Source organism: Phocoena phocoena, chromosome 16 (assembly GCF_963924675.1).
Source record: "Phocoena phocoena chromosome 16, mPhoPho1.1, whole genome shotgun sequence".
In the NCBI taxonomy this organism is placed as follows: Eukaryota; Metazoa; Chordata; class Mammalia; order Artiodactyla; family Phocoenidae; genus Phocoena; species Phocoena phocoena.
The window spans coordinates 32,494,043-33,069,799 of record NC_089234.1 but is presented as its reverse complement, the minus strand read 5'-3'; the positions used below and the strand labels follow the sequence as shown (position 1 = coordinate 33,069,799).

General features: G+C 41.8%; 4 protein-coding genes and 1 pseudogene across 11 annotated transcripts; 3 read left to right on the top strand and 2 right to left on the bottom strand.

Annotated features, from left to right (window-relative positions):
• The first annotated feature begins 36,608 nt into the window (after positions 1–36,608).
• Positions 36,609–69,953, top strand: LGI1 (leucine rich glioma inactivated 1). Of its 4 annotated transcripts, none has more exons than XM_065894252.1 (8): positions 36,895–37,109; positions 37,505–37,576; positions 55,139–55,210; positions 55,315–55,386; positions 63,354–63,425; positions 66,004–66,173; positions 66,445–66,609; positions 68,762–69,597. In XM_065894252.1, exons 1-8 carry the CDS (start codon positions 36,895–36,897, stop codon positions 69,595–69,597), a joined length of 1,674 nt encoding a protein of 557 aa, XP_065750324.1. The 4 variants fall into 4 exon arrangements, with proteins under 4 accessions (XP_065750323.1, XP_065750324.1, XP_065750327.1 ...); XM_065894255.1 differs by having other exon boundaries at positions 69,543–69,580; XM_065894251.1 differs by lacking the exon at positions 37,505–37,576 and having other exon boundaries at positions 36,609–37,109; positions 68,762–69,953.
• A 73,350-nt stretch (positions 69,954–143,303) lies between these two features.
• SLC35G1 (solute carrier family 35 member G1) lies at positions 143,304–159,973 on the top strand. 4 transcript variants are annotated; one of them, XM_065894622.1, is made up of 3 exons: positions 143,304–143,542; positions 147,991–148,171; positions 159,779–159,973. In XM_065894622.1, the coding sequence occupies exons 1-3, from the start codon at positions 143,365–143,367 to the stop codon at positions 159,906–159,908; spliced, it is 489 nt and encodes a 162-aa protein (XP_065750694.1). In that variant the 5' UTR covers positions 143,304–143,364; the 3' UTR covers positions 159,909–159,973. The 4 variants fall into 4 exon arrangements, with proteins under 4 accessions (XP_065750694.1, XP_065750693.1, XP_065750692.1 ...); XM_065894621.1 differs by lacking the exon at positions 159,779–159,973 and adding an exon at positions 150,144–150,882 and having other exon boundaries at positions 143,365–143,491; XM_065894620.1 differs by lacking the exon at positions 159,779–159,973 and adding an exon at positions 150,144–150,882 and having other exon boundaries at positions 143,365–143,542; positions 147,994–148,171.
• Positions 159,974–266,740: 106,767 nt separating this feature from the next.
• On the top strand, positions 266,741–540,666 carry PLCE1 (phospholipase C epsilon 1). Of its 2 annotated transcripts, XM_065893739.1 has the most exons (32): positions 266,741–268,274; positions 379,129–379,417; positions 414,781–415,097; positions 460,311–460,456; positions 466,578–466,836; positions 468,899–469,104; positions 472,282–472,957; positions 479,629–479,811; positions 480,722–480,839; positions 481,600–481,756; positions 484,798–484,920; positions 485,012–485,148; positions 487,361–487,599; positions 489,086–489,147; positions 489,519–489,684; positions 492,949–493,056; positions 494,188–494,304; positions 497,458–497,616; positions 502,771–502,900; positions 507,233–507,354; positions 508,240–508,357; positions 513,089–513,220; positions 514,325–514,615; positions 519,234–519,397; positions 521,313–521,574; positions 523,543–523,661; positions 527,405–527,533; positions 529,690–529,899; positions 534,510–534,668; positions 536,142–536,360; positions 536,691–536,903; positions 539,448–540,666. In XM_065893739.1, exons 1-31 carry the CDS (start codon positions 267,069–267,071, stop codon positions 536,877–536,879), a joined length of 6,912 nt encoding a protein of 2,303 aa, XP_065749811.1. In that variant the 5' UTR covers positions 266,741–267,068; the 3' UTR covers positions 536,880–536,903; positions 539,448–540,666. The 2 variants fall into 2 exon arrangements, with proteins under 2 accessions (XP_065749811.1, XP_065749812.1); XM_065893740.1 differs by lacking the exon at positions 539,448–540,666 and having other exon boundaries at positions 267,069–268,274; positions 481,600–481,708; positions 536,691–536,879.
• On the bottom strand, positions 411,028–411,769 carry LOC136136528 (mitochondrial import inner membrane translocase subunit Tim29-like; annotated as a pseudogene).
• A 3,957-nt stretch (positions 540,667–544,623) lies between the features above and the next one.
• Positions 544,624–573,317, bottom strand: NOC3L (NOC3 like DNA replication regulator). Its single transcript, XM_065894109.1, has 21 exons — positions 573,202–573,317; positions 571,998–572,205; positions 570,415–570,547; positions 569,503–569,660; positions 568,869–568,922; positions 566,563–566,693; positions 563,463–563,624; positions 562,620–562,713; positions 560,303–560,478; positions 559,771–559,899; positions 555,790–555,921; positions 554,136–554,216; positions 553,703–553,803; positions 551,090–551,162; positions 550,940–551,003; positions 550,787–550,858; positions 550,242–550,423; positions 549,096–549,224; positions 548,316–548,413; positions 545,302–545,386; positions 544,624–544,972 (listed from the first exon to the last, which is right to left on the bottom strand). Exons 1-21 carry the CDS (start codon positions 573,208–573,210, stop codon positions 544,844–544,846), a joined length of 2,400 nt encoding a protein of 799 aa, XP_065750181.1. The 5' UTR covers positions 573,211–573,317; the 3' UTR covers positions 544,624–544,843.
• Between the last annotated feature and the right edge of the window lie 2,440 nt (positions 573,318–575,757).

Sequence of the window (575,757 nt, the reverse complement as noted above, 5' to 3'; positions counted from 1 at the left end):
ACTGACATTGCCCAGGCCTCGAACACTTGGCACGGTCAGCTCTACTTCCTGCACATTTATAAGCCAGGATCTGGCAGAAGGCAGCTCCACAACCTCTGTAGTACAGCTCAGCCCGTGAACAGAGACACAATCTAATTGTTTTCTTTTGTGATCTGGTCAGCGGTTGGTCACTCGCTTGTGTAAGTGCCTGGAAGAGGCAGCCAGAGCACGAACACTGTGGTTGGATGGACGTTGAGAAGCAAAGTAGAGAGCAATATACCAGTTAGCCAAATGAATTGACTGTCATTTCTAGGCCTGCTCCCAGGAGGCGAGATCAGAGACAGGATGTCTATAAAACGCCTCTCTGAGGCAGTGGTGGAGAAGGAGCCTTGTGATTAAGAGATAGGGAGACACTTACCAGGTCAATGAGATGAGAAGCAGAGACCATCTACTTCTAAATGTCACCGGAAAACTGATGCACTTATTTTTTGTCATATAATATCTGTGGGTATCAAGATTTCAGGCCTCATTCAGGAAACTGCAAAGTAGGGAGACATTATAATAATGAAAGATGTTGGCTGCTGTAACTCTGGATCCTTCTTCCAGGGCTGGCTGGGCCTATAATCATGGAAAAGACATAATTCCCCCCATTGAGGCTATAGAGGAGGAAAGAAAACCTCTATCTTTCTAAGTTCTTCTGGCTGGTCTAAGAATTAAATTGACGTGAGACAGATTACCAGGAGAAAGTCAAATTTAATTACATATGTACAAGGTTTCATAAGAATACATATCACACGACTTCACAGTTTGTGAACACGAATTAACTGTGTAGAGAGTGTGTTGTATAGTCAAGTGAAACGTCCAGTGAAGTAGGTCTGTTGTGTATTTAAGGATACATATTATTATGGGGTCAGGCAACCAGATGTAAATAGTAAGCAATTTTCCTCAATGATCCCTTAATTAACATATTCTCTGAAACTAAAGCCTCTTTGACTAGCTGTTCTGATACTGAAGGTGATAACTGATAGTTGGAAATGGAAACACTTAAACACAGAGGGATAAGCTAAATGACTGAATAGGCTCTGAGGAACAGTGGTAAACAGGAGATGGAGGGCCATATAAAAGCAACAGCACCCAAAGTAATACTGGGATCCATAGACGGAACTTTCTCAATAGCATACTTTATTGTCAGGAATTTTGTTCAATAGTATAGGAGGCATACAATAGAAATGTAGGCCAGGATTGCTAGAGCAATCCATTTTTCTAGAGAAGGTGGCAATCTGGATTTTTAGATTCAATATTCTGATTTTTAATATTGGCATCCAATTCAAGTTTGAAAATCAAAGCAAAACACCCTTTGGGTCAAAGCGCTTCTGTGAGCTGAATTCAGCCCATGGGATGCAGATTTCCAAGGGGTAATCCTTCGACCTCAGGACTGCACTTCGGCGGTGGTGGTTTGCAAGCAGAGGTTCTGAGCCTGTTTTGGATGCATTCTTGAGAATAAGACAGGTTCCTGGTAAGTCAGGCATGGACACTCATTCAAGGAAGGAATCAAAAGACTTAAATAAACACTCGGGAAAGGGGGCTCACAGCAAGGGGTAATCTGTAAGTCCCTGGAGAGGAATATCTATGCCAACTGAGAGACCCAGGGTGTCACCCCGACTGGGGGCATGGAACTCACATCCCAGCACACAGTGACAATGCTGAATTTTGCCTGAGCCCTTTGCTCCTGGAAAACAGGGCCAATTAAAGGAATTTCCCAGATTTTGTGATCTGGAAGAGAGCTTATTGCAAAGAACCACTCTTTCCCATATGACTTAAATAAGCCTCAGGTGCCCCCTGTTTAACCTATGACAAAGCTACACACAGACCCCCGCAAATTCCCATTCTTTGCCTCATAAATGATGAACTAAACTGCTCATCCCCACTGATCAACTGGATCGAAATGCTTGTAAACCAAACTTCGGTTGAGCTGCTTTCCTCCCTCCAAGCCCCTGAACTTTGGCCCACCATCAGCCTGAGCCAGCATACAGAGAACAGACTGGGCTCAGCATAAAATATTCTCTGATCTACAGTCTGATCGTGCCACCCTTTCATTCAAATTTCCCACATTTGGTTCTTTCCAGCCCTGTTCGTGCCTCTCTATTAAAATAAGACCAAAAAGCAAGCCAAAAAACCCTGTATTTGCATGACCCTGGAGACCCCTGCAGGTTCTCCCTGTTGCAATTGTCCTCCCTCCTTCCTTATCACAATAGTCCCTCTACCCACCCTTGCAAAATTTTTTTGAAAAACGTCTCTCCCAGCTAAGTCAAGATTTGTTTTTTGTTTGATCATGTCCTTATGCATCCTATATTAAATATTTTGCACAATTTCTGACAATAAATTGTGCTGTTTAAAATATTGTTTATGGGGCTTCCCTGGTGGCGCAGTGGTTGAGAGTCCGCCTGCCGATGCAGGGGACGCGGGTTCGTGCCCCAGTCCGGGAAGATCCCACATGGCGCGGAGCGGCTGGGCCCGTGAGCCATGGCCGCTGAGCCTGTGCGTCCGGAGCCTGTGCTCCGCAATGGGAGAGGCCACAACAGTGAGAGGCCCGCGTACCGCAAAAAAAAAATAATAATAAAAATAAAATATTGTTTATGAACAGAATTATTATCTGGTGAATGATGCCCTCTCACAGGACAAGAATTAAGCAGCCACTGAAGTGACCCCAAGTCACTTGGCAGTGAGACGCTAGACGTCAGGAGTAAGGTCTCTAGTCTGTCTTGTCTTCCATGATACCACACTCAAGTTTTTCCTCATCTTCAGCCTATGCCTTCATAGGCTCTGATGTTCTGCAGGGTTGGGGCTGGGTGTTCTTCTCTCCCTACTCTATCAGCCATTCCCATGGCTCAGAGGACCATCTACATGCTTATGTGCCCCCAGTTTATATCTTTTTAATGGCTTAATAATATTCATCATAGCTATCTATCTATCTATCTATCTATATCACATTTTGTTTATCCATTCATCTGTTGACAGACATGGGTCATTTTTACCTTTTGGCTACTGTGAGTAATAATGCTATGAACACTGGTATACAAATATCTGTTTGAGTCTCCTGCTTTCAATTCTTTTGATATATTCCTAGGAGTAGAATTATTGGGTCATATGGGAGTTCTCTGCTTAACCTTTGAGAAACCACCAATCTGTTTTCCACACAGCTACCATTTAATATTCCTACCTTCTCCACATCCTCACCAACACATTATTTTCCCCCCGTTTTTCTTTTCTCTTTTTATAGCCATCCTAATTGGTGTGAAGTGGTATCTCATTGTAGTTTTGATTTGATTTTCCTAATGACTCATGATATTGAGCATCTTTTCATGTGCTTATTCACCATTTAATACCTTCTTTGGAGAACTGTCTATTTAAGTCCTTTGCCTACTTTTGAATTGGGTTTTTTGTTTTTTTGTTGTTGAGTTTTAATTCTTTATAGATTCCAGATATTCATCTCTTTTCAGATAAACAATTTGCAAATATTTTCTCCATCCTATAAGTTGTCTTTTCACTTTCTTGATAGTATTTTTTGATGCACAAAAGTTCTTGATTTTGATAAAATCCAATTTAAAAAGATAATTTTTTTAAAAGGCTAAAATCATGACTCTTGTACACATGTAAAATTACTGCACATCAGAGATTTTTACTTACCTAATTCATGAGGCAAGCAGCAAGATGTTACCCCCCAGTTCAAAGGAGAATTTAGAGAACACACATATATAGGCAATCAGGAAAGTTAATATGAATTTACAAATGGATGCAAAACTGATCAGTACCCACAGGGCAATAATCAATTGCACCTCCACTAGACAAAATTCATTTGCGTCCCTATTGACATGACTCATTTGTATTGCTATCAGTTTTATACAACTTAAAAAGTTGTATAAAATAGCTCAAAGACAATGAAAGTCTCATAACTTGATTGGGTGCTAGACAGGATACCTAGTAATCCATTTTCCTTTTTCAAAGTCTTCCATAAATTTTCCCGATGCCACCCCAGGCCACTCCCAGCATTATCCCAGCAGTGAGGTGAACAAGCTGCTCTCCAACTGCCTCCAGTCTTTCAGCACTGGGATAGCTGCGGGGGGCAGTTAGTTCAGTTCAAGGACTAGTCATTAAGGGCCAGGTGGCGGAGGTGTAGCTATCCAGGCACTCCTGCTACAAACACTGAATATTTACTGTGAGCCAGCATTATGCTACAAGCACAGCGGGGAACAAGGCTGAATAGTCTCCGTCCTCTTGAGCTTTACTGTCCAAACAGGGACAGGAAGAACAAATGAATAAACAAGTAGGATAATTACAAACTGTGAAAAATACAATGAAGGAAAACAGCTGCCATCACAGAGAATCACCCAGAGGGGCCTACGTAAGCGGGGTGGTCAGGACTGATCTCTCGGAGGAGAACATTGAAGCTGATACTTGAAAGATGAAGAGAAGCCAGCCATTCCGAGTGTGGAGTGTGGCAGGAAGCCAGCCAAGTAGCTGCTCTGCAGTCTGTCCTCACCCTCCGCACTTTTAGGACAGGTCTGCAGCAGCCGCTATTACTGTCTACCGCTGCCCTGGTGTGCAGGAGGCCAGAAAGGCCAAAGCCTGCCCTCCCAGCTGCCTTTGAGTCTCAGGTTCAAAAATTTTCAAGGGGAAGAGAAGGAGCCCTCCCAAACCAACTCACCCTCCTTCCTCTTTGGTCCCAGTTTTCCTCTAAATACCCCCTACCTGCTAAGTGAAGCCTGAAATGTCAACATGCAAACAACAGTTGAACCCAGAAAAAGAGAGAAACGGCTTTAACAATGCAAATGAGTGGGAGAATTAACACATTACTGTGACTGTGTAAAATAATCAGCTCTTTTGCTGAACTGATTTGATCAGAAAGTTGCAAAACACAGGGATCTTCCAGGCAAGAGGAAAGTCCAAGGGTGGTGTGGGGCAATGCGGCACCAGGATCAATGGCACCTGCCTCACCTTTTTGTCCAGGGTCTGGGCAATAGGTCATCACTGTTCCAAAATCATGTCGTGCTGCTCCATGACTCTCACCAGGATGCTGGCACACGAAGGGCAAGGTTGGGAACCATCTGCCCAAGTTGGAGCACTGCAAGTGAACGGGCTCCTAGGGACAGGCAGGAGAGGAAGGAGAAGGCAGAGGGCAGAGTTTGAGGCATTGATCTGGGTAGGAGAGGAAGCAGGAGATTGAGAACAGCAGACTAGGAGAGCCCACAGAGCCAGAGAAAAATGTTGTATCATAGCAACCGAGGGAAGTGTTTAAAGAAAGGAAGTGGCCCATTATGTCAATACAGAGGGACCGTTTCTCAGAATGTATGTGCCTCTAGGAATACCCACCTCAGAACCACGTGGGGGGTTATTAAGAATTCAGACTCCTAGGCCTCAGCCACACCTGGTTTGGAACCTCTGTCTCTGGAGCCAGGAATTGGCATTTTAATAGGTGCTTAGGTATATATGTTCCAAGTCGTGTTTAAAGGCATGGGATGTAGAATTAGAGCTGGGTCTGATTCTGGTTCCTTCGCTTCAGCTTTTAGGCAAATTATTTAACCTCTATGAGCCCTAGCTTCTTAAAATCTGAAATAATACCTTCTACATAGAATTGATATAAGGACAATCTTCATATGAGATTCTATATATATATTATATATAGGCAGTGCTTAGCACAATGCCTGGAGTACAGTTAAAAGTCAATCAACGTTAACTGCTATTATTACATAATGAAGAAAGGCCACTGGATTTGGGAAGAGGGTAATTTTAAATTTTCCAGAGAGTTTCAGTAGTGGAGCTTGGGAAATTTCCGGGAATTAAAAAGGAAATACGTGGGTAAGAAGTAGAAGCAGCAAGTGAAGATCAAGTTCAAGCTCAGAAAAATTTGCAGCAGGAGGAAAGACATTTGGCTTGTTAGTTAGAACTGGGTAATGTTGGTAGGAGAAAGGTTATTACTAAAATAGCAGTGATGCATATGGTCACCTTTTTTTTTTTTTTGCGGTACGCGGGCCTCTCACTGTTGTGGCCTCTCCCGTTGTGGAGCACAGGCTCCGGATGCACAGGCTCAGCAGCCATGGCTCACGGGTCCAGCTGCTCCGCGGCATGTGGGATCTTCCCGGACTGGGGCACGAACCCGTGTCCCCTGCATCGGCAGGCGGACTCTCAACCACTGTGCCACCAGGGAAGCCCGGTCATCTTATTTTTGATAAAGTAGGCAAGAATATACAATGGAGAAAAGACAGCCTCTTCAATAAGTGGTGCTGGGAAAACTGGACAGCTACATGTAAAAGAATGAAATTAGAACACTCCCTAACACCATACACAAAAATAAACTCAAAATGGATTCGAGACCTAAATGTAATGCCAGACACTATAAAACTCTTAGAGGAAAACATAGGCAGAACACTCTATGACATAAATCACAGCAAGATCCTTTTCCACCCACCTCCTAGAGAAATGGAAATAAAAACAAAAATAAATGGGACCTAATGAAACTTAAAATCTTTTGCACAGCGAAGAAAACCAGAAACAAGACGAAAAGACAACCTTCAGAATGGAAGAAAATATTTGCAAATGAAGCAACTGACAAAGGATTAATCTCCAAAATTTACAAGCAGCTCATGCAGCTCAATATCAAAAAAACAAACGACCCAATCCAAAAATGGACAGAAGACCTAAATGGACATTTCTCCAAAGAAGATATACAGATTGCCAACAAACACATGAAAGGATGCTCAGCATCACTATTCATTAGAGAAATGCAAATCAAAACTATAATAAGGTATCACCTCACACCGGTCAGAACGGCCATCACCAAAAAATCTACAAACAATAAACGGTGGAGAGGGTGTGGAGAAAAGGGAACGCTCTTGCACTGTTGGTGGGAATGTAAATTGATACAGCCACTATGGGGAACAGTATGGAGGTTCCTTAAAAAAGTAAAAATAGAACTACCATACGACCCAGCAATCCCACTACTGGGCATATACCCTGAGAAAACCATAATTCAAAAAGAGTCATGTACCACAACGTTCATTGCAGCACTATATACGATAGCCAGAACATGGAAGCAACCTAAGTGTCCATCGACTAATGAATGGATAAAGAAGATGTGGCTCATATATACAATGGAATATTACTCAGCCATAAAAAGAAATGAAATTGAGTTATTTGTAGTGAGGTGGATGGACATAGAGTCTGTCATACAGAGTGAAGTAAGTCAGAAAGAGAAAAACAAATACTGTATGCTAACACATATAACATGGAATCCAAGAAAAACAGGTTCTCATGAACCTAGGGGCAGGACAGGAATAAAGACGCAGATGTAGAGAATGGACTTGAGGACATGGGGAGGGGGAAGGGTACGTTGGGATGAAGTGAGAGAGTGGCATTGACATATACACACTACCAAATGTAAAATAGATAGCTAGTGGGAAGCAGCCGCATAGCACAGGGAGACTAGCTCGGTGCTTTGTGACCACCTAGAGGGGTGGGATAGGGAGGGTGGGAGGGAGGGAGACGCAAGAGGGAGGGGATATGGGGATATATGTATATGTATATGTATAGCTGATTCACTTTGTTATGAAGCAGAAACCAGCACACCATTGTAAAGCAATTATACTCCAATAAAGATGTTAAAAAAATAATAAAATAAAATAAAATAGCAGTGATGGGAGGGGGCTTGAAGGATGGAGTAAGGGAAGTTTCAATGGTGCAGATTGAAGACACTAGAAAAAAACAGATTAGGAGTAGGAGTTCAGTCCTGGAGAAGATGGGAAGGAGGTTCAGAGGACAGGTAGTGGGGTGGATACAAGCTAGAGAAGCTAACCTATTTCCCCTGATATCTGAGGAAAGAATTAGAGCACGAGTTCACCAAGTGTGGGCCCCGGTCCAGCAGCCTCAGTACCACAGCAGTTTGTTAGAAATGCAGCTCTCCAGCTCTACCCCAGACCTACTGTGTCAGAAACTCAAGGAAGGGGGCAGCAATCTGTGTTTTAATAAGCCCTCCAGGCAATTCAATGCACCTGGAGTTTGAGAACAACTGAATCAGGCAATAGTTGGAGAGGCCGGGACCTTGGAGGCAAAGTCATGCAGTGCCTTAGACAAGGCCATCTTCTGAGTGTAAGGGTGGCAGGGGGAGTACGTGGAGGCTGAAGGCACAGAGAAGGAGGTCTGGGACACCTGTTAGAGGTGGACGCACGCGAGTCAGCTAGAGATACGTGCAAGTGTTGCCGAACTACAAGACGCCACAAAAAGTTTATGTCTTACAATAACAATGCATCTGAGTTCACTAGGAAAATAATGTAAAATATTCAAAAAGTCATATGTACTGAGATAGTTATGATATTGAAAGACTAAACAATTGCCCAACAATAACAGGGGAAGGGACTTCCCTGGTGCACAGTGGTTAAGAATCCACCTGCCAATGCAGGGGACATGGGTTTGAGCCCTGGTCAGGGAAGATCCCACATGCTGCAGAGCAACTAAGCCCATGTGCCACAACTACTGAGCCTGTGCTCTAGAGCCCGCAAGCCACAACTACTGAGCATGCGCGCCACAACTACTGAAGCCCATGTGCCTGGAGCCCATGCTCCGCAACAAGAGAAGCCACCGCATTGAGAAGCACGTGCACTGCAACAGAGTAGTCCCCGCTCGCTGCAACTAGAGAAAGCCTATGCACAGCAGCGAAGACCCAACACAGCCAAAAGAAATAAAAATAAAAATAAAAAATAACAGGGGAAGAATTAGCAGAGTCCCAAGGCATCAGTAACACCCTCTGAAGACTGAGACAGTGAGAGAAAACGTCTATGATACATTGTTGAATTATTGCACAATGACAATTATGTTTTTTTTAAAAAAGCACTCTTGGGGGAATGATTGGAAGTTTTAAATACATAGATTGCCAAAGGCCCCTGAGACCAAGGATACGGCTATTGAGTTTGCCACCATGGAAAGGAGTGGCCATTGTTAGGTGTAGGTACTGGTGAGGGCTTCTGGATTAGCTGGGCTTTAAACTGGAAGTTGACTGCCATGGGGTGGTGTAGGGGACCAGGGGCAGCTTCCTGGCAGTCGCAGTGGCTCAGAGCCAGAGCAGATAGGATGGAAACATTCAGGTTTATTCAGAGCTCTTGAGACCACAGACTTGTCTGGAACAGAGGAACGCTATGGAGAATAATAGGAGATGGCCTTGGAAAGCCAGCATGGTGACCTTTCCAAAACCAAAACCTGGGACCCCAGGCCTGCCAAGTTTATAGATGTCATTGGGATTGTGGGTCAGCATATTTGAATCTGGGCACTCCTGGGTTGTGTGAGACCAGGGCCATCACGTTGGATCAATAATTCCAAGATATCATTTACAGTTGGAGACCTCAGTCCCCAGCCATCTTACAGAGAAGGAAAATGAAGGCAAGGGAACTTTAACCACTTGCCCAAAGTCACACAGCTTTAATGCTGCAAAAGCCAAGGCTAAAGTGAGGGCTCCTGTTTTTTTTTGTTTTTTTTTTTGTGGTACGCGAGCCTCTCACTGTTGTGGCCTCTTCCGTTGCGGAGCACAGGCTCCGGACGCACAGGCTCAGCGGCCATGGCTCACGGGCCTAGCCTATCCGCGGCATGTGGGATCTTCCCGGACTGGGGCACGAACCCGTGTCCCCTGCATTGGCAGGCAGACTCTCAACCACTGCGCCACCAGGGAAGCCCAGGGCTCCTGTTTTAATACCATGTTTCTTGGATGAAGGACCCCGAAACTTGGGCTGAGATGAGATGCACTAGGTAACAGGGACTCATGATAAATCGCCATGCAGGGAAGCAACAGGGTGAGTGGCATGTCTGAGGAAGGACACTAATGTGTGAACTGGACAGGAGGAGTCTGAAGGGAGGGGATTGTTGGGGAACCAGCAGCAACCTCTGGGCATGTGGCCAGTTAGGGCCTGCGCCCAATTAATGGCTGTGAAATGAGACAGGAAAGAACTATGGAGAGATATGGCATCCCTCACGCCACACTTTCCCCAATTTCCTTCTGTCTGTTCCTCAGAATTCACTTCTTTGCCTTCAAGGCTGATTTGTGGACACAGCTCAGCACAAACTTTAGCCCGCTTGTAGATCTTTTAGACATGTTTTCCTAGGCCATGCTCTACATTCTTCAGAGCTAGTGCTATACCCACTGGGAACTGAAAGGAATTAGGCCCACTATAAACTATGAGTGGTTCTGAACTTACGGCTTTCTACAAATGATGTGGCATTTAAATAGGAAGCTGAGGAAGCAGAGAGGCTGAGAGTGTCTCACCCAAATACCACTCTTTCTATCCCACTTCCAGCACCTCTGATATGCCCTCAAGCCTCCAGTGTCCTTTGCTCCCATCAGCACGAGACGAGAGGTATCACGTTCAGATCATTTAGACTGAAAGGCATCTTGGGGGTCACCCAGGCTAAGCCCCCAGGGACCCAGGAACACAGGTGACCCAGGTAAAAAGAAGACCGGAACCCACGTCTCCTGATGCCTTCTCTGAACTACAAACTTCCTCTCCTCTCTCATTCCCCCTCCCTCAAATGCAACCTGAAATATAGTTCCAAAATTTTTTTAAAAGTCAGTTCAAAATTGTACTATATATATTTTTTCTGTATACATACATACATTTGTGTGTGTGTGTGTGTGTGTGTGTGTGTGTGTGTATGTGTGTGTGTATATAACTGTACTATATACATATTCAAACACAGATTAGAGCCAATAGAAGGAGATAAAGGTTCGGTAAACACACAGAAATCAAATATCACCTTAAATACAGTAATTGAATAGCATCCTCTAAGTCAAATTACCTTAATGGGGGGGAACGAAGACCTTTTCCCTTTATGCTATGTCTGCCATCAGAAGTGATTGATCCCCGTGCTTTTCTTTATCATATTACCCTTCCTCCCTTTAGAACTGCATCGTGTTGTTCCTTGTTCTTGTCTCATTTTCTTTCAGAACCAAACCCGCTGAAAGGAAAAGACCTTATTGTATTTATCTTTGCGTGCCTCCTGGTTCTCGGTATTGTTGGAGCACAATTGTTTGTTCTTCATAAGGTTTTGGCACAGTGCTCACTCTTCGTAAATATTTGTGGAATGACAGGGCAACAAATGACTTGCATTCAATATTGTTGCAACATTTCCCTTCACCACTTAAAGGAGGAAAGTCCAATAGTGAAATGAACGTGCCACATCAACTGGTGAATTTAACAACGTGACTTCTAAAGAAAACACCTGAGGGAGCTGTGGGCTCAGACCCACAGTTCTGAAATCTGAATCTCACAGATGAGTCTGAACAGTGGAATCAAGCCTTGGGAAACAAATTAAAAATTCAACCCATGGCAATTTGGGCAGAGTCAAATAAAATGTCCACTTGCCAATCTGACATTGACATGTAACCAATTTCCCTTTCCATAATCAATGAGTCCTTTTGAGGCAAAAAAGAGAAAAAAGAAAAATCCTCAGGATTGTATTTACTTACACTATTTGTAAGGAAACTGCCTGCTTGCTTTCCTGTAAAAGAGGGGCAGAGCAGTTCCTAGACTCTTCTCAGATGCTTCAGCTAAAAATTTAAATAAGCACCAGTGCCAATAATTGGAAATGAGGAGAAAAATTATGCCAAATACTTGGCAACAGCTGCAGCAATAAGTAAGCACCTGCTTTATGCTTCATCTGCTGTCACCCCCTCCCTGCTTCATTTAGGCTGGTTTCTGGTTTTTTGGAGAATAAATGCACCTAATTGCACAAGCACACAAACCTCTTTTTTCCCTTCTCTCTCTTTTTTTTTTTTTTTTGCTGTCATTAACTGGGGCAAACTGAATGGCAGGAAGATCCAGACAAGGACAGGGTAGTAAAGACACGTAAATTTCTAAAATCTAGAGCTTTAGGGAATGTTGGGGGCAGATGTAACCATAGTGATTAGCTCTGGTAGGAGAGTACCGATGTGCACTGCTGTACTGAACAGCAGATCACACCCTCCCAGGGAGACCCTGCAAATGAAGATGTGGATTCGATTTCTGGAAGCAAGATTCCTATTGGCTTCATCATGAACATTAGCTATGGCAACCAAAGCAAGTTCCCTTGCAGAGATGTAGGCTCGAAAAAACGATGCCATCAAATAGTTCTCGACTGTTAGTACAGGGCTTGTATGAGCATCAGATGAGATGTGAACGAGGTGACAGTGCTTTGAAAAGTTGAAGGGATTATGCAAATGTGAAGCAGGTATTAATATTAAAAATGTTTATTGAAATCCATCTAATAGAAACTGGATAGGAAGCGTATTCATCCCCTGGAAGTGAATTAGCACTTTTCAGAACCTTGAGTGCACATTTCCTCGTTCCCCTTTTATCTTGTCTGAAAACGCTGGCTAATGATGCCTACATCAGAGGTGATTGGGAGGCTTAAATGAGACTAAATGAGATAATGTATGTGAAGCACCTTGTTCCATACCGCTTTTATAAAAGATGCTTAATAAATGTGAATTGATTTCAAGGGGGAAAATCAAGCACATTATCCTGAGAATTCTTTGTACTTGCAGCCCACCAGTACATGCTTCACATTAAATAATGCGTTTCCAAGACAGAAAAATGGAAAGGTCACCCTCAACAGTACATAATCAGTGAAGCTGATTGCTTCTTACACGTAGAAAACAGACATGAAACAAAGACATCCATCCTTCCATTCGTAGGGGTCAAAGTCACAATTCCTTTCCTCCCATACTGATTACCTGTTCAGGGGAAATATTAAAGCTGCTTTTGAATTCCCTCTAACACAGATAGATATGCCCACAAAGGAGAGATTCTGAGAATGGAGTAAGAACTTCCACTCACAGTCAAGAAGCTCCTTGGGGGCAGAAACGTCTCTATCTGTTCCCTGCCACATTCCAGTGCCGACAAGCGTGCTCGGCACATAACAAGCACTCAGTCTACGTTCATCGAATGAGTTCAGCACATGGACGATATGAAGAAGAAAATAAGACATCACATTAAAGGGGTTTTGTTTCATCAATTTAATTGGCATGTGTTGCTTCATCTGCCTTTGGTGCAAAATGAAGCCACATTTGTTTCAGTGCTCAAACCATAACGATTCTAAAGTTTCGTCTTGTTGATCAGGAGAGTCTATTCTACTCTTGCTAGTGTACTTGTCCCGTTAATAAGAGCAAGAACTCTGGGAGAACACAGTCCAGAGTGGTTAACCTATTAATTGTTAATTAGTTAATACTGCCTGACAGAAGAAGAAAACAGAAAGTCTGGTCAGTCTACCAAGGGGCTCTGCTGTCTGCTCTGCTTTACATTAGCGTGAAAGAAGTAAAGTTCAGTTGTCTAGAGTGAGCCTCTGTATATTTTGGATATTGCTACAGTACCAAGACAGCCAACCATTGACAGTCCTAAGAGATGCTTAGGGAGCATCAGGAGATAATGTCTCTTTCTCTGCGCCCACCTTGCAACCTCTGCACCAAACAGGCCTGTGCTTCTGGTGTTACAGCGCCCAGAATTTTCAGTTTACACACACACACACACACACACACACAGAGCCACCTTGTCTCAAAGGCATGTCCAACGGTACCTGGTGGCTGGATCAGCAGGCCCAGCAACAGCCTTATAATGTTCCCAGAACCCTTTCCTTGATTCTCTTCTCCCTGGACAGCTTAAAAACTCTGAGCTCAAGTTCGAGGAGATAACATTTGAACAGAACCTCAAGGCTGGGAAGGAGAAGAGGAGGTGGGCATGCTAGAAAAACAAACAGTATCACCAAAGACAGTAGGTTTTTTTCCCCCAGGTTTCTGGCAAATTGAATGCATAGGTCTCAAAAGTCAACGGTAGGGCTTCCCTGGTGGCGCAGTGGTTGAGAGTCCACCTGCCGATGCAGGGGACAGGGTTCGTGCCCCGGTCCGGGAAGATCCCACATGCCGCGGAGCGGCTGGGCCCGTGAGCCATGGTCGCTGAGCCTGCACATCCGGAGCCTGTGCTCCGCAATGGGAGAGGTCACAACAGTGAGAGGCCCACGTAAAAACTAAATAAATAAATTGAAAAAAAAAAAAAAGTCAATGGTAAGGGAAAGGGGAATAAAATAAAAATGGGTTTTGGGCACACATAGGGAGGGGCAATGAGTGGATGGGTCAGGACCTGGAGCAGGGGGATGTCCTTTCTTGGGCATCACATCTTATCCAATCCATAGTCCTCACGGGGAAGTCCCCTTCTGTCACAACTCATGGCTTGACAAGGGTGCCATACTTGGCCTGGCATTCAAAGAATTATTTCCCATTCACACTATCATCATTTTCCCCTGGTGGCTCATCATAGTGGACAACAATCTAGTAGCCAGGCTTGAAATCTGTGAGTCCTACATATATGATGGTTCCCCAGTGAGGGGGCTGCCCAGGCATCTACACCTCACAACGCTGACCTTGGGGATGGCACCAGCCTGGGCCTTCTCCTCCGTGAGGTACTGGGTAATCTTGGCCTCAAGCAACCTTCATTCATTTGGACATGGAATTCATGCAGGAGTAGGGAGCTGGGGATGTCATAGAAAGGCAGGGCCATTTGGAGGGGTCTAAAATTGGGAGACATAGGGGAATACAGAGGGGTCAACATTTTTAAAAGCTGTCATTCTTTCCATGGGATATAAAGATACCCTGGAAAGGTGCCATTTGTACCACCTTTTAGACTTGGGGCAAGGAACCAGAACCCACCACCAACACTTCTGTGTTCTGTAGAACAGTGGTAGCCTCAGGGAGGCCTTAGAGAGCTACAAAAGCACACTGGGAATAGACAGTCTTCCAAACTGGTAAGGTAGCATCTCCTAGACTGGTCTATCGTGTAATATGGACTAATTAGTTCTATGATAGGAATAGGTTAAAGGTATTATAGGAGCCCTTGGAAAGATACTCAAGCCAGTCTAGGACAGTCAGAAAAATAACTGTGGTCATGAGAGTGAACTCCTCAAAGTCTTATCTATCTTGAATGATAAGGAGTACATTCATTTGTCCATCTGGCCAAGGAGAATGTGACTGGCCACGATCAGCTTAGACCAATCCTTTCGTTTGTCCTCTTCCCTGGCCATAAAATAGGACCACCAAGGGAGTGAAAAAAATTTCCAGTGTCTAGGCCCACCCCAGTGATTCTAGACCCATCTGGGCTGAAGAAACAATGAATGAGAAGGCCTGGAGAACAGGGTGAGTTTATGGAGATATTCATAGTTCTACATGCCTGGAACACAGAATAGGGAAGTAAAAGCCTCAGGTGACACACTTGGGACACCACTGCTCAGTGGGACATGGAAGTGGTGGTGTAGCTTCTAATTCCCTGTCCTCAAGTCTAAAATGTGGTAGATGTGCCTGCACCTATATCACAGCAGATGCTATTAAACAAGAGAATCTTAAAGAAATCTTTGAGAAAATGTACAATGGTTAAGGGTTCATGGTCTGCAGCAGCACAAGATGAGCTCAATTTTATCATCTAACACCTGGGACCAAGCCAGGGAGCCAGACCTGCACCTTTGGAGGGAATCAAGTACGTTACGAAGGTACCACCTTTGGATTAGCTTGTCCTCACCCACTATTGTCTCTCCATTACAGTCCTGAAAACCATAATGTCCACGTTACCTTGCAAATTTCAGGAGATGCTGAAGCTTAGGGAAAGTGCTCAGGAGAAGAGACAGTTTCTTTTCTAGTTGCAAAGTCTAATAATCTGTAGTCATGTTCTTGGGCTCTACCAAGAATGTATCATACCAAGAACTTATCCAGGTTCTACCACTCATTTGCTATGTGCTACTAGGCAAGTTACTTCACTTGTCTAAAACTCAAGTTTCATCTGTAAAATGGGGGTAATGATGAGTTGTTATGGCAGACGCTATGTGTTCACCATGCCTTGTTTCCTTTTTCTCCTGGTCATATGCGTAGTGGACATTTCCCAACCTCCCTTGCAGTTAGGTAGGGCCATGTGACTGAGCTCTGGCCAATGGAATGTGGGCAGAAGTGATGTGCGCCACATACAGGCCTCGACCTTAAGAACCCTCCCATGGGCTTCCCTGGTGGCACACTGGTTAAGAATCTGCCTGCCAATGCAGGGGACACAGGTTCGAGCCCTGGTCTGGGAAGATCCCACATGCCGCGGAGCGACTAAGCCCATGTGCCACAACTACTGAGCCTGCACTCTAGAGCCCGGAAGCCACAACTACTGAGCCCCTGTGCCTCAACTACTGAAGCCCGCGTGCCTAGAGCCCATGCTCCGCAACAAGAGAAGCCACCGCAGTGAGAAGCTCGCTTACAGCAACAAAGAGTAGCCTCTGCTCGCAGCAACTAGAGAAAGCCCGCACACAGCAACGAAGACCCAACACAGCCAAAAAAATAATTTAAAAAAAAAAAAAGAACCCTCCCATGGGATCCTCCCCATGAGCACTCTCTCCCTCTCCCCTCACCTGCTGGAGGATATGGAGTCCAGTAAAGAACCTCAAGGTCCTGGGGAGGATGGGGATGTGAGTAAGCAATCAGCCTTTACCTTATTAAGTTACTGAGATTTGGGGATTGTTTGTTATGGCAGTTAGCCTACCCTGACTAATACAGCAATTGTGAGGATCAAACAAGATAATTTATGTCTAAGCAGAGTGTCAGGAACATAGTAAATGTTTAGTAATTAATAGCTATTTATTATTGTGTGATATCTGCCCTACTTTATGTACATAGACTTTTCCCTTCCCATCTTTCCAATGCTACTTCTTCCCTTTCATCCAGTGACCAGGGTATCTCTGTATGTTTATCCCTGCTTTGTCTTTAAGCCTGAGCACAGTGTTAATGGGCTGCTTCTCTCGACCTTGTTTTACTAATAGCATTTCCTTGCAAAAAATATGGGGATAGAGGGGATGTTTCTATTGACATGATAATGGTTCTGAAATGACTCAGAAGCATGAGACAGCCCAGTTGGCACCGTTCATCACACCTCCATTTTTGCCTTCCTTGCCTTTCCGTATGACGGCTGCAGGGCTGAGCGTTAAATTCATTTGAGAACTGACTCGGATGAGCAGCACAATCTGCTCCACTGGAGAAAACATTTCATAAAAACTGTTCCTGCCGAGTTTCCATGAAACTTCCAAATTTTAAGTAGAAACTGGAGAACCAGATGGGTGGCAAAAGGAATATAAGTTAGTGAGGGAGCAATTGCTCATATGCTAAGGTTAAAATCAATAGCCATATGACTAGGTGGCCACCTAATTGGCATGATTTGAGGAGTTCTAGGGGCTCCTCCTATGGTCCCCAAACATCTCCTCCATTGCATGTTGGCAATGCCTGAAAAGTTGTTCATAGCGACGCTTCACAATCACACGTCACTTTACGTGATCTCTCTTAACACTCACAATTCTTTTGCAAGGTAGGGTTATAAATATGGACCTCAAGACTGTGAAATCAAGTAATCGGCACAAGATTACACAGGTGGTAAAGGGCAAAGCAAGGACTTACCATGTGTCCTAAACTTCAGGATTCTTTCCGCTATACCACAGTTGCCTCTGCCATCATTAAAACTTCATGTCTTTGGGTTAAATGAATCTCCTAAGAAACGGATCGTTCAAATGAAATCTTACCTGAATCTTAGTGTATGAATGGAGTTGTTCTGGCTGACGTGTATTTATGGGGAGGAGAGGCACAGAGGGAAAGTTTAGGGAAGTAGATGCAAAGCCCAAGAACTACAGTCCAAAAGCCACTAGGTTAAAGCTTCCACCCCCTACTTCAATACAACTGGCCTTGGAGGAACCTCTTGCTGTCATTCATACCTTGTATCCTATCAGATATTTCCCACCACCTGAGACAAAGAAGTAGAATAACAAGCCCAGATTAAAGGGCTCTGTCAGTACATGGCAAGGTGGGAAGGAGAGAAGGAGTAAATAAAAGATGAAAACCATTTGGCTTCAGGTTTGCTCTGTCTATTGAGGGAATCAAATTCTTCTGTAACTAATAGATTATTATGCTTCCTTAACCTTAGTGCTTTAAAACTGCTAATATGGAAACAGAAAACCTAGAAATAAAAAAGCAAATTACAATCCAAGAAGGCCTTCTATTGCCTTGAAGTATGATCTTTATATTCTAGAAATACTAGAATTCCTTGCACTTAAAGTATACTCTTCAAAAAGTCAAAAATATAACTCTTATACAAGTATAGAATGAACACATGTTGGAGATTTATTCAATTCATTAGCGAAGGGTGGTAAAACTGATTCCAAAGAGAATTAGAGGAACTGGAATTATACAGGCATTGGAGAAAGGATGTTGGCATGAGATGGTTGGATTAGACAAAAAATTGATTGTCCTACAAGCAATAGAGCCATAACTTGAGGATTATGTTTTCTACCTTTCATGATTCATTTACATCTCTACAGGATACAAGTCTATAGGTTCTGGTGTAACTTCAAAGTGGCCTTTGGTCAATAGTGAACAGAAACTCAAGCAAAGGCCCACTACTCAGCCTAGATCATTCAGTAATTCTTGGCAGGCCTGTAAAGAGTGTTTCACTATGACACTGAGAAGACAGACTGCCCTCCCTTTGCTGTCTTTCCAAGTTTTGAGTCCTAGTGGCTCAAGTTGGGCTCAAGCAGGTCAAATTTTTCTAGTTCAAATTCTGATTTGCCTTTGAATGTCTGAGTGTGTTCAAAAAACAAGGAAAGAAAAAGAAGTGTAATTAACATTTGCATTCATCAGCTAGGGTTGCATAACAAAATATTCCAAATAGGGTGGCTTAACAACAGAAATTTGTCTTTTCACAGTTCTGGAGACTGTGAGAAGTCCGAGATCAAGGTATCAACAGATTTGGTTTCCCCCAAACCTCTCTCCTTGGCTTGTAGTTGGCCACTATGTCCTCAAATTGTCTTTTCTCTGTTAACGTACCCCTAGTGTCTCTTCCTTTTGTTGTAAGACACAAGTCATACTGGATTAGGACCCAACCCTTATGACCTCATTTATGCTTAATTCCCTCTTTAAAGGCCTATTTCCAAATATAGTCATATTGAAGGTTGGGCTTTAACATCTGAATTTGGAGGGCGGGGGGTACAATTCAGTCTATATGACATTTATTTAGCAGTTTCTCTGTGTTAAGACTTTCAAATATACAAACTTCTTGAGTGGTAACTCCAACCTGAAGAAGTGGGAGCGTTTTACAGACGTGGTCTGGGAGGTTAAATAACTGCCCAAGATCATCCAGGTAGCAAGTGGCAAGGCTGTCATCTGACTCTGGGAAGACGATGCTATAGGACGTCAGGAGCTAAAGGTGGGCCATTTCCAGAGGATCTTGTTAAGGTTACACAGCCTCTATAACTTCCTGATATTTGCTCTTTATTATAATCTTCTCATGCTTGAAATGAAAGATCTTATGGTCTTGTCTTCCAGGGAAGCATTGTCTGGAGAAGCCATGGAGACTGAGTTCCAGCCACAGCCAGCACTGTGAAAGTCAGAATTTCAGGGACCAGAGAGAGTGGGGGAAACCAACCACCATACTTCCCAAATTCCTGGGAGCTGCAACATGCAAGAGAAGAAGATAGAGCCAGCTGGCCTGTGACTAGGATTGGTAGGAGAAAAGGCTGCATGGATCCTGATAAGTTGAGAGAGACCATCTGAGACTCATTCCTTCACTCTGTTCTTCATGCCCTCCCTCACTGTTTTACTCCATTCATACTTATTGGGCTCCTTCTGTGACCAGCACTACCAGATGCTGAAGGATTTACAATTCCTCCCAAGGATCCCTTTCTTCATTCTCCCTAAAGACCCCTTTTTTAGGAACAATAATATCTCCCATCTCCACTCCTGCAAAAAAACTGCCCTTACTAAGAAATGATCAATTAATTTTTTCTTTTTCCTAGGTTCAAATCCTAGCTCTGCCGTTGGCTAGGTTTATGACCTATTCATTTCACCTCTCTAGCCTCAATTTTCTTACCTGAAAAAAATGGGCATATCAATAATACCTACCTCATAGAGTTGTTGTGAAAAATAAATGACATGTGATGTATCTATATGAGATGATGGATGTTCACTAAACCTATGGTGGTAATAGTTTCATGATGTATGTAAATCAAATCATTATGTTGTATGCCTTAAAGGTATGCAGTGCTGTATGTCAAGTATACCTCAATAAAACTGGAAATGAAAATAGAAGAAAAAAGAAATGATATAATGTAATATAGATATAAAGGTTCTAAGCACAAGGCCCAATACCCAAACACGGCCCAATGAAGGTGATCAGAGTATGTAACCCCAAAATACGCCACTTTTTTTAGCATTGTTTTGAGCTGAGAGCAATTATCTCTCTGCCCTGTCCCTTCCTACCTAAAAGCAGAGTATAAATTTCCCTTTGTAAAGGTAACATAAATTTCCATTTCTAAATGTGTCTCTGTCTCTAGTACCATGGAAAAAACTACTAGGGAGAAAATTCTTATCACCTGAGAGGACCCTTATCTGCATAACAAACCGTACTAAACAACTTTTATCTACCACACATGCCCTAGTCACTTCCCAGAACTTACCCACCCCCCCAGAGGCCCCAAACCCCTTTTTACTTTGTTTAGCCTCTTCTCCATACTTTATTAAGAAGATATATAAGTCCCAAATTCTTACACCTCCTTGAGTCGCATTTCTTTGTGAACGCCTGTGCATAAGTATGTAATTAAATACTTTTTTTCACTCTTATTAAACTGCCTTTTGTCAGTTTAATTTGCACCATCCAGGTACTGAACCTAAGAGAGTAGAGGAGAAGTTTATCTTTCCCTACAGAGGCATGAAAACTTTTTCTTCTTGCAACCTTTTTTTGGCATTATTCTCCTTGTTCCCTGGTTTTCCCTAGAAACTATTTCTTAGAACCTTGGCCATCTTTGTGAGGATTTGGAAGCAAAAGAGTGAAGAGGTTTCCCAGGTCTTTGGGAGCAGAGGGCCTGCAGTGAGACACTCTACTGCTGCAGCCATCTGACATCCACAGGGAAGCTGGGCCCCTGGGGAGGCTGCTATAGATTAAGGCAGAGTTGGAGCCCCTTATTTAGTTTAAACTTTCCTGACACCTTAGTCTGGATTCTATTGCTGCTATTGCTGCCCCACCAGCCTGAATGTCCCCTAACTCATCCTTCACCTCACTTGTTTCCTCTTGTTTAATTCTTGTCTCCTCCCCTAGACCGTGTGATGTTTGAGGGCAGGAGCTCTTTGGGTGCCATGCTGTGCCTCATATGGAGAACACACTTCATACACACTTATTGAATGAGTCAGCTGAGACAAATATGCTGAGTAAGACATAAGATTCGTTTGTCCATAGTAAAAAAAAAAAAAAAAAAATCCAGTGTTTACTTAGTTCTAATCTGAGCAATATAATTACAGTCAAATGTCAGATGATGGATACTCCACTTAAGCCTATGTCCATCACAACTCACTTCAATGTTGGTCCAGAAGAGGGACAAAAGGGGGAAAGTGTTGTTTTCCTGAAAAAAACTTAAACAATCATCTCAGCGTGTTGATGCTCTCATTTGAGAGTCCCTCTGACATCTGGCTCTATTCTAGGAGGGGGACAGAAGGAAGTGCCATCTCTGGGCTGTGATTCACCCTCAGACTAGAATTAGGGTACCTATTACCCAGGCCTGGGGGTGAGGGATATAGTCTGGGTCAGGTAGGCTGCCATTCTAGTCTCTTCTCCCCCATCCTCAGGCCTGATGTTTCCTCTCATCCCCCTCCCTCAGTCATTCTGACAGCTTCAGGAGGTGGAGGCTCTTATAAGGGTACCTTGAATAGCAGGAGACAGATCAGAATGAAAATAACTTTCTATGCTAAACATATCTTACAGTATCTCATTTCCTCTTCATAGCAATCCTGTGAGGTGGGTACTAGTATTATCTCCATTCTACAGATGAGGAAAACAGAGGATGACGAAGTATAAAAACTTTCCCAAGGTCACTTAGATGGTAAGTGGCAAAGCTAGGACTTGAGTTGTAGCCACAACACTAGACTGCATCCTACTGGATTGGGATGACCAAGGAGTCCCCCAGGTTTCCCCAGAGAGCCTCCAGAGCCAGGGCTGGGTCAGCCTCGGTCACTTCTGTGCCTCATACAATATATATATATATATATATATATATATATATATATATATACAAACAATGTCATACAGACATTTTACATAATACTTGCCTCACACAGACAAGGCCTCAAGAACTGTCTATATAATTTCATATACATCAAAAGGAAGAAATTACATGATAAACATTTGGAAACTGATAGAAGTCAATTTGAAGCCAAGCTGTATGGTCTTGGGCAAGTTGTTTAATCACTGTGAGCTCCTGATTCCTCAGAGTAAGGATGATAATGCCTCACTTGCAAGCCAGGTAAGATGATCAGTTGAGCACCTGGCCCATAGGAGGCCCAGCAAGTACTGATTCCTCCATCTTCCTCGCTCCACTGCTGGGAGCAGTAGGGGCAGTGCAAATGTGAGGCCAAGAGCGGGGCTGGCGTCAAAGCCCAGTGCTTTTCCACTGTTGATGCCCATCCTGCCCTGGACCAGCAGGGCACTAATCCTATGGTCAAAACCAGTTCCGTCATTCCCTTGTCATTTTCTGGGGTCAAATTCCAACCTTCTTGGGTCATCATTTCTACTGAAACGAATGAGTTTCAGTAATAAAGGCCACAAGTCACGGATAGCAATGGAAAGCTCGTAGTTTTTCCAGAAGGAGAATATAAAGCCAAACTAAACGGAGCCTTTCTAAAGGGATAAGACTAAAACAACAAGCCTGAAATCCAACATCATGAAGTTCAAGTCTCCAGCATGAGCAGTCTAGTTACATGTTTTCCTTTTAATTTCAGAGCCACAAAGCAAAACAAACAAACAAGGCAGTTAATAGTCTCCTTGAAAGGATGAAGGAGTGTCTCTTTTAAGAAAAAAAAGACTGCTAATAACTACCTTGGGAATAATTCACGCATAAGATAGAAGAAGAAGGAAGGTGAGTAATCCTATTTTAAAGTTTATATCCTAGTAAACAAGTCTCACTCCGGGGCAAGGCCTCTTAGAGCCACCGCTGTCTGACCAATTATGTTCACCTTGACCGTGACTTAAAATTATGCTTGTTTTATTCCCTAATAAACTTTTTTGTTTTTTGAGCCAGTAAGAAGGTTGGCCTACCATGGTCTTGCCTACATTTTTGTTGTTTGACTCTGAAAAATTCAAATATATTTCCAGAGAAAATGCTAAATAGCTAAAATCATACTTTATCAAAAACAGTCTGGGATCATTTGCTTCTGTATACCTTTTTTTTTTTTTTGGCTGCGCAATGCAACATGCGGGATCTTAGTTCCCTGACCAGGAATCGAACCCATGCCCACCGCAGTGGAAGCATGGAGTCTTAACCGCTGGACCAACAGGGAAGTCCCTTCTGAATGCTTTTTTTAAATTGAGGTATAGGGCTTCCCTGGTGGCGCAGTGGTTGAGAGTCCGCCTGCCGATGATGCAGGGGACACGGGTTCGTGCCCCGGTCCGGGAAGATCCCACATGCCGTAGAGCGGCTGGGCCCGTGAGCCATGGCCGCTGAGCCTGCGCGTCCGGAGCCTGTGCTCCGCAACGGGAGAGGCCACAACACTGAGAGGCCCACGTACCGAAAACAAAACATTGAGTTATAATTGACATATAACATTGTATGGTTTCTGGTGTACAACATGATGATTCCATGTTTGTAAATATTGCAAAATGATCGCCACAATAAGCCTAGCTAACGTCCATAGTTACAAACATTTTTTTCCTGTGATGAGAACTTACAAGATTTACTTTCAAATATGCAACACTGTATTATTAACTATAGTCAGTAGAGTAAAGTATGCTTCTGTATACTTTTGATTTAAACTTTGCCATATGCATTTCGGCTAACTACAGTACATGTATCTGCCATACACAAAATGAGAAAAACAAAGGCTTTCCAAGCCTCGATTTTTACAAGGTATTTCTCCTTTCTGAGGAGAGGAATTAGGAAGTTATAGAATGTTAGTGCTATAAAGATGGAGAAACTGAGGCCTAAGGAAATGAAACGCCTGGTCCAAGGCCACACAGCCTCTCCAGAGTTCTTGCCGGAGGATATCTGTCAGTTTGTTTTGGATTCTGTGAAGAGCATTCAGCTTCCCCGAGTTAATGGATTATTGATTAACGTTCAGAAAAATGCACAAAGAAGTTTTTTATGTTCCCCACTATGAGAACTTCTTTTATTCTTCCTCAGTGGGAACGCTCAGAGCATGCTGGCCTGGACAATTCTTCGTTGTGTGTGGAGGTCCCAAGAGTTTCAGGATGTTAGCATTTCCAGTCCAACAACTGCAGCCAGGGTGAGAACAGAAATGCTCTTATCCATTTCCAAACACTTCCCAGGAAGGCAGTACTGCCCTTAGTCGATATCCACTGGGGTGTTCTAAGACCAAAATAATGAAAAGTCCTCCCTCCCTCCCCTGCCCTCCCCAGTGTCTTCTGTAATATTCTTCTCACTAAATAATCATTCCTTCCTTCTTTTCACGTTTTCTGAGCATACAGGAATAGCCACGAGTGATGTTATCCATTCGCCAGCTACAAGCGTATAGCACACAGCGAAGCAGGAGGCAACTAAGCCCCAGGTTTTCAGACCTCCTCAGGGCACCCAAATAGCCATTACCTACTATGTTTGGATGTTCAAGAACCTGCTCAACACTCTCCTTGCCTTTCTAATAATCTAGCCTCTAATAGGATTTCTGGCAGGGGCAGTTGACATGGACAGGATCCGTCGAGATCATCCAGTGCAAGAGCTTCCTTTGAAAACCAGAACCTAGTTCTCAAGAGCTGTGCCCAATGTCATACAACTCATCCGTGACAGAACCAGATCTTAGCCCATTTCTCTTCCTTCCATGTCCCAGAGACAAACTTCCCATACGCCACAGCTCTTCCAAGGATCAACCCTGGTTACATGCCCAGGCTAGCACAAAGGCTCAATACACATCACCTCACTGGGGTTCTGCACGTACACACCTCTTGCCTGCCAGGGTGTGAATAAGCTGAGCCCATCTTTGTTTCAAGAAACCACTCTGAAGCAAGGAAACAGTGCTGTGGAGTGATTACAGCGTGGAATGCCTCAGTTTAAAGCCAGATTAATCTCTTAATCTTGAGCAAGCTGCCTAGCCTCTGTGTCTCAGTTTCCTCATTTATAAATTGGGAGTCAATAATAGCCAAACAATGTATTAGTTAAGATTAGATGGAGTAATGGTTCTAAAGCACCTACAACAGTGACTGGCACATTATAAACACCTGTTAAGTGTCAGTTGTCATCATCGTCATTATCACTAGATCATCATCATCATTATCCTTATCACCAACATCTTCATCATCAATTACATCCTTTTTCCTCACCTGAAAATTTAACCAGGGAAAGAAAGCACGGCTGGTTCAATTTCTCCCACCATCATGAGCCAGAAGGGGCTCTTCCTTTGGGGACATAAGCAACGTTCTCCAATCCATAGCTAATTCAGTTTCTTCTCAATATTGAAGAGAGTTATGAAAATGTGTAAACTCAGCTTACTTACCTTTGGGAATAAAAATTAAGCAAATCAGGGCTTCCCTGGTGGCACAGTGGTTGAGAGTCCGCCTGCCGATGCAGGGGACACGGGTTCGTGCCCCGGTCCGGGAAGATCCCACATGCCGTGGAGCGGCTAGGCCCGTGAGCCACAGTCGCTGAGCCTGCGCGTCTAGAGCCTGTGTTCCGCGATGGAAGAGGCCACAATGGTGAGAGGCCCGCATACCGCAAAAAAAAATTAAGCAAATCAAAGTTCTTTTTTTTTTTTTAGAGTAAAGAAAAGTACCAGCCACAGCTCTATCTCTTCTCTTTTATAAGGCCATTTTAGCTGTTTTTCCTACTGAATAATCATTCATTCAAGGAAATAGAAAGATAAATAAATCGTGGGTCCTGCCTTCAAGGAGGCTTTCATAAGCAGTACCACTTGCTGCCTTTCACCCTGCTTACCTAGGTTCCACTCTGTGATGGGCTTGGAATTTTGGTAAACTAATAGTGCCAGGGCTGAAATTCTCCCGGAATCACTGACCTTCCTACTCCCTTCCTTGCAGACCACCACTCCAGGCTTCCGTGCTGTTCCCAGTGCTCTTAGAGCACAGTCAGTTGCTTCCTGTTGAGGAGTGGCTGGAAGGATGTATTCAGCATGTCTTTTTATTTTCTTTATTCTAAAGGTTTGATATCCGGGCCCTTGCTGACTTTGGAAGGACTGCCCCTCCCAGGGTTAGCCAATTCCTAGAGATAGTAAATGACTCACCTGTGAACATATCTCTCACATGTAAACCAACCAATGCAGAGCCCGTATCTCCAACCACCTCCTCTGCTGGGCTCTCACATTCCAGACCACTAGTCATCTCAGAGGCAGGTACCAGATAATTAGGGACAGCTCCAGTGCCCCAAAGCCCACTGAGATTATTCAACTAGTGCAATAAAGGCTCTTGTCCACATTTTTCCTTTACTCCCTCTGCCTCCTGACCAAACCTAGTGCTTCCCCACATGGCCCCCCTGCATGGTGTGCTATGCCTCCTGTTTTATACTCCAGGAAACTATCACAACTTATTCCTTCATGACAGTTATTTCCATGTCTGCATGTCTTATCACACTTGATTAAAACAAATCTTGGGTACCCTCACAACAAAGGGAGATAAAACAGAGGAGGAAGAATCAGAGACAAGAGCCAGTTGGGGAGGGAGGATGGAATTTAACTCAGTAAATGAGATTAGGACAGGATAATAACCCCTCATACTTATTTGATAACTTATTCATATCAAATGCTTTCATTGACACAATTTCACCCGACCTTGTCAAAAGCCTGTGAGGTCAGCATTATTAATCTCATTTTACACAAAGAAATTGAGATCCAGAGAGGTTAAGCGATTCGAACAAGATCCCACAGCCAGTGGTGGCAATACTGAGATTTGAACTCAGATCTATCAGATTCTACAATCTGGGTCACTATTCAGTTTTTCTGAATAGGTTGGCCCTACTGTGTGCTTAAAAGCTTAAATTTGGGAATCAGACAAATACGGGTTGAGTTCTAATTAATAGTAGCTGTGTGACTTTGGGCAAGTGATTTAATCTCTTCGCTCTTTCATTTCCTTTTCTGTAAAATGGGGTAATAATAGTACTTATCATACAAACTTGTTGAGAAGAATCAATATATAATTCAAATATATGTAATTACATAATATTATACATAATACACTATTTATATATTATATAATGTATATGTATAATATATATTATAAATATATAATATTGTTAGTGAACACTAATATAGGAAAAAAGTTTCATCTGTATGCCTGGCACATAATCAGTATTCAATATGTGGTAGCACGAGTTAGTACCTTTAGGAACCCTCCTACACTGTTGGTGGGAATGTAAATTGGTGCAACCATTATAGAGAACATATGGAGGTTCCTCAAAAAACTAAAAATAGAGTTGAAATATGATCCTGCAATCCCACTCCTGGGCATATATCCGGAGAAAACTCTTAACTCGAAAAGATACATGCACCCCAATGTTCACTGCAGCACTATTTACAATAGCCAAGACATGGAAATAACCTAAATGTCCACTGACAGAGGAATGGATAAAGAAGATGTGGTACATATATACAGTGGAATATTACTCAGCCATATAAAAAAATGAAATTATGCCATTTGCAGCAACATGGATGGACCTAGAGATGATCATACTAAGTGAAGTAAGTCAGAAAGAGAAAGACAAATACTATATGATATCACTTACATGTGGAATCTAAAATATGACACAAATGAACTTATCTATGAAACAGAAACATACTCATAGACATAGAGAACACACTTGTGGTTGTCAAGGGGGAGGAGAGGTGGGGGAGGAATGGATTGGGAGTTTGGGATTAGCAGACGCAAACTATTATATGTAGGATGAATAAACAACAAGTTCCTATTGTATAGCACAGGGAACTGTATTCAATGTCTTGTAATATATAATGGAAAAGAATCTGAAAAGAATATATATATACACATATACAAATATATGTATACATACCCATAAAACTGAACCACTTCATTGTACACCTGAAATGAACACAACATTGTAATTCAGCTATACTTCAATAAAATAAAATTCAAAAAGAAGAGTACCTTTAATTCTTCTATTCTTGGCTGGGCATTGTGGGCCTTTGCTGTCTGGGTATGAGTATAGCATTATTGGCTTCTGGTCAAAATTCCCTTCTTAGCCACCCTCTTCATCAACTGGATAGAATATCCCTGCTTTCTTTCCAACTCCTGTTTTTCCTCCTTTGACTAAGGAGAGAGGCTATGTTCCAGCTCCATGTCCGTATAGCACTTTTACCCATTAGTTCAACAACTATTTATTGAGCAGTGTTTCTTTTTCTTTTCCTTTTTTCTTTTTTCTTTTTCCTGTTCCTGCATTAACAAACCACCCAAAACTCACTGGCTTCACACAGCAATCATTTTATTTGCTCACAGCTCTTTGATCTGGTCTGGGCTCAGCTGGGAGTTTTTTCTGCTGGTCTTGCCAGTGGTCACTCTTGTGGCTGCATTCACCTGGCAGATCTATTTGGGGCTGAACTCAGCCTGGATGATAGGGTGGCTGGATCTCTCTTTACAGTCTTAGGATTTCTAACTCTCTGTATGGTCTTTTCACAAGGAGCCTGACATCTTACCTTGCACCTCAGGGCTCCTAAAAGCTCCAAAGCAGAAGCTGTTGGGTCTTCTTGGGACTCTGACCTGGAACTGGAACAGTATCACTTCTGCCACATTTTATTGGTTAAGGAGGACCAGCCTGGCTGGCTTCCAGGGGAGGGGGCACAGGGCATGGACACTGGGATGTGTGGTTCCTTGAGCGCCATTAACATAACAGACTAAAAAAAGCACATTCTAAAACTTTGCAAGGCTTGCTGGTGAACATGTTAGACCAGGTTCCTGCCTGGAGCTTACATCCCAAGGCAGGGGTTCTCAAAACTTGAAAGTGTATCAGAATCACCTAGAAGCCTTATGAAAACACAGATTACTGGGCCCCACCCCAGAAACCCTGGGGTGGGACCCAAGAATTTGTATCTCTAACAAATTTCTGGGTGATGCTGATGCTGCTAATCTAGAGCACACTTTGAGAACCACTGTTATGGGGTTGCTTCGGCACTAAAATACATCCCCAGAGATTTTAATTCACTTGGTCTGGGGTGAGGTATCTGTATTTTTTGGAAAACATTTCCTTAGTGATCTTAATGTACAGCCAGGGCTGAGAACCACTGCTTTTAGAGCCTAGAGTGTCTCCCTCTCTTTTTTCTTAAACGCTTCCTTGAGCTAGTCACAATTTGATTCATCGTCACGACTACACCTGAATATTTCCCTTCAAAAACCAGGATTCTCAAATTTTGCTCTGCACTTTAGAATTTAACGCGATTTTTAAAGTCTCAAAGTCCAGGTCATGCTCCAGACTAATTAAATCAGAACCTCTAGGGATGTAACCTAAGCATTACGTTTTTTTTTTTATTTCCCCAGCTGATTCCAAAGTGCAGCCATGTTTGAGAATGGGTGCTTTAAAACACCCTTATTGCCATTTTCCTGGTACACAGTTCCAAGTTAAAAAACAGTCTTTCCCATGCTGACCTCCAATGTCTTCCTGCAAACACTAAAAACTGCAGAGGATATTTTAACCTAGAGTATTACCCTCTCCTCTATTTACTCCCACTGACATCTGCATTTATGCTCTCATCTCATAATCATGCTTTAGGGAAACCAGATTTTGCCACCTTTGCCATTAAAAAACTTTTTACCCAAGACAGTGAGGAACTTTTGGTGAGGAAGAGGTTAAGATGATAGCCCAGTTGCATGCTGGGAATTGTAGTTCAATAGCGGTGCCTAGCCAGGGAGACGCTATGGGCCTCCAAAGCGGCCCCCAGCATCCCACATCCCACACTGCCCTTTGGAGAGGCAGTGTCCAATAGCGACTAATACCTTGGGCAGAGTCAGAATGCCTGGGTTAGATCCCATTGCCACTCCTCACTAGTTGCGGAACACTGGGCATGTTCTCTAACCTCCTGGACCTCCTTTCCTTCTCCTATAAATATAGAGAAAATAATAATAATAATAATATCTAGCCCATGGGATTGTTACGAGGATTAAATGAATTAATATTCATAAAGTGCTTAGAACAGCAGCTGGCACATGATATGCATCCTGTCTCAGTTTTTGTTATTGTTGCCTTTCCAACTCCCCTCTTGGCCAAACTTCTGTTCTCTTGGACCACAAGAGTTGAAAATCCCCTGATTCCACAGTCAGGACATAAGAGTTTAGCTGACTTTTGGGAAATTATTCATTTGTTTGTCTAAATTGTCCCCTGGTCATTGCACTTTAAAATCTTGAGGATGGATTTGGGATGAGAGCTGCTATCATTTCCCTTTGCCCTAGCCTAACAGACGCTGGCACACGTCCTGTAGTGAGTGTACCTTGGTTTTGCCTGCCCAGCATCCATCCTCTTTGCTTCTGGTAATAGCACCTTAGTTTCCTTTGGGGAGCCACCCCTCTCCCACAGTGTGCACTCTTGGTGGGATTGCCAGTCAAGGTGCCCTGGCTTCCCATGGCAAATGGGAGGGTACCTGACTCCAGCTGAGCCCAATGGACTCTCTCCTTCAGCAGGAACACGTGGATAAGAACTGGTAGGAGTGGATTCACCAGAGGACACTGCCCATTAGCTCCTGCTGCCTAGATCCCCAAGCTCCCACAAATTTCTCTATTTCTGAAGCCTGCTTGGACAGCCCTTCTGTGAGTCACTCCATCACCATGGCAGTAAGATCCTTTATTTTAATATATTTATTTATTGATTTTTGGCTGCATTGGGTCTTCGCTGCTGTGCACTGGCCTTCTCCGGTTGCAGCGAGTGGGGGCTACTCCTCGTTGTGGTGTGCGGGCCTCTCATGGCGGTGGCCCCTCCTGTTGCGGAGCACGGGCTCCAGGCGCACAGGCTTCAGTAGTTGTGGCATGCAGGCTCTAGAGCGCAGGCTCAGTAGTTGTGGCACACGGGCTTAGCCGCTCCGCGGCATGCGGGATCCTCCCGGACCAGGGCTCGAACCCATATCCCCTGCACTGGCAGGCAGATTCCCAACCACTGTACCACCAGGGAAGCCCAGTAAGGTCCTTTTATGCTTAGATGGGCAGAGTCAGGGTCCATCACTCTCTACCAAAGAGTCCTTGGTGACACACTACTTCTAATCTTTAAGATCTGGCCCTCTGCTCACTGCCCTCTCCCCCTCTTCCCATTTAATTCTGGGAGAGTTATCAGAAATTGAACGCCTTCTTTGTGACATGCCTTCCGCGTGCACTGTTACTAATCCTAATAACAACAATGCAAAGAAGGTATTACTTCCACTTTACCAGTGTGGAAAATGAGGCACAGAGAAGCTAAGCAACTCGCCCAAGGTCACACAGCTAGTAAATAACAGAAATGATATTCCAACAGGTCTGATTGCTGCTCTCAATTAGTAAGTGAAAGTTACTGGAATTGAGATCAACATTTCTCTGCCATTTCACAGACTCCTGGGGGTGGGTGAAGCTCTTCAACATCCTGTAAGGTAATGTTTTCTTTTTGTGTGTGTGTGGGGGGGGGGGGAGGTTATAAACCAATTGTAAGAAATACATTTTATATTGCAACCCTGAACACACACACACACACATACATATCCAAAGAATGGAAACAAAGGCTTCACAAGGCAACAGCTACTCTTATAGGTGCAGTACAGTCCAATTTTGGATTCAAAACTATTTTATTCTTTAAAATTCTGCTTGACCTACTAGACTGATTTTGCAACCCACTAATGCAGCTGACTTGCTGCTTCAAAAACCCTGCTCTATTGAGAAAGCTGCTTAAACTGACACCAGTTTGCATGTCTGAGTGTAAAAGGAGGCAGGGCCAAGCTGGATCTTTTAAGGCTCATAATAATCATTTGTTTACTTGCACGATGTGTGTTTCCTAGGTCACCAGCCTGAGGGGAAAACTGGGATCAGAACCACAGCACAGGCTGTTCTTCTCTCTCTGTGCTTTCATCAACTCTCCCAGAATTGCCAGCCCCTCCTCAAAGACCCCTTTCAGTTTCTGAGAATGCCAGGGAAAGTCGCACATGCGCTCCCAAACATCTTCATTTCCCTTCTCTGCCGCTTAGGCTCCCTGCTGGGATCATTTGCCACTTCCTATGTCTGTGGGGCTGTCACTACTGTGGGACAGTAAGGGTGAGTTGCTCCTGGTGGAAAATCCAGTGATTCTGGTGATGTCTGAGGCATGGACCTGGATGGAGATACTATTGGTCTCATATCTCTATAGCAGCTCTGGATGCCAGAGCACTGTGTGTGGTGCCCACCAAACTAGAGAGAACACTCTCTGTTACAGGGATCCCAAAGTAGATTCTTCTTACGCCTTCAAAATTACACATGTTCAGGGGCAATGGACTGAAGAAAAAAAATTTCCATCCCATGTTCAAAACCACCTTCTTTTTCTCCAGCCCTGGCCCTTATCCTTGGACCGAGCTTGGGGGCTCCTACTCTCACCCAAACTGGGAGAGAGTTCTTTCTTCCCCAGGAGGATTCTTGGTTCCCTCATGTGCAGAGACTCTTGGCAAGGCCACAGTCTGTCATCCTGCACAGAAGTGCCTGCTTCTTGGAGTGAATATACACTTGAGATAAACCCATTATTATTTGAGAAATTTGCTTTCCAAATATCAGAAGTTCCATGTTCAGAATTCAAGTCCCATTGCAATGATGACGATGATGATGATAAATCTTTCGTGTAACAGACCCCATGCTGAGCACTTTAGATACAGTATTGTCCTTCATTCTCTCAACAACTTTATGTGATATGTACTGTTATACATACTCCTCATTTTACAGAGGAGAAAACTGACCTAGAAAGGTTAGATAGCTAGCCCATGGTCACATGGCTGGCCAAGTGCAGAGCCAGCCCTGGATCCCCTCAGCTACTCCTCCAGAGCTGGAACTGGGCAGTGAGCCTGCCTCAGCCAGGCCTCCCAACCTCCCTGGGCCTCCTTCCAGCTCTGCTTTCATCCTTTCTAAGCCTGTCTCCCAAGGCCCCCCCGTAATGCACAGGTGGGTTGCCAAAACTTATATAAAGGCTTCCAAGCTGGTGGAAAGCCCTAAGCTTCTACCCTCCCACTTCCCACACCCTCTCTGTGCCCTACCAGGGCTTCCCGAAGGAGGGCAGGGAAGCTTGGTCAGCGACAGGGCCCCCTCCCCAGGCCCCGCAAGACTTCAATATAGGGAGTCCCGTAGTGGCGCAGCAGATAAGACTCCACGCTCCCTGTGCAAGGGGCCCGGGTTCGATCCCTGGTCAGGGAACTAGATCCCACACGTGTGCCTCAACTGAGAGTTCACATGCCACAACTAAGGAGCCCACATGCTGCAACTAAGGAGCCCACGAGCAGCAACTAAGACCTGGTGCAACCAAATAAATAAATAAATAAATAAACAAAAGACTTCAATATAGCGGCAACCTGCCCTCCTCTCACTAGTTCCCTCCTCAGTCCAATTCTGGAACCTGTAATGTTTCTCTTCCCTAGATGAACATCAGCAATATGTTACTACACAGTTCAAATTGTGCCTGATCTTAGCGGGTGCTTTAAGTGAATAGGAAATTCAAGTCTGGGCTTTAAATGCCATAGCAAAAGAAAAAGTTATTGTCTTTTCAGAATGCCCATTGTAATTTCTCCTTAAAGAACCGCCCCCAACAACCCGCTATGGTCCTTTTTCCACTTGAACCGACAAACTGAACCGCCAGATAAATACAGCTGCAAAGTGAAGTTATGGCTATGATTTCTTTCCCGCATTCATTTGGTCTCCTGGCTTAACCAAGTCAAACATGAAAGACTGCTCACCCTTTCCTTGATGGCATCTACAGAGCACAAAGCCAAGGGCTGATCAAGCCATCTTGATAATCTGATACATTTGAAAGTGTATCAGAGGGGAGGGAAGTATTCTGTTTGCCTACACAGGTCAGTTTAACCAAGCATCTGCCAGAGTGTCACCCCATGCAGAGTGGTGGCCCTGCCACTTTTCATCTGTGTGACTGACCCCTCAGTACCTCAGTCTCCCCATCTGTAACACGCAAACACGCAGTGATTGGAGCCGAGCACTCTGAGGTCCCTAAAAGATCTCAGAGTTTTTATTCTATAGTTACAAAACACATCACTTACAAGTCAGAGAACTTAGGGCGTAGGTGATTGTTTGAATAAAAACCATCTTCTATAAAATTTTCGTCACATAATTATTTCACGGAGCAAGTTTCCACTGTGCACTCAAAGCAGGATTCAGTTTACAAACATCTGACTTGCAGCCAACTTTTGTGACACTTTTACTGTTTCAAGTGGAGCTTGCCCATAGGTCATGGTTTCTAAAATCACTGTGATAGACTCCCTTCCTCCATAGAGTCCTAGACAGCGAAGCAAGAGTAGAATGCATTCTAAAATCATTACTTCTCTTAGACTTAGTTTTTCCTTTCCTTGTTTTGTAACAAAACACACACACACACACACCCACACACACACCAACATATTTACAAGCCCCCCAAAACTGGTTTAACGATAATAACCTACTGGTCCTTTTGAAACACAAACCATATCCTATCACTCTGCTGCCTAAAACTCTGCAGAGGCAACGTTGGTTCTCTGGGTGGCGGCCAGGCCTTTGCAAATGCTGCTCGCTCCACCTGGAATACTTCCGCCAACTCTCTCTGTCATTCCCCCTTAACTTGGAACTCAGCTGGATCATTGCTTCTCCAGGGAACTGTCCTTAACTTCCTTTATGATAGCTCTGAGGAGCTGTTTGGAGTTTCCTGGGATGAGCATGTCCCGATCACGGCACGCCTCCGCGCCCTGTGGCTGCTCATGAGGGCACGCTTGTTGTTCACGGTGCTGAGCAGGGCGCTGTCCAGGCACTGGATTCACCCAGAGGTCTCTCCCTTCATGGAGCCTGCAGTCTTCTGGGTAAACAGACAGCAATCAAATACGGGAATGACCATGACTGCCACCGCCCTCCTGTCGCAGAGCTTCCAGAGAAGTAAACGAGGGGCGAGCTCCCTACAAGAGGGAAAGGTTAGACCATCAACGCCTCAAGCTCCATGCAGGATGAGTTTATGTCATAATCACATATGTGCTTAAATAGTCCTTGTACTCCTTTCAGTCTAAGAAGCTGAGAGAAAAAGGACTGTGGACTGACATCACTGGCCAACGGTGCCAGCTTGAGGGATGGCCGCCTGTGGCGTGGTAAGAAGACCAAGCGTCTATTCCTCCATCCTAAGCATCTCCACGCCCACATAGATTATACCTCCCTGCTCCAAAGCCAGGGCCTCTTGTTTTTCTCTTGTTTAAATGAGTTTCCTTCTCTAAGGGTACATCCTCTTTCCCATGATGCAGGACAGTAACATAGCCTACCATTTGGATTTTTTAAAAATAAATTTATTTATCTATTTATTTAATTAGTTTTGGCTGCATGGGGTCTTCGTTGCTGCACGTGGGCTTTCTCTAGTTGTGGCGAGTGGGGGCTACTCCTCGTTGCGGTGCGCGGGCTTCTCCTTGCGGTGGCTTCTCTTGTTGTGGAGCACGGGCTCTAGGCGCGCGGGCTCACTAGTTGTGGCACACGGGCTCAGTTGTTCTGCGGCACGTGCGATCTTCCCAGACCAGGGTTCAAACTGGTGTCCCCTGCGTTGGCAGGCGGATTCTTAACCACCGTGCCCCCAGGGAAGTCCCTACCATGTGGATTTAATGTTTGTAATATTTATGGAACATCTGCATTATCATGCCCATTTTACAGACAGGAGAACAGATCCAGAGGCACCATCAGCTAGTTCATGGCAGAACTGGACCCTAAAAAGCCAGGTCTCTGGCTCTTAGGTTGGCATTTTCCCCCACCGTATCTCAGCCTCCTGGGTTCAGCCAGACCTTTCTAGAGCCCTGGAAACCAAAGTTGGCTGCCTCCTGCTGGCAGGGAGTTCCTTCCAGGCTTCTGGTTCCAGCGCTGAAGAAAGGGGAGTGTGAGAGGTGAGGAGGGCGGGTTATACACAGAGGCAGTCAACGAACTGCTTCTATCTCCCTCCCTCACCATGGGAGGAGGGAACGGCTTACATATGGGGGGGGGAGGGGGCGGGGTGGATTATGAAAATCAATAATTTATGACAGTTAAGTGTCAGAAAAGTATTTACTCACATTCATTCCCTGAAAGTCACATTCTCCATGTGTTCTTGCTTGTCTTTCAGCGATGGCATCAGTCAGGTGGACTCAGCAAGAAATACCAAGGTTTTAGCCAAAAGCTGCGAAGGGAGAGAGTTTCATTTCACTTCCTATTTCCAGCCAGGGCTGGCTCCAAAGCTAGCTTTCCTTACTAGGTTGTTTGCCACATGAAAAGCAAATTCCCAAAGGTTTCTGAGATTGCTGAGATCCGATGCAAGATGACTGCTCCCACCCACCGGCCCACCCACCCACTAATAAGACATTATGCCATCCTATTTTTGGTAACAATTAAAGGGCTCCCGGTGCAAGCAGAAAGCTGTTTATTTTCTGTTACATCACTTCGCTTTGCCTTCGAAGGCTGGTCTGTGCTCAGTGTTTTCGTGGTGATGCAAGTCCGCTCTCTCCTCGAGCAGTTGGATCCCTCCCATCTCGCAGCACCTCACAGGTCTCTTCCTCGAGCAGTGCATCGCTGGAGCGAGGAGCAGCTCACGAATCAGCTGCAGGTTCCTGTTTTGAAAAGCAGAGAGACAGAGGCAGAGGAAAAGGGTGGACTCTTATGTGACCTGGTCTTAAAGCAAGACAATCACCATCTGAATTCCAGAAGCCCTGTTCATGTTTGGGGATATTTTTTCGACTGCATGGAATCAGAGAGAAGCCAAAGGATGGGAAATGCCTGCAACCCCCTGAAAAGAATTGCTTATTGCCTATGTCTCTTATCTGCGCTTTTGCTGACTGAGGGGAAGAAACCAGCGAAGCCAAAATGCCCTGCCGTGTGTACTTGTACCAAAGATAATGCTTTATGTGAGAATGCCAGATCCATTCCACGCACCGTTCCTCCTGACGTTATCTCATTGTAAGGCCCGTAAGCATTTTGGTATCTAATTTACAATTTAAAAATTCCAGCCGATGTATTTGGGGCTTTGTATGTATTGGTAGAAGGGCATGGGGAGAGATTCCTCTTGCACGCTTGGCCATTTGACAGGGCTAACATTTTGCTGCATTTAGAAATTTTGATTTTTATTAGCTGCTACAGAACATGCTTAGATATCTTCCACCCCTGAACATTATTATGAGAAACCTGTAGCAGATTCATCTCTCCTACTTCATCTGGGAAGGAACAGTATCGTATTTCATAAAAAATAGTGTCAAATAGTGACTGCTTTGCTAAACTGGATTAACATAAGGTTTGTTCTGTGTGTGTGTCTCTTTGTGTGTGTCTGTTTATTGTTTTGTTTTGTTTTCTTTCAGATCCTTTGTGAGATCTGGTTTTACTGAAATCTCAGAAGGGAGTTTTTTATTCACACCATCGCTGCAGCTCTTGTGAGAAATATTTATATCATGACTATTTTTAATATAGCATATATTTGGATAAACCCTCTAGTAAAACGATCTCAATATTAATTTTGTCAAATGTGATTATATTTCTGGAGAGGAAAGGAATATCAGTAAAGTGAGGTAGATGGGTTTGTTTGCGACTTGACACCAACGGTGCGGATTGATGCTTGCAATTGTAAATTTGCTAACCTGTAATGCTAGCTACTTTCATGGCTATTTATGAAGTTGTTGGAATGTTGCAACAATGATCTTCATTTCATTCCACCCTTTTACTTTCATTTTTGACTTGGGAACTTTGGTTATTTTACCCTGGAGTTTCTGAATTAGTCAATACAGAACCCAGCATAACATATGCGCTCAAGATGTTGTCCTCGGGGACCTGGGGCAGGCTGCTACTCTGTATGATTTACCATGTGGGGAAGAAAAATCTCAGTTCTTTCTAGGTAATTCCTTAAAATATTCATTCTCAAGTGACTGCTTTCTAATCTCATCTAATTTATAACTCATCCCCTTATAAGGAGGGAAAGAAAATATTAATATAGGATAGTGCAAAGGATTAGTCTTTGCTATGTGTTTTAAGTTAGCCATGAGGGAACCATATATTCAGTCTATGTCTGAAAATAGTCAAAAAATAATATTTGACTAAGAAATCAGATCTCTCCACAGTCATAATGTAACATGGATAATTTGTTCTGACGTGTAACGTTTGGCCATTGGAGTGTTAGTTCTTAGATCAGGACCACATACGGGGGCAAGAGGTCCCCCCCAACCCCGTTCTCAGGTGTCAGGCCACAGACTGGGTTGTAGTTACCGGTTCCAGGGGGGGAATCAGCCAAATGTCCATCAACTGAGCTGTAGTTATCTTAACTGCATGATCCTGGACCCAAGTTTTTTTGCTTGTTTTTGTTTTCTTGCCTTAATTGGCCATTTTGGCCGTTTGAGGTTTTATATACAGAGGCAAACAGCATGGATTTGAAATGCGAGAGACCTGTGTGTAAATCTCACCCTACCACTCCCTAGAAACTAAACGTGAAATTGTGTGCAAATAACTAACTCTCTCTGAACCTCAGTTTCCTCATCTGTAAAATGGAGGTGATGACACCTTGAAGAGTTATCAGAGATAAATAAGATTTAAGTAGATAAAATGCTTGGTATAGGATGTGACAAATGGTTACACATTTTATAAATGGTAGGGTTTTAACTTTTTACATAAAGCTAAAAAAGCTAAATAAAAAATCACTTAATCTATTGTTTCGTCTATATGAAATCCCCAAACTGGTTTGACTATTTCATTTCATAAACCTGATCAGGTGTTTTGACATTATGTAATAATGTTGGCTACTGTCCTTCTACTAGCTAGTGTCTTTGAATGATTAACAATTGAGCAGAATATTCCTAAGTGATTTATCTGTTTGACTGATGGCTAATAGTGTGATTAGGGGAAGTGTTAGTACATCAAACAAATTCAAAAAAGACAGTCTTTAGCACATAAAGGGGCAAAGTCTTCAGTGCTGGGATCCTTCCGTAGGATAAGAATTGCTTGTATGTGAGAAAGTGATCAGTTGTGCCTATGTTATTAATTGTTAAATACATAAACGGCTCATTTTAAAAGCATCCTTTTGTTGAGCTAAGGCACCTCTCTCTCCCCAGGAGAGTTAAATAGATCAGTCCTTAAAATTCGAGAAGTGTCAGTCGACACATACTACTCAAATGCCAACACTGGATGGGCATTAGCTGTGACACAGAAAGCCTGGATCAATCAACCTCATCAGTTAGCACCTCTCTACTTTGTGTTTCTGCTGGGTGGATCCGGCCTCAGCAAACACAGATGCTGGACAATGTTATAGAAATAGTTACCGGCTGCCGCAGGGTAATGTGATTACACGTATTTAGAATCACAGAGGAAAGCCAAGGAACTGGTTTTTAAATAGCCCACACGGAGTGTGTGTGCCATGCCCCTGCGTTCCATGCTCTGAGTTCCTATGGAACATTCCAGCCCTTATTTCTAAAAGCAGTTCAGTTTTCAGAAATAACAAAAGGGCGAGTAATTCTTGCCCTGGATGTCCTTACTTAACTCACACTGGCTAACCTCAACATGGCAGATCTGTGCCCGTGCTGATCTTATGCAAAATTGTCCAGGGTCAAAGTTTGTCTCTGATCTCCAGGATCCTGTTTCCTAAAGATTTTGCTCCCCATTCTTCCTGTCCAGTGTTCTCTGTTTCCTCCTGTCGTCGGGAAAGGGTCTAATAAGCGCATTTTCACTGAGGAGAAAATAAATGAAAAGGCTCCAAGTATGAATAGTGCCATAATCATAACAGTGGTGGGAATGCATGGCTCACAGACAGAAAGAGTTTTTCTGTAGGACAGGGCCATCCACTGCCCTGAAAACCCCACACTGGAACATGAAGACCCAGGGGTCTTATTTGCCTTTGCATGACTTTTGCCATCAGACCAGACCTGGATCACACCAACCATTGCTTGGGGTTTGCAATGAATTCTAATGGTATTCGTGACCGCGGATTACCAAACTGACCTGTCATATCCTGTGAAGGGAGAAACTTCAGAATCGATTCTGCTTGATTGATGTACAAAGGCAGTTGGTTTCTTGCTAAGTGGTGGAAAAGAGAAAAGAAATGACCCATTCATGTCGCCCACCCTAACAATCTGATAATTTCATTATGGCCCCAAATGCTTTTTCAGACCTTCTGCAAAAGGCATGATGAGAAGTACTTTTTGAAATGTCAGCCTGGGGTACTGAGGGAAACAGACGTAGTGCCTCCTTAAGTTACATATAATGTTTTGGGGGAAAAGATCCTGGTAGGCCTTGGCTGGCAATGTGTGTTGGAGAACAAGAAAAACAAAAGCCCACACTCTGTAGAGAGGAAGAATAAAACTATCCAATAAAAATTCATCAGATTAGTTATACAATCCTATTTTTTTTAAAAACACCTATGGTTTTAAACAACAGCAACAAAACCTTTCCCAAGCAAATGTAATTTCATTCATGTTTCCATAGGCCTGCTGTGAAACATAACCAGTGGGAATGATTATTCATTCTAGTCTGTTTTTAGTGATAGGAGCGAGTGGTACTTGTAGCGAAGGCAATTTACAGAAATGTGTTTTCACACAGAACAGTCCTGTTCTTCTCAACCACAGACTAAAATCCCCACTGATGTAGGCTCATTACAGAAGTAAACTTTAAATTTAAGAGCATAAAATGTGGCCACATTGCCATTTGTTGATAAAATTTTTAATAAACTAAAGCTATCCAACTCTAAAGAGAGTTCTATTTGCAGGGAGTAAATTACAGGGTTAGGTTAGTATCTTGCACACAAAAAAAATCTTTATATAAGAATTTGGTGTAACCAGAAAAAATGCTATTTATTCCAGTGAGATTTGATCTTGTCTGAAGCAACAGAATTGATCCCTCTGGGGAAAAAATATCATCATTTCTTTTATTAATCCACAATCAATACATAAATATATAGCCCATAAGAAATCAAAAACTAAAAAACAGAAAAGCAAACAGCATGAACATGATAAATCATAAGTCCATCCTTACTAAGATTTTATCATTCAGTTCTTCAAAATATGATTTGTCCAGGGAAAAATATCCATAGCCTCTCTCACCTTTACAGCGATGAGCCTCTTTTTCTATTCCTCCTTATATGACAAATGTAAGAAACATTTAGCAATCTTTAGTGACAACTCAAGCCAAATCTATCAGCTAAGAGGGCTTCTGGAGGAATTATTGGCTGGTTATGGATGAGCATGTTTTGGTTTGTGCCCAGTTGATGGCCCACAAGGGACCAAAAAGTAAAAATTTCAATCACCTAGGCTGTTTTGTCTACAATCTGCCCGATGACCCATAGCTCTGATTTTTAACTTCTTAATTAATTAATTGTTGTGACTGTGCACACAGCCCTGTACAACAAATGTTTTCTCTGAAAGTGTATTTCATTCTCTCAATTATTCAAGCAAGAAACTTAGGAGTTACCTCTCCCTCATGTCCACTTTCAACAGGAAACAGCATGAGAATCTGCCATCTCCTCTTCACCCCAGGACCATGGCCCTAAGTGAGGCTGCAATCACTGTTCCACAGGCTGCTGGGGAGCTTCTGCACTGGTCCCCCTGATTCCGGTCCCTATTCTCCCCACCTCCATCAGTGTTACCTTCTTGAAGCAGATCTCATCATGTCACCCTCATGCTTGGAAGCCTTTAATGGTTCCCTAGAAACAGAGAAACATCTGAACACCTGAGTTGGTATTAATAGAATTTGGCTATTTGTCTAGGGTCATCTCTCGCAGTATTGATCGCACACACACATACACACACACAGACACCCACACACTGTAAGATCCATCCATACCAGCCTGAAGTACCTCTATTTTCTCAAGCTCTGTAGATTTTACTGATGTCTATAGTTCTTTCTGTCATTTTTAGAGCTAACTGTGCTTGTGTCTGCCCTTGTTTCTCACGGAGGATTCTCAATAGCCAAGGTCCTAGAAAAGAGCCTGGATGTTATAAGCTTACTATATGTTTGTTGAATTCAGTTCATATTTTTATAGATTTTATACTAGAGATTCCTGTTCTCCTATCAGTAGGTAGTCTCGGTCATGTACCTGCTCTTTTGTATGTTTTGTATACACAATCAGATTTCATGTGAATTAATAGTGTGGACGTCTGGAAAGTGGGCTGAACCAAAAAAAAACCATGAAGAGATATTTGTTCATGACATGATGTCAGACTTCTTCAACAGATATTTCCAGTGTACTGGAACTTAAAAGGCAAAGCATCCAAAATCTTTCTTTAGACCCACCTGCTGAATCCCTTTTGTTTCACTCTGATTTCCTCTAGGTCTTTGACAAGTACAAAATCATATTTGCCACTCAGGTTCTCTCCCAGGTTTGACTAGCCTCTCTCCTGTGAAGGTTCAAAGTCCCCCTTCATCCAGTCTGACAGGACATCCAAAGAAAACTGTTGGTTAAGCATTATTAAGATGAAGAGCAAATTTATGAACACAAAGACCGTATCATAAGGCAGCCATGATAAGCTCTCTCATTTTGTTCAAAATGATATTCAGTTGATTGGTGAGGATGGTGACTCTTGCCCATTGTTGAGCCTATGGCTGATATAGGCTACAAAATGATCACAGGGCATTACAATGACAGCTGTGATGTCAAAATGGCTAACCCTGGTGAACTGGCAATGTGGCAAGTAGCAAAGAAGACAGGTTTTCTGGTCAAATAGACATGGGTTCAAATCCTCACTGTGCTGCTTCCTAGTTCTGTGATTCGGGGCAAGTTTAACCAAGCCTCATTATCTGCATCTACAAAGTGGGCAATAACCATAGTACCTGTTACACAGGATTATAGTCAGGATTCAATGAAACAGTACACGTAAAGCACTTAGCACGGCTCCTGTAACTCAATAAACATTAGCTTTCATTATAGTTCTGAAAATCACTTTAATTTGAACGACCTTAACATCAGATTAGCATCTGATTGTATAGTTTGGGTTTGCCTACAGTGCTAGCTTTAAAATTTTATTGTTCTACGCATAGGTCTCCATCAGAACCTGCTAAGAAATCTTTCTTCAAATACTTCTCACAAGGAACATGAACTATTTACCTTTCTGAGAATGGGAGGGGAAAAGAGAAGCAGAACCCTTTCACTCTTCCTCATGAAAAAACAACTGGAACTGTATTTTGTAAACATGTTAAGTTTTGTTAAAAATAATTAACACTGGCCAGTCTTCAGATGCGTAGTTTTGTGGTAAGATGGAAAGAAGCCTGAAGTAGAAGTCAGGAGACTTGGGTTTGAAATCCAGTTCAGACAGTAACGGGCTGTGTGACCAAGTATCCCTGGGCCTCAGATTTTATATGTAGAAAATATCAGAGATAGATTAAATTATGGTTCTCAAACTCAAATGCCCAATGGGGGCTGGGGTGATAAGGTAAATGAAGGAAACAGTTGGGTATAAGACAGTAGGGAGTGGTAGTGACTGGGGTAAACCAGACAAGACATGTCTTACCTAAAAATGACATCTTCAGTTTCAACTGATTATTGCTGACCACACATGAATATGCGGTCTTACTTTTTAAATTTTCAGGAGAAAATTTAAATTTGTTCAGGAGACCAAACAAAACATATGTAATTGGCATTTTGAGACCTTCATGTTCAATTAACTAAGGTCTCTTTCTGCTTAATAATTCTATTGTATTCTATTCTATTCTACAAACAGAGTACTGTTTGTAGGATAGAATACATAATATAGAAAATGGCCTTGTTAAAGAAAAGGACAAAATTTATTATATCAATTCTAACAAACCAGTAAATTAGATTGTTAAATGAAAGAGCCTCATTCTATGGAATTGACTATTATAAAGTTATTATTAGAATAATAATGTAGCTTGGGAATAATAATTTCCCAAGCAGGTCCACTGGGACTTTACCAGGACCTCCCATGATGGCTGATGGTAAAACAATGTTTCAATATCCCTCCCATGGGGCAAGGACTGGAAAGGAATTGTTGAGCCCATTTACATGGCAGGATGACAGGTGTTTGCCTGTGTAAATTGTGATTAAAATACAATGAGCCTTTAAAAAATAAACAGACTAGAATTTATATGCACAAGTAATTCCTGACTTGCAGAGAATTCCTTACAGGAGATCAGAGATTCTTCCTAACTTTGCTTCTATAGCTGAACATTTCTAGATCTTTGAGAATTGTCTTCACTGCCAGTTTACAAGTCATACAATAAAACCAGGCAAAGTTTTGTTAGGGGACATTTGTCATTTTTGTATTGCCTGATGCCAAGCACTGTTTGTGTCTCATTTTTTATTTCATCATCACAATAACCCTGTGAGGAAGTGTGATTATGTCCATTTTGCAGATGAAGCACTGAATCCTAGACGGGTTAGGTAACCTCGGCGATGTCACACCCCTCATAAGTCGCAGAGCCGGAGTGTAAACCCACATCCTCACTTTTAACTACTTCTCGCTGCTTCCTCTTGAACATGAATAACTGGGCTTAACTTTGCATAACTTTGTTCCCCAAATCGAATCGCCTCTCAAAGGGTCAACCTTTGCCATTAGTGAGGATATGCAGGGGATGTGTCCTCATTCCTGGAGACAATCGTTGACAAGCCCTTTGAAAGAGTGGCCCGCTGCAAGAACATTGAGTTTCCCTAGGGTTCAACTCTCTTTGTATGTGTAAACTCTGGTCTCCTTCCTTTGAAAGAGAGAGAGAGTGAAGAAAAGAGCAAATGGAAAGGGACTTATATACTTTAAAGTTATAGCTTAGACCAATGTTTTCTAAACTCGTGTCCTATAGAACAGTCGTCCTGGAAAAAAAGAAGAGTTCTGTGCTCAAATAAATTTGAGAAACCACTCATTCTATCCCTGCTTGGCCACTCACAACGCACCTTGGCTTAGAAAAGTCTCTGGAATTATTTTATGTTGTTTTCCTTTTCTTAACCTACAACAGGATATTGGGAATCTATGCCTTCGCTGTTCGCTTTATTTATTTATTTATTTTTAAAGAGCTTCTTTTTATTTTATTTTTATTTTTTTTTGTAATACGCGGGCCTCTCACTGTTGTGGCCTCTCCCGTTGCGGAGCACAGGCTCCGGACGCGCAGGCTCAGTGGCCATGGCTCACAGGCCCAGCCGCTCCGCAGCATGTGGGATCTTCCCGGACTGGGGCACTAACCCATGTCCCCTGCATCGGCAGGCGGACTCTCAACCACTGCACCATCAGGGAAGCCCTATTTTATTTTTTATTATTTTTATTATTTATTCATTTATTTATTTATTTATGGCTGTGTTGGGTCTTCATTGCTGTGCACAGGCTTTCTCTAGTTGTGGCAAGCGGGGGCTACTCTTCGCTGCGGTGTGGGGCTTCTCATTGTAGTGGCTTCTCTTGTTGCGGAGCACGGGCTCTAGGTGTGCGGGCTTCAGTAGTTGTGGCACACCGGCTCAGTAGTTGTGGCTCTCGGGCTCTAGAGAGCAGGCTCAGTAGTTGTGGCACACGGGCTTAGTTGATCCGCGGCATGTGGGATCTTCCTGGACCAGAGCTCGAACCCATGTCCCCTGCATTGGCAGGCAGATTCTTAACCACTGCGCCACCAGGGAAGTCCCTTGCTTTATTTATTAGCTTAATTATTTATACCTCAGCTTGTTCTAGAGAGGCTTGCTAACAGAGCTTGGGTGGGTAGAAAGAATCCTGTCTTAAAGGATCCATTAAACCATCTATCTCCATATAAGGAGTGACTCACTGCCAGGCTCTCTACCTGGTCAAGCAGCGTGGCACACTCTGCTTCTTTGGGGACCTCCCAGTGGAGCTCCATCTTTCAGAGGAAGTAGATTATCACTTGCAGCCCATTCAATAGGAAAAAACCCTTGAGCTTAAATTTACACTCTCATTATTTTTGTTTTGGGAGGATTCCCTCACAGCTATTTCCCAAATGGCTAATCCAGCATTTCCCTGGGTATACACCCTGTATGTAAAACTCAATGATAAAAGGGTCCCATTGTCAATAAGATTGGGGAGCTGCATATTTAAATCCCTTTTGAAGAGTCTCAATTTACTTAAGGATAGAAAGATTCGTGTAATTAGGAACCCCGAGTAACTTCATTTACCCACTTTCCCCAAATTTATTTGTCTGTTTTTTTCTGTTGTTGTTCATGTAAAACCTCTCAACCCCGTAAAGGCCTTGTGTTCCAGGGACTACACTAGGGGAACTACTGGGCAAGGCTTTCCTAGATTTGTAGCAGATACTGAGCAGATCTGATAGGACTAAAAAGAGGAAGCACGGTCTTTGTATTTTAAATGGAGACTATAAAACCTACATGACAGTGTTCATTGGAGGATTAAAATGAGTTAATAGATGGCAATCTGATAAAGATGAGGCTTGGCATAGAATAGGCTTTAAATAAAATTTAAGTCCCTCCTCCTTTGTTTTTTAGGAGCAGGGAAATACAGACTGAATTTACAAACAACATCGGAAGGGTGGGCTGTTGACTAGTTATGCCAATGTCTATAAAGGAAAAGTTTTGACTATCCTGGGAGGAGAGGTAATGAACTATAAAACCAAAGGGGTGGGTCCATGCTCAAGCCTTTGCTAGTGTGCGTGCCAAGAACATTCCCCAGGGAATCCCTGCAAATCTAAAATCTACATTCTAAACCTGGCGCTGCTGCTGACAAAAGATGTGGCCTTGAATAAGTCACTTAATTCTGCAGGCCTCAGTTTCCTCACCTGAGGAATTGAATGGTATATCTCTCTAGGGTGCCCCCCCTCAGACTTATGAGAGCAAAAGTAAGGTTACTCTCCATCAATCCAGGTCAAAGAGGTGGTGGTCTACTTAAGGATCAGCTGAATTACACTGAAAATGTTTTCCAAGGATGAAAGTCAAAAAGAACTGTGACATAATGCGCTCATATGTGATGTTTCCCATTTTAATGCTTTCCTATCTTAAGAGCATATTTTAAAATATTCAGATGTAAATTATTCACGTGGCACATGCACTTAGAATGTGTGCATTTAACTAAAGTTAATCATCAGCCTATTATTATTTCATTCAACCAGTCCTATTCTTTTGGATAAAGGAGAATATTAGTAACAGCTCGCAGGTCTGAATCATTTAAGCAGAGGCAGCTCTAAACAAGTTGGCCAGCCCCTCCAGCTACGCCCTCGAATCTTCCAACAACTGTAACCCATGCATCTTGCTCTCTCATTTACATATATATGCACATATGCACACACAGGCACACATATGTACTTGGAAGTATGTTTACGCAACACTGCCCACGGCTGCCTAATTCCCTGGACAACGCTCATAACAGATCTCTTAGGTAGGTGACAATCTCACTGGACCTCAGTTTCCCACTCTATATAACTAAGGTCCTTCACTAGAGCTAAAAGCTCTTCCAGCTCTGATATTTTATGTCTATGCTCTTTGCTGAGCGATTCCTTGGCAGAAGCATTGGAGACATGCTCTTATACATTATCTCATAGAATTCTTAGAATCTTCCAGGAAATCTTTTTGTTATTATCATTCCTATTTTAACAGATGTTGAAATAGGTTTACCTCCTTGATGTACCATATACATACTAAGTGGCAGCCACAGACTTAGAAACCAGATTCTCTATTCTATGTCTAATCAGTGCCATCTCTAAGTGACAGCCCAATGCTGGCTGCCCACTCTTCTTCATCCAGAGTAGCCCTTACTGAGGGGGGTGGTTTATGGGAGAGCCCCCTAAATCATCCCCCCCCACAGCTGCAAGAATCTGCTTTGGGCTGGAAGATAAAATGCAGACCACTTGTGGAACAATGACAATTCTGATGGCAGTTAAGATGTCACGGGTGACTAGAGAGAGTCTGAAGAAGTGTCATTAGAGCCAGGGGGCCCTGATGTGACCAGATGAGCAGTCTGGTTTGAGACAAGGGGAGATTTTCCCAGCAGGGTTACTCCTCCCATTCAGCCATCTGCAGACCTGCCTCCCCACTATGCCCCACTCCTCATGTAGAGGCCATGCCTACTCTTCCATGAATGAAGCCTGCAGCGCTACAAGCCTGACGCATACATCTTTCAAGCTAGTTTAGGCCCCTCATTTGACAACATAGAGAGGAGAAGTGATGTGCTCAAGGCCACAGAGGATTTATGGCCAAGTGGGAATGAAGACCCAGGCTTTGCAATTCCCTCTGCAGCATGCTCCTTCCCTGGTCCCTAGAAGAGGTGAGAAGCCAGGGCAAGAAACCGCCTCAGCAGCCCATCAGCCTTGGAATCGACACATGTCCCTCCTGCCCAGTTATTCTACTCTTGTGGACCCCCAGCTGGATGTTGGGCAGCCTTAGTCTTGACCTTCTAATGTAGCTAGATCCTCATTCTGTGATCCTCTGCTTCTTCCTTTACTTCTCTGTTGCTGATCCCAGCACTTGAGCTCCATGCCAACCCTATCACACACTTCTCTACCCCTTTTGAATTAAGTGCTGCTGGTCCTAGCTTTTCAACTAGGAACCCCCTAATAACCTTTCAGCCTTGGTGTTAATTTATTGCTTATGGAGAGATGCGACCCACTCCTACAGACAGTTGAAAATAGGTAGTCAGAAGGAAGAACTGGAGCTCAGGGTTAGCAGACATTTTACAGATCTCATCCTCTGGTCTCAGTGCAATATTAATTTTAAATTATGAAAGCTTTAAAAAAAAACTATCATCAACAGGAAATTTTAAGAATATTATTCTAAATATTTGTTGAAATCAAATATGCAATTTTAAGAGATTACATTTAAAACTTACTGGATGCTTTACGTAGAGGTAAAGTTATTTCTAAATATTGATACTTTCATTTTAAATCAGAAAGAATAAAAACATTTAAAAAAAACAAAAAAACATATGAATTGAGCATGAAACAATACATATTCTAAGGAGCTCAAGAGAAAATAAATAATAAACAGAAAAAAAATAAATTAGGAAGCAGTGGGAATAAGTAAATCCAAGATTTCATTTTTGGAAAAACCCAATAAAATCGCAGACATTTGAAGGAAGTAATATGTACTCGCAAGTGGCGGGGCAGGGGAGGGCATTAATTATTCAACAACAGGCTTTGGCAAATTTGGGTAAATATCTAGGCAGGAATCAAGGCAATGTCTCACCTCACATCATAGATAAAAGTAAGTCCCAAATAAATTAGAGTCAAAAAAAAAAAAAGCTTAAGGAGGGAGGTTTAGGTAATATTTCATTAATATCAAGGTAGGAAAAAACATTTTAAGAATTACAGCAAAGAAAGAATATATAATAGAAGTTGATATATTTTGTTAAAATGTAAAACGTCTATATGTTAAAAATCATGATTCAAAAGGCAAATCATAATCAGTAGAGAAAAACTCAGCATCAAATAAGAAAGGAAAAGAATAGGTAATATCCTTAGTAAATAAAAGGTGCTTAGAAAGCAACAAAAATGGTCAAAGGACATGATTTCATAGAAGAAGAAACAAATATGATAATACTAAATGTCAGTAAGGATGTGGTAAAAACAGGCGTTTTTATATTCAGAATTGAACATGTAATTTGATACAAGTTAGTAATAAACTAGAGACATACAAACCATATACAATCCAATAATGCTACTTTAAAAAATCTATCCTAAGTCTATTCTAAGGAAAGAATTAGAAATATGGAAAAATACTTGCATGAGAGGGTGGTTATGGTAGTGTTTATAATAGTGAAAATTGGAATCAACAATAAAAAAGTTAAATCCCGATATCTCCATCATACAAAACTTACTCATCTGTTAAAATTATATATTGAAAATGTATTGTCCTGAGAAATTATTCTTGAAAAAATAAGTACATGAAAAGGAGGACACAGAACAATATAAAAATTATTATTCCAATTTTATAAATCTATACATGTATATATCATATATTTATTATATATACACATATTCACATCTTTAGGTAGTATGACTACAGTGATCTTTATTTTCTTCTTTAAGCTTTTCTTTATTTTCCAGAATTTCTACACTGAGCATATAGCGTCCTTAAGCAGAATACACCGAACCGCATTCAGATTTTTAAAATTCTTGACTTGAAAAAAATACAAGTTGACATGATCTTAATGTGACTTTAAGGCTGCTAACTTTGAGTAATTAATTCCTTTAAAAAAGGAATTTTGATTTAATTCTATTTCTTAAATCTGCATAAGCTGAGTAGTGTTATTATGGTTGTCTACCAGAATGTGGATGTTGTATCACTACGTGATCCGGGTCCTATACTGACAGACCACCCAGTGCGTGGAAAGGGCAGTAGACCAGGAGTCTTGGGCCTCATGACCTTGGTCAAAGCTTTTAACTATTCCTCTAGGCCTCAGTTTCCTCCTGCCAAACAGCTATTAACACCTACTCTACCACTTTCACAGAGTTGGTTCAAAGACCAAATAAGACAATGCAGCAGGAGTCTATGAAATACAGGCTATTATGGAGGCAACAATCATCATTTAAAGAATGAGCTATTGCCTGCAGGGTATTGACAGTTGATATGTATGGTCTTAAATGTCTTTCTTGATAAGGAAATACACACTCCCTCGGTTGCAGAGGAAGAAACTCCTCCCCACACCTCCTACACTCCGTTGTTTTCGTACTGCACTCATGAGACTGATGGCTAAGAGACCTAAGGGCACAGCCCTTGGGGGGAGGGTACAGAAAGGACAAGGTGCATCCCTGTGTCCACCTCCACCAAAATTCTAGGGAACAGTGCCTGCCTTTTTCCCTCTCTAAGAATAGAGGAAGTGGCAGAGACCTCAAATGTTCCCACAGGATCAGGGGCAGACGGCAAACTCTACATTATCTCTGCACCAACCTACTGGATGGCCACTTGGCAAGTGTATGGATAGAGATCTCTGATTTGCAGCTCAGGGTAACCAGTTCATTCAGACAGTACACTTATCCCCACCCACCCCTCCATGTGCTACTTTTGTGAGGGCAGTTGTCAAATCTGAGTCATATTATTGTGGACTCCTGCTGCCTGTAGTTATGGAGACGGGACAATCCACAGCACCTCTGTGTACCAGAGCAACTATTCCAGCCACACTTGCCGCAAGGAGCACAGCCCCCCTCGGTCACCACAGGTAAAGGAAGGCTATTGTGGCTGACAAGAAAGTTTACCATATGCAGCCCTGGTTGTGTGTAAGAGACACCTGGGGAGCTTCTAAATCTCTCATGCCCAGGCCACACCCCAGGTATAGAATTTAACCAGAATCCCTGAGGGCGAGAACCCGGTGTCAGTATTCTTAAAGCTCCCCAGGTGATTCCAAGTGCAACTAAGATTGAGAAGCACAGGTGTAGGATCTAACACAGATCTGGGCATCTCCCTGCTCCAGCCTTCACACACACTGCCCTTTGTGAGGTCTCCTCTGCATTCCACTCTCTTCTGAGTGTGCCTTGCACAGTCTGCCTGCCATGGCATGAGTTAGCATGCCATGCCTAACTCAACCCTAAGTCCTCTTTTCTCCTTCAGCTCCTCTGCTGGCTGGTTCCATCTGTTTGTGATTCCAAATCCCCAAGAAGGGGTTCATCTTTAGCCCCACTCACCTTTTTGAACCAGACTAGCTGGGCCATGGGATGCTGACTGACCTCAGGACCAGCTACTCTGGATGAAGAACGGAGTCCTTCTTGGTCTCATAACTTCTGAAAGGGGACAGAGGTCATGAGGTATAAAACCTGGCCACCCTGGTCTGCCCCAGATCTGTTTTGTGTGAAGATGGGGTGGGGTGACAGAGTTTCCCTTAACAGGGACTTTGGGATTCTTTAACACCTCTGGCTCAATAACAAATCATGATACTGAAATCAAACATTTACAAAGGAACCCATACAAATTAAAGATTGGCATTTTACCCCCTTTATAGCACAGGACCTTTTTAAGTTTTTTTAAGTATATATAGGATAATAAAATGGATAGCCTGCTCAACTATTTTTAGAATGTATGTATAAATTTACAAATCTTTGTCCATGGAATCCTTGTCCAAAGAAAATTACAATTGAATTTAGAATCTAGATATTAGAATATCTAGATATTAGAATCTAGATATTAGAATTTAGATACTCATTATTATCTTAGCCAGAGGGATTTGTTCTAGCTTTTATAAGAAAACTTTTTATTGAAATATAATTTACGTAAAGAAAAGTGTGCATATCCTAAGCGTACATCTTGATAGTTTAAATTAAGACTTAATTTATTTTAGAGCAGTTTTAGGTTCACAGCAAAATTGAAGAGAAGGCACAGAGATTTCCCACAGACCCACTACCGTGACACGTGCATAGCCTCCCCCATCACCAGCCTCCTCCACCAAGGTGGTATGTTTGTTACAACTGATGAACTTACTTGATCGCCCAGAGTCCATAGTCTACATTAGGGTTCAGTCTTGGTGCTGTACATCCTATGGCAAATGTACAGTGACATGTATCCATCATTATGGTAGCATACAGAGTATTTGCACTGCCCTAAAAATCCTCTATGCTCTGCCTATTCATCACTCCCACCCCTGCCATGATTTTTTATAAAGTTAACACCCTTATAACCAGCACCCAGGTCAAGAAACCAAACATTATCATTACCCTAAAGACTCCCTTTGTGCCCCCTTCCTGTTACCACTCACCTTCGAGGGTAAACCCTATCTTGACTTCTGCCAGCATAGATTAGTTTTGCTGGGTTTTGTTCTTTATATAAGTGCAATCATGTGGGAATTACTTTATTGCATTCTGGCTTCTTTCCCTGGACTTAGGTTTGTGAGACTCACCCATATTCTTGCGTGTTGTTGTAGTTTTAGCCAGAGGTTTTGATCCTTACGAGCTAGTTCAGCAAACACAATTCAGCCAGGAAATATGCTCAGGGCTGAGGACACAAAAGTCAACAAAGATAAGCCCCTGCTGTAAGGAACATTCAATCTAGTAATGATCAGAATTTAATGTAAAGTAAATCCCTCTTTATTTAACAAATGTTTATTCAGTGTCCACTATGGGACAGGCACTATTACAGGTGCTAGGGATAAGCAATGAACAAGCAGATAAAAATTCTAGTGGAAACCCTGTTTTAGTTCCCTGACATGTGCGGGCTAATTCTGCCCACTAATATCTATATCCTACCCTGTTATGCATATGATTCAACATAAGAAGAACTAGTGTTAGAAGCCATTTCTTCCAGTGACTTGGAGTGTGATTTTGAAGTCACTGGTCCAACCACGGGACAGTTTGCAAACCAGTGAGCATGGGAGGTATTTCTCTGTATCTATTTCTGCCTTATTTCACTCTCTCCATCCTTGATGCTGCTTATACAGAATGAAATGAAAATCTGGAACCCAAGGAAGACTTTGGATGGTAGCTTACCTTGGAGTAAGGCTGCGTAATCCTCTTGTTTCCCAGAACCATGAAGTAAGAAGAGACAATTGCCAAAGTTGCGACTGAAATCATGAAACTTTGAATTTGTTTGAATAACTATGGGCATCTAATACGTATGACTATTCGATAGTGTTGACTCTTCAGGGTCTAGTGAATCACTTGAGTATAAAGCTACATATGATGTTGGAAGGAGGAGGGATAGAAGAGAATCCAACATCATTCCAGGAATGATAGCTTAGGAAGAAATGCAAGAGATCATCTGGTTTTGTTTGTGTTTTCCCCCATTTTTACAGAAATTTTCAAGCATATGTAAAAGTAGGGATAATAGTAAAATTCACTCCCATGGACCCAGCCTCCAATTTCAGAAATTACCACCTCATGCTCAGTTCATCTCTAACCCACTGCTACCCTCTCCTCTCAATATTCTGAAGGAATCCCAGATGTCAAATAAGTTATTCACAACTGTTTAGAAAGTGACATCTCCTAGTTTTAATCCCCTTAGTTAACAGGCTCAGAGAGGGTAAGTCACTAAGTTGGTTAGTGGCAGTTATTTTTAACCCCTACACCTCAAAAATAAAAGTCAAAAAGTTTACTAACAGAGAATATTGGACTTTACATAGTACAATTAAACAGTATGTATGAGACATGAGTTGTCAAACTATGTCAAACTTCTGGTCTGTCCCATGACCACGGTCACATTTTAGACTCTAAGTACAAGTGAAATATGAGGTTCTCCCATATGAAAACCTTAACATGTAGACTAAATGTCACTTGAACTCATTATAAATTTGTCATCAGTACATGAAAAATTTATTTTCAGTTTTTATCAACACTTTATCTAATGAATTCCATAAATTAATACTCATTCTAAAAAAATAACTTTGTATTATTTGACCTATAATCACCTCTGTTAAGCCTCCCATTCAGAAAAAAAAAATTCTTCGGGAAATTCAACAGGATGTGGGGACGGCTGGTTGATGTTCCTTTTCATCAGTTATTTTGAAACCAAATCCCTGTGGATTTTGAAATTGCAAATAAATTTGTCCAAGTAAAAGTATTCCTTTTCAACTATGTAGTAATAAAATGGGTCTGAGACTCTTCCTAAGCCTCATGGTTTCCCATCTTCAGCCTGTTCTATTTTCAAAGTAGGAGGTTAGTTGATTTTTATTAAGCCAGTGTCAGTGGCTTATCTACTATGAGATATCACAGCATAACTGGACACGGAGCTAGTTTTCTAGGTTTCCCAGGCTTGAAACCATGACACCATTATTTGGCCTGGTCAGAATGTTCCAGAAGTTTCTAGAACAAGAGGGAGAGCTTCTGCTAGTGTCTTTGCATGGAAACCTGCAACATGTTGATTTGGCTGTCGACTGCCATACTTGCCCTATTGTATCTCAAAATGTTACCCAGGGCATGTGACATCCATCCCTGTGAGGAGTGGGGCACAAGGCACCCCTCAATGAGCATTTGATGAGATAATTGACGGTTAAAAAAAAAAGCTGCAAAAATTACCTGAATAAGTAACACTGTAGAAGGCAGACATCCAGACATTTTTCCATGCACAACTCCCACTCGTTTCTCTGAGAGATAAAAGCAGCAAAGATTGACAATCTGTCAGTTTAACCGTTTCATTGTGAACTTTTTCTGGGCAGGTTATTCACATCGAACTCATTTGATGTGATCAGTGATGATGCTTTTATTGGTCTCCCACATCTAGAGTATTTGTAAGTAAAATAATCTTTTTTTTTTTTTTTTAACATAATGATTCAGTACAAGGGCTCTGAGGTTCCTACAGCTGTCTGACCCAAAATATTATAACCTATTGCAGATTCATAGAAAACAACAACATCAAGTCCATTTCAAGACATACTTTCCGGGGACTAAAGTCTTTAATTCACCTGTAAGTATGAATGTTGCTATTACTTTTTAAACTTGCCAGTGGGCAATGCAACTTGATAACCTGTGGTTAAAGCACCCACTTTGTGGGTATCCATGAAAATTTAAGAAAGCCAAATGATTTCCCTACATGCACATTTGCTTTCTCTCCCTGACATCAGCCAGTGTGTGTCCAGGAAACCAGTTACTATTAATACTAGCCCAAACCAGCAATAATTAGGAAAACAATCTACTGCAGGGAAATTGTGTGACTGAAATAACGTTTGTAATTATCTACATCATTACTCACTTCATGAATTGACTATATAGCTTAATTTGATATTCTGTGTTCCTCTTTCTGTACAATCCCTGACTTCATATACATTTAAACATATACTGGAACCACAGGCCATGTCTACACAGCACCTGAACAACTTTTTTATAAGAGAAATATTTATTCAATGGATGATTAGAGCTACATCAGCTGTTCTTAACGGGACAATTTTACCTCCCAGGGAACATTCACCAATATCTAGAGACATGTTTGATTGTCACAACTAGAGGATGCAACTGGGATTTAGTGGGTAGAGGGCAGCAATGCTGCTAAACATCCTGCAATGCACAGGACAGCCTCACAACAAAGAATTATCCAGCCTAAAAGGGCACAGTCCTGAGGCTGGGAAATCCTGAGTAACAGGAACCAAATAACTCTTTCCCCTTACCCTCCCCCACCCCCTACACACACACACACACACACACACACACACACTCACAGACAGATGTACTTTTAAGGAAACTAGAAGGGCATGGGAAGAAATGGCACTAACATTTGTTAAGTGCCTACTACTGTGTTGGCCAGTGCGCTTTACGTGAATTTTCGTTTAATCCTCTCAACGATCCTGCCAGAGTCACACAACCCCCATTCTAGAAATGAGGAAACAGAAGCCTGGAGGGGATATGTGACAAGTGAACTGAGTAGTTATGGAATTATGATAACATCAACTCAATAGCTGAACTGCTATGGCTACTCATCCATTCAGGGACTGTTTCTCAAGTGCCTAATATGTGTCTCTTTAGTGTTAGATAAAGATGCAAGTCATCTAAGCATCATAGTCATTCTGTCGATTTTTTTTGCGGTACGCGGGCCTCTCACTGTTGTGGCCTCTCCCGTTGCGGAGCACAGGCTCCGGACGTGCAGGCTCAGCGGCCATGGCTCACGGGCCCAGCCGCTCCGCGGCACGTGGGATCCTCCCAGACCGGGGCACGAACCCATGTCCCCTGCATCGGCAGGCGGACTCTCAACCACTGCGCCACCAGGGAAGCCCCATTCTGTCGATTTTAACCTGTTGCCTCACAGTACCTCATTTCCAGCTCTGTTCTAGACCGTGGGAGGTAGCAGGTAACAAGGCAGATAAAAATGCCTGCCCTTTGAACCTTTATTCTAGGGTGTCTACGTGGTCATCATGCTGCCTCTACTAGTCCCTGTCTCTGCTGCTGTTTGGATTTGTAGCAACAGGGAACTGATGGCCAGATGTATTTTACGAAATCACTGCACCTTTCAAGGCTTCTGTATATAGTCATTATAAAATGATGAGGAAAATACTGTTTATAAAATAAACAGTTTGCAACACTGCTTTTCACATCAGTGTTACAATGTGCTGCAAACCTGGCTGTGTATGGTACGAATGCTATGCCATTTGATTACGGAGCCAAACACCACCAAGCCTAATCTTTCAGACAAAAATAAATAAAAGAAACGAAGAAATGGAAAGATAAATGGAAGTTCATGACTTCAACTTGAAATCTACTTGATTCACATAAATCCATTCAACATGGCCTGTGTCTAATGGCTCAGCATCACGAGGGGCTGAAGGAAGGATGTAAGACCCTGGTGTTCTCTCTGGGAACCTGGACATAGCCTTGCCGTGCCCCTTAGTTCAATCGAGTATATCTTCTCTCCAGCCTAAAGTCCTACCTCACCTGGAGGGAAGAATGGAAAGAAGGGAGGGAGCGAGGCAGAAAGAGAGAGAAAGGAATGAATGGGGGAAAGAGGGGAGGGGTGAGGAAGGGAGGAAAGTGGGGAAGAAAAAAATTTATACAACATCCTAGTGAAGAACATTTATTTTGTTTGACTAGAGCCTATTATGCCCATCAAATAAAATGGAAATATAAATTTGGGTCATTATGAGGCCCCTTCTTTAGAGGTATGAAGAGTATAAGAAGAAGGCACTGGTACAGCATGTGCTTAATACCTAGAAATTTTCAAGCTTAAGGGAACACAAAAGGCAGCCTTCAAAGAGAGAGGCGTGAATCTTAAGAGTCAGACAATGAAAGGGAAGTCCCACCTGTCTGACCGGTGCTGGAGGTAGGAAGGAGGTTTTAGGAGGGAACAGGTTAAAGTCGATTGAATATGACCCTTAGATCTCTTGCATCTTTATCAAACACTTAGATTGATTCGTGTGGTATTGCCAATATGAGACTCTTTTGGATCTGCAAAAATGGCATTGCCATATGGTTCCTCCTAAATAGTCTCTAGGATGTGCCACACAAAAATGAATAAAATCCAGCTCCAACCTGGAAGAGCTCAGTCTAGCAAGAGGAATTAGATGAACATATATCTTCTCACTGAGTGCCTTGTCCCCAGGTCATGATCTCCTTTCTAATTATGCTGTTCCTCCAGGTGTAGTTCTCTGCTTCTTCCTTCTTTCCTTTTTTCTTTTCTCCTTTCCTTTTTTCCTTTCAAGAAGAGATGGGTAGGGAAGATTTGAAGCCCAAATGTCCCTCTGACGGCTCAGCACATCAAGTTCATTTTCCATTATTTATCACTTATAAATAAATCTGACATTTGTTTGAGCCATTAATTTTCTTTTTAAGATTTTAGAGGTGTTAGGTTTCAAAGTGCACTTTCCTCCACCTCAGACCAATTCGTCTCAATTAAAGGCAAACATTCAAGTAGCAAAGAATTATCACCTCACCCTCTAACCTACAGAAAGAGTTTACAAATCTTTTTCATATTCTTGACCTCATTACACTCTCTTGATGACCTTATGAAAGATACAAGGCAGGCACTATCCCCATTGGCGAATGAGAACACGGAGGTACACCCTGAGTTTAAGCTGCTCCCCAGTTAGTAGCGGTAAAAGTTAGAAGTTTCCCGAAGTCTTTAATGAGACATCTAGTGCCCTCTCCACCATGTCAATTATAACAGGACCGGGGAATTCCCTGGTGGCCCCGTAGTTAGGACTCCGGACCCTCACTGCTGAGGGCCTGGGTTCAATCCCTGGTTGGGGAACTAAGACCCCGCAAGCCATGCAGTGGCCAAAAAAGAAAGGAAAAAGGGAAAAAAAATTATAGCAGGATCAGAAAGCTTTATGGAGCTGGCTGGATCCTTCCACAGGATATCATTTGAGGAGCAAATATGGCTGGGGAAGGAAGAGAAGATCCTGAAGAGAGGAGCCCTACCCTCGCTGTAGTCTCCAAATGCAAATAGTTGGGGTTAGACATACACTTTTAGATCCAACTGGTTCCCACCCTGGCCTAACACTAAAGCTTCTCCAAGGGACTTGCCTGAGCATTGATATAAATTCAGTTCATTCCTAAAGAAGCAATGAACTTATCTCACCTTCTTATACATCTAACTCAGTAGACTTACCTTCTAAAAAGACATTAATAGCCAACTTAAAACTTACTCTATAGACTCCTCTCCCCCTCAAACCAACCCCCCCTCAAAAAAAAAGAGAATTCCTTATATTTAAGTCCTTACAAATCCTGGGACCCTCTCTTGATTATTCTGAATGACTGTAATATTATACATGATTAACTTAAGTGTTTGAATAGCTTATATATTTCAGAAAGGTTTGAATTTTCCTGATGACCATGTATTACTTCTGAAATCAGGGAAAAAATGAATTAAAAAATCATTTATGACCAATGATCACAAAATCTCTAAACATTTTGTACTGGTTTCTGTTAACACCCATGAAGTTTTCGTAAAGGTTCCCTTGGGCGTCACATGAGTGTCCTCGTGGCTAAGGCCCAGTGGAGGCAAGATTCTTTGCATGCATGTATAAAGACATTTGGGGAAAATCTCATCCATGCCTACCTGCTGGGGAGCACCTACTGGCTGCTCACCACTGCGGAGGTGCAAAAGATATATACAGCAGTCTCCAAGCTCAGGGTGCCTGTGTGTCTCCAGTTAGTCAGGCAGGATGTCCTCATTTCGGCCTTTACAATGACATGCATGTAAATATACTGGCTGAGGGGGATCTCTGCCACCAGACTGCCTGGGTTCAAAGCACGGCTTTACCCCTTAATAGCTGTGGGACATCAGGCAGGTCACTAAGCTTCATGGTGCCTCCAATTTCTTATGTGTAATATGGAAGTGATAATAATCATCTGTAAAAATGGGGGTGGGGATAATAAAATACTTAGGAGTACCTAGATCCTAAGGTTGTCGTGAGATTAGGTCAGTTAATCTATGCAAAGTGCCTAGAACAGAGTGTGCTATGCAGTAAACACCATCACGTGGGAATAAACTAAACCTCACTGCCTAACTTCCGCTGGTCCTGGATCAGGACTCCGAATGCTGTAGTGTATTTATCCCCTTTAAACATTTTGTATGAAATTAAAATAACTGCACTTGAAGTACCGCAAATTCAGTGAGACACCAACTCAAGCTGAGAATCTGCACCGCAGGGAGCCTGGGAGCACCCCAGATGGCCGTGGGCGATGCTTTCTTAGCAGCAGACCCCAGTGGCACTGAAACAAACGTGCTGTCTGAGCCAGTCTGGTCTGCCTTAGAGAGAAGACTTTCCAGTAGGTTCCATACTCCATAATTAGAGGTTTTCTCAGGTAAACCATGAAAACACCAAAGTGGAGGGAATGGTCGTCAATTCCATTGGGTAGGAAAGCCTGCCTGCCACTGAGAATGCTTGACCCTTCTCAGCTAGTCTCAAGGCAGCTAGGTGCTCAATTCAGCCGTTTCCCTGGTGTTTTAAAGAATGTTTCTTAGGTAGACTCTGAGTCAGGACCTAGAGAATGGAGCTTAGTGGCAGGCACACTTTGAAGAGCCCTCCTAGGGAATTCCCTGGTGGTCCAGTGGTTAGGACTCGGCGCTTTCACTGCTGGGGCCTGGGTTCGAATCCTAGTCGGGGAACTAGAATCCTCACGGCTCAGCCAAATTAAAAAAAGAAAGAAAGAAAAGTCGTCCTATTGTTTAGGGCTTATTACCACAGTGAGGGCTCAGAGGAGGGAGGGTACTTTGTGAGCATCGTGGAGGTGGGGCAACGGTAATTCACAGGGCTTTGCAATTTCTCCCTAACTCGGTGTCTTGGTACAAGGGCCTAAGAGAAGCATTCTCTGCTCTTTTCTTTGTCTGGATGGATGTCCTTCTTCTTATCAACTCCAGCCTGCCCCATTCATTCATTCATGTAAAAGTAGCTGTTGAGGACTTATATTATGCCAGGCACTGGGGATACAGTGGTGAGAAAAACATCCTTCCAGTACTCACTACAAAGTCATCCTAGAAAAAAATTAACATTGATGCATGTTTTCTCAAACCTCGCATTGGCCTGTTTTCGCTCTCTCCCAATCAGTTCTACCCCTCATCAGTTACCCAGATACAGTGCATTCCTACCCCATAGTAAAACCTAAGGTGGTGATGCTCATTGAGTTTTTTTTTTTTAATTTTGGAATTCCTTTTTTTTTTAATCTTTTTTTTTTTAATAACCAAAAAACCAAAAAAAAACAAACAGAAAACCCCGCAGTTCACCCATTTCTCCCATCCCCTCAACCCCACCTCTGGCAACCACCAATTTGTTCTCTGTATCTATGAAGTTCACTGACTCTTAACACCTTGGGTATGTGAGGCTTAGAGCTCTGTTCTTTGGGCAGGAAGCGGGAACTCTCAGATTCACCTGCTGTTTAAAAGAACTGCCCAGGGCAGCAATAAAAACATGGTGCCTCTTCCTGTGTAACCCTAGTGGCTGCAGTAATTCAGGACTTGACTCTCATCATTTCACTCCCACTGTCCTATGACCCAGCCTCCTCCAAGCTCATGCCCTGCAGCCAGTTGCACTTCGTGCTGGTTTCCGGGGGAGGGACGTCCACTTACAAGTTAGCATGAGGACTTCAGGACACATTGTGCCAGCAACTATATTGAGACACATAACTTGAGAGAGATTCTAGACTGGTCCAAGACCCAAGAAATCTCTTCATTTAACCACCATTCAGTAAAAAGAACTATGGAGCTGTTCTCTGGAATAATCTTCTTTAGCAGCGTTTTATTAATTCTGCATAGGCGGACAGTCACAGCAGTTCATTTGTATGGTCAGTTTTCTAAATGTTTCTTGGGCAAAGACCACACAAAAGCCTTTCTCCTTCCTGTCCCCCACCCCCACTCCTCCCAGCTGCCCTTTATTGAGAGTAGTCCAACTACCATCCTGAGTTACCGCATTTACTTTTTCTAACACTCTTATGATATGAGGTATTATTACCTCCACTTAAAAAATGAAAAAGCTGAGTCGCAGAGAAGGTAGCTAACCAAAGTCACACAGCCTGTAAATAGTGGAGCCGGGATTCAAACCAAGCTCAGAAAGAATGACTCCAAAGATGTGCTCTTTGTCACAAAATGGACCATCACTGAGACTGGAAACTTCTGATTCAGTTCCCTTTCTTCTGTGTCGAGGTTCATTGAAAAAAAGCTTTCTAATCTAGTGGTAATTTCTAAAACTCAGAAAAACAACATATATGACTTAAAAATAGATTTTAAAAGTTCTGAATGCTTGCACTTGAGAAATCTTGTATTAATTAAAGGAGGTGGAAAACATAGAAGACTTTTGAGAGTGTTTTAAATGGAATGTGAGAGAATTTTCAAGGGCTTTGGAGGCTGACAGCATAGACTCTTTTGTTTTAGTTTTGTTTTTTTTGTTTTTTTTTGCGGTACGCGGGCCTCTCACTGTTGTGGCCTCTCCCGTTGCGGAGCACAGGCTCCGGACGCACAGGCTCAGCGGCCATGGCTCACGGGCCCAGCCGCTCCGCTGCATGTGGCATCTTCCTGGACCGGGGCACGAACCCGTGTCCCCTGCAGTGGCAGGCGGACTCTCAACCACTGCGCCACCAGGGAGGCCCTTAGTTTTAGTTTTTAATTTTTATTGTGAAAATTAAAACTACTCCTAAGAAGAGTATATAATAGGTACATGTATAATGCTGGTTAAAAATAGAAAATTACCAGTACCTAGTACCCTTCCCTGTCATACAGTATCTGCTCCTTGTTATGTGCACATTTCTGCAGTATGGACACATGTCCCTTTCCTTGATACTATCAGGACTGTTTCTTACTTATTACCCTTGATTAGCATCAGAATCATTTTAGTGGTAAGTGAAAGAACAAATAGAAAGAGAAGGAGAAAACAATTCCTGTGATAATAGGGCAAGAATTGGAAGAAGGGAAAAGGAGATGATTAAAGAGGATGAATGGATGGATGGATGGATGGATGGATGAATGGATGGATGGATGGATGGGTGAATAGATGGATATTTATAAGGAAGCTATTTTCTAAGGAGGAATGAATGAATGGAGCTAAAGGGGGAAAAATGTAGAAAAAGGAGGAAACAAAAAGAATGTGCTGGAAGGGGGATAGATCAGACAGGCCTCCAAATTTGAGAGCTGTTGGAACTAAGAGTTGGAGGTTGAGCTGCTCTCTATAGCAAGTGGGGTGGTGGGGGGAGGGAGGAGAAGGGCAGCCTGAGTGAGAGGAGAGAGAGCACATGGAGACCATGGACATAGGGAGGCATCCCTTAGATGGAATGCCTGAGTGTGTGATGCTCATACTCAGTGCTAAGTAGAAAGACCAATGCCCAGGCATCATTCTGTTACTCGTATTTTGGAGGGTTTGCTTGTTTGTTTGTTTAATACCATAATACATAAGGGGTCATAAAATGCATTTATTTCATTTATGACTACAGTTTACATCATTCTTTTTTTTTTTCCAGGAGCCTTGCAAACAACAACCTCCAGACTCTCCCAAAAGACATTTTCAAAGGCCTGGATTCTTTAACAAATGTGTAAGAGGACCTAAGAAATCACTGATTAATTAATTAATTTGCAGTCGTTAACAAAGAAGCCTGGTGTGGATTATTAAATTTTTTAATTGGCTTTAAATTAAATGAGAATTTTTAAATTTTAATTTTAAATTGGCTTAAAATTTGAATTTAGTTGGACTAATGTTTGAGTCTCCTATGGTATTTACCACTATATTCTGAAAATATAGTCCCAAGTTTGCCTTTGACAAAGTGTGTGCCTGTATGGCAGGGACTGATGACAAGGGACTTGGAGGGGGTAGGAAGAGGAGGGCTAGATAGAGGTTTCAAGATGCCTTTTTTTTCTCATGAGGTCCAGGAAATGGGGCTACAAAGGAAAAACATAAAGAAGTCTGGGAAACTGACAGAATAAAGATGAAAGTTTTATACCCATGGGTTGGTCTGTCAAGAGAGAAATGGAGCAGGAAGTGGGAGAAGGGAGGAAAGTTTGCCTTTTCTCTCATTAGACTGAACAACAGCTCTAGGCTTAATCCCCAGGAATTTGGCTTAAGCCCCAGGAAGGGAATGAACTTAATTATTTTTGACCCTTTTTCAAACAAAAGAGCTTTCAAACTTTGACTTTTAAGCCTCAGAGTGAAAGATCTTTGTAAGGAATTTGTGTATTTTGTAGTAAGCAAAGCAAGTAATATATGCCTAACCCTTTTAAAAGCAATTTAGCTTCAATAAGTGCCTTCCAGAACATTGGAAAGGTATTTAAATGTCACAAGGTAGAAAACAGGAACAAACAAAAGATGTATGAAAACAAAGGAGTTCTTATTTTTCAGGTACTTTGCTACAGAATATATATTCAAAACAACTTTTCTCCAATAACAAAAATTTGAGTCAAGAATTTTCTCCTAAACCTAGGATTTAACTTCAAATCAGTAAGCTATGAAAAACTTCCTTTGTTCCTTGTAGTATTCCCCCCACCCCTCCTCCACGCCTATTACCCCAATTCCTGAAAGATGGTTTATTTCCAAGAGAGTGTCAGAATCAGGACACTTCCAAATAGTCTTGGACAGACCACAGTTACCGCTCTGGTTTACAATACCCCAGAAAAGTTGACACTCATTATTCTGGGTCAGAGTATTCTTGAGATATGAGGTGAGTCCAGAGAATGTCTTGGAAGTTAGATGATTCTCCATAGCAGACTTGGGGATACAGCGGATTTGGGGACCCTCTGGCCCAACCTTGTGTCAGCCTATACCCCACACTAGCAAAAGAAAAAACACTTGAAATTGGCTCAGTCTCTCCAAGGAATCCCATAATGGGTTTGGCCTCTTGGGCCTACCTTGATATGCCCAAACCAAGAATCATCTAAGAAGTGCAAGGATCCATGCCGACTTGCCTTTTAGTAGATTTCTTCGTTTCTTGAATTACCCCCAAAACACATTTTTAAATGCTTCAACGTTTAAAAAGTACTCATATGCTGTGTGAAAAGTAGGTGGTACCTATCTTAGGAATTTTGTGTGACCAAGAATGGTTTTAGGAAAGAGATAGAGTTTTTGAACAGAAGCAATGCAAATAAACAGAGAACTTGGTGAGCTGGGATCATATGTGGAAATTTAAACTATCTATGCTGTACAGTTTATTATGGACATGAGCTATTATTGTATGTCTGCACTAACTCGGGTGTGTCGAAGTCATTTCCTATTAAAATTGAATTTGTAGACCATGGAATAGGATCAGGGTTAATTATGCCTGTGAGGAAGAAGAAAAGCAAATAGCTTACTCGATGTAATTAAATATGGTACAACAATCACTACATCTTTCTTTTAGACCTGTGCTGCCCAATATGGTAGCCACACATGTGATCACCAAACACTTGAAATGTGTTCCTAGTGTAAATGAGGAACTGAATTTTAAATTTTACATAATTTTAAAAAATTAAATACAAAACTAAATTTAAATTTAAAAACTGATTCTCTGTTCAATCATTGGAAGAGTTTTAAGTATGTTTGGAACAACTTGGGTGTATAAATCTGTTTTTTTCAACTGTAAATTTTGTTAACTCTAAATACAAATCATGAATTTCTGCTGAAATTTTATTTTCCAAATTGAGATATACTGTAAGTATAAAATACACATCAGACTTCAAAGACTTAGTATACAAAGAGAATGTAAAATATCTCATTAGTAATTTCTATATGACTATATGTGAAAATGATAAAATTCTGTATGTATTGAGTTATATAACATATGCTATGAAAATAATTTCACTTCTTTCTTTTTAGTTTTTTAATGTGTCTGTAGAAAATTTTTAACTACATATGTGGTTCACATTGTATTTCTATGGACAGCACAGCTCTAGACTGAGCTACCTTCAAATCCAAGAGGGAATAAGTTATACGGATGAGGTTCCATTGACTGGGGTGGCCTGCAAGGGCACACTGTGGTCATTCTCTGAGCCCAAAGTGAATGGTCAGTCAGGTTGAAGGTAGATTATGGGACATTATATAAAGCCAGGTGAGGTCATTCTGCACATGTTAATTGCTAAAGTAAAAGTCATGCCTGGGAAGGAAGGGCCCTCGTATATCAAAAGCAGCTGAAGTTTGTCTTTCAGGGACCTGAGAGGTAATTCATTTAATTGTGACTGTAAACTGAAGTGGCTGGTGGAATGGCTAGGCCACACCAATGCAACTGTCGAAGACATCTACTGTGAAGGCCCTCCAGAATACAAGAAGCGCAAAATCAATAGTCTCTCCTCCAAGGATTTTGATTGCATCATTACAGGTAATGTATTCCAAATCATTCCACCTCATATAATTAGAATAAGGGCTAATTTTTTACATATGCAGGAACTGATTCTTTAAATATATATATTAAAAACCAACTGAGCAATTTAAAAATATTATGAACCATTAAAATTCATGTGTTTAAAAGCAAAGTAAAATTGTCATTTCACTGTTTCTCTAGAATAAATATATTTCTTGTGGACATTTGAGATCTAGCCAAGGAATGAGGCATCAGCACAGCTACTCATCATCATTTTCAATTTTTGCAGAGTTTGCAAAGTCTCAAGACCTGCCTTTTCAATCACTGTCCATAGACACTTTTTCTTACATGAACGATGAGTATGTAGTCATCGCTCAGCCTTTCACTGGAAAGTGCATTTTCCTTGAATGGGACCACGTAGAAAAGACCTTCCGGAATTATGACAACATTACAGGTACGAAAAGCCTGATCGTATTTTGAGTGGAAAGTTAAGCCACTTGGGCCAAGGGCAACAGGAAAAGATGAATGATATCAGGGAATTCTTTGGGCAGGTTGAGAATCATTTGAATCCCAAATCTACCATTTACTGAGTGCCTGGGATTGTTCCCTAAAGCTTAATTTCCTCACTTGTAAAATGGGAATAATAATACCTAACTTTCAGTGTTGTTATAAAACAATGGGAGCATATGTTCAAGAAACTTAGCATAGGACCTAGCTTAGTAAATATACAATAAAAGGTGGGTTATTTTTCTTCAATGAAAAAGTACTGGACTAAGAATTATGAGTTCTAATCTAGGTTCTGCCACAAGCTAACTGGTCAAGCCACTCACCCTCACTGGGCCCCTCTTTTTAACTATAAAATAAGGAGGTTATTTTAGATCAATGACTCTCAAACTTTACGGCAAAAACATTACTTCTGCAAAATGTTCATGGGAGATCTCCTGCAGTCCCCTCAGTTTTCCAATGGATTGCAGCAGGGCTTTGTGAAATCTAAACCTTAGTTTTGTGTAAGGTTCTTCTTACATGTGTACAGTCTGTCAATTGCTTTGAATGAATCTTTAGATGAGCACTTAAATGAAAAATGAATCATGTATTTGCAGACTTTCAGATGGCATCATCTAGTCTAGGATGACGAATATGTGTCATATATACAGTCACTATCCCCTCCCTCACCCCAGACAGACATCGCTAATGTATCATGATGCTCTTTCTTGCAGAGGACAGAATCCTTCTTAACACAGTTCTCCAGGCAGTCACAATCAATCAATCAATATTGGTATATGGTTGAAAACTAGTGGCCATCTCTCATCTAGTTCCAACCCTCATTGTACAGAAGAGAAAACTGAATCCCAGAGAAGTGATTTTCCCAAGGTCACAGAATTACACAGCCTTGAAAAGTGTCACAACTAGAATAATTTTGCCTATGGATGGAGCCGATTAATAGAAAGAGTTGATCTGGAACTTATTACCTCAAAGCCCTTAGAGCTGCAGTCAGAAAAAGCCTGGGACCAGATTTGCCCGGCTCTCTTTGGATTTCCTAGAGCCAAGCTCCCTCTATGAGATCAGAATCTATTGATAAATGTTAAACTCTTAACAAAGGATATTGAGCTAGGCTTCTGACAGACTCCCATGTAGTTTTCTGAGATTTCCCAAAGTAACATCCAGGAGCTTCGCCCATGACTGTACCCCTCTTTCACTTTTCTCAAGGATTTCTCTTCCTTCTTTTCTGCCGCCAGTGACCTAAAGCTTCACAAGTGGCATCTCTCTCCTTTCTCAGGAGAAAGTCAGTTTATTCTAGAGCAAGAAGCAGTTTATACATAGAGCAAACCAATTGCAGGTAGAGCTGTGGGCTGCCCAGACTACCGCTCAAAACTTTGTGAGGTTCTTCTAGAACCTTGTGGAATGCTGGCCAAGTTGGAAGTCCTTGTACAGCTAACTGCCCACCCCAGGTTGGGTTAAAAGCATAGAGATGCTTGTAGCCTTGGGTTTGAATCCCAACTCTGCCTTCTCCTAGCAGCACCGAACCTCTCTGAGCTTCTGTCTGCTCATCTGCAAAAGGGAGGGTGATAATATTTATCTTTTAAGATTGTTGGGAAATTTAATGAGATGATTTGGCAAAGCAAATTGGTGCTCAATAAATGGCAGTTTCCAACTCATGATATGTCAGAGAAAGCAATGCTTTCTTTCTGTAAGAAGCGAGAGGAGAGGGAGTTCCCTGGCGGTCCAGTGGTTAGGACTTGGTGCTGTCACTGCTGTGGCCACGGGTTCAATCCCTGGTTGGGGAACTGAGATCCACACATGGCTTGGCCAAAAAAAAAAAAAGTGAGAGGAGAAAACTCAGGCTGTAGCCATGTATCCTGAACGTCCTGAACGTCTAGTACACGTTGGATGTGACATGACAACTCAGTTATTGATAACAAGGCTCCATGAGGTACAAAGGCACAGAACTTCGGGATCCCACTGCCATTGGACCTGATTAGGAAATTGGCCTTTTGCCTAATCAACCAAGGAAATGATTTTGGTGGCAGTTGCATGGCTTCGGCATGTGTATTAACATGTCCAAAAGAGGATGGCCATCCTCCTAATCTCTCATTTGTCTTTTCCAGGCACGTCCACTGTAGTGTGCAAGCCTATAGTCATTGAAACTCAGCTCTATGTTATTGTGGCCCAGCTGTTCGGTGGCTCTCACATCTATAAGAGAGACAGTTTTGCAAATAAATTCATAAAAATCCAGGATATTGAAATTCTCAAAATCCGAAAACCCAATGACATTGAAACGTTCAAGATTGAAAACAACTGGTACTTTGTGGTTGCTGACAGTTCAAAAGCTGGTTTTACTACCATTTATAAATGGAACGGAAATGGATTCTACTCCCATCAATCTTTACATGCGTGGTACAGGGATACTGATGTGGAATATCTAGAAATAGCCAGAACACCTCAGACACTCAGAACGCCTCATTTAATCCTGTCCAGTAGTTCCCAGCGTCCTGTAATTTATCAGTGGAACAAAGCAATACAATTATTTACTAACCAAACCGACATTCCTAACATGGAAGATGTATATGCCGTTAAGCACTTCTCAGTGAAAGGTGACGTGTACATTTGCTTGACAAGATTCATTGGTGATTCCAAAGTAATGAAATGGGGAGGCTCCTCATTTCAGGATATTCAGAGGATGCCATCGCGAGGATCCATGGTGTTCCAGCCTCTTCAGATAAATAACTATCAATACGCAATTCTTGGAAGTGATTATTCCTTTACTCAAGTGTATAACTGGGATGCAGAGAAAGCCAAATTTGTAAAATTTCAGGAATTGAATGTTCAGGCACCAAGATCATTCACGCATGTGTCCATTAATAAGCGTAATTTTCTTTTTGCTTCCAGTTTTAAGGGAAACACACAGATTTACAAACATGTCATAGTTGACTTAAGCGCATGACACACGAAATTCTGTGGCTGCCATCGGAAACTTTCTACAGTATATGATCCGGATGAACTCAATGCATGATGACTCTTCTTATCACACTTGCAAATGAATGCCTTTCAAACACTGAGGCTGCTAGAACCAAGCACTACCCGTAATCTCCATCCTTTCCTGTCCAGTCCAGTGGTGTGGGAAGTTACCTTTTATAAGACAAAATTGAATTGTGTAACTGTTCTTTGCAGTGAAGATGTGTAAATAAGCGTTTAATGGTATCTGTTACTCCAAAAAGAAATATGAATATGTACTTTTCCATTTATTTATTCATGTGTTCAGAAACAACTGCCAAATAAAATGTTTACATTTTCTTTCATATCCCAAAGGTAATTATTTACAGGAGTTATTTTATTCTTGGTGATGGTATGTTGAGGAAGGAATTTTATACAATAGGGTTATATTTGGATCAAGAATTTATGGTGTGCATAATGAGTGAAGATAAACACTGATACTGATTACTCATCATTTATTAATAGGACGATCAGTTGAGTTTGAACATTCAAAGGTGTTTCTAAAGGGCATGGCTTTGGGGAACATTTTGAGGTGAAATGGTGACAAATGGAAAGAAAGGTAGTGAAATTTGCCTGTTACAAGAAGGCTAATTTGACAGTTAGACCCATCCTTTTCTATCTGATAGTTCCAGCTAAAAACATCATTCAGACAACTTAGAGAAGAAGCCAAAGTCAAGATTTTGGATTTTTAAAGCCCTATTCCGGGGCTTTCTAAATGTTTGACTCTGGAATCATCTGACAGCTGACAGAGATTGTAACCTTACAGCACTTGTCTCAGATGTATCCCATATGAAGTCCTCTTAATATGACCAAGGATGCTTCACTTCTAGACACCAGTTCTGATACGTTACTGACATACTGCAGAGTGCCTACGAGGCTCATATTTGATTTTCTAAATTCCTGCTCCTGGATCACACGGTATGTTAGCACTTAGCACAATGCCTGTGATAGAGCAGGCTCTTAAAAACTACTTTCGAAGATGCACGTGTCCTCCTGTCATAAACTTAATAATAAACTTCATGAGGCCCTTTGATCTAATCAGTCATACTGATTTGAGTACCTATTAAGAACGGGGTATCATTCCTCTGGTTTGGGGAGGAAAATTGAGGAAAGAGGAGGGCATAGTCTTTGATCCGTGGGGGCTTAGAAGACTAATGGGGGGTTAGGACACAAAAAACTACAGTTAGCAGTGAGTGCCAAATTTCACCTGAACATTCTGATTTTAAGTATCGGGGGAGTAGCCACAATGAGTTCCTGCAAGAAGTGGTCCTTGTTTGAACTTAAAGGGAAGACATGATTTCAAAAGGGGATCAGGGCACAGAAGATATTCTTGGCATGATGTGGTTCTGTGTGCTGCCTTCACAGAAGGGATCAGAGCTCCCTCCAACTCATTGTTCCCCAGAATCTTTTGCCAAATGACTAGGGGCGTGGGGGCAGGTGGGACAGACAGCAACTCCACTGGCAGCACATGCCTGGAGAACTTGAGGCGTCAGAGGTACACATAATAGTTACATAGTCTCTGGAAAGCAACACCTTGGGGAGTTATGCATAGAAACCAGACTCCTTTACCACATGGGGAAGATACTAACTCTGACATCAGGGTTATGGGGGGACAAGAAGAAGACTTACCCGCTCCCAATCCTACACATAGGGAGACCTGGCCTTTGAATGTCTGACTTTCTTTGCTCCCTTGTCCTATAAGCAGCACATATGTGTTGGAGAACACCTGCTTGGTACAGACTGGGTTTAAGTCCAGCCCTGCAATGTCCTGATTTTGTCCACAGGCAAGTGACATGACCTCTCTGAGCCTCAGTGTCTTCATCTGTAAAGGTACGATGATGCCTACTCAAAGGACAACAGAAGGATTAAATGAAACAATGCACACATGGTGGACTGAATTTTACAAATATGGCCACAACAATATCTCCCAGCCTACTTGCTCTATGAGAACTTCCCCCAACCCCATCAAGAGGTGATGCCTAATTCCCCTATCCTTCAATCTGGATGGCCTTGTAACCAACAGAACGTGGTAAAAATGATGCAGTTTGACTTTTGAAGCTAAGTCATAAAAACAATGAAGCTTCTGCCTTGTGAAATTGGGACAATCCCTTTGGGAGGCCTGAGCTGCTGCATAGAAAGTCCTATTAGCCTGAGGCTACCATTCTGAGGAAGCCCAAGCTTTGGTCGACAGCCCCAGATAAGGTCCCAGCCAACAGCCACATCAACCACCAGTCCTGTGAGTGAAGATGGCTCCAGGTGATTTCAGCCCCCAGCTGTCAAGTCACCACAGCCCATCAAATCTTCCCAAGTGAGGATCCGGAAATCATGGAGCAGAGACAAGCCATCCCTATGATGCCCCGTCCAAATTCCTGACCCACAGAATCTAAGAGCATAATAAAATGGTTGTTTTAAAAGGCCAAGTTTTGGGGTGATTTGTTATACTGCAGTAGTAACCATGTAAAGAATAGCATGGGAAGTGCTTAACACAGAATGGCACAAGTTAGCACTCACCAAGTGCTAGCTATTACTAATGGGCTCCACACTCAGAATATTGTATGCTTTGGGGTCATGCTCTACCTTACTGTTGTAATATAATTCACCATCATTTCTTTTTTTTTTTTTAAATTTATTTTTGGCTGCATTGGGTCTTCATTGCTGTGCTCGGGCTTTCTCTAGTTGCGGCGCACGGGGGCTCCTCTTCCTTGCGGTGCAGGGGTTTCTCATTGCGGTGGCTTCACGTTTTGGAGCACCGGTTCTAGGTGCGTGGGCTTCAGTAGTTGCGGCACGCGGGCTCGGTAGTTGTGGCTCGCAGGCTCTAGAGCTCAGGCTCAGTAGTTGTGGCGCACAGGCTTAGTTGCTCTGCGGCATGTGGGATCTTCCCGGCCCAGGGCTCGAATCCGTGTCCCCTGCATTGGCAGGCGGATTCTTAACCACTGTGCCACCAGGGAAGTACCTGTCATTTCATTTTTAAAGGCTATCTCCTGTTTTCAGTATGTTCCGACTCTGTGCCAGGTACTCTGCTGACTTCAGGGCTGCAGAGATAGTGGATCTAGACTCTGCCCTGTTTGTTTTCATAGAAGCATTAGCTGTTTAAGTTAGCAAACCAACTGTCTAATTTACCTCGAAGCTGAGACCCTGAGATGTGAAGCAAGCTAGGTGAGGTAAGCTACGGTCCAGGCCTCCTGACACTTGGCCCAGTCCCTTCTCCATCACATGGTGCTACCTTTCAAAACCCTCCCATTGGAACCTGGGATTGCAGATGGGGAGAGAGGTGAGGAGTGAAGAGGTTGACCGAGAAAATAAATTTGAGAAAGACTGAGAAGGAGGACATATGGTAGGGTCCACTTTTGCAGGAATTGACCAGTGTTTTCTGAGAGTTGCCCTCTCTCCCTGTAACCCTCATCTACTCTATACTATGCAACTCTGCCCGCTCTCCAGCCATAAATGATTGGACCTGGAGTGAACTCTCAATCTAGGTGCTCAATCCAGAAGCTGGGCTAGGCTCAGCCTAAGCCAATCCCTTCTCCTTCCTGGATATCTGGAATTAGGACAGCAGAGTCTGGGCCAATTAGCCACAGGCACCAGACTTGTAAGGTGATGATCTTAAATTTGGTTCCCTCGAAGCAGCGGGATTTACTGAAGGAGTGCTCTCAGGTAAGGGAGAGAGAGGCGCATAGGGCAGGGGAAGATGTCAAGCAAAGATGTCCTTTCAGGAGAAGTCCAGCTGCAGCCTGACCCCATGTGGAACTCTAAAGCGTGAATGGTACTACAGAGTGTGTCCTGCCTTGAAGCAAGGAATGTGGACATTTATATCCCTCATCTGACAGTCAGTGACCGAAGAATGTGTGGCATAACCTCTCAGGCATCTCCAGCTGAGAAGGTTGCAATTGGCTAAGGGTAATCCTGCAGAGAAGGGTACCAATGTAAGCAGTCATTAACCAACACCCACACTGCAGGATGGGTGCACCAGCCTAGCAAAGGGCACCTGGGTGGGTGACCGAAAGCATACGCTACAATGATGGTGGCTGAGGCATTACTCTGTTTTGGAGCAGCCATGATGGTCCATGAACCAGAAGAGCAGAGGGAACTGGTCTGAAAGGTGAGAAGAGAATGAAGCAGACACTCAGAAAGGAGGGGTGAGAAACTACATAGTCAAGAGAGAGGGAGGGAGTGGAAAAAGAAGGAGGGAAGAAGAGAGAAAGGGGGTAAGAAAAGGGAGAGGGAAGGAGGGGAAACGAGAGAGTAAAAAGGAAGGGAGGAGGGAGAGTGGGAAGAAGATTGGGAGGCATGGTGTCCCAGCTTGGGTCACCTGAGAACCAGACTCTGGGAAGTTAATGTACATGTATTAGGTAGTACCTTTGAGACCAACACTGGGAAGGGAGAAGGAATTAGAATTTGGCAAAGAAAGCAGCTGAACTGTGATGCAGTTCTAGCAAAAGCAACCCTGTAGGGAGCTCTAGAGCTGAGATGTCCTTTCTCAGCTGTCCCAAGTTGGAGCAAGGGGATCAGACCTTTATAGCTCCGTTGGACGTGGGCTGTCCCTGGAAGAAAGCATGGCCTTGGGTGAGGCTGTTTTTTCAGCCAAGGCAATCCCCAAAGAAGGCAGACAGTAGAGACCCATCTTCTGTTAGTACTCCCAGAAGCTGGGAAAATAAGTCCTTTATTCCTGAATGAGGATCAGCATCCATCCCAGAGGGAAAGGAGTGAGGAGTAAGAGTGGGAGAGAGGAGATGGGGAGAAGCAGCCCTGATTCCTAGTGATTGTTCATTTTCCACTCCATCCCTCATGATATCCAATGGCACTCCCTGTCCTTGAATTCCTTGAGATACCTCTGTAACCTTCTTATAACAACCCACCACACACACACACACACACACACACACACACACACACACACACATTTTGTCTTGCTTTAGGTTAGTTTGTGTGGTTTTCTGTATTTGCCACAAAATTATCTTCGACCAAGTCAGAACACTTAGGCACAATGTACTATAAGGTAGATACAGTGGTGAGTACTAGATATTTCAATCTCTTTTCTCTCTGCTATTCAAACTGTATAATTTCTATTGCTCTACATTCAAATCCACTGACTCTCTCCTCTGTCATCTCTGACCACAAATTTCTTTAAAAAGTAGTATTATTTCAACTAGCTCAGAGCTTCTCAACTTTCTAAAAATATTTTCAGTGTTTAAAAAAAAAATTGGACCATGGAAATTTTAAAATCTCCAATGTATTTTAGACCAACGTATTTCCATTTATATTGTGGACCAATATTTTTGGAAATTAGAATAAAAATGAATTACTAGAAAAACAATCACGCGCTTGGTTATTGTGGCAATGTCAAATTGCTGTAAGAGTTTCTCAGCGCTTCCTCTCAAGTTCTGGACTTATCTCATCCCAAATGGATTCCACAGTCTTCTTGGACTGGCAATGGTCCTAGAACCACATCTACAGGTAAACTGAACTAGTCAATGAGAGCTCAACTCACTCATTTCAGCTCTTGCAGTTATATGTCAATCTTAATGTGGAATGTAGACGCATTTTCATACGATTGTTATCAAGGGCATCAGGGCATCCACAGAAACCACAGGCCCAGGAAGACCTACAATGGCCCTATAAAGTTCTGAACGTGGAGTTCAAAATTTGACCCAGCTTCTTCTCCCACTCTAGCATCCTCCACTTCACCCACCCACCTGTTACCCACACAACTGGCCAATCCCTGCCTATCTAAGCACTTACATGCTTCCGTGCCCAGGCTGCTGCAACCACCTACAATGCCCTTTCCTTACTCTTTTACCTTTTGAAATCTTAGTCCTTCTCATCGAACCAATTAGATAGGGTTTCTCCTTTCTCTGGCTTTCTCAGCACGTTGCTTTTACCATGAGCAAGACTCACAATTCATTCTGCCTTGCCGTTTGGTTAGTTGTTGGTATGTCCATCTCTCCCACCAGGTTACACATCCCTGAGGGTCAGGACTGTCTCCTAGGCAGCTATGATCATTCTATGCCACCCCACCCTCAATCTCCTAGAACAGTCCCACTTTTAGAGAGAACACAAAGTTGGTGGGAATGAAATAGATTTAAGCCCAGCAGCTTCAGCCTTCATGTTCACATATCTGAGAAGCAGCCTCATTCCCTATTCCCTGTGGTAAATTTCCAGTCCCATGGATTACCTCGCCATGGATTACCCCAAAAGAGCAGACCCGCATAGGCCCACCTGCTCCCCAGGGGTAACCAGGGTGAGATGGGAGGTAAAAGAGACATAATTTCTTTCCAGAGTCATTAAAAACACATACTGCAGATCTACCTAAAACCTAGTCCACAAAACTGAAGGCTAGGAATTTAATTAATGATTTAATTTATTTAATTAATTTATTATTTATTTATTTAATTTAAATAATGATTTAATTAATCCATGGAGACCCTAAGGATGAGAAGTTTGATACTCCTGGAAATTCTATGCCCTTTACAATTTTTATCCCCAGGTAAGGATCCACATCCATGGTCAGCACTACTCAGAGATGCCAAGGGGAAGCATCTTGCCTAGATGAAGCTTTGAACAATAATTCCCAGCAAAACTGTATCCCAGAAATCAGTCCTCTTAATAGTACCCGATCTCAGGACAACTGTCCTTTGTCCTTTATTTCCCTGACCTTGTCTACCCACACATGTTTAACAATTCTACCTTTAATTTAGGAAATATTCTTTAATATTTTAATTTCATTATAATAATGGGTGTCATTTATTGAGCACTTACTATGAGCCAAGTAATATACTAAGTGCTTTACCTGCATTATCATTTTTATCCTTTATAGTTCTATATAATAGTATTATTTTACAGATGAGACAGCTGAGTCTTAGAAAAGCTAAGTAACTTGCCCAAGTCAAATAGCCAGTTAAGAAGCAAAGTCAAGATTCATTTGGATAGTATTCATCAGTGACACCATGCATTGAAGTGCTTAAAGACAAAACATATTAAAACTTCCAAACTCTGTAAACTGCCAGATAGACAGATATACCACTCAGGAACCTAGAGTGTTCCTAGTAGCCTCAGGCTATCAGATACCTACACCTATGGACACAGCAAGCGCAATTTCATTGAAGATGTTTATGGATCACCTACTATGTGCAAAACACTATGATAAATGACAAAAACAAAACAAAAATGAGCAAGAAATTGTCCCTACCCTTAAAGGATTTGCACACCACTGGGGCTATTTCTAAAAGGCAGCATGCAAAAACATAAAAGAGGCAAAAGTAAGATCTATAGGAAAAGTGAGATGTGACCCACGTTTTCTCATTTTTGCCTGTAGGTCTAGCCTGATGGTGCCCACGTCAATTCTCGCTTTGGGGCAGTAGACACAGTGGTTAACAGAATATGTTTTAGACTCAAGCAGACCTGGGTTTGCATCTCAATGTGGCCACTTATTAGTTCTGTGACCCTCGGTAAGTTAATCTTGTCTGCAAAATGTGTATAATGATTACATAGAATGGGTTTGTAGTGATATGTGCCCTTATTTTTTTTAAGTGTATAATGTTTCTCTTTTTTTTTCTAAAAGAAGACAGAATCAGGTTCAGAAGGGGTTTACTCTATTGAGGCTAGGTGACTTTGGTCAAGCTTCCTCAATTAGCATAAGTCATTCTCAACCAGTAGTGGTCTAGTGAGGAAAAGCATAGTCCCATTTCCTGTCTCCAAACTCTGTTCACTCTCAATGGGTGTATCAGAATTATCCGTGGGTGTATTTCTAAATACACACAACCATTTCTCTACCCCAGCTTCTGATCCCTGAGGAGACACGGTGGTCAGGATTCTTTTGGTTGTCAGTTGCTGAAATCCAACTGAACTAGTTTCAACATAAAAATGCATCTAGCTTCAGAAAAACCTAGACCAGAAACTCAGGTGATATTTTCATTAGTCTGTCTTTCTCTGACTCTTGGCTCTATTTTCCTCCATGTTGACTTCTTCCTAAGGCAGTCTCTCCGTTCACGGTGAAGAGACAGCCACCAGCAGCTCCGACATTGCCTCTTGCCAGTCTAGCCACGCCCAGTAACAAGACCTCTTTCTCAGTAGTTTTAGCACAGGTTGGAGGATGATGCTCAATGGCCAGAGTGCCCACCTGAAGTAATTGTTTTGGCTAAGGATAGAGTGCTCTGACTGGCTAAGCTTGGGACATGTGCCCACCCCTGGAACCCACGGATGAGAACCACGTGGAATGAGAGTGAGGTAAGGGTGATTCCCTAAAGTAAAATTAGAGTGCTGTTAAAAAGGAGGAAAGGATGCCGCATAGGCAGAACAACAACAGGCATCAGCAAGAGGTGTGCTCTCTACTGAGATCCTCTACTTAGAGAGACAGGGTAACCAGAGGAGAAGCCACGGCTTCAGATGTGTTTAGAATCCCTTCACTAAAAGGTTTCAAAGAGCCCTTCCAGCTCTTATTTTGTGAAACTTGACAAAACATAACCTCCCATCTTTGTCTATTATTCATGATGATTCACTGGTACAATTTCTATATACATTTTTAAATGGTGTTCTCTCAAATATTCTGTTTTAAAATATTTAAACAGATAACCTTTATTTTAAAAGGATGTTTTCCCAAGTGAAGTCAAGCTGCCAATTCTGATTTAGTGGCCACCCATGCCTAGGAGATGAGACCAAGCGTTCCTAGATCATTTTCTCTTCTCCTGGATGTGTTTCCACTTCAGATCAATCTCCATCTGGCGAGGGCAGTTCTCTCCTTGCTCTAGTTATCTTGAGGTTGGCTTTGCAGATTAAAATCTTAGAGGCTCCTTGATGGCCCAGGACTTTCCCTGACTAAGCTTTCCCATAGGTATCTCGTCATCATCTGGAAATTATCATCGGCCAGTCTCAGCAGAGAACAGAATATAAAGTGCTGGCTTCTGTTAATAATGGTTCCCCAGACTTGAGGATATGGGGAGGGGGAAGGGTGAGCTGTGACAAAGCGAGAGAGGCATGGACATATATACACTCCCAAACGTAAGGTAGATAGCTAGTGGGAAGCAACCGCATAGCAGAGGGAGGTCAGCTCGGTGCTTTTTGACCGCCTGGAGGGGTGAGATAGGGAGGGTGGGATGGGGGGAGACACAAGAGGGAAGAGATATGGGAACATATGTATATGTATAACTGATTCACTTTGTTATAAAGCAGAAACTAACACACCATTGTAAAGCAATTATACTCCAATAAAGATGTAAATAATAATAATAATAATAATGGTTCCCCAATCTGGATGTCCCCCAGAATCACCTAGAAAGCAAACTAACTATACAGATTCTGGGGCCCTCACCTCAGACCCACTAAAACTGAACCTGCAAAGGCTGGGATCCAGGAATTTTTATTTTTAAACATCCCTTAGGTGATTCTGATGTTGATAGCTCATTCCCAGTCCACTAACTGGGACTTGGGGTCCCCTACTCTAAATAACCACATTGGACTGACCAGTGGCATGTCAAGAGCACCAAGCCTATGGCTACAAAAGTTGGCCCCAAACTCTAGCACGTGCTAGCTTTAGGTATTACCCTGGGTGAGACATTTAAGTTTCTTTTGGCCTCAATTTCCTCTATAACTTATTGGAACTGGATCAGGTCATCCTGAAGGTCTTTCCAGCTCTGAAAATTCTGTAGCTCTCTGTTATAATGGGGGAAAAAAAATTAGCTTGGAAGTTTGGAGATCTGGGCCCAGTTCCAGCACTTTTATATTTTTGTGACCTTGAGAAGTCATTTTCATTCCCTGGGCCACAATTTTCTTTCTTTAAAAATGAGTTTGTTGTAGTACATGAGTTCTTTATGTTTATAATTTAAAATAGCTCTAAGATAACAATTAAGCCTTAGAGAATCCTTCAGGATAATCTGCTGAGATGTACAGTATGAATAAGCTGAGGATGATCACAGCTTCCTGTTAGCTTGGATTTGCTGGGTTGAGGATCTGCATGCAGCATTTGGTATGTTGGTGTTTAATGGATATGACATTTCACTGCACCAAATGGGAATGGAATATTTTTAGCACAGAATTCATCAAGGTTTAGTAAAAAGGACTTGTTCTCTGAATGGAGTGTGAACAAGCAGAGATACTATTTTAAAAGACCAAAAATAAAGGCCCCTTCCCCTCCACTATCACAAAATAGTCATATGTGCACTTATTTTCACCACAAAGCTTGAAGAACTTACTCCTTTCTGTATCTCCTAAAAGGCAGTATTCCATCTAGTGCAATAACTCTGCCAGCTCACACACATTCCTCCTGTATGTATATTGCCTGTGAACTTATGTTAAATAGGCTAAAAACACTGTTAATCATTGAAAGCTACCACTTACTGAGCACTTACTCATGTGCTGAATGTTTTACATGTATTTTGTCATCCAAGCCTTGCAACAATCCTATTATCAGTGTTTTCTAGAGAAGGAACTGCAGTTGAGAGAGGTTCAGAAGTCTACCTAAGGCATATAGCTAGGAGACAGCAGAGCCCGGATTCAAATCCAGGTCTGTCTTTCACAGACATCGAAAACAAACTTGTGGTTACCAAAGGGGAGAGGGAAGTGGGGAGAGACAAATGAGGGGTATTGGATTAACAGATACAAACTATTGTATATAAAATAGATAATGAACAATGATATACTGTATAGTACAGGGAATTATGCCCATTATCTTGTAGTAACCTATAATAGAATATAATCTGCAAAGATACTGAATCACTATGCTGTACAACTGAAACTAATGCACTATTGTAAATCAGCTACACTTCAATTAAAAAATAGCTAGGTCTACAGATGAACTGGTTTGCAGGGCAGAAATTGAGACACAGATGTAGAGAACAAATGTATGGACACCAAGGGGGAAAAGTGGTGGGGGGGGTGGGATGAATTGGGAGATTGGGATTGATATGTATACATTAATATGTATAAAATGGATAACTAATAAGAACCTGCTGTATAAAAAAATAAAATATAATTCAAAACTTAAAAAAAAAAATCTAGGTCTGTCTGAAATCAGAGCCCTAGTGATTGACCACTGTACTTGCATTGATTGTATCAGTCAGGATAGGCTGGGGTACATGCAATCCTTTGGTAGGGCTCAAATATTACTTGCCTAAAATAATAAAGACTCCTTTCTTATTCATGCTACTGAGAGCACTATTCCAAGTCAACATAATCTTCATATACTGATGCGTGCATTGATGGAATAGCAACTGCTTGGGACATTACTATGTAACTGTATCAGAGGGGAAAAATCCCCCAACAAAGCATGCCCTGGCTGCTACTACTATTTTTATTGGAATTCCTTTATTCGATTTTTTAAAAACTATTTTCATATAATACCTGAATAACCGTTTTAAATAAAAGTTTTCCCAAAAATGGAGATTAAAGGGGACTAAGCTCCCTTACTGCCTGACCCCAGCCAACTCTTAGAGATGCCACTATTGGTTTGATGAGGATTTTGCTGTCTCATCCTCCTAATCGAAGGCCAATTTGCCCTGTAGTCATCAATGATATGGGGCAGATGTTCATGCTTACAATATTTACACTGGTGTGGGGGAAGAGTGCAGACCACTTTTAAATACACACATCTGCTAAAATGCTCTTCCATGGCAAACAAAAAAGGCTACGTAGTAGGTGGATCCTCCCAGAAGTACTTCCCAGATCCTGCACTGCTAGCCTGCATTAGTGTACTGGGAAGGATCAGCACAAGACTGAAGAAGTCTACACTCTAAAATAAAATTTGACTTGTATTAATGGTCCCTAATAACCCAGCATGTTGGGGTATCTAAACCTAGGCTCCTTTATTTCTAGGATACCCAATTTTACCCCCAACAGCATCTTTCTAAATCTTTTCCCCTTTGCTCTCTGTTTAAAGGGTCAACCTGATGCTGATATTTGAAATTTCTGCAATGCTCAGCTACCACTTCAAGGATGCTGTAGCAGATAAAGCATAGCAATAACAATTATAATATTACTCTGCTGTAGTGAGTAGTCTCGCGTTTAGAGGCCCCCAAATAGGAACTATTGCAAAATGTGGGAGCAAGGTCAAGAGATATTACCGTCTGACAACAAATTGAATGAGAGGCAGGGCAGAGGTGATGAGCTCAGACATTTTCTGGTCATATTTCAGGGCCCTTCCCAGAAATAACCCATTATTCTTTATGATGGGTGCCAGAATCATTCACGGGGCTTATGAGATAAACTCTACCCGGAAGCTGCAACATGGCTTCATGCCATGCTCCTTAATAATAAGAGGGTCTGGTACCTGTTAAGGACAAATGAGGAAGGAGAGGTGGAGGGTAAGAATTGCAACCTTGGTGGGGAGGGGGATGTGACCCAATGGTTAACAGACAGAACAAGCCCACTGTGGTCAGAGAGGGCAGCAGAACCAGACTGCCCTTGCAGGCGGCCCCAGACACTGTGTGGCATCTACTGTGGACATTTGAGCTCCAGGGGATCCGGTCCATGAAGGGTGGTCCCCGGAAAAGTTGCAGCTAAAGTGGGAAAGGAGGTTTGGGGAAAGAGATTTCCTTTCCTGAGGCTGTTCTGGAAATTCCAAGAACAGAGTCCAGGGGCTACCAAGGTTCAAGAACTAGAATAATAATTAAATTTTTGCTGAATAAACTTTGCCAAGGTCCTGCTTCAGCCTGATGAGGAAGGCAGCAGAGGCCAGAGGAGGAATCTGCAATTGAGGAAAAATATTTAAATAGCATCTTGCTTTAGTATTGTAAACAGAATTTCTCAGTGGGAAAGCAGCACCCCAAATCTGTCCTTCTTCAAGGCAATGTTCTCCCCTGAAATCAATACACTGGCCTGCCCCCTGAGAGACTGGATTAATCCTCCAAAGCCCGGTCATCCCAAGAGGAACCATGAGAACAGCAATTTGGATCATGCAAAGCTGAAGACTAGAACATAAACTCCTAATGACTCAGCCAAGATATAAGCAATTAATTAAATTCAGCCTGAAACAACCACCTATCCTACCTAGCAGGTCTGAACAGACTAACCATTGCTTTGCCTGTGTCACCAATGTCCACCACCTCCACAACAAAGAGAGATAACAGACCTCCTGCCCTCTATCTTCTTCTCCAGAAGGTGAGTTTTCTCACTCAGGTGATGGTGAGCATGGTGAGGGTCATGTACACATAGAGGGGGCCTGCTTGGTTGCCTCCCTTTCTTCTTGGGTTAAGCCAGAGATGATTATGTGTAGTTGAATTTTACTGCCCTTAAATACAGCAAGACCCATCAAGCCCCGTGTGTGTAGGGTCAAGTACCAAGTACCACTCAGAGTTATTGCTAGTTGAGATGACTGTCCCAGTGGGTCAGGACAGTAAAGGAAATTTTTTTTTTTTTTTTTTTTTTGCGGTAAGCGGGCCTCTCACTGCCGTGGCCTCTCCAGCCGCGGAGCACGGGAAGATCCCACATGCCGCGGACCGGCTGGGCCCGTGAGCCATGGCCGCTGAGCCTGCGCATCCGGAGCCCATGCTCCACAATGGGAGAGGCCACAACAGTGAGAGGCCCACGTACCGAAAAAAACAACAAAAAAATGTTGCTTGCCTGTGTTCATTTGAAACAAGTCTTCCTTGAGAATGGGCCCTATAAATCATAGTTTCAATAGAATTACAGGACAAACTAACATAATTCTGCCTCTTCCTTTGAATGAGCATTTGCATAATCCAAATAGGTTATTCTGAACCTCGTGAGGAACACGGAAAATTACCCAACACACAGGATCTCAAGTTACCCCCAACCAAGCAAACCGGAAGACAAATAGTTATCAAAACCTTGCTATTTCTGATCTTCCCTTCCTTGGTATCACACCTAAAGCTTTCTGGAATCATTTTTGCTGCTTTAAAGCTGTTGGAGACATTTCCACTCCATCTTGCTTCGAAAGTTTCTTTTTCTGGAGGCCTTTGGCTTTAACGTCTCGTTACTTGCCTCCGGCTGCCCTTTAAAACCTCTCACTGTGGGCTTCCCTGGTGGTGCAAGCGGTTAAGAATCCGCCTGCCAATGCAGGGCACACGTGTTCGAGCCCTGGTCCGGGAAGATCCCACATGCCACAGAGCAACTAAGCCTGTGTGCTACAACTACTGAGCCTGCGCTCTAGAGCCCGCGAGCCACAACTACTGAGCCCACAAGTCACAGCTACTGAAGCTCGCGCATCTAGAGCCCGTGCTCCACAGCGAGAGAAGCCACCGCAATGAGAAGCCTGCGCACCACAACGAACAGTAGCCCCTGCTTGCCTCAACTAGAGAAAGCCCACGTGCAGCAACGAAGACCCAACACAGCCAAAAATAAATAAATTAAATAAATAAAAACAAAAACAAACAAAAAAAAACCTCTCACTGTGGCCTGGGCTGATGTTTCCTACCTTCATGTCTCCCCCACGTGACAGAGCTGGTGTTCTTGGTTCAGTTCCTTTTTCTGTCCTAAAGGGACCCTTCTAGCTTCCAGAACTGAAGGCATTTAAAGAGGAAAACAGCCACAAGGCCCAAAGGCGCTTAGTTAACTAAGTGTTAAATATGCACTAGGTTTTACACCAGAGTATGAGGCATAGGATCAGGAGTGGCTTTTCCTGCCAAAGAAGGAAAACGGAAAGAAGAGGTAACATCAGCTGGAGAAAGTCTCCTGGTTACAGATAGAAAAAAATGTTGGTATCTGAGCTGCTGGGGTTCTTTCTCCTGCCATCTCCCTCTCTGTCTGATTTTTTTTTTTTTTCTTTCATCGAAAGAGGATAAGGGCAGAGATAACTAGGAAGAGTTGGAATTCACTGGGGAAATTACCTCACAAGCAGGCTATGGAAGAGGGCACCACAGAAACAGCTCCCCACGTAACCATGGTGACGAGCTGAGGCAGGAAGGGGTGGGAGGGAGGGAGCAAAGAGCCAGTGCAGATAGAGGGCAGGAGGGGACGCAGGGAGGGGAGAAGACACCCAGGTCAAGGGGGTGAGTGACGGGAACTCTGAGTCTTTTAAGCTAAATTCAGGTTTTTAAAGGAAGAAACAATTAATTTATGATTGCAATTAATTGAGAAGGCAGGATGCACGTTATATCATGGGTTCTTTTTACGTTTAGACAGGGTTTTTAATGTTTCTTTGGAGTTTAGCTACTGTAACAAAGCAAGATTAGCAGTGAACAGTGGAAAGTTGTGGTTAAATCGGGGGTGGGTGTCGGGAGGGTTGAAGAGGAAGGCAGACAGACCTAGAGCTACCTAGAAGCCCAGAGACCACGCGTCATCTCGCCTGAGCACAGCACCCGGCTGCCTCCTGGTGGTGGCTGTCTTACGGAAGATCCGCTCCCTGAGGCTGAAGCAGCAAAACCAAAGCCATCAGTGCAGGATGGCTAGGTTTAGCAAATAAAAATACAGGATGCCCAGTTAATTTTGAATGTCAGATAAATGGCGAATAATCTTTTAGTATGTTTCTGTTCCCTAATATTTTAGTGTGTTTGACAACCCTAAGAAGGGTGGCTCTCACTGATTAAATATCTTCTTGATCTCTCATCATCATGTATTTAAAAAAGGAAGGAGGGAAGGAAGGAAGGGAGGAAGAGAAAATATGAACCCCAAATGGTTAGTTTCTCTCTAATTACCTATCCACACTCCACCCCCTCTTGCTCTTCTGTCTCTTCACCATCACAGGACACTTCCTAACCAGTCCCCACAATATGTCTTCAAAAAATCAAGTCAGAACAAAGCCACACACAATCAAACCAAACCTCTCCGGCTCCTACAAACTCAGAGTGTCTTTGCCTAGGCGCTAATAGTGTATTACAACACCCCATATAGCCTCACCCGTAGCCTCTGAACTGACCTCACTACTTACCTTTCTTGCAGCTGCCAGATCTACACCTGCTGGTTGACCCCACCTCTGAGCTCCCTGCTTGCACTTTTCTCAGGCCCTTGTCTGTGATTAGGACACAATTCTTAAGGTGTAGACTAGTTAAGTGACAGGTGTCAATAAACCCTGTAATGGGGCTTCCCTGGTGGCGCAGTGGTTAAGAATCTGCGTGCCAATGCAGGGGACACGGGTTCGAGCCCTGGTCCAGGAAGGTCCTACATGCATTGGAGCAACTAAGCCCATTCACCACAACTACTGAGCGTGCGCTCTAGAGCCCGCGAGCCACAACTACTGATCCCACTCACCACAATTACTGAAGCCTGTGCTCCACAAAAAGTGAAGCCACCGCAACGAGAAGCCCACGCAGCGCAACGAAGAGTAGTCCCCGCTTGCCGCAACTAGAGAAAGCCCACGTGCAGCAATGAAGGCCCAATGCAGCCAAAAATAAATAAATAAATAATAAATTTATTTTTAAAAAATCCTGTAACAGTAACATTTCAAAGAAATGTTTCAAAAAAGAGATCGATGTCTGTGGTTCCGCACATGGTGAGTGGTCCTGGTGTTCTTTGATGGATTTTTCTCACACATCCCACTGCAGGTCCCAGCCCCCAGCCCTAACCTAACACCACTATAGAAAAGACCAGAAGTAAGACAAGAAATTGGCTCACAGATCATCTTAAAACTTCAGTCAGATCATGTCGTTCTATTTAAAACCCTCCACTGCTCTCTCATTACATTGAGAATAAAATACAAAATGTTCACAATGGCCTGTGAAGTCTGTATGATTTTCCTCCACCCACACATCTCACTCTTTTCCAAGCTCACTGCCGGCCAGTCACATGGAAGCACTTTCTGTTCCTGGAAAATGCCAGGTCTTTTCCTGCTGCAGGATCTTGCACTTGCTTTCCCTTCTGCCTGGAATGCTGCCCTCTGCCCAGATCTTTGGTTGGATAAATCATTCTGATCCTTCAGAATGCAGTTTTGGGGGGCTAAGAATATTCTATATTATACCTCCAGATTTGTATGCTTTGCTCTATGGATGTCGTGTCTCAATAAAAGCTAAAATATAAAGTGGGCCACCTATAGTAGTTCACTACCACAACACCCTCTTTATTTACTTCTGGACGGTGATCACAATCCGGTATTCACGTTGATGTGATTGTTTAATGTCTGTCTTCCCCCCAGATCAGGAGTTGGCAAAATGATGGCCCACTGGCCAAATCCAGCCACCATCTGTTTTTGTAAATTAAGTTTTATTGGAACTCAGCCACTCCCATTCATTTAATGTCATCTAAGATGGCTTTTGCATTATAGTGGCAGAGCTGAGAAGTTGTGACAGAGATTGCATGGCTCCACAGAACCTAAAATGTTTACTATCTGCCCCTTTCCCATAAAAGTTTGCCAACCCCTGCTCTAGACTGTAAGTTTCATGAAGGCAGGAACTGTATCAGTCTTCTCTATCTGTATGTTCAGATGCCCGACACAAACTCAATGAATGTTGGCTCCCACTGTGCCTCCTGCCAGCTGACCTCCAGTGCCATCTCTTAGTTTGCCCTTTCCCTCATTGGAGCCTGGCTCCTGGCCAGTTGCCCACAGATTGTAGGTTCTTGCCACCTGCCTCCCCCCCTAGTCCTGCCTCCTTGCTAGGTATCTCCAACCTGGTGTTACCTGTCCCCTGATGCTGAAAAGTGATCTGATCACAACAAATAATCCTATAACCCAAAAGCTTCCTCTGCTGTTTGTGGCCCATCAGAACCATGTTTTGTAATCAATGATTTTGTGGCATCCCAATCCATTCTCTCACAGGAAGCACGCCTATTTAAATTTCAGTCTTCTATTATTCAGCTTTCTGGACAACATATTTACTTAGGTCTTTTTCTATTATAAAAATGATCCATCCACATAACATGAAATTTTGGAAATAAAGAAGAAAATAAAAGGAAAAAATCACCAAGAGACAACCATTTTTAACACTCTGGTGTCATTTCTTTCCATTCTCCTTTCTATCTTTCTATTTTTTTTTTTTTAAAGCACACTTGTATGAAACAAAAAATGGCTAAGGGCAATTTTCTCTCTTGCATTCTGACAAGCATTTTTTAAATATTATACATTCTTTGTAAATTATTATTTTTAGAAGCTGCACAAAATTATATTGAGTGGATATATTTATGAAATATTTCCCTATTGTTGGGAAATATTTGTAATATATCCAGATTTTTATAACCAAAGATAATTATGAACATCTTTTGTGCATGAAGCTTATTTTCTTCCTTTTGTATTACTTCCTCAAGTAAATTTCCAGAAGCAGAATGACTGGATCAAAGGATAATATATATTTTTTGAGTTCAGATACATATTGTCATTCTCACTTTTTAAAAGGCATGAAAACCTCTAGATAATGCCTCAAAGTAAATACACTCATGATACTATTTCCTGTGCTCTAAATCCATAAGAATGAGGGATAAGATGTCAAAATATGTATTTATATGCTTCTCTCAAAATACAACAGGGCTTCCCTGGTGGCGCAGTGGTTAAGAGTCCGCCTGCCGATGCAGGGGACACGGGTTCGTGCACCGGTCCGGGAAGATCCCACATGCCGCGGAGCGGCTGGGCCCGTGAGCCATGGCCGCTGAGCCTGCACATCTGGAGCCTGTGCTCTGCAACAGGAGAGGCCACAACAGTGAGAGGCCCGCGTACCGCAAACAAAACAAAACAAAACAAAAACAAAATACAAGAGGAAAATCTCAGCAGCTCATGTAAAACCTAAACAATAAGCAAAATGTTAAACCACAGGTGGAAGCAGCTGGAGCCAGGCAAGCAGGGCTGGAGTTAAATACCTTCCCAGACAGGCCTAAATGCACCTCTGAGCTGGGCTTCCTACCCAAGAAGAGCGGGCAAGATAGCTCCACCCAGGCATGGAGAATTGTAGCAGAAATACACTACTTGCTCAGGGCCAGTGTCCACGGCAGAGTCCCTTCTGCTCTGTGCCATACGAACTGTGGAGAGCTGTCACTCCAGAAATGGGGAGCTCTGAACTGAGCTGTACACATATGACATGGGTTGAGTCTGGTTAACCCATGAGATGGAGGCTAAGGCAGCTAAGAAACTGCCTCACAGACAAGGGACATGTGAAAGAAAATTCCCATGCAAAATGAGCTTTCCAGGAAAGGTTTGAAAACACACTTAGCACAATGAGAAGTAGTCCCAAAGGAGAGATTTATATCCTGAGGTGACAGAGATACAAGAAGAATCTTAAAAGAACTTTGAAATGAATCTGCTTAAAATCTTCAAAAAAATAAAAGAAGATAACATCAATAAAATCAGAATAGATTATGAAACTGGAATAGGTAAATAATTTAAAAGAGCATTAAAAAATTATCCATCCCTCAACTTAAAAATAAAACCATCCCTTAAAGGAACTGTACTTCACGACATTGACAGAAGAGGGTGATCTTGAACTAGGAATGACAAATTACTCCAAATCCATAAAATGAAACAAAGCAGCATAAATCAACACAAAGCTACTCTAAGGGGAAAAAAATGAGAATAAAAAAATATTTTTTTAAAAAATTTATTTATTTTTGGCTGTGTTGGGTCTTCGTTAGTGGGTGCAGGCTTCCTCTAGTTGCAGTGAGCGGGGGCTACTCTTCATTGCCGTACGAGGTCTTCTCATTGTGGTGGCTTCTCTTGTTGTGGAGCATGGGCTCTAGGCACACGGGCTTCAGTAGTTGTGGCTCGAGGGCTCAGTAGTTGTGGCGCACGGGCTTAGTTGCTCCACAGCATGTGGGATCTTCCCGGAGCAGGGCTTGAGCCCATGTCCCCTGCATTGCCAGGCGGATTCTTAACCACTACACCACCAGGGAAGCCCCGAGAATAAAAAAATCTTAGGTGGAGAAAATTCTTACCAAAAAACCACAAAATTCCAAATGGATTAATATCGCCAAACAAGCATTTGGAAATAGGAAAAGCCGCTTTAAATTCAAAATTCAAAATCCAAGAACAGAAATGGACAAAGTGATAGGTAGATAGATAGATAAAGTGATTGAGCAATCAACTGAATAAACTTGGGGAAAAAAAGACAAAATTATTTTTGGAATGAAGGCTAAATTTTAAGTACCCAACAGAGAATAGACTCAAATGAAATTTTAATAAAGCATATTGAGGAGAGGCAGAAAAGTAAACAAGAAAATAAAAATGAAATAAAGAACTAAAAAGATTCAGACAGAAAGTGGTTGAAATGGAAGACAAAGAAAATTAAGGATACAAATCATTGGAACTCCTGAAGAAGACATGTAAAACAATGGAATACAATTTATATTTAACCCTATAATTCAAAATGGAGATCTATATCCTGTTCATGTACTGGAAGACTCAATATTTTAAGATGTCGATTCTCCCCAGATTGAACTATAGACTTGTCTAGGAAAAACTCCCTGTGTCTCCTTTACCTTTATACTCACTGACACTTCTGACATGAGATGTGTGGGTTTATTCCCACATCACCCATTTTCCAAGAGCAGCTGGGTGTCCTACAGTTCAGTTCAATCTGACACTATGTACCTGGAGTGGGCGTCAGATCCCCCTAAGTTAAGGGCTCAGTCCCACAAGACTGTCCGCACTTCAGATGCCAATCACAAGGCTCAGGTTGTCCCTGGTACTTCTGACTAAACAGCTATAAATCAAAGTTCCCACAACCACCTCCCTGGATTTAATAATTTGCTAGACCAGGTCACAGAACTCAGGGAAACATTTACTACTACATTTTCCAGTTTATTATGTAATAAAGGGTATGGGACTTCCCTGGTGGCACAGTGGTTAAGAATCCACCTGCCAATGCAGGGGACACGGGTTCAGCCCTGGTCTGGGAAGATCCCACATGCCGTGGAGCAACTAAGCCTGTGAGCCACAACTACTGAGCCTGCGCTCTAGAGCCCTCAAGCCACACTACTGAGCCCGTGTGCCACAGCTACTGAAGCCTGCTTGCCTAGAGCCTGTGCTCCGCACCAAGAGAAGCCACCGCAATGAGAAGCCCACGCACCACAACGAAGAGTAGACCCCACTCACCTCAACTAGAGAAAGCCTGTGCACAGCAACGAAGACCCAATGCAGTAAAATAATTAATTAATTTTAAAAAATGAATCTCAACTATTGCTTTACATTATATATAAAAATGTATTCAAAATGAATCATAAACCTAAACATAATACCTAAAGAAGTAAAATTTGTAGAAGAAAACACGTACCAGAAAATATTTGTGACCCTGGGGTAGACAAAGATTTCTTAGATTAGGCACAAAAAAGCACAAAATATAAAAGAAAGCCGATAAATTAGACTTCACCAAAATCATAAATTTCTGCTCTTTCAAGTACAGCATTAAAAAAGGAAATAGTCAAGCCATGTAATGGGAGAAAATATTCACAATACATACATAAGACCAAGAACTTTTATCCAGAATATGAAAAGAACTCTTATAACTCAATAATGAGAAGATAGACTACTTAACTTTAAAAATTGGAAAGGAAGAAAGATTGGGATGGAAGAGTCTCAGGCAAGCTGTCGAGGAGCTTTCAAGCCAAAGTCACACTCCTCTTGATGGAATGGGCTTGCCTCAGTCCCTCTGCTGTGCTCAATCATTGGAGCAAGTAGCCTAGGGAAGCGGGACTCAGCCCACTGGTGGTGGAGATAGAGGGGCAGGAGTAGGGACCGGCTTGCAATTTTGCTCTTCAGTAGGAAATCCAGTGGCACATTTTCACAGCCACCCCTTCTCTGTCTCTACTTTCTGTTCTTCTGCCTTTGTTCTCCCAAGTATCATTTTTCTCTGAGCCTCTATCCCTCCTTTACAAAATCAGAGATATGATCATCAGATCTTCAGCATTCTCCTAACATCTGGCAAAGATGAGGAATTCCAGCTTTGTGACCCCCTGAAACTTTGCAGCAGAAAAACATTATTCTCACTGTTGTTAGGGCCACTCCTTTTCTCCAGCCCCACATCCCCTAGCATGGTGAGTCCCTACCTCTCTCAGGGAATTCTGCCCCATTCTTACACTGTAATAAGATGCTAGAATGCAGAAAATCCCACATTACACCATCAGCCAAATCTGTGTGTGTGTGTGTGTGTGTGTGTGTGTGTGTGTGTGTATTCTCACACAGTGTTAAGCTTTTTAATGTCTTAAGCATTTTTTTTTTTTTTTGGAAGACCTAGTGATTCTATCACAAACAGTTTTCTGGAGATTCCCCTGGCCTAAATGAGCTGTTAACCTTTGAAGTTGTTATGGGAACCAGTGTATTTTTTAATAAATTATTGATGTAAAGGAAAGAGAATCAGTGATGCTTATCTCAAAGGAAAACAAATGAGGCATTGGAAGATATGAAAAAATTTAAAAACCTGAACAAATCAAGTAATAAAAACAGCCTTTCCACCTTTACTCAAAACATACCAACGGAAAGCTCTCAACAATTCCACAATTTGGGGAATAAGAGCCCTTATTTCTATGGATAAGGTCAATCCGTACTTGTTGGATGAATGAATGAATGCAGAATGGGAGACAAGGTGACCCTGGCATTGTATTGGGTAAACAGGTCATGCTTTACTACTTGCATGGATTCTAGGAATTAAAGAGGTTCATCACCTGATGATTAGCCACTGATCCCAGTTTTTCATCAGCTCTGTTTCTTAAACCTGGAGAAATATCACTGTGAATCACTCATTCACTTCTCAGAATTTTATTTTCTGTGCTGTGGAAGTCTGAAAGTTAGCATCTATAAAAATATCACCCTGTGAAGCAGTTCAAAAAAGCCAATGATAATATGTGGCTGTAGGACACAGGTCTCCTTTCGAACAAATTTAACCACTGTATCCAGGTATTGCAGCCTCTCAAGCATAAAATAAGATCACATTAATTTTTCATGTCCGCATTTTAATGGCTGGAACCACTGAGCTCTTGCTAGATCTTAGCCTCTTGCAGTGGACACAGGGATGGTGAATCCCCAGGTCTCTGTTCAAGGAAGGACTTGCCCAGCTGCTGGGAGTGCTGTCAGCAGAGAACTTTCAGCTGTCAGCCCCTTCAGGGTCAGCCTAATACTTATACAGATGGTCCCTGACTTAGAATGGTCAGGCTTAGAATGGCTACAGAGAGCTCCTTTGCCTAAGGCTACACCCTTCCTGGGGCAGCTTATACCTAATGATGGATGGGAGCCGGGCTATGTAGTCGCAGCCATTTCGGCCCAACATGGGACAACTCAGATGCATTGGGTTGCCTGTAGGGTTAGTGGAGGCTGGTGGACCTACATATTAGTCCACCTTCTCTCTCAGCCCAGTCCAGCTTCCTTCCCCTTCCTGCCACATGTGTTGATCTCAAGGGTGCTTCCTGTAAACATCCTGCACACTAAACTCCATCTCAGAGTGTGCTTGTGGAGGGCCCAACCTGCAACAACTCCTGCCCACTGCCACCTAGCACTGCCACATAAAATATGGAACTCCCAGTTAAATGTGAATTTCAGATAAACAATGGATAACTTTTCAGTACAGATCTTCCTCGGCTTATGATGGGGTTACATCCAGATAAAGCCATCATAAGTTGAAAATGTCATAAGTCAAAAATGCATTTAATACACCTAACCTACCAAACGTCATAGCCTAGCCTAGCCTACCTTAAACATGCTCAGAACACTTACATAAGCTGAACGTCGGGCACAATCATCTAACACAAAGCTATTTTATACTATAGTGCTGAAGATCTCATGAAATGTATTGAATAGTGTACTGAAAGTGAAAAACAGAATGGTTGTAAGTGTATTGGTGGCTTACCCTCATGATCACGTGGCTGCCTGGAAGCTGCCACTGGCCAGCATCACTATAGCATCATACAGCATATTGTGAGTACAGAAAAAAGTCAAAATTCAGAATTCTAAGTACAGTTTCTACTGAATGCATATTGCTTTCACAACACTGTAAAGCCAAGAAAAGTAAGGCAGAAAGAGAAAAACAAATATCGTATATTAACGCATATATGTGGAATCTAGAAAAGTGGTACAAATGAACCTATCTGCAAAGCAGAAATAGAGACACAGATGTAGAGAACAAATGTGCGGACACCAGTGGGGGAAAGGGGGTGGTGGGATAAATTGGGAGATTGGGATTGACATATATACACTACTATGTATAAAATAGACAACGAATGAGAACCTGCTGTTCTCAAGCACAAGGAACACTCAGTGCTCTGTGGTGACCTCAATGGGAAGGCAACCCAAAAAAAGAGGGGATATATGTATACATATAGCTGACTTGATTCGCCATACAGCAGAAACTAATACAACATTGTAAAGCAACTATACCCAATTAAAAATAAATCGTTTAAGTCGAACCATTCTAAGTCAGGGACCATCTGTATAAGTACATCTCAAATATTGTTTTGGCTCTATTCCCTATGCCTAGTATGGTGCTTGGCTTAGAGAAATGTTTGTTGGATGAATGAGAATGTTAGGACCTTATTTTAAAATAGAATGCCCTGTTATACAAGGAAGAAGGCAGAGGTGGGCAATGGTCTCCTACTTTCCATTCTGCGAGCATTTCTCAAAAGGTCCACAGATAAGCAACAGCCCAACTACCTGAGGATGCTGGTTACAAATGCCGATTCCTGGGCCCCACCAGCTTTAGTGAAGGAGGACCTCTGGGGCTGGTCCCTAGAAATCTTCATTTGTAGCAAGCTACCTGGAAGATTCTTCTGTCCTCTAAGGTTTGAGAAACTTCTACACTGAGAATGGTGGCCTTGAACTAGAAAAAACAGTTTTATCCAAATTGAGCAGGCCTCTCTCTGTGGTCACCAAAGAACTGTAGAGAACAGGGGACGAGCCCTGTCTCCTTCCCTTTCCTCTTGAGTCTCCTTTGGATAGAAAGTAAGTTCTTGGACCAGACTAATCGTCATAATCTCTGGGAGAAGAGTTGTATAAGAATTCAGATCTACTAAATCAGAGGCTCCGAGGGTAATATGGGGAGCATGGGAGGGCCTCAGAGAAGCCAGAGTGGCTGGGAAAGGCATTAGGGAAGAGATGTTTTGAATGACAGGCAGGATTGCATGGGCATATTGGAAAGGTCTGAGTATTCCAGAATTATAGACTCCACAGGCTTAGAAGCAGGAGAAGCATGGCCGGAGGAGACGCTCACTGTTAGAAGGTGCCTGAATCTCAGTGACACGTTGCTTCAGGATCTAGGTGGCAACTTCAGGAACATTCCTCTCTAGCTCCAAACACAGTTTCAAGTTTCTGCTGTCAGATGTCCCTCTGGAAATAAGCAGAGGAATCTTCCTACAGGGTTTACTCAGATCTCAAATGTGTCAACACAAAAACTAAATGATCATCTGCCAGGAGTTCCCAGATTGGTGCCCCAGTCGGCTGGACCCTGAAGTCCAAAAGCTCATGTTCAAATTTCATAACTTTGACCAAGTCCTCCTCACACAACATTCTACTCTCTTCCCCACAGGATGAAGGTGCGAAGGTGCATGGCATGGGTGAGTGGTTTTCCCCAGATGCCAAACAATATCATAAAATTTTCCTCTCCCTCCCATTTTATCATTTAAGGAACAACAGGATTTGTGAGTAAGAGGCATCTAGGCATTTGGCATTTGTGCAAGGTGATTTGGGGCTGATGAAGAATATGCGACCTCCATGGAGGGGTGAGGTGGGGGAGTCACTCTGAGCACACACCTGGCTAGAGCAGCAGGTGCATGTGGGGAAGAGTGAAGAATAAGTTCGGATCATTGATAGCAATTTACCAGCCTTGGTATGCTAAGAGGGACAGTTCATCTTCTCAGCCCATCTTTCTAGACCAACGTTATTGTAAGTCTCAGCTCACACTGTCACCTCCACAAAAAAGCCATCCCTAAGCACCTATTTTATTTTTACTTTTCTTAACATTTATTTATTTATTTATTTGGCTGTGCCGGGTCTTAGTTGCGGCACTCGGGATCTTTGCTGTGGCACGCGGGATCTTTTAGTTGCGGCATGCGGGATCTTAGTTGCGGCATGTGGGATCTAGTTCTCTTACCAGGGATTGAACCCGGGCCCCCTGCATTGGGAGCACAGAGCTTTAACCACTGGACCACCAGGGAAGTCCCGTTAAGCACCAGTTTTAAAATTGCTCCCTCCCTACTCTGACACTCTCCATCACATTACACTGTTTCATCTTGTTTAGTGTGCTGCTCATATATTTAGAATTATGCTGCTTTTTACTTATTTACTTGTTTGCTATCTTTGCCTTCACGAGAATGTAAATTCCATGAGAACTGAGTCTGTCGGTTTTGTCCACAGCTGTAATCCCTCGCCTAGCATTATTCCTAGCATTCCTTAAGTACGCCATAAAATGGTTGTTGAATGGATGAATGAACTTACATTTTTTTTCATTGAACATGATGAATATTTGTTAATCCATAACAGAAACGTAAGCACAAATGCTATGATGACAGAAGTATCTATGCCATAGGGACCCTTAGTTTGCACTGTTCCTTGGGGCTCACGTGGACTGTTTTGTTAATTCTGAACTACATTTGAAAAGCCACTGACAAGTTCTGTGGAGAAAAAGACAAAAGTTGAGCATTGCAAAGTCTTTACCAAATTGTTGCACAGGGTTTTATGATTCGACATTTAGGGGGAAATCAGCAAGTCAGCCTATACCCAACAGAAATTCAAGAGGTGACAGGTAATAATTACTCATGAACATTACATTTGAAAGCCTTAAGCATGAAAAAAATCTTTAGATAGATGCATGTATTTCTCTTAAATTTTATCTCAGAAAAAGTAGACTTTAATGAGTCTTTCTAATGAATAAAAACTCATTTTTAAAACTAAATAAAACTTGCCACAATCTGCATGTTCAATGAAGTATTTTGTTAAAATTTACGTGGAGAAGAAATCAAATTCAATTAATCACTAAGAAGTCAGAGCTCAGTCAAGGATAAAAGACCTGGAAAGTAGAATCATAAAAGCTCCCAGGTGTCAGTGAAATTGCATACCACTTCCTAACATATAAGATTATAATATTCAAAATTTTAGTTATCTGCATCTCTAGGTCTAATTCTCCTGTTTTGAATGTCACAAAACATCATTTCTTTGACTCTCCAAAGAGCAGAATTTTTCTAAAAATAGGCAAATAGGATCTGTACATCCTTTACCCTTCCAAAGTCTATGCATCTATAATTATGCCCTGCGTTTAAGAAGGAGACAGCTAAATTATCTGTGCCTTTTAAAGAAATGTTCAGGAATTTGGTTGAGGTTGTCAAATTTCTAAGATGATTAACTAGCTTAAAGCAGGCTATTTAAGTTTCTACTATTGATGTTAAAACGTTTGCCTTTGTTCATTTGTTTTTCATTCCTTTCCTTCTAATGTTATTTGAGTTCTGTGTCTGTCTATCACTAGATAATGTGCATCAATTTCAGAGCCTCTGCTGCTTACAGAATTTAGCACAACTCATTCATTCAACAAATACTTTTAAGTGCCTGCTATGGTCTAGATACTGCAGAAATAGCAGTAAACAGAGACACCTGCCTTCTTGGAGCTTGTATTTTAGTGGTGAAGACAGACAATGAATAAGTAAAATGTAAAGTGTACTCTGGATTAATAAGTAAAATATTAATATTTTACTAATATTTACTAATATTTTACTAATATTAATAAGTAAAATAAGTGTACTCTTGCTAGATTGTGATGGGTGTTAAGGAGAAAGCTAAGCAGAGAAGGGTACACGGGAAATCTGTGCACGGGAGGAGGAGGCCGGAAAAGGCCTCAAGGAGAGACGCCATTTGAGTAAAGTTGGGAAGCAAGTAGGGGCACACCAGGCAGATAGAAAGCACTCATATGTATTGAGTAACTGAACCATGGTCAATTAGTTTCTCAGCTCTCACTATGTTTGGGATGTCTCTTCCACTGAGGGGCTGGTGTGTTTATATTGTAGAAATCTTGTCCTTTCTCATAACTCTTGAATGATGTCCTTATTCACAGCCAAAAATAGCAATCCCAGATCAGCTGATATGCATATTTACATCCTCAAGAATAAATGACTCTGCACTGTCAGAAACTGGCTGGGAAGCCAGCTGGCTGGATACGTAGGGGGTAACGTAGTAGCCTGCATTTGTGGGAATTCAGCAACACCACCTGCAGCTGTGTGGATGTGGCACCGTATGAAATGGAAGGGGTCAAAGAATTCCAAAGAGAAAGCAGAAGGCAGAGGTCTTGCTACTGGGAGTTAAGGTTTTACACACAAAAATGGTGTCAGGGAGGGAGAAATTTCCTCCTCGATCCCTCTTGAGTTCTTGTGGCTGGGCTAATAATAAAATTAACAGACATATGAACAGGAGCAAAAGAAACAGATTTTAATCCTGTGCCCAGAGGTCTCAGAGAAATGGGACCTAAGAAGTGGCCAAAGCAGGCAGCTTTTTATACTTTTTAGACAAACAAATTTATGAGGAATTGACAGGACAAAGAAACATTGGGTTTTGGGTGCTCAATTAGCGAAGAATCTAAACAGAGTTTGGGCTTAGGGACTAAATTAAAGTAACAAGGTTTATTTATCTGGGCTTCTCAGCCACAAATTCCTTAAGGGTGTCCTTCTACCTCCAGATGCAGGGAGGGCGCCTTTCACGTGAGAGATTTATTTCCTGCTTTTAGGGTGGCAGAGAGGAGGAGTAGCTAGTCCCTCTTGCACTGGCCATTTCTTAAGTAACTTTCATTCAAAATAATCAATGTGCCATTGAGGCACATTTTGGGGTGGCTGACCCTGGGTCCCAACAATAGCAATAAAACTCTGAACTGTAAACTAGTTTCTAGTTCTTGCATGTACATGTGTGGATTTTTCTCCAGCCTTATCTATTGGTCGTACCTAAGCAGCATGTTATTCTTGGTACAAACTACCGCCACCAGGAACTGAATGCCCTCTTAGCTCTCTGTGCCTTTGCACGTGCTCTGTACTCCTGACCCTTAGCCTTCCAAGACTCAAGTCAGAATTTCACCTTTTCTGTCAAAACCCAATGAACCATAACTTAAACTCGGTGCATATCACTGTAGGTGAATTATATCTCAAAAAAATAAAAGAGGGCTTCCCTGGTAGTGTAGTGGTTAAGAATCCGCCTGCCAATGCAGGGGACATGGGTTCGAGCTCTGGTCCGGGAAGATCCCACATGCCGTGGAGCAATGAAGCCCGTGCGCCACAACTACTGAACCTGTGCTCTAGAGCCCATGAGCCACAACTACTGAGCCCACGTGCCACAACTAGTGAAGCCCGTGTGCCTAGAGCCTGTGCTCCACAACAAGAGAAGCCACCACAATGAGAAGCCCGCACACTGCAACAAAGAGTAGCCCCTGCTCACCACAACTAGAGAAAGCCCATGCACAGCAATGAAGACCCAATGCAACCAAAAATAAATAAATAAATAAATTTATTTTTTAAAAAAAGAAAAAAACTTCATCTCCTCTGAGAAGCCTTCCTGGCACAACCTCCCATTCCCCCCAACCTTCCCCCCACCAGCAAGCAGGTTTGGCCATGACGCCTGGCAGTTCCAGAGACTGGGAGTGAGCTTCCTAGTGAGCCCAGGAGCCAAAGGAGGGGATGTTAGCGCACCTGGTAATAATCCAGGTGGATTATTGCCTTCTTTGCCTATTCCACATTCCTCCTCCCTCATCCTTTCAACTGCAGACAGATAATTTCTGCCTCCTAGGGTTTTGTTCACTGTCGAATTATTGAGTAAAGATGCATTTTAATATTTCCCCCATTTTTGCTAACTTCTAGGAACACTAATTCAAACTTTCCATCATAATTCAGACTTGTCCCATCCATCCATCCATTAGAAGTCAAAGCATAGTTATACAGGTTTTTGAGACAGAGGGCTGTATGTTAAATGACATAGATAGTTTGCACACCCAGATCTGTAAGTACAACGTGGTGGGTCATCGTGACCCCTTATAAGATCAAGAAGGAATGTTATCTTTTAAGAAGTTGTCCTGTTGGTGCTAGGAGAATGTTGTTCTTTATGGCTGAGCAGGTATTTCTGCTGTTGGGGGAGGTTTGGTCCAGGCATAATGCAGATACACAATGCATAGTAGAGGCGGGAGGGGAGGTGAAAGGGCAGAGAAAAAAAATTTAGGCTTAAATTTTTCTTGTCTTGCTAGAAAATATGAATTTTATTTCATACTTCCTTCCTTTGCTCCAACCAGACCTTTTTGCTGTTCCGTGAACACACGTAACACACTTGCACCTCCCTCTGTCCAAAGCACCCTTTCCCCTACATCTGCAAGGCTCACATATCTACTTCTCAACCAAACACCCTATCTAAAATGCAAAGCCCACCCCCAGTAGTTCCAAGTCCCTTCACCTTGCTCTAAAGCACATATCATGTTTTATCATTCTCCATAATTTACTTATTTATTGTGTTCATTATCTCCTTCATTAGCTTGTAAGCATCAGAAACGGAAGGATATTTTCTGTTTTAATCACTGAATAGCTTGCATCAGTGGCTAGCACACTTCATGTGCATTAGCAGCCCTAGGGAAAGTTTATCTGAGGCCCCGCAAGTGAGAAAGCACAGAACTACCTCTCTGACTTTTAACTATTAAGCTGTACAAGTGTAAAAAACTCATTTTCATTTTACCCTTCAGTCAACAAAGTGATAAAGGTCCTTGAACTTGCTTAATGAGTGCATGAGAATGATGGCTAATTCATGTGAAGCAGCCTAGCTGCTCTGCCAGTTAGCTGCGAGGATCACCTGAAGAGCTCCTCGGAAGGGGAAGAGGCCTCTCTCTGGCCCCTGCATATATGCCCCAATGTCTGCACAAGCCCAGAGGAGTATCTAAGGTGAAAGGAGAACGGAGACAGCCTCCACCTCGGGGTCTTTGACAGTTTCTGATTGTTCTTCTTGCCTATAGGAAGACTGAGACTTTGTTCCCACTTTCCCAACCTGGGACCCTCATCCTGGACCCTGGTTTGCGGGATTCCTCAAAGGCTGATCCTAGAGCTATTTAATTAGAACATCCAGGCTCATGGGATAACTGGGGCTGTTTCTTGCTCTTTGGAATCTTTCCTGGCCTGGCTTTTCCTGGCTGAATGCTACTCAATCTCTCTCTCTTTCTCTCTCTCTCTCCCTCTCTCTCTTTCTATTTACATTAACTGATGTTCTGGCCACAAATTGAGAACAGATTTTACCTGTCAGACTGGGTCTGAATCCAGCTGAACCACTTACAGGCTGATTGACTTTGAATATGTTTCTCAACCTTTGAGACCACTGAATTTTACCTGAGCCCTGAGAAAACATGGAGGGTTAAGAAGTCCCCCGCCATCCCTTTGTACTCCAAAATCCCTCTACCTTTTTGTATTCCAGGAAATGGCTATCTCAGACAGGACAACCTGACCTTGCAGCTTCCAAGACCTATCTCCACCCTTTCCAGGATTCCCAAGAGGCATTTCCTTATTTATCTGCTTCTATAAAACTCCAGGCCCCTTCCCTTTATTGAGATCATCCGTGTTAGTGAACCTTCTCCCTATTGCAGTAGGCTGGGTAAAACTAGATCCTTAATTGTCCACTACATTTTGTCTTTCATAGTTTTAAGCCTCGATTTCCCATCTATAAAGGGAGATCATCATAACTACTTCTTAGACTTGGTTGAGGGTTGAATGAAATTATGTATGTGAAGTTTAGTAAACTCTCAATAAATATTTTGATGGGATTATTATTCCTGTTAATTCCCTCCAGCCCAGTTCTACCAGGCCTTGGTCCTTAGGTTTTCAATTAAAACTTGCTATCACTACACATTTTCTGTTATTGACAGTATTTTCCTAGAAGATTTTTTCTAGAATAAGATTTTGAGGGGTTTGGCCATGTGTAGCCCTAATCGGTCACTGTCAACCATCAAACACAGCCTTAAAGCATGTCCCAAAGGCTGTCTGAAAACAGCATCTCAGGGCTCCCCCTGCATTCAGAAATGGAGTTCTGAACCACTTCCCCAACCTGCCCCACATTTGTTCTCCAAGATCTGGCCTTGCTTCTCCCTTCACATTTCATTCTTGGTGTTTTTTCCTGTAATAAGCGTTGCATCTCAACTATTCAGCTACATGCTTCTGGGTCCTACTGGTGGTAGAGTAGGGGACTACTTCACTCAGGGGAGAGCTAGGGCTAATCACTCCTTCGCTGTGCTTCTGAGGGATGTTATGCAGATAAGAGTCTCTCAGGTAATAAGAGTTGTCTCTGGGAGTCGCTCTCTTCCTGGTATGGAGACATCTTTATATGGAATATATATATAAATGTAGATTTCCTTTACAAAAGAAGAAATTTATACTCTATTTTTAGGCAGTTAAAGGGAAGTAAAGAGCTCTTCCTGTGTATGCTGGTTCTCAATGGCCTTTACTCAAGATAATCCATATCCTAGAGAGACATATTTTGGAATGGCATATTCTGATAGCCTTCATATGTTTATTGCAGGGTTTGATCCCCATCAGTTGTAGTTCTTTGAAAGTGTGCAGTGTCTGAAGAATTATCCAAAGAACCCTATGTCTGCCCAGGCTAATACATTTTAAATTGATTTAAATATTCATCCATTTCCCTTTTGCTTTCATTTTATTAGGATAATGAGAGCTGCAGAGACGTTTTAAAATAGAAGTTGTTTAAAATTCCTTCTGTATATTTGAGCCTAATCAACTGAGTTCTCACTACTATAACTAGCATGGAATGCTTCACAAATTTGGAGATCAAACATGATCACATCTCTACCACTTTTCTAATTATTTGCTTGAGGCCCCATCTGCCTTACTATCAAGAAGCACAGTATCTCCTACCCTAAATTATCTAAGAACCATGGGGGAGAGTGGTGGGTAGGGGTGGGGGCATCTCACTTCAGCCAAAAAGGAAGTCCATGTAGCTTCCACACTCTAATCATGTTTTTTTATTTTCATTTCCAATCCTTTGACATCTTGGGACCTTGCTGATCCTGGATGGCTGCCCCTCCAAGGGCTAGCCAATTCCTAGAGATAGTAAAGACTAGCTGGGATTAGTACTTTTCATATGCCAACTAACCAATCCAGAGCCTACCCCCTCCCACCTACTCTATCAGGCTCTCATCCTCAGGGCCACTATTCCCCTGCCCTAATCACCCCAGGGCCAGTACTAGACAACTAGAGAACACCCAGAGACCATTGAAATTATTCATCTAGCCAATCCTCAGCCTGCTTACACTGCCTTGTCTATTTCTTTCCACAGAAACCACAATAAAGCCTCTTGCCCACATTTTTCTCAAGTTCATTTTTCTTCTAACCAAAGCTGGTACTTCCCCACACTATGGTAAGCCACCCCCACTCCTCTTGGGAACTGTGAGTAATAATCATTTCATCAGCAATCCTCTCCTGATCTGTTAGCCTCCCCATTCCTGAACAATAATAAAATTTATATTTTAAAACCATCCCAGAGTCTAGTGAGTCCAGCAAGCTATGGCTTTTCACTGTCTAGGGCATCAGCATTGAAAATAGGTCTTATAAAGTCCAAGGGGTCATGCTGGTCTCCCACTGCCATGATGTCAATGTGTTCCAGATCTCAACCAAGACTTCAGGAGGTCCTGGAGGCAGAGCCCAGCTCAGCCGAGGATGCCCCACACCTGGGATTCCAAGAGAGCTGATGCTCAGTGCTTTCAGCTCACATATCCAGGTACCTCCTGGGGGGAAGTCAACCTGCAGAAGGCTGGCATCTGGCATCAGCCACCTTGGGGACCCATAGCTATCTTGTGAGAAGGCTGCCTTCAATTGATACACTGATGTAATCCAGTGATTTACTCTAGAAGAGAGTAGGGGAGTTCCTGGCATCTCTTTTGCTATAAAAAAAGAGAACCCCTTCCAAAACACTACCCCAATTTCATATACGCATTTCACAACTTATCAGATTACCTAATTTATGAAGGAACAGCTTGTAAAATAACCTTTGTTCCTCCTCCATCACTGGCCTCCCATGAGCTCATTATGGACTCTTTCCATCCCTGAAAACTCCCTTTCTCCCCATCTCCCATCCACAATGGCCAAAGATCCCCCACAGACACCTTCTCTTCTAGTCTTCCCCTAAGCCTCCTGGCAATGCCCCAATCTTGGCTCCTCCATCAGCCTAAGCCTCTTTCCCTACAGCCTAGCTCATTTAAAGTTCCCCCTAGACCTCAAGCCGTAGCTTTCAGAAAAGCTTAGGAACCTGTGTCAGGCCCAGCACTCAAGTTTTAGGAGGGCCTGGGCTGCTTCAAGGATTGTGTTGGGGAAGGGAAGAATTTCCTTCCACCCTTTCTAGGTTCTTCAGCTGGTCTAAGAATTGACATGAGACAGGATAACAGGAGAAAATCAAATTCCATCACACATTTATGGGGGCCCTACCAAAAAACAAAAAAAGAGACCAAGGACACACTAGGCGATTGAAGCCTATATGCCATAGTGAAAGGAAAATCAAAATGGAGTCAGTATCGTTAAAAGAGCTCTCTGCAATAGAGCTGGAAGGCTAGTGAAGAAGTGTGACCTATGCACATGTTTCAGCCTGGGAGGAATCTGACCTTTTGACTGCTTATTATCCTAATGAAAGTATCCAGAACATCTGCTAGAAACTCAAGATACTTATCAGACCCTTATCCTAAAATAACTGTGACAGTCTATCTACTTATTGGACCCCTACCATTAAACAACTTGTGATTACGTAAGGACAAATATTTTCTGAATTGTGTCAGAATCACAATTCTCACCAAGCAACTTTAACAGCCTTGTGGATTTTTGTCTTTATAAGCCCCGTACTCATTCTCTTCCCCAGAATACTCTTTTTGTGATAGGTAAGAACAAATCTGACTCCATACTGGATCTGTTACTTGTACTTTAACCTTTGTATTCTATTGCGTTTGCTACAAGTTAATCACTAAAGAGTTGTTGCCTAAGGGCTTCCCTGGTGGCGCAGTGGTTAAGAATCCGCCTGCCAATTCAGGGGACATGGGTTTGAGCCCTAGTCCGGGAAGATCCCACTGCTGCAGAGCAACTAAGCCCGTGCCCATAACTACTGAGCCTGTGCTCTAGAGCCTGCGTGCCACAACTACTGAAGTCCACACGCCACAACTACTGAGCCTGTGTGCCTAGAGCCCGTACTCCGCAACAAGAGAAGCCACCACAATGAGAAGCCTGCGCACCACAACGAAGAGTAGCCCCCGCTTGCCACAACTAAAAGAAAGCCCATGTGCAGCAACAAAGACCCAACGCAACCAAAAATAATTTTAAAAATAAATAAATAAAAAATAAAGAGTTGTTGCCTATAGCTTAAAGTACACACAATGGCCCATCTCCAGGAACTCTGCCTCCCATGCCTGAGCCTTAACTTAAAATACCTTTGTTTAGTTCACAGGAAACATCCTAACCAGGTCACCTGTGAATGGCTGCCAGAAAGAAGAATTTAACACATACTTTCCAGAGTCTGGCCGGAACCAGGAAATATTTACAGCAACTTATAGCCTTTTTACTCTACCTTTTCAGCTCCCCCTCTTTGTTCCATAAAAGAAGCTAGCATCCAAACCTGGGTGAGATGGTTCTTTACGGCGTTAGTTCCACCATGTTCTTGGTCTGCTGGCTTTCTGGATGAAGTGGCTATTCCTTGCCCCAACAGCTCGGCTCTCGATTCATTGGCCTGTCTCAGGCGGGGAGAGGTACGAGGTTGGACTTGGTGACATTTTGGGGATTACCCTATCTGTATCTGCTGAATTGCAATTCTTAAGACCCCAAATAAACTCTTTTCTTAGTTGCAGCCTCCTGCATTAGTTTTTGTTTTTGTTTTTGTTTAATTTGGCTGCACTGGATCTTAGTTGTGGCATGCGGGATTCCTGAGTGTGGGATCTTCGTTGCGGCATGCGGGATCTTTTAGTTGGGGCATGCAGGATCTTTTTTTAGTTGTGGCACGTGAACTCTTAGTTGCGGCATGTGGGATCTAGTTCCCTGACCAGGGATTAAACCCGGGCTCCCTGCATTAGGCGCGCAGAGTCTTAGCCACTGGACCACAGGGGAAGTCCTTGCATTAGTTTTTGATTGACACCATCTGAGAGAAGTGGGTAAGAGTTTGGAAAGTCAGAGGGGAGGAAGGCAATTAACCTGGAGCTGAGAAAACAAATGTTTGGTAAACAAAGGTTTGCTCTGCCTTGCAGAGACAATGGACACAGGGAGGACTTTGGTCTGTAGGCCCTCCAAGTTTTCCTTACCACACCCAGCCCACATTCTTTGCAGATATCTCTGGTGAGAGTGCTCTTCCTGGACCAGGCCCTTTATCCAAATTAATTTAGGCAGTTAAGGGGGAGGTAAAAAGAAAGACTACCTGAGGCTTCTTTTACTTAGAAATAACCAGCCTAAAATAATCCTCCTGCTAAAGAGACCCATGTCTTTGGCGTAGCAAATTTTGCCCTCCTACAATTATAACAATGACACGGGTTTTTAACTGGCCTGAGAACCCAGTAAACATTTAAACAAGTATGTTTCCAGAAGAAAATGTGTCCCAAGGTCCAAACAAGGGACACCCAAATGAAGTTTCAGAACATCCCAACTCTGACACTCATCTCATCCATAGAGACCCAGATAACTCAACAGAATGCGCGTACCACCTTTACACGCTTCCTTGCCAGACATTAGGAGAATGGACCAGATTGTATCTTGCAATTCCAACAGTGATGTAAGATTAAAGCTGAGCTCAAGAGAGGTTCATGTCCTGCTGTGAATAATTTCTGCATTGAATGATTTATGAAAAGTTTTGGGAGTAGGGGTGGTTTAACACCGATTTAAAGGATCCTTGCTAATTCAAGGATCACAGCAGAGAGGAGAATTTGGAGAGGGAGGTTGGCTGAGGGCTTTGCTGGGCTGGAGAACCCAAGGAGCACAAAGGTATCACAGGGTGACCAATTTATTTCTTGCTTCAACGGTTCCTTTTTCTCAAATCCAGACACTATTGCATCACAATAGTCTCAAAGTGGCCAAATGCCTTCATTCCAAAGAGCAGTCGCTTGCCACCTGCTGGTTTGCATTAACATAAACTATGCAGCCAGCTTCTTGTTCCAGGGGAAAAAAGCCTCTCTGTAGGGTTGCTTAAGGCAATCAGACATTCAGCTTAAGAAAGGAAGAATTAATTAACTGAATTAGCTGACTTTCCGCTCCAAGTACTGTTAAAGGGAAATAATCTTGAATGAGTTTGTAACCAGTTCATTTACACAATTTTTTTTTTTTTTTGACCGCACCCCACAACTTGTGTGATCTTAGTTCCCTGACCAGGGACTGAACCCAGGCCCTCAGCAGTGAAAGCACAGAATCCTAACCACTGGACCTCCAGGGAATTCCCAATTTTTGTTATTTTAAAGGATTCAGTGAGATTTTAAAATCCAGAGGCCTCAGTTAAGTAAAGCTTGACCTGAGCGAGATGTTAAACATTGACACCAATGCACAGCCTCCTTCTCTCCCATTTATTACAAACATTCAAGCTGCTGCGGGTGGTTCTTTTAGGGATAATAAACTACTAAATGCCAAGTCTTATTTTCACATTTCTATTTTCATTCTGTTAATTATCTCTTAATAGAAGCTTTTTGTGATTGACCTTTATCAACCAGTGGGCAATGGGGCAGATTTCAAAAGAACTTTTGTTTATACAGATCACTGGACTGGAGTCTACTCAGTGGCCTTGGCAAAGGCCTGGAGGTGGGAGAGATTGTGACTAGGGAGCCTGGGGTTAATAAAACCTGGTGAACAGAGCAGTGGTCATGGAACTCAGAGGTCGCGTGTTCAAGTCCCAGCTGGGTAGGATAATATAGTCAGATGATTTATTGTTCAAACCAGGGTACTTTTAAGAGTAAAAGGGACTGCTAACTGTATAGGATGTCAGGATAAAAGAACTGAGACGGTCTTAGGAAAATGGTCACCATGCTGTTAACTGAAAAACAGTGTTTGTCTCTTAGTGAGTGTTGAGCCAGAAGACACAACCAAGCCAAGGAAGGATTTATTACTTGCAAGAAGTAAGGAGAACACCGGGGATCTTTCCCCAATCAGTGTCTCCCCAGATAGCAAAATTGGGGAAGTTTCAAACTAAGGGTATATGCATATCACTGAAGGAGATTGGGTGGTCAACAGAGTCCAACCTTTAGTTGATTGAAGTCACCAGGGCCAGAAAAGGTCAACATCATCATCCCTTAGGTTCGAGCTGATCTGTTGTTTGAGGACTTCAGGCTAATCTTTACCACTGAAACAGAACTGGGAGTCTTTACAACTGATATATTATCTTTGCTATTGTTTCTTCTCTTGCCTGATAACAGTCATTGGCTTTCAAATTCTTTTGTTCCCTTAAGATCATTAATTACTGGGACCTGTTCAAGGGCAAGCATTGTGGCCAGCCTTAGATCACAAAATGGCTTAGGCCAAAAATGGCTTCTCTTATGTCAAGAAAGCCATGCCTGGTTTTCTTTCTCTTGGGACTCCCTACCCTATCTGCTTACAATGCTACTTATCTCCTTAGCAGCTTTGTGATTGTGGAAAGTCATTTAACCTTTCTGAGCCCATTTCTCAGCTTTACAATGAAGATAACATTGTCCTACAGACCTTTTACACTTATTAGTCTTGGAGATACACATTAATGTACTTTATAACATGTAAAACATGGTATAAATATGAGGTACTACGATAGTTGATAAAGCAAAACCAAGCTTACTTCTTGCTACTGAGGGACCAAATATACAGACAGCAGCCTGACCATATATAAAAATAGAACGATCTGCAGCAATCTGCTCAGGAAACCAACCCCTTATCTACAGTAAGCAGTGTAAGAAGCCAGCCTGATCTAAGGCAGACTTGCAAGAAGCCAGTTTGCTTTCTCTGATGACAATCCAGGAAGCTAAACAATAACCTCTGTCAGAATCGGCCCCAAATGGCCAGAACTTGATTTTATTAACTGACAACTTTCCTAATTTTTATCCAACTAGGAATCTGTCAGAGAAAGATAAATTCCAATTTAGGAGCTATCAGAGAAAACCAAATATCTGCCCTTAACTAGTCACACAGGACGTTCTACTTCTGGGTAGGCAGCCTACAGCTTCCTCGTGTCAACATCCTTCAATTAGAGCATACCTGAAGTCTTCCTTTTTCTCCCTAAAAAGCTTTCCCACTCCTCTGCCTGCCTTTGAGTTTCTGCCAAAACACAAGTGACAATGGCTGACTCCCTTGCTATAGCAAGCTCTGACTAAAGAGCCTTTGCTTTTCTCATTTGGCTGGTCTTTATTTCCATATCTGATATTTTCTTACAGGACCTTGGGTCACAGGATATTGAATGGAACTTTCCGTGTTGTCTTGGGATTGTACATAAAGCCCTAAAGCTGACGGAAATAGGTGCTAGGTACATTCATAGAACTAGGAGGAATCCAAGAGGTCCTGCTACTTTTATGTCATCATTCCCTAAAGCCTAAATTAAGAGTAAAAATATTCCCAGAGTAGTAGAATTACCCTACAGGAGGGATGCGGAAGCTTCTCAAGCAAGGATATTTGTATTTCCTGTGATGCACTTGATTCCACAAATTTAGCAGAACTTAAGCCTTCTCATTGGTACCCTTAATAGGCAGCTGCCTGCCAGTGAGAGGACCCGCAGCCCAGAAGGGGCTGAGGGTGATGGTTAGAAAATGTTATGCTGGAAAACATCCTCTAACCTTGCGTGCGTGGTCATTCAAAATAGAGACTACATTTCCCATCCTCCCCTGCACCTAGATGTGCTAAGTTCTGGCTGATGAGATGTGTAGCATCTATGCTGTACAGAGACTCTGCAGGGCCTCTTTTGCTACAGAGGTTTTTGTTTTCTCTCTTTAGTCCCTCCTCTGCCTTCTCCAATTCTGGTGGATGCAGAAGCAGAGTGGGAAGGAGTGAGAGTAGTGTTGTGGAGGAAAAAATTATCCTCTACCTGTCTAGGTTCTTCTGGCTGGTCTAAGAATTAAATTGACATGAGACAGAGTAACGGGAGATAATCAAACAAAAGTTTAATAACGTGTATACATGGGAGAGACCCAGGAAAACTAACTCACCAGAATGGCTGAAACACTCATATTCAGCTAAAGACAAAAGGGGATACACAAAAGTGGTTTGGGACTTCAAAGGGGAGGAAGGCAATTGACATGAAGATGTAAAAATAAATATTCAGTAAAAAAATGTTTGCTTGAAAAAAAATTTAAAAAGATTTGCTTGGCTATGCAGAAACAGTGGGACATAGAGAGGAATTTTAACAAACAGACTGCTATGTTCCTCCCTACCTACAACCATATTTCATACTATAAATATCTCATACCTAGTTCATACTGTAATGATCTATGGTGATAGCTCCTTCCCGGGAACAGGTCCTCTATCTAAATTCTTTTAGGCCGTTAGGGGAAAGATCAAAGGTGTTTTTCTGTTGTTTGTTTTAGTCTTTTGAGCCTTGATTGTTTTCAGCTCTAAATAATCTGCTTGCCAAAGAGACACATTTTGGAATGGCATATTTTGCTCCCCTACAGTAGACATGTCCCCTACCCCTTGCAAGCCCCCTTGGTCATACCCAAGCTGGGGAGGAGGGACAGAGCATTAAGTTGGATATGAAACTGAAGCTTCTCATTGGGCTGGACCCAGCTTGGCTTTTTAATACCTGAGTGTGACTAGGAAGCTTTGGGATCTGCCCAAGGTGTCATTAAGGAACAGAAAATAGGTGCTCAATGGATGTTTTAGTTCAATGATCCAGATTTTCGTATGCTCCATTTTCTTAAATAGGGCACACTTGGTATGTTGTGCAAAATACTTATAGATTGGGGCAGGAGCAAACACCAGAACTAAGGCAAACATCTACCAAAAGGGGCACCAGTAGCCAAAATACATCATTTGAAACTTCAGTATCCTATAGCTTGCAGGATGCTATGCTACAAGAGTCTTGTTTCTTTTTTAAATTGTATTTTTAAAAATTTATTTATTTGATTGTTTATTTTTGGCTGTGTTGGGTCTTCGTTTCTATGCGAGGGTTTTCTCTAGTTGCGGTGAGCAGGGGCCACTCTTCATCGCGGTGCGTGGGCCTCTCACTGTCGCGGCCTCTCTTGTTGGGGAGCACAAGCTCCAGACGCGCAGGCTCAGTAGTGTGGCTCACGGGCCTAGTTGCTCCGCGGCAAGTGGGACCTTCCCAGACGAGGGCTCGAACCCGTCTCCCCTGCATTGGCAGGCAGATTCTCAACCACTGCGCCACCAGGGAAGCCCTTGCTTCTTCTTTATTACAGATTACAGTAGTCAATAAATGACAGATGGACCAATGAATTGATGATCTTACATGAAAATTATTTTCTTAATCTTTTCATCAAGCAGGCAGCTTTTATCTTCAAACTTTTCCTTACATTTTTTAACGTTTAAAATGTAAGTTCTGGGGCTTCCCTGGTGGCGCAGTGGTTGAGAGTCCGCCTGCCGATGCAGGGGACACGGGTTCGTGCCCCGGTCCGGGAGGATCCCACGTGCCGCGGAGCGGCTGGACCCGTGAGCCATGGCCGCTGAGCCTGTGCGTCCGGAGCCTGTGCTCCGCGGCGGGAGAGGCCACAGCACTGAGAGGCCCATGTACCGCAAAAAAAAAAAGTAATTTCTGTACATATATCCAGCAAAATGGAAGTCTGGAAATGGAATTACAGCCTTCTAAACATTAATAAAGTAGGAAATCGGTTTTACATAATTTAATCTTTGGGACTTCCCTGGTGGTGCAGTGGTTAAGAATCTGCCTGCCAATGCAGGGGACACGGGTTCGAGTGTTGGTCTGGGAAGATCCCACATGGCGCAGAACAACTACTGAGCTTGTGCTCTAGAGCCTGCAAGTCACAACTACTGGAGCCCACGCACCTAGAGCCTGTGCTCCACAACAAGAGAAGGCACCACAACGAGAAGCCCGCACACCGCAACAAAGGGTAGCCCCGCTCGCCGAAACTAGAGAAAAGCCCGCGTGCAGCAATGAAGACCCAACGCAGCCAAAAATAAATAAAACTTAAAAAAAAAAAATTAATCTTTGAGTTTAAATGAAAAGATGGCGTAAGCAATCACCCATTTTGTGATAGATGCTGACACCTACTGGCCAAATTTGATATTAAATGCTTGAAATGTTTTGACAAATCAAAAAAAAAAAAAAGGAAATGTTCTCTGTTCTAGAAGGGGGAAGCTTGGTGGAGGAAGTGTTACCAAGCCAGACTTGGGTCTGCTCTCCTGCACACAGTAAAGCCAATCTACTGACACCGGGTTGTGGTGAAGGAAAGCGCCATGCACCAAGCAAGGAGTCCAGGGCAGCTAGTCCTCAAAACACTCGAACTCCCTGATTGGTTTCAGGAAAACATTTTTAAAAGCCAGGTGAGGGAGGGCAGCCACAGGATTTGTGATCAGCTCACGGACAATTCTCTGATTGGTTGATGATGAGTGGTGAGGTAACAGGGCAGTGTCACATTATCAATCCTCAGGCTCCAGTACGTCTGGGGGCTGCGTGCTCATGGTCATCGTTTAGTGGTGGTTTTAGCATCTGTAAAACAACTCAGGAAATGTGCATCAGATACTGTTACCTAGGTACTTCAGAGAGGAGCTAAAGCACAGGACACGGGAGCAGGGGTTTGTCTGGGAAGGCCCCAAAGGGTCCTGCTCCCCTACAGAAGGGGGAAAAAACCCTGGCTTCAGAGAGATGGAAGTATAGCCACTGGGAAACAGAAACCCAAGAATGAGAACAGACCTAAGGAATAGAATCTTGGGGTGGCTTTTGAAATGTCATCAGATTGACCCCAGAACTTCTGCCTCTCCTTCAGTTTTTCATTTGGGATTCCAGGTGCACATTTTTTTTTTTTTAATATTTATTTATTTAGGCCGCTCCGGGTCTTCGTTGCAGCATGAGGACTCTTAGTTGCAGCATGCATGTGGGATCTAGTTCCCCAACAAGGGATTGAACCTGGGCCCCCTGCATTGGGAGCGTGGAATCTTACCCACTGGACTACCAGGGAAGTCCCTCCATTTTTAAACTAGACTTTGGAAAAGAACCACCCTCCAAGCCACCAAACAGATGTGCCCTTGCATCCTTTTCTGGGCATTCCTGTGGCACCTAATCATCAACATTATTGCTGAGACGTTTCGGATGCCTACCCTGTGCTACAATGCTAAGCGCTTTATAAGTAGACAGACCCTGGAGTTAGACAACCAGGATTCCAATACTGGCTCTGCTATTTACAAGTTCTGTGACTTTAGTCAAATAACCTAATTTCTCTTTCCTTGTCTCTAAAATGTAGATAACAATAGAGCCTACAGCATAGAGATCTTGTAAGGTTTTAAAGAGTTTATATATGTAAAGTGCTCAAAACAATGTCTGGTATGTCCCAAGTGCTATACAAATGTTAATTATTGTTACTTTGTTTTTTCTTTCCAGTGATAGTCTGAAATAAATAGTTATTTTTAAAATTAGGAAACTGAGGCTTAGTGTATGAGTTGGAAATGCTTTCAGCCTCTCTCCTACTGGTAACCACTAACACCATTCCTTCCCTTGCTCCTTCAGGCTTAAGGGTAGTAAAGGCATTCTATTACCAATAGTCCCTTGTTGATTCTCTTAACCCTGACATGACAAATTATTACATTCCATCTGTTTCCTGCCAGAACCCTGACAAACACCTTACATTTACATAGTCTCCTATAATATCCTTTTATGTATACTCTCTTAAGGGGTCTTATTCTGTTGAGATTTCAACCTAGAGCCTTGTCCCCATACACCTTTCTGGCACCCCAGGTGCCCATAATGGCATGTTCCACCAACATATGCCCAGCAACTTTGCTGTAGAATGAGGACGTCTTGGCTCCATGAGGCACGCAGGAGAGAATTAGAGTTATAGGCTTCCTTCACTAGTCTAGCCTGCCATGGTTGCAGTTCTCATGGTTGTATCTCTCCAATGTTGCCCTGCTTAATCTGAGTCCCAGCCCTTGTCCTGTCTTCCTAATAAGTCCAGCTTCTCTATCCTCTCCCTTTATCTTGCATCCTTTACATCTAAGAAGTGTGCCCCAGTATAACTCTTATACGCCTCTTTCTTCCTCTGTCTGGGCTAAATTCTCCTACCATCTCCCATTCTTAGCTATTTTACTTCTTTCCTCTTTTCTCCTTCCTCAGTCCATGCTTCTCCTTTCCCTGTTTTCCTGGCTTGCGTCTGGAGCACGGCACCACTCCAAACTACTTTCCCAGGTCTAGTATCGCATTGTTTGTCAATCATTTGCAGATCATCATGGCATGTGAAAAAGAGAGTGGACTTAATTTTATTTTAGCAGTATTAGCAGCGTAATAGGCTGGGTCTTAAATAAAATAAATGTTATGAACTCTGAAATACCGACACATGGATAGGAGTCCATTTTTGCTCGTTCGTAAAAGCCATTTGTTTTTATCGTGGTAAAATGTACATAACATAAAATTGATCATTTTAACCATTTTTAAGTGTACAGTTCTGTGGCAATAAGGACATTCACATTGCTGTGCAATTATCAGCACTATCCATCTGCAGAACTGTATCTTCCCAAACCAAAACTGTGCACTCATTAAATGGTAACTCCTCATTCCTCACTCCCTCCAGCCCCTGGCAACCACAGTCTACTTTTTTGTCCTTATGATTTTGACTGAGTAGACTCCTTTTGTGCTGTTGAGAAGAACAAGGTCAGGATCACTGCATGTGAATTGCAAGTGGCCTGTGTTGATGTGTTACGTCCACCCATTGTTGGTGGACAGTGAGCTGCCTACCTGTGGCAAATCTCAGGATGAGCCTGAAGGAGCATCTGCTAGGAAAGAAGGGTGAGGGGCTGAAAGAGAGGACACCTCCACCCCCAACCCCAATCCTCAGCCCTGCTTCTGCAAGCTCCCTTCTGACTCTTTAATCCCATGAGAAGGAAACTTGGACTGAGGAATATGAAATGTGTTAATAGAAAACACTGGCTCTTAAGTTATTACAGCCAGTATGTCCCCACATGAGTTACTGACAGTTACTGCCGGAGTCATGCACAATAATATTATGAAATCTAGCCTTTGATTAAGGCAAGTGTCCCCCCAAAGCAGGAGTGATCAATGCAGAAGTGGTGAGCGTAGGCAATATTCCCCATGTCAAAAGTTACAAATAGGAAGCCAGTAGGCCAGACTCAGAGAGAGCTGTCCTGTTTGGCCTGCACAATATATTTTTTTAATGTGATTAGTTGGCAGATTTCAGGATCTGATTTCTGGTTTCACTTGAAACATCTGGCGACACTGGGCCTGAAATCTTGCCTGGCAACAAAATAAGGCTCCCACTCTTTGTTCCCCTTGCTCAGCCTGGCCCTGGGAGCATTCAGGTTTGCAACCCCTGGTCTTAGAGATCTTAGGGCCAACTTTAAGAATACATTTACAAAATGTTAAAGAAATGATTAATTACAGCTCTAAAAAATAATTGAAAAATGAATGGAGGAAATATTTGAGAAGGAACAGCGTCCAGATTCCACAGGTGTTATGGTAAGGGAAGTGTGACCTCATCAAACAGACTTGCAAAGTTGGTGAAAATAATTTAAATAAATATCTGAGGGGAAAAATCAATGAATACACATTTTGGGGGCACTTGTAACATCCTCCACCACACAATTCAATCCCTGTTCTGTTTGTCAACAACACTTAGCACTGTTTACCATACTCCATGTCATATATATAATTTTCCATTATGGCTTAATAAACATAGTTGTATTTTTTTAATATAATTGTCCTTGATAACTTATTTTCTGTTAGTGTTCTATTAAAATACAAGCTCGCCAAGGGTAGAATTTTTTTTTTAACTGAAGTATAGCTGATGTGCAATATATAAATTTCAGGTGTACGACATAGTGATTCACAATTTTTAAAAGTTTTATTCCCTTTATATTTATTATAAAATATTGGCTATATTCCCTGTGTTGTACAATATATCCTTGTAGTTTATTTAGTTTATACATAGTAGTTTGTACCTCTTAATTCCTTATCCTTATCTTGCTCCTCCCCCCTTCCCTCTCCTCACTAGTAACCACTAGTTTTTTTGTCTCTACCTGTGAATATGCTTCTTTTTTGTTATATTTACTAGTTTGTTGCATTTTTTTAGATTCCACATATAAGTGATATCATACAGTATTTGTCCTTCTCTGTCTGACTTATTTCATTTAAGTCAGACAGAGTCCATCTGTGCTGCTGCAAATGGCAAGATTTCATTCTTTTTTATGGCTGAGTAGTATTCCATTGTTTATATATATCACATCTTTTTTTTTATAAATTTATTTATTTTTGGCTGTGTTGGGTCTTTGTTACTGTGTGGGCTTTCTCTAGTTGCAGCAAGGGGGGGGCTACTCTTGGTTTTGATGTGCTGGCTTCTCATTGCAGTGCACGGGCTCTAGGCATGTTGGCTTCAGTGGTTGTGGCATGCAGGATCAGTAGTTATGGCACGTGGGCTTAGATGCACTGTGGCATGTGGGATCTTCCTGGACCAGGGATCAAACCTGTGTCCCCTGCATTGGCAGATGGATTCTTAACCACTGCACCACCAGGGAAGTCCTATCACATCTTCTTTATCCATTCATCTGTTGATGGACACTTAGGTTGCTTCCATATTTTGGCGGTTGTAAATAATGCTGCTATGAACATTGGGGTGCATGTATCTTTTCAAATTAGTGTTTTCCTTTTCTTTGAATATATACCCAGGAGTGGAATTGCTGGGTTATATGGTAGTTCTATTTTTAGTTTTTTGGGAAACTTCCGTACAGTTCTCCACAGTGGCTGCACCAATTTATATTCCCACCAACAGTGCACGAGGGTTCCCTTTCCTCCACATCCTCAGCAACATTTGTTATTTGTATTCTTTTTGATGATAGAGGTATTATTTTTCCAACTGTTTTATTTGCAGTTATATCTCCAGAGCTGAGAATAGTGCCTGACACATCACAGATACCCAAATAAATATTTGATAAATGAATGAACTTATTTTGTACAAGTTAGTTCTACACCAACAATTGTAGGGATGCAAGGATGCATAAGGCACCACTCTCATATTCAGAGATCTTAGTGTAATTGGAAAAATAGGAAATAAAGACAAAAGGCAATAATAGGAGATTTGTGTATAATTAAATTGACAAATGACTGGAGGAGACAAAATATTCCAAAAGTCCAGAAGGAGGAGAGATTATTTTGACCTGGGGTGCTCAGGAAAGCCTCACAAAGAAGGTGGGATTCAACCTCAACTTGGAAGGTGGGGTGAGATTCATGTGAGAAGTAGGTAGGACATTCAAGGGAGAGGAAACTATATGTTAGAAAAAATTAGCAAGGAATTTGATGACATCTTGTAAAAACTTTCATTTTATCACTCCATGGTCTGAGCAGAATTTGAATAAGGTATATATATCCTTGGAGGTTTTGGAGCAAATTACTGTCCAAAGCAGTGTTTTCAGGCATTCAACTTCATGACTTGGTGAAGGATGAACTCACAGCATGTGGTACTGGCAAGACTCTCAGAGGCAAGGAAAAGAAGTCTTGGGGGTTTCACAGCTTGATAATGAACAGTATCATTAACAGAAATAGAGAAGTCAGGAGAGAAGAAGCAGCTGCTCAGGATTTTGATTGCAAGTGACAGAAATACAATATGAACGTCTCTGGACAAAAATAGAGACTTTATTGGTTCAGGAAAGCAAACTGCCGAAAAAGCAGGTGTGACAGGGAGACTCAAAAACATTTGGCAGCAGGAACTAGAAGTTCATCTCATTCTCCGTCTGCATCTCTGTTTCTCCCTTCTGGGTTCATGTCATTCATGAAGCTGCAATACATCTGCCACCATTTCCCAGGCTCACATCCTCCCCACTCTCACACCAGAGATGACAGTTCCAATAGAAAAGTCCCTGTAACACTCTGATGGATCTGTGGGGTCACATCCCTACTTTAGTTGGAGGCAAGAGGCAGAGTACTCTGCTTAGCAGAGCCCATTAAAATCACAAGGTTGGCGGGTAGAGCAGTCCCTCAAAACAAAGGGAGGATACATTTTCAAAAAGAAATGGGAGTACATGCTAGATAAATAAAGCAACTGATGTTTACCACAGGGGACAGGCAGCGAGTGTACTGTTTGCTTGTTTTGACATTTAAAATTAGGTAAACTAGCATAAACCTGAGATCACAGATCACATAATCTCAGAGTTCCATAAAAGTCATCTGATCCCACACCCTATCTAATACATTCATTGTTTTTGTAATATTCCCAACAAGTGATCTTTCAGCAGGCACTCAGCTTAGTCCCTCCTTAAGCCCTCTAGCCATTGTAAAATATTTCTGGTTGTTACGAAGTTGTTCCTTATAGTCAGATAAAAATCTGTTACCTTGGAGCTTCCACCAGTTAATTGCAACTCTCTCCCTTGGTGGTATCCATAATGAATCTCTTCTACTTTGCAGGATCGAAGAGAGCTCTCATGTTCCCCAGTAAGCCTTTCCTTCTCAGGCTAAGTCTCAATTTACTCCAGCTATTCCTCATGTGGCATGAAGAGTGCCCTTGGACCTTTGTCCAGTGAACTCTTTCAACATTCAATAAATGTTTATTGTGCACTTGCTTTGTGTCAAGCAGTAAACTAGACCTTGAGAATAAGGTGATGAGAAAAATAGGTTACATTCTTGTCCTAAGGAAACTTACAATCTAGGAGGAGAGAAAAATATTGTGTACGTAGTCACACAAAAAGATGACAACAATGATAGGTGTTATCAAGAAAAACTGCAGGGTTATATGCTTCTCTTAAATTTCAGTGCCCAGAATCATATAAGCTGCTTCATGTATGGTCTTGCCAATGGTAATGGAGGGTGGATTAAATATGTCCACAAATTCTTTGCCACTGTCTTCAAAAGGTGAAACCCTCGCCTTGAGTATGAGCTGCACTTGTGACTTGCTTCTAGTGAAAAGAAAAGAAGTAGCGGGATGCTGCTCCAGAAACTAACTCATAAAAGGCACTGAAGTTTCCTGCTTGCCTTTTTTTTTAAAAAATTAATTATTTATTTATTTATTTATGGCTGCGTTGGGTCTTTGTTGCTGTGCGCAGGCTTTCTTTAGTTGTGGTGAGGGGGCGCTACTCTTCCTTGCGGTGCGCGGGTTTCTCATTGTGGTGGCTTCTCTCTCTCTATATATATATATGTAGGGCTCGAACCCGTGTCTCCTGCATTGGCAGGCAGATTCTTAACCACTGTGCCACCAGGGAAGTCCCCCTGCTTGCTCTTGGGTCACTCGCTCTGGGAAAATCCAGCTTCCATGTCATGAGGAAACCCCAAAAGCCCTTTTAAAAAAGCCTATGGTGGAACTTCTTAACCATAGTGCTTAACCATAAAGAGCACCATTCTCCTAGCATCAATGAGACAACTCCTTAAAAGATAACATTCCAGGGGATTCCCTGGTGGCGCAGTGGTTGAGAGTCCGCCTGCCGATGCAGGGGACACGGGTTCGTGCCCCAGTCCGGGAAGATCCCACATACCACGGAGCGGCTGGGCCCGTGAGCCATGGCCGCTGAGCCTGCGCGTCCGGAGCCTGTGCTCTGCAACGGGAGAGGCCACAACAGTGAGAGGCCCGCATACCACAAAAAAAAAAAAAAAAAAAAGATAACATTCCTTCTTGATCTTGTAAGGGGTCACATGACCCATCATGATGACACTTAAATGTGGATTACGTAAACTGTCAATAGTACGTCATTTGATGTACAGCCCTCTGCCGCAAAAAACTTATACAACTCTGCCTTGACTTCTAATGGACAGAACAGTTCTCAGAGCGTTCTGAGACACTCTTCCCGGGTCATAATCCTCAAATTCAGCTTGAATAAAATTCTCCATTTCTTTCTTAGATTGACTGATTATTTTTTCATGGACAATTCCTCACACTGACTATTTTGACTGTCATATTGCCCAGCTGACACATGTTGATTTTATGGTCAAATAATATTTCTGTCTTTTTCTCTCACCTTCTGCTGATTTAGCACATTGTTCTATCCTGTCAAAATCTTCTGGGCGTTTAATCTTCATTCAAGGTGATAAATTATTCCTACTGCTTTGTGCCATTTCATGGAAGGAGCGGAGTAATAACATCAAAATCAAGGAACCAGGTACTGATCCCAGATTTGCCACTAGGTACTTCCGTGACAAGGAGAAAATCTCCCAGTCTCCTTCAGCTTCAGTTTCTTCCATGTGCAAAATGAGTATATTAATGCTGGTTCCAGGAGAGGGATGGGGGGAGGGCAAGATAGGGGTAAGGGATTAAGAGTTACAAACTGCTGTGTATAAAATAAATAGGATATATTGTACAGCATAGGGAATATGGCCAATATTTTTTAATAACTATAAGTGGAGTATAATCTTTAAAAATTGTGACTCAGTATGCTGTACACCTGAAATGTGTATAATAGTGTAAATCAATTATACCTTAAATACATACATGCAGACATAAAGCAAGCTGATTTCATGGGCCTCTGAGGACAGACTAACCTGAGACCTGTTCCTAGATCCAGGATTTATGAGCTAAAATGGACATTTTTCACTGCCAAGCACGCACTTACCCCTCCTTCTTCTGGTAACAGTACTAGAGTTTCTTCTGGGGAAACTACCCTTCCTACACTCTCAGTCCATGTGGTTTAACAAGCTTCAAAGCCCCTCCCCAGCCCTAGCAATGGTGTCTAATTATGATGCAAAGGAAAACTCAATTACAAGTGACTTTAAACTATAGAGATGTTTACAGTATAGGTATAGAAGGTTTCTGGATCAGTTGAATAATGCCGGGCTCGAGGCCTGCATCTCTGAGATTCTCTTGGCCTTCTCCTCATTGTCACACTCCAGCCTTTTCATTATCACACATTAATGTCAAAGTAGGAAGTTGCTGGGTGGGGTGTGGTTTATACACATAGGAAGACTAGTTTCTTATTTAATCGGGGAAGAAAATTGTTATGACTTTGTTAAATTAATATTTATTAAGTAGACCTCCAGGAAGGTGGATGGTAAGCCGGTGTTCAACAAAAGACCACAAGAGGAACTGAAGTAGAGGTTTATTACTCACAGGTACCGGAGGAAGAACACTGCACTCTTTGACTGGCCACACAGGGAAGTCAAGGCAGGGTGCAAGCAGAGACAGAGAGAGGTAGGACCCCAGGGCACACGCATTTATCAGGGTCTGTGGATGGAGTGCCTTGGGGTTCTCAGGCTAAGGCTGAAATGGTCCATTCAAAAGAGCAAGGCTTTCACAAGTTCCACAGGGGTCTTATCTAAGGCGGAAGGCGGGGGCACAAGCGCAAGGCCCTGGAAAGTGGGAGAGACTACTTATCACAAAGGCTACTGGGGAAGTCATATCAGGAACTGACATTTACTTGTGACTCTGCAGGCTATCATCTAGGGTAGGAGCTTGCATGAAGGGGGTAGTGTTAGTTTACATCTCCCACAGGCTGCTTAGCCAAACAAAATAGATGCCAAGGCAGCAATATCATGGAATAGCTAGACTCTCAATAAAAATCTTCCCTGGAAATCTGAAAGATCACCTCCCCTTTCACTTCATTGGCCAGAGTCAATCACATGGACATCCCTAGCTGGAAAGGAAGCTGAGAAATTGAGTATTTGGCTTTTTCAGACTCTCAGTCAGTGGAGAAGAGAGCTGGGAAATACTGCTGGGTAAGCAGTTAATCAACAGCATATGCCATAGATAAGCACATGACCCAGACCAGCCAATCAGCATATTCCATCTGCCCAGTCACAGGATAGGTGCCTGGATAGATGGACACACCATTCTCCATGGATCCTTGAAAGTCGGAAATACTGTGGCCATCTTGCCACCAATAGCACGGAGTCTGCCTGAGATGGGTGTTGACACAGAGGGAACATGGGTGAGAAGCAAAGAGAAGCATATTCCCGTTGACCTCACTTGAGTGCCTTGTTACTGGCATTCCCGAGTCAGCTATACTTCTCGGACCTGACATTAATGTGAGCCATTAAATCCCAAGCCCATTGTGGTACTTTAGTAACCTGAAATGAACTGTGCCTCCCAGTATTCATACCTTGTGTGTTCTCTCTCCTTGAATCTGTGCTGACCCTCTGCCTTACTTTAACCAATAAATTATGGTAAAAATGACATTGTGCAAGTTCTGGGCCTAAGCCTTAAGATTCCAGCTATTGCACTCTTGGAAACCGGCCACTGTATAACAAGTCCAACTACCCGGAGACTACCGTGCTATGAAGCTAACCGCGTGGAAGAACCATAAGGAAGAGAACTGAGGAACCTAGCTGCATTGGCCAGGGTCCTCCAGAGAAACAGAACCAACAGGTTATACAAATACAGAGAGATTTATTATAAGGGATTGGCTCACATGACTATGGAGGCTCAGAAGTCCCATGATCTGCCATCTGTAAGCTGGAGGCCCAGGAAAGCTGATGCTTTTGTGCCCGTTCACGCCCAAAGGCTTGAGAACTAAGGGAGCCAATATTATAAATTCCAGTCTGAGTTTGGAGCCCCAAGAACCAGAAGTGCCAATATCCAAGGGCAGGAGATGGATGTACCAGATCAAACACAGACAGCAAACTTACCTCTCCTCTGCCTTTTTGTTCTGTTCAGGCCTTCAGTGGATTGTGTCATGCCCACCCACATTGGTGAGGGCTGATCTTTACTCAGTCTACCAATTAAAATGCTAATCTTTTCCAGGAACACCCTCACAGACACAGCCAGAAATAATATTTTACCAGCTATCTGAGCATTCCTGAGCCCAGTCATGTTGACACATAAAATTAACCATCATTCCAGCCGACGGCCAGCACAGACTTGCCAACCATGTGAGTGAGCCATCTTGGAAGTGGATGTTCCAGACCCAGCTGATAAGCATTCCCCACTAAGCCCTGTCCATACTGCAAATAAATAAAATGGTTGTTGTTTTAAAGCTACAAAGTTATGGAGCTGTATATCACACAGCACTAGATAATTGACATTTGGTATATATTTTTCTTCCACTCATTGAGCTATTTTTAGGATTAAATGAAATGTACATAAACGTACCTATTAATGCTAAGGTTTCCTATCGGCTCCCAGTGACCACTGCTTTTCCACCTGCCTTGCTGAAATCTGCAAACGCTGCCTCCAGCACTGCCTTGATCTTGCAGCTTTGTAAATCAACAAAAAAGAATAAGGTTAACTTAACTAGTAAACTCTTGTTGACTCCCAGTGACCACTTTACTCAGTTTTCTAAGTGGGTAAAGGATTTATTAAGTGGACCTTTCTATAATCTTGCCATAAATAAAGGCATAGAAAGCCATTTAAAACTTTGTTTTGTCCATTCCTGCATTTGTTTCTTGTTTATTTCTGTTCCTCCCTTTCTTCCATCCTACCCCCTCCTCTACCTGCCATCCCCAGATTAGAGAAAGTTTCTCTGGCCTTGGCTAGGGAGTAGGTTGGTTCTACTTGGTTCTATGAGAGGAACACTTACCCTGCTTCTCCCATGGGCTGTTTGGGCGTGGAGGAGGGGAAGGATCGAGATCCCAGAGAGGTTTTGAAGTTCTAAATGTGGAGGGGACCTAAGCTGCCTCTCTTCAGTAGAGCCCTGATGGGGCAAACCAGCAGAAACTCTAAATAAGATTGGGGTTCTGAGCTCAGGGGGTACTGGAGGCAAGCCCTCAGACTAAAAATGGATGTGGTGGTATGGGCAAGTGGACCCAAGAAATGTTACCTGAGGTCGTCTATGCCCAGCTATGTATAGGGACAGTAAATTATTCCTCTGAATACAACCCAGGCATAGGAAAGGGCAGCAGCCATGCCACGGGGTTCATGTGGGCCTGGCATCATGTTGAAAATCAGGAGCTGTGTGCTCCTAAGAAGGCACCCTGAGCTAAGAGAGCCCCAGATCCAAGGCGGGGATGGTGATTGGGACCCATGTGGATTAACAACTGAAGACCAGGTGAGAATGAGGACTTCCTAGCAGATGCCAGCAAACAGAAACTAGGCATTCGACTTCCTTCACCCCACCATCCTCTGCTGTACTTTGACACGCAATACCAGAACTTTAATACAACACTGGGAAAGTGGGGAATCCCTGATTGACTAAGATAAACTGGCTACCACTCAAATCAGAACAAGGGCTCATAATAGAAATCAAGTTCATTCGTGGAAAGCTATGTGCTCATATCTTGCATACCTGAGTTTTTGCATCAAACATATTCTCCAGGATTTTGGTGAAATAGTTTGCAGGTGTATTGCCAGTACTCAGACCTGAACTCTGCAGGTGCTGTCACCCAGTGCTACCGTGACATGGACCCCTGGCATGGCCCAATTGATTCAGACCACGAAGGTGGAAGAGATCACAGCCAGCAAAGTGCCACTGACCAGCAGTCACGCAGTTTCACAACACCAAGATCAAGTTCCTGCTACCCCCGTGGGTCCTGCACAGCACAAGCCACACGCACCACCAAGAGGCCCAACACCTTCTTGTAGATGTAGGGCTCTCCCCCTCCCCGGTCTGGCCAAATAAATTCCCTGCGGGGAAAAAAACCAGAACATGTTCTCCACCTGGGGAATATGTAAAAGGGAGATCTGAAAGATGGGTAGGGATTAGGGATTAGTTCAATGTATAAGGAGGGAAGAAAGTTCCAGGCAAAGGGTATGTGTCCTCTTGTTTTCAGAGAACTGTGTAGTTCATTTCGAACGAAGTCCCATCCAAAAGAAGTTTTGTTTATATATTTTTAATACCATTAAAGGGACAATTTTCAAAAGCTACCGAAAGCCAGTGATTTCTGGTTAGCTAAGATGTCCTCTGTACTCTATAATGTTATTTCCCTTACCCCACCTTGTAGAACATTGCAGACTACTTTGAATGACATTGTTTTAACAGAAGCCTACTGGAGTATCTGCCCATTTCTCAGTGAACCCATTCACAGTGAACTGCTCAACCATGAAAGTAGACTCCTGGCGACTTTATTTGTGATAGATGATCCTGGGCAACTTATAAATCAGATACAGGGAGACATCTGGCTCAATTTGAACCAATCATATTCTTCCTTGAAAATTAAGTTTGGCAGCTAAGGAGCTGCTAGTTATTCTCAGGGTGCACCTGGAACTGAGGGGCACATAACCACAGGAGCTGAACAGAGACGTGAAGAAAGAGAAGAAGCAGGTGGGCAGGGAGATCCAGTGTCGAGGAACCATCTAGCTCCAGAAAGAGAGAGGGATCAGAGGGTGCCTTAGATCCTGATGGGAGTCCTGCAGGGGCCTCAGCTGCATTCCTGCCCTTGGGTTCTGAGACACACCAAGTATATCCTTACATATATTCCCTCCTCCCCCACCAGCACTTTCTGAAGCTAATTCAAGTGAATCCCATTACTTGCAAGAAAGGGTTCAAAGACAAGATAATGAATTGTGTGCCTTTGTTTTCCAGTGGGCCAGTCAGTAGCTGCTTCGCGCCCAAGCAGCAATGTTACAAGGCCTCAAATTAAGATTATTCCCTGCTCAAAATGCATGCCTGTGACTTGGCAGTTTTCTTCTGAGTCCCTGCAAAGTCCTGGCAAATCTCAGCCAGCTGTTGCCCTCTCCTTGTTCCCCAGTAGCTTAGGCTGGCAACTTTTGTATCCTCACACTACCTTGCTCAAAGCACAACAGGTAAGTCATCCAACGCATGGGGATGCAGTGGTGCATGATATGGACCGGGCGTCTACCTACCTAGAGCTTCCGGCTATTGGGGGACACAGGTAATTAAACACAAAATTAAATTATAATTCCGTTTTATTGCCGTTTAACCATCAGGAAGAACCGCATGCCAGAGAGACACACGGCAGGGGTGCCTAACCCAGTCAGGGAGGGGTGGAAGAAGAAAAGTGATTTGTCAAGATGGAACACGATCCCAAAACAATCAAAGCCTTTGCTTCCACAGGGCTTCTGTGTACCAGACATCTTTCTAAGCACTTCGCATGTTTGAGCTCATTTAATCCTCACACATCTATGTGGTAATTATTACCATTGGCCCCATTTTAGAGATGATTCAAGTACATCCTAGAGAGGTTAATAAGTATGCCTAAGGACACCCAGTTAGTGGTGGAGCTGAGATTCAAACCCAGGCAGTTTGAATAATGAATGTTTATTTATTGATTGAACAGCTACAAACTAGACAAAGTACAATGCTTATCCCACCCCCCCACCCCCCCCACCCCACCCCCACCCATGCTGGCCGTTCTTATTTTTAAAATGTAAATATCCTTAGGCTTTGAAATGTGCATCTAGTGTGACCCAACTGTATATGTAGAGTCAATGTGAAGATAAAAAAAAGAGCATTTTGAGGCAACGCTGCCATGTTATCACACTCTAGATAATACTGAGTAGCAACCACATTACAATCAGCAATGACCTCTACAGATCAGGGAGCAGGAAAACAAACTGGATCATTTCAAGTTTGCACCAGCTGCCGGCTGAAATTACCCCATTAGAGGGAACTCCAAAGGAGCGGTTGCTGGGTGACAGGAGAAGCTGGCTGACATGAAGTGCTCCTTTTCAGGAAAATCCTTCCATGCGGATTTTTATTTCTACATTTTTCAGGCTGATTTTGTAGCTTCATCAGAAAATGATTGTTTCGTTATTTTATTTAACAAAATGTACTACAGCAGTTACTTGTAAAGCCGCTGAGAGTTGAATCAACTCCGGTACGAAAGTTAAATTACCAGAGTTTGGGTGGTATTTCGCTACACTATATTGTACTAAAAAGAAGAGGTTTATTTTTTCTCCAAAGAAACAAAATGTATTTATAATTAATTAACAGAATTAGGGCTTCCCTGGTGGCGCAGTGGTTGAGAGTCCGCCTGCCGATGCAGGGGACGCGTGTTCGTGCTCCGGTCTGGGAAGATCCCACATGCCACGGAGCGGCTAGGCCCGTGAGCCATGGCCGCTGAGCCTACGCGTCCAGAGCCTGTGCTCCGCAACGGGAGAGGCCACGACAGTAAGAGGCCCGCGTACCGCCAAAACAAACAAACAAACAAAAAAACAATTAACAGAATTAGGAAATCTTCTTTAGGAATTTTTTGTTTCTGTTCTTCTTTCCTTCTGGCCTTTATTCTCCCCTCCTCTTCTTTTAACTCACATCTATACCACTCTCAGCAATTCTCTGTTCATCTTCTTTCTGGACACTTTATAATATTTAAGTAAGAGTTACTGGCCTGATTTGTGCACATGATATTGCAGAGAAATGATGGGTCTGTTTTGAGCTAATCTCTCATGTCCCTTGATATTAACTCTGTGACATCATTAGAGATATTCACAAACACCCAGTGTTCCTGTGTCTGGCACATGGTAGGACGGCACCTCCCACCCCATCTTGAAACTAGGTATGATCGTGTGACTTGCTTTGGCCAATAAAATATGAGCAGAGTGACGCGAATGTGTTAAGACAATGTAAGGCAGCGATAATAATAACAACAACAATAATGGAAAATAACAAAGGTTTATGAAAATGTAGAAAAATTGAAACCCTCAAATATTGTTGGGAAAAAGATGTAAAATAGTGTAAATGCTGTGGAAAACAGTTTCCCAATAAACTGAACATAGAATTACCACATGACCCGGCAATTCTGCTCCTAGGTATAGACCCCAAAGAATTGAAAACAGGTGTTTAAACAAAACTTTTACATGAATGCTCATAGCAGCTATACTTACAATTGCCAAAGGTAGAAACAACCCAAGTGTCCACAATTGATGAAGGATAAACAAAATGTGGTATATACAATAATGGGATGTTATTCAGCCATAAATAGGAATGAAGCACTGATACATGCTACAACATAAATGAAAACTGAAAACATGCTAAATGAAAGACACCAGACACAAAAGGCCACATATTATATGATTCCAATTATATGAAATACACAGAAAATAACAAATGAAGAAAGCAGATTGTGATTGCAAGGTGCTGCAGTGGGAGTTGGGGGGGTAGGGAATGGAGAGTGACTGCTAAATGGGTGTGGGATTTCCATTTGGGGTGATGAAAATTTCTGGAATTAGATAGTAGTGATGGTTTCACAACATTGTGAATACATTTAATGCCACTGAATTGTGCACTTTGGTTAAAATGCTAAATTTTATGTTATGTGCATTATATTATAATTTAAATATATATGTTATATATATTTATATACCATACACACATAGGAGCTTACATATGGAACATCCATCAATCTGAATGATTACAGCATGACTGGAAACTAAACTTTTACTGTGTTAAGTCATTTGTTGTAGCAGCATAACCTAGCCCATCCTGATTGATGTAAATTATTACATTGCATTTGGTTCACCTAATCTTTTCTTAGGCTTCCTTCATGCCAAGCACTAGGGAAGCAAAGATGAAAAGCCTCAGACTAGCAAGGGAGACAAACATATTAACCAAAAGATGCTCATCAGTGAGATGATCCCATAATAGGGTAGATTAGGAGTTATAGTGGAAGCACAAAGGCCAATTGAAATGGCCAATTCCATCCTGAAATGGCCAATTCCATCCTGGAAACTCAGAGAAGGCTACCCAAGAAGGAGAAGCTTGAATTACAGTTTAAAAGATGTGTAGACATTTGCCAGCTAGAGAGAGGGAGAGGTTCATCCCAAGTTGATGGACGAACTTACCCTCTGTGCAATGATATAGGCATGAAACAGCTTGGCATGTGGCAGAAAATGGCACTGATCAGAGAATAAGATGTGAGGTGGTAAGTGCTGGACTTGAGACTGGAGAACTTAGCAAGTGTCTGTAGTTTGAACCTAAAGTTGTAGCCAGTCCTTTCTTACCATTCCACTCGTGACATACATGGAAAATGAATACACATTTGGACACCAGGGCAAAAGACTGAGGCTGCTTGTGGCTGGCTGGCCACACACCTGGACCAATGTTAGCCACACTTGGCATATCTTAATTCATTGCAGCACACATCTTTTAGGAAGCTCTACTATGGGTAATAGAGTCTCACTGACGATTTTTACTCTAGGAAGTAATATGATAAGATTTGCATTCTAAGTCATTGCATGGAAGATGGATTAGTATGAAGAACAAGACTGAAGTCAGGATGATCTGGGAGGAGGCAATGCAATCCAGAAAGAGATGGCAAGAGCTTAAATCAGCATAGTGGCCATGGGAATAAAGATAGTGGACAAATTCAAGATATAGTACAAGGTAGAATTAACAAGCATTACTGATTGATTGGATGTGGAGGGTAAAGCAGGAGAAAGAGTCTCAAATGGCTCCCAGACTGAGTGAATAACTGTGGCTCCACTGGAATGGGAAAGAGAGGTAGGGGAGAACCATGAAGATAGGAACCTGTTGAACTGATATGCCAGCAGAGGTACCTGAAAGGTAGTTAAATACCAGGGTAGTTAAATATGGGCTCAGAGAGAGGACTGGAGTATGGTTAAAGATTTAAGGGTCATGGACAGATACAAGTGGTAATTAAAGCCAGGGGATAGATGAGGTGGTTGAGAGAGGACATAAGTGAGAAATGAAAAGGGCTGAGGTCATTTAAGGAGAACACGGAGGAAGGAAAGCCTATGGGAATGACATTGGCTTTGATGCATAACAGGATCATCTCAACTGACTGAACACTGAGACACTTTGAAAAGAGTGACTCTCTTTAATCTTTCTAAATCTGTCTAAATTAAATGTAAAGACACCTCTGGGAATTCCAGAAGATTGGTCCACTAATACAGGCTGAAGCCTTTTGTGAAAACTGAATGTTTAAAATATATATATCATTTAAAGTAATTTTAACTAAGTCATAATTATGGCTCTCTCTAACATGTTACTACAGTATATTGTGCTTATCTACTTATATGTCTACTTCTTCTCACTAGATGGTGAAATCCTCAAAGGTCCCCTGGTGTCTAGCCTGGTACTGGCACATAGTTCACAACTGATAGATATTTGTGAATTAATATGAATTTTAAAGTTCAGTATAAACAAAGTATGATAACACTTTTTGAAACTAGGGTCCTGTAATCTCTCCAGGGTTTTGCAAAGGAAATATGTTAAATGGGCAAGAGATACTATAGTTCTAAATGTGGCAGTGCCCCTTATAATAGTCAATATTGATAATTATGCATGATATATTCAAAAAATATAATGTCATACAGAATGAACAAACTAAACTAACACTATACACAATACACTAAGAAGGGTAAATTTCACAAACATGATATTGAGTTAGAAGCCACACAGAAACAAATGCATACTGTATAATTACAATCATATGAAGTTTAAAAACAAGCAAAACTAATGGATAGTTTTAAAAGCCTGGATATTAGTTATCTTTGGAAGGGGTGTACTGATGGGGAGGAGGCACAGGGAGACTTTTGGAAAACTGGTTATATTTCTTGATTTGGGTATTATTTCATGGGCACATTAAATCTGTGATCATTCTTTGAGCTGTACACTTATCATTTGTGCATTTTTTCTGTATGATTGTTATACTTCAATAAAATATTACTTAACAAAAATAATTATAACTAATAACATTAAAAAACAGTCTCCACAAATAAGAACATGGCATTAAGCAAGTAGTTGAACTTACACTAAACAACCAATAAGAAAGGATAGTGAAAGGAAGAAGTTGATGGATTTCAGAAGGTGTGAGAGACTTCGTTGGTTTATTGGCTAAAGACTCAAGGGGTTGCTGGTAACTGTATATCTGCATGGGACCAAACCCAAAGTGGCCTTGTAGCTTGATAAGACTATCTCAATTTCTAAGCTTTCAGTACAACTATCACCAAACGGACCTTCAGTTTATTAGATCAAAATTCTGAGGATAGAGGACTTCGACTGCAATCTGTGATAAACTAATTGATATTCCACCCGGCCATAAATAAAATATCGATAAATATGGACAAAATATTCAAAACATATATTTTAGATAATGAACAACAGGCTTCACAGGACTGTAACCTCTGAAGGAGGGAAACAAATGAGGTAAGTCCTGCAAATGCCCAGCTTTAAGTTATAGGCATTTAGATTCTGGCATAGAGCAAAGCATAAGAGTCTTTCTCAGGAGAGAAAGAAGAAATGCCTATTCAGGTGTCCTCTCCATTTTTTAATGGGGTTGCATTTTTTTTAATTGGGTTGTATGAGTTGTTTATGTATTTTGGATATTAACCCCTTGTCAGTCATATCAATTGCAAATATTTTCTTCCATTCAGTAGGGTCTTTTTTCTTTCTGTTTTGTTGATGGTTTCCTTTGCTGTGCAAAAGATTTAATTTTAATTAGGTCCCATTTGTTTAATTTTGCTTTTGTTTCCTTTGCCTTAGGAGATAGATCCAAAAATATATTGCTATGATTTAAGTCAAAGAGTGTTCTGCCTATGTTTTCTTCTAGGAGTTTTAAGGGTTTTGGTCTTACATTTAGGTCTTCAATCCATTTTGAGTTTATTTTTGTATATGGCATGAGAAAATGTTCCAATTTCATTCTTTTACACGTAACTGTCCAGTTTTCTGAGCACCACTATCGAAGAGACTGTCTTTTCTCCATTATATATTCCTGCCACCTTTGTCATAGATTAATTGACCATAAATGCATGGGTTTGTTTCTGGGCTCTCTATTCTGTTTTGTTGATTTATTTGTCTATTTTTGTGCCAGTATCATGCTGTTTTGATTACTGTAGTTTTGTAGTATAGTCTTAAGTCAGGAACCATATCTCTAGCTTTGTTCTTCTTTCTCAAGGTTGCTTTCGCTGTTGCTTCAGGGTCTTTTGCGGTTCCATACAAATTTTAAATTTGTTCTAGCTCTGTGAAAAATGCCATTGATATTTTGATAGAGATTGCCTTGAACTGGTAGATTGCCTTAGGTTATGTGGTCATTTCAACAATATAAATTCTTCCAATCCATGAACACAGTGTATCTTTCCATCTGTTTCTGTCATCCTCAATTTCTTTCATCAGTGTCTTATAATGTTCTGAATACTGGTCTTTTACCTACTTAGTTAGATTTATTCCTAGGTATTTCATTCTTTTTAATGTGATGGTAAATGGGGTCATTCTCTTAATTTCCATTTGGGCTAATTCACTCTTACACATTCTTAGGTCTCTACTGATTTATTAACTTTAGATGATTTCTTTTATTCTGCTTTGGAAGATGAAGAATTTTAGTGTATTTTACCACCTCCTACTTTTCCTTGTTCCTGTCATATCTTTTTGATCAACTGGTGTCTGGCCAAGTTGGCATCTGCCAAGATGGGGACATATTTCACTTTAGGATAAAAATGGTTGCCCTTTGTCAAACCTGCATTCTTGCCAGGCAGGCAATGCACTATCAATTTATATATGGTAATATAATTAATCTTCAGACCCATGCTACTCAAGAGGCACTACCCCCATTTTACAGATACATAAAGTTAGGTTCTGGCTAGTTATGTTTCTTGCTCAGAGTCCTATAGTTAATGACTGTTGGAGTTAGACCTAGCCTCGACTCTCTAACACCCAAGCCCACTTTCTTTTTAAAAATATTTATTTATTTATTTGGCTGCGCCAGGTCTTAGTTGTGATACTCAGGATCTTCCTTGTGGCATGAGGGATCTTTAGTTGCGGCATCCAGGATCTAGTTCCCTGACCAGGGATCGAACCTGGGCCCCCTGCATTGGGAGTGTGGAGTCTTAACCCCTGGACCACCAGGGAAGTCCCCCAAGCCGACTTTCTTAACCATTACTGCCCTAGAATAACAAATGCCTTAAGGCCAGTCTAGTTCTGCCAAGGTGAATAGTTCCTTCATTATGCAAGTTAAGTGTGTGTGTGTGTGTGTGTGTGTGTGTGTGCACATGTTCATGTGTATCCATATTTATCGTGTAGAAATAAAATATATGACAGTGTTATGTTAAAGAATGGGAGAGGAAAAATAGAAGGTTATAAGGTTCTTCATATAGAGATACCTTTGTTATTTTGTGGGTGACAATTATCTTTTAAAGATAATAAAAAAGAGGAGAAAAATTTTTATATATACTCAAATATTCACCATTTCTGGCACTCTTCATTACTTTGTGAAGATCTAAGTTTCTATATGGTATCATTTTCCTTTAGCCTGAGGAACTTTTTTTTTTTATTAATGTATTTATTTATTTATTTTTGCTGTGTTGGGTCTTCGTTTCTGTGCGAGGGCTTTCTCTAGTTGCAGTGAGCGGGGGCCACTCTTCATCGCGGTGCGCAGGCCTCTCACTGTCGTGGCCTCTCTTGTTGCGGAGCACAGGCTCCAGACACGCAGGCTCAGTAGTTGTGGCTCATGGGCCTAGTTGCTCCGCGGCATGTGGGATCTTCCCAGACCAGGGCTCGAACCCGTGTTCCCCGCACTGGCAGGCAGGTCCTCAACCACTGTGCCACCAGGGAAGCCCTAGCCTGAGGAACTTTTAAAAACATTTCTTGTGGAAGAGATTCTGGGAACAAGATGGTGGAGTAGGAAGATAGAGAGCTCACGTCCTCTCATGGGCACACCAAAACTACAACCATGGACTTCCCCGGTGGCGCAGTGGTTGAGAGTCCGCTTGCCGATGTAGGGGACACGGGTTCGTGCCCCGGTCCGGGAAGATCCCACATGCCGCGGAACGGCTGGGCCCGTGAGCCATGACCGCTGAGCCTGCGCGTCCGGAGCCTGTGTTCCACAACGGGAGAGGCCACAACAGTGAGAGGCCCGCGTACCACAAAAAAAAAAAAAAAAAAATTACAACCATTTACAGAGCAACTGTTGATGAGAAAGACGGGCATCTAACAGAAAAAGATTTTCTACGACTAAAGATATAAAGAAGGAACCACAACAGATGGATAGGAGGGGCGGAGTCCTGGTATAGTCATGACTCCTACCCCCGATGGGCACCCACAAAGGGGAGGGTAATTACAATTACAGAGGTTCTCCCCAAGGAGCAAGGTGTCTGAACCCCACATTGGGATCCTCAGTCCGGGGGTCCTGTACTGGGAAGAAAAGCCCCTAGTAGGTTTGACTTTGAAGGCCAGCAGGGCTTACTTTTGGGAGACTCAGAGAACTATGGGAAATAGAGACTCCACTCCTAGAGGGAGCATACAAAATCTCACATACTCCAAGACGCAGGACAGAAGTAGTAATTTGAAAGGAGCCTGGGTGAGACCCACCTGCTGATCTTGGAGAGTCTCCCAGAGGAGCAGAAGCTCACCCTGGGGCCACAGACACTGGTGGCAGCAATTCTTGGGAGCTCATTCTACCACTTGGACACTGGTGCTGAATTACAAGAAAAAAACTGCAAAACCCACAAACATGTGGAGGCTAAACAATATGCTACTGAACAACCAGTGGATCACTGAAGAAATTAGAGAAGAAATTAAAAAATACCTGGAGAAAATGAAAATGAAAACACAACAATCCAAAATCTGTGGGATGCAGCAAAAGTAGTTCTAACAGGGAAGTTTATAGTAATACAAGCCTACCTCAGGAAACAAGAAAAATCTCAAAGAACCTAACCTTACACCTAAAGGAACTAGAAAAAGAAAAACAAAACTCAAAGTTAGTAGAAGGAAATGAATCATAAAGATCAGAGCAAAAATAAATGAAATAGAGATGAAAAAGCAATAGAAAATATCAATGAAGCTAAGAGCTGGTTCCTTGAAAAGATAAACAAAATCGATTAACTTTCAGCCAGACTCATCAAGAAAACAAAGATAGAGGGCCCAAATCAATAAGTCAGAAATGAAAAGGAAGAAGTTACAACCAATACGACAGAAATTAGAAGGATCAAAAGTGGTTACTGCAAACAATTATTTGACAATAAAGTGAATAACTAGGAAAAATAGACAAGTTCCTAGGAATCTCCCAAGACTGAACCAAGAAGAAATGGAAAATATGAACAGACCAATTACCAACAGTGAAATTGAATCAGTGATTTAAAAAACAACTCCCAGGACTTCCATGCTGGTGCAGTGGTTAAAAATCCACCTGCCAATGCAGGGGACACGGGTTTGATACCTCGTCTGCAAAGATCCCACATGCCGCAGAGCAGCTAAGCTCGTGCGCCACAACTACTGAGCCTGTGCTCTAGAGCCCATGAGCCATAACTACTGAGCCTACATGCTGCAACTACTGAAGCTTGCATGCCCAGAGCCCGTGCTCCGCCACAAGAGAAGCCACCGCAATGAGAAGCCTGCACACCGCAATGAAGAGTAGCCCCCGCTCACAGCAACTAGAGAAAGCCCACATGCAGCAACAAAGACCCAACGCAGCCAAAAAATAAATTAATTAATTTTTTAAAAATTAAAAAAAAAACTCCCAATAAACAATAGTCCAAGAAAAGATGGCATCACAAGTGAATTTTAGAACTTCCCTGTTGGTCCAGTGGTAAAGAATCTGCCTTCCAGTGCAGGGGACACAGATTTGATCCCTGGTCAGGGAACTAAGATCCCACATGCCATGGGGCAACTAAGCCCACACGCCACAACTACTGAGCTTGCACACCTCAATGAGAGAACCAGTGTGCCGCAAACTGCAGAGCCCATGCACTCTGGACCCCACGTGCCGCAACTACAGAGCCCACACACCCTGGAGCCCACGTGCCACAACTAGAGAGAGAAAATCCACACCCCAAAACTAGAGAGAAGACTGTGCACTGCAACGAAGAGCCCGCCTCAACGAAGATCCCTTGTGCTGCTACTAAGACCCGATGCAGCCAAAAGATAAATAAAGAAAAAAAAATCAGGTGAATTCTACCAAACATTTAGAGAAGAGTTAACATCTATCCTTCTCAAACTATTCCAAAAAACTGCAGAGGAAAGAACGCTTCTGAACTATTCTACTAAGCCGCCATCACCCTAATACCAAAACCAGACAGTGATATCACACACAAAAAAATTACAGACCAATATCACTGATGAACATAGATGCAAAAATCCTCAACAAAATATTAGCAAACGGAATTCAACAATACATTAATAAGACTGTACACCATGATCAAGTGGGATTTATCCCAGGGATGCCAGGATAGGTCAATATCTACAAGTCAATCAGTGTGATACACCACATTAACAGACTGAAGAATAAAAATCATGTGATCATCTTAATAGATGCAGAAAAAATCTTTTGAAAAATGTTGACCTCAATTTATGATCAAATCTCAACAAGGTGGGTATAAAGGGAACATACCTCAACATAATAAAGATCATATATGATAAGTCCATAGCTAATATACTCAATGGTGAAAAGCTGAAATCATTTCTAGTTATAAAGGCAATCACTAGAAGAGTTACAAACATAAATTGTTTACAGTGATTGCCTCTGAGAAGTGGGATTGAGGGAAGAGAGAAAAGTTTTTATTATTCATTGTATACCCTTTTGTACTACCAAAAATGTTATCATGCATTAAATATTGCATGAAATTTCAAAACCTAGTTTTATAATGTAAAATGTACATATGGAGCAAGGAGAAAGGTTAAACAAATATACCTGGATTTGTGTGAAGTGGAACTTCTTGGGTGCTTCCCATCCTTACCACCACTGAGGGAGAAACTGCTAATGCTCCAGAAAACCAGTGCTGGCCTCCGTAAGGTTGTACTTGCCAAGAACTCTGTGTGTGTGTCCATACGTCTGTTTGTCTGTAAAGTAAATAATGCTTTATGGTTTAATATTGGAAGTCCCTGATGTCTGACCCTTTGCCTAATTCTCCCTCCCTTGAGGACTCATATTATTAAAAATTAGAATGCTCTGAAGCAAAGCAATTTTTATAATAATATTAACCAAAGGGGTTCCCTGGTGGCACAGTGGTTGAGTCCACCTGCTGATGCAGGGGACACGGGTTCGTGCCCCGGTCCGGGAAGATCCCACGTGCTGCAGAGCGGCTGGACCCATGAGCCATGGCCGCTGAACCTGCGCGTCCAGAGCCTGTGCTCCACCACGGGAGAGGCCACAACAGTGAGAGGCCCGCGTACCGGAAAAAAAAAAAAAAAAATTAACCAAAGCCAACCTATTATCTCATCCATAATGATAATCTCATTATCACACTCCAGGGTCCACAGCTCTGCTCTCTTCCTAACTCACTTCTGTTGTCCAAGGCTGGGGTCTTAGCTAGAACCCTCAGGGCAGGGGTGAGGGTTTGTTCATAGGCAATTTGCAAAGTGAATAGGTCCCCACAAGTAACACAGACCTGATTTCAGTCCCTTCCTGAATCCTCTGCCTGTCTGGGGCACTCTACTATTTTCCCTCCACTCTCTTGCTGTCTGCTCTATTTCTCTTTTCCCATTAAATCCCATTATTGGGAAAGTTAAGATGCTAGGGAGACACCATAAGCTAGAGAGACAAGCCACAGAGCATCACTGTCATGTAGAATGTAGTCATGGAATGTTGCCACAGTAATGGCCTTAAGGTCAAAGCCAGGATATAAAGTGAAAGAAACTGTGCTCTAATGAGGTCCTCTTGGAAGCCAGCAATCCTGGTAATTGTCTTCTGGATGAGTAATCGTCTGGATCATGGACTTGAACTTCTGATGTCCTGGGTTCCAATTCTACCTTTGCCCTTCCCTATCAGCGTGACTTTGGCAAGTTGTTTAACATCTCTGAGCCTCGATTTTCTCTTCTGTAAAATGAGGGTAATAATATGCTCACCTTTTCAAAAAAGTACTTGCTCTCTGGTGTTCTACATGTTATTACCTCATTTCATTATCATAGCAGCTGGATACTATTACTATCCCGGTCTATAGACGTGAAAACAGTGGCTCAGAGGGAGGCGGCTAAGTCACTTGTCTGAAGTCGCACAGCTGGAAAGTAAGGCAGCCAGGAGGGTAGCCAGGCAGTCTGACTCCAGAGCCCTGCTTTCAGTTATTCTGTTAAACTGTCTGATAGAGTTCACCTGAGATTAAATGTAATGATGCATTTAATAGCGCTTGGTGTATTTTGAGCATTTAGAGTAATTATTTAAGAGAGCTGGGTGGAATCCAAATCCCAAATGATAACAGACTTGGTAGTAAAGTGGATTATGCTGTACTTTAATCATATACAGCCAAGTTTAAAGTTCAGACATCCTCACTCTCAGATAATCCGTAAACAGAAAGCAAGTTCCCTCAGGAGGAAACAGGTTCCCTGGAGCCCCAGAAATCATTTATATGGGAGCTATCCTTTGCAGCGTGGGAACAGAGGAGAGTAGTAAAGCAAGGGATGGCTGGAGAAAGTCCCGACCATGTTAAGGCCTGCAGGGCTCCCCTCTGCCCAATAGTGACGGCTTGGGGATCCAGCCCCGTGACTTCTGAGCAGAGGAAACGGAGATGAAGAGAGCCCAGCGCATGCGTCCAGACTCGCACAACCACACAGAGCACTGTTCTGACTCCCTGGTCAGTGTGTCCAACGGGGAGGGAGCAGGAAACTAAACAAAATTCACATAGCTGGGCATAGGATTTGCCTGATTCTGGGTCATGCTGGCGTCCTTTTTCACTCCTCCATCACCCCCCACTGCATCCCTAGAAGAAATGCAGCCTTGCTTCTTTTGTCCCCCACTCTACCCCTGCTAGGAATTGTGAACGGTCAGGGGTAGGCACTGAAACAACATTAGTTGAATGAGTTACATGAAAAAATGATACTAACGTAAACATAAATATATTAGGGAATAGAATAGAAACTTGGCATAAATTTTGAAGATGGGACACAGAACTTCAAAGAAACTTCCCATTTCTGGGGCTTTAAATTCTGTCTCCAGAAATTAGAGTTCCAAGTTCCCACTTCTTAGCTGTGAGGGATACTTGGATGGAAAAGTTTCAGAAGCCTGGAATATGCAATACCATGCTACCTCTCTTCCTCTTATTATTTCCTTTTTTTTTTTTTAATGAGTTATTACCTCTGTATAATTATGAGCCAGAACTTAAGAGAGGGTATGGCCAGTGCTGGAGAAAATGTCTTGTATGCCTCAGTTTGTAGGCAGACCCGGGTTTACTTCAACTTTGGATTTACATTGCTGTTTTTTTTAGCTGTCTACTGAATACCCTGGTTTTCCCTGGCATATTTTTAACTTTTGAAAATAGTGGTAAATATGTATAACATAAAATTTACCATTTTAGCCATTTTTAAATGTACAGTTCAGTGGCATTAGATGAATTCACATTGCTGTACAACAAGCACCACGGCCCGTCACAGGACTCTTCTCATCATCCCAAACTGACACAGTACCCGTTAAACGATAACCCCTCTTTCCTTCCTCCCCTTAGCTCCTGGCAACTACCATTCTATTTTCTGTCTCTATAAATTTGACTATTCTAGGTCCCTCATATAAATGGAATCATACAGTATTTTCCCTTCTAGGTTTGGCTTATTTCACTTAGCATGTTTTCAAGTTTCATCCATGTAGCATGTGTCAGAATTTCATTCCTTTTTTTTTTTTTTTGCAGTACGCGGCCGTCTCACTGGTGTGGCTTCTCCCGTTGCGGAGCACAGGCTCCGGACGCGCAGGCTCAGCAGCCATGGCTCACGGGCCCAGCCGCTCTGCGGCATGTGGGATCTTCCCGGACCAGGGCGCGAACCCGTGTCCCCTGCATCAGCGGGCGGACTCTCAACCACTGTGCCACCAGGGAAGCCCTCATTCCTTTTTTAAGCCTGAATACTATCCCATTACATGTATATACCGCATTTTCTTTATCCATTCATCCATTGATGGATCTAGGGGTTGTTTCCATCTTTTGGCTATTGTGAATAATGCTGTTATGAACATTGGTGTACAAATATCTGTTCAATTCTTTGCTTTCAATTCTTCTGAGTATATACTCAGAAGTGAAATTGCTGGCTTGTAACATAATTCTATGTTTAATTTTTTTGAAGAACCAACCCTGGCATTTTTCTTCCTGGTATATTTCCAGAGTCAGTTCTTTATCGTCTATTGAAACAGTATATTTTGCCTCTCTGATGTACTATCCTACAATTCTACTAAAACACCTCTCTTTTGCTTGCTCTCTCTTTCATTCACCAAGGCATTTAGAATTATGATCTTATGTTCCACAGTATTCATTTTCCCCAAAACAAAAACACTGAACCTCACTCCTTGGAACAAGCTGCCATTTTCCAAGTCATAAGTTGCATTAGTTAAAAGAATAAGAAACTAACTTTTTTGGAGGAAAAATGTGCAGTCTTTCAAATCAGTACCGAGATACCAGCCTGGTAGGCAGCAGGTAGACATACCAGGAAAAGAGCTCCTGATTTACAAATGTCTCACTTAAGAACATCCCTGACATTCAAACCATAGTGGAATTCAGGAGTTGAACTCCTGCAGTTGCTGAAGGTCTCTGTTTGCCACCACTGGTATTATGAGGACTGTGGACTCTCACTTGTTAATGGGACAGCTAGAGCCCACCTCTCTTCTACTTTCATCTTCCTTCTTTCTTCTTGACACCAGAACTATAGGGGTGCCACCACCACCGTGGCTAGCTGGCATCATGTCAAGAGCTCCTGTTTTCACTGGAAGATCGAATTCCTTCGAACAGAAGAATTTCAGTTGGAACACTGCATGATTTTGCATACAGAAGCAACGCTCTTTCACATCTAGTCAACTTATTCTGTCCATTCCATCCTTATCTAACTCAGAATCTACCTTTCCTCCCTGCCTCCTCTCCCTTGAGGTCAAAATCTCACCTAGACCACTGCAATGGGCTGAGCTGGTCTCCCCGACAGTAAAGATTTCTACCCCACCCTTCATATTATAGGGGAAATCCATCTCTCCCCAGCTCAATGTCAGTGTCACCGGAGCCTTGAAATAACAGTGTTCAAAGAAGAACTTAACCACTCCAAGCCTCTGCTGGGTGGGGCTGCAACAGAGCCATGTCTTCTTACTTCTAGTCTGATCTATACTTTTCTTACCAGTAGCTTTTTAAGTTTACATGGCTCTTGTTTGTTTAGCAAACAAGAATGACTGTAACTGATATCATTCATATGTCAAGGTCAGCAGCAGAAGGAAAGGAAGTTAAATGAATAAACTCCAAGACCAAAATCGTTCCATTACCCTTTTGTCACCTTAGTCAACATTGGTATGGTACCTATTTTCTTCTCTTTCTCTTTTCCCTTTTTGAGGATGGTGATCAAAGTGAAGTAGTTAAGGTACTTCTTGATCAACTCATCCAATTCTTTTTTCCTTTCACTTCCTAACCAGCATCTTCATCACTTCCAGAGGGAGATTAAAAGTGTTCCGGGACCCAATTCCACCATGGTGGGGTGGAGGTTCCCCCCACACCAACAACAGTTCTCTGGACACCAGCTTGGTGTCCTACAATTCGACTCAATTCTAACACTAGTCACCTGGAGATAGCACAGGTAAATCCCACAGGTTAAAGACTCAGTCCTACACAACTGCCCCCCTGCCTTCAAATGCCAGTCACAAGCCCACGTTATCACCTGTGCTTCTGACCAACCTGCTATAAACTGGAGGTTCCAAGGTCTCCCTTCCTGGGCTTCAGATGCTAGTTGCAAGTCCAGGTTATTACCTGTACCTCTGACCAACTGGCTATAAATCAGAGGTTCCCATGACCCCCCTCTGCGGGTTTGATTAATTTGCTAGAGCAGTTCACAGAAACAGGAGAAGCATTTTGCTTATTAGATCACCAGTTTATTATAAAAAGATACAACCGGGAACAACCAGATAGAATAGATGTATAAGGCAAGGTATAGGGAAAGAATGCTGAGTTTCTATGCCCTCTCTGGCCACACCACTCTCCCAGCACTTCCACATGTTCACCAACCCAGAAGCTTTCCGAACCCCACCTTTTGGGTTTTTTATGAAGGCTTCATTACATAGGCATGATTGATTAAATCACTGGCCATTGCTGATTGAACTCAATCTCCAGCCCCTAGCCCCTCCCCCATTCCCGGAGTGGAGAGTGGAGAGTGGAGAGTGGAGGGTGGGACTGAAAGTGCTAACCCTCTAATTCCGGGGTTGGTTACCCTGGCAACGGGCCCCCATCCTTAGGTGCTTTTTAAAAGTTACCCCATTTAACTTAAACCCAGTTGTGGTGGAAAGAAGCTTGTTATGAATAACAAGACATCTGTTTCACCTCTAAGGCTCAGAAGCCATTTCAGGACCTGAGGACAAGAAACCAAATATTATAACAAAACATGTTCCCATTGCTCTTACTGCTCAGGAAATTCCAAGGATTTTAAGAGCTATGAGCCAGAAACCCAGGGTGAAGATCAAATATATGTGAGAAATATATTTTGGTTATCTGAATGTGGCCAAATACATATTTCTTATAAATCACAACATCTCATGGGCTCTTCAGATGCTCCGCACATCTAAATCTCAGAATGCAACTGTGAAATTGCACTTGATTTCTAGATGTTTGGAGGAGCTTCTTGGTTCTTCCTTCATAACCATGAGCTACCACCCTCACCAGCCCTCCCTACAATTTCCCCACCAAAACACTTTTACAACCACCAATAAAATCAGGTGCAAGTATTTTTGCAAGCAGCCTTAAATTCTTTTTAAGAACAAGGCAAAGGTATATGTTAATTAAGTTAGAATTCAGATGGCCATTTGTCCCACTTTGCCTAGGGCAGTACCAGTTTGTGCCTACTGCCCTGCATAATTTTTAAACGAGCTCCCCTTTTTACTCTAAAGAAAAAAAGTCCCAGTTTGGAGGATAAATTGTATGTTTTCCCTACTTAAAAATACACCTTGCTTTCCCAGTAAAGTGCTTTTCGGGTGACTCGGTGCTGTTACCCACATCATTGCACTTTAGTTGCACAACAACTCTGCAAAGTAGGAAGGGAAACACTTTATCTCTGTCAATTAAATGAAGTAACCAAGGCTGGCTTCAGGTAGCACGGTGGTGATTGTCTGAGGTCACGCACTCCGTGACAGAATCAGAGCCAAAACCCAGGACTCCTGATTTCAAGTCCAATATTGTTCAGCTGTGGATCCCTTTGTGCAAATATCTAAGTAAAAGCAAACCTCATTCTCTTGTTTAGTAACCTGCTTGAACTTGGACCTAGAACAGTTTAGACAGGTTCATCCTTGCCCAGAGACTCTCTTTTCACATTTGAAGCAAACAAAGAGATGAAAAAAGAATTACGTAAACATAAAGAGGGTATTAGTGAATCCTAGGGCCAAATGACATAAATCTTTGATTTTACCAGGTGCAGTTATATCAGGTTATTGGAATTTTATTTCTAACCAAATTAGGATGACTTGGTTGACAACAGGAAGGAAGGGAGGGAGGACGAAGTAAATGAGGAAGGAAAAGAGATGGGCAGACAGAAATACAGACAATAAAGATCAATAATGAATGCCTACGGTTACAAAAAACATATAAACGGGTTCTGCCACAGTCTTATAGATACATATCCCGTATGGTTACGTGCTAGTCTTTTTTTTTTAAACCTAAACCCAGTAGAATTCTCCTCTCCTTGGATAAGTGGCAACGACAGAAAACAGGTAAAACCCACGATCCTTCAAAGACAGGCACAGTGCTTGGCAAGGTCTTCAGGGTGTCCTAGAGGTGCTGCATGCGGCGCCACACGGAGAAATAAATGCACACTCCCCTAACCTCCCGACTGGCCGCCCTAAGAGAAAATTACACGACCCGCGGGGGTCCCTGCCTCCTTTCGCAATGACAGAAAGAGGTCTAGTGTGCCTTGGCAAGGATGACTCCAAGCCGCTCGCCAGTCTAGCCAGACTGCAGCAGAGGGGTGGACGCCTTGGGGCCAGGCCCGGGCACCGCAGCTGACCTGGGAGGCGGCCGGCCTTCCCCTCGGGGACCTGAAGGTGAGAGGGTAGCAGAGGACGAGCGCGGTTCCCCGTGGAGGGGGTGGGGAGGCGAAAGGGCCGCACGCGCATGCGCCGCACCGCCACCTCCGCGGGCCGGAAGAGCGGAGCAGTGGAGCCGCGGCTGCCGGCGCCAGACGCCGCGGTGGCCGCGGGGAGATCGCCGGCTGGGCGATGCGGCCCGTGGACGACACTGGGGCCGCCAAGCGGCTGGAGTCCGGGCTGCCGCTGGTGGACATCCCGCCCTCGGGCTCCAGGCAAGAGTCGGCGGCCACCGAGGTAGCGGAGACGCCCGGCCCCGGTGGGTGCTGGCAGTGTCCTTCCTTGCCGTGCGGCTCGCGCGCGGAGCAGGGTGAGTGCGGCGCACGGACCCTGGTGCGGGTCTCGCCCGTGGGGGACCGGGCGGGCGCCAGCGGCGGGGGTCCCCGTAGCCGCCGGCCGGGGGCCCCGTGTGGACCGCGCCCCCCCTTCCCACCCTGCTCGGAGCTCGTGAACACCCTCGTGCTGTCACCTGGGGGCGGTGGGGGGTGCGGGCTGTAAAGCAGAAGCCCCCCGCGCCCCCGTCGGTGGGAAGAGCGGAGAAAGTTTCTGATTGTTTTGGAACCCATTTGGGATTCTGAAACTGTTCTTATAATTAAAGTGATTAAAGTGTTGCGGGCAGGATCATGGAGTCAGATTGCCGTTCGGTGTGCCCTGCCCGAGACTGGGAGTCAGGGAGAAAGGCCATCCCGCAGCTGGCCGAGGTTGGGAGGAAGCTAAGCAAGAAAACTGATCTCAATGTAAACGGTGTTGCTTGAAGAGGAAGTTGAAAAGCATCGAGTCTAGAAAAACGTTTGTCTCAGAGTTTTAGAATCTTGGGAAGGCAGAGTTGAGTGGGACTACTACTGGTTCTTAACCTTTTTGAGTTACAAGGAATTTGTAGCAACTGATGCAAAATGAGACAGAGGCACAATCTTACAAACACGGGTAAGAGGTTCACGGACCCGCCTCCAAAGCCAGGGACCCCGTGTGAGAAACCCTTTATCTTTTTCAATGTCTTCCTTTCACAAATGATGAAATTGAGGCCTGGGAAGGTGAGGGCTTTGGGAGGGTTTTTTTGTTTTGTTTTGTTTTTTCGAAGATCTAGCATGTGTGGATGAGACACTTCACAGTTCCGGGCAGCACCAGGGATAGGATCCCAGTTTGCTAGCGACCCAGCCCAGAGCCCTTTCTCCTAGCCCCAAGCACATTCCTCCTTAAACTCCACCACCCACCTGGAGCAGCTTCCTCAAAGAAAACAGAAATAGGCAGATGTCCTTTCAAGACAAAATTACACAGTCTGCACCACCTCATCCTCTGGATCACCTCCCTTAAGTGTGACCTGGGATTTCTATGTCTCTTAGCTGACCCCGCTTTCTGTCTGCACTTCTTGAGAGTCAGAAAATTCACACATTTTGTAGAGAGACAAACCCCAGGGAGATGGTTCTTGCTGCATTTTTGTCCTTAATGCTAAGAGAAATGATCAGGCTTCTGATTATTTATGTAAGGGTTACCTTCAGCTGAGCTGACCAGATGTCCAGCTTTGAAGAAGTCAGTTTCTCATCTTAGCATCCTATGGCTGAATGTTGTTACGATGGACTGCTGAGTTAGTCCTTGCAAACTTTTAAATGATTCCCCTGTTTGTGAACCAAAGAGGCATACTTCAGGCAGAAGGTGGCAAAACCTACGTAAGCAGTTGCACCTAAGAATCTTGAGGGGTCTTTTAATTTCAAAGAAAGTTGCTAATAATAAGACTTAGATAAGGTGACCAGATAATATTCCAAAAATGGGATTGCCATAGAAACACTTTAACACCCCCCCACACCGTACTGTGGTTATTGAACTTTGTGACAGTATCATTTTAGCTTCTTAACCCAATTGGTTATCTCAAGAAAGTTCATTTTCAAGTTCAGGTTGAAACTGTTACCCATTTTTCTTACATTCTTGGATAACCTTCCCAGACAGCACACAGCTATCCTAAGACATCTGTTTATTTTCTTGAGGGACAGTGTGGGTCTTAGACTGAAGCAAGGAGAAGAAGTTGTCTTAAGTCTGTGCCTCACATCCCCCCTGGAAGGAGTGAGTTCCTTAGGGTAGCAGTGGCCCTGAAACCAGTAGAGCTTTTTACAGTGACTGGGGTCCTATTTCAGTGGGTCTAGGGTAGGGCTGGCATTGAAGTTTTAAAAGTTCCTCAGTTGATTCTAATTCCCAACCTGGGTAGTGAATCACCAGTTTAAAGCAGAGGATAGAGAAAGTGAGCAACTTTTCAGTTTTCTTCTGACTCAGGAAATCGCACTGTGACCACTTACTTAACTTGAATTATTTAGAGTTGCCAAATTATTAGATATGTTTTCAGTGGAACATGATCATGGAAGCATATTACATAGGCAGATGCCTCTTTGGATTATGCTACTCTCTTGTCCATCTCCTTTGACAGAGAGAATTGAAATTACTATTCTGTAAGAGACTGAGGTCTGCCTGAGGAGAACCAGTCCTCAGTCTTATAACAAATAATCAAGTTAAACTAGGCCTTGTAACTTAAAGTTTTAAAAGAGTTAAAATATCATGTTAAGTTAAAATATTCCTGGAAAAAAAGTTTAGGTTGGCAAAGATCCTTGAAATATAGACCAGGGAGATGTTTTCTGTCCTCGATCTTCCTATTCTGTTCTTTCTGAGGGTGTAGGTTCTATGTAAGGATTGGGTTTCTTTTAAGAAAAACTATTTTGGGGCTTCCCTGGTGGCACAGTGGTTAAGAATACGCCTGCCCATGCAGGGGACACAGGTTCGAGCCCTGGTCCGGGAAGATCCCACCTGCTGCGGAGCAACCTAGCCCGTGCACCACAACTACTGAGCCTGCGCTCTAGAGCCCGCGAGCCACAACTACTGAAGCCCATGTGCCTAGACCCTGTGCTCCGCAACAAGAGAAGCCACCGCAATGAGAAGCCTGCACACCGCAACGCAGAGTAGCCCCTGCTCACCGCAACTAGAGAAAGCCCGCCCACAGCAATGAAGACTCAACACAGCCAAAAATAAAAAATAAATAAAATAAATAAATTTATAGAAAGAAAACTATTTTATTTGGACCTGAATTCTGAAATTTCAGAAACTGACCTCTAAGGCTGACCAGAGCCAATACATGTACCTTGTGGTGCTTAACTTGGAAGTCTTCTAAAGCTTCCTTCTCATGGGCTGAGTGGGTATGTGCAGTTTGGTTCCTACAGTATCTGAGCACATAGATACAGAACACAGCGTGGAGGATTCGGGTACTTATAATGGATAACCTATTACGTGATGACTGCTAGCTCCAAGTCATTCTCTTCAGCAGTACACCTGGAACAGGAAAAGGTGGAGACCACTGACCAGAATGGCATCTTTTACTACAAAGGCTGTAGTGTACCTCCAGGAAGATTGTGCATCATCAGAGTTTGGTCCCACTTTGCAAACTGTTTGTCACTTGTGGGCAAAGGTATCTAATTAACATGAGGATGTTGAAATGTATTACCTGGTGTTTGTGTTTATCAGAAAAGGGCATTAAAATAAAAACTTTGTGCAATACTGTTTTATGGCTGAGTAACCCATTGTAAATTCCTAGATTGGAATGATAATCCTTGTTTTACTACAAATTGCATGTGCCTACACATCCTTCACCTCTGCTATGCTCTTAACTAACAAGGGCCAGTACGGTGTTTCCTTCCTATTCTGTCCTTGTTTTTGTGTTCGTTTCAAAAAAGAAAAAAAAAATTCCTCAGTGTGTGGCCTATCTTTTAAGTTCTCTGCTTACCCTGTTGCATTTTGCTGTCCTCTGAATGATGGGGGTGAGATTGAAAGCAGGTTCTACTCCTGTCTTAGGCAGCTGTTTAAGACAGAGGCAGTGGCTGCTCCTACAGACTGTCATTAATGGAATACTTGATGCCCTGGAGAAAGCAGAAGTTTCCTGGTTCAGATCAAACCAAGAATTAGATGGCAGTCCTGTTTTTTGTTTTTTTTAATTTTTAAGCACTTTTAAGCACTTTTAAGTACTAAGTCAGAGGGATAGATAACCTAGCCCCTGGCCTCAAAGAGTTTATGTTCTAAGTGGAAGATAAGTCATAAACCGTGAAAACTTTAAGATCTCCTTAACTGTTCAAAATAACTAAACAGAGAGCCTTCTCAGATTATGCTTTTGCCTGTGGTGTTAGACCCTACATCTTTCCACGAAATTTTCTTATATTATTTCCTTCAGCAATTATTTATTCAGGGTCTTCCATGGGCCAGGCCTGAACAGGGCAGCTGAGATCTTAGCCCTGGAGGAGCTTACAGGCTTCTGGGGGAAGTCAGCTAATCAAGAAGTAGCCATATCACACAGTTAGGACCTGTTTTCCAGAAAAGAACACTTTCTACATAAAGCCGAGTTCACCAATGAGATGATATAAAATATCACTTGGAAGCATTTTTCTCTAGCCATCTTGATAAGCATTTCTTAAAGATTTCTTTCACCATCTTGGCAAGCTTTCTACTTCCTTTTGACTTTAGGAGTGAGGGATGAGTCTTCAGTGAGACAAAGAGATCCATTTTATAGGGTGAACTGCATTTTAAAAAGGTAGGTTTAAATTGTTGCCCTTTGTCTATGGTTCTTTATTCTTCGTGGGGAAAATGGTTCAGATCCAGAGAACGGATATGCTTAGGAGGTAATTTTTGTAGGCTGTTAGCTATTAATATTGTTCCATTTTTCTCAATTTCTAAGTAAAAGTGATTAAACATACCCTTGGAAGCAAGGACTAACCAGAATTTAATCTTTTTCAGAAGCTGAGAAGAAAGCACCCTGTCCTGGACTTGGCTTGTTTTACACATTATTGTCTGCGTTCCTCTTCTCAGTGGGCTCTTTATTTGTTAAAAAAGTGCAAGACATCCACGCTGTAGAAATTAGTGCATTCCGATGTGTGTTCCAAATGCTAATCATTATCCCATGCTTAATATACAGAAAGTAAGTATTTCTTACCTGCAAAGTAGAAGGTATTAATAAATGTTTGTAAATCTTTTGACCTGCTTAAATTATCTACTCTACAGACTCTGCTTTATCCCTCTCATAGATTTACCAGTCCCTACACCCTTTGGCTCAGATTAATGAAAAGTCACAAGGATCCACCCACAGAAGATGCTCTCATAAGCACCAACCACATGCCCAAACAAAGGAGGGGAAAGAGATTCAGTTATTTACCACCCCCTATTTTGAGAACAAAGCTTTCCTTGTACAATTCCCCCCATCTTGTACCACCCTCCCTCTTTCCTTTGGCGTAACTAGTATTTGGAAGAAAAAAGTAAACGGGAGGAAACAGTAGTGTCTCCTAGTGTCAGAGGTTTCTTTAAGTAGAACAGGCTGCTCTCCTACCAGGGCAGACAGAAAGTTACAGTAATAATATTTAGGTCTTCCCACTAGGGTGCCATGGGAAAGGGGAAAGGGGATCTTGAGAAAGGCCTTTTTAGCTCTTTTCTTGTTCAGCGTCCTCATCTGTAAACTGGAGGGAATGATATCCTTTGTCCTCTACCCTGTACGAAAACTGTAGTCCCCATCCTTACTCTTCTCTCCCCGCCCAGCCTCCCTTCCCCTTCCACATGGACCCCATACACACACCCTCCCCAGGTGAAAATTATACCTCCCCGACACTGTTGTAACCTCTACAGACCCCCGTGTACTTAGACGCCTGGGAGGAGCGCCTGTTGGGTTCCTGGTGGCTGTCTGGCTCTTTTTCTCTTTGGGTAAAGATGCTTAAACTCCAGATTAAAAGCTTCAGTCACTTGCTACCAAAGTCTCTTTGTATCTATAACTCAGTGCAGATTTACTTAGAATAGTTTCACTCCTTATCCCAAGTCTTTGGTGAAAAAGGTGAAAATCCTCTAAGATCAGAAATATTGTCAGAAATTCCCGTGTAGGTGTGGACAAGTCACAATATTTTAGGAAACGATGGTAGGTAAGACTTCAGAAATGTCTAAAGGTGGCAACAGACCACTGACGCTAACACAATCATTCTCTCCATTTTGGAGTAAAGGTATTGGCCGGAAGGCACTTAGAAGAATTTTCTTAAATTGTTGGCACTAATCTGTTTTGGCCCATTTTATGTTTCACTATCATGAAAAACTCTCAGCTTTCCAAAGTATGGACCAAAGGTGACCACACTTGCATTTCTAACTCCAGAGACCAAGGGCTCCCTATATCAAGCCTAGACGCTGCTCTAAAGAGGCCAGCCCTGGCACAGACCAGTGAGCCGCACCTAGCCAGGAACTTCCACAGTACTATGCTTCGTAAATATTTAATTGTAAAGCATTTGAGCAGCAGTTATTATATTTATCCGAATGCTACAGTTTCTTTTCCAGCGTATTTTAACTCTTTTCCTAAGGAGAACAATGAAAAGTAGTCTTATGTTCAATGGCTGAAGTAAACTTTAGCATTGCTTTCAGCTGTAACAGAAAAACTCACTAAGATTGAGAATGCACGCTCGCATTCCCAAGTTTTCTTATACAGGGCAGCTAAATAATGAAATTGTATTTATTATAAAAATAACACTTTTCATTATAGAAAATTTGGGGAAAATAAATAGAAAGGAAAATTACCTATGAGTCGACCTATTAAGATATAACCATGATGAACATTTCAGTATATTTTCCTTTTTGTCTTTTTTGCAGGCATGTACCTATACCTAGGGAAAATAATATCTATATTTGCTGACTTATACTATTTATGTATTTCTCTTGTGCTATTTTTGATTCTACTGTGAACACTTTAATGTCATTAGCTATATTTAGGAAACACTTTCTAAAAGGTGTATAATAGTTGTAGACATAATTTACTATTGCCTTGTTTTCTGATAGGACTTTTAAGATAATGCTTAATTTAAAAATGTAATTTGAAAACAAATACCGAGTTCATTTAATATGCATTCCTTCCTTTGAATTTACAGAACTGGGTTTATAGGCCCCAAAGGTCAACGAATCTTCCTCCTTCTCAGAGGAGTCCTTGGTTCTAGTGCCATGATCCTTTTATACTACGCCTACCAGTCAACATCCCTCGCTGACGCCACGGTTATCTCATTTAGCTGTCCAGTGTTTACGTCTATAATTGCTTGCATATTTCTCAAGGAAAAGTATAGCCCTTGGGACGCTGTCTTCACTGCATTCACAATCACCGGAGTGATCCTTATCGTGAGGCCGCCATTTTTGTTTGGTTCCGAAGTCGTGGAGACGGATAAAGACTATTCAGTTCACCTGAAGGGTGCTTTCGCAGCACTTGTACACGCTGTGTTTGCTGCCGTGACTTTAGTTATCCTACGGAAAATAGGGACATCTGTGGACTACATGTTGAGCATTTGGTATTATGTAGTAGCCGGCCTTACCGAGTGCATCATTGCCCTTTCTATATTAGGAGAGTGGAGTCTGCCGCACTGTGGGTTGGACAGGCTATTTCTCATACTAATTGGGCTGTTTGGTTTGGGAGGTCAGGTGTTTCTCGCAAAAGCCATTCAAATAGAAAAAGCAGGGCTAGTAGCATTAATGAAGACTATGGATGTGGTCTTCGCTTTTATCTTTCAGATTATTTTCTTTCATGATGTGCCGTCGTGGTGGACAGTGGGTGGCTCCTTATGCGTAGTAGCCAGTAGCATTGGAGCGGCCGTTCGTAAATGGTACCAGAGCTCCAAATAAAGCATCACTGCTGAAATGTATATTTCTTTAAAGTACGCCATCACCCAGTTGAGACATACCACCCGCATACACACCTGGAAAATCTGCATTTACTTCACTGACTATATACATTTCATAGTTAAGGTACCATTTTTGAATATGGTATGTCTTTAATTAGTTGAGGATAGCCAGTCAGTTGGGTGTAGCAATTATTATTTTTTGTGTGTGTCAGTTATTTTTTGGTTTTGGTTTTGGCTTTGGTTGTTGGGGTGGCATTTGGTAAGAGAACACATCATTAGTTGAAGAAAAACTGCACAATTTTTTATGACTCTTAAGTATAAATATATGTAATTTTTAAAAGTGTATTTTTGGTACTGATGGGATATAGGTGGGAAGAAATTTTAGATTCTCCTTTAGCAGTGTAGAGGCTAAGAAACTTATTGATAATAATGCTGCTGTATAATTAGTGTTGTGTTGAGAATTCATTTGAAATGTAATCCCATTTAGGAGGCCAAAGCTGGAGTAGGTGCCTACTTAATGGTATTAATAAAACAAATGAATTAGCCTTATTTTCAAGGCTTTTATAAATTATTGTCATTCTTTTAACCCATATTTGTGCCTTTTCACTCTAATGCTGAAATTTTCATACATAAACTTAAAAAAAATCTTTAAATCACCAAATTTGGCTAATAGTTTTCTGTTTTAGTGGCATTACCATCTGTAGCTACATTCTGTAAGTCTAATTGTCCTCTGTTTTTTTGAAACTGCACTAAATTTTTCTTAACTTTCTAAGTTAAGGTGTTTAAAAATCATAAGAAAGAAATCTTGCCATGGCCAGTGTGCACATTTCCATCCTGAAGTGTTTTCCCTATACTAGAAATGTGATTTTCTATAAATTCTCCTTGAATTTATGGTGTGATGCCAAATAAAATTTTCTCAGGGCTTTATTAGGTTGAACCATAAGAAATTGATGAGATTTTTACCTTTTTAACTTACAAAAACCATAGTTCCTTATGGTTCACCCTATTAAGATACCTCTCTTACCTTCTAAACCAAATACTTAGGGGACTTTGGAGTATATATTTTTTTAATTACTTTTTAAAATACAGTAATCCTAGTAAACTTATTTTTTGTAGTCTTTTTCCCTTATGGAGTTATATATAATAATGCTTCGTGTTATATAGTAAATGTAAAGACCTGTGAATCCATGGTCGATTGATTTTTGTAGTTTCTTCAATAGGAAAACAAAATCACTGTTAAATTCTAGTATATCAGTATGATATTAAGTGTCAGTGCTGCACCATGATACTAACATCATGAATTCAAACAACACATTTTATGTCTGGAACTTCATCAGGCCAGTATTCTGCAGTTAAAGAGAGAATGTAATATTTAGGAAACCTTGGGAGGTTAATCAGGAAGTAGAGAGTACATGCAAATGGACAGTGAACCCTTTACTGGTGAGGCTATAATGGTCTCCAGCTCTTACTATGTCAGAGCTCTTATCTTAAGCCTACAGATTTGAAAGATTATAGGCTCTTTCCCACTGTTTCATCACAATTCTTCCTAAGTAAGAAAGAACTTGGGCTTCTGAGGTTTATGCCTTGGTGAGAAAAGGATCTTTTCCAGTAGTTCCAAGAGGAAATTTTTGGCTTGCTGATCTTCCCAAGTGCTTCCCACCAGATAAATCCTAAATGGTCTATTTAGGAAAGTCACACTATCTTTATAACTTTAGCCTAATCTGCAATATTAGAGTTTAGAGTTGCAAAAGCATCATTTTGCAAGTATGTTAGATAATTATAGAATTAGAGTGTCTTAGGGCTCAAGGGTTAGAGTCCCCTTGTAGGAGACATGCTCCATGTTTAGGGATGCTAGGGAGGGGACTTGCCCAAGATCCCTCCTTTAGTTCCATGATTAAGTATGGAAAGTAAACCACTGCTTGAGCTACATAAGGTAAATGAACTCTCAGGGAACCCTCTCCTGGTTCTTTACCTTGCACAATAAAAGAACCTATGGGACCTTGAAAGTTAAATGCCTTTGGGCCTGTACACTAGAGACATGTTTTATTTCAACAGTGTGGTTTAAGTGCTTGAATGTCACAATATATGACCAAAGTTGGAGAAAATGTTTCTTCTCCCAACTTTTACAGGGTGTGACTCTTAAATACTTTTATAATGTCCAGGGTATATACAAGGATATGTATTGTAACAATTATGGGTGTGTATATTTTGCAAAGACTGTAGTTCCTATATCTTGAAAAGGGAACTATTTTCATAAACTGGTTTTATTTTATAATTGCTAATAAAATTAATATGAAAGAAAACTATATTTTGGTTTTTATGATTATAGCATATGTGCTAGCTAATATACCTTATTTCTTTTTTCATCCATGTGCTTCAAAATGTACTTCTTAAAGAGATTGACCTCTGGCCATTCAGTTATGATGTAATAAGTTTCAAATTATTTATCTGTCTCTCTGATACTGTTACATCAAATCTAATGTCTCAGAAATAAAGGTCCTAATCTTATGTTCCAGTGAGGCCTTTATTTTTCTAGATCCTCAGAGCTTGGAGCAGCTTTTGTTCCTATAGCTAATCTGTTACTAAGTCATGGAGTGTCTGTCTTCTTATTGTCTTGTGAATTCTTCTTTCCTCACCTTTCCACTGCTGCCGTCTTAGTCCGAGACTTATCACCTCACACCTGAGTCACCACAACAGTATCCTGGTTATCTGCTTCTAGACTCTTTCTTCCACTCAGATCCTTGTTCCACTGCCAGACTAATCTTCCTAAGGCCCTGCTTTCATTGTTACTCCGGTTCTTATGTAGCCATAGCAATGCCTTCTTATGTACCACATCACATCCAAATTATTCATCTGACGCTATTCCTACTTTTCCAACTTGATTTCTTGTGTCCCAATACAAATTCGATACTCGGGTCAGTCTCCCCACCAACTCCCACATTTGCCAAGAGATCCCTTCCTTTGTGTTTCGCCTGCTTTCTTTGCCCTCTCTTTTTTGCCCTCTAAAGCCTCTTAGTCTCCAACGGCTCAGCTGAGCTTCTGTTTCTTCCACTGTCTCCAGCTTCTCCCACCCATACTAGTCCGCCTTGGAAGAATGGATAAAGCACTGGATTAGCTGTCTGAAGATCTGGGTGTGGTGTAATCACTTTCCAGCCAGGCCCTTCCACTTAGTGTCCTTGAGCCTGTTTTCCTCATTTGCTTCAATTATTAAATAGAAAAATATTACTTGCCCCAACCCATGTTACAAATAAGTGTCATAGAAGGACTTGTAGACCCCAAAGGAGGACAAGAACACTTAAGTATTGAACTGTGGTTACTATGGTAGAGTTGAGCATTCACTTCCTCTTCAAAATGATGCCTAGCACAGGGTCCTTCCCCCTGAGCAGTCTCACCAGGAATGGTATGAACAGTTTTCTGGATTACAAACCTCATTTGGCTCCCTCCTGCTGGCACAGAATTCTACTGTTGGACAGCTCTAATTTCCTGGCTGATCTGCCCATGTAGGGCTGCCAATGGTCACCAGTCTTTTTATCTTACCCATAGGTGTCACCGTCTTTCCAGTTCTGGCTTTAGCTCTGTGAGTATCACACTTGGCTCTGACTAAGGGGGTGAGCCTGATTCTCTGTGTGTTTCACATGCACCATTCTTCAAACTCAGCATGGCTCTTCTAGCCTCTTATCTTTTCACCCAATAAGCATAATTAGTCTACTGAGGGTAATCCAGTAGGAAGAGCCAGATCTCTTTGATAACATGCTGGCCTCTGATCTAGGTGTATGGAGCCATGGTCAGTACTGGGCATGATGATTTGGTAATTACAGTGTAGGCTGGGCATGTGAAGCCTGGGCATTACCCCAAACACTATATGACCCCTTTGGTCCCTTACATCAAATCTAATACAGCTACCATATTCACTTAGAGTTCTGCAAGAGGGACCCTCTGTGATCCACAAAGACCCATTCAAGTTTTAGCCTATTTGAACACCAGATTTGGAAAACCAGTTCACAAAGAACCCATGAATCTTGACACTGCCCATCACTTCCTGGAAATGGTGGGTGAGGATTTATAGCAGGAGGGTATGGAGCAGACATATCTGGTGTCAAGGTAGGGCAGAAAATGTTTTACCATAGGAGTCCAGTCCACAAGAAAAGGTTCCACTGGGTTCCACAAGGTGCTATGCCAGCTATCACCTCCTAAGCCAGATTTGCAACACTATGAAACAATGCTTATTTTTATCACTAATTTAAAAAAATAGTTACTTTTCATAAGAAAAGTTATTATTTATGTTATAATGGAATCATTTTAAATAAACAAATGGAAACTTTTTAGTTTTGCTTTTAAATATGGTAAAATATATATATCCCACATGAACCAGAAGCTCTTTGGAGTCCAGTCCTCAGAAATGTTTAAGAGAGTAAAGGGGTACAAGACCAAAAGCTTTCTGAGCCATAGGTTTCATAGAGGTATCAAATTTGAAACCTTAAAAAACAAAGATTAAACCCATCCCTTCTATTTCATGAGGTTCTGACAGTCTGAAATGCAGCTAAATATCAGTTTGTAAATTAGAAACCTCTTTAATGTGGAGTTTAATTTTAGAATTGTGACGTTAAATAACTCTAAATCTATATAAGAGGTCCAGATTATGTACCCGAGAGAGAGCAAAGGAACAATGAGAATCCAATTAGCCCATGGTCATCGGGTCATATCAAATTGTCTCCATTACTTCCTATATATGTGCTTTGGTTCCTTGGTATGTGTACTTTAGAAAACTCAGAAGACTTTGCTACTCTGTAGGGTAGCACATGCATTGATACAACTTCTATGAAGGGCAATTTGACAACATCGATTAATTTACAGATGCACATATTTTTTCACCCAGAAATTCCATTTCAGGAATTTGTCTTATAGATATACTTGCTTACTGAAAAATGACATATACAAGATTATTTATTACAACATTACTTAATAGCAAAAAACAGAACTAGCCTGAATGTTCCTCAGTAGGGTACTGGTTAAACAAGTAATGGTACATACACAAAATACAACGGCATTAAAAGTAAATTAAGCCACACCATTGTAAAGCAATTATACTCCAATAAAGATGTTAAGAAAAAAAAGTAAATTAAGAGAGAGCAAGGGAGCTTTGCATACATGGATGTGGGATAATCTTCAAGATTAAGTGAAAAAAGCAAGATTTCAGATAGTAGCAGAGTATGTGATCAATTGTGTAAAAAGAGGGTAAACAATATTCCAGGAAGATACACAAGAATCTGGTGACATTGGTTGCCTTTAGGGAGAAGAATCTGGCGGCTGAAGAACAGGGTGGAAAGGTGACTTTTCACTGCATCCCCTTTTATACCTTTTGAATTTTGAGCTATGTGGATATATAACCTAGTCCAAAAATAAAATAGAAAATAAAACTGGTAGAACAAAACCAATAAGATGACTTGACAGAAAAGAAAGGAGGGGATGAAAGAGAGAAATAAAGATATATATACATACATACAGACATACATAGAGAAATGTTTATTGTTTCAATCTGATTTATCACCTGGCTCACCATCACTGACTTCCTTTTACTTTCTCCTCTTTCCCTTATCCAGCTTACAAATCAGACTTTAATTCCTACTTCATGACTGAAGAAAACACAAAAGAAAAATCTGAATTTTCCCTAAATCCCCAAAAACATTGCCCAGCTGTGAGACAAATATCTGCCTTTCCACAGCACCAAAATGATTTTTTTAATTAAAAATTTTTTTTAAAATATTTATTTATTTATTTAGGCTGTGTTGGGTCTTAGCTGCGGCACGCGGGCTCTTTTGTTGTGGCACGCAGGCTTATCTCCCTAGTTGTGGCACACGGGCTCCAGAGCGCGCAGGCTCAGTAGTTGTGGCGCGAGGGCTTAGTTGTCCCGCAGCATGTGGGATCTTGGTTCCCCAACCAGGATTGAACCCGTGTCCCCTGCATTGGAAGGCAGATTCTTAACCACTGGACCACCAGGGAAGTCCCCAAAATTATTTTTACATGGAAAGTAATATTTATTGAACATGTCCCATCCAGGACAAGAGCTTCTTGATCTTTGTCTCATTCAATCCTTGCCAACCCTGGGAGATGGGTTGATTGGGAAATTAAAGTTCAAAGAGGTTGAAGGGGGTCACCTACCTGGTAAATTCCAGTGCCCTTACTAGCAAGTGATGGAACTGAGCCACTGTCCGAAGTCTGTCTTATCCCAAAGACCTTGACCTTTCCAATACCTCACATCTCCTACCTAGCTGGGGTAGAATACAGGACAGGGAAACACCGTGGTGTTTGTCACTGTGGTGAAAGGATTGTTTTTTCTTTCTTTCTTTTTTCTTTTTACTTATTATTATTATTACTGGCTGTGCCACATGGCATGCAGGATCTTCTCCGACCAGGGATCAAACCCGTGTCCCTGGAGTGGAAGCTCGGAGTCTTAACTACTGGACCGCCAGGGAAGTCCAAAAGGACTGTTTTCTTTTTTTTTTTTTTTTGTGGTATGCGGGCCTCTCACTGCTGTGGCCTCTCCCGTTGCGGAGCACAGGCTCTGGATGCACAGGCTCAGCGGCCATGGCTCATGGGCCTAGCTGCTCTGCGGCATGTGGGATCTTTCTGGACCGGGGCACAAACCCATGGTCCCTGCATCGGCAGGCGGACTTCCAACCACTGCGCCACCAGGGAAGCCCAGGATTGTTTCTTGATTTGGGGATTTGGAGGTATGTATACCCTTCTCCTATCTCCTCCCCTCTCATGTAGCAAGAGCTGGATGTGAGAGTATAGAAGGTGGTGACAACACTGCATATATTTTAGTTTTATTTCTTTCAATCTATTAATCAATAGTTATTGAGCAGTAGCCATGTATAATCACAGTCAAAACAAGGAAACATCAAATATTGTCAAGCCCTCAAAATGACATGCAAACATGACATATATACACATTGTGTAATCAGTACACCTGGGCTACAGCAAGATACTGCCCAAGCACCTAGAAATGAGATAGCCTCCTGAGGCCTCAAAGAAGGGAAGACCAGAGCTGTGCAGTGCTGCCTAAATACACAGACTTGAACCTTGGGCCAGCTGCATTCAGCCATAACTTCCCTAGATGCACTAGGAACATTTCTAAGGGTGTAACACACCAATCATGAGGACTGGCTAGCCTCAGAAGCAGGAAAGGATGGTGGCTGTGGCAGACGTGTTCCCACTGTAGAGATGGGCTGCACCAAGACATGGAGCTCCCAGCTTTTCTCCCTAAAGTACCCCTAATAGCTGAGGAGAGTCCAAGGCATAGTTATAAGCATAGCAACAATAACTGCTGCCCTTTATTTTGTCCTTCTAGTGTCGGCTACTGTCCTAACTGCTTTTTGTGCTCTGGCTCACTGAATCTTGCAGTGCTGTGGGGAAGGCTGTTTATTGACTTCATTTCATTGTTGAGGAAACAGAGGCTTGGAGAAGTTAAATGACTTGTCCAAGGTCATGTAGCTAATAAGTGGCAGAGCCTGGGTCTTAAAATCCTCCTGTGTCAATCCCCAAGCCTCTGCTCCTGACTCTGCCGCTCTATTGCTCACCCCAAGCCTGAAGCTGCCCATGTCAAGCTCAAAAGTTCTTTGAGGCTTCATGCTTTTTAAAAAATGTATGTAATTTTTTGCATCCTAATTAATAATATATCGGTGTGTTTTAGTGTAAAGATATTATTTTAAATGGCTAATTCGGTTATTTAACTTCTTATCCCCTAAATCTCTGGTACCCTAGGAAAATGTGTCAAGTTTACCCTGGGTTTGTGTACCCTCGACACCCTGCCATATAGCCCATGGGACTCTTCAACTTCATTTTTTTTTTTTTTTTTTTTTTTTTTTTGCGGTACGCGGGCCTCTCACTGCTGTGGCCTCGCCCGCTGCGGAGCACAGGCTCCGGACGCACAGGCCCAGCGGCCATGGCCCACAGGCCCAGCCGCTCCGCGGCATGTGGGATCCTCCCAGACCGGGGCACGAACCCATGTCCCCTGCATTGGCAGGCGGACTCTCAACCACTGTGCCACCAGGGAAGCCCTTCAACTTCATTTTAAGAAACATTATCCAAAGATGAAGCAGTCAAGCCCCCAAGCTACTAACACTACAATTATAAAATAAACACCCCTTATTCCTTGTATATCCATAGTTTATCAAGTATCCATGTGATTATAACTTGGCTTATCACATACCTTAAGTACAACAGAGAATGGACTAAGCAAAAGATTGAGCACCTAGCTCCCTAAACTGTTCTATTTCTCACTGTATATTAATAAAACCAGCATATGTTCCACACATGTCTCCATGTACTTGGTTATTGTGACTCTTCCCAGAGAAATATATTGTATTCCCAGCATCCCTCGTCCCCTTTCTTGTAAATAATACTCCTGTATTACTCATGGTAGTTATGCTAGCTGCTATCATACCCCGCAAATCTCAGAGATGTGTCAATGGCGTTTTATTTCTTAGTTACATCACAGTCTGATGTAAACTGTAAGCTCACTGTAGTCTCCCCTTTAAGTGGTGTATATTTTCCAGTTACAGCACATCTCAGCTGAGACCAGCCACATTTCAGGTGCTCAGTGGCTACATGTAACTAGTAGTTGTCTGACAGCACAATTCTAGAAAGTGCTGGGAGGAAAGGAGGGTTACAGTAACAGCTACCATTGTTACTGTAGCTGCCACGTGCCAGCATATTTCAAAGCTCCTTACACATTTCTCTCATTTGATCCTTGGAATAACCTTATAAGATTGATGTTCTTTTCCCTATTTTACAGTCTTAGAGCGTTTAAGAGACTTGTGAGGTCACATAACTAGCAAAGAACAGAGATCTGACCCAAAGCACTTTCTAACTGATCTCATGCTTCCCATTTACAGATACAAGAAGATGAATTCCTCTGGACTTCACCCCAAAGGTCATGAAACAGCACAGGGCCTAATCAAAGCTCAAAGGAACGGCACTAATATCACCAGTGAGGTGTGCAACCAAACAAGGCATTCCCTGTGAAAGCAAAGAGGCACCTACTATGCAGATTAGTGAAGCAGAAACAAGGTGCTAATAAACTTCCCCAGCAAAACAATATTCTTCAAGAAGCAATGGTGAGGGAATGAACAAAGTGAAGAGAAGAGGAAAGCTATGCTAACCAGAAAGAGATAAGTGAGTTTGAACATTAACAAAGGGCAAAATTTGGTGATATAAAAATAATCACAACCTTGGCAGATAAACATGCAATTTCAATAAAGCAAGTGGAAGTGGATGCCACAGGTCCTACTTGTAAAGCTGCTCTTGGGAAGAGGAGGAACCAGAGCCTGGGGCCAGGTCAGGGGTTATCAGGATCGACTGTGGAAAGCAAGTCAAAGGAAGAGCCAAGGTCACAATGGAGACAAAGATGTGCAGTCATCCAGGGTGTGCTGTTAGAACACCACGTCTGGCAGGCTCTGTACCAGCTACCAAGACAGACACAGCTGCTTACATGTGCTCGGCTAGAACTAATGCCAAAAGCAAGAATCCATATAAACAGTCCTCAATGAAAGGAGAACACCATGCTAAATTTATTAAATCCCTACATTATGCCTTTTCTATATTTAGAGGTTAAATGTCTTTTATTTACGAAACGATGGTAATAGTGGATTCCCATTGTTTGGATGGCTTTCTCTATCTTTATTTTTATGTCCTTACCTGGCAAATGTAGAAGTTGACAATTTTATATCGGTCCTCCAGTTTTATCATTTAAAAACATTTTAGTGGTATATAAAATCAAAAAAGCACTGCTTGAGATTCCATCCTTTTTCATGTGTACCAGATTTTGCTTCTCTCTGGTATAATTTCAACTACTCCTTCTACCCTAGCTCCATCCCCTCAGTGCATAAATATGCTCAAATTTCTTCCAAGTAAACCAAATCAAATGAAACCCTCCTTAAACTCTCCTCCCGTCCTCTCTAGATACACCTGAGCACCGGTTTCTTCTTTAACTTCCATTCTTTCCTCAACCCCCCAACTGTTTATCCCTCTAATATTTCACACTGGCAATTGAATATTAAAACATTTTGCAATAGTTTCTCCACCAAAATAAGGATTAATTAAAATCTATTATTCAAGTATAATGCTTTCCCTTCTAGTTGAATCACCATTAAAACACTATTGCCTTCTTCCTATCTAATCACCTTCAGAGGGCCCAGTATTACATTAAATAGTCCTTTGTCAGTTTACCTTGGGAACTTAGACAAGTTCATAAGCTCTGTGTAAGAGAAAAGCCATGTTCCAAACTGGCTTTCAAATACATTTTGTTTTTCTTTTATCTTTTTATTTTGATGTAATTTCAGAACTACAGAAACACAGCAAGAACTGTACAAATAATTCCCACTACCTTTTCACCCAGATTCCCCAAAAGTGAACATCTGAGAGTCTACAGACGTGATGCCATTTACCCCTTGCATTATTCAGGGTTCTCCAGAGAAACAAACCGATAGGAGATATATACATATCTTGAGAGGGAGATGTATGGGCACGGGGTGGGGGGTGGCAGTTTAGATTAAGGAATTGGCTTATGCAGTTATGGGGGCTGGCAAACATGAAATATGTAGGGCAGCAGCAGGCTTGAAATTCAGGTGAGAGTTGATGTCGCATTCTCGAGTCTGAATTCCGCTGGGCAACAGGCTAGAAATCAGGCGACTGTCTACATTGCAGTCTTAAGAAGAATTTCTTCTTCTTTGGGAAACCTAAGTCTTTACGCTTTAAGGCCTTCAACTGATTGGATGAGGCCCTCCCACATTATGGAGTATAATCTGGTTTCCTCAAAATCTGCTGATTTAAATGTTAATCATATCTTAAGAATATCTCCACACCAATATCTAGATGGTTGTTTGACCCAGCAACTGGGCATCATCGCCTAGGCAAGTTGACACATAAAATTAACCATCATATCCCTAAAATTCTGCATTGTCTATTTCCTTCAAAAGCATATTCTCTCAATAACCACAGTAAAATTTGCAAAATCAGGAAATTAACATCAATATAATGCTAATATCTAATATACTGACTTTATTCAAATTTTACCAATTTTCCCAATAGCCAAAAAAAAAAATATATGGACAGTTATAAAGGGAACAAGAAAAATGTTTACAAGTCAGAAACTGCTACACAGAAAGTAATTTTAATGAAAGGATTGTTGATTTTTTCAGTGCTTTTAATTGAGGAAATTAAAAGTTGGCCATTCTCTGATGGACTCAATCAATTTTTGGAATTTGATATTCAAAATCCCAAAGTCTGGTACCTGGCTAGAGATTCCATCCTTTCTCATATGCTTTAAGAACTTGTTTTTCTAATTCCTCAAGCTTTCCACTTCTATTGGCCCTCCTTCTGCATATAAATATATTCATGTCTCTCCCATCTTCAAGCCAAACAAAAGCAAACGAATCCTTTTCTAAGTCCAACCTTTCCTTTTTGCTGTTATCCTAGTTCTTCCCACCAAACTTAGACTTCTAGAAAGAATCACCCACACCTGTCTCATATTCCTCCTCCCCACCCCATTTATTCCTCAGTTTAGTAGATACCAAATCCATCTATGTCCCTTTTCCTTGCTTGAATATCACCAATTTTGTTTGCTCAGGGATAATGACCCACAACCCAACCTCAGGAGAGGGGCTAGGGTGGGAGTGAATTTCAATTACCATGATGATCTAATCCACTTGCCAGTGATTGGCATAGAAAGGGGCAAAGAAAACAATGCTGGTTAATGAAATGAGAAGGAAAGTTTATAGGCAATATCTCTGGGAAAGATTTTCTTATTCTCACAATGAGGTTTCTGATAAGAACCTTTTCTGCTTTGTAAGGAGGTGATGCTTGGAGCCACTGCAGCCTCTTGTAACCATGAGGACATCCAGCCAAAGGCATCCATTGACTGATAAAACTCAATGGCACTATGAGTGGTAGTTAACATTTTGCAAGCTAGCAAATCATTTATCAGACAATTAGTCATTTATCCCCCCAGTATTCAAGGTAATAAAAAAATCCATTATTTAAAAACTTTATTTTTCAATTTTTAAACATCCTAATTATTTACTAATATTGCAAAGCATTATTTCTTATCCTCCCTTTTTTTCCATTTTTTGCAAATGCACATTATTTCAGTTATGTTGTATAAAATGAGCTATTGATGGATACCTTAAGAATTTAACTACTGGGGACTTCCCTGGTGGTGCAGTGGTTAAGAATCTGCCTGCCAATACAGGGGACATGGGTTCAAGCCCTGGTCCGGGAAGATCCCACATGCTGTGGAGCAACTAAGCCCGTGCACCACAACTATTGAGCCTGCTCTCTAGAGCCCGCGAGCCACAACTACTGAAGCCCGTGTGCCTAGAGCCCGTGCTCCGCAACAAGAGAAGCCACCGCAATGAGAAGCCTGTGCACAGCAACGAAGAGTAGCCCCTGCTCGCCAAAACCAGAGAAAGCCCGCGCACAGCAATGAAGGCCCAACGTAGCCAAAAGTAAATAAATAAATTAAATAATTAAAAAATAAGAATTTAACCACTGGACATGGCATTATATTTAAGACAGAATTCCAAGGGCCCACAAGTTAGCTTTTAAATAATAATTTGCACTGGAATGTCCCGGGAACCATCAGTTAATGGCAGTGCTCTGTTAGTCATGGTTCTCAGCTTTCCAAATCAACATGAATTACTTTAATGTAATATTTTTCTAAGATTCTGTGCACTTTATTGTGTATGGTCCTTTCAAAAGGCTGCCTGGCAGCTTGGTCTATGATTTTTCAGCAAAGATAGCAGAAGTATTTCAAACAGGAAAGCTTTAAAGATTCTGAAATCATTTACAGAAAATCATTTAGTGAAGTGGCTTAGTACTCATTATCAAAGAATGTTGATTTGGATGTCTGCCTGGACTACACTTAAGGGAAAAAGGAATTGTCAAAATACCTTTGAGGCTATACACACAGGATCCCCTTGGTTTAGAACTCAGTTTTACCAGTAGATGTCGCTATAGTCAGACATTATTTTAGAAAAAGATAAAGGTGACCTCATTAGCATTTAAAGGCTGTCAGGGGGAGAAGCAAACAAGCTCTTCTACGCCTAAACATGTGCTCTTTTTTTAAAGAAAACGCAGTAGGCATCTAATAAGTGTTTTCTGAGTGAATTAATGAATAATCAATGTATATTAATTATTCTGCCTTGAAATCTTTGTGACTGAGTTATGTTGATAGGAATGTCAGAGGCAAAGCTTTAGAATTTGCAAAATAAAAATGAGCTCTAAGATATGAGCAGACAAGTTTAGAAGAAAACAACTTGTCTAGAGTCCATTCATGAGATGGGGCATGAGAATTCAAGCAATTCGACTTCGCAGACATTAACTGCATCCCTCCTATGTCAGCAATGAGCGAGCTTCTACTAGAAACAGCGGGAGATGTGGTACCTAGGGCTCCATGGGAAAGTGAAGCAGAGGCCATTTGTTCTGTCCTCAATCCGTGAAAGGGGGAAGGGGTAGATTTTCCTGGCACCACAGTCAGACACAAGTTCTCAAATCTGGGAGAAGGGGCCAAGAAACAATTCCCACTAGCTCATTTAACACCCACTTTCCCTTTTTTTAGCAGAGGTTGGCCTGCACATGACATAAAGACATTATGCAAGCAGTTTACAAAGCTGTCATATTATTCAGAGGTTTGATACTGATTATATATAATATGCATTATATTCATTTTGAGTACTTGCTAAGGGGCACACTCTGTACCAAGTCCCTTATCTGATTTAATCCTCCCAAAAGCTCTGTGAGGCAGGAAATTTTATTATCCTCATTTTTAGAGATGAAGTGTCTGAAAAACATGGGGCTGGGGGATTGAGTGGTTAAACAACTTATCCAAGATCACCCAGTCAATGAATGGTAGAACAAGAGTCAAACCTAGCCCTGTGTAAAGCACTCTGCTGTGCTCTTTCTTAGTCGTTATTCCAAGGCAACAGGTTCTATTAGTGTTTGATCAGATAAAATCCGGAGTCACATTGTTTAAGTTGACTTTACCACCCCAGAAATAAACTCACGTATATATAGTCAGTAAATTTACCATAAAGAAGCCAAGAGTATACAATAAAGGACAGTCTCTTCGATAAACGGTATTGGCAAACTGGATATCTACATGCAAAAGGATAAAACTGGATCGCTACCTTACACACCATACACAAGAATTAATTTAAAATGAATTAAAGGGACTTCCCTGGTGGCGCAGTGGTTAAGAATCCGCCTGCCAAGGCAGGGGACATGGGTTCAATCCCTGGTTTGGGAAGATCCCACATGCCACGGAGCAACTAAACCTGTGAGCCACAACTACTGAGCCTGCACTCTAGAGCCCCAAGCCACAACTACTGAGCCCATGTGGCACAACTACTGAAGCCCGTGTGCGTAGAGCCTGTGCTCCACAACAAGAGAAGCCACCGCAATGAGAAGCCCAAGCACCGCAACTAAGAGTAGCCCCCTCTCTCCCCAACTAGAGAAAGCCCATGTGCAGCAACAAAGACCCAATGCAGCCAAAAATAAATAAATATAATAAATAAATTTACAAAATGGATTAAAGACTTGAACATAAGACCTGAAACCATAAAAATCCTAGAAAAAAACAGGCAGTAAGCATCTTGATATCATGATTTTTGGATCTGACAACAGAAGCAAAGGCAATAAAAGCAAAAATAAGCAAGTTAGACTACAGCAAACTTAAAAACTTCCGCATGGCAAAGGAAGCCATCAACAAAATGAAAAGGCAACTTATGAATGGAAGAAAATATCTGCAAATTATACATCTGATAAGGGATTGATATCCAAAATTCATAAAGAACTCATACGACTCAATAGCAAAAAAAAAAAAAAAAAAGCAGCAAACAATCCGATTAAAAAATAGGCAGAGGATCTGAATAGACATTTTCCCAAAGACATACAGATAACCAACAGGTACAGGAAAAGATGCTCAACGTCACTAATTATCAGGGAAGTGCAAATCAAAACTCCAATGAGGTATCACCTCACTCCTGTTAGAACAGCTATTATCACAAAGACAAGGAATAACAAGTGTTGGTGAGGATGTGGACAAAAAGGAATCCTTGTTCACTGTTCATGGAATGTAAATTGGTAAAACCACTATGGAAAACAGTATGGAGTTTCCTCAAAAAATTAAAAATAGAACTACCATATGATCCAACAATTTCACTCCTTGGTATTCATCCAAAGGAAACAAAACACCAACTTGAAAAGCTATCTGCATCTCCTTGTTCATTGCAGCATTATTTATAATAGCCAAGACTGGAAGAAACCTAGGTGCATTTCATATATATATATATATATATATATATATATATATATATATATACACACACACACACACACGCACACACACATCAACTGTAAAAAGGAAATTTTGCCATTTGCAACAAGGGTGGACCTTGAAGGCATTATTCTAAGTGCAATAAGTCAGATGGAAAAAGACAAATACTGTATGATCTCACTTATATATGGAATCTAAATAATAATAATAATAAACCCTAAATTCACAGATACAGAGAACAGATTGGTAGTTGCCAGAGGTGGAGGATGGAGGGTGGGTCAAATGTGTGAATGTGGTCAAAAGGTACAAACTTCCAGTTATAAAATAAATGAGTCATGGAGATACAATGTACAGAAAGGTAACTATAGTTAATAATATTGTATTTTAGTTTTGGAAGTTGCTAAGAGAGTAGATCTTAAAAGTTCTCATCACAAGAAAAAAAATTGTAGCTATATATGGTAATGGATTTTTTCTTTTTTTTTGTTTTGCATTATGCGGGTCTCTAACTGCTACGGCCTCCCCCGCTGCAGAGCACAGGCCCCGCACGCGCAGGCCCAGGGGCCATGGCTCACGGGCCCAGCCGCTCCGTGGCATGTGGGATCCTCCCGGACCGGGTCACTAACCTGCGTCGCCTGCATCGGCAGGCGGACTCCCAACCACCGCGCCACCAGGGAAATACCGGTAATGGATTTTTTTTTTTTTTTTTTTTTTTTTTTTTTGCCCCGGACGCGCAGGCTCAGCAGCCATGGCTCACGGGCCCAGCCTCTCCGCGGCATGTGGGATCCTCCCGGACCGGGGCACGAACCCGAGTCCTCTGCACTGCAGGCGGACTCTCAACCACTGAGCCACCAGGGAAGCCCCCCGGTAATGGATTTTTAACTAGACCTATTGTGGTGATCATTCACAATATATAAATATCGAATCATTATGTTGTATACCTAAAACGAATATAATGTTATGTCAATTATATCTCAATCTTTTAAAAAGTTGACCTTACCTGAATCATTCGTTTAAAAAATCTTCATTATTGAGCCGTGCCTATGAACAGGCACTCTGCTGTGTGCTAGGAGAAGGGGAATATAAAGGCATGAAAGCCAAGTGCCCTAGAAGAAATTGTAATTGAGTGGAAGTATAGATGGGGTGTGTGGAGATGAGGAGGAACTGGAATGAGGAAGGTCACCCAGCTTCTGTCCTCTCTACACAGCTCAGGAGGATTTGGAGAAAGTGGAGAAGATTTGGAGCAGCTGCTGTGAGGAATGTGCGAGGTTAAATAATATGTCTGGGAGAAGCAAGGAGTATTTCAGGATCCTTTCCACTCAGAATTAATGCAGCTTATTTTCTCAGATTTTCCAAAATAAAGTTCACCTCTGGCTAGAGCTCAAGGTTGAAGAATTTCAGTTCAGAATTTAGTTTTGTTTCTTGAAAATTTGTGAGCACTTAAAATTTTTTAGCATGAAAATATATAATTGATAATACTACATTAAGGAGAAGAAGGCCGAAATGCTTACTTCACTTTCAGTGTTGATTATCTATTCAATGTACTAGTTCTTATTGTCACCTCACTTCTGAAATAAAGAAACAATGAAGTAAGAAACGTTTTGAAAGCCAAAGTTGAAATTATAAGGCAAACCTAAATTTAGGGACATTTGTGTTTGTATCTTCAAGATATGTGGGCTTATTGCCCTAATCCTTACATTTTTAACAATGTCATCTGCTTGCTTTGTGTTTCTTCGTAAATGTGTAGAAATTTTCTGGCTCCACTGGGATGACTTCAGTTCTGCTCTATTCCACTTAAAATATTTTGTTAAATTATCTCATTGCATTTTATGTTTAGAAATCCTCTCTTTGAGACATTCCATCTTGCTTCTGGCGGGGGAGGTAAATCTGGTGAGTTGAGTGTTAATTACTAAATGGAATTTCTTCAGATTCAAATCTTCCCCCACCCACTTTGCCTCAGAGCAGGTAGAAAATGTTGCTCTGGAAAAATTAAAGGATAAATATCTCTAAATCCATATCTCTAAATGGGCTTAATAACCAAGCCCATAACCAGTGTATTTTTCCAGAGTGACTTTCAAAAACCATATATAAATTCATTATTAAAGCCGTAAACAAGGGGAAAAACTCCCAAAATAGGAAACACAAATGGCTAATAAATATATGAAAAAAATTTCAACTTTACTACAAATAACAGAGCAATGAGTCCTTTTAACTTTAAGTTTTGGGTTTTTTGCTTTTTTGGTTTTTTTTAACGACAATATTCAAGATTGGCAAGAGGGTTCAAATTGCCAGATGGCACCATGGTTGGGAGTATAAACTGGTAAAATCTTTTGGAAAATAAATCCAGGGACTTCCCTAGCGGTCCAGTGGTTAAGACTCCACGGTCCCACTGCAGGGGGCGCAGGTTCGATCCCTGGTTGGGGACTAAGATACCACATTGCTGCAAGGTGCCACCAAAAAAATTTTTTTTAATTTAAAAAATAAATATGCAGTATGTATTATACCCTGTGGCCCAGTAACTCTATTTCTAGGAGTCTTTCCTAAGAAAGTAATCAGGACACAGAAAAAAAAAAAAAACCTTTACATGAAGATATTTCATTTTATAATTTATAATAATAAAAATGTAAACAACTATTTCCCTATTCGAGTATATTAGGCTTTTTAATTTATTTTTACTTTTATTATTATATTATTTTTTTGGCTGCGCTGCATGGCTTGTGGGATCTTAGTTCCCTGAGCAGGGATTGAACCCGGGCCATGGCAGTGAAAGCACCAAATCCTAACCAATGGACCGCCAGGGAACTCCCAATATTAATTTTTTTTAAGCTATATTCGTAGATTAGAATCTTATGCATTTTTTCACAATTATGTTTATAAAGATAGAAATAAGGGAAAAAAATTGTGGCATAATACTAAATGGAAAAGCAAGGGAGTGCATATATTTAAGTAAATATGAGTAAAAACACATAAAATCTATATATACATATAAGTATATATACATACATGTCCTTTCTGTAAAACGACTAGACAGACGATCTCTGAGGCCCCAAGTGTGATTCTATAAAGTGAATCTTACCAGTGTGCTGTCATCACATAAGTCATGACTCTCTGGAAACTATAGAGTTACAGGGTCAGTAACACTAACCCCTTGTAGTAGGTCAGATTCCCTAGAAGCACAGCCTGGGAAAGGGATGAGGGTGTGTGATTTACTGGGGACACGCTCTTCAGGAAAGTCCTGTGAGAGCCTGAGAGAAATAGATGAGGGAGGAGAGAGGCAAGCCAGGATAGGGTTTCAGGTAAAGTCTAGTCTCCACCTGACCCAGAGGTGCTCTGGAGCACCTACCACACCACAGCACTGAAGGTGGCTGGAATCCCAATAGCAGCTCTGGGTGGGTGGAGCAGGGTGGAATCACTGACCTGCCAAGTTCACAGCAGCTGGGCTCTGGGTGCAACAGCAAAGGGGATCTGGCCTGGCCCCATTGTGTCCACCAGGCCATCTAGGGCCATTGTGAGGATTAAATGAGGTCACTGTTGTAGACCCACAAGACCCATCAAGGAACAGTAGCTTTTCTTTTTTTAACGTTAACCAGCTACTGATTTTTAAAGAACACACCTATGTTTAAATACATACACAAATCTGACTCTTCGAGTGGGAATGCAGCTGCAATGCAAAAGCTCAATTACAGAGTGTCCCCTTCCCCAACAGTCACCATCTACTGTTTCCACATGCTTTGGTCACCTGGCTCTCTGGCTGGTTGCAAATGTATGGAAAAGAGCAGTGAGGAAGCAGGGTTGAGCCCTCCCTATAGTCTTGGTGGCTTTGATTTCTCTAGACCATGTCTTCCTCCTGGGTAAAATTAAATCAATGAATGGTCCTTAATCTGGGCCAGGATATCTCCAGGAATTGTACTGAAAATTCCATGCAGTTTTCTGGGATTAAAATGCATACCTTTCATTAGATTCTTTAAGGAGAGAGTGACCCAAGAAATCCAACTTCCAATCTTCCTTCCCCTCCAGCACTCTGATTATGCATTGAGAAGAGACTTAAGTCAAAGGAGGAAATTAAACATAAAATTCTTTGTTCTGGTTTTACAAATACAGTCAATTAGAAGAAGGATTCATCTTCCCTCAACCCCTGTTCAGATTTAGGAAAATTAAAGGCAGCTACAAGTGCACCACTGCTCTGTGAGATGGGCTTTACTTTCATTGTACCGAGGAGGAAACTGAGGCGCTCCTGAGGTTACTCATCCAAAGGCCAACAGCACCCCCTTGTGGTTTAGATCTAGATGGTCAAGACATTGTGGCTTTCAAATGCCTTTGGGTATATTTTAAAATATTTTTTAAAAGATTTATACTTTTTTTCTCTTTCAAAAGTAATACTTTAAAAATTCAGCAACATATAAAGATGTAAAATATAAATGGAAGGCTCAGCTCCCCAATTTACCTCCTTAGATGCTAAGTAGTAGAGTGGATTCTTTTTTATATAGATACATACAGATTTGTTTGATTGATTGATTCTTACAAAAATGGCATGATATTAAACACACTGTCCTCCAACTTCTGTCCAGACAGGGTATCATGGACATTTTCCATGTCAGAGCATAAAGATTACACCTCACTCTTTTGAAAACTTACACATATATTAAAACTACTAATATGTTAATTTGAACCACTAGGCTAAATTGTTTCTGTGAACCATGTGGAATGAGACTTCTTCCATCTTGGAGCAATTATTCAAACTTCTTATAAACTAATTATGGAGGTTGTAGCTCTGCACTGTTCGAAAAAATTCAGGAACGGTTCAGGACCACTCACATGGAATTGTAAGCATGCTCTCACAGCCCAGGGAGCTTCCCTCCATTAAATGTCCAGCAAGATATGGGTCCACCTACTTTGCATAGGTGCTCATCACATCATAACTATAAACTGTGCAATAGCAAGAGCTGCTTTCCTAGCTGCTTTAACATGACTGTATTATATTACATAAAGGCTTAGTTCTTATAATTTTGGTGTCTTGCCTGTCTAACTCTGTATACTTATAATAGAGTTTTTATAAGTTTTGGACATTTATGTTTAGCTTTTAATTTTATAAATGTTATTTTATTTTGGTAGAGGTGAAATTAGTAACCTAAGAACTAGAAGCCAAATGATAGACAGGCAGACGTAGATATAGATGTTTAATTATTTAACAAATCCTATTAAAAACAGCTTCAAATTGAGCTAACCAAGCTCAGTTTGGCAAGGCAGAAACACAATTATACCAGTCTTACAGTGTAAATAAAATTCCAGGGGTGAAATTTTACATGTAATATTCTTTTATTCAACCTATAAAACAAGTGAAATGGGATGGTTTTGAAACTTTAAGCAAGTGTTTGATGGACACAGGCACTGAGTATGAATATTTTCAAAATGCCTTGTTTGAACATCTCGTAATGTTACAATATACATCTGAAAAGTGTGTTATACCAAAGAACAGTATAGCATGGTGGTTAGAAGTCAGGTCGACCCAAGTTTGAATCCTAGCTTCATCATTAGCTAGATGACCTTGAGCAAGTAACCTCACCTTTCTGAACCTCAGTTTCCTCATCTATGAAATGGGTTTATTAGTTCCCAAATAACAGAGATGTTGCAAGAATTATGAGCTTGTGGCAGTAAAGAGTTTAGCATAATGCCTAATGCTGAGTAAGTATTAAGAATTATTATGTTTTAAACAAAGGAGAAGCAAAAGCCACTTGGGATCAAGATGAAGGATGCTCTTCTCAGATGTCTTCCTGAACCACAAGTAGCTTGTCAGGACCTCCTTGTCCCACCTACCTAACCCCTGCATACTGTGCTCTTAGCCACTTCACTGCATGAGCTCACAGTGAGTATCCATTTCCAGCAGGAAGATGCCCTCCATCAAATCTATTTTTCTTCCTTTCTGAAATTTGCATGGAGAAGGGAAAGAAGGCTTTTTTTTTTTTTTTAAGGAAGTTCTTAAAGTTAAGTACAAGAGAAGGCAAACGTTAACAGAGGAAAGACTCCTGCTGTTGGCCACTGAGAAAAGCCATCAGAGGGGCTTTGATGTCAACCTGATCCGAAGGAAAAGCTTTGTTTCCTGGCTAAAATTCACAGTGAATTTATTTTGTCTTCTTTTTTCATGAAAGTAATATGTATACTTTATAAAGAAAAAAAATTGCACAGTTCAGAGAAATAAAACATTAAGTTTCCTATTCCCAGACACCTCCAGTCCTGGTCCCTTGCTCCATTTAAACTACCGGTTTCTGCCTTTCTGGGTCATCTTCATCGGACATGGGACCAAATGAAATAATCTCATTCAAGTGTTTGCAAAGTCTGGTGTCAGGATATGCTGCACCAAAGGGAATAAGAAGATTCCATGTCTTTCTGGTTAAGACCAGGGTCAGCACAAGGAATTAGCAAACAGCATCCTAGCAGAATTTGGAATGGAATTTGGAAAATGGAATTCTGGAATAAATAAGCAGGCCATGGTCAAAAGGGCCAGCAGGCCCAGAGGGACTGGGGTTGGCTTTTCTGCTTACCCCTTACCTCAGCCACCGCAAAGTCCCTGGGTAGAGCCAAGCAAAGGAGCATCATAAACTGGACCAATGCCCACAAATGATCCAAGGAGCAAGGCTTGGAAACCAGGCTAGGGACCAAATCTCTTTCCATCACAATGATGCACCTGGGATGGTGACAGAATGAACCTGGCCCTGAATGGTCCAGACCTGGCTCCCAGACAGATCCCTTGAAAAGAAAAATAGGAGAGAGTCCACCTGGTGAGATGAAGGATTCCTTTGGCCAAGCCAGCCACCTGCACACTGGGAATAAATCAGGACTCTGCTCTTCTCATAGATATGCCAGCCAACTTGTGGTATACCTAGCAGGAATTTGGAAGCTGATTAAGGAAGGAAAGCAATCCAAGTTTACTTCATTATGGTCAGATGCCAACAAAATCTAGATTATCATTACGTATTTATACCCACAAAGGGAAAAACTTGGCATGGATTGCAAAGTAGTTAATTATGATTGAGACATCTCATGTCATTCAATGTTTTGTTTTATTATGGCTTTATTTATTGACATGCCATCTTGACCACAGAAAATTCTAAGTTCCTACCAGTCCTTCACTGACCTCCTGTATTGTAAGGAAAAATAATAATTAGCTGTACAGGAAAAAAAAAAGGATTCACTTTCATAAGTAGCTTACATGTGATATTGTAAGAATAGTGAAACTAGAGGAGGAAAGGAGTATCGCCTTAAACACACAAGCTCTTGGAAGCTTCTCTACTTTCTCAAAGGCTCTTCTCCCCACCTCCGAGTTAGCCTTTCACACTCACCCCTCTTTTAAGCCTTTCACTTCCCAGTTAGAATGAGTTTCTCCTTCTTTTCTACTTCTGGAGTAGCCTGTTCTTACTCAAATAATTGTATGAGTGATGTGTTCTAATTATTAGTTTAACTGTCTGTCTCTCCTATTGGTTAATGAGTTCGCCAGAGGGCAAAAGACTGTAAGAAATTGCTTTCCTCATTATGATACATCACACAGGGAAGTACTATGCTACAGTCAAAGAGAATAAGGAATCATCAGGCATCAGGGTTGTAAAAATCAAAGCTACAGTATGATACCACTTCATATCCACTAGGATACCTGTAGTCAAAAAGATGGTAACAAGTGTTGGCAAGAACCTGGAGAAACTGGGACCCTCGTATATTACTTATGGGATTGTAAAACAGTGCAGCCACTGTGGAAAATAGTCTGGCAGTTCCTCAAAAAGTAAACATAGACTTACCATATGATTCAGCAATTGCACCCCTAGGTATATGGCCAAGAGAACCGAAAACATTTGTCCATACAAATCTTGCACATACATGTTCAGTTCATAACAGCACTATTCATAACAGCCAAAAAAGTGGAAACAACTCAAGTGTTCATAAACTGAAGGATGGAGCAACAAAATGTGGTATTTCTATACAATGAAATATTATTTGGCAATAAAAAGAAACAAAATACTGATACATGATACAACATAGATGAACCTTGAAAACATTGTGATAAACGAAAGAGTCCAGTCTCAAAGGACTATACATTGTATGGTTCTATTTACATGAAAGAATAAGCAAAGCTATAGAGACAGAAAATAGATTGGCGGTTTCTTAGGGTTGGTGGAATTGGGGGGAATGGTGAGTGACTGCTAAAGGCTACAGGGTTTCTTTATGGGGTGATGCAATGTTCTAAAATGGATTGTGGTGATGGTTGCACAACTTCGTGAAAATACTAAAAACCACTGAATTGTACCCTTTGAATGGGTGAATTGCATGGTAAGTGAATTATATCTCAATAAAACTGTTACTAAAACAATAAGGAAGAGCTCTTTAACATTGAAAGGTGTAATTCTAGTATATACAGTTTAAAAAGCAAGGTGCAATTTAATAATACACATGTGAGAAACAAAGTAGATAAAACTATGCATGCACTAGTTTATTTTTGCAAAAAGAATTATAAGAAGGATAAACTAGAAATTAATGATAGTGTCCCCTACAGAGGGAGAAGTGGGAAAGGCTGGAGGGGAGGTAGTGACACTTCCCTGAGTACACCTTTTTGTATAGTTTTGATTTTTGGAACCATGTTGGTGTTTTTACATATTCAAAAATTAAATCAACAGCATTTCATTACATTTGACTTATTTCAAAAATGAAAAGATTCCACGAGTCTATACTTACACTAAAACAAACAGACAAAAATAAAGGAATAGAGTGAGATTGAAAGTTCTTATTTACAGAAGGATGCTAACTGAAAAATATATGAGAAACACCAGAATTTTAAAAATCAACACTTTTCAACCACCATCTTATTAACTGATTCAGGAAAGCATCATCAATAGTTGCTAAATTTACTGGGGAAAAATTGTTGGGGACCAGAATACTTATATAGGCTCAAAGCATCTTCTTGCAGATTACATATTAAATACAAGGGAAGAAATGGTACCTTTACCAAAATATGGCAGATAATACATTAGCCAAATGATCAAAATTAACATCACCCAAGATGGAATGAACCACATCAAGATGATTTCTGCTGTGATGCACTGAAAGAAACACGCCATTCCTGTCATATTCCTGCCAAGAATGCATAACCATAACCAAGTCACAAGAAGGCACTCAGACACACCTAAAATAAAGGCCATTCTGTAAAACAATAGGCAAGCACGCTTTAAAAATGTTAATGTCTTGAAAAACAGTGAAAGGCTGACAGATCATTGCAGATTAAAGGAGACTAAAGAGAAATGACAACTAAATGCAATGTGTGGTTCCGGATTAAAACCTGGACGGGTGAAGAAAAGTGTTGCTGTGTTCAATATTGGGATAGTCAGTTCCATTTGAATACAGACTACGTATTAGATTAAAATATTGGATGAATAGTAAATTTCCTAAATTTGACAATAAGAGACAGCCCTAATTCTAAGAAGATAATACATTTTAGTGGTAAAGGGTCTTGATCTCTTCAACTTATCCTCAAGTGTTTAATTTGAAAAAAAGAAGAATGTGTGTGTGTGTGTGTGTGTGTGTGTGTGTGAGAGAGAGAACAAATACATAAAATTGCTAATAAAAGGTGAAGTTTTCAAATTTTTAATTTATAAAGAAACTATCTCACTCCGACTCTGTATCCCCAGCACTTCCTAGCAAAATAATCTCTGCAACATAGTAGATGCCCAATAAATGTTTACTAAATGCTTAAATTAAATGACAAAGTCCAATCAGGAATCACTGAATTGCAAGTGATAAGGTAGCCAGTTCAAATTACCTAAGTTCTGACAAAGGAAGTCAGAAAATGTAACTGTAAACTCGAATGGTATACTTGTTTCAGGTATAGCTGGATCCAGAAGTTCAATCAGTGTCATCAGGATCTTCTCTCTCTCTCTGTCTCTCTCCTCCTTATTTTCCTCTATATTGGCTTTACTCTCTCCCTTGAGATGACTCTCCTTAGGATGGACTCACATAGCGCTCTAGTTCAGCAGAAATAAAGATATTTTTGTCCAACTGTTCCATACACTCCCACTACTAAATCTCACGGAACTGACTTAAGTGATCAGAGAGGATGAAAAATGCTGATGGGCAGATTTGAAACTTGTGTTCTCAAGTGTGACCTACATGCTTTTTGGAATGAGCAGCTTCAAATTTTTCAAAGCACAGAGTCATGCAGAGTCTTGGAACATCACCCCTGAGAGGAGACAGGCAGCCGGGTTCTCCCTTCTGCCCTTGTCCCCTTTGATTAGCTTCTCTTTGAGCCTCATGGCACGAAACTGACAGACACCACAAAGTCCACACAGTGGATCTCCAAAGTCCAAGCTATTTATTCTCTAAGGTTAATTAACCTACATTTCAAAATAAAATGTTATAATATGAAATTTCAAGTAAAGAACGTTCCATTAATCTTTTCTGAAAAGCAGTGATAAGTGATGACTTCCTCTAACATGCTCCATTCCACTGGTCATGATGAAATCCATTTACTCAATCCAGCAGTGGACATTTTTAGACACTTAGTTCAAGATCACTTAGGGGAGATCTTGTGAAATTCCAAGATGGAATGGTCTCTGCTGGCAAGAAGCTCCCATTTTAGTCAAGAAGAGAGTTTACACATTGGAGACATTCACTAGGGATCTGTCCTAGCCCGTAGGTGCCAGAGGTGTGATGAAGCTTCAAGTTCCCTGCAAGTTCTGTGGATCCTAGGGTAAGGAGCCATCAGGGAAGATTAGAAGGGGAGCTCAACAAAGGTAGGGCCTCTTTCCTGTCCAATTCACTGATCTGTTCCCACGCCTGGAAGAGTGTCAGGCACATAATAAAGCATCAGTAAAGACGAGTTAGGGCTTCCCTGGTGGCGCAATGGTTGAGAGTCTGCCTGCCGATGCAGAGGACACGGGTTCATGCCCCGGTCCGGGAAGATCCCACATGCCGCGGAGCAGCTGGGCCCGTGAGACATGGCCGCTGAGCCTGTGCGTCCGGAGCCTGTGCTCCGCAATGGGAGAGGCCGCCACAGTGAGAGGCCCACGTACCGCAAAAAAAAAAAGATGAGTTAAATGAAAAATGCGCTGAGGAAGCCCAGAAAGGTCATCAGAGAAGGTCAGAGGGAAAGTGACGACTGAGTAAGACTTTACGAGGAGGGATGGTGGCAGGGAGGGGATTTAGGGAGGATGGGGACACAGTCCAGCCCTGGCAAGACATGGGGTAGCTGCAGGATGGGGCAAAGCCAGGCCACACTGGAACCAGTGATGCACACTCGCACAGAAGGGGGGCCTGCTGAGCCGCAGATGGGAGAGAGGGCAGTGGTCACAAATCAGCAGCCCACGGCTATGTAAGCTGGCGGACGTGGTTTCTTTGACTTCCCCAGGGTTTAAAAAATTGAGAAATTTTATATAGCATCCAGACTTCTGTCTTATCTCGAAAACTCAGGAGATCTGGCAACACTGAGCCCACGTTCTCACGTGGTGACAACTGGCTGGAGCTGAGGAACCTCTCAGAGAGCACGTCCTCTGCAGCTCACGACAGCCCTCTCCACTCCTGGCTGTCTTATAACTAGGCCAAGCCTATCCTTTACGTGACCATGGGCTCCATGGCATCTGAACCTGTGACAAGCATAGGCGGACTGTGTATCCCCCGAAGTTACCTCTGAAAACACACGTGGCGCCTTCACCTTCCTTTTTGAATCTTTCTGTGTTGTATTCTGTTCTCAACAAAATTTTAAGTAAAATTTAAAATATTTTAGAAAGAAGGCACTCAGAAGTCTGGCAAAATTAAGCTTATGCTTGAAAACTATAAACTAAAGAGGTGTAATCAAATGTTTTGCCACAATTTGCATCAAGGAAGTCCCATAGTCCTGCATTAATTAGAAGACTTTAGCAGCAAAATCTACTGCTTATTCCCACTCCCTCCCCTTTTATCCCCACCAGCAATGTCCTAGCACTATGACCTCTTTAAGGACATTGGTATGAATATTTCTGCCATCTTCCCTCTCTAGTATTTTCAGAAACTTAACACATGCTGGACATGGCAGGTGCAATTCTAATTTTAATACGTGTGGGAGTCCGCTTAGCCCACTATTCCAGAAGGGCTTTGGGAATTGTATCAGAGCATCAAGCTGGTTGGAGCATTATGCTGTCTGAACAGCAGTCCATGTGGGCATAAGTCTATGGAGTGCAGGCCCCCCTCTAGCCAGTTAAACCCCTGTGAGCTAGCAGTGATTAGAAAAGAAAAAAAAAATCAGCACCTGTTCCAGCTTTGGCAAGAACCCTAAAATAGAGCAACCATTTCTCATAAAAGCTGCACTTCAGTATTTGCAGCTGCTTGCTTCCTTATCAAAAATCAATTTCTGTCTATTATATAAGATACATAAATAGGATGGTCTTTCCCCCTTTTTGGTTTACCACTTTTTTTCTTGACCAAAGGAATCTTTTTGAGCACTTTTGTATAGATTTGGAGTCAGTGGGAAAGTTTTCTTTTTTCCATCAAAATCCACTGACCCCCCCCGAAAAGGAATCCATTAAAAAAATTTTTTTAAGTTAGTCACTTTAAAAAGTAAGCGTAGAGCTTACTGTTCTTTGTTTTTGTTTTCCTTTCTCATGTAGCCTACAAGAGAATGAATGAAAAAATAAACATAAGAACATAAAACCTCACTCAGTAAGTACATCAGTCAGTAAAAACAGGTTTCAGTTTAGTATAATAATACACATGGAGAGAGACAGAGAAAATGAGATGGCAGGAAAAGGGCAAAAGGAAGGGGGAAAGAGGATTAGAGAGGTCATGAGAGAGAGAAGTGTACTCAGACATGGGAGGGGAAAACCCAAAAGTCATTGATTCCTTATTCAGACCACTCCCCAGACTTCCAACAACCTTAGTCTGCAAACTCATCTTACACGCTAACTGAGCCAACGCCACCGCTCCTAACCCTGGCTCCATGAGCCTCCAGCACAGCTAGTCTATTCAGTCTGGTCCCTGATGCTATGGATCCAACCCCTGAGACCCACTGATAAAACCAGCTACAGCATCTTTTTTCCCCAAACGTATCTCAATCCCCTTAAGAACAATGAGCACACTGAGGGTAGAAATCTCCCACAATAGATTATTTGCCTCAATGATCCAGATCTTTTTCTAGAGTGCATGATTTTATTGGTTGCATTTGGAATAGCTCATTTTTAGGAGCCTGGAAAAAAATACATACCTAGCGCTTTAAGAATTCATCCATTCAACTGGCATTTCCTGATTTCCTATTGAATGTCATCTATGATACTAAGAACGACTGACTCAAGGGCATTTCTCACTTCCTGCAACATAATTCTCTAGTATACAGACTAGTTGTTCTTTCAAAATGTCTTGTACTAAGCCATGTTATTTCTTTTATTTGAGTAAATAAAAACAGTGAAGTTAGCTAAGCAAAGTGAAAGAGCCCCCCAAAAATCTATTCCTTAAACTTCACCCACAGAAATAGGATACTTTAGAATATGCATTTTTTAATAGTTTGATTTGAAATGTGGAGGAAGAAAATAAATAAATAACTAGTCCTGGAAAACAATAAGGAGTTATTTCATCATTAAAGAAAATAAATTTCATCACTTCCTCCCTCTACCCGTTCTTGCCGCCACTGATTCTGCAGTGTCTCTTGGTAAAAAGCACAAGCAAAGAGAGCAGAAGTTAAGGACAGATAAATGGATTCTGAAGTCTGTGCATTCAGTAACTTATCTTCCCTCCGTCTACCCTTTGATTTAGGCAAGGACTCAGAAGTCAGTTTCCACTGCTAATCTCTACCACTGGCCTTGAGTTATATCAGATAGGAACTTCCAGTTATATCAGATCATCCTTTTATGGCCTGGCATTCTTACTATCAAATATAGTTACTGGTTAATCTGATGGCTGTCTCTTCTCACGTGGCAAGTTTTTTATAAAACCAGATGAAATTATGTCAGATCTAGCCTCAGAGTTCCAAGCTCCTCCCTAACTTCTAGTTCTGACAGTACAGACTAAGCAATGCTCTCAGCAGGCTTGGGTAAGAGACCCCACTACCCCCACCTGTGGTTCCACTTATGTTCTGAACTTTAAGCCCAAAAGTGAAGTCAGAAGTTCCTTTGAATACTGTTGTGAAATCAGTTAATTTTCTGATCTATGATAAGGATAGCAGCGTGATTTGTCTAGAAATCATGTCATGCCTCCACTCAAAAGCCTCCAGTATCTGCCAATTTCACTCAGGGAAAAGCCACAGTTCTTCAGAGGCCAGCAAATCCCACCAGCACATCCCTACTCCATTCTATTAACCATCTAACTTCCTCTTCTACCATCTCCCCTTTGCTCTCTCCAACTGCCACATGATTTTCCTCTAACATCTCAATCTTTTACTCACCACAGGGCCTTTACATTTGCTGTCCCCTCTGCCTGAGACGTTCTTCCCCCAGATATCCACAGGCTCACTCCCTCAGTTCCTTGAGGTCTCCACTCAAATGTCACATTATCAACAAGACCTTCCTTGACCAAATTCCCTAAAAGAGCAGCAGCCCACTCTCACCCTAGTACTTTCCATATTTATTTTAAAAACAGCTTTATTTACAATAGCCAGGAGATGGAAACAACCTAAGTGTCCATCATCGGATGAATGGATAAAGAAGATGTGGCACATATATACAATGGAATATTACTCAGCCATAAAAAGAAACGAAATTGAGCTATTTGTAATGAGGTGGATGGACCTAGAGTCTCTCATACAGAGTGAAGTAAGTCAGAAAGAGAAAGATAAATACCGTATGCTAACACATATGTATGGAATTTAAGAAAAAAAATGTCATGAAGAACCTAGGGGTAAGACAGGAATAAAGACACAGACCTACTAGAGAATGGACTTGAGGATATGGGGAGGGGGAAGGGTAAGCTGTGACAAACTGAGAGTGGCATGGACATATATACACTACCAAACATAAAATAGATAGCTAGTGGGAAGCAGCTGCATAGCACAGGGAGATCAGCTCGGTGCTTTGTGACCACCTAGAGAGGTGGGATAGGGAGGGTGGGAGGGAGGGAGACGCAAGAGGGAAGAGATATGGGAACATATGTATATAACTGATTCACTTTGTTATAAAGCAGAAACTAACACACCATCGTAAAGCAATTATATTCCAATAAAGATGTAAAAAAAAAACCAGCTTTATTGAGATATAACTCACCTCCTACACAATTCACCCATTTAAAGTGTACAATTCAGTGACTTTTAATATATTCACAGACTTATGCAACCATCATCACTATCAATTCTAGAATATTTTTCTTGTCCCCCAAAGAAATTCTGCACATTTTAGCCATCACTTCTCAATCACCCTAACTTCCCAGACCTAGGCAACCACTAATCTACTTTCTGTCTCTAAATTATTTGCTTATTTTGGACTTTTCATATAAATGGAATTATACAATATATAGTCCTTTGTGACTGGTTTCTTAGCATAATTTTTGTTGTTGTTGTTTTTATTGCAGTATAGTTGATTTACAACGTTGTGTTAGTAGCATAATGTTTTTGAAGTTCATCCACATTGTACTATGTATCAGTACTTCATTCCTTTTTATTGCCAGATAATATTCCACTGTATGGATGTACCGCATTTTATTGCTCCATTCATCAGTTGATGGATATTTGGATTATTTCCACTTCTTGGCTATCGTGAGTAATGCTGTTAAGAACAGTTGGTACAAGTTTTTGTGTGGACATATGTTATCATTTCTTTTGAGTATACACCTAGAAGTGAATCCACATCGTTTTTATCCTTCTTTATTTGAGAACTTATTACCATCTGATATAACACGTTTACTTTCTTTTTTATTGCCTGCCTTTCCCCCACTAGAATATTAGCTCCCCAAAGGCAGGATTTTGGTCTGTTTTGTTCACTGCTAAGAATAGTGCCTGGCACAGTAGCATACAATAAATATATGCTGTATGAACGAAAGAATGCTAAATTATTGGGGCAAACTGTGGGGGGAAACCTATTAAGTCAGTAAGCTGACTGTGTACACATTAAAAGCCAATTTGTGGGAAGAGGTTTGCAATGACAACTTGCAGGGAAGTAAGAAAATTTCCAGAGTTGCCAGTAGCCTGTGCCTTAGTCAAGTGACCTTTCCTTTCTTTCCTTTTTTTTTTTAAAGCTGTGTGATTCTGTTTTTTTATTAATTTTTTGGCCATACTATGCGGCATGTGGGATCTTAGTTCCCTGACCAGGGATTGAACCTGTGCCTCCTGCATTGGAAGTGCAGAGTCTAAACCACTGGATCAGCAAGCAAGTCCCAAGTGACCTCTGTAAAATGTCAGAATTGAACCAATGTTCCTGGCTCCTTCCAGCTCCATATGCCATAATATAACTTAAAAATTAACAAATGACTTGATTTGCTCATACAAATATTTATCTTTCATTCATTCAACAAATATTTATTAAGTGCCTTCATAAGCCAGATGCTATTCAGATGTCTTATTTGGCATATCAACACTTACAATTTACAACAATATACAACATTTACAATCAAACATTTACAATTATTTGGATAATAATTACACCCTTGCTGATTTAAATTTCTTTTCTTCTTTTCTTTTTCACTTGTGTCCAAAAATACAGCTGAGTTGGGCTTTAAATGAAAACCATCTCTTAATTATTTTAATTTTCTAAGACATAGGCAGGAACTGAAAGACCCCCCCCAAAAAAATCAGTATCAACATACATTTATTATTATTTCTTATTTTAGTGTCTTCCAATTTCACACAGGTACAAAATGCATCCATTATCAGAAACAGAGAGTCAGTGAGGTGGACTGACTGGCTGTGCCTTTTGTGTACAGGACTACAGTCTGCATTCCAAGCCCTCCCCATCAGCACTTCCTACCTCTTCTCGTGCTTTTCAAAGTGCCCACAGACTGAAAGTTTGCCTGACATGAGACAAGCTTCTCTATCATTTCTTTATCCATCTAGTTTATTCCTTGACTTAGCACAATTCCTCAAATGTTGGGGGACAGAGAGAGTAAGAGAGTTAAAAAGCCTTTTTGGACCTCTAATTAACATTGTGTTCATGGGCAAGCCACACATTTTGTCTCCCTTGTACCTCAGTTTTCTCCTCAGTAAGATAATGGGTTTTGAGTTTAGACCCTGGTCTTTTCCAGGTTGAACCTGAGCATATGTAGAAGTAGAGCAATCCAAAGTAGTCAAGAAGCCAAAGGAATAAGAGGTTCTATTGTACAAAGGCGAGACAATGCTTACAAAACCATTGGCTATGTTCCTGGACCAAATACCCCAAAATGTACTTTGTCAGGAATATTTTCTATGATTAAGTCCCAGGGACAGTTTTGTATCATCTGCCTACTGTATAATTTTAAGAAAGCATTTTGGGAGAGCAAAGTGGACCTGGGAAGAAATATACAAATTCAACAAATGTTTGTTTGCCTATGACATGCCAGCCTGAAAGCTGTTCTCATCCAACCTGTACTGGGTCTCCATGAAATAGATATTACTGGCATGCTCTGTTTAATAAATGAGGAAACAGGCTCTGAGATGTAAAACAATTACCTTGGCTAGGATGATACAAGTGAGACACAGATGATACATAGATACAAAGTCTGTGGGCCCCCAAAGACTTGACACTCTTTTCACCCTGTAAAAACCACTCTAATTGTTTACTTTACATTCATGATGGATCTAGGATGTTACCTTTGCATATGAAGTGCACAATATATATTAGAGATAATAGATGATAATAATAACAATTCCTTTCAGAACCAAAAAAGAGGATATTTTGTCCTCCTGCAACCAGAAAATTTTGTGGAAACTTGAAAAATTTGATCAAATTCCATTATTTTCAATTACCAAATAGAAATCATAGGGTATCTCTTCTTTTTTTTTTTTTTTTGAGAAGTTCCACTTCCAGAAATTTATCTTGATAGTTAAACATTCACACAGGGACTTCTTCCCTGGTGGCGCAGTGGATAAAACTCCACTCTCCCAATGCAGGGGGCCTGGGTTCGATCCCTGGCCAGGGAAATAGATCCCACATGTATGCTGCAACTGAGAATTCACATGCCACAATTAAGGAGCCCACATGTCACAACTAAGGAGCCCGGCTGCCGCAGCTGAGACCCAGTGCAACCAAATGAAAATTTAAAAATAAACATTCACACAAAAATTCATATACAAGAACATAAATTATTATAATAACCAAAGAAAGAAGACCAATTAAATGTCTAGCATCTAGCAATAGTAATTATAAAGTATGACATAACTTTAGTGATAGCTATATGATGGAATACCAGGCAACTATTAAAAATCATGAGGTAGAAGAATATTTAAAATATAAAACATTCAGTGATAGCACATCTCTTTAAAAGAAAAAAACTCTAGTGAACTTTGGAAGCTCTGAGATGCTGTTTTCAAGAAAATTTAGGTGAATAAGTTATTCACATTTCATATGGATGTCTCTAAATGTTAAATAAATGCCCCCCCCAACCCATCCTTTGGAAGTGATTAATAGATAGTTCCCCTAATATAAAGACAGCAAGTCTTTGGCACTGCGTATTACCTCAGTTCCTAAAGTCTAGGTTGTACAGTGTGAGGACTGTATGGGAAGAGCTGTAATCTAATCTGATCTACAGTCCTTTAGTGCGATCCTGGGATACAAATCGCCCTTTCAGAATAATTCTATAAAATCCTACAAAAAGAAAAAAAAATGTTGCCTGAGAGCTAGTTGTATCTATTGGCCACAAACAACAGAACCAATTCTTACTATTGTAAATAATAATGATAATTAAGGAACTCTGGGAATTGAACAAAAAGCTTTAGAATGAAGCTTAGAAAAGTGCAGGAACTAGGGAGTTCAGCGGCTCGAGGAAAAAAATGTCATGAAGAATCTAGGGGTAAGACAGGAATAAAGACACAGACCTACTAGAGAATGGACTTGAGGATATGGGGAAGGGGAAGGGTAAGCTGTGACAAAGTGAGAGAGTGGCATGGACATATATACACTACCAAACGTAAGGTAGATAGCTAGTGGGAAGCAGCTGCATAGCACAGGGAGATCAGCTCGGTGCTTTGTGACCACCTAGAGGGGTGGGATAGGGAGGGTGGGAGGGAGGGAGATGTAAGAGGGAAGAGATATGGCAACATATGTATATGTATAACTGATTCACTTTGTTATAAAGCAGAAACTAACACACCATTGTAAAGCAATTATACTCCAATAAAGATGTAAAAAAAAAAAAAGCATTACATTCGAGATAAGTAGGTTTGACTGTCTGGGGCCTTGGTAAAGCTTTTTGCTGCTCTGCTCCATTCAGAGAGCACTTGAATGATTTAGTTTGGGATTTCTGCCCACACCTTAGCCAAGGGAGGGACACTTCACACACATGATGGATCTATGTTATTTCTGACTGGAGACGAGCACAGACTTCCCCAAGCCCAAGTTGGGTGCTATTACCAGAAGAATAGAGTGGAGGCTGAGCAGGCAAAAGCAACAGATGTCCGTGAACCTGACGTCAGGAATTTGGCCTCTCCATCCCCTTGGAGGGATCTGTGACATGGGTTTGAAGCTAGAGACAGATCCAAACCATGAATAGACATGAGGATAAACCCTGGATCAAAGCTACAGCCCAGGCCAGGAAGGGGCAGGCTGGAGCCAGGGAAGGCGGATGACAGGAGAGGGCACTTGGAGTTCTGAAGGGTGAGCAGCTGTATTTTCTGATACGCACTTCATCCGGCCGCCTGTACCGAGAATGTACCACATGGTCAGTGGAATGGAATGCAGGGCAGACACCAGCCCCTCTGAAGCACACAGAAACCTGATACAGCGGCTTCAGCCTAATGCATGTCCAGGCATTTTCTCTTATTTAATTCCAGCTCTTTGCAACGTCCAGAAGAATAAAATGGCCAGGCTGGGTCAGAGGGTCAGACCAGCCAAGCCAGAGTGGTCAGGCCCAAACTGCACATTAAGGTGAGATGGGGGACATTAGCTGAGGCAGGAGAAACTGCCCCATCTCCTTTCTCAAGCTAAGGCTCACCCAGCTGGCACTAGAGAGAGGTCCTGGTTTGGGCTGGAAGGTACTAGTTCTAGAGGGGGCAGAGGAGGTTGCTACTGTGATAGATGCATGGGGTGCAGTACCATTTGGAGCAAGGACTGGAGCAGAATCAGCTGCTAAATCCAAGAGGTCAGTTTGAGATTGTGGTCAAGAATGAGGTAAGAGACCAGACACAGGTCTGGAAACACAGTGGGAAGTAGGATGGCTTGAGAAATTTCAGGATAAGACTGCACAGCCCCAGGGACAAAAGCATTTTCTCACTGAATGCTGGTCAGATGGCAGGGGGCCCAGAAACCAATCATATCATTAGTAGCACAGGCTGGACTGGAAGAAAATGGGCAAATACCATAGGTGGATGTGGGTACCAGACCCACAGCAGGCAGGAACTGGGGGTCTAAAGGCTGGAATCCAGAATCCCAGAAGTCAGAAAACCAGCCAGGTGGGCACCAGCCAGTAAGATAGACCTCTGATCTCAGTGATACCCTACAAGGGAGGATGCCAGGTCCTTGGACTTGGTGGTGATATTTATTAAATGTGAGTCATCTTCTAATTGGGCAAGTACAGATGCTTGAAAGAGAGATGTGTGTGCTCTACAATAAAAACCAAATCTAATATATTTTGGAAAAAAAAAAGAGAGAGGTGCTGTTTCTGTACGACATTGGTTCTCAACCATGGCTGTGCCTTGGAAGCACCTGGACTATTTAATAATAGGCGGATACCTGGACACCACCAATGGAGAGTCTAATATAGTTAGTGTGGGGGTGCAGCCTGGACTTTAGGAGTTTTAGACGCTCCCTGAAGTGGCTGATTCCAGCGTGCAGTCAGGGCTGAGAACTGCTGTCCTAGAGCACTTGGGTCCCAACAGGCCTCCCTCAGAATGCTGGTACAGCAGGTTTTTACTGAATGCTGGGTTTCACACCCAAAAAATCTAGGAAGTAATGCATAAAGTATCCAACATTCTTTTGAAGATTTAACAAATTCTGAGAAGTTTTTCAGTTAAAATAGCATTATTCCCCCTTTATAAAATGAAATTTACACACAGTAAAATGCACAGAAATTAAGTGTGCAGTTCCTTGAGTTTCAACAAATGTATACACCCAACAGTTGGTGATCTGGATGAAGGGAATGTGGAAGTTCCTTGTACTAGCCTTGCAACTTTTCTGTAAGTTAAAAAGTATAACAAAATTAAAAGTTACTAAGAAGGATACACTTGTGTTACCATCACCCAAATCAAGATAGAGGACATTTCCATCATTCCAAAAAGTTCCTTGGGCTCCTTTCCAGTTACCCCTAGACTCTCCTAGAATCAATATTCTAAATGATTTCTGTTACCATAGCTTAGTTTTGCCTGATTTTGTATTTCATATAAATGGTACCATACAGTGTGTACCAAATTGTGCCTGTTTCTTACCATTGGCCTAATGTTTCTGTTGTTGTGTGAATCAGTAGTTCATGTTGTGAGGTTCATAGATATGTTGTTGTGTGAATTAGTTCATTCCTATTATAAATAAAGATGCTGGGGACTTCCCTTGTGGTCCAGTGGTTAAGAGTCCGCCTCCCAATGCAGGGGACGGGGGTTCGATCCCTGGTCGGGGAACTAAAATTCCACATGCCGCGGGGCAACTAAGCCTGTGTGCTGCAACTACTGAGCTCACGCGCCTCAACTAGAGAGCCCGTGTGCCGCAACAAAAGATCCCACGTGCCGCAACTAAGACCTGACACAGCCAAATAAATAAACTAATAAAGTAAAATTTCTTAAAAAAAGAAAAAAGATGCTATGAACATTCTTATACTAGCCTTTTTGTGGATATGTACTTTCATTCCTTTTGGGTACAGCAATGTTTTCATTGAAAAAAGGACTTCATATGTAAATAAGTCTGGGAAGTATGCTGTGTGTGTGTGTGTGTGTGTGTGTGTGTGTGTGTGTGTGTATCAGAATGAAGTTGTCGACTCAAAGAGGTCGTAGTAGACTTTGACATACCTTAGATAGAACTGTTTTCAATTAGGCTTAAAACCATAATATTAAAACATGGAAAACTCTCAAATGTCAGCTAACCCTTTGAAAATGAGCTCCTGGTCAATAACTTGAACGCCCTCTTTGTGAGTCCTTGGAGACAAGTCCTTGCCCTGTTCATCTCTTTCAGCACCCAAAACAGTTCTGGGCACATACTAAATTCTCAATACAGATATTGGGTTGGTCAAAAAGTTCATTCGGGTTTTTCCGTAGCATCTTACAGAAAAACCCAAACGAACTTTTTGGCCAACCCAATATTTTTCAATTGCAATACAGTATTTCTTAAAAGGTAAACAGCAAAATGTTAAGTTGTTCTTTTGGTGGTCAGACTACAGGTAACTTATGTCTTCATTTTTTTAACCTCCATTTTTGTATTCTGTGAACTTGAGTTACTTTTAAAATTAAAAACTATATATTTTTAAGATACTCACTGTGAAAGCCTATTGTCTCCATTAGGAGAAAAAAGGGAATGTTTAATCTCATCATTGCTTAAACATTTTCCAATTAAGTAGTTTATTTTAACATTAATACTAAGACTTCAAAGATTCTATTTGACCCTGAGAAACTAAAAACTGATGGGACTAAGTGACCAGGAGCTATGGTGGGGTGTACATTTTGCTAATGTTTACAGGCAGCAACAGCAAATAAAGAAATACATAACCGGATGCTTTACAAAATGGGCCTGAGGTACTGATTAGTACTAGGTGAGAACATCTGAACATTTGCTCTGCTACTTTAGTATCTAATTTACCTTCAAACATCAAATACTCAGCTTCAAAGTTGACAGTTACAGAATACTAATAGAGTTATCACATTGAGATTCCTCCACTTCAAGGAATTCTTAAAAGAAAAAGCTGGGGGGCGTTTTGCTTGTTTTGTTTGTTTGCTTGTTTTTTTTTTTTTCAAATCATCTGTGGTGGCTCCAACCAAAGAATAACCAACTCTTGGGCCAGAGTATTTACTATGTTTAATCTGTCACTGGAACAGTTGTTATCTTATAAACTGTTTCAAATATTACTATATTTGTGATTGCCTTTTTTTTTTTTGCGGTATGCAGGCCTCTCACTGTTGTGGCCTCTCCTGTTGCGGAGCACAGGCTCCGGATGTGCAGGCTCAGCAGCCATGGCTCACGGACCCAGCCGCTCCGCGGCATGTGGTATGTTCTTGGACCGGGGCACGAACCCGTGTCCCCTGCATCGGCAGGCGGACTCTCAACCACTGCGCCACCAGGGAAGCCCCTGCCCTTTTTTTTTTTTTTTTTTAAAGCAGATCATACTTTAACTTGCATTAACTACAAAGACCTGCACTGTCAGGCTGTGGAATCTAGAGAGGGTTCCCACAGTAAAACTTTGGATAAGGCGGTCCTCATACAGGACAATTCGTCACCATAAATGAAAATTTTGTAGCCGCATGTGAGAGGTTTTCTTTTTTCCTCATATGTTAAACAGTTTTCCCTCCTTATTTTCTTATAATCAAAGCATACTTTTAAAACTAAAAAGAAAAAACGATCCAGAATGCAGTAAACTGATATGTATTTATCCGTTGTTCTGTTTTGTAGACTACACGTGGTGCAAGCATTGTTGGAATACCTTAGTGATGGCCGTTTATTTTTTCTGATTAACATGAAAAATGAAAAGAGAGAATACTTTTAGATTTGAAAGAAGTATTGCAGATGATAGACTTCAGTAATTACTCTAGCAAACCACAAAGGATTAGTTTTACAGCAAGAAACTTGGGGTAACCTGGCTAAATATTTCATTCATGTGACCAAGCAGGTTCAGGGTGGGAGGGTTGGGATCTGCTTAGCAGTGCGGGTGACTGTGGCTTAGAGGGGCTTACAGTTAATTTCTCACTCATAGCTTCAGACTGTACATGCTCTGTGCTCCACTGTGGAATCTGTGGTCCTGCCCCTCAGGTTGAGGCTCTCTTAATGTGGCAAGAATAGCAGCAGTGCTAGAGTCAGCCATTTCAGAGCAGGAAGGGCTGGCTGGCTCAGGCTGCTAGGTGTACAAGGGATGATGATGTTCTTGTCAAAAGCCCAGCCAGGATCCTTGCAAATCTCATTTCATAAATACCCTGAATTTAGCCAGCACTCCCTACTCTCACCCAATGGAGTAGGTGCAGGGAAGTAGAGAATCAGGAAGAAATGAGAATGTTAAGGACCTGGTGAGTGAGGAAGGCTTCAACCCAGGATATAATTTCTCTGGATCCCAGCTGAGTCCTCATTTGGGTTCAAATGAGGAATCAGAGCCTCTTCCATATTCGTTCGAATACTTTTCAAATGATGGAACATTGGTGCTTTCAGCGGTTACATCTAAGTTTTGGAAATAGCAAAGCCCATTCAGTTCTAATAAAGCTGGGCCAACAATAACTTACATTTGGAGAGTGGGTTTCATATCACAACGTGCTGTAACAATGCCTTGTTTCTTTTAATCTTCAGGACAACCCCTGCTGTAGACACTTATTCTCCAATTGCAGAGGAAAAAAGTGAGGTTAAGAGAAGTTAAGGAATATGCGAAGTTATAAAACAGAGGTTGGACTTGAATTCAGATCTGATTTCAAATCTATTGCTTTTCACCCTATATCAGAGGTTCTATTATTTTGTTTAAAACATATGAAGCAGCACAATAGGGCAACCTAGCTAATTTTCATCCACACCTAATAATCTTGTGTTAAAGACAATTTAAAAAGAGGATTTCCAAAACACTTTGAGCAATTGTATCCTCAACAGAACGAGTGTGTGGTTTCCCAGGAAATAAATTCATGGTTTTCCTATCTTTCCAAATGCATGGTTGGATTTTAAAAGTCCCATTGTTTTATTGTCACTGCTGGTTCTTACGATATTAAAATGCTTACTATATTCGCTTCCATAAAAATCATTATGCAGGAAAAAAATATTGGAGGTATAAGCTATTCAACAGCTGTGAAAGGGAAAATTGCAAAAGAACTTTAATGGTACATAAAACCAGACTTGTGAGCTACTTTATTTTTATCTGGGAAAAGAAAAAAATGCTAGCATAATAATATACATACTGTACATCTACAAAAGGACCTCATTATACTCAGAGGTTATATTCCAGAAATTCCAAGTTAATACAGAAATATGAGGGGGATTTTCCTCTGATTCATTTTTTTCCTCCCATTTTTGGCCTTTGGTCATTTGCTCCGTTATACTGCCTTTCTTTTAGTTGCAGTGACCATACGTAGGAAATCAGATTAAAATGTCCTATAGGTGCCATCATTAATCGTTGATTGACTTGACACGCATGTGCTTTAGCAGCTCAGAGCCGATTGTTAAATAATCAAGAGTTTTGCGAGTTAATTGTTAACTCTTTGTACTTGAAATTGGCCATAGTGGGAGTATTTACACCATGGATATCGAGGAACTACTACTCCTTACCCACACCCAAAGCTGGTTTACCAGCCTAGCGCTGACCGTAGGTATGAGGAATCGGGGAGGGAGGTTGCTGTTTAGCACCTCACAAACGTCGGAAGCCACAAACTGAGTCTTCTCTGTACCAGCGGAGAAGAACAATGTGCCATCTTGTTCAGTGACTTTGGATTTGACTTACAGGGTTTTATTAAAGCTGGGAGAGTAGGGCTGCATTTAAGAATGTTTCTGTGATGCCAAACAAATATTTGGAGCTACAAAAGAAATTCAATGTGCTTACAGAAGGTTGTTTAATTTACCCTCTAGTTAAAATAAGGTAAGATGGTCACTGTATATTGTTAAATTGAAAAAAAGCAAGTTATAAACTACACATAATGACCCCATGTTAATAAAGAAAAATTGTTTTAGACATGGATATTCTAGAAAAATACGCCCCAAACTGATTATCTCTTACATGAGTGGGGAGGGAGATTAAATGTTTAATTTATTTTTATTAGATGTTTAATTATTTTTATTTCTGAATTGTTCTTTGTTGCTTTCTTTTTTAAAATCAGCATTAAATTTTCTTATAACTAAACAGTAATTTTAAAAGAAAAAGAACCAAACAATGTCAGGTGAATTTGGTCATACTGACAATTTGACAATGGCCCGTTCAAAGCATAAAACTGATCCAACAAATCATTTTCATCCCCATTCTATAGTCTCAACTTGTTTTCCTTTCTTAACTGTCTTGACTTTTTAAATTATTGTTTTCAAAGATAAACGCATTTATATCTTGTTGGACTCTGAATTTTCAGTTTTTGTACCTGCTTTAAAATACTTTAAAATCAGTTCCTGCATTGCACTGAAAGACATACCAGCTCTACTCTAGAGGGTGGTTAGGTCTTGAAAGCCCACCACTGCGTTCATTCCCTTGCAAGGCCCAGGGGACTCCTAAGTTCAACTGTTGGCTGCAGGCAGAGCTGACAAGATTTTGTTCTGACAAATTGCTATTTTCTTGTCAAGGAAAGTTTGTAGTTACAGTTTGTTAGTCAAGGAGCTTCTTAAGAACTCTAATCAGGGGTGCCGGACTGTATTTCTAGCTTGGCCATATAATCAACCATGTTACTTTAGGTTAGTCACTTAATCTCTTAAAATCTCATCTGAAAATAGGCATAATAAATACCATATTTCCGTGACTCTAAGATATACCTTTTCCCCCACATTTTACTATTTCTGAAATGGGATGTGTCTAAATAAATTTGCCAGCTGCCAGGCCCAGTGTGGATGCCTCAGAATGGGATATAACTGTCATTTGTGAATGTAAGTTAGCAGATATTATAGAAGGTATCTGTTCATTTCATATCACTTCAGATGAGTTATTTGCATTTGATAGGACCATACACGTTTATTGTATTTCATCTTAAATAACTATACATTTATGTTTATTCTAAGTAAAGCAAACCTTTGTCACTGAAGGACTGATAAAATTTCCGTACTTTCTTGTTAAGTAACAAGAGACACTCTCTGATAACTGTTATTAAACAGATAGTCTTCAACCAATGATACGCTACAATCAAGGGAAAGGGAAAATAACACTAGCAGGCTAATGCTGTTGAAGATTAAATGAGATATGCTAAAACCATGCTGAGCATGGTGCCTGGTACATAGTGAGCACTCATGAAATAGCTTAGTCATTGTCATCATCCACTTTGCAACATTAGTTGACAATAACTTTCCATATTCATATTCTTTTACAACTTCTGTATAAGGAAAGCAGTAAGATTTGAGTCGATGGTTCTCAGATCTTGACGGAACCTCAGAATTACCTGGTGAGAGTTTGAAAAAATATCACTGCCCCGAGACCCAGGCAAATTAAATTAGAACCTCTAGGGGCTGGACCCAGGCACTTGAAGTATTACTAAAGTTCCCCCAGTGATTCTAATGTGCATTAATTTAAGTTAGTGATTCTCAACCTTGGCTGCACATGAGAGACCCCCTACAGCTCAGATCAATGCATGAGCATCTCGGGGGATAGCGGGATGCAGGTATTAGTATTTTGTTTTCTTTTCTAAGGGTGGATCCCAAACATCAGAATCACCTGGGGCACTTGTAACTGAATCCAGACTCACATACCCTAGTCCCCCAAATTCCTATTTAGGTCTCAAATGAGATCCTTAAACTTTGCATTTTTAACAAGTTCCTCAGTTTACGCTGTGGTATGGATTTTCGAATTACCAATCTATGTTCACTAGGTTGCTGGTTAAAAGATCAGGGATCTAGTCTTGGTTCTGCTAACTAGTTCTCTGAACATAGCTCCCTCCTCTACGACATAGGAGGTTGGATTAGATGCTCTCTGAGGTGTCTAAAGTCCCTTCTGCACACCATATAAAAAAATAAGGGCTTCCCTGGTGGCGCAGTGGTTGAGAGTCCGCCTGCCAATGCAGGGGATATGGGTTCGTGCCCCGGTCCAGGAAGATCCCACATGCCGCGGAGTGGCTGGGCCCATGAGCCATGGCCGCTGAGCCTGCGCATCCGGAGCCTGTGCTCTGCAACGGGAAAGGCCGCAACAGTGAGAGGCCCGCGTACCGCAAAAAAACCCCCCAAAAACAAAAAAACCCACAAAAACTCAAAATGGATTAAAGACCTAAATGTCAGAACAGAAACCATAAAACTCCTAGAAGAAAACATAGGCAGAACACTCTTTGACATAAATCTGTCTCCTAAAGCAAAGGAGACAAAAACAAGGTAAATAAATGAGACCTAATTAAACTTAAACACTTTTGCACAGCAAAGGAAACCATCGACAAAATGAAAAGACAGCTTCCTGAATGGGAGAAAATATTTGCAAATGATATGACTGATAAGGGGTTAATATCCAAGATATATAAACAGCTCCTACAACTCAGAATCAAAAAAACCTAAACAACCTGATTAAAAAGTGGGCAGAAGACTTGAATAGGCATTTCTCCAAAGAAGACATACAGATGGCCAACAGGCATGTGAAAAGATGCTCAACTTCATTAATCATGACAGAAATGCAAATCAAAACCACAGTGAGGTATCACCTCATACCTGTCAGTATGGCTATCATCAAAAAGACCACAAATAGGGCTTCCCTGGTGGCGCAGTGGTTGAGGGTCCACCTGCCGATGCAGGGGACCCGGGTTTGTGCCCCGGTCTGGGAAGATCCCACATGCCGCGGAGCGGCTGGGCCTGTGAGCCATGGCCGCTGAGCCTGCGCATCCGGAGCCTGTTCTCCGCAACGGGAGAGGCCACAACAGTGAGAGGCCTGCATACCGCAAAAAAAAACAAACAAAAAAAGACCACAAATAACAAATGTTGGCCAAGATGTGAACAGAAGGGAACCTTTGCACACTGTTGGTGGGAATGTAAATTGGTGCAGCCACTGTGGAAAACAGTATGGAGGTTCCTCAAAAAATTAAAAGTAGAACTACCATATGATCCAGCAATTCCACTCCTGGGTATATCTCTCTCTGAAGAAAACAAATACACTAATTCGAAAAGATACAGGCACCCCAATGTTCATAGCAGCATTCTTTATAATAGCCAAGATATGGAAGATACCTAAGTGTCCATGAATAGATGAATGGATAAAGAAGATGTGGTATATATATATATCAATATATGTGTGGGTGTGTATATATATATATATATATATATATAGTATGTATATTATATATATACAACAGAATACTACTCAGTCATAAAAAAAGAATGAAATTTTGCCATCTGCAGCAACATGGATAGACCTGGAGGGTATTATGCTAAGTGAAATAAGTCAGACAGAGAAAGACAAATACTGTATGTTATTACTTATATGTAGAATCTAAAAAATAAAACCAACCAGTGAATATAACAAAAAAAGGAAACAGACTCACAGATATAGAAAACAAACTAGTGATTACCAGTGGGGAGAAGGAGGAGGGGAGGGCAAGATAGGAGTAGGGGTTTAAGAGGTACAACTACTATATATAAAATAAATAAGCTACAAGGATATACCATACAGCACAGGGAATATAGTCAATATTTTATAATAACTTTAAATGCAGTATAATCTATAAAAATTTTGAATCACTACATTGTACACCTGAAACTAATATTGTAAATCAACTATACTTCAATAAAAATAAATAACTAATAAACTATAAAGTTCCTTCTGACTCCAACGTGGGGAGGCCTGGGTCATGGGTCTACTGTGGGACATTTATCGTTTCGTCTGTTGAAGGCAGCATTCTGTCCACCTCTTCTGGGAAGTTCCCTGCTACCCAGGTGATTCTAGTGGGACCTGCCAACCTTCTTACAGAAGGCATCTCCCACGCCTCTGTAACTGGTCTAAGGTGGCATAACTTACCCAAACTGGGCCAACGGGAGTCATTCTGTAGTAGTTTTATACTTTAGGCCAGAGAACTAAAGACTCTGACCCTTCTGGTGACAAAACAGAAGCTTCCTGTCTGGCTGCCAAGATACCAATTCCCCTGCCACAGGGGAAGGAACGAGGTGATGTTCAGAACAGCCAAGATGAGAAGTGGAGAGAATGTGGCCTACTTGGAATCTTGAATTCCAGGGCCTATGGCATCCTGTGGTTTGGTTATGTGAATCAGTAAAGTCTCAAATTAGGTTTCTATTACATGCAACCAAAACACAAAGAACAACAACAAAACGTTCTCCAGGGCTTCCCTGGTGGCGCAGTGGTTAAGAGTCCGCCTGCCGATGCAGGGGACACGGGTTCATGCCCCGGTCCGGGAGGATCCCACATGCCGTGGAGCGGCTGGGCCCGTGAGCCATGGCCGCTGAGCCTGTGCGTCTGAAGCCTGTGCTCCGCAACGGGAGAGGCCACAACAGTGAGAGGCCCGCATAACGCAAAAAAAACAAGAACAAAAAAAAAAAAAACGCTCCCCACTAATACAACTGCTCCTCACTAAAAATGATACTTTTTGTTTTACAAAGGTTTTGTGTATACCTCCTAATGATAGTCCTGTTAAGTAGCACATGTACTTTCTTTAAAAGTAGAGACATAATTCACACACCATAAAATTCACCATTTTAAGGTACCCAATGCCATGGTTATTAGTATATTCACAAGGTGTGTAACCATCACTACCAACTAATTCCAAAACATTTCATCATCCCAAAAGAGCAACCCCAAACCTATTAGAAGTCATCTCTATTCCCTCCTCCCGCCCACCCTGAACAACCACAAAGCTACTCTCAGCACAGGTACTTTCATGCCCCATTTAAAGGCAAAGAAAAGGAGACCCAGATATTCTAGTGGTAAGAGGCTAGAGCCAGGATTAGAAACTGTTGAACTATTCTACCTCCCTTTTGTGAACACATTTACGCCCAAGTTATATGTTTGCCACTGTAAAATGGAAGAGAGGGTTAAAACAATAACTTGTAAATTGTTGCAGTCATTTAGAAATAGTGTTGGTTTGTTCTGAGAGGTCACTCAGACATGTCTTGCTTTATTTTTGTTAACATTATGCTTTCTTAATGAAAGAGATTACTTTTGTTTTCTTCTCTGCAACTGAAACCCACTTGACCTCCCCAGGAAAGAAAAAAATGGCTATCGGAGTTAAGTCAATTGAGCTGAAATATAAGGAAGAAAACAAGTTTTATATTGCCACAGCCATATATCTTAAGTATAGTAATTACATTTTAGTCTATTAAGCTTCTGATCAGGACAAATAAACCTTATATAAAATTCAGACCGAGTTCAACAGGATTAGAAAAGGGAGGTCAGAGAAGAGATGTGGATATCACATTTTGAATCATTTGGAGTTCAAACAAACTTGGAGATTTTCTTTTTGGTAGATATTAGTTTAATAAGAGTCACTGCCTACAGACTGCTTTAATCTAATTCTAGAAACCAGTAAATTGCAATCTAATTGTGAAATGATGAAAGACAGTGATTTGAAGAAACGAATGTGTTTACATGCAGTTTAGTCCAAGTTCAGTTTTGTAGAAAAGAGTCAGAAATATCTAATCTCTACTTTAGGGGTAAAAATGCATCTAGGGGTACACACCCATATAGCTGGGTATGTATCTCCCTTTGTGTGCCTTGCCTTCCATGCCTGGGAGTCTATTTCTGTCGAGTCGGATAATACCAGGCCTGCATATCCCAGCCTCCAGAGCCCCTCAGGGTAAAGAGCTGGGGAACAGCAAGTCCCCAGAACAATTGGGGAGCCTGTTCACAGTTTTGGCTGCCTGTGTTGCTACTCTGCCAGTCTGTCTGAAGCATTTGAGAAACACCCAGTCTTTGCAGAAGCTTGAACTTGGCACTAGAGAACAAAAATGAATAAAGAATAAATTTTCCCTGAAGGTGAGAACAGGGACATTTACTCTCCTGTCTAATTTTCCTGCCATTCAGCCACATTTGTACCAGAAGACCCAGTGCAGTGCATGTATGTGCTGAGAGGAGGGAGAATACAGACTCCTTCCCAGCCCACCTGGACATGCTGGGTCTAACAGTCTCTCCAATGATCAACTGTTAAAATATATTCAACTCTGTTCATTTCATAAGACAATGATGGTCTTCATACCTCTCGCCTTGGTCCATATGTCACTCTACTGAAACACCCACACATTCCTTCTCTCAAGACTGACTCCTGCTTGTCCTTCTAGACTCAGCTGTGTTATCCTCCTGGGAAGCCTTTCTTAACCTCTCATTGGCACTTAGTTAAGTCCTTCCTCAATGCTCCTTCAGTGTCTACCCAATTCCATTTTGCATCTTCCTATCGTGATGACTATTGTACTCTGGTACTATCTTTTCTTTAAAAATCTCTCCTATTAGATTGTTTCTACAAAGTCTGGCCTATCATGTTTATCTCTATATCCTCAAGACCTGGTATCATACACGACTTATAGCAGGCATTTCATTCATTCAAAAATATGTGCTGGGATTCTACTGTGTGCTAGGTACCATGGAGGGTGCTGCAGCTAATCATCATTTTTGCTTGCTAAAGGAATAGTCTCCCATCCTTTGGTTCTTCGCCATCTTCTGCAGTACTGTAGAAAAGAAACCTTGCTGAGTGGGTTAGGTACCAAGGCCTGAATGCAAAGAACGAGAGTGATCTCCCTCCTGATTCTTTTTTTTTTTTTTGCGGTACGTGGGCCTCTCACTGTTGTGGCCTCTCCCGCCGTGGAGCACAGGCTCCGGACGCACAGGCTCAGCGGCCATGGCTCATGGGCCCAGCCGCTCCGCGGCATGTGGGATCTTCCCGGACCGGGGCACAAACCCGTGTCCCCTGCACCAGCAGGCAGACTCTCAACCACTGCAACACCAGGGAAGCCCCCTCCTGATTCTTGTTTACATGTATTGACTGCTCACTGTGGGCCAAGCACTGTGCTTAGAGCCTTATGTACATTCACACACTTAATCCTTTGGTCCTTGTACCACCTTTATCTCCGTTTTATAAATAAGGAAACTGAGGTGTAGAGGATGCTGTTTGCCCAAGGTTACAGGGCTAGTAAGTCCAGCTAGGATTCAAAGCCAGGCCTTTGTCACTACATCATACTAAACTATTGGTAGGAGATGGAGAATACATTGTCTTTTTCTGATCTCCATGAATGGAACTTCATTTCAACCCCAAGTGGGGTATCCTTCAGATGGAGAAAGACTCGCAGCCTGAGCTCTGAGAAGCCAGCGCAGTCAGCCACCATTCTGCCATGGAACAGCAAGCAGCTATGGGTTCTCATCCATTTAGCGGGCAATGTAGTATGATGGATAAGAACCCAACATGCACTAAACGTTCTGCCCTTGCGTCCTACCTCTACAACGTCCTAGCTCTAGGGCTTTTGTGAGTCCCTTAACCTCTGTCTCCTCATCTGTAAAATGGGGAGAGACAGACTGGAAGAGGGTGATCAGCCATCCCAGCTTGCCAGGGACTGTCCCAGTTTCAGCTGAAAGTCCTGCATCCTAGAAAACCCATCACTCCCAGGCAAACCAGGATGGTTGGTCACTCTAAGCTAATTTTTTTGCTTCGGGACTCATGGTCTTTAAGAGGCCCATTTAAGTTGAGTATTATGAAGCACAGCTATTGAAGACTCTTCTGCAGCAGCGCTCACACTTTAACCTATATAGGAATCACCTAGAGAGCCTGTTAAACACACATTGCTGAACCCCACCCCAGAGGTGCCGATTCAGGAGGTCAGAGGTGGGGCCTGAAAATTTGCATTTTAACAAGTTTCTAAGCGATGCAGCTGCTGGCGGTCCCAGAACCATACTTTGAGAATTACTGGTCTATGCATTTAAAAATTGCTATGTTATCAGCCAAGAAACAAAATTGTACTTGAATAGAATTTACATTTCAGCCACCATGATGAGAAAAGGTGAAATTTTATAAATATTTCAGTTTATTTGCACTCCCGCCTTAGAGCTACCCAAATTGGTATTAAGATAAAATATTACAGAGGAAGATATGTTAATAGTTGTGCTAAGAAAACAGGTTTGTTGGCTTAACCAATAAACAGTAAAACAGCTTATTTTGAGTTAATCTTTAATATGCTAATATGAGATGTAAATTTCTGCGACATGTCACATTTCCCCAACCTTTTGACCACAGAAATCTTTGTTCTCCAGTATCTGGAAATGACTGCTCAACTTAAAATGGAGTAATAAATCATTCTATCAGTTTTAAAGCAACATTTAAGCCCCAATTTCTTACTTCCTAATTAGCTAAACAGTTGCTAAATCGAATTACACAGTGTTGTAGGTAGTAAAAACTTTCTTTATCCTACAGATTTCCATAGATCACTGTATGGGTCAAATATAACTTAGGTTATTCATACAGATTTTTTTTGTTTCCAAAGAAGGCCTCGAGAGCAATCTTTATTCTTGCAGTGGACACTTCTTGGGATGGCTGTGTGGCTCATACAAATCCCTTCTCTGAGACTGGTACACGGTGGCTATGTCTGCCATCAGACCCTCTCAGTAGCCATAGTCCAGGGTGGTCTTCTGACCAAGCTGGCTGATCTGTCCCAGAAATTTGCAATTGTAAGCTAAAAGACAGAAGCTGGAAAGCCTTTGGAGCTTCTTTCTATCGATGGTGTAGCTCTAGTGAGAAGGTTTTTGTGTCTCAATTTCCCCATATTTAAAAATGGGGCAGATAATAGTATTTACATCATAGAGCTCACGTAAGGATTGAATGAGTTAATACACGTGGAGTTCTTAGGGCAGTGACCGATGTGTGGTAAGAGCTTCCTAACTGTGATTGCTTATTAATGTTGTTATTAATTTCTGATGCTCAAGTCTCTAGGGATGACAAGGATTCTGCCCTCCCTAATCTCTGTGGTTCAACTTCTCCTTAGCTTTCATGAGATAATATAGTGTTCTTTCCAAAATATTCTTCTATAGCAGGTGGTAGGCAGAATAATGGCCTCCCAAATACATCTATGTTCTAATCCCTGGAACCTATGAATCTGTTACCTTACATGGTAAAAGAGACTTTGTTGATGTGATTAAAGATTTTAACATAGGGAGATATCTGAGTGGACCCAAGGAAATCACATGGGTCCTTATAAGGGAAAGAGGGAGATAGGAGGGTCAGAAGAGAGACGTGATAATGGGAGCAGAGTCAGAGAGAGAGTTGAAGATGAAACACTGCTGGCTTGAGGATGGAAGAAGGCGGAACAAGCAAAAGAATGTAGGCAGCTTCTAGAATGTGGAAAAGACAAGAGAATGGAATTTCCCATGCACACAGCCAATACTGTTAGCCCACTGAGAACTATTTTGGACTTCTGACCTTCAGAATTGTAAGATAATTGTGTTTTAAGCTACTAAATTAGTGGTAATTTGTTACAGCAGCAGCAGGAAACTAATACATGGCATAAGCTAACCAAAGCTAGATTCTGTTGCTCACAGGAAATAAAAAACAGTTTAATGACCGCTCTACAGACACTAGAAGAGTCTAAAGAATGGGCAGGTCTCTGCTGGGTGATTCTTCAGGTCCTTTTGGCATCTATTGGGATCACTAGGGGGCATCCTACCTGTAGCTGAATTGGTCTTGTGGGGAAGTGGCTTTTAAGATGACTTTACTCATTTGTCTGGCACCTTAGCAGGGACAGTTGGAAGCTAAGCCTTTCTCTCTCTCCATGTGGGCTCAGGGACTCTCTACGTGATCTTTCCAGCAGGATTGTTGGACTTCACACATGGCAGCACTGAGATCCAAGAGTGAGTGTTCCAAGAGAAACAGGCAAAGGCTCTAAGGTTTCTTATGAGCTAGTTTTTTTGCTTATGGAGCAGTGTATAAAGTTAGCCACACACACACACATACACACACAGCATATGGCTAAGAACCGGGGAGGGGTAGTGCCCCTAGAGCAAGGCTGGAGGTGCTATTACCAGTGGAGGGAGAAAGGATGCTAGAACCAAAATGACAGGAGCCTCCCAATGAAGATACAGAAGCCAGCCAGGTGAGAGATGAAAGAAGAGCCCCTACTTTAAAGAGTGAGTCCATAGCTTAAAAGAGATCAAATATGTAAAATGTGTTGAATGAATGGGGACTATATGTTTCATTATTTGTTTCTTATTTAAATTATTTTTAATGTACTGATAAAATAATAATATCAAGAGAAAAAAAAACACTCAGGAGCCTACCACATTGGCACATGGTTTTGAGTTTTTTTCTTTCCTTCCAGTCCATACCTTTGGCATAAATATTTTTTGAAGGTTAACTAATTTGTCATTTGATCTTTAGAATACCCACACAACCAGGATACACTAAAGTATGATGCCTTTATTTACCATTCTGTGAAAGTTTATATAGAAACACATTTAATTTCATTGAGATTATTTTTTCTTTACTTCATAAACTGCAATTGTCTTAAATGACTTTAAAGAAAAGCTCATCCATAATTCTGACACTATAATACAGTGACTTTAATGTTTGCATACTACCTGTTAGTCTTGGTTCATATATATTCATGCTTTTTTCCCCCCAAAGTTAGAATCACACAGTTTTGCATTCTTTTTTTTTTGAAGAACAAAATACTAACCACGATCTCTTGTTTTTCATTTTAGGAAGTCTTAAAACTGATGTTTATTATTTGCATAATATTCCATCTAGTGGTAGAGCATAATTTCCTAAGGCTAACCCTTATTGTTAGACATTTGGGTTGTTTCCATTTCCAATTTTCAGGCATAGCATGTACTTTTGTCAGTCTAATTCCTGGAGAAAAAAGTCTTCAGGGCAATAACAGCCTCAGCCAGGATGAATGTGCTTCTCTACTTGGTAAGCACAGCTATAGTCTAGTCCACATAGGTTGAGCCTACGGTCATGCCACTGGCAAGTCAGCTTACCAGCTTCCCACAACCTTGGCAGTACTGGGTGTTATTTTAAAAAACAAAGTACAGTGAAGTGGGAGGAATTGGTTTAATAGGCATAAAATGGTATTTGTTCTTCTTGAACTGTTTATTTTTCTATTTTTTCCAACTATTTAATAGTTTTAAATTTACAGAGAAGTTGAGAGAATAATATCCTTATATCCCCTACACCTAGATCCACTAATTGTGACTATTTTGCCACACTTGCTTTTTCTCTTTCTCTTTGTCTCTCTTTTGCACACTCCCTCTCTCTCACATACACACACACAATTTCGTTTTGCTGAACCGTCTGAAAGTTCCAGATATCATAATACCTGATGCTTAAATACTCAATCATGTGTCTCCTACATAACCAAAATACCACTGCCATACACAAGAAATTTAACATTGATACAAAATAGTATCTAATATACAGTACATAAGCATATTTCCCCCAGTAATTCCAAAATATCTTCTAAAGGTGCTTTTTAAAATTTGGGATTCAATCAAGGTTCACACATTGCATTTCTCTGTCACATCTTTTAGCTTTATTTTGGTCTAGAAAAGTGCCCTGCCATATGTTTAACTCTTTCAGAGATTGACTTTTATTCGAAGAGTCCTGACCAATTGTTTCGTAGTATACCTCACAAGCTGGATTTGCCACATTGTATTCCCATGATTAAATTCAGGTCCAACATTTTGGTCAAGAGCACTATACGTGTGCTCCTCACCGCATCTCACCAGGAAGCACATGACGTCAGGTTGTCCAGTTACTGGTCATGCTAAGTTTCATCACTGGGTTAAAGTACTGTCTGTTGTGAAAGTAGCTTTTCCCTTTGTAATTAATAATTAATCTATAGAGGTGATACTCGGAGACTGTGTGACTATCTCTTTCCCCAACAATATTTCACCCAGAGGGTTTGGGATTCCTTGACAACACTTCCTAATTAGTTACTACATTGGTGGCTACAAATGGTATTTTGCTGCTGTTGTTGTTGTTTTAATTACTTATTTATTTATTTACTTTTGGCTGTGTTGGGTCGTTGCTGTGCGCAAGCTTTCTCTAGTTGCGTCGAGCAGGGGCTACTCTTTGTGGCGGTGCACGGGCTTCTCATGTGGTGGCTTCTCTTGTTGCGGAGCACAGGCTCTAGGTGTACGGGCTTCAGTACTTGTGGCACACAGGCTCAGTATTTGTGGCACATGGGCTAAGTTGTTCTGTGGGATCTTCCCGAACCAGGGGTCAAACCCATGTCCCCTGCATTGGCAGGGGCATTCTTAACCACTGCGCCACCAGGGAAGTCCCTACAAATGGTATTGTTAATCCAATTATTATTCCTTTTTACAGATTAGCTGATATACCTCTGTATAAATGAGCTATATCCCCCCTTTAAAATATCAGTATGAACTCTGTTTTCCATGCCTGTGTAGTTTTCTCTCACATTGACAGTACACTTGGCCATATGACTTGCTGTGGTCATTGGGACCCTAGCAAGCAAGACCAAGTAGAAGCTTGATTAGCTCTTGTTGGGACTTGTCTCCTGGGAACACTCCTTAGAACCAAGCCATAAAGCTGTAAGAAAGTACAGGTTATCCTGCTGGAGATAGAGACCACATAGAAAGACCTGGGAGAATGAGACACCACATGAAGAATGAGGCCAAGTAGAGGTTCCAGCTTAAGGCAGACATAGGAGTGGTTCCAACTGACACCTCATGGAGCAAAAGAACCACGCCAGAATCATGAGAAATTATAAACTGTCATTGTTTTAAGCCACTAAGTTTGGGGCATTACACTGTATTAGATAAGTAAAATAAAACACACACTGGGAGAAGTCTTAATGATATTGTTGCATAAAAAACTACCATAGGGCTTCCCTGGTGGCGCAGTGGTTGAGAGTCTGCCTGCCGATGCAGGGGACACGGGATCGTGCCCCGGTCCGGGAAGATCCCACATGCCGCGGAACAGCTGGGCCCGTGAGCCATGGCCGTTGAGCCTGCGCGTCCCGAGCCTGTGCTCCGCAACGGGAGAAGCCACAACAGTGAGAGGCCCGCGTACCGCAAAAAAAATAAAAATAAAAATAAATTAAAAAAAAAAACTTCTAAAAAAAAAAAAAAGACCACTTATTAAAAAAAAAAAAACTACCATAGGCTTAAAACAATAATTTATTATTATTTATCATGATTTAGTGGATCAAAAATTCAGAAAAGGCACAGCACCGAAGCCTTGACGCTGCTCTACAATGTCTGAGACCTCAGCAAGGATGATTTGAATGCGGGAGGCTGGAACAGCTGGGAACTGTCTGGGTACCTCCCCCATGTGTATATAAATATGGCTTATCCTCATGACTAGCTTAGGCTTCCTAGCAATATAGCAACCGCATAGTACTTGTTTCTTACATGGCATTTCAGGGCTCCAAAGAGCCAGTGTTCCTAGAGACAGTAAGAGAAAGCTCTTTCTTTCTTTATTTTTTTTTTTTTTGCGGTACGCGGGCCTCTCACTGTTGTGGCCTCTCCCGTTGCGGAGCACAGTCTCCGGACGCACAGGCTCAGCGGCCATGGCTCACGGGCCCAGCTGCTCCGCGGTATGTGGGATCTTCCCGGACCTGGGCACGAACCCGTGTCCCCTGCATCGGCAGGCGGACTCTCAACCACTGCGCCACCAGGGAAGCCCGAGAAAGCTCTTTCTTAAGACCCAAGCCTGCATACTGGCATAGTTATTACTTCCACCGAATTCCATTGCCTATATTCAATCAGGAACACAGATTCCACCTCTTGATAGGAAGATGTCAAAAAAAATCTGTGGTATCTTTAACCTGCTGAATATCTCTTCCTTTTCATTCTATTCTCTCCTTCCCCTATAAGAAACCATTGTAATTGTGTGTGTGTGCACGCGCGTTTTCAAAAATAAGTGAAAAAACCCACAAGTTTTATTTCTCCTTTCTTTTAATACAATAGGTAGCAATATTTAAATGTTCTTTTGTACATTGCTTTCTTCCTAAATAGCTTTATTGAGGTATTAATAGCATGTAATAAGCTTCACATATCTAAAGTGTACAACTTCATAAATTTTGACCTGAGTATATACTTATGAACCACCAATACAATCAAGATAATGAACAGGTCCATCACCTCTCTCTCTGTCTATTTTTTTTTTTTTTTTTTTTGGCCACGCCGGTGGCTTGCAGGATCTTAGTTCACCGAACAGTGATTGAATCCGGGCCCAGGCAGTGGAAGCACAGAGTGTCCTATCCACTGGACCGCCAGAGAATTCCTGACCCCTGTCTCCCCTTTCTCACCCTGTCCCTAGGCAACCATTAATCTGTTTTCTGTCATTACAGATTAGTTTGCATTTTACAGAATTACATGTAAATGGAATAATACAATATATCCTTTTTATATTCTGTTAAAACTTTGACTTCTTTCACTAGGCGTAATTATTTTGAGTTATCCACATTGTTGCATGTATCAATAGTTCCTTTTTAAATTGATGAGTAGTAATTATATGGCTACATCACAATCTGTTTATCCATTCATCTGCTGATGAGTGTTTAGGTTGTTTCTAGTTTGGGGCTTGTCATATTCTGCTCAGACTGCTGTAACAAACTACCATAGACTGGGTGGCTCAAACAACAGACATTTGTTTCTCATAGTTCTGGGGACTCAGAAGTCCAAGATCAAGGTACCGGCTGACTCAGCTCCTGATGAGGGCCCTCCTCGTGGCTTACAGACAACTACCTTCTTGCTATATCTTCACATGGTAGAGAGAGAGCAAGCTCTGGTCTCTCTCCCTCTTCTTGTAAGAACACTAAACCCCACTAGGAGGTGAATACTATTATTATCTGCATTTTACAGATAATGAAACAGAGCCACAGGTAAATGAACTTGCCTAAGTTCTCACAGCAATAAAGTGCAGAGTCAGGATTGAGACCAAGGTAGTCAAAGTCCAGGCTGCACCTTCACCATGATTCTATATCTGCTTATTGAGTACCTACTATGTGCCTGATACTATTCTAGGTACTACAGATACCAGTTAACAAGCAAAACCACTGACCTCATGGAGCCTTCAATGGGGAGACAGAAATTAATCACATCAAGAAATCAGTCTACAATATGTCTGCTGGAGATAAATGCTATGGAGAAAAATAAAATGGGGTAAAGAGGATAAAGAATGCTGGGGAATGCGTGCAGTGGGGGTTGCTATTTTGTAATTAAGGTTTGTCAGGAAAGAATATACTGATTAGGCCACATTTGAGCAAGAACCTAAAGAAAGTGAGGATGAAACCATGGAAAATGTTTGAGGGAAAATAAGTATAAAGTCCCTGAAGTAGAAAAATGCCCATCATATTCAAAAACAAGAAGGTAGGGAAAGTGGAAGGGAAGAGGTAAGAGATGTCAGGGATACCAGATGAAGTAGGGCCTTACAGGCCAAGGAGGGACTTCTGAGTGAGATGGGAGCCCCTGGAGGGTTTTAAATAGAAGCAGGATGTGATTCAGTCACGAAATGTGACTGACTCACACTGTGAGAGGATTATTCTGTCTGTGGTACAGAAAGTAAATGGTAGGAGACAAAAGCAGAAGCAGACAGACCAGATAGGAGGCTGTTGGCAGGTGAGCAGGTAAAAGGTGATGGTGGCTCTGGCCAAAGCAGCTGGTAAGAGATGAACGCCATCTTTGGGGCACATAACAGCCTCATTGCTTGTTTCCTGGTGGCTCTTGCCTCTCAGAAACACATCACTGACCAATGGGTGCATCTACAGACTACTTGAAGCCTATCTATGGACCTCCTAAGTATCCTGGGTTAAGGAAATTGTCTCATCAGAACAGCAGCTCTGTGTTGTCTGACATACCAGAATGTGTTTATCTTAATATAGATGAATAATGAAAAACTTTAAGGAAGTATAGCAGAGCCTCCAGCCCCTAATAAATCTGAGCATGACTGCTCTTTCAACAGTGCAGTTATGCTCAGAGTTCAGACCAAATTGCATTAAATGTTGCTTCTATGTACTCAATAAAAAATAGAAGTATGAGTCACATTCCCAATTCTAAAAGCAATACTATTTTTTTTTTTTTTGCGGTACGCGGGCCTCTCACTGCTGTGGCCTCTCCCGCTGCGAAGCACAGGCTCCGGACGTGCAGGCTCAGCGGCCATGGCTCATGGGCCCAGCCACTCCGCTGCATGTGGGATCTTCCTGAACTGGGGCACGAACCCGCGTCCCCTGCATCGGCAGGCGGACTCTCAACCACTGCGCCACCAGGGAAGCCCAAAGCAATACTTTTGAATACTGTAGTAAAGTCTGCAGAAATGCAACCAGCTGGACCTTAAGGACTGATCCTTTGTAGAGTTACCATGGCCAAGGGCTGGTCCTTGGCTTTGAGGGGTCAGAGGTTTAATCTGGTTACTGACCCAAAGTTGCTCAGAGGCTGAAGGCAGCTTCTGGCCTGACTGAAGGTGTATGTGGCCCAAAGCAGAGGCCATGCTGGTGTATCCTTGTGGGAGCCAGAGTCTGAAGAAGATGTTGTGAGATGTCAAATGGCTTAAGTGAGATGCCACACTCAGCACCAGGGTGCTCAGGAGGAAGCTGGGTCACCAATGATCAGGACAACATAGTCATTAACTCTAGGGAACAAGTGCCTGCGTTCAAATTCTGATTCTGCCACTTAAATTACTTAATCTTCCTGTACTTACACTAAATGAACTAAAATGTGTGGGTTACATAAAATAGTACCTGACATACTGTGTTATTACATGATAATATCATAAAGAGTAGAACAAAGATAAGGTAAATCAGAACAGCTATCAAGGGATCAGTTTGGAAAAGAGCCTATATTTTACAAGGTGAAGCCCCAAGACTACTTCTCCCGGTTAAGATCTGCCTGAACACTGGACCCTAGCAACATCCACCTCCTCATCCCCAGAACCTAAGAATATGTTACCTTAAGTGGCAACAGGGACTCTGCAGATGTAATTAAGTTAAGGATCTTGAGATGGGAAGATATCCTGGATTATCCAGGTGATCCCAAGGTCATCCCAAGGGTCCTTATAAGAGGGAGACAGGAAGATCAGAGGAATACATGTGAAAACAGAAGCAAATTAAAATAGGATGATGTGGGATGTGGTAAAATATGAAATAAGCTTTAAAAACTCATTATTGATCGCCCTGTAGGATGATCACCTTCCATACATGGGAAGGAGTCTTGAGAAATGCCTTTCCAACTGTGAAGCATTGGCATAGCTCAAAGAGAGGACCTGGATGGAGCCTGGAGTTTTTTTTCCCCCCTGTAACTCTGAAGATTAGCTTGTTTGTTCTTTCTAGGGCAAAAGAGGAGAATGTGTTAAAAGACCTTCATACAGCAGATACACAATAAATATGTATTATTATTGTTATTATTCATTATTTGTCAATGCCCAGCCCTCTATGGTTCTGAGTTCACTGGGCAAGTAAAGTTACAAATACACAGTAAGCTGTGACAAAGCAAGAGAGAGGCATAGACATATATACACTACCAAATGTAAGGTAGATAGCTAGTGGGAAGCGGCCGCATAGCACAGGGAGATCAGCTCCGTGCTTTGTGACCGCCTGGAGGGGTGGGATAGGGAGGGTGGGTGGGAGGGAGGGAGACGCAAGAGGGAAGAGATATGGGAACATATGTATATGTATAACTGATTCACTTTGTTATAAAGCAGAAACTAACACACCATTGTAAAGCAATTATACTCTAATAAAGATATAAAAAAAAAGTTACAAATACACAGCAATTGGTTTCACTTACTAGAGCAATGGTCTGTTTAAAATATTTACGGTTAGAGGGCCGGTGATAGAAAGGTCATCTGGGTCCCACATCGAGGTTCACTGCAATGACAAATGGCAGTGTTCCTTCTTCAAAGGAATGCGGCTACACACCATCACCTGCCTGGCCCCAGGGTGAGTGCCTGGCACGTGTGAGCTGCTTGGCAGAAAAGGCACCCAGTGTTTCCCTAGCGAGGCATATGGGAGACACTGCCCCATGACTGCTGATGACCTTCAAGTCCCTTGTCCCCAGGTACAAGCAAGGAGCTTCCCATACATGAATGAGCTTGTTGGTTGCTGCCTTAGTTCTGAACCACCTTCTCCTGGCTACTGACTCCTCCATTTTGATTCTTGTCTTTAACTTTAGATTTAACGTTCAGGTTAAACCTTCAGGTTTAACCCCAATGACCCTGGATCTTTCAACAGCAATTCTTGTTCTCTGTCCTAGCTGTGCTGCTGCCTCACACCAGATCACATAACCCTCCCCTCCAAGTTCACTTCAACCCTCCGAAGCAGCTTTTTCCCCAGGCACTACCCGTGTGAACACCCCTCCATCCCTCAGGCTTTCCCTATCAAATTTCATGAACTTGAAACTAAGCATTCAGGGTGTCTTTCAGGGAAATCAGTCTAGAGACAGTATAGTAATGGCAGTTAACCAAGCAGTTTCTGGTAAAACACCACCTGGCTTTGAAAAGTAGATCTTCCACTTATTAGCTATGCAAACTTGGGCAAATTACACCCCTTCTAAGTCTCAAACTTCTCATCTGTAAAATGGGGCTAATGATTCAATGAGGTAATGCCTGTAAAGAATTAGCTCAGGGGACTTCCCTGGTGGCACAGTGGTTAAGAATCCGCCTGGCAATGCAGGGGACATGGGTTCGAGCCCTGGCTCGGGAAGATCCCACATGCCACAGAGCAACTAAGCCCGTGCACCACAGCTACTGAGCCTGCATGCCACAACTACTGAAGCCCACACGCCTAGAGCCCGTGCTCCACAACAAGAGAAACCACCGCAGTGGAAAGTCCGTGCACTGCAACAAAGAGTAGCCCCCGCTTGCCGCAACTAGAGAAAGCCCGCATGCAGCAACGAAGACCTAATGCAGCCCAAAATAAATAAATAAATAAATTTATTAAAAAAAAAAAAGAGTCAGCTCAGAGTCTGGCACATAGTAAATAAATGTTAGCTATTACTGGTGCCACTCTTGGTCCTTTATCACAGATTTACTCAGTGGCATCATAGTGACCTTAAAGCATCGAAGGCTGCTTAACTTTCCACCAAAGTATAATGCAACATAAGAGCATGCACTTTATAAATCTTAGTTGTAAGAATGGTTCCTCCTCTAAAATCAAAATGGGAAAATATGTGGTTGTATGGCTCATGTAAAAGATGACACGGTGACTCTCTGGAGGTTTTTTATCCAGTAGATGTGATAAGAGACCTGTGGCAAAAACAGTCTGATCCAAGGCTTAACCACATAGCATTCTGAGAAAATACTGTGGAAAGATGATAGTCCATGGCTGGGCAAAAGAAGTAGAGTAGAGAATAAGACTGAAAAGATAGGAAGGGGATGGTGATGGAGGGCCTCGAATACCAGGTTGAACAGTAAGTGGTGAAGTTGCAAGGCTATAGCCTTCAGAGACCCACAGCCTGGGTGTGAATCCTCTACCTCATACTAGTTAAGAGAGTGGCATTCAAATTTTTCTAAACATGACACACAGTAAGAAAAACGTTTTATGTTTGTTCCAGCATGCGCACGTGCATGCGTGCGCGCGCACACACACACAGACACACACACATACACACACACACGCTCCTGAATCAAAGGTTAATGAAACAGCTCCTACCCTTAATATGCATGATGTATTCTGATGTTTTCTCTTCTATTTCATTTCTTAAAGCTGCTAGCCATGGCCACTAAATGGATCTCACGACCCATTAACAAGCTGCATCCCACCCACAGGTGAACTACAGAAAAATTACTTCATATCTCTGAACTTTGATCCTTATCTATGAAGAGGAGATAATGCCAATACTATAGAGTTGGGGATTAAATAAGACATAGAATGTAAAGAACCTAGTACAGTGTTTGATACATAACACATAATAAGTGGCAGTTGAAAATCTTTTTGCAATTTATTGATGGAGGTGAAGAGAAAGCTTTTGAGGAGTTAAAGATTCCTGGGAATTTTAAGCCTGGTGACTAGAAAAAATTGTGCAGTGAAATGAATTGGGTAAGGAGGCAGCATAAGGCTGACTGGGAGATACTTAAGGTTTTGTTGCATAGCTTCAGTTTTGCTTTTATTTTTGGACTATAAAAATCATACCTGCGGGGCTTCCCTCGTGGCACAGTGGTTGAGAATCTGCCTGCCAACACAGGGGACATGGGTTCGAGCCCTGGTCCAGGAAGATCCCACATGCTGTGGAGCAACTAAGCCCATGCGCCACAACTACTGAGCCTGTGCTCTAGAGCCCGCATGCCACAACTACTGAGCCCATGTGCCACAACTACTGAAGCTCGTGCACCTAGAGCCCGTGCTCCGCAATGAGAAGCCCATGTACCACAAAGAGGAGTAGGCCCCTCTCGCCACAGCTAGAGAAAGCCCACGCACAGCAGTGAAGACCCAACACAGCTAAACATAAATAAATTAAATAAATAAATTTATTAAAAAAAAATCATACCTGCTCACTCTGCAGTTTGGTTTTTGTATTTTTAATTATTCATAATACTTTAACATGTAAACGTTTAAAATACTTATATATTTTAAACATTCACTCAAATTCCTTCAATTGCTCTTATTTTTAAAAATAAATTTATTTTTTACTTATTTATTGTTTGGCTGTGTTGGGTCTTCTTTGCTGCGCGTGGGCTTTTCTCTAGTTGCAGAGAGCAGGGGCTACTCTTCGTTGCGGTGCATGGGCCTCTCATTGAGAAGACTTCTCTTGTTGCAGAGCACAGGCTCTAGGCGAATGGGCTTCAGTAGCTGGGGCACACAGGCGGGCACATGGGCTCAGTAGCTGTGGCACGCGGGCTCTAGAGTGCAGGCTCAGTAGCTGTGGCGCACTGGCTTAACTGCTCTGAGGCATGTGGGATCTTCCCAGACCAGGGCTCAAACCCATGTCCCCTGCATCGGCAGGCAGACTCTCAACCACTGCACCACCAGGGAAGCCCTCCTCTATGTCTTTTCATGGCTTAATAGTTCATTTCTTTTTAGCACTAAAAAATATTTCATTGTCTGAATATACCACAGGTTAATTCATTCATTCACTTACTAAAAAATATCATGGCTGTTTCCAAGTTTTGGCAACCATGAATAAAGTTTCTATAAACACTGATGTACAGGTTTTTACGTGGACTTAAGTTCTCATTTCATTTTGGTATATACCAAGGAGTCCAGTTCCTGTATTGCATGCTAAGAGTATGCTTAGTTTTATAAGAAACTGCCAAACTATCTTCCAAAGTGGCTGTACCATTTTGCATCCCTACCAGGAATGCTTGAGAGTTCCCATTCCTCCACATCCTCTATCAACATTTGGTATTGCCAATGTTTGGGATTTTAGCTACTCTAATAGGTAGGTAGTGGTATCTCATTGTTGTTTTAATTCATAATTCCCTAATGATATATGACGTTGAACATCTTTTCATAAACTTACTTGCCAACTGTATTTCTGCTTTGGTGAGGTGTCTATTCAGGTCTTTTGCCTATTTTTCAATTGGGTTGTTCATTTCTTATTGTTGAGTTTTAAAAATTCTTTGTATGTTTTGGATAACAGTCCCTTATCAGATGTATCTTTTGAGAATATTTTCTCCCAGTCTGTGGTTTGTCTTCTCAACATCTTGACAGTGTATTTTGCAGAGCAGAAGTTTTTAATTTTAATAAAGTCAAGCTTCAGATATTTTTTAAAGCCAAAAATATTATAGATGTAATTTAATTGATTTTTATGCCCTTCTCTTTCATTTTCTTACCTGTCTAGAGGCAAATCCCTGTCATGAAGTTCATGTGTACACATCTTGTCCATGTTTGTAACACCTGCATTTCACATGTACCCATAAAGCAGATATAATCTTATTTTGTTTGTTTTTAAAATTTACAGCAATGCTATCATACTGTAAAGGTCATTCTGTAATTCTTCTTTTTCATGCAAAATTATATTTTTGAGATATATCTATGTTTATACTCACAATCTAATTTATTCACTTATACTATAGTATAGCATTCTTTCAAAAACAAACAAAAACGAAACAAAAAACAAACACATTAGTGCATTCACCAATAGACAAACATTCAGATATTCAGGCTTGTTTCAATTTATTTTGGCAATTAACAACAAGGCTGCAAAGAAATTACAGTATGTCTCTTTATGTATATGTGCAGAAATTCCTCTATGTATAGACACAGATGTGGAACTGGAATTTGTAGTGTAAGGATCTTCAACTTCACTAGATATTGTCTAGTGACTCTTGAAAGAGGTTGTACTGATTTACACTCTCAGCAACAGTGTACAAATCCCCATGGCCTCTAACATTTGTTCTTGCCAGACTTCAGAACACTTTCGGCCAAGTAGCTGAGACAGTTTTTTGGTGTAAAAAACTATCCCATTTTAAAATGTTTTAGTTTTTTCTAGATTATAAATGAGGTTTAGCATGTTATCATATGTTTTTTGTCCTTTTGGTTTATTTTTTCTATAAATTACCTGTTCATAACATTTGCCCATTTTCTATTTTTCCTACTGATTTCAAGACATTCTTTAAAGGACACTAATGATTTGTCTGGTATTACGTTGCAACTTTTTTCTTTCAGTCCTTAGATTTTGTTTTAACTTTGTTAAAGATACCTATGGTTATATAGGTTATATGGTTAAAGCCAAAGTTACTGATTTTCTCTTATTCCTTAACTTTTTAAAGAACCTTATTGAAAAACTCCTTTTCTACTCTGAAACCACAGAGACATTATCCTATATTTTTGTCTAAAAGTTATAAAGTTTCTGTATTTGGTAGAGTACATCCCTTCCTTTACTGTCCCAGAGTCATCTTGGCTCTTGTATGTTAAACGTCAGAGAAAACAAATAGTCCTTTAGACACCCAGGAAAATGATTACATCATCTAAAACAAGTAAATTAAGATTGGCCTCAGACATCTCTTAGACACATGAAGAAAGGATGCCAAATACAAGGAAGGCTACAGGTGTGGGAAGATTCCTAAAGAAGACACCCAAGGCTGCAAACCTCCCACAAAGGAGGCAAAGTGCCAAAGAAAATAACACCCTACAGGGAAATCCAATAATCCCATGTTGGAAGAACCTCAAGAAGTTTGAAAAGCACTTTGTTGGAGGGAGTGGGAAAACGAGTACTTACCTACATTGCCAGTGGAACTGTTAATCATTACAACCCTATCATGGTCAATTTGGCAGTCTTTCTTAATTAAAAAAATTTGAAACCTAGCAATTCAACTTCTAACAATTTCTCCTGTGGAAATATTACTCTTACATGAGTGAAATGTTATACATAAAAGGCTATTCATTGCAGTCCTTTCTCTACCAGCAAAATGATGGGTACAACTTAGATTTCCATCAGTGGAGGACTGGATCAGTAAATAATGGGATGGGAACACACTGGAGTATAACCGTTAATAAAGGGGATAGTACTGTATACACTATCATGGGAAAATCTTTAAGAGACACTGTTAGCTGAAAAAGTCAAGGTACATATAACACAAATTATCAATTTTTTTTAAAAAGAAGTTACAAGTAAATGCTTGAATATGCATAGAACAGCCCTGGGAGGATACCTAAATGCATGGTAGAGGATAATGAGGGAGAAACTTACTTTTTACACTGTTTGAATTTTTATCCATGTTCCTGATTTACAGATACAAACCAACTCAAGTTGATCTACAAATTCAAGGTAATCCCTATCAAAATTCCAGCTGCTTTTTTTGCAGAAATTGACAAAACAGATCTTAAAATTCCTATGGAAATGCCAGGGACCCAGAATAGCCAAAACAACATTGAAAAAGAACAAAGGTAGAAGACTCACACTGCCTATGATAGCTATTAAATAAACAAATTTTCTTTAAAAAGGAAAAAAAAATTGTCCGTTTCATTCTTTTTAAATTTGGCATAAAATTTTTCCATAGACTTGTCATGTACTCATTTACTTTCTACTCTAGTTATGTTCACCTCCTTTAGCTTAGTAATGGTCAAGAATAGAGACTCTGCTTAGGGTCTTTTCAACTGATCATGAAACTTGAGCAAATAGCCTCTCTGCGCCTTAGTTTCCTATTATGTAAATAATAATTATAATAGTATTCATTTCAAGCCTTGTTGTGAGGATTAAATGAGTCATGTCAATTACTTAGAAGACTACTTGACACTAAGTAATTTCTCAATAAATATAAACTTTATTACCTTTTCTACATTATGTATTTACGTCTTTTCTTTTAACTTAATTAGTCTTGCTAGAAGTTTACCTAGTTTATTAGTCTTTTCCAAAAATCCAGCTTTTTTTTTTCCTATTTAAATAATTCCTTTTATATGTACAATTTCTTCTTTGGGGTTTCCTCTGCTGTTCTCTGACGAGTTTCTTGTGTTGAATGCTTAAGCTATTCATTACACACCCTTCTTTTCTCATAAATGCGTTTAAAAGTTATAAATTTCCCATCAGTATTGTTTAGTTATAGCCAATAAGATTTGGTATGTAGCTTGGTTTTTTAATTGTCATTCAATTTTAAATATTTCAGAATTTCTGTTATGATTTTTTCTTTAGCCTATGGATTATTTAGAAGTATGTTTTTTCTTTTATAAACTGTTTGAATCAGATTTCTTGGGTGCAAAGAACAAAAATCAACTCTAGCTGGTTTAAGTGGAACAGTAATGTATTATATCAGAATCACTGGGAAGTCTGAAGAATGAGGCTCAGAAAATGGCTGAAACCAAGGAGGGCAAGACACAGCCAAGCTCACATAACAGGAACAGTCAGCTTAGGACCAGCTTCTGGCTTTTCTCTGGACACACTGCTACCACGTGGCTTCTACCTGGGAATAGTCACTGCTGGTGCTGAAATGTCACTTCTGCTACCCTGTCATTGTCCTTCTTTTCAAACATTCTTGTAGCTAATCATTTTTTAATGATTTTTTGGGGAAATTTTCAGTCAAGTTTTTTAAAAAACTTTTTTTTTTTTTGTGGCCACACCATGTGGCATGCTGGATCTTGGTTCCCCAACCAGGGATCAAACCTGTGCCCCCTGCATTGGGAGCACAGAGTCTTAACGACTGGGCTGCCATGGAAGTCCCCAAAACTTCTTAATATGGAAAATTTTAAACAAAAGAAAAGTAGAGAGAATATTATAATGAAATTAAATGTGACAATCACCTTAGTTTCAGCAATCATCAGCATTTTCTAGCAAGTTTTTAAAAATTCCATTGGAATTTTGTTAAATGTTAAATATTAACATAGTAGAAATTGGCATCTTTAATCTTTTATTTATTTATTTATTTTTGTCTGCATTTGGTCTTCATTGCTGTGCGCGGGCTTTCTCTAGTTGCAGCAAGCTGGGGCTACTCTTGGTTGCAGTGCACGGGCTTCTCATTGCAGGGGCTTCTCTTGTGGAGCACAGGCTCTAGGTGTGTGGGCTTCAGTAGTTGTAGCACGCAGGCTCAGTAGTTGTGGCTCACAGACTCTAGAGCACAGGTTCAGTAGTTGTGGCGCATGGGCTTAGTTGCTTCACGGCATGTGGGATCTTCCTGGACCAGGGCTCGAACCCATGTCCCCTGCATTGGCAGGCAGATTCTTAACCACTGTGCCACCAGGGAAGCCCTGGCATCTTCAATCTTTAAGTCTTTCAGGAAGGAATATTGTGTGATGATGGCTGTTATTTGTGAAAGATAGTAGAGTACATACATGCACTTCTATTATGTGTTTTAAAAAGACTTTTTATATCAGGTAGAAAGTGGTGTTTAATTTTATGAAATGTCTTTTGGTTATTTATTGAGATGATAATTTGGTTCCTTTGATTTATTGACATGCATCCTTTCATTAATAAATTACCTAATATTCAAGTGTCTTTGAACCAGAGATAAATTTTGACTGGCACAGAGTAGATGATTTCAAAATATGCCACTGAGTTTGATTTAATTATATTTTATTTAGGATTTTTCATGTCTAGGCTTATAAGTGATATTTCATGATATTTTCTTTGCTTTGGAAAATATTTTATGAGCATTTGATTATGTCTACCGAAAGTTTGTGAGAACCGATAGTTAAAATTATCTGGCCCATGGCCCATGGGCAGCACTTCACAGCAAGAGTTCTGTGCAATATTTTATAAACTGGGGAATCTCTGGGTTAAACAGAGTTAAATAGTTATTTATCTGGGACTTCTCATAATCTTCAGTATGTCAATGTGAATTGTAAGCCTCCAGCACTTTAAAATGTATTTGGCCACAGAGCCCCTCTTTATTGATGAACTAGTATTGGGTAAAAACACTTTGAAAATACCATGCTAAATCTTTCTTTGGTGAGGATTCATTGTTAAGTACTCCATTAAATTATCAACTTTATGATGGTAGAGATTATGTCAGTCCTTCCCAGTCACTGTCATTTTCCTAGTATCTTACACAATTCCTACCTTAAAAGTCACTCAGTAAATATTTAATCAATTAACTACTTTCCTATTTTTCACTGGTTATTGGGTCAGTCAGGATTCTCAGTTACAAGTAACAGAAACTAACTTAGGCAGGAAAGCAATTTACCAAAAGGAATCTGAGTAGCTCACAGAATTGTTGAGAGCTGGAGAGTCAGCCTCAAAGCTAGGCTTCCAAGAATAATGCCCCAAATAATTCCCCAGGCACTGGAGGCTATAAGTTAGCACTACTGCCAGGAACTCAACTTTTCTGGAATTCCATCTGCTACCAGCACTAAAGCCACCTTGGCACCAAGAATACAGCTTTACAGACACCCCAGAAAGCTGAGTTGCTCTGCTCTCATTCTTGCCAGCAAAATGTATTCTCTATAGACCTTCCCCCTTCAAATTGTTCACTTTTGAATCTAAGTCTCACACACACATGCCTGGCTGATGATGCTAGGTAACATGTCACTGTACCAGCTGCAAAGGAGGCTGAGCAAACATGGTTTATGGCTAATAACTTGGAAAAACAAGAACTGTAAGGAAGAATTCCTTAAACCCAAAATTCCCCAAACCCAGCAATGGTGTTCCAAAGGAAATACAGACTTTCCTCCTTCTTGGATCAATTGTGGTAATATAGTTTCTCAGAATATTATCAATTTCATGTAGATTTAAAAAAATTGATTAGCTTAAACTTTATCACAGTATTCTTTTATAATTGAAAGTGTCACACCTTTATTATAGTGTTCTATTTCCCTTTTATAATTTTGCTAGCTTTTTTTTTTTTTAATATTTATTTGGCTGCAATGGGTCTCAGTTGTTGCACACGGGATCCTCACTGCCGCATGTGGCATCTTCCTGTGGCACGCGGAATCTTTAGTTGCGGCATGTGGGATCCAGTTCCCTGAACTGGGAGCACGGAGCCCCAGCCACCAGACCACCAGGGAAGTCCCAGTGTTTTTGTTCTTGATTATGTTTTCCAGAAGTGTTACTCTTTTTTAACGCTCCCCTCGAAGGCATTTTATGTTTTCCAAAGAACCAGCTCTTTGATTTTTCTTCTAGTTGGGTAGGCTTTCATTGTTACTATCTTTTAAATTTTATTTTTCTTGGACTTGTCTTTGGTATTTTTAAAAATATGAATGCTCAGTTCATATATTTTTACACTTTGTTTAATAATAAAAAAACATTTAAAGATGCACATTTGCCTCTAATTATTGCTTTAGCCACATCTCATAAATTTAGATTATGTAATATTCTCATTTTTGTCATGTTCCAAGAAATCTATAATTATTGTTTGGATTTCTTTTGTGACCCAATCATTACTTAGAAGAACACGTTTACATTGTTGAGCAGTTGATGCTTTTTTGTTTAAAATATTTAATATTAATTTCTAGTTTTCTTGCATTTTAGCCAGAGAATATAGTCTGAATTTCTTGAGATTTTCTTGACCCATTCTGGTAAATGTCCATGGAACTTGGAAGAGAAGATATATTCTCTATGTGCAGATTGCAAATGTTATAAAAAAGTTTCTTAGCTTTTTTCATCATATTAGTAAAATCTATACTAAAGTAATGAATAAAATCAGGCCTAGAGAACTGTTATAAAAACAAGTCACAAGAATAAGCCATGTTAGTGGGAGGGACAGTGATTGAGAGAAAAGAGAAGAGACCAAAAGGATATTGGAAGGGCTGGGAGAGTAGGAGGAAAGGCGAGAAAAGGAGAGGAGTCAGAAGAGCAATACGGACTTTAGAGAAAGTACAGTTGCTCAGGAGGGCAGATCTGGAACACACTGTAGACGTGCAGAGCTCTGGCTGATGGAGACTACTGCATACACTGCTCACAACATCTTTGTCAGGGCGAGGTAGATAGCATAGGGTGAGAAGCTGCTTCTGGAAAATGAGAATGAAGAAAAAGAAGTGTCAGCCTAATAACAGAAGAGAAAACTGTGATAAGAGAAGGGAATTTCAGAGGTGAGACTTTGGAGGTGTGACCTTGCTTGCCAACAGCTGAGTTTGAGTAGCGCTGGAAAGCAATGAGGCAAGGAGGTTCCTAGATTTGTTGAGAACTAGCATTTTTCAGCTATGGTTTTCCATGCTGGGATGTCGTGTGCACATGGCCCTGCTCTCATGGAGGGCATATGTGCTCTCAGTATTGGAAGGGAGCATGGATGTGGAATCCTCTAGGATAATACCAGAAATAGGCTGGAGAGGAAGGGTAGATAGAAGGCTTTGGTGAAGATGGAAAGAAACTGGAACATGCCAGTGGCATAAATTTTGAAAGAAGACTGTTGAGGGAAGGCACTGGGAAAAGCGGGAGTGGTTTAAGTGGTGGGGAAAGGGTGGTAGGAATTAACAAGCCCTTCTTCCTTCTGCCCTGTTAACTAGGGAAGAAAAGGTAGCCTTCACTGCAGAGGACTTCAGGGATGACGTGGTGCTGGGGTGAGCAAGGTGGGCTCAGTGTGGAAGGAACTAATTCAGGTATCTTAGGAAGGCTGGGGTAAGAGTATGGCTTAGCAACCAGACTGTACAATAAATACAAGATATATTGTATAGAAAGCACTGAGCACAGTGCATGGTAAGCCTTCACCCTCACTGATTTTCCTTTCCTCCTTTCCTGGCTTAACGTTATGGTTGATCATTATAAACACTCCCTTGCATGTATCCTAAGTCCTTGCTTCTTTCTTGTTTGGTTAATAACCCTTGCTAAATCCAGTTCTCCATTTTTTCTTCCCACATACCCATAAATCTGTCCAAAGAAAAATGTACAATCATAACGACTGGGCTCACATTACATTTGTGACCACAATTGGACACAATACCTGGCATTATATTTCCCTATTTCATTGACTCTCCCACTTTTCTAAATGAGTATTTCAGATATTCTCTCTCAAACTATTTGTTCAGAACTATATTCTCTCTCAAAATACCCTATTTACTCTCACCTGATAACACTGTTTACCACTTTATTAAAGAAAACTTTCACAAGCTTCTACCAACTCTACTCACCTCCTAGCTTCCATACCTATTGTTTCATCTACTAAATCTATATTAAAAAAGTTACCCCAAAGCTTATGGCTTAAAAAACTGACATTTATTTTGCTCCCAAACCTGCAATTTGGGTAAGGCTTCTCAGGAATAGCTTTTATCTGTTCTGCTTGCCATCACTGGGATGCCTTGAAGGCTGGGGCCTAGAACCCACTGAAGACACGCTCACTCCCATGTCCAGGGTTGATGCAGGCTGTCAGTTGGGATCCTAAGCTGCAATCATCAGCTGGAACATTACACATAAGCCTTTCATGTGGCCTGAGCTTCCTCACAACATGGCATCTGCATTCCTAGTATGAGAGTTCCGGAAGCTGTCTCAACTTTTGTGACATAGCCACTGTAGCCAGGTAGCATCACTTCTGCCACTTTCTATTGAATAAGAAGTGGGTGAGCCACTGGGGCTGCCCCATACTCACAAGAAGGGGAATTGGACTCCACCTGTTATCAGTGGCAAAGTTCTGGAAAAGTATGTGGGCCTGGAAATATTGCCGTGGCCACGTTTGGAAAATATAATCTGTCTCGTCCCCTTTTTCTTTAAATGAACTGTGCTCCTGTCCAAGCCCAGCCCATTGACTTGCGCACTAGACCCCATCCCCTCTCAGTCACTCAACGACATTTTTACAGAAATACTTGCCTCTTTCTTCTGTATCACCCATTTTTCTCTCTCTCATGGGTCAATCCTTTCAACACAGGAACATGCTATTATTTCTCCCATCTGAAAAAAAGCCTCCCTTGACTTCACATAACAGTCCCAAAGTGAGTGGTCCAAGCTGCTGTGGTACCTCTGCTTTCTCTGCATAGGGCTTCCATCTCTGGGCCAAGACAGTTGCCTCAGACCTTGCCAATTCTCAAATAATGGGAAGGGAGAAAAGAAATCAGAGGCAAGCAGCTTCAGCTCTAAGGACATTACTGGATGTTGCCTGCTGACTTTCTGTTCATATGTCATTGGATGAAACTTAGCCATGAACTTAGCCTAGATGCAAGGGAGGTTGGGAAAGTAGTGGGCAATCATGGGCCCAGAGAAAACAGGGTAGGTGGGAATTGTTTTATAGGTAAAAGAAACAATGGAGAATGGATATTGGAGGGAAATAAGCAGTGTCTTCCACCCTCCCTCACCTCTTATAGCCTTTACTCCATTGTTACCTCTCAATGAAGTCCTACCTGGGACATTGTATTTAAAATTGCAATCATCCCCAAGCCCTGCAGCACTCCCTGTCTTCCTTTCTTGCTTTACTTTCCTCAAGCATTTATCACCTTCTACTATACTATATGCTTTACTTTTATATAGTTCATTGTCTATCTATGCCTACCAGAACATAAGCACCATGAAGGCAGGGACTTTGTTGACTGTTGTGTTCACTGCTGTATTTCTGGTAGCTAGAACAATGCTTGGCACATAGTAGGTGCTCAATACATATTTTTTGCATAAAAGAATAAAAGAACAGCACAATGGTAAGCACTCAATTGCAGCTGCTGTTATCATTACTATCATTTTCTGGCATAAGGAGTGGTTGAGGATGATAATTGTTAATAAAAGGATCTGGGAAAGCTAGCAGATAGTAACATGCTAACATTAGCGAAGGAGAAGTGGCAGAGAAACCAAAGAATGAGCTTGTTGGGGGCTTGTAGAGCTAATCAGCACCAACAGTTAAACAATCAGTGAACAAATTAGCCTATGCAAACCTGCCTTCATGTCATCCACCCTCCAGTCCAATCTATGGACAATTCACAGCACTTGGGATCACCCAGGAGCCACAGCCATTTTCCTAGCAGACTAGCTCCAGCAAAGCTTGAAGAAAACATGATGTTTTTCAAGCGAATATTATTTTCCTTTGAGTTCCATGATCATACCAGAGTTCTTTTCCTCTTCAACATTTTGGCCACTTAGAACAACATGAAACTTTAAAACCTACATCTAGAGAAGTCTCAAGCTCCAATGTCTATGCTTTGGGATTCTAGTACAGTTAAAACTTTTTAAATTGTGCTTTTATAATTTTTAGTTATGGCTCCTTGAGATGATTTGAGCTACACCTGCCTTTTGCTGATAGCAACTGAACCAGATATTACAATGGGATTCCAGAATGTTTCAAGGGAAAAAGATGGATGGACTTTCTGTCAAAACACTAACAAGATATTTGCAATATTCAAAGGAGATCACAGTTTTTAAATACCGTAAATATAAATGAAAACAGAGTTCTGAGTTGTATATCTTTAATCTAAGTGCTTCACATAGACGAACTCACTGCTCACAACCACCATGAAGGGCAGATATAGTTTACAGATGAGGAAAACGAGGCACGGAGAGGTAAGTAACTTGCTCAGGGGCTCACACCTGGGAGGTGGATTGAGGCTATCAACTCAAGTGGACCCACATCAGTCTGTGCCCCTAATTCCAGCTGTGTTGAGAGACAGATTTCCTTCACCCACATTCCTACCACCCAACAGAAGTAGAGCTACCTGCTGCTCTAACAGTTAACACTGGTATTTTTCACCAACCTCGAACTGCCTTAGTACTTCTACCCTCACATATGAGATAACTCTGGGCTCTGTCCCCACTATCTGAACTCACTAGCCTATGTGAACACAGCTGGTAAACCCTGTATAATCTGATACACTGACTTCAAATGAGAGGAAATGGCAACTCCTGAACTCAGGGCTGCCTTGTTCCTTCAGCTCTTCCTTGGCTTCCAAGGCTACCCAGAAGTCTGCTGGCAAATTCCTCTGCTTAGCAATTAGCTACCGTTGAACAGAGATCAATAAATTTGTCAATGGTGCCTGTGCTGACTACTCAGTTCCCAACCTTAAGGTTTGTTTATAAATGGGTTAACTGATGGCTGGCTTGTTGAGTGTGGCAAAGGGCCAATCTTGTTTTCTGCAGTATGTGCAGTAGGGGGTGTGGGGCCTCCCACTGGCAGCAACAACCATGAAGTCAGAGACACCCCCCACCAATCACAAAAATTACGGGATGTGAGAGGAAGAAAGTAGGGACGTGATTCCATTTCTTAAAATGATTTTACGACTTAAGTTCCCTAGTCCCAATGTTTACAACTTAAATCAATTTCCATCAAATGGAGACCATTATGTAACAAGTTCAAAAGAGATGTGTGCTTTCTTCTGAAATGTCAAAGATGCACTACATTTAAATAGCTTCCACAGCATTATTTCTTGGGACTTTTGTTTTTGACTATGCAAAATGGTCTTGTATACAAAGATGCATAACTTAGTTTACTGAAGCTGAATTTTCCATGGAAACTGTCCAGTGCTCCCCCAATTCACAAGCACTTTATCTGACCGTCTTTCTTCTTTCAGATAATAGCTGGCAGCAACCCACAGTGTGGAGGTTATACGCTGTACTTTTGAAAAAGTCTTGAATGGAGCCATTGTTCCCCTGAGATGGTCTCTGTGTTTCACTGAACAGAGAGCAGGGTGTAAAAAAGGCACCTTGTGTGCAACTGTTGGCGAGGTTGGGGAGTGAATTAAAATCTCCAGAAAGTCTGGGCAGTGCTGTTCAGAGGAGCAATGAACCCTCTGGAAGCACTGTTAGCTCAGACATTCCAATGCGGTGAGGCAGCCTCAGGGACATGGCTCCCTCCAGTCTCATTTAGAGAGGGATTGAGGGGGGCAAGCAAAGGACATTGATCTGGACCTGCTCTCTTTGCAAAAAATTGGGGACGGCTCCCTATTCCAGGGATAGGTGATACTGATTATCACACTCAGATAACTTTCCTGCCTAACGGACCTAGACCTTCCTTGGTTACTAATGGTGCAGTGACTCATTTGGAGGATTCAATGTTAACTGCTTGTGCATCCACCAGTTTGCAAGCCTAATTCCCATGTGCCTAATTAACAACACAAAACAAGTCTTTGAGGGCTCCAGGTGATTAATGATATTTGATATTACTAATTCATTAAATGCATTATAAGACCATAACACACAACTGTATACTCAATAAATTGCCTACCTTGTTTAGTGTCAGTAATGCTTCCTTTTTCCTGGCTCCTCCATTCACCTGTCCAGGACTGTGCGAGCAATGGGTCAGAGTAAATGACTACTCCCTGGTCCTCTAGGGCTAAGGTCTCAAGCTTTTCATGAACAAAGAGTCTCCTCAGAGGCTTCTGCAGACAGCTTTCTAAAACCGGCTCTCAAGGAAGGAGGTAACGTTGATTTTCAGGAAAATCCTAGTGGTGAGAAAACAGCAAAACAGTTTAAGGACCAGGCTGGCATATTTTTCTTACAGGCAGAATTCTTTGGTGCCCCTCCTGCGCCTGGAGGCTCAAAGGAGGGGAGGCCACTTTCAACAGTGACCTGAAAGAAAGGGTCATACTTGAGCAGCAGGAAAGGGTGTGGGAGGTGCTTGTCATGGTCCAGGTAGAGGCTCAGAGTGGGAGAAGCATCCTCTTGGGTGGTCCCTAATAATCAGGCCATGTTGGGTTCCTACAGTCGTGGGGAGTTAGTCTGGAAGGCAGCAGGGAGCCAGTGAAGGTTTCTGCACAGATTAAAGCTGTAGAAGAGGAAGAATAATATGGCTGTGTTGTGAGGGATGCTTCGCTCCAAGGAGTGGACAGACGGGAGGGCTAGGGGCCCCCCGGAATTGGTCCTGATTGAATATAAGAGGAAGGGTGAAACCTATGCAACAGGTTAGTCCATTAAAATAGGTAAAGAGGGAGGGGGGTTTAGGGGAAAGGGAGGGGGATGATATTTCGATTCTCCTCAGGTGCCTGGCTCTCCTGACGGCCAGCTGGGTACAAAAACCACCTCGACGATTAGGTAAGGCTCCGTGCAGAGCCTGCAGTTTCTGGCAGCTTTGAACACCTCTTGTTTGCTTCAGCAGCGAAAGCCACTAGATTTGGAGTCCACAGACCTGGATGTCACTATTTGGACGGTCACTATTAGCAGTCAAAGGGGTATCTCCTGAGCCTGGCACTGCACGGCGCCACACACAACAGTAAATATCTGAATGATGAATGACCGAACAGATTGGTGACTTGGTGCTGCCCTTACCAGAGTAACCTTGGTCAAGTAATTTAACCTCCAAGAGCCTCTGTTTCCGTGTGTGTCGAGCAGGGACGGTCCCTGGCGTAAAGTGTGAGACTAAATTCCCGCGGCCTGAGGTGGACCGAGTTCCCCACTTCCAGTCGGAGCCGGGCAACCCCGCTGCGCTCTCGCCAGCTCCCACTGCGGCTCCCCAGGCGTTGGGCAGCCCCCGGGGGCCGAGGCTGAAGTCGGGGCCGAGGCCGAAGCCGGGGCCGAGGCCGGGGCCTGGCGAAGTTCAGCGAAGCCGCCGGCCAGGGCGTGGGTGGCGGCCGGGGCGTGGGTGGCGGCCGGGACCGCCCCTCGCGCCTGCCTTCTCAGCGCGGCCCGCGCCCGGGGGTGGGCCCAGCTCAGGCCGCGCCCCGGCCGCCCGGCGGCCCGCGGTGGCGCTCGCGGCCTCTCACCCCGGGCGGGCGAGTTCTGGGAAAGCCCGGCCCAGGGTGGGGGCTCCGCTGCCGCCCGTGCCGCCGTCCGGGCAGCTTGCAGAGCTCTGCGGGCGCGGAGCGAGGGAGCGGCGCCGGGCGGGGGCGCACACGACGACGCGGGACCGGTGGGCGCGGCGGCAGCGGCGGCGGCGGCGGCGGCTGCGGGCGGCGCGCCCCGGGCTCTGCCTCCCGGGCACTTGCCCGGCTCTGCGCGCTCCTGTCGTCCGCTCCGCCGCTGACACACGGTAGCGAGGACACCCGACGCCGCCAGCGACAGGCGCGTCCCAGAGGGACGCTGCACTTGGGGACTCCGGCGCGACCGGCCGGAAGAGGAAAGGTAAGGAGGTGTTTCTGTGGCTCGGTTCCTCAGGCTTGGAGAAGGGGAGAGATAGGCTTTTAATCTCTGAATCCAGTAGATCCGGCCAGGGGCAGCAGCCTCACTCCGCGTACCTGGCGGGAGTACAGGTAGCTACTCCCCTCCCCAGGGGAGAACTGAGGCAGGCGACTCTCTAGGGGGCGCGGGCCAGCCCTCACATGGGCTGGAGGATACCCTGTTAAGTGCTTCCTTCGCCCCTTCAGATGTTTGCCTTGGGTCTCCACTGCATTTTGTGTGTGCAGTACAAAGAAGAAAAGTGTAAGCTCTTGCTGAGGCGGCCCCCTAGCCGCCAGTATTTCACGCAAGTGCTCAAGAGATTGTTCCTGGAGCGATTAGCTACATCAGGTCCTAGAAAATATAATATTGGACCTGGTCTCAGTTTCACTGGTAACTAGAATGGCTACGTCTTTTTTCTTCAAGTCCTCTAATGCTGTGATAATGAATAACCTAGAAGGAAAAGTCTTCCTTGTGTCTAATGTTAAACGCACAGTGTAAATTTACGGTTCCCCCCGCACATCTTGCCTGGTATTTAAGCCATGAGAACACTTGGTTCAACTGACTCAACTAATTATTCGGTGTAAGAAAGATCCATCATTCAAAGATTTTTAGCAGCCTCATTTTAAAGAGGGAGCTCCCTCAATAGATGTTAGGTAGGATTCACTTGATGGAAAAGTTTTATTTCCACATGGTTCTTAATTTTAGTTTCATCATGCAAAATTTGCCAGTAGGTCATTTAGATCTCTGCAGGATTAGTGAATTTCCTTGTGTTTCTGGTAGGAAGCCCTGGTAGGGATAGGGTGGAGCCACTGCCGCAGAATGGACGCAGCCGAGGCCAAGAGTGCTGCACCCCACCAGGAAGAATTTTTGAGAGCCTGTCTTGGGAGGTGGATGCAGGTGACCCTGTAGATGCCCTTACAGGGCCAGTTGGCATTGGGGGTGAAGGGGTGGCAGACTATCTCTGGATGCTGTGTGTAGCCATGTCTTCGTGGATAGTTGCTGAAGGATGCCTGATGATGCTGTCTTCTAGAACATCCTTTGCTCTTCCTGAGTGCCCTTCCTGCTCCATTTTACCACTTTAAATCCTAACCATCCTTCAAACTAAGTTTTTGTTGCTGCTGTGAGACCTTCCCTAATACCCCAGCCCCAAATAGTCGACATTCTCTAGCTCTGATGCCTGCAGCATTTTATTGAATACCTCCCTAGCCTTTCTTCTCTCAGCGTTCTTTGAGAGTTATTTATGTAGATGTTTCATTTTCCCTACTGAAGGAATTAACTGTGGCTTTCTTGGCACAGAGCTTGCACCTAGAAGGCCCTCTAGAAATAGTGTTACGACTTTGTTTCTTCAATACAAATCTCTACTTTGGAAAAGGAGATAATATAACCAAAAGGATTCAGAGAAGAACATAATGTTTACCATTCAAATTGTCCTCCATTTACAGCCTCACAGGGAAAATTTTCCTTATACCTAGGAGCCCTGCATAATAATCATCTTTGGTCCAAGCCTGGGGATCAAGTAAGAGCTGGAGGGACAGTCTTCCAGTCCTTATAGTAACATAAGCTCCTTGGATGTACTCCAAGGTTGACCTGTGTCATTAAAATTTCCATGCTCCAGTGCATTGTGGTGAAGCTAGATTCCAATGAAGGTGGTCGGTTTTCTTTTTGTATTTGCAGCTGTTCTTAATCACAGTCTTCCCTGGGCTTTTGTCGTGTATTTTAAACAATTCATTTGATGTGCAATTTGTTACCTACAAATTTTTAAATGAATAAAGGAAAATTGAAAAGAATTGTGCTTGCTGTTTTCTAAAGCAGAGAGCAGGGAATGCTTGCCCTGCCTGGGCAAGAGGAGATATTTGCAGGGAGCGAGGCTGCTGTGCACATGTGTGTTGGTGGTGCCTGCCTTCCACACACCTGGCTGGCAATCGGCCTGTAGAGGACAACAACTGCTTCAGTCTGGACTCCTTCTTTCTCTGCCTCGGCTCCCTCTGCTTGTGGGGAGAAGGGGTCCAGGGGAGCACAACAATTTAGAGCTTCGGATTCAGAAGGAGCAGCAGGGAAGACGTGAGAAAAAGCAGTAACTGATTAGAGTGTCGATTTGTTTGAACAAGTTGCTTTCCTCTGGATACTTGGTTGAGATCTTGGCATTGAGCAAGTGGGAATTTGGTTGGGAGAGGGAAGGCAGGTGGCTAGGGAGCATGACACTGCTGTAGAAGGGCTGGGAGGTATTGATGGGGGGGCTTAGGGGAGCATGTGGCCCAATTATGTGAGGCTCCCCAAGAGGAGAGTTGGAGATGGGGAACTGGGGAGTAGAGAAAGAAGAAGAATATATCAAAGATGCACTTTGCCATGGGCCAACTATGGGGCCTAGAAAGGAAGAGAAAACTCTCTTCAGCATCATGGGGTCTTCTCTGCTCCCACGGTCTAGAACTCAGGCTTGTTTTTATTAATGCTGTAATTCATCTGTGTTGTGGCTTAAATAGGTTTTCATGAGCCAGATTGGAACCCGGCCCTCTGTCCAGTAGGGTAGCCACAAGCCACATAGGGCTATTTGCATTTAAATTTAAGTTAGTTAGAATTAAATGAAATTAGTCCCATTTCAAGTGATTGTTACATGTTGCTAGTTGCTACCGTACTGGACAAGGAAGATATATAACATTTCCATCATCTCAGAAATCTGCCCTGGGATATTGTTCTAAAGGATTAATGACTATTAATCTCCAGTGTACTAATTTTCAAATCAAATTTAGTCATAAATTAACAATTTCCTGTTCATAGTCCCCTACCAAGTCTATTTAGATGAGAATAATAATAGTAGTTGTTGTTGCTAACACTTATATAGTGCTTACTACGTGCCAGGCAACGTTCTAAGCACTTTACATCTGTTAATTCATTTAATCCTAACAGCAACATTAGGTGGTAAATGCCAGAGACCTGTTATCCCTTACCTGCAATTCCAAAGTTAAAACAAACAAAGAAAAAAAAACAACTCTCAAAACTGTGGTTTTCATAAGTTTGGCTACAAAATTTGGTCTTGAGGTTATTATGGTCTTTATTTTTCTCACCTGGTAAGAACATTTATACATTTTAATTTCAGAAACAATTGGACATGTTTGCTGCAGATCCCACCTATAGCATTATTTAATATATGGCACATGTACTGTTTTACCATTACGAAAGCCAGAAACCTTCTGATTTTGGATAAGGACATATGGATCTCCCTTACTATGCCTCTTTTGAAGATGGGAAAACTGAGAAACTAAAAGGTCATGTAACTTGCTTGAAGTCAGAGCAAGAAAGTGCCAGGGCCGGGATTCAGTTAGAGCAGGCCGGCTCCAGACTCCGTTCCCTTGACCATTGTGCTTTCCTGAAACAACCTCTGGGCTCATCACCCAAAACAAATGACTGGCCCTTTTTCTGCTGAGTGAAACCAAATAGCTTTAACGTGCCTCATTAGAAAGTTTCAGATAGGACTATAGCTAAATTGGTTAGTAGCTGGGGTTCTGAAACTTCCTGGTAGGGTTTCAGAGGATCGGGATCAATCTGGATCTGGGTCTTCTGAGTTGGAAGTCTCTCCAGGGAAGACTGTGAGGTTCTCTCTTCTTCTGGGAGGTTGATTAGAACTGCAGGGCTGGTCTGCTGGGGTCAGGAATGGACTTCTCACTTTCTCTCTTCAACTGGTCCCTTCTTGGCTTTTTGGTCCAAATCTGCATTTGAAGAAACTCTTTAGTAACCCCAGGCTTTCTCCTTTGAGTGTAAGAAGATGTTCTGAAGGCTCCACCATCTGTGTGGACCTTACAGCATGGACTCTGCAGGACCCCTATGTGCCTGTGTCCCCTGAGCATGTGTACCTCTCGTGGCATAGTCTCCAAGGCCCCTAGTGGTCATGGTGACTCCAGTTATAATAGCTTAAGGTGTAGGGATAAGGCACTCTTGGTCAAGTACAAGGGCTCTAGAGTCAAATTTACCTAGTTTTACATAAGCTTTGCCATCTACTAGTTGTACAACCTTAGACAAGAAGTTAACCTTTCTGTAAGATAGTAATTTTACAGGGTTGCTCTGAGAGCCAAGTAAGATAATGCACCTAAAGCACTTTGCATAGTGCCAGGCACATAGTCAGTGCTCAAAAAGTTAGCTACTAATATTGTCTTTTCCCTCTGGACCTACCTAAGTCTTGCCAGTATGCAACTTTAGGCTTTGGAAAGATGTGTGGTAGGTTGAATAATGCCGGTGGTCCCCCAAAGTTGTCTAAGTTTTAATCCCTGGAACCTGTAAGTATGTTACTTAACACGTCAAAAGGAACTTCACAGATGTGATTAAATGAAAGATTTTGAGATGAGGGGTTATCCTGGATTACCTGGGTGGGCTCAGTGTAATCAAGGGGGTCCTTATGAGAGGGAGACAAGAGGATCAGAGTCCCTAGCAGGAGGTAGGGGTAATGTAAGGAAGGGGTCAGGAGCCAAGGAATGCAGGCTACCTCTAGGAGCTGGAAAAGGCAAGAAAACAGATTCTTCCCTAGAGCCTCCAGAAGGAAGTCAGCCCTGCCAACCCATTTTAGACTTATGGCCTCCAGAACTGTAAGATAACAAATGTGTATTGTTTAAGCCACTACATTTGTGGCAATTTGTCACAGCAGCAATAGGGAACTAATAGAGTGGGGAAGAGAAAACAGAAAGTGGTAAGGAGGGAAATGAAAGCTGTCAAAATAAGAGAACAGTAATAGCTAGCATTTAGTTTGAACTTTGCTAGGTACAGTTCTAACTACTTTGTGTGTATTAACCTGTCATCCTCACAGCAATTCTCTTACTTTTATTATCTGCGTATCACAGAAGACGAAACTCAGGCACTGAGAAGTTAGGTAACTTGCCCAAGGTTACACAGCTAGTACGGGGTAGAGCTGGGATGTGAATCCACATAGTCTGGGACTCTTAATTGTTACTCACATGACTCCCCAAAGCAGGCATTTCTGTCTGCTAAGGCTGACAGTACCGGCCACTGAGTGGTATGTTACTGTAAAGAAGGAAAAAGCAGTTTTTGAACAGGCAAGAAGGAGGGTGATGTAGTCCCCATACACCAAAAAAAAAAAAAAAAAAAAAAGAAAAGAAAGAAAGAAAAGAAAAAAGAAACATGTGTATCAAAGTACTTGGTAAGCTTTTGCCATTTCTATCTCATATAATATGTGTGAACAGCTTGAAGCTGGAGGACGCTGGTTCTGGGAGCAGTTCCTGTGCTGGCCTCCCTCTCGGGTTCCCACCTCTGTGCCTACAGCAGCCCTGCTCACTCACCACAGACCGCTGGCCCCGGCGCCCTGTTGGCTCCGCTTCCCACCTCTGCCTGTTTATTGGATTTGCCTCATTCCTGACTCTCTGCTCCAGCCCTGAATTCCACCTCCTTCTGGCCCTTCAAATGCTCAAACTTGAGATGATTTGTGTCAGGGCCCGGATGGTGAGGTACCTCTGTGACTGCTGGGAGGGTGGCGGGTGGTTATATCTTCCTTTTCCTTTGGTTTAGCTGGCTGTTGTTGGCTTTCTAGCTGTGTTGCTTTTGTCTCTCAAGCTCACAATTCAGAGTGATACTGATTTTCCAGCTGTGCTCCAGGGGTGTTGGGGCCTCTGTCAGGTGAGGGAGATGCAGGCAGATGAAGATCTCAGCCCTTCAACCCGCTTCTGATGAGCAGCCCGCTCTTACTCATTTTATTTATACAGTGAGGTCCTGCCTTAGATTTGGCATGAAAGGGCACTTCTGTTGCTAGAGAGACAGAGAGAAGTTTGAGAAAACCTAAACCCCAAGTTAAGGCACACTATGTATGACCTTTCACCCAAAGACTTGGATGTGCAGGAAATAGAACTCGCTGTATTTTCTCTAATTGCCTTTTACAAGTTGGGGATCTGGAGCCTGGTTGCTTGGATTTGTTTACCTGGCTCCACTGTTTATAAGCAATCTGTGTGACCTCATGCAAAATACTGGTCCTGCTGAGGCCTAAACTAAATGGGTCCTCATTCACTAAATGGGAGGGGTAATAGTAGCACCTAATAAATGAGATCGTTCGTGTAAAGGGCTTAGAACAGCGCCTGATATACAATCAGGATTCAACAAATCCTGGCTCTTAGGCTCATTTTTATTCTGACTGAGTCTCCCAGTGGAATGGCGGAAGGAGAATCTAGCATCATCTCTTCACAGGGTTCTGCTCTCCCCTGGTGCTCTCCCCCAGTGCAGCTGGGGATCTTACTCTGTTACTCCTCTCTCTGCCTGGTTGCCACTGAAATGTCCATTGTCCCTGACCACAGGTGACTTCAGGTGCAGTGACACAAGGCTGCTTCTTATGGGTGCACAGCCGCACCTCCCCAAGGTCTCTGATGTCTCTCTGCCTCTGCAAGGAAGAGGGTCCCCTCTGCTCTCAGGAGCTGCAGGACATTTGTTCTTTCCTCCCCTGCCCACCATCTGTGGGGCCTGGGACGAGAGGGGACAGAGTGGAACCCCAGTCTCCTCCCTGCTTCTTCTTCACAGCGTTGAGTCTATAAGGCAGACTTAATACTCTTGCATCCTTTCCCCTCTACCCTTAAGGCTTAAGAAAACAAAACAAAATAAACATCAACAGGGTGGCCGTGCTTGACTGGGTTATTGGTCGAGCAGTGCTGGCCAGTACCATTATCTGCAGTGATGGCATTGCTGCTGGCTCCGTTAAGTGGTCTGCTGTGTGGTGGCCCCAGTGAAATGTGCTCCGTTTATAAAAATACTGGGACGTCTCCTTCAGAAGAGCTGATTACACGTGCACACAAGTTCAAAGCTATAACAAAATGCGGCTAGCATTTATGAATTTTATTGCTTTGTAGGAACAGCTACATTTTAATAATTAAACAGTAAGGCTGCTATATTCAGAATTAGGAAAGAGGCAGAAGCAAGGAAAGACTCTGTTTTGATGACTTTATTTTAGGTTTAAACTATATAATATCACTGACTATGGAAAATCTAGAGAATGGAAAAAAAATCATTGGGAAAAACACGTGTGACCAAGTGCATACTAGACACATCTGGGATTAAAATATCATATAACACAGTTTAATTTGGATATCACTGGAGTTAGTTCAAGTTACTGTCACTTCTAAAGAAAGTTTTAATTCATTTGTTACTATTAACAACACGAACTCAGATTTCATTGATGAACATATTTTCACCTATGATCTGTTTGCCTGGAGGAACTGAAGCATTCTCTAATAGTCTGGTTTGTCAGTCTCAGGGAGGTGGATAAAATTCACAGAAGTTAAATGCTTTTGGCATGAAATTATCTTCCTTTTTCCCCCCAAAGGCAGAATGAATTTGGATGACAGGATAGAGCGTGAGCCTCATTCAGTTTGCAGTTTTGGTAACTGCTGTGGTCCGAGCAAACTCAGATTCACTTCTCTGCTGCTTAGCAGGCTAAGTAGTCCCTAACTCAGCCTGGTTATTCTTTCATCATCGTGCCTCCAGCAGGGTCCTAAAATTCACAGTGGGAGGGATTGGTAAAGCTCCAGGCAGTTGTGAAAGAAATATGCTCAAATATTATTTGAATCTGAGAGGATGGCAAGAACTTCTTGAGCTATGTGCAGAAACTACATAAATTTGTAAAAAGAACTCCAAAAAGTGATTCTTGTGCTCTCAGTGCAACAGCAGTCAGACAGCCTTGCAGGTTCTTCTGGGGCATCTCTCAGATCTAGGATTTTGACTAACTACCCTCTGCTGACTGAGGGCCTCACCAGTGCCAAATCACGGGATGGCTGACAACAGGTGAAGTGTGTTCCTGACTCAGGCGGGCAAGCCCATATCAAATTAGTTACAGAGGATCAGAGAGCATGCTTATTTCTAGCCATGCAGCCTATTTCTAATGAATTATCACTAAGCAGTAAAGTCTAAAATATGTCACTTGTTTAAGTTATTAGTTTAAAAGTAAAGAATTTTTAGGCAAATACTGTATGCTTTCACTTATATGTGAAATCTAAAAACAGAAACAGACTCACAGATACAGAGAACAAACTAGTGGCTACCACACGGGAGATGGGTAGGGGTTGGAGCGAAATAGGTGAAGGTGATTAAGAGGTACAAACTATCAGTTATAAGATAAATAAGTCACAGGGATGTAATGTACAGCACAGGGAATATAGTCAGTATTTTACAATAACTTTGTATGGTGTATAATCTGTAACAATATTGAATCAACTGCGTTGTACATCTGAAACTAACACAGTATTGTAAATCAACTATACTTCAATAAAAAATTAATTAAAAAAGAATTTTTAATTCAAAATTTTAACAACTAAAATTCTATCTTTTAATTATTAATGCAGACGTTATGCATCTGTTTATGATTTATTTATTACTTTTTTATTACATGCTGTGTCATGCAACAGTGAAAATTGAGGGATCCAAATGTTCCCCTCTCACTTTTACTTGTTTTTTTTTTGTTTTCTTTTTGGCCACACCCTGCGGCATGTGAGATCTTAGTTCTCTGAGCAGGGATCAAACCCATGCCCCCCGCAGTGGAAGCACAGAGTCTTTTTTTAACATCTTTATTGGAGTATAATTGCTTTACAATGGTGTGTTAGTTTCTGCTTTATAACAAAGTGAATCAGCTATACATATACATGTATCTCCATATCTCTTCCCTCTTGCGTCTCCCTCCCACCCCTCTAGGTAATCACAAAGGACCGAGCTGATCTCCCTGTGTTATGCGGCTGCTTCCCACTAGCTATCCACTTTGCACTTGGTAGTATATATAAGTCCATGCCACTCTCTCACTTCTGTCCCAGCTTACCCTTCCCCCTCCCCTTACCCTTCCCACTCCCCATGTCAAGTCCATTCTCTACGTCTGCGTCTTTATTCCTGTCCTGCCCCGAGGTTCTTCATAACCTTTTTTTTTTTTAGATTCCATATATATGTGTTAGCATACAGTATTTGTTTTTCTCTTTCTGACTTACTTCACTCTGTGTGACAGACTCTAGGTCCATCCACCTCACTGCACATAACTCAGTTTTGTTCCTTTCTATGGCTGAGTAACATTCCATTGTATATATGTGCCACATCTTTATCCATTCATCTGTCGATGGACACTTAAGTTGGGAAGCGCAGAGTCTTAACCACTGGACTGCCAGGGAAGTCCTCCCTTCTCACTTTTAGAGTTGAAGAAATTGGTCTCAGGGACTCAAAGATTTGACCAAAGCTGCCTGGCTGGGGAGCAGCAGAACTGGGAGGTTTGTTTGTTTCAAACAAAATTAAGACCATAGTATAGATACATAATACACAATTTTCAGTCCTGCATTCTTTGCCTAACATTCCATCATTAAGGTGTTCCCACTCCAGGGCTTCCCTGGTGGCTCAGTGGTTGAGAGTTCGCCTGCCGATGCAGGGGACACGGGTTTGTGCCCTGGTCCGGGAAGATCCCACATGCCACGGAGTGGCTGGGCCCGTGAGCCATGGCCGCTGAGCCTGCGCGTCCAGAGCCTGTGCTCCGCGATGGGAGAGGCCACAACAGTGAGAGGCCCACGTAGCACAAAAAAAAAAAAAAGAAAAAAAAGATGTTCCCACTCCATTACAGGTTTCCAAACCTTGATTTCAGTGTTTGGGTCTCATTCTGTCATGTGGTACTGTGGAGGGGCTTACCCATTCCCCTCTTGTTGGGCATTTAGTTGTTGATCCCCAATTTTTTCTAACTCTCCATTGCCTAGATCTGTAATTCTTTCTTTAGCACAGAGTCCTAGAACTGAAATTACTAAAAGTGAAGAACTTTTTTAAAGGCTTGAAATATGTACTGTCAAAATGCTCTCCAAAAAGGTTGCAACAGTTTGCACTTCAACTAATGATGTGCTGGAGTAGTCTTTCCAGTGGTATGTCAATAAGAGATACCGGACTTTGTACTTCATAGTTGGAATGTGCATTTCTTTGATTACTGGAAACAATAAAACATTGATATCTCATCAATGTGCTCTCTCTTGGTTAATTATTAAATCACTTTCTTTGTCCATTTGTCTTTTTTTAATTTGAGACTTCTTAATGAATTAAGACTATAACATATCATTGTCATTTGATGCTGTTTTTCTCAACTAGCATTTTTTCCTGATTATAAAATAATACAAGTTAATTTTGGATAATTTGGGAAACAGAAAGGCACAATAAAGAAGTCCAATATTTGGTTCATGACTTTCTAGTTTTTTTTCTTCTGTTTGTTTTTTCCCAAATTGAGATCATGCTTTCACATTTTATAACTTTTCACCTAACTTTGTTAATCATAATCAAGTGAATTACGTTTATCCTACTATGGGATACTCTATATAAATATTAATGAAATATCATATTTTTGAAATGTTTATCATGTTCCTTAATGTACAGAAAATTTTAATTTCCACATGCCCAGATAGGTCTATGTCCTCCATGGTGATTACTTCCACATCTTTTAAATTTGTATTCTTTATCTACTTTCTGTGATTAACTGTGTTTTTTAGCTTTTTAGGCTTTTAGTTACAATGAACTTTTCATTTGAAGTTAGTTTTTTTTTGTACATATTATGAGTTGAAGACCTAATCTGTTTTCTAAATACTTCATTTTCCTTCAAAATGTATTTATTTCCTCATGTATATATTTATATTCCTTATATAATTTCCTTAAATAATATACTTACTGGATAATCCTAGACAATTCCTAATCTGATTTTGTATATTCTAAAGTCAATTTTAGGCCTAAGATATCTATTTGTAAATTCTTGAATGAATACCACACTGCTTTAGTTATTTTAGCCTTATAACATATATTAATATCACACAGAGCAAGCTCTCTCTAATTATAATTACTAAAATTTTCCTTATTTTTCCTTGCTTATTCTTTTTTTTTTTTGTGGTTACGCGGGCCTCTCACTGTTGTAGCCTCTCCCGTTGCAGAGCAACGGGCTCCGGACGCGCAGGCTCAGCGGCCATGGCTCACGGGCCCAGCCGCTCCGCGGCATGTGGGATCTTCCCAGACCGGGGCACGAACCCGTGTCCCCTGCATCGGCAGGCGGACTCTCAACCACTGCGCCACCAGGGAAGCCCCTTGCTTATTCTTATAAGTTAAATTTTGAAACACTTTGTCAAAATCTCAAACATCTATTGATATCCTGATCAGGATTATAATAAATATATATATTTATTATATACTATAATATATATATAATATGTTATATATAATATAATATAGATTTGTTATATATAATATATACATTATATGTAATTATATTAATATATATTAATTTAGGAAAAATTATTATGTTTACTGTAGTTAGTCTTTCCATACTGGTATGTTTATTAATTTACTCAAATGTTTTTATATCTCTTAGTGAAGTTTTGTAGTAGTCTTCATGTAAATCATATACTTCTTACTTATTTTTTAAATATGTTTTAGGTTTTGTTTTAGGTTTTTATTTAATCAACTTAATTTTTTAGCTGATTCTCCTGAGCTCTCTAGGTAGAGAATTGTATCGTCTGCAAATAATGATTATTTCTCTTTTAAATCAGAAATTCGAATATTGATAACTAAGAGGAGGATAATAGACCTTTGAATTTTATTCCTGATTTTATTGGAAATGCTTTTCATATTCACTTGTGAGTATGATGTTGGCTTTTGGTTTAAAATTGTTTAAATCACTTTGTGGAAGGAATTTTTTTTTTTTTTTTTTTTTTTTTTTTTCCGGCACGCGGACCTCTCACTGTTGTGGCCTCTCCCGTTGCGGAGCACAGGCTCCGGACGCGCAGGTTCAGGGGCCATGGCTCACAGGCTCAGCTGCTCCGCGGCACGTGGGATCTTCCTGGACCGGGGCACGAACCCGTGTCCCCTGCATCGGCAGGCGGACTCTCAACCACTGCGCCACCAGGGAAGCCCTGGAAGGAGTTTTATATTCATAGTTTTTGTTTGTTTGTTTTTAATGAAAGGGATTTGAATTTATCAAAAGTCAAAAAGGTAATCTTTGAGATGATTGTGTGCTTTTTTTCACATTTGACCTACTGGTTTATTATATCACATTAACAAGTTTCCCATCATTAAACCATGTTTTCAATCTTGCTGGCAGAGTATTATCATTGTGTTAATGAATTCTGTCTATAAGGTAGAGATCAATCTAGAATCCATTTAGATTTTACTTCCTTGGTTTTTTTTTTTTTTTAAGTTGACTTTATTTTGGCCGTGACCATCAAAGACTGATATTAAAATTAGCTTGCTGCTCCTGAGTCTGCATAGATTGAATTCCTGGAGACCGCCTGTGCTTTCCTCAGAGCGACAGGGGCAGCTTCAAATGTGGTGAGGAGCTGGAGATACTGTTCCTGGGGAATAGAGTAAGGGAGACGAAGTGCAAACTGTAGAGTGGAGAGAGTAAGGGAGACAAAGTGCAGATGGTAGAGGGGGAGAGAGTAAGGGAGACGAAGTGCAGACGGTAGAGGGGGAGAGAGTAAGGGAGACAAGTGCAAACTGTAGAGTGGAGAGAGTATGGGAGATGAAGTGCAGATGATAGAGGGGGAGAGAGTGAGGGAGAAGAAGTGCAGACGGTAGAGGGGGAGAGAGTAAGGGAGACAAGTGCAAACTGTAGAGTGGAGAGAGTAAGGGAGACAAAGTGCAGATGGTAGAGGGGGAGAGAGTAAGGGAGAGAAGTGCAAACTGTAGAGTGGAGAGAGTATGGGAGACGAAGTGCAGACGGTAGAGGGGGAGAGTAAGGGAGAGAAGTGCAAACTGTAGAGTGAAGAGAGTAAGGGAGACGAAGTGCAGAGGGTAGAGGGGAGAGAGTAAGCGTAGATTGGTTACTTGGGGCTCTTCCTGTGAAGTGAAAATGTAGTGTCTTTATTTACTTATTTATGTGTGTATGTATGTATGTATGTATTTATTTATTAACTGGGACACTCTTGTTTCTTTGCAATCCTCATAAGATAGGCAGAATTGGAACTACCATTAGAGGATTAGGCACTGTTCCTTACAATTCCAGACACAATGTGACCTCTGTCTCCTTTTCTGGACTAATATGGGATGTTAAGTAGCAAAGCAGCAAACCTGAAAGACAAGCTTAGAGTCTAGTAGGAGTCAAATGCAATGTCAAGTCTTAGTTTAGGTGAAAGGTTAAAAAAAAACAAGTGTTCCTAAGGCATATAGAAAGGAAGAGAGAAAGCGGTTACAAAACTTAAAAATATTAAATGGCCAGTACTGTAAGTGTGCATTTGACAGCTATAGGACTGAGAAACTGACCCAAAGATTTAGCTGCTGTGTGGGTGTCTTTGTGGAGAAGTTGCGGAGAACCTGAGCCTAAGATGTAAGGAGGTGGCTGGTTGTTTCTTTGCCTCAGCTTTCTTTGTACTCTTGCTACTTCCATGTTGCCCCTCATTCCCTGTCTCCTTGTTTTTTCTACAATTTTGTTTTTTCCCAATTTTACTGTCTCATCCATTCAACATTCATACATTCAGCAGTCCTTCTGAGTCACTCCCATGAGTCAGGCACTGTGCCAGCTGATGGGGGACAATGGTGAGCAAGATCCCCATGGCTACTGCCCACCTGAGCTTACCTGAGCCAGGTGATGATGCAAGTGAGAATCTGACAGTCTCTGTAATTTGTGAAACAAGGTGTTACTGTCTCCCTTTCTCAGTATTTCAGACATTTGCTTATTTATAGAAGGATAGTATAAAACATCACAAATGAGGAATCATTTATAAATTGTAAAATTAGACAATATTTTGTTAAAGGATCTTGGTTAAAACTCTGTGACTTGACTCATGGAAAAGAGGCTTCTATTGCTGCTACTCGGTGTTTTCTGAAGTAAAACGTTTTCTTCCTCGTTTCTTCTGTCCTGAAGAAATTTCTTTTCAACTTGAAGAATTCTGGAAGCAAGGGCTCTTGGGAATAGGAATAGATTAGAAGGCACAAGGAGAGGCAGGGAATGCTCACCTTGACCAGCTCTGTTCAGTGCAGAGGCTCAGGGGGAAACTTGGGAGAGTGCCCAGGACGTGCTTGCTGTTGTATTGAGGAAGGCATTTAGGTTCATCTGGAGTAACTAGCCCACATAAATGCTTTGCTATTGCTTCCTTACGCTTTTGGAAACTGAGTACTATTGGTTGGTTCTGTAAAGAGGATGTTGACTGCCTTCTTAATGTTATACCCAGGATTTGCCATCAGAGATCTTTCAGTCCAATCAGGGAGATGGCACAAATACCTGAAATTTTCAATATCCTTACCAAGAAATGGCTGAGTCCCTGGCCAGCTGTTAAATGGCTTGAGTCTAGGAGAGGGAGCTCTGGGCTGGAGTTTTCTGGAGCAGTGCGAGGGCTTGGAGGAAGCTGGGTGTGGCTTGATGGATGGAAAGTTGTTCTGCTTGGGAAGAGGAGAAGCCATCCTCAGAAGGCTGTTCATGGGAGTGCAGTAGTTGGCCAGGTGAGCAGCATCTCCTTTGAGGTCTTCTTTTTCCTTGTTCGCCCCAGGTACATATTGTGGATCCTTAGAGTAAATCCATCTCCATGAGTTGTTTCATTCATGATTCAAGATCTTTCCATGGTCCATGCCTCACTCCTGAGCTCCAGACCTGCATATCCAGCTGCCTGTGAGACATCTCCTCAAAACTCATGTCTCAAATTAAACTAAATCTTTTCCCAAACCTGTTTCTTCCGTGTTCCCCATCACAATGAATAGAACCTTTGTAGACTCACTCACCAAGCCCGGGAACCTCAGCCCTCTGAGACTAACCCTTCTGAGCTTCTTCCTCCCAGTATTCGCCTCACTCTGCTACCTTCTATTTCTGTCTGTCTTTCCCAATAAAGTATACACTCCATGAAGCCAGGGGCATAGGTCGTTTCTGTGATCTCCAGCCTCAGCACAATATTGAGCCTGTGACGCAAGTGCTCCATAAATACATGTTCATTGACTGTATGAATTGAACTTCCTGTCCATTCTCCCTCCTAAGTATCTCTCTAGTCAGGCAGACCCCAGTTTGAAATCCAGCTTTGCTGTTTACTATCTGGGTAACCTTAATGAAGCTATTTTTAAAAAATTTATTTTGAGTTAATCTTTAATTTACAGATTAAGCTATTTTTAATCTATGTATCAGCTTCTGAATCTGTAAAAAGGACACAATTATGGTACCTATCTCATAGGTTTGACACAGATTAAATGAAATAAAGCATGTAAAACATTACTGTGTTTGACAAATGGTATAGTCTTTACTGTTACAAAGGTAGGTTTGAAGCTAGAATGTGAAAGTCCCTCGATGCAGTTTAAGAAGTGTGTGCTCTATTAGAAGGCAAGGATTCATGAAAAGTTCCAGCTGTGTGGTAGAAAAACCATGAGCTGTGGAACCAACACAAACTTGTGGTACAAATCAAAACTCTGCCACTTAATAGCTATATGCTTTTAACAAGTTACCTAATGATTCTCAACTTCAGTTTTACACCTCTAAATTAAGATAACAGTACTTGCTACCCAGAATTATTTTAAGGTATAAATGAGATCGTATATGAAAAGTGTCTGACACTAATTTTTTTTGAAGTTACTTTCTTTCCTCCAGTGATAAGCTCTGGGTTCCCTGAGAAAGAGATCTATAGTCCAGAGGCTTCTTTGGTTCAGCCCAGTTTAACATTTTTGTCAGATACTTGGATGAAGGCAAAAAGCCATATTTCCCAAATTTGCAGATGACTCAAAGTTGGGAAAATAGCTAATACAATAGGGTGATGGAATGGAAGCTCAAAATGACCTCAACAGGCTGGAATGTTGGGCCTTCACCAAGTGGGAAGTTGGACATCTAGCAGAAGGATCAAAGCAGTCAGTCAGGGGCAAGGAGACCATTTATTTATTTATTTATAAATTTTTATTATAGTTGATTTACAATGTTGTGTTAGTTTCAGGTGTACAGTAAAGTGAATCAGTTATACATATACATATATCCACTTCCTTTTTAGACTAATCTCCCATATAGGTCATTACAGAATATTGAGTAGAGTTCCCTGTGCTGTACAGTAGGTCCTTATTAGTTATCTATTTTACATATAGTAGTGTGTATATATCAGTCCCAGTCTCCCAATTTATAAGGAGACCATTTAGAAGGCGATTCCACTAGTCCAGGTGATGGATGGAAAGGGTCTGACCTGGGGTGGTGTCAGTGGCTAACAGCTGGGAAAAATTTTTTAGAAAAATCACCAGAATAGGACAGATAACTAGCTGGGTGTGTGGATTAAGAGGACTAGTGATAACTGGGAAGTTTCCTTTCTGAGTTCCTGGGAAGGAGGAGGTGCCAGTTAAGAGGAAGGAAGAAGGTAGGCAGAAGAATTGAATTAGGGAGAGAAGGGAGGACAGTAGTCTGGTTTTGTACATGAGGTGTTGGCTGTATCCAACAGGAAGTTGGAAAGTCAGGACTGTAGCTCGTGGGAGTGGCTGTGTCTGGAAAGAGACATTTGGGAGTCATCCACATAGAGGTGATAGTTGAAGCCGTGAGTGGGAGGGGATGGGATGGCCAAGGAGTGTCCAGTGCTATTCAGAATCATTAGCATTGTTGGCTCTAACTAGAGATAAGCAAGATAAACAATCCCTTGCCCAAGCGAGAGCTAGTTCTGCTGCCTTCCACAGGCTCTTTATTGGATTAAAACAAACTTTCACAGGATGAAAAATCTCATATAATAATTTAAGACTTTCAAAGAATTATATTTTTGATTTTTTTTTTTTTTTTTTTTTTTTTTTTGCTTTACGCAGGCCTCTGTTGTGGCCTCTCCCGTTGTGGAGCACAGGCTCCGGACGTGTAGGCTCAGCGGCCATGGCTCACAGGCCCAGCCGCTCCGCGGCATGTGGGATCTTCCCAGACCGGGGCACGAACCCGCGTCCCCTGCATCGGCAGGCGGACTCTCAACCACTGCGCCACCAGGGAAGCCCCTTGATTTATTTTTAATTACACAATAGGTGAATACATTCTTGGTTGTAAAGAATGTAAACACTCCCGATAAAGTAAAAGCCCCCATAATTCATCTCCAGTTCTCCTTTTTCTTTTTCAGAAGTAATCACCATTCCTAGTTGGACAGGTGCTCTTACAAACGTTTCTCTATGCATTTATACAGTTGTACACACACATACACATAAAGATATACTTTTGGTTTTGTGTGTGTGGTTTTGTTTTGTATTATATAAGTGATCTCCTAACGTGTTTGGTTCTTCAATTTCTTTTTATCTTAAAAAATGAAACAATATACTCTGGAACTCTTTCTAGGTAAATGTATCTAAGTCATAAAAACAAAAACAAAAAAATCTGTTTTCCTGAGTATGAATGTGCTATGTTTTATGTAATCATTTCCTTATTGATGCACTGTATCTTTTTTTTTAACATCTTTATTGGAGTATAATTGCTTTACAATGGTGTGTTAGTTTCTGCTTTATAACAAAGTGAATCAGCTATACATATACATACATCCCCATATTTCTTCCCTCTTGCGTCTCCCTCCCTCCCACCCTCCCTATCCCACCCCTCTAGCAGCGAGCTGATCTCCCTGTGCTATGCGGCTGCTTCCCACTAGCTATTGGTTTTACATTTGGTAGTGTGTGTATGTCCATGCCGCTCTCTCACTTTGTCCCAGCTTACCCTTCCCCCTCCCCGTGTCCTCAAGTCCATTCTCTAGCAGGCACTATATCTTGTTTCCAACTTTTGCATCTGTCCATTCTACAGATATTTACTGCTTGCAATGTGTAGGAGACTGCCCAGCAGAAACTGGGATACACTGGCAATAGTAAACCAGGAGTTGGCAGGCTATCAGGGGCAAGGAGAAGCATGTAAGGAAGAGGACAGGCAGAAAATGCTGCTTCCTAAGTTTGCCACATGCTGTGGTGGCTTAGAGGAAGGAGACCTTATTTCGTGTGGGGATGCAGAAGTAGATGAGAGAGGCTGAGCTCTTTGTCTGGGTTTTGTAGGATAGAAACACGGATGGATGATTGAGGTGTAGTCTATTGCCCCTTGGTGTTCCAGTCTCACCATCCCCCAAGGGATCAACTACTAATATGCTGTTGACCTTATGGCAGGGAGTTTGTTTCAGGCTCAGCCACTTGTTGTGTTCAACCTTGCCAGGATCCTCTCTGCCTTAAGCTGGAGGAGCTGGAAGTAGTGTGGAGAAAGGGAAAAGGTGAGTGTATGCTAATGAGATGGGGACTTTCACCTCTGTCCCCAGGTCCAAGCCAAAGTTGGAGTGATTGATTTGGGGAGGGGTGGGTTGGGTTTGAGAACATTTTTCTTTTTACAAATATCATCAAAATTAATACACAAAGTTTTTAATTCTCACTGGGAACCCCTGTAAATATATCCCCCAGTGAGACACTGGTACATTTTCCCCTTTTTTCTTGAATGCATGAGATTTCTTGAGTGTAAGGATCACTGGGAAAGGAAAGGAAGGGGGAACACTTTCCTGTACCTGCTTTATCACAACACAGCCATTCTCTCTCTCCCACCCATCCCTTCTCTCTCTGGTTTTCCTGTCTTTGATGCTCTCTCTGAATCATATCACTTCTCGTGAGCAAATTTGGGCCATATACATTTTATGCAAAATACCAGGGCCCTAATTTTCCTTCTCTTCCTTTCTGCTGCCTTTACTCAGGGCTCAGAGGAGATTCCACTTTGGCTCAGATCAAATGCAGGGAGTCACACTGGTTATTCTTTCCCCTCTTCCCGCTGTTTAGCCCTGACAGCAGCTGCGAAGCTCTGCCAGGCTGTTAGGAAGCTGCACTGTCCCTGTGCGAGACAGCCAAGAGCAGGGCTCCACAGGCAACCCTGAATCCATGACATAGGCAGCCTAAGTCCTCCAGCACGTGCGACAAGTCTGGCTGGGAAAAAATTTAACTTGGAATCTCTCTCCAGTTCTCCAAGCCTAGCCCCTCCCAAGTCAAGCCCTCCCTGCTTGCAGTACAGCGAAGTCTGGTTGATTTTTTGCATTTCGCCTTTTTCTACTCCCAGCCAAGCCAGACCGGCCCTCTGGGCTACTGGACCAATGAGCAGGCTCATCTCTTCAAGGCCTCCAAGGGCATATGTCTGAAACAGCTTTGATCTGCTGCCCGTGGGAGAGTGGCCGCCACCCACCTTTCCAGGTACATCTCGCAGCCCCTTTGCCCCCACTTGTCCCCTGGCACACCAGACACTCCAGCAATAAACACCCAATGCATTTACTACTTGGAGCTCCCTAAACACGACACATGGTCTCTCCATTCTGTGCCTCACCTTGGGCTGCCTACTCTTACCCATCCCTCTTTCCTCTGTCCTTTAAATTCAGTTTAGGTGTCAGTCACTCTACAAAGCCTTCCCTGACTCCTCCCATGCCAGATTCACCTCATTGACTTTGAGTTTTCAATTCAGTATCTGTGTCCGCCACTCCACTGTGATAGTCTCCGTCACCTCTCAGGATCTGGAATATGCTGGACACTCAGTTCAGGCTTGTTGAACCCCACTGACTTAGGTCAGGGAGCATCTTTGTGGTTCTTCTTCTAGGTTTGCCCTCCTGGCATATCTCTGCCTTCCTAAGTAGCATCTTTTTATTTGAGCCCCACTAGTGAGAAAACTCACTGAGAGGCCTAGCCTTGTAATAAATAATTGGGTTGCATTGTGTTTAGATGGTCTGCAGGGTGGAGCATCATAATTTTTAGATTCCAGACAAGTCTCTGTCTAGGAGGAGTGGAGAAGAGCGGGGGGCACCTACTGTGCAGGTCGTGGAGGAGACACCTTGGGTGCTCAGGGCTTCATGAGCTGCCTTCCCTCCTACCCCAATGTATGATAACCCCACCTTGTGTGGAGTCTTTCCTTCTAAAGCACCTTGGCACACCTGATCTCATTTGACCTTTCCTACAAATCACCTTGGGAGGTAGAAGGAACAGATTATACACAGTGAAACAAATAAGCCTGATTAATCTATTTATTCTACAAATATTCATTGAGTTCCTATTATATCGCCAGCAAAAGAATATGGCAGTGAACAAAACCAGCACATTCCCAGCTGTCAGGAAGTTCTGGTTCTAATCAGGCAATGCCAACAAGTAACTAGTGTACAAATAAGTAGTAAATAGAATTTCCAGTGATGGTAAACATCAGGCAGGGTAGTATTATAGAAAATGATGAGTGGGAGGGGAGGAGGGGCTGCCTTAGGGCAGGCAAAGCCTTTCTGAGAAAATGACATCTGAGCTGAAATCTGAAAGGTGAGAAGGAACAGGCCAGGTGACGCCCGAGGGAGGTGCGGTGACATGCTGAGGGTCCCAGGGTGGAGCTGGCCCTGGAGCCCTGAAGCAGGCTCTTTCCCCAACGTCCCTTGAGCTCCTCTCTTCCCTCTTTACTCTGTCCAGGGACACTCATGAGTATGTCAGGGACAGACTGCGGGCGGCCAGGGGATGAGGTGTGCTTAAGAGTGCTGCGAACTGTCTCCCGGACTTTGAGTGTCACAGCCAGCCCGAAGCTGGGGAGGGGCCACCAGAGGGCCAACTTTCTCCACCTTTTACTCTCAGTTGTCCCTTTCCCAAGGAATCCATCCCTCAGGAGTAAACCTCACCTCTTTCCACATCAGCAGGAAAGGGTGTCAGAGACACCTACAAGACAGCTGAGAGTTGGGTATCCTGCCATTTTTTTTATTGTGGTAAAATATAACATGAGATTTACCGTTTTAACCATTTTTAAGTGTCAGTTCAGTGGCATTAAGTATATCCACGTTGTAGTGCCGCCATCACTACCATCCGTCTCCAGAACTATTTCATCATTCCAAGGTGACAGTCTGTACCTATTCAACGATAAGTCCTGCCACTTTTTAAAAAGCCCGGATGGACTCACAGACATAGAAAACAAATTTATGGTTACCAAAGGGGAAAGGTTGGGGAGAGGGATAAATTAGGAGTTGGGGATTAATATATACACACTGCTGTATATAAAATAGATAATCAACAAAGACCCACTGTGTAGCACAGGGAACTCTACTCAATATTCTGTAGTAACCTATATGGGAAAAAAATCTGAAAAAGAATAGATATATGTATATATATAACTGATTGACTTTGCTGTATAACTGATTGACTTTGCTGTACACCTGTATAGCATTTACAACATTGTAAATCAACTATACTCTAATACAAAATAAAAATGTTTAAAAAATATTTTTAGTTAAATTTTTTTAAAAAGCCCTGATGGATCATGGGTAATGAGAAAACGAATGCCATTTTCCAAAAGCCTCTCCTCTGATGGGTTTATTCTCCTAGTGTTTAAAACCATATCTCTCAGTGTAGTCTGAAGACAGCTGGCGCCAGAGTCACTTGGTTGGGGGGGGGAGTGCCTGTTAAAATACAGATCTCCCCCTCCTTCCTGAACCAGAATCTCTTGACCGGCACCCAAGCAAGCGTGTTTTTACCAAGTCCCCTGTGTGATTCTGATGCCGATGAAAATGTGAGAATTACTGGTTTCAGCCTCATGGGAAGAACACGTGAGGAAGAATATTCGCCAGGGCAGAAAAAGCTTGCTATGGGGAAGTAGCTGCGTGGATTTGAATACTTCACCAGTGGCTAACTGAATAACTCTGGGCAAGTTGCTTAATCTCTCCAAACTTCAGTTTTCTTTTCTCTAAACTGGAAATTGTGGTCGTAGCATGTACCTCACCGCACTTGCTGTGAAGACTGAATAAGATTATACACAAGGAGCTCAGATTGGTGCCTTGTGTGGAAGATCTCAGGTCTTGATGTGGCATAAGGGTGGTGAGGTGACCCAAGTAAAGTAGTTATGTTTTCTTAAGGAGATATATATATATATTTATACACACATACACACACGCACCCTGTGGCAATTGAGAGGGTAGAATGTTTTTCCTGAAAGATCCTTTCAGAGACGGGATTCATTTGGAGAAGTTCCTGAGAGGAATGGTTAGGTGATTAGTAGTGATGCATGTAGTACATAGCTGAGGGAAATAATAAAGAAAATGAGGCTCTGGTGCCTGTCCCGGATACCTACCACCACCCCACTTGGGAGCAAGGGCAGTTAAGGTTGTCTACAGAATGGATGGTTCTGGATGGTTGGTGCAGCAACTGTTTGAGAGTGAGGCTCGTAGTCACTGTTCAGAAAAGCTTCCTGGATAGAATGTGGCTCTGCAGAAAGGAAGGTAGGGGTTCTCAGGAGTGGTGAGCAAGACACAGAAAGTCAGGTGAAAGGCAGGTTCAGGGATTTCCCAGGTGGTGCAGTGGTTAAGAATCCTCCTGCCAATGCAGGGGACACGGGTTCAAGCCCTGGTCCGGGAAGATCCCACATGCCGCGGAGCAACTAAGCCCGTGCGCCACAACTATGAGCCTGCACTCTAGAGCCTGTGAGCCACAACTGCTGAGCCCGCCAGCCACAACTAATGAAACTTGCGCTCCTAGAGCCCATGCTCTGCAACAAGAGAAGCCACCGCAATGAGAAGCCCGTGCACCGCAATGAAGAGTAGCCCCCACTTGCTGTAACTAGAGAAAGTCCGTGCGCAGCAATGAAGACCCAATGCAGCCAAAAATAAATAAATTAATAAATTAATTAAAAAAAAAAAAAGGCAGGTTCAGGGAACAGGAGCTAGACCACCCTGGCTGAGGTGGGTGTCAAATTGGTGAACTGGAAAGACTAGTTTTGATCAGATCACCCTCAAACCTGGCTCTATTTGGCCTAGTTTAATATGTCACTTAAACCTAGCAAATATCCCTTTAATAAATTTCAATTAGACCTGGTAGTCTTATGGACCATCTGTACTCAGTGCCTAGCATAGCATCTGGCACACAGTAGGTGTTCAGAAAATATTTGTTGAATAAGTGAGTGGATGAATCCTACCCTTTGGTTGGCCAGCCCTTGGAAGAAAGATTGAGCAATTTGGAAGTTGTTGTACTCCAAGAATGGGGCGGTGTTTACAAATATATCAAACAGATGAGATGATGCGTGATTTCAGGGAGGCACAGAATGTGATTTTTCCAGATAGTCTCCTTTTTATAATAAGATTTAGAATGTTGGGAAAGAGATTGCTAATGTTTATATAGATTTCATTATGTCCCAAAGTTATTCTTTTAGACAATATAATATTAAACAAGAGAAGCAGGATAAAAATGGTATAAACAGTATAATTTCAGTTCCATGAAAGATCTGTGTTCATGGAGGAAAAACTGGAAAGAAGTTATAACAAAATTAGGACTTACTTAATGATCTTACCTTTTCTACTTTATACTTATCAGACTTTTTCCAAATTTTCTACAGTAAATGTGTATTACTTTTATAATTGGAAAAATATAACATGTTATTTGTTCATTAATATAGAAAGTGGTACAACATTCTTGCCAAAGCCTGCTTTGTTTTCTTATCCCTGGCATTCATCATAAAAATCACAACTGATACTTGAAATAATGACATAATGATAACAAAAATGAACTACACCTTACCAGGTATAGTACTACCTGTGTCATGTGACACAGCTGATCTGCTGAGGAGCCCACACCATTCAGATACTGCGATTGGCCATGTCAGGGCTCCTTGCCTCCACCTGCACATCCCTCAGCCTCCCTGAATACCGACTCCACTCCCCCTCCACCCTTGTCAGAGGCTCAGGAATGGCCGGAAGGCTGGTAGTGCAGGTCAGAGCAGCCCTGCTTGCTTTGGATTGTGGACTCAGCAAACAGCTCTGTACTTTGGGTTACACTGCTCTGAAAAATAGCAAAAGTGCCAAGGTATTGTCCTATAGATTAAACAAATTAAAAACAAACAACAACAAAACAAGAGCAGCAGAACCCAGAAAACTTGTTCACTTCGCTTTTTTTCAATCAGGCAAAAAGTATGAATGATATTGCTTCTCCGTTTTGCATGATGACTTCTCAGTGGTAAATCAGAGGCACAGCTAAAGTGAACTTTGAGTTTTAATGAGGTGTTCTATTTGCAGTTTTAACTCTGCTGAAAACAAGCGCCATTAGAATGATATCAACTGTTTGAGTCAGTTGTTGGCTTGGGCTTCCACCCAGAATTTGATGTCATTGGTGGGCAGCCATGAGGAACAGGAATAATTTTGAAGTTTGTTGACGAGAGGACCTCTGAAGACCTTCATTGGTGCTGGTATTAAATATAATGCAAATATAAAAATGAAAATAGCCATCCTATGCATTAAGTATGTGGATTTAAAAGTGCTTTCCGGGCTTCCCTGGTGGCGCAGTGGTTGAGCACCTGCCTGCTAATGCAGGGGACACGGGTTCGAGCCCTGGTCTGGGAAGATCCCACATGCCACGGAGCAACTAGGCCTGTGAGCCACAACTACTGAGCCTGCGCGTCTGGAGCCTGTGCTCTGCAACAAGAGAGGCCGTGATAGTGAGAGGCCCGCACACTGCGATGAAGAGTGGCCCCCGCTTGCCACAACTAGAGAAAGCCCTCACACAGAAATGAAGACCCAACACGGCCATAAATAAATAAATAAATAAACAAATAAAAAGCCAAGCATTAAAAAAAAAAAAGTGCTTTCCATCTGCTAGGGCTTTGTGGGGGAACGTCTGTGAAACTGGAGAGTTATTGCGTCTGGAAAATGTTTTACTCAGTGTGATGATGAAATGTAGGCTAGGTATCAGATGCAACGGACCCCAGGAGTGAGGGAGAGCAAGAAGCACAGCCACAAAGAAAAGAGTTTGTAGGAGTTGAATCATATCTTATTTTGATTAAATCAGGATCGTTTTACTGAGAGGCTGTAATATGAGAATGTGTTAGGTAGTAGAAGAGTCCTATTATGTTTATCTCATTCAGAGTGAGTTTGTTTTCATCACATGTATTTTTAATTCTTTGGAAAGACAATTACATTAATTGAGGAATGACTTGTAGAATACCAGTTTGAAAAAAACATTTAGCGAATGGGTGTGTCGATGTTGCCTATCAGTTAATGAAAAATTGCTTGTAACATGAGCTCCAGGTACCCCAGCTAAATGGTGGCAGTTGGCCGCTTGGGGAAGCCCATTATATTTTTGATGCATTAGTTGGGTAAAGCAAGACCTTCAGGGAAGTGGCTCCGGGTCCTTCCCACTTTCCTCTTCCTCTTCATTACATGGCTTCCAAAAATGTGCTGCCTTGACCTGGTATGAGAACTTCCAACCCCAGAATGAATTGTCCAGGATGGTTCTACTGCTTCTGTTGCAGTTAGGCTTAGCAAGGGCACAGTAGCCTCCATGTGCCAGCCAACCCATGACTTTCCATCCCATCTCCAAGACAAGACTCCTTTCTCCCTCTCTCCTCCGTTTTCTCCCTGGCCTCGCTTCCCAGGGCAGAGTCCTCTTTTAAAGACTGACATTTTCTAGGAATTCTTCACTTGTGACTTGAGTTCATTCTGGATTCTGCCATCTGTATCTTCATTTTTTATCTGGTGCACAATTAGTACACACTGTTGAGTGATCCCCCCACTTTTTAACTGGCTGGACTGTACCATTCAGTATTTCATGATCATAGCTCATATCCTAAGTTTTTTCCTTGTAGCTCTATAATAACAAATGATTTCCCTGTAGGCATTGGCTGTGCCTTTCTCTTCCTGTGAAGTCATGTACTACCTTGCACATGTGCTAAGCACCCAGTAAACTTGTACAACTTAAAGAATCATTTAGCTGCATGCACTGGATGAGTTAAGGAAAATCATCTCATGCTAACGTACAAATAATATTCTACACAAAGCAGTAAGTGAGCAAATATTTATTGAGCCTCTATTATTATAGTCCTCAGAGGTGATTTACAGGAAAACAGACATGGTCCTACATCAGGAAGTTATATATGAAAACTCTGCAGAAGTTTTTATAGTGATAAGAGTAAAAGGTACTGTTTTTTGAGGGATTTCTACTTCCTAGGATTATTGTGAGTATTACATGAGAAACTTTTACTCCCCCCCCCCCCGCCCTTTTTATAGATATAGACACTAAGCCTTAGCAAGGTCAAATGGAGACAATCTCAGATTGAATGTTTCCACTATCCTGGTGCTCTCTCAGCATCACATTGTACAGCTGAGCAAGCTGTTCAGTGCTCAGAAGTGCCTGGCTGAGAGTCGAAGTGGGAATGAAATGAGCCCTGTGGTCTGCTTGAAAAGCTGATGTGGGGTAATGTATACTGTTGAATGAGTATACACCTGGGTAGCTACCACCCCGATCAAGATAGAGAGCATTTCCACCATCCTCAGAAAGTGCCTTTGTGCCATTTTATAGTCTTTCCACTCCTTCCCACCCTGCCACCAACCCCCAGTGACCACTCATCTGATTCTCCTGAATACCATAATTTTGCATGTTTTCTAACAGCACTGTCCTACCGAACTTTATGCAGGATGGAAACGTTCTCTATATCTGTGCTGTCCTGTACCGTTGCCACCAGTCACATATGACTATTGAAATGTGGCACTTGAAATGTGGCAGCTGAGAAACTGAATTTTTAATTCCACTTAATTTAAATTAATTTTTTACTTACACTTAAATAGCCACATGTGGCTAGTGGCTACTATATTGGACAGCATTGGTCTAGAACTTCAAATAAATGGAATCAGTCAGTGTCTGGCTTCTTTCATACAACCTAATATTTTTGAGATTTATGTTTTGAATCTCAAAATCTTGAGATTAGATTTGTTACAACATCAGAAGATCATTTTTTAAAATTGCTGGGCAGTATTCTATGAATAGATCTCAGGTTGTTTATTTATCTGTTAATAGACTTCTGGGTTGTTGCTGGTTTGAGGCTACTATGAATAAAGCTGCTATAAACATTTGCATACAAGTCTGTTTGTGAATGCATGCTTTTATTTTTCTTCTATGAGTGGAATTTGGAAGTCATATGGTAAATGAATATTTAACTTTATAAGAAAACGCCAAATCGTTTTCCAAAATGGCTGTACCATTTTATATTCCCACCACAGTACTGCAGTTGCTCCACATTCTTACCAACTTTGGTATGGTCAGTTTTTTTAATTTCAGCCATCCTAGTGGGCATAAAGTGCTATCCCGTTGAGAGTTTAATTGGTATTTCCCTGATGACTGATGATGTTGAACATCTTTTCATGTGCTTGTATTTCTTCTTTTGAAAAGAGATTATTCAGATCTTTGCCCATTTTTAAAGATTGTCTTGTCTTTTTATTATTGAGTTGCAGGAGATCTTTATGTATTCTGGATGCAGAGCCCTTGTTAGATATTTATATTACAAATATTTTCTACCATATTATGGCTTGCCTTTTGAAGAGCAGATATTTTAAATTGTGATACAGTTCACATTATCAATTGTTTTTCTTTTGTGGTTGTACTTTTGTGTTCAGTCTAAGAAACTTCTGCTTATTCCAGTGGTTATAAAGATTTTCTCCTATGCTTTCTTTTAGAAAGTTTATAATTTTAGCATTTATATTTAGGACTGTCATCCATTTTGAGTTAACTTTTGTGTATGGTGTGAAGAAGGGATTGAGGTTCACTTTTCTTTTCCATACAGAAATGTTGTTGATCTGTCACAATTTGTTAATAGGCTGTTCCTGTTATATTATCTGGTAGAGTGTCTGTTCAAGTCTTTTGCCCATTTTAAAAAATTGGCTTATCTGGTTATTATTGAGTTTTTAATATATATTCTGGATACAAGAACTTTTCAGATATATATATTGTGAATATTTTCTCCCAATCTGTGACTTGTCTTTTTGTTTCTTAATGGTATTTTTTTTTTTTGAAGAGTGGAAGTTTTAAGTCCATTTTACCTTTTTTTCCCTTTTATGGTTAGTGCTTTTTGTGTTCTAAGAAATGTTTCTGTATCCCAAAGTCATGAAGATTTCTCCCGTTTTCTTCTAGAAGTTTTATAGTTTTAGATTTTATGTTTAGCACTGTAAATCATTCTGAATTAATTGTTGTGTATTGTGATGTAGGGGTTGATGCTCACTGTTTTTCTATTTGGATCCAGGGCCATTTATTGACTGTCCTTTCCCCATTGAATTACCTTTGCACCTTTGTTGAAAAGCCAATTGACTAAATGTGTTGTTCTTTTTCTAGACTCTATTCTATTCCATTGACCTAAATTTCTATCCTTATGCTGACAGCACACCATCAAGTTTACTGTAGCTTTGTAGAAGTCTTGAAAATAGGTTGTGTAAGTCCTCCAATTTGTTCTCCCCTTAAAAATTATTTTGGTTACTCTAGGTTTTTTTAATTTTTCATGAACTTGAAAAATTCTTTCAATACTTGAAAATCAATTAGTATAGTTTACCATGTTAACTTTTTTTTTAACATCTTTATTGGAGTATAATTGCTTTGCAATGTTGTGTTAGTTTCTGCTGTATAACAAAGTGAATCAGCTATATGTATACATATATCCCCATATCCCCTCCCTCTTGTGCCTCCCTCCCACCCTCCCTGTCCAACCCCTCTAGGTGGTCACAGAGCACCGAGCTGATGTCCCTGTGCTATGTGGCTGCTTCCCACTAGCTATCTATTTTACATTTGGTAGTGTATATATGTCAATGCTACTCTCTCACTTTTTAAGGAACCTCCATACTGTTCTCCATAGTGGTTGTATCAATTTACATTCCCACCAACTGTGCAAGGGGGTTCCCTTTTCTCCACACTCTCTCTGGCATTGATTGTTTGTAGATTTTTTGATGATGGCCATTCTGACTGGTGAGAGGTGATACCTCATTGTGGTTTTGATTTGCATTTCTCTAATGATTAGTGATGTTGAGCATCCTTTAAAGTGGGGTTTATCCCAGGAATGCAAGGATTCTTCAATATATGCAAATCAATCAATGTGATATACCATATTAATAAAGTGAAGGATAAAAACCATATGATAATCTCAACAGATGCAGAAAAAGCTTTCGACAAAATTCAACAACCACTTATGATAAAAACTCTTCAGAAAGTGGGCACAGAGGGAACTACCTCAACATAATAAAGGCCATATATGACAAACCCACAGCCAACATCCTTCTCAATGGTGAAAAACTGAAACCGTTTCCTCTAGGATCAGGAACAAGACAAGGCTGCCCACTCTCACCACTGTTATTCAGCATAGTTCTGGAAGTTTTAGCCACAGCAATCAGAGAAGAAAAAGAAAGAAAAGGAATCCAAATTGGAAAAGAAGTAAAACTGTCACTTTTTACAGATGACATGGTACTATACATAGAGAATCCTAAAGATGCTACCAGAAAACTACTAGAGCTAATCAGTGAATTTGGTAAAGTAGCAGGATACAAAATTAATGCACAGAAATCTCTTGCATTCCTATACCATGTTAACTTATTAGAGGAGAAAAATTATACAGTTATCTCAATAAATGCAGAAAAAGCATTGGGCAAAACTCATTTGTGATAAAACTTCCAGCAAACTAGGAATACAAAGAAACATGCTCAGTTTAACAAAGGGCATTTATGAGACACCTACACCTAACATCCTATTAAGTAATCATATATAGAATACTCTCTAAGACTGAGAACATGGGAAGGATATGCACTCTTTGTACTTATATTAGCATCAGAATTGGAGATCCTAGCAAGTGCAGAAAAGGAAGAAAAGAAACAAAATGTATACATTTTAGAAAGAAAGAAGCAAAACTCTTTATTTGAAGATGACATGGATGTCCCTGCAGATAATTCTAAGTCACCTGCAAATGATCTGCTAGAAGTAATAAGTGACCTTAGCAAGGGTATAAATTATAATGTCTGCACACAATAATCAATTGTATTTCTGCATTCTAGCAGCAAACAGCTAGAAATTGAAATGTAAAATAATTCCATTTACAATAGCAGCACCAACATAGGAACAAATTTAACAAAAGATGTGCAAGACCTTTATATAGATGAATACAAAATATTAATCTGTGTAATCTATGTCTGAGCCTCTCAACCATCACTTTCCATTTTAGTTATTTTTTTAACTTATTTTTTTATTGAAGTATAGTTGATCTACAATGTTGTGTTAATTTCTGCTGTACAACAAAATGACTCAGTTAAACACGTATATACATTCTTTTTTATGTTCTTTTCCATTATGGTTTATCCCAAGATATTGAATATAGTTCTCTGTGCTATACAGTAGGACCTTGTTGTTTATCCATTCTATATGTAATAGTTGGCATCTACTAACCCCAAACTCCCAGTCCATCCCTCCCCCCCATCCCCCCTCCCCTTTGGCAACCACACATCTGTTCCCTATGTCTGTGAGTCTGTTTCTGTTTTGTAGAGAGTCAACCATCATTTTCAAAGCAGCAAATTCATTGTAGGACAAGGTGGAAGCAAATGTCAGACTTTCTTCTCTGGGCTTCCCTGCTCTCCAGGATTGTGGCTTCTCAGATCTAGCTGCCTTGGTAGCTCTCCACTAACCTTCACGAAAGGTTCCAGATAAGCCAAAAATTCTTGAGGATTATAAGAAAATACTTTATGTTAATAATCTATTAAGAGTTCACATTCAGACAACAATGTCATGCATGGCTTGCTCTTCCCTGAGACTCCAGAGGGCTATGTGGTTGGCCCTGCCTCTACACAGCATGGCCACTTTACACACCTGCTGTCCTCCGCCTCCTGCAAGCACACACAGTTCAGCTGTGTGACGTTCTGCTAGTGACACACACACACTGTGAAAGCAGCCTGGCCCTGCAGCAGCTCTTCCATCTATGACATGCAGAAAATAGTCAAGAAGAGTCCCTCTTTCCCCCAGGATCTACAGAGTTTTCTTTTTTTAGGTTGCTCTTAGATAAGTATCACTCACCATGAGATAGCTGCTAGGCCTCGCTATCACACAATATGTCACATTCATAAAAACAGTAAACATGCAGGCATTATTCTACTTAAAAACAATAAAACCAATTTAATTCTAAGGCACATCTTGCTCCCAGTATTTTATTTTTAAAATACTATTAGATGTCCATGACATCTAATCTAGTTTTAATACAAAGGTATTACAACTTAAATATTATCTCTGAGGAAATCAGATATTGTTTTGGGCAAAGTTTTTAAATCACAATAAAATAGTTATGAAACAGCAAAAAAGAGAAGATATGTGTATATATATACAGAGAAGTGTGTATACGTATACCTACATATATTCATATATATGTGGAGAGAGAAGCACTAGTACGAGTTAGCTACATCATGTTTATGGATTAGAAGCCTCAGTATGGTTAGGATGTTATCTTTCTCCAAATTGATATATTGATTAAAACCAATCCAAAACAAAGTCCTTGCAGATTGATGATATTCTTTTTTTTTTAATTTTTCAAATTTATTTTTGGCTGCATTGGACTTTGTTGCTGTGCGCGGAGAGCACTAGTTGCAGAGAGCGGAGGCTACTCTTCGTCGCGGTGCACGGGCTCTAGGTGTGCAGGCTTCAGTAGTTGCAGCACGTGGGCTCAGTAGTTGTGGCTCTCGGGCTTAGTTGTTCCGCGGCACGTGGGATCTTCCTGAACCTGGGATTGAACCCGTGTCCCCTGCATTGGCAGGCGGATTCTTAACCACTGCACCACCAGGGATGTCCCAGATTGATGATATTCTTGAGGATTGGGTTAAGGTTTGGATTTACCACGCTAAGTAATGTGACGCTCTGTTCCTTCTCAACTGATGTGGATGAAAGGATGAGAATAGTGTTTGGGGAAGATTTTTCTAAAAATTGTATGGGATGGATTGAAAGAGGAGGAGGTTAGAATTTGGGAGACTGGAATCTCTTAAGTTCTAATGGGTTATAAGGGGCAAGGATTGGGCTCAAATAGCCGTGGAAAGGAAGGAGAGAGTCAAATGCCTTTTGAGACCAAGTATATGCCTAGGTATAAGCCAGGAATGTGGGGTGCAGGGTCTCTATAAAACTCCTTAAGTTTGAAGATGCAAGGTCTTTGTTTTTCAAAAGCTCTTAATCCACGCAGGGGTCCTACATTATCAATAACTACAATATAGTGTGTCGTGACATGCTATGGTGAGATGTGGGAAGAACTATGGGAAACACAGATGAGAGCAATTAATGCTGACAAGTGAGCATCAGAGAGGGCTATAGAGAGGAGATGCTGTTTAAGCTGGGTGATGGAGTCTTAGTTAAGTTAGAAGACAGTAGTAAGGGAAATGCAAGAGGCATTAAGTGCTAGGTTGGTTCAATAAAGGGCAAAAAGAACAGTGTGACAGGATATCTTTTCCTTGAGGGTATTGGTCAGAGATGAAAGTGGAAAAAATCGATTGGGACTAAATCATGGAGGGTCAAATACCATCTTCTACTGCCCACTTTTCTCTCTTCTCATCATCTTATCAAAAACATGAATCTCTGTGTGCATACGTCCTGTGAGTGTCAGCACCGTAATTCTATTTGCCTCCACTCTTGGCTTAAAGTTACATTCTACTAATGTCTGTATCCCCGTATTTCTGGGAGAGCAATAGGGAGAGAAGGGGCAGTTTGCAAGCTGACTGGAGACTGTATTTACAGTGAGGATTTCCTTTCCTTGGGAGTTTTACAATTGAGAATTAACCTGCATAGACAAACTTTTTTTGTGATCCTCCATGTTACTGTATTGGCAGACCTATCAATGTATTCGTTCAAAAATATTTATTTGTGTAACTTCCTCATCTACCTATCAGATCAACTCCTGATATCCAGTGTACGCAGAGTAGAAAGATTAAGGTCTTTCTGAGTTTTCTGGGTCATAGGTCTAGCATCAAACTCTGAAACTTTTCTAATAAAGAGAGTAGAAGTCACAAAGGGTTAAGTCGTTGGGGTCTTGGAAAATGATCTAGATGGGTACACCAGTGCCTTTTGGGAGTGTTTTTAAATCTTTGTTTCTTTGTGACTTAAGGAATTTCTGTCATCATAGTTCAGAGAAAGGAGGTCAGGAGAGGCTGGAACAGCAGACATTCACCGGAGAAGAAAGAGTGAAGACTGACTCATATCATGCAGAGTTTGGGTGTGGGTGTGTGCATACACCTACAACTGTGCACTCCATGTGCCTGTGGTTGGGAGAAAGGGAGGAAAGGGTTGTGCAGACATAATATTTTCTTTAATCTCTTTGCTGAGTGGACTTTGGAGAAGAGCATGCATAAGTAAATAACTGTGGCATGGTTGTTTGTCTGTCATACACATGATACTCAAAGGGACTCTATAAAATCCTGTAAGTTAAGATGCAAATAGAACTATTCTTTTACCAACTTTGATGGTTACCCTAGTATTTCTCTTCCATGATGGTGAAATTACTGAGCAATTTTCAGTTTCTTTGATTAGTTGAAATGTTCTCCTACGAGCTTCAGATGAATTCACGGTTATGCATTATATTTTCTTCAACTTTCTTTACAATGCTCATTCTACCCGAATATGGATAAAAATAATTGCTACCTCTTTGTAAAGTTCCAGCTCAAATCTCCCTCCATCAGAGCTTTACTGATCCCCTGGTCCTTGGCCATCTTGCTTTCTGAGCCCTGTGGAATATAACAGGTGCTTAATAAATAATTGACAGTTGTCTAGTAGATTAGTTTTTGTTGTTGTTGTTATACTCCACCTCCTTCCAACACCTACAGTTAGAAAAGACAATATGCTTGTATTTAATATTTTTCTAATTTTACTATTTTGTATGACACAAAGCATTCCATCTGGTTTAAGAGCATAAAATTGGAGATGTAGTAGGAATTAGGGACTATAACTTTCCCTCCAATGCAGGAATTTTCTATATAGCTTCCTTGTTACACTCCTCTGTACTCTTAGATAAGTCACTCAAATACTCTGAGCCTCATTCATAAAATGGGGATGACAATAGTACTCACCTTTATTAGTTAGGGACAGATCTGGATGCCTGTGACAGAAAACCTAAAATAGTGGTAGCTTAAAGAAGATAGCATTTTATTTTTCTCTCTTCCAAATCTAGGAAACAGGCACAGTGGCTTCTATCTTGTTTCTTTGCTATGCAAGGCATCTATTCTCATGTTTACCTCACAGTCTGATATGGCTGCTTTAGCTCCAGCCATCATACCTTCCCTGCAGCCAGCAGAAGGGAGAAAGAGGAGGAAGAGAAGGGCATACTCTGTCCCTTCAAGGACACTGTCCATAAGTAGCAAACCATTTTGCTTATATCTAATTAGCACTAACTTACTTGTATTACTACATCTAGCTGTAGGGGAGGCTAATAAAGGGATGGTCACTAAATTTCACTAAAATTCAGAAGTTCTATTATTGAGGAAAATGAGAACAGATTTGGGGGGACAATTAGCAAGTTTCTGTCACCCTACTGATAATTTTATGAGATAAAAGATGAAGATGAAATGAGATAATATGTACACTGTGCTTAGAACATGCCTGACATACAATACATGCTTAATAAGTATTAGCCATTGTTTTTATAATTAAACATTATAGGCAGTCATTCATTCACTCTATTATTTGTTCAACAGACATTGAATACCTACTATGCTAAACATCGTACCTCTCCTGTTTAAATCTTTCTATCAACAATGAGGAGAAGACTGCTGTCCAAGATAGCCTGTCCTTTGTGGAACAGCTCTAAAAGTTAGGGAATTATTTATCAAACTAAGCCAAAGCATGCCTCCCCAGTAATTCATTTGTTTTGGCCCTGATCTTACCTTTTGAAACTATGAAACAAGCCTTTTTCCTCATCTCAGTTCTTCAAATACATGAAAATGGCTAATAAGCCTCATGCTTAGTTTTCTGGCTCTAAACAGGCATTTTGTTAACTCATTTATTTAGTGTGTAGTTTGACAAACTTTTTCTGTAAAGGGCTAGATGGTAAATATTTCTGGCTTTGCAGGTCACATGGTCCCTGTCACAATTTCTCAACTCTACCATTGTAATGTGAAAGTAGCCATGGATATTATATAAATGAATGGCCATGAATGTGTCCCTATAAAATTTTATTTACAAAAACAGATAGCAGGCCAGATTTTGGCCTGGTGCTATAGTTTGCTAGCCCCCTGATTTAGCCCATGGAAACTTACCAACAAGGTTATTTATGACTGATATTCCCCTACTCTGGAGCTGAAAACTTACTCTGTGACACTCCTGATTCTTCTTATACCTTTCATTTCTTTTTCTTGTCTTACTACAAGATTTGGCTAGGATTTCTAGCTAGGATTGGCTAGGATTTCTAGCACCCCCTGCGTCTCCATAACTTTACTTCCTGACCAGTCATTTTCCTTGACACATTATCTATCCCAATTCATCTCTAGCTTGGAAATGCTACCTTGACAAGTCTTCTCTTGTTCTGCCATATTCTTAACTCACATATTGTTTGACCTCTCCCAGGCTGGCCCTTCTCCAATCTTCCCCACAAACCTGTGCACATTAAGAAGTCCTTTTTTTCCATCCCTTTCTTTTTCAAATCTGTTAGACTCTGATCTTCATTCGGGCTTCAGCTTTTCTTCAGTTAACAGTCTAATGCTAACTATAACTCTAACCAAACCCAACTTCCCTCAAAGACAATCTAGAGGAGATAGGTAGAAAATTAACATTTACTGGGCCAGGCACTGCTGACATTTGCAACATGTGTGTTTCACTCCAAAGTTATAGATGTGGTAAGGGCGGTTCGAGATTGATCATATAACCAGCTGTGGTCATACAGCTGAGATTCAGGGAGTCAATCCCAGTTATAGAATAGAAATTCAAATTTGACTGGACCAGAGGAGTGGAATGTGTGAATTTGGCAAAAGTAATTCAACACCATGTCACAAATACAACAGAGTTGCTAAACTCTGGTCATCTTCTCTCATCAAGACATTTACAAGGCATAGAATAACAAACATTTGCACTGAACTTTTGGTTTTCAGAACATTTCCTTCACAGGTTTATGGAGTAGGTGATTTTATTTCAATTTTACAGGAGAGGAAATCAAACCGCAAAGTGGTTAAAATATTTGCCGGAATTGCCAGGCGCCGGTGTCTTTCTGTTTCTCTCTAGGAGGGTCCACAATTGCTCTTCTCGTAAAAGTCCGTACACCTCTTTTCTAGCTAACTCCGTTTTGTCTTTACATACCTCAGCTTGGTCATCATCTTTTCCAAGAAATACTTCCTGCAGTCACTCCCACCTTGTGCCCACCATCTGATTTAGATGCTCTTCCTCTGTGTTAACCCAGATCATCATCACCTTATTTGCACTGTATCTTAACCGATGATGCATTAGCTTGTAAGGAAATCAAGGGCACATCCTTGCCTCATTTAATTTTGCTCAATAAATATTTGTCGAATAAAGGAATGACATGAGCTGGAGCCAGGTCAGTGCTCCAGGGAGTCATTTTCCTGGGATGTTGCTCAGCCCTGGTTACACCTGGAGGCAAAACAGAAACCTCAGCCTCTTCCAGAGACAAATGCAAATAAAAGAGGATCCTCCCAGGAGCCATCGATCTCTGTAGCCAGGGGACATCAGAAATTCAAACCTGTGGGGTTTTAGACTAGATAGCAAAGAAAGCAGCATAACTATGGAGAAGAGCGTAGGTTCTAGAGTCAGGCTTCTTGGATTTGAATCCTGACTTCACCATTTTCCAGCCGTGTGATCTTTAGCAAGTGACTTAGCTTTTCTCTGCTTGGGTTTTTAATCTCTCACATGTGGATAATGATGGAACTCATCTATATTAGTTACTTATTGCTGTGCAACGAATTATCCCCAAAACTTAATGCCTCAAAACAATGAACATTTATTATCTCACAGTTTCTGTGGGTCAGGAATTTGGAAAGGGCTCAGGTGAGTGCTTCTGGCTCTGGGTCACTGGTGACGTTACAGTCAGGAATTCGACTAAGGCTGCCTTCATGTGGAGCCTTGACTGAGGTTGGAGGATCACTTTCCAAGGTGGCTCACTCAAGTAGCCATTGGCAGGAGGCTTCAGTTCTTGCCACAGGGAACTCTCCTTATGACACGGTAGCTGATATCCCCCAGAGAAAGCAAGAGAGGAAGAGCCAAGAAGAAGCTCCGATGACTTTTATGAGCTATTCTCAGAAGTCATACACTGTTACTTCCATGACATTGTCTGTGTTAGAAGGACACGTCACTAAGTAGAGCCCACATTCAAGGAAAGGGGAATCAGTCTCCACATTTTGAAAGGAAGAGTATCACAGAATTTGTGGACATATTTTAAAACCATCACACTATCTGGTAGAGTTGAGTGAGAATTACATGACATAAGAATTATAAAATGCTTAGAACAGGACTTAAGCAGCACCTACCTTCAATTACCTTCCTCATGGGTTAGAAAGGACAGATGAACTGTCAATCTGAAGGCTTTGGCTTGAAAAATTACATTCCTCTAAAAAATGGAGCAAAGATATTGAAAGCTGGTGCTGTACGCCATTAAAGTATTCAGTATAGTTCTTGACATGAAAAGTTGTTCATGTTTTGAATTTTTAAAAGCAGGTATAAAACAGCATGTACCGTATGATCTGGTATTTGTGTAATTATATACTTATACCTCTGTATGTTAATACATAGGGAGCATTCCGGAAGGAGGTTCCTCATAGTATTAATCATGGTTATCTCTGGGTGGTGGAATTTGTGTTAAGGTAAAAAGAAATGTGTGTTTTTTCTGCATTGTTTGAATTGTTTTATACTGAGCATATATCTACAAAAATAAGAGAGGCATTTTCCAAAGAAAATAAAAAAGAAACCAAGTTGGAAGGAAGACACAAAAGGTGGAAAGGGTTAGGATGTTGTATTAGGACGTTGCTGCTCTGGGTGGGTTGGTTTGTTCCCTGTGATGTATATGATCGATAGGGTGTCCTCTGATCTTCAGGGTAGTTGTGAAGACCTGCATGTGCTGAAAGCAGGTGAGAGTTTGTGACTGTCCTTGCTTGAGGGGACATATATGTAAGAGAAGAAGGGAAGAGCGGAAAAGGAGGAAGCAAGGAGAAGAGGGACATCTGTGTAGCAAAGAGCAAAGACAGGGCGAATCTGCTGTTGACAGCAGAGCCTGAATGCCATCAGTTGCCTTGGGAAGAACAGCTTTACCTATAAAGGAACAGTATACTTGTGATGGGCACTCTGTGGGCCCAGAGTGCCTTGAATATCCTTTATAATTGTACTTGCCACATTGGACTGTAATCTGTTCAATTCTCTCTCCTTAATAGACTTGCAAGCAGGTCCTGGCTTTCTAGCCCATTACATGGTTCCCAGCAGAGAGCAGGATTCAATAATTTGGAGAAAAAAATAGGCTAAATTACTTTTTAAAATAATGTCTTTCACAAATTGAAAATGTTTATGTCAGTTGACATTCAACTGAATAATTTATTCAAATGAAACAGAGGGAGTTAAAAATGTATATACTTTATGGGAAAAAATTAGAAACACTGCCCAAAGATGCTCTTTGAAAGGTTTAAATCTATCATTTGTCTCCCATTTGTTGCATCTGTTCTTTGTTCACCTTTTCCTTTTTTCTGCCTTCTTTTTTTTATTTGAAAAAAATTTTAAGATTCTAATATCTTTACTTATTTCCTATATTTTTTTTCTTAAAGTGGTTGCACTGGGGCTTATAGTACACATCTTTAGCTTATGACAACCTGACTTTAAGTAATGTTATCCCGATTCATGTAGAAAATAATCTTATAACAATATATTTCCATTTCCTCTCTCTTGACCTTTGTGCTATTCTTGTCATATATTTCACTTCTGCATTTGTTAGTAACTCCACAATACCTTGTTACTATTTTTGCTTTAAATGGTCAGTTATCTTAAGTTATTTAAAAAGTAAGAAAAAATTGTATTTATCCACATATTTAACATTTTTCATACTCTTTATTTCTTTTTATACATTCAGATTTCTATCAGGTATCATTTTCCATCTGCCTAAAGGACTTCTTTTACCATTTCTTATATGTAAGTTTGCTAGTGATGAATTTTTCCAGCATTATATGTCTAAAAAGTCCTTATTTCATTTTTGTTTTCAAAAGATTTTTGCTGAGTATAGAAGTCTAAGTAGGCAGTATATATATATATATATTTTTTTTTTTTTTTTTTCCCCCCAGTACTTTAAAGGTTTACTCCACTGTCTTCTGGCTTGCATTGTTTCTATGAGAAGTCTGCTATCATCCTTATCTTTGCTCCTCTCTACTTCATGTGTCTTCTTTCTCTAACTTCCTTGGCCTCGTTGAATTCTCAACTACTTCTCTTTAAATTAGACACACTGTTGGGTTTCATCTGGGTCCCACCTCCCTCCCCGGTAGCCTAAAAACTCTTAAGCTATAAGCTAGGGCATTTATAGAGCTCACCTTATTTGTTTTTTTCTTCTTTCAGGGATCATTGTTCTATGTTGCCTGTTGTTCAATATCTGGAAACCATTATTTCATTATATTTTTCTGATTTTTTTTCAGTTGTTTAAGGAAGGAAGATAAGTCTGGTCTCTGTTATTCCATTCTGGCTGGAAACAGAAGTTCTGAAATATTGAATCAGAAAAATGATACCAACTTCTGATTGCAAAACTCCTTACTCAAAATGGATTCATAGTTTGCCTTAGCTTAGAATTATGAGTTCATGTTTGAAAATCTGTTTAGTGCCACAGTGTTTGACATTATCCCTTTTTCTCACAGGATACATTCGAACTGGATTTTTAAATCATTGTAAGCCAGTGATGAATCAGAGGTTACAGAACGCAATGTCGAATAAAAGTCTTCGAAAGAATTGCTTCAAATGACCAAAGAAAGAAAATTGATCTACCGCCTTAAAACCTTGATCTCGAAGAGCACACTGCACATGGTAGGAAGTGATAACTGGGGAAATTTATGTGGCTCTTAATGCACCTAAACGAAGGAATTGTCACTTTGTTTCTCAGAGGGCTTATACACCTGAGATTATTTTAATAACCCTTAGTTTTATTAACATTTTGACATGATCACAAACGGGGAGAAACAGCAGTAGCTAAAGCCTGCTCATTGGTCAAGATGACTTCTGAAGAAATGGCAGCTTCTGTTCTCAGACCTGTGACTCAGCGAAAAGTGATATCTGCTCAGTCGGCTGTAGATGAAAGTAATGATAAGGTCTCGGACATCAGTGTTCCAAAGACGCATCCTGTCAGGCAGAGCGGGGAGACTTCTCATACCATCTCACAACTGACCAAACTTACAGAAGAATCTTCTGGAAGCAACTTGCCCCAGATTCTCTCAGTAGCAAGGGAGAAAATAACGAGTGATGAGAACAGTAATGAAGAGTGCTGGGAGAAAAGCATACCAGACTCTGTGAAAAACCTTAACATTAACTGCAACAACATACTGAAAATCCATCAGTGTGGCCTTCCTCAGAGCCAGTTTTATGAAACGTGTGATTCTACCACAGAGGAAGGCCTGTGTTTGGAAACTGGAATCCCTTCTTCACTGGAAAGAAAGGTGTTCCCTGGAATTCAACTGGAAATAGACAGACCTCCCGCAGGCATTATTAGTCCATTAGGAACTCAATCAACCATCATAGAGACGGGCAGGGCACACCCTGACAGCAACATGGCGGTATTTCACTTTCAGTATGAAGTTGACAGAAGAATGTCAGACACTTTCTGTCCTCTGTCAGATAACTTGATTTTGGATGATTGTGGAAACTGTGTACTACCTGCTGTTGGTGGGGAACAAAAGAACAATTACATGGCGTATACTTGTAACCTGATGGAATTGGCAAGTAACTGTGACAGTAAGAATAGGCAGCTGCAGTATGATCATTGTGACCCCTTGAATGACAAATACTTGTGCTTTGAAGGCTCTTGCCCGAAGGCCGATGTAGTATGTTCAAGTGACAGCTTTTGTGGGGAGGATTTTACGGACAGTCCACCTGCCAAGACCTTTCTGAGCCATTTTGAGGACTTCCCTGATAATTGTGAAGATGCAGAAGAAGATTTATTCAAAAGCAAGAAGGAGCGGTCCACTTGGCTAGTGAGGAGATTTTGTAAAAATGACAGGGAAGTAAAGAAATCTGTGTACACTGGGACAAGGGCAATTGTGAGAACTCTGCCTTCCGGTCACATTGGGCTGGGGGCTTGGAGTTACGTTGATCGGAAGAGAAACGGTCTCTTACTGCCTTGTGGGAGAGTCATGGAACGGCTGTCAACAGTGGTGACGAGGCAAGATGGGGGCCAATGTCCGTCAGAAGCCCAGTGGTATCCGGTAAGAGTTAAGGTTTCTTTTGATCAATTCTTTAAAGTTGAGTTTTTAAAAATCCAAATCTCCGTTGTCTTAATTCTTGGGAAATTTTCAGTTCTGGCAAATGATTCTTAGAGGAAGCATTTGTAATTTTTGGAAACTAGTAGACCTAACAGGTAACCGGAATTGATAGCTATCAAGATTGTGTTAATGCCACAATATAAGTAACAAAATACACATACATTTGTCATCAGGATAGGAGAAATTAGGGAGAGCCCCTGGTTACTGTACACAGGATTATAAGATGGAGACAACTGAGAGTGGGAAAATGGCTCCCTCAGCTGATTGTCTAGTTGTGTCCTTTGGAGATATATGCTTCTGTCCTCTTCTACCATGTAGCTCATTGTTTACTCTTAGGTTGCAAGGCCTAAAGGAACTTAAATCTGTTTTCCTCCGTTTTCTAGCCAATACTCCCAGTTTCTTCCCCCTTCACCCTTTTTATGCCATAGGCCCTTTTGGCAATTTGGTAAAGTCTTTAAACTGAGAAGAGCACTTTTAAATGCATCAAACGAAGTACAAAGGATCATAAAAGGCACAGATTATGTGGATATACATTTATCAAGATAATTTTGAAATTGTAATATAGCAGAGTACCGTAATGGCATAATGCAATAATGGCATCTAGCAATGTGATAACAATCATAGTTTCAAAGTAGTGATGAATGTTAGTAGGGAATGGTTTACCTGGGGCTTTCCCAGTTTTAGCACTGCAAGTCCCATGTTCTGGGAAGCCACTCAGTCTTGGGCAAACCAGGGCAGTTGGTCACCCTAATTATAAATACTATTTTAGGTCTCTTCCATGACTATAATATATGGAAATATCTGTGGTTTCTGTTGGTGACAAAAATCACAGGTACTGCCAGTATTACTGAAGTTTGTTGCTTACATTCATAATTGAAGGAAATTCTAAATTTCTACTTGAGATTAATAAAAAAATTTTTTTTCATCCAAATTTCTGGGCTCTCTGAGTTCTATCCACAGTTCCCCCTGTTTAAGTTAAGATTCCTGCTTTAGAAATGCACACAATTAGCTGCCCACTCTTGGACCTGATCCTTGCATCGGAAGCCAGCACCATGTATCATCTCGGTTTTTCCCTTCTCTGGCTAAATAGCCCTACTTTCTTCAACTGATCTTCATGGAAGAACCCTTTCTATAACTCTTGCATTTCAGTTTTACACAGTTCCTTAAAACCTGGCCCAGTAAATAAAACCTGGTCTAGAACATCCCTTTTATTGAAACATGACTAGTATATTTTAATCATCATCAACCATGGGAGCCAGTGTTTATTGTGCATTTTACATGTGCCAGGCATTGGGCCAAATAACTTACATACTTGATTTCATGCAGTCATCTCAACTACCTTCTGATATGGTCTGATTATTAACCCCATTGTATTGCTAAGAAAACGGAGTCTCAAGGAAATTCTGTACCTTGCCCACAGTCACTTAGCTAGTAAGTGGTATAACTAGGACCTGTAATCCAGGCAACTCACACTCTTAGTTTCTCAAGATCAAGAAAGATATAAAATTTAGATTAACTTTTCAAAGGAACGAAAGAATTCTGTTCTTTTCACAGGATGTTGATTGAGTAGCCCCACTCACTAATGCTCCTAGTATCTCAGACTTCTCGTGTTCCACACGGTGGCTCTGACCCTGGTTATGTGTTAGAATCAATGTCCAGGCTCCACCCCAGACCCTCTGAATCAGAATCACTGGGGTAGGGCACAGCATGAATAATTTCTCTAAGTTCCCCTGGTGGTTCTATGATTCTATGGAGTTGAGAACCACTGACCAGGAGCTTAAACTGAGCTTTTTGCTTTTTGGTCAGGACATTTCGGGAATATTTGCTCTGCCCTAAATTCCCTGACCCGGCTCTGGTTCTCAGGAGTGTCAGGGCTGCCCTGGGAGCCTGCCTGAAAAGTGACAGCTTGCAGGCCCTTCTCTTTGTACATTTGATGGGCAGTTCAACCCGGCAAGTGTCAAGGGATTTGGTTTTGAATCTTCATCTGGTTCCTCATGAAACCTGAGTCAAGAGTTGGTGTCAGCTACCCACATGCTCCCCAGCTCTTCTGACAGAATTTTGTCCACACAGGAGAAAAAAGCTCATTCCACGCATGTGTGTCCTGCCTGCACTATGTATGGTGACTTGTCCAGTGCTGACCATGAAACTGCTGCTGATGGCAACATGTCAACCCACTTAAAAATGCATTGATTTTAAAATCCATGTACACTTGAAATTGAACACAACAGAAATTTAAATACAGCAAAGTAAATGGAGGTAGATGGCTTGAAACCATTATCAGAGTTCCCCACACACTTATACAGTCATGAGGGTCATGAATCTGATGTCAATTTCAGAGTAATTTTTGGCATGCCTTTATTCATTCCTGCAGTTTCTGGAGCCCTGCCACTTCTTCTGAGAATGTTCACTGGCCCCTAGCTCAAACCTGTCCCTTTCTGTCTGTCAGAGGCCTTGGGATGGGTAATTTCCAAAGAAAAGAACCAAAGAGATGATGCAAATCATCTTTTTCCTGCTTCTTAGTCTCTGGAGGCTGGGAGAGCCTGCCACACCTCCTGCAGAGTAAACCTCAGGAACTTCTCTCTCCTTCTCTCTGTCTGGGCTTCCCGGAGGCTGTGGGCATTTTTATTAACGCTAAAGATGAAGCTGGGGGATGGGCCAATTGTCCTCCTGTTCATTTGTTTGTTCGTTCGTTCTTTCTTTTTTTTTGTAGTTAATTTACAATGTTGTGTTAGTTTCTGGTGCACAGCAAAGTGATTGTTTTATATATATATATATATATTATTTTTCATATTCTTTTCCATTAAAGATACTGAATATAGTTCCCTGTGCTATACAAGTATGACATTGTTGCTTATTCTCCTATCCTCTCTTAAGGGTAATTTCTGAAAGGGAGAGCCTTTTTTGAACATTCAAACATGGCAGGAATGAATCAGTATTTTCTGAAGTATCATATTGTCTCTGCATCTCATTCTTTAGTTTGAGTCTGGTGGAAATCCTTCTCAAAAGTTGCACAGATGAATTATAGCCCCTTTCCCCCTGCTCCTGTAAATTCCATCCTCCACCTAAAAAAACTGCAGACCCCCAAGGTTATTCTCCTGTTCCTGTTCTTTGATTATTTCATGTGTCCGTCCTAGCTCTCCAATCAGATTGTAAGTTTATTAAGGTCAAGAAATGGCCCTACCTTTTGTATACTCTCCATAGTGCAAGCACGATGCCAAGTATTAAGAAAACAGGACAGTGCCATGCTTACAATCATGGTCTCTGGAGTCAGTCGCCCTGAATTGAAATTGTGACTTTGACTCCAGCACCTACTGGCCATGTGACCTTGGGCAAGTTGTTTAACCTCCTTGTCCCTAATTGCCTTAAAGGTAAACTGGGAATAATGGTTCTTGGGGGATTAAATGAAATGCTACCATAAAGTCCTCTGCACGGTGCCTGGCCCCTCTTCTCACCTGGGCCTGTTATCTTGCGCTTTTTCATGAACTGTCCCCATCTCCTTCTACTCTTTGGTGCCTTCTCACACAGGGATGTTTACCGTGGTATGCATTTGAAGGTATGTCCTTCCATCTATGATGTGGTAGCTTGCTTAATCCCTCCCACACGTTTAGAGTATGTGTTATTTGTCCAATTAGTTCCTTTGCCTCACATTAAAATTTTTTTTTCTTGTATGCCTTCGTCAAAATGACCCAATTAATTTATGTTTGCACAGCTGTGCAGGGAAGAATGGATTTGAATGGGAGACATTAATGAGGATTAATGCTTGCTGACTGACTAACCATATTGGTATCCTCCTCCTCCTGCCTGTAAAAAATTAAAACCTACCCCTTATTCAGTTACAACCCCCCTTGCCTGCTTTCAGTTTATTGGCTCAACAAGACGGCATATTTTGGCAAGTGGCTAAAGTCTCCAGGTTAAATGTTGGTTAAAGGTGCTTTTCCTTTAAAAAAAAATTCTCCCCTTGCCCGAATTTTGGGGAGTTTAAGTACCTAGAGTTATTCTGAATATGAAGTACAAGAGGATCCTGCCTCTGCTGGAATCACTCATGTAACCTAGTTCTCCGTGCGCTGAATGATGGAACATGGAGAATGTGAAGGTGGCAGGGCAGACAGCCCACCAGGTCCTGTTTTATTGCTTCATTTGTTTCCCTGCCTTGATCCACAAGAGGATTTACCGTGAAAGAATATATACAACAAAATAGAAAAAATGAAGTTTTACTTTTTAGAAATCAGACTAGGAAAACTAAATTAAAAACCAGCTTCTATGTCGCTATTCCCTGTTCTGCTTTCTGCCTTCTAAAATGTGTCTTTCTCCTTCACATTTTATTCTATTCTCTAGCAGAGAAAATTAAACTTAAGAGGCAGTGAAAAATATTTGAGTGTTTAACATAAATGCCTTTGTCAGCATATATGTCCTGGATTCTTTATTTTCTCTATTATGTGTAAAGGGACCAACCGATAATAAATTCATCTTCTAAGTTGTAACTGTTATGGATGATCAAATATCCATTGAGCCCTGCTGTTCAGTGTTGTAATAGATGGCAGTTGAAACAGCAACAAGTCTTGTTTTCTTATCTGGAAATTTGGTCTCCCTGCAACTTGGGTACAGTTTGGACCTTGAAATAATTAAAATTTCACAGGGTGCCCAGGTAAGCTGAAAGCCTGTGCTTGGGGACATGCCAGGCCTCCTCTTCCATTACTAAGGGTTATGTCAGGGTCATGACATGGGTATAGGACGTTGCTGGCCCCTTCCTGCTGAGCACAGTGAAAGGGAATCCAGTTCCCGGCCAGCCCCTGTGCAGGTTAGTCACATCTAGTGCATCAGTGGAAAATGTGATGGGCTGTCAATAGGACAGCTTTCCCTTATTAGCTGCATTGGGGCAGTTTAGAATGAATTTACTTCCACATCTCGGTAGTTACGCCAGCTCTTTGGCTAGGATTTGGCAACAAAAGAGGAAAAAAAAAAAAAGGAATGAAAAACACTGACCCTGGGCCGTAGTTTAAGGTGAATGTATTCATGGCCGCTGTTACTCTTTTTTTTTTTTTTTTTTAAGTTTTGCTATAAACTGTTATTCTTATGTTAGCTTTGGGACACAATCAGATTAGGATTTTTTTTGTTTTCTTCCTTTTCCCCAGATGTCCTGCATACTGAGAATTAGCAGCTGGAGAGGCCTGCCCCATCCCTGGAAATGGGCTGTGGTTAAAATATGGCCTGAAAAGAATCAGAACCCATGGGCAAAGATAAGAGCATCAGATGGAGGCCTGATCTAACCCACACTGTGCATTTTTTACACAGGAGGAACTCAGGCTGCCCATAGAATGACTTCCCCTTAGTCATGAGTGAGGAAGTGGCCCTCTTCCCCCCCACCACCGCCCCTCCCTACCTCCCCCGGGTGCTGACTCAAGTACAGCAGTCCCCTTAGGGCTTATAGGCCTCCTGGAGTGATGCGGATTCAACACTCAAGGATTGAAGCATTTTTGGCAGTGGGGGGAGGGGGTGGTGACCGTCCCCTGACCCTCCACGACTAGACTAACCCATGGCTCAGGCAGGATCTTCCCTGAAAACCTCTTCTCGGACAATGGTGCTAGGGTCATTTTCTGACCCTGAAGAGCCCCATCCAGTAGTTTTTTGTTGTAGCAGCGGGCCTGGATACATTCAGAGCCTCAGATTAAACAAGGGTCTTAACAGAGCTCAGTTATCCAAATCCCTAACCCCAACACTCAGCCCTTGAACCCCAACCCCTTCCCTCTCATTTAGGCCATCACCCCTCAAATCCTCAGAAAGAACTCAGCAGAAAACCACCTCTGCCTTCAGCAACACAAGGACACAATGATCTTCAAGGAGAGCCCATACGTTGAAACCCAATAAACCTCCTTGGAGGGAAGAAGAAATGCTTTGATTTTTTTTTCCTTTTTAAAATGGCTTTATTGAGATACAATTCACGTAACATACAGTTTACCTATTTAAAGTATATAATCCAGTGGTTTGGGGTATATTCACATATGTATGCAATCATCTCCACAATTTTAGAACATTTTTATCACCTCAGAAAAAACCCCTGTACCCTTTAGCTATCACCCTCCATTCTCTCCACCCCTTCCCCCCTCCCCCAGCCCTAAGCATCCACTAATCTACTTTCCATGTCTATAGATTTCCCTATTCTGGACTTTCATATGAATGGAGTCATATAGTATGTAGTCTTTTGTGACTGGCTTCTTTCACTGAGCATAATATTTTCAGGGTTCCAAGTTCATAGCATGTATTAGTACTATGTGAGTTTTTTCTGCTGAATAATATTCCGTTGTATGAATATACCACATTTTCTTTATCCATGCATCAGTTGCTGGACATTGTTTTTTTTTCCTGCTTTTTGGCTGTGAACTTGCGTGTACAGGTTTTCGTGTAGACATATATTTTCTTGAGTATATACCTAGGAGTGGAATTGCTGGGTCATATAATTGTGCTTAGCTTTTTGAGGAACTGCCAGAACTTTTTCCAAAGCAGCTGCAGCTTTTTACATTCCCACCAGCAATGTGCAAGCGTTCTAATTCCTCCACGTTCTGACCAACATTTCTTAGTGTCCATCTTTTTGCTTATAGCCATCCTAGGGGGTATGAAATGATATCTCATTGTGGTTTTGATTTGCATTTTCCTGATGGCCAGTGATGTTGAACATCTTTTCATGTGCTTGTTGACCATGTATGCATCTTTGGAGAAATGCCTATTCAAATCCTGTGCCCATTTAAAAAATATTTTTTTAATTATTGAATTCTTTATGTATTTTGGATATAAGTCCATTATCAGATTGTGATTTGCAATATATAGCTAGATACATGTATAGGTATAGATATAATGAATGGAAGTCAAGAGGGCAGCAAAGAAGGCTTCCAATTTTAATGCACGGTGAATCTTGTTAAACCTTTCCTTTGGATATTGATCTCATTCTTAGTCTTTCTTACGCTACCCGACCAGCAACAATTTTCAAGTAAAACTTTCTATCTTCCTTCTCCCCACAATTCTCTCCAAACTCCAGTCTGCTTAGTTTCTCCTTCCTCTTCTGCCCAAGCTTTTTATCATGCATATAGGTCATTTTTCTAATTATCCAAATTCTGCTCCACAGAGCAGTGGCTGGGAACCAGATTGTCTCCTGCAAACTTGTGCATCACAGGGAGGCATTGAGGAGGATGTCACCACTTCATAGTAACATGCGCCATCATGCACAGGTGCAGCAGGGCCAGGCCTGGGCTGAGACAAGCAGGTGCCTAGGGTGCAAAATTTAAGGAGGCAGGGTCTTGCAAGTGCCAACCCTGTACTTATTAGTGAGCGCCTCCTTAAATTTTGAGCCCTAGGCAGCTTACTTGTCTCACCCTAGTTCCAGCTCTGGGTATGAGGGTCTAAGAGTATCTTTGCTTTAGAAATGCATAGTATCTTCCTAGTTCAGGAATGGCCTTGACTAAACACCCATATACCTTAATACAGATATTCTTAAAATATAAGTTAAGAATGGTTCCTCATTTTTATTTTTATTTTATTTTATTTTATTTTTTCTTGCGGTACGCGGACCTCTCGCTGTTGTGAGCTCTCCCGTTACGGAGCACAGGCTCCGGACGCACAGGCTCAGTGGCCATGGCTCATGGGCCCAGCCACTCTGCGGCACGTGGGATCTTCCCCGACCGGGGCACAAACCCACGTCCCCTGCATCGGCAGGCAGACTCTCAACCACTGTGCCACCAGGGAAGCCCTGGTTCCTCATTTTTAAAGGGTTCAAAAAAATCACAAGAATAATAATATTTCATAACATGTGAAAGTTATAAGAAATTCAAATTTTACTCTTCACCAATGAAAGTTATTGGAACACAGTCACACCTGTTCCTTTATGTGTTGTTTACAGCTGATTTCTCCCTGTAACAGCAGAGTTGAGTAGCTGCAATCCAGACTGTATGGCCTGCAAAGACTGAAATATTTATTATCTGGTCCTCTACAGGAAGTTTGCCTTCCCCTGGCTTAGAACACCCCTTTCTACCTGGCGAATTCCTACCCATCCTTCCTTCCTGAGCTTAGATTTCACATTCTCTCCATGGTCTTTACTACCAGTCCCCTCCCCCTACCACGGATCCCAGTACAGAGTTTCTCCGACAGTCAGTACTCAATACGTATTTCTTGAATGACTCCCTGAATTATAAATGAATAAAGGTGGTTTCCACCCACTTATGGTGTCTTCTCTCCTTCCCCAGACCCAGTGCAAGCTTGTTAGCTATGCTTCCCCTGACCCTCAGAGCTTGGAACCAGTTCCTTAGTGCAGTGCCTAGGACAGAATCAGAATTTTCCATTGATATTCCAAAGGATCTTTTTCAGTCCTGTGAACCCAGAGATCCATGTTTGTCACCTCCACAGATTTTGCCAAAAAGACAAAGAAGGGACATGTTTGGACCTCCTTGTTCCTGGCCCACCATTTCAACTGGCTGTAAAGACCCTTGAGAAAGTTTCCAAATGTTTTGTGTTTATAAGGGAACACCTGATTCTGCTGTTATCCGCAATGGGCCAGGGAGGAAAGAAAGCCCCCTCCTGTCAAGACCCATGAGCTCTGTCCCTGCCCTTCAGAACCCCCAGTCCGTACAGGCGGATTTCCGTCATGGACCAGAGGGGATCTAGCTTCTGTTTCTCAGTCACGGTCAAGGATGATGTTGGTGGTAAAGCGATGGGGACAGCATGCCATGTTTGTTAGTTGAGGAGATCATTGTTGGAGTTTGGGAGGTGTTTGGCCAGTTCCTTCAAACCATCTGACCCCTTAATACTCTCAATAATAGAGTATTAAGGTTGCACCTTCCCATCCCCAAAAAAGACCTAAGTACCAGTTCCAGCTCTCCTATTAACTGGTTGTGTGACCTTAAGCAAGTCACTTTAGGACCTGGGATTTTAATTCCTTTGGGTATAAAGGAAATTGAGGGCAGGCATGGACTCATTGCCTACTTCGTGTCAGACACTGTGTATATGATTTGCAGATATTAATGTTTCCTGTTAAAAACCCCAGCAGGCTATGACTTGCTGATTTAAGTCCCAGCCATGGATTTTGGGGTGAGTGTTCTGCCTCACCCAGAGCTACCTCCTGGAGGTTTGATTTGGAGAGAAACTTGTCACTCTAACACTTGGAGTAATGGCAGGACAGAGGAGAGATGCTGCTTCATCACTGGCTAAGCCCTGAAATGTCTGGAGCAGTACATCAGCAAGCACTTAGTGGGCTCTCACAGGGTGCCAGGCCCTGGGCTTCCCAGATGTCTTTGCTCTTTTCCCTCTCGTAGACAGCAACTGTCTACGAGACTGATATTATGAACATCCTCATTTCATGCTCATGATAAGTAACAGGACCAAGCTCACACAGTGTCAGGACTTGAACCCAGGTCTGCCTACCTCCATAACCCACGCTCACAACAGCTCCTCAGAAGTTTCCCTGGAAGATTCTGATGTAACTCACCCCGGTAACTTGGCAGAGGTTCTGCTCTCTTATTAAATGTGCAAATGTTGAGCTGGATGAATCCTTGAGCTGTTTCTTTCTTCACATGTGAGTTGGGTGTGACCTTTGGATGAAATGGGAGACGTGGGGAACAATACCAATTCTTAATGTGAGGGGCGTGTTGGCTATTGAAATGGCTAAGATTTATTTTTTATGACTCAGCCTGCAAGGGGGAAGAAACCAAGCCCGAAGGTTTGAATTTTTTACTGAATTGCTGTAATTTAGAAGGACATTTTAAAAGTTTTATAAGTAAGTAAGCAAGAACAAAGTCCAAAGCAAACTGCACACATCTGACTCGGAATCTATAGCTTATTCATGATCACACTGAAATAACCAAAACTAGCGGGAACATAATTCAGTATTTTTCCATTTTAATTTCAAGTTTTCTCTGACCCTTCAAGGATTCTGAGCAACTGACCTGAGTATGAAAAACATTACTCAGTAACATTTCTTTCCATAATCACACCATTAAAATGAAGTTTTCACCTACTTCACAAGGTTGTGGGGCTGGAGAAAAAAAATGAGTTGGTTGTGTATTCAAGTGCTTGGCCAACGCTATGAAATCTCCCCCCAGTTACAACTTTTATTACTCCATGCTCTGAGGATTCAGAGTGAGGTACCTGGAGAAAAAGGGACTCAAAAACTACTGCAGACGCAGCAAAACAAAACCAGAATCAGCTGTATCCTTTCAGAAATGCTGCAAGCATAGAGTGTGGAACCTGCTTGTCGAAATCCGACCTTTGGTTTCCCTTTCATGGTGCCAGCCTAGTTTTAATAACGTCATCTTCAACTTGAGACTGGGTAACTTTTTTTTTTTTTTTTTTTTTTTTTTTTTTTTTTTGCGGTACACGAGCCTCTCACTGTTGTGGCCTCTCCCGTTGTGGAGCACAGGCTCCGGACGCGCAGGCTCAGCAGCCATGGCTCACGGGCCCAGCCGCTCCGCGGCACGTGGGATCTTCCCGGACTGGGGCACGAACCCGTGTCCCCTGCATCGGCAGGCGGACTCTCAACCACTGCGCCACCAGGGAAGCCCAGACTGGGTAACTTTTATCACCGACACCTAGTTGGTCTTATCCCTATGTTTTGATAGAATAAGGAATCAATTTTTTCAGTAGACCATGCTGAGTAGCCTAGCTTCAGAAAGATTTAGCACCAAATTATAAATGGTGAAACTTTAATAGTGAGTGTGGATGTGTCTCGAGAGCCAGCATGTAGGAGTTTGGCAGTGGGAAAGCCACATGACTTCAGTTTTTCCAGATTGTGTACCCTTCCATCAAATAGTAATTTCTTAGCCTTGAAAGACTCTCTTCCAGAACAAGGGGAAAGTTCATTTGAGTTCTAAATCGGTGAACCCAAAACTTGTTTGGTAGCAAATGCATTATTTTTCTCTTCAATTAGGCCATGAAAATGGTCTCAGGCCCTGGATGGACCAGCCAGTTCTTCTTCTGATGGCCACAAACCAAATACGGGCACCGTGATGATGGTGGGACTGGCATGACTGATATTTTGTGAGGGTAATGCCATTATTGTGGCAACCATATTTTCCAAATAAAAAGCTGGGAACTTTTTATCGAGAGGAGAGAAGGGCAGAATATTTGAAATTGAGACTGACCCAGGAAATCTAGAATGATTAGACTTGGTAGTTATGGATCACAACTTAAAGGAAAAGCATTGTGAGTGAACTAGTGCAAATCTAATTTGTTGCTAGAAAAATCAGGAGCCTCAAAATGAATGACTTGATAATGGCGGCAAAGAATTGTCCACATGTAAAGATAACACATTAGAAACCCACAATGGGGATCCAGCAAGTATTTTTCCCAAAGTTTTTGTTTTTCTGTATTTTGGCAAGTATTTGGTAGCTACCATGATTTGTAAGTGTGAGGTAATTAAATAGATTTATTTTAAACACCAGGACATGTGCAGCTAAATAAGGGTTTTCTCTTTCTAAGGAATCATCTCAAAAGGCTCTCTCTGTTTTCCGTTCATGCTGCCATTATGCAAAATGTCTTAATCCTTTGAGCTTGGATTGGAATTTTCAAAACAGTCCATTCAAGCATCCTGGTTAACGGTGGTTTGGGTCAGTATTGATGTGTGACTATGAAAGATAGGATTGGTTTTACTGAGGGTCTTATAAACTGACCAGAGGTGAAACGAGGTGTCTGGCAATGTTTTGAGCAAAGGTAAAATTACAAGTCCTGCATATAAAACAACTTCAATGCAAACTTGGCCATTGTTTCACAGTCTGGCTCACAGCTTCCCTTCAGCATTGATGGATAGTTCAGAGGCGTCCGCAAACCCATAACGCACCTTTGGTTTGGACTCAGCCTCATGAGCACAAAGCTCATGCCAGAGGGCAGATTGAAATTTGGCCCCATCTTCTTCATCCCTCTTGGCCAGGTGCCTTTATACAGGGTGCAACACTCTCAACCATATGTGATGATCCTGGGTAGTACCATGTGGAAGAGAATCAGAAGACCTACTGAAGCCCAAAGCTACAATTGTTTTTTCTCTTAGATTCATACATTATGTGCTTAGCATGGTGCAATCTGTTGAGTTCCAATGGTCTGAAATATAAACAAATTAAATTGGTCCAGCGTGAATGCTTTTCTAGGTGAATATAAAATAAGTATTTGGTAACTTTATGAACTACAGAATTCTTGAGCTGGAAGGCCCATCTTTTTTTTTTTTTTTTTTTTTGCCGTACACGGGCCTCTCACTGATGTGCCCTCTCCTGTTGCGGAGCACAGGCTCCAGAGGCGCAGGCTCAGTGGCCATGGCTCACGGGCCCAGCCATTCCGCGGCATGTGGGATCTTCCCGGACCGGGGCACGAACCCGTGTTCCCTGCATCAGCAGGCGGACTCTCAACCACTGTGCCACCAGGGAAGCCCAAGGCCCATCTTTTATAACTTTATTCAGCTCCTCATTTTATAGATAAAGTAGCCAAGCCCCTAGACAGGTGAAGCTATTTGACCAGGTCCACATAGCTAATGGTGGAAGACACAGAACTAGAAACTGGATCTCTAAAGACTGTCTTCTCATCTCTAAAATAGGATAAAAATGTGTGAAACAGCCTGTCACATAGTAGGTGGTTTGTTAATGTCAGCTGATTCTGAACCTAATGCCTTTAGGGTTCCTGGGATGCATAGATTCCTGGTACAGCACCTGGCCTAGAAGAGTTTATGGTGGAATGGTAGAGGCCAGTATGTCTGTGCTATCTTTCATTTATTCCACCATTTTCCCAGATTGTAAACAACTTCGGTTGGTGCATAGTTTATCAGGTTTTTCCTATGTTCTGTGGTCTATTCCAGGTTTCACAGCTTATTCTGTCTTCAGTTCTTTAAGAAACTGGCTCATCTTGTTGCAATAACATTGTCAGTTCTTTAAGTATTCAGAGATGCCCTTTTAGTTTGAATGTAGCCAAGTTTTGTGAGTTCATTTCTCCCCTTAGTCCAGTTCTTTCCATCCTTCACTTGGCAGATAGCTCTCTCTGGTTAATGACTGTAAGTTCTTCAAAGCATCCAGAACAGCCGTGGGATCCCTCCCAGTCTCTCAGGAGGATACTTCCCCCTTGTTCTTTTTCTCTTATTTATGGGAAGCAGCGCCAACTGTGAGACACTGAGCCCAGCGGGAGGGGCCAGACCTGGCCCAGGAAGAGCTAGTATGGCCTGAGCTGCAAGGAATCCAGCCAGGAATCCCAGACTCATAAAACGTTAGCACTGGAAGGGCCGTGGAGACCATCAAGTCCAGCCTTTCATTTTACAGAAAAGGAAACTGAGGCTCAAAGAAAGGCAGAGGCCTTGCCCAGGTCTGGTCAGGCATCGATTTCAGAGCCAGGCTCTCAAGCCAACTCTTCTCCCCTGTGCCAGAAGCCAAACACTATTTCTGACCCATAGGTATGGGGCTGAATTGATTGTATTATGTCAGTTAAGTTACTGAAGGCTTAAGGCACCACAGTGGTTAAGTGAGCTCAGGAGCTAGAGTGCCTGGGTTAAAATTCTGACTCTATACTTACTAGCTCTGTGACCTAATGAAAGTTACTTAACCTCTCTGTGCCTCTGTTCCCTCATCTCTAAACTGGGGATAATAGTTTGACCTACTTCTTTGGGTTGTAAAAATAAGTCGTTATATGTTAAATGATAACATATGTTAATGATAATGTTCTTAATTTTAAAGCATTTAGACAGTACCTGGCACTATTGTTGTTTCTCAAACGTCAATTTTTAACCAAAACTCTGTGTTATCTCCCCATAAATAGAGATTTTTCTTTAGGGACCCTGACGAAATAACTCTAAATTGTGGGGTATAGTGTCTGCTGTAAGAGTGGGAGGAAGTTTTGTGTAGCCTGAGAAGACTTCCTGGAGGAAGTGGGTTATCTGCTGAGTCCTGCTAGGTGTTGGGATTGCTCATCTTCCAGCAGTGAGAAAGCAAAATATTCCATCACAAGAAGACTGACCACCTTTCTCACTTGCAGGAGTCCATGTGACTTATTCCAAATATAACGTTGATTTCAGAGGCCTTCTGCCATTTTGCCTTAGTGATTGTTCCCCTAAAGACATTACTTCACCTAAAACTTAAAGTGATGTAAAATTACCTTCTATACTTTGCAAAAAGTTTTTGACAACACCTGTTGATGTGAGGAGGCAGAGGACCAGTTTGTTTATGTGTTTGTTCTTGTAGTTGGCCATTTTCAATAATGAAATAAGAGTCATAAACTTATCAGCCGAATAGATGATGGTTAGCATTTTTTAGCAATAAAGAATTTTTTAACTGAGGTATGTGCATTGGTTTTTTATATATAATGGTATTGCATAGTTAATAAACTACAGTATAGTGTAAATGTTGAAATCATTTGGACAAATACCATATAACTTTTAAAAAATTAATTTATTTATTTTTGGTTGCATTGGGTCTTTGTTGGTGTGCACTGGCTTTCTCTAGTTGCGACGAGTGGGGGCACTCATTGTGGTGCACGGGCTTCTCACTATGGTGGCTTCTCTTGCCATGGAGCACGGGCTCTAGGCACACGGGCTTCAGTAGTTGTAGCACGCAGGCTCAGTAGTTGTGGCTCGCAAGCTCTAGAGCGCAGGCTCAGTAGCTGTGGCACATGGGCTTAGTTGCTCCACAGCATGTGGGATATTCCTGGACCGGGGCTCGAACCCATGTGCCCTGCATTGGCAGGTGGATTCTTAACCACTGAGCCACCAGGAAAGCCCAATACCATGTAACTTTTATATGCACTGGGAAACCAAGAAATTTGTGCAACTCGCTTTATTGTGATATTCACTTTATTGCAGCAGTCTGGAATCATATCTGTAACATCTTCAAGGTATGCCTGTATTGTGTTGGCTATTAAAAGCCCTTTGCCTGGGGCTTCCCTGGTGGCGCAGTGGTTGAGAGTCTGCCTGCCAATGCAGGGGACACGGGTTCAAGCCCTGGTCTGGGAAGATCCCACATGCCGCGGAGCAACTAGGCCCGTGAGCCACAATTACTGAACCTGCGCATCTGGAGCCTGTGCTCTGCAACAAGAGAGGCCGCGACAGTAAGAGGCCCGCGCATCGTGATGAAGAGTGGCCCCCACTTGCCGCAACTAGAGAAAGCTCTCACACAGAAACGAAGACCCAACATAGCCATAAATAAAATAAATAAATAATTAAAAAAAAAAAAAAAAAAAAAGCCCTTTGCCTTTCCATATATACTTTAGAATCAGTTTCCTGAGTTCTACAAAATAGCTTACTGGGATTTTGATTGGGATTGCCCTGAATCTACAGATCAGGTTGGAAGAACTGACATCTTAACAGTGTTGTCTCCTTGTCCATGAACATGGAATATATCTCCATTTATTTCGATCTTCTTTGAATTTTTGTTGGCGTTTTGTAGTTTTCCACATATAGGTCCTGTATATATTTTATACTTATAGCTAAGTATTTAATTTTTGAGGTATATTGTAAATGGTATTTTTTAAAATTTCAAATTCCAACTGTTCCTTGCTCATATATAGGAAGCATTTGACTTTTGTATATATTAACCTTGTATCCTGCATCCTTTCTATTACACTCACTTTTCCTTATTGGGGGGGTCAGTTTTGGGGGATTTTCTACCTTGAAAATCATGTCATCACAAATAAAGACATTTTTATTTTTTCCTTTCAAAAAAAATAATAAATAAAAAAATAAATTTATCAGCCAAAAGTAAAGCTAGGGCCTTGAAGTACCCTGTATACCCTCTTTTGGCCCTCTCATACCTCTGCCTATCCCCTTTCCCCCCAACCCAAGTACTATTATCCTCAATCCTTTCCATTATTCCCTTACTTTTCTTTTTATACAATGTTGTTGCATCTACATGTATTCTTAAGAACTATACATTTTTACTAAATGCCACTGAATTGTACACTTTAAAATGGTTAGTTAATTGTATGTTATGTGAATTTCACTTTGATAGAAAAGCTATGCATTTTAAATTTCCGTTGTTTTGAACTTTACATGAAGGCATGCCTATGTGTAATCTTTTGAGACTTTTTAAAAACATTATATTTCTCAGTTGCATTCATACTGTTCTATGTTGCGGTAGTTCATTTGCTTTGATTGATATAAATATTCCTCTGAATATATCATAGTTTACTCATGCATCCTCCAGTTGATGGACATTTAAATCGTTTCCATGTTTTTTACTATTTTAAACTGACCTTCTGTGACCATTTTTGTATATGTTGCTCGTTTTCATGTCCAAAATGTCCTCCTGGATATACAGTTGACCCTTAAACAAGAGGAGCTTGAACTGCACAGGGCCACTTTTGTGCAGATTTTGTCAACAAATACATACTATGTTACTACACATATTCGGGTTGGTTGAATCCAAAGATGGATGTGTCACACACAGATTTTCAGCTGCATAGGGTTGGGTGGGTGCAGTTCAGCATCCCTGACCACCTGTTGTTCAAGGGTCAACTGTATACCTAGGAGTAGAATTGCTAGAACATAGGGTATGTGAATATTTAATTTGGAAGATAGTGGCTGTTTTCTAAAGTGTCTATACCAGGTTAGACTTCACACCCACCCCAGTGATGTGTAATCTCTGGATCTGTATCCTTTCTACTACTTGATATTTTTCCACTTGTTGTTTTTGCCAATCAAGCAGGTTTAAAAGTATTTGTCTATGGTTAATTTTGCATTTTTCTGATCACTAATGATGCTAGCCATATCTTCATATTGTCATTGTGTTTCTTTTTCTGTGAAATGCCTCCCATCTTTTGCCCATTTTCTATTGGTTTGCTTGTGCTTCTGATAGATTTATAGTAGTTCTTTATATATTCCTGATATTATCCTTTTTTGTTTGTGTGTATTATTAATATTTCCCCCCAGTTTTAAATTGTCTTTTCTTTTTTGTAATATGTCCTTTGAAAAACAAAATTCTTAATTTTCATAGTAAAAGTTAGTAAAGTTTTATTTTATAGTCAGTGCTTTTTTTAAAGAAATTTTTCTCTACCTGAAGTCTAAAAGATTCACTTGTATTTTCTACTAAGAGTTATAAAGTTTTGTTGTTGACATTTGATTCCCTAATCCATTTAAATCCTTGATTTTGTATATGGTGTGAGGCAGGGATCCCATTTTAATCTATTTCCACACAGGTATCCATTTTCCAGCTCTAATCTGATATGCCACCCCTGTCATATACCAAAATTCCACATATGCATTGGTCTTCTCTGAGCCCTCTAATATAATTCATTGGATAATTCATCCATCACTGTGCCAATAACATTAGGAAATCCTAACAACTGCTTTTCAGAAGTGTCCTTATTATTCTTGGTCCTTTGCTCTTTATTATTATTATTATTATTATTATGAAGTATAACATACCTACAGAGAAATATACAAACCATACAAAGTGTACAACTCACTGTATTTCACAAAGCGAATACAGTGATGTAACCAGCACCAAAATCAACAAATGGATCATTAGCACCCCAGAAGCTTACCTTGTATTCTCTTCCAGTCTCTCTCTTTTTGCCTCCTCCCAAAGTAATCAATCCTGTTTTCTGACACCATTTGGCCTATTTTTTAACTTTATGTAAATGAACTCATAGTAGGTACTATTTTGTAGGTCTTCTTTTACTCAACATTTTATCTGTAGGACTCCTTCATATTGTTTCATATAGTTGTAGTCTGTGCATTTTCATTGCAACTTGCTACATATTCCATTCCATTTCAGGAATATCCTACTCTTCATCCATTCCACTGAGTTGTTCTCAGTTTGAAACTATTATGAATAGTGCTATTCTGTTCCCTACTAGCCTCTAAAGCCTTTGCCTGATCTGGTTCTCTCTTCCTGTCATGTCCCCCTCACTTCACTACTTAAGATTCTGGCCATTTTATAAAACCTTGTTAAGTACATCCCATCCCTTTCGTGAACCTTTCTTAGGCTACCACAATATACCAAGTTACTCCGTCAGGGATTCAAAACTTATAGCCTGTGAGTTGAACCCTAATTGCAATACTCAGAAGATTTTTGCCAAAAAAGTTTTACAAAATAATTATCATCTAGCAAATATGTACTGATAGGGTATAACTACTTGCCATGAAGAAATCTGAGAAGTTTTTCCTAAACATGTAAACACAGAGTCATATGCAAGGAAAGGAGGGAGTAAGAGGTGTCCAAGAGTTTGTGTAAGTCAAAGAAATGTTTGGGATAACCAACTTCCATTTCATTCTTCTTTAGGAGAAAGTGTAGGCCAGGTTCATAGTATGATGTGATGGAGAAAACGATCAACGTTGTTAATGACGTATGTGTTTTTGCTCTTAACTATTGCCAGTTTACGGGATGGGATACTTGGAAGAAGTTGAAACAGAGTATTAACATTTAGTTTATTTTAATGCCGTCAGATGGCTAGGCAATGGAAACTTGTTGAAAAGATCTCCTCAACTACTTTTTCAGATTAAGGATGCTTGGGGACCAAAAGGCTTTATGAATTAGTGAGTGGTTTGAAATGCATCGTTTTCTTGCTAATGGGACAAGACATCTGAATATACTGAATTAAAAGATGCTAAGGTAAAAGCAAAATCCAAACCAAACAAATAAAAGTAAGCATAATGCCGATTTGCTCAAACAAGTTAAGATATTCAAAGTCCAATTGGACATAGCATTTGAACATTTATTGTTTCACTCATTCATTCAGCAGTTATTTATTTAGCTAATACTACTATGTGCCAGGTTCTATTAATGAACTAGAGAAATAATGAACAAAACAGAAATGCCCCTGCCCTCTTGAAGTGTATTAGTTGGGATATAGGTTCTGTTGTCTTTAACAGTGACCAAAAATAAAAATGGCTTAAATAAGATAGAAGGGGCTTACCTGGTGGTGCAGTGGAATCCGCCTGCCAATGCAGGGGACATGGGTTCAAGCCCTGGTCCAGAAAAATCCCACATGCCTCAGAGCAACTAAGCCCGTGCGCCACAACTACCGAGCCTGCACTCTAGAGCCCACGAGCCACAACTACTGAGCCTGTGGGCTGCAGCTACTGAAGCCTGCGCACCTAGAGCCCATGCTCCACAGCAAGAGAAGCCACCACAATGAGAAGCCTGCACACTGCAACAAAGAGTAGCCCCAGCTCACCTCAACTAGAGAAAGCCCATGCGCAGCAACGAAGGCCCAATGCAGCCAAAAATAAATATATAAAATAAATAGATTTTTAAAAGTTATATAAATAAGATAGAAGTGTTTCTTTGTCATTTAAGAGTGCTCTGTGGTTATTTTAAAATTCTGCCCTACCACATCATTCTGGGACCCAGGCTCCATCTGGTATATTTCCCTCATTCACATGGTCCAAGATGGCTCAACACTTCGTCCATGTTCTCAACAGTAGGAAAAAGAAAAGCAGGAAGAAATGGCATGCCCACTCCTTTTAAAGGACTGTATTGTCCAGAGATTGTCCACATCACTTTCCAAAATATTCCATTGGCCAGAATTTTGTTACATGGACACTACCTAGCTCCAAGGGAAGCTGGGAAATATAGTCTTGATTCTGAAAGATCATATACTCAGATAAATTCAAGGGCTCTGAGTCCAGGGGAGAGTGGATAATGAAGGACAATCAATAGTCTCTGTTATGTTCTAGTAGAGGGGAAAATACCATAGGCAAAACACAAATAAATAGATATCATATAGTCAGATGGTGATATGTGACAAAACAGGATACATAAATAGAGGATAAAGGGAAAAGAGATGTTATTTTAATAAGAGAGATGAGAGAAGAATTCTCTGATTAGGTGATATTTTATCAGGAGGCATATAGGGAATGTATAACTCCACCGTTTATACCTGTTCTTAAGCTCATGGACCTGCAGAGCTACTTAGAAGAAATTGAAATCGTAATTGCAGAAGAGATTCACAGCCTTTCATGAGTAAGAATGTGCTTTAAGACTTTGCCAGTCGCATTGGTGTATCTGGGTGATCAAACACCTGCTTCACCATTGTTAGCTCATTTTAAGAGAAACTGATCCATCTGAAAAGAAATTATGCTCATCAAAAGGATACATCATTCCTTACATTTTGGTGGTAAGCATACACATCCCAGAACTAGCCCTGGACAAACACAGGGCAGTGTTGGAGACCCACGGGCATTATGAAAGTACACTCTTTATCATAAGAGCACTATTAGTCAAACCTAAAATCACCGTTAGTAAAATAAACCTGGATTCAGAGTTGAAATGTGCTGAGACTGAATACAGTCCTTAAGAATACAGTCCATAATGCTGGAGGATAGTTAAGCATCCATATTCTTGTTACCGAAACTCAGGTCCGGCTGCTTGCCACTCAGAAACCAATACCTGAGAGGCAAATGTTGGTAGAAAGGAAAGTTGGCTTTATTCTGGAGGCTGACAACCAGGGGAGAGGGTGGACTCATGTCCAAAGACCAACTCTCACCTGCTGATCAGTAGGAAAGAGCTTGCTTCAGGGGTGTGTAGGTAGAGGGAGGGGACTATGTGCAGAACAGCACAGTCAGCTCTGATAGTTGTCTTGAAATTAGTCAGTGGTCTGATCAGTGTCATCTTGATTGTTTAGGTACAGTTAATTTTCAGTCCCAGGATCAGTTCGTTCCCATTTCTTTGAGGCCAGTTCCCAGAATTGTGGCAGCTTATGTCATGGGTACAGTCTGGTCATCATGTAGTCAACTTCATCCACCTGGTGGGGATTTCAGTATCTACAAGACAGCTCAAACGATATGGCTCAGAATATTATCTCTAGCTTTTGAGGAGGAACTTCTAAAGGTCTTTGACTTTGTTTATTGACTAAACTATTATTATTTGATCTTGTTTGACTGCTTTCCTTTGCTTTTGCATTTTCTCACTTCCATGATTAAATTTATTCTTTAACTTAAGTTTCTCTACAGACAAAAGGCAGGTGGAGGACATGGGTAGGGGGGTTTGTCCTGAGAAGACCCCATAGGGTCTTGCTCCATTTCATTCTCATCAACATGATTAAAAGTGAACAGTGACAAGCAAACCATCTATAGACCTATGGGTAGGTTTTTGGTCATCTGATGTACTTCTTGGATGCCTTTGTATTTTTATATATTATCTCCCTTACTAGGCTTTAAATTTAAAAAAAGACAAAAGCAATACACGTTCCTTGAAAGGAAAAAATTGTGTATAAAAATTTACAAGTAGTTGATTCTTCCTTGCCTAATCTCCCACCCCTGTCCCAACCCCAAGTTAACAGTTTGCTGGTTCTGGTTCCAGATTTTTTCCTATGAATTCTAATAGGTTTTAAGCTTCTGGAGGCCATGGCTTTCTTATTGAACTTTGTAACCCTTTCTACCTAGAAAAACACTTTGCATAAGACAGGTTCTCTGTCCATATTTATTTGACTAATGATTAATTAATCGGGGATTGGAGGGAGAAGGCCCAAATGGAAACCTTCTGTGAGAAACCAAAAACAAAGTCTTCAAAGTTCAATTCAGTTGTATTTGACAAGAAACATTACTAATAACCTTTGAAGGAGCTCTCTGATATCTATTTTTCTACTTCCTTTTTCCCGCTTAATACAACATCATGAAGAGATAATAAAGAAAAGCTTGAGAAAAGATATGTGTGAGTCCCTCTGCCATCTCCTCCTTCTTAGAGAGTGAAGGCTCTGTAGTATGGGGAGGCCAGGGAAGACAGAGAGGGGCCCTAGCAGCAGATAATTCTCTTACTTTGTATCACCTGACTCTCAAATTTGCTGTGGAGTATTTTTATGGGTAATTTCTTTTACAGATGTGTTTGGAGAAAGTTGAAATTATGTTGGTAAAAGCACTCCACATTGCAACTTTAACATATTGTATTTTATTTCCTTAAGCACAAGGGCAGAGAACTCTTTTTTTTCCCCCTCCTTCTTTTAATTAAAAAAAAAGAAAGAAAGAAAGAAAGAAAAGAAAGTCCAAAGTGTCTTTTCCTACTTGGACTGAAAAATTAATGATTGCTTTGGGCATAAAGGTAGTGAGCATCAAGTCTCACTCCTAGTTAACCAGGAGTTGCCTTTAAATATAAAGAGCAATGACTTTGGAAGGCTAGAAAAATATAGTCTTAAGGTGTGATTCATATTATTTCCCCAAGGTTTCATTTTTATTTTATTATTCTTCAACTCCATAACTAAACATTTATTTGGTGCTAGCAAATTGAAAAAGTCTGGACTGCAATAAGCCGTTTGCCATCCCTGATTAATTGCCATGGCGTGCTTTTGAATCCTCCCGGTGAACCTGAAGTGTACTGTCCCGAGGAGTGCTTTCCAAAGGGAAAACTTCTGGAAGGATCTTCATTTCTTTGAGTTTTCATAATAGTGGAATGTGTTATACAGGCAGCAGAGCAAGCAGTCAAGAGTTGGGCTCTGGAAGGAGTCCCGGCTCCACCGTTAACTCGCAGTGGAGCCTTCAGCAATTTACTTGATCTTTCTAAGTGTCCACTTTTCTCACCTGTAAAATGAGAATAATGAAAATAGCACCTAATGCAGAGAGTCGTGAAGATTGGATATCTGAAAAGCACTAAACATAGCACATAGCAGTTGTTCCAGCAAATTTGAACTGCTGCTATTATGATTATGATCTCTATGACTACTATGAAAAATAATACTAAAATGTGAAGTTCTGTAATAGCTTATGGTACTTTCCACATCTGAGCAAATACTGTACATACTACGATATCTTATAATATCTTACTACAGTACCTTAGTTAGTGTGCATGATGTTTTTACTCTGCTAAATGGTAGTTGTGTAGAGGCCGTTTCTCCTCCTGGATTGTACACCTCTTGACCTGCTCTCATATATTAGCCTTTGCATCTGCTGGCGTGCCTTCGGCAGGGACTAAAGAAGGGCTTGTTGAATTGCATTGCGAAGTTATAGGGGTTGGGTTCCAGCCTGCTCCAGAGTGAGGGCTCTGTCTTAGAAATATCCTCCCAGTTATTGAATGAAGGCCGGGGATAGGGATTTGGAATTTTGCATTCCAGCTAGAAACTGGGGCTGCCAAAGTCCTAGTCACCATAGTAAGAGCCAGCCTTCTAGCCTCTGAATGAAGTTGAAGAATAGAGCAGATTTGGAAAACAGAAGTTTTACAGCGTGGCCACATTAGTTTCTTTCTTTCTTTTTTCCCTAGTATTTTAAATTACAAAAAGTAAATGGTCAGAACGTGAGATTCAGATTTGTAAATTGTCAGAATCCAGGTTGAAGAAACAGGCAGTGAGAGTGTCAGTACAAATGATTAAATCATCAAGAGAAAAATGCAAGTTTGAGTGTCTCAGGATGTAGTTAAGAAAGTCTTACCATGTGAGGGAAGGGGACAGTCAGCCGTAGATCAAGTTGGCCTTACTGATCTTTCCAGCCAACAAGGATGAAATCAATCCTAAGCAAACAGGAAAAAAATACAGATTCTCTGTACAGTCTGTAAATGAAGTGGTGCCAGATCCTCCCTGCTAAGCTGGTGGTTCCAGGAAGAGTTTGCGGAAAGAGAGGGACCAGGGTTAAATCCAACTCCACAATTGTTTCCTTTTCTTATCTTTACTCCAGTGCATCGTCACTAAACCCTCAATTTCCTTCTTCCCCTCAGACCTCTGCTTTTATGGGATTTCAGTTAAGAATTCCAAATGTCACCATTGTCATTCTAAAACATAACATGTTTAATAATGATGACTACATACCTTTTGTGAGACCAGTGCTGTATAAGAGGGCTGTTTGATGATGATTTCCACTCGATTCATGACACACTCTTGTTTTTGAATCCCTTCCCTGTACCATATAAACCACTTTATTTATGTATTAGGTTGTGCCGGGTCTTAGTTGCAGCATGTGGGGTCCTTAGTTGCGGCTCCAGGGCTCCTTAGTTGTGGCTTGCTGGCTCCTTCGTTGTGGCATGCGAACTCTTGTTTGCAGCATGCATGTGGGATCTAGTTCCCTGACCAGGGATCGAACCCGGGCCCCCTGCATTGGGAGCATGGAGTCTTACACACTGCACCACCAGGGAAGTCCCAACCATTTTAAGTATAGCTTTTGCTCTATGTTTGTGAAGGGATTTTTATCATTTTGAGTTTTTAAAATAATAAATCGTTTGGTTCCTGTGATTTTAGCTGTTTTAAATTTCTACATGACCATGTAGAGTGAACTTGTAGTTAACTAATCGACAAGATGTTACCTTTTGAGGAAATTTCATTTATTAATCTTTATATTGTAGTTTTCTCTTTCATATTTTAGCCTATAAATTATTTCTTCAGGACTTAATCATTTTTTACAGACCCTTAAAAAGTTTGTTAGCTGTGGGCATACCATCATGAACAAAACAAAACAGACCCAGGTTCTATTGTAGAGCTTATAGTCTGGTGGGGCCTTGTCTCTGTCGTGGAAATTAAAGATGCCCTGCTAGGTGAAACAAGAGGTCACGTGGAAGGGGGGATCACCCCTCATTTCTGCAGTCTTTTACAGTATCAGAAGATGAAAAGGCACACATGTGGTCTATTCTGTGAAGGAGTTTGGTTTGCTGTTACCAAACCTATTTCCCTTCCTCTTCAGCTGCCAGCTAGACCACGTTCCCAGACTCCCTTGCAGTCCTGTGCATCCGTGAACCTGAGTTTTGGCCAGTGGAACGTGGACAGAAGTGAAGTACACCACGCTGAGGTCTAGGAGGTCCTAGGAGAGGCAGAGGGCAGTATGCAAGGAGCCTGGTTCCTGAATCACCACACAGAAATCTTCCTGCTGAGCGCCCACAACTGACTGTGTGGTCAGGAAATAAACTACTCTCTGAAACTCCTGAGAGTTCAGGGTTTCTCTCTTACAGTATTCAGAATTACCTGAGCCGTTAATAACATTCCCTTCTACTGCTTTTAGTCCACTGGGGCGAACAGACAAAAATTAAGTGACCACACAAATTATTCAGGTGAAACTAAAATGCCCTGCTCAATCAGAGAATACAAGGGCAAGCCTACGTAGATTACAGTCATTTTTTTAAAATAAATTTATTTACTTGTGTATTATTTATTTATTTTTGGCTGCGTTGGGTCTTCGTTGCTGCGTGTGGGCTTTCTCTGGTTGCGGCGAGCGGGGACTACTCTTCATTGCGGTATACGGCCTTCTCACTGAGGTGGCTTCTCTTGTTGTGGAGCACAGGCTCTAGGCTCGCAGGCTTCAGTAGTTGCAGCACACAGGCTCAGTAGTTGTGGCTCGTGGGCTCTAGAGCGCAGGCTCAGTAGTTGTGGCGCACGGGCTTAGTTGCTCTGCGGCACGTGGGATCTTCCCGGACCAGGGTTCAAACCCGTGTCCCCTGCATTAGCAGGCAGATTCTTAACCACTACACCACCAGGGAAGTCCCCTACAGAATCATTTTTGAAGAACTGAAATTTGAGAGCTGTGGTCTGAAAGAGGAATATGAATCATTTTATTATAAAAGGAGGCAATATAATGGGATAATAGTTGGTCCTATATCATAGGATTGCTCTGAGGATTAAGTTAATGATATATTGCAAATAAGCTGATAATTACATGGATAAATTAATAAAACATAGAACATTGCCTGAATCATACTAAATGTTTTTTTTTTTTCTGTCTTACTTTTCAGTTATACTTCCTGGGTTAAAATCTTTCTGTTGTAACCTGGGCAGTTTATTTAACGTCTCTGAGCTTCAGTTTCCCCACCTATAATACCTCATAGAGTTATGTGAGTGGTAATGAAGTAGTTTATGGATCTCTCCTCAGTGCCTCATGCGGTGCATAACAAATTCATGGCCTTTCTCTTCAAGCTGTTTTAGAGCATCTCTTACCTTGAGCTAGCTCCATGGGGATTCTCTGTGATACCTGCTCATAGAGACCCTACTATCATTTGGGAAGGCAAGACATGCACACAGGATTAAATAATCATTCAAGGCATTACATGATTTTATGTGAATTTGAGTGGTTGTATCACTGTTGTAGCCACATACCGGTTTGCCATCCTGAGGCATTGCCCAACTCAGTGGTCTGCATCAGTGGATTTCTGTAGCCTGGCTAGTCTATGGATATCTGTACAGCAAGATTATATATACATATTTTAGCAAACTCTTTCCTACCTCAGTAGGTATGAATTTTCTGAAAGCTAAAGATCCATTTTTTTTGTTCCTTTCATTTTGAAAAGCAGCACCATATACTTAAATTTATACTAATCACTCTTGGATTTTATCAACATTAAAAAGAGAGGGTTGAAAAAAAAGAGATTAGAGGGTCAGACTAGATTAGTGATTTTTAAATGTGGTTGGAAGATCACCCAGAATTTATTATTCTCTTTTCAAAGGCCATGAAATTATGTTTTATGAAACATTAAATAACTAGGAATAGCATTATATGCTAAATTAAATACCTTCTTATTTTAGATTCTGGGATAGAATGTGGTAGGTAATATAAAAAATGTTTAAAGTAATCGATTTTTCAAATTTTAGTATTTGTGTATCTGTTTACAAAATTGAGAATACAAAAAAGAGAAAAAGAAAAAATAGTTTTTGTAATCGAACCACCAAAGAATAGCCAGTAAATTTCCTTTCAATCTTTATTCTATGCATATACTTTTTTTTCACAAATTTTGAGTCATATCATATACAATGTTATATTCCTTAGCCTTTTTTTAAAGGTATAATTTACCTTAGCATAAAATTCATAACATAAAATTTACCCTTTTAAAACGTACAATACAGTGGTTTTTAGTATATTCACAGAGTTGTTCAGCTATGACCATAATCAATTTTAAAACATTTTCATCACTCCAAAGAGAAACTCTTGTACCTATTAGCAGTCACTCCTCCAGACCTTGGAAACCACTAATCTACTTTGTGTCTCTTTGCTTATTTTGGACATTTCATATAAATGGAATCATACAGTATGTGGACTTTTGTGACTGTTTCACTGAGCATAATGTTTTCAAGGTTTATCCATGAGTAACATGTATCGGCACTTCATTCCTTTTTTGGCTGAATAAAATTCCATTGTATAGATATACCACTTTTTACTTATCCATGCAGTAGTTATTAGACATTTGGATTGTTTCTACCTTTTGGCTATTATGAATAATGCTGTTGTGAATATGTGTACCAATTTTCTTGTGAATATGTTTTCAATTCCCTTGGGTATATACCTAGGAGCAGAAATGCTGGGTCATATAATAATTCTATGTTTAAAATTTTGAGATATCTCCAAACTGTTTTCCAAAATGACTGCACCATTTTCATACTGTTTTACAGGCTGCTTTTTTTTCGAGAGAGAGAGAAAGAGGGAAATGATAAATGTATTTCCCACATCAAATTTTAGTTACTAAACCATTTAGGTTCTTACTCTATAATGTTTTTCACCCTTTTCTGCTTCAAAGCTAGTATTCTAGTTCACACCCTCTTTATTTTTATTATTTTTATTTTTATCAAGGTATAGTTGATTTATAATATTAGTTTCAGGTGTACAACATAGTGATTCAAAATTTTTATAGATTATACTCCACTTAAAGTTATTATAAAATATTGACTGTATTCCCTGTGCTGTACAATATATCCTTGTAGCTTTTTTGTTTTATACATAGTAATTTGTACCTCTTAATTCCCTACCCCTATCTTATGCATCCTTGTTTCCCTCTCCCCGCCAGAAACCACTAGTTTGTTCTCTATATATCTGTGAGTCTGTTTCCGTTTTGTTATATTTATTTGTTTGTTTTACTTTTTATGTTCCACATAGAAGTGATAACATACAGTAGTTTTCTTTCTCTGTCTGACTTATTTCACTAAGTTTAATACCCTCCAGGTCCATCCATGTTGTTGCAAATGGCAAAATTTCATTCTTTCTTATGGCTGAGGAGTACTCCAATGTACATATATATCACACCTTCTTTATCTGCTCATTTCCTGAGGAACACTTAGGTTCCTTCCATATATTGGAAATTGTAATTAATGCTGCTATGAATATTGGGGTGCATTTATTTTTTCGAATTAGTGTTTTCATTTGCTTTGGGTATATACTCAGGAGTGGAATTGCTGGATCATACAATAATTCTATTTTTAGGTTTTTTTTTTATTCAAACAGAAAGTTACAAAAATTATTATTATCCTTATCAGTTCACTCAGTCCCATTATTTTTAGTTTTTTGAGAAACCTCCAAACTGTTTTCCACAGTGGCTATACCAATTTACATTCCTACCAACAGTGTACAAGGTTTCCCTTTTCTCCACAGCCTTGCCAACATTTGTTATTTGTGATCTTTTTTTTTTTTTTTTTTTTGTGGTACGTGGGCCTCTCACTGTTGTGGCCTCTCCCATTGCGGAGCACAGGCTCCGGACGCGCAGGCTCAGTGGCCATGGCGCACGGGCCCAGCCACTCCGCGGCATGTGGGATCTTCCCAGATCGGGGCACGAACCCATGTCCCCTGCATCGGCAGGCGGACTCTCAACCACTGCGCCACCAGGGAAGCCCTGTGATCTTTTTAATGATAGCCATTCTAACAGGTGTGAGGTGATGTCTCATTGTGGTTTTAATTTGCATTTCTCTGATGATTAGCAATGTTGAGCATCTTTTCATGTGCCTATTGACCATCTGTATGTCTTCTTTGGAGAAATGTCTATTCAGGTTCTTCTCATTTTGTAATCAAGTTGTTTGTTTTTTTGATATTGAGCTGTATGAGCTATTTATATATTTTGGATAGTAACCCCTTATCGGTCTTATCATTTGAAAATATTTTCACCCCATTCAGTGGGTTGTCTTTTTGTTTTGTCAATGGTTTCCTTTGCTGTGCAAAAGCTTTTAAGTTTCATTAGGTCCCATTTGTTTGTTTTTGTTTTAATTTCCATTTCTCTAGGAGGTGGGTTAAAAAGGATCTTCCTGTGATTTATGTCATGGAGTGTTCTGCCTATGTTTTCCTCTAAGAGTTTTATAGTGTCTGGCCTTATGTTTAGCTCTTTAATCCATTTTGAGTTTATTTTTGTGTATGGTGTTAGGGAGTGTTCTAATTTCATTCTTTTACATGTAGCCGTCCAGATTTCCCAGCACTACCGATTGAAGAGGCTGTCTTTTCTCCATTGTATATTCTTACCTCCTTTATCAAAGAAAAGAAGGTGACCATATGTGCATGGGTTTATCTCTGGGCTTTCTATCCTGTTGCATTGATCTATATTTCTGTTTTTGTGCCAGCACCATACTGTCTTGATTACTGTAGCTTTGTAGTATAGTCTGAAGTCAGGGAGCCTGATTCCTCCTGCTCCATTTTTCTTTCTCAAATTGCTTTGGCTGTTCGAGGTATTTTGTGTTTCCATACAAATTGTGAAATTTTTTGTTCTAGTTCTGTGAAAAATGCCAGTGGTAGTTTGATAGGGATTGCATTGAATCTGTAGATTGCTTTCGGTAGTAGAGTCATTTTCACAATGTTGATTCTTCCAATCTAAGAACATGGTATATCTCTCCATCTGTTTGTATCATCTTTCATTTCTTTCATCAGTGTCTTATAGTTTTCTGAACACAGGTCTTTTGTCTCCTTGGGTAGATTTATTCCTAGGTATTTTATTCTTTTTGTTTTAGTGGTAAATGAGAGTGTTTCCTTAATTTCTCTTTCAGATTTTTCATCATTAGTGTATAGGAATGCAAGCGATTTCTGTGCATTAATTTTGTATCCTGCTACTTTACCAAATTCATCGATTATCTCTACTGGTTTTCTGGTAGCATCTTTAGGATTCTCTATGTATAGTATTGCGTCGTCTGCAAACAGTGACAGTTTTACTTCTTCTTTTCCAATTTGGATTCCTTTTATTTCTTTTTCTTCTCTGATTGCTGTGGCTAAAACTTCCAAAACTATGTTGAATAATAGTGGTGAGAGTGGGAAACCTTGTCTTGTTCCTGATCTTAGTGGAAATGGTTTCAGTTTTTCACCACTGAGAATGATGTTGGCTGTGGGTTTGTCATATATGGCCTTTATTATGTTGAGGTAAGTTCCCTCTGTGCCTACTTTCTGGAGAGTTTTTTATCATAAATGGGTGTTGAATTTTGTCGAAAGCTTTTTCTGCATCTGCTGAGATGGTCATACTGTTTTTCTCCTTCAGTTTGTTAATATGGTATATTACATGGATTGATTTGCATATATTGAAGAATCCTTGCATTCCTGGGATAAACCCTGCTTGATCATGGTGTATGATCCTTTTAAAGTGCTGTTGGATTCTGTTTGCTAGTATTTTGTTGAGGATTTTTGCATCTATCTTCATCAGTGATATTGGCCTGTAGTTTTCTTTTTTTGTGGTATCTTTGTCTGGTTTTGCTATCTGGGTGATGGTGGCCTCCTAGAATGAGTTTGGGAGTGTTCCTCCCTCTGCTATATTTTGGAAGAGTTTGAGAAGCATAGGTGTTATCTCTTCTCTAAAGGTTTGATAGAATTTACCTGTGAAGCCATCTGATCCTGGGCTTTTGTTTGTTGGAAGATTTTTAATCACCATTTCAATTTCAATGCTTGTGATTGGTCTGTTTATATTTTCTTTTTCTTCCTGGTTCAGTCTCAGAAGGTTGTGCTTTTCTAAGAATTTGTCCATTTCTTCCAGGTTGTCCATTTTATTGGCATAGAGTTGCTTGTAGTAATCTCTCATGATCCTTTGTACTTCTGCAGTGTCTGTTGTTACTTCTCCTTTTTCATTTCTAATTCTATTGATTTGAGTCTCCTCCCTTTTTTTCTTGATGAGTCTGGCTAATGGTTTATCAATTTTGTTTATCTTCTCAAAGAACCAGCTTTTAGTTTTATTGATCTTTGCTATTGTTTTGTTCATTTCTTTTTCACTTATTTATGATCTGATCTTTATGATTTCTTTCCTTCTGCTAATTTTGGAGTATTTTTGTTCTTCTTTCTCTAATTGCTTTAGGTGTAAGGTTAGGTTGTTTATTTGAGGTGTTTCTTGTTTCTTGAGGTACGATTGTATTGCTATGAACTTCCCTCTTAGAACTGCTTTACTGCATCCCATAGGTTTTGGGTTGTCGTGTTTTCATTGTCATTTGTTTCTAGGTATTTTTTGACTTCCTCTTTGATTTCTTCAGTGATCTCTTGGTTATTTAGTAGTGTATTGTTTCACCTCCATGTGTTTGTATTTTTTACAGATTTTTTTCCTGTAATTGATACCTAGTCTCATAGTATTGTGGTCAGAAAAGATACTTGATATGATTTCAGTTTTTTAAAATTTACCAAGGCTTTATTTGTGACCCCAGATATGATCTATCCTGGGGAATGTTCCATGAGCACTTGAGAAGAAAGTGTAATCTGCTGTTTTTGGATGGAATGTCCTATAAATATCAATTTAGTCCATATTGTTTAATGTATCATTTAAAGCTTGTGTTTCCTTATTTATTTTCATTTTGGATGATCTGTACATTAGTGAAAGTGGGTTGTTAACGCCCCCTACTATAATTGTGTTACTTTCGATTTCCCCTTTTATGGCTGTTAGCATTTACCTTATGTATTGAGGTGCTCCTATGTTGGGTGCATAAATATTTATAATTGTTATATCTTCTTCTTGGATTGATCCCTTGATCATTATGTAGTGTCCTTCTTTGTCTCTTGTAATAGTCATTATTTGAATGTCTATTTTGTCTGATATGAGAATTACTACTCCAGCTTTCATTTGATTTCCATTTGCATGGAATATCTTTTTCCATCCCCTCACTTTCAGTCTGTATGTGTCCCTATGTCTGAAGTGGGTCTCTTGTAGACAATATATATATGGGTCTTGTTTTTGTATCCATTCAGCCAGTCTATGTCTTTTGGCTGGAGCCTTTAATCTATTTACATTTAAGGTAGTTATCAATATGTATGCTTCTATTACCATTTTCTTAATTGTTTTGGGTTTATTATTGTAGGTCTTTTCCTTCTCTTGTGTTTCCTGCCTAGAGAAGTTCCTTCAGCATTTGTTGTAGAGCTGGTTTGGTGTTGCTGAATTCTCTTAGCTTTTGTTTGTCTGTAAAAGTTTTATTTTCTCAATCAAATCTGAATGAGATCCTTGCTGAGTAGAGTAATCTTGGTTGTAGGTTTTTCCCTTTCATCACTTTAAATATGTCCTGCCATTCCCTTTTGGCTTGCAGAGTTTCTGTTGAAAGATCAGCTGTTAACCTTGTGGGGATTCCCTTGTATGTTAATTGTTGCTTTTCCCTTGCTGCTTTTAATATTTTTTCTTTGTATTTAATTTTTTATAGTTTGATTACTATGTGTCTTGGTGTATTTCTCCTTGGATTTATCCTGTATGGGATTCTCTGCACTTCCTGGACTTGATTGACTATTTCCTTTCCCATATTAGGGAAGTTTTCAACTATAATCTCTTCAAATATTTTCTCACTCCCTTTTTTTTTCTCTTCTTTTGGGACCCCTGTGATTCAAATGTTGGTGCATTTAATATTGTCCCAGAGGTCTGTGAGATTGTCCTCAATTCTTTTCATTCTTTTTTCTTTATTCTGCTCTGTGGTAATTATTTTCACTATTGTATTTTCCAGATCACTTATCTGTTCTTCTGCCTCAGTTATTCTGCTATTGATTCCTTCTAGAGAATTTTTAATTTCATTTTTTGTGTTTTTCATCATTGTTTGTTTGCTCTTTAGTTCTTTTAGGTCCTTGTTAAACGTTTCTTGTATTTTCTCCATTCTATTTCCAAGATTTTGGATCATCTTTACTATCATTACTCTGAATTCTTTTTCAGGTATACTGCCTATTTCCTCTTCATTTGTTTGGTCTGGTGGGTTCTTACCTTGCCCCTTCATCTGCTGTGTATTTCTTTGTCTTCTCATTTTGCTTAACTTACTGTGTTTGAGGTCTCCTTTTTGCAGGCTGCAGGTTCGTCGTTCCTGTTGTTTTTGGTGTCTGCTCCCCGTGGGTAAGGTTGGCTCAGTGGGTTGTGTAGGCTTCCTGGTGGAGGGGGCTGGTGCTTGTGGTCTGATGGATGAGGCTGAATCTTGTCTTTCTGGTGGGCAGGACCATGGTTGGTGGTTTGTTTTGGGGTGTCTGTGAATTTATTATTATTTTAGGCAGCCTCTCTGCTAATGGGTGGGGTTGTGTTCCTGTCTTGCTAGTTGTTTGGCATGGGGTGTCCAGCACTGGAGCTTGCTGGTTGTTGAGTGGAGCTGCGTCTTAGAGTTGAGATGGAGATCTCTGGGAGAGCTTTTGCCATTTGATATTACATGGGGCTGGGAGGTCGCTGGTGGACCAATGTCCCGAACTTGACTCTCCCACCTCAGAGGCTCAGACCTGGCACCTGGCCAGAGCACCAAGACCCTGTCAGCCACACAGCTCAGAAGAAAAGAGAGGAAAAATAAAGAAAGAAAGAAAATCAATTAATTAAATAAAATTAAGTTATTAAAATAGAAAAAATCATTAAAAATTAAAAAGTAATAAAAAAAGAAAGAGAGAAAGAAAGAAGAGAGCAACCAAACCAAAAAACAAATCCACCAATGATAACAAGCGCTAAAAACTATACTAAAAAAAAAAAACAACAGACAGAACCCTGGGACAAATGGCAAAAGCAAATATACAGACAAAATTACACAAAGAAGCATACACATACACACTCACAAAAAGAGAAAAAGGAAAAAAATATATATATATTAAAAAAAAATGGAAGAGAGCAACCAAATCAATAAACAAATCTACCAATGATAATAAGCTCTAAATACTAAACTAAGATAAACATAAAACCAGAAACAAATTAGATGCAGAAAGCAAACCCCAAGTCTATAATTGCTCCCAAAGTCCACCTCCTCAATTTGGGATGATTTGTTGTATATTCAGGTATTCCACGGATGCAGGGTACATCAAGTTGATTGTGGAGATTTAATCTGCTGCTCCTGAGGCTGCTGGGAGAGATTTCCCTTTCTCTTCTTTGTTTGCATAGCTCCTGGGGTTCAGCTTTGGATTTGGCCCCGCCTCTGTGTCTAGGTCACCTGAGGGCTTCTGTTCTTCACTCAGGACGGGGTTAAAGGAGCAGCTGATTAGGGGGCTTTGGCTCACTCAGGCCAGGAGGAGGAGTTAGAGGTACGGAATGCAGGGCGAGCCTGCGGTGGCAGAGGCTGGCATGACATTGCACCAGCCTGAGGCGCGCTGTGCGTTCTCCTGGGGAAGTTGTCCCTAGATCCCGGGACCCTGGCAGTGGCGGGCTGCACAGGCTTCTGGGAGGGGAGGTGTGAATAGTGACCTGTGCTTGTACACAGGCTTCTTGGTGGCTCCAGCAGCAGCCTTAACGTCTCATGCCCATCTCTGGTGTCTGCGCTGATTGCCGTGGCTCGCGCCCGTCTCTGGAGCTTGTTTAGGCGGTACTCTGGATCCCCTCTCTTCGTGCACCCCGAAACAATGGTCTCTTGCCTCTTAGGCAGTTCCAGACTTTTTCCTGGACTCCCTCCCGGCTAGCTGTGGTACACTAGCCCCCTTCAGGCTGTGTTCACGCAGCCAACCCCAGTCCTCTCCCTGGGGTCTGACCTCCGAAGCCCAAGCCTCAGCTCGCAGCCGCTGGGTGAGCAGACAAGCCTCTCAGGCTGGTGGGTGCTGGTCGGCACCGATCCTCTGTGTGGGAATCTCTCCACTTTGCCCTCTGCACCCCTGTTGCTGTGCTCTTCTTCGTGGCTCCGAAGCTTCCCCCCCACCCACCCCCCGTCCCCGCCAGTGAAGGGGCTTCCTAGTGTGTGGAAACCTTTCCTCCTTCACAGCTCCCTCCCAGAGGTGCAGGTCCCGTCCCTATTCTTTTGTCTCTGTTTTTTCTTTTGCCCTACCCAGGTATGTGGGTATTTTCTTGTCTTTTGGGAAGTCCGAGTTCTTTTGCCAGCATTCAGTAGGTGTTCTGTAGGAGCTGTTCCACATGTAGATGTAGTTTTGATGTATTTGTGGGGAGGAAGGTGATCTCCACGTCTTATTCCTCCACCATCTTGAAGCCACCCTTCTTGTGGGGTTTTATCTTGTTCCTTTGTTTGGAACATGTTCCTCGGTCACCTCATTTTGCCTAATTTGCTGTTTTTAATTATACATATCTAGTACGTTGGTTACACTTCCCAACCTTGCAGAAGCGGCCTCTTGTAGGGGAAGTCATATGCGTCCCAATAGCGCACCCCTCTCTGGTCACCTAGCTATATGCTCTAGGGTTGCCCCTATGTGGGCTGTGAGGGTTTTCCTGTTGTGTTGGGCTGACTACTGTGGGTGGTGTGGTAGACATGGCTGGCCCCCAGTCTGATTGGTTGTCGGGCCCTGCCTTGTGCAGAGGCTGCAGCCACTGGTTGGCTAGGCCTGGTCTTCAGGTGGCTGGCTCAGTGGCTGACCCCCCCCCCCAGGGGGGCCTGGGGCTAGTGATGGCTCAGTGGTGGGCAGAGCTGGGTTCTGAGGTGGTCGGTTGTGGGACCAGGGTTCCTGAATCTAGTGTCAGCCAGCTGGTGGGTGGGGCTGGTTCCTGACATGACTGGCTGTGGGTTCCAGGGTGCCTCAAAGCTGGTGCTGGCCTGCTAGTGGGTGGGACTGGGTCCAGGTGCTAATAAACTAGGGGAAGAATTCCAAAATGGCACTTGCCAGCACCAGCGTCTACAAAGTAGAACGAGATCCCAAAAATGCCTGCCGCCAGTGTCTGTGCCCCCAGGGTGGGCTCCAGTTGTCTCCTGCTTCTGTGGGAGGCTGTTTGAGATCAGCAGATGGGACTGACTCAGGCTCCTTTCAAATGACTGCTTCTGCCCTGGGTCCCAGTGCATGTGAGATTTTGTGTGAGCCCTTTAAGAGTGGAGTCTTCATTTCCCATAGCTCTCTGGGTCTCCCAAAAGTAAGCCCCATTGGCCTTCAAAGCCCAATAGTCTGGGGGCTCGACTTCCTTGTGCAGGACCCTAGGGCTGGGGAGCCCAACATGCAGTTCAGACCATTTGCCCCTTGGAGATAACCTCTCCAGTTGTAACTATTCTCTCATTTGGGGGCTGCCCACTCGGGGGTATGGGTCTTGACTATACTGTGACTCTGCCCATCCTACTCTTCTCATTGTTCCTTCTTTATACTTTAGTTGTAGAAGATGTTTTCTGCTAGATTCTGGTCTTTTTTTTTTTTTTTTTTTTTTATTTATTTGTTTTGGTCGCATTGGGTCTTAGTTGCTGTGCGCAGGCTTCTCTAGTTGCGTCGAGAGGGGGCTACTCTTTGTTGTGTCGCGTGGGCTTGTCATTGTGGTGGCTTCTCGTGGTGTGGAGCACAGGCTCTAGGTGCATGGGCTTCAGTAGTTGTGGCACACAGGCTCAGTAGTTGTGGCGCATGGGCTTAGTTGCTCCGTGGCATGTAGGATCTTCCCGGACCAGAGATTGAACCTGTGTCTCCTGCATTGGCAGGCATATTCTTAACCACTGCACCACGAGGGAAGTCCCCAGATTCTGGTCTTTCTAATCAATAGTTGCTCTATAAATAGTTGTAATTTTGGTGTGCCCACGAGGGAAGGTGACCTCAGGGTTTTCCTACTCCACCTCTTGGCCAGACTCCCAGGCTGCTCTTTCATCTGGCATTATATCACAATCATTTGCATGAGTCATTCAATTTTCTTTGAAAATGTTATTTTTAATAGCTGATCTATACTCCATCATATGGTTACACCATAATTAAGTCAGCCATTTTCCTAATGTTGGATATTTTTCATCGTTATTATTATAAATAATGATACCGTGACATTGCATGCATCTCTATTTCTTTTAGAGTAAATTTCTAGAGGTAGAGTGGGTCAATGGGTATAGACATATTTAAGGCTCTTAACACTTACTGTAACATTTTCCTCTAAAAAGGATTAACAATAGACCTCCACCAGACTGTGTGCATGGCCCTTGTCTCATCCTTTGCCCATTTTTCTAATGAGAGCCTGGCAAAAATCTGTATTAGTTTCCTCTGGCTGCATAACAAGTTACCACAAGTGTAGTGCCTCTAAACACCACAAATTTATTATCTCAGTTTCTGTAAAACAGAAGTCCGGTGCAGTGGGGCCATATTCTCTGCTTGGGTTTTCACCTGGCTAAAATCAAGTTGTCAGCCAGGGCCACCTTTCTCATTGGGGGCTCAGGGTCTTCTTCCAAGCTCATTGGTTATAGGTGGAATTCATTTCCTTCTCACACTTTCTATTCATTAAGTTTCTTTCTTTCTCTTTGAATTAGGAAAAGGCATACCGTTATTCACTTTTAGTAATTGAATACCTATGTTCTACAGGTACAAAGTTTGAGAATTAGTGGAGTAGATTAATTTTAAGACCCTTCTAATTATAATGTTTTACCGTTTGTTAGCTATTCAGCCATCTTTCTGCAACAAAAACCCAGCTGTAATTGAACTGGTGTAACAGGGGGACCCCCTCCAATTAACAGAGAAGTTTTTTAATGGAGAGTTAATGCTTCTTTTGTTTGTTACTACATGTTAAAATGCTTTTTTAAATTGTCAGGTGTTACATAAACAGTAGCTGTTAATGATTGTTATTGGGGTATAAACTTGGAAGCTCAGTGCAATTCCCTTTTCAGAATTGTGCCTGTCTCTGGAATCAGAAAAAGCCTTTTTCACAAGTGTGTTCTGTAGAATTCCAGCCTTGCAAAGTATTCTTTTGAGCCTAGCCTTTTGTGATAACCGGCTTTGGGAAACCTTGCATTTCATATTTTCACTCCTCCCTTTCCTCCCCTGGAAAGTCATGGTACACATGAACATTTGAAAAGTTCTTCAGTAAAGAACTTGTTTGAATTTCTAGACCATGTTTCCCTTGGCCTTGGAATGAGCACGCTGCGGCAGTGCTGCTTCACGTGTCTCCCTGTCTCCATTTGTCAGAGTATGTGGATGAGTGGGTCATCGCAAACCTGGCTGATGACCAGGAACCTGAAAGGGTAAGTTCTGGGGGTCCAAAACAAATCACCTCACCTGTCTGGGATGCTAGCTTCTCCTTGGTAAAATGATAATGGGGCATTAATTACACTTTAAAGTCTCAGTTCTAACATTATGGGAGTCTATCATTTACTTTATTATAAAAGTATAAAGGAAAAATGTCTCATAAACACAGCTTTTCCAAAAATAAAATAGTAACAAGCCACACCAAAACAAACAAACAAAATTTAAAGTCATCTGCTGGACCTCTGAGAAACAATTGGATCATGGGAGTCTTTCCTCATGAATTTTTGAATAGTCCCATAGCATGAACATGTATACATATCAGAATAGAGCTTGTTGGTCTAACTGTCTAAGTGACAAATTCAGGTGCACACTTCCATATATCAGACCCACAGGGTGGTGACAATTTGAAGGGGAAGGGAAGAAGAGAAGTTTGGCTGAACAGACACGGTCATGGTGGAAAGCGAGAAAATTAGATGTGTGTTAAGGAATGCATTGAGATCCTAAAAGGACATGGGACTAATAGGCAGCCCCCAGTATTTCCTGAGTACAGAAATAACACTGTGAAAGGTATGGTGTAGACCAGTTGCTTGGGCTGTGATGCTAGGACAGATCAGAAGAGAGAATTTCTGCAAAGACCAGGACTGAGGCTTTGGCAGCAACTTGGTGGCAGGAGGTGTGGCTGTGCCAGGCTGATGACTAGAGCAATGTGGAAGGAGGGTTGTTGGAACGTGGTGACTCATGAGGTCTGACTGTTGAGGAAGAAGGAGGAAACAGTGGTAACTCCAGGATGGAGAGCTCAGAAAAGGGAGTGGTGCCATTGGCAGTGATAGGGAAGGTATGCAGAAGTAGTGATATAGAGCTAAAATTATGATTTTCACTAGATAGTTAAGCTCTGAAGAAGCAGCGAGGCAGCCCAATGCAGCCGGCCAGTAAGCAGGGCAGGCGAGCACTTTGGGAAGTGGGACTCAGAAAAAATAACTCTGTTGCTTTGAATACCAGCAATATGTGTGTTCCATGCTAATCTTATTTACTCATGTACTATTTACTCACGTTCTATTGCACTGGGAAGGTACCTTTGTACTCCCATTTCACACACCTTCTACCTAGTTTGAAGGTAAATTTATTTCAGTGCTTCAAAACATATGACATTTATACTGCCTTTTTTTGTTTGCGGTACGTGGGCCTCTCACTGTTGTGGCCCCTCCCATTGCGGAGCACAGGCTCCGGACGCGCAGGCTCAGCGGTCATGGCCCACGGGCCCAGCCACTGTGCAGCATGTAGGATCTTCCCGGACCGGGGCACGAACCTGTGTCCCCCGCATCGGCAGGCGGACTCTCAACCACTGCGCCACCAGGGAAGCCCCTATACTGCTTTTTGAGCTTTACTTGATCTCTGTATGTTTTCATGAATGTAATGAGTGGTCCCTGTTTCAACTCAGGCCCTCAGCCTTCTCTTCCTGCTCCTGATAGCTTTTTTTGTTTATTTTCATTTTGAAGAAGTGCCTGGGTTTGATTAAACTTGGCACACTGTTAAGTTACATCAAGTTGTAGTGGAAACGCTATTTGCGTTTTTCGTTTGCCTTCTTAAAATAAAAAGGCAGTTAAAAACAATATCCATATGGGCACTTTTTTAAGGTTCATGATTTTAATGGCATGTGGAATGTAGGTCAGGGCTCTGGTGGTATGAGAGGCAGTGTGGCTTTGAAATGAAGGCTTACTATATGCTGAGGTTTGGAAAAGTTACTTTTCATCTCTCTAAGCTTCAACTTTCTCAGCTGTAATATGGAGTTATTCATACTACTTATTTCCCATTGTGGTTGTAAGATTCCAGTGAGTTGATATGTATAAAGGCCTAGAATGGTGCCTGGCACCTATTAAAATACTCAGTAAATAGAGCCTACCATTATTATTATCATTATCATTATTACTATTATTAGTAGTTAGTAGTAGTAATGGAAATATGTGATGTCTACAGCTGATAGAACCAGCTAGAAAATTTAATTATACACACAGAAGAGAATAAAGACATAAAAATAAAGGAGAAAATGGGAAATAAGATTAGCTTGCTTTAAATGTCTGTTTCTTAGTTTTGTGAACTTGTCAAGACTTTACTTTCCTGTGCCTTGAAGAAATGAGCACTCTGTGGCTTTGCCTTACAAGAAAATTACAAGGATTAGGGCATTTATATTGAACTCCTGGACTCTCTGATTGCAAAATAGGAAATATTCTTTGCAGCTGTGATGCATTAATGTTAGCATGAACCTAGGCACAATTATGGGTCTTAGATTTTTCTTCTGCCCTTTTTCAACTTTTATGAAACTTTTCTGTGTTTTTCAGTTGTGAGACTAAGGAAATGGCAGTGAACATGCCTCCCAAGTGTTTAGCAAGGGGGAAGCCATGGGACAGGGCACTGGATGCTCAGCATGACGAGTTTCAAACGAAACCCATTTTGCCTTTTTCTGATCTGAGCAAACTTTCCACAAAACTTGTTTCTCACCGAGACAAGCTGGAGAAACCAATTGTATAGGAAGATTATAAGAGGTTGTGGTAGAAATGAAGTTCTTTATTGGAGATCAAAAGATTAGCTTAAGCAGGTGATCTCTAAATTGTAGTTCTCAAGTCCATTGAAATGGAAAAGACCAAACCAACACCATGTATCTGTGGACTGGGGACTGAAGCATACTAAGGACCAGGCCCTTAAAGAAGGTATCCAGGACAAATGAAGATCACACAAAAGAGTAGCTGAATTTCTTTAACATTAGTCAAAGAGGAATTGCCTTTTATACTTATGTGATCAAACCATGATCCTCCTGATTTTCTATTTTTTTGTTCAAGCAAGTAATAAAGTAAAAGTTTAACCAATGGTATCTAAATTGTAGCACAATGAAAGCTCAAGTACAAAGGGTAGGTTTGTTTTTTTTTTTTTTTTTTTTTGCGGTACGCGGGCCTCTCACTGTCATGGCCTCTCCCGTTGCGGAGCACAGGCTCCGGACGCGCAGGCTCAGCGGCCATGGCTCACGGGCCCAGCCGCTCCGCGGCATGTGGGATCTTTCCGGAGCGGGGCACGAACCCGTGTCCCCCTGCATCGGCAGGCGGACTCTCAACCACTGCGCCACCAGGGAAGCCTCAAAGGGTAGTTTTTGTTTTTTCATGCCTCCAGTCATGCCATTTAGAGGGACCGCTTATGTGAGGAGCCAGTATAGTGATGGAGAGCAGACTCTTGAGCCCAACCGCCTGAAATTGAATCCAGGCTCCACCTCTTCATAGCTGTGTACCTTCAGGCAAGTTCCTTGGCCTCTTTGTCCCTCAGTTTCCTCACCTTACAATGTCAGAATAGCAGTATCTACGTCGGAGTTGCAAGAATGAAAAGAATTGATAAGGATATAATGCTAAGAACAGTACATGACATATAGAGTAGGCACTAGTATGGGTTAGCTATTATTATTTTGATAACTTGGTGGTTAAGAATGTGGGCTCTGAACTCAGATGGCCTGAGTTCTGTGCTCCTACTTGTGAGCTGACCTTAGACAAGTTACTAACTTCTCATAGTCTTTATATTTGCTAAGTGATTACACCTGCTGTATAGGACTGGTGTGACAATTAAACTTACAAAGCAGTTCATGATTCATACAGTGCCTGACATGTGGTAAACACTCAATGAGTATTAGCTATTGCTTTCTTGATTTTTCCTGTCTTCAGATTTCAAAGACAGCATTATGAGCCCTCAAGCAGAAAACCAGAAAATCTCAGGGTGACAGCTCTGGGGGCTTATCTCTACCTTCCATTGCTGGAATATCCTTCCCAGATTTTATGTTGGCCCCTGAACAGCATAGTCAATTGTTGTCTTTCTGATTTTCCAAGACCACAGTGTTCTGTAGCCAATCCTGGCAATACCTCAGGTTCTAGGAAAGTACACGAATCACCATGGGACTCTTGACTGTGCACTTCTGAACTTCATAAGAACGTGATTCTATTAGCAGATCTCCTAAGTATCCTTTCGTCCCTGATGTTCTCACTTCCTTTCATCTACTTATGTCACCCACTGGCAGCCCCTTCCACTGCTTTCTCGTCCCTGGTTTCATGCCCACCACTCTTCCTGCTGCCTTTAGCCCAGTCCCCGAAACGTGTTCAGCCCTTTCTCACCGGGACTCTTTCCCCCACCTGAATCCTCCTGCTCCCTTCAGAACACCTGCCCTCCTGTGAGCAGACCCTGTCTCTGCCTTATTTGCCACACTCCCTCCTGTCCTTCCCTTTATAGCAGTCTCTTTTTTAATGAGGGCATCACATACTCTGCTGTCTTCACAAGTGGAAGCCTCACCTTCTTTGTGGGGGAGGAGGGGATTTGGCTTTCTCATTGCTCTGTGCTGGGAGTAGGCACTGAACTGCCACCTTCTCCCTGACTCTCATAGGATATTCATGTCATCTGTCTGAGGTCCTTGCTATAGCACTGCCACATCTCATTTCTCTAATCCCAGACTGAACACCTAGAATAGACCCTGGCACATAGTAGGCATTCTAATATGTGTTGAGTGAACTGAATGAGTGAATGAATCTTTCTAAGGAGTTTTATCAACTGGCACATTTTTTGCCTACCTTGACCCCATTTTTAAGTCATTATTTATTCATTCACTCAATAGATACTTATAAAGATGCTAGGGGTGGCTCACCACTGGTCTTCTCTTCTCTTGAGACATCCCATTTAGTGAGAGGAAGATATCTTGCTTAGATAAGTTAATTAGAGTTGTGATAAGTGTTTGAAGAAAAAATGCAGGTTCTATGGGGCCTGACCTAGTGGGGAATGAGGTGGTCAGTGAGGGCTTTTGTAAGGAAGTAAGGTTCAATTCTGTACTAGGAAGAGGAATGGTAATTGGTTAGGTCAGGGTAGCTGGGAGTAGGACAGAATGTTCTAGGCAGAGGGAGTCACATGTGCAAAGGCCCTGCGAAGGGAAGAAGCACAATACATTTTGAAGAGACTGAAGGAAGACCAGAGGTGCAGGAGCAGGGGGGCAGCTGAGGATTGTGAGAGGTGGGCAAGCGTGAGGTCTGGGGACTTAAGTATTCATTTTGATGACCCTTGATATTCCTTAACATCGTGGCCATCAACTCTGTACAAGTGCTTCCTTGCCCTGCATGTTTCTATACACTGTATGTTTTTATCCCTATAAAAACTCTTTTTGCTTTGCTTCCAACCCAGAGCGATCACAGTGATGAAACCTGGAGCAGTTTATTAATCATGGTAAGAGGCTAATCGGATGATTAAGAGAATGAGCCTTGCTATCAGGCAGAGCTGTGGTTCAGATTTTAGCTTCATCACCTAGCTGGATGATCTTAGGAATCTTACCTTAACCTCTCTGAGCTTCCATTCTCTCATCTGAAAAAGAGGATGATAAGATTTACCATGTGGATTTGATAACGATTAAATAAACGAATGGAGTAAAAGTGCTGAGCACAGAATTTGGGTCGTATTAATTGCTCATTACATGGCTGTGCCTGCTGCAGGTCAAGAAGTGTTTAGAGCCCCTGTGCCATAGGAAGCAGACCCAGCCCCTTTTCTGCTGCTTCTTGACCTTTCTTTGCAGAGCCCTGAGCAATAACTGGGGTGAGAGTTCAAGTTTTTGGTGTTTTGTTCTGTAACTGCTTTCTTAGAGTATAAGCCAAAGACTTTTTTCATTCCTTGTTCTGCTGTGAAGACATTTGACATCATCCATGTTGAGTCCTGGTCTGCTTCTCTCAGCAATCCTTAGGGAAACTGTCGGTTCTTAGGTCTTCTACTAGCTTGTCCTGACTGTCACGCCCCATTTTATATTTCCCACCCCAGTTGCTCACTCAACCTCTACCTCTACCTAAACTGGGTTCTGAAACCCTTGTGTTCCCTTGTCATTGAGATCTGGTTGTTTTTGTTTTAACTATCCAATAATCTGGTCCCAGACTCTTGGATTGCCCTGGATAGGTGATGTTATATATCCCTTTACCTCCCTTTGATCTACTGGCTCTGGAGACAAGGCTTGCCTCTGACACCTGCCATCTGGGAAAACTTACACTCTGTTTTCCAGTTCTAGACCCAGACTCATATCCAGCCTTCTCTTGGCATTACTTCCTACATGTAAAATCTCATACTGTTGCTGCCTTTATTTCTTCCTAGATAAGAGACACAACTTTTGGGTCCCCACTACCAACTCTGACTCAACACATTGAAAACTTATTTGCCTCACTCTTTCCGTACTTTGGTCAGGTTGCAGGCCTAGAACTTATTGCGTCATATTTGCCAGCCCCATTAAATTATGAAATCTCTGAGGACAGCAGTTGTCCTTAATTATCTCTGTGTTCCCAGTATTTAGTTCAGGCCCTGGAAAATAAAAGAAGACCTTTAATTAAAGATTTTCAAAATTAATTGGAAACTGTCACCCTGCCAGGGAAGTTAGGGTCAACCTGCACCATTGGAAAGGAATAGGGCCCTTGCCTACTAGAGGGCAGCAGGGGCCTTGGAACAATTCCAGAGATGGTCAGCTTCAGATTATTTCGGGGAAAGTTCTGCAGTCAGCTGAAAGTCAGTGATGTGGCCTCCCTCTCTGCTTGGGGAGGATTTTCTAGATACCAATATGGCACAAAAAATAGTGTATTAATGTTTGCAGCACTTCCCACTACTCTAGTCTGCTAAGGATACATCTGTGCTGGCTTTTTCAGTATTCTGTTTGCTCTCTCTCCCTAAAGAGGTAGTGTACTGTCTGGCTGAGAGAGAAGCTAAGTTCATCTACAGACTAATGGACACAGGGAAAGTAGGAGAAGAACAGAAATCAAAGATCTATCTGGGGAGAGAGTGAACTTGGGGGAGGTCATTTTGCAGAGAGCACTCTGTAGCTGCTGAAAGGTGAAAAGGAGTTGGAGAGGAAAGAGAAGCAAGAAATGGGCCCCTCTGATGATCTTTTTTTTTTTTTTTTTTTTTTGGTACGTGGGCCTCTCACTGATGTGCCCTCTCCTGTTGCGGAGCACAGGCTCCAGAGGCGCAGGCTCAGCGGCCATGGCGCACGGGCCCAGCTGCTCTGTGGCATGTGAGATCTTCCCGGACCGGGGCACAAACCCGTGTCCCCTGCATCGGCAGGCGGACTCTCAACCACTGCGCCACCAGGGAAGCCCCCCTCTGATGATCTTTAAGAAAAGCAAATAAAAGATTTGACTTAGGGACAAACTTTCTCTGCATTTTTTATCTCTCTATCACTTGTGCCCAACACAACGTCTGGCACATGGAATGTTTTCAATAAGTATTTGTTGAATTACTTCCTTAAATATTGGAACTGGATCTTCAACAAATGATGGTACCCAGATAGTAGGCCCTGTATTCCCACCATTCACAGTATTATGGGGCGGAGCACAATCCATTGACGCCATGAGTTTAGTATGGCAGGGTGTTGTGGAGGAGCAGCAGAACATGCACAACCGACCCCCAACTTCACAGGGAAATGACGGTGCCCTCATGTGCAGTGCTACTTCAGGACCAAGGACAGCATCTATTGGACACTCCCCCTCATGTTTTAGTGCTGCTACTCCCATGCTTGTGTGTGACTTCAACATCCTGGGCCCCCTTATCCTTCCATTATACTTGCTCTGCAACCCTTCCAGCTAGGATCATTCCAACTACTGCCTTCTCCATTTCTAGACATGGCCTAGTACTGCTGGAGAGAAATGACAAAACTAATCCCTTGGATGGACACACAAATTCATGCTCTCTTGTCTCGGCTCCAACAAGCAGTGCTAAAATGTTGCTTGTCATCACTCTCTACTCCATGCCCCACAGTAGCTATTCTAAACCTGCATCACCCTAGCTCCTCACACCTTTGCCTGTCCTTTTAGTCTCAGTATGACTCTTCCTCCAACTTCCATGAGAAATCGAACGTCCAAGGTGAAAATTACGTTAACTTCCTTTTTACACGCACTTTGCTTTGTCTGCCCTCAAAAGGTAAGGTGTTCTTTGGCCTTCTCAAAACAAATCCCTCTACATTTGGTTCTGATTTTCCTCCCCATCTGTCCAGGTTCTCTAGGACCAGACCTTGTTCCATCAGCTGTCCTCCCCTCTCCTCTGGATCTCTACTGGATCCTGCCCAACATACTAGTCAGTGTTCCTAGACAACTGTGAAGTTCTGTCATATTCACATAGAGTCATTATTTAAAGCAGTAGATTTGGGGACCCTTCGCCAGGCCTACTGAATCACAGTTTTTGGTGGTAGTGCCCAGGAATCTATATTTTAAACAAGTGTTCCTGGTTTGCAAAGCACCGTTAAAAGCTCTGCCGTTATTATTGCTGCCCCCAAACCATCTTTCACCCAAGAGCCAGAAATACCTCTCTGAAATGCAAATCTGATCACATCATTCCCTGTTAAAAGCCCCTCAAGAGTTTTTTTAATAAGTTGGGGTCAAGGCAGGATGCACATGGCACATTCAAAATGTGTAATTAAAAGAGAGTTTAATCAAGGTGATATTTACAAAAGTGTGCCAGGGGGTGAGACAGAAATGAGGGCTAGTGCAGTACCCCAGAGCAGCAACAGGAGCCCTAAAAGGGTAAGGGGAGGGAATGGTTCCTTGTCCAGAAATAGAGGACTGCCTCACCTGAGTTGTAATTAGTGGAAAGATGCATCGAACCTGGGACAGCGACAGGACAAAAGAAATGAAAATAAATACTCCTCCTTTCCGCTTCCTTCCTCTGAATTCTTCCCAGTGTTCCCCACTGGATGAGGGAAAGGGAGCCGGGGATGCAGTTTATATTGGGCACCCTCCGAGGTATGGGGCATGATAGAGAAAGGAGGAGAGTGGGATTTGGAGAGGTGAAGGAGAGAGGTGGGGCACACACCGAAGTTACCTAGCATGGGTTTCTAACCAATGCATATAGGATAAGGGCCAAAGCCTCAAGGTGGCACATAATGTCCTCTTCCCGTGAGGTTGCCTCCTCTGTAGAAGACAGGGGCTCTGGGAAGTTCCAGGCTGTTCCTGTGCTCATGCCTTTGCTCATGTAACCTCCTTTGCCTGGAATGCCCACTCTGTTCTGTCCACCTAACAACTGCCAGACTTTCTGAAAAACTAAACCATTCCTATGAAGGCTTTCTTTAGCCTCCTCATCAAATTAGAATTGGCCACTCCTTTTGTGCTCCCATCATCATAATAACAGTTAACATGGGTGGAGTGCTTATCCTGTGCCAGGCACTAAGAAGTTTGCCTGTGCTTACTAGTTAAATCCTCACAAGGAATCTATTATCCCCATTTTACAGATGGATAAACTGAGGGTGGTTAAGTAAAATTGCACTTGATCACCCAGCTAATAATTGATGGAGCAGGATTTGAAGCTAGGCAGTCTGTCTGACAGCTTAACTATTCTGCCATAGAGCCTCATGGCACCAGTACCACTTGACTGCATTAATGTATTTATATGTCTGTATTCCTCTACTAAACCATAAACTCACCAAGGATAGGATGGTGTTTTATTGATCATTTCCTCACTAACCCCTTGCTTTACCCCAGTACTTAGCACAGAGCTTGGCAAATAGGAGATATTTTTTTCTGCGCGCAGGCTTTCTCTAGTTGAGGTGAGCAGGGGCTACTCTTCGTTGCGGTGCATGGGCTTCTCATTGCGGTGGTTTCTCTTGTTGCGGAGCACAGGCTCTAGGCACGCAGGCTTCAGTAGTTTTGGCACACAGGCTCTAAAGCGCAGGCTCGGTAGTTGTGGCACATGGGCTTAGTTGCTCCACGGCATGTGGGATCTTCCCAGACCAGGGCTCAAACCCATGTCCCCTGCATTGGCAGGCGGATTCTTAACCGCTGCGCCACCTGGGAAGCCCAAATAGGAGTTATTTGATAGATGGTTAATGAAAGGAATGAATGAGGAGGGGAGGGAAAGGAATCTTTTGCAAACATCCCCTCTTTACAACTGACAACACTGTGCTGTAATGGCCTATGCTATAATTTCAATCCAGCTCTGCCTGACTACAAAGCCCATACCCCCTCCCCATCATATCAGGTTGCTTTCAAGAGGAGTTCAGAACTTTAACGCTATATAACTGTTCCCAAACAGAAACATGGCAAGCTACCTGGCATAACTTGGATGACTCAATGGAGGTCAAATGCCATTTAAGATTAAGACCTAAAACAGAAACTCTATTCAGGAATAATGAACTAGAGCTAGGGAGTAGAGATGGCAAAATGGTATAGGGAGAAAGTTCTACGTCAGAATTCAAGGTAGTATCCAAAGAGTCAAAATATAAGAACCACAGGTCTTAAACAAAGGATAGGCATCTGACCAAATCCTGGCTCTTCTTGAAGCCATGAACTGAGTAAATAGACAGAGGGTGGCCATGATATAAGAAATATGTCTTCCAAGGAGTTGGCTGGGGTTTGACCAAAGCCAGGTCCACAGGGTAGCTCTCTGGAGGCTCCAGCTCTATAAGGTGTACTAAAATATTACTAGAATACATTGGGAGTAATGTGCCAGTTAACTCAGCTTTCCATAGTCAACTTCTAAAAGTTGACTGGGAAGCAGGAATTGTCTTTTCTCGTGGAAGTCTCCTTTCATCAAGTAAAAACTGTTTTAAAGCATACCTGCTAGTCCTGACCACTCTTCAAGCAGTGAATGAATGTGCAGGCTGTAGCTGCAGCCACAGGCATCAACCTCAGCCCAGCCAATGGCTGGCCAGCTGTCATCAGCAAGTACCATCAACCCATTCCAGTACTGAATAATGCATGGCACGATAGTGACTTACTATCTAAATTTTAAACAGTTAGGATGCCTGGCTTAAGAAAACAAATACATGCCAACAATCAGTGTAATAAATATCTTTTTAAACATAATGAATTAGGTGTACCTTTTCTTACTAATAGAGAAGCAGTTTTTGTTCTTGCTCTAATGAATAAATGTTAAGCAAATATGTTAAGAACATCAGTGTAAGGGAGGCCTAAATGTCGGATACTCCTCTCTGAACCCACAACCTCTGTTAAATGCTTCATCCTAAAAAGGAAGGGCTTCCCACCCTTCACCAGGAGCGTTGATCTCCCAGCACTGGCTGATTCATTCTCCTTCTTTCAGTCTGCCCCTTATCTCCCTTCCCTTTATCTCAGGCTCTAATTGCCCAATTACTGGATCATTTGCCTCCAAGACATTTTAACAGGTTACTCCTTGGCATGGAGATACACTTTTTTTGAGCAAAACTTCCAGGTCTTTCCACAATCCAGTGCCCTTACACATTAAACACTTTTCCTTACTATTCCTGCTATTCTCTTTAACTGGGAACGTTTCCACCCTGGTCCTCACAGACAGAAGATCTGGGCTCATTGTTGCTTCCAGGCCTTCAGGCACTGCCTCCTCAGTTCTGACCATTCCCCATCCCACCCCAGTCTCAATTCTCTTTTCTCTTTAAATCCTACCCACTTTGTAGGTTCCTCCTTCTCTATAAAGCCTTCCTTGACTGTACTGGCCAACGTTAATCCTTTCCTCCTGATGCAACCTTGTACATGCCAGGCACTATGATGAACACTTTATACCCATCCTCACGCTATCTTTCCAACAAACCTGGCGGGAGGCATTACTTCCCCATCTCAGAGATGAACACAGTAAATTTCAGGACAGCTATAAGCAGCTCAGGATCAGATAGCTACTAAGTGCTGGAACCGGGATTCAAGACCCGATCTTGGACTTACTGTCAGGTTGTGAAACTAACACCTTTCTCTCAGGGCAAGGCGGTTCAGCTTGGGTGTGTCCCGCACAGACTCCAAGGGCTGGGAGGGTCGTCTGTGCTCACACACTGCTTCCCTGCGCCGCTCACACCTCAAGGCCGTTCTGGCTCAGGATACTCTCCTCTGTGCCAGTGGCACCACCTTGAGCCTGGCTCCTGGCCCTTCTTTCTTCCTCCTCTGGAAAAAGCCGTCCATTACACAATTCCTTCCTCTCCCGCTGCTTCCATTCCACCTCAGCTGTCCTTCTTGCGGCGCATACACACATCTTCTTAACCTCCTTCCCGCTCTTGGAAACCCTTTGTCTGGTTCCAGCAGAAAGTCTGCCTCTTTCTTTGCCATGTCATTACTCCCCTTCCACTCTGTTATCACTCCTATTTTTGTGTCTCCCCTCTCCTTGATATTAACTCTTGTCTTCCTATTTCTGTCCCCTCTTTCACCTCTCTTTCTCTTTCACCCATTTCATTCCATTGAGGAGCTAAGGAATACCTGGAGGGTGGCTGATTAAGAGAGCCTTGTGTTCCATGGCACTGTTCGGGGTGGTGGGAGTTGTTCTGCCTGGATTCAGCTCCCAGCTCTACCACCTTCTTGCCTTGGACAAATGGCTGGCTCTCTCTTTCTCAATTTTTCATCTGCAGAATGGGCATGAGAGAAGTTACTGAGGCTGAACTGCAGTACTTCTTTATTATTTGGCTGTTATTATCATTATTTTTGAATTTCAATTTGAATTTGAATATTCTTAGCTGGGGCCCATTGTCCCTACCATTAACCTGCCCTGTTTCTACAGCTGGGCCCATGTTACCCATGTCGTTTATCTGCTTGCCTCCTGTAGGTATTTGAGCTTGTGATCAACACAGACCAAAGCTTGAAAACTGCTCAGAATGTCTCCATTTATTTCTTTATTCCCTTACAAATAAATCATATTCCTCTCAAGCATCAGCAGTGACACTTGTGGAGTTTATTATTAGTAGTAGTATGTTTAATTCCTAGAGTTTTCTGTTTTCATTTTTGTATGTCACGATGCGGGTTAAGTGAATGTCACCGGATGCCATCAGGTGGCCCTCCCTTTGAGCTCTCCACCCAGACGCATTGGTGAGCAATGCGAAGGCTTACTACATCACCTTCCCCTCAGCAACAACTCAGACCCCTCCCCGGGCATCTCCAACTACAAAGTCTCCTTTGCCAGGTGACACCAGGAAGTCTTTTTGCTCCCACCCAAGGGGGCACCCAGCTCTCTGGGTCCTGTCTTCCTCCTTCCATATCCAGCTTCCCACCCCAAGCTTTGGGCATTTTCTTGGTGTGTAAACCCTGCCCCTACTCCCAGCCCCCCGCCTCCCCGTCCCAAGCAGCTCATCACAGTTATTTATTTATTTATTTATAGAGAGGCAGACTGCCACAGGTAGTGCCTCATTTGCATGTGTCTGAAGTCTTGGAAGCTTGACTACCCTATGTTCTGTAACTGGACCTTGAGAGCTTATTTGGAGGTTCTAGCAGGGGAATGCTGCTACTCATATACCCTTGACTGAAGAGTGGTCCTCCTCTCCCTGGGAAGGTTGCCATCTTCATCGGAGCGTGCGGCTTCAGGAGGGATGGACATGGAGCAGTGAGGGAGGAAGGGGACACCCACCTAGACAGCCAGATCAGCCGAATCAACCCTGGCAATCGACGGGGTGACAGATGTCATAGCCAGATTGCCTTCACACCCTAGGTTATCTTTAAATGAACATTCTGGCAAACACATTTTTTCCATGTCATAACTTAGATTTTTCTAGAGTGGCTTAGGATACTAATCAACATCTGTATTACCTTTTCTGTGGGTGAACATGTTCTGAATTCCAAATAACTGACTTAAAAACTTGTAACTGATATGTCTAAAGTCACATGGAGCTCTGTGAGGACTGAAAATCATCAGGAATGGCTTCATGGAAAGTGCATCTGGAGTTAGACCTTACAGCATGTGTAGAAGGCATTCAGAAAAGGAGATATTCCGGGTGGGGGAGTAAAGAACAGAGGCAGAATTGATTTGGACAGTGAAGAGGAGTAGAGAGGAGGAAACATGTTGGGAGACTTTTTACTCCTCAGTAAGTGGAAGCCCATTGAGTGATTTAATTTGTTTCCCTTTCCTCAGTTTTCTTTAATTTTTAAGTCAGGGATGGCAGTGCTGGGCACATATGCTACCATCTACCCATTGCTCCCATGGCAGACTGTGATAATTATTGTGACACTTTCCTTTGATGAGTCAAGTCATGGCCTAAAATCCCTTCATAATGAAACATCCCAAGCATATCCACCAGTTTATTAGAGTTGGCTGCATGCGATATGAAATCCATTTGCTATTCGTGTCCTGGGTTTAGTCAACCTGGTGATTTTTGTCACTAGGGACTCTATTATAAATAACTTTATTAAGTAAGAAATGTAACATCCATTTATGACAGCATTAATATAATTGCTCAAATACATTATGATACTGTCTTGCTAGGATACAAATTTCATAGTGATGCACCAGAGCCCTTTTAACTGTTGCTAAACCCATTTGCTTGTAGAAGGTGATGTCCAGTTACTGATGTTGATAGCTTTGTTTGCTCAGACTTCAGTTTTGCATTGATCCATTTTCCAGAGCTTGGTATTAATTTTTTTAAGAATAACTTTTCTAACACCAAGTGGAACATGTATATTAATAAGTTCTACTCCTCTCTTATCAAATAAACAATTTATGCCTGGACAACACATGGTCTACACATAGTGTTTTCCATAAAGACAGTAGGATTTCAAGTGCCTGGGCCTCTGTGGAGGCTGTTCATTGGCTCCCTTCTTCCCTTTCTCCTGGTATTGAATTTTTATCTTTCAAGAAGTGGCTCAGGAATCATCTTTCCTGTGAGATCTTTCCTAAACCTCCATGTCCTCCATCAGAGTTATTTTCTCTCTCCTCTTTTCCGTCACACTTTTTTTTTGCACTCTTAGCAGAATAGCTGGGGACGTGCCCACGTCTCCAGATGGACTTGGAGCTCTTTGAGGGAAGCCCTGTTCCTCACCTTCCCCTCCCCATCACTCAACACAGTGTAGGCACCAGGTGCATCCTTTATTTTTGGTTACAACAATACATTATTTAAAAATACCAGGCTAGTAGAATTTTCATGTCGTTTGAACGTATCAGTGTTCATGCTGGTTTACCTGAGAAAGCAAAATCAGTGTAAAATTAGGTGACAAATCCATAAATGTGGATTTCAGGAGTCATTCATCTTGGAAGACTGAATTTTTTTTTTTTACTAACTAAACTGCTGACATTATGTTTTTTACATTAAAAGTGCCATGGGGTAAAAGCATTGGTGTTAGTGTCTGTCTCAGGCAGAGCCTACCTTCGCTTGAGTGAGGGGAATGTATTTGGATCCTATGACTGGAAACATGCATGTCATGAGATAAATATGCTGGCATTTATGTTAGAACAACAGATGATATCCTCTTCCCGAGTGAAATGGGAAAAGCAGGGCTTCTGGGGAGGCCTGCACCATGACCCCGGTGATGGAGTAGCATCCAGAATGTGTCCTGCTATTCAGTGTTCCCGTCCTCTTGAGCATCACCCTTTGCCTCAGTTTTGCATATGGGAAATGGGTGGAAGTCCGTGGAATTATTGTGTAACAAAAATAGCTAACTCTTATTTCCTATGAGTCGAGTACTGTGCTGAATACAAGAGCTCATTTACTCCTGAGGTGACAACGCTATAAGATGACGACATTAGGATCCACACTTAACAGGAGAGGAAACGGCAGCTCGAAAGGTTTAGCGGCTTGCCCAAGGTTGACTGCAAGAAAATGGAAAAGTCTGTGACTCAAATCCAGATCTCTCTGACCATAGAGCCTGTCCTTTTACCTCTGCCCAAAGCTGCCTCTATGGGAGCTCTGGAGAGCCTGATAAAAAAGCCAAATAAATAGAAGGGGTCAGGGATATCCTTATTAGAGAGAATGTTCAGTAAGAAGGTAATGAAGATAATATTATGTATTTTCTTGAGAGAGCTCCCAGCCCAGAGTAAATACAGATGCTGTCAAACTGTACAGTGGCTGATTTAATCAATAACTTGATCTTTTGCATCCAATTAAGCTTATTTTACTGTCAGGTGGTTTCTGAGACTTTGGTCCATTGCAGTAGGAGTTCAGAAGATAAAGGTCTTTATTAGGGCTGGAGGGGAGCAGTGTGAATTGTTTGAGGGGTGTACTGCCTTTTCTGAATTGTACGTTGTTGTCTTTTTTCCTACCAGTAGGTGGAAATAGAACTGAATCTTTCAGCACTTGCTCTTTCAGCTGAGTCCTGGCAGGATTCCTTCAATTTCTGCCTCAAAAGAACAACAACCCAAAAAAACCCTCAGGAGAAGTTTGAAGTGTGTAGTTACAGGATTGCTATTCTGCAGTCAGACTGGAATATTTCCAGTCTGATGGTCAGATAATGATTTTAGCCTCTTACAAGGCCAGGGTGCTGGAAGCAGCTGCTGGTAACCATGGTTCTCCTGTGAGCCCTGCTGGACACCCACTTCGCGTGGGTGTTTTGGTCTTTTTCCTGTCCTGACCACAAGGCATTTTCCAAGACTTTTATTCCCAGTTTTAAACCTTTGCACACTGTCAAATTGTGTATCATGATATTTTTTTCAGGAACTACATTTCTGAAATTAAAATTTACCAAATTAAAGCAGTCCACAGTGGATAAAGTAGGAGAGGAAAGTCTCCCTTGCCCTCCCCCTGACCTTCACCTGTATTCACTAACAGAAACATGTATCTCCACTTAAATTAAATTGGAATCACATAATATGTGTTATTCTGCATCTTGCTTTTGCCAGTAATCGATGTTTTAGGTTTGCCCGTGTATGTGAGTGTCTCTAGAACAGTTCTCAACTGGGGCAATTTTGCCCCCAACTGACACTTGGCAATGACTGGAGGCATTTTTGGTTGTCACAACTGCGGCAGATGGTGGTGCTACTGACATCTAATGGGTAGAGGACAGGGATGCTGCTAGACATCCTCCAATGCCCAGGACAAGCCCCCACTTCAAAGAATAATCTGGCCCCAAATGTCAGTTGTGCTGATGTTGAGAAACCCTTTTCTAGAGAACCTCATTCTTTGCAATGGGTGTATAGTATTCACAATGTGGAGTTCCATCCTGTATTAATCCATGTTCCTACTGGCAGCCATTTTTTTTGAGGTATAGTTGATGTACAATATTATGTAAGTTTCAAGGGAACACCATAGTGAGTCACAATTTTTAAAGGATATATTTCATTTATAGTTATAAAATATTGGCTATATTCCCTGTGTTGTATAATATATCCTTGTAGCTTATTTATTTTATACATAGTAGTCTGTACCTCTTAATCCCTTGGCCCTATCTTGCCCCTCCCCCCTTCCCTCCTTTCACTGGTAACCACTAGTTTGTTCTCTGTGAGTCTGTTTCTTTTTTGTTATATTCAATAGGTTGTTTCATTTTTTAGATTCCACATATAAGTGATAACATACAGTTAGTTTTTGTCTTTGTCTGACTTCTTTCACTAAGCGTAATACCCTCCAGGTCCATCCATGTTGCTGCAGATGGCAAGATTTCATTCTTTTTTATGGTTGAGTAGTATTCCATTGTATATATACCACATTTTTATCTGTTCATCTGTTGATGGACACTTAGGTTGCTTCCATATCTACTGGCAGTCATTTAAAAGCTGTTTCTAACCCTTTGCTATTAAAAGCAATGTTGCAGTGAACATTGCTTTACATTTTTGTGCACTGTGAGATCTTGTTTCTGTAAGATAAGGACACAGAAGTAAAATGTCTGAATTTAGGGACTTTATTTTAAAAGTAAAAGAACCTAAACACTGAAAGTTTTTTCTTAAGTTCACAGCAAGCTCATTCGGTGGGAAAACCTGACATAAACTGGCATGAGGCTAGTTACAATTTTTATTTATTCTGTATAATGTGAATATTTTGACATTTTGTGATTATGGAATACTTCCTCAGTCTCTACTGGGGATGTTACATACTATATGGCGTAAGTACTTCATTCATTTTTTTTAATTTTAATTTTTAAAAATTTTTACTGAAATATAGTTGATTTACAATGTTGTATTAGTTTCAGGTATATAGCAAAGTGTTTCAGATATATACACACACACACACACACACACACACACACACACACACACACACACACATATATTCTTTTTTTTACATTGTCTTCCATTATAGGTTATTACGACCTCATTGATTTTTTTTTAACCAGAAAAAAATTGAATCCCAGTGCTCTCTTAAGTTTTTGTTGCTGTAGTGATGTAGCACATTTAGTCTATATAATACTCATGTGTTGCAATGAGCAGGTGACTTTGTATTCAGCATCTAAAATCCCCCCTTTAAAGGTGATTTTGGTTCTGTAAAGAGAAGTTGTATGTATTCAGGTTGTAGTTCTTGCCAGTGTCTTCCATGCAAATTAGCCTATCAGAAAACATCAAGCATGACCCTGAGAAGCACTTTCTTTTTTTTTTTTTTTGCTGTACGCAGGCCTCTTACTGTTGTGGCCTCTCCTGTTGCGGAGCACAGGCTCCGGACACGCAGGCTCAGCGGCCATGGCTCACAGGTCCAGCCGCTCCGCGGCATGTGGGATCTTCCCAGACCGGGGCACGAACCCGTGTCCCCTGCATCGGCAGGCGGACTCTCAACCACTGCGCCACCAGGGAAGCCCCTGAGAAGCACTTTTTGCCTTGATAGTTATAAATATCATCAAAAATATTAACAATAGTTACAACAATTGAGTGCGTACTGTGCTTTATGCTTAATCAACATTACCAAGTTAGACTTTTACGACAATACCACTAAGAGGTGGGCTTTGTAGCTTCCATTATACTTAAGGGAACAGGTTTCAGGAGTTGAGCTCTTGGGCAAAGTAACATATCTGGGAAGAAGCGGAACCCAAGCTTGCAGTGGTATGTGCCGCATCCCTCCCCAGTATTATTACAATTCACTTGCCCCCATGTGGACAGAGTTTTACTATTTCTACACTGGTGGTCGTTAAAAATTTTTTGAGGAAAAAAAATTAGTCCCAAGTTGCTTTTTCTCTCAAGGGGCTGCACTTGGACTTGAGGGCAAATAGGCAAGTGTTGCTCAAGTCAAGTGGATATTTTCACCACAACGTTAAGAGAAAGTCATTGGAGCAAATCTGAGGTCACACACTCTCCCACCAGTGAACTCCAGCACTGAGCGTTGTGTGAAATGGGAAAATGTTAATGTCCTCCCTGGAGCCTATATATGATATGGTATTAGGGGAAAGCATTCAGTTATATTTATTTTTCTTGGTGTAATCCCAAGAAGATGTCAGTTTCCATTATGAAAATTGCAGGTGTAAAAAATACTATCTTCTGTTTGCTACAGCAGAGCCAATCCAAGAACCCTCTGGAGAAATTCATACCCAAAGCCAACTGGAATTTGTGATTCCTGAATTTTTTGTGTGTGACCAGCCTAGGCTGAGGTGGCGTCCAAGAAGGATGCTCCTAGGTTATCTTTTTTAGCTGCCACTGACATAATCCACTTTGCTACCTCCTGGCTCTAAGAGTTTCTCCAAAACTCAGCATGCAAGGAACCTTCCCATTTTCTCAGCAGATTCCCATTTCTTAATGCTTTTTTCCCATGGTGTCCTCTGCAGCTCAGCCTACTGTCTTAAAGTTTCAAGTTTATAATTGATTTTACTTCAATGAAAGGGAGTATTAGACCAGTGAATCACTCCTGTTGTTCCTTTTCCTGCACAGCTTTTATTGTTACATTTAGATGTCTTTAACTTATTACCCATGGTCTTTCACCCTGAGTGAAATCTCTCTGGTTCCTTGGACTTTGAGGAAGACATAGGTACGCTCCCCTTGACCCTGATTGCAGTACCCTTCCTCACAATACCCTAGAACCTTTCATGGAGGTTTCTTTAGATTATGCACTAATACTGCACAGGCCTGGACTCCTTTCTGCCTCAGGGCCTTTGCACATGCTGGTCCCTCTACCTGGGACGTATTCTTCTACCTACTACATTTCTGTACCTGGTGGTTGACTTCAGTTCATGTCCTCAAGGAAGCCTTCCCAAAACACACCCTTTCCCCTGCCAATGTCAGCCATTAGGTTATTTTATAAGTTTGTCTCTACCATAAGACTGGAGATGGTGTTAGGCCAGAGACCACATAAAATATTTCAGTGCAGTAAATATTTGTGCAGTGAGTGGACAAGCAAGGGCTGTACTACTCTGGATTTCCAGAGAAGTAGCTCTTCTGCTTTTAGACTTTATTTCTGGACCAGTGTTTTCTCTAAAATGTGCATCTTTCTTCACATCACTCCCCTGCCTTTTCACTGCCCCCATCTTCTGGTCGTCACACTGGCCCTCTCTAGGGCATCCTGGTTCCCATTCTGGGCCCAGTCAGCCTTCTCAAAAACTGACTTATTTAGGCACTTTTCTATTCTGTTGTACCTCCTCAATATCAACAAGTTTGTTTTTATTTATTTTTAATTTTTATTTATTTATTTTGGCTGCATTGGGTCTTCATTGCTGCATGCAGGCTTTCTCTAGTTGCAGCGACCGGGGGCTACCCTTAGTTGTGGTGTGCGGGCTTCTTATTTCTGTGGCTTCTCTTGTTGCAGAGCACGGGCTCTAGGCGCGCGGGCTTCAGTAGTTGCAGCATGCGGGCTCAGTAGTTGTGGCTCGTGGGCTCTGAGCGCAAGCTCAGTAGTTGTTGTGCACAGGTTTAGTTGTTCTGCAGCATGTGGGATCTTCCTGGACCAGAGTTGGAACCCGTGTCCCCTGCATTGGCAGGCAGATTCTTAACCACTGCACCACCAGGGAAGTCCCAACAAAGTTGTTTTAGATATAGTTTATTTGCTTGTGTTTACTTATTATGGACATTTCAAGCAAGCAGGAAAGTACAGAGAGGCTTATGGCAAATAGCCATGTACCCACTGCCCAGAGTTTCAAGTGTCAACATTTGTAATGTTTGCCTCAAATTTTTCTTTAAAGAAACAAAATGTTACAGAGACTGTTGTAGACCCCACTCCCCACTCTCTCTTCCTGCCTCAGAGGTAGCACTATGTGGACAATTGTCAGGCCAGTCATTGAAAGTCTGTAAGTGGAAGAAAATAGAAAACTTGACATTTTGGCTAGCCTTATGCCTTATGGATGGGAAATATTATCTCACTCTTGTTTTCATTAATATTTCCCTGAATACTGGTAAGGTTGAACATTTTTCATATTTATTGGCTACTTAAGCTACTTCTGTGAACTGCCTGTTTATAGGTTTTCTCATTTGTCTGTTTGGTTGTCTTTTTATTGTTGGTCTGTAAGGTTTCCTGTGTAGTTGGATTACTCCTTTACCTATTTTATATATTGCAGTTACCTTCTTCTAGCCCGTAACTTGTCTTTTATCTTTGTTTATGTTATCATGTATTTTATAGAAATTTTAGATTTTAATATGATTCAACGAATATTTTCCTTTATGATTTCTGCTTTTTATATCTTGATTAAGAAATCCTTCCTTACTCTGTGATTGTAAAGACATTCTCCTCAAAATGTTTTTAATGTTTTGCTTTTCACATTTGGAATTTTCATTCATCTGGAATTTATTTCTGTAATTAGGTAAAAATATAATTTATTTTTACCAAGCTGCCACACACAGTTGGGTATATTTCTTTCTTTCTTTCTTCCTTCCTTCCTTTCTTTCTTTCTTGCTTTCTTCTCTCTCTTTCTTTCTTTCTTGTTATATTACTTGCAGCAAGTAAGGAGAACACTGGGGATCTTTCCTAAAATAGTGACTTCCAGTTGGTTATATTTCTTCCTTTGCCATCTTTATACTTCTTATTTGTTTTTCTTGTCTTAGTACACTGCCTAGTACTTCTAGTGCAGTATTAAATAGATGTGTCCTTAGCCCTATGCTAAATCTCATTTAATTTGATTACACTAATAGTCATTAATGTAGATGTTATCTCATCTGTATAGATGAAGGAACTGAAACTTGGAGAGGACAAGTAACCCTTCCAGAATCACACAGCTATTAAGTAAATAACAGAGTCAGAATACAGACCCAGGTCTGAGTGACTACAAAGTTGAACTACTTATACTACCTCTTGGTCACAAATGACTTGGGAAAAAGATAGCCCCTTCTGCCTTGCCTGCTCTTGCCCAGAACCTCTATGTCTAATGAGGAAAGAAAATTTTATTGAAGTGATGCCAGAAAAGCACTTCCAGTGTGTCTGAACAAAGCCAATAGACTTTGTTTAGTTTAGACCTGCCAAGAGCAGATTAGAGAACCATATAAGTATAAAATAGTTCTTATTCCAGGTGGTATAAGCATTTACTCAGGTAATAAAATCACATCTTGGTGGAACTTCACAAATGAGAAGTAGATCTTCATAGTTAGTTAACATTCTCAGAAATATTAACAAGTAATTGAAGTTTCCTTCCTCCTTCCTCCGTTCCTTCCCAGCCTCTATCCATGAAAGATCTGAGGCAGCTTACGAATATCTACCCAAAACAAGATAAAATTAAAAGATAAGGAAATCAGGGTGAAGAGAAAAATAGGTATGGCAAAATAAAAATTAATTCTGGCCTTAGTGTCATTTGCTAGAGTTTGGCCACAACATAGCCCAAAGGTTCCTAGCAACTGAAACAAAGAAAACCTATCCAGCTACACAATTCACAGTGGGCATGGGATCAAAATAGAATTGTTGCTAAGGGTATAGATAGTATTTCCTAATTCTGAGGGAGAGAGAGGAGCTTCTGCCATGACCTTCATACAGGGACCCTGTGTGGTAATGTGGACAGTGCTTACCAGCATCTTCTCAGTAATGGGGAAGTGTACCTCACTTGGACCTGGTTCCCCTACTTGACCCTGAGCTCCTTGAAAGGGCAGAGACCATATTTATTTTGGTCTACATTATATAACAGAGCGCAGCACCCTACCTGATACATAATAGGTGCTCATAAAGTATTTTTTGAATGAATGAATGTTATTTGTAATATCCATCAATAAAAGCCAATGGCTCAATACAAGATCAATATACAAAAATCAGTTATATTTCTTTACACTAGCAATGAACGATTCCAAAATGAAATTAAGAAAACCCATTCCATTTACAATGTCACCCAAAAGAATAAAATACTTAGGAATAAGTTTAACAAAAAAGATACAAGGCTTAGACACTGAAAACTACAGAACATCATTGAAAAGCCAATGGCAAGACATTGGAGCAAATTTATAAAAAGCAATTGTATGCAAAGTAAAAATATTGATATTCTAGGTATGTGACTTTCTGATGATTTGATTTGATCAAAGACTACAGTTTAAAATTTTATGAGGAATAGATGGGCCGAACATATTTTTTGGCAATTCTTTGTGATGATTACTTTTTGCATCCAAGTTCCTAGTAAGAAGGAACAGCAGGGAGTTGGAGTTTACTTCTTGGTCAAGAATCTGAAAGTAAATATTACATGTTGCCAATAAAAGGCGCTGCTAAGAACTTAGATAAACTTATAATACGTATATGGTACCATAATTGCTTTGTAAATTGGAAGAGCATGTATTAGGTAAAAATAATCAGGATGTACATAGAAAGTGGGAAACTGCCTCAAACATTTAGCACCGTCTAATTTATATTGAGGACATTTATGTTACTGGTTTCAACCATTAATCTGTATTTTAATATCTGTCTTAAAGCATGTATCTGCTGTCATTAGCCAATTTTCACTGAGCCCATAATGTGTACCTGCCACTTTTCTGAACAACTTTACTGACATTATCTCATGTAATGCCCATGACTCTATAAAGGAAGTACTGCTGTTATTGTCTCCTTTTATAGAAGAGGAAACGGGGGCTAGAGAGGTTAAGCCACTTGCCCAGGTCACACACAAGCACATGACAGTCCCAGAAATCACACCAAAGCCAGGGAACTCTTCCGCCTGTGCCTCCTGCCACCCTGCCATGTTGCCCCACTTATTTCTTGCCCAATGAGGTCAAACACCAGTCTCCTGTGATCAGCTAGAAGTGAATGTCCGTTTCAGGTGTGGAGTGTGAATGTACTCTGGGGGGTTTTGATGTTTTGATGTTGTCCTTAGGACGCCACAATTAAAGAATTGTCCCGATTTTAAGACTGTCTTTCCAGAGCGTCTCCTAGAATTTCAGGTTACCAACTGCAGTTTGTATGACATTTGCCAAGCATTGGCCTCAGGAATTTCATTGCTCAAACAGAGGCCTGGACACAAGCGTGATTACCAGACTTTGTTCCTGCCTCACAAGGATTCTCGTTCTATAAAAGTAACAGTTTGTAGATAAGACCTTGGGCTCTAGTCAACCAAATCAGTTAAAATTCTGTTTTAATAATGGAACCTTCCACATAGTGTTGCTGTAGGCTGTCACTTAGGGCACTTAGCACAACGTGGGGCACTTAGAAAGCTTTTAAGAATGGTAGCTGCTAAAACACACAACCTTTTAAAACGACTTTGGGGTAAGGAGTGCATCTCGACAGCCAGCAGACACAGCCAACAGTTCAGAACTAAGAGTGGCTTTGTACTGCAGATTCCTAAGGCCACCTGGAAACTCGCCAGCCTGGAGTTTGAAAATTTAAACATTTTCAAATTTATTTTTAACCAAACGTAAAGAAAAGGGATTCCCACAGTGTGAAGGAGGCTGCTGCAGCTTCACCATTTCCCACAGGGAAAGGGACCGAAGGAGGCTTCTTTTCGTTGGTGGAAGAAATGAGGGGGAGGGCGAGAATCTGGGGTTGGGAAGAGGCTTGGACTGGGAACTTGAATCTGGGTCCTCAGCCAGCTGTCGCTGGAGTTCCCCAGCCACTCTTTCTACTGCTATAAAACCAGGGGGGCTGGACTACAGGCCCTTCCAGCATTGACGTTCTGTGAAGCCATAAACGCCTCCTTGGAGCTACAATTTAATGTGAGCCCTCGGCTTTTATTGTGGGGCCCTTGTAAGTGTGGGCCTTTGGAAAGATGTCTCTGTATCTTTCACACAAGTCCCAGGGAAGGCATTGTCCTTTATGTTACCCAGGGCCCTATATCTCAGCTTATAAATTCCTCTGGAAATTTGGAGCCAGGAGAAAGTTTGTCTCTCGGCTTAAACCCTTACATTTTTTTCTGATTGGATGACATCTGTGATACACCCTCAGTGTGTTTCTCTTATTACTCCATTTGCCAAGAAGCTCAGACCAAAATGCAGTGATTAGCAATAGTGGCTTCCCTCAGAGAGCGCAGGCCTCTGAATCCTTCTTAGAACTGGATGTTGTTGTTTGATTTTATGTACTTTAATATAAAAACCACACGAAATCCTTTTGTGGCATTAAACAGGGCATAAAACATTGGTGCAGGATGACACAGTAAATAGATGCAGAAATACATCAATACTTTTCCTCATGACCAGCGTGTCCATTATCTGGCTTCTTCCCCACTCCCAGCAAATCGGAAACAACAATAACAACTGATACGTAATAGGACCCACCCTGGACCTGGCACTGTTCTAAGTCCGTTATATGTATTTTCTCATTCAACCACCTTATGTTTGGGGCTACTATTATTTTCTTTATTTAAAGATGAGGAAAGTGAGGCACTGAAAGGTAAAGTATCCAGGCAAGTTCTCACCACCCCCTTTCTTCACTAGTGATGGACAGTCAGGCCAAGGGGTCACATTAGACCCAAAGAATTCCTTTGGTCCTGGGAGTCCTAGTAGCCAAGAGGCCTTGGCTTGTTTATATGGATAGTTAGTAAGCCAACCACAAACAAACAACAGAAGGGGAAAATTGAAGACTGGAGAAGCCTCTCTCATTTTTGACTACCCTGAGATCTATTCCAAACTCCAGTTGGTCCTGTTTATTTGGGGAACCCTGTGGAGTCTCAGAGATGTCAACCCATTTTTTGGAATGTGTATGGAGTCGGGCTGTGGTTGGGGGATGGTTCCTTGGACTCCCACTTTCCCCCAGACTTAGACCTGGTAGAAGGCCAGCGTGGCTGCGGATACACAGGTCCCCTGCCTCTCCTAAAGGGGCAGTGGAAGCATTTCCCAGCATTGCTTGTCTTCCAGAGCTGGCACAAAGTCAGCCCATTTGGCTACAAGCCCTAAGCAGATCCCGCATGGTGGCTTCTTTAGTACCTGGTTCTCACTCCTCTTCACACTGAATGCTGGAATGGCCATGGGTAGGGACAGGATGGGAAATTGTCTTGGCCAGTCATGGCCAAGCTCACTACCCAGGGCCTGGCCTGGTAGACAGACTGGGTAGGTACAGTCTTAGTTTGGCCATTGAGCTCAGTTGGGAATGTGTCCACAGTCAACATGCGGATGTCTACGTGTGACCAAATAATAAAACAGCTTTGAGAAACAAATACTCCAGAATTTATACATTCAAAAGTCTCTCTCGTTTAGTCAGTCAACACACATTTGTTGAGCCTCCCCCTGTGCCAGGCACTATGCCAGATGATGGAGACACAGCAGCAAGCAAGCTCCTCTGGGCCTGCTGATAGGGAGCACACAGCAAGTGATTCTGCAGGCTGTTGCCTCTGTTGTGGTCACGTGGTATGCTTGGGAAGCCTTGTCTTTTGGAATCGCTTTGGGTGGCTCTGCCTTTAATCTGGAGATGGTATCATTGCTCGAAACATTTTTGGAACTGCCTTTTAGGAATTGCCTTCAGAGCTAGTCTGGGCCACACAGGAAAATCCATCTCACTATTTTATAGCCACACCTAGCTTGTGACCAAAAATGGTATTGCCCAGCTTGATGACCCAGTTTATTCCCTAGACTTGGCTCTGATTGACTTGCCTGTGAGCCAAAATTGCATCCACCCTCTAAGGATGGAGATTTACCACCACTGAGCATATTAGCGGTAATTTGGATAATTCTGAAATAATATCTCACTTGCCCAAAACTCCCATTGTCCTGTTCCTCTGTTATAACACTTAGCCCAGTCTCCCTTGTGGTGAGATAACCTCCTTCTGCCTCCATTTTCCCCACCAGGTTGGGAGACTTTGGAGGGCAGGACCATATGTCTATAACTCTGCAGTGTCCAGCATGGATTAGGTGTTCAAAAATGAATATTTACTAAAATGCAATGTGCAGGTTCTGAAGGAAGTTGCCAAAGAAGCGTTCCAGAATTGCTGTGAGAGACAAGCGTGTTGGAACATGGGCAGTGTAGTGTAGGTGGAATATGTGGGCTCTGCAATCAGGCCTGACTCCAATCCCTACTTGTCCCCTTTACCAGCTGTGTGGCGTGCCCTACACAAATCGTTCATTCCCTCTGAGCCTCCATTTCCACAGCTGTGGGATGGAGATAATGACACTGTCTTACAGGGGCTTTTATCAGAACAAGTGAGAATATTCATGTGATGCCCTAAGCATAGTGCCTATTGCATAGTACGGTAACTCAGTAAATGAGAGCGATTATTTTATTTTACTATTGTTATCGTGGTTGCTGTTGTTGTATTGGAGTGACTTCTCATTTGCATGCATAAATTCAGGGTTTTTTAAAGTAACATCTCACCCAGCACTCACATCATTTAACATCATATGTCACAGAGATTTCGTGCTGAAAGGAACCCCAGAACCCAACTAAGTCCAACCTTCTACTTTTTCAGAGATCTAGGAAGGGGAAGTGGTTGACTAAGGTCATACTAGTTCATGGCAGAAATGGAACTGGGCCAGACCAGAGCTCCTTTTATGTAACATTTGATCCTTGACCCTACATTTGGAGGTTTTCCGCCTTCCTTCCAAGGGCCTGGCAAGCGGGCTAGGGGCTCTGGGGCCTGGCGTTCCTGGGCAGCAACACCAAAGGATTTGTTTTATGCATTTGGGAGCTGCAAACACATGCTTCCCACACTTTTGTGTAGTAACGCTTTGTCACTTCGCAGAGCACAGAGCATGCTTGCGATGGTGTGGTTGTGTCTGGTGAAGCTGACAGGAGCAATGGACTGGTGGTCAAGGAGCACACCAGACAGACCTGGTGCCACTACTTAGGTAGCAGGTGTGAGCTTTGGTTTCTTCACCTGCAGAATGGGGACAGTAATAGTATCTGCTGCATAGGGCTGTTGTCAGGGTTACATGAGGTTTGCATGCAAAGTGCTTAGCACAGTCCCTAGCACGTGGTAATTACTTTTAAAATCTCACATTATGAGCGGTTAACACATCCAAAAACAAATAGTTTACCTCTGGCCTCCCCACCAGTCTCAAGCCAATCTCTGATCGGTTGGAAAACCTTACCCAGTCTCCCAAGCAGGTTCTATTGACAAACCCTTTCCCCTCCCCTCTTCCCCTTTTCATCCAGCAGCAATGTGCCTCTCAGACCCTTCCGTCTCACTCCGATCAGGGACTGTGAGATCCTAGAGTAATCAATAGCAGTTGCCCATCAGGAATGGTGTTGGGAACCCCTGGGCTTTCTTGTTCATCAAAAGTTATGGGAAGAAAAATGGACTTCTGGCTTAAAGAAACACTGCTTTTCTTTGGAGATGTTTCCTTTGAAGGCATTTGCGGCTGTGGGAGGCTCTGGTCTCCTGCAGCATAACAGGCTTCCACATCCCTGGATCGGTGCCGTCCACCATTACCACCTTGATACCAGGTTCTTTGCACATGAATACACTGGGTTCTGTTTGTTACCTTTTTTTTTTTTTAAATCTCAACTAAAACTATGAGTAATTGAGAAGTTCTGAATTTTTATTTGGAAAACATGATACTCGGTGAGACCAGAACAATCCAAATAACCCTAAACTTACAGAGACCAGTTTCATTAAAACCCAAGGGTGAATTTTTTTCCCCCATGTAGAAAAATTGTATTTCACAGCGGGTCTTACAATGCCCTGACTCTGGATGGGGGCCCTCCCTTGATTCTGGATATTACATCATTTCATTTCGGCTAATGTAAACACTCATCACCCCGCATGTTACAGGATTTTTAGTACGGTCTGAGATTGGCCTTCACTCGGTGGGTCGTTGCAATGATTAATGGTTTCAGAAGGAAGTGCAGCAGGAAGAGGCTTTGCAGGAATGGAAGAGGTGAGGCAGCTCCATGTGAGATTCTGCAAAGGGATTAAGATTTGGCACGGGGCTTGGTTTCTGTGCAGCCTCTTAGGCAGGGAGCCTCAGGAGAGGGAAGCAGGCTGTCAGCTGGGGCTTTGCACGCTCTCAGCCTGCCTTGAGGGTTGGTTGGTTCTTCCCTCTCTCTGCAATACCCAATTTTACCTTATTAAAGGATGGATGTGGATGCTGAAGGCTTAAAGAAGACCAGGTAAGGGTTCCCATTGTCCAGGAAGTCCCCTGATGTTCTTAATGCATGAAATCTGGGGACTGTTCCTTTTCTCACACCGCTGTGCAGTGTTAGCCAAAACACAATTCCTCTGAGACATTTCACACAGAGGATCAGGGAAGTTTCTTCCCTAATTAAGGCAGTTTCTAAAATGTTTTAACCCAAAATATTTAACTATAGAGGTGCAAATTTCTCTTCCTTTGAAGACACAGCTTTAAGATTATTTCTGTGCATTTTAATCTACAAGGTTTTGAAAGGAATCCTGAGGGTTTATTAGATGTTTGTTTTCCTTCCTTTTATAATGGCCTGTGGTGTGTTATGTATGTATCAACATCTAGTTTAATGAAAACTTCTTCTAATTCATTATATTCTTCAGAATACTAGCTTTTGAATAAGTTGATCTTTTTGCAGATTTGATTTTTTTTTTTCTTCTTTACCTTTTGGCTTTTGTGAATACAATCCTGGTAAGGGAATATCCTTAGTTATAACTAATTTTTAAGAGGAAATAAGAGTTCAGTGCAATCATATTTGATAGCATCCCTGGTTGAAATGAGCTACATGTTTCTTCATGCTTCAAATATACCTTATTAAAAAAATTTTCCGTGTACAATGTCCATAGTTTGTGGGAGAGGTGATACAGCTTATCCATGTGGTTAAGCTATCAATATTTATTCACAGACATTAAAAAACATGTTAGACCTTTGATAAGATTAGCTCGAGAGATATTTGGAAGAGTAGTTTCCTGCTCACCACCAACTCAATTCCAAATTGTTCATTTTCCTTAAAAAAAAAATTCTGGGGTTAAAAATAACCCAGAATAAAACTTGAAAACTGTTTTGTTTCTCTGTATTTGGCTAACTTCATTGCAAAGTACTGTGTTTAAGGAATTCAAGCTATGAAGACTACTCTTGAAATGGCTCACACTCTATCTCCAAATTTCTATAACCCTTTTCAAGAGCATATGATGTTTTATGAGTATTAGGATTAAAATTTTCAATTAAGTGTTTATTCCTTCTACACCCCTAGTAGATGGGGGAAAATAACATGAGAAATAGTGTCAGTTTCCTGACACAAGCTCATTTTTCCTTTCCAAAGTAGTGTGGAGTTGTCAAAGTGAGGATGGGAGGCATTTGACACACCTGTTTACTGTGAGAGTGTGTGTGTCTTTGTAGGAGTGAATGCCTGGGGCTGTTGTGGCAGAAGGATAGACGCAGGAATTCTTTTTTTTTTTTTTAATTTACTTTTAATTGAAGTATAGTTGATTTACAATGTTGTGTTAGTTTCAAGTGTACAGCAAAGTGATTCAGTTATATGTATTCTTTTCCAGATTCTTTTCCCATGTAGGTTATTACAAAATGCTGAGTATAGGAACTCTTGGTCTCTATTATTTATTGAAAATCAAGTGTTTTTATTCAATGTAGGGGACTCCGACCCTACAGCTTCGGTCGGGTGAGAAGAGGTCTCTGCACCCAGTTGTTCCTACTGTTTTTGTTTGGTGAGCCCTTTTAGTTCACATGGTCTCTGTTTCTTCCTTTGGGAGACAGGCTGGCAGTAGAATCTCTAGCATTTTGTGTTTTCTTGTAGTGGGAAGGCTAATAATAAGGGAGGCTTACAACTCAATTTGAGAAGGTGTGAGAGCAGCTGTAATCTTTCGGAAAGGAGAATCATGCCAAGGATTAAACATGCAAACTCTTAATTGTGTTATGTTCATGCTTTTCCGATTATTAGATAATCTAGATGTTCATGCTTTTCCGATTATTAGGTAATGTAGACAAGCTATTGTTATAAATACTTTCCATAATTGAGGTTTTAAAAAAATCATGTTGTATAGTGTGGAAATGGGGAACCTTGATGTCGTCCTGACTTGACATTTTCATGGTCATATTGATATCTTCTTAAGGGCTATCCTTAGTCCTCTAATATTTTTAGAAATATTAAACAAAATATATTTGTTATATTTTTGTTAAGAAAACAACATAGGCTTTTGTCATATATTACCTTATCCTCATTCTACTTTTTTCCTCCTTACCTGTCATTTAGGAGAGAGGGGAAATTGTCCAGGTAAACATTTGGAGAATAATTACCAGGAACGTCCTAGAAGGTTGCCAAGAATTATCCTTTCCCTCTTGGTGTGCTCTTGATAAAGATTCCATTTATTTGTTGTTTTTAACTCCATTGAAATAGTAAGACATGCGTGTGGCTGAAAAAAAAGTCAAATGGTATAAAAAGGTGTAAATAACGAAAAGCCTCCTCTGTGGACTCCTGACCCCCAGTTCTCCCCTAGGCAATGTCAGAGAGAATTCTGTAGAACAGCTAACAGTGCTTTCGAGCCACACTTTTCAAACATGAGCAAGCATAAGCAACACCTGCAGAGCTGGATAAAACACGGCTTCCTTCCTGGGCTCCGCCCCGAAGATGCTGGTTCTAGAAGACTAGGGTTGGACCCCCAAATCTGCATTTCTAGCAATTTCCCAGGTGCTGATGCCACCTGCCGGGACCACACTTTGAACCGTGCTGGCTTAAAGTGAAGGTCTCCTCCTTCTGCTTCCACTTTTCACTTTCTCTTCTCTAGTATTCGAACGGCTGCAGCTGAAATGAATAGCTACAGTAACCCACTGGCAGAGAACCATAAAATAAAATCACATACCTGTAATCAGAATTGGGGTTGGAGAGAAGGGTAGTGATGGGGACAAGCATTCTGTGTGAATAACTGTGGTGTGTGATGTACACACAGAGTGAAGGGCATTGCTTTACAGGTGGGCAGCTGTAAGTTCCAGCCTCAGTTATTGTATGATCTGAAACAGTGCCATCGACTAAGGTGAGCACAGCCTCCACCAAAAGTATCTTTTTATAGGTTGTGATTTTTAAAACATTTATTGTACTTATATATATGTAGATATACACACACACACACATGCTGGAAAAATGACCTGTCTCTGCCCCCGCTCACCTCAGTTTACCCATGAGTGTCACCACATCTGCTCTGTCCTATGGCAAGTGACACACGTAGATCTACTTGACACAAAAGAACCCAGGTCACGCTGTGGTATTGGGCAGAGTGTTTCCCATGACACCAGCCTGAGTTGTAAGCAGATTTGTTCTCATTGATATATTGGCTCATTCCATGTGGCCTTATGTGCCACACACTGCTGTGCCCTGAGATCCAGCAGTGAGCTGGACAGACGTGGTCCTTGCCTTTATGAGGCTTTGGGTATAGTAGAGATTCTTGAGAAAGGAGGTGAATAACCCAGGATGGGGATGGAGAAGGGGAGAATGGGAGGACTATGATGTATGACCCACATGGTAGGCTCTTAGTGATGACTGAGTGTATGAATGTATCCCTTCCAGTTCATGTTCTGTTGAATTAAACAGTTACTCAGGGCTTCCCTGGTGGCGCAGTGGTTGAGAGTCTGCCTGCCGATGTAGGGGACACGGGTTCATGCCCCGGTCTGGGAAGATCCCACATGCCGTGGAGCGGCTGGGCCCGTGAGCCATGGCCGCTGAGCCTGCGTGTCCGGAGCTTGTGCTCCGCAAAGGGAGAGGCCACAACACTGAGAGACCCGCGTACCGCAAAACAAACAAACAAACAAAAAAACAGTTACTCAGTGCAAGTCATAATATTAGGACTGTAAGGGACACCCAGGACGGTGTGAAACATAGTTCTTGCCCTCAAGGAGTTTGCTGTTCAGGAGCAGGTGATACAACTCTGATAGTCCATCACTGTTCCATTCACAAGGAGCTTTCCCATACATGTGGGCCCCAGTCCCCGCGACATGGTTGGATAATAAAATATAAGCACTTGTCGCTGGCACCCACTCCTGCTACTTCCCAAAGGAGCTATTGCTGCAAGAAGAACAAAAAGGTAAAACACCTACTGTGTTTTATTTAATGTTCATTTCACACCCTGACTTGCTTTGCCACCAGGTGCCAATTGACTTCAAACTGCTTAGACATCTAATACTAATAATTTCCACATTCTCACCTGCAACATGAAGATATACGGAGAAGCATCAGGTGTATGTGTGTGGCAGGGTGGGGGGAGTGGAAAGGGGTTTTGCCAGAAGCTGTGTCTGTTCAGTGATTTCTTCATTGGGGTCCATAGGAATCCAACAGGGTCAGCCCATCATACCCATGAGGAACGAACTGTGGCAACCACTGCAGGCTTAGGCAGGTGCAGGACACGGGGAAGCCTCGGGGCATTCCAGAACCACTTTGCAACAGTTGGCAAAGGGAGTCGTTATCCACTGGCACTAATCGGGTGAAGACCTTCTGGTGAAAAACGATGGAAGAGAGATAGGAAATCAATAGGACAGAAGCTGTCCCATGCATGCCCAACTCTCCTTTTTGGTCCCGATACCACAACTTGGGAGCATACAATAGGAAGGTTCTGAAGGCTAATTTGGGAAGCTGAGAAAGACGCTGAAGATCAGAACCTTTTGTGATCATTGCTGAGCCATAGTCATAGATAGATAGATAGATAGGCGATAGAGAGATAGCTGTAGTACAGAGCATCCATGACACAGGTGGAATTTTAGGGTCCTAGTAAGAGCAGGACAGAAAGCTGTTGAGTTTCTCAGAAACCAAAGGCTCTCCTGAGACATTTGGCAAAGAAGGGTAAGAGACCAGGGTCATGAAACAGATTGTCAGAGTGGTGGAGAAATCCAAGGAGCCTCAGCATAAAAATGCCATCAGGAAATGCCTAGTGGGTGGAAATAGCCAACAGTTAATGAAAATATGGCAGTAGAAAGGGGTTATAGGCCACCTGACAAGGATAATGAGATTGAGTTGGAGACTGGAATAGGACTGGCTGAGCTAAAAAAATCAGGCCAATTAGTAATAATGAGGGTATTTACTCACTTGTAGATTGGCAAAATACCTCCCTGGGATGAATTAGGACAAATGATCATTTCCTGTACTAATGATTTTATAGAAGGAAAGGAAGAGAAACACCATAGAGGGTGCAGGAAGTATTGTGTGTGAACACTGTGATTTAATGGTCCTAATAAGTTTAAGATTAATGGTCTGGTGTAAGTTTGGAAAATCAAGATGATGTATACATAACAGGAGAATTGAGAAAGACGTGAATAGTAATTATGAAACAATTGTCATAAACCTCAAAACTCTTGCCAAGTGATTTTTTTAAAAACATTACCAACACCTTTGGGGAAGCACAAAGTATGACAAGATTAAAAAAAACCATTTGGTGGGTTGGGTTGAGAAGAACTAGCTTCCTTTTCCTACACCGTCTTCTTTGGCTGTAGGATGATAAGAATAAATAACTGTTTGCTAGACATTTACTGTGTGCCAGGCATCAGGCAAAACCCTCTATGTGCCTTACTTCATTTGACTCTCATAGCCCTGGAGGTTGGGATAATCTCTGTTTACAGATGCAGCTCAGAGAGGATTGCTCAAGGCAGAGACACGTTCCCAAGAAACGGATGTCTTCAGGAAAAATAGAAAGTTAATTCAGAGAAGAACAGGGAAATCTACCTGGGAAGCCCAGGAAAAAGATCCACATATAATTGAAGGAGCATCCTATAAGAAACAGACATTAAAGCAAAAATAAGAAGGCCTTTTAAAGTAATTGAATGAAGGAGCCAGCCAAAGACCCGGTAGGACCTTTGTAGATTACCGGAACACTCCTTCGGATGTATAAAAAGGAGCCAGCAGGCATAATAAATTATTTGCCTTGATCTTTTCAGAAAAATATATCAAACCGAATAACACTCTTAAATCATCTTTAGAAGCAGAGGTACTAGATCAAGTAGTGGTAGATGCACAGAATGTTCTAGACCTAGTTGACAAACTGGATGTGGATAAGTCATGGGGACAGCTCGGCATTCATCCAAGAGTTCTAAAGGAATTCAAAGGTGAAATCATGGGGCTTTAGCTTCAAAAACCCAGCAATCTCCTAAACCTTTGTTGTCTGGAAAAGTTGCCTGGCTTCATCTCTCTTTACTACTTCATTTGAACATAAATTATAATAGATATATGTAAAATATGAAATATAATAAATCAAATAAGAAAATAAAGACAGCAGTGATTTTGAATTCCCAAACCTTGTTGTGTCACGGTCTTGAAAGTCTTTGTGAACATTTCATTCTTAAAATTGCTGAGAATTACCCAGCCCCTTACGATCATGAAAAATAAGCTTATAATTATTCATGTGAGCTCAGTAGCAAAAGCACAAAGAAACAAATGGGCAGTGATTCAGGGTTTTGAGAAAGTAGTCATCGTACGGTTCTGCTTCACTTAAGGGGAAGAAGATTCCTGCAGCCTCGGAAACGGGCGCTTACTGTCCATTAATTAAAGGCATGTGGAGGATTTGGAAACTAATCAGCTTTTGAGCCCCTAACTGCACAGTCCAGCTGCCCGATTTGCCTGGTGCTCTGGCCCTGCTCCCAGCTGGCTCAGGCCTTCTTCCCTTTCTCATGGTCTTGACTTTGTCTAGCCCTGCTCAATGGCTAGTCCAGATGCCCTGTTCTCTGCTTTGCTGCAGGTAGCCCTAGTTCTGTAGTGCATAGGGCAGGAGTAGAACGGGCCCGGTTGCGGGGCTGGCCAGAGTCAAAACACAGTCAGAATTTGTGCTAGGTGAGACAGTCCAGTACAGGGAGTTTGTCAGCGTTTAAGCAAGCAGGAGTAAACAAGAGATGGGAGCTGGGGTGAAAGTCAGTCAGTCATTTAATAGGTCTTTTTTGAGTACAATGTGCCAGGCATCTTACTGAGGATATGAATGAGACCACCATTGTGAGAAAGGTAAACGGGTAAACAATCACACTAGAGCAGGGTCTCTCACCCTCAGCGCTAGCGACATTTGGGGCTGGACAGTTCTTTGTTGTGAGGATGGTCCTATACATTGCAGGTTGCTTAGCAGCATTAGATGACAGTAGCATCCTCTCTCATACACAGTCTTGACAACCAAAAATGTTTGCAGATATCGCCAAATGTCCCCTGGAAGCAGAATCATCCCTGCTGAGAATCCCTGCAGTAGCGTATAAGTGTCTGAATGGAGAAAGAACAGGTGATTATGGGAGCTCTTGGTAGGTCCCCTTAACCCAGACTTGGCAGGGAGGGGAGGCTTCCTGGAAGAAGTCCTATCAAGAGGAGACTTTGCAGGGTGAGTAGACCTCAGGTGAAGGTTTGGAGAAGGAGGGTCAGGAAGGGAAGTGCTCCAGGCCGAGGGAATAGCCAGGTCTAGAGACAAGAGGGAGGCCAGCAGGGTGGTTACTCATGGGTGGTAGACACTCCTTTTAGTGCACAACTTTATCAATGCCCAAGAGGCAGCATTTCACACCCAGGGTCCACCAGCAGGTTAATCCCTTTTGGATGCTGTGCTTACACGCAAGCAACTGCCCCCGAGTAAGGAACCATATTGGTTTAGAGATGCTTAGCCTAGTGGTCTCAGGTGCAAGGGAAGAAATGGGTATCCAGTCCCCTTCCTGGTGAATTTTCCATAGAATTCTAATTGCCCCTTTCAGCTCTAATGTCTATTTTTTTTTTTTTTTTTTTTTTTGTGGTACGCGGGCCTCTCACTGTTGTGGCCTCTCCCGTTGCGGAGCACAGGCTCCGGACGCGCAGGCTCAGCGGCCATGGCTCACGGGCCCAGCCGCTCCACAGCATGTGAGATCTTCCCGGACCGGGGCACGAGCCTGTGTCCCCTGCATCGGCAGGCGGACTCTCAACCACTGCGCCACCAGGGAAGCCCTCTAATTGTCTATTTTTGATTAGCTAAATCTAATCAAATTAGAGCAAGATTCAAAAGTTGTTAGCAGAAAACTTTTTTTTTCTCACATGGCTACCTCAGGAGTTGTTTCCAATTGCTAATAACTATAGACTGTTCCAGCAACTGTTTAACAAAAAATCTGTTTTCATCACCTTTCAAATGCTCCTGTCTTCATTCTACCCTCTCTGTAACTGATTCTCTTCTAGAGAGAATGGTTTTGATTTCTGCCGGGAAAGGGCTATGAGCCACCTTGCTGCATCTCCCCGAGGGTTCCCATATCTTCGAGGAAGATGCAGTCTGTGTCTTTGCTTTGGCCCCAGCCCCTCTGCAGCCCGCTTCTCCTGTGGGCTCCTTTATCACTGCTGTACCTCGTGGGCTCTTCCATTCCTTAACAGCAGTAATTGACACTGAGCACTTGCTATGTGCCACCACCACAGGGCTGCCTAGGAGAGGAGCGACAGGTACTAGAAGTGAGGGGAAAGGGAGGTAATCAGGTCTGGCACCATACTAGCTGCTTTCATGTAGGATATTTCCTCTGATCCTCTCAGAAAACCCTGCTTAGTGGGTGGTATCATCCTCATTTTACAGATGAGTAACAGGACTGATTCCACACAGCTACTAAGGGGTACAGGTGGGATTTCAGCCCACCTGTTATACTCAGAGCCCACATTTCTTCTATTTCCATATTCTGGAGAAACTACCCAGGCCATGGGCCTTGCTGTGGCCCAGCTCCCATACCATTAAGACAGACTGGTCAGGGTCTTCTCAGGCTGCAAGGCAGATCTGGAACTTGAGTTACCTCCAGGACTAAAAGTGAGGCTGTCATCTCCAGCTGTTCTTGGGGGCTTCTTGTGATCCAGATTTATCCTTATTTGGGCCATCACTTCATTGTTTCATTCACAGATTGCTGAGATAGCTTTACAAGCAGGAACCCCGGTTCTCTTCAGCCTCCCAGCTGTCCCGGTTACTGCTCCCATGGGCAGCATGGAATGATGCTAAAGAGGCCAGGGCCAGGATTTAGCAGACCTAGATTCTGGGTACCTCTGCCTTTCACTAGCTGTGTGATCTTGAGTGTGCTGCTTATCCAACAAAATGATGAGCCAACCATAACCCCTACCACTGGTTGCCCTGGGTTTGGAATAACATAATGGCTAAAGTCGTAAAGGCGACTGAAAAGTTGCATAAGCTACCACTGTCAAGAGGTATCTGTCAGCACTAGGAGGGACAAATTACCATTGAATTGGCTCATAGTAGGAACTTAATACCTGTGTACTGAACAAGGGAATGAAAGAAACTCCATCAGGAGGTGAGCTCCAGACAGGAACTTCATATCAGCAAGTCTGGTTTCCCTGTCAGGCAAACAGCTGGAACATATAGTAAAGAGGGACTCTCTCTAAACACTCATCTAACACATCATGTTAGGCACAAAGCATTGTGGCTTCTATAAAAGAAAGTACCCAGAAGATCATACCTGACAGGATCCTGCTGATTACCCAACTGCCTCCTCGTTTGACAGATGATGAAACTGAACATCAGAAACATTGGTGGCCAGATCACATTCACATGTAGGCAGAGGTAAAGCTAAGACTGTTTGACTTGTCAGTTAAGGTCTGTTTAGACTGTGTATGTGAGAAAAGGGAAACCCTAGAACACCTTTTATTTGGATTTTCAAATAAGGCCTCTCAACAAAGGTTCTTGAAGATTTAGTTATCATGGGTTTGGGGAATACTATATTGACAAGATGAGGACCTATGCCGAAGAGAGTACTTCATACATGGAGGGAAAATTGAAATCAATGATTTTATTCACAGTGTTTGTTCATTAATGAATCTATTCATTCATTCAACCAGTATTTACTGAGCACCCACAACTGTGTGCCAAGCACGTGACAAGTGGTGGGCAGACAAGCCCCTGCCTGTTGGAGCTTCCAGGCTTCCTGTAACCAGATTTATTCTAAAAGAGCTGGAGAAGGCATACAGTGAGCTGCTCAAGGCAGTAAGATGGAGCTCGACCACAAGAACTCCTGAGAGGGCTATGTTAGTGGACAGGGACATAACAGACGGGTTTCGAAACGGCATTTCCAAGTAAGAGCATTAATCTTGGCAGTCTAGAGTTTTAGAAAATCCAACTTTTTGCACAGAAAGGAGAAAAGTCAGAGGAAGGAGGCCTGCCAGGAGGTTGCTACAAGAATCAAAATGTGAGGTGCAGGGCTTCCCTGGTGGCGCAGTGGTTGAGAGTCCGCCTGCCGATGCAGGGGACGCGGGTTTGAGCCCTGGTCCGGGAAGATCCCACGTGCCGTGGAGTGGCTGGGCCCGTGAGCCATGGCCGCTGAGCCTGTGCGTCCGGAGCCTGTGCTCCACAACGGGAGAGGCCACAACAGTGAGAGGCCCGCATACGCAAAAAAAAAAAAAAAAAAAAAAAAAGTGAGGTGCAGAGGCTTTAGACAGGGCTGGAGCCGTGAGAATGGAGGAGAAGGGTGTCTGCCTGAGTCATGTTCCAAAGTATCATTGGCTGCCCGGTTTAGGGATGAAGGAAAGGAATGAGACAAAGGTGATATTGAGGTCTCTAGCTAGAACAGTGGAAAGAGATAACAGCAATGGTAGAGCTGTGATAGCAGAGGCAGTGAGTTTGCTTGGTGGGGCGTGACAAGGTCAGTTTGGAGCAAGCTGATTGGGAAGGGGTGGCAGAATGGTCCAGGTGAGCGGTCATCACAACGGTACTTAACCTCACTTGTATGAGTATGTTTGGGAGCATTACGAAAAGGATGGCTTTTGCACATCATTGAGGAAACTGAACTCTCTAGGAATAAAAGCAGTTGTAGAACAAGACAGAAGACTGCTGGGGATTCATCCATCATTCTTTTTAAAAAATAAAAAACTTCTCGTGTAACTTTTCAAACAAACCCACATAAAAAATGAAAATAGTACACTGAACTCCCATGTGCCCATCCCTTTGCTTCAACATTTATCAGCATTTGCCAGGACTGTTTTATCAGTCTCCTCCCAGGAGTACTTTCCCCTCCTGCTGGAGTACTTAAAGGAAACCCAGATTTATATCATTTCATCTATAAATACTCCATTATATTTTTTTTACAGATAGTCTTTTAAAAAACATAATTACAACATTATCATACCTCAACAAATAAATAATAATTCTAAATTAACATTTAACAATAAGCCTACATTCACATTTCCCAGATTGTCCCCAACATAGCTTTTAATATTTGATATTTGGAATCAGGAATTGGATGAAGTCCAGATAGTACATTTGATTGACATGTCTCTTGAGTCTTTTAATCTCTAGCAGATCTCTCTCTTTTTATACACCATTTACTTATTTAAGAAACTGTGGTGATGGTCCTGTTGAAAATTCAGTCTTTTTTAGAGTCAAATAACTATTTGAGGTTACTTCCTACAAATGCAATGGGCATAAAATTGTTAGGTGACTCTGGAATTTCTTTCTCGTATTTCTTCAGTCTTAGGAGTTGCCACCATCATGGCTGATGCTTCCTGGTTTTGCAGAGCAAATGGGGTGCCAGGCTGAGCAAGGGCAGCAAGTATATACTTTCTTTACCAGTTGTGTACTGAGATGCTGTGCCAGGCCATGTGGGATCTGCAGGGGAAACGGAAGTGCCTTTGCTTGGCTCTGAGGAGTTTATCAGTCATTTGGAAGGAAGAAAATTACATGAAACTAAGAGATTCACACAGGCAGCACGGTGTTGGGAATTCAAGTCAAGCTGCACTTGGCTCACACGTAAGCCTTGATGCTTAACAGCTGTGTGATCATGAACAAGTCAGTTCACCTTTCTGAACCTAATCCATTTGGGCCTGGGTGCTTTGCTCCCCTTATTTGCTTGAGTAAGAAGTTTATTCACAATTTCTGGAAGAATTCAGAGGAGGGCCATTCGGTCTAAAATTGTAAAGTCACTTATCCTTGGGCCTTAATAGACTGTCCTTGGGACTCTTCCCTGCTTCAAGGGCTCAGTGCCTAGGTCTCTGCAGGTAGGAGAGATTTTAAAGGTCACTAACACTTTGGTGTGAGTTACTCATGTCTGCTCTGCCCTCATGCTATGTGCACACCTCCAGGGAAGGTGGATACAAACAGGTAATGATCTGTTTCAAGACTGGTGCACAATACCCCGCTCAGAGGGAGGGCTTCCCGGAGAAAGCACGTAGAGAATGAATGTGACTTGGCCAGAGTTACCAAGAAAAGGAAATAGCATTTACAAAAGCCTGGAAGTAAGAGAGAGGAATGAGTCGATGATGGATTTGGGATGCCTGGGTGGAGCCGTTTCTGCAGAGCTGCCAGGCGCCTCTGGTCTCTCCACAGAGAGAAATGCAGTCATTGTCAGAAGTCCTGCCATGCAGGACCAGGCCTGGTTTACCAAGGAGAGGTGAAATGGGACAATCTGGGAGGTAGAAGGAGCCTTTCCTAGGAGTCTGTGGTCTGCTTTCTCTCTCCTGAGTCACTGTGTGACCCCCATAGACCTGGGCCCCAGAGCCCTGAGTGTTTTCATGAATGAAGTGAGGATTCATGAGTTCCTATCAGTGCCTCAGTTCCATGGCTCTCTGAAATTATTTTTAAAGCTGAGAAAAAAAAATCAAGCAACTGCTGAAAACAGATTTCAGTCCTTATTAGGTTGCAAAATGGGAACAGAAACAGAACCTGGTATTGAGAAAGAATTCAAAGAAACATTTGAGAAGAGACATCTTTGATATTGAGTAGATAAGGGCTCTGTGGCAATTCAAGTCAACGCTGAACTTGAATTCCCGAAAAACAAGAAACGAATCACGGGAGAAATCTGAGGAAGAAGAGAAAAATGCTCCTCAGAAGCAAGTGGGCATTTGAGAAAAGGGACCAAGGGCCTCCCCTAGGTGGGGTGAGCTTCTTGGTAAATACAGTGGCCACGGGCTGGCACAGAAGACGTGCAGGGTGATGGCGGCTGCAGACATGCGTCAGACAGCTTGAGCTCTTAGGAGGCGCCAGCTTGTGTCTGCTTGGAGGTTGTGGGGCGGAGGGTGGGTGTCACTCCCTGCTCTGTGTGCAGGCGCTAGAGCGGTCTGGCCTTAGAGGCTGGAGGCTGTTTGCGAAGCTAAGTGCCAGCTGAGCCGGGCAGGACTGGCATCTGACACGTAGTGGTGTGTGTGTGTTGGTAGATCGTGATTGTGTGGGGCACGTACTTGGAGTTGTCTGGGGACCTCTGAGACCATGGGTCAGAATCCCTGAGGAAGCTGGATGTGTGGGGCTGCAGCTGAGCCGTTATCTGCTCTGCCTGCCGAGGGAGGAGAAGTCGGATTCTGACAAGGAGTCCAGGGAAGGAGAGGAGAATAGGTTTCCTCTCCAGTGGCCTTATAATATGAGCCAGGCGTCCTCATCATCACTTCTTCAACTTTGTACTCAAAGCAGTAGCAGCGTCTGTTATTAAACATTAAGCTAGGTCCGTTATCTACATTAGTTCCAAACCTCCCAACGACCCAGCAAGTAGCCATTATCTTTATTATCCCCATTTTACCCAGTTTTCCTCCAGTGAGGCAATGGAATCCCAAAGAGATTAAGCCTCAAAACTAGTGACTTGCAGAGATGAGGATTCACACTTGAGTTTTCCTCCTTCTCTTTCATGAGACACAATATGAATTTTTTTCCAGTCCCAAACAGTTGTACCAATGTGCCATGTTCCAGTAATGCAAAAAACTAAGCAATGTTGTTTTAAAAATTTTATTTTAAGTGTTTAAAATGTTGTCTTTGGAACTTCCCCGGCAGTCCAGTGGTTAAGAGTCCGCGCTTCCACTGCAGGGGCACAGGTTCGATCCCTGGTCCGGGAACTAAGATCCTGCATGCCGTGTGGCACGGCCAAAAAAAAAAATGCTCTCTTTGTATTCCTATAATTTTCATTTCTTTGATAACTAGTGAAGGGCACAGTGTTTATACCATCTATCCTCCTGGGGGAATTGTGTTCCTTTTTTAAATTTTTGTCCACTTCTAGCCCTCTCATATCACAGATAAAGACAATATAGTCTGGGGAGTTTAAGTGACCTGTCCAAGGTCACACAGCTAGTTATGGGAAGGGCCACGGCCAGGACTTCTCCACTGGCTCTCTTGACTGATCCTCTGCCCCATTACCCTGGGCTGAGCTCCCAGGGCCCCCATTCTGCCACCTCAGAGGGAGGTACTGGAAGCCCCACTCATTGCAAGGGCTGCCCTGGGGAAGAAAAACAGGACAGGCAGCTCATTGACCAAAGCATCCCGACATGAAATCCTTCCTACAAAGAGCCCTGGAATCTCTTCTGATGAATAATAGGCAACGACTCAGGCACACTTTAAAATAGCTAGTTTGTTTTGAAATTAAAAAAAAAAATACAAAGAAGAAAAACAGTGAAGCAGGCGCGTTTTAAAAGAGTTCTCACTGGAGATTTTAAAAGCAAATATATAAACCAGCTAATAAAGTGCCCATCACAATCCAAAGATGAATACACCTAAGATCTCACTGGGGCACTCGGGGACAAGAACAGATATCCTTGTGAAATCAGCTGTTTAAAGCAGCGGTCCCCAACCTTTTTGGCACCAGGGACTAGTTTCGTGGAAGACAGTTTTTCCATGGACCGGGGTGGGGGTGAGGGGGGGTGATGGCTCAGACGGTAATGAGAGCGATGGGGGGCGGCAAATGAAGTTTCGCTCACTAGCCCGCCGCTCACCTCCTGCTGTGCGGTCTGGTTCCTAACAGGCCGTGGACCAGTACTGGTCCCTGGGGCTTGGGGACCCCTGGTTTAAAGAGCGCTGACTGCCAGGCACCCTGCTGAGTGCTTCTTGAATATTCTCATTTATTCTTCACAACCACCTGATAAGATAGATCCTGTTATTATTATTATCACCATTTTATAGATAGGCAAACTGAGGCTAAGAGAGGTTCAGATATTTTTTCAAGGTCACAAGATAAGAAGCAGCAAAGTTGGGGCTTCAACTAGGGCCTGAATCCAAGGTTTGCTCTTAATTACTTATGCCACCAGACACCCTGAGGTCATGTTTTAGACCGTGGAGTGGCAGCAGCCCTGTGGCTGGCCTGCACAGGGCAATCCTTAGGAAAACAAATTATCCCAGCCACTTTTTTTTTTTTTTTTTAAACATCTTTATTGGGGTATAATTGCTTTACAATGGTGTGTTAGTTTCTGCTTTACAACAAAGTGAATCAGCTATACATATACATATGTTCCCATATGTCTTCCCTCTTGCGTCTCCCTCCCTCCCACTCTCCCCATCCCACCCCTCCAGGCTGTCACAAAGCACCGAGCTAATATCCCTGTGCCTTGCGGCTGCTTCCCCCCAGCTATCTACCTTACTACGTTTGTTAGTGTGTATATGTCCATGACTCTCTCTCGCCCTGTCAAAACTCACCCTTCCCCCTCCCCATATCCTTAAGTCCGTTCTCCAGTAGGTCTGCGTCTTTATTCCTATCTTACCCCTAGGTTCTTCATGACATTTTTTTCCCTTAAATTCCATATATATGTGTTAGCATACGGTATTTGTCTTTTTCTTTCTGACTTACTTCACTCTGTATGACAGATTCTAGGTCTATCCATCTCATTACAAATAGCTCAATTTCATTTCTTTTTAAGGCTGAGTAATATTCCATTGTGTATATGTGCCACATCTTCTTTATCCATTCATCCGATGATGGGCGCTTAGGTTGTTTCCATGTCCTGGCTATTGTAAATAGAGCTGCAATGAACATTTTGGTACATGACTCTCTTTGAATTTTGGTTTTCTCAGGGTATATGCCAAGTAGTGGGATTGCTGGGTCATATGGTAATTCTATTTGTAGTTTTTTAAGGAACCTCCATACTGTTCTCCACAGTCAGCCACTTTTTATAATAGGTCCTGCTGCAGAAAATAGCACCCCCAAGACCAGTTTTCAAGACTATTCTTCAGTTCCAGTAATGGAGGCTCAAGAAATTAGTTACTTTATTGTAGGTAACAACTCTAAGTGTTGGAGCTGAAATGACCCAGACTCAAGCACCCAAGCAGCTTGTCTCATCTGACTATAGTCCTTCCCCCTATCATGCCTGTGCGCGCGTGCGCGCGCGCACACACACACACACACACACACACACACAACTCAATCACTCACGCAGCAGGACAGCTAAGAATAAAATGGGTTCAAATAACTCAAGCAAACGGTTGAAATTACAGACTCAGGCTGGTGGGCACCATGCCAAGGCATTCTAATTTCATCTCTACCAACAAACTCATATCTCCTTTTTAAAGAGAAGCGTCATTTTGATCTCAACAGTCCTGGCAGAAGGTTTTTCCATGTAAATTCCTCCCAGCCCTTTCGAAGTAAAAATGAAGAACAGCTAGCTGATCCTTGTCTTGTCTAATGCATGGCTTTCCATAATACTTTTATGAGTGAGTAGCATGAGTGGAGAGGAAGCATCCTTTAAGAGAATCGGTGTGCAGCTGCTCTCAGCTGCCTTGTGTTGTCTCTAGCAACTAAGATTTATTTTATAAATGCGTACATAGTGCTTACTGTACAGCAGGCCCTGTTCACATCCTTATCACAACCCTGTGAGGGGGAAACTGAGGCAGGACGGAGCCTAGTAGTCATTTGCCTGAAGTCACTTAGCTGGGGGTTGGCAGGGCTGGGATCAAGGCTCAGGCAGCCTGGCTTTGGTGCCCGTTACTTGTGGGTAGTAGAAAGTTACAGTTTTTTCTAACATAGGGTGGATTATCCTCATACAGGGCTTTTCTCACACAGAGAGTAAGCCTGAAGTTCACACAGTCCATGACCCTGGAGGAAAAAAGAACCAAACTCCAGCAAGCAATGGGAAATGAGTCAGAATCTGTTTATTCTGGTGATTTACTTTGTGAGAGCAATCTGTTGAATGAATGAAACATGGGCTTTTTTGCAGCTTCTGTTTGGCCACTCTGATAATTCAGTAATTCATTTCTGTTGATCTTCTAAGCCATCTAATTGAAATACCCACAAGTTCAGATATTACGATGTATAATTGGCCTCCAGCCCCTGTCTGCATCTGGCACAGTGGTCTCAACTACATCTCACCCCTTGTGCATTTGACCTCTTACTCTAAAAATAAGGGCCAGATGAATGCTTATATTCTTTATGGAACAGATGATGGTTTTACTGAACGAGTGTGGTTTATGCTTTAGAACAGCTGCATGTATGGAAAGAAATTATTGGAGTAACCCATTTTCAGACCTTGACACATACATTTGGCTTCAAATTCAATACGTGCTTTCTCAAAAAGGAAATGAATGTAAACAATCTTCTCACACATTATCCTGCACATCTGAATCCTGTGTTTTAATGGTTTCTCTTGACTCTGGTATATAATACACTGGTAATAGGAAACGAAGTCCCATTCATTTGCCTCTTTGGGATATGAAAGCTATAGAATGTTAGAGTCGAAAGGGGCCCTGGAGATCATCTAGGGTGACCCTCATTTTATATGAGGATTCTGAGGCCCAGAGAAGTTTTGTTCTCCAGAGCCCATCTGGTCAGTCAGTGGTGGTAAGCATGAGACTGGAACCAGGTAGTCTGACTGCAGGCCAACTGAGTTGGCCGATGCTGAGATAAACTCTAAAAAGCTGATGTTCAGAGGTTGTCTGGCCCACCACAGCTCCCTGCCTGACTGCCAGCCTCACCACCTTGCCAGCACTAGGGATTGCCTATCTTCTCTCAGGCCTTGGATACCTCTTCCAGGCTTCGGGCCTGGAGTCCCTTTCGTGCATCAGGCCTTCATTGCCCGAATAATGTGTTGGCCTTCTCACTGACAGCCCTAGTCTTCCTGGTCACCTCCCCCTACAAACACACACAAAACACTTTTAAGACATGTAACTATCATACCCAAAAGGCCAATCTTGATTACATCAGACCTTTTCTAAAATATCGTTGTTCGTTTCATTCACTGATGTGTCCCAACCACCTGGAAGAGTATCTAGCACGTAAAAGGCACACAATAAATATTTTTTAAAAATATTTTTCTAATTTTAATTATGCTTTATTATTTGACCTACATGCTATTTATGATTGTATTGATTAATTAAAAAAAATTTTTTTAACCCCACATTTGTTTATTTATTTATTTTTTTGGCTGTGTTGGGTCTTCGTTTCTGTGCGAGGGCTTTCTCTAGTTGTGGCAAGCAGGGGCCACTCTTCATTGCGGTACACGGGCCTCTCACTATCGCGGCCTCTCTTGTTGCGGAGCACAGGCTCCAGACGCGCAGGCTCAGTAGTTGTGGCTCACAGGCCCAGCTGCTCTGTGGCATGTGGGATCTTCCCAGACCAGGGCATGAACCCGTGTCCCCTGCATTAGCAGGCAGATTCTCAACCACTGCGCCACCAGGGAAGCCCCACACAATAAATATTTATTCAATGAATAAATGGCTCCTCATTTCCTACTGAATAAATTAATTCTCATTCCTTAGCCTAATGTTTGAGGCCTTTTATTATCTGGCACTAATCTTTTCCCACCTTTCCCCTTCTATCCTCTGGTAATTTAAAAAACGACAAAAAAAGGTATTCTTTTAGGCCAACAATTTATGGAGTGTTCACTATATGCCAGGCCTTTTCTAACCTCTTTATGTGTATTAATTCATTTAATTGGCACAACAACCTTATGAGTACCATCATTAATGACATTTTACAGATGAGGAAACTGAGTCACAGAGAGGTTAAATTACCTGTCACTTCTAGGACAAGGCAGAGCTGGGATTCAAACTTGGGTAATATGGCTTCACAGCCCATGCACATAACCACTGTGCTCTAGCTAGCTCTCCTGTTTATTTTTCATTACAAATTCCAACAATCTAGAAATACCTGAAGTAAAAAGTGACAATTGTCCTTCTCTCCAAAAACTTGAGATAATCCATGTGTATCCTTCCAGGTGGCTTTCTTATGTTTATGTGAATAGTTATATAATTTTAAAACTGAAAGTGGCTCATATTATACGTATTACAACTTGTCTTTTTCATCTATTGTATTTTTGAGATTTTTTTCATGTTAGTACATGTATTGCTACCTCCCTCCTTTTCACTATTACCTACTATTCCATTGTATGGATACACCATAATTTATTTAATCAGTCACTGCTGATGAACACTTCCTTAGAAAAGGAACAGTGCTGGAATGAACATCACTGTACATCTATCTGTGCAATGTTAATATCTCTGTAAGTTCAGAGTCCTAAAAATGTGGTTGCTGAATCTTAGGGTATATACACTTACAACCATGGATATTGATAAATGGTCCTCTGGAAAAGTTGTGTCAATTTATCCTCCTGCCAGTAATGTCTTGAAGTTCCCGCTGATTTTCCTTACCTCCGTGTACAAGTTCAGGAAGTGAGCCCTAGTTCCCTTCCTAACAGTTCCCGTCCTCTGAGAACTCCTGTTCCCTGCTCCTCGTGTCTCTCTTTCGGCAAAAGAAAGTTATTTCTTCTTCCAACATTGTTTGGCTATAATCAAACCCTCCCTGATCCCTCACTTCTCACCTGTGTGGGTTCTCTCTGTCTCTGTCCCTGTCTATCTGTCTTTTTCTCTCTCCCTCCCTCACTCTCTTGGTTATGCAACACAAAATATAGACCCTCATTCAGGCCAGGGTTTCTTTGTTACAATTTTCCTATCAGGGAACTTGGAGGCTACATAGAGAAGAGTGAACTCTGTGTTCCTGGTTGCGATGACAGGTCACGTGGTGCAGGCTGGGCTTGATGCTGGCAGTCTTGCGGTATCAGTATTTGGTTGTGTAGGTAAAGGTGTCATTGTTATCTTGCCCAGCCTTATTTGGAGCACAGCAATGACTATGATTAAGAAAGGAGCGAAGGGTTACAGTGTAAGGCAAAACTAGAGAAGAGCCTTTTAAGTGATGAAGGAGATGGAAAAGGAGGGATAAAGGCATGATGCTTCCTGAACCCCTCCTTTATGCTACCTCTTTTGCTTGGTGCTTTACATATATTATTGCATTTAATCCTCCAGTGAGAACAGACTAAACAGCTTAGGAATGTTCTGTCTGGAAAGAGGAGGAGAAGGTGAACAAAGTTTCTAAAATCATACATAGACTTCCTAGTGTAACTACTAAGAAGAAGAGAAGATAGCCCTTGAAGTTAGAGCAGAGCGAGCCTGGGACAAAGAAAAGTACTTCCGAAAGTGGCAAGGAAGTAGTGGACTCTGTAGCCACAATTGTGGTGCAGATGGAAAAATAGATTTTTTAAAAGGTTTTAGGAAACTACATGGTAATGGATTGCTACTGGCTTTCTAAAGAAAGTTAGAATATTTGCGGTCCATATCATTCCTGTTGGTGTCAAGGGGTCCAAACATGCTTTTGGCCCAATGTCCATGAAAGTGTTTAGGTTGGGGATGGGTGAAAGGAGACCATTCTGGGCTTCCTTCATCTCTCTTTAAACCAGAATCGCTCTACTTCTTATCTTTTATAAATTCTGGGCTTCTACATGAGATTTCTCTTGAAAATATTTTTTGTGGACTTCCCTGGCGGCACAGTAGATAAGAATCCACCTGCCAATGCAGGGGACATGGGTTCCATCCCTGGTATGGGAGGATCCCACATGCCACGGAGCAACTAAGCCCGTGCGCCACAACTACTGAGCCTGCGCTCTAGAGCCCGCAAGCCACAACTACTGAGCCCACGTGCCACAACTACTGAAGCCCACACACCTAGAACCCATGCTCCGCAACAGGAGAAGCCACCACAACGAGAAGCCCGTGCACCGCAACGAAGAGTAGCCCCCGCTCACCACAACTAGAGAAAGCCTGCACGCAGCAACGAAGACCCAACACGGCCAAAAATAAATAAAATTAAATCTTAAAAAAAAAAAAAAAACAGTTCATAAGTCATTGCACTTGATTTCACTATTGGAGATGAGCTCTGGGCTGAATGAACTGTGAGGCTAACCCACCGTGGCAGATTTTGTCTGTGGACCAAGGCTCCACCATTGCTTCTCTTCATAGCACAGGCCAAGGCCTGCTGGCCTCGTAGTCCATTCCTGACCCCAGTCATGGGGGAGGGCAGGGAAGAGAGGTCACATGCAGCAGCAAGAACTCCTGTTACTGGAGGAACAATGCCAGTCCATTTGTAAGACCTCCTGGTCCCCAGCCCACTCTGCCCCAGGCAGGGTCTGAGCTCAGCTGCACCCATGGTGCCTCCAGGAGCTTTACCTGCTGTTTTCCCAGGAGGAAGAGTCAGGGAGGCCTCAGCCTCAGCCTCAGCCTGGCTCGCAGGTTCATGCCTCCTCTGTGCTGTCCTTGAGCTCCCTGTTTAACTCCTACTCTTGCCTGATCTTTCCTTTGGGCTCTGAGTCAGAAGACAGGGGTTGAAATCTCTGCTTGGCCATTTTGCAGCTGTAAGATTTTATATTGCTCTGAACGTCTGTCTTGTGTATGTTTCCGTAACAACTCCTATTGGGTGGCTAAGATAATGGGATTGACTGAGATAATGCAAGTAAAGCACTTAGCAGAGTGCCTACAATGAGGTAAACTCTCAGATGGTGGTATCGGTGGTCATAGTTGCTGCTGACGTATGTCGTTTTTATGCCTCCCATCATCATTGCTAATATCCTGGTTCCTAGACCTGTGACTTGGAAGAGAATTTGACTCCTGCCATGATACCTGATTCTGAACCACTGATTCTCCCCCCAGACATCTTCCTGCTTCTTTCCAGTCCCACAGCTCGCCTGATCAACACTGACTTTCCTGTCCTTGACCATACTTGCATTGACATCATAAAGGACAATGCACAATACACGGGAATACACAATAACAACCCTCTTCGTACTGTTATTGCATGTAGAGAAGTACACTGTATCTCCAAAAGCACTTCACATATAATGTTTCATATTTGATAGGCTTCGTTTTTTGAAATTGAGGCCTTCAAATGTCAGTGACAAAGCCAGGGGCTTCTTAGTTGCATAGAGGAGTAGAAACACAGGTCCTCTGATTCCCAACTTCTTACCATTCCCTGCCATCACTGAGTTTACACATCAAGACATACTGCTTTGTACAACATTGCAAGTCAACTATACTCCAATTTAAAGAAAAAGACATATTGCTTTGCTTTATATATACTTGTAGATTTTCCTTTAAATCTAGGATCAGGAAGAAAGTGAGAGTTAACTTCTACTTCTCTGTAACCATACTCTAATCAGCTGCTAAAACTGAGGAAAACTGGGCCTTTATGAAAAAAAATTTTTATCTTTGACCTATTCTTGTTTCAAAATATTCTGAATTTATCCCAACAACAGCTGTTAAGATGTTTTTCAAAATTTTGCATTCCCAAAGGCCGAAATACCTGAGATAAAGAGAAAATACAACCAAAAAATAAATAAAAATAAAAGTTTTAACCTAAGCTGCTTTAATAAATAGAAAATGGCCTTATGCTTATAAGAAAGACATTCTAAGTAAAATCATTTTGCCTCTGTAACCAGCAAATCCTTCCATCTTAAGAGCATATTAGTTATGTCTCTTTGTGCCAAAAATCACAAGACCTTTCATTCTTGTTCTCATGATCCACTCCAGCACTCTATTCAAAGTTCTGGGATGGATTCTTTTTTTGCTGGCTCCTTTGAAGTTCCTCAAATGGAGACACTTTTTTTTTTTTTTTTTGCAGTACACGGGCCTCTCACTGTTGTGGCCTCTCCCGTTGCGGAGCACAGGCTCCGGACGCACAGGCTCAGTGGCCATGGCTCACGGGTCCAGCCGCTCCGCGCCATGTGGGATCTTCCCGGACCGGGGCACGAACCCGTGTCCCCTGTATCAGCAGGCGGACTCTCAACAACTGCGCCACCAGGGAAGCCCTCAAATGGAGACACTTGAAGTTGCAGGCTTGGAGTATGTTTTCAGACCAGCGTAGAGCCGGGATCCAGGGGAACATTTCACGTGACTTTTGATATTAGATAGAATCCTTTGATAAAACCTGTTTGCATTTCAAAAATTATGTAACGAGTATAGACCCATTCTAAAATTCATCCAGGAAATAACCACCCATGTAGAAAAAGTGTTAAGTATAAATGTGAATATCAAAACAGCTTTTATAATAGTGGAAAACTGGAAACAACTAAAATTTACACAAATAAGAGAAGGTTTCATTACGCTGTGGTTTGTTCATGGGAACAATCTCACAATGAAAGCAATGTCTTTTAGTAATACAGAGAAAAGCTTGATTGTCATGTTATGCAGCAAAAGCAGAAAATAAATGGTATTTAATACAGCCACAACTGTAAGAATATACACCGCTGGGGTATCACGTGTGATCTTTTGCTTTTCTTTATTTTCTAATTTTTCTATAATCAGCATGAATTTTGATAATTGGAGGGAAGGCTTTTTTTTTTTTAACTGAAAACAGAAGCATCATCTTTTTTTTTTTTTTTACATACTGCTTGTGTTTTTTGTTTCTTTATTTTATTTATTTATTTATTTGGCTGCGTTGGGTCTTCATTGCTGTGCACGGGCTTTCTCTAGTTGTGGCGAGCGGGGACTACTCTTTGTTGCGGTGCGCGGGCTTCTCATTGCAGTGGCTTCTCTTGTTGCGGAGCACGGGCTCTAGAGAGCAGGCTCGGTAGTTGTGGTACATGGGCTTAGTTGCTCTGTGGCACGTGGGATCTTCCCGGACCAGGGCTCGAACCTGTGTCCCCTGCATTGGCAGGTGGATTCTTAACCACTGCGCCACCAGGGAAGCCCCCAAAGGTTTCTTTGATTTCTCTAGAACAGTATTTTTCAACCTCAGCCAGTTTGGGGTTGCATAATTCTTTGCTGTAAGAGATGCCCTGTGCCGTGTAGGGTGTAGCATGTCACCATATCATTGGCCTGTACCCATTAGGTGCCAGTAGCATGTCCTCAATTGTGACAACCAAAAATGTCTTCACATTTTGCCAAACGTCCTCTAGAGGCAAAATGGCTGAGAACCACTGTTCTAGAACCGTGTGCTGATACTTTCCCAAATTCCCACCACCCTCTACGGTGCGTGGGAGACCAGAGAGGTGAGGAGGCAGGAAAGAGAATGTCTGGAGATTTATCTGGAGGGTTTTGGTAAGAGAGTTATGCCAGGAGCTTGTAAAACGTTAGGTCAGTGTGATCAGGAAGAAGGGGCAGAGAGAGGGAGGGGTCCCGGAGACCCTTCCAAAGGGAGACATCTGCTGGGTACAGCCAGAAGGGCTGAGCTTGTCTCCACAGCACATGGTTTTCACAAGGAGGCGATAGCAGCTGGCCTTCCAAGGGCCACCTGGATCGGGGAGACCCACCAAGACGTAGCAGTAGCTGTTCAGTTGTGCACTGATGGAAAAATCAGGCATTCATTCATTCATGAAACACTTGTTTGTGGCAATACATAGCAGGATTTCTTCCAGCTACAGGGTGGGATTCCAGGAGGGGATTTCAGCCCCTTTCATGCAGAGACGGAGTAAGGAAGGAGTCTGGCAAGCAACGAGGACTAAGATTCAAGCAGTTCTGGTCACTGGAAGGAGGTAGAAGACTGACTTCCCAGCCGGGAATGAAAGCAGATAGACTTGACTAGAGACTGCACCAAAGAACTACAGCTGCTTGGTTTAGTACTGGCCTCCCAACTGGCGCAGCACAGAGCTCTCACACAGAAGGAGCAGAGCCGTGAATGAGGAGGTAGAGGAGTGCGCGGGAGCCCTGAGGGCACCAGCAAGTTGGAAGTGAGACTGTGGGGGGTCAGGTCTAGACTGAGACCTTTGTACTTGGTCCTGTAAGTAAGGAAGAGACAGGGCCAGTTTTCCTATAGGAAAGATCACTAGAAGAGGCTCAAAGAATATGCACTTTTTGAATTTTATTGGTAGTGCTAAATTACCTTTCAGGATGACAGTATAATAATCAATGGGTAAAATTTAATTGTGGCATTTTATGGTACTTGAATAAAAAACTTATTATTTTAAAGGTTTATAGCTATTGGACCTTTGCTTTCGTGACCTGTTGTTGATCTTATCTCTGATTTATATGATGTCTAGTCAGGAACACAATCCCTAATCATAAAATATTTCCTATGGGAAAATAACTTGCTTTAGGACAATCTGCTTTATGACGTGCTTTCCAGAAACAATGTGTGACAAAAAGTGAAGTTTGTCTATAAAGTTGGTGTTTGTTTTATCTGTTTGTGAATTATCTTGCTTTTGTCTTCCTTAATGGCTAATTTATTTTCCATCCTGTACTAGAAATATATATTTAATAAAACTTGAAATGTTCTTTTTAAAAAGTATATGAAGCACAAGGAATATGCATAGATGGATTTGTAAGATGACGGTTCAGACTGAGTATTCTACGTACCTTCTATATCATGAAATAAATGCATTCAGTTAGTTTGAGTAGTATGAAATTTCCATTTTGTAACTCAAAACAATCAAATATCAGCAGTTTCATATGGTTCAGTCTAACAGGAATGTTAGCTCCAAAGAAAATTTTTGTGAAATGAACATTCTGTTTCTTATTGCTTTCTTTAAGATTCAGATTCATTTCCCTGAAGGCAGGGTTGAAAACTTGGGCTGTGTAGCATTCTAGGCATGGCTGGAATTCAACAGATTATCCTTGCTTAGAATGGTTGTTTCCCTTGGGACAAGAGTTCTCAACCCTAGCTGTTCATAGAATCATATTTAATTTAAAATCAGGGAACATTTAAAAGATACTGATGGGCCCCACACCAGACTGATAAATCTGAACTTTGAGGGGGTGGGGAGAGGCAGGGCTCATGCCTTTTTGTTTCTCAGGTGACACTAAGGTACGGCCAGGTTTGAGAACCACTGCACTAGAATTTCACTTTGAGGAGACTCAGCAAAGCTTTTCTGTGTCTTAGATAAACAAAAACACAACACCACTGCTCCTGATTTATTTTCTGAACTTGCTGTGGACCAACAAGGTCCAGAGATAAAATGTGAAAAAAATACATTTAACTACATGGAACCCATGTTTTGGTTTTCATTCAGCTTTTGGTTTTCATTCAACAAAACATGTATTGGATGCCTACTATGGCCCTGGTCCTATGGCTGGGTATTTTGGGGAAATAGATAAATGACGAGTGAAAGAAGAGTTTGGCCCCTTTAAAAAACCAGGGGATTATATGAAATGCCCAGAACAGGCAAATCTATAGAGATAGAGAGTAGGTAGTGGTTGCCTAGGCCTGGGGAGGTTGGGGGGAAAATGAGGAGTGACTGTTAATGGGTGTGGGGCTTCTCTTTAGGGTAATGAAAATGTTCTAAAATTAGAGAGTGGTGATGATTGCACAACTCTGTGAAAATACCAAAAACCATTGACGGTACACTTCAAATGGGTGAATTATATCTCAATAAAGCTGCTACTTAAAAAAATTAAAAAGCCACAGCTATACTTCGCTAGGAGGACTTAATGCTGACTAAGTGAGTTAGGAACAGCAGAGAAGAAACTCTGCTGTCTAACCATTCCTTTCAAAATAGACAGAGCTTAAAGTGGGGACAGTAACTGAGAGCAAAATAAAGTAGACCCTGCCTGGATGCATTTAGTTCTCACCTGTATTCCAGGTAGCACCCTGAGCATTCATGGGGGAAGATGGGTCAGAAGCCATGCAGATGTCCTGGGATGTCCAGTGGGTGAGAAAAAGACCAGAACTTGCACAGAACTCGCTGCGTCCCAGGCATTGCTCTCTGTGCTTTACATGCATATGTGATTAATCACCACACAATATCCCCATTTTCCCACAGTGAAACTGAGGTGCAGAGAAGGTAACTGTCCCAAGGTCATACAGTTATTTCTAAGTAGTAGCATTAAGACTGGGTAGGGCTCTGATAGGAATGTGAAGGTAAAGGTATCCAAGGTGATGTTGGGGTGGAGGGCTTGGGTGTGCTGAGGGGATGGATAGTAAGCAGGAACAGTGGGTTCAGGTAGGGTAATAATAATGGAGGATGATGCTAAAAGGATGGACAGGGAGAGGTTATTGAGGAGCTCTCACGACCGTGCTAAGGCATCTCAATACCATGGGGTGGGCACCACTGAAGATCATTGAGTCAAAGTAAGACCATGTCGAGTCTTCTCAGTGCACAGGTATGAGTGTGTCTGAATTGGTGTCTCTCTGGGTCTACTTAAAAGCAGCTCTGAGTGTAATGTCTGAGCACCACCTTGTCCCTTGCATCTCATTGGGTATGTGGTGGGCACAGCACAGGACCTGCCAGCCCACCTGGCCCTCTGATAGCCACTGGAGAGCAGCCACCAAAAAAGAAGTCACAATGACCTGGGGGAACTGAAGGCCTCCGTAGGACCTGCCTTAGAACCGTAGATTCTTTGCTGTGTTAGCAAAGTCCCAGCCCAAGGGCACTCCTCAAGCCCAGAATGTTAGGACATTTGGCATCAAGCCTCCTGGATGAAGAGGCAAACTCTCTGAAGGGGAAGGAAAAGCCTATTCTCTCTTGACCCCCTCACTCTCTGCAAAGTAGGAGCAAGTTGGGTTTCCCAGCCTTTCTCTTCCTTCCCACTGGGGCACATGGGGGCCGACAGTGATGTGGCCAACAGGGGCAGAGGAGGGAAAGACATCCAGACCCTCAGGCCCACAGTCTGATCTTCAATCCACATCTGCACTTCAGAGCCAGCAGCTTTTCATGCCCATGAACACATTCCTCTCTGCCTTCCTAACCCAACTCTGTGTGTCTTGGGGCTTAGTTCCTTAGTGAAGGTTTTTCCATGATCTCTCCCTGGTCTGACTTCTGTCATGCTTGGATTTTTATACCAAGCCTTGTAGCACCTCACTCACAGGTAGCTTTGCTAGTATGATAATCTCCACATCACCCCAGGTAATCAAGATAATCACAGTGCAGCTGTTCTTTCCTTATTTCTTCATCCTCAGACCTCACAATAGGTTAACTCTGCTACGCCCTAATTTTTTGCCCTTGCATGATACTGGGCAAGCAGTGGCCGCTCACATCCCAGTGAAATCAGCCTGTTCCCAGGTGCCTGAACCTCCCTCTTCTCACTTATTATCTCCTGTCTTGTCCTATTTATTTATGGCTGTGTTGGGTCTTCGTTTCTGTGTGCGGGCTTTCTCTAGTTGCGGCGAGCGGGGGCCACTCTTCATCGTGGTGTGCGGGCCCCTCACTATCGCGGCTTCTCCTGTTGCAGAGCACAGGCTCCAGACGCGCAGGCTCAGTAATTGTGGCTCACGGGCCCAGCCGCTCTGCGGCATGTGGGATCTTCCCAGACCAGGGCTCAAACCCGTGTCCCCTGCATTGGCAGGCAGATTCTCAACCACTGCGCCACCAGGGAAGCCCTGTCTTGTCCTATTAATTAACTTTCCCAATTACCTGCCCTGCTTTCCCAGCTATCCCTGATCATGCAAGAGACACTCGATGAAGCAGAGGTGAGTCATTGATTAATCAGCCAGCACTTCGCAGAGTAGGGATGCAGGGTGATAATTGTTCTGTTATCCAAAACCAGGGTGAACCACAGGTGTCTCCAGAGCATGCTCACCTCAGACACACCATCCGTGCTTCTTTTCCTCCTGCCCTTGCCTTCCTGTCTGCATCTCAAGCTTCAGAATTTTATCTATGATTCTCTTCTTGCCAAATTCCTCCCCTACACACACACACACACCCCAATTTTTTTAACTGTTCACAATGTAGATCACATTTATCTTCAGCTATACATGTTCTGCATACCACTCTTGGCTTTTCTTATTTTCTATGTCTTACATCTAAAAATACTATGATTCCCTTTTAACTTTGTGTGTGGTCTTTGATTGATTTTCGATGTGGGGAAAGGATCCGTGGCTTTGGTAGGAAAAGGTTGCCAAGTCTGTCTTAAGAATTCTTAGGAGTGTGTACAGGGCAGAAGGTGGAAAAGCAGATGCTGAAACCTATTGGAGGGGACGGATGGAAACCAGAGTTAACCCAGCCAGGGACAGCCACGCCCTCCTTCCTAACACAGAATATATTCCATGTCCTAAAAGAAGTTGCCTTAGCTTCTCCATGGCTGCAAGGTGAAGAGCTGACAGGGAGCAATTTGGAGGGAGGGCATCAAAAGAAAAGAAAGAGTTTCTGACATCATCCCTGCAGCCCTGACTTTCTAGAGCCTGTTTTCGAGAATCTGTTTCCTCTTCAACCCCAGTGCCTCTGCCTCCTGTTTTCTAGCACATCATGGTCACTACCGGATCACAAACAAGGAAGCATTGAGAGAGTCCTCTGTGGTCTGCTCATCACTGAGGCCCCGTGCTGGGTCCCCGTATGTGGTCCTTCTCCTCCCATCATGAGCACAACAGATAGAACTCCCTTCCTCTCTCTTTCACGCACATAAAGTAGATGGCTGAGCATGGTTGGGGTTCTTGTAGTGAGGGCACAAGATTTTGAAAGAAGAAAGAACACAGGGAATGAGCTTCTCAATGAACAAAAGGCGGTCTGGCTCGTGGGCCATGGATCATAGAAACCTCCAGCTGAAGCCTGATTTGATCTTGAAAAGGCACCCACCCACGGATGTCTGAAGAAGCTGCAGAAATGTCTAGGCTTTACATGGAGTGTGACCCCACCAAAGGGCCCTTCTTCGACTCAGCACTACATTCACATTTTCGATTCACATTCCGTCAGCTCCTACCTGCTCTGCTGGAAGTGAGCCTCGGTGGTCCCACCCTCCCCTCTAACCCACCCCCAGGCATGGACTCATGCCAAATGCTGGCTGCATCATCTTTGCCCCTGCCTTGATATACTGGTAATGTCCAGTAAATACACTGGTAATGTCCAGTAAATACAGATACCGAGAGCCGGCTGAAATCAATTCAAGAAATATTTCGTGAGTTCCAGCTGTATCCAGCACAACATACCATGGATCACTGTAATCATGAAGGGTACAGAGGAGAGAAAATCTTGGGACACCCACAGATGGTTGATCCCAGGCGGGTTGGCCGCAGCTGTATACTGTTTTTTGACTTTGTCTTTCGTTACGTGTAGTCGCATCTGCGTAGTGTCCTTTATAAAGTCTTAGAAAACCATGACTGCGTCCAGTTGTTTAGGGTTCCCTCAAAGTGAAGGACACTAGTATTTAAGATTGTTGCAAGAAACCCAGAGACTCTGGAGACATGGAGAGCTCTTAAGTCTACTTTTCACACAATAGAGCTTCATACCATTATTCTATATATAATCTTTTTACCAAAACACTGTCGCCTGTTTCTGTCAACAAAAGACCTCTTTGTTTTGATAGCCAAGAAAAGCCTTAAGCTCAGTAGAGACAACAGAACAGGCTTTTTAAATGACAAAACGTAAGGGCCAAAATGCCTTATTTTTGGAATGTAAATTAGAAGCCTTTTTTTCTTTAATATGACTGTAACCCTCAGTTTTGATCAACTTTAGGGTTTTTCCTCTTTTCTTCTTTTTTTAATGATATCCATGGAGTTCTTTGGAATGCAGCCCAGGATAACCATAGCTTTTTTATATGGCTACAGGGTAGGCACAAGTGAGGTGGGAGGTGACGACTTTCCCACACTCTTGAGCCCTCTGAACTGTTGTCTTTTTTTTTTTTTTTTTTTTAATATTTATTTATTTATTTGGCTGCGCACGGTCTTCGTTGTGGCACTCAGGATCTTCGTTGCGGTGTGCGGGCTCTTTTAGTTGCAGTGTGCAGGATCTAGTTCCCTGACCAGGGATCAAACCCGGGCCCCCTGCATTGGGAGCATGGAGTCTTACCCACTGGACCACCAGGGAAGTCCCTGAACTGTTGTCTTTGACCTTCAGTTTCTCTGTATAATCTTACTGCTGAACATATGTGCTCAGATGTGCAAGTAGCTGAGAGCCTCTGTAACAGGACAGAAGTTCTCTGTCTGGGGGATAGACAGTGTCCCTGACTCTTCCCATGAACTTGAGTACAATTCTAATGCCATCACCTGTTTACTTTTTTGTAGTTCCCAATATTTTGGAAACTTCTTGAAGACCTACCTTTCCACTGCTATCTTCCAAAGGTAGAGAGGAAGGCAACAGTTCCTTCAGAGCCTTCCCATCTCTGTCTCCACACTTCCAACTAGACAGGAAAAGTCTTAACCTGCCACCCACCCAGAGGGATGCCTCTGTCACTGTTACACTGTGGGTATGAAGTCCATCCATGGTCTCTCCTAGTCCATGTTGGCATGTATGTTGGGCACTTCATCCCTTCCTTTCGGTTTTTATTAATAACAAGGAAACCACCACATTATAAGAAATCTTAGGGGCTTCCCTGGTGGCACAGTGGTTAAGAATCCGCCTGCCAATGCAGGGGACATGGGTTCGAGCCCTGGTCCAGGAAGATCCCACATGCTGAGGAGCAACTAAACCCGTGCGCCATAACTGCTGAGCCCCTGTGCCACAACTACTGAAGCCCACGCGCCTAGAGCCCGTGCTGTGCAAAAAGAGAAGCCACCACAATGAGAAGCCCAGGCACCGCAACTAGAGAAAGCCCGCGCCCAGCAACGAAGACCTAACGCAGCCAAAAATAAATAAATACATTTTTTTAAAAAGAGAAATCTTAAAAGTGATCATCTCTGTCCCTTTGGTGACTTAAGAGCTGAGATTGGGTCATGTTTGTTGTTGCATCCTTAGTATTTAGCATGATACCCCTAAAGGGGTGTTGGATGTCCCCAGGCATAGGAGATATAACCCTCTAGATGTAAACCTTTTTTTTTTTTTCTATTGAACGTACTTCCATGGTAATTAGCTTAGAAAATATTTGTGAGAGGAAATAGTTCTGGGCTAGAATTGCAACCACTTGTAAAGACTCAGAAGGACCCTGCTTATCTCCCCAGACTCGTTGCCTACTCTCTTAGCTCCAGCCATAGGAGCCACTTTGCACATGCGACTCCCTCTGTTTAGAACATTTTCCTCTCTCTTATCTTACTCTGGCCTCACCTTTGCCTGGCGAAGTCTTATTATCTTTAGGTTGTGTCTAGATGTTACCTTCTAGGAGAAACCTTCTGTGACCTTCTATGACCTTCCTCTGTGTTCCTGAAGCACCTTGTAGTCACACTATTGCAGAATCACATGCTGTAATAGAATTGCCCACATTCTGGCCTACCTCCCCTGATACTTGTAACTTTCTTGAGGACAAAAACAGTTTCATTCATCATTTTGTCTCCAGCTTCTGGCATGCTATTTGGCACAAAGTACACATTTAGTTAATATTAGTTGAGTGAATGAATGAATGGTGTCCAAACAAGGAAGATATTCGTAGGCATAGATTTCTTCCCCTTCAGAAATTAAAGTGTAGCCAGAGACTTTGTCCATGTCTGCACTGGATGCCAGTCCAAGCTTCTCAGAGGATTCCCCTGGGTGAGCGCCCCTGCCTGAGGCCCTCCCGAGGCTGCCTCGTGACCTGACTGAGCTCATGGCGACTCCAGCTCCTGGAGACCTGGTGGTCTCTATCCACCCATTGCTACCTAGTCCATTTGCTCTGCCTGATGTATGTTCACTAACTGGCTGTTAAGCCTGATTCTACCCTCGGATGAAACCTGGGAGTCTGTACTGCTTGTTCTAAACAGCTCTCCAGTCTTCTTGATAGCATGAGGCTCTGAAGTGGGTGCCATCATGCCTGCAGCCAGCTCAACTAAGCAAGGCCAGCCTACATTGGGTCCTGTTGCTGAGGGTGGGTCCAGTGTTGTCTCAACTACTGCGTTCCTGTTTTTTGGGGATGTGGGGGAGGAATGTCCCTAGCTCCTCTCCATTGACCATTTACTTAACTCCCATCAAAGAAGGGACTTTCAAGAATTAAAGCACTGCAGTTTTCTGGTAGAAGAAACACTGTGCATTCAATAATGACAAACAACTGTCCACTCACAATTAGAGGATGGTCTCAGTTTGCAGATCCTCCTAGTCAATACTCCTCCTTTGTTCCCACCTTCTTCCTTTGCCCACGGAACTGAAGCTCAAAGGATCCAGATCAAAAGGGGGTGTGAAAAAAATGGGGGTGGAGGAGAGAGATGAGCCATGGAGATAAAGGGAAGACAAGGAGAGCGAGTGAGGAAGATGGGAAGTTCAGGACAGAGTAAGGAAAAATGGAATAGGAGTAATAAGAATAAGAAGAAGAAACAAAGTGTAAAAAAGCAAAGTGGGAGACATGAACATGGGGAAGAATAAAAAATTTGAGTGAAGAAGCCATGGGGACCCAGAGAAAGTTGGAGAAAACACCTCCAGGAGCAACCTGGAGAGAAAGAAGAGAGCGGAGAAATGAGAGGAAGGAAGAAACCTGAGGTGAGAGAGGACTCATACTATAACTCTCATATTAACCAGAAGGATTAGTAAGCTCCCACTTATTGAATGCCACCTGTGTAAATAAGCGCTGTGATAAGGCTTTGCACTTATAGCATAGTGGGTGCACTAGCCCAAAACTGAGTTCAGAGTCTGGCTGTTCATGGAGCTGTGGACTAGAAAACACACGGACATCTGCACATGAGTTCACATGCGGGAGGCTGGGCAAACTTACATCTGAGCACAGAAGAGGCTCCACAACCTTGGGACCACCAGTGAATAACTAGGAGGGGTGATACCTTTTGAGGGTAGGAAGTTGTCTCAGGTCTTGCAGGCAAGCAAGAGCTCTAAAGATTCAGGCATGGATGCTGTTATGACCACTTGGATACTCAAGGGCTGTGTAGTTGCAGAACCCACAGCTATCTTTTCTCATTTAATCCTGGTTTATAACAACCATGTGATAACGTCCATTAAAGAAACACAAGTTGCTTTCCCACTGCCACTAGATGGTGGCACTAGGAGTCCAACAGGATCAGTGTGACGCAAAGACCAGGCTCTTTCCTCTCCACCCTAAGGCGTCTGCTCTGCTCTCCCACCTTTGGTGGTCAGACCAGAATGTTCCAGGAGGTCAGCCTCAGGCAGTCTTCAGGCAAAGAGTAGAGGAAGGAAATGTAGTATTGTTTGGTCCAGAAGCAATGACCCAGGCAGAAAGGGGCCTCTGGGAGCCATCAAGACAGATGGCAACACTGATCCTTTTCAGTTGGGCGGAGGAGGGGAAGTTAGAAGCTTGGACGAGGTGAGTAGGGATCCAGTTGCCACCCAGGATCAAACAACCTGGCCATACAGGGTGGCCTTGGTCTCCTCCACCTGCTGTGGACACAGCAGCCTGGGGCCACAGGACTCCAGGAACTTTCTTTCCCTCACAGCTTCCCACGTGCACAGCTTAGCAAGAGCACTGCCCCTGAGCCTCTGAGCCAGGGCACCACAGTCTACAGGATTTGTGGAAGTTTGTTTTTGTCTCGCAGGGGCTTTGTCCCCATGTGATTCATTAACTGACCTATTGCTCCTTAGAGCTGCAGGGAGCCTGGTAGTTCAGGCCATTAAATCCCTTCTGTCGGCCTAATTCACAGCCTGACATCACAAGCCTCCCAACATAATCCATTTGTCCTGATTTGATTTTTTTTCAAGAGGCTTCCTTGGCAGCCAGGTTTTCTCATTACGAATATGATTCATCTGTATGGTAATTCCCATTAGAATTAGTATATCAGACATGATTCATCTTTGGAAATATTAAGCCAGAAGCATCATTTCAGAAAGGCCTGTTACATTCACAGCCAGAGGGAATTTCTGCAAGAGATGCCCCTTCATTCAACTAGCATTTGTTGAGTTGGCCCTGTGCTGGACTCTGAGCTAGGGGCTTTGGGGAATATAGAGACGATAGGACTTCACCCCTGCCCTCAGGAGCTCCCATTCTAGAAGGAAGATAACATAGACATGCGTGTTTATGGGATGGATAATATGAGAAGTGCAGTCAGAGATGAAAGGTAACATGGTCTCGTAAAATCTCAGGTTCTCAAACTTCAGCAGGAATCAAGATCACCTGGAGGGCTCATTACAACACAGATATCTGGGCCCCAACCCCAGAGTTTCTGATTTAGTAGGTCAGAGGTGGGGCCCAAGAATATGCATTTCTAACAAGTTCCCAGGTGATGCTGCTACTGTTAGTCTGGGGACCACACTTAGAGCACTTGGCTCTAAGGCTTCAGTTCTTTCTCCACTGCCCCCTCCCTTCACTGCCTGCAGCATGCTAAGCTATGTGCTCCCTGCTGGGGACAAGATGTTGAACAAGACATGACAGGGAGGGGATATCTGTGTGTGTATGGCTGATTCATTTTGTTGTGCAATGGAAGCTAACACAACATTGTAAAGCAACCAAAAATTAGTAAAAGTAAATAAATAAATTGTACCGGGGTGGGGGGGGAAAGACATGCCCCTGCCCCCCCCCCCCCCCCCCCCCCCCCCCCGGGGAACTGACAGCCTGAAAGGGGAGTAAGCAGTGACTTCCACACTCCACAGGAAGTGCCACTATAGAGTTTTGCATGGGGGCCATTGGAGCACAGAAAAGATACTGCTTAGTTCTTGCTAGAGCTGGGAGAAGACTGCATGAAGGAGGCAAAATCTGAACGCAAGGGTAAATGTGGCCTGGAAGAAGTTATGTGGAAGGGTATTTCCAGCCGCTAACTTCCCAGATTATCAACTGTGAGGGACATCCCCTCACATTCCTTCTTAAATGTTTTCTGCAGTAATAAAGTTTCGACTTAACGTCCTGCAGAATCCGGTGGCATAGCTCGGGCTCATTGGCCTGGCATTAGCAAAGCTTTTATTTTTGGCTCTCTGTAGCTGTCTTTGGTCAGCGTCTTGTGCATGGTCTGAATATTCTCAGTAGAATGGAATTCTCCACATAGACACTTGAATAGAATGTAGAGTCAAGAGCAAAGGAAGCAACAGCTTGCTACTGAAATCTTCCTCCCCATCCCTACCTGCCACGCGGGTCTCCAAGCTGCCTCAGCTACCACCCGCCACCCCACGGCAGCCTCACCGTTCTTGTTGACGCTTCAGGAAATTTGGCAGTTCTTACACCATTGCATTTTGTTTAGACACACACATCCATCAGAAATCAAACTTCCAGCATGGAAGTTGTTTGACGGAAATCAAACAACCATCTAGAACACTGCTTCTGGATTCCAGAAGTTAGAAAAGGGGCCCATGAGACCAGTTAAAGGGGTTTGCAAACCACAGCTCTCACACTTGATTCCATGTGGGAGGCTCCTATGTTCCTACCCATCCTATTAACTCTCAGTTAACACAGTCCAAATAAATATGATTATTTGTTTTTCCAGCTCAGACTACTTTAAGAATCACATTATGGGGAGGATAAGAGAGCTATTAGAAGTAGATATATAGTCACTAGTGAGAAAGGACAACTGATATTAAAGGAGAACACTGATAAGTAAGAAGGAAACTGGAGACCCTAACTATACACCAAATTCAAGAATAATGATGATCAAAATTATCATTAAAATTAAGGTTAATTAATATCCTCCATCCCCCCATTTAAGAAAGCTGAGAAGTATTGGTCATCAAACAATAACACTAAGAGGGATGTAGGGATAATGTTAGTTGACCCCTTCATGTTAAAGATAGGAAACCTATGAGAAAGGGGTGGGTTTCAGTCACAGGACAGAGTTTGTCTTTTTTTTTAAATCATTGTTCTCAAGCATCTGCCATAGTCTCTGTAACTATAACTCAACATTTGTTGAATTAACCTGAATTAGGAAAGTCAATATGCGAATCCATATCTTGTTTTTTTTTAAGCCCCATTATCCTTCCAAGTCATCATTTTCATGAAAAATCAGGATGGAGACTAGATCTAATTAAACACGCTCAACTCTAAGCCAAACAGCAAATGATAAGGCAATAGTATTAAACTATTGGTAAATTTCTCAGAACAGATCACGTTTGGTTAGTAGCAATCAGATCCTCATCTGGCTACAGCTATTCTGAGTGTTTTGTAAAGAACTGGTGCCATTTCATGTGACTTCTGTATCTGGTGTTCAGCAAATACAGGTGACAATGCAATGTCACCTGTGGTTCAGATGAGTCCAGTAAAGTCATGACCCAAAAACCTAGAGAATTCTAGCCAATTTCTTGGGGAAGATATATAAGACATTCATTAATTCAATTAAGAACTATTTATTGAGAAGCTATAATGCCAAACACTTCTAGACCCTGGAGATAGAGCAATGAAAAAGGAAATAAAGTCCATATGAAGCTGACATTCTAGAGGGAGGAGACAGACAATAAAGAGAGGTGGCAGGATCATTACTACAATTACCCCTCTCTCAAAAGTGGTTTCTTTGACAATTGTAGTATAGGATTCTCTGTTTGGTTTGGTGGTTAACAGCATTGGCTGAGAGATGGAGAGTCCTGATGCAGAGTCCCAGGTGTGTGCACATTAGTTCCTTATTTTTATGTGGTGGTAATAGTAGGATCTCTTCCTAGAGCTCTTCTGGAGTTTCAATGAAATCATATCTCAGTGCTCAGTGCCTGCTTCATTTTAAGCACTCAGTGAATGTTGCAGTGATTACAAGTATTATTATTGAGTCAATGGACACCTAAGTAACAAGCCTCCTTCTTGCTGAAAGATTTCAGAAGATATGCCATCAGATTTTGGAACAGCATGATTTTCCATAGCTCTGACCCTAGAAAGATAGCTTTTGAAACAGAACAAGTACAAAATTGACTCCCCTTGTCAAGTATCCCTTTGACCCCAGTAGAAGTCAAGTAAAGACAAAGCCCTTTCTGGCTGTATAGAGGAAGGAGCTTTCCTCCTGGGTGAGTGCTGTGGACACAGTGTGTCTGGCTGCTTCATGCCTTTCAGTGCGCTCCTTCTGAATTACCCAGCTCTCTTCAGCCTTGGATGCTTGTTTTATTATGTTTTGGGTTTGAACTCCATGTCCCAGTGCTGGGTTCTTGAGTCACAAGGAACTTCAAATGTTTTCTTGAGTGTTGTCTAAGTATCGCTTGCTTTTCTGCAAGTAACAGCATAATATCAAGGTCATTCTGCTCAAACACAGCACCTGCTATAATGGGAGTAGTATAATTCGAGGGAGAGGATCCACTCACAGTTCACAGTGGTGGTTAAACATAAGTGCTATGAGGGGCACTGTTTGCAACATTGATCTATAGCTCTCTATATAAATCTGTTTTATTGAAGTATAGTTGATTTACAATATTTATATTCGTTTCAAGTGTACAACATAGTGATTCAATATTTTTATAGATTGTACCCTAAAGTTTTTACAAAATATTGGCTATATTCCCTATGCATACAGAGAAAGACAAATACTGTATGTTATCACTTATATGTGGAATCTAAAAAATATGTATAAATCTTATAATTTCTAAGAACTCCACAATGGCAAACTATAAAAACCTTGACTCCTTTCCTTTCCTCATTCCCAATGACTTCAGCAAGTCCTGTAGAGTCCATATCCAAAATATATCTTGACTGTTTAAAAGAGTCTGCAATTTTTAATTAACTTATTTGGTCAACTTGTTTATTGTCTGCCTTCCCCCACTAAAATAAAGCTCTTTTTGCTCTCTGCTGGATCCCCAAGTCACTGGGCTTGGCACAATGTATACGTTCAATAAATATAAGTCAATTATTGAATGAATGGATGGACACACATCTGTTTAGCAAGATTAGATGCCTTGTTGTGGCGTGTTGATTTTATCTCAAAAAGGATATTGACCCATATAGGGCAGTAGTGTCTCTAGTTTTCAGCAGCTTCTATTACCACATTAATCAAGTGAGATAAAGTTTATATTTTTTTATCTTGTAATTTAAAACTATAAATCTCCATATAAAGGAAACATATTTGATCATTCATTAGTCATAACTTGACTGTTTTCCAAAGTAATTTAGGATGATCATGAAAGGAATTATCATGAATAAAAACAATAGCAATGGCAATGTTAACATCACTTAAAACTCTTGCCAAATAATGATGTTTTCTTGAATCCCACTGTTGGGGCTTTGGGTGTGTGACCATGTTTAATGCAATGGGTAAAGCCGGACTACAGAGTTGAACAAACACAATTTCCACCCTGGCTCAGCCTCTTATTAGCTGTGTAAAGTTGACTGTGTTTCTCCACCTCTGTAGGCTTACTGTCCCCATCTGCGAAATGAATCAGTCTCATAGGGCTAGTGTGTGGATTCAAATCTCATGCAAGGAAATACTCATTATTGTGCCCAACATATCATCATTATGTAAGTTAACTTTTGCTGTGTAACAAGGCACTCCCAAAACATAGTGACCTTTGCAACAATCATTTATTTAGCTCATGTTTCTGTGAATTGGCTGGGTGGTTCTCCTCGTCTGGATGAACTGATCTTTGCTAGACTCTCTCATATATCTATGATGGCAGGTAGACTAGCCCCTGGATGATCTAGGATCTAGGATGGACTCACTATGCGTCTGCCTGTTGGCAGGCTGTTGGCAAAGGTGACAGGAGTGACTGGGCCATGGTCTCTCATCCTCCAGCAAGCCAGCTCTGGCTTCTCCACATGGTAGTTGTCTCAGAATTCCCAAAAGCAGCAAGAGAGAGCAAGCTCCAACACACAAGATTTCACTTGCAACACGTTTACTAAATTCCCATTGGTTAAGCAAACCACAAGACTGGCCTGCAATTAATGAAAGAAATAATTTATGGCCATTTTTTTAGTCTACCACAATCATCCTTATCGCCATCATCATAAAAACCAATATCTGTTGAGCATTTACTAAGTGGCTGCTCCAATCATGTTACTCTGTTTATTAAAGCTTGTAATTCTTGGGGCTTCCCTGGTGGCGCAGTGGTTAAGAATCTGCCTGCCAATGCAGGGGACACATGGGTTCGAGCCCTGGTCCGTGAAGATCCCACATGCCACAGAGCAGCTAAGCCCGTGAGCCACAACTACTGAAGCACGCAGGCCTAGAGCCCATGCTCGCCCGCGAGCCACAACTACTGAAGCCCATGGGCCTAGAGCCCATGCTCTGCAACAAGAGAAGCCACCGCAGTGAGAAGCCCAAGCACCGGAACAAAGAGCAGCCCCTGCTCGAAGCAACTAGAGAAAGCCCGTGCGCCGCAACGAAGACCAAACACAGCCAAAAATAAATAAATTTTTTTAAAAAAGCTTGTAATTCTTACCACAACTTTATGGGGCAGCTACTATTATATGCCCCTATTGGAGAAAAGCATACTGAGGCACAGAATGGGAAAGCAAATTATACAAAGTCACACAGCTGGGAAGCAGAGGAGCTAGGACTCAAACCAACACTCTAGGACAACACTCATAATTACTGTTTTATACTGCCTCCTCTTCCCATTCTATGTATATGGGATTTTCCACAATTGCTTCTTTTTTTTAACTGGGTGATCTAATAAGAGGTTATAGCCTATTTTTAACATGTACCCTGAGCACTGCCATATCTACCACTACTTCATCCATATTTCAGCATTTTTCCAACAAGCACTTTGAATTCAGCTCATCCGGTATTGATATGAATGACATGTTTTAGTCCAGATGGTGGTAGAACCTTAGCTATCTTTCTGATTCTTCGTGGATGGGGTGTTAGCAGTAGTGATGGCAGCTCAGAGCTTTATTCTGGGAGCTCTTCCTCTCTTATTTCTTCAGACAAGTTTGAGGGCTTGGAAACAGCTGATAGCAATGCTGAACAATTACTTAGTATATACATAACATTTATATATGTTGGAGGTGAGCTGCAGCAGCCCTTAAGAGTAGAGGCCATGGCTTTCTCTCTGTATTCTCAGAAACCAGCACAGGCAAGAGCACACAGAGGACAGATTGGAGGAGCTCAGTACAGGTTTATTGTATGTATCTACCTCCATATCGATATCCCATTAAAGCAAGTGTCACAAACACATATACTAATGGTGACCAGATAATTGGCCAGGTGTGCTCACTAGAGAGTGATGGGGACTGACACTAACCTGAGAACTCATGGAAATGCTCAATGTTGCCAGATTGTTCCATTTTTCAGATGATGCTCTAACTTCAGATGTGTATATAAACTTTCCTGATTTTAAAACGGTGTGTGTCAAATGAAGCAGGTCCCTTGGGTGAACGTGGCCCACGGTTCACCAGCCAATTGTTGACCCTCTACATTAGATGCTTGTTGGCATCTCTCTGTTGTATCACAGCTGTCCTAAGGGCCTGAGGAGGAAACCTTTAATAAGAATAAGGCAGGGGCTTCCCTGGTGGTGCAGTGGTTAAGAATCCGCCTGCCAATGCGGGGGACACGGGTTTGATCCCTGGTCCAGGAAGATCCCACATGCTGCGGAGCAGCTAGGCCCATGCACCACAACTACTGAGCCTGCGTGCCACAACTACTGAAGCCCGCGTGCCTAGAGTCTGTGCTTCACAACAGGAGAGGCTACCGCCATGAGACGCCCACGTACCGCAACGGAGAGTAGCCCCCGCTCACCGCAACTAGAGAAAGCCCGTGCAGCAGCAAAGACCCAACGCAGCCAAAAATTAATTAATTAATTTTTAAAAATAAGTATAAGGCAAAGATGGAGCACTGAAATGATAAGAGAGGCAGGACTTCGAGAAATCTGGGTGATGGTCTATTTCAGAGATTCCACAGAGGTCAAGGACATGAGAATAAGAAACAGCCATTGGATTAGAGCAAATTATTCCATACAATGCTACATTCGCAGGCTATGTTCTTTAACAAAAATCCATGGTCAAATAACATGAGAAATACTCAAAACATTCAGTTAAACAAAATAAAATAGATTTCTTTACTCTGACCCTTTTAATTGTTGTTAATATTTTAATAAGGAATGTAAGTCTTCAAAAGTAGAAATACATACTGAGTTTTTCAAACTTCCATGATCAAGGAGTCCTTATTTCATGCAGTTCGTCTAGGTCTAATGATTTGAGGAAGACACTTTGGGAAAGATCGATAAGGGACTGAATGAGACATTGGGACTCTCTGAAGGCATGGGATGGAATCTGGAACACATCGGGTAATGAGTGTGGCCATAATGAGCCAACGGAGCAGCTTGGCAAGTAAAGAAAGTGGGTCAACACATTGGCAACTAGGAACCAACAGCATGTTAGTCTTTGTAAAATAAAACCTTTTTAGGATCATTCCTCTGCTGAAAACAAACAAATAGACAAGCAAAAGAGCGAACGGTTTCCCACCTCTGATGGATTAAACCTCTTTGCTTGACATTCAAGGCTCTCCTTTATCAGGCCAACTGACCTTTCCAGTTTCCCAGTTATCTCCCTACACTCACTCCCTGCTCTTAATACCTGCTCTGTGCACTGTCCTTAGGACACATTCACTGTTCAGCCTCTTCACCTTTACTTACCATGTGAGTTGCCTCCCCCAGCTGCCCCAATTAGAGCCATGCCTGTCTTCCAAGGCACAGCTCAAATCTTCTTTCCCTCTGAATCCTTTAGCTATCAAATCTCACAGTGGGTTCTTTTCCCTGAATGTGTAGAACATTTACCTCTGAAGGACTGTCTCGAGACTTAGTGTGTTGGGGATCGCCTGTATGATTTGGAGCTGAGAGAAGAAAATCACATCCTGAGCTCTGCAGCTCTCTACCCCCATTTGTCCTCACAATACACCCAAATAAGGTTAGGAGGATATTATCCAGCAGCACCTAAGAGCAAGGGCGTAACCCCGTCACAGTGAATTTCATCGACTGTGCTCTGTTGTTAAACGGGCACCTGCTGATTCTTGAGGATAGAGTCCGTTCTCTTCCTGCTCAGTAGTAATGGGTGCTGTTTCTAGACACTACACTGAGCACTTTATATGTATCATCAGGGTGAATCCCCTGAATCCCCAGATGAATCCCCATCTCTAAGGAGGGGCAATTAGTATCCTCTCTGGCTGGTCAAGGCATCCCATATACCTGACCCCAAACCTGGGCTGTTTCTGTCCCAGCACACCATCTCTGTGGCCACACTGGCCACCAGAAATTTAATGACAGAGAATTAAAGCTAAAGAATCTGCAGTCTGCCTTCAAGTAGCAAGTATATACCAGTAGGCAGAGGAAGGCCGAGTAGAGCTCTAGTTAGGGTGTCAGCACAGTTTGAATATCAGGGGGAATTCTGGGTACATTCTAGGGTCTCATAAGGACTCAACACAGCTCAACAGGGGTCATTTTGAGGACCCAAGGGCTCTAGTTAAGGTGAGATTTGGAGTGTGCACCATCACAAGGGTGCATGCAGGGTCTGGAGGGCATACAAGGGTCTTCCCTTCCCTGGCCACTCACTGGTATCAACAGAGGGGGTGACCTCAATTTCCACCCTACTATGAGCTTTTTGCTTATCTGCCTTCCTTATTAAACTGTGAACTCTTTGAGGGGAGAAGCTGTCTTACTTACCCAGGTCTGACACATAACTGGTATATAAACATTGATATAATGAATGAATGACAAGTCAACCAAGGCAAGGTGCTCAGAGTGACATGATGGAGACAACACAATACAGTAAACCTTTATTCCACCATCAGAAAGCTGGATTAACTCACCCCATGTTATCGGTCTTCCCTGTCGCTTATACACTACCCAGAAGGCTCTGGCTTCCCAGAGACCTTGACAAAACCCCAAACCTCCCAGAAATAATGTCAAACCTCATAATTTTCAGGTCTTATCTTCTAAATTAGATTGTGAAGTCCTGTAGCACAAGAGGTGTGTTACTCTTTGTACATGCCCCACATCTTTTATCTCAGTGCTTCTCGCAGAACAGATCTGTATAAATGCCTGTTGAACGACTGTATTGGAATGGATTGGAATTATGGCTGGGAGACTGTCCTGATAATCCAATCTCCTTGAGATAATTCTTGGTGAATTCAGATGATGAGGGAAAGAGGAAATCAGGATAGTGGCAGAGACAGAAGGAGAGACCGAAGGAGGAAAAGTGGGCAGGATCTGTCAACTCATTGGATGTGGAAAAAGTATTCAAAGACTTTGATCCAAGGTGACAGATTGAAGGATTATGCCCGAGAGAGAAATGTAGATGTTCTCCTGTCCCTTAACCGTCTCATCCTTACTTCATTTTGAGCATGGAGGGAAGATTCCTCATGAATCAGTCTGCAGTGTTCCTTGGAGATAGATCTGGGAGAGTCACTCAGGAGGATCCAGGAGGACAAAAAGGAAAGGTTTGCCCTTGTCCCGCTAGACGAGCTTTATTCTGCTGAGGAGGAGAAGAAATTTGAGCTGAATATATTTTTGGTTCGTACAAGTTGTAAGTGCTCTGTTTGATAGCAAGTTTGTTTGAATGGCCCATTTCATAACTACACATAGTTTTCCCAAATAAATGGTGTCTGTAGAATGTTCAGGTTAATGCATGAGTCCAGTGTTCACAAGTGTTTGCACTTAGAGCGACTGAGCCTTCTTTCTTAATAAGTCATCTTGGCATTTTGTCAACAAGTTAATTTGCTTTTCTAAGAAACTAGATTAATACTTCCTGTACTTTGTGCTATTCACAGATCTACAGTGCAGTGAGAAGGGGAGAAGAAACAGAAGAGACAATTAGATCTCTTCTCCATTTCTTCACAAAGCTCCCAGCCTCCGAGACAGCCCATGAAAGGATTAGCATTGGTCCGTGCTTAAAGCAATGTGTCCAAGACACTGTTTGTGAGTATCGTGCCACCCTCCAAAGGACTTCCATATCTCAGTACATCACCGGCTCTCTGCTAGAAGCCACCACATCTTTAGGAGCAAGAAGTAGCCTTCTCAGTTCTTTTGGAGGATCCACCGGACGAATGATGCTGAAAGGTAATGTCTGAAATTTCACTTTTAACTTTTCATCTTTGAATGCAGAAAAGAATCTAAGTTAACATTTATTGCATCTCCTGATGGAAAATTGAGTCCACGTATCAGCAACTTTAAGAAAAGATAGCTGCTTTAAGAGAATATATAAAAAGATAGTCCTCTATCAAAATCCCTTAAGGTATAAACATTCCAAATAATAAGCATTAAGATATTGAAATTTCTTTTTAAAAAATAGCCAAAAGGCTATCTTTAATTTTTCTAAGTTATCCAGATAGGTGGTTTCTCCTAGTGGTATTCTATGACAGATGTCAATTATTGTAAAAAAGTCTTGTAAACAAGTGTAGTCACGTGGCCACAGTGAAAACCAACCGTTTCATTCAAAACAGAGTGGAATATAGTTCTCGTTTCTACACAGAATCAATAGGTTCATGTTGACCAGCAGAGCTAAAGGCCATCTTCCAGTGACTCCCATCTTAAAAGATAAGATAGGTGTCCTGCTGAAAAATGAAAGCCAATGGAAAATGGGATCAGAACTTCCCAGCTACTTCCCACAAGTAGCAAAAAGGCAAGTCAGAGATGGCAGTGCACCAAAGAACCTTGGAGATTTGTGCACTACACAGCTGTCACCACCCGCTTGGCAGTCCTCCCTGGCAGGAAGCTGCCAGCCAGACGGGGACCACGCAGAGCAGCATTCCACTGCCTGGGGGCCGCCAAGAGCTCAATCTGACATCCGGCCACTTCTCTCAAGGAGAGCAGCTCTTGTCCCTCCACAGCAAGCCCCAGACCTACGATTATCAGGCCAGTGGCCTCCCTCCTTGATCCTCAACCTCCCCACTCCCAACACCCCTTGGGCGAGCCCTAGAGGGGGTTCACACCTGAGTGGGTGCCATGTTGATTTGTTTTCTAGAGTCACCTTCACTTTTGTGGATTGGTTATAAAGAATGAATGAAGAAAAACACAAAATGTGGGACAACTAATCCAAGAGACTAAAGAGGAGACACTTGGTTTCATATGTGTTTCATTCATTCAGCATATGTTTTTTGAGCCCCTACTAGGTGCTGGGTAGGGAACAAAGCATAGCCCCTGCCCTCAAGGAACTTGCAGTCTCTAGGTAGTAGGCAGTTTCCCCTGTACATAGGATTCAAGATTTCCCTACTCTAATGCGGCTCCTGGTAACTGCACAGCTTACATTCTCCATCAATGCTCTTCCTGGGAATTTGGGCTGAGATTAGCATGTAGAGTTGGCATTGCTTCAGTGCTTGTGACTCTGTGTGAGGACCTTATCCTGTGAGTTAATCAAGCTGTGTTGATCAGATACCCACTCTGTGCCCAGCAGTGTGTAGGTGTTATGGGAGATCCTAATAAAGTACAAGTGAATTTACTCCCCTTTAGGTTGTTTGTGACCCTAATGAGGAGGCCACATTTGCATGCAGCAAGTGTTCAAAGAATAGACTGCAGAGAGTTAAATGCCAAATAATGTGGAAATGGCTCTAAGTGTTCAAAGAGTTTGAAGACAGAGTTAATGTTCCATGTGACAAATGGCTTGGCCGCAAACAAACAGAAGTCAATAAAAGCCACTTTGTTTCTTCCCCATTAATTGCAAAAGGGCAGATCTCCAGGCTCCCCAACCAAGGCAGGCTGCCTCCAGTCTTACACAGACCTTTGGGGAGAAAAAAGGAGGCCACTGGTTAAGGTGTCTGTTGCCCTGATAATAACTTGATCTCAATTGCTCTTTGCCTGTCTGTATTCAGATCAGAACTCCTATCAGCATTTCCATCTCTGAGACTCGTTGGATCATCAGCTAATATGTTATCTTTAAATGGGGGTTTTATGCAAGAGTTGGGAGTTTCTTTTACTTTCTGTTTTGCAGCTCTTTAATGGCTTCTGATATCCCTCTGTTAGTAGCTTCTGCTGAATAATACAACTAGCCAGTTGGCTTCAGCTCCAAGCTAATTTCTATAGCTCTGACTTGCTCTCTTGGAAACCTTTTTCAACTTCAGTGCCCAGTCCCCTGGGGTTTTCAAAGTCTATATGTGCCACAGTGAAACATACATTTCTTTAACATGCGGTGAGAGATAATGTGTCAAAAAAAAAACCCACACATGGCTGTTCAAAGTCATGGAGTGTTTATGGAACCTGTAGGTTCAGCATACTGACTAGTTGAGTCTTGAGCTCTGTTGGTCGTATACTCCAGCAGGGGGTCTAGAGGATATGCTTGGCTGCTGTGCAGTGCTTTTCTGCTTGTTTTATTGTTCACTGTGTGTCCTGTGGCATTGAGTAGGCCAAGAACTTTCAGCTGTCTGTCACCAATGAAAATCTGTGGGAAGTGTGTAACACACTCAGTCCCCAGTTTATAAATGACTTGTATTCCAGAAGTTCATTTCTCAGGAGCTGTGTGGAACTTAGAATGCCCTCCTGGAGAAGCAGTATTAAACGTTGTGATTTGGTTCCCAGAGTCTAGTCCTCAAAAACCACTTTAACCCATAACACAGCTGAAATCTACACACTTCCCATGGAACAAAGAGAAAAACACAATTATTAGAGCACTGAGAATCAGCCTCCAGGAAAAGCAATACAAGTGAGTTAAAAGACATTTCTTGTTGAGGGGAAATAATTTTAATTAAGATGAGTAGAGTTAAATTGAAACTTTTATGGAGCTTTTGTAAAGAACTTTGGGCCATTTCAGAGATTTTAGATGTTGGCATCTGTAGTTCTGTTGTTATGGTTAATTATCTTTTGAAACTCATATCTAACATGAAAGATTCAGAAAATTATTATCCCAGTAAGTTTTATTTCTTTTCTTTTAATGAGAGACTTATAAATGGAATGAAGAAGGGGAAAGGAGGGCAGGGTAGGGTTTATAATTTTTTTCCCAGGGGGAAAGGATAAGAAAGAGGGTCAAAAAGAATGACTTCTTCCATGAGAGAGATCACGTCTGAAGTGGATTAAATGGAGTTGGAAAAGGTAGAAAAAAAAGGAGGAGGGCAAAAGACAAATGCTGTATGATTCCTTTTATATGGGGCACTTAGAGTAATCAAAATCATAGAGACAGAGTAGAATTGTGGTTGCCAGGGGCTGGTGTGGGGTGGGTATGGGTGGGGAGTTACGGTTAATGGGTACAGAGTTTCCGTTTTGCAAGGTGAAAAGAGTTCTGGAGATGGATGCTGGTGATGGTGGCATAACATTATGAATGCACTCATTACCACTCAACTATATTAAAAATGGTAAGGATGCTGAAGTTTTTGTTATATGTGTTTTACCACATACACACACACACACAAAAGAACTGAAGAATTTAAAAAGGAGGAGGAACATGTTCTGTAGGTCTTTGGTGCCAGGTCCATTAAGATGTTAGAAAGAACTGAAAAAGAAAAAGAAATATGAAGACAGCTTTTCACGTGACCTGCAGGTGCCCCAAGTCAACTTGTCTCCTGGAAGTGGTTATGATTACAAGATGAGGGTTGGAGCCGCCTACAATAGGTGAGAATAGGAGGAGAAAATGTGCAACCCGTTCTTCATTATTCACAGGGCATTCACAAGTCAGGAATCGGTAACTTAAGTGTTGATTAGTCAGAGTTCTGCAGCCTTGCAGCTTTACCACAGTCTACAGGATTCTGCTAACTCTCTGAAATCTCCATCAGCTTGCACACCTCCAGTGGTACAGGTGGCTCTAGAAAAACAGCCAACAGTCAGTACATTCCTGGTTTTCTGCCTGCAGGACCAATGAGGATGGTCCATCTACTAAGTGGAAAGTTTGCCAAATAATGAGAAACATTTTCTGATATGAAGCATCGAAAAGCAAGGGTATGCCCTTGATTACAAGGATGTACTGTGTCAAAATGGAAAATGGAGAGCTTACACCAGGGACTGTGTAAGGACTGTCAGGGACTTCCACTAGTTGAGTACAATCAAGATCTTTCTACTTCCCATCTGGTTCCCCTTCTCTTCCTTCCCATTAACCTTGTTAGAATCCCAGGACCAACTCTGTATAGCAGTGGCAGCCAAAAGAATTATTAAGTTCAATAATCAAGAATACATTTTCTAAATCCACCTGCTGTTGTTTCTTTTTTTCCATTGTACTCCCTACTAAAAATTACAAAATCACAATAAAGTAAAAAGCGAGAGATAAGATAATTGATAGTAATGTAAAGCACTGAAATAGAAAAAGTAAAAAACGTAGTGACAAGGGGAGGACTTTTCAATATAAGGAGGCTAAATGTTTTCAAATGTGCATATTGTATCAGCCAATATAATAAATTTAGTACATTAAACTCAATTTTTCCTTCTCAAATTGTTCCTAAGTAAGTCTGTAAATTAAAGGATTAAATATTTATGTATTACCAGGACAAAGCATAGTTACCCATATTTAAATTATGTAGTAGACAATGCTCATTTTTAACCAGTTTGAGTATGTGTATGTATAGAATAGCTATTAATAAATAAAGTTATCCATCATATATAGACTATAAATAGAATATCAATATGAAAACAAAAACTGCCCTACAAATGTAATATTCTTATTTGAAAATGGGGGATACTCTGTTTCTGATAGAAAGGTCTAATAAATTTTCAACTTATTTTCTTCTACTGCAATAAGTATGTTCTATTTGTGTCTTCTTCTAAAGTAAATGCCTTTGAGTATAAAAATAAGACGTCCTAATAGGAATACACACACACACATTTGAACTATGTGCTTGTACCTCATAAATAATTTAGTTTATTAAGGCTGTCCTGGTTGACTTCCTCATAATCAAAACAATTACCCTTTACATGCCTACCAGGAAAGGGAAGGCATATCCATAGTTCTAATTCCAAGATTTAAGTGTATTTAAAGAAACCCTCTGACTTACTAGTTTTGTGACCTTGAAATTATTTCATTGATGTTAAAGTATGCTTTAATGTAACTTGGGGTATGTTTTTGTGCCAGTTAATCAACTAAAAAGTGTTCATTCACTGCCCACTATGGCCTAGGGCTGTGTCACCTCTGGGAAGAATGTGAAAGATCACATCTGGAAGCCTTCAACTTGTAAAATAATATTTCTCACTCCAGAGAAGATGTAATATTAGGTTTCAGGTCTACTGAGGTAGCCCTTACTACCCTCAAGAGATTCGTAAAGTGCAAGGCTAGTCAGTTGATGGTGGGGTCTGTAGCTCACTGGGCTGGGAAGTTTGGTAGGCACAAGACAGAAGCCCTCTGCCTTGGGACACAGGTGGCCAGGTGTCATCCAGGAGTGTGACTCCATGTCGAGATGTACCTAAATATGCTCAGGTGTGACTGAGGAGTGTGACTCCACACCCATGCTTATAACCAGGGGGAGCTTCTCCAAAGCTCCAGTGAAGAGCGAAGTTACCTACCTCAGATATCACTGGAGACATGATGCTTCTTGAGTCAAAACAATTGTGTGTCTTTTGGGGGAGAAGGAGGGTGAAGCAGAGGAATTACATTTATTTTTTAATTCTTTCAAGATGACATCCCCATTACTGATATCTCTGAATTTTTATTTTATTTATTTTTAATTAATTAATTTATTGGCTGAGTTGGGTCTTTGTTGCTGTGCGCGGGCTTTCTCTAGTTGAGGCAAGCGGGGGCTACTCTTCGTCGCAGGCTTCTCATTGTGGTGGCTTCTCCTGTTATGGAGCACAGACTCTCGGCACGCAGGTTTCAGCAGTTGTGGTTCATGGGCTCAGTAGTTGTGGCTCACGGGCTCTAGAGCACAGGCTCAGTAGTTGTGGCGCACCGGCTTAGTTGCTCCAGCGGCATGTGGGATATTCCCAGACCAGGTCTTGAACCCATGTCCCCTCCATTGGCAGGCGATTCTTAACCACTGCGCCACCTGGGAAGCCCCTCTCTGAAATTTTAAACTCTTCCATCTGTAAAGAGAAAGTTGGGTAGAGGGGAGGATTAAAATTAGAATTATAGTAATAGTTGTGAACATTTTTTAGTTCTTGCTTGGTGCCAGGTATTACTCTGAATGCTTTATACGTGCGATTTCATTGACTATTCAATGGTCCAATGAGGGAGGTACTGTCTACTAAATGAGGAAACGGAGACCCAGAGACATGAAGAAACTTGCCTAGGTGTACACAGATAGTCCGTGATAGAGTCAGCACTTGAAACCAGACAGCCTGTTGATTCAGGCAATGCACCAAGCCCTTCATCTGCATTATTTCATTTAGTCCTTATTGTGGGTTGACTTGTGTCCCTTGAAAGAAATATGTTGAAGTTCAAACCCCAGTTCCTACAGATGGGACTTTATTTGAAAATAAGATCTTTACAGATGTAATCGAGTTAAGATGAGGTCACTTTCAGTTAGAATTGGCCCTAAACCCAGTGACTGGTCTCCTTTATCCAAAGAAGAGATGAAGACAGACCATTCTGGGATGAACACCCATGTGATTATAGAGTCAGAGATTGGAGTGATGCACCTGCAAACCAAGGAATGCTAAGGACTGCCGGCCACCACCGGCAGCTAGGAAGAGGCTGGAAAGATTCTGACCAGAGTCCAAGGGGGAGCATGGCCCTGCCAACACTTTGCTTTTGGACTTCTAGCCTCTAGAACTGAGAATAAAGTTGCATTGTTTTAAACCATCCCAGTGGTGGTATTTTGTTACGACAGCACTAAGAAATTAAGACAGTCTTTTTGACAATCCTGTTAGGAAGAAATATTAGCACCAGGAAACTGAAGCTCATAGAGGTTAAATGACTTGCCCAAGGTCACCCAGATAGTAAGTGTGTGCAGTTAACCCAGGTCAAGCTTCTCCAAGGCCTGTGCTCACAGCCGTGCGGGAGACATGTTTGCAGCTCTCCAATGGCACTGTCCATTTCCGCTTTGTTTTAGTTGTTCGGCCCCATCCTCCTCTCCCACAAACACCTTGCCTGGCACAGGACCGGGCACAGAACAGACAGTCCGTAAACCTTCGTGGATTCCAGTGGCACATGTGTTCACAGAATCAAGGAACGTGTAATCATTGCTCCTTGCAACACTTAACTGAATGAGATCATTTTAGAACCAAAGAAAGAAAACACTAATTTACCTGTAGTTTGCACTAACATATCAGACTCATACAAAATGAAAATGCAAATACATTCAGGAAGTTTCCAAGCAGGAACAAAAGCTATATTCAGTGTCTCAAAAGCTACCGTCAGTGCAAGGTGCTGGAATGGTTGCAGAGTTATCTCTGGGATCTTTCTTGCTCCCTGTCTGAACTCCTCTCCCCTCCTCCTCAGACACTGTTGCCTCTGGGGGTGCAGAGCCCCCCTAACTGTATCAGCCCATTCACTCCTAGCTTACTACCCCATTAAAAACACAATCTCCTCTTCTTTCTGCAGTGGACCCCAGCTGGGCTTTGTGAAGAGAGAGGTCTGCTAGGTTGGAATAGAAACCTGGGGTGTTGACTGATAAGGGAAACTCCTCCGGGAGGGCCAGGGACAGATAGAGGAGCTGATGGTAACTGGCAGAGGGAACGGGGCACCCAGGTATAAAGGCATGAGACATGAAAAGGCACGGTGTGTTCAGCTGGTCTACCAGGCTGTTCTGGCCAAATCTTGGGGCATGCAGGGAGTAAGTAGGAAGGCATGAGCTGGGCTGGGGGTAGAAAATACGTCTTCATGGGGTTGTATTTTATGATAAAGAACTTGGCTTTTACCTTGTAAGTAATGAGAGACACTGAAGGGTTCTAAGGAAGTGTGTGATGTGAGCAGACTGTGTTTTTAGAAAGATCCATCTGGCTGCAGTGTCAGGTGGGGCTGCTCAGAGTGTCACCCTTAGCCCACCTGCATCGGAATTGCCCAGCCTGAGTGTCCATAGCTTTCTGGGCTTCACCCCCAAACCTACTGAATTAGGGTCTCTGATACTTCAGGTGAGTATGTTTGGTGTGGAAGGTGGATGGAAGGAAAGAGCAGTGAGAACTGGAGACATTTAGGAGGCTGTTGCTAAGGCAAGGTAGGGTGCTGCTGGCACATTTAGTAATTGGTAAAAATTACGAAAAGGCTCCCTCCTCACTCTCTGCAGGGTGATGCAGCCTCATACCCACACATATCATTTAGTGCACAGCATGCGGGCTGGATCTCGGACCTCCCCTCCACTCGGGTAAGGACTTTTGTGCAGTGCACAGACTGTTCACTGTACCAAAGAGTCTAAATCCTTGGGAAGCAGCAGAGAGGTGTAAGTAAGAAGTCGAATTAATAGAATGTGGAGACTGAATGGGTGTAGTGGGGATAAACGGAGTTAGGTTTAAGGTGACCATGAATTTATCTTTAAAAAAATAATTTCAAATCCTTCCATAGTGTTACTAATGGCAAAAATTAATAGAATTATTGGATCATATGCCCATCCATCCTTCCCATCGCTTTAAGAAATCAAGAAATTAAGGGTTGGTTAAATCCTAACATTGAATTCAGAAAGATGGTTGGTGAGGACAGCAACCCCAGCCAGTCACTTGGAGTTCCTCTGTTTGAGCTGATCATAAAAATGTCAAGCCCAGGGCTCCCCTGGTGGCACAGTGGTTAAGAGTCCGCCTGCCGATGCAGGGGACACGGGTTCGTGCCCCGGTCCGGGAAGATCCCACATGCTGCGGAGCTGCTGGGCCCGTGAGCCATGGCCGCTGAGCCTGCGCGTCCAGAGCCTGTGCTCCGCAACGGGAGAGGCCACAACAGTGAGAGGCCCGCGTACTGCAAAAAAAAAAAAAAAAAAAAATGTCAAGTCCTAGTTACAGAAACTCAGAGTGGGCCATATTCCTGAAATTCATTTGCAAGATAGTTACTTGAAACTCTATACCCAAAGAAACAACAGCAACCAGATTCCAAGCCTTCCTCCCAAAGCTTGCATACCACGTATAAAACTGAATTCATAACTATTTTAAATCAAAAAGTCCTAAAAGGTGACTTTTCAACGTCAGTAAGCAAATGTTTTCCCAAAACAAACTGGAATAAGAAATCGCCGCATTACTGTTGGTGGGAACGTGAACTGGATGCAGCCACTGTGGAGAACAGTACGGAGGTTCCTTAAATAACTAAAAATAGAACTACCATACGACCCAGCAATCCCACTACTGGGCACATACCCTGAGAAAACCATAGTTCAAAAAGAGTCATGTACCACAATGTTCACTGCAGCTCTATTTACAATAGCCAGGACATGGAAGCAACCTAAGTGTCTATCAACAGACGAATGGATAAAGAAGATGCAGCACATATATACAATGGAATATTACTCAGCCATAAAAAGGAACGAAACTGAGTTATTTGTAGTGAGGTGGATGGACCTAGAGACTGTCATACAGAATGAAGTAAGTCAGAAAGAGGAAAACAAATACCGTATGCTAACACATATATATGGAATCTAAAAAAAAAAAATGGTCATGAAGAACCTAGGGGCAAGACAGGAATAAAGATGCAGACCTACTAGAGAATGGACTTGAGGATATGGGGAGGGGGAAGGGTAAGCTGGGACAAAGTGAGAGAGTGACATGGACATATATACACTACCAAACGTAAAATAGATAGCTAGTGGGAAGCAGCTGCATAGCACAGGGAGATCAGCTCGGTGCTTTGTGACCACCTAGAGGGGTGGGATAGGGAGGGTGGGAGGGAGGGAGACGCAAGAGGGAAGAGATATGGGAACATGTGTATATGTATAACTGATTCACTTTTTTATAAAGCAGAAACGAACACACCATTTTAAAGCAATTATACTCCAACAAAGATGTTAAAAAAAAGAAAAGAGGGCTTCCCTGGTGGCGCAGTGGTTGGGAGTCCGCCTGCCAATGCAGGGGACACGGGTTCGTGCCCCGTCCGGGAAGATCCCACATGCCGCAGAGCGGCTGGGCCCGTGAGCCATGGCCGCTGAGCCTGCGCGTCCAGAGCTTGTGCTCCGCAACGGGAGAGGCCACAACAGTGAGAGGGCCGCGTACCGCAAAAAAAAAAAAAAAAAAAAAAAAAAAAGAAAAGAAAAGAAATCACCACATTGATCCCAAAAGAGGAAGGTTTAGAGAAGGATAAAGAGCAGATGGATAACCTTGGGGGAGTTAAGAAATACATTTAAATTGAAATGTAAAAAGAGAAGATTAAGAATAGTATTTAAAGCTGAAACATACAGTTACCAATAGAAAAATAAAACTAAAAAAATATAACTTGCAGTAATGAGGAGAATGGGCCAAATTCCTCATCTTTCATCGAGGTGATTAAATGTATTCTTCTTGGGCTTCCCTGGTGGTGCAGTGGTTGAGAGTCCACCTGCCGATGCAGGGGACACAGGTTCGTGCCCCAATCCGGGAAGATCCCACATGCCTCTGAGCGGCTGGGCCCATGAGCCATGGCCGCTGAGTCTGCACGTCCGGAGCCTGTGCTCTGCAACGGGAGAGGCCACAACAGTGAGAGGCCCACGTACCGCAAAAAAAAAAAAAAAGTATTCTTCTTGAAAGTGAAGAGAATATATATTTTTAAATGAAAATTTTTAGATGAAAATCTTTTTCACAGTTAGGAGGTAACTGCCAATGAATAGACAGAATCATGCAAAAATGGTTACCTCCAAGAGCGGCCTCTTACTTGTCACCTCCTATCCATCCTTACTATTTGAATGTTAATTTCCATGTGCACCTACTACATGAGTGACGTTTAAAAAGAGGCATTTGGAGCCTGTGTGAAGACTGATGGATTCAAACCACTTGTTTCCAATGGTATTGTTTTCTGCAGCCATAATGAAGACCATTTGGGGCTCACATTCAAATGAGAAGGGGGACAGAGGCTTTGTTGAAGCAAGCAGAGAGAGGGGCTCAGAATCAATAAGACAAGTATTATCTGGGGCTCTCTTTGTCCTGTAGACTCTCAGCCTCTGAGTTGCTTCATGGTTAAAAGAGATTGAACGGGAGCATCATTCTGTCTTTTGTTCGAGTCTTGACTTCAACACTGTGTCATCTTGAATAGGTGACTTTTCATTTCTAGGCTTCAGTGTCTGCCACCATAAAGCAGGAATAAGAGCAACAACCTCACAGAGTTGTTCTGAGGATTAAATGAGATAATGTATATGAAGAACTTAGCGTAGTATCTGGCATCTAGTTTGTGTTCAGTAAATGTTACAGTGATGATGTGATGCTGAGGGCGATGATGGTGGTAATGATGATTGCTTCCACCCTTTGCCAACACTGTGAAATGCCAGCCCTCCACTGTTCTTTTTTTTTTTTTTAATTTTTATTGGCATATAGTTTATTTACAATGTGCTTGTTTGAGGTGTACAGCAAAGTGAATCAGTACATATACACATTCTTTTTTTTTTAAATTCTTTTCCGATATAGGCCCTTAGAGAGTATTGAGTAGAGTTCCCTGTGCTATACAACAGGTTCTTATTAGTTATCTATTTTATATATAGTAGTGCGTCTATGTCAATCCCAATCTCCCAATTTATCCTTCCCCCGTCCCCCCGCCCCCCACCGCCACCTTATCCCCGGTAGCCGTAAGTCTCTGCTCTTAGCCAGGTCTCCCTGGCTATGGGCTCAGAGAAGTAGCATCTTACGGGACACTTGAAAGGAGGTATCTAGAGGCTGGAGGCTGCCCCTCTGTATGGTTTGCCTTAGGACTCATGCATCAGGTCACTCATTTAACAAATATTTGTTGAGCATCTTCTATGTGCCAAGCACTGTGTTAGGCCCTGAGGATAAAACAGTGAATAAGACAAAGTCACCTGATAGTGGAGGAGATGGACAGGTATACGTGCAATTTTAGGACCATAAATAAATGCTGTAGTTGAGATAAGAACAGGATGTAGGGGCTCAGAGGGAAGTCCCTGTACCATCTTGAGTGAAGTCTCAGGTTTCTAAAACCATTTTAGAGCATGGAGAAATGTGAATATCTATTTAACCAAGGAAAACAAGCCCTCACCTATATTATGATGCTTCTGTTGATTCAGCTTCATTCTCTGCTGATATCATCTCTCTTCCCTCCAGAGTAGAAAAGATGCTAAGCATTTATTCCTGGGATTGGGCACCATGTCTACTAAGATTGGTATAAAATTTAGTGTTCAAGTTAGAATTTGTACATTTTTATGAAGATGGATGGATTACTCTTTACAATAAAATTAAATGAGATTTTTTTCAGTACGTGTACCTAATCCTCTTGAGTGTTTTAAATTGTTTAACGAACAAAAACCTCATTTAAATGAGCTATGAAAATTCTTGTCCATGGGAACATTTATAGAACATAATGGAAAATGCTTATAATTTGTTTATAATAACATGTGGGTCAGTAGCAAATATTTAAGAGGAAAAAAAGAGAAGATCTCAGGATAGTCCGAGTCATTATTTAAACTTCTGTCAGAATTGAGTCTTAAAACCAAGAAACTTAACTAGTACAGTTAAAGTAGTAAGAGGGCATTTTAAGAGTGTTTAGTTTTCAATGGACTAAATTCTAACAGAAGATTTTACCATCTTCTGGAAGATCTAAAATGTTTTGCCAACTGGAAATATGTACATATTTGGTATTTTAAGTCTTTTAGCTCTGTATTTCATTATAACAACAAACTTTTTAGAGAACAATTTCTATAACATTAATCCCATAAATGATTCTATGATAGCCTGAACAAATGGATGCTTCAACCCCTCTGAGGCTCTACCTGTGAATTTTACAGTCACCAGAAACACCCTTGGTAACAGTCGTGGGTCCCCAGTTTATACAGAGAAACACATTTTTACATTAATAAGCAGACATCTAAAATCCATTTCAAGCAGATATTGTGGATGATCTGAGAACATGGAGGGGAACTGAGAGCATAAAAAGTTTCAGAGACTCTGGCAGCTCATAAGATCTGAGCTTATAGACTGCCAACTCTAGAACCAAAACCTTTAACTGGGTTTAGTGGGGCAAACCCAGCATTTGGTCCCAAGTCTGTCTGATTCCCAATCCAAGTTCTTAACCATTAGGAAACCCTCCAATTTTATCTCCCACTCAAATCTCAGCCTGTCCTGAGCGTGTGTGTGTGTGTGTGTGTGTGTGTGTGTACATACATGTATAAGTACAACATGGAACCCCCAATTTGAACACGGGTCTGTCTGACTACAAAATTGATCACTTCTCTGTGTACCTGCTGCCTCCTTGACCTAGAGACCTCCAAGGACTTCAAGGCTATTTCAGGCATTCTTTGATATGGGTACCTATGGGGGTGGGTGGAAGGCTTTTCCCTTCTACAGCTGAGTCAGCAGTCATAGCACAGAATCAACCAAACGGGAGAGGAAGTCTCAGAAAATATTTGTTGAGTGAATGGATGAGTAAATGAATACCTGTGTACAACTCTAGGCTAACACACAGTTACCTGTACAAGAGCACGTTTGAACCCGTCTGATTTGAGCCTGTGAGCATCACGCATATCTAAAGTTAACTTACCAGCAATGGCTATTTTTCAAACATCATTTATAAAAATCATTTGGGCTGGTCCCAGCCCTGCTCAGTATGTGACTAAAGGTATATGGCAGAAGACAGACCATCTGAGAGCCACACAAGGCATATTTGATCTTCATTGGCCTCTGAGCAGGAAAGTCCTGCCCTATCCCACAGTGAGGCAGACAGCCACGGAATGATTTCTCTGTCGTCTGGTTCTGTCACTGCTCTATATGCCCTCATACCCCTGGGCCTGTTGGCAAGTGCTCCTTAGGGCTTTATCTCTGCAAAGTGGACCCACACTGTTGTTGAGAAAAGAGAAAAGGAGTAAAGAGGAGAGGCTCCAGTCTCTGCATTAGCCCTACTTTGAAGGGTCTGGGGTCTCTTTCCTGAGCAAAGAGATGAGGGCATCTCCATTCCACAGCCCTCACGCTGAGAGAGGAGCCCCTATTTTCTCTCTATCTTTGGGGAAGGCCCTCTTCTCTGTGGTCATCATACCCCAGCACACCAAGAACAGGCTGCTAGTGGTTGAAATTCACTTACCTTGCAAGTATTATTAAACACCTGCACTGCCAGGTATTAAGAATAGAACAGACATTTTCCCTACCCACATGGAGCTTAAAGACCAGTAGGGAATCATGTAATTACAAAAATAAATGACAAGTTGTGGCCATGGTACATGCTACCAGGGAAAGGGCCATGACCGTGTGAGACCCTCTAAAAGGGGGATTAAACCCAGGCAGAGAAGGCAATGATGTTTCCACTGAGGGCTAAAGGTCCAACAGATATTAACTAAGAGAAGGGGAGCTGGAAGAGTGTTCGAGGCAGAAGTAATCATTTGTGCAAAGGCCCCATGGCAGCCGGGAGTATGGCAAGTTTGAGGTTTGAGTGGAGGGTAGAGATCTGCAGGGTTCCTCAGAAAAGTCAGGAGAACTCTGAGTGACAAAGGCTAACAGGTACTGGGTACTCACTGTGGGCCAGGCACTCTCAGAAGTGTTTTTTTTTGTTTTGTTTTGTTTTTTTAGTATTATCTAATTTAAGACTTACATTTTTACATGTGAAGAAACTAAGCCACAGAGAGGCAAAACAAACTACCAGATAGTGCAGGGTCTTGTTAAGGGCTCCTGTCTGTATCCCTAGGAGCCATGGAAAACCGTCAGAGAGTTTTAAACAGAAGAGACACAATAGAATTTCTCTTTCAAAAGGATGATTCTGACAAAAATCAACCAGAGATGCCCCCACTTACACTGCCTCTCTAGGCCTCTTTACCCCCAAATAAAAATGTTTACATTTAAAACCGTCGAGGCTATTGAATCTGAAAATAAATGATATTCTGAAAGAGAGATGCAGCTTGTATGAGCTGTAGTGCTGTGTGGCTGTTCTGAGGAGGTGGGCAAAGGAGGAATAACCTAGTAACCCAGCTTTCTCTACTTTCTGGGAACTGTATTCCAAGAAGTTTAGAAGACAGGCTATGGTGTGGACTAGAAAGGGGGATTGAAGACACTCCCCCCTGCAGGCCCAGGGGGCCTGTTAACACTCCCCCACCCCAAGCCAAACTCACTGAGTGTTGAGTCATAGCAGTGTCTTGCTTTGACCAGGAGAGCAAAAACTGCCTTGTGGGCCAAATTCAGGCTATGTGGCTTTTTCTTTGACAGCTGCAGTATTTTTTTTACATTAGGAAATTTTGCATTAAAATGTGGAGTTCTGGCTTTTCTGACACCTCTGGGCCACCATTCTCCCTTGGCCCCTTGCACTGGCCCTGGTGCATGCACACCACCAAGCAAGACACACCAGCTTGCTCTCCCATATACCTGGCCCCGCCACTGTGTTGTCTCCCTCCCAGCTCAAGTCTCATTTACTCACCCGTCTGACCCTGCAGACAGCTACATTTGTGTGCCCTGGATGGTATGCTAGGGAGGATTTCAGTTCATGGGTTTAGGAGGCTGGGCTGGAAGCAGGAAAGTCTTCTTTGAACTGGCTTCTGCTGGGGGTCTCATTCCAGGCACAAGATAAAGTACAGGGTGGGAATGAGCACAGCGCCTGGGAAACAATGAGGAAGTGATTCTCAGCAATGATCTGTGGGTCGATGCAGTGAGGCGTAAGGCTAATTTGGTAGATGTGGTCACAATTTGGAGAGAACAAGGTGAAAATTTGGACCTAAAGCATTAGAAAGCCATCAGAGGCTCTTAAGCAAGTTGAATTTTAGGAAGGAGAGACCAACAAAAACATGGTATAGGTCAAGAGCCTGGAGGTAGGACACCCTCGGAAGGAGGGAGAGTAGTAGTTACAAACTTGCATGAGTATTCCCGGATCAGGAATGGTGCACTCAAAGTAAAGGGCCAGAAGCCAGTGTGAACCCACACAATTTTCGTTGGCACAGGGCAGTGCTTACCGGAAAAAGATTGGTCATGAAAATTTAGCATCACGGGAAGAAAAATGAAATGTAATAAAAATTACGGTTGGTTAAGAATGGAGGCATTTTTACTATGACACAGCCCCACTGTGAAAACCTCTGCATCTGTGCCAAGGGGTGACGCAGTCGGCTCAGCCCAAGGGGCTGGGAGCGGGGCCTCCTCGGGCTTCCATAAAACACAGATCTTGCCCAAATGTGGAAAACCTTTAGGGACATGAAAACCATGAGGGATCCATAGCCCTGATTTGAACCAAGCAGAATAAACAAACCCCTGCCCAAGCTGGAACTCACTGGACGCCTTTCAGAGTTATCCAAGGGGAAAGGCTGGAGGCCTCAGGGGTCTTCAAGTGGGTTAATATCTTGTTTCACTGATTCACTCCAGTCTGATATAACTGCGTGCTCTTCGGTCTTTGTCCTTTTTTGTAGCATCTCTCAACACCTCAGCTGCAAACCCAGAAATGGATTGTGTTCTGAACCTAGAACATATACAATACCTTTTTTTTTTCTTCTGCTAATGAGATGTTAAAGCCCAAGTTAGACCATCTGGAAGTGTGTTTCATGTTCAGGAACTGGATTGGAAAAGTTCCAGAGAGCGTTCACATTTTTCATAGACAGGGTTTTGGTAAGTTCCCAACCTCTTAAGCTCTTACCCTGTCTCTAACCCACCTCTAGGAAATATAAGGTAATATAACACACTATGAAAACATTTGCTGAGTGCTGGCCATGGCTTTGTCCTAGCCAGGGATGAAAACAATGAAAAAAGGCAGTGTCCTTCATCTCTAGGAGTCATTGATTTAGTTGACAGAAAGACTGGCATTCGAATATGTGGTTACACTGTACTGTGACACACATGAGGCAAGAATTGGTGATTAAGAGTGTGCACTTTGGTAACAGACAGACCTAAATCCCAGATCTACAACAGACAGGCTGTGTGACCTGGGGCAGGTTACTTAACCTTTCTGTTAACTTAACCTTTCTGAGTTGTATCATCCTGCCTGTAAAATGGGGACAATGCAGATACTTGCCTCAGAAAATTATAACAGGATAAAATCAATGAACCTAATGAATATAAAGTGATTAGCACACTGTCCAAAACAAATAAACAAAAAAAAGGTGGAGATGGAGCAAATAAGACATTCCAGAAATAGCGAGAACAGAGGCCTAGATCAGGATGGTTCTCCGAAGTGAATAGCAAGGGATCAGGTTTGGCAGGAGGGAGGGGGCATGGAGGGGACTGTGGGAAATGGAGCTGGGGAGGGTGCCCTCGTCTGGAGGCCATCTGGAGCTGCACGCGGCCCCTGGGTCAAGGCAGACCTCGGGAGGACGGGGGTCCAGACAGAGCTATTCCTGGCTCTTGCCCTCGGAGCTCATTTCTCCCATCCACCCCCATCCCTTCCCACGATTCCAGGCTGCATCAACCACCAACAGCACCTCACCTGCCTCGAAGTTCTCTCTCATCTTCCCGGTTAGCTCAGGTGGATCATACACAGGTAAATTCCTTTTTTTCCTTCTCTGCCTCAGCTGTGAGAAAATTGGAATTTTTTTGAATGCAAAGTCTTCCTTTAAAAAAAAAAAAAAAAAAGGATAGGATATGAGGGAGGAAAAAGAGATAGAAGAAGGGAAAGGGAGGGAAGTGGATAGGGGATGGGATGGACATACAAATGTCCAGTAACAGACATGTTCAGCAAAGCACAGACTACCTCATATATCAAAAGTGGGTCACAAAGATCAGCCTTGCCAGTGGATTCCATTTGAAGGACTTCCTGTTCTTCTCTTCCTTGCTTCTGTCTGAATGTCTGGTGGACTTGGAGAGATTACACTAGCTATCTGAGGAAGAGTCTGCTGACATGGATGCCACATCCCTTCCAGAACCTTCTCATTTCTCCACAGTGGGGGGAGGGGGAAGCCCAGGACTTAGATTCCTTTGGCCTTAGGCTGTGTCACATTCCTTTGTGTTTATCAATCTCTCCATCTGTTCATTCAGTGACAGTTACTAAACTCTCCTCTCTGCAGGCGCCCTGCTGGGAGGGAGTTGCAGATAGAAACATAAGCTATAGGAGGTCCAAACAACAGTACTACAGACTCTGAAAACAGCACCAAGAAAGGACCAGGGCTACCCAGAGCACCTGTGTATCACATATATCATACCCAAAGGTGACTGCTTAGTGTTTAACTTGGACGTAAATTCTGGTGGTATTGTTTTTTTAAAAAGGTTATTCTTGTACCTTTATTACTATGGACCTAAAAGCAAAAAGCCTGCATTGCTTTAAAAATATTGTTATTAAGACTAACTTCTTCTACTGCTCAATTTAGTACAAATTAATGAGAAACCATGCATTTACGAAGTGACCTATGGTGGAATAACATAATTGTAATTTCGGCTCCTATGTTGAAAATGAATTTTTGATTATTTGATTATTCAGTCTCTCTGAACCTTAGTTTTCTATATCCACAAAGTGGAAATAATAGGCTTATCCTATAAATCAGAGCAATGGAGGGGCATTCAATGTCCCAACTCTAAGCCATTTATAAAACTGTAAAAGCTGCTGTTGTTAACCGCTGCAAATAGTTGTGATGATAAGTAATGACTATGATGGTGGTCCTGGGTGTGGGTCTGTGAAGTCAATGGGCTTATTTTCTGCTATATCTGGATGCTTCTTTCCCTGTGGCCACCCTGCTTACAATGAAACTCCATCAAAGCAGTGCTTCTCAAATAGTAATGTGCATCTGACTCTCCTTGGGACTTTGCTGAAATGCAGATTTGGATTTACTAGGTCTGGGGCAGGGACTGAGATTCTGAGTTTCCAGGACATTCCCAAATGATGCAGTTGCTGATGGCCAAGACCCTCATGTTGAGTAACAAGACTCTAGATTACCTCTGGAAGCCTCCTCAAGGGACCTCTCTGTATCTCATGGCTTTTGTGTCACACACCTTTGCCTGAGGAGAACTAACTCATCCTCTGAGGGCCAAAAGCTTCCATGCCAGGCCTACGCCTGGTCTTGGAGCGGGAAGCCCACCTGCTGCACACAGAACAAGAGCCCCATCCTGCGGCAGCACCCTTTGGTTGCTGCCACACACAGGAGGCAGCCTTTTAAAAAATGTTCTCCTGTTTGTTGGTTCCACTTCTCCTTAAGCTCTAATCTTTGGCTCAGAAGGCATCTTCAAAGCTTGGTGTGGTCAGTTCACCAGCCTATTTGAGTCTGTCTTTGAACCCTGGGGCACTGGTCTGAGCCAATCAAGTCCCCAGAAAATGGATTTCTAAACCCAAAGGCACTTGCCCTAGTTCTAAGAGCTACACGTAACTCAACCAGTGCGAGTAATAGAAACAATAATAACTATCATTTATTGAATCAGGAACTACATGCCATAAACTGTTCTAAGTGCTTTAGCAACACCAACCCTCTTACAATTGAAAATGTGGTCCCAGAACCAGAAGAAATCTCAGACCCCACCAAGACCTCTTGAATCAGAATCTGCATTATTTCAACAACAAAATTCCTAGGTAAAAATCCTGGGTTCAGTGCTAGCTGTGCCACTCACTAATGGTGCAAACACTCTTTTCTCCCTTGCCTTCTGTCCTCAATCCCTTGGTCTCATTCAGTTTCAAGGTCACCTTGAAAAGACCCCAGGTCTTTCCCATTGACAAAGATGTTTGAGAGTTCTCTTTGGTGCCCAGGATTGGTGGTCAACAACTGTAAGTCTCACTCAGAGTGGCCAGAGAGGATTCTTCCTTCAGAGAGGGCAAGGGTCCAGTTGGGTCCCTTCAGATGAAGAGCTTACAGAGTGATTAGATATGATCCACCAGCTGTTAAAAAATAAAATCTCTTTGTATTATTTGTATTTATATCTGTAACTGTAGACAAAAAGGAAGTCACCCTGAAAGAAATAACAGACCAGTAAGTAATTGGGCCTTCAACAGAATGAAAAACCACATGTCCTATGTGTATTAATGACCTATTCTCTCCCTTTGCCAACTCTCATGTGCTTATAAACAAGTAAATAATAACACTTTCCTTGGGCATATGACAACCTCCCCAGGGTTCATGTGGAAACATGTAGGTCTTCTATTAATGGCCCAGCCACTATACTGTTTTGTGTACACATCATGTAATTCCCAAAGCAACCTGGTGAGGTAGGCTCGTGATCCCCATTTCAAAGATAAGAAAACGGAGACTTAGGGGCCATAAATTGGTACCCCTACAAATTCCAGTTGCTTAAGAAGAGCTTGAGAAGGGGGAAGATAGCTGATGGATTTACCCTCTGTTGTCCTGAGCTATTCCCTCTGGCCCCCAGCTTGCCTGTCCCTGTCCACAAACCAAGGCCCTATGGTTAGGCTAAGTGGGTGTCTCTGTTTTAAAAGGCATTTTGGGGACTTCATAGTGATCCCACCCCCTTCTAACTTCAGAGGTTTGCCAGAGTATTTGTCCCAACCACGTATATTTCACTTCTAAGGAGTTTAAGAAAATTGATTTTCCCCATCTTCTTGTTTCTTTACTGGTGTTTTGTACTCCTTCCAGCTGGGAGTTCACAGGAAGCTGAGCAGATGGCCTGCTCCATCTGAGAGATTAATTACACGGTTAAGCAACTAGAGAGTGGCTGAGTGGGATTTGGGCTTGGTTCTGTCCCACTTCAGAGCCCAGGCACCTGAGCGCTGTCCCGCATTGCATGTGAAGCCTAGGGCTCCCCCTTCACCACCACCTTACCACATGCCTCTGGTGGGAGGCATGAGAATGAAGGTGCCCAACGCTCCCAGGCATGCAGCCCTAGTTTGCCCAGTCAGAGCTGGCAGCACTCCGGCTCAGGGTCACAGATACAGAGGCTGGGCAGTCTGAACTGTTTATGTCCAGGTATGGGCACCAGTACCTCCTTTGTCTCTGCTGCTATGACAGAGGATGACAGTTGTTATTCCAGGTCCTATGACTGTTTTATACCAAATCAGAGAGGAACTGACCTCAGGAAGGAATTATGAGGTCTCTCCCAGACATGATGAAACCTGTGTGTGTTTTCTTTCCACATTTTATTGGGCTGGCTCCACCCTTCTTCCACCTCCCACTGCCATCATGGACATCACTTCACAGAGCCAAATGGCCTTACTTATCCCCTAAGCTTTGGTCTAAGAAGGCTTTTGTGAGGATTCCTCTCAGTATCTCAGAGTAGAGGATAGTCAAGAGGCTGATGCAGATATCCATGCAGGTGGGAGTTGAGAGAAAGCAGTGAAAATGGGATGGAAGGGACTAATTCTGGAAATAACTGGTGGACGAGTGGGTGCAAAATCAGCCCAGGACATGGAGGAATAACAGATGCCTCCAAGATTTTGGATCTGGGGAAGTAAAGGTGGTGCCCTAAAAAGAAAGGGCAAAGTTAGATCCAATTTGCATAGCTTGACTCTGAGGTGCTGGGATGTTCACATAGACACTCCGAATAGAAGCATCAGGACTGGAGCTGAGGGAGAGGTCAGAACTGGAATTACACATTTGCAAAGTCATCTGCTTAGCTGTGATGGCTGCAGCTTGAGATGAGCTTTTCTAGGAAAGAGAGATGAGAGAACTGAGACTGTAGAATTCAGTCTCAGGAGCTGCAAGGAGACTCAGAAGCCAGTGCCGTTGGTGGAGAGGTAAGGGGAGAGCCAAGATCATGTAGTGTCCTGAGCCAGGACTCAGGGGAGGTCCATGGTGTGGGGCTTAGACTTGTAGATTACCAGGCTCCCTCTACATGACAATGGCATGGTGATTTTAATGCACCAAATCATAATGTCCTCAAATCTATCATTAGCCACTTTGGCATAGCTTTTTTTTTTTTTCCTGTTAAAGGTGGCTTTGACTTTGTCAGTAAAGATCTTCTGCTTAAATCATCAAACATAGTCAAAAAGCCATTAATTGCATAATTAAATACAAAGCAGTTCCTGTACAGCCTTGTCCACTACTAGATTAGACACATCCCATAGGTTGAATTCACATGGTAAGTACCTACTGAGTACTTGACTTGAAATAGCATTTGGTCAACAAGTGGGACATGGTGAATCCTAATGCCTTCCAGGTTTTGGTCCCATTTTAGTTGAAAAGGGGAAATGAGTTTTGAGTTCGTGCATACATTTAACTCTGGTACCTAGAGTACAAGAAATGGTGAAGAGAATGGACTTTGGAGTCAAATGAGTCTAAGTCAGAATCCTGGCATCACTACTTAACTACCTGTGAATATTTAGGCAAGTTCCTTAGCCTCTCTGAGTTTCTTCAGCTGTAAAATGGAATACTTAATCATAGTCAGGCCAGAGTCACTGATAGGACCAAAGGAGATACTTAATAAAACGTTAGCAAGTAATGCTGTCAGTACCATTAGTGTTGCCTTTTATGGGAAAAAAAAATTCCAGGTCGGTATGTGTTTTTCTTATTAAGTGACTTTGACCTACCCAAAGTCTGGTACAGGTCAGTTCTGCAATAATATGTTCTAAATCAGAAATAACACGCACAAGTTTTCTCTTAAGTCATAGAGCTATTTTAATTGATGCTCATATCGTCACAGGTTGAAAATGTGATTATAATAACAAACAATAATAAAGAGTACATTTTCAACATGAATTTTTAAAATATATATTTCCTTTCTTTAAAACAAACATAATTTTTAAAAATATCAGAGTGTTTGTGATTTGGAGTCATGGTTACAGCCATGTCCCAGTTTGCCATCTGTTCTTGTCCAATGTACAGGTCCAAGTTAGGGTCAGAACTGCAGTTAGACAATAAATGTCTGCTGGTCTCATACAAAGCTCTTCTCAGTTAGACTGTACTTACACACACAATATATTAATATAAAATGAATGTACAGTTAAGCATATGAAAATCAAAGTAATGCACTATATTAATAGAATAATGGACAACAACCACATGATTTTCTCAATAGATGCAGAAAAATGATTTGACAAAACCCAATACCCTATACAGTAAAAACACTCAACAAAATAGGAACAGAAGGGAACTCCCCTAACCTGATAAAGTGCATCTATGAAAAACCCACAGCTAACACAATGCATAATAGTGGAAGACTGAGAGTTTTCCACCTAAGATCAGGAACCAGACAAAGATATCCATTCTCACTACTTCTAATCAATATTTTATTGGAGGTTCTAGCCAGGGCAGTTAGGCAAGAAAATGAAATAAAAGGCATCCAAACTGGAAACAAAGAAGTAAAACTATCTCTATTATCAGATAACATGATATCGTATATAGAAAAACCTAAGGAATCTACTAAAATACTATTAAAACTAATAAATGAGTTCAGCAAGTTTGCAAGATACAAGCGCAGTTGTATTTTTGTACACTAGCCATGAATGAACAATCTGACAGTGAAGTTACAAAAACTATTTCATTTACAACAGCATCAAAAATAATAAAATACTTAAAAATAAATTTAACAAAAGAAATTCAAGACTTGTGCACTAAAAACTACAAAGCATTGTTGAAAGAATTTTAAAAGACATCAATAAATGGAAAGATCTCCTGTGGTCATGGATTTAAAACTTAATATTGTTAAGATGGCAATACTCCCCGAAGTGATCTACTGATTCAGTGCAATCCCTATCAAAATTCCAGCTGCCTTTTTTGCAGGAATCAATAAGCTGATTCTAAAATTCACATGGACTTTCAGGGACCCAAAATAACCAAAATAATTTTTTTTAATAAAAAGTTAAAAGATTGGAAGACTCACATGTCCAATTTCTAAACTTACTACAAAGCTACAGTAATCAAAACAGTGTGGTACTGGCATAAGGACAGATATATAGACCAATGGAATAGAATAGAGATATCTTGCATGTATGGTCAAATAATTTTCAACAAATGTATCAAGACCATTCAGTGGGGCAGTTTTTCAAAAAATAGTGCTAGGAAGATTGGCTGTCCACATGCAAAAAATGCATTTGGACACTTCCCTAACACTATATATAAAAATTAACTCAAAATGAATCAAAGACCTAAACTATGAAACATAGGGGGAAAGCATCATGACATTGTATTTGGCAATGATTTTTGGATATGACACCAAAGGTACAGTCAACAAAATAAAAATGGGCAAATTGGACCTCATCAAAATTAAAAATTTTGTGATATTCAATATCTTATAATAACCTATAATTGAAAATAATATGAAAAAATATATATATATAACTGAATCACGTTGCTGTACACCTGAAACTAACACAATATTATAAATCAACTGTACTTCAATTAAAAAAAAACTTTTGGACTTCCCTTGTGGCACAGCGGTTAAGAATCTGCCTGCCAATGCAGGGGACATGGGTTCGAGCCCTGGTCTGGGAAGATCCCACATGCCGCAGAGCAACTAAGCCCGCGAGCCACAGCTACTGAAGCCCGCACGCCTAGAGCCTGTGCTCCACAACAAGGAAGCCACCACAAAGAAGCCCGCACATGGCAACGAAGAGTAGCCCCTGCTCACTGCAACTAGAGAAAGCCCACGCACAGCAATGAAGACCCAACACAGCCAAAAATAAATAAATAAATAAATTTATTTTAAGAAAAAAACTTTGTGTATCAAAGAACACTATCAATAAAGTAAAAAGGCAACCCACAGGATGGGATAAAATATTTGCAAATCATATATATAATAAGAGATTAATATCCAGAATAGATAAAAAACTCAACAACGACAACACAGTTCAAAGATGGGCAAAGGACTTAAATAGATGTTTCTCAAAAGAAGATATACAGAGACTTCCCAGGTGGTGCAGTGGGTAAGACTCCACGCTCCCAATGTAGAGGGCCCGGGTTCGATCCCTGGTCAGGGAACTAGATCCCACATGCATGCCGCAACTAAGGAGCCCATGTGCTGCAACTAAGGAGCCGGCGAACCACAACTAAGACCCAGTACAACCAAATAAATAAATATTAAGGAAAAAAAAAAGAAAATATACAGATGGCCAATAAGTACATGAAAAGATGCTCAACGTCATTAGTCATCAGGGATGTGCAAATCAAAATCGTAAGATACCACTTCACACTCACTAGGATGGCTATAATTAAAAAAAAAAAATTAAGGAAAACAAATGACCTGGATGTGGAGAAATTGCCGGGGGAATGTAAACTGGTGAAGTCCCTGTGGAAAACAGTTTAGGCATTCCTCAACAACTGCTAAACACAGAGTTATCATGTGATCCAGCAATTCCATTCCTAGGTATTTACCCACACAAAAGTTTTTACACGAATGTTCATAACAGCATTATTCATGATCGTCAAAAAGTGGAAGCAATGCAAATGTTCATCAACTGATGAATAGATAGATGATATTTGGTATATACATAAAATGGAATCTTATTTAGCCATAATAAGAAATGGAGTACTGATTCATGCTATAACACTGACTAAACTTGAAAAGATTATAAGTTAAAGAAGCCATACACAAAAGGCCACATGTTGTATAATTCAGTTATAGGAAATGAACAAAACAGGCAAATCCACAGAGACAGAAAATAGTGGTTGTTGGGGGCTGATGTGGGTTAGGCCATGGGGAATGACTGCTAATGTGCAGTGGTGATAAAGATGTTCTAGAACTGACTATGGTGAGAGTTGTTCAGCTCCGTGAACATACTGTAAAACCACTGGATTTTACACTCTCAAAGATGAATTTTATGGTATGTGAATTGTATCTCAATAAAAAGAAGAATGGACATACATAGCTCAGCAATATTTTAGCATGAAAGGATTTAACTCTTGAGACTAGTCGGACGTCTGGATGAAGTTTGCTGATAATGCCAAGCTAGAAGGGATACGAATGCTCTCTTCATAGAGGGAAGAGCTGCAGAGCTAAGAACAGCAAATTTGGGGTGGGTAGGGGATGGCTTTTTTTAAATTAGGGAATCCATTACTACAATGCATGGCAAGATGTGATGGATATTTCTTTTCATATGAATAAATGAGGATTTTTTGAAAATGTTTGATTATTGGTGGGCACCACACCAGAGGGTACAAGTTGCAGGTTATAAAAACAAAGCAAAACTTTCCGTAGCCTGAAATGGTTTGATATATGACTAAGTCTCTCCATCTGGCTTCTAAGATCAAAGACCCAGAATTCCTTCTTCCTCTTTCAAATGATGAATTCATGATGATAAAAAACAGCTAACTACTGAGAGCTGAATATGCACTAAACGTTTTACATGCATTTTCTCATTTTAATTTCCCTATCATCACGGTGACATGGTTGTAGAGAACTTACCCGAGGTCATGCCACAGGTCAGTGCCTGAGGTGGGCTGCAGCCCCACACCTGTGTGACTCCCAGGACCTCACTCATAACCACTGGATTATACTCTCTGTTTCCCTGTTTTCTCCTTCTGGGGGAGATTTCCCCCAAGAGTTTACAGCACTGGAGGTTCTAACCACACCAAGTAGGGGAGACAGTGGAGTAGAGAGGGAATACCCTGGACTGGGAGTTGGGAGCCAATTTTGCCAATAATCAGCTCCATGACCTTGGGCAAGAAGCTTGACCTCTCAGAGGCATAGCTTCCTGATTTGTAAAGTGTAGAAAATTTGTCCCAACTATTCCTGAATGTAGTCCTTCCAGCTCAAGCATTTGGTCCAAGTCCTGCCTCATTTACCTACCACTGGGAAAACTTGATTGTCAGTTGTATAGAAACACTGAGAGGAACAAATCCTTCAAGTCAGTGTAGGGTGGTGATTTGGGGAGCCTGGACTTTGGTGTTAGACTGATGTGGCACTGCTTCCATCGCTAATCTCAGGGTGATATTGAGCAAGTTCTGTAACCTCTGTCCCCATCAGCTAAAATGGGTATAATAGCATAGGGTGCTATGGCATAAAGTGCTTGTGAGGACCGAGTGAGACCTCTTTAGGGAGCTTAGAGCAGTTCTTGGTGTACAGTAAGTAGTGGTTATTATATATTTAATAATATTATAATTTATTTAGTGTTATTATTATTGATGGTTATAATTATAAAATAGAGACACAGAATCCCTTAAGGGTAATTAGTATATGTTTAAGTAGCTCAGCCAGATCAGACTCTGGAGTTCAGGTGACCTGCTTGGGCTGTGTTCTAGAACTAGCCACATCTACTGGGTTGGCCATCAGGAATGTGCTGCTGGGTACAAGGGCATTAGATTGTCACTGACACTCCAGAGTTTCCCTCCTATTAACTTGGAGTCAGTAATGCCATTTTCCTCTCAAGCACGGCATCTTATTACAGCTTACCATGTGAATTTTGGCTCAATTAATTTTGTTTACCCAAAATCATCAGAAATAGATTGGTGATCAATGGGAGAGACTGCTAAAACATTTGGTTAATGTGCCGTGAAAAGAAAAGAAATTACTGCTCCCTGGAAATTTCCCAGTGTGGGCAGGGAATTTTTCTCTCTTTCAATGTTTTTTGAAACATAATAAGCACATATAATGGTATATTTACAAATTCTATCACAGTTTTATTTCTAACAATAAAAAATAGTTAAACATAACATTGACTACTAAAGAGCCATTAAGATCCAATATTAGAAAACTAGTTTTAGAGTTGGGGAAATGTGCACTATAGAGTAAGTTGGGTTTTTGTTTTAAGTTTAGAAAAAAAGTATGTGTTCTGATGCTAATTTTGTAAATGTTATATATATATATATATATATATAGAAAAAATGTGAAATGCTACAACAAAAATATTAGCAGAGATTATCTGTGGGTGTAGGATTATTGATTATTTTAATTTTCTTCTGTATATGTCTCTAAATTTTTTTATACTTTCACAGTGAGCTCGTATTTCATTGGAAATCAGGGTGCAGAGTTACTTTTTATTAATAAGAATTCTGTCAGATTTTTTTCTTCTAAGAGGCTCTTCAGTCCCATAAGGAGTTTTATCTGAATATGGCTTAATTCTCAACCTAGGCATATTGGTTTTTTCTTTTTTTTAAAGTACGACTTAGAAATAATATGCTTCATTGATTTTGTGAACTTGTAAAATCATGCAGTTTTGAGGACAAACCAGACACATTTGTTGCAAGATTGATTGTTACTCTGAAAACCAATAACAGATAATGAGAAAGAATCACCAGTTAACTAACCTTTCTCTAAATCCATTACTTCCCTGTTGAAAGCAATTTTCAACTCTGCCTGAGACTGTCTTTAAGCCAACTCTGAATCTTTCATAAAATGAAATCAACATCCTTCCTCTCCTGTCTTATCTTATATAATTGGAATTGTATCACTCAAAGGCTACTAAATGTGGAGTTGATGAATCCAGTGCTTAAGTTAAAAAAATAAAGGGATTGTCTACAAAATGAATTCAAATCAAAGAAAAATGTATAGAGTAGATATAATAAAAGTTTTTCGTACTTTCTTCCCTAATTGTAATTTGAAGAAATTTTTCAAAACCAGTATTGCAATATTTGGAAAAGATCTGAGCAGCTCAAATGCCAAACCAGTTTGTGCCCATGAGAAGATTAGAATTTTGTACTCTGGATGAATTTTTCAGATACCATTTTGATATTTTTTTTTAATACTGTCAAACCTACGTTAGAAAAAAGTTCAATGAAACAGAACCGTGCAATATATAAACACTTTCATTAGTTTGGTGTGTACTAGACAGATACAAACATATACCTACATTTATAAATTCTTTTTCCTCCAATAGGTTCATATTGCATTGTTCCCAACTTGCTATTTTTTTCACTTAAATTTTCAATTATAGTACCTATGAATTTACCTCACTTTGTCTGTATTTTTGCAAGAATTTCTGTCAGATAAAATCCCAGAAGTGGAATTGCTAAGACAAAGGGTATGCATGTTTAAGTTTTTGTTTTGCCTTGCAAGAAAGTCTGTGCCCATCACACCACCACTCACAGAGAGTGGGAATGAAAAATAACATTTTAGAAGCAGAGCTATGTGGCAGTTTCTCCTAAAGGTTTTACCTTTGTAAATATATTCATACATACATACTAAGCTACCATCAAAATATAATGCAAGTACTATATTCTATTTTCCATTAAAGTCAGATTCCTGTAAGGTATAATCCTGCCTAACTTTTCAACCACCTCTCTCCCTACCCAGAAAAGACTGTGTGTGTGTGTGTGTGTGTGTGTGTGTGTGTGTGTGTAACAGAGAAAAGCAGAGAAACAGACTCAGCAGGAAATCAGGGGAATCCTTCTCTCCTGCAGAAGATCTCTCAAAATGTTGACCGTAGTAGATGGTAGACTTTTGGAGTCAGAGCTGAATCTTAGTTCCAGCCCCATCTCTTAGTAGCAGATTGCTTAACATTTCTGACCCTCAATTTGTCATTTATAGAATGGGGGTAATCACGCTTGCCTGACAGTGTTCTTTGTAAAAATTAAAACGTGTTACTTCGTGCAAAGGGCTAATAAATGGTGAGGTGCGGGAGCTAGGTGAGTAGCTCTTGTTGAGATGCCAGAAAAGGATTAGGGTGACCAAGCCAAGAGCATCCTGGATGGTAAAGCTTTGAAGACTTTTGCAGAAAGACTTGAGGAAATAGCATTCTAGTTAAAATATGCTATGTAGGGCTTCCCTGGTGGCGCAGTGGTTGAGAGTCCGCCTGCTGATGCAGGGGATACGGGTTCGTGACCCGGTCCAGGAGGATCCCACATGCCGCGGAGCGGCTGGGCCCATGAGCCATGGCCGCTGAGCCTGCGCGTCCGGAGCCTGTGCTCCTCAACAAGGAGAGGCCACAACAGTGAGAGACCCATGTACCGCAAAAAAAAAAAAAAAAAAACGCTATGTAATACTACACCTTTCCAACCTCCATGTTGTAGTAGTGTTTATCAGTCTTCTCTCCTAGGATGTTCAATATCAACAAGGATCTTTTCTTATTCACTGAATCCCAACATCAGTGTAGTCTGAAACAAAACCTGGCACATAGTAGGCATCAATGAGTGAATGGAGGAATTTCTGCTTAACCTTTCTTAACCCCATTGAGATATATTGGCAGCTAATAAGGCTGGCCCCTGGACACAGAGCACATCCATGGTGACTCAGGCTCAGCTTGGTGTAATGCCGAGTACTGGGCAAGGAGCCAGAATCTTCCGATTCTCTCTCAGCTTTTACCAGTTCCAGGGCTGACCACTCACAAGCTGGATTCTTCAGCAAATCTCGTAGCAATTTAACTCAAGCTTTATGAAAAATAGGGTTAGCCATGCTAACCTATCATGGCTCCCTCACATTACGTTAAGAGAGTTTGTGAGATTACTTGGTAAACTCTAGACTTGCGTATGAGACACAGCAATAAAGACCTTTTGATAGGGACCAAAAGGCAAAAAGAGAAATCCATGGGAAGTGGCAGGTTTTGCTGAGCTCTAGGCCAAGCCCAAGGCTCTTCTGCGGGCTTGCACCTAAACTAAAGTTTCTGAACAAGTGCTAACCCTGAGGGAGGGAGCAGAATTCTAGGGGTGGGAGTTATGAAAGCCACAATACCCAGGGCATTGGGTGAAGAGTTATCAAGGAAAAGTACTTATCCAGTGTAGGGCTTTTCTGGATATTTCTGGGTTGCACAATTTGTGGACAGCCCCTGGGAATGGCAGTTCATAGGCAAGATGAGGGCTTTCTGATCACCAGAAAGGAAGGAAGGAACCAAGGATTAAGTGGATGTCTTTCATAGCAGCATCCCTCAAGGGAAGACTTGGCCCAGACTCCCCTCCTTCAAGGTGGGGCGATTGCCTAGATCCACCGGGAGACCCAAAAGTTTAGGCTGTACATTTCTTCACGTAAATGTTTGGATCCTCCTACCACCCCCATTGTTCCTTCATGAGCCACACCTGTTCTCTAGTGCCTTCTGGAAAATAAAGCTTCCTTCATTTTCTACAGTGATGCTCCATCTCTCTTAACGTATGCTACAGCCATCGGCAATGACTTGCGGTTTCCTAAATAAGCCATGGTCTCTCTCACCCTTAGACCTTTACATAGATCTTTACATATTGCCTTTGGCAATATGGCGGACTAAGGTTCTTTGTTTTTTTTACTTTTTGTTTTTTTGGTTTCATCTCCTGGTTTATTAACTAGCCACGGGCCACATCAGTGACATAGGTAGTCTCATTCCTCTAATATTAGTTTTAAAAGTACGATTATAACCCAGCTATGTACACCAACATATTCCTTTCCAGAGGATTCTGTGTTTTTAGGGTTACTGAGATGTAACATAACCAGAAGCTATGATTCCATATTGATTTCCAGATCAGAAAATGCTTTATCCGTCCAGGTCACTTTAACATCACTATCATACACCTATGGTAAAAGCAAGTTGCTTTTGCAAAAAGTTTAGTCATTCCAATGTCAATCTCCTGGTGTTTGGTACTGCTTGTAGAAAACGTTACCATTTGGGGGAAGCTGGGGGAAGGGTACACAGGATGTCTCTGTTATTTTTCCAGTTTCCTCTGAGACTACAATTTAAAAAATCAATTTAAAAAAATGTTACTCATGGAATAGAGGATAAACATTTCAGTTCAAATTTTAAAACGAAAATCTGAAAATTCTTAGGAGAGCTTGGGAGTCACCTAACAACTGTGATGCCTCAGTCAGGGGAAGGGTGAAGCCCAGTGAACATAGGCTTATTTCCTTCTAAAGCGTCTTACTAACTGGCAGTGCTAAACATGACATGGCATGTCGCTCTTCTCTCCCCAACTCCTAGACCAAGGAGGATCTGAATTAGCGTCAGCTCAAAATCAACAGGTGAGAGGGAAGCCCCCGATTTTGTGAAAACTCAGGGAGAGAACAGTGCAAATAATTTATTTCTGTCACTCGGCGTTTGAGGCTCACTCGCACCAACTGCACAATCCCGGGCCAACAGTCTGCCAGGGCTCAGAGCCCGATCGGGACCCAGGCTGGTCTGGGTTTCATCTCGCGACTTCCGACGGCACCAGCGGGTCGGCCTGGCTCAGGGCGAGCTGGTCCTTCTTCCCCTTCTGCAAGACCTGCTCCTCCCACAGCTCCTGGTCCCACCTGATCGTCGGTGAGCACCACGGGCTTGTACTTCTCGTCGAAGAGCCGCTCGTTGGCCTCCGAGTGCAACTGGTGGGGCCCGACGGCGCGCAGATGTGCCGGCAGGTGCAGGAACTCATCGTCGTTGATGTCACAGTCGTGCATCCGGGCCCCCAGCACCCACCAGCGGCCCACGAAACCCACATCCAGGATCCGGTCCAGGAAGTCGACCCAGCCGGGCTGCAGGTAGCGGCAGCGGGCCTGGCAGAGGCTGGCCTGGGCGTCGAAGGGGCCTGGGCTCACGTGGTGCAGGCAGCCGCGGCCCCGCAGCCAGAGCAGCAGTTGCACGAACGCCTCCGAGTCACGGTTGCGTGTGGCGGGGCGCCAGCAGCAGGAGGGTCCCTGTCGAGTGGAGCAGCGCCTTTTAAAAGGCCACCGCGCCGCCCAGCAGCCCCCCGTACACGGCCGCCTGCACGGGTCGCGCCTTCGCCACCGCCACGCTCCCGCAGGCTTCAGCGTAGTTCCGAAGCAGCGCGCCCACACGTCGGGCTTTGAGGCCGCAGTGTCACCAGTCTCAACGCGGCTTCGGGGCCAAAAGGGACTAAGGTTCTTTGGAACCACTAACCCCACAAGCACCCGAGGCCCTGTTTCCCCCATTGACAAAACCTTTGAGGTGACTGTAATTCCCATGCAAATGATATAGAGATAGACAGCAAGGTTGAAGAGAGCTGCTGTGTGCTGTGATAGTTTATGCCCCTTGTGGAATTTATTAAAGGCTCTGAGAAGTCCTGCAGTTAAAATAGAAAAAAAGAAAGCTTGTTTAACTTTGTTTAACCCAGTATGTCTCTAAAGTATTAACCAAGGAACGGTGTTTTGCATAAATTCAGTGTTACACACTTTGGAAAATACCTGTTTAAAGTATGGGAACATTCTTATGAATTTATAAGGAGGAAAGGAGAGGGCACTTTTGAGTTTCTATGTGCTCCATTCTAATGTAGTTGTAATGTAGTTGTTGACATGATGGTTCCAGGCTGAACAAAGAAGGGAAAACTGTCCATGCTCTAGGGTCAAATCCTTACCTTTGGTGTTTGAAGAGTTCATTTTATCAGATCACTGCAAGTAAGCAAGCGCAAGAAGTTGATTTATACTAACTTAAATCACTTGAGATGCATCTAAAATCCAGAATGACAATGTGATATTCTATCGCTACATGAGGTTATATGCTGAGTGATCAAGAACATGAGCTCTGAAGTCAAAAAGACCCTGATTCAGATCCCAGCTTCCTAGCTTCCTATTTATGTGACCTTATGTGAGCCTCACATAATAGTGCTATCTACCTCCTAAATTAATCCATATAAAGTACTGAACTCGGTTATCAGGGAAATAGAACTTGAAGACACTGTGTCTCACAGTAAATTTTGTTAGGCTGTTAGAGTGTCTAGAGATACAACCCTATTCTATTGTAGAATAACTATTAACTGGAGAACATGGGGCTGAGAGCAAACATTGACTGTAAATGAGATTGATAATTATATTCATCAGAAATTTTCTAAAAATTTTTTCACAAGAGAACTACGGTTGCCTGTGGGATTAATGAACTTTGCTCCACAAATAATGAGGAATGATCAGGGGTCACAGAGCTCCTGGGTCTTTAATCCATCATAGAGTTGCCCATGTTGCAGAGAGGGAGATCTGATGGTGACTTACAGCTGAGAGTTGGGGCAACGTGGCCTGTGAATAGGAAAGAGGAGATTAAAGGGGAGCTCAGCAAGAATGAGAGAAAGCAGGAAGTATTTTAACAGCTGCTGTTTAAATGTAGAACTTGAAGAACACAAAGTATGTCCCCAAAAGATTTCTGGGATGTTTCTTTGTGGTGCATGATAAAAAATCCCCGAGTAATCCTGCTTTAAGGAAACCTACACTAAAGGTCTACATTATGTTTCAAGGTTTCTAACCTCAGATTTGTGTTTCCTTTGAGTGTGATGCTGTGCTTATATTGAGACACATGGGGCCACTACATTTATTCAAGTTACAGCTACCAGGCTTCTTTTTCTTCTTTTATTCAAATTTGTTTAGGTCTCCTTTATTGCTATTTCCCACAAATCACTAGATTCCTCTTCATTCATTGTAACATCATGTGATTCATGTCTCAAGATACATTGTGATTTACAATATATCATGTTATTTACATATTGTATTACATTATCTCTTCTCTTGCATATTAGATAAGCAGCTGTTTCATAAGATTTGGGAGTTACTTTTATTTCCTTCACAGAGTGCTATGCTTTGAAATCATGTCTTAGAGCTGGTTAATTCTGGGAAGACTTCCTATATATGGTTAATTCCACTGTACATAAATTATCAGTGTTAGAAACTGTAATCTGCCTCTGTCATCATTCAGGCTACATTCTGATTCAAGTTGGGGGAAATCTGGTCACTTTCTCAACCATTCAGCAAGTTGGAGAGTGAAGCCACGTAGGCTTGATTTGAGTACCTGCCTTATTTTAATTATTTTCAAATATGAGCTTAGAGAGAACCAAATATGATTTTGTATTCCAAATCAACACTGTGATCTAAGAGCCAGGCGCTCCCAGGACAGACCTGGTTTCCATTTTTCTGTTCCATCCACATCCTTATTGGTTAATTAATTTGAATAGACTGCGTGGCCCGATTTTTGGATCAGAAGATATGGTCGCCATACTCACAGAAGAAGGAATCAGGGAAAGTAGACTGCCCTTTAGGGAAGGTACATGATGAAGGGTAAGGCTAGTTGGAGTTTAAGGGATAAGGGAAGTTTTACTGGTTTGTATTTAAGGATAAGGGAAACTAATATCTGTGTAGGCAAAGAAGAATCAGTGGGAAGAAAGGGATTGAAGGTGGAGATATCCACTGAGGCAAAGTGAATTTGTGCTAAGGGAATAATTTTGAGCCTCTGAATGAATGCCTTTGGTGCTTCTATCTAATGCACTCATTAATTTCCCTCTCGCTAACACCTTCTTATTACCAGTTGTGGAGCAGGGAATGAGATTTATTTATTTTGTTTATTTAGATACATCTCCTCATTACCTATTTCTTCCTTACGTGTATAGGTGGTTCTGTCCCTGCACACCTCCAGGTAAATCTCAGTGGAATCAGAGTCTTTGAGGGCTCAATGCTGGCAGAGCAGACCGTGAAGTCTTGAAGCCTGGTGTGCAGAGGGTCCCTGGGTCTCCTGCGTGTTCAGACATAGGGTGCATATGCCTATATGTGTACAGGCCTCCTCCCCCTACTGCCTTCTTCCCTCTTCCATTTCAATTGCTGTGCCCATGCCCACCCGCATTTCTTTTCATGGTGATGGTTAGTCCCGGAGGATGAGGAAACAAATGGTACATTTTACTTCACTGCTCCTGTACAGAGTGTCACAGTGAACTGGTTAGGGAATGGTGTGCTAGATCAGTTCTGCTTCTGAAAATAGGAAACTAAGCCTTCCCCTACCCCCAAGGAGTGGGAGGGGGCAGGCAGGAGAGATATCAGAAAGGTCTCCAAAACAGGAGAGATAGTATAGAACGATTCACCAAGCAGAAACTTCAGTTGAGAAACCTGTAAAATTTTGAATGGCTCTAGAGTAAATATCTGTCATAGGGGATACCAGCCTTGGTGTAACAGTGACTTTTGTTGCTTTATTTCAGAACGCCAACCAGGCACCTCTATGGCCAATTCCAGTGCCCTCCCTTCAAGTTCAGCTGGGATCAGCAAGGAGCTGATTGATCTGCAGCCCCTCATCCAGTTCCCAGAGGAAGTTGCCAGCATCCTAATGGAGCAGGAACAGAATATTTACCGAAGGGTCTTGCCGGTTGACTATCTTTGCTTCTTGACCCGGGACTTGGGCACTACGGAATGCCAGAGGTCCCTGCCCTGCCTCAAAGCGTCCATCTCAGCATCCATTCTTACCTCCCAGAACGGAGAGCATAATGCCCTTGAAGATCTTGTGATGAGATTTAATGAGGTAAGAAGCCACTCTGAGATGTTTTGTAATGATTTTTAAGCATTTCTCCTTTTAGGTTTGTTTGTTACTGATATCTCATCTACCTGTCTGTCTGCCCACTTCCATGATGACTGTCTCTTTTCCAGGCAATGAGATAGACACACTGTCATCCTCCCTTTCACTTCACTCCACCCTTCAGCCTAATTGAGACCGTCTCCATCCCATACCATTACCATGTCCACAAGCCTTCTCCCTTTGGACAACCAGTATCCCCCCCGCCCCATTTTCTCTATGCCCTTGCCAAAATATTCTCCCTGGGCCCATTTTCAAAGATTCTCCCCCTGTTCCTACAAGTGCTTTTAAGACCAGATGTCTCAATTTTGGCTTTGGCCAAGGGATCATGGGATCTGTCTGGCCCACTCTGTCTTCCACTATCAGACCTCCTCAGCAGAAAGTAAACACTAATATACGTGGGTAAGGAGAGCTGGGAGGAACATGGTCATGAGGGGCAATGAATCACCTCATTCCTGATCTCTGCATCCCATCAAGCTCCTCAGCCCCAGAAAGTCCCTCCATGGCCTCGAAGGCCTTGCCAGAAGGAAGTTCTAAAGAGGACAGGTGTGACCAGAGTCTGGGAACACCTAGGAAGGAGGCAGTGTAAGAGCTCTAGGCACTCACTGGGAGGAAAAGAGCCAATGGCTGGCCACCCTGTGGCCCTGGACCAAGGATAAAGGACAGGATGGAGAGGAGGTCGCCATGCTGTGCTAGGGTCACAGGCTGCTCCTCTCTCAGGCTTAGAGAACACTTTCATTCCATAGCATAACCCCACACCCAGACCTTTCTGTTCTATATTTTATTTCTTCTAGACTTCATTTCTTTGTCTTGAATATTAAAACACAAAACTTCAGTCTGTGTGTTCGGTGGTTGTTGGTTGGTTGAATTCCACAAATACAGTAGTTTCCTACTTTAGTCATTTAGTAAACTACCTAAATGCTAAGAGGATGCTCCCATCCTAGTTCGTATATATCTCTGATTGACAGAGGATCAATCAGCCTTTGTTACTTAAACACTTTCCAACTATAGCAGTTCACTTTGCAGCCTCCATAGCCTTCCAGTCATGACCCTGGTGATGGTTGTATCACAACAGTGATAAAGTGGATGGAAAGTGTTAGAGGCTGAGCTCAAGCAATTCTGTATCCAGACATGCCTTGAGCATCATTCCTCAAAGGGAGATCCATTATCCATAGGAATTGCTAATATCCATCTAGCACCGTCATACTAATTATTTAATATGTGCCACTTATTTGTTCCTCACAACAACCCTGGGAGACAGATCCTTGTCATTGACCCCACTTTAGCAATGGGAAAACTGAGACATGAGGAGATGAAGTTCTTCGCCCAAGGTCACACGGGCGGTAGGTGACAACAGTGAGACTCAAGCCCAAAGAGTCAGGTCTCAGAGCCTGGGCTTTGAACCACAACAGTATCCTGCCTCTCACCTGTATCAGGCTCATACTGAGGGTGACACCTGCTAAATAGCAGATTCCTGGTCCACTCCAAACTGAGTAAGACAGACTCTCTGGGAGTCCACATGAATGCTTGTAAACCACACGGCCCCCAAAGTTGCCTTTTAAAATAAATCTGATGTTCTTGATTTTCCTTGCTGATAAAAACAGAGTGGAAAATGAAAGTTCCAGTAAACTGGGTGATTGTATTAGTGCATTTTACTGTATATCATGAATTATTTTAAACTTCCTGATCGACTCACTCAGACATCCTTAGGACCCTACCCTTGTCCTTTGTCGCTATTGTTGTTGTTTTAAATTCCACCTGAAGTTAAAAGTGATTTGCCTGAACTTTAAAAAGCTAGTTTTAAGTTAGTTTTGGAGAGGGAAAACTTGGATCTCTTCCATTTAGTACCATAGCTTTGGGAATCAAAGATGAAACAGTGATTTCACTAATTCAGAATTAGTGATGATATGAACCACAGCTGGGTTAAGGCATGCTTGGGACTATCTCTGAAAATAGTTCAGCTAAGCAACTTCGAAATGTAAACAAGGTTTCTGGGAAAACACCTAAACTACTTAAAAGAGCAGTCTGTATTCAGGTATTCTCAAGCATCTGTTTTCGTACATATTATGCGTATGCCGATTAAAAAACCAGTCTAATGTAGTCATTACAGGCAGATCCCAAATGACCTACGCTAGGCAAAACTGGGAGAGCTAAATTCTAGTTGTTTTATATCCTTTCAGCTAAAAAGGCTTCATCCCATTGAAAGAGAATTCTTAAATTCAGATTTCACCTATTTAGAATGGTCTTGCCTCCAAATTAGCGTGGCTTTACTTTCTGTAAAGAAAAAGAAGAAAAGGAGCTAGCCTTTAGGACTGGACTGGACATTGTCACTTTTTTTTTCTTTTAATTATATCGGAGTATAGTTGATTTACAATGTTGTGTTGTTAGTTTCAGGTGTACATCAAAGTGATTCAGTTATACATATAGTCATTCTTTTTTAGATTCTTTTCTCATATAGGTTATCCCAGAATATTGAGTAGAGTTCCCTGTGCTATACAATAGATCCTTGTTGCTTATCTGTCAGTGTCACATTTTTTAATCCCACTAATCCTTATGACAGTTATGTAAGGCAGTTATTATCTCTGACTCACAGGTGAAGAACGTGAAGCTTAAACAACAAAATAAATAATGATAGTATTGGACTGTGGTCCATAGAATAAAGTAAATATTCATGAGTCCATACTGATATAAATAAATAAGTGAATAAATAACTCAATGGGAGGAGAGGGAGAGGTACAGCTCTTACTTATAAAAGATTTCAAATTAATAAATGTAGAAGGGATGAGGGAAATGAGAAATCACCATTAGGACACCCCAGCGATAAATTGTTACAGGCGGGAACCACTGATGAGTGCTAAAATTATTGAACAAAATATGAGAAACAAGATATTTGCATAGTCTCAAGGTATCTATTCACAAAATATGTATTAATTATAAAAGGAAAAATAGAACAGTGGAGAACCCCAGTAGATACCCATCTTAAGTAAGTGCTCAAGGTCAACATGACCAGTCATAAGACATATTGATGTCTTATTACTGGTCACATCTCCTGATGTGATGCACTCAGAAGGACTAGATATAGTCTCTATGACGTATTTGCCCCCCCTAAAAAAAATAACCTAACTCTAATCATAAGAAAAAAAACCATCAGGCAACCCCAAATTGAAAGACATTGTACTCTTCAGAAGTGTCAGGGTCATGAAAGGTAAGGAAGGACAGAGGAATCATCAAAAATTAGAGGAGACCAGGAGTCATGACAACTAAATGCAGTTTGGGATCCTATTAGATCCTAGACTAGAAGAAGAATACTGATGGGGAAACTGAGGAAATTCTAATCAGGCATGTAGTTTAATCAGCATGAATGTATCAATGTTAATTTCCTGGTTTTGATAAAGGGACTATATTTATGAAAGATGCTAACACTGGGAGAAGCTGGGTGAGCTATGTATGGGAACTCTCTGTATTTGTATAACTTTTCTGTAAATCTAAAATTACTTCAGAATTAAAAGGTTTAAAAAAATAGTGAAGCTCAGAGAGGTTGAGTCACTTGTCCAAGGTCACACAGTGGCTGAATGAATGTCAGAATCCAGATGTCTGTCTTTAAAGTCTGTTCTCTTCTCAGCCAACTGCCTTGCCTCTCCACTTGTTAAATTACCAAGTTAAAGTTTGTAGTAAAACCAGAATATCTGATTTTGAATTTAATTAGCCTCGGTCTCCTTTCCCTCTTCCCTCCCTCTCTCTACTTCTTTTCTAAACCTCCTGTGCATCTACCCTTTTTCTACTCCTACCATTTCTGTTTTTATCGAATTTCCTATTACCACTCCATTCCTTCACTTAAGACTTATTTATTGAGTGCCTACTATGCTATAACCTTTTCTTTTTTAATTGGTGTGTCACACACTCTTTTAAATAAGAAATGAGCAATATATGATGAAAATTTACAACATTATTAGCCCATACTTTGGTTCTGTCAAAATTGGATTCACAAAATAAATGCACTTTCCTCAGTGGAAGTAAAATATATATTTTTTGAACATGGGAGAATCTCAAAGACAAGAGAGAGACTACTAGCTGCATTGCTAGTTACTTAGGAGAGAAGCGAATGCATTTGTTCATACATTCAGTCATTCAGTTAACATGTTTTCAGCACTTCTCAGAAGCAGAAGACCATGGTGGATAAGCACTAAGGGAAATGAGTAACAGTCTGCAGCTGCCAGAAGCTACCAGTCTTAAATTGTAGTCAGGCATGGGCACGAATCACTCCCAAAAGAGGCAGAAAATACATGCAGTGTGAGTGGCACAGATGGTGGGAGCCGAGGTGTCTAGGTGGGTGATCAGAGCTCTCTCTGCTCAGCACTGGAGTTTGTGGCTGGGCCTTGAGGGATGCTGGGATAGAAGGGGACCATCACGGGAAAGGGAAGGAGGACATTCCAGACGAGAACACAACCAGTTCTTGTCATGAGCAAGAAAGATTCATGGCCTAAGGAGGCAGCTTGCTGCTCGTTGTCAGTAAAACCTGAGCATGAGCTAGAAGTTTCCCGAATTCTTACAACTATTTACATAATGACTTAATTGTAATGTGGGGAAAGGGGAGAAAATCCCTGATGCCTCTCAAGCAATGTTGCTTAACGTTAGTTCTTAGGAAAATATGGTTAAAATGCAATTCCGGGTACAATCATGAAACAACTGAAAGTGTTTGGCTTACATTAAGGAAGGCCAGGAGATAAATCATTTAAAATCAATTTAGACTGTGGCTTGGAAGCAATTTGTCTCCCCATTTCTCTATCTCCTGCCCGATGTCGAGACTGGTACTCACCGGAGTGACTTCTCTTTATCCTTGCAAGTAAACAGAAGCAGGTACAAGGGGCCAGCCCCCAAGCCGGTGGTAGTCAAGGGGGCACTGGGGGTGGGCTCCATCCTGCTCCACTTGGTTTGGGAGACAGGGCTTCCTGAACCCTTTTGATCTGGACACCTCTCTGTAGTCATATCATCGACCTAAAGCTCAAAGAGCCCGTGTTCTCTCTTCCTCCCTTCAGGTTAGGCAGGCTCACTTCCTGGCCACCCACGATGTCTCTTGCTCTGACCGGCTCAAATCATGTTGTCTTTTTTCCCTCCTCTTTCTTCCTCTCTCCAGCCTCTACCTGTAGTCCACATTCCTTTTGATCTTACTGTTTTTTAATTCCTCTTCGAATACATTCCAGAGCCATTTATCCCTTCTAAAAGGAGACAGAGAGGCATTTTTGGTAGATAACTTTACCAAAGAGATCACACACTTTAGCACATGCATTTGAGAAGATATGAAAGGCAGATAAAGATTGAGGAGCATCCTTACTCCCTTTGCGTTCATGCCCTTTTCTCGCGAAGGACTGTGATGGAACATGGTTTGGGGAGGTGTATTCTGGGATCACAGTTCTGAGTCACGAGTTCTCAAACCTTATGACTCATCAATATAGCCTCTGCTCCTGTCCTGTTGTTCACCCACTGATGATCTTTGGGGCTGGAACTCATCATGGTCTGCATCCACAGCTGGTCCTCAGGATCCGTCAACAGAGTAAATTTTCAGCTCCATAACATACCACTGTCCACATCACTGCCAGACACTCTTTTGTGTAACAGTTGATTTCTCTGACTGAGGGCTGGTTTTCAGCTTCAAAAGGCCATTAACAGGTTTACTTTTTCCTATGCCCTGAGAGAGCAGTTTTTCTTGTCAGGTAGGTCTTAGCAAGACCATTCTCTGGGCTCCTCTTTCAAACCAGCTGGTCCAAGAGCAAGTGATGAGGCCAAGATTGAGCCCACAGTTATACTGAGACCCCAGAAGGCTCTGGAGGGATTCCACCTGGCTCTTTGCCCCAGGTGACCTTCCTCCACCCTCCTGTGTTTGGTCAAACTAAGCAGTCATCAGCCCACTTCTCTAGCCACACAAATGTGGGCAGCCCAAAGTGACGCTCAGAGCTGTTCCTTCCATCTGGTGGGTTTCAGCAGATGTCAGCTCAATAGTTTAAAGGCCACCCTCTCTATAACGCATGCCAAGGTGCAGCCTAACTCTCTGGGAAAGAGCATAAGAATAAATAAACCATCTGGCCAGAGAAGGGCTGTTTGGGCCTGTGTCCTGTCAGCCAGAATTCCTTAGGTACTTCATAAGAGATCATGATCACTTTGACAAATTCCAACAAATTCCAAATCTAGAAGTCTGTCAGGTCGCAGCCAAGGAAAGACTATTTCGGCATAGTAAGGAAAAAGCATAACATGTGATAATGACCAAATGTGTTCCTTTACTTGGTTTTAAATTTGTACGTTTAACCATGTTAGGAAAGTTTCCTATCAAAGCTTTCCCCTCCCTCTTTTATGCAGAAAGCCAAGCAAATCATCTGTTCAGGTCTGCTGTACAAACTTTTTTCCTCATGTCTGAATACCCATGAGGTAAATTGTTAGTAAAGCCCTCTCAGGGTAAGGGAAATTTCAATTCACTTTGGAAAACCAGATTTTTCCTTGGGAAAGCACATCTCCCTAGAGGCACACCTCTGAGAGCAGAAATTGTATTCATTCCCCAGAATATTTCATGGCACATTCCCCGGTTAACAGAAATTTTAGTTCAGAAGTGTCTGGACTGAAAAAATACAGTAGGCAGTTAAACCACAGAGACTCAGCTGTGCAGGGCAGTGTTCTAAGAGCAAGGTTATTTGTAGGGGGCTTATCTGCCCTGGAGTCTATTGACAGCAAATCATGTTCAGTGGTTCTTGGCAACCAACACCCACAGGATTCTACTTACTCAGCCTAACACTAAGTAAATGATGGGGCTGGAAATGAGGAGGGGCTTCACAGCACACCAGAGCCAGTATTCGTGCTTCATCTACCTGGTGCCATTGAATCCAAAGCCATAAGAGCCTTTTTTCCTCACCTTGGTCTCTTATTCTGAATGAAACCGTTTGCTTCACAACAGGATTCAAATATTCTTTACTATTTCAACACATATGACATTGTTAACGTCCTTGTTGACTCCGTGATATTGAAAATGTGGCATTTCCTATGAACTGGGAGACTGTGGTCCTTGAAATTGGTGGGACAGTGGTGTCACAAGGTGTCTGAGGACATTGTCCCAGAAGAGGAACAGAATAAATTGTTATTTCGCAGTACCAGGCAGAAAAGGGATTTTAGGTCTTTGGCTTTTAAGGCTCCTTTTTGGCTTTGAGGGCTCCTTAGGTACTGGATGCCAGAGAATGTAGAATGACAAAAGAAAATTAAAAATTTTACTTTGTTTCTTTAGCTTCATTTCTTGACCACATCACCTCTGTAGTCTTTTTCCTCCTCTTTTTCTGTGTTTCAGTTTTGCATGAAACCTACACCCCCAAAAGTGATGGCTTTTGAAATTCAAAATCTTTAGTTACATCTGTACTCCTAGGAAGACTGGGAGTACAGTTTTTGTGGATTCTTTTTTTTTTTTTTTGGCTGTTCTCAGGCTGTGCTCAGAGTTGGGGCAGCAGGAGAAGGCGGTGGAGAGGGGCTGCTAAGCACCTTGTGAATCAGAACCTCCATGCCTGTGTTCATTCTTTGAGCATCAAACATTTTCCTTTAACAGTGGCTTTCACTGGTCAGCAGAACGAAAGCAATGGGCCTCAGAATATATATAATTTTTAAACATCTTCATTGGAGTATAATTGCTTTACACTGTTGTGTTAGTTGCTGCTGTATAACAAAGTTAATCAACTATACGTATACATATATCCCCATATCTCCTCCCTCTTGCGTCTCCCTCCCACCCTCCCTATCCCACCCCTCTAGGTGGTCAGAAAGCACCGAGCTGATCTCTCTGTGCTATGCAGCTGCTTCCCACTAGCTATCTATTTTACGTTTGGTAGTGTATATATGCCCATGTCACTCTCTCACTTTGTCCCAGCTTACCCTTCCCCCTCTCTGTATCCTCAAGTCCATTCTCTAGTAGGTCTGCATCTTTATTCCCATCTTACCCCTAGGTTCTTCATGACCATTTTTTTTTCTTAGATTCCATATATATGTGTTAGCATATGGTATTTGTTTCCCTCTTTCTGACTTACTTCATTCCGTATGACAGTCTCTAGGCCCATCCACCTCACTACAAATAACTCAGTTTTGTTCATTTTCATGGCTGAGTAATATTCCATTGTATGTATGTGACACATCTTCTTTATCCATTCACCTGTCAGTGGACACTTAGGTTGCTTCCATGTCCTGGCTATCGTAAATAGTGCTGCAATGAACATTGTGGTACATGACTCTTTTTGAATTACGGTTTTCTTAGGGTATATGCCCAGGAGTGGGGTTGCTGGGTCATATAGTAGTTCTATTTTTAGTTTTTTAAGGAACCTCCATACTGTTCTCCATAGTGGCTGTATCAATTTACATTCCCACCAGCAGTGCAGGAGGGTTCCCTTTTCTCCACACCCTCTCCAGCATTTATTGTTTGTAGAGTTTTTGATGATGGCCATTCTGACCAGTATGAGGTGATACCTCATTGTAGTTTTGACTAATGATTAGTGATGTTGAGCATCCTTTCATGTGTTTGTTGGCAATCAGAATGTTTTTTAAATATACACATGCCTGGAGCCAGTCCCCAGGAGATTCTGTGGACTCTCTGTGGATCCGTGGTGGACCCAGGGATATGTATTTTTTAAAAGCTCCACAAGATAATACTGATGCCACCAATGGTTGAGAATCACTACTCTAGACCATCAGACACAAAGCTGTATCCCAAAGCAAATAGAGGGGGAAATGATTCCTGTCTTTGGAACAGGAACTATTATAATAGTTGATAATTGTCCAAAGTAAATTTAAATAAATGTGATGACTTGCTTGCTTGCTTTCTCTTTCTTTCTGTCCTTCCTTCCTTCTTTCTTTCTGTATTTTTTTTTTCATTCTTTGCTCCTAAAGGACTTGGTTTTGGAATCTTAAATATTCAAACTCTTTTGTTACTATGACAGGATATTTTTATTCTTATTTACCCTGCTTAAAGCTCACATCATGTTTTTAGGATTTAGCCAACCTAGAAAGAGAACTGCCAAAGCCACTGACCCACTGGAGGCCTGTTTTATTCTGTCCAAAGCAGGCATCAAGTTACCACTCAATCCTGGGGTTGATAGAAGTAAGAATGAGTCCAGTGGAAATTAGTAAATAGACAAGTAAGATTTTGACATACATGAGTAGTATTTTTTAACTGAAAATAGTTAACATGACTCAGAGAAGCAGTGCAGCATCTCCTCAAGGCCCAATGTTCTTTTCCATCAGACATATCACTTTAAATGACACTGAACGCTGTGGGAAAGACCAGGTATGCTTTAGTCAGAGACTGGGATTTTGAGCCTCTCTCCGGGACTGAATTAACTGACCCTATTAGGATGTTTAATTCAACTCTCTGAAAAACCACTGTCTTAGAGATCCTTACTGCACATGTAGGAGCCAAGGAGGAATGTATTTATGCTTTGCTAAGAATCTACATTTGCCAAAGAGATTTAAACATTCATAAATCCAATTGCCTTCTCAATGCCTCCCGTTGGCTTTTTTCATTCAACAGATTTTTATTAAGTACCAACTTATATTCTAGGTACTGCTTTGTGTACTGGGGATATAGCAAAGAACAAGACAGATCCCTTCCACACACAGAGCTTACATTCTAATGTCTAAAAGGCATCTCAAATATGGTCAGAATAGAACTACTGCCTTCTCACAACCCCATTCACATACTACCCAGTATCTTCCCTATTTATCCCCGTCCTCCCCATCTCAACATCTATCTGGGTACTCAGTCTAACAACCTAGGAGTCGTTCTTGATTTACTCTCTTTTCCCAAACTGCCAACATCCAAACCATCAGCAGGTCCCATTTGCTCTACTTAGAAAATACATCTTGAATTGGACCACTCCTTAGCATTTCACCCGCCACCACCCTTAGAGCCAGTCACCACTGCACTCACCTCCAGTATTGCTTTCGTCCTTGCATATCCTATAATCCAATCCAAGATCACCCAGCGGCCAGAGTGACCTTTTAGAAACTTAAAGCAGATCAGGTCACACCCTTCTTGAAAATCCCCCCAGGTCTTCCTCTTGCATTTGGAATAAAAACGGCAAGACCCTGCATGATTTTGCCCCTGTTGACTTCTCCAACCTAACTTTATACCATCCACCCCTCTCTCTGTCTCTGTTCCAGCCACACTGACTTTCATTCTGTTCCTGAACACACTGAGCTAGTTTTCCCCACGTAGACTTTGCACTTGCTGTTCCCTCTGCCTAAAACCACCTTCCCCCCACTGCTGTCTTCATCTGATCATGTCTTCTGATCATGTCTCAGTTCAAAAGTCAGGGAAGCCATTGACTTGTTTACTTTTTTCCTTAGAAACCTGTTTATCCTCTTCACTGCTGCATGTCTGGTTCTTCGCAAAGTGCCATTTACATACTAGATGGTCAATAAATATTTAATAATAACTTGTGTTAGCAATTGTTTATTGAAATAGGAGCTGTTAGAAATAATAAGACAAACAAGACATGCCCCTTTGTTCAAGGAATTTACAATCTAGTTCTAGGCATATAAGACATAAAATATTGAAAAAATGTACATATTTAGAAAAAGGCAGTGCTTTTCACGGGAGAGACAGTGGTTAGAGACACGCCACAGGTAGTGGAAAGAGTATGATTCTGTTGCTAAGTCTGGTTTTGAGTGCAAGTTCTGCCACTTACTCACTATTGGAATCTAGACAAGTACGTGATCACATAACCTGATTTCAGCTTTGTATCTCCCACCTGTAAAATAGGATAATTTTATCAACTTCACTTGGTTATTAGAACATGTAAGCAAGCTAATGTGTATAAGATCCCCCAGCACAGGATAGGTACTCAATAAATAGTAATTAGCAGGATTCCATGCCACATGAGAGACAGGACTGATGTTCCGAGAGAGTGGAAGAGGGAGACCACACAGGCATATGTCCCTTGAGGTTGACCAAGGACTTCAGAGCCTTGGAGGTTGGGAAGACTTTTGCCAGACACAATTATGAACTTTATCGTTGATGAAGTTTCAGAGGTTATGTTATGTTCTCCTATCTCCACCAAATGTAAGAATCTCTCCCTTGCATAGTCTTATCCAGCTTTTACTAAAAAACTTTCAAAGACAGAGTTCACTCCATTTTAATGAGCTTATGATGTTAATGGAGCGTAATTTGTTCTAAAATCCTGCCTTAAATCGAACTGAAATCTGCCTCCTTATAAATTCCACCTGTTGCTCCCAGGGGAATAATAGAAATTGCCTTCCTTTGGTTTGGCTCTCTTGAGGTTGGACGTTCCCCACATTGTCCAAACTTATATTATTTTTCAATATTCTTCTTTAAAGTGAGTCCCCCTAATCTGTTCTGGACAGTGAGACTCTCCCTTTTTACAGTTGGGCCATTCTCCCGCTCTTTACTTTTTCCATCTAATTATTAGCCCCCGAAGGTCAACTAAAACCCCTAGACTTTTAGCATGCAAACGGCCATGCTCATCTTTTCTCTGTGCATGGGTTGCCTTTGTTTGTTGTTTTCTTATGTGGATGTAATATTTTATATTTAAGTCTACTAAATTTTCTCTTTTGGGGCATTCAGGCCTTTCAGATTTTTTTTTGAGTATTAATTTAGTTATGTATTGAATTAGCTACCACTCCCCATACTTTTTATATTCAGGCCTGATACATATGTCTCAAGTTTTCTAATGTAAATTGTAGGTAAAAATGTCAAACCAAATAGGAATTAATAGGAAGCCTTTTGACACATCATTAGGCTGCTCATCAGGTTGGCCTTGAACCATTTATCCCCTCCTTGCACAGTGTTTTTAAGCTAGATGTGAATTTCCTTAATGCAGTCCTCTGACAGATGTTTCTCATTTTGTCTCTGGGTATAACTTGAGATGCTCTGTGAAATGATTTCTTAAAACCAATAAACATCCTTGATATGTAAGTCAAATTATCCTCTAAATAGGAAAGAAAAAATGTGGTTAATTTGACAGATAGCTGTTTGAGGATGTCTAATGGTTATTCCATTTATTTAGATAACAATGATGATGATGATAATGGCAATGATGGTGATAGAGAAATTAATAATGTAGCCACTGTTAATTCTGTGCCTTGCACTGGACACCATGCCAAACACTTTACATACCTAATCACGTAGTTTTCATGCAACCCTGAAAGATGTGAATCACTGCTTTATTTTACAAATAAGAAAACTGAGATTCAGAAATGCTACATAATTTGCCCAGTATCACATAGCTAGAAAGTGGCTAGGCTTTCGTGACCCCAAAGCCCACATTCTTTGTTGTATTGCTATACATGTAGCACTATGCACCTATCAATAGTTACACAATAAATATTTGCCCCAGGAAATACCATGAATAAAGCAATGAGGGCAGAAAATGCTGGTTTGTTTGAGGGATTTGGGGGGTAACCAAGTAAGACTAGAACAGCATCTCCTATAGTTGTGGTGTGGGATGTCTGTATGCATTCTATGGAAAAATATTGCCCCGTGGTCTAACATATATGTCACTTGCTGGGCAAACAGTGATAACTAAGTTTTCCTTTCTGCGTTGCAGGACTTCTCAGGTCATTTATTGTGCTCGTGTACGCTGGGACTCTCTTAGAAGACAGTATGTCACAAACATACATGAGTATTGAGTATCTGTAGGCCTGATACCTATTATAGAACATGCTTTAAGAAACTCTGTCACATAGGAGAAGTAGGTGGATCTGTCACACAGGGGAGAAAGTGAGTCTGGGCCCTAATCCCTTAGCCTCTCAAAGCTCCTTGGCTACAGATCCTTTGAGAGCTGGAGAAAGAACAGGGAAGGAAGTGAGGGTTCAGCTCCAGGTCAAAGCAGGGCAGATTCTGTAGGAGGTGGGGTCTTGGTCCCTCCTGTCCTGGCACATGGGTCTGAACCACATGGATTTACCAGGTGAGACCCTAATCTCTTGATTCGGATTTCATAAGCCTCACACAAACACAAGTTTCATTCCTTTATCGTTACACCTCATACTTTAAAAATTATACAGACACTAAAATCATGTATAAATCAACAGGGTAGAAAACATGCAGGACAGGCCCTGGACAAAAGATGCAGCCAAGAAGTTGGCTGGCATTTCCAGCTTCCACAACAGTCTCTTCTATTCTCCCTCCCCCTCCCCCACCAGGTACGCAGAGCCACCATGAGGCCCAGTACCCCTCAGCCACACCAATTCATGTTCAAGTTGCCTTATCTTTTTGTTCCGAGTTATTCTGTAATTTTTAAAATGCTGTTCTCTTCCATGAAAAGTAAAGTCACCATATATTTGTGGCAGTTCTTTATTTGGATCAATCGAATATATAAATGCAACAAATACTCCCTGGAAGCAGAGAAAATCAAAATCTGTATATTTATAGTCCTTTGCTCTAATACTGCCTAAAAAGCTCCCTATTGCTATATAAAATACGATTTTTTAAATCTTTAGCTGGAGAAAGTAACAGCCAGTCTTGGGGGAACTTTTTAAGGTATACTTAAATTAAAACCCTTAATCGAATAGTGACACATTTATACTGTGCTTTACACTTCCACAGAGCTCATCACACAAGTTATCTCATTTAATCCTTATAGGGCCACTCTGATTTTGGATCTGGGGCTCCAGTCTGTCCTTCTGAGTCCAAGTCCAGGGCTCTTCCCCTCCATCACTGCAGCCTTTCACTCCTGCTGCATGCCTAGCATTTTGATAGATACTCCCAGAGCAGCTTTTCCTAAACACTGTGCTGCAGAACCCTGGTTTCTCAACCTGCTCTGGAGGAGAAAATTTTTTTTAAAATTCATGGTTCAGTACATTCCAGAAACATCTTTGCAGCTTCTTTCCTCTGTATTGATATTCCCAATGCACATTAGTGTACTGAAGGCTTAAGAAGTCCAGCAATAAAGACACTTACAGTTCACCAGCGTTTCACAAATGTATTTCACCTCAAACTTTATTTTCTTGATCTTTCTTCTAGTTTTGCAGAACACACTGCTCTTAAAAAAATCAAAGAGAAAAACTAGTAAGGAACAAAAAATACACATGTGAGATATTTAAATTATATTACAGTTGATATATGTTCCAGCCTTCCTCTGCTCAGGATGAGGGCTGCAGGTCAGTTAGGGGTGGACAGCTTCAAGATAGGTCAAGTGAATAGCAAAGAGGTAGAATGGCAGGGAGGACCTTTTCAGTGAGAGAACTAGCTTGATCAAACATATTCTAGGCAAGATCATGCATGATGGATTGAAGAAGGAGCCTGGGTGCAGGAAGACACATCAGGAGAGAGTCGAAGTAAACAACAGGAGATGACAGGGAGCCTGGTGTAGGATGCTGGTGAGAATAAAGGGGAAAATGGCTTCTGATCATTTAGAAAAAGAACCCCAGTAGTGCAGTGACCCATTGAATAGGAAGGCTCAATGAAAGAGAAAGCTCAGTGAAAGAGAAGGTTCAAGACTGATTTCAGGCTTTCCAGGCAGGGCTTTTGGAATACAAGGGGCCCCTGTGACAGCATCTGGGCAGTTACGAAGGCCATCCAGTGTGGTCAAGAACCCATGCTTTGATTCAGACATGCAAGTGTTCAAATCCTGACCCTGTTTCTTATTAGCACAGTGGACAAATTACTTTATTTCTCTGAGCCTATTTCCCCAACTATAGAAGGGGCAAGAATATTTTCCTCATGAGTTGTGTAAAGGTTAAGTAAGATAGTGAATCCTTAGCTCAGAATAGTGTCTGGTGCAGTGTAAGTGCTCAACTAATGTTATTTCTATTTTTACTATCATCATCATTATCTTGTAAGGAGATATTCAAGTTGGGACATGTAGGTTTTAGGGTGAGACTAAATTAAATAAATCACTCATTCATGCATTCATTCATCAAATGTTAGCCTTTAAGTTAACTATTTGCCATTTTAACTACAGAGTGTTTCATCTGCTCGGCTTATGTATGGATAGAAATTACTAGATCCTGTGGTGTATTTCCTCTGTGAATCGTCTGTTCCTGTGTCTTAACTACTTTCGTGCTGTGTTGATATCTGTGCTTTCCATTTGGTCTTCGGGGCACTTCTTCCTCAGCGTTTGGTTTCTGTCAAATTATACTCTTCCTTTGCAGTGTTGAAATCCTGACTGTGCCCAACCAGCGAGAAGCCTCACTTGAGTCCATTTCTCAACCTGGTGTGCTTTTTCTTTCTTTCTTTCTTTCTTTCTTTTTTTTTTTAACATTTAAACAAGTCCGATGTTTTAGCATAATAAAATAGAGGAAAAAAGCAAAAAAAAAAAAAAATTCAGGTGGGAAGTAAGCAGTGGGAGGTAGGAGCCAGGAGTTCATGTACTACGAGATCGAGGCTGCAGATACCATTTGGGAATAATCCCTACAGAAGGGATGGCTGAGCCATTAGAATTAATTTGCTTCCTAAGACATCAAGTGTGAGAGAGATCACTGGCTCCAAGGATCAAGCCTTGCTGACACCCACTGTCATGACAGGTAAAATCATGCAGTGAGAAGGAGAATGTGGACATCACAGGAGAATCAGGCCGTGTGGGTGACGAAAACCAAGGGGAAAGAATTCCCAATATGAATATCACATTATCCTGAGCCAAGGAAGTTGAGAAGTGCACTGATAGCCCAGAAGGACAGAATCAGATGAACAGGTCACAGAATGACATAGCATTCCTTGTCTCTCCTCTAAACTGGGCACATCTGAAATGCAGTAGTCTGAGGCCAAATTTGCGGAAGGATTTCTACATACCCGAGCAGAGAGGACACTAAAAATTAAAAAATGTTGTACAAGTAACAGCTGAAGGAACTTGTACTATTTTGACAAAATGGGAGACGACTTCTGAGGCGGTCAGGGTAGGTGCATTTTCAGTATTTGAAGGGTTGCCATGAAGGTGAAATTGAGTTATTCTCTGTGACTTTAGTAGGCAGAACTAGGGCCTGTCATTTCATCTTGGCCTTGGAACAGGCTGCCTTCGGAGGTAGTAAGCTTCCTACAACTGGAGAAATTTCACACACAGCCTGGGTTGGCCGGCTGCAAAAGCTGGGAAGAAACTCCTGGTTTGGGTTGGGAGGTTGTCCAAGATGAAACTATGGCCTGGCCCACCACCTGTTTTTGTATAGCCTATGAAGTATGAATAATTTTTACAGTTTTAAAAGATGTTTAGAAATCAATAGAAAAGTAATATTTTGTGATGGTTGAAAATGATGTGAAATTCAGATGTCAGTGTCCATACATAAAACTGCACTGGAACACAGCCAGGCTTATTCGTTTACATATTGTCTACGGCTGCTTTTACGCCACAATGGCAGGGCTGAGTAGTTGCAACAAAGACTGAATGGCTCACAAAGCCTGAAATATTTATCATCTGGTCCTTTCGAGAAGACGTTTGCCAAAAAGTTTGAAATCATCCACAGGACTTTTTTTCAACTGGGAGATACTGTGAGGGAGAAAAATTTTTGTCTTAGATTTGGGTAGGAGGTCCTGGGTCACTTGGTGACCACCAGCGCAATAGCTGCAGGGATGGAAAACCAGGGTGCAGTGGTGAGAAAATGTAGATGATGGGATGGGAATACTTGTTTGAGAAGTAACACAGAAAACAAAGGTGAGAACATAGATGGCACTCATCAGACCAGCACGGTACAGGGAAGGTATTTGGGGATAGAAAGACATGTATAAGCTTGTGTCAGAAGAGAGACATAAAAACTCTTCCTGTGCTTGATGAACCCAACGGTATTCTTAGTATCTGCTTTATTTTATGGCACGGTGAAACATATCTGTTGTGATATCTCTCAGCAAGAGGGGATCTTCTAAATGTCCTTGTTTATAAATGTGCAGAAAATTTTTGCACAGGGAGTCATGCTTTTGTTGGCCAAAGAAAGTGAACACTTGCTGATTTTCTGGCAATCCTAACGAAAATACTGAAGTGTATTTATACTCCAGGGGCCAACATGAATTTCAGGATGACAGTGCTCAGATGCATAATCCGCCCAGCTTTCCTCTTCTACCTCCACGGGGTTGAACAACTTTGTCAAATCCCTTCCTCTGAAAGCCACTCCTGCAAGTGAGTTGAAACTAATTCTCTCTAGTGCCGCATAAACACAAGGCAGGCTTCCCTGCTGGGCTCTCAAAAGCTTGGTCCCCAACCAGTGGATGAGCTAAGCAGGCTAAATCCATGGAAAGTGTGGTATGAAACTGTATTTTTTTAAAGAGCAAAACTTTCACTGCTTTTTTACAGTGTGATTTCCTTATTAACCTTATCTCGTGACCATCACGAAAATGTTTACTTCACGCTGTTTTGAAGCATTATGATATTCCAGAATTTCAAGCCAGACACAGGAACTTAGTTACTGTTCTTATTCCAATCAAGGCAAGATAGCTAATATGTAATCCAGTATAAGTAACTGTTATCTGTGCCAGTGAAGGAACCAGATATTCTGCTGATGCAAATCCACACAGAACCAAAAATCCTACTTGGGCTAATAGTTTTGCCATCCTTTCCCAGGAGAATTATGTGACAACTGTTAACAAGACCCACATTCATTCATTTGGTTTTCACATTTATTCCCTGGCCCTGTGGCAATAACAAGAGACAGCTCTCTGCTCTTCATTCTCTAGTAGCTCCTTATTGCCAATCCAATAGTGTTCAGGCATTTTTAGCCGCATTCAGGGCGCTCTCCAACGGACCTGTCCAGTTTTCTCCCCCAGTAATCCCTTCCTGCCCCTTTCGCAGGTATAAGCCTGGATGACTCACTGTTGTGCTCTGTGGGGGAGTGGCAGGGACCCTGCAGAATTCTAGAGGGGAGCATTCACATAGTGCCCAAAACAGCAGCTCTGGGTGAGAGTGCTGGCTCTGGGGTTTGAATTCAAATCCCGGTTCCACCACTTACTGTCTGTGGGACCCCGGCCAATAAGTTTCTCGACCATTCTATACCTCAGTCTCCTCATCTATAAAATGGTACTAATAACACCCACCTAACATGTAAGGTTGCTGCAAGAATTACAAGAGACCGTTTCAGGGAGTGTGTTTGCCACGGTGATGAACCTAGACTCAAGAGCTCAATAAATAACTAATGAGGAAGATAATGATTCCAGGGAACCAGTAACTCTGGATCACTACTTTTAAGACAGATAAGAAAAGTTTCCTTGTTTCCAATACTCTTAACGTTTTAAGATCTCTATTTACAAGCTCTCAAGAGGTTTGGGGAAACGGAGGTCCCCATTTTGAAAGCTCCGCACACCTCTGCGTACCCTTTGAATGATTGCAAAAGTGGCAGATAGACGTACTGATATTAGGGTTGGTTCTACTGTCTGTATCTGGACTCATAGAATAGAGAGACTGCATCTAAAGTAAAGTTTTCTAACATTTTTAACTCATGTTCTCTTTCAAAATTAAAAAAATAAAACCATTCATATCCACATTTAACATGATTTGAAATTTCAAAATATAATTGATAGCATGAGTAAAAGCAATTAATAAAGTGCTAAATGTACATTTAAAAATACTACGTGTTCAGGACTTCCCTGGCGGTCCAGTGGTTGACTCCACACTTCCAGTGCAGGGGGCACGGGTTCGACCCCTATTCAGGGAACTAGGATCCCACATGCAACACAGCGGAGCCAAAAAATAAAATAAAATAAAATGAGCCTTAAAAAAAAAATGCTACATGTTGCCCTCTCCCCTACCTGCCCTGCCCCAGCCCTGGCCAAGATTGTCATCACCCTTGCCAGGTGATGCGTGTGTCCAGACTTCACATGACCTCTTCCAGCCCTAGGAGTTTACGATTTGGGGACTCAATGTTGAAACCCTGGAGATCCAAGACTTCCTCTTAACAGGAAAGAAGTCCCTGTGTACAGGGACACAATGAGATGACATGGGAAAGAAGTTTCCCTAAGAAATAGAGGCTTTTTTTTTTTTTTGGTAAGAGAAGTGACATGACAGGACATCTCTGAGGAGAGTAACACCACACCCAGTGATTCCCTTTCTCCTGGGAAGATGAGACTAGTAGGAAAGAAATCGCACACACAAAAAGACATTCTATCAGCAATATAACTCCCTGAAGATTTTGAAAACTTCTTTCTTAGAAATCCTAAAGAAAACAATACAAACCCCTCTGCTCGGACTTAAGTTACATAACTCTGGACCATGGATGTGAGATCCTGACTTCAAGGAATTTCTGCCATCTCTGTACAATGAATCTAAAAATGGCCAAGGAAACTTTTAACAAGATCATGAGTGTGGAATCTTCCTTTTGCCTCTAGCCAGCCATGTGATGTTGAGCAAATCCTTTAGTCCCTGGGCATCAGTTTCTGCCCCATAAGACAAAGGATTAGACCAGATGATCTCCAGCACCCCTTAGAACTTGAGCTCTGGAATCTGATCTCCCCAAGTTTGAATCCCAGCTGCATGGTTTACATGACCTATGTTACTAAGCCTCTCTTTGCCGCTCTGTCAAATGCCCTGTAGATAGGGTCGTTATGATTAATAAATGCCATCTATTGTTTTAATCCTCTGATGCTGAATACATAAGATGAATTGAATGTAATACCGAATCCAAAATATCCATTATGGTACAGATGAACCGGTTTGCAGGGCAGAAATAGAGACACAGATGTAGAGAACAAACGTATGGACACCAAGGAGGGGGGAAAGCGGGGGTTGGGGGGTGGGATGAATTGGGAGATTGGGATTGACATGTATACACTTACATGTATAAAACAGATAACTAATAAGGACCTGCTGTATAAAAAAATAAATGAAATAAAATTTAAAAATTAAAAAATATATATCCATTATGCACTACCCACTCAGCATACCCCTCCCTATTTGCAGGGAAAGAAGGGGCAGGAACTGACTCTACCAGTCCACACCCATGGCCCTGGGCTCAGCAGCTTGGATTCTATGGGGTGCGGTGACAGTGAGCGTTCTGCTATTGCTACATACTATATATTTTATCACGAAGTGTTGTCTTCATTTCTTGGAGGTAGTGATTTCTTGTCTGATCCACCTTCAACCGGGTCGTTGCAGCTGGGCAGAGCCCCCAGAGGGGAAGCAGCTATACCCCCAGTTCAGAGTGAAGGGAATCTTCTTAGGATGAGAGGGGAGGATCTATAGCCTGTCTTTCATGGGAGAAATTTAGGGAGAAATGGCCCCACTCAGGCATAATGGAGTGGGACTGCCCAGCTCTGCATGCCTAATCCCCCTTCTTGTGAGCTTTCTCTACTGCTGGCAACACTTTTTTCATTTGTTTGTTATTTTCAGTGTTTGTCATTTTGTAACAGCTTTATTGAGATACAATTCATGTGCCATACAATAGAAATATTTAAATTATACGGTTCAGTGTCTTTTTAGTATAGAGCTGTGCAGCCATCACCACAATCAATTTTAGAACATGCTCATCACCCACACCCTACCCATTGGCAGTCACTCCCTATTCCTCCCTCACCCTAGTTCCTGGAAACCACTAATCTATCTACTTTCTGTCTCTGTGGATTTGCATATTCAGGACATTTCACATAAATAGAACCATACAATGTGTGGTGTTTTGTGTGTGGCTTCTTTCACTTAGCATAATGTTTTCAAGGTTCATTCACACTGTAGCACCTGTCAGTGCTTCATTCTTTTTTATTGTTGAGTAACATTCCATATGGCTATAACTCATGTTGTTTATCCACTCATCAGTTGATGGACATTTGGGTTGTTCCAGTTTTTGGTTATTACAAATAATGCTCCTATGAACATTCATGTATGAATTTGTGTGTGGCTGTATGTTTTCATTTCTCTTGAGTATTTACCTAGGAGTGGAATCACTGGGTTATATAGTAACTCAATTTTTAGCATTTTGAGGAGTTGCCAAATTGTGTTCCAAAGTGGCTGCACCATTTTGCATTCTCACCAGTAGCATATGAGGATTCTGATTTCTCCACATCCTTGTCAAACTCTTTGTTATTACAGCCATCCCAGCAGATGTGGTGTGGTAGCTCATTGTGGTTTCGATTTCATTTCCCTAAATGGCTAATGATGTTGAATATCTTTTCATGTGCTTATATTTTTATATCTTCTTTGGAGAAATTTCCATTCAAATCCTTACATTTCTGACAATGAAGCATTTTATTAAGATACAGTCTCATCCTTCTTAGATTGGCTATTGTCATTCTGAATCCTTAAGTAGGAATGTGTGTCCGGGGTAGGGAAAGTGAGAGTTCTACTTCTAAGTGTGGACAAGTAGAAAGGGATCAGCACTTAAGACTCTCACTCTAACTGGGGTTTATGTCTATAAGCAGAGAAGACAGAAAATCAGTTGTTTTCTAGACAAGTGTCCATTCTCAATAGAAAAACTCTGGGCTTGAAGGTTGAAGACCTGAGTTCAATTCCTGCTTCTGCTTGGTGACCATGTTGCTTAGTATGTAACTTAGTGTCTTTAAACTTTCCTCTCCACTGCCCCCTTTCAGTGATCTTCTTCTCTTTTTTGAAATGAAGTATAATTTGCACACAGAATTCACCCTTTTTTGGTGTACGATTTGCATTTTGACAAATGAACACAGTTGTGTAATGACCACCACAGTCAAGATAGAGAATATTTCCCTCATTCCAAAAGTTCCCTTTGTCCCCTTTGTAGTCAGTCTCCTCCCCTACTGTAAACCCGTGTGAATTAATGATCTGATTTCTCTCTTTGTCCTTTTGCCTTTTCCAGAATGTCATATAAATGGAATCTTACAGTCTTTTGAGGTTGGCCTTTTTCATTAAGCATAATGCATTGGAAATTTATCATTGTTATTGTACATGTCAATACTTTGTTCTGAGTAGTATTCATTGTATGTATATCATACATAAAATTAAAAATAATTTTTAATTTTAATGTAATTTATCCATTAATTTAATGGATAGATTAAAAATGGATTTTTTTAAATCCATTCATCCATTGAAGGACATTTGGATTATTTTGCAATTATGAATTAAACCACTAAAACATTCTCAGATAGGTGAAGATAGGTGTTCATTTCCCTTGGGTAAATGCTAAACTATTTTGCAAAACATTGTGCAAAGTATCTGTATCATTTGGCATTCCCAACAGTGTGAGAGTTCCAGTTGCTTCATGTCCTTACCAGCATTTGTTGTCACAAACCTCAGTGTTTTCATCTGTAAATGGAACAGCAATCTCTATATTCCTCTCTCAGGATTGTTAGATAGAAGTAGAAATGAAATTGCGTAAGCAGAAGTGCTTATACTCTGTGAAGTACCCAAATGAGAAATGCTGCTGCCTTTGATGACAGTGATCATGCCCACTTACATGTAAAACTTGTTTCCCACATGAGCTGAATGTTTTGGTTTTTTCCCCCTACATTCTGGCAGACAGAGTGAGTTACAGCAAGTCTAAAGCAACAAGAGGTTTTGCCTTAGATACATTCCGAAGTTTGTTTTGGCTCTAGTTTTTGAACTTTACACAGGAGCAGATAAACGGCCAAGATGTAAATCATCAAGTGTGAGTCAGTTTTGTAAAGAAAAATGACCCTACGTGATGGAAATCAGCAGGAGTGGAGTCAGCAGGACAGGCAGTGTGACGTGCTGTGGGAGAAATAAATACAGGCCTAACCAGGCAGTGTCCCCAGGGTAAGGCATTCATAGGACTGCAGCAGTTAAGAGGACTGGCTGCCTAATATGCCCCATCAGGGTAGGGTGGGAGGGGTGGGTAGGAAAACTGAAAATAAAAGTAATAATTTTAACTTTCTCTTTTCAAGTTTGAAGTTTACTTTTTTCTACTTTAGAAACAGAAAGGTGTGAGAAACAAACTAGCAAATGTTTTCTCATTGACATCAGTATGAAATAATGATTAACATAATATACAAATGGTTACATGTAGAAATATTTATAGATATGTATGAATTCACAGGTCACTATACACACATATATTTCCTTGCTCTGACATCTGGGGGCCTAGAAGCAGCTGACACCCCAGTAGCAATGAGCACACCTTCTCCGCAGATCTTGGTTTCTAATTCCATTCTCCAGTAAAAGGAACCAGGGCTCCTTGGAGAAATGGCTGATTCTAGGACTAGGGCCAGAAATATACAAGATGAACCTGGAGTATCTAGTAGTGCTGGAATATAAGTAAGAGGCCAAAAATCCACAGTGATGGGTATGTTAAAGAGGCACAGGAGTCAACTGAAAGAGGCAGCTGAAAGAGTGGGCAAAGCTGGAGCAATGTAAGCAACAAAGTAAAGTACAAGTACCTCTGACTTTTCAAAATTTCACTTTGCTGCATTTCAATTTTACGAAAGATCTATACTAGTACCTGTTTCTTTGGGGGGGGGGTTGGGGTTTTTTTTTTGCGGTACACGGGCCTCTCACTGTTGTGGCCTCTCCCGTTGCGGAGCACAGGCTCCGGATGCGCAGGCTCAGCGGCCATGGCTTACGGGCCCAGCCGCTCCACGGCATGTGGGATCTTCCCGGACCGGGGCACGAACCCGTGTCCCCTGCATCGGCAGGCGGACTCTCAACCACTGCGCCACCAGGGAAGCCCCTAGTACCTGTTTTTGCCAACCAAGAGAAATCCATAAAGGATTTTCATTTTTATGAAAAAAGGGAAAAAGCAAAAATGGCATTGAGCATTTGTTTTGCAACAAGCAGTTATAGAGGCATCGTGCACCACGACCAGCAGTGAGAGTGGCAACACCGAGCTCCTTCCCTGAGAACTACACTAAACATCTCAGTGCCATAGCTCTGAATTGTATCTGTGAGCATGTGTGCTTTATATCAATTTATTCTGTGTTAGCAGGATGCGTCCTAAGGTAATCACTTCTCTTTATGCCATTTTGGTTTACAAAAGGTTTCACAGGAACACACTACTTTCAGATAGCAGGGGAAACCTGTATTAGAGTACAGCCCATCGTGACTTTTTAAAATGAGCATTAGTTAAGTGAAACCCCCAGTGTCAGATGGTGAGCCACTGGTTGGACAAAAGACTACTAGGGAAAGGTCCTGGAAGAGGTACCCAGCACACCTAGAGGGGCCACATTGAGAAGTCAAGGCAGGTGCAGGTAGTGAGAGAGACAGGACCTGGGCCATGTGCCTTTATTAGGATCCATGAGTGGAGTGCTTTGGGGTTCCTGGGCCAAAGCCAGATTGGTCAATTCGAAACAAAAAGAGCAGGGTTTTGGTAAGCTCCATGGGGGTTTATCTAAGGTGCACAAGGCCTTGAGCAGAGCATTGGGAGAGAGTGCTTATCACGAGAGTCTTTGAGGGAGTCATATCCGAAACTTATATTTACTTGTGATTCTGCAGGCTGTTACCTAGGGCGTTGCTGGAGGGAGGGGATAATGTCAGTTTAATGCTTGGCCACACAGAATGGCTGCCAAGGCAGCAATATCACAGAGTACCTGAGCTCTCAACCTAGCCCAAAGTATAAGATGAATATTCATGGATCTGTACAGATATAAGCAAATGATGGAGTAAATAAATAGGAAAAATAGGCAAATCTCCTATGCAAAAGAATTTCAAATAATTCATTCTAGAAACTGCCCTCTAAGAGGTGGAGCATGACTCCCTGCTCCTTAAGAGTGAGCTGTGCATCGTGACTTACTTCCAAAGAGGACAGTGTGGAAAGGGAGGAAAAACGAGTAACTTTATAGAATAAGGATATTAGGTAAAAACTGAGGGAAAAAATGAAATTATGGAATTTAGTTAATAATCATATATCAATACTGTTTTATTAATTGCGACAAATGTACATACTAACCTAAGACATTAACAAAAGGGGAAATTGGGTGCTGGGTATATGGGAATTCTCTGTAGTATTCTTGCTATTTTTTGGTTAGTCTAAAAATATTCTAAAATTAAAAGTTTACTGTTAAAAAACTTTTCTTCTCACAAAATAAGAATAGATCTAAAATTTCATTTGTAGATGTATATATAGAACACTTTGCCCCATTGAAAAATATTCTCTGAGGAATTTTAGTTTACTCTTGATGAAATTTTAAGCAAGATAATTTTTTTAAGGTTATATGACATGAATTATGTAAGCTGCAAATGAAACATTTATTTTTTGTTTTTGTTGCTTACTTACATACCCAAAGAAAAGGATGACTATAGATATTTTGGGGGTGTTTTCTTTCTAAAACTTAAATATGGAGAAGTATTTGATAAAAAAAAGAAAAAAATTAAAGCCCAGAAGATAAATCAGGCACAAAAATCAAAGGCCACTTTTTCTGCCAAGTTAAAAACAAAATCCAGCTTGGTTTTCGTTTGTTTTCTAAGATGTTATTTAGTTTTGCTTTTCAAATGAACAAATAAGAGCAAGTGTACCAATAAGATCAGTTTACAAATGGTGTAGAGCCCAATATTTTATAATGTGACCACAGCATGTAGAATATCTGTCCATATCCAAACATCTGGACCATCTAGGTCAATCAATCAAGACGTTTTATACCAAGGGGAAATTTCCATATTCCTTTTATCAACTTAATTTATTCCCGGCCACAGTACCCTCCCCCGCTGTCCCTGAGATAATAGTGATGCCTTTAAAGGAGATGTAACAGTTTAATCTTCCATTGCTTTCTAGGGAGCTTCCTGTAACAGAAAGTTTCTGGCAAGATGTTTCACATTCAGATCCAATTCACTGTCTGTGAGGAAACTGAGCCAAGAACTTCACAACCCCCCCCCCCCATAGAAGCTGATGCTCCCCAGCCTCAGCCCCTAAGACTCAGGGCTGCCAATCGCTCATTCTGTGAGGGTCTTTTCCCCTTGGGCTTAGGACTGTAGTCTTTCCCTGTTATTACCCTCCAGGGGCACCTTGGCCCGTTCTGTGCTCAGCTGGTCATTTATGACTTGATGACAATGTGAGGAAACCCTGGTTCTTTGGCTGCAAGATATGTAAGTCCAGCAGAGTTAGGCAATGACCCAGGTACACAGTTCATTCACTGGTTTGAGGTATCCTAACATAAGTCTGGCTCATCACAATTTCAGTCTGAAAACTGTCTTCTCTGCAGCTACGTCCACCCCAGAGAGTAAAGTCTGTCCTCAGTTAAGTGTACCCAGCACCTCTTCAGTATCTTCCATGTACTACTGATGGTTTTTCTTTACGATTTTGGCCTAGTTCTTTAAGTAACCTAGTTACTCACTGGCTACCATGGTTGCTCTAACCTGACTCAGGAACGGTGATAGCTGTGATTAGTTGAGCACGTAAACAAGTCTACACTGTGGGATTTATCCATGTGGCCTTATTAAATCCTCTGCACAGTCCTGGGGTATCACTGTTCTTATTTCCGTTTTACACCAAAGCTCAAAGAACTTAGAAAACGTGTCGGAGTTCACAAAGCTGGTACCTGGGAGAGCTGGGATTCCAGACAGTCTGTGTGCCTCCAAAACCCGTATACATAGTGGCACTCCAGTCAGTTCTGGGCTCTGCCATGCTCTCTGCTCCTCCTAACTGTGACCCCATCCTCCACCGCTCTTAGGGACACCTGTCAGTCTGCCCTGAATATTTGGCCAACTCACACTCTTAGATTCATCTTTCCACTCACCCTATTTTTCCATACAAGGAAACCTAAAAGTACAAATAAGAATTTTTACTTCATATTAATGTTTTAGGGGGAATTAATTATTTTAAATCCAATCCATCACACTTGCTTTGGGAGTATAAACTACCATATTTCAAACATCAAAATGTGGAACCCCTCAGCTTGCTTTAAACTCATGGTGTCCTTCTTTTTGGTGACCCCACAGTCCACAACAAAAATGTCATACTCAGAAATAACTTGTTTCCTCAATATATTTCGTCCATATCCCCGTTATTATGCCTGAGGTCCCAAGTGAATTTGTTAGGTTGCCTACGCAGAAATGATGTGAGAAGTTCTCCCCCTCCCTCCCAGATCCAGTCAGCCTTGTGCATTGCTGGTGATGAGTGGGGAGATCGTACAGACCACAGCCTTGCCTTCTTTCCCCAGAAGCGGAACACAAGGGAAATCAAGCAGAGTGAATATTCACAATATCTAAAGGCAGAAGAAATTCTAGTCTTTAATTTGAAATAATATATAGGGTAGTGAGAGAGTGGGAACCCTCACTCTCTCAGGTTTTAGTCTGAAAGCTTCCATTAATTAGCTTTTTGTGGCTCTTAGCAAAGGCAACCTCTCTGAGCCTTATTTTCCTTATGTGTAAGTTGTAAAATGTCAGCATTGGACTCTCTATTAATGGATTATTTATGTCTCCTCCTTCTTGCAAAAAAAGAAAAAAATCTCAAGAAGCTTTTAGAAATGATGGAGTAAAAAGGCTAAAATCATGTAAGAAAGGGTAGAACAATACAAGAAAGAACGCTTGGGCAAAAGGAAACTGATACCATTGATTCAAAAGTTGGTCCGAGCTTCCTGGTAGCCTAGGCAAAAAGAGAGAGATGATGATACAATATTATTCTCGTTATCTGAAAAAGAAAGTTTAGAGAAGAGAGGAAAGAAGAGGAATGAGAGGAGGAGGGCAAAGAAGCAGCAGCATACCAGCTCATCCAAAAATCCAAGCTAAGCTCTGGGAGGAATTTCTTCTATGTGTCCTATAGAAGGTGGATAGTCTCCAAGAGCTGTTTTGAGAACAAAAGCATTTGCAGAAACAGTCTCTGCCCGGCCATATTTTATACTGACCCTCAATAAAAGGACATAATTTAAAAGCATAGCTCTCTAAAGATACGCATGTAGAGAGCTAAGATAATCTAGTCCAGGTGTGTTGCTCACTAGAGTCTCGCTTGGCACAGGGATAAAGCTTAGAAAATCTCAGGAATGAATGCCTGGTATGACCCTTAGGATGTCTTTCTCAAATACCAGTTACCTCAGCCAAGCTTTTGACAAGCGTGACATGCTACAGACAATTGAAAATTGAGATTCCAGGCAAGTCCCTTTACATATAAAAGTCAAGTTTGTGAAACTTCTCTCCCCTTTCACCACCTTTCTATTCCCCAAGGACTCTCACCTGTCTACTTGCAGAGAGGGCCGATAAATGTTATTATTAGGGTGACCCATAGTGAGGGAAAGAGGGAGGGAATTTCATTTTCTCCTGTACCGAAGGCTATATATTGTTGGATTTTCTTTTTATAACAAACATGTATTGCTTAAAATAATAAGGTTAAAACTAGGAATCCTGTGAGTGGGAGAGAGAGAGAAGGAAAGAAAGGAGGGGGGAGGGAGGAGGAGAGAATGAAAATGAAATACAGTTGCAGGCAAAGAAATTTGAAAAAGTCTGTTTAATAAAAAGAAGAAAGGTATGCACATGAAGCCCTAGTGCAGTCCTGTCAGTTAGACATTGCTGCACAAATATTTGTTGAATGACTAAATACATAGAACACAGAGGACAGGACTGGCCAGCAAGAGTCTGAGGCCAAAGTTGCCAGTTGGCCACCTTGACTAGGAAACAAATGTACTTCAGCTTTTTAAAAACACACTTTGTTGTGAGTGAGGAAGCATCCTAATGCCCTTTCCGGGGTGAACATCTCCAACATGCCCTCCCCCCAACCCCAGTTCCTAAATGGATCACTAAAGGGGTTCATCTGTCAACTAGAATTATACGTCAAAGGCAGGCTGCCAAAAGTGACTCTTCAGATCCAGCAGAGTTGGAAATGAGCTCTTCCTCCTGTCATCAGACAGCTAGCACTTTTGTTGGCTTCTTGAGGCCATGCTTTGGAATATCATTCATTTGTTCATTCAATCATTCATCCAGGAATATTGCTTGAATGCCTACGACATGCTGGGCCCTGTTCTAGGCTCTGGAGATCCTGTGCTGAAAAAATAACCGGACAAGAACCTCTACTGATAGGAATTACATTCTAGTTAGGTGGAGACAGATGATAAGATAAGTAAAGCATATGACTTGATAAGTGCTAGAGAGAAAATAAAGCAGGGGAGGGGGTGGGGAGTGTTGGGGAGGAGTGGCTGTTATAACCTGAAGTAGGTGGTGAGGGAAGACCTTGCAGACAGCCTAGTATTTGAGTAAAGACAGGAAGGGGTGGAGGAAGTGAGCTCTCTGGACATCTGAAGGAAGAGCTGTCCAGGCAGAAGGAACAGGAAGTACAAATGCCCTGTGGAGATGGCGGGGGGTCCCATGCCTGGCACATTCAGGGAACAGTAAGGAGGTCAATGTGGCTGTGGAGAACGGAGGGGACTAGTAGAAGGTGAGGTCAAGCGGCGTGATGGTATAGAGCTTTTCGATTTAATGGTAGACCATTTCAATTTTACCCAGAGCGATATGGGAAATCATTGGAAGGTTTTGACCAAATTGTGTGTGTTTTTTCCTGACTTGTTCTTTCATTAATTTTTGTATTTGAAATTCATCCATGTCGATATGTGTGGCTATGATTGATTCATTTTCAATGCTCAATATTATTTTATTGAGTACTCTTTACCGTTCTACCATTGAAAGACTGTTTTTCTCTTTTTTTTGTGTCATAATGTAGATATGTCTCTTTCTGTTTGCAGTTGTGGGGAGTAGGGGCAGGTGTATCCTATTCACCTAAATGCCACATTGAAATAATTTGGGGATGAGTTAAGAGCTAGGTGGCGCAGTGGTTAAGAATCCACCTGCCAACGCAGGGGACATGGTTTCGAGCCCTGGTCCGGGAAGATTCCACATGCCACGGAGCAACTAAGCCCCTGCACCACAACTACTGAGCCTGCGCTCTAGAGCCTGCAAGCCACAACTACTGAGCCCGCGTGCCAGAACTACTGAGCCCATGTGCCACAACTACTGAAGCCCGCATGCCTAGAGCCTGTGCTCCACAAGAGAAGCCACTGCAATGAGAAGCCCTCGCACCGCAACAAAGAGTAGTCCCCACTCTCCGACCCTAGAGAAAACCTGTGTGCGGCAACGAAGACCCAACACAGCCAAAAATAAATAAAAAATTTATTTAAAAAAAAAAAAAAGAGAGCTAGGGATCTAGGCCATCCTCTTTCTCCTGTGCAGAGCTGGAGTTTATGCCATCAATGGGCAAATCCTATGCAATGTGATCTTCTGATACCCCTTCATAAGGATTCAGAAGGAATGTGAGAATCCCCAAATCTGGTGAGATACACAGCTTGGCCCCATAGGTCATTCCTGGCCATGTATCAACAGTGGACAATGGACAAATCTATGTGGCTAAGCTGTTAGCAAATAGCAAAGTGGTCAGTAAAGCCTGCCTTCTCCTTGTTTGGAGTTTGAGGGGTGGATAAGGCTGGTGGTGTTGAAATGACGTTCTCAGGAGCCCCAAGGAATGTTGCTTGAAGAGACTCTACCCCACTCCTCATCCAGCCTCTCTTCATCAGAGCAGCTCTGCTTATTCAATGTCATGTCCTAGGCATCCCCATAAAATCCTGGGGCCCCCAAATTTGAAACCATTTGACTGAGTGACCTCTAAAGTTCTTTACAACTTTAAAGTTCAGCTGCCACGCACACACACAAACACACACACAATGTTTAAATTATCTTAATGTTTACTTTTTTATTAGTGAATGTTTTAACAAAAAAGGTCAGATTTACTTTCACAATTATGAAGTTACTACCCATTGTAGCTTAAACACAAGACACTACTGGTCCATTTACAAAGGATGAATAGCCTTCCCTTTCTTGCCCAGCATGGAGGCGTCAGGAGCAGGCGTGCCTCATTGAAGTGAGGGGTGTGGGAGCCACGCAGAGGTACATCAATGGCACGTCAGACAATGTAGGGTGGCGGCGGGGGTATATGTAGGTGGTGGATGGAAGAGAAGGCCTGGATGGCTGGAATACCGGTTACTTTCAGCAAATAACTCAGCTGATTGTATAAATAAGTACTATCTATATGAAAGAAAAATATCTGAAAGCCAGGTTCATTACTGTTGGAAAAGATACAAACCTAGAAAGAAGAAAGAACCTTGAGGTATTGGAAATGTAGATTTCATTATGAACTTATGTTTTAAAATACGTATAAAGAGATAAATATGGGAATAGTTATGGGGTGTGGGGGGATTATGTGTGTGTTTTCTAGCTCTGTGTGCCTAGGAGACCTAGAAACAATGACATTCCAGTAGCGTGAACACACTGTGCACACAGACACTGTATTTTAAATACCATCCTCCACTAAAAGGAAACCAAGGGCTTCTTGGAGAAAAGGCTGATTCCATGGCTGGGGCAGGAAGAAATTAAGAGAAGTCTGAAACATCTTGTTATGCTAGAAAGTAAGGAAATGCTCAAATGATGATGGAGACGTGTCAGAAAGACTCAGGATTTGAGCTTCTGCAACAATTTGAGCTTCATTATGGTAGTCATGGATTCCAATATCGTGGGGAGAATTTGCAATCCGTGAGTCTTTGCTGATTTAAGTGAATAAATAAATAAATAAGTGGGGGAGAAGGGAGAGCTCATTCTTACCAAGGAAAGCAGCTAATCCATATAGAAGTAAGGGTGGAAATATAAATCATCATTTGGCAGCTCTCACAGGGGTAGCTGGCTGATCCAAGTGGTAGTCATCAGCGGAAGGCAGATGGACAGAGGCTTGACAAGTAGCAGCATTTCAGTGCAATCACTGAACCACCTCCCCACAAAGCACTGATCAGTTATCAGGGGGCAAATGGTGACTTTATGGTAGAGAAGTCTGGGCACATGATCAAGATTGATATGCCCAAGTGGTGCCAAGTGTTGATGTCCTGTGCCCTTTGTTGTGATGTACCGAGCCAAAGCCAGCTTCATTCCGGGGCATTCCTGCCAGAACAGCGTAACCAAAGTGTGGTCATGAGGAAATATCCCGCGGGCCTAGGTCAAGGGCCATCCTACAGAGCGTAAGGCTGCAACCTTTGAAACTGCAGAGGACACGAAAGGCAGGGAAATATGGAGGAACCATTCCTGACTGAAAAAGACCGAAGAGACCTGAGAGGGAAATGCAGACTCTCCACACGTAACCCCAACCTCAAGCCCAGACCTACTGAATCAGAACCTACATTTTAACAAAATCACCGAAGATTCCTGTACACACTTAAGTTTGCGAACGGCCGAGACCCTAGATCAGCGGTTCCTAGGCTTAATCAGAATCACTTAGGGAAACTTTTTAATAGGACAGATTCCTACCCTCCCCCTCCCCAGATCTACAGAATTAGACACTAAATGGCAAACTCTCACAGGTGGTTCTGATACCAAGCTACCGGGCTCGAAATGGTACTGTCCTATGTATGTGACCAAAGTGGGGTTCATTCCACGTGGGCCTGGAAACACAGATTGAAGAATCAAGCTAACCATCACCACAACTCCTACTCCAAGCATGGAGACATGATCCCAAACTAATATTCCAATGCAGGGGTGGAATGTACATAAATATTGCTGGCTCACATTTCAGGAGTTTTCCAGGACATTTAAGTGGATTTGAAAAATACTTTTGAAAAGACTGTTTGTACAAACATCATACTCTTTCCAGTCCTTGTTTGGCATAGAGTTTAATCAGATTTAAAATGGTGAGTGTTCTTTGTAAGCTTATATATTTCTTTTCTTCTAGGGCATGTAAGACAAGACATCTGGGTTTTATCAGTAAAATACTAAAACATGTCCAGCATTTTTAGGAAATCTGGGCCTGAGTTTATAAGCTGCAGGTGTTGAATATATTTGATAGAAGGCCCTAGTCTATTCACTTAAAGTTAAAAGGAAAAAATTTTTGCAAACCGATTTTGTTTCAGAAAAATATTTGACTAAAACATGAGTTTCTGACCGTATCTTAGGAAATTAGGAGAAAAGAGAAAGAAATCTTTTAGCCAATCTTATATGAAAATGTCTAGTTTTAAGATGTTCTTATTTTTACATTATACACTGAACTCTCATCCACTCATAGTAAAACTTTCTTTTACGCTCTTACTAACATCTGTTAATTTGTCTGTGGACATAAATAGCATCCTCCTTTATTAGTTTCTTTCCTGCCACAAGAAAGATATAAAAATATTGAATTTAAAGAGTGGGGCTGGCAGGCTTCCCTGGTGGCACAGTGGTTAAAGAATCCACCTGCCAATACAGGGGACATGGGTTCCATCTCTGGTCCGGGAAGATCCCACGTGCCGCGGAGCAACTAAGCCCATGAGCCACAACTACTTAGCCCGTGTGCCTAGAGCCTGTGCTCTGCCACAAGAGAAGCCACGACAATGAGAAGCCTACGCACCACAACGAAGAGTAGCCCCCGCTCGCTGCAACTAACTAGAGAAAGCCCACGCACAGCAACGAAGACCCAACACAGCCCAAAAAAATTAAAACAAAATAAATAAATTTATAAAAAATAATAATAAATCTTAAAAAAAAAGAGTGGGGCTGGGGGTAATATAGGCATATTCTATGTGCAAGTCTAATAGAGCAGAGGCCAGTGAGGGGTGAGGGAGACAGTAAGACATTAATTCAAAAATTATAACTTCTAAATTCAAAGAAATACCACATTAAATGTAGGTGCCTCACAAAACCAAATGCCTTATCTGGAAATCATTGAATGCACGTCCATTAATATTAATAACATTGGCTAATCTTTCTACTGTGCTTCTAAGTATAAGCACCTTCACCTTATTTCCTTTAACCCTGCAATTCTGTAAGGTAGGTGTTACTGACAGGCCTGCTTGAAATGGAAGGAATAGAAGAGACAAAGTAATTGGCCCAGTATCACAGGTAGTAAATGTTAGAGCTGAGACTTGAATCTAGCACTTCTGACTTTGATCATGGGCTTCCTACCCCCCCACGCCCTGCATCTAGGAAAGAATATTTGTCTAGTCGGCACCCCAGAAACATGGTCTTGGTTTGGTTTGGGCTTTTGTTCCGTTTTGTTTGGGTATAAGATGTGCCACTTTCTAATACTTAAATGGCAGTTTTTACTTCTCAGTCTCTGTCATCTGTACCCAAAGCATTTTCCAGGTAAATATTTCTCTAAAGAGATTTCTTGAGCCAGATATGAAACATGTCTTTAACCACTCTGGAGTGGAAACTCACCCTCTGTCCACAGGAGAAGCAAGGCTTGTGTTTGGCCCCCACCCACTCCTGCCATGGCTTCAAGGAACGCTTAAACTATCAGACCCCAAACAGGTCAGTCACTTTTACAGGAACTGTCAGCACACCCCCAAAACTGTCAACACCCCCCCAAACTTCTTTAACTGACTCTCCTGAAGAAAACAAGTAGAACTTCAGCCCACTCAAAATCACTCCGAAGTCCTGCCAGCCACATGGCGTGCCCCCAGTCTCCAAAATAAATCCCCTCTTCTGCCGGTCTGAAGCTCCCTCCAGCCTCCCCATGCCCAGAGTTTTGAATTCTGCAGCTCCTGTCCTTGGGTTTATGCCCATGAGCTATTCATCAGGGTCCGCAGCCCATAATCTGCCACCATCACCGGTGAGCAGCCGCTGTCTCCCTTCCCAGAAGACACATCCCAACAGAAACCTTCTGGGAGGGCCCTTCGCACCTGCCCCCTCTCCTCAAGGAAGCAGAGGAGGCTTCTTTTTTGTTTTGTTTGTTTGTTTTGGCCGCGCCCTGCGTTGTGCAGGATCTTACTGTGCTCCCTGCATAGGAAGCGTGGAGTCTTAACCACTGGACTGCCAGGGAAGTCCCTTTCCTAGTTTGTTTTTGTTTTTTTTAGAGGAGGCTTCTTGACTCTTCCTCGGACCTCTCCTGCCATCACTGAAGACAAGTAGCAACTGCACCAACTATTATTATTTCTCCCCATCTTCCTTCCAGCCTCCCTTCTAGAATTCTGCCCCAAATCTCTGTGGGCAGGCAGCTGCCCACTGAGGGCTTCTCAATGTCCTGACTCTTCTTCCTTTTGTTCACCATCTTGTAGGCTCCCTGAGTTAGCGTCTTCAGCAAGTCCTGCAGCTCTCAGCTCTCCTTCTTCTCCCCATCAGACCAGGTTAACTCCTTGCTGGCACGTGCTGCTTCCTCACCCAGGCGGAGCCTGCCTCTCTGGACCCACGGATGGAGGGAGTGAGAGGGGGAGGGGTGGCGGTGCATCAGATCCTCTTCAGAGAGATAGCGGAAGCCCAGCAGATTGTGACTATAGGATGTCCTGAGGTCAGGAGACCTGGGATCTAGCCCCGGCACTACCACTCACTAGCTAGTTGACCTTGGGCAAGTCACCTGACCTCTCTGGTTCTCTTGGGTTTCTTCATCTATGAAATAAGGAAAATGAGCTAAATAACCTTTAGGATCTTTGATATATTCGTTGGCACACTGTGTAGTAGAACCACATGGCTCAAAGCCAGTCTGCTAGGCTCTTTCCTCAAGACTGCCTTGGCTATGAAATAATAATTGCCCACATGCCTTAATCTCCTCATTTTGGATTTCAAGGAAAATCTTCTTTGTGTCTTGGTTTTAGAATTCCTACAATAATATATTGATTCTGAATTTATGGCACCTGTTACAAAACCATATGCTGCCCTTTCTGACTATTTCTACCTCCTGAGGTCCGCTGACACCGTGCAGTTTCTGGAGATGGAGGGATGAGTTCTCAGGTTGAGCAGATGCAGGCCGAGGTCTCCAGAATTACCAGTGGAGACGAGCCTCTGGCTGTGTCGGCTCCAGGCTGTAGGAGCTCAGACAGACTGGTGCCAATATTCCAGGATTTTTCTAGATGCTAGTATTCCTTTGAAAAAATGTCATATGGTATAAAGGATTTGGGAAACTCTGAATATTAGCCCCTTCTTGGAGATTTACCATGCACATTAGCATATTTAGAGCTCTAAGAAATCCTGCCAGTGAAGAAATCTTAATTTATCCCAGCATCCCCCAAACCTGTATGGCCCCAGACACTTTCTTCACAAAATCCTGGTAGAACATGTCCCCAGAACACAGTTTGGGGCACATTACCACAAAATCTGGCTGACCTGTCTCTATCTGGGTCTTTGGAGCAGAAAGAGAAAACTACAGCTGCTGGAATATTTACTGAGCACCTACTGTATGCAGAATAACATGGGAACAACTCAAAATTGGCACAAGGGTCTGCCTGCCAAGACTTCGAAATCTAAAGCTGCAGATGGACAGGCACACATGAAGAAGCATGCCAGTCAGCGAACAGGACAAATGAAGTGTCAGGTACAGTGTGGAAGTGCTGGAGCCAGGCCCCTGGGCAGTCGTTTGCTTCCCAAAGTGAATTTCTGCTCACTCAGCTCTCAGGTTCAAGATCGTTGCTTTGCGCCACCAGGGTAGTTACCATTCAGCCAGTTACATGACCTCAGCAAAGGACAGTCGTTGTTTATTTTTATAGGTTAGGTGGTTGGGGAGGCACACCAAGTACTTTTATTTTGTGCTGGACATCCTAGAATTTTTGCCTTACATGTACAGCTCTGTTGGGTTTTATTTGGAATTGGGATCTATTCTTTCCCTAGAAAAGGTGACCTCCTTCTCACGAAGTAAGAAAGATATTGAACTGGCCAGTGGCCCATGCTGTTGTTTAATTCCACTCTGAATCAAATGTAACTGCTGTCCAATGTACCTGATGTTTCCTGGACAAAGGACCCTGGTTTCTCAGGGCAGCTGCCCCTTTAGAACCTATCTGTGACTCACTGCTATTTTCCAAGCACTCCCCCTCCTATCAAACCATATCCACAAGTCCTCAGACAGCCCTCGCCCACATCCTCCTTCCCCATCTCCTGTTTCCCACCCCTCCCTACCAACTCCTCTTAGACTTCCTTTTGATAAGTTTTTTTCTCAACTTTTTTCTTACCCCTTTTCTGCCTTCCCTCTACCTCTCCTTTCTGGCCTCTTTAAAAGAAGCAAAGGATCATTCTTTCTTAGAGTGTAATCCTTGGGAACTCCCTCTCTGCTAAACAGAACAGAGAAGCTGGCACTGTGATAAGAAGGCCAACGTTGTTTCCACAAAGAAACATCTTTGAAGAAGGAGCTGCTTATTATTTTTTTTCATTATCAGTATTAGTTGACATTTATTGAGCATGTACTCTGCTCCAACCACTAGAGCACATTACATATATTTATTGTATCTTTTATTAGTTTACACACACACACACGCACACACACACACACACACCCTTATGGCAGGACATTTTATGGGTGAGAAATTGAGTCTCAGGGAAGGTAAGAAACTTGCTCAAGGTCACAGAAATAGTGAAAAGCAGTGCCAAGCGGTGAACCTGCATTTCTTTGGCTTCAAATCCAGTGTTCTCCCTTCTCTCCCCCACCTCCCATTGAAACAGGGAAGCTAAAGAGGCAGAATTCTGGTTTTCATCAGATTTATTCTCTAACAAGTTCATTCACAGACGCTCACCCCTACACACATGTACTGCACAGACGGCAGATTTAATTATCTTCTTAGTGATCCATTATATCTACCAGGGTCCAACCGGGCAGGATGTCATTGATCTTGGTGGGATGCCAATATCCTTTGTTTCTTCACACAGACTTGTCTTCAGGGGAACATAGACCAACACATGCAAACGATTTTATTCCCCTCCCTTCTCTCCTTCCTGCTTGATCATTGATATCGGTTTAACTGTTGGTCTCCTGTTACCTGCTCACCATCCGCATTGCGATTGGCAAACATTTGCCATTGGGCCCTACGAGTGAAATAGTGACTTGTTTGGCTCAGTTTTCCTTTCCTGTGACAGGTGTCCACCTGCCCTGGGACCCAGAGTGATTCACAGCAGGTCTCAGAACCTCCAGACCTGTTCGGTGGCCCTGGAAGACAACCTTCTCTCTCTCCCTTTTCCAAGCAGTGTGGCCTGCAGCCAGTGAGTTCCCCATCGGGGGACTTAAGTAACCTGGGAGGCCATTTCCTGAACATCACTCAGGGCACCTCAGAATGGTCCCAGCTCATTCCAGAGCAGACGAGAAAGCCATCACTACCCTAACTCTCTGATGCCCAGTTCTCTCAGGGAAAATGGAATCTTCCAGTCATGGGCCCAAATGCCCACAGGCCTTCTATGCCATGGCTCCCAGAGTATCCTTTCCCAGCAAAAGCCTCTGAGCCTCCTGGGTGAAGAACAAGTAGACAAGCGATTATAGGGTGGGGTTGCAGCCTCCAGATGCCCTGGACACTCAGGCCCTTGGACACTGCTGAGAAGGGCAGCACTGACAGGGAGTTGGCTGCTGTGCTTTGTGTGTGACTCAAAGTAAGAAGTTACTGAGGACCCACCACTCATGCTGGACCCTGTGCTGGGAAATAAATGAGTAAAACAATGCCTGCCTTCAAGGAGCTCAAATTCCAGGGACAGAGGACAGGGGGAAAGTGGTCACAGTGCAGTGATAAAGTAATTTTGATTAAACATGAGGATTCAAGAAAGGCTTCCTGGAGGAGGTGACATCTGGGCTGTTTGGCAGTCAGTTGGATGAGGGAATGGAAGGTGAAGGAAGAGTCAAGGACTGGGATCAGGGTGTGCTTGAGGTGGCCTTTGGCCCTCCAGGTGGAAAGGTCCAGTTAATTTTTGGATATACAGGACAAGAGATAGATATTTGGAGACAGCAGCAGAGAGGTGGGTAAAACCAGGCAAGTGAAAGAAATCATCTAAGAAGAGGAGGTAGCATAAGAAGAGATCCAAGAAGGGTCAAGGACAGAGCCCCAAGAAATACCAGCATTCAAGAACCAACTTGTGCCTGCAGAGACAGTATTATGAGCCCGGGCTCTGGGCCTGGGCTGCCTAGGTTGGGATTCCTCCCTCCACAACTTACTAGCTGTGTGACACTGGGAAAGTGACTAAACCTCTCTGTTTCCATTTCATCTATTAAATGGGATGATAATGACATACATTTCATTAGGTTTGTTGTAGGATTAAATGAATACACGTTAAGTACTTAAGACAGTTTTTTAAAAATGTAATATCTGCAAAGAAGACAGAGTATTTAAGTAGACTTTTTTTTTAATTAAAAAGGAGAAAAGAATAGGCAGAGAATAAGAAATGGTACAAAATGTAGTAGGATTGGAATGTCAGACAGATGAGTGGCGGGCAACAGTGAAAATTAATGCTGGAGGTGTAAATTTAGATCAGATGGTACCATGCTTGAAGGCCAAAAAAAGAGGTTTAGAGTTTGTTCTATAGACAACTGCGACGCAATTTGAGAGTATAATCCAAGATGTGTTTGGGGCTTCTCCAGAAACCACCTTCAGGTGCCCCCTTTTTTCCATCTGAGTCTCTCCTAAACACAGTCATGGTGGAACCATGCCAAGCAGGACCAGGAGTTCGAGAGACTCTTCTGCACTCACTTCACATCAAGGAGGATGCCTGAGCATGTGTAACTCGATGGCCACTGCATCCTTAGTACAAGACCCTGACATTAAGTCCTGGCCTCTGCTTCAAGGAGCTCACACTTGGAAGAGATTGGTTCAGGACAAGGTACTAGCAATACTCCTATGCATACATATATGTAAATATCTACATATGTATATGGGATTGAGCAATTTAAATAGAAAATAATGGTTAAATTTATTCCTAATGAGGAGTCAGGGAAGCCTTCAGAGAAGAGGAAATATGAGTTATCCTTTTAGGACAGGCTTGTGCTTGGGGTGCAAACCCTTCTCAAGGCAACCACAGATTCTTCCTGGTTCAGCCTTGGGCTGCTTCCTTCCTTGTAGTTAGGAAGTGGAACTTGGAGACTCCTCTATTCTGAATTTCTGTGCTCTGCTTCCTGGAATTCAGCTTCTCTACAGCTCAGGTAGCAATATTAATAGTAGTTGTAGAAACAGCAGGTGGCCGCAGTAGTTAACATCTATTGAGCCCTTAACTACACACTGAGCATCACATTGAGATCTTAGATACAACCTCCAGGTTCATCCTGACAACAGTCTTATCAGGTAAGTATTATTATTCCCCTTTTACTGAAAAGAGAATTGAGGCTCAGAGAGGGTAGGTCGCTTGCCTCAGGGACCTGTGCAGGGTAACAGTGGAACTGGGAGTTGAAGGCAGGTCCGCTCAACTCCGGTGCCCACGCTCCCCACCAACTATGCTATGCTGTCTCCCGCTGGCTCCTCCTTCCACGTTCCAAACGGGTGACAGCCCCAGTCTCAAGTACAGTCACAGAGGTGGTGACTTATAGTATTGGACAGGTACTACATAAGTGACGCTTTCCTGACTCGAGGCTCAGGGGCGCAGAAAGGAACACCGAACCCCTGGGATAGCTCTCAACTTAAGTGTATATAAGAACACCAGGGAGTTATCTAAAATGCAGATTCCTGGGCTGCAATCTTAGACTGGTTTCTAGGTCTGGATGAGGCCTTGTAATCTGCATTTGAATAAACACCCTACCACCACTCTGGAGATTTTGATGCCGGTGCTCCATGTTGTGAGGAGTACCGCCTGGGCAGGGGCATTGTGTGTGTGTGTGTGTGCACGTGCGTGTGCACACGTGTGTCAGTGTATTGCCTGCGTGTGCAGGCCGCATTCTCTAGTTCAAGGGTTGTTCTCGTAAAGCTCAGTGGAGGGCGGGTATAGATGTGCACTGCATACAACCCGCTTCACAGGAGCTTTGTCTAGAGAGACTTTCGTTGCCTTCTTTAGATTTCACCACTTGAGGCTGGACTTAGCAGTGAGGGTGACCAGATACCTGTTACAAAGGATCATCTTTCTACGAAAACTGGTGCTCAGCATGTTCAAACAAACTTCTTGGCAGGAAGTCATTTGTCCCCTTTTTCTGGACCTGGGAACAGCAGTAGGAAGTGTTCAGGCCTTTTCCCAAATATAATATCTGACCATTTGAAGGCTGAGAATCCTTTCTGCCTACGGCCTCCTGGGACTCTGAGTGGCCTGCCTGCTGGTCAGGGGCACCGAGCATCCCCACACTGGGGATGTGGGAAAGATGGTCTCTGCCCTCGAGGACTTAAGGTCTGGGGGGGGAGACAGAACAGACCCATGTGAAAGAGTCAGGCACACAAATATAACAAAGCTAAGCCAGATGTAAATCCACACAGCTGTGAGAACCCAAGTGCAGACGTGACGCTGCACTCAAGGTCCGACATTCAGTGAAAGAGAAGCAGGAGGAAGTTGCACGTGGGGTGTCGGTGAGCCTTCAGAAAGGCCTTCCCAGGGGAGGTCACATGCGTTCATTCATAGACTCTCCTTAAGCACTTAACAGTGGGCTCTGCTGCTGGTGAGCACGGCAGCCCCAAAGTCAGCCTTTTAGGGAACACGGTGCTGACTGTCCAGGGAGCCTGGGGCACCACATAATGCACAGCACATGGACCCAGCCCAGGTGGGACATCAGGACAGGCCTCCTCAAGACAGCAAGGCTTTCATCAGATTCCTGAAGGCGGCCCTTCCCCTGACTTCAGGGAATTCAGCACGAGGTACAAAGGAAGGCCCGCCCGTGGCCTTCCCACCTCCTCTTTCCATCCTGGCTCGTATGCCTGTGTATCGTGTGGACACCTCCGGCCTCAAGTGTAAACTCCATCAATACACCACCCTCCCCACTTGGCCAGCCTTCAGGCCTAGAGTTATGATCTACCCTCAGGAGGACTGATCTAGAAAACAGGCCCTTGCCGGCCTGGAAGTGAGCTGTTTGGACAGGGGATTGGGAATCCTGGGTCTACAGGGGTGAGCGATCTGGAGGTGGGTGCACAGCCAGTGGACAGACAGGTTCCCTCCTCCCCACAGACTTCTCACTCTGTGGGGGAGCACAGCTGGATGAGGGCCAACATGGGCCTCTGTAACTCAGGGCATGGGCAGGGGGTCGGACTGCAGGTCTAAGCACAGTTCTGCCCAAAGGATGAGTCAACATTAGCTAAATCAAAGGTGGAGGGATGGGGCTTCCCACAGAAGGAACAACCAGTGCAAGATCCCTAGGGTGGGAAAAGCCTGGTTCACCTCCCTAAAAGTAGGAGTGTAGTAGAGAGAGCCGAGGTGAGACTGGAGAACAGACAGGGGCCTCAAGGGCCAAGATAAGGATTTGGCTTTACAAAGGACACAGGCAAGACATGGTGGGCCAGGGAAAGGTCATTTTGAATGGAGCGAGAACATTCCTCCCAAACGAAGCTTGTGTGATACCAGTAAGGCATTTGATGTGGGAAGAGGGGGCAAGCTCTTCACTTTGGCTGGGCCTCAGAGTACTGAGAAAGGCCTGAGAAGGAAAGAAAAAAGCAATTGTGGAGGACTTGTAGGCATGTAGGAAGGGATCAGGGTCGTCAGGGTAAGCACAGAGCCTCTGGGAGGAATGCTTAAAGAATTAGGCTGGGAGCCAGATTCTCTCTTTATGCTGTGCTGACCATTGAAATAAGGCAAAATAATCTGCCACATTTAACACCTTTCTGCTCTAGGGCTGCTCCCTATGTTTGAGTCATAGTACTGTACATGTATGCGATTTTTGTGTTTTTCTGTGTGATTTCAGTGTCCTGAAATTCTGGATTGGCAACACATCCCCTTGTCCACTTAGTAAATATGACCATGTTTATGCTTTGGGCTACATTTTACAGTCATCACTGAATGCTCGTTTCCTTTTCGTGTCATTTATTTTTTATAATTGTGCTGACACTCTCGTTACTTAATGCCTATGGAATTATGAATACATTAGGCCACGATAAGAATTGTCCCTGAAGTCTGTAAGCAGATGTTGGTGTGTGTGTGTGTGTGTGTGTGTGTGTGTGTGTGTGTGTTTGTGTGTTTGTAACAACAGTGCTTACATAATCTCAATAACCAAGCCCTGGGGACTCACACTCAGAGACAGAACAGTTGGCTTAAATTAGGTTTCCATGTGAAATATGGTATCACTATTTTTTTCCTAGCCTTGTGGGAAAGTATATGGAAAATGATTTGACTGATAGGAAATAAATCTGGATGTGTGATCAGGACTGAGGCACAAACCACTTGGTGGTCTGTGTCTGCTCTGTGAAGCAGGTCTCTCCAAGGGAAGATATGTTAACCCTTTCAGGTCACTGCACTAATAAGTCACTGTGTGGGACCAAAATAGCCTGAAAGTACAGAGACTTTGCAAAGACACTGATTTGCCATCAATTTCAACAGGAAAGGAGCTAAAGCCATAGAAAAAATATAGCCAGAGGCCTCAAGAACTAATGCATCGGGTGTCTTTGAAGAACCATTTTAACTTTTCAGGGTTTCATTTGTATTTTAAGGAGATGGATTTGGATTTCTAGCTCAGAGTCAATGATGTTATGATTCTGAGTGTTTTCTGATGATTTCTTAGAGCAGGATAGGGCTTATCAAAACTAATCACACCAAAGGAAGAATTGGTTACAAGCATTAATGACACTCAGTCTTTACTGGCAAAATAATGTCTTGGTCTAGAGAGCCAGAGTTTCACCAGCCTGGTGACTTTTAGCTGGGTAACCAGGTGAAGGGAAAGAGCTTGGAGACAGTGAGCCAGGGATTGCTCACAGCTGCAGGAGAGGGGCTGGTTTTGGGAATCCCAAAGGGCTCCTGTGTGCTCAAAGCAGTCCCAGGAGATCGAACGAATGGTTATCTTCTTCCAAGAGGCTCTTAATTCCTTGCAGGATGATCTGGACTACGGCTTGTCCTAGGGGTCTGATTCCAGATCTGTCCTCCTGATGTTTCACAAGAGTTCAGCCAAGTCCAGAGCAGGTAGAGATCGGTGGTGCCTGCTTAGAGCCCACTGGGCTCGTGCTGGGCTCAGGGGTGGCAGGTGGCCCATCACATTTTGCTTCAGCAAATTTCAGAAGGGAAGAGACCGATTGTTACTGCAGCGCTCCTGGCTGCTACCAGATTATAACCCTGTTTTAGCACTGAAACTCTCTGTTGCTATTTCCCTATTTGTTTTTGTGTAGGGAGAGGAAAGACATGTTCAGCATCAATCTCTTCTGTTCTGCTTTTTTCATTTTTTTAATCATTTTTTGGTACTCTTCTCGGTACCTTCTCCTTTGATTCCATCTCTGTCTTCAAATGTGCATCTCTTTTTGAGTGCTTAGAAGGACCTACCAGTGCCAAGTTTACAAAAACTAGCTCCCTTCATCAGCTGAAAGAGCACCAGCCTGGGAGTCCTAGCTTTGACATCAAGAATTGTGACCTTGGCAAATCATTTCTCCCATGAGCCTTGGATTCTTGATCTGGAAGCATGGGGTTGGACTGCCCTCTGCGGTTGCTGCCAGCACTAAATGCCACTCATTCCTCTCATTTTATTTGGAGGGAGGGAGTCAGGGAAGTGGTTGCCTTAGACCTTGAACTCTTTTTTCCCTGCAGGCTTCTCTGTTCAGGCTTCACTCTCGCTCAAGCCAGGGAAATGAGTTGCTCCCCAGGTTTCAGCACTGTTGCTAAACCAGGTACAACTAATGGGCCATGTGGGGTCAAGACCAAGGCTTTGATCTATTAACAACTGAACTTATCAGCCCAGACCTCAGCCAGGATGGAGAAAGTAACGTAAGTGAACACTAGTGTTCCAAGCACCAAAGTACAGGTAGCAGCAAAATAATCTTAGCAATTAATCAAAGGATTTTGAGGATGCATACCATAAAGGGGGGACTTTAGTAATAGATTATTATTAAATATTATACTTCAGTCTGTGTAGTAGAAAAGACAAATCACACTAGACTAAACTTAAGCCTAGAGCAGGAGAACAGTATATACATTAGGCATTTAGTGAGTGGTTAATAGGGACACCTCTGGGCTACACACCTCGGTTCAAATTCAGGCTTTGCCACCTATTGGTTGAGGACCTTGAGCAAGTCTCTTAGGCCCTCTGTCCTTCATTCGTCATCTATAAAATGAACAGTTATAGTTCCTGACTCAGGATTGTTGTGAGAGATATGTGAGTTAACGTATATGAAGGGCTATATTGGTTCTATTATTTAGTCATTTGAGGAGCATAATAGATAATGTTTTTATGAAAGACAGTTCAAAAAATTTTTTTTGCATTTTTTCATTTAATATTACGCATTTTATTAATTGACAAATGGACTTTCATTTATGGGCTAAGTGCATTGATTGCATTTATTCTTGCTCTTTCGGTCAAATACATTTAAATCATAGTTATCCTTAGGCCTTGTTTTCTTATGGTCTCATGGAATTTTATAGCTGAAAAGGGATTGTATAAATTACCTTTCAGCCTCATTTTAAAGATGAAGATGAAGAATACAGAGAGGTTAATTCCATTGCAAAGCAGTGATGGAGCTAGAGCTTCAATTCAGTCTCTTGGCTGGGTCCTTCATTTCCTAATACTAAACTGACTTTTTAAAAAAAAAACATTTTTCTTATGGAAAAGTATGTATCAAGCTTCCAGCACATGGTTTCAGTGGACGCCCCTCTCTGCATTCTGCAGGTGAGCTCCTGGGTGACGTGGCTGATCCTCACGGCGGGCTCCATGGAGGAGAAGCGGGAAGTCTTCTCATATTTGGTGCACGTGGCCAAATGCTGCTGGAACATGGGCAACTACAACACCGTCATGGAGTTCTTGGCCGGCCTCAGGTATGGGTGGTAGGGAATATGGTTTTCTGGGGGGTTTCCTCTTACCAGCTGCATGGCACTGAATTAATTGTCTGGGTAACCATATTTACCCAAACCAGACAATTAGACGTGATTATTTGGGGGAAATAACCTCTGCTAGCACCACAATCCGTGTCCCTCAAAGATGCTGCAGAATTCAGAAGTCACGATCCTAATTCACTGGGTCTGCTCTGATCCCATGCTCTTGGCCAAGCTAAGTATCTGATTGCATAACTCCATCAACCCCATCACTGACCTATCTCTTCCCCTGCCTGCCCTGTAAGCCCCACTGTTACCTATCTCTTCCCAGCTCTGCCTTACGAATTACCCCAGCACTATAAGCTCCCAACTACTGACTGCCCTTAAAAATAACAGTGGTCACCACTGATAATAAGCATTGAATAATGTTAGCTCTCATTTTTATTGAACACTTACTATGTGTCAAGCATTGGACTAAGCATGTTCTATGCATTAAATCTTTTAATTCTCAGAACAGTTTTTGAGGTAGATACTATTATTATTCCCACACCATACAAAAGAAGAAACTTCTAACTAAGGTAAGAAGAAATTAAGTCATTCACCCAAGGTCACCTGGCATGGCTGGGATGTGACTGCAGGCCACCTTGAGTTCAGAGTCCGTGCCCTTAACCTCTGTGATATCCTGCTCTTACGCCTTCTCCATCAAGCTAATAATAAGATCACCATTCTGCCCATAAAGCCTCCTGCCTTGTTCCGTTTCAGCTTTGGTTACCTTGCACAAAGTAGCTGCTTCTCACTCTTGCGGGTGAAAGTGTGGTGTGAAGGAGACGAGTATGAATGGTCGAATGAGAATAGCAGAGAATCAAATCCTGGCTCCCCCCCCCGAATAGCTGTGTGATCTGGGCAAGTTACTTGACTTCACTGAGCCTCAGTTTCTTCATCTGTAAATGGGGACAATAGTGAAAATCACCTACCCCTTTACATAGGATTTAATGTGATAATGTAAAGTGTTGAGTATGTGTGTCTGGCATGTAGTAAGCCTCCGGAAAGAGGACCTGTGATTGCTGTTGTTGTTGTCTGGGATTCACCTTCCCATTGAGGGTTCTATAAATCTATAGATAGACCTATAAATAGATCTTGCTTCATAACACTTCAAGGCTTTTCTTTGATTCTCCAGGCCCTACATAGGGATTCAAGGTTGGGGGTGGAGGGGAAAATTCTGAGTTGGAAATTTTTCTGTCCTTTTGAACTTTCTCAACTAAGAATAAACTCAAATGATCATGTCATTGGCATTTAAAATGGTCATACAAATGCACCAAGCATAGCTCAAAAGAAGGAAAAATACTGGGAGAAGGAGGCTTTATCCAGATGATTTGGTTCTCTTTGTGATAAATTTTCTACAAAGAATTTGTGTCACTTTTCTTAAAAAAAAAGAATGATCACATTATGATAAAATAGTTCTATTTTAATGGTGCTTATCCTCTGCATTTGACTGGCAAACTGGTGCAGGCTGTTGTCTGGGGACTTCACGTCTTCTCTTCGGGATGTCACTGTCCTCACAGCTTGGCAGCTGTCTCCCTCCACAGTGAATGATCCAAAAGAACAATGCTGCAGTACCTTTTATGTCCTGGCCTCAGGAGTAATACACTGTCACTTCTGCCATATTGGACTGGTCACATAGGACCAGCACTGATTCATTATGTGTGGGGACCACACTGCAGGAGGACGTGTGGATCTTTGGAGGTTGGCTGCCACATACCATGTATTAGAGCAGGGGTCTCCAACCGATAGTGGTCCATGGCCTGTTAGGAACTGGACCGCACAGCAGGAGGTGACAGGTGAGCGAGAGAAGCTTCATCTGTATTTACAGCTACTCCCCATCGCTCGCATTACCACCTGAGCTCCACCTCCTGTGAGATCAGTGGCGGCATTAGATTCTCAAAGGAGCTCAAACCCTACTGTGAACTGCGCGTGCGAGGGATCTAGGTTGCGCGCTCCTGATGAGAATCTAATGCCCGATGATCTGAGGTGGAGCTGAGACAGTGACGCTAGCGCTGGGGAGCGGCTACAAGTACAGATTTTCATTAGCAAAGTGGTTTGACTACACAGAGACTATAATAAGTCAATTGCTTGCAGACTCATAGCAAAACCCCATCAGTGAGTGGCAAGTGACAGTTAAGCTGCATCTTGTGGAGTAGACTGAACATAAGCCACATAATTCAGGTGTCACTGTCTCCCATCACCCCCAGATGGGACCATCTAGGTGCAGGAAAACAAGCTCAGGGCTTCCCCCTGATTCTGCATTACAGAGAGTTGTATAATTATTTCACTATATATTACAGTGTAATAATAATAGAAAAAAAGTGCAGAATAAACGTAATGCGCGTGAATCATCCCGAAACCATCCCCCCCCACCTCTGTTCCGTGGAAAAATTGTCTTCCACGAAACCAGTCTCTGGTGCCAAAAAAGTTGGGGACCGCTCTATTAGAGACTCTCTTGATACAAGAATGGCCTCAGAATGACCCGTGGAGACCTTGGGTGAATGGGAATTTTAGACCCAACTTAGTTTGAATTCAAAATCCAAGAAGTCCATAGAGTCAGGTAACTCTTTCTTAGGTGAGGAATAACCCCAAACGAGCTAACCTCACCACTGATTCCTGGGCACCCCAGACCCACTGCTACCTAGTTTCATGCTCCTATATTTGGCTTAAAACTGAACTGATCTTTACAAATAGATGGGTAAAAGTACCAAGTTTAGTAGCTCTTTGGCTGGAACAATATATACAGGAGGTAAGTTGCTAGATGTCCTTATGATGGAATGATTGTGGAGGCAGAGCTCATGTGTGTACTTTCAGGTTTGAAAATATTTAGATTACAGGTAATTGAACTACACCAAGATAACTGAAAGTTTTTTATTTTTAAAACGATTAGATGAGAAGGGGGCGCTTACTGTTAAGTGACTGCTTTTCTGTATACTTTATACATTTTGCTTCCTCAAACTAAATTCTCAGCTGTTTACAGGAAACAATTAGAAGTACAAAGATTTACATATAACAAGATTTACTCAATTTTAATGTCAATATAAAATAACCCAAGTGTCAACTACACTTCAGTTTTAAAATAATAAAATAAAATAACCCAAATGAACAACAATAGAAAAATGAGGGAAATAACATGATGCAGTCATACAATGGAATATTATTTAGCCACCAAAAATTATGTTTATAAAACATTTTTAATATCACTGGAAAACAAGTAACATAAAATACGTAAAACTACGTGGGAACAAAGCGGTCTATACTTAATAACCTCAGCAATATTTATACAACAAAATTTATTATTAAATGTTTAGACCAGAGAGACACAAATACAATAAATACTGGAAGGAAATATACCTAATGTTGTCTGTGGGTGGAAGGACTACGGGTGGATTTTCTATATTATTGGTATTTTCCAGGTCATCTACGATGGGCATCTACTACCTTTATAATCATAAAAAGAAATAGAGGTTTTTTAAAAGTGTCAATTCTCAGTCTAACAAAAAATCATTTGATCTTTACTGAGGTTTGTCTTTTGCCCCCCAGAGTACTATGACGGCTCCATTACTCACGGAAAGAAGGATGATTAAATAATGAGAACCAAGTCTCATTCATGTATTCACTTCATTTATTTAAACCTCTACTCCATGGCCCCAAAAGGACTCTCACCACCTTATAAGGAACTCGTTGTAGAACAAGCTGAACTTAGTGGGGTGAAATCAGGAGACAATTTTATTTTTCTGACCTCACTGTCTTTCAAACCTGCCAGTTGGCTCTCCTTCCCCTAGCTCTGGGTCGTGTCTCTGGGGACGCTGTGTCTTTCCCCATCACTTCTGTGGTTAATAAGCAGTCTCATTCACCTACGTCCATGAGCGTGAATGAACCTGAGAATCGTACGGCAATGCCACAAAAGCAGGTTGCCTGAGAGTTACCTACAGCGTGACACCGTTTGTATGAAGTTTAAAAATGCACAAACGATTCTACAAACTGCTTAGCGCTATCTGTGTGTGTTGGGAAAGTATCAGGAATTGTAAGGGAAGGAGAGCACTAAAGTCGCAGTTGTGGTCCCCTGTGGTCCTCTGTGGTGAGAGAGGGAGGAGGATATGCTCGTGGAGGAATCCATTGGGGCCTCAATCATATTATTAATGCTTTATTTTTTTAAACTGAGAGGTTGATGTGTGGGTGTTTGTCATGTTGTGCTTCTTTATGTCTTTTGGATATCTTAGATATTACATAATGATCTTTTAATCCAGTCTGATATAAATCAAAACTTCAACTTCTCATTTAAAGCTTCACTCTTTCCCCAATTTTGCAGCCCATCCAGTCTCAGAAAGCTGCGGGAGTGTGGGAAGACATGGTTTATCTTTTCTCTCCCTCTCCCTCCAACTCAGAGTCCCTGCAGAAGAAATGGGCAGGAGAGGAGAGGAGAAGGGTGGAGGGGTAAAGGGAGCCCGTGTTACTTGACTGGGGCAGCGGTGATCTGGCCTTGGAGCCCCCACTGAGAGCCATGAGAGGTGGTTTCAGGGTTACTTCCTAGTTACCTGCCTTAACTTCACCCACTGTCCCATAGCCACCTCCCTGCATTGTTACCTGGTAAGGGGCAGTGCACCTCTGGCTGACTACTCAGTCCTCCCCGCTACAGTGTCTAGTTCTGGAAGTCCTACCCTCACAGACTCTTTCCACTAAGGTCACCTCATCGGCAGGCCTTTCAAGATAACTCAGGCCCCACTGACTCTCAGAGTCCATTCCTGACTCACAGAAACACCCAGCGCTTTGCCCGCCCAGAGTCTGCAAATGCGAGCCACGCCCGCTGGAACCTTCTCCCTCATGCTGCCATCAGGCAGCTCAAGGCAGCCTCTCATCGTTAGACTTCCCCAAGCAAATCACACAGCAGTCAGTCTCTGACCAACAAACTGCCGGGACATGGATCAGCCGCTCCATGGAGTTCCCTTGAAGCCCCTGCACTTGGGTGATTTCCTCCTTCTCACATATGGTGCCCTGACAGCCCTCTCCAAAGAAGCGTTCCCTATGTGGCTGCTCAGACCCAGTTCCTCTGCTGATGGAGGGTGGGAGACCTCTGAGGGCAGAGCAGTTTGGGTCTCCTGGTGCCAACCCACTGCCTCTCTTTAGAAGGTGGGGTTCAATGTCAGCTGTTGTTCTCAGCAGCAATTTCAAAGTAGGAAAAATCTCATTTAACATCCTATTCTGCAAATAATACTTTAAGATAATGTCCCTCAAGACAGGCCAGTGACTTAATGTCAGAGCTGGATTCAGTAGAAGCAATTCAACAGAAGAGGTCAAAACAGGCTTTGTGGGTATCCCTGCGGGACTGGCCTAATCCAATAACATTTAAAAGATCAAGAGGAGTGGATGGAACACATTTTCTGCGGGCGATCCTCCATAAATACCTGTAGAAACCATATTACCCAGGAAGTTTCCCTTTTGGGAAATCAGAAAAACTCAAACTTAAGTTCAGTGCCCACCTTCCGAAATTAACTCCTCCTACACGTGTGTGTTCGTTTTTTGGCTGCATTGGGTCTTTGTTGCTGTGCGCTGGCTTTCTCTAGTTGCGGCGAGCGGGGGCCACTCTTCGTTGAGGTGCGCAGGCTTCTCATTGCAATGGCTTCTCTTGTTGTGGAGCATGGGCTTGCAGGCACGTGGGCTTCAGTAGTTGCAGCACGCAGCCTCAGTAGATGCAGCACGCGGGCCCTAGAGCACGTGGGCTTCAGTAGTTGCAGCGCGTGGGCTCAGTAGTTGTGGCACACAGGCTTAGTTGCTCCACAGTATGTGGGATCTTCCCGGACCAGGGATTGAACCCGTGTCCCCTGCATTAGCAGGCAGATTCTTAACCACTGCACCACCAGGGAAGTCCCCACATGTATTTTTGTATGTATCTGTCCTATTTAATTTTGTGTTTCAATTTATTAAAGTAATATTCACATCATTTGGGGAATCCTAAATAAATATTAAAACAGAAAGAAAACATGAAATAAAATGAATTTTGTATGGAATTTAGGCTATTTCATGTAAATTATATTATTTCTCCTTCAGTCTAAAAAAAAAAAATGTCATTGACTTGTAATAGGTCAAGAAAAGTTTTAAAAATGTGGCAGTTTATGGACCAGTCTGACCTGGAGACGATGAGAAGCCTGAAGGACGCCATGGCCCAGCATGAATCTTCCTGCGAGTACAGGAAGGTGGTGACTCGGGCGCTGCACATCCCTGGCTGTAAGGTGGTTCCATTCTGCGGGGTGTTTCTGAAGGAGCTCTGTGAGGTGCTTGATGGAGCCTCCGGCCTCATGAAGCTTTGCCCGAGGTACAATTCCCAAGAAGAAACTCTAGAGGTGAGGCCTTTCAAAATCCTCATGGTCTGGTGAGTCATTGTTGCCGCCTGGCTTGTCACTCACTAAAGCCAGAAGAGAGACCTTTCTGAGCCCAGGGTTATCAGTTGTCACTGTTGTGTTGGGTAATAGGTCCTTGAACGTTCCAGAGAAAAGAATGCCAACTAACACTGTTGGGGCTTAATATTAAGTTAGCTTTAATGAGGCAGTGTGAAAGTACAAGTGCAAATGGGTATTGTTTCCTGATTTTTTTTTAAAGGTTGATGGGGTTTTCTTCTCTCTTATTGGGTGGGAATGTCTGGGTGCAGGGGATACAAGAAGTCAAGCGATAGTGGTAACTTTTCTGGATCAGTGGAAGAAAGACTGAAGGGAAGTCAATACTGCCTTCCTTTCCTCCTTTGTGGGAATCTGGTACGTCTTCTAAAGATGAGCTCCGGGCTCCTGATCGCACTGCCTCCGTTCCCCCTGGCCCGTTGCTTCTCATTCCTGACCCCCAGCATGGAGAAGACCACAGAGCTTGGACACAGAGCATTGGGCATTGGAGAGAAGGGCATTGAGAAATGGAAGAAGATATGGAAATCTCTTATATAGTGTTTAGAAATGATAGAAGGGACTAAAAGGGGGGAACTTTACAGAGAATTTTGAGGAGTCCCATACCTGGAAGTCCCACACCGAAATCTAGAGTCATTCTCACCATGGTGACAGCACCCACTGCTGACCTTACACACACACACTCTCACACTCACACACAGCCCTTCTCAGTGGCAGTGGGAAAACTTCCTAAAACTGCAGCCTCTTCCAGGTCACCTGGGAACAAAAGCATTGCCTGGTATCAGGGAGACTTAGAACCTCTGACAGGTGCCGGCAGCACTACTGGCTTGCATCTCCCTGGCTTATGAGGGAGGGATAAAGTGCAAGAAATGGAGGGGAAAGCTTAAAGCAAGCCCCCCAAAGCTGCACCCACACCGCCTCCCTCATGTCTCAGAAGGCAGGAACACCCTATCTCATGGCCTAGCTGCCCCTCTTGTTACCGACCAGGGTTCTTGGCCTTCCCCAGCCAATAGAAATTGACTAGAGGCCAGACAAGAAATTCAGGCAAGGCTTTATTGGGGCCCCTGCTGCAGCTCCCTGAGCGGGGGTGGGGAGAGCTTGTTCCTTATATGGGGTGAGGGTAGGCATGTGTTCAGGGGTCGGTCCAGACCGGTGGCTTAGGTGTTTTGCCAACCCCTCTCGTGGTGCTGTGTGCATGGGGCATGCTCAGTACCCTGCTTTTGCTCCCCACTCTTCAAAAGTGTCAGTTGGGTTTTTTTGGTCTCTTTGTATCTTTTGGGTCTAGAATTTGCCCCAACTGTGCATGCATCCGGTTATTTTTAGTCCTGTACAGTTTCTTTGCATTTTGTTGCTGGAGGAGAGGTGTGTCCAGGTGCAAGCACTGCAGCACTGCAGCAAAGGGTCCCCGGTCCCAGCACTGCAGCAAAGGGTCCCAGGTCCCAGCAAAGGGTCCTAGGTCCCAGCCTGTCTCACTCTGACTTCTGATGGGAGAAACTTCCTGATCACAAATACAGACAATAAGAGCTTATAAACCAGCAGGAAGCCTCTGTGTTATACCGTAAGATGTATGGGAAATAAAGCAAAATGTCCCCCTTTCTCCATCATTTTCTTGGGCCCCAGTAATTTTATCCAGTTCCATAGAATAATACACTTTTGTCATGGTTTTTCTCAATTTCACTACAAGGATAAAATAACCCTGTCCTTCCTCTGTAAAGTGGCTAATCTTCTCCCTAGGGAACCCTTGAAAAAATATTGCTTTTTATGTTGTAAATTCAAAGTGGAGTGTTGATTCCTAGCGGGACTAAAGTTGTCTTAGTGGAAACAAGAGTGACTTTTGGTATTTCATGCGGTGAAAGGAAAAAAATGTTTTTCCTGGAGGTTTTCTTTCCCCCAGTAAAAGAGGCACAAATGCCATTATTTATGACTGTTACAATTTCGTTTCCCTAGCTAAGTAGGTTATTTAGATGTAGTATGTGAAGTTGCAATCACAAATCCTCAGTATATTTTTCTGTAGTTTGTAGCCGATTATAGTGGACAAGATAATTTCTTACAACGAGTGGGACAGAATGGCTTAAAGAATTCAGAGAAGGAGTCCACCGTCAACAGCATCTTTCAGATCATCAGAAGCTGCAGTCGAAGTCTGGAGACAGAAGAGGAGGACAGCCCCAGTGAGGGGAGCAGCGCTAGGAAAAATTCCCTGAAGGATAAAGCCCGATGGCAGTAAGTTTTACATTTTAAAAATTGGGATGCGCGGGCTTCCCTGGTGGCGCAGTGGTTGAGAGTCCGCCTGCCGGTGCAGGGGACATGGGCTCGTGCCCCGGTCCGGGAAGATCCCACATGCCGCGAAGCGGCTGGGCCCATGAGCCATGGCCGCTGAGCCTGTGTGTCTGGAGCCTGTGCTCCGCAGCGGGAGAGGCCACAACAGTGAGAGGCCCGCGTACCGCAAAAAAAAAAAAAAAGTGCATAAAAAAGAGTGGATTTGCACCTAGCACCCAAATTTTGATTTCTAATAACATTTTTCAGTGAAAGAAAGCAAAGCTTCTTGGAGAAATGGCTGATTCTAGGACTGGGACAGGAAATACACAAGATGAGCCTGGACCATCTTGTGCCAAAAACTAAAGAAGTGCTGAGAAAAAAAAAACAAAATAATGAGGTTATGTCAAAGAACTACAAGAGCCAACTGAAAGAGCTCCCGATTGCCAACTGGAACTATTTGAGCAACAAAATAAAGTAGTATTAGATTATAACCCAAAGTATTATATAAATATTCATGAGTCCATATATGTAAATGATAAATAAACAAACAAATCGGGGAGAAGAGACAAATCTCCCATGCAGAAGAATTCCAAATAACTTATGTATACACTCCACCCTCTACAAGGTAGAGCAGAATTCCTTAAGTGTGGGCTGCACGCAGTGAATTCCTTCCAAAGATTACAGTGTAGAAAGGAGTTCTTTTTTTTTTTAAAGTGACTTTGCAGTGGACATGACCAGCACTACCTCAGCCAGGTCGACATCAACAGAGTAAGTCGTGTTGATAGTATGTTCCCTGAATGTGGTGTGATGAAAATGGCACTCTACCTCTGTGGTCTTCCTCCCCAGAACCCAGAGCCCCAGAATAATTATGAGAAAATTAGAAAATTATCAGGCAAATTCTAATTGATGGTCATTCTACAAAATGCCTGACCACTGCTCCTCAAAACTGTCGAGACCATCAAAAACAAGGAAAGTCTGAGAAACTGAGAAAGTCTGAGAAACATAAAGAAATATGATGGTTAAATGAAATACGGATTCCTGGATGGAATCCTGGAACAGAAAAGGCAAATGGGTAAAAAACTAAGGAAATCTAAACAGAGTACAGACTTTAATAAATAATTATGTATCACAGTATTGGTTCATGAATTGTGTCAAATATACCACCCTTAATGGAAGATGTTAATAATAGGGAAAACTGGATGTAGGGTATACTGTCTTTGCAATTTCTCTACAAATCTAAAACTGTTCTAAAATTAAATTTTTTAAAAAAAAAAAGCTAATGTTTTTGAATAGTTTCAAGTGAATGCATGTGTAACTACCACCCAGAGTGAAAACATTGTCAGCACCCACAAACCCCTTGTTTCCCTTCTCCATTATGTCACCACCTCTCTCCCTAAAGAAGAGTTCACTGCTGTGATTGTATGATAGTACATCCTGCTTTTCTTTATAATTTTACCACTATTGTGTCTCTCTAAACAATATAGTATAGTTTTCCCTGGTTTTGAAATTTATATTAATGTAATCATACAGTATATATGCCTGTATGTCTTGCTTAAGATTTGTCCATGTTGTTGCAGGCAGCCAGCCATTGCATGTTCATTTTCATTGCTATGCAGGATTGTGTTATATGAATTACTTCAAATTTTATTTATACATTTTATTGTTGCTGGACATTTGGGTTGTTTCCAGTGTTTCCAGTGTGGGTGATTTGAAAAGGATATTCTGACCGTCAGGTTTGTGAGATCCCTTGTGGATTTCTTTTCTTTCTTAGGAATATCTATTTATGTGGGGCAAGGAAGAAGAAGCTCTTGCTGTTTGAAAGCAGTAGTGGGATCTTGCTCAGGGACCAGGAGCTAGCCTGAGAGTCCGAGAAGCCCAGGGCTGCTGTTCATGCCTTGCCAAGAGGCAGTCGGCTGCCCGACTGCCTCAAGATGATGGGAACATTCCTTCCCAGGGATGTATGGACCTAACTCCTTCTCAGTTTTATCCACCACTTTGCTAGTGATATCTATGGATCAAACAGCAGAAAGCTTGATCTTAGTAACAATTCCTCATGCTTCGAAGAGAATGAGTCTCTCTTAGGCATGTTCCTACCAAGTGGCCAAATAGAAAGGAGGCAATAAAGGCTCCCTTGCCTTCCCCCTAAGATCCTTCTGGCCCTGGTAATCCAGGTTCCTGACTCAGGGAAGGCAACGTGCTAAACTGTCCAAGCAGACAAGTCCTTTATGTGCACACACAGGCGCACACACACACACAGTGAAAATCTAAGGTTGAGTCAAGGAGGGCTGTTCTTGCTCATCTGGTACCATGACAGTATTTCCCAATGAGTGCCTTTGAACTAATTGTATTTTATTTTTAGCAGAGGCACTTCGCAGGCCCACTTATTAAGTCTTGTTTTGCCTATTTTAACCCCATTGTATTTTGTTATGACCAAGTAGAAGGCAACGCACCTAGTAATGAATAGCCCAGGCTAAAGGGTCAGACAGACCAGAATCCTGCCTTGGGTAGGTCTCTTCTGAGTTGGGTAACCTGGAGCAGTTACTCATCCCTTCTGAACCTCAGTTTCCCCATAGGTTAAAAAAAAAAATAAGAAAACTTACTTTGCAAGTAGGTCAAATAAAGTGCAAAAATGTATGTGTTTAACACAGTTCCTGACACAAAAGGAAAAACTAATAAATAATGAAGATTATCGTTGTTTACATTAAAAATGCAATAACTGGGGACTTCCCTGGCGGTCCAGTGGTTAAGACTTCGCCTTGCAATGCAGAGGGTGCGGGTTCAAGCCCTGGTCAGGGAGCTAAGATCCCACATGCCTCGCAGCCAAAAAACCAAAATATAAAACAGAAGAATAGTGTAACAGATTCAATAAAGACTTTAAAAATGGTCCACATCAAAAAAAATCTTTAAAAATGCAGTAACTGATCTAGTAGTTCCTTTCTTTAAGCCTTTGGTCAGACATATTGTTAAATATAAGGTTTTCAAATACAGCTAAAAAGATTACTCTGTGACTTTTAGCATTTTATATTTTCTATGCTTATTTGAATTAGTGGAATTAAAAATGGTGTCCAGTGTCAGTGAAAGCTTTTTGTTGTTCTCACTTCTGATTATAAGACAGACCAAATTTGTATCCCTTTCTATCAGGTTTATAATTGGAGATTTGCTGGATTCTGAAAATGACATCTTTGAGGAGCCCCAAGAATGCGACCCTCATGGAACAGAAGAGCCACAGAAGGCCTTTGACCACGGGACAGAGCTCATCCCGTGGTACGTGCTGTCCATCCAAGCTGATGTGCACCAGTTCCTGCTGCAGGGGGCCACGGTCATCCACTATGACCAGGACATGCACCTCTCTGCCCGCTGCTTCCTCCAGCTTCAGCCTGACAATAGCACCTTGACCTGGATAAAGCCCACCACTGCTTCCCCAGCCAGTGCTAAAGCAAAACTTGGTGTGTTTAGTAACACATCCGAGCCTGGCAAATTCCCATCGCTGGGCAATGCTGGATTAAGTGGCCTGGCAGAGGGGGTCTTGGATATGTTTTCAGCAAAGGCTGTGTACATGGGACACCCTAGCATTGATATACACACTGTGTGTGTCCAGAACAAACTGAGTAACATGTCTCTCTCAGAGACTGGTGTGACACTGCTCTACGGGCTTCAGACCACGGACAATAGGTTATTGCACTTTGTGGCACCAAAGCACACAGCTAAAATGCTCTTCAGTGGATTGTTGGAACTCACGAGAGCTGTGAGAAAGATGAGGAAGTTCCCTGACCAAAGACAGCAGTGGCTGCGGAAACAATACGTCAGCCTCTACCAGGTAAGGGGTACAGCCTTCCCTCTCTCCTCGGTGGTATAATTCTCCAGATATAATTGTTGTAAAAGCACACTGGACAACTAGACCACCAAGGTTCATTCTCCCAGCTCTGTCACTTCCTACCTGAGTGATATGGAACAGCTTTTATTTAACGTCTCTGTGCCTCAGTTTCTCATCTATAAAGTGAGAATAATAATGATACCTGTCCATAGGGTGACTGTGAGCTTTAACTGAGTTAATATGTGTAAAGCCATAATGTAAATTCATAGGTATAAAGAAAAGTGTCTGGCTCATAGTAGGTCCTATTATTATTTTGTACGAAAACAGTGACTGGTCATTGTACGTCTCACATCTGGAAAGAAACAAGTTAATATAAGCGTTTTCACTTACTCAAAGTGAAAATGGAAAGCATTGTATATGAATGCTTTTATTATTAATTAGGGACTAGCTGATACATTGGAAACCTTCACTTTGGAAATTGAAATCCTGTTTCATCTTCTAATGTGCTCCGTGACCCTAGGAGGGTTATTTAACTTACTGTGTATTGCTGCTGAACTGTAGGACTTTTAAGGTTAAAAGAAACTTTCCCAAATGTGAGATAAACTCTACCTAGAGTTCTTCCAAACCAGATTTGTAGTGGCAGCAGCTCTTAGGAGGCGGTTTCTCATAGTCTCAGGTTAAACTGAGCGAGTTTTTCATTAACCCTAAATTATCAGGTACTTTGACACTCCAGCTAAGGGTGGCAGGAGGCCTGGGCTGAATGAGGTGGTGAGAAGAGACACAGGCATAACCAGAGTAGCACACTTGTGGAGGAAGGAGGGCAGAGATTGCTCAGAAACTGAGTCATAAACCCCACTACAAGGTGACACTGTTGGTGGTGGTGTCAAATGAGTTGTACAAAGTATTCGGTTTTTCTTTGCTATGCTTTTCTATCTATTGGGGAGGGGGGGAATTATCTTTTCTGCTAGTGTCCCAGAACAAATAGAAGTATGATTGAAATTACTCAAATGACTGATTTCATGCACTTTTCACAGTGCTAACATGTTTCTGACAAGTAAAAACATCTTCCTCTCTGGAATGTTAGTAGAGGCACATATAGGACCCCTTCTTTCCCCTTTTCCCACATCCATGCAGTACTTGTGATAGAGATCCTATCCTGAATAACTAACTTGATGAATGCCTTAATAAGCACATAGACCTATATACACGATGATGCTGCACTGCGCAAAGCCAGTTTCAGTTAACTCATCTAAAATGGAAACCAAAATACCTGCTTCCTGTCTCTTCCACAGGGAGCTCTCAGTGCTGCCAGCTGCTTGGAAGAAAGGTCTTCAGGAGCTATTATCAATATTGATTTTCTTTTTTTTTTCATAAATTTATTTATTTATTTGTTTATATTTTTGGCTGCATTGGGTCTTTGTTGCTGCACGCGAGCTTTCTCTAGTTGCAGCAAGCGAGGACTGCTCTTCGTTGCGGTGCACAGACTTCTCATTGCAGTGGCTTCTCTTGTTGCAGAGCACGGGCTCTAGGCACACGGGCTCAGAAGTTGTGGCTCGCGGGCTCTAGAGCACAGGCTCAGTAGTTGTGGCACACGGGCTCAATTGCTCTGCAGCATGTGGGATCCTCCCCGACCAGGGCTCAAACCGGTGTCCCCTGCATTAGCAGGTAGATTCTTAACCACTGCACCACCAGGGAAGTCCCTTGATTTTCAATTACAGTCATTTCTCAGCCTTCTAGAACCATGAAAATCCATTCAAGCTGGGCATAAACCAAAATCTTTGGGTTTTGTGACAATCACTGTCACAAAGCCTGTGTGGTTTATTTGCTCCATTTGTTTCCCTCCCCATGTTATAGCATAAAGTAACTGAATTAACATATAAGGTCTACTTAGTTTCTCATTTAACCTGGTAACCTTCAGTTTGTGCTGAAGGAGGCACCAGCTGAGACCATGAACAATGGTCTGATGAGAAGAGGTGAGAGCAGAGACAGAGGAAATGACTTGGAGCAGATTCAGTCCTACACAGTTGCAAACACAGCTACACCCCTTCCTGTCTCCCAGCCCCCACCACTCCACCCCGTGTGGAACCAAGTCATCACAGTGTAACAGCAAAATAGCTCCAATATACCTCAGTCACTTCTGAACACACAGGTGACATTATCCCTCAAAACAGTGTACTACGTGAGCTGCCTAAGACAGGCAACAGTCTTAGACACTCAAGATTTCTTTCTTTCTTTCTTTCTTTTAAAGTGAGAAAGGTCAACGGACTACTCATTTTCCCATCAAATAGACCAGTTCCCAAATGATCTCAGGAAACATCAAAAAGATGCTAATTTCGTACTTGGAGAACAAAAGGTCAAACAGGCATCATGCTAAATAAATGCCCCGCTTGTCTGACTTGTAATACGACTTAGCACATTTAAAGCCCCGAGAAGTCTCAGAGTACAACCGAAACCTACTTAAATGTATCTATAAATTAAAGAAATGTATGAAAAGTCTTGATTTCTTCCAAACTTCTGTTAACAGCCCTATAAGTGTATCTCTTTATCCCCAGTTTGGGAAGAGCTTATATAGAAAATAATCTTTCTGACATAAGAGTCCTTTTGTGTGATGAATGTTTGCACGGTTACTTGCAAATATAAGTATTTTAGTACTAGTAAATGTAAATTGATCTAATGGCAATAGTAGCAGGAGATAAAGCAAAAGACAAGAAGAAATAGTGACATTTGTAATGAAGCCTAGGAATACAGGAAAGTAAAAGAAAGTAAACTCTGCAGAGATTCCGTGTGGGGTGTGGAGGAAAGGCTGGTATCGAGCTTTGGCTCAAGGTTATCATGGGCAGAGCTTGGGAACTCATATACTTGGAAAGATCTCTGGGAAGCTGAGAAGGTTATACACAGGATTATCAGTAAACTTCTTTGATTGTAAGCAACAGAAACAGATTCTGGCTATCTTTAAGGGAAAAAATGGGATCTATTTAAAGAATTAGATTAGTTTCACAGTCTTTAAGATATCATATGCAAAGATTTGCTGGGTTAAAAGTGCATGAATATTTTTTAAGGAATTAATTTCCTAATCCTCAACTTCCACATGAACTGTTTTCTAAAACTGAGAATGAACCTTCACTCACAATAGTCCTTCTCCCAAATTAAAAATAGGACATATTTCACCTATCCTAAACAAGTTTATTGTTTTGTATAAAACAAAAGAAAGATTCAAACTACATTTTAGTTCCCAGAGAGTCTCCTTTAAAGATTAAACGAAAGCATCCTGCCTTTTCCAGGCCTAAAATATTTCCATTAAAAGTAAAGCTTGGCACATGTTGACCTGTTCTGAATTTAGAAAAGCCAAAGCAGTGGGGGCTGATTCTTTTATATGTACATGGTAATGGATCTATTAAATTTTTATATTAAAGATTTTATTTTTTAGAGCAGTTTTAGGTTTATAATAAAATTGAAAGGAAGGTACAGAGATTTCCCATAAACTTCCTGCCCCCATGCCTGCATGGCACCCCCATTATCAACATCACTCACCAGAATGGTACATTCTTTACAAAGGATGAACCTATGTTGACACATTGTAATCACTCAAAGTCCATAATTTACCTTAGAGTTCACTCTTGGTGCTGTACGTTCTGTGGGCTTGTGCAAATATTTATTGACATATATCCATCACTATAATATTATATGGAACATTTTTTTTTTATTTATTTATTTTTGCTGTGTTGGGTCTTCGTTTCTGTGCGAGGGCTTTCTCTAGTTGCGGCGAGCCGGGGCCACTCCTCATCGCAGAGCGTGGGCCCTTCACTATCGCGGTCTCTCTTGTTGCGGAGCACAGGCTCCAGACGCGCAGGCTCAGTAGTTGTGGCTCACGGGCCTAGTTGGTCCACAGCATGTGGGATCCTCCCAGACCAGAGCTCGAACCCGTGTCCCCTGTATTGGCAGGCAGACTCTCAACCACTGCGCCACTAGGGAAGCCCCTTATATGGAGCATTTTCACTGCCCTAAAAATCCTGTGTGCTCTGCCTGTTATCTCTTTCTCCCACTCCACCCCCACCCCTTCCCCTAGTCCCCTGCAACCACTGATCTTTTTATTGTCTCCATAGTTTTGCCTTTATCAGAATGTCATATAGTTGGAATCATACAATATGTAGCCTTCTCAGATTGGTTTCTTTCACTTTGTAATATGCATGCAAGTTTCCTCCCTGTCTTCTTGTAGCTTAATAGCTTTCTTTTTATTCTGAATGAAATTCCATTGTCTGGGTGGACCACAGATTATTCATTCATTCACCTACTAAAGGATTTCTTTGTTGCTTTCAAATTTTGACAATTATGAATAAAGCTGGTGTAAACATCCATGGTCAAGTTTTTGTGTGGATGTAAGTTTTCAACTCATTTGGGTAAATACCAAGGAGTGTGATTGTTGGATCATACAGTAACAGTGTGTTTAGTTTTGTAAGAAACCAAACTGCCTTCTCAAGTGGCTGTATGATTTTGCGTTTCCACCAGCAATGGATGAGAGTTCCTGTTGCTCCACAACCTCACCAGCATTTGGTGTTGTCAGTGTTCTCAATTTTGGCCATTCTAATAGGTGTGTAGTGGTTTCTTGTTTCATTTCGCATTTCCCTGATGACATATGATACGGAACATCTTTTCATGTGATTATTTGCCATCTGTATGTCTGCTTTGGTGAGGTGTCTGTTAGGGTCTTTGGCCCATTTTTTTAATCGGGTTGTTTATTTTCTTATTGTAGAGTTTTAAGATTTCTTTGTATATTTTGGATAACAGACCATCAGATAATCCTTTGCAAATATTTTCTCCCAGTCTGTGGCTTGTCTTCTAACTCTCTTGACAGTGTCTTTTGCAGAGCAGAACTTGTAAATTTTAATGAAGGGGTCTATTAAATGCTTAAAGATGTGTTATTTAAAACCCATAGATAAAAATTTTACAAGGTTTCTTTCAGAGTATGTTATGCAATAAGGTAGTTAAAATCTATTTGTGAAATTGTGTCATGAATTGTTTATTCCACTTTGGAGTCAGTTGTAGTGACTTGTTATCAGGGACTCTCTTCAGCAGGCCTGCACCAGGTGGAATCTTCTCCAAGCATTTTCATTCTCTGTATCACTGAATTCAAGATTCATTTTCCAGGGACAGAAATTCTGATTGGCTTATTTGGATCCTGTACCAACCGTTGATCAAGGGAGGCTGTTCCCCTTTGATTGATAGACCCAAGACTATATCTAGTGAAAAAGAGATCAAATAAAATTGGGGTATGGTTAGAGAAAAGAGAAATGATCCATAAGCCGGCATAAATCACAGATATCCACGACAAAAGGTCACTAAAAGGTTTCATCAAATGTCATTCAAAAGATCATCAAGTATCCAAGTTGCTCAGCATGCTGGGGTCCATAACAGGATGCAGGAAGTGGGAGGTCACAACTCAAGTCATAAAATCAGATAGTCATTGAACGTTAGGATGAAGGAGCAAGCGTGTGCACGCGCGCGTACACACACGTACAGCCTCTTTATTATTTGCATATTATCTACAACAAAGCAAAATCTATTTACAAGCACTTCTTTGGAATTGCAAAGGAGGACTAACCTTAAAAATTTGCAGAAAGTAAAGATAGTAAATAGAAATTAATTTTAAGAGGTACCTTTTCTACAACCTGTGAAATATCATCAGTATTGTTTTTAATTTATATGTGACCTTTTTGTATTTTTATTAACTGAGTTTCCTGACTTATAAGGAGAATTGTTGACCACTGATCATTAATCAGGAGGGATTACTCATTCATTAATCAATACGGATTAATGAATCCCTACTGATACTCAGTGCATGTTACACAGAGTTGCCTTACAAGCAGCAGCTATTGTAAACCATCACCTACCCACTGAGTATGTTTTTGCTGCTCACAACATCATAATATGCATGGTGCTCTGAGTCCCCTGGGCTCTCTATCCTTGGATATCAGTCACTCAAGAGAATGGCAGCTCCATTTCTCATGCTTTTTCTTCCTTCTCCAGCCATTAGCCAAAAAGGGTTGTTTTGTTTTGCGCATATGCCATTCTTAATATCAGTGGTGTGCACCTCATTTTATTAAAAAATTATCCAACAAAGAAAAAAAAACGAGGTTGGCAGCTCAACTACTCAAGGTGTTCCCAGAGCCCTCCAAAGTGAATTTTGTGTACTCCACCTACTCTGAGTTCAAGTCAGACTGTCCCAAGCATCGAACTAGGTGAAAATACACTGGAGTGATGCAATAGCAAATAGAACTTGATTTTACTTAAATAGATTCGTACACATATGTACACCCTCCAAGTCCTCCAAAGCCCAGATCTGCAAAGTACATCTTAATGAATTTGCCTGCAGTGATAATTCTGGAACATAACCTCTGAAACTGGGAAGGGAAATTTTTTTGTTAATCCCAGTTGAACGTGGCCCTATTAAAGCACATCACTGGAACTCAGCAGGGTGTGACCAGGACAACAGGGGACACGATGAAATCCCCAACAGAGAGTTCTGACAGTTAGAAAACAGCCACTTGCGTGGCCAGATGTTATTCTTCGGTGACAGCCTATTCTCCACCTCTGGGAACTTACGGGAAGCTGTTAATATATTTACTTCCCCATTGCTCGCTCTTTCCTTATGTGTTCAGAATGTGGTTCTTTTACAGGAGGATGGACGATATGAAGGCCCAACTTTGGCTCACGCTGTGGAGTTGTTTGGCGGCAGACGATGGAGTACTCGAAACCCCAGTCCCGGGACATCAGCAAAGAGTGCTGAGAAGCCCAACATGCAGAGAAACAACACCTTGGGTATAAGCACCACCAAGAAAAAGAAGAAAATCCTTATGAGGGTAGAGTTTATTTATTAAGCATTAACCCCAGTATTCCAGGACCATTGTATGGTCTACATCACCATAAACTACCTTAGGTCATTTGGCTTGGGGACAAGATGAGGTGTAAAACAAATGAAACCCAAGAGCTTACCAACTGCCTCCTGGATGCCAGGCCCAGTGATAGGAACTGAGTCAGCACCAGGGAAAATTCAAGGTCCGTAGAGGGACACAGAGATGTTAGCAAACACAGTGAGATCTAAATAAGAGTCACTGTCAAGCTGTCTGCAAAGTGCTATGGGAGCAGAGACAAGGAAAAGATGGGGCTGAATGGCAGTTGCCAGGGGGTAAGGGGAAGGGGAAAAGGGGAGCTGTTCAAAGAGTTTCAGTTTTGCAGGATGAGAAAGTTCTAGAGATCTGTTTCACAAGGTACAAAGAGTTAACAGTACTCTACTATACACTTAAAAATGGTTAAGATGGTAAATTTTATGTTTTGTTTTTTACCCAGATATATATATGTATCACTATATATTATATATTACATTATTTATATTCTTACTGTAGCATGATAATATATTTTCTTCATGGTTAACTAGAAGGAATCCCAGTCTTTGCATACAGGAGACCTAAGACATATGTTGATGCCCAAGTTGAACTTTGTCTGCTTCATAACTCTGTCTCTACACAGATTCCAGGGGTCTTATTCCTCCTCTTGTCACCCTCCCCAGAGGAGTGCTGCATTTTAGTGAAGAACACATGGGATAAATATAACACGAGAATAGCTGGTCAGCCTTCACATAGGTCTTTACTATTTTTGTCAGGTGGAGGTGGTATCGAAGGTGGGTCAGTGAGAAAATACGGACCCACCTGAACTAAGCAGTGATGGGAGAGAAATACAGAATGAGAAACGATGTGAGTTTTGTGTTCCCAGGGTGAGAGTGGAGAGGCCACCGATGACGAGATGGCCACCCGCAAAGCCAAAACGCACAAAGAGTGTCGGAGCCGGAGTGGTTCTGACCCTCAAGACGTTAATGAACAAGAAGAATCAGGTAAAGCAGCGTCTTTACATCTGAGAATTTTTAATGGGAAAATATATGCATTTGGTTTTAAATTGTGATTTATATATTGTGGGCATTCTTAACAAAACTCTTTATCACATTATATACTTACCTTTGTGTTTCACTAGATGATGGAACCCAAGAGGTATTTCTGCAAATACAAGTTTGCAAACATAAGTGTAATTAAGAAGAAAATTTCATTAAGTAACTTGCCATTACTGACAAGGAATATTAGATATAAAAGATACAATTTGATAGATTAGACCAGTGATTCTTATCCCCTAGCTGGATATCAGAGCTTTTAAAAAATATCTGGATGCCATACCCCAGCCCAACTGATTTAGGCACTCTCTGTCTGGGACCTGGACATCTATGCACTTTTTAAGTTCCCCAGATGATTGTTTTTTTTTTTTAATTTTTACCATTTACTCATTATTTGTTTATTTATTTATCTATTTGGCTGTACAACATGTGGGATTTTAGTTCCCCAACCAGGGACCGAACCCATGCCCCCAGCAGTGGAAACACAGAGTCCTAACCACTAGACCGCCAGTGAAGTCCCACTCCCCAGATGATTCTGATGTGTAGCCAGGACTGAGAACCCACCAGAATATTTTGATGCTTCTTGTACATTAATTACCTGCATGGATTGATTTCCTCAGACATTCAGAAGCATCTTTGGTTTTCATTTGATTTCTGAGGGCAAGTATAATCGGAGTCATGGTCTCTTTTCTGTCTTTCACCCTCACAGAGGCGAACGCCATCACGAGCCCTCCTAACCCTCTCCCTTCCAGAAGAGCCCACTCTTTGACCACGGCTGGGTCCCCTAACTTGGCTGCCGGGACGTCATCTCCCATCAGGCCAGTGTCCTCCCCTGTGCTGTCTTCTTCAAACAAGAGCCCGTCCAGGTGGGGCCTTAACATGATAAAACAGAAGGACCCTTCACACCCTTCAGGTTGTGTAGAAGGGCATCCTCTCCCAGTGCTCTACGGAAAAACTCTCTCTAATTTTGACCTAACAATCACATTAAAACTGAAAACCCCCAATTTTTTTAAAGGTCCTAATTTTCTTGATTTTGTATTCCTACCTTCTCATATTACTATAACTGCTTCTCATTTTTTGACAAAGATCAGTAGCAGTAACAAAATCCGAGCTGTGAGTCTCTAAATCTGTACTGATATAGCAGCTGCTAGCCACAGGGAAAAAATGTTAAGTGGCTATTTAAATTCGAATTTTAATTAATTAAAATTAAATAAAATTTCAAATTCAGTTCCTCAGTCATGCTAGCCACATTAAAAGTGTTCCACAGCTGCCAGTGGCTGGTGTCTACTGTACTGAACAGTGCAGATAAAGAACATTTCTATCATTGCAGAAAGTTTTATTGGATAGCACTGCTCTAAACGAAGAATAAATTAGTTTTAATGTAAGCAGCTTGACCCTTTGCTAATAGGTGAAATATATTTCGCACTCTTCTCATGTATGAGATATACACGTCTAGAGAAGCGAATGTCTTACAGCAAGTTAGATAGGTTTAGCTGGTATTAGTGTAAATTATTTTGTAAGGTCCATGCAAATTACAGATTTGAAACAACAGCTACGCTCTCAGAAGAAATAATATTAAAATGAAAGTCTTTCAAAGGAATCAGAACGCCACATCATCTCCCTCAGCCCCATACTAAAGTTTAAGAAATGCAAAGATTCAACAGAACTATGATAAGACAGACATTCTTTACTTCGTCAAACAGAGGAATGGGAGAAGGAAATGAGTCTGTACAGATATTGGCTTTAGAAACGTTAATTTTACACACGCGTGCACACGTGTGCACGCACACACACACACACACACACACACACCTCCTCGCCCCTTCCTCTCTTCCTGGGAAGCTTGCTACAGAAAAGAACCCTACAGTGGCTCATCTTTTAAAGGGAAGCATCCTTTCACAATATGATAATGAACATAATTTCTACACTTGATGAAACTGGGTTACAGGTACATGGGAATTCTTTATACCACTTTTGCAAGGTTTGTAGGGGTTTTTTGGGTTTTTTTAAAATTTATTTATTTTATTTATTATTTTTGCCTGCCTCGGGTCTTCGTTGCTATGCTCAGGCTTTCTCTCGTTGCGGCGAGAGCGGGGGCTACTCTTTGTTGCGGTGAGCGGGCTTCCCATTGCGGTGGCTTCTCTTGTTGCAGAGCATGGGCTCTAGGCCCGCGGGCTTCAGTAGTTGTGGCTCGCGGGCTCTAGAGCGCAGGCTCCGTCGTTGTGGTGCGTGGGCTTAGTTGCTCTGCAGCATGTGGGATCTTCCCGGACCAGGGCTCGAACCCGTGTCCCCTGCATTGGCAGGTGGATTCTTAACCACTGCGCCACCAGGGAAGCCCGGTTTGTAGCTTTGTAACAAAATTAAAGCTACAAAGAATCAGAATTCTTTACATTATATTTCAGCCTATACAGTATCCCGGGTAAATAACATAGCCAGAGAACTTGGATTAAGTGGTCTTTCCCTTTATTTTAATCACTCATAAGCAGGAAAAGGAAGGACAAAGTAAAGGAGGAAAATCTTTTCAAAGAGGTAAAAGTAAAGAAACTACCATGCCAGATGCAAGATCAGAGGACCCTGCCATAGAAGGACAGGGGGCAGTGCCCACCAAGTATTCTAAACCAGAAAGAGAAGACAAAACAGGAGAAGAAAAGTCAGCCTGAATGCTTTTCAAGGAGACAGCAAGACTGAGCCCTAGGAAGGGAACAAGTGGACTGATAGAGTTTCCTAAAGTCAGAGGGAGATGGGTGCCTACAGACAGAGGCTGAACCTGGAACCAGAAGGAAGGAAGGCAGGGAATGTACTTGTTTAAATGCAAATGATAAGCCATTTTGTTATCGGATCTTTTTCCTCTTCCTGAACCTCCACCCTCTGTTTCCCATACCACATTGGCGATCAATAACCCAAGCCTACAAAGTACAATAAATCTATCCATTTGTATTACTCTTCCATTAATGGAGGTGACCTTCTGATGTCAACACAAAATAATTTTTCATGAATAAACACTATTGGCAGGATTGAGGACAAACTAGCTATTCATTATAGTATTCTCTCTACTTTCTTACATATTTGAAATATTTCGAAAGTAAAAAATAAGAGACAAAAGCAAAAATGAAAAAAAAAAAAAAAAAAGATCCTAGTCATTGATTTGACCAAAAACCAGTCAAAACATTTCTCATACTCTCCTCTCAGGGAACCAGTGTAGAAAATTAAAAAAATATTGTGAAACAGCTAGACTGAATTTTTGACCCAGTTGACTGATATTTTTATATTAAATACATCCAGCCTTGGTAGGTGCAAATATAATTCTAGGCAGAGTTGGCTTCTTTCCATCCTTAATATTTTTGTGACTCACATTTTCCATTAACATTAAAAGTCCATCCTTGTTTTCATCTAAGAACTGGTTAAGGAAGGAAAAAGAGAAGACCTTGATACATTCAAGATTTTCTTCTCAAATGTGTTTCTATATTTTAGAATATGGGAAAGAACATGCATAATCTTCCCTAAGTCATGACTGAGTAATTTGGAGCTCTTTTTTAAAATGACTTTTCTTCAAAACCACTGAATTTATGTGTTTTTTTTCTCCCATTGACCTGAGATTTCAAAGAACTGTTATGATTAGTAGAGGGATATTAACCTCAACTTTGTGCCCTTATTAAACAAGCTATAAACATGAAGTGGTTTCAGTGTATAAAGTTTTACTTCCTCCGATGCAATGTGGATTAATTTTGAGAGAAATGAAAAGATGTACGTGATTAAAACAATGCTTAGAAAGAAAAGAAAAGAACCTAAACCTTCAATGACTTGCAGTCCATGTTTTTGTTCATGTTGCTAATCAGAGTATGTCTCTTGGGGCAGAATGACAAAACTGGTCCCGGTTCTGCCCATTAAGGCCATGTCTTTGTTGCAGTGCTTGGAGCAGCAGCAGCTGGCATGGGCGGATCAAAGGAGGAATGAAGGGCTTTCAGAGCTTCATGGTTTCAGACAGCAGCATGAGTTTTGTGGAGTTTGTTGAGCTGTTCAAATCATTCAGGTATGGCTGGGTTTCTTCTTAGCCTTTCTTGTCTGACCCTTACCTTGTTATAACAATGCCAAAGGTGAGATGTTCTCCATCCCGCACCCAGTGTGAGGAGCCGCAAGGACCTGAAGGATCTCTTTGACATCTATGCCGTACCCTGCGACCGAGCCGGCTCCACAGCGGCCCCCCTCTACACCAACCTGACCATTGACGAAAACACCAGTGGTCTTCAGCCTGACCTAGGTTTGTGCGAGAATTTAATATTTCCCTTTGAGACCTTTCTACCTAAAAATGAAAGTTAGAGATCCAATCACACAAGCCCTTAGCCTGTCCCACATGGCATGCTGCTACCTGGAGCATTGTGAAATGCTTAGAGAATTATCTTTCTAATGGAGGTGTCAGGGGATAGGGTATCATTAGCATTTTGGACAAGGAAATTCATCACTGTGTGGGTCTGTCCATGGATTCCAGAATATTTCACCAATAGAGCCTCCCAGTCATTCTGACAACTAAAAACCTTTCCCACTGACTTCCAAAAGTCCACAAGATATGTGGCATATCCCAGTTGGGAACCACCAGTCTCTTCTGTGCCTCCAGGTGGGTGGGTACTCAACCCCAGGGTGGAAGTTGTCTGCCCTTTGACAGGAGAGTTTTTCGTGACCTCAGCAGAGCACTTCTGTCTGAACATCCAGGACATTTTTCCTAATATGTAAACCAGAATGTCTAGTTCCTCGATCCCACTCACCACCACCATCATTACCATAACCACCCATGCATTTTAAGCCTATTATTTTTCTCTTCTGTTCTTGCTGGAAACTATAAACACTAAAAAGCAAAAACAAAAAAAAACCGTCCTCTTTCACGCATTTGCTTTTTAATTATTTTAAAACATATTGTCCTTATGCTAAAAATATTGACCTTTTTCAACTTTAGTCATAAATGTGCATAACTATGGACTAGCCCAGTAGTGACACTTTTTATAAAATTAATAGACTTTATTTTTTAGAACAGTTTTAGGTTAACAGAAAAATGAGGGGAAAGTACAGAGTTCCCATATACCCTCCCACACACACATACAGTTCCCTCCCTTAGTAATATCTTGTATTAGTGTGGTATATTTGTTACAGTTGAGCCAATATTAATATATTGTATTAACTGAAGTCCATAATTTACATTAGTGTCCACTGTATTGTACATTCTAGGTTTTTTTGTTTTGTTTTGTTTTGTTTTTTTATTGCGGTATGTGGGCCTGTCACTGTTGTGGCCTCTCCCGTTGTGGAGCACAGGCTCCGGACGCGCGGGCTCAGCAGCCATGGCTCACGGGCCCAGCCGTTCCGCGGCATGTGGGAATCTTCCCGGACCGGGGCACGAACCTGTGTCCCCCGCATCGGCAGGCGGACTCTCAACCACTGCGCCACCAGGGAAGCCCATATCTCCATAGTTTTGACTTTCCCAGAATGTCATATAGTTGGGATCATATAGTATGTAGCCTTTTCACACTAGCTCCTTTCACTGAGCAATATGCATTTAAGGTTTCTCGATGTCTTTTCATAGTTTGATAGGTCATTTCTTTTTTTGCTGAATAATATTTTGTTGTATGGATATTTGTCCAGTTGAAAGACATCTTGGTTGCTTCCAAGTTTCAGCAGTTATGTATAAAGCTGCTATAAATATTTGGTGTGCAGGGTTTTTGTGGAGGTAAGTTTTCAGCTCACTTGGGTAGACACCTAGGAATGCAGTGGCTGGATCATATGATAAGTCTGTGTTTAGCTCTGCAAGAAACTGACTGTCCTCCAAGGTGGTTAGAATGAAAATGACTGGCCATACCAAAATGGGTGCACATGTGGAGCAATCAGGGCGTTGCTGGTGAAAATGTAAAATGGTACAGCCACCTCAGAAGAGAATTTGTCAGTTTCCTACAAAACTAAACGTACTCTTATCGTATGATCCAGCAGTTGTACTCCTTGGCGTTTACCCAAATGAGCTGAAAACTTGTGTTCACACAGAAACCTGCACACAAATGTTTACAGTTACACTTTTAAAGTACAGAAAAAACTGTAATCTTAAGGGTATGTCTTCCATTTCTGCAAACATAAAGATGTAGAAGTAGCTGGTCTCAAAAACCAAAGACTGAATACAGCCTGAAGTCCCCAAATAAATTTACATTTAGTTTCCATCTAATACTTAATCTTATGGGCTTTCAAAATCTTTGACCTCGCTCTCTCTTAGTTTCTTTTATTTATTCATTGATTCATTTTTGTTTATTCCTTCAACTATGTGAACTTTATTCCTTCAACTATATTCCATCAAACTCCACTGAGTTTGATGGCTTGTTTAGACAGATTAGTGAAGAGTTTCTCCAGCTTAATATTTCCACAACACCATTATCTCCAAAATGAACTTTATAAAAGACGCTGGCTAGCCTGTCCGTGTTCTGTGGGTGGTTCTCTTTCAGATTTGTTGACCAGAAATGTCTCCGATTTGGGGTTATTCATTAAGAGTAAACAGCAGCTGTCTGACAACCAGAGGCAGATATCTGATGCCATTGCTGCTGCAAGTATCGTGACAAATGGCACTGGGGTGGAGAGCACATCCCTGGGCGTATTTGGAGTTGGCATCCTCCAGCTCAATGACTTCCTAGTGAATTGCCAAGGAGAACACTACACTTATGATGAAATCCTCAGCATTATCCAGGTTTGTGCCCATTTGGTATGCAAGCAAATGTGTAAAGCCTCTAACTATGCTAATTATTTTCTGTAAACATTTACTCTTTCTATATTTCCTTCTAACACCTTTAAGTCTAGGGCCGAAATAGAGGGTTGGGTTTTTTTTTTTTAAATACCAAATATATGTGTTCTTATTTAACATATGATTAACATAGGTCCTAAGCCTTCTCTTACTCAGTGACTACTGTAAGGAATCAGTACATGATCGCTTCTTGTAGTTCTAGCACATGCAGTAGAATTAGTAGTTAGGTTGTCAACCACTTTGATTGTTTAACAAATGTTTATTAGCTTGTACTATGGACCTGGCTCTGTTCCAGGACCTGGAAATATACTAGTTCCATTCTAGTGGGTGTGGCAGACAATAAATGAATAAAAATATAAAGTAATTTCAGGTAATAATGGGTTCTGAAAAAATTGAGCAGAGTAAGGGGATGGAGTGATGCAGGAGGGCTGAGAGGAGTAAGCAAAGGCCACTGTGGGGAGGTGACACTTGGGCTGAGCCCTGAATGCATAAGCCATGTGAAGGTCTGAGGAAAGAGCATTCCAGACAGGGAGTAGCAAGCAGGAGCGAGCTTGGAGTCTGTGAGGAATAACAAATGCCAGAGGGACAATAGCTGACATGATTTCAGACAGGTGGGCAGGGGCCGAATCATCCAGGTATTTTAGGCCATGGGAAGGAATTTGACTCGAGTCCATGTGAGATGGGAAGCTATTGGAGACTTTTGAGCAGGGCAGTAACATGATTTGATTTGTGTTTTTAAGAGGTCACCCTGGCCCCACTGCAGTATAAACTGTGCTAGGGAAGGAGGAAAGCAGAGAGACCGGGTAGGAAGCTGTCACAGTAACCCAGGCGAGAGGCGGTGATGGCTTCCGCTAGGGGGCGGCAGGAGCTAGGGGGCGGCAAGATAGTTCCTTGTGGCTGCGCCACATGCAGCAGAATTAGTCTAAGTTTTCAGCCTGCCTTGTCAGCTGATTGGGAATCAGTGGACTAGCTGGCCAGCAACTGGACTTGATCACTGGCAATGCTAAAAATGTAAGGTTACGATCACAAGATTGTGTGCTCACTATAATATGATGGAGCGCAAGCACTGTGCCGAGGATTCCGTGTGGATTCTCTCATTTCACCTCCCACCAACTCTATGGTAGCTGCCGTTATGATCCCCATCTTCACCTGGATAAACCGATATCGTTTGTTTTCATATAAATCAGTCTTATTCTTTTCTCCCACTCTCCTTTTTTCTCTTAAATAAATATGCTTCGTATAATAAACTCACACATAATTAATGTTTTCTTTTAGACTAAAAAACTACACCTTACCACTGCGTAACTAAATTAGTTTAAATATTTGGTTTAGATGTTTCCTGATGAAAACAAAACAGTTTTTAAAAATGATGTGATGGTTTTTCCCTCTAGTTTCCTTTACTTAAATAACACTCTTTTTGTATCCCTTGCAGAAGTTCGAGCCTAGTGTTAGTATGTGTCATCAGGGCCTAATGTCGTTTGAAGGATTTGCAAGGTAAATTTTAAAAAATCTTTGCCTATCACTTAAGAGCATACATTTTTCAAACAGACTTACAAATGCAGAGAACAAACTAGTGGTTACCAGTGGAGAGAGGGTTTGACAGAGGGGCAAGATAGGGGAAGTGGATTAAGAGATACAAACTACAAGGTGTAAAATAAATATGATACAAGGAAGTAATGTACAGCACAGGGAATATAGCCATTGTTTTATAATAACTTTATATGGAGTATAATATATAAAAATACTGAATCAATATGTTGTATACCTGAAACTAATATAATATTGTAAGTCAACTATAGTCCATTTTTTAAAAAAAAGAGTATATATTTTTCCCATGCAATTCTAAGAAACTTTGTTTCCTCTAGGTTTCTGATGGATAAAGATAATTTTGCCTCGAAAAATGATGAATCGCAGGAGAACATTAAAGAATTGCAACTGCCCCTCTCCTACTATTACATTGAATCTTCACACAATACCTACCTCACAGGCCATCAACTCAAAGGAGAATCCTCAGTAGAACTCTACAGCCAGGTACTGAGAATTTCACTTGGAATATGGTTTTCATTAAACCTTATTTATGTAACCCCCAAAGTCACAAAAGCCTGACCCCAGACTCCTTTGAAGAACTTATACACTATTAATTGTGAAATGTGAGGAAGCATGATGTGTGGGAAAACCACCTATACATACAGTTGTTTTCTTTACTTCTTTTTGTTTCTTCCCCCCCCCCCCCCGCATCTACACTTAACCTTTATTCTAGGCAAAATTTAAAAAGTAGTTGTTTGAGACCCATAGCTTTTAAATCCTGGCTAGTCTGACCTACCTCTACTAAAATTAGATTTTCCCATGGGAAAACTATCTAATTGCTTCACTAAATGCTAAATAAATCAATATATTGTAGTGGGAAAGCATAGCAGAAAATGCAACTGTCTGTGAAGTTATTCCCAAAATATTGTTTGTTTTGGTTTTCAATTTGTCAGAAAATTAATCTATCCCTATGGCAACCAACAAAAAAAAATTTTACAGACTGCAGGCACTGTCCCTACACATTTAAATTCATGGGAATATTCTTGAAAACTCAGAAGGGTCTCCGGACTAGAAAAAGCACATCCTTTTGACCTAAACATCCAGCTCTCAATGATCCATATGTCTGTTGCTTCTGTTATATTTTCTGCACCATCCTTGTCTATGCTGCCTGTTTTCTGAACTCCCACAAGGTGAGTTAATTATGGGAGGAGCTAGCTACGTCCAGGTGTGTGTGTGTGTGTGTGTGTGTGTGTGTGTATGTGTTGGGGGGGGTCCAAGTGTAAAAATTGTACCGTTTACACCAACCCAGCAGACTTGAGCTTCCTTTATTCTGAAAAAGGTCTATATATTCCTCAAAGCATTGGTCAAACTTCTGTCCCAAAGTTTATCTGGTATGGAGTATGTATTTTATTTTATTTTATTATAGAAATCCATTTTTAATTTATTTTATTTTTGGCTGCACTGGGTCTTCGTTGCTGTGCGTGGGTTTTCTCTAGCTGTGTGGAGCGTGGGCTACTCTTCATTGCAGTGTGCAGGCTTCTCATTGTGATGGCTTCTCTTTGTTGAGCACGGGCTCTAGGTGCGCGGGCTCAGTAGTTGTGGCACGTGGGCTCAGCAGCTGCGGCTCATAGGCTCTAGAGCGCAGGCTCAGTAGTTGTGGTGCACGGGCTTAGTTGCTCTGCAGCATGTGGGATCTTCCCGGACCAGAGCTTGAACCCATGTCCCCTGCATTGGCAGGCAGATTCTTAACCACTGCGTCACCAGGGAAGCCCTGGAGTAGGTATTTTAAACTCTAAAATCTAAGGGGCTTTTATTATGAAATGAAGATATGTCCTTAGAGTAGTGATTTTCAAAATAAGAGTTCTGTCAAGGGGCCTCAGCTGCTGACACAGAAGAGAAGACAGTAACCACTGCCACTGAAGATTTGCTCTTTTATCTACTTTATATATTGGCCCTCCATTTGTACCGAGAATTCCAAGGTTAAAAGAAGTTTGAAATCCGTTGTTCTAGAGGAAAGAAATGAAGTGTGTGTGTCTGTGTGTCTGTGTATTTATCCCAGGAAAATAAGCAGGGACCAGTGTCCTAGCTTTAATTCCTACTGCATTTCCTTATTTGACATCAGGGAGGTGTTTTTTTTTTACTCCTTAACATACACCTCAAGTAGAGAATGTCACAGCCTTTGAATAAGGCACAGAAACCCCTCAAATAGACTCACAGATGTGATTAAACTTAGTATGAAGCTCCCTTTTATTTCATTTCTTACCACTCTCTGCTCTCTCTCAGCTCTCCCAGTTACCTCTCAAGATTACTGTATGGGGCAGATGAGAAGTGAGAAAAAGCTCTGTTCTCACCTGGAATTTGCAGCCCTGGTTCTCCTATTCTAGCCACATGTGGAAGCCTTAATGTCATGCAGACATTGATAAGGACCTTTAGTCTTTTCATACTGAAAACCCATCTCATCTGCTGCCAGTCAGTGAACATTCTTCCCAGCGAGGCTCACTACAGAGATGAGGGAGACTCACGTCCCACCTGTCATATTACACAGACAGTTTTCAGCCCAAAGCAACACACCTGTAGATACTCTAGTGCTGACAGACACTGATAGCCTTGGGATTCTTTGCCAAAGAATCAGTTCCCCCTGGGAAGATAGGTCACCTAGGAAAACCAGGTGCTGTATGCTGTGCAATGGGAATAATCTACGAAGTATCTCATATAAAAACATTAAAACAAGGGGGATTCCACTATCCAAGTTATGTTGCAGCAAGTCTAATGGCCACTAGCCCCCAGTACTGCACTGCTGTCACATGAAAATAGTTAGGTGGATTCTTAAATCAGAGAGTTGGCCCATTCACAGATATATCCACCTTTGGCTTTGGTTGACCCTTTCAAAATATGGTCACCTTTAAGATAGTCCACAAATACAGTCTATGGAGGAAGAATTTGCTCCAAGCAAACGTTACAGAGATGCAACCCAAGCACGTATATCAGGAGCTCTGCTTCCAGCTCTAGATCCAGAAAAGCAAATAGGTATCATCTCATCTAATTCACTGGTAGTGTTTCCTGCAGTTCTTTGCTGAGGAAGCTGTGAGATAACACATCAGAGCTTAGGGGGCAAGTATATTATGATTGATTACTGATGACTGCTATGGGTGTGCAGAGGGGACTTTATGGATTATTTGTCATCTCTGCTGTAGAGGCTGTTCTAGGATTAGACAGCAAGGCAAATCCTTGATAACTCCCTGCTTCTACTCTTCTCCCATGCTATATGTTCACAGCAAAGTTATTAGGTGGTGGCAGAATGTGGGTCTAAATAGAGGAGATTTTATCCTGATTGGATTTATATAAATGTTTGGCCAGTTCACTAAGGAATCAGTGGCCTCATTTCCTCATCAGCACCTGTGTCACCTCCACTGACATCTGCCCAGATAGAGTTATAGCCTGGCTGTCTCATTTCAGGATGCACCATGTGTAGGTCCCTTGAGGGACCAAAGTTGATGGGAAAATTGTCATATGTTTTTGCTATCAAATTTTACCTTCCAATAGTATTCAGCTCTGGTAAGCACTCTTTCTACCTTAATCTATTCTCTCCCTTCCCCACCCCGATAAATTTGTGGCCTTCGGCCAACATGTAATATTTCTTTTCAATCTTAGGCCCTTCTGTTTTAGCCTGGACAGTGAACACTGATATGTGGAAGCCTGTGCTGGGTTTAATTTGAGACTTTATCTCCATTTGCTCATCTGGGGTGGATTCATTCATTGATCCCACAGGTCCTCCTGCAAGGCTGTAGGAGTGTAGAGTTGGACTGCTGGGACGGAGATGATGGGATGCCCATCATTTATCATGGACACACCCTGACAACCAAGATCCCCTTCAAGGTAATGCTTCATAACTTTCTTTAAATCAGATCACAAAGAGTCATTATCTTCATTCGTCATTTAAATGAATGACTCTTCCAAGTTATACCTTAGGTTGGGAGTTCTTATCCTGGGTCTTAAGGCTTCCCCAAATTGTGTGGGCTGTACACACGTTCATTTTCCTGGGAGTTGATCTAGAACTCTCCTTAGATTCTCATTTGACCAAAGTTTAGTAACCATTACCTTAAATTAGTTATCATGTAATAATATTGTTGAAATTTTTACATCATAAGATGATATATAAAAGGCAGGGTCTGTTCTCTTGCTGTAGGAATTAAAGGTCATTTCTCCCAGTGTCCTGCTGACAAAGGCCAACATCATGTGTCAGGAGATGATTAAATGACATTATAAAGTAATGAGAATTGATTCCACCTAGGGAGATTGGCCACCCAGGAAGACTGGTTTCACTGTATTATTATTGCAAATTCTAAGTCGTTTATTTGTTCATTGTGCAATTACTATCCTCATTCAGAGGGTCTTTGGCTGTAACATCATTTTTTTCTGAACCGTGGCTGGGCTGGAAGGAATTTTCTTATTTCTGTCTTGTATGTGAAGATGGTGGCTAAAATGCATTTTCTTTTTAACTCATTTTCCTATTCAGCCCTCTTAAAACTTTTTGTACCCTATATTGAGGGAAGGAGTAGTTGATAACTGTGTTTACATACATGCATAAATATATGTGAATATGTGATACATGTCTTATTGCCCCAAGTAGATTTGATTATAAACTCCTTGAAAGCAGGAAAGTATCTTACGCCTTATCATTTTTGATGCTGTAACTAAAACAGTGTCTTTTGCTTATACTCAGTGTGTATATATATATATAGATAGATAGATAGATAGATTTGTTAAATTCAGGATACTGATAGCTGTTCCTCATAGTATGTGAACGATACTCAATATGAATAGTTTAATGTACTTATAGAAAATAGCCTGTTGCTTAACTTGAAAATACATTTGAAAAGATAAAAACCACTTTGGCCAGAGTCTTCTGCATAAACAGTTTAGACGCTTTCTGTGGCTGTAAATGCCTTGCCTTTTGACACCTTGGGCCGATATCTGAACTCTCATGAGCTGTTTTGGCTCTCACAGGAAGTGGTTGAAGCCATCGATCGCAGTGCCTTTATCAACTCTGACCTCCCCATCATCATATCCATTGAGAACCACTGTTCATTGCCTCAGCAACGAAAAATGGCAGAAATTTTCAAGGTAAGGTATCAGCTAAATGACGGGATGGTATCTTGGCCTTTGTCTTGTGACTGTTGTTGAGCTTAATTTGGGGCCACTGTGGACCACACCACAGCTGGACCTCAGCTGTGAAGCACGTACAGTTAAGGTCCCTCAGACCTGGGAAATAGGGATGCCCTGGGAGTTTGGGCTCTCTCTTGAGTGGTCCATCTTTTCAGCTGGAGTGATAGAAGCACTGTTCTGTGGTCTCCTCAGCATTTCCAGAAAACCTTCGGAGATAACAAGAGACCAACTTTCCAACACTTTTGGTACCACAAATCAGGGATGCCAGGATGTCACCTGTCAGTTGTATGTGGAAAAGCTGAAAATATCTCAGGGCAAATAAGTCAAATCTTCTTGTGGCCCAACTTCATAGATGGAGATCCAAGGTGGCGAAGAGGTTAGACTGGCCAGAATAGTGCTGTTAACGCTCGGCTCTTCCTTATACAAGGGAAATATAATGCAGACAGATTTAAGGGCAAATACGCCATTATACTTCCTCCTTCCTCCACTGGTAGAGGCGTTTATGGGAATATGGCTCTCAGTGGGAGGGAGGGGCATGGCTAGAGGGAAATGTCCCCAAATACTAATGTCAACAAAACTAATTAGCCTTTCATGTTGCCTTTTCTTTGCCATCATTTAGAATAATGGTCTCTAAACTTTTTTGATTGCATACCCCATCAGTAAAATATACCGCGTATTCATTCCTGTTGTGTGTGTATTGACTTATTCATAAATTATATACATATCCTACTTATTAACATTTTATACATTAATTAAAACATGCAAAAATAGAACATAAAAGAGAGTAACATAGAAAGGATAAAGTAAAGAATAACTTTTAAATACTATTATTTATTAATGATATAAAAACCCTTTTGCTATTATAAAAAAATTTTAAATAAACTTATTTATTATCTAAATTTTTAGTGGGAGTAATATGATTAAATACACTTCATTATTTTGGAAATTTTTGTGATCACTGACTTGAATGTCTGGTTTTAAGTTTAGTTTATTATTTCAATATTTGGCTTTAACAGCTATAGTAGCTGATAAAAATGCCTTACAAAGATACCTGTATCCAGATGGAAAAGGGATGTCATTAACTGCACTTGCTAAATCATGGTACTCATTTCTCAATTCCATTAATGAGGCAAAGGTTCTTATTGGAATTTGGCTAGACAATTTATATGTTTCCTGGTATCAATCAGCTTTTCTTATAAACTAATTGAAAAGGTGTTGCCTTTTTTTTTTTTTTTTGTGGTACGCGGGCTTCTCACTGTTGTGGCCTCTCCCGTTGCGGAGCACAGGCTCCGGACGCACAGGCTCAGTGGCCGTGGCTCACGGGCCCAGCCGCTCCGCGGCATGTGGGATCTTCCCAGACCAGGGCACGAACCCGTGTCCCCTGTATCGGCAGGCGGACTCTCAACCACTGCGCCACCAGGGAAGTCCGAGGTGTTGCCTTTTATATTTTTAACATATGAGTTCAGACTCCAGTAAAATCCTTCATTTAGAGGATTTTTTAACCATTAGAAAATCTGCTTCCAGGTAGCCTGAGTTTTTATGTTAACACACATTGTTTCCTACAACAAAATCACATCACAATAGAAATATTTTTAGACAGCTGTCTTTACTCTTTCCAGAACACAGATTTTATCTAAAGAGCAAATACGTTCAGGCTTCCCTGGTGGCACAGTGGTTAAGAATCCGCCTGCCAATGCAGGGGACACAGATTCGAGCCCTGGTCTGGGAAGATCCCACATGCTGCAGAGAAACTAAGCACTAAGCCCGTGCGCCGCGACTACTGAGACTGTTCTCTAGAGCCCGCGAGCCACAACTACTGAAGCCCGTACGTCTAGAGCCCGTGCTCCGCAGCGAGAGAAGCCACCGCAATGAGAAGCCCACGAACCGCATGGAAGAGTAGCCCCCGCTTGCAGCGACTAGAGAAAGCCCACGCACAGCAACGAAGACCCAATGCAGCCAAAAATAAATAAATAAAATAAATAAATTTATTTTTTTAAAAAGCAATTACTTTCTCACTCAGTGTTAAAACATTACCCTTATCATATAGGAACAGATTAACAGTGATTTTATCATCATCATCATCGTCGTCTGGTAACAAAGTACAGCTACCCACTATAAACACAGAAAAAGTCCGAAATTTTAGGATACCTTTTTTTTTTTAAAGATAATTGTACAACTTAGAATACTCCTTTAATTTACTGCTTTTTCCTTATATAAAATGTGAGCTTCTATATGTTGTAAAAGATTTTCATAATCACTTTTCATCTCATTACAAAATATTTCAAAGAGAAGTCTTTTTGTGAAATTAACCACATGCCGCCACCAAAGCACCCAAACTGTCATCATCTCAATAAGCTGTTAGCAAACAAAGATGTGAGGGACTCACCTTTGCTCCCTCTGCGTCAAGAGATTCCCTCCTTGTCCCTCAGGGACCTTCATGAACAGTGCCTGACATACAGACTGAGGGCGCCATTTCCAGTCTGTACGTTAAGCACTAATAAGCTTCCATTTTGTTCTTTTTTTCATTAAAAAATAACTAGAAATGGAAACTGACATGTTTTCTGCCCTCACCCCAAATGAGTCATCCTGTGCCTTCCCCCACCACCCACCTCCTTGGGGGATACACATTTCCCTTTGAAGACCAGTGCTCAGAAAAGCTTTATGAGAATGGTGTCTGTGGTTCTTTATACTCAGTGGTGACAAATTCTCCCTATTATTTTTCATTTTTGTCCCCACTTCCTACCTACTTCAAGGTTTGTATCCTTGTGACTTCTTAGCCATGTCTGGAACAGACCATATTCTACAAATCACAGCCTCTAACTGAATCTCTTTTTCTTTAGTACATCAGACCCCAGAGTATTTTTCTAAATAGTTAGAGCTGGGCCCTCCTGGAGAGGGGCCTAGACCCCTCCTCCTGGCCTTCTAACCACTTCCCTTCTTTCCAGTAAGAAACTATTCAGGGCTGGGGGGCGGGGGACACACGGATACAACATCTTTCCTAGTTCCTCTTCCTAGGATTTTTAGAACAATTCAACTGGGCTGAAATATCTAGCTGATGATTCAGGTATAGATAAAGGGCATTGATTATTTGTTTTCCTTTATTGTTTTCAGACTGTGTTTGGAGAAAAGCTGGTGGCTAAATTCTTATTTGAGAGTGATTTCTCAGATGATCCAATGCTTCCCTCACCTGACCAACTCAGGAGGAAAGTACTTCTCAAAAATAAGAAGTTAAAAGCCCATCAGACACCGGTGGATATATTAAAGCAAAAGGTACTGTTTTATTAAAGAAGTTATGAGTATGCTTTGTGCCCAGAACAAAGAAATTCATGTCATTCTAACCTTTCAGATGACTGATGGGTAACCAGTTTTTGAAGATTCAGTTTCCTTGAATGATACATTTGATTTTTGGCTTTCCACTGAATAGACTGATAAATACTCTTCCCACTTACATAAAATTTTATTTTGAAAAATTGATGTAGAATGTACCTCATTATTTAATTTATTCTGAGCAGGATAATAAGTGACTCTTGTCTCTGGGCCTGGGCTTCACTGCTGTCAATCCCACAGTGGTCGCTATAGTCCTCTTTAAGAAGAGTCCCCTGTCGGGAGAGCACTTGAACATGGGGTTATGACTCCTGAGGTCAGTAGTAGAACCCCGATAGCAGCAGACCTGTGCTCCCAGCATGGAAGTTGGCACAGTGTGTCACTGTGGCATATGGACCCCAAGGGACTTCTGTACCTGCCTCACCCATGGAGATCTAGTCCCCGAGCACCACAAACTTGCCTATATAGGAGGGCCCTCAGCCCAAGGATCTGTGAAAAAGTTCAGGTCCAGGACCACTGAGTCCATATGCCAGGTTGAACTTACTCATCCCACAGACTGACAGCTGCCAAAACTATTTGTCCTATTTAGGAGAGCACTGTTGGCCCTGAAACACCACTTCTGAAAATTACAGCAACCAAGAGTTGCTGCATGAACCTCAGCCCCCCGCAGGACTAGAATGGTGCAGCCCCGGCAGCGTGGACAGTCCAAAGTAAAACTAGGTCATGGCCTAGAGCTTTTAATTTCTCTCTGAGCATCACCTGCAAGCCTCCAGGCCCTACTCCAACTCTGCTTTAAGTGGTTCCCAGAGAACAGATGGATTCTATGAACCCAACAGATTTGGAACCTTTGTCCTAAGTCATTGATTAAAAAATGTCAAGTCGAGCTGTACAGCAGAAACCAACACAACATTTTAAATCAACTATACTCCAATAAAATGTTTTTTTTTAATTTCAAGTCAGATTGAGTCAAAAGTCCAGTTTGACCTAGCTGAGTAGTCTATTTGGAACAATCGTCAAATCTTCACTTCCATTAAGAATATTTGGATATTCTTCCATCTGTGGATATGCTTGGATTTGTGAATCTTAAGACGAGATTTCCAGAAGTCAATGCTCAGGGTCTGACAGCACAAGGACCGTGAAACCATCACCTCTCTTCATTTGAACTTTATACCTCAGTTAATACAACCTAGAACTGTTCTCGCTATTTAAATTCTTTAACGCCTCCCAGGCTCATGTTGAGTTTGTGGAGAGCAAAGAGTTCAGTTATTTTTCACAGGACTAAGCTTATGCCTAGTCTCCCCATGTTTCCAGGTTTACAATTAATTTTAAACTTTTGTGTAGCAAGAGTCTCACATTTATCTCTGTTAAACTTGCTCTTCTTGGTTTTGGTTTGTTATTATAGCATACAAGGTTCTTTGTGGATTTTGACATCCGTCATCCAATTATTTATTAGCAGTTTTCCAAATTGTGCCTTCACCCAAGTTGCCCTTGAGCCGGACGGCCAAGTGGAGAGCCCTGTGGCCCTTCTCGCAGGACCTCCCTCAAGTTTAGGTGATTATCACTCTTGTCTGGTGCTCTCTTCTCTGAAGCCCAGGCTTCTGCAGAATCTGCTTCAACCTCTTTATAGAATAGAAATTGAGATCTAGGCATTTATGGGACTTTCTCCAAGCCACCCAGTTCATAGTGGCAGAGCCAGGATTCTGATTCAGGTCTTCAGGGAACACCTTGTCAAAGACAACACAGAAGTAGGATACGTTGATAACAATCACTGGGGCATTTTCAAAGACACAGATTCTTAGGTCCCAAATCTGCCCAACTACATCAGAATTTCCATAAGGAAGACTTGGTAATCTGTTTATTTAAAAATAATTCTTATCCCCCTGAAAGTTGGAAAATACTGCTTATCTGTTATTTCCCACAAAGTGAGTTACCTTACCAGCAAAGTCCAAAGAGGTTACTGTGTGGGAGATTTGTTCTTAGTAAACCTATGCTTCTTCTTGCTAATTGCCTCTTTATTTTCTGTGTTCCACAACCAAATAATCCATTCTGAGATTCTGTCAGGTGTTACTTTGACACTTTCTACCATACAACTTCCACAACTTAACTCTTCCTCCTTTTGGAAAAATGGGACAATATAATCCCATTTTCAGGTTTTTAAAATCGCTTCCAGAGCCCCGTGATTTCCCAGGGACTACTGACAGTCATATCTGCAAGACCTTTTAATTGCCTGGCAGGTTGTGGGTCTGGACCAGGTGATCTGAGTTCACACGGGGTTGGGTGAATGCATGCCAGGAGCTCCAGTGTGCTCAGACCAACCCTCCAACTTAGAAGGTCTGGGTTCTTTCTGTGCAAGGAGCTCACCCTCAGCAAGGATGCACTGACTCTGAGCAGGATTTCTGAAGCCCTCCATCTGCCTCAAGCTTGTGCTAAGGCTCTTGCAGAGGATCCTTAACTATACCCCGCCAGATCACCAGTATTCTGCCCTTGGTCTCCTGAACTCCAACCTGCTAGACTCAGACAGTTCACGCTCAGTGACAGGTGCTGTGCTAGGGGCTGGGGGAACAGAGCAAATGAGACATGGCTCCTGCCTGGACCCATGTGAGCCAGTTCTTCACCTGACACCCCACTCTAACCCTCGGACCTATATCTGAATCGCTTTTATCAAGGGCTGGGGTCCTGTTCTTCTGCCTCAAAATAAGTAGGATATGGCAAAGAATAAGGAAGTCAGCTCTTGGCTGGCACTGGGCCACCTGTTCCATACTTCCTGCACTGGGGGAAGTACCTGAGCGTCGAAGGGACCTTGACACTCCACCTTCTGACATTTCCTGGTAGTGGGACTTTGAACGGCAGCACCCCCATTATTGGTTCTCAAAACCTTCTGTCGGGGGCCCACCAGGCTCTTGGCATCATCATTCTCGGTACTTGGCTCCATCCTGCATGTTTACTGCAGGAAGGCCCTTTGCTTATCCAGGACAGATAGACTTGCTTTTGTAGCTCACTTGTGCCTAGAGCAGATTTCCCAAAGCTTGGAAGAACGCTACTCCTGTGAGACACTCTGAAAAAAGAAAAGAAAATTTTCCTGGTTAAATAAGTGTGGGAAATGCTGCACTGGAGATCTTTGAAGGACCGTGATGTCCTTTAGCATATTTAATGAAGGCTCTATGAAACTCAGTTTCTGTAAGATGCTGTTTTTAAACTTCCATTGTGTTTTGTGGTTACCGTAATTCTCATTTTTTTACATAACAGCTATTAACACGCATGGAGCTAGTGTTCCATAAAAACGTTGAGCCTAGACAATGCCCAGTTATCTGGAGTAGACTGCATGTAAAAGATTTATCTCGATATCAACATAGCCTACATTGTATCTTCCTTATGTATATATTTTTATTATAAAGGTAATATAACCACATTTCGGAAAGCTTAAGGAAGAATTATTTTAAAACACATAATTCCAAAGCCAAACACAACTTGTATCACAAGGATTCTTAACCTTAGTAATATCCACAGACAGAATTCAGGGGGTCCATGAAATTAGATGAAAAAAATTAAATTTTTTTTGGCTGCGCCATGCGGCTTACAAGATCTTAGTTCCCCAACCAGGGATTGAACCTGTGCTCCCTGCAGTGGAAGCACAGAGTCCTAACCACTGGATCAATAGGGAATTCCCGAAAAAAAATTACATCTTCATTTTCACTAACCTCTAGCTGAAATTTAGCCTTTCCTCTGATTATAAATGTAGGGAACAAACCACAGTAAAGTTGGCAGCATCTATGTCTCTGTCACCAGTAGAAATCACAGATGTTTCATATTATATCACAGTTGTTGCTAATATTTCCAAGAATTATTTATGCTCATCACTATTTCAGAAACGTTACTTGACCTACCATTATATATTTTTTACTATGTTAATAAATAAACATATATTCCTATAGCACAAATTTTTTTAAGATTTAATAACTGCATCAACATTCTTTTTTTCCTTTGTAATCTTATGTATTTTGTTCTGTGCATTTAAAATATCATTCTGAGAAGGGACCTTACCTCACCAGACTGCCTAAGGGGCCTGTGCCATAAAAACAGGTCAAGAATCCCTACCGTATTGACATTTAATAGCTAAGCTTTTATGCACATCATTTTATATAATTATAATCATTATATGTAGACAGAAAGAGTTATTGAACAAAGGATATAGAATTATATATATATTTACATAGATACATGTATATATGTATATGCTTACATGTATAAATATTATTTATATCTATACACACACACAAAATTCTGTATCCTTTGTTCAATAAATACATATCACAATTATTTGTCAAGTCTTATTCTCTCAAGCAGATACACCATAGTTTACTGACGTCATTCCTCTATTGTTGGACTTTTAGGTTGCTTCCTGTTTTTAATTCACGCAAGTAACTTTGCCTATATGTTGGACTATTTCCTTATGCTAGGCTCCCAGATTTATATTTATTCTTGTGTCCTGTGATATTCCGTCACAGTAATTGTAGTCAGATGTAGAAGCACATGACCTCCCCGATAGCACACATCAATTTTCCAGAAATCTCTAGGCCTATTTTGTTAATCTGACTGACGGTTCAAATAATCTGACTGACGGTTCAAAGGTCTGTTGAAAAAACTTTATTTAAATCAAACTATTCTTTTAGTCTCATCCATAGGGATGGTATTTTAAGAAGGGGGAAAAAAACCTGGTTTCTTAGCAGAGATTTACTTTTCTAAAATGGATGGGCTGATTTGCTTCTTCATCATTTGGGATTGATGGTGGTTCTTTGAAGCACCCAGGTTTCTCCTGGTGGGGTTGTCCTAGGAAACCTGGATGGCTGGGCACCACACACGGATTCCTTGTGATTGTTTCCTAAAAGCTCCTGGATTCCTCCTGTAGGGACGTTAACATTCACTTAAGTATTGACGTTGTGCTTTAAGTGACTGTAGAGTTTTGGGGCTTTTCTCAAATAATCAAAATTAGGTTAAGCCACTTTTTATGACTGTGGTAAGCCTTAGGTGGTCATTTGGTAAGCTATAAATGAAAGTTTAGTAGCTGGGCATCTGCAGTCTTTAATTATTGATATGTTACAGGCTCATCAGCTAGCATCCATGCAAGCTCAGGCTTATAATGGTGGCAGTGCCAACCCTCCACCTGCTAATAACGAAGAAGAGGAAGATGAAGAGGACGAATATGATTATGACTATGAATCCCTCTCTGACGGTAAGAAAGCCAACCCTATGCTATACGCAGGGAAGTGCCTGGAAGATTTTTCTAATGGGTTTTTTGGGTGTCTTTTTTTTCTTAGCAATAGACTTGGCAATAAGTCTATTGCTCCATAGACCAACAATACCGATTGTTGTAATATTATCTAAGAGTTTCTGGAATCCTGCTGCTTAGTAAGAAGGACCAAGCGGGGAAAGGGATTCTGTCAGCCACTACAGACACCACTCAAGGAAAGAATAGGAGGGTGTGGGAAGCAATCCAGGGGTTGTTCCTAAATTGGTTTCTAGAGGAAGAGGTGGAATTACTGCAAAGAGACCCCGTTCCCACCCTTTCAGCATCTGGTGTAGCAGATGCTCTTGGCAGGAATTGTAGACATGGGCTGACTCTTTTCTCTCCCCTGCACCACCTGCAGGGGGCAGCATCACATTCCTGTGCTCTCTGCTGCTCCCCTTCACTCCCTGCCCCCCTTCCCTTGTTCTCACATTACCAAGCCAACCAGACATTTCCTTCTGACCCCACCAAAAAGATACGGGTGATGGCTAATGGTGCAATACAAAAAAGTCACATGAATGATGTTACTTACCTATTAAAGGTGAAGGATTCTTCTTAGGAGATAATTAGGTTTCAGTTGTGTTTCATTTGCACTAAATTAGTGTCATTTGCTAGAGACTGCAAAATGTTTTCTCAGGTACCACTGCCGATGGTAGACTGTTTAATTCTGGCAACTTCTGAAAGACAAATATTTAGTAATGAAAAGATACCAACGTTCCTGTTTATTTAAACGTTATAAATGTAACTGTATTACTTCTCTGTAGGATATTGTCTTGTTAATATGCAGATATGCCCAGACCAGCAACCGTTTACCACTTGCATTAAGAGAATCAAGCTACACTCCTTCAAATATCTGCTTCTCACGCAGCACCATTGTCTCCTGGTCGTGTTTGGTTTTGTGAGCCTCCATCATAGCCAGCAGCTACAGTCCAACCTCTTTCTGCCCCCAAATACAATACTAGTCTCTGTCCATGTAATATTTGTCCTTAGTAATTGTTGATTGCTTCATATAATCAACTAAAAGCCAATGTACCCGACCTGAAGTCCCATCAGATAACACGAGGGCATATTCTCTAATGGGGAGGTCGAAAGTGGGAGAAAATGGGAAAGAGTCAAGGTCATTTCTTGTATCCTATTCCTCAGAAGTCGTGGGAGTATGAATCTTTTTATATTGACTTATTCCTCCCCGTGGATCTCTACCACAGTCATGGTAATGTTGTTTCATAGAACAAATTTATTTGATAAGAAATGAAAACCACATTTAAGAAATCAACCAAATCCAGATGTTATCTGCCCCTGTGAGAAGTTAGTGCTCTGGAAGGTAAATTCACTCTCTATCATAAAATACTTCTGTGTTTTTTTCTGTACTTTTGAAAACAGGAAAGAAAAGACTTTTCTTAATTATTAGTAATAGTAGTATAGGACGTTTTGATATGCAGATAACAAAATGCATAGGGAAGGTGGGGGAAGGAGCTTTCTGATTTATTTTCAGTTAGGAGGGTAAAATTTAAACCCTACCCCACTGAATCTCTAGGACAGTTGCACGCTTTTTAAAAACCCACATGTGCTGGGGTGGGGTATACATGGAAAGCACCCTCAGGTTCTGCTCCAATAGACTGTGAGACCTTGGGTCAATGTCTTTTCACCACTCTAGACTTTAGGCCCCTCAGAGGCATAATGGGAAGATTTTGTCACACGGGTTGTCAGATGTTCTCCCTTCTAGCACTAACATCTATGATCTATGACAGTTAATTCCAATACCACCACATGATAATTTCCCATTTCATTAAAAGAGTCCTTTGACTGACGGATTCCCAAATAGGCCTTGTAGTTGATTATGCCGGGACTTATTTAAGCTTACCCTATTAAGGCTTCCTGATGCTACTGTTAAATGCCAGACAGTCTTGCACTTTCGCTCATGGTTTGTGGTGCCGAGCTCATCCCTGCCTCCTTCCCTCAACCTTACTTTCTCTGGCTGAGATGAGAAGAAAACAGAAACCTGCTTGCTGAGGGTAGAACCATTCCCAGCTTCTTAGCAGGACCCCAAATGTTTCTAAGCTTCTTGTAATGATGGATCCCTTTGAGGATGAGATGGAAGCTGTGACCAGTCCCCTCAGAGAAATAAACATGGTCTCAAATTTCTACATAAAATTGCAAGAGTTTTCACAGGCCTTCTGAGCCCCTCGCAGGCACCTCAGGCTAGAAACCCGTCTCTAAAGTCTGGGTGGCCCAGTTTATCTCTGTGACAGCTCTAGTCCTCAGTTTTCACATATATAAAATGAGCAAATTCGTCTAAAACCTCTTTTGGCTATAAAAATGTGATAGTTCTGGGTTTCCCTGCTGGCGCAGTGGTTAAGAATCCGCCTGCCAATGCAGGGGACATGGGTTCGAGCCCTGGTCCGGGAAGACCCCACATGCCGCAGAGCAACTTAAGCCTGTGCTCCACAACTACTGAGCCTGCGCTCTAGAGCCCGCGAGCCACAACTGCTGAAGCCTGCGTGCCACAACTACTGAAGCCTGCGCGCCTAGAGCCCGTGCTCTGCAACAAGAGAAGCCACCGCAATGAGAAGCCTGTGCACCACAACGAAGAGTAGCCCCTGCTCGCCACAACCAGAGAAAGCCCACACACAGCAACGAAGATCCAACACAGCCAAAAATAAATAAAACAAAATACATTAATTTAAAAAAAGAACGCTTTAAAAGAAAAAATGTGATAGTTCCTAGGCACAAAATTACTTCCAGAAAATCTAAAGGAAGTTGCAAATGAGGCTCAAGTATTTCAAGAACTGCTACTCTGCCTTTTGGCCACCAAGTTCTTGATGAATATTTATTCAATCAAATTTTATTAAATAAACATTAATTAATTTTTTCCCAACCTTGCTGTTTATCTTGACTAGCTTTGAACATGCACTAGAGTAGAGATTTGAATTTCCAACTTCATATAGACATTCTATGACTTCGTATATATGAAGTCTAATGACTGCATGATTCTAACAAATTAATCAATTTATATCCATTTGACATAAAGTATTTTGGGGAGTATTAGGACAATCAGTAGCTGAAAATACACAATGTGAATGTGGCAGCGTGATTAACGTTAACAATGTTTGCACTTCTTTTATTGCTAGCCTTTGCATCCCTTAATAGTCAAAATATTACATCGATGGAAGATTTCTTATTTCATTTACCTTGTAATCTAAGCTGTTGTTATTCATGCTTTGCTTCATACCTTAGTTTAATTTATCTGGCTTTTTGCCTTTATTTTCCTTACTTTTATCCCCTTTCTGATTCTGTTTTTCTGTAGCAGATGTCCTTACCGCTTCTCCTGTTCCTAACAGTCAGGAAGGTAAAGCCACTTGAACCTGACCTTGTAACTGCATGAATGTCGGCATTCTGTTTCCATTTGCTTAGGCCTGATTAGCATGAAGTTGTGACCCTCATAAGAATAAAAATGTAATTAAATGATTGATCTCGTTTATTTCTTGGCAGCCTGCATGGCCCTGATTTGGTATAAGGATATTTTGGTCTAAGCATTTGTGATCTGATGAGATAGTAAAATCATGGGTGAGAAATGAGCTTTCTTGTTTTTCGTTTTTCCTTTTAAAAGAACATAATCATGTTATATCTCTAACACCTTTAAAATCATTTTGAATAGTAATACCAAAGCAAGAGCAAAGTATAAGATTATCTGTCATACTTTGGAAATTTTTAGATATATTTTAATTCCTATCCTTAAGATTTTCCCTTAATAAATTGATAGACAGTTATGAAAAAATTACTTTCCAATTAAGCATAATTGTGAAAACTGCATTGCAAATAAGTGTCTTTTTCCCTCCGGTTTTGACATTTCTAGAGGTAAAAAAAGCTAATAGCTTCATTTTAAAGTGAGAGTAATTAAATCATGCCTGCACCATCTAGAAGTGCTTCAACCACTAAATCCTTCCCAAACTTGTGTGCTGAGAGCTTCTTGACAGGGTATCTTCCATAATGTTTGCACAGTTCCAACCATCTGTATGAAAATGAGCTTTCTCATTTAGATTACGTCTATATGGTACCAAAACTACTGGTAAATTAGTCTATTCAATCAAAAATAAATGTATCATTTAACAGATTTTTAAAATTATACTTCAAGCCATCATTTTGGTAACATGTAGCCAGTGCCTCAGTCTTACATTACAGATAAGCACAAGTACCTGGATATCCTTGCAACGATGTAGCCATAGCCCTTAAGTGAAGCATTCAGTTCTTGTTTGCTGAAGCCTGCCAACTCATTTTCAGACAACATTCTAGAAGACAGACCTGAAAATAAATCATGTAATGACAAACTTCAGTTTGAGTATAATGAAGAAATCCCCAAGAGGATAAAGAAAGCAGATAACTCTGCTTGCAACAAAGGAAAGGTGGGTGAATGGTTTCTGTTAAATTACACTTGGACCGTCAGTTTCAGATAGGATTTCACTCCCTCCCTATCCTTTCCCTTCACCTCTCCGCTCACTTTCCCTTAGACACCAAAGTCCACATGGTGATGATATGGGACCCCCATCTGCAATTTATAGAAGGTTAGTCATCGATTCGTCCAGCCAATACCTACTGAAGATGTAGTGTGTGGCAGGTGCTGAGATAGCGCAGGAGGTGATTTGGCCATGGAGACAAACATGTAAACAGTGCTTGTAGATAAGTACAAAGAACAGTGATTACACAGTGTAATCAGAGCGTGATGATGTTGAGAAGCAGACAGAAACAGGGCATTCAGACCAGGAGGCTGGTACGTTCAAGGAATTGCTAGAAGTATTAAAGGTGTTTGGGATGACCAGGAAGATAAACAGGGCCGATTGGGAAGTGTTAACAGAGGAAGGACAACAAGAATAGAAAGAAAAATGAGATACCCGGACCCAACCCTCAAGTGCCTCACGGTGTATAGACTCTGAGCAAATCTATAGACATAGTTACAGTGACATTGTTGGACAACAAAATAATAAAATACGCCAAAAATTTGAGCCACAGGAGATACATACTCCACTATCTGTTCATTCAACAACTATGCATTGAGTGTTCCACATTTAAGACGCTGGACTGTGCTCTGAGGGAAGATGAAGAATGAGTTAGACTCAGCCCTTGCTCTCAGAAAGCTTTTCTCTAGGGAAGGTGTTAGGACATGTATATGGATAAGATAGAGCAAGTGAAACACAGTGATGACATGAGAAAGGAACAAAGAGCTTTAGGGATTCCAAGGTGAGTGGCATATATACCTTCCCTGTAAACCAGTATCATTTTTCCCTTGTTAGGTTTATGACATGGAACTGGGAGAAGAATTTTATCTTCCTCAGAATAAAAAGGAAAGCAGACAGATTGCACCAGAGCTTTCTGACCTTGTCATCTATTGCCAAGCAGTAAAGTTTCCAGGTAAGAATAGACAGGATCAAATGAACTTATTTACAAACAGAAACAGACTCACTGACTTAGAGAATGAACTGGTGGTTACCGGGAGTCGGGTGGGGGGAATAGTTAGGGAGTTTGGGATTTACATCTACACACTGTATTTAAAATGGATAACCAGCAGGGACCTAATGTATAGCACAGGGAACTCTGCTCAATATTATGTAACAACTTAAATGGAAAAATAATTTGGAAATTTGTATGTATAACTGAATCACTTTGCTGTACACCTGAAACTAACACAATGTTGTTAATCAAGTACTCCAATATAAAATAAAAGTTAAAAACAAAAAGAATAGACAGTATCTAACTGATTCACTCTGTTATAAAGCAGAAACTAACACACCATTGTAAAGCAATTATACCCCAATAAAGGTGTTAAAAAGAAAAAGAATAGACAGTATCATTTATAACATTTAAAGATACCAAAAGATTAAAATATGCTATTTATTTAATTGGGCATTGTGCATGCTCTCCAAATAGCTAAATTGTGTTGCTGAAATCATTGTTACAGCATCTAATAAATATTTTATTATTATTTGCTTTGATGCTGATGAGGAGAATACCATAAAATGTTCATTTTTCAGATCATATCATGTCTCTCCATTATAGTTAATAATAATAATATTCATAACATCTAATAGCTAAAATTTATTAAGCACTTAATACCAGGATTTATGCTACGTATTTGATGTACATCATCTTAAATGACTCCATAATAATTCTATGAGTAGGTGGATTTATCTCCATTTCTAAATAACAGTCTGAGAGAGATGAAATAATTGGCCCAAGGTTTCAGAGCATATCAGTTAAGACTCTTTTGTTTGAAAGTGGCAGAAGTTACTTAAGCAAAGAAGAAATTTATTGGCTTATGTGTTGAAAAGTGAAGGGATATATGAGTTTCAGGTACAGCTTGGTCCAGGGCTTTTCTCTCTCCACATTTCTCACTCTGCTGCTACCATGTTGGCTCTTTTCCCTTTGCGGTTGCAAGGCAGCTGCAGCAGGCTAACACCGCATACTTCTAGATTCAGCTTCAGTATGAGTCTCTTCCAGAACTTTCAGCAGCAGTTTCATGGTTTTTCACTGGATCCTTTGCCCATCCCTGAACCGGTCACTGTGGCCAAGGACATGCAGTGCTCCGGCTGTCTAGGGCTTAGGTCACGTGCCCCATCCCTGAGCTGGGTAGTGAGTCTCCACCCAAACTGCAAAGATCAAGGACACAGTTTCAGTGGAGAGGTTTCCCCAGTTGGCCATTTTTAGAAGTACAAGTGAACTTAAGCTGATAAACCACTGCCCCCGCAGAAATATGCACTTCAGTTAATAAGTGGTAGAACTATGATTCTGAAGCCTGTCTATCTCCAAAGTCCTGCCTTTAACCCTAGCACTACCCTGCCTCTCTTGTTAGGGTGTACTGTCAATGAGCTCATCCAGATGGGGCAGCAGGAGGTGGAGGGCAAACAGGAAAGTCCATAAATATATAGAAGTCAGAAAAATTCATCTTCTTCTATTAAGAAGGATTCCCTTGTACAAGATTTCTGAGGACAGGAGAGCAGCTGGAATTGGGGGATCCGTCCAAATGTTAGTAAGCAGCATATATGAACTTGGTCTAGAGAGGGAAGTTAAAATAACAACCCTCATTTTTTTTTTTTTCGGTACGCGGGCCTCTCACTGTTGCGGCCTCTACTGTTGCGGAGCACAGGCTCCGGACGCGCAGGCTCAGCGGCCATGGCTCACGGGCCCAGCCGCTCCGCGGCACACGAGATCCTCCCGGACCGGGGCACGAACCTGTGTCCCCTGAATTGGCAGGCGGACTCTCAACCACTGTGCCACCAGGGAAGCCCCCAACCCTCATTTTTTTTAAGATGGTCTAGACGCGGATCCTGGCTTCCAGAGGCTTATCTTAAGCCCTAGTTCTCACACTCTGCCCTGCAAATGGGACAGAGGTCCTGGGCTATTGAAAAACTAGGTAATGAGTGGTCTGTTCACACACCAGAAGGGGAAAAAAAATCGTAGATGGAGCTTTCTCAATTTTAAGTTTTCTCCCATAAACTGTTTTTAAACTTCTGGTAGCTGCTACTGCTTATCTACTAGCAAATTCTGTTGAGGAGGATGAGAATAAATAAGTAGCAAGCAAAGATTTCAAAGAAATGCAAGACCTTAGCTATGTAGGTTTAGTTTCACAGATCCTGACTTTCTGTCTCATAAGTACAGTATGACCATATCTGCAGCTGGTGAAATTGTTCTTATCACGGGGTAAAATCCTTTCACTGTCAAAGAGCCTCATGGCCTGCATGTCCTTCATCACAGGAACAGATGTGAAGACCACTCCATCCAAGAATCATACTCACTGCATCTCTTGTTCTTTATAAATTCAGCTGCCACTGCACCCAAACCATTCCTCTGGCTTTGTCTTTTCCTCTCAAGCACTGAGTAAACAAAGAGCACAAATTCCAAGAGATATTTGAAGCCACTATGAGAGATAAAGTTTCTGTACAGGTAGAGAATTGTGGAAGGGTCTAAACGTCATTTGGTCTAGCTTTTGACTTGAGACACAGGCGAAGCATGGGGTTATTTGACTTATTTTTAAAATTCCAAGTATGCTGTTTTTTTTAAGTGTTTATATAACACACATTCTTTATAGGTATGCTATATTCTAATATATTATTTTAGTAATTGAAGTTTCTTACATTTTTCTTTCCCCAAATTTATTTTCTTTCTCAAAATGACTAAATTATATTGCCAGAATCATTGTCGTAATACCTTCTAAATATTTATTGCCATTATGATTAGTTTTGATGCTCAGGAGGAAAATACCATAATGTGTTCATTTTCTTGAGCCATAACTTAATAAATTATATTAATTACAATAATAAAAACTGTTCATTTTGCTACACTGTTGATTTTAATTTTGCTACGTTATCAATTTCAATGCATCTCACCTTTCACCATCCCAAGTCCCTTCCAAGGAGCCACATGCAAAAAACTCTTCCAAGCAGTGAGGCACCATGAAGATCATGGGTATGTCCTTCCCCAGAAGTAAAGTAACTTCCCCAAGATCACAGACCTGCTTCAGTGGCAGGGCTCCACTACTCAGTGAGCTTGGCCAGGACAGTTCTATAACTTCTCTGCACTTCGGATTCCCTACCTGCGAAAGAGGCATAACATTGCTAACTTGCAGGGTTATTGTAAAAAGTAGCGATAAGGTATGCAACGTGATTAGCACACTATCTGGAAAATAGTTGGCTCCCTCGAAATGGCTGTTGTCATTTTCATTGGTGAACAGACCAGCAGGGGAGATGAAGGTTCTTTGTTGCTCCTTCGATTACTTCTCTGGGCCTCTCCAGATTCCTTCCCCTTTCTTTATCACCCAGCCCTTGTTTCTTCGTGTGCTCACCCCACCTCAGGCTCACTCCAGGCTCCTTACCGGAGGGCCCACATACCCCTGGAGGATGTCAACATGTGCTGGGGTGTGTGCAAAAACCTCAGAAAGAACATGGCCCCTCACTCTGACCCCTCATCTCTTTTACTCGGGAGAAAATCCATTGTTAGATCATTGTGTAGAGGGCAAAATTCACATAAAGTTTTAAGATAAAGCATAAGAATTCACTGTTCCAAGTTTGTGCATCTTTGCAGTTTTGGATACTTTAGAGAAAAAAAAAAATGTAGAAACCCCACAGCTGCTGTGTACTGAGCATTTTCTCTGAACAGGACACTCTATTAAGTATGCGGATATACATTATCTCATTTAATCCTAACCATGACCCTTTTGGAGATGAAGAAGAAGTGATCAGAGAGGTTAAGTAATTTGTGTGAGGTCACATCGCAGGGAACAGGGTTTAAACACTAGAGTCTATACTCTTATTAAACACTACTTTATCCTGTCTTCTCTGATGATGTTCTTGGAAGATAAATTTTCATCTCAAAGTGGCCCCTCTGAATGCTGCTTCAGTTAAAGGAAATACTCCCTAATGGTACAATTGCAGACAGTGAGAATGGTTTGGAGGCACTGGTGACTTTAAATTACACTTCCTGCCCTGGAGCCAGGTCTGCATGGTGTGCATTCATTTCCTCATTCAGCAAATATCTGTGAAGTTCCCACTGCGCGGCACTGTGACAGGCAGGAAGGATTCAGGGAGTGATTGGACCAGAAGAGAGAAAGAGAAGCCATGAAACATGATTACCATCATAATCTGTTTCCCATTCAATCCTCAGATTAACCCTGTGAGTGAGTTCCTATCATTGCACCCATTTTGTAGATAAGAAAACTGAGGAATCAAGAAGGCAGATGTTAAGTCAAAGCTCATTCAGGAAGGAACTGATCCTAGACAATTATGATGCTACCGCTCAGGCTCTTGGCCATTCTTTCATCTCTCCATACTGCTTGATTAGGTTCTGGAGCACTTTCTTTTCACGCAATTTTTCAAAATCTTTCTGGTGTACAATCAGATGGGTGTGAGTGTGATCTGTGGTTGTCCTGTAATAATCATGCAGGCCTTGTCACACTTGCCAACAGAGATAAAAACTTTGCTATCATTGCCTGCAATGGTATCATTAACGGTGCTAAAAATGCTAGCAGGTCTTCTGTACTGGGTTACAAGGGAATAGTAGGACTTCAAAATAAACATTAACAGGGATGGAAAATGTTGGGTTCCCTTGCTTGTAGTTTTTGGCTTATTTATCTTCATTTTATGGGAACAGGCCTGTCAACTCTAAATGCATCTGGCTCTAGCAGAGGAAAAGAAAGGAAAAGCAGGAAGTCCATTTTTGGCAACAATCCGGGCAGAATGAGCCCCGGGGAGACAGCATCACTTAACAAAACATCTGGAAAAAGTAAAGTCACCTTCTAACAGTATCTTTGCTTGAATCTGCATGCTGGAGGATTCCAGTGTTTCACTAAGCACTTCGCTGGAACTTTTTAAATCTTTTTTTATTTTCATGAATGTTCATGTTATCTAAGTGTGGTATAAATATTTTTTTAATTACAAAATTACCCTCTTAACTTCCTAAAACATAGCATTTCACTGAAGGTGTTCTAACGCTGTTTGCCTCAAAAATAAAAATTGGAGCCACCTTGGAACCTTCTAGTGGTTCTTGGAACTGCACTCTTCACCATTATAACTCCAGAAGATATATCCATTTTATCTCTAATTACTTTTTATTGTCAAAGTAATAAATTCTCATAGTTAAAAAACTCAAACAATACAGAATATTATTAAAGTTTCTTTCCACTCACAATGTCCCAGTTCTATTCCCCAGAGGTAACCACTGTTAAGTTTATTGTGTTTAGTTCAAGAAAAATAAGATCCTTTTTAAGATAATCCAAATGGGATATAACTGAACATAACTTGTATAACTTTTATACTTGCAATAACTTTCCATATAGCTTTCTGTACATATAATCTACCTTCTCCTTATTGCCCCTGTGGTATTCCAGTGTGTGGATATGCATTTATTTAACCACTTCCTCACTGGTGGAACTGTTGGGTTGCTTCCCGGGTTTTTTGTTGCTTTTTTTTTTTTTTTCTTGCTATAAAAAGCACTGCTAGATTGAGCACCCTTATACATATACTGTTGTGTATTTATGCAAATATATCCACAGGACAGATGAGGTACTGAGGCAAAGGACTTTCAGGCTTTTAATTTAAAATGGTGTTGCGGCACTCATTTTAGATATCCCTTTCTGGGGGAAGGTCTAATTGGCTTTATTATTTATTGACCCTTGAATGGGTAGCATCCCATCTAGCAAGTAGAAAGGCATACCCTCGATAGCTATCATTTGGTCTCAAGGTAGTGGACTCACTCACAAGTAACACTCAAGATGTATTCTGATGTGTGATGTGTTGTGATTCTTTCCTGGGGTGTTGTTCAGGTTTCTCTTGCTAAAATATGTCAAGTTTTCTGCACTAATCTGAGGCTAATCTTTGGGGGGTTTAGGTTCCTGTGAAGGAATCCGACAGGCCTGGGAGGACTCGCCTTCCTCTGTCAACCCAGCCACGTCCCTCAGCGCTATCATTAGAACTCCCAAATGCTACCACATCTCCTCGCTGAATGAAAATGCTGCCAAACGTCTGTGTCGCAGGTATTCTCAGAAACTGATCCAGCACACTGCCTGCCAGCTGCTGAGGACGTATCCGGCCGCCACCCGCATCGACTCATCCAACCCCAGCCCCCTCCTCTTCTGGCTCCATGGGATACAGCTCGTGGCGCTCAACTACCAGACAGATGGTAATGGGCCTGCTTCACCCGGAGGGGTGCCCCTTCCCCTCGCTCCTCTGCGTCTTATATCTCAGCAAACGTAGTTCAACAAAAAACATGTTTCAAAGGGGGCAAGATTCCCAACTGAGGCCTATGTGAGGGTAAAAATACAGATGACAGAGAACAGAAGTGAATTCGATACTGAACTGTGCTCTTGACTTTCCAGAGTTAAGGCAATAGAAAAGAACCTTCAGGGAGCCCCTATTAGTTTCCTGGTTCTGCCCCCTTTTTAAAGCACTTTTCAAACATAAGACTGTTCTTGACAGGGCTGTGTCCAGTTTGTTTTTAAAGACCTGATGGGGTAGAGATTTCCTAACACCCCTTAGTAACCATCTTGCTAATCTCTTGTCCTTGCAGTGAAAAAGTAGGGTCTCTCGAAACCCTTTGCAAGTTAATACCATTTTAGCTTCCCCTCATCCCTTTGAGATTGAAATGGAGATTAATGGTCAGTGCTGTAAGAGCAGCTGACACAAAGGAAACAAGTCTGTGAATTACATGAACCGAGAAAGTAGTGTTCCTGCTTCTCCACCGTCCTGAGATAACGGATGAGGCCAAAAACTCCAGGGTACAAGCTACCTTTTATGGCATGTTCACTGTGCACCAGGCACCATCTCAATTCTTGACCCCTATTTTCTCATTTAATCTTTGAAACAACTCTGAGAAGTGGGTACCTTTATGATCCCCATTTTTCAGATGAGCAAACCAAGACGTAGAGCAATTAAGTGGCTCAAAATCACAGTATGACTTATAATAATAAATTCAAGCACTCTGGGGGTTTAGAGAATAAAATGTTTTGGTTCCACTTAGACGTGGTGAGAGGTGGGAGCTACAGCAGATGAGGAAAGAGCAGATGAGGAACGTTTCCTAGAAGCTCATTCAAAAACCAGAGTCTTCTCTTTGAACAATCAAGCAGCCTCCTCCTTCCTCTCACGTGAACTGAATCAGATCCTAACCAACTGTGCTGTCCCATCGACCATAGCTTAGCCCTGTCTGCAGCCAAGGTCAAACCACAGTTGTAGCTCTGGGACCAGCTAGCCGCCTGGCACTGGCACCACCAGAGCCCATTTGTGGCTGACCCAGGTTAGAGACATCAGTCATATTTTCTTGCCTTTGTTATATTTGCTTCTTTCAGTTGAAATTGAGGAAGGTAATGCAGGTGAAGTACCATACTTAGCATAGTGCCTGGAGCACAGACAGCATTCCACAAACGTTAGCTACCATTAAGTGCTTTTGATAAGTTATGAAAACAGTATGATTTGGACTTGCAAGTGGAAATAATAGTGAAATATTTTAAAAGCTGTAAAAATTTATTTTCAATCTGTCCCAAGTGGCTTGTGGGTTTATATCTCTGGCCCTGTCTCTAGCCCCAAGTCCACTGTTGCCCTTGGTGGAGATGATACTGAAATATTTTAAGTGAACTGAAATAACTAGCAAAATAGTTTTCTCAAGGAAATGGAAATGCACTTGGTTTGGGACGTGTCCTTTCTCCTGAAGTGCCTAGGCTGGCGCAGACATACTGGCTCCACTGATGGCAGAGGGAGCCACGGCTGAAGGGGACACGGGTATTGCCCCTCCTTGGGCCTCTCTGTGGTCTGGAAGCACACACTGAGGCTGCACCTTGGCCTCCACTCATCCCTGAAGGCTCTGTCTCTTTCCCAGATCAAGCCGGAGTGCATGTTCCCTTTGCCCCGCTCGGGGTGGGGCAGGAGGCTGTGATTCATCCTCAGGTTTCTCTACATAATCTTCCAACTCAGGTGGGAGTGCTGCCATATAACCTCTCTTGATTCTAGGCAGCACACAATGATTAAAAATCTCCCATGCTGGGCAGAGCTCACGCTACGTGCAGTTTCAGTGTGTTCGTCTGTAAAAATGGTCTTCATTCCTGCACACTGGGGTGGAGCCTGGTCAATCCCTTGCACACAGTAGATGCTCAGTAAATGCATGTTGCACTAAGCTAACAGATTGTCTCAATGAGCCCCACTGCAGTCTGAACCTATAGTTCTTGATTTTGAGTCCAGGTCTCTTCTAGGTATTGCTATGTGAATTTCAAGTCCAAAGAGAGAAGAGTCAACGTTGGAATCACTATTTTTTAATTTTTGAAAAAGAATTCCTGGGTTAAGGAGTTCTTGGTTTTCCATGAAGCATGCCAACCAAATAACAAAGAACCCCCTCCCAGTGCCCCTCTAGCCTCCAGATATGTTCCATAGGTCATCTGCCTTACACTTCCTGAATTTCAGGGGACCCCAGTGCCCTAAAGTGGTGTCCATGGACTTAGGGTCATCTCTTCCCAAGATCTCTAATGACTCCATCAACTCCAAGAAGGTCTGCAGTGATCTGGAACCAGAAATAGCTTGGGTCTACACTCATTAAAACCAACTCTTGAGTTTGGAAACTGACTTGAGTCTAGTGTGCAGACCCTGGTTATTGCAGGCAACAGCCCCTCAAAGTTCTTTCCATCTGGAGCAGAATGATTCCTGCCTCATGTCCCAGGACCTACAAGTATGTAGAAATGCAGCCCCACTCAAAAGAAAAAGTTCTATTAATATTTATTACGCTTTCCTGAACGATTGTCACACCCTTTCTGATGACTTTTCCAGCCTCAAAATATAGGGATAATGATTCTGAGAATGGTTTCCACTTAATACAGATTTTTAAATGAACAGAAGGACATAAGGATAAGGGTTTGCTTGATCTGCCATCCCATGCACTGACTGAGAGGGGTGATGGGATTACATAGATCTATGCACATTCTTAACAGAGGTTTTAAAACTATAGCCCTAGATGAAGTTCTGGGACCACCTATATGGGACAGTAGGAGGGCGAGATTTAAGGTCCCACCTTTACTCCAAAGAGCAGCTCCATGTGGTTCTGTGTTACATAGCAAATCATCAAAAGAGATTTTAGTTAAGCAACAGTGCTTTGAAGTTTTGGAAAGCTACAAAGACAGACACAGTGCTAATGAAATCAGACTTCAAACCCAAATGAGTGTTGACATCATAATCATAATTTAATACCTGTTTATCGAGCACCTTCTATGTGCCAAATGCTGGGGTAGGGATTTTTGCACAGGACTTCACTTATCTTTATAAGACCCCTGTGAGATGTACATTAAATGGCTCGGTAGTTAAGATTTGGAACTGTGGGTCAGGCTGTCTGGGTTCGAACCTTAACATTTACCTCTTACTGGCTATGTGCCTTGGGCTTCTTTGTGCCTCAGTTTCTTCTCATGAGAATACTAAAAGAACGTACCTCATGTGTTATTGGGAGGCACTAATACAAGTTCTTAGAATGGGGCTTGATACATAGTAAGAGTGCAGTAGGTATGAGCTGCTGTAATTTTTTTAGCAATATACTGTGTATCCATTTCTTACTTACCAACTCTTCCTGAGCTACTTTGCTTCACTCTTTGAACCATCCTCCGCCCACATCCATGTTCCTCTGTCACAGAGCAGCCTGGGAAGAGAATTTTCTCCCACTGCAGGCAAGACAATTGGCCTCAATGAATCAGTCATATTGGGGGCTGGAAGGGGTCTGAGAGGTAGGGTCCAATGCACTAATTTTGTAGATACGGAGACAGAAGTCCAAGGAGCTTTGATATGTGTCTAAGACATCTGACCCTAGAAATTCCTACACACAATCCCAGCCAACCCCACGTATGGGGAAAAATTTCACACACGAGATGAGGAGAGGCCAACTTCTCATTGCTCTGTGGTGCTCATTTAGCACACTTTTCCTTGATGTTGGTCCACGTATCAGAGTTCATTCTGCACATGGAAGGAATCTATCAGAGGGAACATTTGTCAGGTGTGTCTCATAAACGTTTTGCTCATTTGGAATGTAACTTTTCTACAGACTTGTGCCATCAGATGAGCATTTGAGTGTGTAAGAGCCCAAAATCCGTGCAGGGATCCAACCGTTCATCAAACAACTCTGCCAAATAAAATTTGGCCACAGAAGACTGGAAGATGTTGTGAGGGTTCCCAGAGTGTACTATGGAGGGGACTGTGGACATAATGTGAATCACATGTGATAATGATTTTTCTTTCATATTTAACTGCAGCTTAAAAATAGAGGTAGAAACACTACGATTTATGAGTTGAAATTTCAATAAAAAGATACTTTTCTCTGGCTCTTCTGATCTTTCCTGGATTCTTAAGATTTTATCTTAGGTTTGAAAAAGCAAGAATTGGTCGTACAATTGTCTTCATGGTTTGGTGTTTAGGGATAAGAAAATGCCATTATGCCTTTCTAAAATTCAGTAGAAAATGAGGTATTTCAAAGATTATTTTTTGGAAGGATGTTGTAAATTTTAATTTGCAAAAGGAGTTTTTAAGTGGCTCCTGGGTTGGAGTGGGAACATGGGGCATATCCCATAGACAGTGAGCTCCATGAAGATGGGGATTTTGTATCTTATTTCCTGCTGTATCTCTGGTGCCTAACACGAGCTGGCACACAGTAGGCACTCAGTCTATGGAGTGAGTGGTTGGTTCTCTCTTCTTCCTGCTTAAGCTTAGGGAAAATCGAAAAAGTCAATTTGTAAGATGACACTTTAGTGACAAGGTAACAAGTGATGTTGACTGTTTTGCAGATCTCCCTTTACATTTAAATGCTGCCATGTTTGAGGCCAACGGTGGCTGTGGTTATGTTCTGAAACCCCCAGTTCTGTGGGACAAGAACTGTCCCATGTATCAGAAGTTTTCTCCCTTGGAAAGAGACCTGGACAACATGGAGCCTGCCATCTATTCTTTAACTGTAAGTCTGGCCCTGATGGTCCCAATAGAATATAGGAAGGTGTTTAAGCCCTTCCTATATTCCTTTTATATATATATAAATTTATTATTTATTTATTTATTTATGGCTGCGTTGGGTTTTCGTTGCTGCACGCGGCCTTTCTCTAGTTGCGGCAAGCGGGGGCTTCTCTTCGTTGCGGTGCGCGGGCTTCTCATTGTGGTGGCTTCTCTTGTTGCAGAGCACAGGCTCTGGGCTCATGGGCTTCAGTAGTTGCAACATGCAGGCTCAGTAGTTGTGGCTCGCAGGCTCTAGAGCGCAGGATCAGTAGTTGTGGCGCACGGGCTTAGTTGCTCCACGACATGTGGGATCTTCCTGGACCAGGGCTTGAACCCATGTCCCCTGCACTGGCAGGCGGATTCTTAACCACTGCGCCACCAGGGAAGCCCGCCCTTCCTATGTTCTATTGGGATTCTAAGGTGTAATGCCTTTTGAACTCAAGGCGTTACAAAACTCTCATGTCACAATTTTTTTGGTGCAGATTTAGTTCCCAAAAGAATTTCTTTACTTCTCAGAAAGCAGTGGCTGAGGTTTAGGTATGCAGTCACCAGGCGCTGTATTCGCTAGAGCCCAGTAGGTGGAGTTATGAGCTCCCTGCTACCACCTCCATACTGATGATGGTAATTCTGTCTTCCAGGGCCCTCAGAATCATAACTCTCAGTGCATCCCATAAAAGCTGAGCTCTTTCTTAGAGCAGGTCATCTTAAACTCTAACAAGCTCTTATAAAAGGTAAAACAGGCATCAATATACAAATCAATTAAATATCTTTCCTCCTTACAGTTTAACCTTTGTCATTCCTGGCCTTTCCTTATTCCTTTTATTGCCTAATTAACTAACTGTCAAAACTCCACAGACTGCCCTTAACATCTGAGTCCTGGTAGCTCATAACTCATTTTTATTTCCAGCTTCTCTCACTCCCTCTTAGCTGAGGAAAAAAAAACAAAACAAAACAAAACACTGAATGGGTGATAGAAAAGACAGGGAGCGAAGAAGTTATCCCTCCATCCATCTCTAGATCTTGTCTGTTTCCCAAGCAGCCTCTGCGCACAACACCTCAAAACCCTGGGAGATCCCAACTCAGAGATTTTCCTACCACCAAACTGCTTTTTCTCTTTCCCTAAGACAGCAGAGCAGTAGCTCCTTTTCTATGTGACCATTTTCACTAGACTTGAGTATAGCTTCATGTTGACAGAAGGCTATGAATTTTTTTTTTTTTTTTTTTTTTTTTTTTTTTTTTTTGCGGTACTTGGGCCTCTCACTGTCATGGCCTCTCCCGTTGCGGAGCACAGGCTCCGGACGCGCAGGCTCAGCGGCCATGGCTCACGGGCCCAGCCGCTCCACGGCATGTGGGATCTTCCCGCACCGGGGCACGAATCCGCGTCCCCTGCATCGGCAGGCGGACTCTCAGCCACCGTGCCACCAGGGAAGCCCAGAAGGCTATGAATTTTTAACAACATTCCCTGTGACTTGCTCCAGAACCTAACTATTCAAGAAAAATTTTTGAAGTTGTAAAAGATACACCTAAAACACTTTGAACAGAACGTAAGTAACACATTTGTGGTTTCATATATAAGGTCTCTTTTTTCTCAACAAACTTAATTTCATCTTAATTACATGGTTTTTGAAGATATTTGAACATGTTGACAATTGAAAGGTTATAGTTAGGTGAATGCTGTTGACAAAATAGATTTTACCATGATTCCAGTCATGCAATTACCTGATTGTGATAACTTCTCTTTTTTTAGCAGCCTTATTAATCATTTGCCTGGTCCATTCCAAAGGGTTCTTTGTCTTTCTTTGTGGAGGGAAGCGATGAGGCTCAGAGGCGCATCTGTCTCTTTCGCATCTTCAGTGACTTTGATCCTTTTTCCTCCTCAGATCGTCTCTGGGCAGAACGTGTGCCCGAGTAACGGCACGGGAAGCCCGTGTATAGAGGTCGACGTCCTGGGCATGGCCCTGGATAGCTGCCACTTCCGCACGAAGCCCATCCACCGCAATACTCTGAACCCCATGTGGAATGAACAGTTCCTCTTCCGGGTTCACTTTGAAGATCTCCTATTTCTTCGTTTTGCCGTTGTGGAGAACAACAGCTCGGTGGTAACTGCGCAGAGAATCATCCCCCTCAAGGCTCTAAAGCGAGGTAGAATCAAATTGTCCAAAGTTCATAATTGTAGCTGAGCGATGGATGCCCCGGGGTTCATTACACGCTTCTCTCTACTTTCGTATATGTTTGAAATTTTCACGTTAAAATAAGAGGCAGAAGCAAATAATACAAGTTTGAACACTGTTTGAGCATGTCTCAAAAGACATTTTTCTTTTACGTTATTCTGAAATCCGAAGTTATTGACAACGTTTGTTATGAAGTGCAGCCTCTCCCACTGTTGCTGATGTTGGGAGCGGCAGTCGTGCTCTTGTCGACATACATCCCTCCCCAGATAGCGCCGCCTTACCCCTGGCATGTTTAAAGCAGGGACGGATGTGAGGAGAGGAAACCTAGAACAGGGAGGGTTGGGGTGTGCTGTGGCATGAGTGGGACGAGGTTGGAGTCGGTGCCTGGTGGGAGTCCAGTGTCAGAAGCCGGGGGTGGGTTTGGATGCAGAGCAGGGAAGGTGGAAAATTCTGAGCAAAGGCCAGAGCTGCTGGCTTGCTGCATGTGGGCTTTGCCATGGCCCTTGGGGGAAACGTCAGCGTGTCGCACCTGTCCAGAACGTCTGTGCACTGCTTCTCAAACTTTGATGTGCAGTTGAGTCACCCAGGCTCTTAGTAATAAAATACAGACCCTGATGCTGTGGGCCTGGAGCTTGAGATTCTGCCTTTCTAACAAGCTCCAGGGATGCTGACTCTGCTGACCTCCTTTGAGTACCAAGTTTCCAGGACATACTTCCTCCCACAGCCATACTCTGCCAGCCTCTGAGCACCACCAACATGTTACAGTCTCCTACTCTTTAGTTTTTCCTTGTTTCTCTTCTCCATTGTGTGAGTAGTGCGTGGTCACTGTGTTAGTCAGCTAGGGCTGTGTAACAAGATACCACAGACTGGGTGGCTTAAACAACAGAGGTTTATTTTGTCAGTTTTGAAGGCTAGAAGCCCAAGATCAAGGTTTCAGCAAGTTTGCTTTCTTCTGAGGCCTCTCTCCTCGGCTTGCAGATGGCCACCTTCTCCTTGTGTCCTCACAGGGCCATCCCTTGGTCTGTGTGCACAGCATCTGGTGTTTCTCCATGTCTGCTCTCCAGTCCCCTCTTCTTATAAGGACGCTGGTCATATTGGATTAGGACACACCCTAATGACCCATTTTAACCCCATCACCTCTTTAAAGACCCTATCTCCAGAGAGTCACATTCTGAGGTAATGGGAGTTAGGGCTTCAACATACGAATTTTAGGAGGACACCATTCAGTTCATCACGGTTATTACAGAAATATGACAAAGTACAGAGAAGCAAAAACAGTTCTTTTAAATTATCCTTTTTTCCATCTCTTCAAAATAGTTACTTTTGGTATATATCTTTTGCAAGCTTTACACCTCTACCCATGTATATACATATTAGCATATAGTATATATTTCGAACAAGTAAGCTTCCTACTAATCTTAGTGTTTTGCCACTTACTGGTTTTCACTTACTGACGTATGTAGTGATCAACTTTTCAGGTTAACAGCTATACATCTTCATTACCACTTTTCAGAGCTGCATATTACTCCATTTTATACTTGCACAAGTACACACCATAACTTATTTAGCCAACCCCCTATTGTTGGAATATTTTGTTATCACTAAAGCTGTTCTAAAATGGAATATTTGTAGAACAGGTATTCTAGATGACTTGATAAGCAAAAATGATCAGGTTTTCCTACTCTATTTGGTTTGAGTTTAAAATTTCCAGTTTGAGTCTAAGTTAAAAACAGACCTCAGACAAGTTAACTACCACTAGGTAGCCCCAAACCATCCCCTGGGGCAACACTCCTGGGGAAGAGGCATCAGTTGGTTGTCACCCCTGCCCATCTTAAAGTCTTATTTCTCCCTATCACTTACTGACCTCCCTGGGGGATCTCCTTTGCAGAGCTCTGCAGTGCACAGCTAACAAGCTTTTCCCAATTCTGCATTGTTCCAGGATATCGACATCTTCAGCTGCGGAACCTCCACAATGAACTCTTGGAAATCTCTAGTTTATTCATAAACAGCAGGAGGATGGAAGAAAATTCCTCTGGCAATACTATGCCGGCCTCTTTGGTAATTAAGTTCTATTTCATTCAGCTTACTTGTGGGGATGGCTATGCTGGAGGCAGGCTTTCTTGTGGTCCAGGAATGTGGCCCATTTGAGTTATTGATTAGGTAGCTATGGAAATACTAATAATAATAATGGCTGACACTTGACACTTTCTAAGCACTTTACACATATACTAACTCACTTAATCCTTTCAATAACTTCATGAAATAGCTATTAGTATCATCTCCATGTTACAAAGGAAGGTAAGAGCTAAGTACACCTGAGTTCACACGGCTATAAACCCAAGTTCCTCTAGTGCCAAAGCCCATACTCTGAACGAGTACATTATAGTGCCCACCAGGGAAGTGAGCCAAAAATAACAACACGGGGAAAAGGCTAGTTATGCAAAGCCTGCTAGGAAGCATCTTGAAACTTCTAGAAAGTTTAGGTTAGACGAGGAAAATCCTTTGCTTCTTCAGCAGTCCAGGGGCAGACATCACATGCGAGCAGGGTCGGGTGAGCAGCCAGGCACCGCTGGTGACACATAACTGTGCAAGCATAGCGATCCCCTGGCACCCGGGGAGGCACAGCATCTGCACCCTTGGGAGTGGGAGAGGAACACCGCAGAAAGGGCCACCTTTACAGGAGCTGTGTTTTAACAAGTTCCCCAGGTGAGGTCCAAGCCGTTGAACTTCCAGAACCATTGGACCAGCACTCACCCCAGTAATGCAGGGTTGTTTGCTTAGACAAGGAACTCTCTTTTAATTAACTGGTTAATTCCACTCTGCTTACTCTTTAAAAATTAATAAAAAAGGGTGTCCATCAGTCGCCTCTTTACATGTTTAATAATCTATTCATGGTTGCATCAATCTTGTACTTCAACAGGGTCCTAACAACCTTTGGAAAGGCGCCTTCTATGCTCACAATGGCGCTGGGTTTAGCCACTTGTGCTGCCACCTCTGAATAGCCCTGCTTCCTCCTCTGCTTCTCTTGCCCTAAGCTCGACAGTTTCTTCTCTTTCTCTGTCCCTCACCTTGTTTCCTTAAGTTCTCCTCCTTTTCCTTTCAACGAGTGATTGAAGTTGAGCACAGCACTTTGGCCAAAGTAGGGGTGGGGGGGTATTGCCTCTGCCTGGTGCAGAGGACTGGGAAGCAGGGACGGGGCTGCCTGGTACCTAAGAGCAAGAATTAGATGCTTTCAGAAAGGCAAGGCAGAGCTTAGTGTCCACTTCTGGGTTGGTTGCCCTCAATACCTATTAGAGCTGAAGATCCCACACATGCCATGAATGAACCATTCTTCCTCACAACACTTCTGACACCAAATGTATGGTGTCTTCTCGACACTACTTCTCCAACTCTCTGATGCTAGCTTGGTGTCTACAGTTCAGTTCAGTTCCGACACCATCTACCTGGGCTGAGCATCAGATCCCACAAGTTAAGGGCTCAGTCCCACAGCACTGTCCCCACTTCAGATAACAGTTGCAAGTCCCAGGCTGTCACTGGTACTCCTGACTGGCCAGCTATAAATCCAAGAGGTTCCCACAACCCCCTCCTTAGGGCCAGTAGTTTGCTAGAATGACTCCTGAATGCCTCAGGAAAGTGCTTTACTTACTATCACCAGTTTATTATCAAGGATACAACTCAGGACCAGCCAATGGAAAAGATACATAGGGTGAGATATGAGGGGAGAGGGAGCAGAGTCTCCATGCCTTCTCTGCACACACCACCCTCCCAGCACATCCATGTGTTCAACAACCCAGAAGCTCTCAGAATCCCGTCTCTTAGGGGGTTTTATGGGTGTTTCCTCGCATAGGCATGACTGAGTAAGTCATTGGCCATTAGTGATTAACTCAACCCCCAGCACCTTTCGCCTCCCCTGAAGTCTGCAGTAGCGGGGGCTGAAAGTTCCAACCATCTAATCATGACTTGGTCTTTCCGGTGATCAGCTCCCATCCTGAAGCCATCTAGGGGCCTCCAGCCGTAAGTCATCTTATCAGCACACAGAAAACTCTCGTCACTCCAGAGATTCCGAGGGTTTAGAAGATGTGTGCCGGGAACTATGGGCAAAGACCAGATATTTATTTTCAGTTATATCACACCACACCATCCTAGGTATATCCCAGGCAGCAGCGTATATGCTTGGTAAATACGGGTTCTTTGACCTTGGAAGTCATCACCTTCCATTGCTCAAGGCAGTAACTGAAGATCATCCTGGGCTTCTCCTTCTCTCTCACTGCCCCGTGTAAGACTCAGTAAATCTGTCTCCTTAGTATCTTTCAAATCCATTCATCTCTATCCGTCCCTACCATCTTGGCCCTCGTTCATTCTCACCTGGCTTGTGGCCGTGGGTTCCTAACTGGTCCCCCTCCCTCTGAGTCTGACCACCTCTGTATGTCCTCCTTTAGGGCCTTTTAGACAGTTCTATCTAAAACTCAAATCTGACCATGTCACTCTTCTGTTAAAAACCCTTGCTCAGCTCTCCTTTGCTCTCAGGATAACGTTTGTATGTGGACTGGGCAGAGACTCTGGGAAAGCCGAGAGCTCATGGGTCATTTAAAGGGACAGCTGCCACCCTGCTCTCAGCTCCAGCTGCTTGTTGCCAAGCAGTTTTGCCAGATATTTTGGTTTTCAAGACTGTCAGGACATCTGGATTGGCATAAATGTTGGCAACTATTTCAACTTTTTAAAAATATAGTGCAGGCTAAGCCATACAATTAAAATGCATGTATTTTATGGTATGCAAATCATGTCTTAATAAAATTGATTAAATAATAAAAACACATTGTACGAGCATAATAAAACAGCCAACCTCTCCTCCCCCACACCAAATAAAAACAAAATGCATGCTAAACAAAATACTTAGGCAGCCTTTTCCCCTCCATCACCTCACGGAAATCATTGAGGTTCCCAGAATGCCTTGCTTTAGGCCACCTCTAACGCTTTATACACAGGCTATACCAATATTGGGGATGTTCTTGTCCCGCTCTCTATCTGCTAATTCACACTGGGCCTTCAGATGATAACCACTTTCTGGAGGTGCTCTCTGATTTCCTCCAAACCTGGGCTCCCAAGGAACTTACCATGCTTCTTATAATTGTCCACGTTCTCTCCTAGCTGTTCTATTCAACTGGGAGCCCTTGAAGCCAGGGATAATGTCCCATTTCTCCCTGAATCCCCAGGGACAGGCAAAATGTCTGATTCACTGCCAGCCCTCCATAAATGATTTTGTATTTTAAATGAATGAATATGTCCTAATATACAAACTGCTCAAAGACTGGTGAGTTATACACTCCCCAACTCCTCCTAACAGAAATACTTTTCGTATCATAATTATCTGTATGCCTGGACAGCAAGCTCCTTACGGCCAGAATATTTTATTTATCATCTCACCATCCAAAATTCTAGCCCAGTGCCCTGAAGAGGGATGGAACTCGACAGACACTGCTGAATGTCTGTTCATTAAGTAAGGACTGACATACATTTCAGATAATATCAGTCCCCTAATTACGATGAAAAGAGACACTGTTATTTAAAATAAATTAATATTTTGGTGGTATGCTGCTAAATATTCTTACTAGACTGTTAAGCAAGATGCCCCATTGCCTGTTGAACCACAAACAGATGCACCTGGTTATAAAAGGACGCTCTTGTTTTGCATTTACGTGTCCCTACGTGTACGTCTAAGAACTAGCACTTCCGTATTGGTGCAGCCTAGAAACAATATGAGAATGTAAATGAACGAGGAACCGTGTGATCTTCCTCGACAGATGTTTAATACAGAAGAAAGAAAATGTCTGCGGATTCACAGAGTCACAGTACATGGGGTCCCAGGTCCAGAGCCCTTTGCTGTTTTCTCCATAAATGGAGGCACCAAGGCAAAGCAGCTTCTCCAACAAGTAAGTTCACTGAACCTGTAGCTAATAAACAGTTCTCCTTTGAGGGGAATCTCTATGCACAGGTTAACATCTCGCTCAAAATTTTACAACGGACTTAAAGTCAGAGAAAGCAGCTTGTGTCAGATTTCATAGATTATCAAACAGAAGCTACTACCAAGTGGTTTGGGGGGCTTTGTTTCTTAAATCAGTCCGTCCATGAACTTCGGTGTCTACTATCACAAAGCACTGTTGGGGTTTTGGAGACGTTATAAAATATGATGATGTAAAGTAAGAAAACATTTCCACGGACCACCCATAAAAAGTAGCATATTACTGTCACCCTACGTGAGTAATCACAGGGCTATAAAGCAGGACTGGGGAGGGAGTGACGCTGGCCCTGTCATGGAGCTAACAGTGTCGACTGACCTGCTCCTGGAAGCTTCGTGCCCTGAATTATTGCTGTAGTCGTAGCTGCCTTGCCCCACACAATCCACAGCCCAGCATCGACCATAGACCAAGGGCTGGGGTAAGAGGAGCAGAGTCTTCTTGAGAATCTTCTGCTCCCCCACCCCATCCCCAGTTCATTCTGCTTCTCCAAGTGAGATGCAGCAGTGCCAAGTGCTGACTCTGGTCCTTGCATCATTGTTGCGGGCCGGTGGGGGGGGGGATGCCTAAAGAGAAGAATGTTTGCTCAATCTAAGCCAGATGGTAGCATCCTTCTCTGGTCACTCACTTCAAGTTTAGCCTCTGTCGGTAACCTGGACAAAAGAAAAAAGTGTGAAAGAAAACATCAGTAAGAGAAACTATCATGATGGCTAGTGTTTATAAGTTCTCCTACTGTGTCTGGATTATGTTTTAGAATCAATCAGTGCCTCAATCATAAAATGAAACAAAATTAAGAGGTTGTGACTCCGGACTTCCCTGGTGGCACAGTGGTTAAGAATCCACCTGCCAATGCAGGGGACACGGGTTCGAGCCCTGGTCCGGGAAGATCCCGCATGCTGCAGAGCAACTAAGCCCGTGCGCCACAACTACTGAGCCCACGTGCCTAGAACCCGTGCTCCGCAACAAGAGAAGCCACTGCAGTGAGAAGCCGGCGCACCGCGACCAAGAGTAGCCCCCGCTCACAACTAGAGAAAGCCTGCGCGCAGCAACGCATCCAAAAGACCCAAGGCAGCCAAAAGAGTTTACTGAAAGGGGGATTCCCAGGAACTTAGATGAGATTAGCAGATGATTGAGTATTTCCAAAAGGAGAATGGGAGATTATCTTGGTAAAAGCTGGACTAGGTTCTTTGCCCTCGGTCCTGTGTTGCAAGATTACAAAGAGCTAAGTTCACAGATTGAAAAACCTAAAGTTTTTAATTCAGTAAGAGCTCTCATTCCAGCAGTGGGAAAAATAGTTACACCATCTGGGGATTATGAATAAATTGTGTCATTGCCCAGAATGAATATAAACAATCCTTTCTGGACGTAAGAGAATCCTTAGATCTTCCAAAAAGAATTATGCAACGGTGCAGGGCCTTAGATCTTCCAAAAAGAATTATGCAACGGTGCAGGGCCTTAGATCTTCCAAAAAGAATTATGCAACGGTGCAGGGCCTTAGATCTTCCAAAAAGAATTATGCAACGGTGCAGGGCCTTAGATCTTCCAAAAAGAATTATGCAGCGGTGCAAGGCCTTAGATCTTCCAAAAAGAATTATGCAGCGGTGCAGGGCCTTAGATCTTCCAAAAAGAATTATGCAGCGGTGCAGGGCCTTAGATCTTCCAAAAAGAATTATGCAGCGGTGCAGGGCCTTAGATCTTCCAAGAAGAATTATGCAACGGTGCAGGGCCTTAGATCTTCCAAGAAGAATTATGCAACGGTGCAGGGCCTTAGATCTTCCAAAAAGAATTATGCAACGGTGCAGGGCCTTAGATCTTCCAAAAAGAATTATGCAGCGGTGCAGGGCCTTAGATCTTCCAAAAAGAATTATGCAGCGGTGCAGGGCCTTAGATCTTCCAAAAAGAATTATGCAGCGGTGCAGGGCCTTAGATCTTCCAAGAAGAATTATGCAGCGGTGAGGGTAGGTTCCACTTATAAATTGCACATCCAACCTATCCGAACCCCATGAAATTAGACCTGTTCTTTTGCCCACTCTCCAGAGGTGTGCCTGAATTTGCCTTTGTTTTTTCTTTAGAGTCTGACCATTGATCAAGACACCAAACCTATTGCCACAGACTACTTTTTAATGGAAGAAAAATATTTTATATCTAAAGAAAAGAATGAATGTAGGAAACAACCGTTCCAGAGGGCCATTGGTCCAGAAGAAGAGATCATGCAGATTTTAAGCAGCTGGTTTCCCGAAGAGGGATACGTTGGCAGGATTGTCTTAAAAACCCAGCAGGAAGTAAGTGTGTCCTGGGGCAGCCTACATTGTAGCAGCTCATATGTAACTCACCACCTCACCACTAGCCGCCTGCCTCAAATTCAGAATTTCTTATCATGGCAACTTGCTTTATAGTCTTCTTGAGTAAGTGTGGAGAATTGATTTTATTCTTCTGCACATATTCAGAATGTTAACTCTAAGTTACAGAAATGCGGTCTAAAAATCATCCCTTAGGAACAAAGGGAGAAAGAACTGAAGGATTCCTTAAGCATGTCATCAGTGGTGCGTCCAGTGTTTTATCTGTTTACGTGAAGACATGGTTATGAGGGTCACAGTAGTATGTAATGGAAGGCCTGTAGGCATTTTGCATTTGGGGGTTTGTTGCCTGTTCAAGTTTTAGCTAACAAAATGTTTTGTGCTAATATGTGAAATAACAGTGTTTCTTTGAAAATATCCCATAACTTTACACAAAGTAAGAATAACCTCTCAGCTTTGGTCCGAATTTGTAACGATATTCCCATGATCATTCTCATAACGGAAACAATACGACTGCCCATCAACTCCAGATTCTTGGGCTCCTGATGGGGTTTGCTGATGGAACACATTTTTTTTTTTTAATAAATTGATAGGAGCCCACTAACTTACTTCGATTTTTAAAAAATGACATACAAGATCATTACACAATCATACCTCATGATAAGTCGATAATGAAGCAGTTGAATCAATTCAACAATTCGATTAAACAAATATTTATTGAGCACCTAAAATGTGCCAAGCCCTGTTCTAGGCACATGATCTGCCTCTTTGGGGCATGTAATAGAGCTGGGCTGGTAAAACACCCATTGCGGGTCCATGCCTGCTGGGACACAGTAGAGATGATAAGGAGCCCATTTTCAGCATCAGGTGTTACTTTTTCACTCTCTACCTAGCTATGAACGTGGCCTGCAGCATCCACAGAACTCCAGCATCTCCTCTGGGAACCAGAGCCACTGCCTTCCCTCCTAACATTGCCTTAGATGATAAAAGGACACTTGCTTTAAGCAAAGAAACGTACTTGTCTCCCTAGCGTCCTGTCCCCATCAGACATACCAATTACTAAGACGGAGGAAAAGCAATTCTAATAATAATAGCTTTATGAGAAAATAGAGGGCTTAGCTGGATTTTTGAAGCCATCTTTAATTTCTCTCTAAATTTTTTTCCTATTTCTAATTGTCTTTGTCACATGTAAAAAAGTATCCTAGAAATGACAATTTCAGTGAAGAAGTGAGTTTGTTAAACTGTATCTTTGCATCATGACTTACAGCATTTAATGCCCTCAAGCACCCACTAGTTTGAATGATCTCATGATGTAATGGAAACCATTCTACACAAAGAAAACAGGTTCAGAGAAGTTAGATCACGCCAGGGTGAGAAGGAGACAGCACTCAAGTCTTACGGCTTCCAGGTCAGTGTTCTTTCCACTACCCTGTGCTGGCCAGGCTGGAGTTGCATCAGTCTCCATGGCTTCTCCCACACGCACCGTGGGAGGTGGTGAGCAGGAGGAAACGTGGGCAGCCTGCTGAGTGTTACCGTGGAACTTCATCACATGGTTGGAAGGACCAGGAGTAAGGGGTGCCCCATATGCAACTTAGCACCAGGGCTTCCCTGGTGGCGCAGTGGTTGAGAGCCCGCCTGCCGATGCATGGGACACGGGTTCGTGCCCCGGTCCGGGAGGATCCCACATGCCGCAGAGCGGCTGGGCCCGTGAGCCATGGCTACTGGGCCTGCGCGTCCAGAGCCTGTGCTCCGCGATGGGAGAGGCCACAGCAGTGAGAGGCCCGCGTACTGCAAAAAAAAAAAAAAAATGTATATGACAGCAGGCAATAGAGACATCGGGAACGAATGTTTACTAACGGCTGGGGAGCAGAAGCATTTTGAAAAAAGGAGGATTAGAGGGGAAGCATTTTCTGATGAGCACAGTACAGCCAGTTCTCCTTCATATGCCTCTGCTGGGAGAAGTTTCGAAATGACTGAAGTACGCCTCAAAAGATAACGTATTTCATGTATCTAGGCTTACCGGCTGCACAGCGACACACAGTACAAATTTACTGATTGACGAAATGAATTCAGCGTGCATTGAATGCAAGCGGACACTGGCATAGCTGATAGATTTGGGCTATAAGTATCTCCATTTAGTTACTTTGTGGAACTAGTAACATAAGCAGTTTGCCCATGAAGCTGCAGTCTGTTACCTCTGGTCTTACCTGCCTGCCTTGTATGATTTTCTTGTCTTCTGGGCTCTCAAGCTGTTAGGTATCTTCCTATGGTCAATATGCTGTCCTCTGACACCTGCTGGATTTGAAGTCAGACAAACCTGGCTCTGACACAAATTAGATGGATGACCTTCAATGGCTCATCTGAATTCTGTAAACCTCTATGCCCTAATTTGTAAAATCTACGAGAGGAACTACCCTGCTTGACTCAAAAAGATTATCATGAGACTCATGCCAAACACGTAGACAATATGTAGAGAAATGCTTAGTAGACTGTAAAGGAACACGCAAATGAAGGTTATTGTTATGGTCATAATCTGTGGCTTCTAATGTGGCTGAAAACGGCTTAAACATTAATAAGCCCTGAGTAAAGCTCTAAGGAGTGCTCTTAGAAATAATTCCCAGTGCATGGTCATTGGGATATTTTATGTGGCAACTTAGAACTCTTTTGTTTTTTGTCTTGCTTACTTTACATCCTAGCTTTCAGAACCCTGAGACTATAAATTATGTCATGTGAATTAGCACCCAACCCCACTCCCCGATTGGTTAAATATATTATAATCAATGCAATGACATATTATGCAAAATCTTTAGGAACTGACATGAAATGATGATCACAGTCTTTTTTTTTTAATAATCTTATTTATTCTCTCCTTGTTTATTTATTTATTTATTTATGGCTATGTTAGGTCTTCGTTTCTGTGCGAGGGCTTTCTCTAGTTGCAGCAAGTGGGGGCCACTCTTCATCGCGGTGCGCGGGCCTCTCACTATCGCGGTCTCTCTTGTTGCGGAGCACAGGCTCCAGACGCGCAGGCTCAGTAATTGTGGCTCACGGGCCCAGTTGCTCCGTGGCATGTGGGATCTTCCCAGACCAGGGCTCAAACCCGTGTCTCCTGCATTGGCAGGCAGATTCTCAACCACTGCGGCACCAGGGAAGCCCTCACAGTCTTTTAAGTGGAGAGAAAAAAGGACTTGTAGAATAACATAGGTACTAGAGTACAGTCTCATTTTATGTAATAAAAATAGACAATGGCTCTCTCCCCTTCACGCATAATATGATGAATGGGGTCAAAACAGTTCAGTTGTGTAAATTCTAGGGACCACGACTGCAAGCTTAATGAAATGACTGGGGCGAGGCTGTGTGCCTGGTTGGTGAGAAGCCCCAGGAGCCAGTCCTTTCGGGTCCCGGCTACAGTTTGGCGCCACCTGGTGACAGCTGTCCATTTTGACTTTAAAATCAGTGGGGACTATTCTAGGTCCTGGGGCTGGCTGGACTTTCCAGGACAATGACAGTGGTTCTTGGAGTCTTCTGGTTAGGCAGCACCATTTCTGTGGCCTGATCTGAGACTAAGCTAGAATGCTGAGGACTGGAGGGCCTTCCTGCCACATCCTCACTTCCTGAGATGGGGTTCCCTACTGCTCACTTGCCTTGCCTCCCCCTTGCAGAAGACAGCTTTACATAACCTCATTTGATGGGGGCCATTTGACGATCACATTATATCTAAATTCACATAATTCCAGGGTTTCTTTGTATATATTTATTCACATATACAAAAATACATTTGTATATCCATAGCAGATGGTTAAAAGGATATGCAACCTAATAACAGTGGGCTTTTTTGTGGAGAATGAGATGGGAGAGGTGGAAGAGAAAAAGAAAAAAGGTAGACATGGGAAGTTTGCCTTTTTATTGATATATTTCCTTACCGCTTAAAAATTTTTTAAAAGATACATATGTCTATAGATATATCTGTGTATGTAATATATAATTATATATGTAAAATTCACTGAAAGCCAGCCCACCAAAAGCCATCTAACCTGATGACCAGTTCTCATAATTATTGAGAATTTTGTCGATATTCCTTTCGATGTGACTTACTTCCAGTCATTGTTTTAGCCTTTCCACTGTGGGTTTTGTTCATCCAGCCTGCCTGAATGCCGATTTTGCATGTTTCACGTTTCAGATGTCTAGCATTTCTTAAGTGCTCAAGGTCTGTGGGGGAATGGGTAGATTTCTCTTAAATGTATTTATTGTGTTCTTATTTGGCTTTTAGTAATTGGCAAAATGGCATATTGTCTTTTTACAAATTTATCTCTAGCTGATTTGGACTCAAAATCCACAGCTAATAGGAGCAGATCTACTGGCTTGTTCTGGACCAAACCTTATCAGCGTGTCAACATCAGCAGAAACTTACAGTACTTTCCTCCTCTAAGAAGAGATGTAAATCCTTTTAGAATAGTTTATGAAAATAGTAACTAGCGTATGGAATATAAAGCTAAGAAGTTTCCACGTTACCAAGATCCATGTCAAATTTTTGCTAGGCTTTTCCTTCCTTATTCTACATCATCTACTCCGACTTTTCTTCTTTTTTAACATAGAACCTGGAAGAGAAGAGCATCGTTCAAGATGACAAGGAGATGATCCTGAGCTCAGAGGAGGAGAGTTTCTTTGTCCAAGTGCATGACGTTTCTCCTGAGCAACCGCGAACAGTCATCAAGGCGCCCCGCGTCAGCACTGCACAGGACGTCATTCAGCAGGTGAAGGCCTCCCCTTCCTCACCTCAGTCCTGTCCTCAGTGTGAACTATTGGGACAAATCAGCTTTCAGCTCCCTTTGTGAATGAGGTTTTAGAACAAAGGGGACCTGACAAGGGAGAGTGTGCCTCTTAAGGCTGGGAAATACTGATTCCTTCAACGATACTTGCCCAGTATCTACTGTGAGTCAGGCTCTCTCTGAAGCCTCAATAATGGATCTAGAAGGTGGCTCTGCAGAGCGGGAACGTCATCATCCCAGAAAGGCCTAAGCCAATACTTAATGGCCATCTCTCAGGGATCCTTCAGAGGACATGCAGGAGGCCTCCTCTGACCCTCTCCCCTCCTCTGGTCATGCTTCTCTGTGTACATGGCTTCAGAGAACTCTGTTTCCTTCTTTTGAAGCCCTGTTATGGTTTGCGTTTATTAAACACTCACTTGAGAAGATAGCATAAGTTACCAGACTCTAGATCAGATTGCTCCAGGTGCAAATCCCAGCTCTATTTCTTACTAGCTCTGAGAGCTTGGACAAGTTATTGAACCATCTGTGCCTTAGTTACACTGGTGTGCTGGTAAACTGGCTCGCTTCAAAAAAAAAAAAAAAAAGGCCCTGATTTTGTAGCATTTGCCAGTTTCTATCTTGTAAATCCTCCCACCACATCTGATTCCAGTGGACTCCAGCACAACACCATGTGCTAAGCTACCATGCAGATAACATGGAGATAGTACATTAGCACTTTCCTTATAGAGTTATTGTGAAGATTAAGTAAATATTTGTAAAGCATATTCGCCTATTACAACACCTAGCACATGGCAAACACTACTTAAGTGCTATTTGCTATTCTTATTGCATGATAGTTTGGTTAATATTAGCCTCTTTAATAGACCTTGAACTCCCCAAACTATATACAGTATCTGGGACATAGTAAGCCCTCACTAAACAGGTGATGAGTGAATAAATGCATAAATGAAAGATAATCTTGTACTAAATGACAAGTGAGACCAGGTAAGTTCTAACATCTAAGACTCTGAGATGAAGAGGGAGCCTCGTGGAACAAAGAGGCTCCCGAGGGTCAAGATTCTGTCCGTCACTGTCTGCATGACCTTCCATCTCTACCAGCTTTGGTGGATGCAGAAAATCCAGTTCAAGTCCTTTTTCTGTTACTTACTAGCTGTGCACCCACTGGAATCTGCCTGACCTCTGTATGCTTAAACTTCCTTGTCTGAAAAATGGGCAGAGTAACACCTAAATCATGGACGGTTGTGAAGCTAAATGAGGCAATGTGGGGAAGTTCCTATAAGCTAGCTACAACTACGAAAATGTATAATGAGAAGTGGGATGACATGATCTGAAAGACCCCCTCCATCTCTTAAAGTCTGGTATTTTCCCAACTCAAAGTCTCTTCTACAGTGAAGCAGGTGTTGGAGATAGTGTGTTGATCATAACTTGTCTTTCAGTTGATCATAACTTGTCTTTCAGACCTTATGCAAAGCCAAATATTCCTATAGCATCTTGAGCAACCCGAACCCAGGTGATTACGTGCTTTTGGAAGAGGTGGTGAAAGACACTGCCAACAGGAAGTCTTCTACCCCGAAGTCCTCCCAGCGTGTCCTTTTGGATCAGGAGTGTGTTTTTCAAGCTCAAAGCAGGTGGAAAGGTGCAGGAAAATTCATCCTTAAGCTAAAGGAACAAGTGCAGGTAAAGTGCAAGGCTATTTTTCTCTCTTCACAAATTATTTGATATTCATAACTACAGTGTAATCAAATTCAGGAGCTAGTGAAATCTAGGAGAAAGTTCCCAAGTCAAGGAAATTAGTCGGAAGAATGTTGTTTGGCTGTTTTCACTGTGTGGAAAGAAATGTCTTCCCCTCTGAGCTTCCACAGTCCTGAGAGGGGAGTCCCTCAGCCCTGCTTTCCAAAGCTCTACTTACTAGAAAGGGAACAGGAAAGGGCTTTTTCTGATAGTGTCATGTGATTGGGGACCCTGGCTTTTAACCTAATACCAATGGAAGATTCTCGTTTTCCACAGGCATCCCGAGAAGACAAAAGAAAAGGCATCTCTTTTGCAAGCGAACTCAAGAAGCTCACCAAGTCGACTAAACAGCCCCGAGGACTCACATCACCTTCTCAGGTCCTGGCCTCCGAAAATGTCCAAAACAAGGAGGAGAAATCTGTGGGCGGCTTGTCCTCCAGTGACACGATAGACTATCGACAGTGAGCAAGGGTAGCACGTTTTACCCAGGTATTCTGAGTCATTGCACTGTTCTGAAACGGGGGGGTCAACTTACACTACTTTGTAAGACACAGTCTGTACACTGTCGTTTGTCTTTTCCAAGAGGAGGATGTCCCTGAGGCAGGTAGGAATGGTACCCTGAAGGCAAAGGGCTCTGAAGACACACATCACTTCAGCACTGATAATTTTAGATCTCCTTATTTTGTAGATAACTAAAGGCCCCAAGAGGACAACAAACTTGCCCAAACTACAACAGCCTTATTTCATCAGACACAGAACTGTCTTAATTACTGGTAACTCACATGAACATTCTTGAAGGGCTGCTATGGGCCACTCAGCTTTTATTCCTTTGGATTTCTAGTTTGATGTTCTTCTAATTTAGGTCTGATTTACTCTCAACAACCTCAACTTCTTCTGCCTCAATTAAAAAATGAAAATCTGGCATCCAGGATGTAATGATTAAAAAGAAAGCAAAATGACATAACAGCCTGCGGTAAATCATGCCTTTGGTTGCCAGCTTACCGCTTGGTATTCACATACAGAGTAAATTTCATTCTATCTTAAAACAGACTATATGGAACCTGAATTTAAAAAAAAGAAAAAGCATGTGAGGAAACCAAACACAGATTTCTTCTTTTCACTTAGTTTCTTAATGAACCCAAGGGATTATTAACGCCCACCTTTCACCTGTTCCGTCACAGTTCTAAGATTTAAAATTCTCAAGAGACCACCTGCACAATGAAGGCATTGTTACTTATACTACAGAGCTGCATCATCTGTCTTCATCACAATCAGATATTTGTAGAAGGCTCATAATTAAAGAATTTATTAATATCTCTTGACAGGGCCAAATTTGACTTACAACAGCCCCAAAGAAGGCTGATACATTGAGCCAATGTTTAAGGAGCAACTCCTAACACAATTGGTGCCCCGTATACACTTACACAGAAAGCTCTTTCAAAACAGCCGAGGCCGAATTCAGGAAACTGCCTCCCCAGAACTTCGGCACAGTCCATTATCTTGGGTCAGGGCTTTTTAGGTTCTGTAAGCAGAGACTCATCAGGAAGATTCCACATCACATAGCATCAGGGGATAGTGAATATGCAGAGAATAGTGAAGCCCCGGGCTGTTCCAGACTCTGAGACGGCTCAGCGCCCATTTTCTGTTGCGGTACCTCTGGTATCCCATTTTTAAAGTTCAGACTCACTTCCTTTCCTGCCACAGTGTCACCGAGACAGGCAGTGTCTCCGAAAGCCCAGTGAGCTTTAGGACTAAGTACCATGCTAAGCCTCTCCAACTTTGGGAAAGTGACAGTGGTAGTGGGTGTGTGAGCACACAATAAAGACAGTGATCAAAATTTCAAATATTGTTTTCCATATCAAGACCCTAGCATCAAATAAATCACAGGTGTGATAATGTTATGCACACCTCTCTATTATAACCTCCGTAATGACAGAGTGAAATTACACTCTGCGCATAAAGAGCCCTCAGTGTGCCAGAAGATTAATAAGTACGTGAGAATACAACTCCACTAGAAATTTGACTTTAAAATAATGTGCCTGCTATAATGAGCACTACTAGTTGCTTATATTTTAGGAGAGTAGGGAGGGTGGTGGTGATTTAGACGATTGCCTTTGGACTCAATTTTCCTATAGTAAGCAGATATTCAGAATCAGTCAGTTTACCTCACATCTTTCACTAAACTTGGGGAAGCTCTTTAAAAATAGCCATTGAGGGACTTCCCTGGTGGTCCAGTGGCTAAGACTCCGCACTCCCAATGCAGGGGGCCCAGGTTCGATACCTGGTCAGGGAACTAGATCCCGCATGCCACAACTAAGAAATGAATACCGCAACTAAAAGATCCCGCAGACTGCAACTGAAGATCCTGCACACGGCAACAAAGATCCCTGTGCTGCAACTAAGACCCAGCGCAGACAAATAAATAAATAGATAAATATTTTTAATTAAAAAATAAAATAAAAATAGCCATTGATATAATAGTAATAGCCATTGGTGCATCTATGGGAATATAGATCCCATGTTATTAATTTTACAAATGGTGTTTCGAAGGAAGCATTTGTGAAAAAAGAAGGGCCTTTCTGTATATGCTTGTAAGAAAAAAAGTTTAATATTTTTATTGCTTTCTGAGTGATATATTTCATGTTATTTGTTCTGAAATATTCACCTCTAAAGTTTCAAGTTACCTCCTAATAATAATCTAAGAATTTCTAAACAAATAATTAACTTACTCAACTAGTTGACAGAAGTCCACCTTTTTTTTTTTTAAAGCTGAACAGTTTAATTATGGTTTTTTTTAAAAAAAAAATCTTTCTAAAAAATGTGATGTTCCAGGGCAGAAACAGCCTAGTGTTCCACCTCCCAGGAACACCATGTTCTACCACTGTGAGTTTATAGGAAATAGTCTCTCCCCCAAACCCAGTCACCAGAGCTTGGGTTTCTGTTGGTTGAACAACCTTAAACCTTGCTACACTATGAACATTTCTGCTCCTTCACTTTAAAGAGACTAACAAGCCTATGTATACAATTTTACAGGTGAAGATCTCTGGGCAAGAAGTTATAAAGTCAAGAATGAACATGATGGAAACAAATATAACTTCCTTATTTTCATTAGACTTAAACTGGAAATTGACGATTTCTGAACTTGCGATATGAGGTCCACACTGAGGTCAAGCAAAATGGCACAGGGCTGGCTACCAACCAGTTTCCTGATGAAGCAAAGAAGCCCAGCAGACTGCCACTTTACATGTGTCAACAGTTGGAAAAACCATTGCTAACCTTGCAATAATTGACTTAGAACAAGGGTCAACAAACTTTGTAAAGGGCGAGACAGCAAATATTTTAGGCCTTATGGGCCATATGGTCTCCACTGCAATGACTCAACTCAGCTGTAGTGCAAAAGCAGCCATAGACAATACATACGTGAATGAATGTGGCTGTGATCCAAGAAAACTATATAAAGACACTGAAATTGTAATTTCATACCATTTTCCCATGTAATAAATATTCCTCTTTTGATTTTTTAAAATCATTTAAAAATGTAAAAACTATTCTTAGTTCAAGAGCCATACGAAACCAGGTGGCAGGCTGGATTTGGCCCAAGGGCCATAGTTTGCTGACCTGACTTAGAAGACTGGGAACAAGATGCAGAGGCATGAAAACAAGCAGGCTAGTTTAGTCATACATTTTATGGCTGAGAATTGGAAGATTCTGGGCATTGCAAGTGTAAATATGTCCTATAAGATTCATTAAAAATTAATTCAATTTAGTTTCTATATTGTGTACCATTGTGAATTCTGTAGTATTTCTTTTTAGCTACAGAATGATGTTGGGTTTTTTTACGTTCATTGCTTATATATTCACAGACTTTTGGTTTCCATAAAATGAAGTTAGAATAGCGTATATCTACTGAGTTGTGACATCTTAACAAGAAACTTAACCATGTGTTTAAAGCAAAAGTAGATTGTTGGTGTTTATTTATTTTACTAGGTTTGTACTGACATTGTACCTATATATTTATTATACATAGCTTTCTTGATATTGCTTGCAGATTAGAAGAGTTAGTGATTCTATCTCACTATTTGAAGACAAATCTCCTAAAAAGAAAATGTATGCTCTGAATATCTGAAACAGGCCAGAATTTCATGTAACTTGCCATGTAATGTAAATTATTTTAAAAACCTTGCTGTATAAAACTATCATGTACATGTAGAGGATTCTTCTTATTCTTGGCATGAAGCAAATTATGATTTTTAAAATGAAAGGTGTTCCTCTAAGTAAAATCCAAATTTTATCTTTCTATTGACATTAAAATTTAAGATGTTTTTCTTCAAATTATAAAACACACTAAAAATCCTAACCTTTGCTTTGAGAAGTTTTTCACCATAAAAATGAATAAAACAATCCCCAAGTTCTTTGCATACGCTAACAGAAGTGTTAGAAACACACGGCCCAGCTTTCATGTTACTGGAAGTTGTGACTGAGTCAAAGCTTTAATGCTGGAAGAGCCACGTTTGCTTGTCAACAGAATTCAGGCTATTCCAGTTTGATGTCATTTGTACGGTGCTACAGGTTTCTTTTTAAATCAAATAATCAGTCTACAACAAATGTGCAATGCTGCCTCATTTTTTAAAGTATTCCAGAAACCGTAATCAAGTTTCTCTAAACTAAGAGGCATTTCTTCCACTGGTTGGGCTTACTGTGTCATAAAAATTGGGTTACTGGTTTAACTGGCAAGAGTCAAGATGAAAACTGTGCAGAGTAGCGAGATGGAAAGCAAGACTGGTCTCACTAGGTTTATCACTTGGCCTTCACTCTAAGCCCTGCAGCGCCGCACCCCATGGCCCTTAGCACAAAATCTGAAACTTACCTTGAGACTGCAAGGGAGACTAGGTTTAGCAAGTGAGTGAACCCAACCTCCGGCCTATGTTGCAACCCAACTTGATGGTTCATTTTGAGGTGAAAGGACATACTCTGCTGTATTTGAGTCTTGGGGACTTTAGGGGGGACTACTCTACTATTACAGCTAACCAGCACAACCTGGTGTTTGCCAAAAGTAGGAAATTTTGATTTAGAGCGTCTCTGAATTATACAGTTATATTACTATAGCAAATGAAAGAAATTATCCCAATTAGAATGCATCTAAAATAGTCACCCACACTATACCCATTACTACTTCATACTTTCCATACCATTAAAAATTTGGGTAGCAAACCTTCATCAGTAAAGTCGATGTGGAAAAGAATCTAAATAATACAAGCTGGCTGAAACCCCCACCAAGTGGGAGAAATGAAGGGTATGGTGCCCACAAGCACGCAAACCCCAGACCAGTTGGAACCAGAAGGTTGATGATGGTGACTCCCACTTACGTCACCATCAACCAATCAGAATGTCCATGAGCTGATGGCGCCCTCTTTGAACCATTACTATAAAACTCCTCACTACCCGCTCCAGGTCGGGACACACAGTTTTGAGGGCATTAGCCCCCTGTGGCCCCCTTTGCCTGGCAAAGCAAGAAGCTGTTCTTTTCTACTTCACCCAATAAACAAACAAACAAATATGCAAGCTGTATTTACTACAAGATTTTGAAAAAAAGTATTTTTAAATGCTTCACTAAAAACAGAAAGGAGCATGAATTCTGTTAGGTGGCGCCACTTTTAAGATTATGATAGCTGGCAAGAAAAGATTAGAATAAGAATCCAATGTGATGTGTGATGCTGGAAAAAACAGATTAACTTCCTCTCAGTCACCTCCTCTGTAATTGTTTGTTTCTCAAACTAACGTGAGATTATATAAGGGTGTGAAGGAGTTGAGAATAAGTCTGAGGATAAATCTGCAGGAAGTAACATTTGTGCAGAAAGTGCCTTCTTAAAGGAACGTCTCTTTTCGTGTCATCCTTACCAAGTAAAAGTTATTTATAAATTCTCTAGCTGGGGAGAAATATGGAGTCTAGACTCAACAAAAGTTGAGTCAAAAGTCAAATTTACTTTCACACAAAAGTCTCCCATCTTGATGGCTCTGGAGACACTGGAGGCTCACTAATGAAAGCAGGCCTCCCCTATGGCTCCGTATGTGCTTTTTTTTTAAACACATCTTCCCCTTCCTCTGTTCTCTCCCTTTCTAGTATCCTCTGTAGACCTCTCCTCTTCTGCCAGACACCCGAAGGCCTTGCTTAATTCTGAAAAGTAATCAGAGCTTGCGTACTGGCCTGGTAAAACTGAATTAACTAAACCACAAAGCTCCACAACTCTGCTCCCATGCCAGTAAGGAGGATCTTCCTGGCTGGTGTCTGATCTTGAACTTGGCATAGTGAGAGGCAGCCTACACGGAAAGAGCTCTCTAGTAGGCTGCCTCAAACACTTTTAGTTGCTTCTCTTAAATCAGCAGCAAGGCAAGAAGAGGAGAATACCTGGACCCTCCAAAAAGTTGTTAGAAAAGGAGACTGCCTCTTACACAAAGCCCAAACTTGAGTCAACATGATACAGTACATTGTTAACAATTTATATGTTCTCTGCCATTTCTTCCTATCAACTTCCTAAATGCAGTCCTTGCATGATGGCTAAGGATTCTGACAGGAATACCTGAGTGTTTTTGAAATACTGAATCTCCATGATTACCAAGCTGTTCGTACACATCTCTCAGATCCAAAACATACTATGCTCAAGTCTGCCATCCAGCAGGCCTCTGAAACCTTCCCTATTTCAGATGATACAGGTCTCTGAACTCTGAAACAACTCACTCTGACACTGAATTGGGTAATGTTGTGTTCAAAAAAATGTGTGAATGCTCTGACTCAACATGCAAGGGCATGGAAGACTGAGGCTCCGTCCTATGCCTGTTATTACCTGACTTCACTTTTAAGTGCCTAGCACAGTGCTAAGCACATAGTAGGTGCTCAATATTTATCTAGTTAAAAAAATAGACATTGAGGCTGTAGTTTATTATAGCCTCAGGGTGTATGTTATTATTAATGACTGTAATATTTAGTTCTGAAAATGAAACTCATCAGTACAAGGCTACAGAAGTTAGTGCACAAATGTTTCATCCTCAAATTCATATAGGATATTCAAATACAAGATGTATAATTTTATGGTCCCACTGTGATTCGCTTATGTGTAACAAGGTTAAAAGCATAATACAAGTGTGAAATAGTTGATGAATTTTTATTTTAAAATTGATTTTTCATTTAAACTATAGTTTTTGCTGCCAACGTGAAATATAAATGTATTTGTATATGTTTGGAAAATAAATGATTTGTGACATGTACTGGTCACTTGTGCTCCAATGGCAAAAGACCCCTTGGTCATCTAAACAAATATTCATAACATTCCTGAACTTTAATATCTAAAAAGTGCATTAAAAGCAAGTATTTATATAATGAACCACACATTTTTCACCATTAAATAATCAAGCCTAAAAAAATTGATCTTAAAAACACTTTTTAAAACCACATATAATATGCTAAAAGATTAACATGCGTCATTAAGCTGATATTCCCCACTCTGCTGGAATGATAAAGGAACTTTCTATTTTCATTTACTTCATGAGAAAAAAAAGAACTTTAAGCACTACCCTAGGCCGAAATATTTGGCTTCTACAGCTTTGAAGAAATAGATCTACTTAGTTGAACTGCTGTGCATTTTTTAAAATGCTCACTAGAAAGCAGAAAAATGCAGCTGTTTTATTCAGCTATTCACAGTAGAGGAGATATTTATAACCTGGTCATTAAAACACTTATTTCATAAGCCATTCCTAGAATATGGCAATAGCTGTCACATAAAATACTGCTTTTTAATTATATTCATAAGAATAGGCATTTCATCTGTTAAAAAAAAAATGAAGGGAGAAAAAAAAAAAAGCCCCTCGCTGGGTACCCTTTATCCTTAAAACAGAATGGTAAAGAAAGTCTCAGACTTGGTTTTTTCCACCATCACCCTCCAGAGCATGTCAGAAAATGCGACGAACTTCAAAGAGACTAGAATCAAACTCAAACTTTCTTTGAAAGTAGCCATGATGAGCATTCTTTTTCACAAATGCCAAATTAGGTTACTTCTTGAAGCATATCGTCCAGTAAGAGCCAAAGAACCTGGTATCCAATTGCAAGCTATTTTTTCTTTTCTCAAAAATTTTCATAAAAATATATACACTCAAATTTAGAATGTTTCTCACTTCCATCATGGTGGTACAATAAAAAAAACACTTATTTCGTTATTAAAAAGTATTTGGTTATAAAGAGTAACTGAATGGTAGAAAGCAATCTCATGGTCTTGATTTTCCTGTGCATATTTTCAGAATTGGGGCAGAACCCTGTGCCACACAAAGGATAATTCTTCCTCCTCAAGAGAAGGTCCTAAATTAACAATATATCTTTATGTGCATCTGCACAAACACACAAATATACAACAAAAGTCCCCTGACTTTTCATTTTTCTATTACCGTACTGATGCTTCCAAATATTTGGTGAAATCCAGAGGCGACTGAGTAGCAACTTCACTACAATGTCTTTTGATTAGTTGACTTATCTCTTCACTTAAAAATGAATCCCCTTGTAAAACTTTATCCTGAAAAAATATTACAAGTATGAGTTAAAAGTTTGCTTATGCCATAAGCAAAAGCCAAGCCGTGAGCAAAGTTAAAAATGGCAACAGCTGACACCAAATTAACACATGAAAAATAACGACAGGTGCTGGGTCAGGTCTTGGACATAGCAGCCATATCCTATATTGAATGAAACAGTCTCCTGACTGTCTCTATAGAATTCCAACCCCAGAAATCTATCCTACCATCAACTCCTAGCACGAAACAAGCAAGTTGAAATCAGGTATTAAGAGACATATTAATTTAGTTTTTATTTCATCCTTTAAAAAAAATAATGAAAAGTGTCACATACCTTCCTTTTGGAATGTGAAGATTCAACAGGAGGATTGAATGTCATTGCTGCCATGCTATAAGCCTCAAAAAGTTCTGCAGGAGATCTATAATCACAAATATAAGAAAAGTAAAGACACCACCATATCTGTGTAACTTGAGAATATTTAGATTGTACCCACAGAATTAGACTGTACACAGAGAAAACAATTAGATTGTACTCATTATTCTAAACTTAGATATAACATAATCCTGCTTTCGTTTTGGTTTCTTTTTTCTCATTAAAATCTTCGTTGTCCCAGTTTTATTTTCTTCCAGTTTTATTCAGATATAATTGACATACAGCACTGTGTAAGTTTAAGGTGTACAGCATGATCTGACTTGCATACATCATGAAATGAATTACCACAATAAGTTTAGTGAACCTCCATCATCTCACATAGATACAAAATTAGTGAAATAGAAAAAAAATTTTTCCTTCTGATGAGAACTCAAGATTTATTCACTTAACTTTCATATATAACATACAATAGTTTAATTATATTTATCATGTTGTACATTACATCCCTAGTACTTATTTATCCTATAATTGGAGGTTTGTACTTTTTGACTGCCTTCATCCAATTCCCCCTTCTGGTAGCCACAAACCTGATCTCTTTTTCTATGAGTTTGTTTGTTTTTCAAGTAAAATTGACCTACAACTGTTAGTTCCTGTTACACAACATAGTGATGATTTGATATTTCTATACATTTCAAAATGATCACCACGATAAGTCTACTTACCACTTGTCATCATACAAAGATATTGTATAATTATTGACTATATATCCCACACTGTACATTTCATACCTGTGACATTTTGCAACTGGGAGTTTGTACCTCTTAATCTTCCGCACCTATTTCTCTCCTCCTCCTAACCCCCTCCCCTCTGGCACCAGCTGTTTGTTCTCTGTATTTATGGCTCTGTTTCTGTTTTGTTTGTTCATTCGTTTTGTTTTTTAGAGTGAAATCATACAGTATTTGTCTTTCTCTGACTTATTTGACTTAGCATAATCCCCTCTAGGTCCATCCATGTTGTTGCAAATGGCAAGCTTTAATTCTTTCTTTCATGGCTGAGTAATATTCCATTGTGTGTATATATACCTCATCTTCTTTATCCATTCATCTATTGGTGGGCATTTAGGTTGCTTCCATATCTTGGCTATTGTAAATAATGTGGCAATGAACATAAGAACGCATATATCTTTTCTAATTATTGTTTTTGTTTTCTTTGGAAACCAACAAAACACACTTATATAAAATAAATCCTGAATCCCCGTGTTATGACATCATTATCCAACTAAATCCACCTCAGAGAGGTCTGGTATACATTTAGAAATATAGGTCTGGACAAAAAGGCTGAGCAAAAAGCCCTCAAGCTCAGTATGATCAAATCCCAACTCAACCAGTTATGTGAACGATATGCAACTAAGTGTAAGTTAGTCATGAGAGCATAGGCATGGAGTCACCTTCCACGGATTTCAATCAGCTCAACCCTGCAGCTGTTTGTCTGGATTGAAAGCAAGGAGAGGCCAATCAGGACAGAATAAATGTCTATACCCATGCATGTAAATGAATCCTTAATGATCTGAGATTGGTTCATATTCTCCAAAGGAGATTGGCAAGGGATGCAATCAGGCTCATATCCCAAGCTCCACTCCCCAGGGGAAGCCCATCAAGAGTTTCCCTTCTCAAGCCTTTGGGATAATCCATTCAACTTCCTCCAGAAAAGGAAACCTCTGGCATAAATGAGGCAAATGGTGAAGATCTCTGACAAAAACATAACCAGAAAAGGACTGTGAAGAAGTGACAAAGAATCATTTTCTCCTTTTCCTTTTGAAAAACAAAGCCGGGGTACAGGTGGGAAGTATGAAGGATGACAGAAGTAAATGGCCATTTTACTATTTAATAAGAGCAAAGGTTATCTCTATCCTACCCAGAAGGAAAAGGGTTTATAGGAAATTACAATATATGTCTCATTTAGAGAGGGATACATCTGACTACTGCCTTGTAAAAATATAGACCTGTTTCGTCAAACCTCTCAGTATTTCAAGAGAAGCTGGAAATGATTTTTGGCGAATTCTTCCAATATTTAAAAGATACCAACCAATTAGATTCTTGTTCAAACTCTGAAGAGGCCAGAAAATCTTGCCTACAGGTCACTTGTCTGTGATCTCTGATTTAAAGAAACCAGTGGGCTTGCAAAGGAAGGGAAAAATCTGCAACAAAATATTAATTTTGAGTGATGGGAATATTACAAGGGTGTCATACCATTTTCTCTTCTTTTCTGTATAACTGAAGTATTTCCTAGTTGACTTTGTGGGGGGAAAAAACAATAATTACTACTGTTTCAACTTCTCTGTACGAATTTTTTTCAGATCAAAAAGTTGTGGGAAAAGAAACTTCTTTTAGAAGGACGCTTTTCCCCATCTGGAAGCGTGTAAGGTGAATGCTGGAAGTGCCAGTCCAAACTCTCACAGGTCGGGGGCACTGAACAGAGATGGCTATGAGGGCCAAGGAGAGAAACTGCTCCCTTCTGGGTGGCAGTGTTCAAAGCACTTCTTTTCTCTCCCTCCTCACTTCTCCCTTTCTTGTCCTAGCAGAACCATTTGGAGGGGGAAAAAAAAAAAGGTTCTGTGGATGGACTCATGGACCTTCACATAAAGCAAATATGGCATCATCTTATTAAATGCTGAACCTAAGTAATGAGCATATGGGGATTCACTATTCTTTCTACTTACCTGTATGTGTGAAACGTTTTATGACCAAAAAAAAAAAAAAAAAAAGGTTAAGTAATTACTCGAAACAAACTAACAAAATCACAGTCAGCAATGTTTTCTCTTTGGAATAATTCAGGAATATGAAGTGGACCAAGTCCAGATAACCAACCAGCACTTTACATTTTGAAATCTATTACTTTGTAAAACAGATTTCTCATAGTCAAAACAGCTATCAACTGAAATTTGCAGTTCTATAATAAGGCAATGCTAATACTACCTTCGGCTCAACTCTGGTTTGAGTGCTTCCGAGCCTTCGGAAGGGGCTCCAGCGATGAGGTGAGCTGCAAATCTTTGCACTATAGGATGGTAATGTCGCTGAAGGGGAAACAGGACAACCATATTTTGCACGGGTCAATGTTTTATAAGACAGTAGCTATACTTTAATAAACATTAATTTTTTTAAAAACCACATATGCATATGTAGTTCATTACAACCACATACCTACAGAAAAAAAACTATCTTTGCTCACAAGATTCCAACACAAATCTGTCTGATGACCAAGTTCACTGAAGTAGCTTAGTCTTGCTTTTACAGTATGAAAAGAAAAATCAAAAGGCAATTTCTCTTTCAGAGTGAAAAAAGTTAGTTTACAACAGGTTTCCTAAAACATATTTCCACTATAATGCTGCTGCTGTCCGCACTGTAGGATCACAACGTAGGTGAAACCCTCTTGAAACTGGCAGGCCGCAGGCCTCTGGAAGTCCCCCTGAATAAGACCCAATACAAATGTGCCTGATAACGTATCTTCTATTCTGAATAGTGTCAGGGAGTGACTTCAAGAAATCTCACCCCACAATACTGAAATCACTTTCTGCTTCCTTAGAAAATGCATCTCAACATCTTAATAATAAGAGCAAAGTGAAATGTACAGTATTTAGACAGGAATTCTATGAAAGGCAGTCCCAGAACAAAATATGTTAAGTTCTCTGGCAATTATAACTACTTGGGGGAAAACTTGAAAAAGCCCTCACAAAAAGGGGAGGGGGGGCCTCTTACCCTCAGTGCATGCAATTCCCAAAGAGCAGTGTTCTGAGCATTGCAGTACTCAGGTTCATCCAGCTCAGGAAGGAAAACTCCACTACCCTGAGATTCATTGTCAAACAACAGATCTGTTTTGGGGAAAGTCTGCAAAAATGTCACATAAAAAGAAGGATTAATTAAAGTAATATTATTAATTTTAAGAATGTTATTGGATTCTGTACTTTTACATAATTTGATTTTACAGTTACATAAGAGCTATAAGCACATGCACTTTATACCTAGTTTTAATTTTTGCAATTTAAGTTTATTCCACAAGAGAACAAAAGAATATTAGCTTGCTTTGAAAAGAATTAATTTTATCTTGCAAAAGAAAACAGATATTCTTTCATTCAGCAACCCCACTTTGAGGAATCTTTCCTATAGAAATAATTACATCAGATACACTTATAAGAATATTCACTATAGCATCATTTATAATAGCAAAAAAGGAAACATCTTACATCCATCAAAAGAAAAATGTAAAGTGTAAAAGCCAGACTGCCTAAATTTAAATCCCATCTCTGCCACTTACTAGCAGTGTCATTTTAGACAAGTTTCTTAGTCTCTCTGGACCTCAGTTTTCCCCATCTATAAAATGGGAACAATAATAGAAGCTACTTCACAGAGTTGTTATGAAAACTGAGTTAATTTTTGTAAAGCATTGTAACAGTGGAATTCACACAGTAAGAACTATGTATTTGTTAAACCAATAATCATTAAAGAGACCAAGTAGCTGTATTTGTACTGACACAAAATGTGTTCATCACCATTAAGTGTTAAAAAAGAGTTGTAGAACAATATTGTATATCATAATCCCCTCTCCATTAAAAAAGAAAGAAGTTTTGTTGTTTGTGTGTGTTTAGTGTACACATTTATAAATGAATTTTTTTAAGTTTTCTGGAAGGATACCCACCAAATCGTAAAAATGGAGAGTGTCAGTAGGGGTGGAGTGCTTTCCTTTTGTAATTTTATGTACTTCTTTTATCACCTTAACTTGTTACAAGTGTGAATTACTTTTATAATTAAAATAATAATGTAAATGGAGGAAAAAAATGTGCATCAAACAAAACACCATTGTTGCACTGTAAGAACTTAGCTCTATTCATTTGCATCACTACTTACATGCATTAATGTTCTGTTAGTTGCTAAAATGCCAATGCTTGAATTTGGAAGCACATGAAGAGCAAGGGTACAAAGGCGCTTGACGAAGGCAAGGGCCCGCTGCTGAGAAACCTGCTTTCTGCGCTTAGTCAGCATGACGTCAAGGCACTGGAGGACGATCTCAACACCTTCATTCGTAGCACCTAAAACAGCAGATATACCCTTTGGGGCTGTTCTCATTACTTTTTCATTATGCAACTTCACTGAACTTCGGAAAAATCCAAGAAGAGCCTGTTGCACCTGTCCCACATCATTTCCCTATGGAAACGATGAAGCAGTGCCAGACTGCTCACACAATAATGTGAGTTGCACTGCATCTCCAGTCAATTCCAAAAGTTCTCTCACTCCAAGTCTCACTTAAGGTTAAATACAGATATGTAGCACTGGCAGGCCAGCATTTTATATACCTGCTCCTATTTCTCAATTTTCATTGACTGTAATTCCAGTCACAAAATATTCTTAGAAGATAAAGATTTATTAAAGACACATTATCTAAGCATACATACCTGCATGTAACTTGAACAGTGTTTTGTAAAGATGTGTATAGAATTTCATTGGATCAATATTCAGAACATCACCTTTGAAATGAGAACAAAAATTAGGTATGTTAAAGCCTCCAAAGGCAAAGAAAACAAAACTTAATCAAGAAAGTATCTTACCTTGCCCAGAAAGAACATGAAAAGCAGTCTGGACACAGTGAAGACTTTCTTGATAGCTTAGGTCCTTAAAACGAAGAGGAAAAAAAAAAGGATATTAAGAATAATTACAATTTATATCTTAAAAAGTAATTCATTAGTAGAGTTACTTACACCAGACTCAATGAGAGAATGTAGAACTACTAATAAATCATCAAAAAACTCCACATTTATAAGGTGAGCAAACCTAGAATCAAACAAAACTTAGTTAAAAGGTAACCTAAAAATAGACATAAAGCAGTTAAAAATTAAACCTGACTTTAAAACCATATTTTCAATATTACTTATTTCAAAATGTTAGCTATGATGGAGATGATGGTGATTATCGATACTTTTCATTAATTCAGACTGGTCTCTTTGGACAATTCATCCACGACTGGACACTATACTCGGCAGGAATATATGAGGCACTAAACAAACTAAATATATTTCAAAAATACTCCTACCCAGAGAAAGAAGTTGCTAAGAGCAAACAAGTTCTCTGAGTCAAGTTGACCAGGTGTCCAACAATGTTCTAAGTCACAAAGGAGTCAGCAGTTACAGCTTCTAGGAAAATGGGGCAGGAAGAAGGAAAGGAGGAAAGATTTTGCTGTTAGTTAGAAAATGGACCCTATGAAAGCTTTAAAAAGAAAAGAAAAAATCTTGGAGCTAGTGTCTAGTTCAGTCTCAGCAATTAATTACCTATACAATCCTAGGTAAGAGCTGACTGTCCTGGCCTTCTATTTTGAAAAATAACTGAGATCATTCAGTAGAGTTAAAGAGAAAGAATCATGTGAGCTACTAAATGTCAGAGGACTCTGTACACTATAAAATATCAGGCACCGAAGTAGTTAAAGTCAGGATATCTCTTCAATATTGGTGCAAGAGCCTTTGACACTGTAAATCTTAGAAGAAGGAAGGACCTCAGAGGTCATATATTCCCTGTGTATTGGTACAACCTTTTTGGGAAGTAATACGGCAATATTTATCAAAATTTAAAATGATCCTACTCTTTGACCTAGCAATATGTGCACACAAGTACATTGAAGATATTTCCAGTGTAGCGCTGGGGACTGACCAAATAAAGTGTTAAATATCCATGACATGGAGTATTATGAACTTAAAAAGAAAAGTGGGTCTATATGTGCTAACATAGAAGGATACCCAGAATAACTGTTTATCCAAAAAAAAAGGAAGTTACAGAACAGTATACATTTATGTGAAAGATTCAATTTCTATGAAGGAAGGCAGGTGGGCAGACTTACATACTGATATAGGAAGGAAGGGAACTTGTGATCTTTTAATTCTTAATTGCATTATTTGAATTCTTTAAATGAGCATGTATTATTGAAAATTTGTTTAAATAAACAAATTGGTCATTAGAACTTCCCTGGTGGTGCAGTGGTTGAGAATCCACCTGCCAGGGCTTCCCTTGTGGTGCAGTGGTTGAGAATCCGCCTGCCAATGCAGGGGACACAGGTTTGATCCCTGGTCCAGGAAGATCCCACATGCCAAGAAGCAACTAAGCCCATGTGCCACAACTACTGAGCCTGCGCTCTAGAGCCCGTGAGCCACAACTACTGAGCCCATGTGCCACAACTACTGAAGCCCACGTGCCTAGAGCCCATGCTCTGCAACAAGAGAAGCCACCACAATGAGCCCGCACACTGCAACAAAGAGTAGTCCCCACTCGCCACAACTATAGAAAGCTCATGCACAGCAACGAAGACCCAACACACAAAAACAAAAAAGAAAAAAAGAAATTGATCATTGAAAAAAACAAACAGGTCCTACCTAAGGTAAGAATAATCCCTTCTCTTTGAACCTCTGACCAACCTCTCTTTCAATGACAAGGACCACACTATCTTATAAGGCAAAGCATCTCATCACCAAATAGCTACAGTCATTAGAAAGTAATTTCTTCTACATCGAACCAAATTTGCCTTTTCTCTATCTTCCAGACATTAGTCCTATTTCTAAAGCTGTGCTATCCAACGCAGCCACTGGCCATTAGGGATTTGAAATGTGGCTAGTCCAAACTGAGATGATGTGCTATAATGTAAAACATATATGACTTTTAGAAGATACAGTATGAAAAAAGCCATGCCAAATATCTCACTAATGTTTCATCTCATTAATGTTTTGACATTAATGTATGTCAAAATAATATTTTAGATAAAATGAGTTCAACAAAATATATTTAAGTTAATTTCATCTGTTTCTTTTTCCTTTCCAATGTGGTTAACAGAAAATTTTAAATTTCATATGTAGTTCACACTATGTTTCTATTGGATAGCACTGTTCTACAGGACAATACCTCAAATAATTGTAGAAAACTATCCTGACAACCATTATTCTGGCTCACATCCCCCAGTAGGTTCATTAGTGTTGACAGAATACAAGAAGACCTATCTTAAGAGGAACAGATTATGCAAGACTAAAAACTGACTACAGAACAGAAGGAAAGCAGAACTGAGGGATGAACCCTAGGGACAGCGAGAACTAAGTAATAAGTAGGAGGAAAGAGTTAGCGAAGGAGATTTTTAAAATAAAAGGTTTGAGATGAAAAAACCAAAAAAGTGTAGTGTTATGAACAGTTCCAAGGAAAAGCTGGTGACAAATAAAAAAGGAATGAGAACTAAGAAGGACACCGGGTCATCATTAGTGAACCCTGTTTAAAATTCATGGTTACTTCGGTCTTATTGATTTAGAAAGAATCTAAAAGGCTTCAACCTACACAGCCCTTACTTGGCAAGACCTTCCAGAACTGCTGGCAGGAGAGGTGACCTCTGGGCCTTCTTCAATATTCTAAAGTAGGTCACAAACACAATATTCAGAGTCTCCGTGTGCTGCAGAACAGACAAAATGACTTCAGTATAACCTAGTATACTTTCTCCCGAGTTACCACAACTACAGCTTTCAAAACCCAACCTTTTCTGTGCTTTCCCATCACTCCCCACTATTCAATCTTAAGAGCTTCAACAAAGCAGAATGAAGATACACATCCTGTGATTTCCTAAAACTAGCATCATCAATCACATTTATCATTTCTTATACATCATGTATCTAAGCCTCATGAAATAAACCAAAGTCATACAACCACAAGTTGAAGCAATAAATCTCTAGTTGAAATCATTTAACAAAACATTTTAAAAGCATGAGAAAACGTGAAACTGCCTACCAGTTTAAGTTTTTTCTCAGTACTCTCCGAAGCTTCTGCCTCCCGAAGCTCTCTCTCTAGTTTCTCTTCTGCTTTCTTCCACTGAAAATAGATTTAAAAAAAAGAGTATCCACTGAATGAAAAAGCTACCTTCAGAGAGGCATTATGCCAATATTATGAAACACACACAATAATACCACAGACCGTCTACAAATATAAGCAAAAATAGAAAAATGGATAAGAAGCATCCATAAACCAAATTTATGACAGTGGCTGCCTCCTATGAGGAAGGGAGAAGAATGGGACTGGAGAAGGGACAAAGGGACTCCAACTCTATCACCAATGGTTTCTTTCTTTTCAAGAAAGAAACTGAAGTATATTAATATTTGCTCAATCAGAATGGTAAATACATGGGCTATATTATACTACTCTCTGTAGTTTTCTGTAATTTAAATTTTTTCAAAAAAAGAAAGGAAGGACATGCTGAGCCCAGAAATAATTCTTATTGTTTAATCATCTATAATGTGGAAACCAGTCATCAACAATGCTTCCCAAACTCACTTACATACAATGCATAAAACCAGATACTATACATACAGAAAACCATTTTTTTCCACTCCCTTATGCTGTTAGCGCAGCAAACAATGGTTGCTAAGCTGCCTGAGACACTGGGGACTGACTGAGGAATGGCGTTTCCTTCCCTCACATGAAGCTGTTAAAGAGCTGCTTATTGGGCCTTTGCTTCCCCACTAGCCACATACATGCTGTTCCTAACAGGCACATCCAACGTATATGAGGATAGTATGGTATAAATAATTTAAATATTTACCTTCATTTGTTAACAATCATTAAGTCTATTTTGATATTCCTGGCTTATTTTCAAAATTTATTAGACACATTCAAAGATGGATCTCCCTGGAAATTATTTTTTCCTTTGTTTTTATAACCCATTTGAAAACCCTAATAAACTGTTTAGAAATGTTTTGCGAAGTGATCATAATAATGGTGGTGGTGGTAACTAATGTGTATAAAGTGTGCCCAGCACTGCACACTCTAAGTGCTTTTCCTATGTCATTATATTTAAACTACACAATCACCCTGCAAGGTAGGTGCTATTTTTAGCTCCATTTCTCAGAATATTAAAAAAATGTTTCCAAAGTCTCATAGTAAATAAACAAAAGCCTGGAATTTCAACCTAGTTTTCAAATACAAACCAACAGAGAAAGTAGATTCAACTAAAACCTACTTTGTTGCCAACTTCACATGAATGCATCCTTTCTGTTAAGGAAGGAATCTGTGTTATCACGATGAATCTAAGCCAGCATGGAGACTTCCCTGGTGGTCCAGTGGTTAAGACTCCGTGCTTCCAACACAAGGAGCACAGGTTAGATCCCTGGTCGGGGAACTAAGATCCCGCATGCCGAGTGGTGCGGTGTGGCCAAAAAAAAAAAAAGCTAGCACAGCAAGAAAACCTTTTCATCTACTGCTCTCTTTGCTAATGAACTGTCTGTTTAAGTTGATTTAATAAAACAATTTCTTTGCAATAACTGGAGAAAATAAAATTCTCTAAATATCAGATTTTAAAATATTTATATCTTAACTATGATTTTTACCTGTGCCTATATTATGATTTTAATCTAAAATCAATTAAAACAAAAAAGGAAATCAATCAAACCTTTCTCTGCATTCTTGATAGAGTTTTCCTCTTTTCCTTGAAAGTCATGAACTTTTTTTGTTTATTAATATCCTCTGTATCTTTTTTCACTTCTACTTCTTTGATCCTTAGGCACAAGAATGTTTTTAACATCTAGTAGTGAAGAAAACACAAATACACAGCTTAATATTTATATTGCCCTCAAATACTTTAAACAGAATAAGCATTCAACAGTGTTCTTCCTTCATGCCAAAAAAACCCAAAATACAAAAAACTCTGAAACATCCTTTATCACATTTTACACAAAGTTCTATTATCTTTTTGTTAAGCATATTCGGTAAATTTTGTCTATGAAAGGACACTAGTATTTGGCTAAATACACATAATATTACTTTGCGGTGGAATAAAAACAAGGAAGAGAGAACACTACCTGGCACTGGTAGATAGGATTACAAAGAGTAGACAGGTCAGGAAAAGGTTTGGACCAGTATGGGAGAAGACGATATTTATTAGACATTTCTAAACCAGCTTTAAATTCCCAAACCAGATTCAGTTTTGCAGTTAACAGTTCTAATCTTTTTTTCCCAACAAAAAAAAATGAAGACTAGTGTTATTAAGACAACTTATTTTTCTTCAGGCCAGTGGGTCTCCAACTTTAGCAAACATCACAATCACCTGGAGGGCTTGTTAAAGCACAAAAAGCTAGACCCCATCCCCAGAGCTTCTGATTCAGCAGGTCTGCAGTGGGGCCCCAGAATTTGTATTTCTAATCACCAGCTGATGCTGGTCCAGGGACCACATGTACTATTGCCTTAAGCCATTCGAAAAAGTTCAGAAACTAATTTAGAAACTGATGTACTGTGTGCTACAGCAACCATCCAAACACAAAGACAAAAGGGGTTTAAAATCCTACGTTTTCTGGGCAAGAAACCACTCTACTGACCTGCAGTCACAGCAGCATTCTTGGAGAAAAAAGAACTACAGGTTTGTATTCTTCTGAGGTTCCAATATGTACACTTGGAAGAAAGCTGAGAACTTCATTTAAAGCATGTAATGAAAACAAGGAAGAACTAAAAGCATAAACACTGAACCTGAAGTCACTCTAGGTCTCAGAAAGATTTGAGTATTTTGTAGATATTCTATGTGCTCATAAAATATCACCCACAAATGAAAAATAACTCCAAATCAAAGAATGTGGCACATGGTCAACTAATCTTTGGTAAGGGAACCAAGAATACACAATAGGGAAAGAATAGTCTCTTCAATAAATGATGTTAGGAAAATTGGATATCCACATACAGAAGAATGAAACTGGACCCTTATCTTACCAGTCACAAACATTAATTCAAAATGGATTAAAGACTTAAGTGTAAGACCTGACACCATAAAACTCCTAGAAGAGAAAACATAGAGACAAAGCTCCTTGACATTGGTCTGAGCATTAATTTTCTAGATACGACACCAAAAGCAAAAACAAACAAGTGAGACTACAGTAAACTAAAAACCTTCCATACACAAAGGAAACCATCGACAAGATGCAAAGGCAACCTATGGAATGGCAGAAAATATCTGCAAATCATGTATCTGATAAGGGGTAATATCCAAAATACTAAGGAACTCAAACAACTCACAGCAAAAAACAAATAACCTGATTTGAAAAAGAACAAAGGATCTAAAAACACATTTTTTCCAAAGAAGACAAACAACAAATGACCAACAGGTAAATGAAAAGATGCTCAACAGCACTAATCATCATGGACATGCAAACCATAATCACAGTGAGATACCACCTCACACCTATCAGAATGGCTATTATGAAAAAGACAAGAAATAACAAGTGTTAGTGAGGCTGTGAAGAAAAGGGAACCCTTGTACACTCTTCGTGGGAATGTAAATTGACACAGCCATTATGGAACAGTATGGAAGCTCCTCAAAAAATTAAAGATACAATTATCATATGATCCAGCAATCCTCCTTCTGGGTATATATCCGAAGGAAATGAAATCAGTATCTCAAAGAGGTATCTGCACACCCATGTTCACTGCAGCACTGTTCACAAAAGCCAAGATATGGAACCAATCTACGTGCCTGCCAGAACAAAGCAAATGTGGGACATACATACAATGGAATGTTATTCAGCCTTAAAAAGAGGGTCCTGTCATCTCTGATAACATGGATGAACCTGCAGGACATCATGCTAAGTGAAATGAGCCAGACACAGAAAGATCAATACTGTATGATCTCAAAAAGTCACACCCACAGAACCAGAGAGTAGAATGGTACTTGCCAGGGAATGGAGGAAATGAGGAAATCCTGGTCAAAGGATACAAACTTTCAGTTATAAGGTGAATAAGTTCTGGGTAATAATACTGTATCATAGACCTGAAATTTGCTAGGAGAGTAGATCTTAAGTATTCGCACGACAAAAAAAAGGTAACTATGAGAGGTGATGGATGTGTTAATTAACTTGATTGCAGTAATTCATTTCAGTGTATACATAGATTAAATCATCACATTGTACACCTTAAAAAAATCACATTACTATACAAAGTGTATATATACCAAGCAAACAAACAAATACCAAGAAAGTAAAGAAAGCAGTTTATATTCTAGCATCATTAAAATGAAAGTGATTCCCTATGGCCAATTTCATGTTCAAGCCTTATTCCCTGATTACTCTAAAATTCTGAGTAATACTTAAGCCCAATATTAGTAATGTTAGCAGTTCAACTAAAGTTATCAGCTATAAGGGATGAAAAGAATTTGACGGCAAAGGAAGAAGACTTCAAAATTAGGAAATAAAACAGTAAAAAAAAAAAATCAGCTTAACAATCAAAACTATATGACTAAAAATTAATGAAAATATCTAAGACCCAAATGAAGAAAACTATAAAACTTCACTTAAGAACATAAAAGAAAATGGCAAGATACTTGATATTCTTGGAAAAAAATCAATTCTGTAAAATAAGTAATTAAAATGCAAAATTTCTATAAAGCAAAAAAACAACACAAAATTAAAGGACAGAGCAACAAATAAATATTTGCAACTTATATAACAGAGACTTAATATCCTTACTATGTAACTTAAGCTCAACAAACACACAGAGCTTTTGTTTCTTTTGTTCACTACTTTATCCCCAGGACCTAGAACAGTGCCTAGTACATGGCTCATATTTATTCAAATATATGCACATTTTAAAAATTATTACATGTCTTTAAGAAAGTCAAATACCTGAGGAGAAAAACTGGCAAACAATACAAACAGGCAAAAAATTCAAATGACTAATAAATGTATGAAAGGAAGTAAAACCTCACTAATAAAAATGTGTAAACAAAATAATATACATTAATTTATGTAATTTTTTACCTATCAGACTAACAAAGATTAAAGAGTAAAAATATTCAACACTGGGTAGGTTGTGGGGAAATGACACTCCTATCACTAGCGGGAACACAAGTGATCAAATGTTTTTGGAGGACAATTTGGCATTAGCTCTCAAATATTTAAATGTGTATATTGTTGGATCCAGTATCCACACTTCAGAAATTTAACTCGCAGAATACTCACACAAGTGTGAAAAAATAACATGGCCCAAACATTCTTCTCTATGCTGACTGTAACAGCAAAAATCTAGAAACAACTCAGCCATCCATCAAGTAGGGACTATATATTATTCACATAATGGAATACTACAGCAGGCTTGTTAAAAAGAATGGGATAGCCCTATATATTAGTCCACAATACATTAAATGAAAACAGCTTCGGAATAGTTTCCGAAGTATAAACCCATTTTTTTAATTTTAAAATACAAAGTATGTCTCTCTCTGCATACAAAAACATCTAGAAGGATACACGCCGAACTGCTATGACTGGTTACTTCTGGGGAGCACTTTCACTTTATACTTTACACATCTATAAAAAATAAATTCCTCATAACAACTGAAAATTAACTTCGTAATTTAAAAACAAACACAATACAAAGTGAGAAAAAAAAGGCTTACCTCTGGCCTAACTTCATAATTTCTGCCTTTCACAAAACCAGAAATCACTTTAATTACACCGAGCGATGCTTGGCCTAATTTATCTTGTTTAAAGAGTTTCTTTACTGCTTCACAACACATTTCAGATATCTGAAAAATAAAATGTTACACTAAACCAGTGTTTCTCAGCCTCAGCAGTATTGACATTTGGGGCCAGATAATTCGTTGTTGTGGGGCCCTGTCCTGTGCATTGGAGGATGTTTAGAAGCCTCCCTGACCTTTATCCACCAGAAGCCAGCAGCAACAATCCTCCATCACCATAGTCATGACAATCAAAATGTGTGCAGACACAGCCTGAAGAGGAGGGCAAAACCACCTCCTATTCAGAACCACTTCACCAAGCTTACATTCAAACAATTTTCTTGAAGAGACAGTATTTAACAAAGGACCCCATTTTAGCAATAAATAATAGCGCCAAAAGAATTTTGAGAGGAAAAAAAATGACATCGTCTATGATTTTCTGTTAAGGACAACAGCAACAAAAGCAACCCACCAATTTTGACATGTCATTCATGAGAGGGACAATCAGTACAATGATGTTGTTGTGAAAGTTGAAATGAGGCAGGGCCACCAGCAGCTCACACAGGCTCTTCACAGCCACCTCTGCCAGTCCCTTGTAGGCCTTTAAGGAAACCACGTTACTTTTCTTCAGCTTCCTTTGCTTCCAGTCTAATCAAGAGATAACTGTAGTTACTTTATTCATTGGCTAAAATTTCAATTAGTTTGTTTTAGAGTAATAAGCAGTAATATGAAAAATCAACATACCATGTGACTTCTTAAGTATGAGCTGGCTACACTCAGATACAAGTACAGATGTTACTGTTAAATTTGCCTACCATCATCCTTGTCTACACTTTGACACAAGTACAGATGTTACCATTAAATCTGCCTACCATCATCCACCCTCTGACAAACCACAATTACAAGAGTCTTGGCTTTCCATAAGCATCATTTCCCCTGGCTTCTTGTTGAGGCTCACTGTGGTATCTTTACCCAGGAGGTCCAAAAAAAGTTTAATTTCTCCTTCAAAATAATTAATGATTCACAGTACCTCTTTTCTAGAAACTTCTACATACATATTCTGTTACTGTAACACAGTATCTTGAAAACAGTATCTTGAGGATATGAAAATACGCTGATTTTTTTTCTAGAGTAGGTTCAAGACCTCCTCCTACATCATACACAACCAGAGATGTGAAAGACAGTATAGAAGACAGTGCCTTGGCTTCATTTTATTTTAATTTATTTTATTATTTATTTTGTTTTTTTTGGCTGTGCCACACAGCATGCAGGATCTTAGTTCCCCAACCAGGGATAGAACCCGTGTCCCCTGCAGTGGAAGCATGGAGTCCTAACCACTGGACAGCCAGGGAATTCCCTAGTGCCTGTTTTAAACTTGCTTCTCATATATGTGATTTTTCCTCAGACTGTATTCACCGTAAGTAAGAATACCTTCTATTTACTTAAAACTGACAGGACTTCATAATGGATGGGTGAATGGATACACAAAATGTAGTGTACACATACAATGGGATATTATTCAGCCTTAAAAAGGGAAGATAATATTGACACATGCTACAACAAGGATGAATCTTGAAGACATTCTAATAGACAGACAGACAGGTAGATCAATAGGTAAATAAATAAATGCTAGTATGTAGGTTCCAGTCGGGATGCCAGAGCACAGAAGCAATGCCCATGCCACCCACCCCACCTCCATGTCATTACTGGGCCGACAGATTAAGTAGCTCTGCTGCAGCTGAGCTAGCAGCTGGGTGACCCTTAGACCCAGCACTGAGTAAAGGAGCCCAAGTGAGTCAGGTGAAAGCACCTCGCCTTGGCAATGAAATCTCTTCCCCATTCATGCCTGAATGTCTCCCACGTCCTTCCTCTTCTGAACAAAGAGAAAGAGAACAGGGTTTGATAGAAGAGTTTATCATCCCGATGTTAAGTCCATTTTCAAGGCACTCACTACAACCAGTTCACATTATCTTTCCCCCCTGACTACCCCCTTCAAATAAAAACCAGTAGAATATATATGTCAGTGCTACTCTCTCACTTCGTCCCAGCCTACCCTTCCCCCTCCCCTTGTCCTCAAGTCCATTCTCTATGTCTGTGTCTTTATTCCTGTCCTACCCCTAAGTACATCTACCAAATGCAAAATAGATAGCTAGTGGGAAGCAGCTGCACGGCACAGGGAGATCAGCTCGGTCCTTTGCAACCATCTAGAGGGGTGGGATTAAGGAGGGTGGGAGGGAGACACAAGAGGGAGGGGATATGGGGGTATACGTATGCATAAAGATGATTCACTTTATTATATAGCAGAAACTAACACAACACTGTAAAGCAATTATACTCCAATAAAGATGTAGGGAAAAAACCCTCAAAAAAAACCAGTAGAATAAATTCCAGCCATTCATGAATTCAAGAAACATACAACTACTGACTAGGTAAAGAACTGCAGCAACAATAATACTAATACTGATAGCTGATAAAGCACAGTGCCTAGTATAGGCACTATAATTCTACTTTATATCTATAACTTAATTCACTACTCACAACAATCCTATGAGGTAAAGTACTATCCTTATTCCCATTTTATAGACAGGAAAAACTGAGGCACAGAGAGATTAAGTCCTTTGCCCACCACATAGGTGGTTAACCAGAATTTGAACCCAGGAAGTCTGACTCTATAGACTCTGCTCCTGACCATACACTATACGACTCTAAACACACAGGACAGAATATAGAATTCACATTCCTGATCAAAGCTAAGTGTGTTACATACTTTTAAGATATTTTTAATATACCTTTAACTATTTGCTCCAGATTTTCCAAGTAAAATTTATATTGGCTAACCAGGCCTTCTTCAAATTCTCTTAACTTCTGGGTTTCTTTGCGGATCTAAAAAGACCAAAAAAGATTATTTTCTTAAATCAAAATACTGAAATCCATTTTTAAATTAGCACAAAATATGAGTGTCCCCACTATTTCTCCCATCTCTAGCTATGCAAAATTTTCAGCTTATTTTGTGTAGTTATTATATCCAGCATTACTATTTACAATAGCCAGGACATGGAAGCAACCTAAGTGTCCATCAACAGATGAATGGATAAAGATGTGGCACATATATACAATGGAATATTACTCAGCCATAAAAAGAAACAAAATTGAGTTATTTGTAGTGAGGTGGATGGACCCACAGTCTGTCATACAGAGTGAAGTAAATCAGAAAGAGAAAAACAAATACCGTATGCTAACACAAATATATGGAATCTAAAAAAAAAAAGGTTCTGATGAACCTAGGGGCAGGACAGGAATAAAGATGCAGACGTAGAGAATGGACTTGAGGACACGGAGGGGGAAGGGTAAGCTGGGATGAAGTGAGAGAGTAGCATTGACATATACACACTACCAAATGTAAAACAGGTAGTGGAAAGCAGCTGCATAGCACAGGGAGGTCAGCTCAGTGCTTTGTGACCACCTAGAGGGGTGGGATAGGGAGGGTGGGAGGGAGACGTACGAGGGAGGAGATATAGGGATATATGTATGCATATAGCTGATTCATTCTGTTATACAGCAGAAACTAACATAACATTGTAAAGCAATTATACTCCAATAAAGATGTTAAAAAAAATTATATCCAGCATTACCTTGGTAGATTTTTCTGCCTCTGTTAGGGGTCGTATTTTATAAGAAGGAGTAATGTCTTTAAATAACTCCATCAGAGAAACTATCACCAGCTTTCGAACTGTAACAGCCACGTCAGGATCCTGTTCCATCAGCATGGAACGTAATTCTTTCAATTTTTTAATCTGTTAAAGAAATAACTTATATGACTAGAGAAATGGCAAGACAATTATAAACAAAAGACAACAGCCTCACATCTGGCACAGTAAGTGGAATTCACACAATGGCTCACAGTCTAGTACAGCCACACACAACTACAGACATTGCTCACATTAAAAAAGATGTATAACTAAAGCTATAAGTTCATCATATTTTTGTTAAATAAGCAGTTAGAAAAAATATACTTTAAAAAGTATGAATTTATTAATCTACCTATTTTTTAGAAATTCTTTTTTTATTAGGTTTTCTTTTTATTTATGATGCTACTTTTTTTTTTTTGCGGTACGGAGGCCTCTCACTGTTGTGGCCTCTCCCGTTGTGGAGGCTCCGGATGCGCAGGCTCAGCGGCCATGGCTCACAGGCCTAGCCGCTCCGCGGCATGTGGGATCCTCCTGGACCGGGGCACAAACCCGCGTCCCCTGCATTGGCAGGCAGACTCTCAACCACTGCACCACCAGGGAAGCCCGATGCTACTTTTTTTAATTGAAGTATAGTTGATTTACAATGTTTCAGGTACAAAGCAAAGTGATTCAGTTTTATATATATAAACATATATTCTTTTTCAGATTCTTTTTCATTATAGGTTATTACAAGATACTGACACAGTTCCCTGTGCTATACAGGTCCTTGTTGTTTATCTACTTTATATACAGTAATCTATACCTGTTAATTCCAAATTCCTAATTTATCTCTCCCCTGCCCCTTTCCCCTTTGGTAACCGTAAGTTTGTTTTCTATGACTGAGTCTACTTCTATTTTTAAAATAAGGTCATTTGTATCATTTTTTTAGATTCCACACATAAGTGATATCATGTATTTGTCTTTCTCTGTCTGACTTACTTCACTTAGTCTGATAATCTCTAGGTCCATCCATGTTGCTGCAAATGGCACTGGGTTTTCCTAAAACATGTGTGCCCTATTTCCCTAAAAACACTTTTTGAAATATATTAAAATGTTACATAATCAATCAAGTATATTAATCACCTATACACGAACTAATCAGGAATTAAATATAATGTATCCACATTTAGTTTCAACAAGATCATAGAAAGATCATTTGTATTATGTGATGAAGAAGTGAAAAGCTGATTTCAACAAATGTGCTTGACTGGATGAACTACCACCGCCTGCTCGAGTGCTCTGCTATCTTGAGAATGCGCTGGTTGGTCAAAAATGTTTGCCATATAGTGGTGAGAGGACAAATACGCCACCACCTATTTGCAACCCTAACTTGTATGAAATGAGCATGAGGATCCAGAGTTAGAAGACCTGGGTTCCAATCTAGTAGCTGTTAAAATATGAAACAACTTGAATTTGTAAGCCTTAATTTTTCAACTGTAAAATGAGATCAATAGCTCTTGTCTCTATGGATTTATACTGATTATATAAGATCATACTGGTGAGAAATATTCCAGATTCCCCTCCCCAATTCTGCTCCAGACCTTTCCCCTCACTTTATTAGAAAAGGACAAGTACTGCAGCAAAGCATACCCATATGAATTTTTTTCTATAAATGTAAATAATCTATTTTATCATTCAATAAACAAATACTCATCACAGTAGGATGCTGGGGACACCAAGCTAAAAAGAATAGTACCCCTTAAATGACTTCATGAATATTTTATCATTTAATCCTCACAACAGTTTTAAAATAGGTACCATCTGGATTTCCCTGGCAGTCCAGTGGTTAAGACTCCACACTTGCACTGCAGGGGCACAGGTTCGATCCCTGGTTGGGGAACTAAGATCCCACATGCTGTGTAGCACAGCCAAAAAACAAAAAAGTACCATCCTCTTTTTAGAGATGAAGAAAATGAGCTTGGGTAAAACAACTTTCCCAAAGTCTAACAGAGAGTACTTAAAAGAGCCAAGGGGTTTCCCTAGTGGCGCAGTGGTTGAGAGTCCGCCTGCCGATGCAGGGGACACAGGTTCGTGCCCCAGTCTGGGAAGATCCCACATGCCGCGGAGCAGCTAGGCCCGTGAGCCATGGCTGCTGAGCCTGCACGTCCGGAGCCTGTGCTCCGCAACAGGAGAGGCCACAACAGTGAGAGGCTCGCGTACCGCCAAAAAAAAAGAGCCAAGACTGAACCTCAGGTTTCTTGAGCCCACATGTTATAACTATCACCACCTTTACCCCCATGCCCATGGCTCACTGATAATTCATTATAACTCTTCAGTCTACTTTATTTAAAACAGATAGACTTTTTCCGGACTTCCCTGGTGGCGCAGTGGTTAAGAATCCGCTTGTCAATGCAGGGGACACGGGTTCAAGCCCTGGTCTGGGAAGATCCCATGTGTCACGGAGCTACTGAGCCCACGTACCACAACTACTGAAGCCCGCGCGCCTAGAGTCCGTGCTCCGCAACAAGAGAAGCCACTGTAATGAGAAGCCTGCACACCGCAATGAAGAGTAGTCCCCACTTGCTGCAGCTAGAGAAAGCCCACGCACAGCAACGAAGACCCAATGCAGCCAAAAATAAATAAATAAGTAAATAAATTTAAAGAAAAAAATTTTTCCACTTACAATTATTCCTGAACTAATCTCACTGGCGTTTGTGTACCACCTTCCTTAATAACTCTATAGATCAGTCAAGCAACTTGCAAGTTGGTTCCTCCTCCCTAGTACTGTTAATTTTTACACTTAACCACTTTTAGAGTTACAACATTAAGTCCAATATCTTCATTTAGAGATGAAGAAAGTAAGACTCAGAATGTGTAAGTAGCTTTTCTAAGACTACAGATTTGGATTAGGCTAAGGTCCTGTGTACTCTTATTCTAACTCAGTTACTACATTTTGTTAATGCTCTTCCTTTCTGTGTGTGCATATAGCTAACAAGAGAATATTAAAAGATTAGACTGTTACAACATATAATATGAAGAGCCTAAGGAAATTAATTATACTTACGTTACTTTCTGGATCTGATAATATGGCAGATGCCAAGGCTGCGATACGCATTTTCTTCTCTTGTAGTTTCTTCTTCCTCTCAATTAAATGTTCTTCTAATGTCAGCTCTTTAATGGGTTCTTCAATGATCTCTGAAACAGATTAGGTTCCCCCTCTTAAACATGTCTTTATTTACAAGTATCCAAGAACCTTAATTAATAAAATAACTTTCTTGTAGTAACAAATAATCGGGACTTCCCTGGTGGTGCTGCGGTTAAGAACCTGCCTGCCAATGCAGGGGACACGGGTTCGAGCCCTGATCTGGGAAGATCCCACGTGCTGCAGAGCAACTAAGTCCATGCACCACAACTACTGAGCCTATGCTCTAGAGCCCATGAGCCACAACTACTGAGCCCATGTGATGCAACTACTGAGCCCGCGTGCCTAGAGCCTGTGCTCCGCAACAAGACAAGCCACCGCAATGAGAAGCCCATGCACCGCAACGAAGAGTAGGTCCCGCTCCCTGTAACTAGAGAAAGCCCGTGCGCAGCAACGAAGACCCAACACAGCCAAAAATAATAAATAAAATAAATAAATTTATAAAAAACAAATAATCATGATAGCTAACTTTTATCAAGCACTTGCCATGGGCCAAGATTACTACATATCACCCTCTCAACAATCACATGAGGCAAGTACTATCATTAGCCCAATTCTGTAGATACACTGAGGCAAAGAGAAAGTAACTTGCCTAAGCTCATATCCCTGGCAGAAATGGGATTCAAACCCAGGCAGTCTGACTTAAGAGTTCACATTTTTAACTACTGTGCTAATAAACCCACAATAATTCATACTAATTAAGGAAAAGAGCAATCTCATTTAGTTTTTTTAAAAGTACATGCTCCTTTGTTTTCAACTCTATACAGTCCTTTGAGCTACACAAAATACATCCACCTTAAGAAATTCACAGGGAATTAGATTTAATAACACACAAGCATAATCTGTAATGAGCTGATGAAGGATGCCTAAAAACAGTTAACAGTTGACCTGTAATCTCATTTACACTAATATGGTTTGCTAAGAGAAAGTAAAATTTAACCGGCTTGTTCTATCACAAATTCCAAACCGATATAGTTTCAAACAATAAAATACGTTCAGGGCTTCCCTGGTGGCGCAGTGGTTAAGAATCCGCCTGCCAATGCAGGGGACATGGGTTCGAGGCCTGGTCCAGGAAGATCCCACATGCTGCGGAGCAACTAAGCCCGTGTGCCACAACTACTGAGCCTGTGCTCTAGAGCCTGAGAGCCACAACTACTGAAGCCCGCATGCCTAGAGCCCGTGCTCCGCAACAAGAGAAACCACCGCAGTGAGAAGCCCGTGCACCGCAGTGAAGAGTAGCCCCCGCTCGCCACAACTAGAGAAAGCCCACATGCAGCAATGAAGACCCAACACAGCCAAAAATAAATAAATTAAATAAATAAATTTATTTTTAAAAATAAATAAAATACGTTCTTTCAGTTTAACTTTGATTAGAACTGTTCTAGCTATCAGAACCCACATTTAGTTATGTAAAGCAGACATACATAAAGTATAATTGCTCTAAGAAAGAACCAAAATAATTCTGTACCACAGAATCGTTTTTACAATTTAAGCTAAAAAGTGAACAGTTATTTGTAGGCAGGTCCTTCTTTACAATTAAAAAGAATTCAAAACAGCAACAATTTATAAGAGTCTTCATGCATACCTAGACATCACAAACATAACTGAATAAAATTTTCCATAATAAAAGCAACAAAGAATCAAATTACAGGGCTTCCCTGGTGGTGCAGTGGTTGAGAATCCACCTGCCAATGCAGGGGACACGTGTTAGAGCCCTGGTCCAGGAAGATCCCACATGCTGCAGAGCAACTAAGGCCGTGCACCACAGCTACTGAGTCTGCACTCTAGAGCCCATGAGCCACAACTACTGAGCCCACATGCCACAACTACTGAAGCCTGTGCGCCTAGAGCCCATGCTCCACAACGAGAAGCCACTGCAATGAGAAGCCCACGCACCACAACAGAGTAGCCCCCGCTCGCCGCAACTAGAGAAAACCCATGTGCAGCAACAAAGACCCAACACAGCCAAAACTAAATAATTAAATAATTTTTTTTTAAAAGACTCAAGTTACACAAGGTAACTTTCAAAATGTGGGAAAATGTTCGAAATGAGCTTGAAATGACCAGTACTCCAAAATGCACATTCCAGATTTTAATTAATTCACATTAAGTAAAAAAATGTAATTCTCAATTAACAATTTAGTAACTAGAAAGATGCATCCCATTACCTTCTTCAGGTTCCATCTCTTCTTGATTCTCTTCATCTTGGTTACTGTCAATAACTATATGGAAAATATGCATATTAAAAATGTGATAATATACATAAGTGGTAAAACCACAAGGAAAACCAGGGAAGTGATTACCATAAAACTCAAGAAAATAGTTACTTTTGTCAGGAGGGAGCAATTAGTGATTTAGGGGAGTATAGGGAAGTTTCTGGGTGCTGGCAGTACTTCCTTCTTGCCCAGATGGTAGTTTTATGGGTATGCTTTTGGTGATAAACCACATACCTTCACATCTTTGATTTCTGGACTTTTGTGTGTATTTCACAAAAAATACATGTAAGGAAAAAAAGGCTAAAAAAGGATGACTAATATGCTCTAATTTTAGAAACAACATAATGAAATACTCTGAAAAGAATCACCTTAACTTTGTGGCTTCAGCTGTACTCATAGTACAATGGGCACCTGAGATAACCATCTGTATTTCCGGCCAAAATCAAGTTTGTTCTATGACTAACTGTAGCTATCCCCTTTTGTAAATATGGGTAAAAGTTAAAAGAAAATAAATTTTGAATGAAAAAATTTTGAACGTGATTATTAGTAAGGAGCTAAAATTTTAACTAATACATGGGCTGATCACCTGGTTTCTCTCTGGTCTGTGGGATTATACCACTTTTATCTTTAATAGGAAGTAAGTGAATCAGTTCCTTCTCTGGTGCAGTTTGCAGAGTTCTTGGTATTTTTTCATATTTATCTATAACATGCTCATGCTTCCGCTTCCTGGCGTGAACAGGCTCACTGCAGGAAAAAAAAAATTTAGTTGTAATATATTTAAAAAAGAACCTAGAGACCTATCATTTTAAAAGCATAGAAAAATAAACCACTAACCAAACCTTTAATAGGCATATAGATATTAGCATCTAGACCAAGCATTTGTATAGTAAATGAATAAATGAATTGTATGGCCAACCATAAAGACTCAAACTATGGCTACACTTAGTTTTCCCTTTAGAGGCAAAACAAAGGTGAAAGTTACAGCAGATTTTTCTTTGAAGAATATTCCACAGAGCCAAGGGTGATATCATGCTATTTTACTTTCCCCAAAACTGTCACAACATAGCATGGACTTTTGACTTAGAAGTATCTAAGTTTAAATTTCAGATCCACTACTTGTGACAATGGGAAAGCATTAGTTTCCTCTCTGTAAAAGGGAATAATATGTACCTAATAGGGTAACAAGGACTGAGGCATGTGTAACATGGCCATAAAGAACTCGGGACCGCTCTGCCTCAAACAAAGAACAGCATACTTCACCCATTCACTCCACTTCACTATTCAGACTCAAAAGAAATAAAGATATACACTAAATAAAATCAGTTTGTTTTATTTATGAACTAACGTTATTTAGGAAATAGACTGAATAGGGTTTACTCTTTGTAAACACTGTCTTCAGAGATGAGCAGCATCTTGCACTAACCACCTAAGTAAAATTCAGAACCAAGTTTTTAGCAGTGAAAGGATGCGAATGACTACAATCTAAATGAAGTATTACCTAGAAGAAAGATCTCTCGTTAGAAAAGATGCTCTTTGCCCTAAATCCTTCATTAACTGTAAGTCATCTTCATCCATCATATCTAAAGGAAGGGCTTCCTCCTCTTCTTCCTCTTCCCTCTCAATCCTTTTACCTGTTCCAACAACAACAAGAAATCAGAAACAAGTATTAGAAATGTAGAACGCTGCATTTTTGTGTCTATGATAGGAAAAGCATGTGCTTTACTAACACCTTAGCCCAGTGTTTCTAAACGGGAGCACTACTGACACGCTGGGCAGGACAATTCTTTGTTGTACTTGGGTGTCCTGGGCTAGGCAAAATGCCAGCATCTCTGACTCCCTGAAATCTAAATGCCAGGAGCATTCTTATTAGGTCACTGTAACAACCAAAAAATAAATGTGTCCACACATTCTGCAATGTCCTTCAGAGCATTTGAGATCACCCAGTTCTTAAATGCTGGGGTTCCTTAAAATTCTGTTCTAGGTTCTCTTATTTTCACGCTACACAGTCTCCATGGTGATTTTACCCAAGCCTAAGGCTTTGATTACCATCTACATGTTGATAATTCCAAAAACTATTCTCTCTAACCCAGATCTTTCACTTGAACATTACACTCTTATACCCAACTGCCTGAGAGACTTCATTTAGATGCTCAACATATAAGAATGAAGAAATCTTTTGCTTCTATTTTTAAAATGTAATTACTAACACATCATGCTTTTTAAATTCTTCTGAAATTTAGATAGATCTTTAAAAACATCTAACTCAACCAATGCATTTTTTTTTTTTAAATAGATGAAGTACCTGGAGATTAAGTGACAGACTAAGGCCACACTGCTAGTAAGCAACAAAATTAAGAGAAAAGTTCAAGTTTCCTGACTTCCAGTGCCATGACCTTTTATACATCACAATAACGTGTTGCCAAGGGATCAAACTAAATAGGTCAGGATAAGAGAATGAGATGGGCATGGGAAGAATGAAGAGTCAGATATAGCCAAATATGAATTCCCTGAAAGTATGAGTAACCCTGTAGAAAAACTGGTCTGACTCAAAATGGTCATATTCCTTACCTGTTTTTTGAGTACTTGGGAATTTTTGAACAGGTTTACAAAAGAATAACCCTGACAATTACAGCTCAATTTCACTCCAAGTTTCCAAGTGAAAAGAAAGCCAGAAGTTTAGAAAACTAAGTGAAACTTAGCAACACTGTGAAGAATGCACCAGAGAAAAGCAATGTTCTTACCTTAGCTAACTGCCAGTGAACGGAAAAGTGGCAGCACTGGCATGCCCAACAATTATTTACATTTGCTACTCTGAGTCTGTTTTCCCAAGTATGTACTGTATCTTCAGATCTGCTTTCTAGACAAACTGAAAGGCGAGTCTAGCTCTTTCTCACTGTGAATACTGTACTGAAATGTTTTCTCATACTAATTGTGATAAAGCATATAGGACTACGATCCTTACCTACTCTTAGGAAGACCTGAGAACAAGAAGAGTGATTACTAGAAAGCAAAGTTATTCCATGAAGAACATTTTAAAACAAATCAATGGAAACTGGAACACATGAATGTTTTCACAATTACCTGGTCGTTTTTTCTTTGGGTCCTCCAATGGAATAGGTTTCTTAGACACAGCATCTTTTACAGCTTGTCTTAGTTTCCTCTGTTCTTTTCGGTACTTCTTGAGAGTGCTTTGTTGTTTAAATTGTTTGTTTTTTAGTTTGTTTTCAAGTTTGACTTTACTAGTTTTTAGCAACTTCCGAAAGCTTGGGACCTGTTTTTTATTTCTTCTCTAGAAAACAACAACAGAAGAAGCACTGCATATCCAGAAATTTAAATTATTTTTAAAATCAGGTTAAAGAGAATTGATTATAAAATTTCATTAGACCAATTCCACAATTTTAATGTCTCACAGCCATGGGTCTTGGATATAAAAGCTAAAACCACACTATGGCATTAATCCTACAGAATGGCACTAGATCATCAGTTATTCAACAGGAGGGTCTTCCTGTGACCAGAATCCACAGATGCTCAAAGGAGTCTAAGACTCCAAAAAAGGTGAAGAACCACTAAGCTAGTGGTAAACGGTTATTCAAGGCTAGCTTAACGCCTGTAGTTTGGCATAATAAGAGCAAAATGCTGGCTGTCTTTCACAATAACTGACGTTTACATATCGTTTTACTGTTTACAAAGTGCTCTAACATATTACCTCCAACAGCCTAGTCAAGTAGCGACAGCTGTTATCCTCATATTACTGGGGAAGCTACGGCTTAAAGAGTCTATGTGATTTGTCAAAGACCCTTAAACTAAGGAAAGCAAAACTGAATTCGGGTATGTGGATTACAACTCTCTTGCTGGTGACCTCTCAGAAATTACTTGCTTTTCTATCTCCTACCCTTTAGGGAGAAAAAAACGGACTTATTTCAGGTCCCACAACTCATAAGCTCATTGAAGGCAGGACCCTGCTTCTCATCTATGAAATAACGGGTTCAGAAGATGGTCTTGTAGAACCCTTCAAATCTGACATCCTATGTATGAACTCAAGACTCCGTGCTAGTCTCACTGCGGTCCCTTGAAGCCAAGCGCGCACAGAGGGCGATGAAAAAGGAGCCAGGTCTAAGGGCGGGGAAACTGACAGCGCTTAGAGCCAGGAAGGACCCCCCCCCACCCAATCTAGGCCACCGCCCCCCACACAAGGGCGAGAACCGCCGAAAGGCTGCACCAGGGAGCGACTCTGTGAGCCAAAGGGGCCATAAGCCGCGGGGACCGAGCTTCTAAGGACACTTACCGCCTTCATCCTTAAATCTGCAGGGAAACCCAGGCCCGACAAATTCACCAGGGGCAGGGGTAATCCGGGAATCCCGAAGGAGAAACACACGTGCGAAACCACCGTCACTGCTCTAGCCGGAAGAGGCTCTTAGCCCCTTCCCACCCTCCGCCGCCGGAAATGGGGGCGGGACTTCCGTAGACAGGAGCGGGCACGCGCCCTTTCGCGGTAACGTTCTCGCGTCCCTGGGCCGGCGGCGCCGCGGCGTGCACGCGCATGAGCACACACGGAACCGGGAATCGCCAAAGGTGAATGGTCCTAGGGTGGGGTTCACCTCACAGGGTCTTTGAATCTTTGACTCTTGCTCTGTTTCTTTGAAATTCTTAAGGAAATCGGGCTTCTCCCCTCAGAACGAAAGGACTTGATATTTTTCAATCCCTGCCTTCATTTTGTACGTCTCCTCATGTTTAGCTTGTTGTAGGATGTAGCTCGTCTCATCTTTCTTTTATAGATGCTGAGTTTTGTAGTCAGCTTTCCTCCCGTAAAGTCGTGAAGACAGAGAAGAGCTTATTCCTTTCGTGTAGTACCCGCCCCTCGCCTGGCCCTCGACAAGCTCTCTGGGCGCGTTTGTGGAATGGCTAATGATTTCTCATGACCTTTCGGCACTCAAAACTCTATGATTCTTTTTTTTTATTATTAAAGTTTTTATTTTGAGACAACTGTAAATTTCCATGCAGTTATAAAATATAATAGAGATCCCATATATCCTTTAGCCAGCTTCTCCCAAAGGTAACATCTTGCAAAGCTATGATATAACAACCAGGATATTGAAAAGTCCATGATTCTTAATGTTTTATTTTGAAACACTTTTTGCCTTAATTTTAACCACTGTCTGATTAAGAGTTATACCAGTGAGATTCATCTGCATTTCAGTATCTTACAACTATTACTTTTCTGTAAATTATACTGTCTGCTTAGTAATTCCGCCAGTCATGAGTTTTAACAGGACGATTTAGACATTGCAAGAATAAGAGTATGTTTTTCAAAATGATTGTCTCTCAAAGACTTTTTTTCATGAATAAATTTTAAAATTCCACTTCAGATTTTTTTTTTCTTAAGTCTGTGATTCTGAGCACATCCCTGACAGAGTCTGGCCTAGCAGTCCTGAGCCAGAGGGGAAAAGCCAGCAGAGGCTCCAAAGAATCTGACCTCCCTAGTGGGTGTTGATCTTATAGAGACTGAGAGGAAACCTGCCAATTTCTGGATCCCCCTTCAAAGACCAAGAATCCCATTCTATCCAGAACTCTTCTTACCCTCCCTTCCAACTTCCCCATTGCTCTGTCTTCTTTACACACACTCTCAGAAACAGCAGAACCTATCCCACTGGAATATTACTTCATCAAGCAAATTGAGAACATTATCCTGTACTCTTCCCAAGTGGCTGAATTCCTTCCCAAACATAACAGCTTATCTGTGGTCACTCCCATCCTTTCAGCCTTCCGTCCAGTCTCTCCAAGGGTGAAGCATCCCCATTTCCGTTCAAAACCAACTTCTCCCAGCTTCATCTGACTCCATGTATCGCTAATTATCCCTTTTCTCCTGTATTCTTTCTCTCCCTAATGGATCTTTACCCTTGGCCAGTAAATATACTGAAATCTCTTCCATCCTTAATTTTTTTCCTAATGACTCCATCTCCTTTTAATTGCTTTTTTATTTTCCTCCTTCCCTGTTTGTCTTTACTTAGAAAAAAACAAAAACCACAAAAACTAGTTTTATCTCCACTTCCTCTTCTCTGTTATCACAGCCCAAGCCTGTACTAGCCTTTTTAAGAATTAAGTCATACTCTTGGCCCGTTTTAAGTTTATAATCAACCAGAAATCTTTGGATCATTTTTAAACAGTTGTTGCCAAGCTAAATCTCTCCCATCTTGGTTTTGAGCAATCTGTTATTTAAACGCAAACTTAACAAATGGAAGTTTACATGATTCCTACTAATGTAATCTTCTGGTTTCTCAGTTATGTCGTCCCCAGCTTTGTGTCATTTCCCATTCACTCAAATCACTGCTAAGCTCAGTTTGGGCTCTAGATCCTCTTGGATCTTCCATAGCTTTCCTGGACACTTGAGCTAAGAGGGGTCACTGGACTACCCCAAACTAGCTTCACAGGTAACGTACCCAGAGTTTCCTGTGAGCCCTTTTGAGACTCTGCCCATAACATTCCACTGAAACTGCTCTCATTAAGATCACCAAGAACCTCCAAGTTGTTGTGAAATTTTTTTAAGTGTGCACAGAATTACATCATTTTTTTTCTTTTTTTAACTTTATTAGATCTCTCTGCTGCATTTTTCCTTTCTCACATTAGAATTTTGACTCCCTTGGCTCCCTTAACAGCCTCTTCCCCAGGTTCTCCTCCTACTTCCATTCTTTCTTCCTCCTGCCTCTTCAATGTAGATGACTCTCAGGGTTCCACTGTTGGCCCACTTTTTTTTTTTTAATCTCAGACACAATTATTAAGTTTTTTAAAAATTTTATTTATTTTTGGCAGCGTTGGAACTTCGTTGCTGCGCGCGGGCTTTCTC

Coding starts and splice junctions, on each gene's coding strand:
- SLC35G1 (XM_065894619.1), top strand. CDS start 143,365: ATGCGGCCCGTGGACGACACTGGGGCCGCCAAGCGGCTGGAGTCCGGG. Junction 143,543..147,990: donor CGGCTCGCGCGCGGAGCAGG/GTGAGTGCGGCG, acceptor AATCTTTTTCAG/AAGCTGAGAAGAAAGCACCC. Junction 148,172..150,143: donor CCATGCTTAATATACAGAAA/GTAAGTATTTCT, acceptor TTGAATTTACAG/AACTGGGTTTATAGGCCCCA.
- NOC3L (XM_065894109.1), bottom strand. Junction 568,923..569,502: donor ACAGACCAGAGAGAAACCAG/GTGATCAGCCCA, acceptor TTTTCCATATAG/TTATTGACAGTAACCAAGAT. Junction 562,714..563,462: donor AGGCAGAAAAATCTACCAAG/GTAATGCTGGAT, acceptor TGGTCTTTTTAG/ATCCGCAAAGAAACCCAGAA.
- PLCE1 (XM_065893739.1), top strand. CDS start 267,069: ATGACTTCTGAAGAAATGGCAGCTTCTGTTCTCAGACCTGTGACTCAG. Junction 480,840..481,599: donor TAATGAACAAGAAGAATCAG/GTAAAGCAGCGT, acceptor TCACCCTCACAG/AGGCGAACGCCATCACGAGC. Junction 521,575..523,542: donor CCTCAAGGCTCTAAAGCGAG/GTAGAATCAAAT, acceptor GCATTGTTCCAG/GATATCGACATCTTCAGCTG.
- LGI1 (XM_065894251.1), top strand. CDS start 36,643: ATGCAAGTCCGCTCTCTCCTCGAGCAGTTGGATCCCTCCCATCTCGCA. Junction 55,211..55,314: donor CTCCCACATCTAGAGTATTT/GTAAGTAAAATA, acceptor AACCTATTGCAG/ATTCATAGAAAACAACAACA. Junction 55,387..63,353: donor CTAAAGTCTTTAATTCACCT/GTAAGTATGAAT, acceptor TTTTTTTTCCAG/GAGCCTTGCAAACAACAACC.